This window comes from Haemorhous mexicanus, chromosome 3 (assembly GCF_027477595.1).
Source record: "Haemorhous mexicanus isolate bHaeMex1 chromosome 3, bHaeMex1.pri, whole genome shotgun sequence".
Taxonomy (NCBI): domain Eukaryota; kingdom Metazoa; phylum Chordata; class Aves; order Passeriformes; family Fringillidae; genus Haemorhous; species Haemorhous mexicanus.
In genome coordinates this window covers 733,962-1,184,881 of record NC_082343.1, presented here as the reverse complement: position 1 = coordinate 1,184,881, position 450,920 = coordinate 733,962, and the positions used below count along the sequence as shown (strand labels likewise).

At 47.1% G+C, this 450,920-nt stretch overlaps 7 protein-coding genes and 1 long non-coding RNA gene across 16 annotated transcripts; 6 read left to right on the top strand and 2 right to left on the bottom strand.

The window, feature by feature from the left end:
• Nucleotides 1-740: 740 nt before the first annotated feature.
• Nucleotides 741-24,365, bottom strand: LOC132324415 (uncharacterized). Its single transcript, XR_009485615.1, has 4 exons — nucleotides 23,439-24,365; nucleotides 15,132-15,330; nucleotides 10,541-10,682; nucleotides 741-841 (listed from the first exon to the last, which is right to left on the bottom strand). It is a non-coding gene; the product is annotated as an uncharacterized LOC132324415 (long non-coding RNA).
• A 194-nt stretch (nucleotides 24,366-24,559) lies between these two features.
• On the top strand, nucleotides 24,560-207,356 carry PLCB4 (phospholipase C beta 4). Of its 5 annotated transcripts, XM_059840460.1 has the most exons (41): nucleotides 24,560-24,698; nucleotides 44,132-44,191; nucleotides 54,602-54,648; nucleotides 90,773-90,840; nucleotides 123,703-123,803; nucleotides 125,936-126,016; nucleotides 126,311-126,370; nucleotides 127,865-128,008; nucleotides 138,338-138,417; nucleotides 138,949-139,002; nucleotides 144,730-144,811; nucleotides 145,490-145,590; nucleotides 146,222-146,279; nucleotides 150,937-151,045; nucleotides 152,285-152,495; nucleotides 153,088-153,181; nucleotides 153,671-153,750; nucleotides 154,198-154,282; nucleotides 157,282-157,372; nucleotides 158,476-158,571; nucleotides 159,627-159,727; nucleotides 161,363-161,398; nucleotides 163,932-164,073; nucleotides 164,728-164,812; nucleotides 165,681-165,805; nucleotides 167,706-167,757; nucleotides 170,001-170,103; nucleotides 171,671-171,835; nucleotides 174,471-174,675; nucleotides 178,326-178,414; nucleotides 178,808-178,958; nucleotides 181,649-181,698; nucleotides 181,800-181,865; nucleotides 184,974-185,089; nucleotides 188,825-188,900; nucleotides 194,248-194,423; nucleotides 198,965-199,066; nucleotides 200,191-200,248; nucleotides 200,698-200,784; nucleotides 202,796-202,832; nucleotides 205,545-207,356. In XM_059840460.1, the coding sequence occupies exons 5-41, from the start codon at nucleotides 123,720-123,722 to the stop codon at nucleotides 205,631-205,633; spliced, it is 3,621 nt and encodes a 1,206-aa protein (XP_059696443.1). In that variant the 5' UTR covers nucleotides 24,560-24,698; nucleotides 44,132-44,191; nucleotides 54,602-54,648; nucleotides 90,773-90,840; nucleotides 123,703-123,719; the 3' UTR covers nucleotides 205,634-207,356. The 5 variants fall into 5 exon arrangements, with proteins under 5 accessions (XP_059696443.1, XP_059696441.1, XP_059696444.1 ...); XM_059840458.1 differs by lacking the exon at nucleotides 54,602-54,648; XM_059840459.1 differs by lacking the exons at nucleotides 24,560-24,698; nucleotides 54,602-54,648 and adding an exon at nucleotides 24,836-24,914.
• A 3,711-nt stretch (nucleotides 207,357-211,067) lies between these two features.
• On the top strand, nucleotides 211,068-221,027 carry LAMP5 (lysosomal associated membrane protein family member 5). The gene is made up of 6 exons (XM_059840466.1): nucleotides 211,068-211,348; nucleotides 211,623-211,795; nucleotides 211,979-212,110; nucleotides 212,190-212,295; nucleotides 213,622-213,810; nucleotides 219,880-221,027. The coding sequence occupies exons 1-6, from the start codon at nucleotides 211,309-211,311 to the stop codon at nucleotides 220,056-220,058; spliced, it is 819 nt and encodes a 272-aa protein (XP_059696449.1). The 5' UTR covers nucleotides 211,068-211,308; the 3' UTR covers nucleotides 220,059-221,027.
• A 2,894-nt stretch (nucleotides 221,028-223,921) lies between these two features.
• PAK5 (p21 (RAC1) activated kinase 5) lies at nucleotides 223,922-339,417 on the bottom strand. 2 transcript variants are annotated; one of them, XM_059840464.1, is made up of 9 exons: nucleotides 339,302-339,417; nucleotides 260,641-260,855; nucleotides 241,229-242,002; nucleotides 235,745-236,236; nucleotides 233,259-233,392; nucleotides 231,251-231,377; nucleotides 228,177-228,302; nucleotides 226,469-226,603; nucleotides 223,922-225,927 (listed from the first exon to the last, which is right to left on the bottom strand). In XM_059840464.1, exons 1-9 carry the CDS (start codon nucleotides 339,351-339,353, stop codon nucleotides 225,772-225,774), a joined length of 2,211 nt encoding a protein of 736 aa, XP_059696447.1. In that variant the 5' UTR covers nucleotides 339,354-339,417; the 3' UTR covers nucleotides 223,922-225,771. The 2 variants fall into 2 exon arrangements, with proteins under 2 accessions (XP_059696447.1, XP_059696448.1); XM_059840465.1 differs by lacking the exon at nucleotides 339,302-339,417 and adding an exon at nucleotides 309,855-309,977.
• Nucleotides 336,117-348,538, top strand: LOC132324414 (uncharacterized). 4 transcript variants are annotated; one of them, XM_059840468.1, is made up of 4 exons: nucleotides 336,119-336,685; nucleotides 346,056-346,199; nucleotides 347,228-347,369; nucleotides 348,195-348,538. In XM_059840468.1, exons 1-3 carry the CDS (start codon nucleotides 336,145-336,147, stop codon nucleotides 347,326-347,328), a joined length of 786 nt encoding a protein of 261 aa, XP_059696451.1. In that variant the 5' UTR covers nucleotides 336,119-336,144; the 3' UTR covers nucleotides 347,329-347,369; nucleotides 348,195-348,538. The 4 variants fall into 4 exon arrangements, with proteins under 4 accessions (XP_059696452.1, XP_059696451.1, XP_059696450.1 ...); XM_059840467.1 differs by having other exon boundaries at nucleotides 336,121-336,685; nucleotides 348,191-348,538; XM_059840470.1 differs by lacking the exon at nucleotides 346,056-346,199 and having other exon boundaries at nucleotides 336,123-336,685; nucleotides 348,191-348,538.
• Nucleotides 348,539-364,512: 15,974 nt separating this feature from the next.
• LOC132324410 (D-beta-hydroxybutyrate dehydrogenase, mitochondrial-like) lies at nucleotides 364,513-379,390 on the top strand. Its single transcript, XM_059840457.1, has 4 exons — nucleotides 364,513-364,867; nucleotides 372,707-372,859; nucleotides 375,575-375,705; nucleotides 378,229-379,390. Exons 1-4 carry the CDS (start codon nucleotides 364,528-364,530, stop codon nucleotides 378,574-378,576), a joined length of 972 nt encoding a protein of 323 aa, XP_059696440.1. The 5' UTR covers nucleotides 364,513-364,527; the 3' UTR covers nucleotides 378,577-379,390.
• Nucleotides 379,391-385,769: 6,379 nt separating this feature from the next.
• Nucleotides 385,770-401,587, top strand: ANKEF1 (ankyrin repeat and EF-hand domain containing 1). The gene is made up of 9 exons (XM_059840456.1): nucleotides 385,770-390,756; nucleotides 391,194-391,393; nucleotides 392,421-392,570; nucleotides 393,040-393,163; nucleotides 394,006-394,801; nucleotides 397,370-397,596; nucleotides 398,814-398,980; nucleotides 400,177-400,314; nucleotides 401,352-401,587. The coding sequence occupies exons 1-9, from the start codon at nucleotides 390,411-390,413 to the stop codon at nucleotides 401,475-401,477; spliced, it is 2,274 nt and encodes a 757-aa protein (XP_059696439.1). The 5' UTR covers nucleotides 385,770-390,410; the 3' UTR covers nucleotides 401,478-401,587.
• Nucleotides 401,588-403,676: 2,089 nt separating this feature from the next.
• LOC132325756 (tubulin monoglycylase TTLL3-like) lies at nucleotides 403,677-416,977 on the top strand. The gene is made up of 14 exons (XM_059843330.1): nucleotides 403,677-403,716; nucleotides 403,800-403,903; nucleotides 404,025-404,134; nucleotides 404,180-404,375; nucleotides 404,519-404,647; nucleotides 404,726-404,840; nucleotides 404,937-405,044; nucleotides 405,244-405,412; nucleotides 405,486-405,634; nucleotides 405,707-405,953; nucleotides 406,035-406,467; nucleotides 406,543-406,653; nucleotides 407,471-407,677; nucleotides 416,744-416,977. Exons 1-14 carry the CDS (start codon nucleotides 403,677-403,679, stop codon nucleotides 416,975-416,977), a joined length of 2,352 nt encoding a protein of 783 aa, XP_059699313.1.
• Nucleotides 416,978-450,920: the final 33,943 nt, after the last annotated feature.

Sequence of the window (450,920 nt, the reverse complement as noted above, 5' to 3'; positions counted from 1 at the left end):
CCAGCTGATGATGTGGGGTTTTGGCAAGTGTTACTCTACTGCAGCTGAACAGGGCACTGAGGGTAGAGGTGGGACTAGATCTAGTCCTTATCCACTGCAAAATGGCTGTTGGGTAGGCTGTGGAATATATCTCAAGGAGGAATTGCCTCAGGACTACCTGGCAATCACTGCCTGGAGGGAGGTGGCATCTTGGTGCTGGAGTAATGATGGTTCTCCCATGCCTGGGGAAAAGAGTGCTAGGAAGTGTCCAGACCTGCTCTGTCTGGCAATAATTGTGTACAGTCACATGGGTGCAAACTCAGAGCAAAACATTACTGAAGGGACTGGAGTCCATCCACCCATGTCCATTTGCTTGGAGGCATCAGGCTTTTGCTCCCTTCTTCTATCAGACATCTTCAGTGCCCTACAGGTGCCTGCTTGCAAGGTCAGCATTTCCTATGCGTCAGAGCAGTGGCTCTGCTGAAGATGAAGGCTGCATAGATCCCACGTAGCAGCTCAATCAGATGTTGAAGTATCTCTGCAGGAATGATCACTGTCATTTCATTTGCTGATTAGTGTTGTCATATCTATTTGTAGAATACAGTATAATTTATGGTGAGATCCCTGGAGGATCTTCAGCAAATGCTACAAGTAATTGAATCTGCTGATTTCTAAAGGTCAGGTGAAAACTGAGCATCATTATAACACATGAGATGGTGATGACACCAGGTAGCTTTAGATTTCAAATGTAAAAACCTGTACTTACTGATCATTGCTGTATGCCTTCACTGTGGAAGATGAGTGAGTAAGACAATCAACCATAATGTCCATCTCCAAGCCTGTCAGTAAGGCAATGCAGTTCCTGAAGAGAAGAAAAGGGACTTACTTTTCCAAATCAACAGCTCAGGGGGGAGAAGAATTTCAGAGAGGCGTGATGGGGAAGCATCAGGAAATTGTTTGGGTGATTTTACTGAAGAAGTGGCTCACTGATGAACTCTGAGGCTGAGTGCTGCTATTTCCAGTCCTGGCTCAGAACGATCCCCAAGCTGGCACAGCTCCTTTCCAGCAAACAAGCGGATTTCCCTTATCAGCAAAACTAATTTTGTCTGGCTGACAAGTTATAAAAATTAAGTCTTTTAATTTGGATTGTACAGTCTGGAGTTCACTTCTGCAGAAATGAGGGAGAAACGGAAGGAAGGTGGTCTGGAAAGTGGCAGGGACAATCAGCTTTTGAGGGCACCAGACAAAAGCAGCTCACGGAAGAAATGGTCTGGCCAAGGAACAAAGCTGATGGAGGGTACCAGCAACACAAAGCTCAAGCTGGGGTGCTGGTTTGCACTAAAAACCACATGCTGATAATAAGTTGAGATTTTTTTTCCCAATAAAACCAAACTTTTTTTTTGTTTAAAGAAGAAAAGTATTTCATCAGGACTAGGCTTTTGTTGTCAAACTTGTCTGGGCCCATCAGAAACTCCCCCAGCCTTCTGGAATGCCACTTTGCCCATCTGCTTCCCTCAAAGTAACCAAGTCAGTGGAGAGCTGGGCAGGAACCAAACTGGCAAGACAAGGGGTGGGTTGAAACAGTGACTAAATGTGGGATGTGTCTGTGCCTATGAAGCTGCTGCTAACCCAAGCACACTGTATGGTGTGTAACAGGCATTTATAGGCCATGCACCACTGACTGCTCCTGCAGCAGCTCCTGCCTACAGGTGCTCCGCACAGGGCAAGACTGCACTAAGGTCATAAATCTTGTGGCTGAAATGCCTAATAAAAAGGGTAGATGCATGTTTGCTTGTAAAAGTCCTTCTCCAGAATGGATTAAACACGTTATCCTGTGCTTCTTCACTGCAGAAATATGTGTATGCTGCAAACTTTCTTCTTTAGCTGCTCTGTTAATCATCAGCCTCGAGCACTGCAGGCTACAAGAGCTGCCAGGACAAAAACCTGAAGCTTTAAGCTCAGCAAAGACTTAAATGCCCACCTTACTTTACATGGCCTGGTGACAGCAGTATGGATGTGCCTAAGGCTGAGTGCTCCCATGCTCTCATGGATCAGGGCCTAAATACACACGGACACTTCAAACAGAGGCATCTGTCTGCAAAAACTTCCTCTCCTTGGGAGGAGGCTTCTCTCCCAGCTCCTGCGTGGGTGTCGGGGCACATAAATCCCCCAGACTTTGTTGTTCTGCCAGCAAGCAGGACAGAAGAGCAGTAAAAACCTGCCAGGTCAGTTAGAAACCAGCTGAGTCACAATGCTGCAACAGGGCCACCTGAAAATAAACAGGCCAACAACAAAAGCTGCGCGGGGGCCAAGCCAGAAGGCTGACTCTGGGTGGGTGCAGGTTTGCCTGCTGCAGGGGCTCTGGCACTGTGGATGCTCCCTGTGTGCTCCCTCTGTGCTAAGCCAGGGCCTGGCAGAGCTGGGTACCCCATCACCTGCTGCACAGCACACGAGTGGAGTTGAACATTTGGAAAAGCAGCACCAGAGCAAGGACCCTACATGACACCTTCAGCAGGAACCCTTTTCTCTGTCCCCAGCACCACTCCCCTCAGGGTGACAGCGGGCACCACCGATTACAAGGGTATGCCAGCCCACGTGCACCAAATGGGGACCTGTTAGGTTATTTTGGTGCTCTCTGGGGAGAAAGGCAGGCCACGCAAACATGGATAAATAACCGCTCCCGGTTCTGGGTCTCTTATATAAGGGGATGATTATAGAAACTGCCGTGTTCGAGGGGGTGGAAAGGGATGCAAAGATCAGAGTTTTTAAAGGAAAGTAGGTCTGGGTGTTGAGGGGGTAATGGAAATTACCAGCCTTCCTTGAGGCTCGATGAAACCAAAGAGGGTGGTGCTGTATTGCAGCGATGGCCTGGCCGCAGACGAGACATGAGCGTCCTGTGCTGGGGAAGAGCCACTCAAAGACCTTATATAGATCTTCTCTCCTGGAGAGCTGATGTATGGGACTGTCAGCTGAGCACAGAGCTGGGAATCAATGATTTAATAGCATAAATGGTTTCCAAAGAGAGCTGGAGAGTATTGTCCCAAAGTAACCAACACTTTGTGTTCTGTCGCAAGCACAAATGATAACTGAATTATTGCAGACATGTAGAAAGCAATTTTGTAGCCATCCTGACACTAATGTTGGTTGGTTGATTGGTTAGTGAAGAATTTTTCACTATATATTTTCCTTTCTTTTAAGCTTACTGAAGAATGCAGGATTAACACTCAGAATACTTTTTAATCCTAATCAGAAACGAAGCTGCTTACAAACTAGGTTTAAGCATCTTTAAATCCTTATCATAGAGGAGCTGGCTGCATTAAGACAGGCTTCTATTTTATTCAGAATTGTTTAGAGAAAAACTGGGGAGGGTTTCATAAAGCATTAAACATTACACCCAGATATTTGCCATCTCCTCCTCTTCTAAACACGGACTGTAACTGGCCGGTTCCCTAAGCTGCAATTTATCTTCTTATAGCCAGGTTGTGGAAGCTGTGGGAATGGAAGTGATCCGCTGTTCCAACCTGTACTGAGAGTACCAAACCCCTCTACGTGTTCAGCCTGATTGTGGTGGCAAGGTGTGCATTTACAGATTCAGTGCTGGGTGTCTGGAGGTTACCCTTCAATGCATGCTCTTTATGATCTGACCAGAGCATACCCCACAGAGCAGGTGTCTTGCAGCAGTGTAATTCTGAGTTACACTGCCTGAGTGCATTTCTCTCCCTGCTGGGTTCCTGACTGCTGGACCAGGAGCAGCATCACAGCTTCTTTCAACAGCTTCTTTCACCAAGTGGGTTTTGGTGCACGGCCACTGGAAAGGCTCCTTTGGAACAATTGTGCTCATGTAAGACACTGGTTTGGAGCAGGGCTGGCACACAGCCCTGGGGTGGGTCTGGGAAGATAATCAGAGTACTGCATGATAGGGATACTGCCTAGATGCCATTCAGGCTTCTGTATCTCTCATTCCTAGTACACATCCACCTTTGGCATGTACTCCACAGGTCAATTCACACAAGGACACAGAGAGAATCCTCTTGGATGTTTTTGGTACCTCCCTTCCTTGGGGCCAAGTCTGCTCTCACTGCAATTAGCAGGAGCTGGTGGTGCAGTTCTTGTGCGTAAGCCCTGCTCAGCTGAGCAGTCTCCCTGACCTCAGAGGGGGCCTTATGTGCCTAATTTAGGGCTGGAATTTGCCAGCACCCATCGGGATGCTGGTAAGACCTACTCAGTCTCTAGAGCTGCTGTTTTAAATCATGCCAAAGAGTGCCCCTGATGGGCACTGCCAGAGGGAGCCCACGACACAGACAGGAGCCAGAGCTGCTGGAGGGTCCCAGCCGTGTGCTGTGCCCCAGTCTGGGGGCATTCAGTGGCTCAAAGGGGCACTCGTTAGAGACAGCAAGAAGGACAGAGAGATGAACATGGCTTTATGGCACAGCGTTTTCGTGAGGCAGGGCTGATAAATGAGAAGCAGAAGGGGCACAGGTAAAGGTGCACTGACACTGCCTTTACAGGCTGTGGGTTGCAAGGACCCTGGTTGTCAGCTTTCCTCCTGCAAGGCTGCAAAGGGAAGAGCTAAGGCAGCAAATCCTGCTCTTGTTTTGGCTTCCTTCACGTGCCTGCTAAGGCATTGCTGTGTGAGAATCCTGGCAGGGGGTGGGAAAGGCTGTGTCTGCTGGAGCTGAACAAGTTCCCGTGTGCTTAGCTGTTGTGGTGTCCTTGTTTGCTCTTTCCTGCGAGGCGTGTGAATGGAGCCCTTTGTACATCAGGACATGTGCTAGTGCCCAGGTACTCCTTGGATATAAAGGAATATTTGTGCAGTGGCAGCTGAGCCATGGAGATGGTAGAAGCAGGTGCCTTGTCTACATTTCTTAGGAAAATGGAGTATGTTTCATTGAATAAATCAAGGCTTTGTTAGCTAGGCCACCTTATTCCTGCAGGGAATCCGTAGGAAGGATTTATATTAAGTGTTCTCTGATGATAATGATGCTTTTAAAATAGAATTCAGAATATTATGCCACCTAAATCTTGATAGCCCATTCCTTTAGCTCAGAAATACTAATGCAAGGTGTATCTTGTTCTCCATATTTCATGGCTGTTCCAATTTCTTTTCTTTTTGAGCTAGATATTAATGTGGAGTTAGAGGCTTTATCTCCACAGCTACACAGTCCCCCTCACAAGCCTCTCCAGACATGCAATTTAGCAAAAAAAAAAAGCTTGCTTTGTTCCTCAGCATTATATGGTGTAATCAGGAGAATGAATAGAGATGTCAGAAAGATTTATGGCTTGATTTTTTTCAGAGATGGAGAGGACAACTAATACACAATATTGATTTCACGAGAAACTGGGGATCCTCACACCAGACAAGCATTTCTTGTCAATATTCACTTCAGAAATATCACCCAAAATGAGTGGGTTTTTTGAGAAACTAAAGGATGACTAGGAAAAATTTTCAAGATGGACTGCTTTTTTTCTTTTCCAAAACATGAAGATATGTTTTGATAATCAAGAGTGCAGCAGGATTTGGCTCTCATTGGCATTTGGCATCCTACCCAATGGTAATCCACCCTTCAGAAAACGTGCTATAACCTCACTACCCCTGAAGCATCATTTCAATGAAAATGTTTTGGTTTTTTTATTTAAATCACCTAAAAGTGCAGCACTTATGGACATTCATAAACCAAACCAGAACACAGCATTTCAGTTTCAAATCAAACTCTTAGCTGGCTCTTTCACAAGTACAACTGAATACAGTTCTGTCTTTTTAACTATCCTAAATACAAATGCAAGCACTTAGTGACATCTCTTTTTTTTGGCTGGGTTTATGATATTTCTTGAGATCAGCCTTTGGTTCCAAAGGGGTGGGGAGCTGCTCTGCTCCCACCCCTGAGATACTGAGCCTGAAGTCTAATTACGCTCTTTCCATCCTTCTGGGCTGTTCCCTGCTACAGGGGTGACAAATTTAGCAAAAAACCTCCAGCTGTGCTGAGACTGTGGAAGGAGTTGAGGCTTGGGGTTAGAGCTTGAATTGCTGTAACCTCTTATGTCCTACCCTGTCTGCCTCTGAGTGGCAGCTATGCAAATTATATGCATACACTTTCTGCTGTAGGTTGGTTTTAGGGGGCTTTCAGTGCAGTGGGTGAACTTTGAACAAATCATTTTAAGCTGGTAACTTTAATCAATGCAATTTTTTCACATTTTTTCCCTCTCAAAACCAGATTCTTCAATGTCCCTTGTAATTCAGCACTAGTTAAATACTGCTGGTTTCCTAGGGAAGAGAGGCTATTGTTTAAATCAGAAAGGTGAATACAAATGTAAGGCAGCATCCTGTCTACCAAACCTGTGGGACATGCAGATGAACAACTTCTAGTCAAGCTGCAAATGCAGCTTAGTTTCCATTCTTCTTCCAGTTCCTGGAAAAAAGATCTGCACAAAGAATGGGGCTCTTAAAATCCCAGTCTGAAACCAGTTGTAGTGAAAGTCAGCTACTGTAGCCCTATAGCTCTGGACCTCTGTGCCTTCAGAAATGAAAAGCCCTGTTCCTACTGACTTTTTAAAATTAATATTTAATAATAGTAAAAGCATGATTTCCATGTCAGAGGAGGGTTTCTTCCAAACAAAATCTTTCCTTTGAGGCAACTCAGAGGACTTGCCTGTCACTGTTGGATGCTGCCCAGAGCCATGGCCAGACCACAGGATCCTCCAGCATCTCTGGCTCCTGGAGTCAAGTGAATGCCTTGTTCTCTCCCTGGTGTGTGTGTCCTGCACATCCCTTATCCAGCCTGATATCCCAAATCCTGGGGCACCCAGCACCACAGAGTGAACCAAAACACCTTTGTCTCTCAATCCTAGCACAACTGTCATAGTTTCTGTGGTTTATACCTACCTTCTAAAAGTACAAATAACTGCTCTCAGCTCCTGGGGCTACGGGGCAGCACAGCAGAGTGCTAATGAGACCCTCTCCTTGCTGCCACTTCAGCTCTGTGTGGGCCAGTAGGTGCTACCCTGAATTTTACACTGCTGGCAACGAGCACCTTTATTATATGGCTGTGCCCAGGGGCTCTGCAGGTTTGTGCACCACGCACAGCCTGCTCAGGGGGAAGCTGAGCTTGTGGGTGAGCATTTAGGAGAGAAAAGGCAGTTCTCAGTTTCTGCAGAGTGCCAGCAATACAATGGAAACAAGCTCTTTTTCTCCACTACTGTTCCTGCTGGAATGAGCATAGCTGGAGGGTGTTTCTGTTTGGATGGAGAAGTGGAGAGAAAAAGAGAGGAAAGAAGTGTTGGCCCCCAAAATGTGCTTGATAAAAATGTGCATACAGCACACACACCAGATGCTTGTACCACAAACGTGGTACTGATCCAGCTCTCCTTTGCCATCCCAAAGATATCAGTATACAAGGGACACAAATCTTTCCTTTCCTTGATTTTATCAGGCTTATTTTAATCTGCTTGCCTAAATTAGCCACAGGTCCTGTTAGTCAGCAGCAAAACACCAATTTCTGTGGGCAGGGCCTTGGGGCTTTCTGTCCTGTATCTGAAGAAAGGCACGTTAGCATGAGAGATCCAGGGAGTTTATTAGATGCTGATACCTCGTGGCTCTCTCCCAGCTCTATTAGTAATCCAGTCACCAGCTCCTGTCTCTCCCCTTGTTCTACAATTTCACACACTCCTGCCATTGTGTCTGCTGCACCTCTGATTCACAAAGCTTCTTCCTTCAAATCACTTTTGCAGAGTAACTCCTGGTAAGAAAATCTTTTAAACCTATTTAATGAGACTATGGCCAGTGCAATTGTGGGGCAACTGATGTTTAAGGGGAAAGTTTTAATATAAAGAGAACCCATCAAAGGTTCTTAAAAAGAAATTGCTAAAGATGTTGCACAAGTGATTTACTGCACACATCTGTGGTTTTTAAAATTGTCTTTTAAGTTTTTCAACAACATTTTAATTAAAGGCTTTATTAGCAAGTGCCTCATTACAAAAGACTGACATTTCTGATTATTTTCTACTTCATAATTTTTACAAGTGACTTTCTACAAATGTTTTGCTCTAGAAAGGTCATTCTGGGAGAAAGTAAAGGAAATAAAGTGTTAAATCAGTCATGCAAAAGGTGTGATGTGAGGCATAGCTTGTTTTAATGAATTTCGTTCACTAAGTGAGTCTAATTTCTGGTCGCAGTAATTTTGGTGCATTGATTTCCAGCCCCACACTTGCCTGGTAAACAAGATCTCATCACAGGCCCTGGTTTGTGTCAGTAAGTGCTTTCTGCTCAGGCAAATCAAATATTTTAATCTCCAGGTCCTCCCAGCTTTCGTGCTCGGCTGCACGCAAGCCTCTGAAGGAAGGGGCTCCTTTAGAGCGGCAGGGCCTGGAGGGGCTCACGTCCCCATCAGTGCTCCTGAGCTGGGGCTCCCTGTGCCAGCTGTTTGCAGCTGCACAGCTCCTCCCTGTGCACCTGGGCAGGCTCAGCCCTGACTGTGCCTGGGCTGTGGCACTGGGGGCAGCAGCAAGGCTGGCTGCAGCAGCAGGATGCTCAGGGCAGGTCCTGCTCCCAGGCTGCTCTGGGGATGTCTCACAGCTTACTCTGTGCTCACACCTTGGCTGCTGGGCTGATGAAGATCTATCCAGCCATTGCTTTTTCACAACATTCTGAAGACTTTATATCATTTTCAGATATAGCAATCAAGCCAATGAGCAAATGGACCCAAAATCTTAAATTTAGATCTGATGGGGAAGCAAAATTCTGAATACAACTGACTGCTGCTGCTCGGTTGCTTGTGGATTTAGATTGCTGTCTTTAGGTGCCTTTGCAAGTAACATAAACTATAAGAAAAACCTCCATACAACCTCAAAGAATAAGAATTAGCTCCTTTTCCCCCCAGTTTAGCCCATCAGTCACTGCTTTTCACCATTCCTGTGGCCAGCTGTCCAATGACTACCCTGTGTGTACTGAGCCAGTGCTGATGTCTCAGCTGTAAGTAACACCCAGCAAGGCAGCACTGAATATATTTAAAGTGTGCAAGGACCCAGCAGATATTGTGCCAAGATTGGATTTTTGTGCCTATCTGAGACCTCCTCCTTGGAGGATTTGTTCTTGAGTGTTGCATAACACCTTTCCTTCTGCACTGACCTCTGAGATGATGTGCATCAGGAACGTCATATTGTCAAGAGAGCCAGGCAGCAGCTTGGGAGTTGGTACAAGGGCACATGAATAATGGCATTATTTCCAATCAGAAAATTGCTAAATTTAAGTCTATTACTGAATCCAACAGAACACTGTGCAGCTTGGCACCTTATGCAGGGTGTGCACCTACATAAGATTATGTTCATAACAGGAATCAATAAGGTCTAAAGAAAAAGCTGGAAAAAATCTCCATGAGCATGTGGAAGGGAATACTAAATGTTTTGTGATATTTTTAGCTGACCTCTTGATTTCAAAGTTCTTTTTACTCAACATATCCTTCCCTAACAAAGTGAAATAGTAAGTGACAACCTGAAAAAAACCCAGAGGGATGGGAAAAATTCGTACAAGGCTGGAGCTTGTTTTGCCTTCAGCTGAGATGGTTCATGCAGGGCGTGCTGAACTCCTTACACCTGCCAGATCCATGGACCATAACAGAAAGGGACAGACACAGTCCTTTACTTAAAACTAACCCCTGTGAGGCTGTCTGTGAGCACCAGAATGTGGAGCAATTGTGTGCAGCTGAACATAAAAGTCCTTAAAATAATCCTTCCTCACACAACTGCCACCAAAAGTATTGTCAACAAAGGGAACTGCTCTGCTGAGTGGGGATGGTTCCCTCTTCCAGCCTCTGCAATGTGGCATCACTGGGTCTGTGGTAAGCAACCTGTCAGTACCTGTAAGGTGACTGTCTGTGCCTTAGAACACAGAAGTAATAACCTGCAAAATTAAGACAGTGTAAATTCTAACATTTCCCAGGAGTGTCTGGCTTTGCAGCTTCTGGTACAAGGCAGGGTTTTTTTTTTTATTTTATGGTAATACATTTGATTCAGCATTTACAATCAGGAAGTTCTAAAAGTAACGATGCCAATTCACTCCCAGGAAAAAAAAAAAATTAAATGGGGTTTTCCTATCCAAACAGCAGGAAGATGAGCCAAAACTAATAATGGCAGTGGTGGTTTCTGTCTTGTGTTTCTATGGTCAAAAACGGGAAGCTGTCTGACATTGATAAAACTGCTCTTGAAAAGTTGTCATGAGAGGTCTAAATTATTCATTTGAATGCATTGTTACTAAATGCATACTAAACAGGAGCTAGGCTCTTAAAAGACAAGCTAGAAAATACTGGGTTTGCACGTTTTCTCTTTGCTGATTTTTTCTACAGTGGAGAGAGGAAGAGCAATGATGTGCTGGTTTTTACGCTGCATTAACTAATTATAGACATTAAAGGCAAAAAACACCTATTATTTTATTTAAATCTTCCCCTAGCTGTTGTCATGGCTGACAAACCCAGCTCTTTTGAAACACAGTTTTGCAAACTGCTCTTTCCTTGTACGAGCATGCTTCACAGCACAAACCACGGTAAAATAAGGAGTAAGGTAATTCCCTTACCTGTCTAGGCCATGTGTCCTTGCAACTTCAGAGGTCACTGAGTGGAGAGGTCCTCTGTGAGGGATGCTGTTATTGACTGCAAATGGAGTTTTCTGTCGCTCTCATCCGCGAGCCCCTCTCCGTCAGGCTTCTCCCGTAGTGTCTGCAAAACACAATGCACCCAGCGTGAGCACATGCTGTGTTGCAAAGGTAGGATCACATGGAATCACCTGGATTTTATTAAAACAGGAGTCCAGGTAGACTCTCTGTGAAATAACACTGCGTGTGTGGATGTTTTCGCTTTTGTGCTTTACACACCCTGCCAGTATTGGGGGGTGGGAGGTGACAAGGAATGTATTTTTCACTATCCCAACTGCTTTAGCTCTAAAGGGAAATCATGCAAAAAGCAGGCTAGCAGAAGTCACTCATTGCATGAAGGGTATGGAATAAATAATATACTTAATTACAGCATCAAGAAAAGGCTTTTTATATGCTAAAATCAAAAGAGGATTTGACCTCAGTCTAGGGTGATGAAACATGAGCACAGGTCTCACTAAATAACTGGGATCACCACTATGTGCCCATTTATATGTTCTCAGGACACCTATGACCTGATTCCTGCTTTGTATTCCTTCCCTGAGGGAGCAGGACACCCAGGTGAGAGCACCCAGGTCACCCAAGGCAGTGAGGGAGATGATGTCTCAGATGATAGGATTAAAACCTGACTGAGAGAAGGGTGACATCAACTATTTCCCAGTTCCCCTCTTCCTTTTCGAGGATGAGTTTCTTTCTAAGGGTCAACAACACCCTGAGACCAGTTCAGACAAAACACCTAAGCTGACAGCTCACATAGCCTGGGGACTCATTTTTCCTTTTAGCAGTGTCAATGTGACCTTTTGCATCCACCCCTTTGGGTGAGGAAGGGCTGAGGTTCACCCTGTACCTGAAGCACCCCACAGCTGGCAGCCTTCAGCACTAAAAGCAGGGAGCACCTACAGAAATGCCCAAGAAATGCAAACAGGCTGCTCTTGTCTGGTGGGAAAAAGAAATCTCTGAAGTGTTACTGCACCCAGGGTCCTGAAAACACTTCTTGAAACTATTTACTTGGGCAAGCATTGGGTTGCTTAAGTGCAAATGACACATCAAAGCCTCATTTTGTCAGTTCTTGATTTTCTAGTACCTGGGACCCCAGGATGAATTAATACTGTAGTAGAGGAAGATGACTTCTGCACTTCTATGTTTCATGATGTCAGCATAGCATTAAAAGGAATTATTTTCTGGTTTTGATTTTGGGTGTATTCCCTTGTTCCCACGTAAACGTGAGGCACAATTGCAGCATTTAATGGCTAAGAAAAGAAAGGCAACACCAGGAAAGCTGGTTTCTCACCTATGTCTGATTGCCTGGAGTTCTAAATTAATTATCCCTCTTAAGGGAAAATGGATGTTGAATGGGGAATAAAGCACAGCTGTTGAAGCAGGGTATAAATAGGAAAAGGTTTTAGAGGGGGATAAAAAGTGCACTTTGAGGTAAACAGATTTGTAAGGCAGCATTGCTCTTGGATTTGGACTGCTGGGATGAATTCAGCACTGACACAATGGACATAGCAGGGCCTGGGGGAGATGCCATGGGACAGCCCTGCTCTGCAGCCCATGGGATTTCACAGAGCAACACCCCATATAAACATATTTATGTGCTTAGGCAGACCACTACTTTGATAATATTCTTGGACAACACTCCTGGCACTGTGTTGCTCCTGTTTAATCTCAGTCAGCACCAAGCACTTAAAAAGTCTGCATAGTTTACCTGAACTGAATTAAAACAGGCCTTTTTCATTCTGGGAAAATTGTTTTTGTTTCTCTCTCCGTGTCTCACTAGTCACAGCACCTGAATCACCACTTGAAAAGAGAATCAAATGTAGGCCAAGTGATTAGCAGAGTAGAGCAATGCTGGATTCTTCACTTGATGGCTCCCCAGATATGATAAAAGAAGAGGGAAAGTCTCACAAAAAGGGAATTTTTTTTTTTTTTTTTGTTAAGCATGCAAAGTTTGGGAATAAAAACCTTTTAAGGCTGTGAATATTGTAGCACTGAGTTTCATGCTAACTTCTGAAGCAAACAGAGTCTTCAAAACTGGAAAATTTCACATTGCTTAAATACAAGTGTGTCCCTTCCTCTCTGCCTCTCCAATGTTTGTTAATCTATTAGCCACCTTAAAGAAAGATTCCTGTTCCTCCTTGGAATCTGAGCAGAAAATCAATTAACTATAGTATTAATGAGGCCTGATTACAGGTTCTCCCCTGCCTGTGGTTGTCTTCACCTCCCTTTTCTGCCATTATTTAACTAGGCATACGAAAAATCTTATCTATTCCTTTCTTTCATCAAACATTGCTGATTAGAGCTCCTGCTTTTTATGACTTCCCTGATACACAGAATTTTAGATTAGAGTGTTTGGAACAGGCCAGCTTAATGAGGAACTGCTAGGACAGAATTTCATACTAGCATTGTCAGTGCTCATTAATGGTGTTTATTCAGGATTATTTGTGGTGGAGGTAAATTCTAGATTCAGGGGGTTCCTTCTTCCTTACTGGCATCCAAAACATCTGTGATATTCCTTTGTGGGATATGCAAAGGATGAGGTTTCTCTGCTTAATGTCTTATGAATCCAGCACAACTCAGAGCTGTCTCCTGGAGTCACACATCCAAGTCATTCCTTTACTCCAAAACGTGCTGGTATCACTTTGCCTTTCAATGCCAGATTGGGAGCCTTGTGGCACCTGCTTGGGAGGGAGCTGGCCAAGGCTGCAGTCTGTACCTGGGAAAAGGGCTCTGTACCTGGGAAAAGAGCTCTGTACCTGGATACAACCCTGCAGCTGCTCCACCTGCCTCAGGCTGGCACGGATCAGCTGCAGCTGAATTCCATTCCTGGCTCAGAAGGTGCAAATCTCACTGCTTGACCTCAGGTCTGGCATCTGCACAGGAAATTGTCTCCCACGCAGATCACATTGGGATGATTTGGGTTATCTATCCCAATACACAGCTCCAAGCCTGACTAATATGAATTATCCCCACTTCATGCCTCTGGCAGTCTTTCTTCTGCTGAAGGCACAACGGAGTGCCAGCAGATCTATACAGGTTGATCAATAAAGGCTTTTGGCACATGAACAGCCTCTGGAGAAAGAGAGTATTTTGGCTCTAGGCAAAGCCTCCTCTTCCAAGCTTTGTGCATGAACCCAGGTCTTTGACTGGAAAATCACTAAAACCTGGACTAACTGGAGGTGTTAGAGCAGACTGGGACCCAGAAACTGGGATTTTTGGAAGAGCTGAATGGAGGATGAAGAGGAGCAGGGATGGGGAAGGAAGGGGGCAGAGGAATATGTGCCAGCACATGAGGATTCTGGGGAGGCCAGCCAAAGGAGGCAAGGCAAGGCAGCCTGCTCCTGAGCTGGGAGCTCAAACCCCACGGCATGTCCAAGGCCTCAGGCTGGAAAAGGGTGCTTACAGGACTGAAGAAAACCCCAGTGGGAGCAGTACTCTCCTGGCTTTTTGGGACAGGGGCATCTTTCAGGGCTGTAATACTGTCACTATGCAAGGACTGAGGCAAAGGGCCAGGAAACAGGGAAAATAGAGACCAGGGATGCTGGAGGAGGAGGAGGAGGCTGAAGTCTGGTGCAGCAAGACTGCAGCACAGGGAATTGACTGGGAGAGCTCACCCTGGGCAGGAATTACAAGACATCCATGCACTTCCAGAGAACAAATACATACAATTGCTTGCCATCACCCATGAATGCATGCACTTTTTTCCTTCCCACATGGTATAAAGACCTTTTGTAACTCTTTGATTTAAACCAGTGAAACTGGAGCAACATAAAATTCATTTCTCTGGGTCCTGATCTGTAAGCATCAATTATAATGTCTAATCTACATGAAGTGCTGCTAAGTTTAGTAACCAGCTCTTTATTATGCAGCACCCAAAAGCATTCAAACACATTCACATTAAGATGTAAGATCATACAAACATTAATTGTAAAAACATCCAAATGCTAACAGTTGTTTTTTGCTTCCTAAGGCTATGAACAGCTATTTTGATTGGATTGCCACGTTCCTCTAAAACACACCTTCAAAGAGAAATTTCTCACTTGGACAGTGGGCACAAAGCAATGCACTGTCAGAAAAGAGAGAAAGCCTAGAGGAGTAGCCTTTATTTATGACAATGGCATTGGAAATCAAGGTTTGGTGCTTGCTGTGAAAGAATTTCACTTGGTGGCAGAGGAAGGAGGGATGCATTGCTGTGAACATGTAAATCATTTATGCTCTCAATTAAAAATTTACTCAACACCTCCAGTTTTTGCCTGAGATCTGGCTGGGAAAAAAACCTGAAAACTGCTGCCTCTCCTCCAAGGTCATGTATCTTGTCATTTAAAGGATTATTCGATTTTGTTCTATATTTGACACTTTATTGGCCTCTCAATTGGTTTTGGAATAAAATTGTGTATTCTTTTGATTTCCTTTTCAGTTTTCTCTGCAGCCTAATGTGTTTTTTTTTTTCCCCTACAATCCCAGCAGACTATTGTGTACCTTTTTCTTCAGTATCACAAATTTTGCCATCTCTTACCTTTTACTGTGTCTTCCCTTTCTCTCCTGTCATTATTTCTTCCTCTGTGTCCATTCATTCCTCTGCCTGTGCTGATTTCTTTCCCCCAAAAGTAATCTTTGCTGTCATAGCTCACTTGTTAGTCTCTCTCTTCCTTCACTTTACTTCATGTTCAATTCTCCTGAGTCTGTTTTCTTGTTTAGGGGCCTCAAAAGGACCACTGAAACAAATAATAACAACAAAAAAAAAACTGTCCAGAAAATGAAAGGAATAATATGGTACATAAACTCATTTCAGCAAGGATAAATAATTTAAAAAAATGTGAATATGGAAGAGATAATCTTATCACTTAGTTCAAGCAGTTTTGACTGTGTATGGAAGCAGAGCTGGCCCATATTGTAACACATAATTTCAGGTACAGTGCACCTGGGCCAGGATCATGGCATATTGCAAAAGATGTTTTCTGAAGGCATTTTGTATCACTATCTCTTTTTCTTTTGATGATTTGACCTTTCAATAGGTCATGGCTGGTGAGGCTCCTTCTGTCTCTTTTGTACCCTAAGTTTATGACCCTACCCCTCTCCTACAACTCGGAGGCAAGAGAAAAATGGCATTACAAGAAATTGTTATGCAAAGAGCATCAGGAAGTAATGGCTTTTAACAGTATGGACAATACCTTGGCATAACCACAAACCTCATTCATCATTCAGGAATCATTTACTTTTCATAGTGGTGAATTATCCCTGCTCGAGTTAGTTAAAACTCATGCTGTAACCTAAAAACTTTGAAATTAAATAAATAACTAAATTACCCTTACAGTACTGGAATAGCTGAATTGCAAACAAACAAATGAGCAAAAAAAGATCCAAAGCTTTCCAGATGGCTGGTTCCCACTGATGTACATTTTTTCTCTGGAGCTTCAAAACATGTTTAAATTATGAAATTTGGTGTGATTACAAGAACTTGGCAAGCACTCATTAAGGTTTTAGTCTGAGCAGTGATACTACAGAGCTGGAGAACAGAAGATGAGCAGTTGTGGAGCTGCATGGCAGTTCTTGTGTGTGCACAGCCTCATCACTGTGGCTTGTGGAGCTCAGCTCTCTGGTCCCCAGGGTCTGACTTTTCCATGTGCTGCTCTCCTGCTGTTTCCTTGGGCCAAAGCCATCCTCAGCAGAGCTGGTGGAACTGGTGAAATTGCATCAATAATTTACTTGACTTCACTTGCTGAGAGCTGCTTGCTTGGCATGCCCTGTGCTCTGCCCCAGCCTCTGCTGAGCCCAGGTGACTTGGGGACTGTCTCTGCTCCTCCCAGGCAGTGAGTGCCTGGTGGTGCTGCTGCAAATCCCTGTGTGCTGGGGCAGACCCACTGCTCCACAGGGAGAGCCCCTGCCCTCCTGGGAGAGCAGAACGTAGGGAAATGCTTGTGAGAGGCAGCAGCAGCAACAGATCCAGGAAGGAAAGTGAGGGGGAGTGCAGGATGACAGAAAAAGAAAGACAGAAACAATATATTTACTATCTGTTTTGAATATGTTCTGAGGCTGGCGATGATGAATTTTAATGAGTGTATCCCACCCTGCAGCCCGGGGTCAAGCAGACAAGCAGGGTCAGGTCTTGTGCTCCAAGTGCAGGGGAAACACACCCCAGTGGGCCAATGGTGGGGGTGAAGACTGGTGAGGATTGTGCCTCTCCCAGCAGCTCAGACAAGTGGGAACCTCCCTTTGTATGCCAGCTCCTCCTGGCTGCCATCCCAAAGCCCCTTTCCAGCTCCTTCAAGTCCATTCACTGTCAGCTCTTTAGAGCCCTGTCACACAGCCTGAGGAAAATCCAGCACCTCCCTGCTGCATGCCTGAACAAGGCTGCTAGTAAGGACACCACCTTGTTTTTGTGATGCAGCTTGTTGGCCAGGTGATGTAGGAAGGAAGCTCTTTCCCAGCCTGGTACTGGAGTCTGCTCCCTCTTTATGGCAAGGGTAGATTGGTCACTGATGCCTCAAGATCCACAGTTGTGGGCAGTATTAGCCTAGAGAAGGGAGGAAGCACAAAAACCCCAAACCAAACAAACAAAGCAAGCTCCAAAGGTGGCTCTGTAGTAGAAGTTACCCTTGGAGTTAGCAAGGATGTGGTTTTACAGCATTGCTGTGTATTGTGTGTTGCTGCAGACAGTCATCCCCTGCTCAGCACCAGACAATAGACAATCTGAATAGACTCTGAATAGACTCTGAATTATTCAGCTGCAGTTTAATTATGGATGTGGCAACAACTCATGGCCAAAGGAGGGAGGAGGAGGGTAACTGCAGTTCCCCTGTGCTAACCTGGTGGACCTTGTGTGATCTTCATCTCACTGGTGCCCAGGGACTGCTTTGGCAGGGCACTGATGTTGCATTGGTGCTGCCTGAGTAAGTGCATGCCCTGCAGCAAGCAGGTACATAAGCATTCAAGAGACCAACCTGCTCTGTACCTATCAAAGTGTGGTTTGCTGTCTGCTCCTCGGATTTATTGCCAAAAGATAGTTCCTTTGGGGCTCAACCAGCTGCTATCTCATGCATTTGTGGACTCCTGCCATGTGTCACTGTCAGTATATGAATTAAAAACAAATGCTGGAAGTACAGGGAAGAGATAAATAACAGCATAGCAGGAGGAGATGTGCTTAAGCCCACGCAGTGGACTTGGTGTGACTCCTTTCTAATAACTGACTGTCCATCAAGCCATGCAATAACCTGCAGATGGCTCAGCAGTGGGCGGCATTCATATCCTTGGGCCCCTCTGGCACACAGGTGCCCTGTCCTGGCCTTCCCCCCTCTGCTGCCACCAGCAGACAGCCTTGCCCTGCTTGCTGTCAGCTGAAGTGCACTGCAGGGACTCCTGCCACACAAAACACGGCTGGCTGGCTCCCAGGGGGCTTGTCCCCTCCCCTGGGTGGGGAGCCAAGACAGGCCAGCCCACCTGACTTTTGGCAATGGTACCAGAGCAGAAACATGGCAAGTGGCAGAAGAATTGAAATACCACGGCCATTCAGACAGTGTGCTGACGTGATTTCTTTTGTTTATTCCCTGTTCTACCCAGGGTCATGGTCTGACTACACACACTGCCATTTTCAAGGGCCACCTCTGATGTCAAAGCAGTATGGAAAGCCTCTGGATACCCCATAAGCACTTGAACTTGCATTGTACAAATACAGACTCAGGTGACATCTAAATGCTTTCTGCCCCTTAGTAATCCAACCACATCACCCAGCAGCTCAGAGAACTTTTAAGAGAAAACAACCTGAGCCCTGGAAGAGGAATATGCCTATAGGAGGGGAAACAGACAGAGTAATGCTATTGGTTAGGCTACTTCTCCTAGAAGATCTAGTGGAAAGTACAGAGAAGTAGATACAGGAAATGTATACAGACATCTGGAAGGGACCCTCCACTGCAAGCACTGTGTCATACAATCCACAATAAAAACACCAACCCCACAAGCTGAAGACAATCCATGATAACAACACCAACCCCACAAGCTGAAGACAATCCATGATAACAACACCAACCCCACAAGCTGAAGAGTCCTACAATCCACAATAAAAACACCAACCCCACAAGCTGAAGACAATCCACAATAAAAACACCAACCCCACAAGCTGAAGAGTCCTACAGTCCATGATAAAAACACCAGTCCCACAAGCTGAAGACAATAAAAACACCAACCCCACAAGCTGAAGACAATCCACAATAAAAACACCAACCCCACAAGCTAAAGAGTCCCTAGACTTCACTGTTTACATTGGAGGGCTAATGCAAAAACTTGCTGCTGATGTTAGAGAGCAACTTTGGAGCTGAAATTCACTGAATTTTTTTAGCTCCATTATTATAAACAAATCACAAGTGGTTTGATACTAGGAAAATAGGTTTTGAAAAGCATCTGATGGGACTGAAAACAAAGGACTGTCAACTACAGAACTAAAAGTCACACAGGAAGGTTCATGGGTTGGACTGCTTTTGTCTTCTGTGACTTCTTTAAAGTCTTTCTTGAGACAGAAAAATCCTGAACCGAAAAGTTCTTGCATTTTGCATTAATATTTAAAGCAGAGTACTTCTGAGTGAGCACAGATTTGTTGCAGTTTATTAATAAGTTTTCCTTTACAATTTTCAAAGAGCATTTTTTACATAACCTGCTTGTCTTTCTGTGCATCCTTTACAACACTGAGTGCTGTTGTTTCAGCCTGGTTGTGCCAATACTCTCACGATTTCCTTGCAGGCAATGCCAACCCTTTTGGAACACTTAGGCACAAGTCAACTTGACCTGCAGCCCTGCAGACACTCAGCTGAGGAGGGGGAGCAGAAGCAGGTTTGAGAGCTCAGCAGGCAGGCTGCCTTATGGCCATGTAAATACCCAGGTGAGACTGGAGGTGAAATGCACTCTCTCACTGCACTGGGGCAGTGGGCTTTGTCCTTCTACAGACAGGAATGAGGAATGAGCTCCCAGAAGTGAGAAAGGAGCCCCAGGGCTCCCTCCTTGGGCTGCTGAACCTGGCATGCAGCAACAAATCTTGTTCAGGTCATGGTGGATGGGGACAGGGATGCTGATGAAGGACAGAGCCCCTTGTCTTGCACACATAAACCCTGACTAGCTCCTTGTCTGGAAGGCTGAACAGTACTGTTCTATTTTTGATACTGATGCCATTTCATTGGAAGGTGGAGATACCTTACTGGTACCTTAAAAGATACAAAAAGTATTGTTCAATGCTAAATTAAATTTCTTGTCATTAAGTCAGGCTAAGAAACTCAACCCTTTTCTTCCCCTAACATCCAAAGGGAAAAACACAATCTTATTAGCAGCATTACCCTGAAAGCTCTGTTTCCCTCCCTGCTGCATTATGCAGCTTCTGGAGGAACTCTCCTCAAGCCCTGTGTTTCTGTAGTGCTGCATTCAGAGGACCTGGAGCATAAGCCTGAAGATAAATATATCCCAGCACAATGAAGAGCCTAATTAGCATCCTGAATAGATCCACTACGGCACTCTTGATTAGTAATATACACTCCTTTTAATAAGAAAGACCTCAAAAATAATAATTGCAATGTCTGTCATTAATATTATATTGTGGGCAGAGGAAAAACATTCCCTTTGTTCCCACTCATTCCTATTGTATCAATCTTTGTATGTGTAGCTCCCTGAAAAGACCAGAAGGAAGCTAACAGTCTCTTTGAAAAATGATCACAGATAATTTTATTTTATAATAAATCAAAGATCTGATACTGGAGGAAATGTTGCTTCAGCTTTGAGTAAAGTAACCTCAGCTTTTTCTAAATCAAAGCATTTGATGGGATATGGGTGCACAAAACAAAGGGATCACAGCTGATACAAATGATTGGGACCATGAAGGTCTGGAACAGGATGGTATTTACAGGTGTGGAAAGTTAATAAACTTGGGCAAAAAACCTACAAAAAAGGACGATTTCAAGGTTAAAGTATCTTTAATTTTGCTGTGTCCTGCTTAACCAAAATATTTGTGTAGATGAGCATTTTTGAAGGGAGAGCCGGTAGAGACATCTACAGTTAAAACTGCCAAGACTTCCAGTATTTTGCCAAAATTTTAACTACCAGACTAAAATATTCCAAGCTTGCTGTCTGCCTCAAGCTGCAACAAAATGGCCCAGCAATGTTCACAAAAACAGTTATGAAAAAAATCAAAAGTACTTTCAATCAAAATTATTCACCTCAGCTCTGTTTTTGGAAGTAGACCTGAAATTAATTGTCTGTCTACTTCAGCCCGCAGTTTGGCCCTCGAGTGACCATTTGATCACCCTTTTTTGCCTTGCAGATGCTCAGAGCTGGAAAATGAGTGCCTAAGTGGCTGCTTTGCTATCGACTCTGCGGAGGCAGTGTTTTCCCCATCAATAGCAGCCGCAGCACCATTAGCGGCCGGTGATAGCACATCCAGCAGAGCCCTGTGGCAGCAGGGGCAGCAGCCGGGCTCTCCCTCGGGAGAGTGGGGATGTAAATCCATGCAGCTACATGCACCGGAGCTGCTGCGTGCAGCCCTGAGCCCAGGTTAATAAACCACACATCTAATGGCAATTAATTGTGCACATGAAACTTCCCCCGCATTCCGTGCCAACGGATTCGGCTAGAACATCCATGTTGAGAAAGAAAATAATCAATGGCCTGACCAAGAGGTGGCATAAATCAGTGAGAAGACACACAGGTTAGATGGGCATGGATCTGTCAGAGACTGGCTGTGAGCTAATGGCACGGAAACACTCTCACTGAATTTTGCAGGGTCAGACTCCAGTACCCACCATGTTTCTATGCCGATTGCCTGCACATGCTGAAGGCCAAGGAAAATTTTGCTTTACACAGCCCAAAAATAAACCAGTGAGAATAAATTCCTTTGGGTGGATATTCTAAGACCTTGTAGGGCTGTGATTATAAAACATCCTGCAGCCTTGTATCAGAGAAGGAATAACACTGGAAATAACACTTTACCAAAATATCAATGTCTTTGGAAAATTATTTTTCACTCTGAATATGCTGCAGCTTGAGTGGGTTGCTGTGAAGGCAGCTTTAGTTTTTTGCTAACTATAATCAGGTGAGGTGGCACTCTACCTTTATGAGGCAGCCATTTAAAATGCACAAGGTTTCAGCTGATTGCTACAGAGGTTAGGACTGTTCTGCTGTTTCCTGGGACATATTGGTTTCACCTGATACAAACTGTTGGCACAGTTCACCCTTCCCTAAATCTTTTTGCTAAGTCATGAGGGTGAAATCTTTAGCATTTGCATATATTTATATTTACTGCTCCTAAAGCTCTAATACCCAATGTTGTCCTGTTGGAAGAAAATTAAACAGGACAGTTCTGTGTTGTCTACAGCAAGTCAGCCTAAGAACTAGCTGGAAGTTCAGAGGTTCTTGGATTCACTCCTTACTTATGCCTAACAAGACAAGTCACACTGACTGCTGAAGTCAGGAGGGAATCAGGGCAGAAACAATGATGAAATTGTTGTCATCAGCTGTTGTGTTTACAAGTCCAAGTGTGTAAATAGAGCTGTACCACAACAAAATTCACAGAAGTGGGAATTTATCTTGATATGGGGACCTGGCCCAGCCATTTGCAACTGTGTGGGGAGTTTCAGACCCTTCATATGGCCTCACTTTCTGTGACTTTAAACACCTTTTATTGTGAAGAACCCTTGACATTGTCAGTACCTCTGTTTCCTCACAGGCCTGGGGTCCTGACATGGGTTCCTTTGCTGACTGCCCTTCTTTCAGTGAACAAGCCAGGTCAGGGAGTGACAGCGGAAGGGAAAGAAGTGTTTGGGAAAGGACAAAGAGGAGCCTTTTCTAAAGAAGCAATACTTCCACTGATTCTGAGATGTCACTGCTTGCCTGCATTTCATGCAGTTACCCAAAGGCTTCAGGTCCCTACATTTTGCTAAAGTTGTTTTAAGAACAGCCATGAAGATAATAGGCCTAGTTTTACCCTGGAATAAAATCTCCTTGCACAGGCAGGCAGCTGTGATCTATAGTCACGTAGAAGCCATTTTTGGGGAAAAGGAGATAAGAAACCATGGGAAAAGCCAGATAGAGTTATGGACCAGAATAACAATGTCAGTACTTACAAACTCTGCCAGCTCTAGAGATCTGAAGAGAAACCACGCAGGGATTCCTAAGGAGAATCCAACACTGTTTTCTAGCGAGCAACTGATTATGTCTCATTGGAATTAAAATACTTTTTTGTTACTACTTATATAATAACTTACTTAATTTACATACAGCCCAATGGTAAAAAGAAAAAAAAAAACAAATCAAAGGAAAAGAAGGAAAGAAAAGGACATGGAACACTTCATTTGTGTACACATAAATGCATCTATCTCCCATTAATTTAGAAACAAACGCTTTGGAACCACAAACAAAAAACCCTCTTCACTAACCCCCGTCCATCTGACGTTCAAGCCGATACCCTCCATCTTTAATGACTATAATTGCTGCTCCCATATCCTGTTAACTAGATCCCTTTAGCCCTGCCAGCAATACTGGCCTTCGTCCAGCTCACGTGCTTCTCATCCAGGTTCCTTTGTTATTTCCTTCCTGCACCTCCTTCGGCGTGCTACGCCCACCCCAGCCCTGGCTGCAGCCCTGCTGCCCTTTGTGGATTTCTAAAGCCCTGCCTCTGCCCCCGTGCCCATAAGGAATTTCTAACTGAGGCTACTTCAGCAAACACAAACATCTGCTCAAGGCAGCCCTTGCCCGGGCCACAGGAGCCCCTCAGAGCGCAGCTCTGCTCTGCTGACAGGCTGGCCCTGCAATCGCCTGTCATCCTTGCTGCTGCTCTCAGTCCCCCTTTGCTTACTTCTTTGATAGAAGCACTCTTGAAGGCAGAATATTTTTTTCAATCACATGCTAGCACTGGTGTCAGGGTGAGGGCTCTCATTCCAAGCTTGGATTTGCGCAGTGTATGTTATAGGACATTAGAGCCTGAGATCTTGGCTACCGTGTTACTGGCCCGAGTAGTTCATGGCAATGCAACGCCCTTTCTGTGACTGCAGAATTGGTTCAGATTTTCCTGCACTGTTTCCTCAGCTCACCCTGGATAACTTCTCATCTGTAGCTTGCTGCCTCTCCCGACAGCGGCTCTCGGTGCCGGTGTCCCCTCGGAGCGGTCCCACAGCTCACTAACAAAGTCCAAAGTCGGGCTGCAGGTGAACAGGAATGGGGAACCTGCTTCGCCTGTCGAGATCAGCAATTTGTTTGGTTTTGTGGGCGTTTCACGTTTGTTTTTTTTCCTTGGCGCGGGGGAAAACATTTCTCTGAAATCATGAGGAGACGGGGAAAGCTGAGAGCGGGCACACAGTGACAGAAGGAGGGGAGCACAGGGAGGGCACAAGGGCAGCCCATGTAGACAGTCATCAGCTGGAAAGGGCTGGCCGGGGATGTGGGAAGAGGGAATCCCGCGCTGCCTGTGCGCTGAGCTCCTTCAAGGCTCACTCCAAATAAACCTCAAGAAGTCCAACTGTAATTCTGAGACGGAAACTGCGAGACTCTGGGAACCCTCCAGCGGCCTCCGCAACATCGCCTTTCTCCCTTTGGCAGCGCGGAGAGCAGCAGGCCTGCCGGGAGCACACGGTGGAAGGGGAATTTCCTCCTCGCCCCTTTCCGATACGCGTAGCGAACAGAGGCGCGCCGGCGCGGGCATCCTCCGGGGGCAGCGTGCGGTACCTGCGGGTGCCGGCCAGCGCCGCGGAGCCTCCGCGCCCGGGGCCGTGCGGGCGGAGCTCCGCGCCCGCGGCCCCGCCGCCCACTTGCCATGCGCTGCCCGCAGCCTGCGCGGCGGCGGGGGGAGCCGGCGGCGGCCCGGCCCGGCCCGGCCCGGCCAGCGCAGGCGGCGGCCGCCCTGGGGTTTCCCCCGTCCCTGCCGCGTCTCTGGGCGCTGCGGGGGTTGAGGCGGGCGCGGCGGCGGGGGAGGAGGGAGGGGAAGGGAAGGGAAGGGAGGGGGGAAGGAGGAGCCGCCGCCGCTGTGGGGCGGGCGGGTCGCGCACACACACACAGACACACACAGACACTGGCACGGCGTGAGGAGGAGGAGGAGGAGGAAGCAGCCTTGGCGCTTGAGGTAAGGGCGGCGGGAGCGGCCACCTCTGAGGCGGGGTGGACGGGCGACGGCCGCGGCTGTGTCCGCGGCTTCGCGCCCTTGGCGGGGAGCGGCGCTGCCTGGGCCCCCCCCGTGCTGGGCCGTAACCTTGGGCTCCCCCGGCCGCGAGGGAGGGGCGCGAGCGCGTGGGGCCGCCACAGAGCCGAGGGGCCGCCACCTGCGAGGGTCCGTCGCCGTGTGAGTGAGTCCCTGACCCCCGTGTGTGTGTGTCTGTGGTACGTGGGTGTGTGTCACATAGGTGTGTCTGCGTGCCGAGCACGCCTGTGTGCCACACGCATGCAGGGCTGTGCACACACACGCGTGTGTCTGCGTGGTAGTTCCATGCGTGTCTGTGCACGCACGCGGGTCCCTCCGCGAGTGGGTCCCTCTGTGGGTCCCTCCGTGTGTGGGTCCCTCTGTGGGTCCCTCTGTGGGTCCCACCGTGTGTGGGTCCTTCTGTGGGGGGTCCCTCCGTGGGTGCCTCCGTGTGTGGGTCCCTCCGTGGGTCCTTCTGTGGGTGGGTCCCTCCGTGTGCGGGTCCCTCCTTGTGTGGGTCCTTCTGTGGGTCCCTCTGTGTGTGGGTCCTTCTGAGGGGGGGTCCCTCCGTGGGTCCCTCCGTGGGTGCGCCTGGCGGCGGGAGTCCTCCCCTCACCCTCGCTGCTGTAGTTTCTGAGTGTATCCGGATTTTGTCAGTGCTGGGCGGTGTGACAAATGTTTCTGTGCAGTTAAGTATAACTTTCTTGCAGTGAGGTTTTTTTTCTTTCCTTTTTTCCCTTTTTTTTGTTTCCTTTTTCCCCCCCTCCCGCAGGCTTACCTTTGAAGATTGTTTGATTTCTTTTGTATATATCCAAAGGTCTCTGGAGATACAAGTGCTCCTGTTGCCTGTGCCTGTGTGGTTGCAATTTACAAGACATTTGTAAATCACATACTGGTGAATTTCAAAGCAAGGTGCAAAAGCACTGTTTCCATTTCCATCCCATAGCCATTCCAAGGCTGTGCACTGTATTCCATGCACGACTTTGAATTATGTGCAGTCAGACACCTGTTACTTAATCCTGTTTATCCTCTGCAGTTACAGTTATCCAGCCTGGTCTTCTTTCTTTTTAATATCTCAAAATAAAGTACAGATATTCTTTCATGCTAGCATCTAGTAGAAACCCAGGGATCTAATGCGCTTGTGAGGTATTTAATGTGTGTTTGTTAGGTAATACTTTCCCAAAGGGGGATGATTTTAGAAAGTTATAGAATAATCATTATCTCAGGGGGAGTTTATATAATGTTAACGTGTCCATGGGGATGCATCTGTAGGAAAGGTGGATTTGACACAAAGTCTTACACAGTATAAATCTTCAGTAAAGTGTGCATCATCCTCTGTTAATACATAAATCATGTTTGTGTTTCTCAAGCTTTGCTTGCTGTTGCACCATGGAATTTTTGGTTTAATAATTGGTGTTAACGAGGGTCCCGGGGAAGACGTCACGTTTCGGATCCTGTGAGGGGATGGAGCAGGTTCTTCCACAGCACGTTTGTGTTCAGGGCTGTGTTCTGGAGTTTACCTGAGCAGTGTTAGCAAGCTGACACTACTCACTTCAGGTCAATTTCCTTCCAGCTTCTGGAAGTGTTATGGCCACAGTACTTGCAGGCTTTTACCAGATCAAGGGTACCTAATAGTGTCATGAACTACAAAATAATTACTGTTATATGCAGCCAAGCAGTTTTGTATTGTGCAGAGACAGTTCCTAAATAGAGTTCAGATTTATTCCTCCCTGCAACTGGTAACTTGGAGAAGTAGTTAAATTACAGAGCTCTAGGATGAGAATTCTCTTCCACAGCCATTAATATCAGTGTGCCTTCACGTGTCAGTTTTCATTCATCTCTTGATGGTATCGTTAAAAACCAGGTATTGATAGGAAAGTCAAACCCCTGGTGAAAATATGACTGCGTGGCTGTCAAAATAAAATGTGAGGATCTGACTTGATTGCTATCTGTGGATATGCACTTGGGAGAGTAACAATGCCTTTTATTTTAAAGACATGCGCCCACGCACAGGAGCTTTGTTCTAAAATAGTGTTTTCTGTCATGAATTTATGCATAACCTACACTCTGCTTTTTCTTAGAATGCAGGGAAGAGAGAACCTTGAAGGGGAAGAGAGAAACACCAAAAGGGGCAGGAAAGAGAAATCATTTGAATTTCTCTTACTGACAGAGGAAATACTTCTCTGTTATGTTTCACACAAAATATTGTGTTGTTTTCACCTTTTCAAAAACAATGGCGAGTTGTTTGGGCTTGACATACACTGCTGACTTCTGTTGCAGACTTTGGGCATCTGTTCCAGTAATATCTGGCTGTGATGGTGAACTTGGGGCTGTGCTGGAAGTCTGTCAAGTATTTGTTACAGCTGTGTAGGAACTGATGGCTTCATTTTCACCAGGCTTAGGTATACTGTGTTGAAAGCTTGTAGGGATATAAGTTTTGTGCTTACCAAGATGACTTGCTTTGTATTTCTGTTTCATTTTTTATCTTGTCATTTTTGTGGGCTTTTCGAATTGTTTGGTGGTTTGCTTTCCCTGGTGGTTTGAACAACTCAATTGCTGTTCCTTCCTCTTCATAATTTGCCAGAGACTGAAGTCTGAAACTGCTGTTTTAATATTTTCCTTAAAATTGAATTAATCCCTTTTCTAGAGGAAAGGGAGGAAGGGAAAGAGGAGTACTTATGAGAATTTTAGAAATGAGAACCAAAACTTAATGCAGGCATCTTACCTAAGGGAGCCTACTTACAAAAATTGTACCTCATTGATTTCGGAGAAGGCTGCTTTCCTCTGTACTTTCAATCATCTGTCCCATTAGATTTTGGGAAGTGTTGTAAATTGGTTTAGAAGTGAAATTTTCCAAGTCATAAAATCTCCGGTTGGTTGTTAGTGGAAATCATTACGAAGGGTTGCATAAGCATTATTTGTGGGATGGCTAATCAGCAGCCTGGGCTTAGTTCCATTCTCTAATAAATAGATGCATTGTGCTACTTCAAAAATTGCAAAATTGATGGCTTGAGTACATTTACTAATTTTGCAAGATATGTAATGCATCTGGTTTGGGGAAGACTCTTTGATGTCTGGAGAAGTTGCACACAGTGGAGGTGTTTATGATCCAGCCCTCAAAAGTTTTTTGATTATACTATTTAGGACATCTTATTCTTATGAAAGATTCATGCGTAGCACCGCATCAAAATTGCCTATGTGCACGAGTTTTATTCGGCAGGGAGCAGGTTTTGTGGTCCTCTTGCCTCTGCAGAAAAAGAATGGGATTTTTGGACTTTGTATTCCAAAGAGCTGACCTGTAGAGGGTTAGAATATATGGGATATCAGTGGTATAAATACCAAAGGTACTGTGCTCTGGCATTAGCCATCCTGCTTTGCTTGTATCTGGCCCCATGAACACTGAACTATTAAAATCTATCTTGGGTCCTCACCCATCTAATGGTGGTAGTGCTTTCTGGAAGTTTAGTAAACATGTCTAAAGAGGCTTGTGGAACTGTGGAAGAGGACAGGTTCCCAGCCATTCTGGAAAGAATTCATTAGCCTAGTAGTAAGGTCCTTGTTCCAGAAGGACATGCTGAAGTATCTGAGTGCCTGGAATAGGGTGCCACGAGATGGGGAGCAGCATCAGAACAGCCCTTCCGCTCTGTCTTTGGGGTGCTGATGCTGGGAATCTGCAGTTTGTGGGGCAGGACGCTCCCAAGCGGCTTCTGTGAGTCACAGAAATAGATGGTGCAGCTCAGCAGCCTTCTGGGGGATGGGCTGCTGAGGTCTTCCCTGCAGGGATCTTGGAGGGAAATCAATGCTTGCATCTCCTCCTTGTGAGGACCAACTTCAGCTTGTGTGAGGTAGTGAGGTGCTGTGGTCAGTTTGCCTTACAAACCAGCCACTGAAAGAAGTACTTGTTAAAGTTGTACCTGTGCAACAGCAAAAGAATCTTGATTTTTGGAGAAGAATGAGGCCAGACCTTCATCTTCCTCTCCTCTGAAGAACCTCCCAGCCAAATATGAAGTCATAGTATCCTGTTTCCCTTGTTTCTACTTTTGGAAAATGGTATTTGTGAGCGATTATAATGTTTCATTTCGCCTTTAGAGTTCTTAGAGGCACTAGTCAGTCTTCCTGTGGGAGAGAGCCTGTTCCTGGGGAGCAGTGCAGTGTCACTGAAAGGTGAGGTGAATGTGGTGTATCTGCTCGTGAAAAGGGAGAAGTACAAGGGATCCAGCTTTTAAGGCCACTTGCCTTTTGCACCGTGTGGGTTTCTGTGGCAGATGAGGCTGTCACTTGGATCTCTGTGGTTTCCTGTTCTTTTCCATTGCCAGTCAGCATTGTTAAGCTCAGTCCTGATCCTGTCCCACCTGTGGCTCATAGCTGGTCATGGGACAGACAGACCATGGGTACAGCATTGAGCATCCCTTGTCCTCCTATTTCATGACCACCTTGCAGGTGAATCCATAATCTGACTTTATGCTATTGCTCCAAGCTGCCTGATAAAAAAATCTATTCTGTACCCCATAGGTGCTCCAAATTCCCCATAGTGAGTCTCTCACCTTTCTGTATGCAATAGTCAGGGACCAAAGTGCAGGTTAAGAAGTTGGTTGGCAGCTGTCGTACATCCAAAATTAGGGCCTTGCTTTCTATTTTATATGGGATGTATAATTGTACCACCATGAGGCCCTGCTCCAGGAGAGCTAAGAGTTCCTTGTTTGATCTTCCCTCACAATAAGAGCTCGTTCTTTCCCCAGTAATAATAACAATTTGGCAAATGAGGTGAGACAGCCTGTTTGGAATGTGCTCCATTGTAAGGGCTGTTTGCAGACTGGTTGAAATTGGTGGTGCTGCAGTAACAAAGTGCCTTTGCCCTCTCAATAGTGAAGAAACCAGTTCTGTTCAGTTGACTTTGGGGCTCTCAAATTGTAACGTCCTCTGTGAGCCAACCTTGCAACCTAGAAGACCTTGAGCAGGTGTGTAACATTACAGAAGCTGGATTTAAAAAGGATTGTTCAAATGAAACCCTCTACGTTGCTCCTTCTCAGATGTTGTACCAATAGACCCTTTACTTGAAAAGTCTTAATCTAGTCTTGGTGTTTGTATTCTGTTTTTTTGTGCAGCATCTGAAGGTATGAAGATAAAAAATTTACAAATGTCATCGAACTATCAAATAGTTATAGAGAAGTAATTTATGTCTGCAATTGGTCTAGCAATATGCCAGCCAAGAGGGAATATATATTCAGCTACAGAAATTTTGGGTCCACTTTAGTAAGGAGGAAATGGGTATGAAAAAGGTATTAAAGAGCAGGCTCTTTATTCTTGAAGTTACAGGTAAATTTCCCTTTCTAACAATTTCTGCATTCAGCCTGAGCACGCACGTTCCTGCAGACTGGAAGTAATCAGCCAGGAGGTCAGTGACTAATAAAGGGGGCAAAAGAGAAGAAGGACTTGAAAGGTTAATAAGGAGCATCTCTTGGATTCCAATGATCTAGAGTGTCCATGGTCCTGTGAACACTGATGATGTGGAAAATAACAAGTAATAAGGAGTTCTCTGAGATGTAAGCTGTGGTCTTGAATGAGCTTCAATGAAAGAACTTCTCATAGCAAAGTGGCATTTTTTTCCTCCTTGATCTTGTAGACCATTCCAAAACTCTATAGGTTTTTCTGCTTCCATTTTTCTACTCCTTGAACATATTTATTTCCCATGCCTAAAATTGCCATGTCTCCCACATTTGCCCTTTGTTTTTCTGTTCTGGGGATGTGCACTGTGGATGTTGCTGCATGTGCTGTACTTGTTGCACGTACAGATACTCTGTGCTCTCCTCTGAGCCGAGGCTGTGTGCTGGATCCAGGGTGCTTGATTCCATCTCTGCATCAGACTGCTGCTGCCACTGCTGGAAGGAAAGAGAGGGAAGAACGGGATTGATAGCTGCAGTGAGAGCCTGTTTGTTTTGAAATACACAAATTAGGATAATTCCTACAGAATTCTTCTCGGTCAAGTGTCTGTTGAAATGGGGTGTGAATGCCTTGTTGGGAAGTAGGAAATTGAGCCATGGAGTGGTTTCTTTGGCAAGGCTAACTTGATCTGTTGAACCCAACAGAAACTGGTATAATTTTTTCTGTGAAGGACTGTGATCGTGGAAAGAAAAGCATTTCTGAAGAAGGCAGGGAGAGAGGCTGATGAATTCTCTTTGCAGAGATGAGAAGGAAGCTCAGATGTGTTAAGGGAGAGGTTGGGTAGCATGGTGTGGTGACTGCAAGGCAAGGCAGAGGCTGTTGGATGATTTGATTTTACTACTTGTTTTTCAGATACAGTTCTTGAGGTTTAGTGCAGATTAATTGGGTGCTCTGGTGGCTTTGGAGAGCTGTACTGCATGTCTGACATCAGCAATGAAGAGACTGAGTAATTATTGCTTTCTGGTCTTTCAGCCTGTGTTATTTGTGTACTGCTTCCCTAGCGAAATACGCTTAGGAATAGTGGTCACACAGTAGATGACAAGGGAAGATGGATTGTGGTTGCAGGTATATCGGAGCAGATTGCAAATGAGATGCTGCAGTCTGCCCCAGGAGCCGTGAGTCGCGGGTAACGTGGGCACTTTGGCAGCCCTGCCTGGCTTGTCGTTCTCAGCCGGAGATCTCCTGTAGCTGTGGATGCTGCAGGTGCGGCGGAGCTCTCGGAAATTCCCCTCAGCGTGTCTGCCATCCCTCACATGATGCGCTTATCTGCTTTGATTGGAGAATCCCCGCGCTGGAGGAGAAGGTGGGGGCTCGGCGGGGCGGGGAGCGGTGTGACCTGGGAGAACAACAGAGGGCTCAAATAGGGCAGCCCGGGCGGGAGAGGCTCAGCTGCGGCTCGGCTCCCGGCGTGCTGCCGGTGCCGCTTCCCCCCCGGCACGGCAGCTGGGCTCGGGGACCTCGGCCTCCTCCGCCCGCTCTGGGGCTGGCTGCAGCAGCCCCGCTGTGCATCTGCGTTTGCCCGGGGGAAGGTCCTGCGATCTCCCTGCTGCGACTCCGCTGATACGGAGGCTCATTTCCCTTCTGCCCGAGCCCTTCAAATCTGGCAGTATGTAGCAGAGTCTGGCTCTTCTTTTTGCTGATGCTCTCGGTTTTGGCTAGGAAATACAGAGTAGATTTTGATGACCTGTGACTGTACCAGGTGGCTGGGAAGAGAAATAACTTCTGAGAAGACCTTGGCCCAGGTGAGGACAAACTGGGCAAAGTTTTTTTTAGTTGTACAGCTTGCTGCTTTTTTGCATTCACATGTCACTGGTATAGTTTTGCTTTTCTCAAGCAGGCTCCTGCCTACTTGGATGCATCCTGAAGTATTGTGTATGTTTGGCTCTGCATGCTTGTAATTTTTTGTTTGTTTTTCTTTACAAACTGAAAAAGTGCTAGAATTGGCATGTGTACTAAGCCTGGTAAACAGACGTTGATAAAATGGTCTCCTTTGAGATATCCCAATGAGAGCATGAACTTAACTAGAAGAGCCATATAGAAGTAGTTGGTGTGCCATTTCATCTGTGTGGCTTTATACAAGAAAATGTCTTAAATTAATCTTTGCATCAGGTAACAGAACTATTTGCACTGCTTTTATGGGAGTAATCCCATCTCTTCCCTGTGGAAAGAATGAAGAATGACACCTTGGAGGAAGCATGAGGTACTTAGCTGGGAGAGTTAATGAGCTGGTGTGGTGCTGGTGGGCTCTGTAACCTGCAGGGGTGCTTTTGTGGATGGTTGTACGGGTTTTGTGCTTGGGAGAGAGAATCCCCAGAGGCACTCCCGTGAGCCCAGCTGCTGCTGCTGGTCACAGAGCTCTCTGGATCGAGCAGGGAGTGAGGGTGCACAGAGCCTTGGAGAGGTAGGAAAGGGTAGCAGCAGGATCAGTCCTCTGCATTTGGCTTTTACCTCTCTAGAGAGCTGGGTGAGCACTGCTGTGGAGAAATGCTGGGTGTTGTTCCTATGCCATGTTTCCATTTGCTGGGTATGGAAGGGATAAATCTTCAGCTCTGCTGGTCTGGTTGAGTTCACTTGGAAGAATTCTTACTAGTGAAGTTTGTACTGCAGAGTTGTGGTCCCTGTGTGGATAGAAGAATCACAGCTTTCTTAGGCCTTTATCTGGTAGTCTAAATCATGCAAAAAACCTTCATATTCACTGCTGCATCTTCATTTTCAGTGCTAAATCTTTGGATGGCAGTCTGAGAAAAAAGATCTGTTGGGTTTTGGCTATGGTGACAGTCTACCAGTTGACTGATTCACGGTTTTGGGGGACATTGTTTTGGAGTGTTTTTTTTTTTTTTTAACTTAATGTTGTTCTTCCTATTTGTAATGATTTTTTTGTTTGTTTGTTTGTGTTGTGTGGATTCCTGTGTGTTAGTTTCTTACAGCTTTCCTGTGATGAACTAAAAGCCTCATATAACCTAACTGCATTTCCAGATGTGGGGAAATCAAAAGTGTATGTTTGCAGTAATTCTTTGCTATACAAACACATGTATTTATTTTGTAAATGCTTCTTGTATTTTAAAACACATGAGGTGAAGGCAATACTTTACAGGAGTAGCTGTGAATTGGCATGAAATCAGTTACTTCTGAAAAAAAAAAGTGAGCTTTATTGCTGGGGATTTTTTTAAAATGAAGTCTGTGGCACTTCAGTTTTCAAAACCGAATCAATCTGCCAAGAAATGCATGCTCTGATTTATAAACCTTTGATTTAGTTATGCTCAGTTTATAAACAGTCCCTGGTAATCTTCCCTGATCTCATCCTGCTTTAGTTTTTAATTTACCCTTGAAAAGACACTGCTCACTTTAATCTGGAATAACCACCTCCTCTCCCCACAGTAGAACAAATGCATAATAATATTGTGAAAACAAAGATCTAAGTGCAGCTCTCGGGTATCTGACACGTTAAAAACATCAATTGAACTGATCTGAAATTATGTGGAAAAACATACAGGTAGTTTTTCAGGTAATTTTGAATCATCAAGTGATTGATTCTGTGAGTGGTTTTCCATGAGTCAGGTGCTGAGCAATGTGGAGATACTTTGAGGCTTTTGGAAGCTGGAAAACAGTTTTTGATCCTCGCAGGTAGAAATGGCAGAGGAAATTGCATTGCTGTGTTAAGAGTTACATTATTTGGTTTTAAGGAATTGGCTCCATCCCACTGTAGGTTAGTGTCAGAATGTTTGCTGGGTATTTTCATTCTTGCTTTTAAGTGCAATTGCTTTCTTTACAGAAGATGATAATACTACAAGATTATCTTTTCTCCTGGTCTTTTTGGGGGCTTAGGTTTTGAGTTATTTAATTTTCCCAGAATCAATTAGGTTGGAAAAGGCCTCTGAAATCATTGAATCCAATCTGTGATCCAACATCACCTTGGCACTGAGTGCCATGTCCAGTCCTTCCCTAAGCACCTGCAGGGATGGTGACCCCACCACCTCCCTGGGTAGCCCACTGCCGTGTCTAACCACCCTGAACCTCCCCTGGTGCAGCCTGGGACCTTGTCCCCTTGTCCTGCCGCTGGTTTCCTGGGAGGAGAGGCTGACCCTCACCTGGTTACAGCCTCCTGCCAGGGAGGTGTACTCCCTCAGTAAAGGGATACAGCTAAAAGAATAGCCTGGACCTTTAGCAGCGTTTAAATGCTCATGAAGATCTTCATGAATAATTTGAAATTTTCACCAAAACTTGGGTTGTTTCACCTGGTTCATTTGAAAGATCTGTGGAAGCATTTCTTCAAAACATTAGGGAAAGTAATTATCAGAGTAAGGTGTTGGTGTTGTGTTTGTTTCTTGCTTTTCTTTTTAGGAGCTATGAAGCTATATATGTAAACATTTCAAAATTGTAGACTTAGGGTATTTTTTCAGGCGAGCTACATCTCTTCCTTAAAAAGTGATTGATAATTTAAATTATAACCACTTTTCTGGTGGTATTTCTTGATTTCATAAACCATTACCTGAAATCTTTCAGTTACTGAAAAGCCAACTTATAGTTTCAATTAAAAGTGCTTCTGTATACATGAATATCACATTAATTAGACAAATAAATTTCGGGCTGCCTTTCTTTTTGTAGAAGTTGATGAAAAGATAATGCTTCTCAGTTAATTTAAATCATTTAAAGGAAGGCTTATTTAAATATGACTGACAGTGGATTAATCCTTCCCTTCCTTCCATCTCTCCCTGCTATCATCACATCTTGGGTTTTAGAAATTAACAAATGTTGTCTAAAGGGCTGTGGCAGGGAGTGTTTTGCTTATCTCAGTGGTCTTCAGTCCAGCTGGTAATTAGCACTTCTCTTAGTGGCTGAGACATAATTTTAACAAGATCTGGCTCTCCCTTTTCAGCACTGTCTATTGACAGAGCGTGGGTGTTGCAAGCAAGTAACCTGAGTCCGTTTGAGTCTTGCATCTCAAAATTCAATTCCAAATCATCCTGCCTCATCTCAGGGGCCTTTTGGATGGTTATTGAAATTTATCTGATCTCTCTTACTGTGATACTGTTGTGACTGGGTTTGTGCATCTGCAGTTTTATCAGGGATGATTCATAGGCCAAAATGGTGTTTGTCCACTCAATGCTTCACTCCTTTCCCCTTTCAAAGGGAAAATAATGGAAAAAAGCTATTCTATCTGATAGATAATAGCTTCTCTTTTATTGTTTGGCAGTGTGTGGTTTTGTTTTCTTCTTTTTCTTAATCCTGAAATTTGACCTAACAAAAGAAAGGTAACGAGAATCCAAACAGTGTCAGGACTTGGCAGGGGGATTTGCCATGTGTGAGGAAAAAACTGACCTGAGTACAGCTCACTGCAGGAGCACAAACCAGCCCTCCAGAGCTGGAGATTGATCAAATCAGTCTGTAGGTTTTGCAGGTGCAATAGTTAATCTGAGACCTTAATTTCAGAACTTTATTGGTTCCCCATGGCCTGCACATCGGATGGGGCTCCGTTTATCCTTCCAAAGCAAAGCCTACATCCACAAAGTGGGCTCTAGCCTTCTCATTTGTGACATCAGATGTCAAAAGCATTCCCATTTTAGGGATGGAGAGGTACTGGTGGAATTCTAGATGGCCATGTTGAGACTGATATAATTTCAAAATTAATTTGTAGCTCAATTTCAACCAGCAAGGAGTGGCAGTGAGGACACTTTTGATCCTGTAGGAGTGGTGATGCTCCTGGGTTAGGACAGGTAATCCTGTGTGACACAGGAGGAGAGGGGCCCAGACAGAAAGCTGCTTGTTGCTTGGTATGTTTCAGTAATTCCACCACCCTGTCCCCTTTCCCTCTCCCCATGTCTTTTGGGTATGGGCATAGCTTGTCACACTTTAAAAATGAGATTTCTTTGTTCTAAAGCAAGACTGGGGTTAAACACAGTACGACACACCCCGTCACCCGCAGTGTTCGATCAGGTGTTTTTCAGTATCTATCTTAAATGTCATGATGATGCCTGACAAGAAGGCTCACTGTCTTGTGAACCACGAGATCCAGGGCAGATTTCAGCAGTGCACATCAGAACAAGTGCATAGTTCCAGCCCTGAAAGTATGAACTAAGTACAGCACAATGTAAATGTCAGCTCAGGAATGTGAGGTAGGTTTGGTATGATCCCTTAAGGATTCTTTGTTCATGGCCTAAATTGCAAGGTTTCTGGGGCAGGGACTATCCTTGCATTATTTATTTTATGGCATTTATTCCAATGCATGCTTGGTTATTTTTTATTTAACCTGCTTGGTGCCCATTTGCTCATACTTTAGATGAGGGAATACACTGCAATACAGTGTTTTTAATTAGAATAAATATACAGAGCTGATACATGCAGGTTAAAAGGAAATGGCATCCTTGCTGTTCAGTCCAACGTGCTGACGTACCTGAGGGTATAAAGCAGCTTTCAGACTATTTGATCTCTTTATATTCCAGTTGTTGAGACCTTTTTCAACGTGCTGAGATGACTTTCCCAAAGCTTGCAGCCCATGTGTGTTAGCAACAGGGATCTTGGTAAATTACTTCTTGACCTTGACTTGGAAATCAAAAGGTAGCAAATCAGGGACATGGCCATGCTCTACCAGTCCAGCTCCCAGGGGTGCAGGGTAATGTATGGAGGAAGGCATTGCTTACACTGCTCACACTCGTGTGCCATGCAGTCTTAGAGGCCATTCTCTTTAATTCCTTTGTTATGCAACAGATCCAGTTTTGATTTGTAGCCCAGAAAGAGCAAAGTTTCAGTTTCAGAAGCACAGTCTGCCATAGGATATTTATCAAGCAGTCTTTTTGCATATGGATGTTGACAGCAGTCTTGCAGCAGAAATGACACCATTCTTCTTGGTGTTGTTGCTAAGGTTGAGGATTCCCTGTGTAAATCTTTTAAGTCAGAACATAACTCAGGAACACTTTTTTTTTTCTTTTTTTAAATTATTGCTTTGGCAATAAAAATGGTATGGACATAGTCTGAATCAGCAAAGCTGGCTTAAGGGGACACTCAAGTGCAAGCCATATATATGTATAAAAAGGAATTTTATTTTGCAAAGAATCAAAGTAGCTGCAGACATCAGGCTTACGACTGAACATTTTCAAACTAATTTATATGGGTTGTGTCATTTCTGTTTCTTCCCTCTTTCTTTGTGTTCTGTGAAAGGCAGCAAGCAGCAAACCCTGAACAAGCTCAACTGCTCAGTTGGATGAGAAAAGAAATAGAAGGGGCTGGGCAGAAATTGTGATCTTACAAAGCACAGATCTAGAAAGATGTTTCAGCTATGCTAAAAATTATTTACACTTTGCAGTCTTGCAGTTCTCAGTGATCTAATAGTGGTTCTGGAATCTCTCTTTTAGGCGTTGTACATATTTGTTAAAAATGCTCCTTCACCCAAAGAATTTATTGCACTGGAATAGGAGGAGCCTAGAGCTGAAAACAGCTTTTGGTATATAAGCAACAGAATAGAAGTGTGAAACATTTCCAGCTACATGTGTTTAAGATCAGCCTAAAAATTCAAGCTGCATGTTTTAATAATTTTTGATCAAATGGAACTTCAAAGATTTTGACTTCCCTTTAAAGTGTAAATTTTTGCATTGGACAGTGTAGCACACACCAGCACTGGCTGCCATCAGATGAGATTTGCTTCAGTGCAGCTGGCAGCATCAGGCCCAGGATGTTTGCACAATGAGGCTTTGTAAACCTCCTCTGCAGAACTGCAATGCTTTGATCTGCTTACTGGACAAATCAAAATTAAACTGATGTCTCTTTTTTCCCCTTTTCTTTTTTTTTTTTTTTTTTTTTCCCTTAGGAGAAACTAGCACTCAGGAAATCTGGCTGGCCATATCAGATTTTGCCCCAAGAAATTGCATTAGTTTAAAAAAGAGGCATTGTACTCCCAGCTTAATGTTTAAACTCAGTGTCAAAACGTTAGGGCAGAATAATGCAGGCCGATAATGCAAATGGTTTTCTTGGGTGGATTTCAACTCCTGTGCTGGTGTCTGGGAGATGATGATTACTTTCTTGCATTGAAATACCACACCATTTCCATCACAGCAATGCCACTTGCAGCTGGCTGGTTGCAGCCAGGTTCAGCGATAAGAAATCAAAATTGTTTTTAAATGTATCTCTGTTTATTACAAGGTAACTTTTCTTTTATACTTCATATTATCCAGTGACTAAACATGTTTACTTTGAACGGCCTCTGTGTTCCAGGTGGGTAGAAGCAAAACAAAAGTGCATTTGAACCAGTTGTAATTAAATTTCTGCTCTGTACATTTTGTCAAGACAAGAAAAGCTGCTGGCATTTAAACCTTGCAATGCATTATGGAGTGACTGCCAGTCAGATCCTCCTATGGAATTAAAACAAATTGGAAAGCAGAGTGAGTAAGGGGAAGAGAGATTTGTGTGAATTAAATGACTACGGCCTGTGGTTTGCCAGGCTCTCCTGCTTCTGTTGATGATGTCTGGTTATGTAAACTTCTTCCCACCACTTTCTTCTTCAACTTGCAGCAAAGCAGTTTTGTGTGGTGTAACATCTGCTGGCATAAAAGTGGTTGTAAATAAAAAAGTTTTTACTGTGCAGCGCAGGAGGAAGGAAAGAAAGGATGGAAGAGAGCGTTCTCTAGAAACACAGATGGCTTAAGTCATTAATAATGTCTTGTGGAATAATTTTAAAAATATGATTGCTAAAAAAAGAGACTGTATGAAGAAGCTGAGTGCATCTATTTGGTACTTTTGGGAGAGTTTGCTGTTAAACTTTCCTGCAGGACTGTGCCCACCATGATCAGCCATGTCCTCTCCCAAGAGTGATGGAACCAAGAGGTTTCCATGAAACAGCAGGCCCGTTCCATGTTACTTTGTACTGTGCAAAATAATCTTGTATTATAGTGTGGGATGTAATGATCTCAGTAAATATTCAGGGGGAAAAATAATGCTGCTTAATCCCTTTCTCTTGCTGTGGTGGAGGATTGGGATAAAAAAGCGTAGATCACCACCCGGCACGTTCGAGCTGCTGGCCTACATTTCAGAGCCAGGCTGGCAAGGAGCAGGCTCCCAGTTTCTGGAACACACAGTACATCCCAAAGAGAACCATTAGGCTGCAGTAGGATTTCTGTGGTGGGGCTGAGCTTTCCCTGGAGATATCAGATTTTATCTTAGTGATACAAAGTGCTGGCTTCCTGGCCTGAAAGGAGTATCCATCCTCTTCCTGTCTTGTCACCTGCTGCATGTTCCCCAGGGCCTGCATTAGCTGCCCACTTTCATGTTGGAGTCCAGGCCTTTTCCTTCCTTTCTGTTCTCTTTGAATATGGTGAGACACCCTTAAACTTTATTCTTGGTGGAGTGCAGGTTTTTATGATAATAATTAATTTGATTGGTCCAAGCTGAGTAAAAGCGTTTACCCATAATTGACCTGGATTCTTTGTAATGCTGTAAATGAATTCTTGGATTGTTAATGCTTTCATCAGCAGTGAGTAATTTCATAGACTGAAAACCTCTTAAACTTCAGCGTGATGATTTTGGTTCCAGGGAATTACTAGAGGTGACTAAAAATTGAGAACTCCCCCAGAAAAAAAAAAAACAAAAAACTTTCCTAAGCCATAGACAAAATTCCCTTCAGGATCTGTAGGATAGTATACAATTACACCTTGAAATTCTCTGAGTCAAACTGCAGATTGTGTATCTTGGTGCTATTGCATTTGCATACTGATAAGAGTTTGTGCTAACTGTTCTATATTGCACAAATGCTGCTGTTGTTTATTGCTTGGCTTAAATTAGATGGGGTTTGTCATATAAATATAACTCATGCCCTGTAGAAAAAAATGTCTAAAAGATTCTATTATCTACACATCATTTTGGAGGGTGTACTTTATTATCAATTGATAGCTTTTCATGAAATGGAATCTCTGGGCTCCAAGTACTTGACATCTCAGTGAAAACAGTCTGCCAGTTTCAGGAGGGCAGTGCCCCGAGTCTTGCTCAGCAAACACCAAGGAGTGATTGTACCTCTCAGTTCAGTGATATGCACATTGATCCCGTGTCAGGAGCTCTCCTGACTCGGGATTTCATGGCTGGAGGCAGATTTAGGGCTTATGGGCTGATAGGAGGCTGTGTGCTCTTTGGTTAATAAGTTTCTGCCTTAGTGAAGCTGAATGCAACAGCCCTTGATAGAATTCTGTGGTTTCTGAGAGTGATTTCCATCGTGGCGTTCCTGTGACCATTAATTGTGTTTAACCGTGTGGTTACCTGCTTCTTTAGTCTGTTTTGGGAGTCATACTGTCATACTGTATTTACTGGGGATCAACAGCCACCTGTGCCTGTAGTCAGTGCCATCCAGGCCAGAATCAGTGCAGGAAGGTGCAGGGCTGTCTGGTAGCTGAAGATGCTCTGATCCTGTGGGCGAGCACACGAAATGTTCCAGAAGGATATGCCAGAGGCTCAAATTATGTAATGCCTCGAGCAGGAAGCCACCGAATTATGTGTGGAGCATGTCAGCAGCAACAGCCTGATGTCCCTGGCAAGGCTCCACGCCAGGAAGGAGCTGGGCTTTCTCAGCAGCCTCGCAGGAGAGCCAGCGATGTGCAGTGAGGCCCTGGGAGCAGCCTGGCCCAGGGAGCCAGGGAGCTGACACCACATCCCTCCCTCCCTGGGCTCTCCTGCCCCCAGGTGTGAGAATGGCAGGGAATTCTTCACGTTCTCCTCCTGCCTTCTGTGTTTGCCTCTTCTTTTGCTTTGGGTTTTTTTTTTTTTCCTTACTTCTAGATCCAGAAAAAAAAAAAAGAAAGAAAGAAAGGACCTTTTTAGAGCTGTGCATCCAGACTAGGGATATACAGGCAATTCATGTCTGAAAAATGGTAACAGTTGTGTGTCTAAAATTAACTAATGAGCTGTGGTCGAAGCTCCTTTTCAGCACAAAATGAGAGAAGGTTTGGTAGGTAATGATCATTTCAGTATATTGACAGACTAAAATTGTCATCTTTAAATTAAGTCTCTAATGGTCTTTTCTAAATTGGGTACTTGTACTTTGCTTTTAATTAGAATGAGGCAAAAGGTCCTTATTGGAATTCTAAAGTTATACTCTGGGTAACTCAAGGAGGTGATTATCTGTAACCAAGTGTCCATCAATGGGAAAGTCTTGCAGAAGTGTCTACTTGTCAGGTCATTTTCTCTGAGCATTTCAGAGTGACAGATGAAAAAGAACCTTGAATGATGGATCCCTCTGGATGAAAACTTGTTTTCTGCTTGAAACGAAAAAGAAAAGAAAAAGAATCTGTTGACAAGCCCAGAGTCTTGCCCATCCTTTTGAAGGGTCATTATGATTCAGCTGGGTCTTTTGCAAAAATAAGTCTTTTCCTTGGAGCTTATAAGGGGGTTAGGTCATGAAGAGAGAGGAAACCCATGGGGTGTATTTAAGGTGACACGAAAGGCCAAGTGACAAGTGAAGAAACACGTTGTGCTTTACTGAACAGTGGTGAAGAAATGTGTGTTGTGGCCAGAATGAGCACTGGCCACATCAGAATTTGATTCCTCTACACCTGCCCTGGTTTAGGTGCAGCTGAAATCCTGTGATCTCTAGTTAGGTGCTCAGGAAGTGAGGAACATCAAATTAAAGATCCTTTACCAAAAAAAAAAGCAGGCATCAAGGTACTTAAGACCAGCTTATTCATTAAAAAACATTATTTTTCTTTAGAACATGAGAAAAATGAAAATTGTGGGGGTTTTGTATTTTAGCCTTCAACCCAGCTCTGTAATGAAAGGCAGACGTGAGGCTGCAGCCACTGTCCATTCCTCCATCAGTTGTCCCTGTTACTGTGAATTACTGCTCAGTGTTTCTGGGAGGGAGACTGCACTCTGGCTCTGAGTGTTTCCCTCAAAGAATTTACAGTCTTGCTGAAAGGGCCACTGGAGATTTTGGACACAAGCAAGCTTCTGAAGAAATACTTAACTGGTGGAAAGACAGAGAGAGAGATTTTTGGTATTTGCATAGCTGAAAAGAAACTGATTTTCTTGATTAAATTTATGAGATTGTACTTGTGTGTTTACATGGAACATGAGAAATTTCAGGGCCCAGTGGCAGTTCTGCCCAGAAAGCTTTGGCTGATTGAAGCCAGTGGGAAGCAGGTTGTGTTTCTGGTTTGTGCATTAGGGCTGGTGGGATGCTCCTGGTTCCAGAGGAGCTGGCTGGATCCCACACTGATGTAACCCTGCTGAAATCTGACTGCAGTCTGCAGGGGAGCAAAAAGGGCTGAGGTGTATCTCTTACTGCAGACTAACAGGGCAGTTTGTATGCTTGAAAATAATCTTGTCATGTCTTTGTTTTCCCAGCACAGGCCTGTTTTGGACAGGGAGTTTATTTTAGCATGAAGCTGGCTCTAGTTGACCAGAAGTAAGTGTAAGGATGATTTTGTGTGAAGCTGTGAAGTCCTGGAGACCCAGAGGTATCTTGTCATGTAATTATGAGCTGCTAAGGTCAGTCTGAAAGTGCACCAGCAAAATGAAAGAGTTTGAGGCATTAAAAAAATAATTAAGAAAATAATTGAAATCCCTGTGTAGTCTCTTCCTAGAAGAGAATGCTGTCAATATTTAATGAGAACAAAGTACGTAGCCATCATCCTCTCATTGCTATTTATGATTTGAAACAACTTCTGTTTTAATGGACATTTTTGGCAGCTTTGGGAGGATTCAACAGAGGAGGAAACTATTTTCTTTAACTGCCCTCATGGCTGTAATTGTGACTGCTGTGGTTCTCAGTCCCTCTGGTCTCGTACTCGGGGTGTTTTATGTACCATGAGTTCTCAAAGCAAATGCTAGAGCCACAACATGCTCTGGCTTCCCTTGGCTGAGACCCTTGTTTGCTGCAATCTGTTTCTAATATTGAGATTTTTTTCTTCTTCTCATAAAACTTAAACCTCATAAAACTGAAGAATAGCAGGTCAAATTTAATTCTGTGTATGCACCTATTGGATATTGAGATGTTCTCAACTTTAGGCTTCAATTTATTTTTTCTATAAAAGAAGAAAGGTGTATCTTGATGGAAGAGAGAAAAATGCAGCTTCTGATCTAGTGTGTAGGAGCTCTTGATAGAAATTCATTTGAAAAAGCAGCAGTCAATTTCATGTTATTTTCAGTAATGCTGAAGACTCTTGTTTTCTTTTAATAAAATACTGTCTCCTGTAAAGCATGGATTTCTAATGTGAATTTGGATTTGATTTCATTTTTGAGCACTCTTTGGTCATTTTCATTCCTGTTTGTGTAAACCTGCTGCTTTGCTTGCTGAAGGGCTGTTGTGCTCGTGTCCAGTTTAAGGTCTCACACTTAGGGCTTACAGATGGAAATCAGTTGGGTTTGTGCATTTGAAAAAAGGAGGGGTGGAAAGGACCAGCACCAAGGCAGCCCTGCCCACTTGTACTGCTCAGAGGTACAGGAGTGTTGGGTGCCCCTGTGTGCCCCTTCCCCTCCAAAGATGGGGAAGGACAGGAGGAGGGGATGCTTTCATCCTTCCAGAGTGTTGGCAAAAGCAATGCAGGAGATACATTCTAGCACCAATAACAATGGCATCATTTACTTCTTACCCAAAGCTGGATTCTATGTCTCAAAATAAAATACTTTATTTTCCCTGCTCCTGACACACAGCTCCATCCTTAGATTCCATTGTGTTGCTTTCTGGTTTTAAATGCTTGGAAGAATGGCTGCCATGTGTTCCTGTCACCTGCAGCTATGATGCTTCTGCTTAAATAACAGGAATTCAAAATAAATGAACTTCAAACGAAAACTCACTGAGCACTCAGTATTTGTTTGCTACAGTGTAAATATTCTGATCCATTAGGAGAAACTATTTCTGGGGGAAAAAGAAGGTCTTGAAGTAGTTAACTGTGATTTTATTAGGTAATTAAATATGGATATGCACAATTAAGGCTTTTCTTTTTCTTTTTTTTTTTTCTTTTAAGGGAAAGGAAGACATTTTCTACAATGTGAATTTCTACGAAACGATTTCTGATTTTCAAAAGGTATGCATTTTCTGTTCTTTTACTATTTTAATTCTGTTTTGTACTAGATTATCTACTTCCTGTTTAAAACACAGTTTACCATTGCAATGCTGCACTGTCCATGTCAGTAGAATGAAAAATGTGTTCTGAAAAAGCAGTGGTTGGGGTTCATGAGAGGAGAGAAGTTATTAGAAATTAGAATTATTAGAAATTTAGATCATAAGTGCACATTCAGAGGATGCTGTGCTCTCCTGAAACCAGATATCCTGACATGAAGGAAGTGTACGTGTGTGAGGTTGATCAGGCACAGGCAGATGAGGATATTCACAGTTCTCAGAGGCCTTATCTTTTTGGAGTGTAACATTCTGGAAAGTTTGGATGAGGAGAAATTGTTCTTTGATGTGTTCCCCCTCAGGCCCAATAACCTCCAGTGATAACTGTTCCTAAACAGCTGCAAAGTCAATTTCAGCTCTGGAGTCTCTGTGTTCCAGCAGATTCTTCTCACCTTATGTTTGTGGAGAACAAGGGTTTTACTTTCCTTTGGTACTCAGGGATGGGTCACTTGCATATCAGTTTATGTTTTTTTCCTAGTCTGAGTAGAGTTTTATCCTTCCCACTGGCATAGAGGATTTGTATCCTACGGGCTTCTGCTGTCTGAAAGCCACTTCTCCTCCAGAAGCACCAAGCTGGCACAAAATTCCAATTGCTTTAGCATTTCAGGCCTTGAGCAGGCTCAAGAAGTTGTTGTGGCAAATGTTAGTTTCTGGCTAATCCTGACTGAGACCTCAGGCTTAGCTTAGATGAGGTCTTTGATTCCTGTGGTACTGCCCAGGTGCAGAGCTGGGCACAGACTTCATGCATGAAAGTTTTGAAGTGATAATGATTAGATGGTGCATTTGCTTTTAATTGTTCTTCTAAAACCACACCTAAATTCATATGAGAATTCTCCAATGTTGTCTGAAATGAAATCATGTGAGAAATCTCAGATGAGGATTCCAGTTGCTGGTGGATCTGCTCTAAAGGGATCTTTAGTAGGAAAATTTCACTGCAGAGCAAGTCAGTGACACCAAAGGATGTGGTTGTGATGTTTATCTAGAATTGTAGAATTAGAAGTAATGGTACAAAGGTTGTAGGCAATGCTCTACCTATCCTATCTTGGCATTACTGATTAAAACAGACTTGTTTTCCTTGTTTTTCACTCCTGGATTGTTGGTTTATCCATGTAGTCTGTGCCACAAGGAGTTGGGAATCTGCTGTACTGTGACCTGGTGTTCTGTCACAGTCGGTTTGTTTATTTGTAACTGATAAAAATAATTCTTCTGTGGGCACAAGTACAGTTTAAAATAATTGAAAAAGAAAAAAATAAGCCTACATTGGCCAGAAATAGCTTTCTTGGAAAGTAGAAACTTCTGTAAATATCTTTGTAGAGCAATGGTCTGAAAATACAGATAGGGCTGACTTCTTATCCAGGTGCAGCAGTAGAAACTTTACTAGCAAGAGACAGAATGAATTCCCATTAATGGCAGAACTGGTTGTTCACTAAAAGTGATAAAGGAATAGGAGATGAATGAGTTTACCTAGAGTGTCTGTTACATGTGATGCTTTTGAAATAAGAGTAAATATTATGGGGAAAAGCCCCTTGGGAGTTAGTGAAGGAAATTAGGGATGTGCTTTCCATTTTCCACTGGATCCTCTTTTTAACCATTTCAACATAGCATGAAGAAGGACATGCCATAGGCTTTACACAGCATCTTGGAAGTGAAAGACTTAAAAAACTTTGTGGAAAAAGGAACAGCAAATTTCAAAACTCCTGACTTTTTGCATCAAGTAAAGATGAAGAGAACTTGGCTCCATAACAAAACAAAAGTAGCCCCAGGCAGTCACAATTTGTACAGCCAGTTTTAGGGGCTGTGAACAGCATGCTGCAGTTAATATTGGTTGCATTGAGGATGCCTGGGAGAGGTTTTCTGGGTAGAAGCCTGTTAAAATATCATATTGTTGAAGATTAAATGGGGCCATTCTGTGCTATCCTGTGTTTCATTACAGTGTGAGTCCAGGCAGGATTTCTTCAGGAGATGAGGTCAGGCAGTGCATCCTTAGAGGTTTATTGTGTTTACATAGTGGTGGGTGGGAGGACAGGCCTGTGCAAATGGGAGATGGTGCCTTTATCATAACACATCATTTACCTGTAATCATGTTCCCCTTAGGAGAGCATTAGTCATGTTATTCAATAATCAGGAGCTGCAGGAACTTTGACCCCTCTCCTAGTCTGAAAGAGATTGATCTGAAGAGAAAACTAGCCAAAGAAAATCCTTTAAATAGAAAGTGCTTTCCAGCACTGTGGAAAGGAGAGAGGGCTGAATCCCTGTTCAAGTTTGTAGTGTGAAACTGGGCATGATGTTCACTAGGCATTCCTGATTGGAATAATAATTAAAACAATGTACTGCTCCTCGCAGTTAGCTCATTGATTTTATTCATCAACACTTCACAGCTGATTTTTATGGAGATGAAATAAGATCCCTGTGGTATATTTACAGAATTGCAGACCTTTTTTGTGAAGGACAGAGTCTGAATATTTGGCATGTGCACTTCTGATTAATTACCTGTGCTGCTGTGGGTACTTATGTCACTGTATCTCTGAGTTGGGGAGCTAAGAGCAGCATTCCTTGGCCAAACCTTGATGAAGTTCCCTCTGTGTAATCTGCCTGCTGCGATCACAGAAACATTTTGCACTTGTTTTCCTTGTGGCAGAGTGGAACTCTCACACCTACTGAGCCTAATTTAGGATGAGTTTTAGTCCCAAACTCTTTGCTGCCTGGTCATTATAAGGGGCATGATGTAACTGGTCCCACATGGACGTGATGCTTCATAGGGGAGAGAATAAAGGAAAGCTGCCCTTCTTGTTAGGGACCAGAGCCATTTGCTCAGATTGCTGGTGTCAAATACAGAGGTTTTCACTCCTAGCTTTAGGCTGTCCCCACTGGATATCTTCTTGCTGTTCCTGAAAACACAGCAATTAACGTATTTTGTGGGGGTGTATTCTACTTGAGCTGGATTTTGCCTCCATTTTAGCCATGAATCCCCCAACTGTTCTCTTCATCAGGTCCATTGAATCCTACAGCCTGTCTGATTCTTTTCCCATGTTATCTCTGTCTTCTGGAAATCGAGTCCTTATAGGTCTAAAAACTTATCTGCTGTTCATGAGCAACATGCATAGCTCACTAAGGTGGGGTATACTCTTGAGTTTCCCTTCAGATGGCCAATGTTTTCTTTATAATAAAGTTCTCTTATTCTTAGCACATTTCTAGGTCAGGAATGCTTAAAATATCTTTGGTCATTAAAACTTGGAGTCAACAGTATAAAACAAAAATAGAGAGGCAAAAGAAAAATAAATGAAGCTTACTGCATCCAGATGAAGTATTGTTTTCCAAATATTCCCTGCTGCTTGTGATCATGTTGTTGTCTTTGTGCTTTCCTTTGGAAGACTGTTCTGTTTAATTACAGCAAAATCCAGCATTGTGCAGACATTTATGTGAGAGAGGTGTGCATGGAAGGAGCAGAAAATGTATGTAGTGGCAGAGGTCTCAGCCTGAGAAAGATTGTTGGTTTGGAGAGGAGGCAGAGCTCTGGGAGCTAAAGTGATAACGAAAGCATACTGATAATTTATGGCAGCTGTGACTGTCTCGGTTGTCAGGGTCTCTGTACTGTCATGTGCATTTAAACTGACACTTGTGATAAAGGAAAGAGAGGCTGGGAGTGAGAATGGAGGCTAATTTCTTGTCCCTGCCTGCTTGTTCTCACCAAAAGCTGTTTGAGGAGTGAATCAGGGGCTGAGCTGGCCCAAAAGCAGACCTGATACATAACATTCTAAAAGGTCATTTCTGATCTGGAGGAGAAAAGGCTCCAGGGGGGTCTTATCACCACCTTTCAGTATTTAAGAGGGTCTTAAAGATGAAGACAAACTTTTTAGTAGGATCTTGTGACAGGACAAGGGGTGATGGCTTTGAATTGAAACTGGGTATATTTAGGGGAGACATAAGGGAGAGATTTTTTACAATGAGCATGGTGAAAAAACTGGAACGGGTTTCCCAGTTAGATTGTGGGTGCCCCATGCCTGGAAACATTCACGGTTAGCCTGGGTTGGTCTCTGAGCAGCCTGGTCTAGTTGAGGATTTCTCTGCTCATTGCAGGACTAGATGGCATTGAAAGGCTCTTTCCAACTAAAAGTATTCCATAATTCTGGGATTTTTTTTTTTTTTTTTAAGTCTGAGTCAGTTTTCATTTTTTCTGCCAGAGCAAAAGTTAATGGTGAAAGAATGAGTAACTGGTGGACTTCTGGAGAGGATTCCAGAGTTTACCAGACTGCTGCCTCAGATTGGTCTGTGGTAGGTCTGTCTGAAACCTGAATCATCAGACATTCTAATGCACAAAAAGGGAGAAAACAAATCTTGGTTCCTGTAAATTTTAGTTGCCTATGATAAGAGTTGTCTTAGGCTGAGAGAGGTTGTTGTCTTTGTCTGTGTGTTTCTTTAAGTGACTGCCTTGTAAAACTGTCCCGAAAGATTTATCTGCCATTCCCCAGGAAGGAAAGACTATTTGCTGTTTTTTTGAAAAGATTATATACAGAACTAAGTCACAGTGTTGTTTCATTCAAAATTTCTATTTCATCAATGCCTGAAGTTAAACCTTCTTCTTTTAAAATGTGTGAAGTCCTGATTTTGAATCCAGAAGTGCAGAGTATGGGAAGAGCAGGTCAGAAAACAAGAGGCACAAAGTGGCACCGTGTACTGTTTGGCCTCAATAAAACCTGAAGGAAGTGAGGTCCTTGCAAACCATTTTGTTCTGTGCAGGTTCAGCTCTCTAAGACATAGTGGGGCTCTTTATGGCTTCCCCTCTCCCCCTTCCTTTCTGTTTTCTGGCTGTTTCCTTAGTGCATTGTATTGGATCCAGGGGCAAACCAGAGCACAAGAGTGTGCTGTAGAGTTATCCAGAGGAGTGTGTGAAACGGAGAGAGTGCAGTAGAAGGGAGTGGAGGAAGGAAACTCTTCCCTTTTGTGTTGCTCAGCCTACCCAAGGCTGGCATGACTCGGTGCCAGGGCTGGAGGGCAGAGACGTGAGTGACATTGCCATGTTCCCAGGGGAAACCACTGCAGACACGTTTGTGGGATTTTTGCCACTGACTTCACCTGAGGCCAATTAGGAGAGAAATGCAGAGTGAAAGAATTAGCAGGATGATCTGAAAAGTATGGGAGAGCTGCGAGATCAAGGCAGCAAGGTAGCAAAAGTGGGAAATGTCATCATAAAGCTGTCAGATACAGGAAATACCTACGTGGTGGGAAAGAAAGAGAGAGGTCATGCACAGCTGAGTTTGGACAAAATGTTTTATTCATTTCTGACTCTCTTCTCCTGTTGAAACTATCTGCCAAGACCTACTATTGATACAGCAAGATTACTGGCCTGTTGGATGCTCTCTTTTAAACGGATGTGTCTCCTCCTGTCACATGAGCAGTGCATTCATCTTTAACCCTTACTGTTTTCTGGCAAAGCCAAAAAGGAAAATTACTAAATTATTGCCAAAAACCGCATTGTATTTTGAAAGGATTTTTCTTTTCTTCCGGTACTTTCAACTACTTTAAACTGTAAAATTATGGAAAATTTCAGAGGAATGTTTGCTCTGACTGCCTTTGTGGTCTGATATGTGTAGGGGGATAGAATATAAGAAAATAAAGATAGTGTAGAAAGTAATCTCACCCCTAACGAGTTGCAGCTGGGCCAATTATCAAAGATTGGGAACAGGCCTGACTTTAACAGGCCACAGGTGTAACCAATGAGAAGAAGAGTGCTATAAAGAGTGGGGTGGCTGATTGGGAAAGGACCTGGTGTCACTTGGCTGCTGTGTGAAGGAGGAAGAGTCAGTGCTCTGAGGAGCTGCCCAGGAGAAACACCAAGGTATGAAACTTTTGTGATAAGGAGACAACAGTATGGAACCCCTGCAGTAAGATGGCAACAATATGGAGGAGCAGTATTTGGTTGAATGTAAAAGAACTAAATCTGTAAACAGATGCTAATCAAAGACAGAACTTGTCAGTATTGTCTGGCTTTGCCAGAGCTTGTTTTTGTTCTGCTGTTCCTATTTAATCTGTTGTAATTTTGCTCTTAAAGGAGTATTGCAGTAGAGAACAGGGAGTGTGTGTGTGTTATGGAGTCTGCCCACTGCAGCTGCTTAACTAATCCCTTTTGATCACAGTACCTGTAGAAACTGCAGGCTGAGAAGGTGGCACGTGCTGTTCCACATCTGAATGATTTCTTGGAGGAAATGGAAATACCTGTGGCAAATTGAATTGACTTTCAAAACTTCATTTATAATCGTGGGTTTTATGATTTCCTCTTTCTTTGTGTGCATATTTGGGATCTACCAAGTGTAAATTTTCCACACTCGACAGGTTGCCTAAGCCAGAAAAGTAGGAAATAACTCCCAAAAGAACTGCTGCTGGGTCTCTGAAGCACATACTGAGCTCTTTGAGCTGAAACAGAGTGTGTAAGAGGTGCTGTGCCAAGTTTTGAAAGGTACAGTATGTGGAGTGATGAGACTGCTGTCTAGTTATTTTCTGTACCCAAAGGGTAGAGACAGACAAACAGGAATGTTGTTTATTGCTTAACGACACACATGCCACTTTTCAGTGGTTTGTCTTTTAGCTGTTGTTTCTTCCCCTCAGAACTAATGAGCCTCGGTAAACATTGGAATGGAAAGTAGCAAGGAAATCTACTTCGATTTCCTAGCTGCACTTTTTGCTCTGTGATCAGTACCAGACTGAGAACTTGGATCAGAAACATGATCATTTGCAGTTAGCAAATGGGAGGACCTCTCTGGAGCTACTGCAGATACTGCAAGTATTCCTTGTGCTGATGTAGGAACTGCTTTTTCAAGATCTGCAGCGCCCCTTTCTTGGGCATTTGTACCTTTTTGTACACTTGGAAGACTTTGACTGTTTGTGCTTGGTTTGCAGAGGGTGTTTTTGTGAATGACCTCACGTACCTCACTGTATCAGATGGTCACACGTGTGTATCCAGCTCCTGGTTGTCAACATTTGGCCATACAAGTCTGTCTGCAAGTCTTTTGGGTCTGTCTGCCTGAAAAGCAGTAGGATTCCTTTTTTCTCTGCTGGCCTTTATGGTCTGCTTTTGTGTCAAGGATGTAGCAAGCAGCTAGCTAGGTATTCTGAAAAATTAAAAAAATAAACTTCTGTGGTTTAAATATTTTTTTTTTTGGCCCTTTTCTACATGTCTTAATTGAGCAATTTGTTGCCTGGATTCTATAGAATCGTTTTTCTTGTTGTGTTTAAACACAGTTGGTGAACTGGGAAGCTTACTCTTTTAAAATGTTAAGCAGTTTGAGGCTGTTTCCAGGTGCATATTTTGAAGGAAATCAGAGGCTTTCCTCTGCTCATCACTGGTGTATCAGCATGGAGGCTCTTCTATTGTCACATATAATGTGGAGTCAGTTTTTGCATTATCAATACTCCTCTGTGTTAATGTGCACTGGATTTGCTGTGAAAGTGATGGTATATTGGTGGGAGGGCAGTTGTCCTGTCCTCTGCCCAGTAAGTGTGTTCAGCAGTTTTGGCTTGGCTGTGCTTTCCCTGTCCCTTCCTGAGCTGGCAGAGGTGACACAGGACAGCAGGTGACACGAGAGCAGGAGGTGATGCCATTGAAGGCACTGCCTGCTGTACTTGTGGCTGCAGCAGAAGGTGCTGGAGCCAATATAAACCCAGACCCAAGCTCTCTGACAGTTCACTGCTTATCTTTCCTCTGCCTTTTTTTCTCCTTAAGAACTGTGTCCAGAACATGAGGTTTGTTTCCTTATCTTGAGTATTTCTGTTAGCTCTTGATGTGACTTGGTATAAACAATGTGGATTCGAGTCAAGTGCTTAAATGTTAAAACAGCTTCCCACATCTGTTGGTTTACTGCCAGGGAAAGAAATACAGCAGAAATGCTGTATTTAACCACTAATCAGACATTTGTTGTTGCTGAAAGAATGATCTGACAAGGATAGAGCTGGCCTAAAATGTACAGGTTGTATTTCATGGAAGGGGCAAGCTTTATTAATATTTGGCTTTAATTAGTCTGACTGTTGGTAGGTGTGTTCATTTTCTCAATGTACATCTGATATAGTATTTTTCACCAACTTATAATTGGCAGTTTCCCATAGGAAATAATCATTATTGGTATTATAAAAGCACTTTGTATCTATCACATTTGGGAAATGAAAGTTTTGCAAAGGTCAGAATAAAGTGTGCCCCCAATTATGCTAATAACTCATACCACAAATGATCCTCTAGAAGGTTTAATAGCTTGGTAGTCCTCTTTAGATTTTCTGAGAACAGGAAGAATTAATATTACATTTTGACACTTTACAGAAAGGTGAAAAAAGTAGTCTTCCTTCTCTCTAGCTTTGGAAGTTTGACCTGAACTCTCTTAGTTGCTTTAAGATCTTGAAATATTGGGTGGGTTTCAGTTAGGATTTGTTGGGGTTTTTATTAAGAATTCTTTTTAAAAGCATTTTGTTTCTCTTCACACTGAAGTCATTACCTTTTCTTTTAATGATCCCATGGTTGCACGGTATGTAGCATGTTTTGACATTTGGAGTTATCTCTAAGTTTTATTTGGAATTTGACAATAAAGTCAGACTGATTCTTTTGCTAGATTGCTGAAGTAATTTAAATTGATAACTTGGTAGGAAATACTAAAAGTTATTTAAAAAAAACCTCTTCAAAGTGAAAATTTTACTGCAAACGAAATTTTAATTTTGCTTTTCACCTGCCAAAAAAACCCCTGAAAATCCATAGTTTCCTTTGAGGGGTATTGCACATCTGCATACAACACCAAAGATTGGAGTAACTGGGCCATCCAGAGGTTTTCCAAATGTCACAAGAAATCTTCAGGATCTAATTAGTTAGAAATTGTTGGATACTGGGTTTTCTTGTGTAATGTATCCAGCAGAGAGATTTCCTTAGAGCCAGAGTCCGTGTTGCTAGAAATGGCTTTTTCTGTTTGTCATTTTGAGGCTGAAACATTACTAAAAGGCTAGCTGGAATGATTTACTCCTGAGAGTGATTATCCTAATACTGCCACCGTTCCTGGGCATCTCCTGAGTTGTAAAAGAACCCATCAGGAGAGCAGTCTGAGAGCTAACATTTGCAAATGTCTGCAAATTGAATTATAAATGTCTCTGGTAAACAAAGTGTTAGCTGCACTGTGTCAGCTCCACCCTGAGGTCTGGCTGTGCCAGGTACGTGGGGTTTGTAAGATACTTTGGGAGAGTAGAAAAGGCAGTGAAATAAATAGCTCAGATTCATTCATCTCACGAGGTTTTTAAGTGTAGAAACATTTTTCCTTGTGTTCTTTACTTCAAACTCCTGTCCCTTTTCCTGTGTTTCCAGTAAGCTTTACTTAAACAGAGATGCAGATGGTTTATTGCTCCTTTTAGAGGAGCTGTAAATGGGGAATATTGACAAGTCTGGCACTGAAAGAGGAGGCTGTTAGAAATTTGCCTACCCTGAGCTGCTACTTCTGCTTCACTGGAGGTGTTGTTTTGCTGCTCGCAGTGATTAGGGCTCTAGCAAGACTGCCTTCATAAAATCTCTTACAGAAATGTTCCTTTAGGACAATTTTTCAAGCAGCACTGCCAGCAAGGCCTTTCTTGCACAAACATTTGTGTGTGGAGCGTGTTCTGGTGCAGTTGACCACCCGTGTAAATAAAGAGAAGGATGGGAGCAAGCTGCTGGTAGACTTTAAACTTCAGCCTTGGTTTTGTCCTCCTGGGAATGGTTTTTTCTGTTTTGGCATTTCTTTATTTTTCCATTGTCAGTTGTGATAAATGCCTGATGCTAAGTGCAAAGACCCTTTGTCTTGGCTGGTTTTTTATACTCAAGTTCTCTCCACAGACATATTACTCTTCTTCTTCAGCTTAAACACCTCAGGTCAGTGAAGGGACATTATTAACTCCAGTCAAGCTGCTTTTACCTAGAAGATTATTTCTATGCAAATGCTGTGAGGAAGGGATAAAGGCAGATTTGTCAAAGCTACCTGGTGAAGCTCATACACATGTGATGCCATGAAGGATTCTGTTTTTCATAGCCTACTACAGACTGCATGCTGCAGTCCAAAACATGCTTTCCAGAGCAAATCCTGAGTTTTGAGCATGGGGCACACAAAAGGAGGTGAAATTAGGGTCCAAAAGTAGTTTTATTCAGCATATGTACAAAGTACATGGCAGTATTTATGTTTGATTAGGTGTGCACTGTGCTCCTTACTTGGCTATGGTTTCATTAAATGTTCAAAATGGTGTGGATTTTATTCCATAGCTGTGTGAACAATTAAATCCTCTGAAATTTTTCTGACTGTCCTAATTTTTTTTCTTCCATCTGAAGCTTTGCTAATGGAGGTCTCATCACTGCTCACTCTGCCAGAGAGTCAGGTACGTCTCCTGATGGTACTTGTGCTTTTAGACCAATAGGGACAAAGTGATCCAGTTTTTCCTTCCTTCCAGGTACAATTATGGGTCTCAATATAATAAAAATAAAATGATTGAATATCTACAGAGGTTCATATGGCATATTTTCCATTTATTTTAAGTTGGGAAGCTAAAATATCTTAATTGACAATCCCACAAGGTTTATTTTTTATGAGCTCTCTTTTCTCTCTGCGGTTTTACATTTTCAGGGTATTGCTAATTCTGTAAATTTAGCTATCAGAGTATTGTAATTTAAGGCCAAATCCTTCTCACAGTTGAAAGAGAAAAATTGAATTGGTTTTATTGGAGTAGAATCAGATTTAAGGGGCAGAGCCTGAATAGTTTTTAATTATTCTAATCCCTGGACAGCTTTTCAGCCAGGACACTTCACAGGCACTAATAACATTTTATATCAGTTGAGTTTCCCCTGATGTAAAATATAAAGATCATGAGTTTGCTGTATAGCCTGCTAGCATCAGCGGGACCAGTTTTTCTACTTGCCAGAACAGGCTCTAAGAAAGAAGCTGTATGAATTTGTATTGTGGTGCTTTTGTGGAGATTTTTTTTTTCTTGTTTTTCTTTTGACCTTTCTTCCCATGGGTCACTTCAATTTATTAACTTAGTTGGCAGCTGTTGATAGGATCAGGTCTTTTCACAAAGTCTTGCAGCTCCTGTGGCATGTTGTGGTTGAAATGCTTCATTTTGGTGCTTGAGTGTCTCATGTTCATATCCTGCACTGATGTAGGAAAGCAGAGCATCAGAAAAGTGATGCTGGTCAATCACAGTGGTGATTTTCTTCTCAACCAGCTAATTAATTCTTTAACCAGGCAAGTGTTGCCATTCCCACTCCAGTTGTACTCAGGAATTTCAAAAAGTGGCAAGGTTTTGTTTGTCAATCAGCAAACAAGCACAAAAAGAAAAACTGTGGTGGAACACAGGACTGTGGTAATGGGTTGGGGGTTTGTGTGACTCTAACATGCCAAATTAATATTTCCATTTCTTGAAAAATATAAAGAAATGTGTCTCAGGAGCTTACCTTGAATTTAGCATGGTTGCAGATAGTCTTGCTGTTCTCTTCTCCATTTGGCTTGCATGGGAAGAAATATTTACAGTCTGCTTTTGTTTCAGAGAACCCTTAATTTGTCCTATAACAGAAAACACCAATAATTGAGGAAGCTGGTTTAGGTCCTCTTGTTAGGTGGCAGAGGGGATTTTGTCCCTTTCCATGCATGTGCAGAAGGACAAAGAGAGGTTCCTCCCCTGTGGCTTCTCTAATGAGTTCTAACACAAAGCTAAGCAGGTTAGAATTTCTACACCCCATTGAACCAAGCAAATCATGTGGTCACTTCTCTTTTACCCTATTCTGCTTTTAGCAGGGGGTACCAAAGTGAACAATGTATTTATTTGCTACTGTGAGAACAGATGAAATTCCTGATCTTCCTTTGAATGGGGGCATTGCTCTCCTGGTTTGGGATGCCAGGATTTCCCCAGCTGTGCCTACTGGCTGCAGAAGTTAAAACTAATGAAAAGCTAATTCTGGGTTACCACTGGGCTGGTGCTGCTGGAAGTAGTTGCTGGCCTTGTCATGGATAATGTGCTTTCCATCACAAGTGGGTTCTTCTCTCTCCTTGTTACTGGCGGGCAGTGCTCAGCCCTGCTGCAGTGAGGTGCTTTCCCATGCTGTATCCATTTGCTTTTGGAATGATGGCAGATGTCACTTGGCCAGTTCCAGGGGACACTCAGGTAAAGCATTCCTGCAGAATTGCTGAATAACAGGGTAGAGCAGTGTGTAGATAAACATCTTTTGGAGTCGCTGGGGTAGGTGTGTTGGACCACAGCAGTGTTCAGAACTGAATTAAAGGTCAGCAAAACACAGAGCTCCTTCAAAAGTCCGAAGCACCACGTGTGTCTGACTGTGTTTTATTTCTGGAGATGTAAAAAGAGATGTTCCACACCCAGAAAAGTAGCAAAGAAACAGCATTTGCCATGCCAGCTAAAGGGTGTGAAAGGGAAACCCATGTGTCTTATACCCCTTAGTTTGATTTTTGTGCTGATACTCAACATACAAGTTGTTATGATGCAAAATCTAACCATGACATGTACCATTTTGTGCAGAGGAAGGAAATAGCTTGTTTAAAATTTTTTTACTGCTAATGATTAATGTTTCTTAAAAATAACTCAAACTAGGACACATCAAACCTAAAATGGTGAGCTTGGAATCTCTGTGTGGGCTGTTTCAAGTTCCAGCTCCTGTCTCACAGTAGGCCCATGTATGTGTGAGTGTGACAGGTAAGGAAGGGCTGGAAATGAAACTCCTGCATCCTTCTTGGTGGAAGGAGTAAAGGCTGCTCTGCAAAGACTCTTTATGTAGATCTCAGCCAGAAAGGTGTCACGTAGTGTTAAGGGTGTAAATGTATATTATATGTATATATGTATGTATGGATAAATGTGTTTGACCCATCACCTGTTTTTATCTCAAGTCCACAGCATCTCAGGTGTGCATCTGAGTTTTGTGTGTGGATAAGGGCCCTGGGGGTTATTGTGGTGCTCCTACCATTTCCTTTGCTCTTTCTCTCTTTGCTGACAGATGCAAACATCTCTTTCTTCCCTCAGTTTCCCCTTTCTCCTACAGCAGCATCACAGAATAGGATGTGCTCTTTCCACAGAGGCTCCATAGATAACGTGAAGCTGAAGGATATTTAGTAACCAAAGAGGAAAAGCTGGAAAGTTTTAATTCAAATCGTCTTTGGCTAATATGGAAGAAAATATGTAGTGCAGGCTTATCTAACAGAAGGAGCTGTGGCTGGTCAATTGTTGCATAAAGGGAGTGTGACTCAGTGGCTGATGCTTTCCACAGCATTTCACTAGTTCCAAGGTATGATTTCTTAAGAGTTTCATTTGGCAGCACTTAAAAATTCTCCCTTATAATACAGGAGAAGACAAAGCCTCTTGGAGGCTGGCCATAAGGTTTGTTGTACACTTTTTATTTAGAAAGAAATGTAAATTTGTCTGATACTATAAAAGTCAACTTTGTGTCACGTAAGCTGTTCCTTGTTTGGCGTGGATGGAAAATTCTCAGTCAGTGGCAGGTAAGGTCAGCATGAACACAGCCTGCTCCCTAAATCATTTATCATTGATGTGGTGTTTAGTTCTGTACTAAAAAATAAACAGGCACATTCCTTTTCTGTTTGCAGAGAGATTTAGAAATAGTTATATTGCCCTTCATTCTTTTAGGTTTTATTAGAAAAGACATTGAAGACAAATAGAACAGTGACAAAGCTAATAATAGGTCTTTTATGGAATGTGACTTATTTTGCCAAACTAGAGCATTTTTACATCCTTGTGCTTTTAGGCTGACTTTTCTGTAAAAGGGGAGAAAGGGCAGTACAGAGATTTGATTTAGATTTTATTTCAGCCGTGCTGAGTCAGAGTTGCTTGTTGTTTTCTGTGAGCTGCATGTATAGTTTTTATTGTATTTTTATATTACTTTTTCTTAGAATTGAGATGAATTGCTGTTTCTGCTTTTCCTTCAGTCATGAAACATCCCTAGAGATGTTCTGTCCAGTTTGCATATTTGCTTTCTCAGAATGTGTGCATGTACTCACCTGCAGTTGCAGGTCTCATGTCAGGTGCCAAAGTGGACTTGGTGTAAATCCACAGGCAAAATGCTGGAGCCCCAGGAGCTGGGAATGGGGCCCACTAGTGCATGTTGCTTTACCCTCCCAGGTTTGGTTTAGTTGGTTTCTATCCTCACTTGCATGGTGCCCACGTTGTGTCTATGAGGGATTTCACACACAGGTATTTGCCCAAGGAATTTGGGCACTTCCAAGGGCAGGATGGCAGCTCTTATCTTCAGAGTCCCTCCAGTGCTCCTTGCATGACAGGAACATGGAGCTGGCTCTGAGTGACTGAATGGCAGCAATTAAAACTGTTATTAAAATAGGAAGCTACTGTGACTGTGCTTTCTGCCCTTGTCTCTGTTCTAGCTGTTGTTCTTAAAAGTAGTGCTCATGTCTGACAACTGAAAGCTGAATCTCTCTTGCTTCCCTTTGGTATTACATTTCATCCCACACAGTAGTGGCATCCCACAAATGATAATTGCCATAGGTAGAAATAGTCTGCAGCAATAATGAGCAGCAAAACCCCCATCCCCAGCCTGTGCACCTCTCTGGAAGTCCTTGCAGTGTGGCTCTGGATTGCCTTCCTCATCCTTTCATGAAGGAGGGATTCACCTTTTCAAATATAGAGCACTAACCTTCTTCTCCCTCCTCCCACTTCTCTCAATTATCAGGTGTGCACTATATCTAATTTTAAATTAACTTGTCACCCTACATCCCATCTGTAGGGGTTTACAATTTCAAACCAATTGCCTTTGAGGTGACTTTATATACTGTTCCATTAACATATACATATCAATTCTAGGGCACTTACAGACTACAGAATAAAATCCCCTCTTGAGCAGCACATCTTCAGGGAAAAGAAGTAGCTTGCACTTGATTTACTGTCAAATGAGAGCTGTGATATGTCAGAACCTAACACTGAGCAGGGTGGTTGAATGACTTGAGTAATTGTTTTAATACAAGACAATTTAGGGTAGTCTTAGTCTAGATGCTAAGTAAAAGATGGATTTTTTCTTATCTTGGTAGTGTTCCATTATCCATGGATATTGTAGCACAGTGTAGGAGAGAGTGGAACTGTACGTGCCTGAATTTGTGAGTACGTGCATGACCACCCAAGGTATTGAGCTGTCCATGAAGGCATTTTTGCATTCATTTAACTACAAAATTACATAAATAAAATGGTGGGAGTTTAGACTGTATATGGGACTGTTAAACCCCTCGATTTTGTGTTCTTATCAAGATTCAGAGTGTGACACTGCTGGAAGGACACTATTCCCACTTGGCTCCTGGTCCAGAGGCTGCTGTCACCTCGGGCAGGAAGGAGCTTTCTGTGTCTGGAAAGAGCACTGTTCAATTTTATACTGCAGTCCAAAGTCTGTGCTTCACTCCTTATCCTGGGAAAACAGCGCTGGTGGTGGATACAGAAAAGTCCTTTCCTTGGGAAAAGATGTTTTTCTTCCCTTTCCATGCTGCTGCAGCTGTATTCCTGCCAGCAAAGATGGAGTGATCTGCCTTTCCAGAGGTTGTGACACAACTGATGGTTTCTTTCAGGAAAAGGAGAGGCTCCCTTGCACTGAGACATGAGTAACAAGTACCAGAAATCAGCAGGTCTCTAGGCCAGTGCCATTGGCCTGCAGGCAGCTGGCCCTGGCAGGCTCCCTTCCAAAGGAAAGGCAGCTCAGGGCTGAGGGGTCACTGGGAAACAGCAGCCAGGAATCAGGAACTGCCCCCGAGGCAAAGAGAAGGTGCTCAGGGGGAAGGCAGGGAGGAGATGAGAGAGGCTGGCAGGGTGAAGGTGAGGATGATGGCAGCTGTCAAACACCTGGGTGTTTGGGCAGGAAGAAGAGCAGGGGTTATTTACCCCAAAGTACCTCCAAGGAGCTGATTGCAGATCAGCCGTAATTTGAACATAATTTCCAGGAATTTATTATTCAGGCCTTATTTTCAAAGACAAATACAGGCAAATGCTGTATCTTGGGATCAAAGGGAGTGAAGTGCAGTGAAGTGTCAGGTTTTTGTCTCAGGAGGAGAGCCTGAGCCTCCCAGGCAGCCAGACCATGCAATGTGCTAGAGGCAAACCTGCAGAATGAACTCAGGGAGGCTCTTTGTCTCACTGGCCGTGGGATATTTTCCACAGCTGTGCTGTAATAGCTGGATCTGGTTTTATTTTGGGAAGGGGTAAAAAGGCTACCAGGAGGTGGCAAAAAGAAATGTAAAATTGGTAGAGGAAATGAAGCTGAACCATTTTAGAACTCAATCTTCTTTTCTTTTCTCCTTTTTTTAATTTTTTTTTATTTTAATTTCAGAATATAAATCCAAATATTCTTTCAGTTAATTGCAGTGTGTATCACCCAGCTGTGCCTCGGGAAGGGCAGGGAAGGGTGGAGGTCTGGTAAAACTTTGGCTCATTGGCTCAGCTCTCCTTGCTGCTTCCTACCTGACCCTGACTGCTGTGCTGCAGTCACTAAGGCTTTGTCTAAAAATCCTTTCTCATGCCATTTCTTTGCTTATGGCTTAAGGAAGGTAAAATCTCTAACCATCCAAATGGGCTCCACGTTAATCCCGTGTGCACAGTAAAGGCAGTCAGTGAGAGAGAAGCCTTGTGTTCTTGGTATTTACTCATTTTTAAGTAAATGCATCTATTGAACTGACATTCACCTTTATGCTTGTGGATACAAGCAAAAATGCCAGCTCCTCCATGACACACTCGAGTGTCTGTAATACTTACCCCAGTAAAATACCAAAGCCAACAAAATGTTCCAGACTATTTGTTGCTACAATTTTTTATTTTATGCCTAATGTTACTCTATCTCAGAAAAACCTCAACAATGAAACACATGCTATACATTGGGGAAAAAGGATCTAAAAAGTAAATAACTCCCACCTTGGTTTGATTTCCTGCTCCACTGCCTTGAGTTGGATAAGTAGTATGTTGCCCAGATGAATTACAAATGCTCCATTCCAGGAGGGAGAAGAAAAATATACAGAACATTTTGTTATATCTACCTGTATCATCTCTCTGTATATCTTACCTGCAAACAGCAGCCATCCCTATGGGTATATAGAATATATAATTGTAAATAATAGATGGAAAAATATTTATAAAATGAAATGATAAAAACGTAAATAAAATAAAAATTACACTTGGGGACTTGGATATGGTTATGTGTATGCACCCTTCTGGAATACAGGAAAACAGTCTTTAGGCAAGAGGAACCAAAAAGGAAAAACCCACCAAAATATCCGAACAGAAAATAAGTAGCTGTTCTGTTTTAGAGCAGAAGTAGTCTGAGGAGAATGTAATGCAGCAATTCCAGTGTTTATTTTGAATAGTTTCAAGCTGCAGTTCTCCATGCTCAGGGACTGAGGGCCTCTCCCTTGAGGAGCTGCTGAGTCCAGTTGGGATTGGGAGGATGTGCCTGTCCCAGGCTGAGGCACCACTGGAAGCACTGCAGGAGGGCACTGGGCAGGTTTGCTTCCGTGGGAAATTGGCTGTTAGGCACATGGAAACCAGGCACAAGGGAAAACTTGCTGGGCTTGGCTTTTCTCTGTAAAACACTTTGGTTTTCCAGGAACTGCCACGTGAGTTTGGAGAAGTGTCCTGGTCACAGCATGTGTGATCCATGTGCAGCCTCACTGGCTGGATGGGCTGAGACAGACAGCACCTGGCCATGGTTTTCCTCAGCTTCTGCAGAACCTAGGGAGCCAGTCATGTTTCAGAACAAACTGATGAAACCTTTTATTTCTCCTCAGCAACATTTAACACGCTGGGAGTCACCTTCCAACTGGTAGCTTTCAGCTTTGCCCTTTAGATTTATCAGAAGGCAACCACAAAATAAACAGTGGTATTTTTCTGTCTTTGCCCAGTTTACTTTGTGCATCAGACAGTGCTCTGTAAATTATAGCTCCACTTTTTCTCTTGAACAGTCAGCCAGGCGTGCTCCTGTTCCACTTGTGCTGAGATCCATCTAAAGGTACCCAGCCCTCGCAGAGAGAAGTGTGTTTTAAAAACACAGAAAAATGAAATAGTAAAATTCTGTGAATTGCTGAGGGAGGAATAGGGAGAGCACAGTGAAAAGTTCCTTGGATTTGTTTTGTCACTTGCTTTCAGATTGGTGGTGTTCTTGTTTCTGATGTTCTGTCCGTGTCACATACAGCTTTGTGAGAAGTCATAATGAAAATAACACTGCTTTTACACTTTGTCTAAATGTAAGAAAATTCCTCCTTGCTAGAATGGCAGTCTGACTGCAGTTATTGGGGGGTGAGGCTGATTAAATGGGCTCCTAAAAATACAGTGTCCTGCTGCCTTAGTGTGGTGCACTTTTTGTGTCCTATTTCTTTGTGTTCTTGCCCTTCCTGCTCTGTTGGGGTGGGGAATTGGGAAAGCAGTTGAACTGAATCAAGTTTGCAGATAACTTTCTGGGAGCAAATGGAAAACAAAAGGCTGGGATAGAGATGTGTTACCTGAGGGAAATGTGAGAAGTTTTATTTTTAAAGGTGGGTTTCTCCAGGTGCCAGAAGCTGGTTTGGGAGGGGTGGGAAGCAGCTCAGTGCAAGGAGATGGTAATTCTGTCCATTCTGCATATCCATCTGTAATCATCTGTGAGTAGTTTTTCTTTTTAATGAGCATAGTTTTAATGAAACCTAGAGAAAGAGGAGACAATGGATATGGGAGGGAGCAGCTTATTCCAGCACAGGAAGATGTTCTGAGGTGTTAGCAAGTATTAAACCTCTTATTCCTGGTGCTACCACACAGCTTTATCCAAGGAACAGTTTTGATTTTTTACTGTTCCAGTAAATTATAGTGCAGGCTTTAAAGGAGAGCTTTTGGTCATGACCTGTAACATTTTTTACTGTAAAACTGAAGATAATTTTGGTTTATGCTGTGTTACTTTTTTTGTTTTGTTTTGTTTGTTTCCATATTGGTAGTTTAAATTTTGGAAAGTTGAGAGGGCATGGCAGGTTGCCAGCGTTAATGAGATACAGTTTTGTTTTAGTTTGGGAACTCAGCAGAGGCCATTCATGGAAAAATTGTCTTTATAAGTATGAAGAGTGACTGCTTTAGATGCTGTTTCATGCTGCTCAGCTCAATGAAGGACTCAAATAATAGAATTAGCAGTAGATTTATGGAGGAAAAATTGCTAATTTTAAACATATAAACTTGTATAAAAATGAAAATACACATCTTTGAGACATACTTAATATTTATTGGACAACCACATAAGTTTAACATTATATTTGTTTGTTTTCTTTACTAAAATTTGCTTCAGATTTCTTGTACTAAGATGTTTCTGTTGGATACATCAGCTCTTTTCATACTTTCTGAGTAAAAAAAATTGCCTTTCTGATAGCATGCTAACAAGTGATTATCTTTTTGATGTGTTAAATGTAGCAATGTGCACTGTAAACACCTGTAGTGTCAGTTTAGGGTTTAAAAGAGAGCAGATGTCAAGGTTTGGGACAGGGATATGCAGCTGTACAGTTTCACTCCTTGTGAACTCTGTACTGCAGCACAAATGCTCGATGAATATTTATTAGGGCATTGTTCAAGCTTGCCTGGCCATATTCCTACACTTTGCTTATTTGTAGGCTGTAGGAAAAGAGGACAAAAAGATCTTTCTCAATACATTTCTTCAATAGTGGAGTTACTTCAGCTCAAGTTGATGAATGTTTGGTTTGCAGCTCTTCAGGAGAAGCGTTGCTTTTCCCAGATTAGAGCTCACAGTAGTTCATTGTTTTTTAAATAAAGAAATACTAATTAATCTCACTAACATCAAAACTAAAGTATTTCATTCCTCTCAGAGGTTTTAAAATAGGCCTTTAAATGTATTTTGTTCAAGAGGTGATTTTACAGGGAGAGGATTTGATTTGTTAAATGTCAAGCAGTGTTATTTGTGGGACTGTTTTCATTAATGGCAGTGTGAATAACAGCTTTCCTGAATTTATTCCTGTGTTTGCCTTTGCTGAATCAGAATTTAATAAGCTCACTGTGTGGAAAACTGTTGTCAGTCTCACTTTTGGGCTTTGTTAAGGAGCCTGTGCTTATGAAAATAGAGATAAACCTTCTGTTAGTCAGTGAGGAGCATTTGGGAATGAAGGAGAATGCAGCAATTTTCATCTGTTCTTTTAACTATGAGCTAAATTATAAAGTAGAATAGCTCTGAAAAAGCTTTTAAGTTATACTTTTTAAAATTATTACTGCAGCCTCCATCTTCTGTCACCTTTACTCCAGTGAGTCTGTGTATTTTGCTGTTTAATGTAAAGTGCAGTATATGATGGATTGTTTTTCTTTACCCCTCCCTTTCCTGCTGTGAAGGGATAGTTTGGTTTTGGTTTGCTTTGTGTTTTAAACTTTGATCTTTAGAATTCTGCCTAATGTTTTAAAAATAATGCTCCATGAAGGTGGAAATTCAGTGATAAACCGATTTCCATAGTTTATATCAGTAAGAAATAGAAGTGTGAACTGCAATTGCAGTCACCAAGTGGTCATTGCCATTGTGGAGGAGGAAAAGCTGGCACAGCCTTTGTTGAGAAGCTGCCACAACTCCTGACAAAAGGCTTTTCCAGAGGCAGGGAGTGTTTGTTCTGGGGCTCAGGTCACTCAGCTGATCCTTCTCAGTGATTAACTGGGCTCAGGCACTGCTGAGGAAGTTGACTGAGATCTGCAGAAGCACCTTGTGTGACCTTTGTGTCCCTCTGGATCAGAGGGAGGCTCCAGGAGAGAGCTGAGGTTACCCAGCTGAAGTTGTGCAGAGCACAGTAAACAAAGCCATCTTGTTCTGTTCCTTCTCTTCAAATGGTGCCTTCTTTTAGAGAAATCAGCTACATCTCAACTGTAGATTAGAATGTCTGCTGCAAAACTAGAAAACTGCTAATATCAGTAGTTGCTGCCAGCTCCCCCAAAACAGAGAGGAAAACCTGAATTTCTCACTCAGTTCTGAGCTCAGCCCTTTGTTTGTTTGTTTGTTTAGAGAAAAGGGGCTCGTTTGGCACGATTGCTAACACACCCATGAAGATCAGCCTTTGCCAGGTTCTGCCCATGCACTCTGACCTATGGGATGTATTTTTGTCCTGCTCATGAGGAGGAAGCTCTGTGCAAAGCCCAGGCAAATCTGCCTTTGGTTCATCGAGCTGCCCTTGGTGTCAGGACAGCAGCTGTGCAGTGGGACCAGCAAAAGGCATTTTTGAAATACTTTCCTGGAGAGCCTCAGCCCAGGGAACAGGAAGGTTGCTTCAGCTGTTTTGTACATGCTTCATGGCAGGAATGCTTGAGGAGATGCTGTATGGCCAGGCAGGTAGTGGCTTGAGAGCAATGAATTGCTCTCTTATTTACATCTAATATTGTTGCAAGCCCTTGGGTGCTCCCAGCAGGCTGCTGCAATACCCAAGTAGGTCACTTCTTACACCTAAACTGCTGAACAGCCTTCTTAGGGCCAAGTCACGTGGGTTATTGCAATGCAAAATGACAGCCTTCTTGCTTTAAAACAATAATGATGATACTAATATTTTTAAAAAGTGTTTGCTTATTAAGGAATATATTCTTTTAAGTCTGTACTTTTCTCACTGCCCTTAAAGCAAAACAATGCTAGCCCAAATCAAGATGCCATCAACTTCAGCAAAGTTTCTAGTTTTCACCAAACAGGCATCTGTTCTTTTCTCTTTTCTACTTGTGAGGGAAGGTATTTATTCTAGCTGTGCTCTCGTATAATTACATTTTCCTGGTATTCACTGGGTAACAACAGCTGCCAATGTTCTGATCACTTCTAGTCATAAACTGTTCCACATGAGTTAATTTCTGTAGTTAACTTACACGGTGATTTTGCAGTAATTCACGACCTTACACTGTTTGCTGGTTTTATTTTCATTTGACTTTAGAAATCATCGTGTCATCTCTACTCTTGGTTGAATTGAAGAATAGTACATTAAGGGAACATAAAATCATAAGATGTTAAAGAAAGCCCTAATCCTCCACTCTCCTGAGCCTTCTGGATCTCTCTCCCCACATTTTTGTACTGCTTAGAAAAGAGCTGTGACTGACACTAAGCTTTTTATGATTAGTGACATTCTCAAGTACTCATTGCTGCGCTGACTGTATTTTGTATTGTATTTGCCTTCCAGTAAAATGCAGTATTTCTAATGATTTTATAATTTATTACATTGGGGAAATGAGGTGAAACTTTTCTAGAACAAGTTAATTAACATGCATAAAGGAAAGCTCACATTTCTTCTTTGGATGCTGAAGTTTTTCATTTTGTAAGTAAACTTACAATGCAGTGGATGTTTCTAGTTGTTTTTAAGAATCTTTTCAGTTGAAGGAGTATATTCTAAACAAGGTTTGCACAATTTTAAAACCCAAAGGAACCCCCAAAAACATCAGAAGCTGCAAGAGAGAAAACGTTTGCAGAAGGTGTGATAAAAGCAGAAGTTGGTTGGTGCATGAGTGAGGCAGAACTGCAGTATTAAGTGGGCACCCAGAAGAAAGGGCAGATAAATGGCAATGTTTATGTGCCCAGAGAAGTGGAGATGCAGTTGTAGGAGATAATGCTGTCTAGCTCCACAGGTAGGATTTATCTTGCCTGGCTTTGGCTGCCTAAAACAAGTCATGTTGAAGCTGTTGTTTTGCTTGTGAAGTCCCAGGAGAGAAGAAGGCATTTTGGGGGAATGATTCATCTGCCTTGGCTCAGACAAATACCCTAGGAGGTGGTGACATGCCTCGGGAGGTGTGATGCTGTGCATTGATCAGTGGCCAGCCAGAAAGCTCAGCTGGGGGCACCTTCCAGCTGCATTCAAGTCCTCTTCCACATCTCAGCTTCTCTGGGAAGCTAAGGGGATTTGTAGTTCTTCATTTTTACAGTTACCACACGTGCTCTTGTCCAGGATTTACACAGAATTGTTTTTCCCTTGTGTTGTTGTTCTAGTTCAAGTAGTTGCTCTTAAAATTGTCAAGTGTGCTAGAAAAAAATTACTTATATTGAGGTGGTGCAGTGTATGATCTGTTACTGAATTTTGTTCAACCTTATATAAACGAACACCTTGTGCTTTATATAATTAACCAATGGGAATAGTAGGTATTTATTTTCATTCTAGAATGGCTGGACAAGTCTCTATTTGATTTGTTTTTTCCAGACAAGCAGATAGAAGTTGAACTGAAAACCATACTAACACAGCTTTGTTCCCCAATGACAGTGTCTGCAAAAATATCCATTTGGTCTTTCTCTTCAAACATCAGAACATCATCTGAGACTCTTCACTTGTCTGTGGCCTACATAAACACTCTAACAATGAAGGGGAGAGAGGTCTCTGTCATGTTCCTAATGGATTAAGAATTTGATCTCAGTTTTCTGATGAGAAAGGTCGTGATTACTCAGATTGAACAGAAAGTCATTCTAAAGGTTACAGAACGAGAACCAAGTCTCAGCAGTGACACAATAGTCTCTTTGGCCTTTATATAGTTTGTAATCAGCACTGCTTATTGACCTTTGCAGATTAAATTTTATTTTAAGTCTCAAAAATTAATACCTTCTTTTTATTATATAAAACTGTCATAAATAGAAGATGGCATGAGCCTCTCACACAGTGCTGATACTGAAGGAAGCTTTCTTTTCCCTCCATCCTGCTGCTCTGCAGGCAGCTGCCAGCTTATTGTGGTGGCTCTGCTGAAGCCTTTCAGCCTCAGCTGGGTGGGGGCAGCCTCTGCTCTGCTCCACTGCTTGGGTGCTGCTCTGTGTTCAGGATGCACAGCCCATCTTCCATGATCTCCATCCCATCTTCCGTATCCTCCCCTGGCCTGCTCAGCCTCATCCCTTGTTTTCAGAGTGCCACACTGGCACAGGAACAGAGAACTGAGGGCTGTGTGTTCTCAGCTCCTCCTGCCACCTTGCTCCCTGTGAGGAGCCTGGTCCATGTCCTCTAACACCTGTGTGGGTGCTGCTGGAGCTGCTGTGGGTGTCCCCCCAAGCCCCCTTTCTGAAGGCAGAGAAGGTGCTGTCATCCCTGCCATGCTGCTCTGCTCCCAGCCCTCCCGAGTGCTGTCCCAGCTGTGGCCTGACAAGCACTGAGCAGAGGGAGGTGAAAGCTGCCCTGCCCTTCAGCTGAGGCCAGGCTGCTGTGCTGCTCTCTCCTGCCAGAGCACGCTGCTGGCTCGTGCTCTGCTGGCTGCCAGGAAGGACCCTTGCTCTTTGCTGGGAACTGCTGAGCCCAACCACCTCGTTGTTTACCCACCTAATTGGCCACTTCTCCAGATGTAACACCCCAGCTGGAGAGGAGGAGTGGGCCAGCCTGTTCATTAGCTAATAAACTCTGATTTGTTTTCCCACGTTAGCATTAAACCTGTGCAAGCCCTGCTGTCTGACAGTGCTGCTTGTTCATCACTCCATGGTGAAGGGCTGCAGTAACCCCCAGGTACAGGTGATCTGCTGATGCTCTCACAGCCTCCTGACTCCCATGAGAATACCTGAATAAACAGGTATTGCCATGCCTGCATCCACAGCCTGCCATGGACACAGGATTTTCTCTTGCTCCTCTGACAAGAACGGTTGAAAACTTTGCTTCTCAGCAAGAAGCTTTGTCTCAGTGTGCATCAATCATCACATTCCTGTCAGCCAAGTGAAGTCAATAAGAATCCTCAATAATTTTGGTAAATCTCACTGGTTTCTTGAAAGCAATTTAAAAACTAACTGATTTTACAGTCTTTAGTATTTGAGATTTGAAGTGGAAAAGGAGTTATTTGCATATTGAGAGGGTGCAGCATTTAACTATAAATGGAAAGGAATGAATTGCTGATGATCACTGCTAGCATTTTCAGTTGTATTTTTGTATTGAAGGCAAACTATGCTCATAACAGAAAAGCTGAACTCAAAGCACTTTGCTTTCTCTTGAAATACAATGCTGAATAATAATATCGGGGTTTTTTTGGTCTAACTTTCTCATTTGCTTTTCTGAAACTTCAGAGACTGTCAGAACTGGGAGAATTTATTAAAGAGAGCATTCTGAACTGAGGGTTTTAGTGCACTGCTGCATGCCCATATTGGTATCATCTAGGAGGGAATATACAGATGAGATTGTAAAATGCAGTAACTGCAGTAGCTCAGAATAAAGCCATTGTTTTGTTAAATCAGAATAAGTAATGGCTGTATGATTTTCATGGGAAAATCAAGATTAGAGGTAATATGGGGGCAGCTCCACCTCCTTCCCATCTGTCACCAGAAGCCTTTTTTGGAGGGGAAGGATGGCAATCCCCAAAGAGAAGCACTTTTTCTACAACCACTTGCTCCTTCTGCAGAGAACTGACTTCTCTTGTTATTTTATTGCTGTTACCCTCTTTCATCTAGAGGTGAAAATATTTTGAGCCCTCTGCTTGTATCTATTTTTAGACAAGGGATTTTTCAGAAGTATTGAAAGCTCCTACAATTTTGTCCAGTGCTTATCACAGGAATATTCCTGTTAGATTTACTGGAACATTTAGATACAAACACTTTACCTGTGTAGGCAAGTTAGAGGTTCCTTGGTCACAGAGCCTGAGGTAATTTGGATAACTTGCACAACCTTTTGTATGTTTGTGTGCCCTCACAGGTTTTACATACATGGCAGAGTCTGGTATTTAATGGGATTGCCTGTAAGGGCTGTAAGTTACAGGAGTTATGGATGAGAGTTATAATAGTGCCTTAGAGCTGAGGAAGCTGAGGTCCTTTGTGAGCAGTAATTAATTAAAGCTCAAACCAGTCCCGTGAGATGGCACTATCCCCTGTTTTACAGATGGTGGAACTCAAAGGATAAGTGTATTGTTCAAGGGTGGGTAGCCAGGCGTTGTCAGATCAGAGATTAAACCCCAGACCTCCTTTTTATAGGGTCATGTTCTAATCCACTTTGTGTTTCCAGCACTTTGAAATTTCCTGATACTTATTCTGTAAAGCAACTTTTTCATCTCATTTGATCTTTGCTGTATGAGATGATCCTTGAGAAAAAGCAGGGCATTCCATCGATCTGCTTTTGTTGTAAGTCTCCAAAAGGGATTAGGTTACAAATTCTGTCTCTTTAGTACTGTCCAGACTAACTCAAAATGTAAGCACATCCTTTTCTCTCAGATCACACTGTTTCATGCTGCTGCTTTGCCTGTAAGAACTGGAACAAGATTGTAATGCCACCTCTTCTTCTTAGCTTGGCCATTAGGGGTGGGGTGGGAGTGGGTGTTCTGCTGCTCATCTAGAGACAGCATCAATGGGGAAAGATGGGACAAGGAAGACCTTGGAGCGTCCAAGTGGCATTTTAAGAAATGTTGTACTTAAAACTTCTGCTCGCGGTTGTGTAAAGAGTTCCTCCTGTTGGAGGTTGAACGATGTCAAAGGCTTTATCTGTGTTTTGGCATGTGGTATCACACAGCAGCTGAGGCTCTCTGGTCCGTGGGATTGTTCCAAGTGCAGAGGGAGCACATGTTGCAGGAGGAATTTCAGCTCTGGCGTGTGTTTCCTCTGGAGGTGATGAGGATGTCATGTTGCGTCCGGAAGGCGATCTGGAATGCTGCCCTCATTGAATTTCTCTGCAAGTCCCGGTGAATGAAATCATCTGCCCTCTGTCAAAGGATCTCAGGGGAAGGAAGAAAGATCTTTTTTTTTTTTTTCTTTTCTTTTTTTTTTTTTTAATAACAAAGTGCTGTGTAGTAAACTCATTGACAAAATCCTTGTTTGGCTTTGTACTTGTTTTAAAAGCCTTCTTAAAACCCAGATCTCTGAAGTAGTCAGCAATAAGTTAAAGTTTTTTAAAGTATACTTCTGTGTAAAACTCTTCTAACTTAACAGAGTTTGCTGACAGCTCTCAGTCTAGTGCATCCATGAAACCAAAATAGCATCACTCCTGAGAATTCCACTGAGTGAGATAAGCCAGTAGGATCATCTGTGTTTTGCTCTTTTTGGGAAATACAACATTTGACAGATTTCCTTAAGCATTTGTGTTTGTTTGTTAGGAAACAGCCTGAGGACTAGTGAAGCTGGTAGTTTCTGTTTTAGTGTAATTTATTGCATTTGATATTACATTTATGCACATCCATTTTTGCAGAGCGTCTCAGTAGGGTGGACTGGAACACAGCTGTGGTGATAGACTTGAGAAAACCTTTCCCTGGATGGATGGATGGATGGATGCAGAGTTTGAGGTGCCAAGCAGACAGGCAGAAGATACAGAGTCCTCACCCAGAAATGTGTGAAGCTACAGCTCAGCACAACTCCTTTTCCTTTCAGAAAAGCAGGTGGGGTGATAATATCAGTCTGATGATGACAGCTCAAAAACTGAATCACTGAAGAGACTGGGGGTCAGGCAAAATTTAATGTAATCAAATGCATGTTTTCCATAAAATCTCAGTTTTGAGTGGAAAACTTTAAACCAGCCCTATTAATAATCTGTGTCAAAGTTAGAAAAGCTTGAGTAAGGAAACTATGCAAAGAGAGAGTGAATTTAGCTCAGTTAGTGCTGGCTGATGTTTTTCAGCAATTTACTAACTTTTGAGGGTGTATGATCAATATTATTGTTTTGAGGAGTGAAGAGTGAAAAAGATGAGTGGCAGAGAAAGAAAGTGCACTGGAGTGTGTAACAGCAAAATGCCAATGGGGTAACATGGACACACAATAAGAGATCAAGGATTTTCCTGGAACTTGTGAGAGCTTGCTGGTAGAAACAGGGATATAACCTGGATTGCTTGCTCTGCCATGCAAAGTGAAGACAGGAGGAGTTTGGCAGGGCATTTCCCACGTGGTTGGAAGTGTGAGGGAAGGCTCATACTCACCCATGCCTTGTCCTTGTTGTGGTGCTTCTCCTGTCAGGTAAGCCTTCCCCTCTGCTGGACAGGGTGTAAAGCTGGGAGCAGTGGGAGCTTTGTGCTCTGGAATGGCTCTGCTCAGCTGCACACTGCTGTGCTCCAGTGAATCGTGTCCCTCTCTTCTGAGATGACAGCTTGCTTTAACGGGGCAGGTCTGCTATTTCAGAGCAGAGGTGAGTGGAGGTGAGGGAGTGAGCAGCTCTGCTCCTGGGATCCTAATGGTCCTGACTGTGCCTGTTGCTTACCCATGCTGATTTTGGAAACTGGCTGTTCCCCCCTTCCCTCTCTGCATGTGCATCACCTGACTCCTGAAACGGGTCATGTCTCCCCTACTTTCTCTAACTTTTGGTTTTGCACCATGTTCCCATAGCTACACATTCTTTATCTTCCCCACCCACCCTGAGGTGTTCCCTTCTCTTTGTGCTCCCTACCTCCTTCACCTCCCCACGCACACCTTTCCCTGGGCACCCTAGGAGCTCTTAGCCCTCACCTCCAGCTTTCCTGCTCCACAGGCACAGCCTGAGCAGAGAGCCTGGCTCCTGCCTCTGGCTGGCACAGTGCCTGCAGCAGGGGGAGCCCAGCTGGCTTCAGAGGGGCCAGCTTCCATTTTCACACGAGGCTGTAGCAGCAGCAGCAGCCCTAGACCTTGGCTTATGTGTAGGATGTCACAGGGGGCAAGATGGTCTTTGTGATTCCCTATTACATTTTGTGTATGGAAAAGTCAGGAACAGCCTTCCTTGGAAATTAGCAATGTACCACTCTAAAAAGGCTTACCTACCAGATTTTACCAAAGCTTTGTTTGATAATGATGGAAATTACCTTTTCTGAACCTGTCTTAAATGAGCACCAGAAGTATCAGATTGCAAACTGGTTTAAATCCTTTCTCTTCATCTTTTTTTCTTTTTATTTCTCCTCTCGAGTGAGTGGGTTTGCTTTTCATGAAGGGGTAAAATTCTTGGAGTGTTTCAAGCCATTGATGCAAGGGCTGTCACAGGGGATGGGCCACACTTTCCCAGCGCTGCTGCTGAATACTCAGAGGCACTCTAGGAGTCCTTGTGGTCCTACACACACAATTCATGCTCTGGAGGACTTAACTGCTCGTGCTGAGTTCCTCACACAAGATATTTTCATGTACCTGAGACTGGTTTTTGCTTGATTGCCTGTTAAACAAATTTGTTGCCTAACAAAATTAATTATTACTCCTTTTTTTCCCCTGGTACTATATGAGAATATAACCCAAGCATTGTTTTTTCTCGTGTTCCTTTGAAATGGCTTGGCACTAGAATTATAATTCTTCTATGTCTTGGGCTTTAGAAGTTGAGACGTGAGATTTGTCAGAATTTCTTAATTCTTGGCTCTTCCCTCATAAGTAATTGGTGAGATTTTGGTAAGCTTCCTGGTCCCTGGTCAAAGGAGTCCCATTTTCTCAGGACCATTACGTATCTAACAGTTCTCACTACAGACAATCAAATTATTGAATGGTGTTGCAATCATTTTAACAATTGAGTCATGTAGTTGCTGGAATTTCACAATAGGTATTTAGTTCTCAAACCATTAAGAGGCAATGCCTGGAAATGAAACCAGTTCCTTTTTTGTTGTGTAGAATGCTTTTTGAAAAGAGTATATTTAAAGCTTTTTGCTCTTTAGTTTAAATGTTAACTTGAATATGTTATGAAAGGTGAATAGAATTATCTGTTGCTATTTTGCCTTTTAAGGCCAATGGCATCTTCATGCCTTTGCATTTCACTGCTAAAATTCATTCATATTAAAGAAAATGAGTGTGAGCAGTATATTGGGAATGGTGATAAGTTGCATGTGACAGAAGGAGTAACCTGAGCACAGACAAGCCCCTGGATTTGCTGCCTAACATGACCCAGGGTGTGCATAACTCTTTGAGAGATACAAGTCCAATGTACAACTTGAATTGCATATGAAGACCTGAGACCTGTTATTGCAGTGATGAAGGGAAACCATGAAGCTTGAAATCCCCTGTAAAAACAACAACAAAACTCCCAAGCCCCCAAACTCTTCCCTTATCTCAGGTTCTGTTTTGCCAGTTCAGTTTCCCCTTGGACTCTTCCATGGTTACAGAGCAGGAGCAGAAGTTCTCAAGGTGTTGCTTTCCCACTGTTACTGACACCCTGTTCTGCTGAAACCTGTGGGTCGAGTTTGTGAAAGAGGAGTTGTTAGTTAACATGGGGCTTTCTGGCTTTTCCCATTAGTGAAGGGTGGGTAGTATATTTGGATCTCTTTATATGGAAATGAATCCATGTTCTATTTACAGCCATCTACTGAAGACTCATCTCATGAGGACAAAATTGGGTTCTGGGTAGCCAGAAAGATTTAATTAAAAGGCATGGTATAAAATTAATGCAGGCCATCTTCAGCTTCCTTGCAATCTGAAAAGCTGTAAACAAGGGGCTCTGACTGGCTGTGCCAGTGGGCTCAGGGAATTGCTGTGTTCTCTGTTTTCCAAGCATTGAGTGAGTTTTGAATTACGTGTCCAGATAGTCTCATGAGAGCTGTTCCCATGCCTGAGGGCTAGGAGACTGGAATTCTTTTTTTCCTCCAATTTGCAGTGTCCTTTGGGGCCAGCATGCACTCACATATTCTTAGCATTGCTTGTTTTTCAGTGGTGCTTATCTCTGAGCACCACAGTAAATTGAGACATCCCTAACTAATTTCAAGGGAAGTATGATCTGGAATTCAGCTTACTTTGTGGGGCTGGCAGTGGCCCTTTCTCTGTAGTAGCAGAGGGATATTGGTGTCCCAACTGCAGATTTCTTGCTCTTGGTGTGTGAAGGTACTGGGGTGACCTTGTTTTTATTTGGTTTAGTTTGGAACCAGGGTTTTCATCTCAATGGGGCCTGTGTGAGAAACATTTTAACTCAGCTTTTATTATGTACCAAAGGGCAGCTCCAACCTTTTATCAGTAGAAGCACTGCATATCAGGCTTATTGAAGGCCTGGATTAAAAGTTTGTTTTCATTCCAGGTTTGTTTTTCTTTTTTCTGGTAGTGCTGACTACGCCCACATTTACACTTTTCAAATACTATTTGCAAGGCTGGTTGTTTTGGTTTTCTAAATCTTAAAGCTTTTATGCTTTGCTAACTTTTAAAAACTGTGTGTCATTCTGTTTGACAACTCTTTAGTGTCTGCGTGTCACCAAGTACTGTTTGAGCAGTAAATGATGGTTCCAAATGTATGAGCTTCAAGTTAATGACTAGTGTGGAGCAGCAGAATGATACCTAAAATGAATAAAAATGTATCTTGTATTGTCAAGGAGTGATTAAAGAAGTAGCTGAAATTATGACCAAATGTGAAAGGAGGTGGAATAATTTCTGAGTAGTCTGTTCCCTGCTCAAAAATAATTAGTGGTCTGTTCCCTGCTCCAGAGTGGAACTTCTCTCAGGCTAATGAGTGAGGGGTACCCTGGGGGGGGGGGCTCACTGATAGGGGTTACTCCCCATTTATTTTGGCTTGGGTAGAGGTTAAAGCTGGCTGAGCATAACCTGACAGTGGGAAGCTGACTTTGAGCCACCCTCAGCCCCCAGGCTGAGCTGTCAGTCGGGATCCCTGGTGAATGGCAGCATTTCAGGGGAGGTTCCATCCCAGCTGTGCTGTCACCACAGCCTGCTCTTGGTGAGCACAAGGGTTTTGTGCTGTGTGTGCTCACCACCCCTGAGAAGTGGAGATTTTGGGGTGGCTGAGTGGATTTGATTCTGCTTATGGGCACGCAGTGATTACACAGGGTGTATTCAACTGCTGGCTGTTAGACACATTAATACAAGTCTGTGTAGAAAGCTGAATATGTTTTAGCTGGCAATTTAAAAAGTCAGTCATGTTTGGCCTTATTTCTGGTGGTTCTTTATGAGATAGAGCTTTTCTTTTGCAACTTAGTCATCTTCTCACCTCACTTTGGTACTGCAGCTATCATGAATCCTTTCAGATTGAGTTGCTGCCTTCATTTTAGGCAAAGGAAAGCAGATTTCAATGTTTATGATTTGTTGAAGCAGACAATTGGCAGAGGGAGATTGAAGTTTTGGGCGTAAGTTACAGGAAGTTGGCAAGCAATATGCTCCAGTGCAGAACCCAAAGCTGCAGTACAGGTAAATAAATATTCACAGAAAAATGTAAATCAATTGTTCTTGTACTCTTCCATTACATCAGTAAAGATTTAATCAGCTTCAGGTGAGATTTTATCCATGATAGTTTTATAGTGGTGGTTTAAGTAATCAGGCAGGGCTGAAAAGGAGATTTTAAACCTTTGATACTATATGATATTCCAGCCTTCCAGGCACAGCATTTAATTATAGCAGCCAGAGTTTGCTTTGGCTTTCATGAGCAGTTGTGTCTGTGTAGAGAAGTTGGGTTTGGAGAGGAGCAATTCACACAGCTGCCCCCAGCTGGAAGAGCCCCTTCCTTGGGAAAGCTGCTGAGCCTGAGTGGCTGCTGTGCAGTCTGAGGGCAGGTCCTGGGTGAGGGACAGGAGTGGGTGATGTGGTGGTGCTGGGCTGGGGCAGGAACCCCTCTGCTGCTGCCTGCCCAGGGCCCTGCAGCACCAGGGCACTTGGGTGACCTTTGGCAAATCACACGGCTGGCTGTGCCTTGTCTTCTGTGCAAGGAGACTCTGCCTTCCTCACAGAAGTGTTTTGAGACCTAATTAAGGTTTTCCATGTGCTTCCAGAACCTCAGATGAAAGGCATGCACAGAAAGCATTATAATTAACAGGAGCTTATCAGCTGAGCTCTACAGAATAATTTCTCATAAATATAAAACTAAATGCTTTGTAAGAAGCTTTTCTCTACGTTCCATCCCTAAAAAGCATCATTTGTGGATATGATATTTTAAGATTAGTAAAAAGAAATGTTTTTTTTTCTTATATTGGGGTATTCTTCTGAGTGCTCTCATGCCTTATTGTGTTAGGGAACTTGAGATTTGGGAATGTGTGCATTGCTCCAGGATATATCCACATAAGGAGAAAAATTGATTAGACTGTGTTTGCAGATAGTTTCCCACTTCTGCTATAAACATAGCATTGTTTTCAAATTATTTTCTATTTCTCGAAGACAAAAAAAATCTCAACAAGTTAAAAATTGATCAACTTTACTGCCACTTCCTGTGGGTTTTCTTTTTCTACATTTGGCATATTCAAGTACTGCTGCTGCCAGAGGGGGAGGTGGAGCTGCTGGTGACTTTTAAGGCCATTTTGCTAACTCCATCTCTGTGGTAAACACAGGGGTGACTGGACCTGCATCAGAACTGGGCTGGCAGCATGACTGGTGCTGGAAGGAAGCTGTGGCTGGTGCTGTACCAGGGCTCTGCTGCCAGAACTGGGTAGTTACAGCAAAAAAAGAGCAAGGAACAGGAGTGCTGGGTGCAGTCCCACTCACAATGCACACGGACAAGTACTGAGTGTTTGTGCATGCTGGTCCTTGCTTTAACAGCAGCACAAGGCCCAGTTCCTGCCCTAGGCAAACAGAATTTTATAGATTAGGCCCATTTTGTGATGACTGGGATTAGGATTATTTACTGTCCAGAATTTAAACCGTATTAATTTTGCTTCCAGAATGGATCTGATCTGCAAGTGTTTTCAGGGAGCATGCAACAGAATCATGTTCAGTGATCTGGGTGGTGTGCTGGGCAGGGCTGGTTTGTGTTTGTCTATAAAATCTGTCACCAGGCGTTCTTCCACAGTAGTCTGTTGTCTGGTAGGAAATGTATGTCAAGTAGAATTAATATTATTATTCCTTGTGGCTTGTCTCTGCTTTTAAGGATGACTGGAGGAGAGTCAGTGTGGTGGGGTGCTGAGGCCATTTGTCACAATGCTTTTATTGTCCTGCTCAGCTGCAGTGCAACATTCACTCAGTGCTCTCGGAGCGTGCCATTTCCGCTTGCAATGCAGCACCAGGGAATTCTGATTTCCTAGAAGATTTTGGCAAAATTAGAAGGCAAGTAACTTATCTTTGTCATATTTTGGCTGGACGTTTTCTCTTCTATTTTCTATTTTTTTCCCCCTTGGATCAGCAAAAACAACTGCAGAGGCAGCACTGGATAATTTGGTTTCTAGGTTAGGTGGCATTCAGGAGCAACAGGCAGTGATGATCCAGTGTCATGATGATGTTGAGAGGATGCAGACACAGGTATTTATTCACATCATGCTGTGATTTATGGCAGTATTCATCACTTGTTTATCTGTCTTGAATTTAGCTCTTTGCTTGCAGATTTTAGGCATGGCTTAGCCTGTCTTAAGTGCAGAGACTAAGCCTGGTTAAAGCACTACTGGCTTGCTTAAAAATGAGTGGAGAGATGTAGAGAGGGTTGGTGTGGTAGAATGGCAGGGGCTTGCAGTTGTTTCCCAGGTGTGCAGCCAGGCCAGGGCATGCCAGGAGGGTGGCTGCCATGGGTGGGCAGTGCCCTCTGTGTCCAAGGCTCAGTGCCAGGCAGAGCTGGCTGGCTCTGGAGGCACAGCTGGAGTTCCTTGGTGAGAGGCCGAGGTGCTGTGTGCCATGGGTGGGCAGTGCCCTCTGTGTGCAAGGCTCAGTGCCAGGCAGAGCTGGCTGGCTCTGGAGGCACAGCTGGAGTTCCTCGGTGAGAGGCCGAGGTGCTGTGTGCCATGGGTGGGCAGTGCCCTCTGTGTGCAAGGCTCAGTGCCAGGCAGAGCTGGCTGGCTCTGGGGGCACAGCTGGAGTTCCTCGGTGAGAGGCCGAGGTGCTGTGTGCCATGGGTGGGCAGTGCCCTCTGTGTGCAAGGCTCAGTGCCAGGCAGAGCTGGCTGGCTCTGGGGGCACAGCTGGAGTTCCTTGGTGAGAGGCCGAGGTGCTGTGTGCCATGGGTGGGCAGTGCCCTCTGTGTCCAAGGCTCAGTGCCAGGCAGAGCTGGCTGGCTCTGGGGGCACAGCTGGAGTTCCTTGGTGAGAGGCCGAGGTGCTGTGTGCCATGGGTGGGCAGTGCCCTCTGTGTGCAAGGCTCAGTGCCAGGCAGAGCTGGCTGGCTCTGGGGGCACAGCTGGAGTTCCTCGGTGAGAGGCCGAGGTGCTGTGTGCCATGGGTGGGCAGTGCCCTCTGTGTCCAAGGCTCAGTGCCAGGCAGAGCTGGCTGGCTCTGGAGGCACAGCTGGAGTTCCTTGGTGAGAGGCCGAGGTGCTGTGTGCCATGGGTGGGCAGTGCCCTCTGTGTGCAAGGCTCAGTGCCAGGCAGAGCTGGCTGGCTCTGGGGGCACAGCTGGAGTTCCTTGGTGAGAGGCCGAGGTGCTGTGTGCCATGGGTGGGCAGTGCCCTCTGTGTGCAAGGCTCAGTGCCAGGCAGAGCTGGCTGGCTCTGGAGGCACAGCTGGAGTTCCTTGGTGAGAGGCCGAGGTGCTGCGCCCTGAGCGGTGCCTGGCTGGAAGGGTGAGGTCCCTGGGGGGCCAGGAGCAATGGATGTCTCCTCTTCCCCTTCCTCTCTGCTCAGGACAAGGCCTGTGGCTCAAGGACCTTGTGGTGCCCAGCAGCCCAGGGGAGGCAGCAGAGTCCTCAGCAGGAGGATCTCGTTTCCCGGGGGGAGAGAGCAGCACCATCAGCCCTGCCCTTGGGTGGGGGAGTGTGTCCATCCCACAGCTTTGGGAGCTGGCTTTGGAGTGCCTCAGCACTGAGTAACAAACCAGCCAACCTTTACTCAGCCAAGCACTAATTCATAGCAGTAATGCTTCAATACAGTGCTCTGTGCAGCTCAAGACTTGTTTGGGTAAGAAATACTCTTTCAAATTTGGTTTCTGTAGGTTTTGCTGGTTAGGAGTCAGCTCTCACCTGAATTCAAAGAGTGTTGATTCTGATTTTGCCAGTTAATATTGGAACATGTTTATTTATTTTACTGGCTAATGCAATTGAACCCATACAAGCCCAAGGGTGAAAGCAGCCATCTTAGTAAAAATTGATTTATCTACTCTACAACAGGATATGTTCTTTGTATCTCAGTGATGCAAAACTGATAGAGCTAAGGTCAATCAGTCTTCCACTACAGGACAGACCTCAAGGTGGAAAAAACTCTAATATTTGAGAAATGAAAGCAGCAAAGAAATATTTACCTTCTTGAAGAAGTGTTTTAACATTTATGACACTTTCCTTGTTATCAGACTCTTTTTGCATCCTTCAGAATATCTGAGGTATCTCAAAGGTTATAAGGCTCTTTCCAGCACTCCTGGACTAGCATTAATGTGCTGAAATTGAAACACAGCAGAAAAGAAAACTCCCAGTGAAATACAGATTTTGACCTCCACAGTGGTTAACCTTATTTTTAAGGTCTCCTATCTGCATTCAGTCACTTGGTACCTATCAGCACATCCTTTATGAGCAGTTTCACTGTGTGAAGCTGCACTCTTGGTCAATTTTTATTTTTGTTATTTATTTGTCTGATTTATTTTTAACTGGAGAACATTTATGGGAGTGACAGGCAGTGCAATTTTCTTCCACTCATGCAGTAGCATGCAGGAACAGCACAAGACATTGGAAGAAAAAATAATAAAATCATAAAAATCAGCCAGCAACTGGATTGATTGAAACTATAAAAACTGTTATTGTTTTATTTGAAATGCATCAGATTCTAAGTCAGTGCTATCCTCCTGAGTTAACAGCCTTTCTAATCAAGGGAGAAGGGTTAAATCATGATCTTGGTTCACTGACTTAGAGGCTGCCTGCATGATCTCTGTTAAATTATGGTCAGTGCAGCTGGGGCACGTGTGAGACATTTTCCTTTGGAAGCATAAATGAAGTAAGCCCTTACCAGCTGAGTTGTGCTCATCAGTTGTGAACCATTTGTTTATTCAGTTCTGTTTTGTAGCACTGTAAATAAGATGGGTATCATACACAAATAAAGGCAAAACTAGCCTAACACACAGGGATTCCTATAAAGCACTGTTTTAATTCCAAAGTGCACTTGGGGGATGTCTTACGTGTCAGATAATAGCTTGCATTATCTTTTTCATGGATTATGTGCATAACAGGTTCTGACTTTTTGGCAGAGGATTTGTTGGCTTTCTTTGCCACAGACTTATGCCACAGCCTATTACAGTGTAGCAAATTGGAATACTGAAGGGTTTAAGAGGCTTGTTTTCTGTAAATTCTTACTCTTCACTGCTGGAAAGAAAAATTGCCATAAAACTGCACAGACTGTCAGAAATGCTGTCCAATGCAACAGAATTATACCCTTTTTTTTTTTTTTAATTTAACCTATAGAGTTAAATGAATCAGAGAGTGGCCTGGGTGGGAAGGGACCTTGAAGATCAGCTTGTTCCAACTCCCTGCCATGGGCAGGGGAACCTTCCACTAGAGCAGGTTGATCAGAGCTCAATCCAGCCTGGTCTTAAACACTTCCAGGGATGGGGCAGCCACAGCTTCCCTGGCTGCTTGTTCCTGTGGCTCACAGTCCTCTTAAAATGAGCAGAGTGGTTCAAATACCTGCAGAGAGGTTATGAGGTGTTGAAGAACCTTTTAGTAAATGTCAAGAACAAAAACTTTACATCCAAAGCATGTAGCTGTGACAGAGTGTAGTAAAGCATCCCCTCTTCAGAATTCCTTGTTCAGAATTTCCTGGAAGCAAAGCCCAAAGATTGGTGTGGATGGAGGGAGGTATCCCAAGTGTGGGGAGTTCCTCTGTGGGAACCTGCCCTGGAAGTGGCATTTGTGTGTGTGGTGTGGGGAGGGCTATCCCACAGAGCCTGTAAATCCAGCCAGGCTGCACTGTGCAGCCAGGGAAAGCTCTGGGGTTAAATCTGCTCTGGACCTAGTCACATTGGCAATCTCAGCTGCCTAGGTGAGGTCTCCTGCTGACCAGGAAGCCCTGGATGTCTGGTGTGGGATTCTCAGGTCTAGTGCTGGGGGAATTCCCTTTTCTCCTCTTTCAAAGCTCTTTAAAAGCATCTTTCCTCTCCCCGGTGTAGGAAGGAGAGTTGTGCTTGCTGCCTCTTAGCAGGTGGGTCAGTATGTTCATGATCAGATGCTTTCAGCCAAAAAGCTCTGTCTTTAAAGTGTCAAAAATCCATTCTTCCTATAATTTCCTGTCACTCCTATTTCCAGACTTCATCAAGTCAATCATTTTGATAACCTGACATCAGCCAGATAAACTGCTGGGGAAAAATTATACACAGCAATGTTCCTGGTTTTGCATGGTGAAACAACTTACTAGACTTTCATGACTTTTAATTTTATGTTTTTCTAATAAAAATGTTCTTTTTTAGGGAATTGACAAAAACTGAGCTGGAGTTCATAGCAGACAAATTTAGGAAATATGGTGAACCAGGAAGCTTCTAGACAGTTTTCTGGTTCTTTTAACATCAGGCTGTATTTCACATCACAGTTTACATTACAGATAATGTTAAATAGCATATGGTTGCATTCTTTGGATTAAATCCTAGTTCTTCCTAAGTTAGTGATAGAATTCACATCAATTTCAAAATCATACTCATTGCCTGATGCATAAGGACTTCTTCCAAAAAAGTTATATCTTGGGAGAAATGTCAGCCTGGAAAAAGCAGGAATGCAAGTTGTCACTGGAGCCTTGTGGAGTCTGGGGGAAAGCAGAGAGTGAACAAATATTAACTATATCCTCCAGGGCAGTGAAGCTCAGAGCTCAGTCTAGAAAAGCTGGTTGTGATTCTGCAGCTCAGCTGTGGTTTTTAAGCTCTCACCACCCATCTGTTGCAGACAGTGACAAATATGAATTCATTGCTTTCTTGTGCTGTATTCTTTGTTTTTGGTGTATGTAGATCAGAGAGAGATTTGGATGGAACAAGCAAACTGATGCAAGTGGCTTTGTGGTGCTCTGGAAGCACAGCAGAGCAGAGCTGGGAATTCTCTCATGTGTTCTCCCTGAGCTCATTCCAGCAGCTCTGTGCTCAGGGCCCAGGGCAGGCCAGATGAAATCACTTGCATTCCACCTGCCTGCACTGGAGCAGACTTTGGACTGGATGTGATCTGTGGGAGTATGTGATAAGATCACCATGAATAGTCCCTCTGTTCAGCTGTGATCATGGGGAATTCTAAGAATGCCTGAAGAGACCCATCTTTCTTGTGGAAGGAATTTATTCATAGCTTTAGGAGATCTGGGTTTCAAGGAGGTTATAAAGTGCCCATGCAGACTATTGCCTGTATTTTTATAAGTAGAATAAAAGCCCAAATTGTTGCTGTAGAGCTGTTTCAAGTGGAGAATTTTTTTTCATCAGAATGATAGCAAATTTTCTTTGAAAAGTACACAGTTTTTCCTTACAGTTTCCTTACAGTTTTTCCATGGCAAGCCTCACTGAAGTGAGCACAATCACAGGATTAAATATGTGCAAGATGAAAAGATCAGGGCCTTTCTGTATTGGGGTGCAACTTTACACACCCTCCAAGTGGTCTTGCTAGAAGTCCTGAGTGAAATTCTTGTGTAAGGGGTTGTTTTGAGAACACACTGAACTGACAAATAATTTCAATGCAGGATGCTCTGGAAAGATATGATGATATGATCCTTTTTTTTTTTTTTTTTTTCCAGTGTCAGTTAGAAGTAGTTGACAATCCACCTTTTTTTATTATTATGTTGGGTAATCTTTAATAGAAAACTTCACAGAAAATCACTGTAAGTAAGAATTACCCATGAAGTTTTATGTGACGTTTTATTACAAAACATTACAAAATAGAATATATTACAAAATAACCTGATGGGTTAGCATAAAAATTGAGTGAGACTTAATTTATACACTGAAATCGATTAGAAGATTTAGGTGATGCATTAAAATCTTTGCCAAAACTGTCTTATTAAATAAAATCCAAATTTCAACTGTTTACTCATATAGTCCAACCACTTGGATGAAGGTATGTGCTTGTCTAGGAAAGTTTGAATATTTCTTTTATACATTATTCCTCTTTGTTTAGTTAGTATTATGATCTATTACATCTCTAAATACATCAAACTGAAAATGTCATCATAGCTTTGGAATATTTTGGCATACTTTTTGGAAGTGCTTAACTTGATACTTTTAAGATTGGAATTTCTTTACTCCAGTCCTGGGTTAAATGTCTGTATATGTTTTTATTCAGCTCTAACCAGGACCACTTGACCATGGTGAGATCATGAATATTTGTGTGTGTTCATGAACTCTTCTCTGCATAAAAAGTTTCCAGTGCTGAAACCATTACCATTCAAATGATGTGAAAATATTCAGAGCTCATCTATCAAGTATGAGCTCCGACAGGAATGCTTTTTAAAATGGGAAACAGCAGAGAGTTTAGTGAATTCCATGAGTCCTGTGTTGCTACAGATGCATTCTGGACCATCAGAGTTAACACAAAAGTATAAACAGGGCAGCACTACCTGTACATGCCCAAGTGTGGATTCTCCTGGCACTGCTGACCCTTCAGCACTGGGCCAGCAAGAAACCTCAAGTTGACTTAAATAAATCATCACCTAAGTGGTTTTAAAGGACAAAACTGGACTCATGCAACCCTCCAAAATCCTTTATTATGCTTCAAATCCATTGTAATGAGTCACTCTGTTCTTTTTTTCATTAATATCAGTGGTGGGAAAGGATATGGAGGAGAAAATCTGTTTTGTTGAGAGTTTTATGAAGAAAAAGGAAATAACAAAGAGACACTAAATGTAAAATATGCTACTTATTTTATTGAGATATTATTTGGCCTTGACTTTATTATGTTTTTATACTGCCAAACTGTCCCCAACAAAAAAACTTCATGGATTATTTTATTGCCATGCTGGGGCCACCATTGTCAGGTGTCAGGTTTAATGCTCAAGAACACAAGATGAAAGTTTTGGCAATCAGCACTTGGTATTTCTCCTTGTTATTTTTTCTTTGCCATCCTTCACAGAACTGTGCTGCTCAGAGTGTGCAGCCCTCAGCAAGGATAAACCCTTTCTCTTTCCTCTTTCTGTTCCATTTTCCCTGCTTGCAGGCTGGCTGGGGTTGAGCAGTTGGCTTGTGCTCCGTGTGTTCCTTTCCCTCCTTTGGAGCTCACAGCTGGGTCCCTGTGCCCACAGTCCCCGTGGGTGATGCTCTTTCCCAGTCTGCTTGGTGGGGCACCCTGGGAGGGACATCCCTGAGCCCTGCTCTGCCTGGCAGCCAGGGAGCCCTGGGGAAGGGCTGCCCCCTGCCTGGTGGCACCTTCTGAGTGTGGAGGAGGCAGGCACAGGCCCCTTGCAGTGCCCTCTTGGGCTGAGAGACCTGCTGCAGTGATTTCAGTGCTCCTGCTCTGCACTGGAAGGGTTTTATCCCTCCTGAGTCCCAGGGAAGGAGCCACTGATGCCTCAGAAGCAAACAGTGGCTGCCACCAGGGTGAATGAGCCAGTTACTGCTGTGACCAAAGTATTTTCTGATGTTTTTCCCTCTGTTCCTGCCACAGCCTGTTTTGCAGAAAGTTTTTGTTTGTTTTCTGTGGCAACCACAGGCTTCTGTTAGAGCATTCTGCACGTCTTTGCAGCCACACTATGGCTAGGTATTGATTTTTTTCTTTTTCCTTCATGAAATGGCTTTGTGGGTTTGGAAATCTTCCTTTAATATTCCAACTTGAACAGAGGAAATAATATAAAAGATTGAGTGCTGTGGGAAAGAGGAGTGATGTGTAACTCTGTAATTTCAACACGCAATCAAAATCTTATCAGCTACAGAACCTCAAAATTTGGAATACCCTCTTCCCCACATCATTCTGCACATGGCTTTTGCTGATCCCCTTACAGCCCTCTGTGGACAGCAATGTTCCTTACAAAAGCAGCTTGAAATCACAGCATTTACATCCCTTAAAGCATTAATCCCTTGTTCCAGCACATCAAATGTCAACTGCTTGTTAGCATGATGCAATTAAACACACACAAGGCAGCAGTGAAGACAAAGACAAATGTTCTGGCCTGCATGAAAAAGAAATAGAAGTGTGAGCATGCAGGTCCCTGCTGTATTGCTCTGGGATAAAGTTTTTGTAGCTTTCTAAGTTTGCTGTTCCCTCAGCTGTGCTCATGTTTCTGCTTGTCAGTCCAAACCTTAACCCTCATCACTGAACCCATAAGAAAAAAGAAGGAAAGAGGCAGGCTTTGGTTGGGGTTTTTTCCCCTGTTAAAATAAAATAAGGACATTGTAAAATGTGTTTGCCACTGGGAAATTGCAATGGTCAGCTTAAATTGTATTCCCTGTGTAATTTCTGCATTCCTTGTGTGATCCATTTCTATGGTTTGAAGGCCCTAGTGCAGGTGTTTGCCCTTGGATGGACAAACCCCCACCTCCCCTACTCTTCTTGCTGTGGGATTTTCAGGAATGTCTCTAAGAACATGTCTTCTTCCTGCTGCCAGAATCAGGACAAATGGATCCATGTGATTTGGCCAGAGGCACTACCAAGACAACTCTCCAAGAAATAAACAGTACTGCTCTTCCCTCTCCCTCTTTGCTGTATCCTCAGGTGAATGCAGGCCTTCTTATTTATCTTCCAAATGGTCTAGCAGTCCTTGTATTCAGGCAGAAATTACTGCTCTGCCTGGATTGCTGCTGCAGAGCTTCCAGTCACAAATATTATTTTGCTACAGCAAGAATAAAATATTTCAGCTTTTAGCATACTGTACAGCTGGGTACCCAGGCTGGGCACCAGAGAGATTCTGTATTCTTGGCTTTGGCAGTTGCTAGATCTAAATACTGCCCCATGACATTTCTGTGTTCTCTTATAGCAATTGAGTGTCTGAGTTTTTAGAACAACCAGAAAATGTTTGCTGTCCCCTCCCTGGGGGCTCCTTTTCCTGGCAGGGCAGTGCAGTGCCATGCAGGTGCCAGCTGTGTGTGCTCGTGTCCCTGTGCTGCCCAGGAGCAAGGTCCCTGCGTGCACAGCTGCAGGGGCTGTGCTGGGAGCAGGGCAGCTCAGGGGCAGCTCTGCCTCTGCTCAAGGTGGATTTTTAACCTGGCTTCAGCTTTGGGTCAGAGGCAGCCAAGTAGAATCAGAGCAGAGGTGTGTGAGTGAGCTCCCTGGTACTGCAGTGCTCAGAGGGGGTTGTTCTGGGCCCTGCAGGGCAGGCTCACCTGGGACTGGGGATGGGTCCTGTGCTGCCTCATCCCCTCTGCTGCCACGCTGCAAGCACTGGCTGCCACTGGTAGTTTGGCTTTTTTCCCCTCCTTTTGTTTTTTCCCTGTTATCAGCGTGATTGTTGGTGTCATTTGTGGCTTTGCTGTGATGCTGATTTGGAAAAGATAATATGCAAAATTGTTTTAAATAACAAAGGGCTTGAACAGCTCTTCCATGTTGTAATTTACATCTAGCTGTACTACTTACTAGCTATACTAGTTACTATCAAGTAGCAGCTAATTAGCATATGTCTTAATAGTCTGAAGGGCCCCAGAACCATTCTGTGGTTTCCACTGTGTCTGGAAATTAGCTGAGTCCTGCATGCATGGTGTAATCAGCAGGTTTCAGTGTGGTGATTTATAAATTACACAACATGGTTTAAAGCTCAGCTGCACAAAACTGAGAGAAAAGGGTTGCCTGATGTGCAGCAGGCCAGCTGTGTGACTGTACACTCATTTCTGTGGCTGCAAACTGAAACTCACCCTGGGCTTCCAGCCTGTTATTGGTGATAAAATGAATCATATACTTCCATGCATTATGCTGTAAGTATGCACAGAATTCCCATCTGACAATCCATTTGATAGCTGAAGGAGGCCCTGGACTCCAGTTAGCACCATGGGATGGAGTTAGGCCTCAGGGCCTCCTCTTGTGAATGGTTAGTAAATGTTGCCAATCAGCTGCTTATATAGAAAATATTCTTTTTTTTTTCTTTTTTCCCCTAAGTTAAGAAGCAAGACTGGTAAAAGCAGATGGTACCTTTTATCAGGCTGACTGCTGAGACCAGCCATTAAATTTTTGGGCATAGGCTCTTTTCCAGGTCTCTGAAAAATAGCTCTGATAATGTCATTTATCATGTGTGTGGTCTTGCTCCAAAAAGATTTGCAGCGTTGGGTTGGAGGTTCCAGTTCTTTCCTTGTGAAAAGGTGACTGGAGATGATGATATTGTAACCTTGTGGGAGGAAAAAAGAATTAAAGTTTATGTAAAATGTCCCTTTTGTTGCTTGTTCTCACAGCAACGTTAGTGGGATCTTTCTTCAGTGATCAAGGCTAGAAGCTATTCCATTTTTGTGCCTTAATTTCATATAAGCCTGAACTTGCTTCTTCAGAGGATGCTCAGAGAAGAATGAGATGTCAAAGCCTGTCCTGGAGCAGTTCTTAGATCCCTGACAGATGAAGCTGTTCCTATGCTTGGCAGGCTCACTGCATGGTGCCTAATACAGGCATCCTTTTTATGCAGGACCAGAGTTTGGTTTTTTCCTGTGTACAGAAAAGTTTCAAGTAAAATTCATAGTTCCACCTGGAGCTACTGGAGTTGTCCAGCTTTGTTTGGAATCTGATATGAGGTAGGGCTTGTGTTGGTGAAGTCCATTTACAGACTTCTTATGGCAATGAGTGATGCCAGTTGTCTTAATATACATCACTAGTGTTCCTTAGCCCTTATCTCACAGTATTGCTTGTTCTTTCCAGAGATCAACAGGCTTCTCATAACTAATTCCATTAAAAAAAAAACTCCACACAACAGAAAACAGTATACAATCTTTGTCTGTGCTTCTGTGAAAACATTTCAGGTGGTGTTAGAATGTAAAGCAGAATGCAAAGGGTGGAGAAAGGGGGAACCCCTCGAGGAGATTGTTAGATCAGCCTGAGTTTGTGCCTCGTGCTTGGCTGTCTTGGCAGGTGGCTGGCAGCAAGCTGGCAGGGATTCCACCTGTGCCAGTGTGGGCAGTGTTGTCTTAGCTCAAGGCAGGAAAAAGAGTGACAAGGTGTTGCAGCTCCTTCTGCTGCCATGGTATGGCTGTCATACTCCTCCAACTCAGCTCTGGTGGGTGAAGAAAGGGTTTTATGCCTTCATTTTCAGAATTGCTATTTTAATTAGCCCTTTAAAGGTTATTTTTTCCTCTTATCTCACAGCTCCATCTACTGTTGGTGCACTTGGTGATATTTAATCTCCAGTTTTCTCCTAAACTCACAAACAGCAAACAGCTGGTTTTGCCTTTTGTGTACTCTTGGACTTGAGTACCTTCTTTGTCCTCCTTGGTCTCCCCCAGACTTCTCTGCTGCTTTCCTCTTGCCTGTGATTTACTGTGAGTGCTGTGAGCATCCCCAGGACACTTCTCTGAGTGACAATTTTCTTCATTACTCAGCTCTCTTTGGCTTGCAGGCTGAAGACTGCTGTGTGAGGGGATTGCATGGCAGATGGGGAACATCTGCTGGGAAAGTCTTCTTATCTGTGCACACATCTCCCTGTAATGTTCCTCTTGCTGCAGCAAACTTGCCTTGTTAATTGCAGTCTTACTTCACCAAGCTGAAATGGTTTCTTGAGCTTTAGCCTCTCTCTCTCCTGGCTCCTTGTACATCAAACATCAGCTTTCCTTTTGTACTTCAGGGCTCTTCACCGTGATGCCTGCTGCCCTTGCTCTGTTTCTCTGGCTAATAAGTCACATACTCTCACCCTTGACCAGTCCAGGGCCCAACCCTTTGTTGTTCACTTGGTCCATTCTCCAGTCAAGACCTTTACACTCTTTTTGTGGCCTCTTGCAGCAAAAGATGGCACCACAGCACCTGATGAGCTGCCTCATTATCCTTCCTCAGTGCCTCATGGAAAGTCTCTTTTCTCTAAGCAAGTGCAGAAAGTGTTTCCTCAGGGCTTCCAAGGAGCCCCCAGTTTAGCAGTGTGTATCTCTGGCAGCAGTTCCCAGGAGCTCTTTGGGGTGTGGAATCTCTGGCAGCAGTTCCCAGGAGCCCTTTGGGATGTGGAATCTCTGGCAGCAGTTCCCAGGAGCTCTTTGGGATGTGGAATCTCTGGCAGCAGTTCCCAGGAGCTCTTTGGGGTGTGGAATCTCTGGCAGCAGTTCCCAGGAGCCCTTTGGGGTGTGGAATCTCTGGCAGCAGTTCCCAGGAGCTCTTTGGGATGTGGAATCTCTGGCAGCAGTTCCCAGGAGCTCCTTGGGGTGTGGAATGACTTTGGCTGTGTTTTGGTGCCATGCCAGGCAGAATGGCACGTGGCCTGGCAGTGGTACTCATATTGCTAAAGATCTGAGCTGCAGTGGGGTGCAGCCTGGCCCCAGGGCAGGTGGGATGTTTAGAAACCTTAGGAATGGATGTGCAGGGGCATCATTAGCCTTGTGAGCTGTCATGCTGTACTCCTGGGATAGCTCTCCCTTGCTACTGGAGCTTGTCTGTTGCTCATTCTCGAGTGAAATCTTCCCAAGTTTATGTTGCTCATCTAAGGAAGACACGAAACACAATTAAAATCAGCTAGCATTTATTTTGGGAAGAGATAAATGTGGCAGCACTGTTCAGCTGCTCCTTTGTGGTGATTATTCATCATTCAGGATGCTTTATGAATGTTAAAAGCTGCCCTGGTGTGCTGCAGTGGGGAATGGGATGCTTCATCCAGAGCTTCCAACACTCCCAGCCACAGCCCATCCTTTTGTGTGCAGAACATCTCCCAGGAAGGATTTAGCAGAGGCAGGGCCAGATCCTGTTCTGCTGTGTTTGTCTGGGTGCTGCACTTTTGTGGGCCATGGGAGGGGTGTTTTTCAATAGTGAGATCTAGCAGATAACACCAGGTCCCAGACTGACCATCTTGTTCTGTTGCTTCACAGGAGGAAGAGTTTCCCTGCACAGCAGTCTAGTTAGACCTCTGTTCATCCACCCAGCCCAGAACTCCTATGTAAGTTGCTCACTCATAAACTAGAAATCACAGCTGGGTAGCATTTGCAAATGTGCTGCTCCTGGAGCCTGTCCCTCTCTCCATGCCTCAGTTTGAACTCTCAGTGCCCCATTGTGACCAGCTGTGTGCACAGACACATACACAGGGCTATCACTTCATCTGCTGCCCTGTACTGAGGCTGGTGAAACCTTTCAGGACTATCAGAGTGACTTCCTTCAGCATGTGGTTTGTAGGGCTCATGTGTTTCCCAGCAGTATTGGCTCACAGTGTTTTACAGTGTCAGCCTTGCACTGCTTTCTGTGGAAATGTCAGGCTGTGAACCTCATCAGGAGCCAGTTTTGTCCTTCAGAACAAAGGGAAAGACACAATTTTTGGTACTGTGGTGTAGTCACTGCTGGAGTGTCCTGTCTGTGGCAGACAGGAACAACTTGCTGGTGTTGGAGCTCAGGGAGCTGGGAGTGCCACTGAAGTCTTTGTTACCTGATCCAATGGCTTAGGCCACCCAGGACCCAAAAGAAACCCCTTTATAACTGAGGAGAAAGCTTGGGGGACAGCAAGCAGTATGGGTTGTTTGGTGAATTTGGAGATAGTGGCATTGTTCCCCCAGTCAGAGCCTGCTCAGTGAGCAGTCAGGGGTGGTGATACATAAATGACCAGCTTGTGAGCAGGAACTCTGGGGAGCAGCAGTTAGAAACTGCTTCTGTACAGCAAGGCTGCCTCAGCAGCTCTAGGATTTCAGAAGTACAGCTGGGATTTCCCCAAATGCAGCTTAGCAGAGCCTTTTGGACTTGGCTGGCTCTGGTTTGCTCCATGCCAACCTCAGGGATTGCCATGGCAAAGCCAGGCCAACACAAAGATCAGTAAAATGCTCCATCTAGTCCTTGTTCTCACTAAATGGGAGACTTCTCCATGACTGAATTCTGAACTCTGTTGCCATGGACAAGTGTCACACAACACTGGCAGTTGATGAAACTGCTGCAGAGCCTTCAGGCTGATAACAAATATTGGAGTCAGTGGCCCACACTTAGAAGTACTTGTTTTTCATCCAGAAAATCCAATTTTTCAAGCCCAGTGGAAAGTAACTATTCCCATAAACAGCTCCTGGTACACCTCTCGATGTCTTGCTCCTTAATGGCTCTCTGTGTGATGTGGGTCTCCAATCTGCTGAATTCTCCTGGGGAAATGAGGGGGAGGTTCAGTGATGAGCTGTGACAGTCACTACTGAGTGGCCAGTCTGCCTAAAAGCTGTCATCTCCTGGGCCACTGTCACCAGAGGCTCTGGATGACCCCAGAGAATCTCAGGGGGCAGCTGAGAATGTTTCAGTCTTCTTCTCTGCAGTCTGTGCTCTCCAGAAAATTCTTCACACAGAAAGCAGTGAGGGAGAAGGGAGTACTGCCTTGTAGAGGGATTACCTGGAAGTGCCTCTGACACCCAGCAAATGGGTTTAGCTCCAGGCCAGACAGCTCCCAGTCTCTCATCTCACATCCTCAGCTCCATATTCTCCATGGATACACCAGATATAGATATATACACAGATATTGCTGTGTCTTGGCTTTCCCCTCTGTCCTGGCTTGTCATTCAAGTGGCCCTGATTATCCCCAAACTGAATCTGTTTGTTACTAGTTATAACCAGTGATTGGAATACTTGAAAAACATTACTGTTTTCCTGAAAATAGAGCTAGTGCTGGACAGAACTTACTCATGCAAACTTGAGAAATTGTGTGTGGATTTCGTATTCCCAAAGGGTGAAATAGTTGACAATAGCATGGCAGCTGACAAACAGCAACACAAGTAATTTCTGGCATTCATGTGAGGCCAAGGAGAATACATGCTGCTCAGAAACCAAGTGCATAATGAAGCATTTGGCTATGACAGAACAATAATATCCAGGCTCTCCTGGGGTTCAGAAAGCATTTGCAGTGTTGCAGAGCTGCAGTGGTGGTTTGGTGCACATGGATGCTTATGTGTGTGCATGTATCCTAAAAGAAAATGAGTCTCCAGTTACTGAAGCTTCAAAATGCCAAAAATTATTAGCTTGGACTTTAGGAAGTATAGATAAGCATGAATTTTAGACCAATCCAAACTTCAGCACGGGAGTTCACTGTTTGACCTGTAACAGGATTCTGTGACCCATCAAGGCTCATCTGCATCAGCTGCATTTGCCTTCTGGAACTAAACCTTATGATGGTCTTGCAGACTTCCCATATTTTATATACAGCTTGGAAGCTTGTTTGATCCTCTCCTAGAGTCCAGGTTTTCTCACAGCAGTCCTGAAAGTAAAAGCTGCACTTGAGGTCCTTAAAATAACAGGTATTAGAGAACTTTGTCTTATTTTAATTTTTGTGCACAAGGTTGCACAGTGTATGAGATCTGTTTAGCACAGGAACTTGCTGGAAATACTGGGAATGAGAGCTCATATTCAATAAGCAATTTCTAAAAAATTTGGGCTTCATTTAAAGCATTGCAGCTGCTGCTGTGGCTGGTGCTTTTTGTATAATGCAATGACACAGTGACTTTACAGCAATTAATAAACTCCTTGTTTTGATACTTGCTGGTGCTTCAGTGGGAGCTGCTTTGCAACGTCAGGCTGCTGGTACAGCCTGAGCTTTTGCCTCTCAAGGATAATATGTCACCTTTGTCAGATGTTGCCTCTTTTGGTCCTTAGTCTGTTCCATAAATGCTTGGAAGTTCAGCTGTCTTTTGTGGATTTCTTTCTTTCTTTCCTTTTTGTCCCTGCAGTTTCTGTTTGTTAGAGTTAATTGTTCTAAGACCAGGAGACGACACTTTATTGTGGAGAAGATGAATAGCAGAAGCAACCAGGACATCTTGTCTTTTAGGAAAACTTGAGGACCCCCTTTGTGAAACTTAACATCAGTTAAAAAAAAAGAAATTGCTTGCTTTTTCATTTTGTTCTTCAAGTATTTTATACCTTGATGTTCTCTGCTACGGGCAGTGTTTTGTATTCTGTTTGCTGGGCTGGTGAAGTCTGAATGTTCCATAAAAGCCTCTTTGGGAGAAAGAACCAAGCAATTTCCCCTTCATGCAAGCAGCAGGATTATTAGGGCTTCATAACTTCTAACTCTCAGAGGCAGGAGCCAGAGAAAAGGAAGGTGGGCCAGACTTTTAGAATTAGGGGGGCAAATCCCCCACAAGGAGCAATTTATTGCTTTAGCTCTGAGCTAATTTACTGAGTCATTCTTGTGTGGTTTAAAGGTTTTGTGTTCTCATGTTGCACTGTGATTCCATAGTTCTGAGGCCATCCTAAAAGTGGAGACCTGGAAGGAAATGCACAGAGACAGGCGTGGGCAGCAATCCTGCTGTCTCTCCTTGGACACCCCTGCCTGGCTTCCAGGGGTGGAATTTTAGTCAGGGTTAGCACATTAGATTAGCTATCTGTCAGCTTGGTTTCCTGTTATTCAGAGCTTGCTCTTTTGAATTTAACAAGTTGATGATACCATGAGACCACACCAAGAAAAGCATTTAACACCCAAATGCTGCTTATGGCTCCAAGCTCCTGAGAAGCCAGCTGCAAGAAGGGTATTCTGACAGCAGTGTGGTTACATGCTTGGTCTGGTCCCCTGGGCTCACCTCGTGGCTACCATTGCTAGAAGAGTCTTTGACTGCTTCAAGGGTTAGAATCCAGTGTTTGTTGCCTGCCTTCCTTCTGAGGCAGTGATCCAGACTGCAGTGCTGTTCCATTGCCAGCCTGTGAGAGCAGGCACAGCACACACCAGGCTACCAGGAGCTCGCAGGGGAGCTGAACATGTCAGGCATTTGCTTCCCCTCTTGCTGTACCAGACAGGCTCTGCTTGCTGGCCTGCTGCTGGCTCTGTCCTGCAGTAAGCAGTGAGCACAAAGACTGGGAGTGTTTGTTCCCCACAGTGAGAGACAGGTGAGAGCCTGCTGTGCCCCGTGCTCGTGGCTGGCCCCGCTCAGGCTGTGGGTTCAGATGGACTGGAGTTCAGCCATCAATCCTCTCTCTCCCAGGGCTTCAGTAACAGGGGTGCCACCTTGGTGAAATCTTAAACTCACACAGCTGCCTTGTTAATCCTGCCTGGTGCTTGGGGAAGGGTCCAACTCAGAGTGTTGGCTCTGAGCACACCAGGTACTGCCTGAAGGGCCCCATCCAGGGGGTGTTTGTATCCCCTTAGGAACTGCTGGGGGCTTCCCTGCACTGTGTTAGCAGCTTACTCATTAACAAATGAACTCCTAAATTCAGTGTGGATGGCATCAGTAATTCCTCAGCCAGTTCTGCCTAGCACACATCTCTCTGCTGTTGAGATAAACCAAGAAATCCACCAAAAAGCCCAGACTCAGCAGTGTACCTGGGTGATACTTGCCATCAGCAGTGTTACTGAAGCTGGTGAGACTGTCAGCAACCCCATGCTAAGAAATTTCTGTTCTACCATATGACAGCAGTAGCTAAAATAACCCAGCCATACAGAGAGCCCCAGGACTTTATTAGCTTTGAAAGTGGACAAATATGCAATAAAAGAAGGTTTCTGCCAAAATAGAGAGAAACTGTGATCATGGAATGACATGTAAGAGTTAAAGTTGGGAAAATCAGACCTGAGGAATTACAGATTTGTTTTTCCCTGTTTTTTTAATTTTATTTTATTTTATTTTTCTGGAAATATCTTAAGTTCTTGCAGCTGTAGGTGGAGGCAACTCTTTTCAATACTGTTAAAAACGAATAAGTACAAATCTTCATATACTATTTTAATTCCCCTCACCTTGTTTTCTTTTGCCTCCTTATTTCTTGCATCTCAGAAAAATTTAGACAGCAAATTGCTGATTAGCTCTAGAAGCTCATAGCAATGAGGGAATTACATTCAGTACTGCCAGTTTTAGTGCAGTGTGACACAACTGTGCAAGTCTCCAATGCCCTCTCTCCAGATTACTTTCTAGTTTTGGTCTACAAGAAGCCAAATTATTTATATGTCTGTATAACATATTCTGCATTTGTAGACAGCCAGGCAGCATGTTTTCCTTGTAGCACCAATTTGTGCACAGGGCTTCCTGCCAAGCAAACAGCTTTCCTGACATTTAGTGAATCTCTGAGTTCAACTCAGCACAAAAGTCGTTTGCAGAGGGACCTGTTAGCTGGGTAGAACACGTCTGAGGAACTTTCCTGACCCCGTGCTGGGGACAGTAATCACAGAGAGTGGCTTGGTTGGTGTGCAGAAGGAGAAAGAAAAACCCAACGTGACCCATGTGGTTGCACTCCACTTGGAACAGGCATTTAAAATAGACACTTTCTCTCAAAGGGAATTTTAATCAATACCTTCAGAAAAATCTCTTGGCTTTGCCCTGCTCCCTTCTTGTAAGGGATAATGCTGTGCAGAGATCTAGAGGACTTTTAGGAGCCTGGTCTCCTAGCTTTAATCATCTTGTAAAATTCCATATAGCCACATCATTTGGGGGTTTTTTCAAGTCTGTATCTTACTCTAGAAGTAGGTAATCTTTGAATCTCTGTATCTCAGGCTCAGCTGGAAAAATAGTTCACTTTATGTATGTTCTGATTGTTAGGAATGAAAGCTCTATTTCAGAGTGGCTGCAGGAATTGTAACTCTTCAGCTGTGCTGGTAAGAATGTACAGCCAAAAAAATGAGATATAAGATCTTCTGCTGGACTACTTTTGAGTTGATCTGGGATGACAGAACCTATTTCAGGCCAACAGTTATTCTAAGGTTTCCATGGAGATTAGTGATGTCACAGGAGCAACATCTGAGTGCAGTTTGCTAGAAAAGGAGGCTGTAATGTTGTAGTTTGCATTTTTGTAAACTCAGAGCAGCAAAGCCCATTTTCTCCATGGGCTGCAGTTTGCTTGTGATTTGTGCTGAGTGTGAGCTGAAGCCATGCTTCCAGTGTGGTGTCAGGGATGGTTTCAGGGCTGCCTCATGCACAGCTCCTGCTGCTGTCCTCACCTGCACATTGTAGGCTTTCTTGTGCTGCTTTATTAAACCCTGGCATTTTCTGTCTGCTCTCAATGGCTTTGAGTCATGCCCAGGTTTGCTTGGGAGGATATTGCAGTGGATGAGTATGAAAACTGGAATAAGTTTTTCTAATAACTCATCTCTGCTGAGGTTTCTGAAATGTAGGAGCTGCCACAAAGGGGGAAGACAGTGGAGGTGGCAAAGCAGGAAAATACAGAAGGTTAACAGAGGCATAATTTAAAGCTAAAATTTGGCCCTTAGGAGTTTGAAATTGTTACCATTACTTGCAGTTTTATAGAGACTGCACTCCACTCCACTGCAGAGACTGCTGCCCAAGGACCTGAATGTGTTCCTAGTGAAGGCATTGTGTGTTTGCACAGGGCTTTGGCAGTGCTGGGGGTTAGGAGACCCAGAGGTGCCTGGATACCACTGGAATTCCATAGCTTTTCAGCAGGTCCTGGCTGGGAAGCAGGCTCTGCAAGCACTGCTGCTTCCCTGTTATTACCTGGTGTGTGTTTTAGTTCCACAACTGTGGTTCTGCTCCCCATTGTTTAAGGGATCCTTACAAAGATGCTTGCCAAAATAGAAGTCAAGAAGCAGTACTTGAATTTGGCAGAGTGTGAGGGAATAAAGACTTTATCAAAATAAGGGAAATGGAGGGAAAAAGTTTCAAGATTTTTGTGCATAAGTTGAATTCAGTTTTATGACTGAAGCTCTTGGTACCTCTGTAGAAGCAGCTGCCTGTAGGAAGAGCTCATGTTTATTGAAGAGCAGTCAGAATAAGACTAATGATGGTAAACAATGTCAAGTCTCTGCATCCCCTGGCTTTGTCAGGAGGTTATTAAGCAGAAAACAGTCTTTTCTGGAGCATCTACTGTGCCTCAGTCAGCAAACCTGGCTCTTGTTTCTTAACTGCAATTGTAACAGAAACAGCTTTTGTATAGAGGGGAGTGCCAGACTGTGGAAACTCGCTTTTCTGACTTGCACAAGTTATCAGAATGTACTCACATTTCAGAGAACTTAGGGGGTTTTTAGAAAGCCAAGCAGCAAAGCACCTCTGAGCTCAGATCCTTTCCTGTCTGAGTTCAGCAGGAAAGGACTTCTTTTTTCCCCCAGGCCAGTTTCTGAATTCCTGAAATGCAAAGCTTTTGCAGCAAGAGAATGGCCTACTCTGATACAAACTGACTGACAGCTCCTCCTGAAAATCAGGACAAGTTAATACTTTCCACATGTCCCCTGCCCCAGTTCTGCAAATTGATTATTTTGAAAAGCTAAGTAAGCCTATCTTTATTTTGCAGGAAATGTTTGGTGCCATTAGGCAGCAAGGCTGTTGAAAAGAACAAAGCTGGAACAGCTTTTGATAATGTCCTCAGAGAAATGGCCAATTGCTGTACAAGTGATACAAACAGGACTGTTTGTTCTCTCTGGGTGCTGAGCACTTGAAAGTTCACACACTTCTTGGTGAGCCTGAAAAGGAGTGAAATTCTTTTGAAGTCTCAATATTGGGCCAGGTTGAAAATCTGCCCCTGTGCCAGTGGTCTGCCCCTGTGTGACTGTTCTACAGGAATGCAGCTCTAGTGATTACCTGGAGGGAGGCAGCTCTTGGGCTTTACTTGGTTTCAAAAATGGGGAATACTTGTTATGGGATTGTGTCCTATGAAGCAACAGACTCTTCTGCAGGTCTGGGCAGAGCAGGTTAGCAAGTGTCATACACGGGCAGCAGGAGTTACTCAGTGTGGGAAGTGTGGCCTGGGTGTAACAACTGCAGGCTGTGATCCTGCTCTTGCTATTTCTGTGGGAGATGAAGGTTTAGTGAGGAGATCTGTAGTCCATAGCAGTGCTGAAGCACCTTTGTGTTTGTTAAATGGACACAGAAGGTTCAAAGCAGAGGGAAGTTACTGAGAAAAATTATTGTTCCATATGTTTTTAAGCACATTCCTTCAGGAGAATAATCTTTCACATCTCCTGAGTCATGCAGATGGTTGCATAATTGATTGATGGGTTGTATGCAAGTATCCTCCCATCCATCTAAATTTCTCCCTTCCTACAGTGCCTTTTGGCTGGGTTCTGTTACTTTCTAACCATGTTTGGCAATGTTTTGGTATGCTGAGTTTACTTGACCAAATACAAAGTTTACTTAACCAAATAGAAAGTAACAGCCTGACAAACACGGAGATAAGAATCACTGAGCTTGCAGCAGTGCATAACATCTTTATTAATATTGCTGGGGGGTTTTATACTTTGCTGTAGAAAAAAGAACAGTGGATGTCTGCTTCTACCTCCTTGTCTTCTGATGCCCTGTCACCCCTTCTCTTTGCCCATTGTGCCAGTGGTTTTGGGAGTGAAAGAGCCTTCTGTGGGTACAGGCCCACCTGGGGGCTGTTCCCTAGTGGGAGGCACCAGCCACTGTTGGGAGCAGCTGATCTTGGGCAGGAGTTGTCACTTCTAGGATCGAGTCAGTCCTTGGTCCAGGATTGTTGCATTGCCTGTGTCACAGACAATAGCAGAGGCTAAAAAGTTGCCAGTTCTTTACATACTCTTCAGAAAGGAGTGGTTTTAATTGTGCTGTTTCATTTGCACTTTGCTGTAGCAACATAAAACAGCCCGATATGTCTGTGTGTTCTTCAGGTTATAAAAATGAGTGGTTTGCTTCTGCATGGGAAAAAACCCCAAAGTTAGTAAAAAAGTGACTGCTATAATTCTTTCTGTGTTAAGGGCCTTGAAGGGGCTCCAAATTATGCAGACAGAAAGGTCCCTGGCTCTTACAGGAGAGGGAGATGTTTGGGGGGAGAGCACCAGGGGCTTATACACACAAAGCTTGGAAGAGGAGAGAAGAGCTGCCTTACCTGGTGGTGCTTAATAATAATGACTGGAAATTAGTTTTCCACAAGTTGGATGGGTGGTTAATCACAGAGGAGTTCCAGCAGTTAAGCCAGAACATTCTTCTGTGCATCTGGTTTTGATGCTCTGGAGAATTGCTTCTCTCTTCCCTGGGACTGTGGGGGGTGGCTGCAAATGTTGTCAGAAAGATCAGAAGATCAAGGGGAAAAAAGTCACTCTGGCTTCAACTTGGCTATTTCTGTGTCAGTCCTGAGACCATGGCTCTGTGTCCAAAGCTTGGCTCTTTTCTTTTCAGCTCTTCTCATATAGTTACTGGGTGATTAATAACTGTAAACTTGTCTCACCTAAGGTGCTGCACTAGTTTTATCAGTGAACCTCATCCATAAAATCTGGAAGTTTAAAAGCTGGTAGAAATATATAGCTTTTTTCTGTCTGCAGTGCATGTTTTTTAATATATTTAAACTCCCTGTGTAGTTTTTTTGTTTTTTAAACTCCAGGGGAAAACTGAAGAAAACAACAGGGCCACATGAGGGAATTCCATATTAGCTTTTGGCATTTAATTTCCATAAAGAGGAGGAGCCTGTTGACTCATAACATTTCTTTTTTTTTTTTTTTCTTTCCAAGTTGCAAATGTTATGAAAGCATTAAAAGTTAGTTCCTTGTTGTCAGGGTTCCAAGATAGATGTTTGCATAGTAGATTAGATGTAATATTTGTGAGCTTTGAAAACAGCTTTTGGGCTGGTGTTTCATTAGCAGGATATGAAGCTGTATCATCATAAAGGGTATTAATTCTCCAGTGCCTGTTTCCTATACAAAATTGATGAGATTATAGAGAGATAATGTACCATAGTGACTGCAGAGCCATGAGCAGTTCATTAGTGGTGTAAAAGCAGAGGAATGTGCAGTTACAACTTGTTCTCCATGTTAAATATGGTTCATTGTACCTCAGATCTTGCCACGTTTTTATCGTGGCAAACCTCGGCACGAGATGGCTCAAAACTGGGGAACTGGAGTTTGGGAAGACAAAGCACCATTCACGGGGAAGGGTTATTTCAAAATAAAGCCCTGAGCTCCACTGTCAGAAAACCTGTAGAGATAACATCTAGCTGTGCAGGCAATCCCCTCAGAGCATCCCTAGAGCCTCTTGCTGCATGGCACAGAGAGCTTTGCCTGCCCTGGTGCCTGCCCTGGTGCCAGCCCCGAGGCCAGCTGGATAAAGCAGGAGTGATCCCTGCTTTCCTGCAGGCTGCTGAGCTGAGGGTTGCATTCCTTGCCTCTCCCAGTCCAGCTTTGCAGTCCACTTCGATGGGAGGGTGGTTGGACTCTTGGTGAGGAAATTACACATTTGGCTGTCAGGTTGCAGAGATGGAGCTGTTTCGAGGCATCCTGCTGCCCATCCTCCTGCAGCTAAAAATGCCTTGTTTTGCCTCAGCCACAGGGATGGCACTCGGGCCACGCTGCCCTGCCCTTGCAAGATTGTACTGCTGGAATTCCTTTAAATACTCTTCAGCACAGGGTTCATGTAAATTAGCTAATTACCAGCCTCTGCTCGGGCTTCCATGAGTGCTGAGTAGTGGAACAGAACGATTTAATTTCCCTAACATATTCTCTTGGCACTTTTGCATGTGGAATATGTTGCTCTAAAGCATCCCCTGATACCAGATCCTTGGCTGTGCTCCAGGAGGAGTTCAAGTTAAAAGCATTCAGTGTAATTCCAGGGTTGGCAAACCTAGAGCTGTCACCTTCCCTGCTTGCTATAATTCTGCCGTCTGTAATGCAGGTTTTCCTCCTCTCTCACAGAAGATGATCTTGCATAAGTGTTTAAACTGTGAATCAGGGATTACAGCTGGCACTGCTTATGCATATGATATTCTCTTGGGAGAGTAATTAAGCTGAGGTGAAGTGATCACATGAATCTTAATATTTGCAAATTCATTACACTTAAAAAAGGACTGTGGAGTTCTCGGTTGCATTGGCAAATGAGTGTGATTGCCTCCCACTGTAATTTTCATCTTTGCCTTGTGCTTACTCTGAAATGTTTGCTGCTGTCAGAGGCAGGAGTAGTGTATTTTAATTTCCCATTGAAATTCTTGTCAAAGAGTCTGTATGGAGGGTACAGGAACATTTTGACTGCCTGAGTGTAAATTATTTAAATCCCAAAAAGTTTTGGGATATGGCCAGATTTAAGCTAACAGGAAAAGGAATTTAGTCAAGGTCCTGTTTCTCCTCAGCAGTTGGGTCCAAATCCTGGAAACACTCTCAGTATATGTTCACCCATTAATTTGACTGCAACATCACATAAATCTAAATATAGACATAAGTACTGGCAGGTATTAGCCAGCTAGTTCTATTAATTGGAACATGCTGATGTCACTGAAGATTCCTTTAATGGTAGCTGCATTCTTTGGCCGTGTAGATACCATTAAAAAACAAAACATGTTTTAATCCTCAGACAGGAGGAGTAGTGTCTACATGTTATTTATACAAGCCTTGGCAATCAAGAGGAAGTTGTAAATGTGCTAATGATGTGTTGTTGATTGCCTGTCTCTCATCTTACCGCAGTGTTTCAATGGCCAGAGATCCCTGTTTCCAGCTGAGAGAATGATGCCTGCTGGTCAGGCAGCAGTGTTCTCTGCACTCACAGAGCAGAGGGGTGCACTGGCAGCCCTGCAGATGCCTGGGGGTCAGGCAGCAGTGTTCTCTGCACTCACAGAGCAGAGGGGTGCACTGGCAGCCCTGCAGATGCCTGGGGGTCAGGCAGCAGTGTTCTCTGCACTCACAGAGCAGAGGGGTGCACTGGCAGCCCTGCAGATGCCTGGGGGTCAGGCAGCAGTGTTCTCTGCACTCACAGAGCAGAGGGGTGCCCTGGCAGCCCTGCAGATGCCTGGGGGTCAGGCAGCAGTGTTCTCTGCACTCACAGAGCAGAGGGGTGCACTGGCAGCCCTGCAGATGCCTGGGGGTCAGGCAGCAGTGTTCTCTGCACTCACAGAGCAGAGGGGTGCACTGGCAGCCCTGCAGATCAGTGTGCTGTACCTGTTCCCTTGCTCAGCAGAGATTCCTTCTGCTGCCTCCCTCCAGAGTCATGGATGGAGTCTCCATTTGGATTTATTTCCACAGCATCAGCCTCGCAGGTACCAGAGGCACAGGGTGGGTGCTGAGTGAAGCCAGCTGTGGTCAGGGTCATTAACCCTTTGTAGGTGGTGGCAGATCACAGTGTTGATGGTACTGTTGGACCCTGCTCCTCACTTCTTTTTCCAGATGGGACAGCATGGGAAGCTGGCTCAGAAAGCTCATGTTGTTCTCATTCTTCCTTCAGTCCTTGCATCTTTTAAATCCAGGATTAAAAGAAGCTGGATTGAAAATTTTAGGTAGTAAATCTCATGCAAGTACTATAATTTGTTTCAGTGTCCTAAACATGGTAATAAGGACTGTGTAGAAAAGTGCTTTGGTCCCTCATTTGTTTTCTATTTTAAGCAGCTAAAAGCATCAGTCTGGCACTAAGATAAAATCCACTTTATTTTGTAGCCCTTAAAGATTTGTGTTCCCATTTACTGGGCATCGTTATTTTTGTAATAATTAATTTCAATAGATCCTATATTTAAAGAGAAGTGTTTCAGAATTGTGTAAACTGGAAACTATGTAGCAAAAATATTTACCACATTTCTTTCAAACTTTCAATGGCTTGTTCTTTAAGCAAAGTGCTCCCAGCCAAGTTGCATAAGTTGGGATGCTTTCAGGATCACTTTCAGGATCACTTCTGCCCACTGGCTCAGCATGGGCTGGTGTTCCATCTCTCACATCATGCACGTTTTGTACATGTGCCAGAGTCTGCACATCTGAACTCCTGATTATAGGTCATACTGGAAATCAGTATTTTTAATTACTGCTTGTATTTCAGGGGAGAAGAAATCATTTAAACCACTGAACTTGCCAGAAATCTTAAATTGATATCTACTGCTGAGCTTTCAGGGAGCCCAAAGGTAGCTCCTCTAGAAGGCAGCTTCTCTAGGGCTCTTCAAGGAATGGATTCAGGGTTTAATGCAAGTCCAGCACTACAGCTAAGTCATACCTGGTGTGCTTTTGCTTTGCACTGGGGTTTTTTATTGTACTTCTCCCCATGGCTTCTGAAGGAATGGTCATTGCTGGAGTTTGTGTGCTTGCTAATTGTTTATGGCAACAAAGTGCTGGGAAGGGACTGGAGCACCCAGTGCTGGGCCAGAACCTCAAGGGAAGCACCCTGCACCACCTGGTCTGTCATCAGTCATCTTTTACAGCTGCTCATTTCAGCACTTGAGCAGCTTTTGGACAAATTACAGGCTCCAGAGCTGATCACTGGAAAACTGATCGTGGCTCCACCATGGCTTTGAAATATTCAATGGGTTCTGCAAAGAGAAAAGGGAAAATCCACATGCTGTGGTGTCTGGGGTAAGAAACACAGAAACCTTTGAGAGTTAGAAATCTTCTCCAGGGCAGAGGGCAGTGAAACCTTTGAACAGGTTGCCTGCAGAGCTGGTTTTCTCTGGAGCAATAAGGGTGAAAATCGGTCACATTTCTCAGAGTGGAATAGATCTGGCCCTTCCAGGGTCTGAATAATGGAGAACATTATCTTATGAGAGTCCTCCAACGCAAGGACCTCATGTTTGCTTTGGGTTTTTTGGTGGTTGTCTTGTATTTTGGATTTTTTGGGGGGTTTTGAGGTTGATTTTGGCTTGTTTGGGGTTTTTATCTGTAAAGATGTGCAGACCTTTTATAAACATCTTTCATGAAGTTGCTGTCATTATTTAATTTACTAAAAAGTGTTGAAGTTATTGTACATTAACAATCAAAACTGCCTGAAGTCAGACACTTACTGACTTACTGGAATTTAGTCTTTCAATCATTTATTAAATCGAACATCTGTGTTCCCCTGCACAAGACTTGTAACCTTGAATAATCCTCTAGAAGCAATTAAACTTTGCATAAACATGCAAAAAATTTAAATATGTTTAGCTAACAATGAGGTATCTCAAAGCAGTCTCTGTGCATTGAAAAATCCATGTTACATATTTTTTTATATATATATAAACTGTTTGTATGTGTGTGTGCACATATATTTAAAATCTCAAAATCTGCTGATAAGGCACAGGTTATTTTGAATGAGATTGGCAGCACATAAGAAGATTAAATCTTCTGGATCTTTTAGTCACTAAATATTGAATTTAGAACAGCCTGCTCATTTTATGGAGAGAAATAATTTGAAGTAGAGCTACCCAAAAGGCAAGATCTTATCTAGTAGCAAAAGCTGTGCTTGTTAGTATTTCCAAGCACGTAGAGCACAGCTGAAAAAAATCAGATTAAAATGAAGCCAGTATTTATTCTTGAGTGGAGTTCACCTGATGCCCTTAGTTTTAGCTTTCATATTTTCCAGATTCTGTATTGCACTAGTAAGTCTGAACTTTGATATAAAGTGCTACCACGTTCTCTTCACAATCCTTTTCCAGCCCAAGAACTTGCAGCTTCAGGCCCAAAAAGTGTAGACAACAGGGAATTGAGGAGCATGGGACTGCATAACCTGGAGCTGTGATTGGACAATTAACCCAAACATGGAAATGGGTTTAGAAAACTTAAAAAAGTGTGAAAATGTGTGACACGCCCAAGGTGTATCCTTTGAGGCCTTTAAATAAATCCCTACTTTGTTCTTTAGCTCTGTGCAGCCTCTGTTCTAGGGCAGCCTCTCAGCATCACACCACTAGTCCCATCTGCTGCAGCTGACAGGCACTTTGGTGTGCCACCCGACTGGATGACACCTTGATACTGATTTTAATCTGTCCTTTTTAGTCTGCCCAGTCTGTTTGTGTTGCTTCCCTTCTGGTGAGAGATCACTGCTAATAGGAGTCTTGGTGTCTTTAATGTGGCTGAAGTCATATTTTCCAAGAAATGACCATTCTGGTAAAGCACTTACATTAAGAGCATCTAATAAAAGTGATTTAATAGAGGGAATTACAAAACTAAGCAAAGTTTAAATCTTATTATAAATTACAAATTCCTCTGCAGCATTTAGTTTGTGAATATTTGGAATGTACCTCAGGGAAAATGGCTTTGGATCCAAGCATATTCCAAGCATGGAATAAGAACAAAAAACCTGCAAATGAGCTGAAAATCTGGCAGATCCTACATGATGAGGTGCTGAATTTTACTTTGGCTCAGCTGTTAGCAATGACTATTAGAAATGTTGCCAGCTCTGATTGAGGAGCACCAAACTGACAAACTGAAGTAGAAGCAGGGTGCTTATTTCATCATTACCTTGTGTGGCAATGGAAATCTGTTAGAGGCTTCTGCGGGGGAAGTTCTCACAGTGGGCTGGGACAAATCCTGTGGTGACAAGGAGCAAGGATGGGTGTGTTGTACTTGGAATGAGCTTCCAGTACCATACTGGAATCATTCCATTGTGCCTGTGGCAGCGTGTCACTCTGTGGCTGTCAGAAAGTTGACCTTACAAACAAGTCAGAATCCATAGGGAAATGATTAGTGAGCATTTGGGATGTTCAGAGGAGTGGGCTGGGAGCTGCAGGTAGAGCTGTGGCCCCAGACTTCGAGGGACCAAGCTGTGCTTTGGCTTCACCCAGTATTTGGGCTGGATTTGCAAGTGGATTTAAAGATTGAAACATGTAAATGAGTCTCTGGAGTTGCCAGAAGTGTGCGAGGTAGCTGAATCCCACAGCTGTTTCTGGCCACGTCACTGAAGAGATACATTAGCATTATAACTATCATTATATCCCCTGCTCCTGTGGAGTGTCCCTGGCTCTCAGACCTGGGCTTGGAGGAGCTGTGTCCGTCCAACTGAGCAGACCTCTGCCATCCCACCCAGTCAGGGTGTTAAAGCACAAGGGGAGTCGTCGTGCCACGTCAGATTAGAAGTTCTGGGGAAAATTGCCCTTTGATATATAGAATGAATGCCTCTGCTCATCTGCAGAGTGAGAAATGCAATTATTCTCTTAGGTCATCTCTGTTTTCTGTCATTCATGGCCTTTTCCTTGTCTGTGAGAGGGGTCTGTTTTTCTGGGGAGCTTTCCCACCATCTGATGGACAATGCTGTGCACAGGCAGCATTCTTTACAGAAAGAATGAGTGGACATTGTGATGCCCTGGGAAGGCTGGCCTAGAGCAGAGATTGGATGGAGTTAAAGCAGGGATTTATTAAAGGATCTCCTCCATGGATGCACCTTGGGCAGCACCAGAGCCCAGCCAGGGCTGCACCCAAGATGACCCAAAATGGCCCCAAAATGCACGGCCGGGCACGGGGTCTCTCCCTGGGATCAGCTCTGCTCCATTTGCACCTTGCAGTTCATTGTCCCAGCCCAGCTTTAGCCCAGGCACTCCCACCCTGCTTGTTTTTCTCTCTCCAGCCCACGGGGTTTGTGCTCCTGGGCTGGGATTGGGATCATTTGTCCTTGGTGCCCAGCTGGAGCAGGAATTGTTTTGTCTCCCTGCTCTGGGCACAGAGCTCACCATCCCATAATATGGAGCCCAGACCCACTCACTGAAGCAGCACAGAACCTGGAACATAGAAAAGCCAAACCTGAGGCATCAGTGGAATGGGCTGGCCAGGGAGGTGACGGAGTCACTGTGCCTGGAGGTGTTCCATTAAGGACTGGATGTGGCACTCAGTGCCATGGTCTGGTTGGCACTGGGGTGTTCAGTCAGATATTGGGCTCAGTATTCCCAGAGATCTTTTCCAATGGAATTGGTTCTGTGATTCTCTGTGGAAGATGGATGCAAAGATTCTTGTTTAACCAGGTGCTGTCAAGGGCTTTGGGAGCAACAGAACAACTTGTGAAAATTGTGCTGAGCACGTGTGTCTCACACTGGCTGATTCTCTGCCAGAAGAACGCCTGGCACTTGCATCCTTTGCATCTCCCAGGTGTCCCACCATCCCAGTTCCCTCTCCCAGTGTTCCCAGCAGAGGCACTGGGCTCCTCCCTGAAGGCAACAGAGCAGTTCTGTGTCATCTCTGTGTGCTCCCTGCCACCATTTATCATTGTTTGCTTACATCTTTTACAGAATGAGAAAAAATTAGGTTTGACGTGCCATTCAAGGTGTTCTTGACATGGGTCACTTGACTCTGGCCAGGGGATTGTTTACATTGAAGCACTGCTTGCAAATTCTTTAAATGCCTGTGGGGTTCTCTTGGGCCTTTCCTAAGCTGTGGTATGTAAGACAAGCACAGGTTGGAGTCAGTGGGGAACAATGCCTGTGTTTCCTGGTTCAATTTCCTTCAGTTTCCTGAGTTTCAGTCACACCTCTGTCCTTAAACAGTGGATTTGTTGAAGAAAACTTTAAATTTTAAAGGCTGGAGTACAAACCCGGGGTTTGGATTTCACCCATGCTTTGGCTGTAGTAATCTTAGCTTGCAGTGCACCTGCCTGGAGGGGCTCATCGTAGGAAGACAGAAATCTATTAGAGAGCTGTGTTTTCAGTGTCTTGCCGTGTTACACAGGAGCAGCTACTCATTTTCACAACACAAAATCAGTATTAGAGCAACACTGCTCGTACAGAGTGATTTATGGAGGTTTCAGTATCTCCAGGCTGTTCTGAAGAAACACCACTGTTACTGCAGAGTTTTGGAGAATATCACTGCAGTCTAGAATCATCTCTGGTTGCTCTGTGGTGCTAGAAGGCTTTCAGCCAGCCTGGTTTGGGTGGCTGTGGAGGCACTGCCAAGCAGCACTCACAGGAGGGCTGCAGCAGAAGCCATGGCTGCCCTACACCCCATAATTCCCAGGATCCCTGCAGCACTGGGAACCAGCTGGGAGCAGCCTGGCTGTGTGTGGCTGGGGAGCTGAGAGCACACCCAGCACAGCCTGGTGGGGCTGGCACCCCGAGAGAGCAGAGAAAGCACAGCCAGGTCAGAGCTGTGTGTGACTGGGGAGCTGAGAGCACACCCAGCACAGCCAGGTCAGAGCTGTGTGTGGCTGGGGAGCTGAGAGCACACCCAGCACAGCCAGGTGGGGCTGGCACCCAGAGAGAGCAGAGAAAGCACAGCCAGGTCAGAGCTGTGTGTGACTGGGGAGCTGAGAGCACACCCAGCACAGCCAGGTGGGGCTGGCACCCAGAGAGAGCAGGGGAGCACAGCCAGGTCAGAGCTGTGTGTGACTGGGGAGCTGAGAGCACACCCAGCACAGCCAGGTCAGAGCTGTGTGTGACTGGGGAGCTGAGAGCACACCCAGCACAGCCTGGTGGGGCTGGCACCCAGAGGGAGCAGAGAAAGCACAGCCAGGTCAGAGCTGTGTGTGACTGGGGAGCTGAGAGCACACCCAGCACAGCCTGGTGGGGCTGGCACCCAGAGGGAGCAGAGAAAGCACAGCCAGGTCAGAGCTGGCTCCCAGCTCTGCTCGGTGTGAATGAGCCACTGAAGGCTTGGCTAGAGCCCTCCTGAGCTGCTGCTGCCCTGCTGCCAGCTGGGGTCTCACCTACACCAGGTCCCTGACCACTGTGGGCACTCAGGGACCACCTTGTTGCAGCTGGAAACATCCCCTAATGCGTGCCAGAGGATTTCTGTGTGTGAGCAGAGGGTGGATTGAGGCATCACGTTCTCCAAGAATTTCTGTACTCTTGATACAGGAAAAAAGGGAAGTCTCTTACTACCCATGTATGAAAAACAAACCAAACAAAAAAACCTTTAATTTTTATATTTTTTTCTTGTTTAAAACATTAACTGAAACTTTCAAGATGTAGCACATTTTGGTTTTTTTAAGAATGTTTCTGTAAAGAATACTGAGTACACTGGTAAAGCAGGTCTGTGTGGGCATGCCTCGAGTGCAGCTGCAGTTTGATGGCAGAGTGGGTGGCTTTGCTCTGCAGAGCAGGGTTGCTGCTGGGATTGCTGGTGGAGCTCAAGCTCAGTTTGTGGCACAGGCAGCCCCAGGGGTTCAGGGAGCCTGCCTGGAGCTTGTACCTACTCTGTGCCTTTCTGTTAGCTTTGGAGATTTTATCTCAGGGTATCAACCTGGTTCCTTTCCTGGTTTGTGCTTCTACTCCAAAGCACAGCCACAGCTGAGAAAGGCAGGTTTGGATAGAGATAATGTTATCTTGTGCCTGTCAGGACCGGGTGTGAAAGCAAAGGGAAGTTTGATTGCTTTAATTGTAATGGAGTACTGTCCCTTACACAGCTGGAAAAGAGCAGCCTTTGTTTCCCAGATCTGATAGTTCAGCCACAGCATAGATTTGCCTGAGTAACTTATTCCTCCTTATCTTGTGTGTGAATTTGGATTTCCAAGGAAAAGCAGGGTTTCCCTTCTTATCACATCCAGCACCTGCTGGATCTTGTATTCCACCTGATTTTCAAGTATTGCCATCCTGAACTTTAAGATCAGGTGGTTGTTTAACCATAGCTTTAAAAACAAGTTCTGCTGTTTCTTTGTGGTCAATTTTGTAATAAATCATGGGATTTATTAATAAATAAATAAACTCTTGAAAATGTTTCAGCTTACCAGCTATGGTAGCTGTTGGCTGTGGGTTTGCTTTTTAAAATTACATTAGGCAAGTTCCTGGATGACTTTGTAACCAGGTCTTAAAGCCAAGTTTTTAAAGTAGGTTGTAAAATTTAGGAAGTGGCAAACTTGCTTTAGGATTGGAAGATTAGACCAAGAGTCCTGGCAAAATGGGCTGCAGAGTATCAAAGGTGAGAGAAATTATTCTCAGAGGCAGCCAGTTTTCAAAGTCCTGGTGGTCTTTCCCATCAGTGTGTGTGAGATACAATTTGCTGCCACCTGGAATTTGCTGCTCTTGGCTCTGCCAGTGCTCCACTCTGTCCTTGGTGCTGTGGCTGCTGTGTCACCTGGTCACTGCACAAAAGCAGCAGAAGAGAACAAGAGCTTTCCACCCGTGAGGGGCTGTGACCTGGCTGAGATGGGGTCACCCAGGCTGGCATCACAGAGGGAGCAGGGGTTAGCACTGCTCTTCTCAGTCAGAGGGACTTGGATTGTTCCCTTCTGGCCCCTGGTGGCTCCCAGGGGCTCAGCTCTGCTGGCACTGTCAGCAGGCAGCTGTGTGCTGTTTGCCTGGGGTCTCTGCTGGGAGGTGTCTCTGGCTGCCCTGAGCAGGGCTGGCCTCCAGGGCTCTGCTGCCAGCCTGGGGACACGGGTGTCCTGTCCTCTGCCTGCCTGTTGGCACAGCTAACCCGTGCCCTCTGCTCAGGGCTGGGCTCTTAGCTCATACTTCCTCACACACATATCTGTAGGCTGACAGTTTGCATACAGCAATGAGCAGTATTATCCATTAACCCTTAACAAGCCCATGTGATTGAGACTTTGAGAAAACAGCAGAAATACAGCCCAAGAAGGGAAAGCTTGGTTAGTTTGTTTATGAAATCTGTTGTTTCTGGTGTTGTGCCAGCCACTTGTGTTTCAGGAGAAGCAGTAGCCTCTCCCTTCCCTGTGCTGCTTTTATCTCCCATCCAAAAAAGCCTTGCCAACAACCTGGTATGTCAGTTAGCACAGCCTGGTTGCCTGCCTTCAGGAGGCTGCTGCCAGCTGCTCAGCTTAAAACCCTTGCAGACCACTGTCAGTGTTCCTGGGGATGGCAAGAGAAACACCACCTGGGCCTAGACCCTTTTCCCTCCATGTGCCATTTCACTCAGATGCCCAAAGACAAGAATAAATGGAGCAAAGAAGGGATTTAATTCAGCTGTGCCATGACTGTGCAAAGCACCCTCTGACATGGACATGGACTGTACAGGAACCAACCCTGCAGGGGAGTGTGCTGACAAAAGGAGAGAGAGATGATGATCTAAACCCTATATTAATATTTAAGCAAGCAAGCAAACAACTAGCCCACAGTGTGCAACCTCCCTGGTGCAAGCTTTCAATTTGCACACGTAGTTATTTCACAAAAGATTAATTTTAGACAGTGCCATCTTGCTTGGTCTGTTCTCCACTGTACAGTGGAGCTGTATGGTATCCAAGTGCTCCAGAACCAGTAAAATCACCTTCCCTGGTGATGCTGAGAAAACACATTCTTGCCTTTAACAGAGGGGAATATTCTGACATGCTCAGGAGAAATGGTATCTTAAGGAGAATGGAAACCAATTTCTGCCTCAGTGGTGGGTCCATGCCTCTGCTGTACAAATCCTTTTGCCCATGGTTTTTTGGTGTGGAAAAACTGCCATTTTCCTCCCTTGAAACAACCTTCCCTTAGATATTCCCAAGCCCTGAGCTGTTTTCCTGCAGAGTGAGTTCTCTTGTTTCTTTTTCAACTCCTTTAGCTGACAGTGCACTTTATGGTCGGATCCCAAAAACCAGAGTTAATTATGGCCTTGGAGGGGGATCAAGAGCATTTTAGACAGAAGGTTATCCTCGGGATGGTAGGACTGCTTTGGGAGCAAGCAGGGTGCAGGAGGTGGGAAGTGGGGCTCTGAGAGGTGGTTGGACAGTCCAGTTGTGAGCAGGCCAGAGTGGTGTTCTGTCACATCACGCTGTCCAGAATGCCTTTGGCAACTTCAGTTTCCTACGGGAGCTGGCCACCAGGAGTGGTGTGCAGGGGTAGTGTTTCTCCTCAGGCTTTTTCCATGGCATGCAGCTGATCTTGCAGCACGGAGTCCACCCTGCTGACAGGAATCAGATGCACCTGTTCCTTGAGCACAGCCCAGAGCACAGGTGCAGGCTCAGAGCCCCCACAGAAAGGGCTGGAGGGCAGGGACCGCTCGAGCTGGGTCATTTCACTGCCAGAGGTATTTTTAGTGTAAACTGTGGGCTTGCCTCTAAGTTTAGAGTGATTGTAATTATGTTAGAAGTTCTGTTACACAAAAATAAACAGCTGCAGGAGGCTGAGGGCAGCTCGGGACCACAAAGCTCTGAATGCACTGACTCACATGTGGCAATGCTTTTCCTAATGTGCCCATTGGGACTCCTTGCCTCAACTCTGCTGCCTGCTCCAGCAAAGTGCTTTGCTCTTCATCAGTCTCAGCAGAATATTGTTGGGGTTTTCTGGGGGGATTTTGTTAACTGGGTTGTGACAGGTGCTGTCATCTTCTTCTCCCCACAATGCCTGTACTTTGATTGTAAACTGCAGATTTTTCCTGGCAAAGAAACACTATATTTACATATACACATAAATATATGTGTTGCACCTATATGCTTCACGTTTCCCTGGGCTGGTCTATCAGATCTCAAGATTTCTGAAGATTCCTGCAATGGATTTATGGATGTATGCAGCAAGTGTGGGCTGCAGAAGGACAGCGTTCACATTATTGTGCTTACAAGGGGTTTGCTAGCCAAGGGCAAAGAACACTCTTCCTTAAGCTTTCAGTCAAAAACCAGTCTAGACATTTTTATCACATTAAACAGTCTGAGGCATTTAATAGGTATGTGACAGGAAAAAAAAGCAGTCTGAACTAGCTGACCAGTTTTCTTATGGGAAAAGCCTGCTGGGCTCAAGTTTTTACTCTTTGCAATGGTAATTATTATGCTGGAAATGCTTAACAGTGATGAAGACAAAGCTGGTTTTAGACACGTAAAAACGTTACCTTCACTTTCTGCGGGGTGTGCCGTGCTTTGGGTGTGGTGCTGCTCTTTGTTTTGACGGGCTGTGCCTTTGCTGAGCCTGGGTGCCACTTGTCCCTGAGCTGTGGGAGGCCAGAGTGGCTGGTGGCAGCCTGGCTGAGCACCTCTTGAGAACACTTCAGTTCATCCAGCCAGTGCAAATGGCAAAACATTTTCCCTCTGTCTCTGCGAGGGTCCCTTTATCAATTTTTATGATGTAACTGGTTGTATCTGTTGATTCCCACTGCATTTGATGGCTAAAACAGCCTGCTCTTCCTCTGACCTCCACCCTCACATCTAGAATCAGTTCTTTCACCTTCCCAGGCCTCTTCCCCATTCGCTGTTGGTCTGGCTGCAGCGTGGGGCAGTACTGAGCCCCTCCCCTCCAGGAGCCCTGCCGTGCCCTCCTGAGCTGCCCAGGCAGGGGCTGACCCCCTGCCCTTGCCTGGAATGTGGGCACTGTTCCTGCCACACTTCTCTCCCTTTCACCCCCCACACAGGCACCAGCGCTGTTTTTCTTCTGGTCTTTCTTAGAGTATATTCCACCCAGTTCCTTCCTTTCCAGCCATATTGCAGAAACCCAGCTTCATACTTGGAATAATCTCTAAAAATAGCCTTGCCTGTGCTATCCCAAATAATTTCCATTTCAGCTTTCCCAAACTATCTGCTCTTCTGTTCTAGCACGGGGAAAGCGTGGCCATCTCGGGCACTTTGTCATGCTGCCTCAGCCCACCTCAGTGCCAGACAGCCCATCCTTGCTTCCTGTGGCTTTTCCTGTTGCTAGTTCCTTCCTCCCCTTTTCAATTGTTAGGCTCTTCCCCACCCATGTCACTTCTCTCTGCCCTGCTGGTTGTCTGGAGTCAGCAATGTCCCCGTGGAGCGTGTGCTCTCCCCTTTGCAGGGAGGAGGAGAAGGGGCTGCTCCTCTCCCTGCCCGTGTGGGACCTGTGAGGGCAGAGCCATCCTCTGTGCTATGTGTGTCCCCTTCCTCCTCAGCACAACTGGGGTCACAGCAGCAGCTGGCAAGAAAGGACAGTGATGATGAGGAGGAGGAGGAGCTCGGAGAGGGATCAGCTCCCACTCTCCTGCTGCTTGACACTGAAATTACATCCTGAAGTTAGGAATTCAGAGAAACTGAGTCCCCTGACTGGTGTCACCAGCTGGTCCAGAAAAGTCCGAATAAATGGTGTTTGTCAGCATGCTGTAGATGTTGCTGTTTATTTGGAGCTGTCCCAGAAGGGTTCCAGAGGGGCTGTGTGGGCCAGCAGGGCCATACCAGCACTCCTTTCTGTCTCCATACAGGACAAATGGGTTACATACCAACACTGTTATTTTTATCCCTTTAGGGATACTCTGTCAAACCATCCACTTGGAGCAATCAGAAACTGAGATGCCTTTCCTTCAGAAATTCCATCTCTATATAATGCATAGCTGAACGAGCCCAATGCATCCAGCAGGAAGCTGGGAGAGGTTCTGGTTTGGGGCACCCCACCCTGCTCTTTGCCAGCTGACACGCCTGGTTTTACCCCATTTCTGCAAGAAGCCATCCATTCACGTTGAGGGTGACTGCTGGGGTGCATTCTGAAGTGGTGTGAGCAGCTGAATGCCTCCCTAGGGACTGTGTGGCACTGAGAGCTGCTGTGTCAGATAGAGCTCTGAGCAGTGTCAGCAGCCTGCCTGCTCCCACAGACAGCAGCTGGCACCTCCTGGCCTCTGCAGTGACAGGGAGCAGAGCAGCATGTCAAGAGAGCTCTTTTAATATTTGATTAGGAGAAATGAATATGCAGATGGCAGGGATTAGTGGAGGAGACTGTGATGCCATGTTTTATGCATTCCCATTTTCTGCTTGTGGTTAACCACGAGCTTGCCAGCTAAAGGATTTGGGATATTTTTCCCTTCTCCTTGGCCACATTTTCTGCACAATCTTTCCTATTGTTTTCAGAGCTTCTGGGCAGTGGCACAACAGCCATTTCAAAAGAAATGTGGCTGAAACAAATTGACAAGAAATGCTTACTCTGCCCCCTACCTACCATAATGAAGGAGTAATAACTAAAAGTTCAGAACCAGTTGCTTTTGCTGTTGCTTCTCTACAGAATTAAAGATGTAAATAAGTGATAACCTGGTGTATCTCCAGCATGGCTGGCTGTATTTATCCTGCTGGAAAGAGGGCTTCTGGATTTCCAAATGTTGGGCAGCAGTTTATTTCCAGCCCTGCCTGGTTGTGATACATTGTGTTTAGAACAGGGCAATCTCATCTTCAGCAAGATGCCCACTTTGGTAATGAGTTAGCACTGGGTGTTACTGGTGTTGAAAGAGGACTTGGCATCCCTCATCCTGTAACTCAGACAAGTCTTGCTAGCCTCATTCTTTAGAGGGAGGCAGAGAAAAATGGGAAATAGCAAAATGTCCATCCAGGGCTCCAGAGCTGTCTGGCTCTCCCCCAGCTGCAGCCTGGATCCTTTTTACTCCTCCTGCCCCAGAGGGGATGTGTTTTTCCTGAGCAGTTGCTGATGAGTGCTGGTTTTGCATGCAGCAGGCAGAGTGACTGCTGAGGGGTGAGAAAACCAAGCTGAACCTCTGCAACAGGGTTTAGGCAGGCAGTTCTTATTATTTTTCCCCATGCATGAAATGCCATTGTGATTCCCTGATCTGCTCTCTGCACAGGAGTGTTGAAGCACACACTGTGAGCCCCATGTAGTTTCTTTTCCTCATACAGTCTGGGAGATTTTCTGTGATGTGAACTTGGAATCTTGGCAGAAAACATCATCACATGCTATAGCAATTCAGAGAGGGCAATTTCCATTCCAGGCAGCTGATAGTGCCCTGCCTCATCCCCCTACCTTTGAGATAAGGGAAGGGAAGGGTGTTGGGGTGGAATCTGAGCAGCAGTACATCTGAGAGAGAGACCAAAATGTTGCTGATGCCGTGGGTTAAACTGCATAGTGACAGTGTCAGTGCCCTGTGCATTCCCACGGTGACTGTAGCTCCTAGGCTCTGTGCAGGGCACCAAGAAATTTGTAGTTTAAACTTCCAACAAACACCTGCTTTTAACACACTGCCAACTGTCAAATAATGAACACAGCTTTTTGTTGTTAATGCATTTTAAACTGCCAGAACAATTGCCAACCATCACCTTAGCTTTGTCTGAAATTTTAAGCCAGCAGTGTGGATCACTCTTGTTTTCTCAGAAATCATCCAGAAAACCAGCAAATTATAATGTCACTTTCCTAATTTTAGATTTTAAAGTAACATCTGTGTTCCTCACAGCTTATTAGTTTTTCATTTATCTGTATATTTTGAAAGAGGTCCTAATAAATCATGTCCCAGCTTTATTAAAGTTTGGTTTGAACTAAAGTACCTGCCCATAGCAGGGATTATTTCAAACACGCAGGGATTTAGAAGTTATTACAAAAATATGATCTTGACCTTTCATTGCATTTTATTAATGCAAAATCCGGGCCTGTGTCAGAGTTTGGAAACAGACAACAGTGTCCTCAGGATGTGGTCACGGAGCAGCTGATGGCTGTAGCTTGTTTTATTTTTGTTTGAGGTGCTACATTGTGTTCTTTCCAAAACCTTTCCTTGCACTTAGAAAGGAAAGACTGCTGATATTAATGCAGTTTGGAAGTTTGTTTTCATGGTGTTTGTGGTTAATAAGTCAGGATCCTGCAGTTGTTTTGTGTCCTTGGATCCCTTCCTGAACTCCTGCATTTGGAATTGGAGTGCTGCTCACTTACAGTTGTTTGGAGTTGATCCGTACTCCCACCTGAACTCTTTCCAGAATTTTCATTTCAAACATTTATTCCTGTCTTCCTATCACATTAAATCTCAGGAACCACTTCTGCTTGAGATCTTTTAGAGCACAGAGCTCCAGAATGAAGCTAAAAAGAAGAAACTGAAGTTCTAAATGTCAAAATTGCCCATGATTTGAATTCACATAATTTGCACAAACACTTTGCACAGGTGTACCTAAAAGTGAGAAACACTGCTCACCAACTTAAGATGTGTTACCTGTCAGCAGCAGAGTAATCAACAGTAGAAATTAAGTATGGTGTTAATTGCCCAAACACCTACTGAAAACTTGGTTTTTTAACAGATCTGGCAAATCCCATTCCTTCAGGCTGTCATTTGCTGCTGTAGTGATACAAGGTGTCAGAGTTTACAAAAGTGTGAAGAGAGACTCTGGGCCTCAGTAAATCAAGAAATACTTGTGGTGTTTTGCAAGTGCTGGGTGTTTGTTTGTTTGTTTTATTATTCCTTGAGGTAGCCCTTGTTTTAACGCTGCCTTCCACTGAAAGCCACAGCGTGGAGTAATTAAACTTAGTAAAAGTGACTGCTGGTTAAATCCAGACACACTGTATACATCCATCACATGCTATAGCAATTCAGAAAGGATCTTGGCAGTGATTGCACAAACCATTGTTTCCATCCAAGTCCAGTTTGCTCTCTATTACTACCTGGGGATGAGATGGCTTCCAGGAAATGGGACACTTGATATTATGCTAAATAAATCTTGAGCACCTCTGGGACTTCTGCGTGACCAAAGGTAAAAATGGAGCATCTTGCACATTTTTAGACAACTTACTGTTTTGCATGGTTGGTGTTATTGGAATGAGGCAAGCCAGGGAAGGTTCTGGGGAGTGGTTCCTCATCACGTGCTCACATGGAAGGAAGTTCACTTGACAGATCTAAAGCAAAATATTACTGTTAGATGCATACTGAATAATATGTGTAAATGAACATCCACTGTCATTTGCTGTCTTCTGATGAGTCAGATTGCCAAATCCTCTGTACTATTCACAGCATTATGAGCATTTCCCCTCCTGAAATGATCCCTTGGGGAGATCTGTGCCTTTCCCTTTTCCTCTCACCTTTGCTGTTACAAAACTGAGAATATGAACACCAAATTTCCTATCCCCAGAAGGAAAGAATAGTAAATACATCTTTACTTATCCTATGAAGTTTGTAGTTTTGTATGTCTGGTTTATTATTTTTTAACACTTAAGTTTTTAGTAACATCCAGTTCTGATAGTTCTGCATTTTAGCTCACTATTCAAGTCATACCTTTTTCTAGGAGTATGTATAGGTTCTCTTGTTGCTTGGGGAGTTGTTTTGAAAGTGAGGAACGTGTTACCTTTTCTTTGAACACTTTGGTGTTGCAATTCCAGTGTTATTTTGGTTTTTCCAGGCATTTCAAGTGACATCTATCTGAAGGCTCATTTTGGTCAGCAGGTGAAACTAAAAGCTGGTTCACAGTGGTGGCACACAAGGACTGCTCCCAGGGTGTGATGAGTCCTGATGACTTTGGTGATCAATTCAAAAGGGAAACTCTGCTCCAGTAGCTCTTTATTGCTGCTGAGCAGAGAAATTGTTTGCCTTCTTGGGCCTACAAATGTCTGTAATGTAGAAGTTTGTGAGGAATTAGACCTGAGTGAATCATCTGAGAAGCCTTCCACAATGGCTTGATTGAAGTGCATTTCTAATAGTCAGAACGGAGTTTTGTTTCACTGTTGGAAATAGATCAGAATAAGTTTATTTACAAAACCAGCACGTCTCTTTCTGCACCTTTCACTTCTCATAAAGGCAGGTGCTGTCCCCCTCAAAAAGGATGGGTGGTCAGCACTTAGTCAAAAAATGAGAGTTTTCAAATGAATAGGAAGGCTGGGGAAAACTCTAGATATGGACAAACTAGGAAGCCATTAGGACAAGAAGAAAAATACGTGAGGAAGCTGGGGGGTGATGTTTGAGCCCTGTGTTTTATCCTGGGAATTGCCCTTGTTACAAACAGTGGCTGTCCTCAGAGGGGTGACTGAGGCACAGCTGGGACCTGAGGGCAGGAGCAGCAGCAGGTACTGCTGGTGAGCTCTGCGTGGGCAGCCTCAGTGCCCGGGGGCAGTGCTCAGCAGGTCAGCTCAGAACAGGCCCCTCTTGCTGTGTTCTGAGCCCCCAGCTGCCCCTGCATGCCAGCAGTTCCAGCAGAAGGAGCATGGCACTGTGGAAGTGGAGAGCAGCACACGTGCCTCTCGGGTGGCTGCTGGTCCTGGCCCTTCTTCTGGGACAACTGCTTAGGGTGCTTGCATTAGCTGTGGGAATGATGTGCCTAACAACAGCCTGCTGAACAAGTCATCTTGAAAAAATGGGGGGGAAAACCCAGCAAAATCTGACTGTGGAACAGCTTGGAGAGCTGGGAAATCTTGGCATTGGCTTACAGTATAGTGTGGGCACTGCAGAGATTCAGCAGCATGGTCCTGCTTCTTTTTACATAGAATTCACACTGTAGTGGCCTTTAAGTTCTAGAGTTAAAACCAAGGTTTCATGTTTAAAAGATGTGACACTGCATTTTGCTTTTCTTCATTTTCCCTGTCTCTGCATTTTACTTATGTTTATGTCAGTACCTTTATGACCAAATGAATTTGACATTGAGGAGTAAATACATGGAGATCTGACTTTTCTTCCAGTTTCTAGAAACATTTACAGTATTTGATTATGGAACTACCTCAAAGCCTCATTCAAAAATGAAAGGGACATTTTAATTAGAATTTCAGTGCTGCACTGCCTGTTTGGTCATGGACAGCTGGATTTTCACTCTAGTCCACAGCTCTGCAGGGAGGCTTGCTGGTCTGGGATGAACTCCATAAACACCCCAACAGTCAGAGAAATCTGCTGATCTAGAGCTGGTTGTCTTTGTAATGAAGACTCTTGTTCACCAAGCAGGAGTGATGGTGAAGGTTATGTGTACTTCAAGGTGAGGGGATGTCCTGGGCTGACTGGGAATGGGAAATAAATTCAGTTTTGGGGGTTTTCTAATTGCTTCCTTGTATCTGTAAGAAAGACTTCTATTCCTGGGCAAGATTACTAAACTCAGCATAGTGCTGGGTGGGTGCTGCACTCGAAAGCCACACAGACAGTGACTGGGGCAAGTTTAGGGGCTGTAATTCCAAGAGGTAGGCAGTGAAATGGCAAACACAGAGTGTGGAGCCTCCTCACCTCTCACTCAGCAAATAGGGATTCATTCCAGAGGCAAAAATAATAATGACAGACCCCCCCCTCCAGGTGCTGTTGGGATGCAGGGGGCTGAGCAAAGTGCGGAAATGATGAGTTTGTGTTTGAAACTGGGGGGTCAGCTCTGGGGAACTCTGCTGTCCTTGCCAGCAGTGTCTCAACACTGACAGGATGTTTATGGCTTCCAAGGAGTATCCTATCCATCATGCTAGCCAGCCCTGTGGGTTCGTTTAGAATATCACCTCTTTCCCCAAACATTTGTCTCCTTTGTATTAACAGAATCCTTTCCTCCTCCTGTTCAGCCACACCTTGTCCTTCTTTTGGTCAGAGAATGAAAAAACAGGATTTATAGCCCACATGCCCCAGATTCAGCATAGTACAGCCAAGCTTACAGAAGAGAAAGACTTTTGTGTAATTAATGCTCTTCAGAACAGGGTTAATTTTGGGTCCCTGCTCTTTGGGTACTCCAGGTGAATTTCATGTCATCCAAATGATGCCTTCAGGCACAAATCAGTGTTGGGAGGAGGGGAGGTGCTGCAAGAGCCTTTTAACTGCTGCACTTCACCCACCTCTCCCTTGTAGTCATTTATTGAGTCCTGAGGTGTATTTATATGAGTGTTTTTCTGCTTTTGTGAATGGTATGTATTCATATTATATTTGAGAACTCTTAAGTCAGTAAGAAGATTTGATTTCAGTTTTTAAAGGCAGTATAAAAGTTTTCAAATTAAAATTTTGCTGCCTTTAAATTTAGTTCCTTAACCTTCTATGTCTCCCAGCTGAATCTTCACCCATTTCATTGTTATTTAATGTCTCTAAAGAGGGTAATTCTTGATTCTCATCACAGTGAGGATAGATGCATGCATATATGTGCAGCCATATGAATGCTACAGTGTCGTGTTTGTTCAGGTTTCTGGCTGGGATTGGTGTTGTTTTTCACTCTCTTTGCACTGCTAAAAATCGATGAAGATTAACAGAGGTCCAAAGAGTAACAAGGTAATATTTTGTATTTTAGTTTGGTGATCTTAAAAGCTGACAGGCTTGGAAAAAAAAAGAATTTTTAAGAGGAGTGTAAGAAATGTGAGAGACTGAAAAGAGCTTTTCTAAAGGCAGAGAGAGTTTTCTTCACCTTCTGCACAGCTGCCAAAGCATAAGGCTTAAAAATGTTGTTTGTTACGATTCCTCCAACTCCTTGCTGCATGTACTCGAGCTGCCTTTCCCTCACACTTCATCTGTCTCTGTTCATCTGTAAACTGCAGTGACCTGTGAGAGCAGAGCTGGGGAAGGCTCTGGGGAGGTGGGAAATAGCAAGGAGCTGCAGTGCCCGGACAGAAGTAGGGGATGGGCTGCGAGCAGTCAGGCTGCTCTGTGCCCTAAGCCGGGTCATGCAGAGGGATGGAGGGCTGTGCTCCTGGCTCTGGGACTGGGTGTGGGGCTGCCCTTCTGCTCCTGCTCCAGGGCCTGGCTGCAGAGGGGCAGCAGGGAGGGTGCAGAGGGCCCAGGCTGACTGCAGGCTCGGAGGAAGGCACGGTGCAGCCAGGCTGAGGAGCTCCTGCCGTGTCTGAGCCATGAAGTGACAGGGTCATCCCCTGTGTGAGCACCCAGAGGGAGGAGAGCACCTCTGAGCAGGAGCCTGGCACACAGCTGTGCCTCTGGGACTGCAGGGAGGGCTGGCCAGGGGTGTGTGTGTGTGCTGTGAGGTGGGCAGTGGTTCTGAGAGCTCAGGGTGTGCTCAAGCACCCTTCACAGCCAGGTTTCACAGTGCCAGCTCTGCAGGGAGCAGTAGGATGTGCCTTACACGGCAGTTCAGAGCACCTGCAGGACTTCTAAAGGGGTTTGGGTGGGGTTCAGCACCAGTGTAAAAGGGGAAAAAGCCATTTCTGCAGGCTTGGGACTGTGCAGGAATATTCTTCACAGCCCTGAAAGTGCCACCACATTTCTGGTGTTCTGGCACAGAATGTGTCAGCTTTTCCCAGAAGGATGGGAGCATTTATTGCTGCATGAGCTACCTGTTGTATTTGAAGACCATTCTGGTAATAGAAGACATTTCAATAGATAGGGGAACAGCCACCATGCCTTAAAAATGGTGGTTATCCCTTCAGGTGTGTCTGGTTTAGGTCTCCTTTGCCCCAGGAACAACCACCAGTGTCAGTTTGTTGTGATTATTCAGAGCTGCTGTGTGAAGTCCATGAGCTGCAAAGGACGTGGCCCCATCATGCTGCTGCCAGGGGTGGCTGTCCTGGATCCAGCTTCCCTCATGAAATCAGGGAAAAGCAGCTCCAGGCTGATCTCTTGGAGGAGACACGAGAATTACATGTGATTTCCAAAAAAACCAAGGATTTGTCACTTTCCTTGAAAGGATCCCAAGCCATCTCATAATCCTCAGGAATTAGATGACATTCCTTGTTTACAGAGTGGCAAGGGCCAAATGCACAGGACTGGCTAAAACAAAAGGGGGCTTCTGATAAGGTACTGGGTATAGATGATCTGTTTTCTTCACAGCATCTCTTCACTGGGAGAAAAAAGGTACAGATGCATAGTTTAAATATCATTTAGCCTTTTTTTTAAGATTAGGGAATATAGATCAATTAGTTTGAATTCTCATCCTGTTTTCAATGGAAATGAACACTTGATGGTGACATGCAGGTATAACTTTCAAATTGTATTTTTGATTCCTGTGTCAAGGACCAAAAAGGGGCAGGAGATGGGTTAACATGAAGATGTACTTTGCATGCTTTAGGTAGTAGGGCTATTTTTTCAGTAGAAAATTACCAAAATGACTGTTCTTAAGGCAAATGTTAGAGTCTTTTAACAGTTCTTTTTCTCTCATTCTTGTTCTTGTTCGAAGATGTTTTATTGTGAATGAAAACAAGACAGACAAGGGGCATACTACAAAGTTGTTCAACTCTTTCAGTCACTTGTGTTTATTCTGGGTTTAAAATCCTGGATTTTATTTTAAATTAACAATTTTGTTCACATTTGTTCTCTTGCAGAAGTGCACAATACAACTGCCTAGTTTTATTTAATGGCCTGTGTCTCTAAACAATATTTTTCTCTATTAATTTTGACATGTATATTATTCACATCTTGAGTTATGGATAAAATACACTTGAAAATACCCAGGAATTAATGTAATATACATGAAATTTGAAACAGAAAAATGTACTTTGCCTCTGTAGCATAAAGCTAGGATGATAGGAAAAACTGCAATCTGTCCCTGTAGCATCTACTGTTTTCCAGTAAAATAAGAAGCATTGTCTGCATTGCAGGTTGTGGTGTTTGGTCACCTAGAGCTGGGTGAATCCCAGCCTCATTGTACTCTAGAAGTTACAGTGCAAGTGTTTTTCAAATAATTAAGTTCATACACACATTTTACAAGTATTTTCCATTTTAAAGATATGAAACAAAATTACTCTTAGGAGGAAAGCTCCTAATTTGGAAATGCACTGTGACTTTTTAGTACTTCTGTGTGAAAAGAAGAGCTAAAAGTCACTTTTTTTTCCTGCTTGGCCTTTGAAATACTCCCTTTGAAGGACAGTAATTGAACTGTGCTTTTCCATTCCACTTCAGGTTTTTCTCCTGTAATCATGGCAAAACCTTATGAATTTAACTGGCAGAAGCCAGTTCCCTCTTTTCTGCAAGATGGAGCTGTGTTTGATAGATATGAAGAGGTAAGACCCACTTGCCTTTCATTTGCTATTCTCTTTTAAATATGCAGAAGTGCCAGAATATTTCAGTTTTGCTTTCATTGTACACAAAGAAACTTTAATTTTTTCTGGTAATACCCTCAGAAATGTCTGTGGGGAGGCAATACCAACACACTTCATTGCTACATAGGGTTTTTTTTTTTTTTTTTTTGCTTTTAAAAGAAATAGCTTTAAAATATATTTAATCCCTCTGATTTGACATAAGCCCTGAGGAAGAGAAAGGGAGAACTGGATCAAAATATCTGTAACGTGTATAAAACTCTCCTCTTTGCAGATCCATAAAGCACATTATTAAACAAAGTGAAACCTTCCATTTTTTTGTATTATCTATCAAATGGAGGGAGGGAGAATGTTGCTTTTTTTGATATAGAAACTGAGGACTTGCCTACTGCAAGGGAAAGTCAGAGAAGACAGAACATTCATTTTCTGATTCAAACGCATCGTTTGAGAACTGGAGTGGTTTTATCTACTTTAGAAAATCAATCTGCACTCCATCTGAAATATGATTACTATGATCCTGCTTTCAGCTGTGCTTTAATCCACCTTTATTAAAGGAATGCAAACCAGGACATTTTACACAGGCAGCTGAAATAAAGTGCTGAGAAGTTTACCCTACACTCAGCATTGATATGCTGGTAAGAATAATTGTATCAGGGTCTGGTTTTAATCTTGTTTGAACAGGAGATCTCTGTGAGTTGGAGGTAAGTGCCTTCAGGGGGATTAGTGTTTTCTTATCTCTTGAAATGGAACTAAAAGGTATGTTTTATCACCAGGCCTGCCAAGATAGGGATGGTTGGTTTACCCTGTGTTTCCAGATTTGGGGCCAGATACACGAAGTAGATAGTGCTGGGGATGGAGAAAAAAGCTTTCTTTTCCTTCAGCAGAGCCAGCCTGTGAGTGAGGGCACAGCCCATGGATGTCCTCTCACCCTTCCCCCAGGAACAGGGCGTGGGCAGCTGCAGCAGAGGGTCCCAAGTGCTCCAGGCTGGCTGGGATCCAGGGCCACTGCTGGCCCTGGGTGTCACCCCTGGGCTGTGGTGGCAGGGCAGTGCCAGGCACAGCTGCTCTGCTGTGTTCTCAGCTGGCTGCTCTGGGACAGCCCAGCTCTGGGCACACCTGGGGCCAGTGCTGGCCCCCAGCTGGGCTCCCTGCAGCTGGGCTGGCTGCCCCAGAGCCCAGAGAGGGGCTCCAGCCTCCCCGAGGAGCAGAGCCTTGCCTGCCCATCCTGTGAGCCCTCCTGCTCCAAGCTGCTGCAGCCTCTTCCAGGCTTGCTGGGGCACACCTGGGAGCCTGCTTGCTTTCCTCACAGAGGACTCTTCCCACAAATGCTCCTCACTGTTCCATTGAGGAAGTCAGAACGTTCTGGAACCTCTTTTTCTTGAAGGGATGGATTCTGCACACCCTTTTCCTGCTTTTCAGCTTGTTATGGTGCTCTAATTGAGGCTGGAGGTGTGTGGAGGAAATCTCTTTTTAAGTTCAGCTCATCTGATTTTTTTGCCCTGCCCAGTCTCTCTGGACTGCCATTCTTTCCTGATTTCTTCTACAAATCAATATCCTGCACGCTCTGCTTGTCACTCACTCTGGCTGCAGAGCACTCACAGCATGTACACTGCCACAGTGCAGCAGAAAAGAGCAGAAAAGTGCTTCCCAAATTCTGCACCTCTAAAGGAAATGGGGCCGTGGATCCTGAAGGTGACATTGGCAAATTATATATATATATATATATATATATTTTTTTTTTTTTTTCCTTCAAGCATTTAATTTTCATTCAATTTCTTGAAGTTCTGTTTCATTAAGATTTTTTATTAGGTAAGAAGCACTGCTTCTATTAAATAAAACATCTTCATTTAGTTGCAACGGGGTAGGAAAATATTAATTATGTGCATCCCAGTGTCTCAAGTGTCAACAATAAGACAAATCATTAAAAGTGATTTCTTTTTTAAAAGCCTGCCTCCCTTGTTTCTGTGTTTTTGGAAACAGCAAATTCTGCAGGAGGGTCTTTGGGAAGAACTAGAACAATCCTTTATTTTTGAATGACAAATAATTGATATTTGGCAAACTGACTAAAATAATGGTCTGTATTTTCTTTTCTATAGGAATCTTTTGTCTTTGAAAGCAATTGTCTCTTCCAAGTGGATGAATTTGGCTTTTTTCTGAGCTGGAAGAGTGAAGGAAAGGTATATTGCAATTATGTCAGGAATGTGTATTATATGTTGTTGCACTTGATTTATATTCTGGTTTTTAAAACTCTAAAATACTGTGTTAGTTTATTTACAAAACCAGTCCTCATCCTATTCTTTCTAGAAGTGAAGAATTTAAGAGGGAATCAACTGATACTAAGGGGAAATATACTGCTTAGTGTTTATTAACGGAGCTTGCCAATAAAATTCCCAGTTTATTTTTGCTGAAACTCCCGTGGCACCACTGGGTCTCAGCAGAGCTTTGAACTTGTACCCTTTTTGTCCTTTCAGGAGGGACAGGTGTTGGAGTGCTCCCTGATCAACAGTGTTCGCTTTGGAGCTGTACCAAAGGTACTCTGCACTCACTTTATGCTTCCATTTAAACAAGGAACCTTTCAGCTGGAGGTGAAATGCAGGATGGCATTCGTTGCTTTAAGGAATACCAGTAACACAGCTTTTATTTTGCAATTGTAGCCTCAGGTTTGGAGTTCTGCAGTGATTTGTTGGGATTGCAGGGGACAGGGTCAGTCATCTGGTGTTTCTGCTGTACTGCAGGATCCAGGATGCACTGAAAGCTGAGCAGACATTAAGAGCACATATCAGGAGATTTTAATCATCTTGTAACAATTTATTGTGATACTTGTTTGAAAAAAAATCTAAAAAAAAAAGTTTAATTTTCCATTCATTTTGTTCCGATCTGTTTGAATTTATTTTATCTTCTCTCTCCATGGGCATAAACTGTAGAAAGATTTGTTTGCATCCCTCTTTCTGCATTTGGGTGGTCAGAGAGGGCAGCTGCTCACAGCCTGCCTTTTTGAGGAGTTTCAGCAGGAGTACTGTCTAGGAGTTCTGGAGAAGCCCAAGCCTTTGGATGTATGCAGGGTTTTCTGCACTGGGTTGTGGCTCTCCTTCCAGCAGGCCTTCAGTTTAGGAGGTTTGTTTGAGCCCTGCATTGCCACTTTCACATGGAAAGTGGTTTTGTGTTGGGAACACTCTTAGAAATCCTCCTGGGGGTCTGCAGGCCCAGATCTCTGCCGCACAGAGAAGGGGCAAGAGCTGTGGTGATGCAGACAGCCACAGCAGTGAGCTCCAGCCTCCAGCTCTGCCTTTAGAAAAGCAAGAGCTGTGGTGATGCAGACAGCCCCATGCTCACAGCCACAGCAGTGAGCTCCAGCCTCCAGCTCTGCCTTTAGAAAAGCAAGAGCTGTGGTGATGCAGACAGCCCCGTGCTCACAGCCACAGCAGTGAGCTCCAGCCTCCAGCTCTGCCTTTAGAAAAGCAAGAGCTGTGGTGATGCAGACAGCCCCGTGCTCACAGCCACAGCAGTGAGCTCCAGCCTCCAGCTCTGCCTTTAGAAAAGCAAGAGCTGTGGTGATGCAGACAGCCCCGTGCTCACAGCCACAGCAGTGAGCTCCAGCCTCCAGCTCTGCCTTTACCAAGGCATGCCCGTGGAACCTCCAGCAGCAGCAGGGACAGCAGCTCGTGTGACATGTCACTAAGGAACAGCCAAGGAGTCTCTGAGATCGTGACTCCAGGAACTATGGACTTCACTAGATTGGGATAATTAATTTCCAGATTAGTGCTGATCCTCTGTCTCCAGTCCTTGGAGTGATGAATTGTTCTGCTTCGTGATGAAGATACCAGTTCTCACAGTCATGTTCCTGACTGTTAGAAGGTGTTGTTTTCTCAGGTTTGCACACAGTGTTTGAGTGAAGGCACTCATTTCAGATGACTGGCAAAGGTTTAAAGGTGTAAATGTATAAGGAGGTGAAAATGCATTTTTACCATCGTGCCTTGCATAGCAGAAGTGTTGCAATGTAACAAGTTCTTTATTGTGTTTCACAGGATCCCAAAATACTGACTGCACTCGAGGCTGTTGGAAAATCAGAAAACGAGCTGGAAGGGCGGATAGTGTGTGTTTGCAGTGGCACAGACCTGGTGAACATCAGCTTCACTTTCATGGTAGCAGAAACCACAGAAATAGCCAAGGTACTTCCCAGTTAAACAGTGTGTGGGAGGGGAGAGAAGAGCAGAGCTCATCAGTGCTGCTCAGTTGCTTTTCCTAAGGCTGCCTGGTGGCTGGCTGCAATGCCTGGGTCAGTGTCTGCTGCCCCACTCCTCCAGAGGACAGCAGACATCCCTGTGGAGCGTGGCTGTGTGCTGTGGGGAGGGAAGCAGTGATTCTGTCAGCCTGTGCATGCACAGGGGGTTATCAGAGGCACTGAGACCATCGTGTATAGCACAGGCATTCCCTGAGCTGCTCCCTGCCTCTCTGTGGGGCTGCCCAGCAGAGGAGCTGGTGCTGCTGGGTCTGGGACAGGGATGCTGAAGGGACGTGCAGGTGCTGCCATTTTCCTGGTGGCTGGAGCTCAGCCCTTCAGCATTCTGTTCTGAAAACCCAACTGTATCATGTGGTTCGTACTACTGAAAAAAACAAAAGCAGGAGAGGAAACTCTGTGCAGTTATGGGGGTCCCAGTGTGGCCAGGCTCTTTTCTGCTTCCCACTGACATGGAGCAGCCCTCAGGAAACAGTGGTGCTGTTTGACACCTCATCCTTCCTGAGAGCTAGGGACTGCAGCTCTCCTGAGAGTGCTGGCCTCCAGCTGCCCTGGCACTCAGCTGTGAGCTGCTCTGAGAAACCTGCTCAGAGTGCTGACAGGACACTGCTAGCTGAGATCCAGGCACCCATGGGGATTTAAAAACACACTCTTTACTTTTCTTCTCTGTCTGCATGGTATGCAGGATTATCATCTGTTCTGCCTGTGAGATAAATATTAAATAGTGATCAGTATCACACACCTGGTAAATCCCCTTCTGTGAAACTGTTTGCTGAATGCAACATCACTAAATCCCTTGCCAGACCTGGTTTATTTTTCATTGCTTTGGATCCACACCTTTGGAAGCTCTGGCAGTGCCAAGTGAACTCCTTTGCAGGAGAAACAATTGTATAACTTACATGGGTACACTGAATTGATTTTACTGTGTGCATTTTCAGCAGACTTCAAGGGAAATAAGGTGTCAGAGTTGTGTTTTGAAAGCATTTGAAAAAAGAAGCAAAGCAGGGGAGATGTTGGCAGCATTCACTTTCATACTCAACCCAGCAGCACCTCTGATTTATTCTGAAAGCAGCTGCAGTTAAGTTTCTCAGCCACCTTAGATCTCAATAACCTGTATTAGACTAATTGGTTTGGGAGAACGTTGGCCCATTACAGAGGCTGTCAGAAGAGGTGAGCTAATTGTGCTGTGGAGAAGATCTGGTGCTCATTAGCAGCCCAGCCTTCCAGAAGTGGTGTGTCATGCTGCAGTGGGCAGGCTCGGAGCAGCCCGTGGAAGTCAGAGCAGAGCCCTGCACCTGGGAGCCTTTCCACCAAAATACTTATCCAGAGCTGTCAGCAGTGCTGATCCACCTCATCTGATACCATGTGTTGGAGGCATGGGGGACAGCAGAAAGCAGATCAAGCCAAAGAATCAGTGCAGAGCTTTCTGAGCTGCCTTGGCTGGGGAATTTGGCCTGGACTGTGTTGACCTTTGGTATATGGTAAATACATCAACTTGCTACTGCACTTCTGTGCTAAAATGGAATTTTCTAGGAGTTGTGTGCACATAGAAGTGCTCCTGCTTCATTCTTCCTGTTGTGTTCAGGAGAGAACATCTTCCTGGTGGGACACAGTAAATCCCCTCCAGAAGAAGCAAGCCTGGCATTGAGTAGCTGTGCAGCTGCTAGCTGCAGCTTAAAATAGGCCTCAGATTAATCCAGGTTCAGAGCCCCTCCTTTGAAATGACAGAGCCACGAGTTTGGAGGGCAAGGGGCAATGACTGCAGCTTGAGATGCCCAGGTATGTGTGAGGGTTGGAAAGGTGTGTAGGAAACCTGTGGTTTCTGCTGTCCCCCACTGCTGTGAGGAACAGAGCCTTGGTCTCCACCTGACTGGGATACTTCAAAATGAGGGAATTGTGTGGCAGATCCAAGCACAAAAGCTCAGAACCTTTCTGCCCAGGAAGGCTCCTGTAGGTGATGGTTTACAGCTGGAAAAGCAGCAGTTGTTTCCCCCTGAAGGCTGGGTTGGGATGGGACTGGCTAACTGTGACAGAGGGAATGGGTGGAAGTTCCTGGTGTCTTCAGCCTGTCCCTGCAAGGAGTGGTAACTGGGAAGCAGGTTCTGCCAGGCCCTGGGTGGCACAGGGGACAGTCCCTGGGGGTGCCCCAGCTGTGGCAGTGGGTGGTGCCTGCTGTGGGCAGTGCTGGACCCTCCCTCCTCACCCATCCCAGGCTGGCTCTTGTCACCTGTCCTCACCTGTGCCCCTGGTGCTCAGCAGGGCTGGCCCAGGCACTGCTGGGCTCCAAGTACAGCTACTCCAGCAACAAGAGTGTGTTTATTATCTCTCCACTTGTCTCCAAGCTCCAGCTCTGGTATTTACATTCTATCTACTTAAATTTTATTGGTGTTTTCAGTGGAGAAATTGGTTTTCATTTCCACTCTTAAAACAGCCACAGAATTGGGTGTACTCTGCCTCTGATTGCAAGCAGCTGTCATGGTCCACTCCTAAAACAGCTCCACTGTGGTAGTAGAGAGTGACTGTAAAAGGTGGAATTCAAAACCTGGTGTTTGGAATCCTGATTAAATCAGGTTGTATAAATTATCCTGAGCTAAATTTAACACCCACACGTGCACACACATATATTAGGGATGAGAGCGTGCGTGTGTGTTTTTCTTTTTTACTTCCAGGTGGACTTTCTGTGCCCCAGTCATTGGATAATCTGTTTTCCTCAGTCTAGGACAGCTGAAAAGGCCAGTGAGTGTTTGGGGGTGAATGTCCTTGGGGCAGAAGTGATCCAGTGCTGGGGTGAGGCCTCAGCCCTTGGCACGTGGGCTGCCTGTGCAACACTGGCATTAGTCCAGGAAAGCTCTTGTAATTCAGCCTCCCCAAATCTGGACTTCTTGTCTTCTTTGCTCACCCACTCTGGCAGTGCACTGAGGAGTTCAGCTTTAAAGGTTAACCTAAGTCAGCTGCTTTAACATTTCTCAGTATTAGTGCATGTCAGGGCTGGATTTGCCCTGCTGGTTGTTCTTTCCCAGCTCCAGCTGTTTCCTTGGAAAGGACCATCTCTCCACCTCGGAGATTTTGCCCTTCTGCTTGAAAGTGCTGTTCCCCCTGCCCTGCTGGCAGAGGAGTTCAGAGAACACTCCTAACTCAGTCCAAGGAAGAGCCCCAGTGTTAGAGGCAAAGCTGCCAGCAGTGTTTAAGACAATCTGGCTCTGGGAAGTGCTGATGCATTCCTCTGGCTGTGTGTCCAGGATGGGAACAGGCACGGGGGAGACAGGGTGGGAAGGAGAGTGGAGCAACCTTTTCCACTGGTCTTACACCTTTAGTTGGATTTGACAGAAAATAGATGTATTCCACCTGTGTGTCACTGGGACAGGGATTCACACTCTGGTGGCTTAACCTGTGAGGCACCAGAATGAAGAGAGCATGCTGAAATGCTTCATTGCTCACACACTCAAACAGCACGGAGGTAAATGCAGGCTTTATCACACAGCTAACAACATTCATGGCATGGAAGTCAGTGCCGTTGGAAACATTTCATTTTGACATTCTTAAACTTCTCAGTTGGGATGAGAAATTTTCTTTCAGTTTAAAATGGTTCTGGCATGACAAAGCACTTCAGGCTGATTGCTTTTGTTGGTGTTTCTACTAATCAAACTCCTTGGTTTACAAAAAAAATCTGTTTTGTAGAATCACAGAACAGTTTGGGTTGGAAGGGACCTTAAAGACCACCCAGTTCCAACTCCCCTGCCATGGGCAGGGACACCTCCCATGAGAGCAGGCTGCCCAGCCAGCCCAGCCCTAATTCCAGACCCTGATTGTTTTCCCCCCTTAAACATTTGCCCAAATCATATTGTTCAGAGGGCACATAGAAAGTAGCAGAAGATTCCCATGGGAATATTCCACAAATATATTCCAGAAAAGTTCTGTTTTCCCAAAGCTTTGTTTGTTTTGATGTTTCAAAGCAAAGCTTTTCAAGGAACCTGCAAAACACTCTCGAGCAGATCTCCAGAAGCCTTCTGCTGTTCTCTGTGTCCCACTGTGGAAGTATGTGGCTCATGTCTCATAGCCCATGTGATGAACATTTCTAACTCATGACTGCCTCAAATCTATGCCCACAGCTTACCTGTGTATGTTGTTCTGTATGTTATTCCATCTTCTCCAGAAAAATCTTCATATCCCAGCCTGCAGTTAACTATGGGTGCTTTGCATGTGCTTTCCTGCCTTTCCATGTACATTCTTGGCTGTGCCACTGTGGAATTGCAGTAAATGGACAGCTTCAGCCCTGGTTCTCCACAGCCAGGAGGCTGATTTCACTGTGAAAGCTCCTGTGTTTCTTGAGTTTGCATACAAGAGCAGCCCAAGTGGCTCTTCCAGCTCCTTTCAGAGCAGAGCCTCCAAGGCCAGAAGAGCCACTCCAGGGTGGAAGCTTGGCTGAAGTGGGCAGCCCCCAGTACAGAGCCTGTGAGCCCCAGCTTTGCTGCTGGAATAGCTGAAGGATCCCTGTTATCTGTGTGAAAATCCTGGCGGTGTTTTCACAGCCACGTCCTGCTGCAGTCAGTGCTGCCCTGGGGCAGGGCAGGGGAGGTTTGGCACTGTCACTCCTCAGCTCCCTTGCTGTGGCTGCCTGGCTGATCTTCCTGGAGCAGAGTTGTGAGATGCTTGCACTGAGGGAGTGGGGACATCTGCTGGCTGAGGGCAAGTGCCAGGGATTCCTGCCAGCCCACGCGTGTCCTGGGGAGAGGTGGGGAACAATTCTCTGGGGGCTTCCTGAGCCTTCAGGCTATGGAGCCCTTGGCAGCCAGTCCCAGAGCCTGAACCCCAAAATCAGAGGGCAGTGCCTGCCTGGCTTTCCTGATGCCTGCAGTAAGTGGAGTGCAGCTTTGGAGAGGCTGCAGTGGAAAGGGGAAGGTAAAGTCTGGAGAGGTCTGGCAATACTGGTCCCATCGGTCAGTAAGCCATGCATGGCCTTGTCTGGAGTTTCATGAGCTGCAGGCTCTGGTGGTTTTTAACCTCTCATAATTCTTGTCCTTTTTAACCCTGCCTGAATGAGAGGTTGATGGCTAAAATAGAGCTGAAAGGCCAGGCTTATTTGTGCACCCTGCCAGTTGTGCCCGTGTTTCACCTCAGCTAACACAGGGCACTAAGTGCCTCAGAAGCATTTCAGTCTGACAGCAAAAGCTAGGAGAGTGCTTCTTTGATTGATTTTTCTTGCCCCTTCTTCTTCTAGAGATGTTTGACAGTGTTTGATCTTGTCAGAGAAAAACAACACAGTGTTTGTTCCAGCCTGCAGTGTAGATTTTGGCCTTTTTTGTCAGGCTAAGGGGGTTTGAGCTTAAGGTGCACTGGAGTTTGGTTTTGTTTCTTTTCATGGCTGTTCATTTCCTAGGATTAGATGTCAGGCTCCAGATCCCTCTATGAATCTGCAATAATATTTGTGTATAGGGAGCCACTCAGGAGTTACCTTCACAGATGAAAGGTACTGAACCATATTTTGAAAATTGGAAAATATTCAGCCCTAGCATCAGTTAGAATCCAATGTCCCCTGATTTCTATCAAAGACATTTTTTCTTCTAAGACCGAGGTGTTTCCTATATATCTCACTTCAGAATTCCACTTTTGATAGGATTTTCATCCTTTGCACAGGTAGTGACTTGAAAATGCTGAGGGTGAAAGAAGAGAACTGAGGGTCTCTATCCCTGTCACTTACATAGATGTGCAGGTCTTTCAGCTTCATCTGTAAAAGAAGGGATGTTGTCATAGAATACAACCAAGGCTGCTGCTGAATCTGCCTGTGTGTTAGCTGAGAAAAACCTGAGCCCTTCTTTCATGCCTCCTGCAAGGTCATCAGACAGTGTACATTAAATCTGGGAATGGTTTGTTGTCAGGAAAGCAATATACTGCCAGCTGGATATTGAATTTTGTGAGTATCTGTGCACTGGATCACAGTACCTTAGAGGCAAGTATGAAGGCACTATGAACTGGAGACTGTTCTGGCTCAGAGGGACAAGAAGTCTGACAGTGTTGAATGTGTTGTTAAATTGGGTTTCCTTTGTGCTCTGGTTACTGTGGGGGCAGCTGGTGGCTGTGGGCAGTGTGTGATGTGCCCCTGCAGGGCTGCTGTGCCCAGAGCCAGGGGCAGGCTGCCAGGTGCTGCCCTGTCAGCTGGACAGGTGGGCAGGGGTGGCTCTGCAGCTGCTCCTCCTGCCCAGGGCACCTCACAGCAGCGTGGAGCTGGACACAGGCTCCTGGCTCCCTCCCTGCCTGCTGCCAGCAGCAATGTGCTGCTTTTGGGGCTCAGCAGAGTCTGGCTGGAGGTTTGAGCTCCAAGGGAGTGCAGGTCCTGGCTTGGCATCTCTGTCAGGGAAGGGCATTAACACTGAAAAAGGTTAGGGAGACCTCTAAAGTGGGAACCATCAAGGCAACTCCTGCAAAAAATCACTTGGGAAGTGCTTAGTGCATTGATTTCTCTCTTCACTTGGGGTTTTTTCTAGCAGTGTTCCTTCTTGGCAGCTCTTCTAGATGATCAGAAGTAACTCCAGAGCTGAGTGCTGGCCAGCCTTGCTTTAAAATGTTCTCTTTTGTTCTACCTGGTGTAGTTTTAATCCATTGCCTTCAAATCAGAATGGGTCTGTAGTGTTAGCTCCAAGTGAAATGCTGATATGGCCAGCACTGCACCAGGGGTGGTTTTCTGGCAGAAACAAAGGGCAGAAAGCCTGCAGCTTATTCCCAACGTGCATGTGGTGTAATTTAATTTTTGCAAGGGTCTTGTGTTTGCAGTGAATATGCCACTGAGTGGTTGGGTCAGTGTGGGAGGGCTGAGGAGTTCTGAAGGGCTGCAGACCAGTGCAGATCACACAAGGACAAAGGTTTGTGTAGCTGTGACTGTTGGTGCAGCAGCAGTGTTCCATTTAATTGGTTTAAACAACAACAAAAACAAACACCTACCCAAACAAAAAACCCCCCAAATCCAAAACAATCCCAAATCCAAACAAACCACAAACCCCAAGGGTAGGCAGTTGACAATAGTTGAATTTCAGCAGTTCTAGAAATTGAATTCTGTGTAAGATTTGTTCAGGCAATTACCCTGGAATTATCACAAGCACCATTCCTTGTCATCTGAGGTGAGGGAACATTTGTAGGAAAACATCAGTGTTTCCTAAATCTGTCAGTGGTCTCTAGTTATATCAGTTCTAATATAAAGCTAAAATAAAATTGTCTTGCCCCATGGACCTTGCTTCCTTTATCTTCCTAGGCAGTCCCTTCAGCCTGTGCCTACCAAGTCATGTACTCATGCAGCTGGGAAAAGGGAGATGGGAGGGCAGACTGACTGGGGGGTGGTTCTCAGGCCCAAAAACACACCTAAGGAAACCCCACATGCTGCCTTTTCCCATAAGTGATAGTTCTGCTTTTCAAATGGTTCCCAGACACACACTTGATCTCTTTAAATGAATATTTTATGCAGTACTTATTTAAAAGGCAGCTTACAAAAGAACACTTAAGTATTAACACTTAGTATCTTAGTAAGTGACAACTTTTCCTAAAGCAGAGCAGATTTCATATTTCATGAGTTCAGGGGTCTCCCTGAGTGTGTTGCTTGTGTGTTGAATTGACACCTCAGACCTTGTTTTAATCCCAGGGATTTGCTGCCTGCAGTTTACAAAATGCCCAAAATTCCCAAAGAGGCTAGTGCTCCTCCAGTATAAACCATGATTTTTTTCATCTGTCTTACAGATGTGCAGCACTCATTCATGAAAAGAAAAACACACTCATCTGTATCTATTTATGAGTGTCATGTCCTGGAGGCTGCCCAAGTCAGCTCAGGCTGCACGCACAGCATTTGGCCAGAGGCAAAAAGCTCCTTTATTCCCAAGGTTAATGTTTAGCAGTGGACCAAATCCCATCTCAGTTCCACCAGTGTAAATTATCAGTTGAGTAATCCTAGTGTTACAATGGCATAATTGAGATGGAACTTGGCTTGCAGCACTGCCATTTTTAAGTCTTGCCATGGCTTTTTCCTGCAGGATTCTTGCTGAAGTCAGAGGGGGTTCATGGCAGGGCTTAAGCCTTAAGCTGCTTCTCTGCAGCTCTGCAAGGTTGGGGTGCAGGCTACAGCAGGAAAACAGATCCCTGAAAGAGGAATTACAGAAGGGCTGTAATGCTGTTGTTGGCTGGAAGTCATCCCAGGGATTATTTGGGAGGCTGTGCATTGGAAGGATGAAAGCAAGCAGGGCTTGGATATGTAACAGGGTGTTAGAGCAGTTGCTGTGCCTCCTCTAGCTTACTGATATTTCATTTCATTCCTTTTCTCAGCTGGACCAGGGAAATATGTCCTCACACACTGGATGATGGGGCTCAGCCAGGGCTGATACTGCCCCTGGCACCAGGAGGGAGGCCAGTGCTCATACAGGGCATAAATGGAGACCTTAATGAGCCAGGGGGGATCACTTGCCTTAATGAACCAGGGGATGATCACTTGCCTTAATGAACATGGGGGGGATCACTTGCCTTAATGAACATGGGGGGGATCACTTGCCTTAATGAACATGGGGGGATCACTTGCCTTAATGAACCAGTGGTGGATCACTTGCCTTAATGAACATGGGGGGATCACTTGCCTTAATGAACCAGGGGGGATCACTTACCTTAATGAACCAGGGGATGATCACTTACCTTAATGAACATGGGGGGATCACTTGCCTTAATGAGCCAGGAGGGATCACTTGCCTTAATGAACATGGGGGGATCCCTTGCCTTAATGAACATGGGGGGGATCACTTGCCTTAATGAACATGGGGGGGATCCCTTGCCTTAATGAACATGGGGGGATCACTTGCCTTAATGAACCAGGGGGGATCCCTTGCCTTAATGAACCAGGGAGGGATCACTTGCCTTAATGAACATGGGGGGATCACTTGCCTTAATGAGCCAGGGGGGATCACTTGCCTTAATGAACCAGGGGGGGGATCCCTTGCCTTAATGAACATGGGGGGATCACTTGCCTTAATGAACCAGGAGGGATCACTTGCCTTAATGAACCAGTGGTGGATCACTTGCCTTAATGAACCAGGGGGGATCACTTGCCTTAATGAACATGGGGGGGATCCCTTGCCTTAATGAACATGGGGGGATCACTTGCCTTAATGAACATGGGGGGATCACTTGCCTTAATGAACCAGTGGTGGATCACTTGCCTTAATGAACCAGGGGGGATCACTTGCCTTAATGAGCCAGGAGGGATCACTTGCCTTAATGAACCAGGGGGGATCCCTTGCCTTAATGAACCAGGGAGGGATCACTTGCCTTAATGAACCAGGGGGGGATCACTTGCCTTAATGAACCAGGGGGGGGATCCCTTGCCTTAATGAACATGGGGGGATCACTTGCCTTAATGAACATGGGGGGATCACTTGCCTTAATGAACCAGGAGGGATCACTTGCCTTAATGAACCAGTGGTGGATCACTTGCCTTAATGAACCAGGGGGGATCACTTGCCTTAATGAACATGGGGGGGATCACTTGCCTTAATGAACATGGGGGGATCCCTTGCCTTAATGAACATGGGGGGATCACTTGCCTTAATGAGCCAGGGGGGGATCACTTGCCTTAATGAACCAGGGGGGATCACTTGCCTTAATGAACATGGGGGGATCACTTGCCTTAATGAGCCAGGGGGGATCACTTGCCTTAATGAGCCAGGGGGGGATCACTTGCCTTAATGAACATAGGGGGGATCACTTGCCTTAATGAACATGGGGGGATCACTTGCCTTAATGAACATAGGGGGGATCACTTGCCTTAATGAACCAGTGGTGGATCACTTGCCTTAATGAACATGGGGGGATCACTTGCCTTAATGAGCCAGGAGGGATCACTTGCCTTAATGAACCAGGAGGGATCACTTGCCTTAATGAACCAGGGGGGATCACTTGCCTTAATGAACATGGGAGGGATCAGTTGCCTTAATGAACATGGGGGGGATCCCTTGCCTTGGCTGGCAATGCCCTGATTTACTGGCACTGCTGATCCCAGGTGGAGCCCTTGGAGGAGTGGAAAGCTCAGTCCCTGTGCCTGGTGGGGGATGAGCAGTGATGGTGAAATGGATGAAATGGGGCTGGGCTTTTCCATGGTCTGGGCTGTCACCTGGCACTTCTGTCCTCAGCACAGTTGTTAACATTACCCATGGCTTCAAGGAGGAGCCTTCCCCCAGGCCCCACTTTGCTACTTCTCCCCTCCTGGGTGTTGCTGATTTGGTGTTTCTATGTTTTTCAGCAATGGGTAGAAGGGCTTGGATCCATCATACATAACTTTAGAGCTAACAATGTCAGTCCAATGACATGTCTGAAGAAACAGTAAGTTACTTTCTTTCTCCTTTATTTTTCTGTCCTTGTGTTTTCCTTGTTGGAATTGGGGGGAAAAAATTGCTTTTTGTAGTTTGACATTTACAAAACAGTGTCAGAAAGAAAATGGTGTTAAATGAGTTAAGTTTGTCTTTTATTGAGACTAAAGATGTCTCAAGGCTATATGTGGCACCTGCCCAGGAGAAATTAGAGGAGAATTTATAACTGTTCATTTGATTTATTGCAGTGTATGTTTTAATTATTGGCTGGTTTGTTTTTTCTTTGATGCAAATGCAGCAAAACCCCACAGGACTTTCTCATCTTCACACTGGTGTTAATTGCTGTACTGATTTTTTTGGGCTGCTTTTTGCAGTTAAAGAACTGCCCTGCCTCAAGCACTAAAAGGTTACAGAAAAATGGTTTTATTGCAGAACAATTATTTGTTTGTACTCATTTAGCAGACGTGGCAACAAGTTAAACAAAAGCATCTAGACCACAGTTTTAATGAACAGTGTTTTAAAAATATTTCATTCCTAATTTCAGCTGGATGAAGCTGGCCTTTCTAACAAACACAAATGGGAAAATTCCAGTTCGGAGGTAAGCACATTGGGGAGCTCTAGGTTTTTTCACTTCCTACTTCTATAATTTTAATAAAATTCTGTGCCTTAATAATGGAATATAATATTAATGTTATTATTAATATATATGTAATAATAAGTACAGAGCTAGATATTCTTCTCTGCCCTCCTTGGTAAGCTAGGCAGGACTTCTTACCAGCCTAGTAATTTTTATTTTATTTCCCAGTCCATTGTACTGAAGATATGAGTTCTTCTAATGGTTTTCAAAGTCACTTAGAGCTAAGAGCATCAGATTTCTCAGCCTGACATTCCTCAAACCCTGGGATGGGTTTTTCAGTTGTAAAATTTGATAAAGTACTTTAAAAAAGAGCCATAAAAACTTGCAGGCCAGTTAAGTAGAGGACAAAAAGGTACTTTGGAACTGCAGTTCCTTGTAAAAGAGACACATATGCATCTGCCAAAAATGCTCCTGCTTTATAGGAAGCCCCAGGGCAATATTTGGCTTTGTGCACATGGTGGATGAGCTGTTGGGTGATTGTTGGTGGGAACAGCAGGGCCAGAGCAGCATCTGTCCTGCTCAGCTGTTACCTGTTACAGGTGACTGCCTTTCAGTCCTCTCTGGCTGGGCAGTAGTGCTCCCCCTCCTGCTCCAGCACTCATTCTTGCCCGTGCTCTGAGCTGCTCTGCTCTGCACACTGTAGGTGCAAAGCAGAGCTTTGGGCCATGCTGGTTTTTCATGGGAGCAAGAGGGAGCACTTTGGGAGATAAGCCCCACACAACTTTCTTTTTTCCAAGGGAGGAAAAGAGGATTTTGCATCTGTAGAACCTGCAGAAAGACAGAGGGGCTGCCATGCTGCTCTCCAGGCTTCTTTAGCTTCATGGCTCAGGTGGCACCTTGACAGTGTCACAGCTGCTTCAGTGTGTTCATCTCCCATGGCCACGTCCCTGCTTATTCCTCACCCTCAGCTGCCATGGGGCACCTCCTGTGCAGGAGTCCCATGAGGAACATCATCAGGAGGGAGCAATACCCCAGGGACAAATCCATTTTCAGGGCTTTACAGCTGTATGGCTGTGCTTGAGCACAGAACCTATTCCACTGTGTGAATTTATAGTGTGCTAGCTTGTCTGAAACTGTTTCTGCCTTTAAATATTTCACATCACATTTACTGAGGCATAAATTGTCTCTGTTGGGCTCCAGCATTCTGATTTGTGTGTGCAGGCTGTCTGCTGCTTAAAAATCCAGTTCACTGGGTCCAGTGTATTAAATCTTCACATTTGAATTTGCACTATTTACAGGTTAACGTAGCTCAGTCTCCAGCAGTTCATTTACTGTAAAAGAAGGTTGCTTGTAAATTTGTAAGGGATCTGCTGTTCCATGGAGCTGACTCTCCTTTGCATCTGGATACTCCAAGGAATGTGCTGCCTTGGCCTGGGTGAAATGTGGCACATTTTTGGGGCTCACAGGGGAAGTGGGGTGTCACCCACTCAAAGCATGGGGAGAGGTGTCAGTGAGAGGAGGAACAGGAATGGAGGAGAGGAAGAAGCAGTGTGCTCTGCAGAGCTGCCCTGGCAAAGAGGGGGAGCCAGGGCCCTGAGGAGGGATGGCAAGGTCATGGGGTTGGCCTGAGCCAGCAGGAGCTGCTGATCCTGGAGTGGGACAGGCACCCAGGGCTCAGCCCGGGATGGGGTTCACTGCTGCCCCTTCCATGAGCCCTTGGTGCAGGGAAGGGGAGAGACCAAGAGGAGGGAGATTCAGGGGGAAGGGGTGGGTGTCTGAGGAAGCCAGGGAGCCCTGGGAAATGGGGGCTGAGTGCCTCTGCCTTGCAAGGGCCACCAAACATTCACATTTGCTCCCCCAGTGCCTCTTGCACTGCTTTAAACCACGGTGCTTCCCCTCCAGCTGACCTTTCCCTTTTGCCTGTTTTAAATCCACTGTTATGGATTCAGCCCTGCTGCCTCCTGCTGCTGCTGCCAGGGGCTCCTGGAGCAGTGGCTGTAGCTCTGGGAATACAGATGGGAGGGTTTCTCTCTCAGGAGCAGACCCCCCAGCAGGTCTCTTCAGCCACAGGAATGTGTATCACAAGACCCACCTGTACTTCATTTTTACACAGAGGTGCAGTAAAACACCAAGGGGGAAAACCCTCACCTGCAGAATCAGAGCTCCTTGCATTTCCTCCCCAGTTTGAAACAAATTTTGCATCTGCCACATTCCCCACAGGGAGTGGTGAGCCTTGAGGAGGTGTCACTGCTCAGGCTGGTGGTGGTAGGTGCCATAAATATTCCTGACTCCTTGGCTGTCAGCTGGGAGCTGCAGTCACACTGATTTTTCTCAGGGCACTTTTGGGTTCTAGTGTGCTCTGGGGCGTAGCTCTGTTGCTGTTGATGTGCTGTGACTGGGAGAGAGGAGCCCCTGGCAGTGAGCAGTGTGAAAACCTTAGGAGAGTAGCAGGTTTGCCTGTTGGGCTTTGGTAGATGTTAGCACTCTGAGTCTAGAATTACATTTCCAGCTCTTGCAAAGGCATGGCATTTGTCAGATGTTTTGTATGTTCAGATTTTAACACTACTCTAACAGATGAGCAAACAGGTCAGCCTTTGTAAGGAAAAAAAGATCTAAATGGTTTCTTCAACTTTCTGCTGGCAGAAAATTTATTTTCTGTGTGAGTGAGTTGCAGCTGCTCATCTGGAGCCTGGTTAGAAATTAGCTTTGCTCTGACTGTGCTTCTCCCTTTGTATCACTACATTTGAAAGAGTTCAAGCAAGTTTAGGTTCCAACTATGAAAAAACATAGTAAAAAAAGAGCTAAACTATGACAAATGAACCTTAAATCTGTTTTTCATTAGTTTAATTAAGTTTATTTGAAAGTAGAGTTTTTTTAAGTATGTTTCATATCAATTACTCCAGAGTGTCTGGAAGAAATCTGTTGCAATGCTTCAGTGTTGGTTGGAAATCAAAGTTAGATCATTTCCTGCACAGTGTAGGCAGGTCAAGCCCAGCTGATCAGTTCAGGGGAGCCCTGGTAGAAGATTGATTTCCACAGGTGGTGCTGGCTTGATTTTTGAGGTGATGGTTGGAAAGTGCTGCAGGTCAGAAGTAACCAAGTCATTTAATCCATCCACAAGCACAACAGAGCCATATCCCTCAGCTCCAGAGGTGGGAAGGATTTTCAGTGTTCATGAGAAGTGCACTGGCATGCTAGCAGGAGCCCCAAAGCACTGCAGGTGGAGCATGAGGAGTAAACACCTGGAGGTGTCCAGATGAATGTAAATCTGCCAGGATGAAGTCTCCTCTGATAGAAGGAAAAGCAGTTTTATTTGCAATGGCCTTGGCAAAATGAAGGTGCCACGCTGTATTTTTACAATCTTTTTTGATTCATGCAATCTTCTCTTCACTGCTGCTGTCATTACAAATTACTGCTGTGCTTGCTGTCAGCTTTTGAGAAATGAAAAAATACATTTGGCATCAAACGTAAGTTCCCTGCAGCCATGGAATCTTGGCACACATCTGATTAATTGCTTACACCAATATTACATGTTTTACAGGACATTTATTATTGGAGTCCAATTCATTGCAGAAGACATAGAAATTTACAGGGCTGGAAATAGGTTGTAAATTGTAGAGTTAACATTACTCTGTGGTTTAGAATTAGCAGAAAAAATAGTTGCCTGAGGAATTTTTTAGGAAACAAGTGCCTAAAGTTAAACTCAGTCTATATTTTAGTGAAAATATCTTGGTACTTATCAGCTTTGGAAAATTAAACAGCTAACTTAGATGCCTAAATAGGGACATAGAAATCTAACTGTTGTAAGGACCCAGTAAGAAGGAAAAACATGGCTAAGTTTTGTTAAAATATTTTTTTATCATTTAGATATTTCCACTTCCTGATCTTAATTTTATTAGTATGAAAATATTTACATAGGCAGTTTAGAGTGTTTTGGAGAATAAAACAACCATGAGTTGCTATGGCAACAAATAGCAGCCCCAATTTGTTTCACGTCTCTCGCCAAGTGAAATTATTTATTATGCATGAGATTGACTAAAAGTCTCAGCAAATGTTTGTCTCACTTGATGATGAAGAGCAACACGTTCTTCCCAGCAGCCACTGAGTGTTTCCCAGTGTACAGCTTTTGTTAGAACACCTCTTGGATGCAGACTAAAGGGTCTCTCTCCAGATGACACCACAGTCAAGGGGTTGTGGGTCACAGCATTCCAGCTCAAGCCCTAACAGAAGCAGGAGGACTGTCAGGTTTGGATCCCCCCCTCCAGACCCAGGGGTGATTCTGCCTCTTCTCAAATGGAATCAGAAATAGACCCTCTCCTGTTAACCACCCCAAACAGCTGCATTTCTGTGGGGTTGGTCTCATTCCAAGTGAAACCAGCCGTGCATGGTGAAATGGTGCTTTGGGAAGGAGCAGGGTGCTCATCAGCTAGGTGGAATGTTCAGGGGCAGCTGAGAGGGTCTGTGTGTGCAGCGTGGCTGGGACAGGCACTCGGGTGCTGTTCTCACAGGCTGTGAGCTCAGGAGCCCTGCAGCAGGGACTGGGATTTGCCATGTGCCTGCGAGTCTGCCAGCAGCAGCTGCTTGAGAAGGGAGCAGGAAGGGAGCAGCCTTGGGGAGCAGCCTTAGGGAGCAGCCTTTGGGAGCAGGAAGGGAGCAGCCTCAGGGAGCGGCCCTTGGGAGCGGCCCTTGGGAGCGGCCTTTTTGGGAGCAGCCTTTTTGGGAGCAGCCTTTGGGAGCAGGAAGGGAGCGGCCTTGGGGCGCGGCCTTGGGGCGCAGCCTTGGGGAGCAGCCTTGGGGAGCAGCCTTGGGGAGCAGCCTTGGGGAGCAGCCTTGGGGAGCAGCCTTGGGGAGCAGGAAGGGAGCAGCCTTTGGGAGCAGCCTTTGGGCGCGGCCTTTGGGAGCGGCCCTTGGGAGCGGCCTTTTTGGGAGCGGCCTTTGGGAGCGGCCTTTGGGAGCGGCCTTGGGGCGCGGCCTTGGGGAGCAGCCTTGGGGAGCAGCCTTTGGGAGCAGGAAGGGAGCAGCCTTTGGGCGCGGCCTCAGGGAGCGGCCCTTGGGAGCGGCCTTTTTGGGAGCAGCCTTTTTGGGAGCAGCCTTTTTGGGAGCAGCCTTGGGGAGCAGCCTTGGGGAGCAGCCTTTGGGAGCAGGAAGGGAGCGGCCTTGGGGCGCGGCCTTGGGGCGCAGCCTTGGGGAGCAGCCTTTGGGCACAGCCTTTGGGCACAGCCTTGGGGAGCAGGAAGGGAGCAGCCTTGGGGAGCAGGAAGGGAGCAGCCTTTGGGAGCAGCCTTTGGGAGCAGCCTTTGGGAGCAGCCTTGGGGAGCAGCCTTTGGGAGCAGCCCCCGAGCCTTGTGGGGCACAGCTCAGTGCCTGGGCTGGGAGGGAGGGCACGGCAGGAGTGACCAGGGAGTCTCCTCCCTGCAGAGCCGCTGCTCTGGGAGCAGTCTCTGGTACCAGCAGACAGCTTAAGGAGCAAACAGAGGAGTGCGCTGCACGGCTCTGTGCCCCGATGCTCTGGGGGAAAACCCCTCCTGTGTTCTGTTTGCAGTCCATGATCCTGGTGTATTTCGAGCCAGAGCAGGGCTGCTCTCTGCAGCTCCGAGACTTCTCCCACTGCACTCCTACTTGGAACTGCTTCCATTCTCAGCTGAAGCCAAGGAAAGGGCTGGCAGTGAAAGCGAGAGAGAGCTGATGGTTTGAAAATGACTGACGTTTCTCTGTTGTTGTTTTTTTTCTCTCCACTCTTTGTTTTAGCATAACCAGAACCTTTGCATCAGGTAAAACAGAAAAAGTGATCTTTCAGGCACTGAAGGAATTGGGTCTTCCCAGCGGAAAGGTATTTCGTGGCTGTGAATAAGTGCTTTTGTGTACCAATAAGGTGATGACTCATTCACGTCTGTAGCTGTAATCGAAGGCATTTGCATCACAAAAAGCGTGTTCCTTACTAACCGCTGGAGGTTGTTTACTAGAGCCAAAGTGTAATTAAATCTGTGTGACACAGAGCTCCTTAAACCTCCTAGAGGAGGCTTCCCTTCGCTTCTATCACAAACTACCTTTTGTTCATTTATGCTAAGTACAAAATGTGCATGGAATGGATTGTTTTGTTGCATTTCTGGGAGCCCTGCTGCTCTTTGCTCCCCTCCTTTGCAGAGCTGCTCCCCAGCTCTGTCCCCCTGGCAGTGGGAGCCCCAGGGAGGGGATCGCTTGAACTTTTTGGGTTTGGATTGTTTGTGGTTTTTTTAAGCTTCAGAAGAAAAACAGCTTGTTTTCCAGCTCTGTGTTTCTGTAGAATTGCTGTTAGTGTGAGGTTAGAATACAAGCACATCTAACAGATCTAGGATAAAGATGAACTTAGAGCTACTTTGAGAGACTACAAAACCAACCAGGTAAATTTCTACCTGGGAAGGAGCTAAACCAGTTCTCAGCTGCTTTTTTCTGATATAAGATACTCTCTTGGGAAAGGAGCACATAAGCTCTCTTGTCTGGGTAAATGTACCTTTGCATTTCGTTGCAGAATGATGAAATTGAGCCTGCAGCTTTTACTTATGAGAAATTTTATGAGCTTACCCAAAAGATATGTCCCCGAACTGACATAGAGGACCTCTTTAAGAAGATGTAAGTTCAGATTTCATATAATCTCGCTTTAAAAACATTTTGTTGTGTTTTTAGTCCATAACTAATAGTGAGAGAACACTGTAAAATTTGTCTACCCTTGAATCCTGGTAGCATCAGCAGTATTTTAGAACAAGCTCCAGTCTATGTTCTACCCCTTCCTCCCTTCTCAGCCTGGTGATGTAAAAGTTCACTCTGTATTTTAGAGCAACTTTTACATGACTTAAAGGAAGCACCTGGAACTTTTTTTTTTTTTGCATTGGCTTTACTAACTACTGTAATTTTAACTTGCTCCTTTAGGTGATTAACACAGTATGTGAACTAATTAAATTAAGTAAGAAATTTGAAGTTTGAAAAGTTTCTTCACCCAGTTTATTCTCAGCTGGAGGGCTTACTTACTTACTTGTGTTGTTTTATGATGGGATGTTTGTTCAGGGATAGGAAGATATGTTGTGGGAGACACTGTGCCAAGCACAGGCAGTTAGCATGTGTTCTGTGCCTGTTCATTCTGAGATTATACAGCAAGTAGAAAACAGTAGGAGGTTTTAGAAGTATCAGCAATGTCAACATGTAAATCATGCCTGCTGTAGCATCGTGTACAAAAACTCACATTCTCTAATAAATTCCTTTTCAGCAATGGAGACAAAACTGATTATTTAACGGTAGACCAATTAGTGAGCTTTCTAAATGAAGTAAGCTTTTTCATACATTAACTCCCATCCCAGCCTTCCCATTGCATGCCCCGTGCCCTTGTGTGCTGTGCTTCTGACCTGCTGATCTTCCACTGGGGGCACATCCTGGGGCAAAATCAGCTCAGCCCTTGTGCTCCTCTGCTTGCTACGCCTTGGCCTTGCAGCTGCACCTCCTGTTACTCGTGGCTGTGTGGTGGTGTGTGTGTCCTGTGTTTTTATGCTGTTTGTGCTGGTCATTCCACTGAAATACACCCAGAATTGGATTGCAGTTATCTTACCTGTAGCCCCCAGGTAAATATATCTACTAGTCCTTCCAGAAGAGTAGAGAAACTGAAGGAGGTGTTTATAAACAGGGATTTGAGTCTCCTCAGCAGCAGTATTTCAATTGTTACACATCTAAGAGCTAGGAGGGTATTTTAAGAGTTTGTATATGATTTTTAAAATACCACGTATTTTAAAATACAGAATAGGAGGAAATAGGAGGAAATTGCAGAATAGGAGGAAATCTTTTTATTGCTGTATTTCCAGATTGCAGTTGTTGGCAGAAGTATTTAGTATTTCTTAAAAGCACCACGAGTGTGTGAAGTAGTTCAATAAACAGTGTGGGCTGGGCTCTTTTCTATTCCTAGAGCACAGTGAGTTATAGAAAACTGCCTCATTTGCAATTCCAGCAAGAAATGCAGTGTGTGGATTTGACAAGAGCACACCCATGAAAGCAGACACATCCCTCTTGGTTTTGTACCAGGAGATTATTGTCATCCTGAACATGGGAAGCTGCCAGCCTTGCTCTGTGACACTTGTAGGTGCATTTCCAAAAAAAAAAATAAATCTCTCCATCTAAAATTGTTTTTCTAGTTATAGTTCAATTGTATATATGTTTATATATAGACATGTTTATTTTTTGGATGCTTCATTCTGAAGATCCAAGCTGTAAGTTCCCTCTATATCAAATTTAGAATATCATTTTATGTTTCAGTACAGAACATGTGCCTTACTCTTCACTAAACCTGAATTACTTGTAGAAAGGGTATTCAAAAAGAAAAGAGAAAGATGAACGGCTTGATTCCATAATTGGGGTTACATCCTTGGGGCTTCAGTTCCTGTCTGTTGGCAAGGCTTAATCCTACTGCTGTGAGACATCCTTTTATCACAGCTACTTCCACAATTCAGTGTCTGAATGTTTGCAGGGCTGGCCTCAGAGTCAGGGCTTGTCATCTTTGCTTGTGCATTGGGGAGAGAGAGGACAGTGTTGTTATTTAAATCAGAAACGATCCCTTTGAAGCAGCTCAGCCCCCAGTGGTGCTAGGTACCTTTACTGCTTGAAGCACAGCCCCATCCCCACTTTAAACCACCTTAGCTTGGGATTTCTTTAGTGTCACCCTTCCTTCTCAGGTGAATTACTGTTTTATCTTCAAACTAAAACAATTAGAGATCGATTTTAAAATAAAGTGTAGCTCCTTGTAGCCCAAACTTCTGAAGAAAAGCTGCCAGCATTTGTAAGAACCCCCTACCTCCAGTAACTGATTGAAAAATTAAGGTTGAGTTGCTGTGCTCTCAATTTTGTGTGACTTGAGCAGTTCTTTTTACAGAATTAGAAACATTATTTTATATAGGCAAATATAGGTAGCATTGGGGAGATTTATAGGTAGTACTGGGGGGAAATGCATCTTGTTGACTGCATTCATATTGACAAAATACATTTTGCAGTTGGAAATCCTGTGGTGGGCCCCTTTGGTGCAGGACCAGAGCTGGGATAAATCACTGAAGTGTTTTTTCTAGGGGAGGACATTTATTCTGGTGACTGAAAGCCATGCCTTTGGTCTGTGTTGGAGGTCTTCTGGTCTCCAAACAGAGTTTAAAGTTTTGGCCATCATTTGAAAGGCACAGAAGGACCCAGAATGTGCCTCCTGGAGGGATCATTTCTGTCCCTTGGCTGCTGGCCAGTGCTGCAATTAGCATTGGTGTCTAATGCTGGGAGTATAGAAAGGTTCTTGTCATTGCATGGGAGAGGGGAGTCACTTGGCAGAGCAACTCTTCATGAGCCTCTTGAACTGAAATTATTTTGAAGTAACCTCCGAGGCATGCTGCAGAAGCTCTCAGTGTTATGGGTTTTTAAGAGAGCACCAGGGTATGTTCTGGGGATGAGAGGAGAGTCAGCAGCTTTCCTGGAGCTTTTCCAAACTCCTGTCTCTGTTTGACTTTTAAATGCTGCTGGCTGACAGATGATTTAATTGTGCTTCAGTATTAAAGCTGCTGGGAAGTTTTTAGAAGCTTAATTGTTGTTGTGCACTGAGTATTTTGTCTAGCTCTCCTATTTTTAAAGTCAAATTTTGGAAAAAAATGAGAAAGGAAATATAGTAGAAAAGGGGCTGAAATCACTCTCACTGAGATTTGCTCCTGCAGTTCATTTACAGCAATAAATAACAAGGCAAGCAACACTTCAGATGGAATTTTCAGTGTCTGACCCGTGCTCATCCATTCTTTGGGAGGGAGGTATGGGGACATCCTTTCCTATTCCCAATTCCTGGCTTCCTCCCTCCTTCCCAGTCCCTCTTTCCATCCCCCAGGTGCCCATCTCCCCAGAAGGAGCTTCTGCCCATGGCCAGGGCAGGTCTGGCTTTAGGCAGAGCTGCTTTTGGCACAGTTGGAAGGGCTGTGTGTCAGTGTGTGCCCACTCCCAGGTGCTGGGCAGGCTGAGTGAGCTCTGCTCTCTTTGCAAACCTCTGGGCACCCTTTCTCCCCCTGTTGCAGTCAGTTCACCTCACCTGCCTGGCAGTGCCTGGTGCAGGGGTGCCCTGTGTGCCAGGGCAGCCAGAACAGCCAAACACAGCTGTGCTGCAGGTACACAGTTAATCCTGGGGTGTGGGTTTTTTTGAGATGCAATGTCACACTTCGAGTTTTGGTGAAAACAAAACACAGGTTTCCTGTGCCACCGGGTTTTGGGGTGCAGAATGTTTCCCCATGAAACACTGGAGAGCATTATCACTTTTGAAAGCAGATCTTTATCAGTTGCCAACTCTTATTTCTTAACCAAAGTGACCATGAGGATAGCCTTCTGTTCCACTGGAGAATCACTAATGAGCAGTGATCACTGCTACTGGAAGAACACTTTGCTCTCAGCTCCTTCTGATAACTCTGGGACTTTTTCTCAAGAGGAGACTTTTTGCTTTATCCCATTTATTTTCTTCTTTTTACTCATTACTAACTGTAGAAGGAAGTGAGTGGGGAAGAGCCCTTTTCTGGAGCAAAGAGCCTTCCCCACTCTTTCTGGCCATTTTCTGAGGTGCTGTGTTGTCACTAGGGGTGTAAAGCCTTGTCATTTGTCACCTGGAGCTGTTGCATGCCGTGTTGTGGTGGTGTTGGTGTGTCCTGCCTCCATCTGCTCCCTGTGGTGTTTGATCTGAGTGCTCTGGGCGTGCCCACAGCCCCTGTGGCCTGCACAGCCCCGCTGTGTTTGGGTGCTGCAGGCTGCCAGCACACCCCCTGCACCATCCCTCCCTAACTGCATGAGTGACCTGGCATTGGTTGTAATTTCTTGGAGTTAATTAAGCACGTGCACCGGTGGATTGGTTGTAAGAAAAGAGATTGGATTGGATATTACTTTTCTTTTCGGAAAAGAAAAATTGCTGAAAAAGTTTCCACAGAAGGAATTACAGCAAATGCTGTGTAAGCCATGTCAACACCATCCTGTCACTCTGAATTATTGACTGCCAGTATGGGGGTGGCCTCTTCATCTCTGAATTCTGCTGAAACTAAAGCTTGGAAACTGGGCACCTTCTGGGGTAAAAGAGTATTTTCACAGTCAGATTTATTTCTTTGTTTTGTTGCATCTGCTTACGTGCCACTATTCTGTTAATTCTGGTTTTAATTTTCTTTTGATGGAGAATCAGGCACACAGTGTGCAGCTCTGATCCAGCATGGAGAAAAACCCAAAGTTACATAGCACACTACAAAGTGAAAGCACACAAATTGTGAATTTTATTCTGTTAGCAATCACTGCTAAATTGCACCTAAACGTGACATATATTATGAAATCCTAAAATTACAAATTATTGTGAAATAAGAGATGATGCTGTGAAATTCTTGTGCATATTTATTCCAAGAACCTATGCTGGTTTTTGAATAGCTAAAAACACAATGTTTCCACGATTCACAAATAATCATCCAGTACCTGCATATTGCTCAACTCAAATTTCAAATTCTGCATTTACAGTATAGCTTTATTGTACTTTTTTGCTTTAGCTGGGGATAGACTTGCATTTTTGCAGAGGTGATTACAGTGCCACCAGTCAAGTCTCACTTTGCAAAAAAAGGATGAGAGAGAATTGACAAAGGGACAATTAGCTATTTGTTTTCATTTGCACAGATTCCATGTGCAGTCATTATTTCATGAATAAGCAAGACCAGTTAGATGATTGCATTGGATTTTTCTTTTTTAAAATATTTCTGTGATCAAACTGCCTAGGTTCCTTATGAAAGATAAAGCTCATTTTCTACCTAACGCTGAAGTTGCTGTTGAACAATCTGTACATTTTAGGGCTGCCTCTTTTTTTTTAAATGTCCATTTCTTTCTTTCTCACCTGCAGTAATGAAATGCTCTTGGGTGATGGCCATGCACTGTCTTGTTTTGCTGAACTCCCTTGTTTTCTCACCTTAGCACCAACGAGATCCTCGGCTCAATGAAATTTTGTTTCCCTTTTATGACACAAAAAGAGCAATGCAGATCATTGAGACATATGAGCCAGATGAAGACTTGAAGAGGAAAGGTAAATGGGGGAGGGAATTCAGAGTTCACTGGGTTTGGGCATTTGGGGAATTTGTTCTGAGGCATTCAGGCTTTTAAAAGGGAGTTTGCAGTCCCTGTGGTGTGGTGTGGGGACAAGCACTTGCTGGACCAGGAAAGTGCTCTGCTGGAAAAAGTATCTCCCCTTTAAAATCAGATTTTTTTTAACCCCCTTTCTTTCATACTCAGGATCAGCTGGAGCAGTTCATCCCTGGCTGACACCAAGCACAGAAAATTTAAGCTCCATTAGGGGTTTTTTTTCAGAAAGTTAGAAGTAGAATGGAAACTGGGATTACTCCACTTCTCTGTCTAAGAGAAAAATAGACTTAAAGAAAATAAAAATAGGACTGCTGCAACCTTGCCTTAACAATAGCTGAGTGCTCATAAATTACTTCAGAGAAAGCAATGTCAAAATTAGTGCCAGGTGACCATTCCCTGCAGCAGCTCTTTGTGACTAATCCCTTCTTCCCTATCACAGATCATCTTTATTTTCCAGACTCTTGGCCTCTTTAAAACTGATATTGCCATACTAATTATTCCTAATTGGTTTCATTAAAAATTACCCCTTAATTTGTATTTTTTATACTTTATTATAGGCATAGACCAGCAGACAGATAAGGGAGAGGTGTTATGAATTCTGTGTTCTGAATTCCTGTCTGTGCCATGTTCATTGTAGGTCTGTTTTTACCAAGGTGTGAACATGTATTTCAAACAGCAGACTGGAAGGTGTAGATTTCCCTGGTGTTGTGTGAACGGAGCACTGCAGAGACTCTCCCTCCCTCCCTGTGTGTGCCAGTGGGGAGCAGGCTCTGCAGGGTGACAGGGATGTGGCCAGCACTGACTGTGCAAGGGGCAGGAAGGGGCACAGCAGCAGCTCCAGGCCAGCTCACAGCCCCTGACTCCAGAGCTCCCAGAGACCAGAACTGCTGGGACTGTTCTGAGGATGTGTCACTGCTGTTTGCCTTCTTCCCCTCCTGCTGTGCCTCAGCTCTGCTGCTGAGTGCTGGCCCCCAGGTGCTGAGCTGGTGGGCACTGGTTTCACTTGGGGAACATAATGGCACATTTTGCACAGCTGCCTGCAGCAGAGGAGGGCCAGAGCTGCTTGCTGGCAGGAGCCTGTGTAAACAGCAGGTCTGGGCTGGAGCCCTGCTCTGGGAGCTGTTTGAGCCCTGTGGAGCCTGTAGTGCTGGCAGTGACTCACCATGGCTCCTTGTTCCTGCAGGTGTCATCTCCAGTGATGGCTTCTGCAGGTACCTGATGTCAGATGAGAATGCCCCCGTGTTCCTGGACCGCTTGGAGCTGTACCAGGAGATGGACCATCCTCTGGCTCACTACTTCATCAGCTCCTCTCACAATACCTATCTAACAGGCAGGCAGTTTGGGGGCAAGTCTTCAGTGGAGATGTACAGACAAGTGCTTTTGGCTGGATGCAGGTTGGAAGCAGGAGATAATCCATATTTGTGAATCTAATACTTTAAAAGTAGTGCATAATGTACCTTGGTGTTGATATCTTGTGCAATTGAATGTGTAAATGTGTTGGTGTGGCAAATGAAAACACATGTGTTTGTTTAAGAATCTTGTTTTTCTCACAAAAGCATTCCTTCAGGCAGAGGGATGTAGAAATGATAGAAGGAGAGTTTGTGAGAAAGTTAGCAGAAGTTTGATCTCAGAATGACAGCTGAAGAATTGCAGAGGGCTTTCTGCTTTATAGTGACAAAGTTTGGATGTTAATGAGAATCAGGGAATTTATGATTTCCTGCCTAATTTCTTGACTTAGTAGAATGAGAATAAGAAGAGTGGCTCAGTGCTAAAGCCATTCTTGTCCAGATGAGAATATCCTGACTCACACATGCCATATTTAAGGTGGTATATCCAAAGCTATAGAAATAGCACATGTACAGCTTAGGAAGAGTTTGCAATGCCCAAAACTGATTTGCAACTTGCTGCTCTGACCATCACTGCTGAAACATGTCCCAGGTAGCTCACCTGTAATAAAAAACTAAGTTTCTTTTCCTGGATCCTCAGGTGTGTCGAGCTGGACTGTTGGGATGGCAAAGGTGAAGACCAAGAGCCAATAATAACCCATGGGAAAGCAATGTGCACAGACATCCTTTTTAAGGTAACACCCCTACACCTGGCAGCAGAGCCCAGGGGAGTGCAAGCAGGACAGCCTCCCCTCCTCACACTGGGATGCACTGGCAGGGGCAGGGGTGCTGGCCCAGGCTTTGGGGCCCTTTCCTGACCTGCACCACCCACCCCTGTGCTCCATCTGCCTTCCCACAGAGCCTGCAGGGAGCAGGCTCTCTGCTCTTGCCCCACTCCTTCACACCCTGGGGCCCTTTGCCCCACAGAGTAAATATCTTTGTTGTCTGAGGAGTTCCTCACTGTGGAAAGGGCCTGGAGGTGCAGGGGTGGGAGCAGGAGTTCCCCACTGGTGGCTGTGGGTGGAGGGGCCATCAGAGCACAGGGTTCTTTCTGCCTCTCTCTTCATTTGCACATTTAAGACACCCCTGTGCTTCTCAGGGTGGGCTGGATAATAAAAACAACCTTTGATTATGTTTTTAATTTGATCCATTCTGACTGGCATCCTGTTGTTGCTTTTTTGCAGGATGTAATTCAAGCCATTAAGGAAACAGCATTTGTTACATCAGAGTACCCTGTCATTCTTTCATTTGAAAATCACTGCAGGTGTGTAGTGCCCATTGTTAATTTTTGAGCTGTGCATTGTCTGTGAGAGATGATATAGTTTAAAATACTATGATATGATACTTGAAAATGGGGGGGTATGCAGGCATACTTTATGTCACTTAATGTACCATTAACATACTAATCAATCTTTATGTAGCTTAATAGTGGCAATGTTTTTATCTGTGATAAAGCTGTGAAATGTATTTGGATGTTCCATTAGCTGTGTGAGATTCAGTTATTCCACTCTTTTGGTCTCATTAAATTCATCTATGTGAAATAATATTCTTTTATTGACAGTATAATTCCAGTAAAGTAATACTTCTCAGTTGAAACAAAGTGGGCAGTATATAATTTGGGATGTCTCCATTACTTAGCATTATTCTTTTGTGCTGAGTGATAGTGATTTCTTTTTTACATTTAAAAATTAACTGGCATAATCTTTTCCAGCAAATATCAACAGTACAAGATGTCAAAATACTGTGAAGATCTTTTTGGAGATCTCCTGTTGAAGCAGCCTCTAGAAACACATCCAGTATGTTATGTTGTGCCAGTCTCTCTATTTTTTGTATTAGTTTTCTTTAAAAGATTATGAACTGAGCCCACATCACCTTTAGTGCTGTTCACTGCCAGTGCTGTGCTTTCAGAAGTGACTAGTGCTTTGGGGTGGCTGTGCTCTCTGGTACAAACTTGTCTTTATCTGATTTGTTTAATCTCTTCTGTGCAGGGCTCTGGCAAGCAGCCTGGGGATCCCCCCTTGGTGTGGGGTGTAATATCAGCTCCACATAAACCACACCACATGCATTGGCTTTGCAGGTCATCCCTCACTCTGAAATTGCCAGCCACTGTTCAAAACCAATTAATTGTAACAATTACTTATCAATTGCGTGGTCTCAGCTGAGGAAACCTCTTCTTTCAGCTGCACAGTGTTTCATGTTTCATGCTCTGGGTCAGGCCCTGCGGTCTGGGTGGCCCCACTGGTGCAGTGAGAATTCACTGGAGCCCCAGGGGTTCCCTGCAGTGTCCCTTGGGCTGTGGAGTGCCCTGCAGCAGGCATGCACTTCACTGTCCTGCATGGCAGGAGCTAGCAGCAGGCACCCCTTCACAGACACGGGATTAGAGACTTAGCACCTTGTTACACAGTGCTGGCTGCTCCTCCTCCAGAGCCCCCTTGCTCCCTGGCATGGGCTCTGTGTGCCAGCCATCACCCAGAGCCTGCTAGGCTCCCTGCTGCTCCCCAGCAGGAAGGACCCAGCCTTCCCTTGCAGGGAGGGGCTCCTGGCATGGCAGCTCTGGAGCTTTGCTTTTCCTGCCTCTCCCTGTAGGCTGCAGGGCCAGCAGCACACAGGGCTGGCTGGATGTCACCACCATCTACAGCTCCTGGAAGGTGGCTGTGGGAGGGGGGCTGGGCTCCTTCTCCTGGCAGCACTGACAGGACTGAGCACACAGCCTCAAGCTCCATTGAGGGAAATACAGGTTGGATATTAGGAAGAAGTTTTTCACAGGAAGGTGATAAAGTTCTGGAATTATCTGCCCGGGGAGGTGGTGCAGTCCCCATCCCTGGGGGTGTTTAACAAAGCCTGGACGTGGCACTGGGTGCCAGCTGAGGGGTTGGGGCTGGGCTGGACTCTCTGAAGGTCTCTCCCAGCCTGGTCACTCTGTGTGAGTTCTGTGAAAAGGGCATCCCAAAGAACTGAATCTGCAGTGTCCCCTGTGAGGTTCACAGCACACTGCCACATCCCTCACAACAAGAGGGCTCCCAGCAGCTCTCTGGGGAGGCTAAATCAGGGCTGCCCAAAGGCTGCCATGCCTCAGGGCCCAGAGTTTAGCCTCAGCTGCCTGTGCTCTGCAGCACTGCTGAGCCCCCTGCATTCTGTGTCCTCTCCTGCTCCTGGGGTTCAGTCCCCAGCTGCTCACAAGGCAAACTCTGCAGAGATGGCAGCAGCAGCTCGGGGCACGTGCCCTTGGCAGGAGCTTGGAGCTGAAAACCTGGGCCAGTGCCTGAGGGAGGCAGGCTGGGAGAGACTTGGCACTCGGCTGGGGCAGGTTTGGTTTGAAGTAAAAGCAAATGTTGGTCCCAGAAGGCATCCAAGGGTGGCCCTGTGTGGGAATGCAGCCCGGCAGAGATGAGCTCTGCAGCACTGACATCTAGTGGAGTCACATTACACATCCAGGGCAGTCCCACATAAAGAACAGTTCCACATAAAGAGCAGTTCCACATCCAGGGCAGTCCCACATAAAGAGCAGTTCCACATAAAGAGCAGTTCCAGCCCCAGTGCTGTCAGAGCAAGTGTGCTCACCCACCCTGCTCAGTCTGCCTGCCTGGTGCTGGGCAGGACCCTTGCCCTCCCACAAGGAGGTTTCCACCCATTCCCCTGGGGCTGGGTTGATATGGTGGGTTTTTGTTTTGTTTTGCTTGTCTTTTTGGGTTTTTTTCTGGCTTGCAATTTGTCACCTCTGCTGCTTTTATTTGGTTTCAGTTCTTTGGTGGTGCTTTGTTCTTCTGGAGGGCTGCTTCTCTCTAGCTCAGATTTGGATTAAGAGATCAGAATATGTGAATAGTTCTAAGAATTGTCACTGTTTGTGGAAACACCTTCTGCTCCTGTATCATTTGGGCTTTGCTGGAAACCCCAGTCTGTTATGGTGCTAAGAATGCCAGATTGTGGGTTAGTCTCTGTATGGGCTGTTCACTTGAGAGGTGGACTCAGTGATCCTTGTGGGTCCCTTCCAACAGAGAATATTCTGTGATTATACCAGCAACTCTCTGGAAAAAATTCTTAGCAAGCCTGAGGTGGGGAGGGTGCTAATCACCTTACCCACATCTCTGTTTGTTAGCCTCAGTGATGTGATGGGGCTTAAATCAGAGGATTTCATACTTTTCCTCTTTTCTGAGTAGTATTTTTTCTGCTTCCCAAACTAGAACTTTTATTAATGCTTCCTTGTCCGTATGTGTATGTGTCTGTCCCCTTTGCCTTTGAGAAGCACTGTGTTTGTGACCCTGCTGGCAAAGCCAGGCCCCATTACCTGGCTGGGGTCTGGGCAGTTTTCCATGCCCCAGTGCCAGTCCATTCCACTCTCCAGGTGGGTTACTGCAGCTCCAGGGCACCATAAAAGGTGACTTATTTAGAGATCAGATGATGACAGGCTGAGCTGTGCCTTGGGCTGTGTGAGCCACAGGGAGGGAGGGAGGGAGGGAGCAGGAATTCCTCTGAGAGGAGGTGCAGGTCACATCCCTGCCCCTTGCTAGGCAGGAGAGGTGGGAAAACGTTCAGAGCAGTGCAGCTGAGGCTGGCACAGGCTGGAGACCTGAATGCTGCCTTATCCAGCAGCTTCAGCTGAGCACAGCTTCCCCCTGGCCCAGGGAAGGAGAGCAGGCTGTGGAACTGCAGTCACACAGGCTCCTGGTGTGCCTGAGGTGGCACTGCTCCTTCACTGCCCCTCGGGGTTGCTGCCCTAAATCCAGATCCCAGACAGGGACAGAGAGGCCAAAGGGCTGTCGTTATTACTGAGCATTTTCTTTGAATTGTTTTACAGCTTGAGCAAGGTAAAGCCTTACCATCTCCCAATGACCTCAAAAGAAAGATTCTCATAAAGAATAAAAGGCTGAAACCTGAAGTAGAAAAGAGTAAGTAATGTTTGTCAAATACTAAATAAACAAAAGTCCAGATCACTGCAAGCAGATTGGTTACCAGAGTTTCCAGATTGTTTGTACCTTAGTGCTGGAAGAGTAGGAGCTAGATGTAAATAACATTTGGTTTGCCCTTGTGTCTCGTGTGAGTGCCAGTCTAGGCCTTGATATCAGCATGCTGCACAGGCACAGCCAGCCCCAGAAATGTAATCCTGGCACTTTTATCAGACTGCTGGTTGGGCTGCAGTGTGAGGCAGATAGAGTCTCCTGTCAGCCCTGCTGACACCAGTCTCTTTGCATTGCTGTGTTCTCCCAGGATAAGCATGAAGAGAAATGGAATTTCAAATTGCTCTGCTGGCTGTTGTGCCAGTTGTGATGTTTATCTCCTTTCAGTGACAGGAGTGTTGCTGCATTAGTTCCCAGTGTGGCTGTAAGGATAAACCCTGCTCCTTCTCCATTCCAAGATAAGCACCCAGCCTTGCACTGGCTGCAGTGATACATGGCTGTGCCCCTCCTGTCTGACTGCAGTGCCCCTGGGAGCCCAGCTGCAAGCCCAGGCATTGCCTCCACCTGCAGGATCAGGCACTGAGGAGGCAGCTCTCTGGTTCTCCTGTGAGGGAGTAATGGGCTTGCTCAGAGACCTTTGAGGCTCTGGGAATTCAGGGGGAATTCCTTCCCAGCAGGGGTGGTTAGGCATTGGGATGGGCTGCCCAGGGAGGGGGGAGCCTGTCCCTGGAGGAGGCTAAGGAAACACTGGCTGTGGCACTCAGCCACTCTGCTTGACAAGGGTGGTGGCTCAGGCAGAGCTTGGGTGCAGTCTCAGAGGCCTTTCCCAGCCTGATTCTGTGCTTCTGTGAAGGATTTTCCTTCCCTTCAGTGGGCTTTGGGCACAGCCCTTACTGACCACTTTTCAGGTCTAACAAGTCTGTGCTTATTGGTGCTACTTACTCTGTAAAATTTATTACCAGCTGAAAAGCCAGAGGACTCATTAAACAGAGTGATCTGAGGAGCAGGGAATCACTTGTTATGGTTCTCTTGCATTTCTTTGTGCTACAAACTGTTCATGTCACCACTAATTTCATTTCATTTTTCATGAACAGAACAGCTTGATGCTCTGAAGAAGATGATGGAGGCTGGGGAAACTGCTGCTCCTGTAAATATCCTGGAGGATGACAATGAAGAGGAAATAGAAAGTGGTGAGGATTTCCTGGAGAAGACTCTGAGACCTTGCCTGTGGCAGGTCCCTGGGTGCTCCTTTCCCTTTGACCTGTGCTCTGTGGCAGCAGCAGCTCTGGGCTCAGAGCAGGGCCATCTGTACAGAGCCCAGCCTTCCCACCTCAGCCCAGACAATTTTACCTTCCATTTACTGCTCAGAAGTTGTGTTAGAGCACCAACCAAATCAGGTTCTCATTCTGTCTGGGAGACAAAGGAGCTGTGTTCTTGCTTTGAGAACACAAATTGTCAGTGTTGAACACTTGGGTCAGCATCAGAGGGGATTACTGCATGGTGCTGTGTAAGGATGGAATGAGGGGAAGGATTTTTCCTGCCAAACCTCAGTTATCCTCAGTGTAAATGTGCAGCTCTGAGCCAGTGATGTGGCCAGCAGATAAAAATACAAGTATTTAGGGTGAGATCCCCCTGTGAGTTTTAGATGTGCACCTTCAGAAGGTGTAAATCATACCCCACCTGCCAGTGTCTGAAGCCAGGCCTGGCCTGTGCCCTGTGTCACAGTGACTGTCCCAGCTTTAGCCTGCCACCTGCTCCTCATTTCTTTCACTTTTTTCCCCCTTTGCTTTTTAGCTTTGGATACTGTAGGTTCTAATAGAAAATCACCTTAAAAACAGATGAGAACAATTCCCTGTAGTGGGGGCACACAAGGAGCCTGACAATGCACTCAAGCCTGGCCACTGGCATCTTCTTAGATCTTTATTTAAAGAACTCTGTCTCCAGTTCCTGTTATTTCCCAAGGCTATTGGCTTTTTTTTTAACACCTTTTCTAGGCAAAATACTGATTACTTCAAAAATACAGCAAATAAAATTTCTCTTATTAACCATCTCAGACCTTAGCTGTAATTTACTGCACATGGAAACTGTTAACTAACTCTTAGAAATCTAATACCTGGATTTTAGTCCTGTTTTTAAAAAATGCCACACCCAAACCTGTGCATTCAACTGTCATTTGTTTCATGCCTTGCAAAGAAACCAGCAGCTGCTATGGGTTTTGCACTGATCCTTTCTGTTTTCTGTGCAGCTGACCAGGAAGAGGAAGCTCATCCTGAGTACAAGTTTGGAAGTGACCTTACTGTAGATGATTACAGTCAAAAAGAAGCTGTTGCCATCAGTGTCAAAAAGGTGGGATTTCTTCTTTCATATATATATATTGTTATGAAACCTTCCCATGGAGGTTGCTGCAAAAGGCACTCTGCTTTGTGGAGACATCAGAGCACTTGGCCCAAGATTCCAACCTGAGGTCTTCACCAGGTGCCCCTCACCTTTGGGTTCATGAGAACACAAGCTTTGTAGCCAAAACCACCCTCCCCTGGTTCAGGTAGGATAACACTCATTGAGGAAGCAGAGTCATGTGCAGGGAGCAGTGTAAGTGGAGGATTTCATCAGAAATCCCAGTTAAAGGCAGCAAACAGTTCCCTGCTCCAGCCTCTGGTGTTCCACTTTGCATCCCAGGTGCAGAATCCCAGGAAGAGGTGGAACATCAGCTTCCTTGCCAGAGCACTTTGGCAGGGCTGCACTCTGGGTTCCCTGCAGGGTTCTCCTGCAGCATGTTTCATGGGCTCTCTCTTCCACCTCCAGCACGAAGGCAGATCAGGGCAGTAATTCCCAGTGGGCTCTGTCAGGCAGCCAGCTGGCAGACAGGGAAAGGTTCTCTGTATTCCACTCACACCTGACCATGGCAGCTGTCAGTCACTTGAAGATTATTGGTGGAAATTAGATCCAGGATGTTGGAATTCAGAGCCCAGCTGCTCTGGCACTGGGGGCATTAGTGCTGCTTGCTGCACAGCAGAGCCCACCTGTGAGGGCTGAGGTACCTTAGCAGGTCATGTTCCTCTCCCACTCCAGTGCCCTGGCCACTTCTTCCCTCCTCCTTGCTTTGCTCTGGATCTTTCTGCAGACAGAAGGGTAGGAGTGGAAAACAGCAGTGTGTGTGCAGCAGCAGAGCCATCAGCCCTGCCTCTGGCAGCTCTTCAGCCCTCAGCTTTGCTTCCTCTGCACTTCTATGGATCCTCCCACTGCAGCATCATTTCCCTTCTTTGCTTTTCCTGAGTCCCTGCTCCTGAACTACCTGAAGGTTTTGGGCTGTTTTGGTTGGATGGGGCTTTGTTGTTGTTGTTGTTGTTTTGAGGATTTTTCTTTGTTTCCAGATTAGTTGCTCATCCTCAGCAGGTGTCCTTGGGTAACTTCTCTGCTCCTTTGCTGATCAGTGACTTGATCCTTATCCTGCAGGAGTGCACACTCAGTGCCAAGCCAGCTTTGATCTGAGATTCTCAGTACTGGTAGCTTGTAACTGAAGGCAGGCACCAGGCTGCTGCATTGCAAGTAACATCTTGGGACAGGCCTTCTCCAATGTGGACATTTCAAGCACACTTTACAGCACTCTTTACCCTCAGTTTTCAGAGCCTGGCAGTTTGCACATCCAGATCAGATGATCTTTATTGTGGTATCTTTATCTGGGTGTGTTATTCTTTCATTCTTCTCTGAAGCTTCTGTCCCCAGCATCTAGTGATAGCTCTGGTTTAACTGTCTGGCATCCTTCATCCTATTGCCCTGGCTGAGTTTCAGATCTTGTGTACCCAAATTTGGAATAAACACAAATTTTTGAAAGTGTGTGGAACAGATGAGCCTTGCAGGAAGGTGAAAAAGGGTTTATTTTTTGCTAAATGCATTAGTTTTTTGAGGATCTTTTTCTCCTTACTGTGAGTGTTTCCCTTTGCTTTTTCTCTGGGTAATGTATATATATTTTTTTTCCCTCAGGCTGTTGAAGATTCTGAGCAAGAAAACAATAAAAAGGTGACACAGGATGTAAAGTAGTTTATTTTATTGCTTTTTATATAACATGCATATTACTTACCATGCATTCTCAGTGGGTTAACAATGTTATGCTCAGTTTTCAGCACACCTTTTTTGACAGTGACTCTGTCTCTCTACCTCCTTTTGTCCTCTAGGGGTTCTTCTGCTGTGCTTTTGTACTGGGGTCAGGCTGTCAGAGAACCTGGGGACAGACAGGAGTGCATGACCTTTGCCTACCTAGGAGTATCTGGTCTCAGGCTCTGGGAAACCTGTTCTCTGAATGGGGCTGAGATGTATCATCCCTGCTTGGTCTTTCCCTCTGCCCTTACCCTGACTGCACTTTGTTTTCCTCTCTCTTTCTTCCTTCTGCTTTCCCTTGGAACTTCTGCATTTATCTTCTCCCAGGAATCCCTTCTGTAAGACTCTTCCCCCCTCTTTCCACTCTCCTCCTCCTCCTCTTGTCTCATTCAAGCTGCTCCTGTTCATAACCACACTTTGTTTCAGTCTCTGTTGTTTTCTAAGTGAGTTCTGCTTCTTTTCTTGAGGGGTGGGGAGGTGTAAACGACACGGAGATCAACTTTGCCCCTTGTCTTCTCTATCCCCTACAAGGCTCCTGTGCTGCTCTAACCATCCCTTTGTTTCTGCAGACTTTAGGAAACATTTCATCCTTGCCCCTTTCTTAACTCAGTTTTACAGTTGTGAACAGTGCAGACTATAGCCCTACTGTAAAAATTCGGGGTCTGCAGGGGAATCAGGTAAAACCAGTGGCTGCTGCATTGTCTGTGAGCCAGGCTGTCACTGATGCAGGCACAGGGCTGTCCCTGCAGGGTGCCATTGCCTGGCACTGAGGCATCTCAGTCCTGGGGCTCCCTTTTCCCCGGGGCTCCTTTGCTTGTGGCTGTGGGTGGATCAAGACAGTCAGATAGGATTAGCTGTTCTGAGCAGTCAGCAGCAGGCACTTTAAATTGAGTCCTGGGTTTTTGGAGGTGGGTGGTCAGTTCTGCCTGTGTTAATGGCCTTTCAGAAGTTAAGAACTGAAAAGAATTGGTTTCAGTGAGTAAATTTGGCCTGAATTTGACCTAAGCTCTATAAACAGCTATTGACCTAGTAACAAAAAAAAAAACAAACCCAAAAAGAAACCTGTTTCCTCCTAACACAGGGATGTGCTGTGGGCATATCTTGGGATCAGATCTGTGAAAGCTCAAGATGCACATTTCTGAAAAGCACTTGGGTTGAGCCCTGATGACCAGCATTACAGTGTGGGTCAGTTTGGTTTCACAGGCTGCTGGAAGTTTAATCCAGTCCAAAATGCACATACAGCAGTGTGTACCTGGACTCATTCTGCTAGCTCAGTCATTCTGGGCAGTCACAAAATTGTGTTCCTTGTGACTGTAATCATCTCACAGCAAGGCATAAATGGCTCCAGTTCACGTGGGTCTCATTCTTTGGGATGTGCCTGCACCCCTGGCAGGCAGAGGTGCCATCATTCTGCTAAGTGGGTTCCCTTTTCCTGTACTCTCCCACCTCAGGGAGTAAATGAGCTGCAGGAGTGCAGGTTCTGGGAGCTGCATTTTCCTCCAGGCCCAGAAAGGGCTTGGTACAGCTTCCTCTTCCTGACTGTGTCCTGAGTCAGTGAGGCAGAAACACTGAGCTGCAGTCTGAGTGCTGGAATACACTTTGGACTTCCCAGCAGAAGGTCACTGACAGCCTACAGGCAGATTTTTTGGTAGGAGAACACCCAAAAATGCATATGTGGGAAAAACATGATGGATTTGCAGAGATTGCTTAGCTTGACAGAGATTTTTTTTTCTTTTATCATTTCAGTGAAAAGAATGTTTCAGACTGGTTTAGGGAAAGGCAAATATTGGACAGGTAGAGTCAATTAAGAAGTGCCTCCTGATGGGGGTTTCTAGTAGATCAGATACTTGTAGGAAACTCTAAGTTCAGTTGTAAATAAAGTGCATATTTATATAGGTGATGGAGTCAGGTTTTTATCAGTTGAGGTGGATAAGAATATGAACTTGGTGCTGTGTCTCTTGTCAGTCTTGTGACATCTTCTTGTCAGTGAAGGCTGTGGTTCCATTTTTGTTTGCTTCTGCTAGGAAAGATTAATAGTGGAACCCATTTGTGTTTTGATGGTGAGGAAGTTCTACTGATCAGAAAATGCACATTAAATCACACTTTTTGGAATTTATTTGACAAAGATGGATCATTAGCTCCGGGCATTGTTCAGGCTGTTGGAATATTTATCTTTTATCCCAGTGTTATCCTACTAACTTCATGTAATATTTACCCACTGCTTAGGAGCTTTTCTATCATCAGCCCTCTTGCATGCATCCTGTAACACTGAGAGTCTTGTATCAGCAAGAAAATAAACTTTACCTTGTGACACTGAACTTCCACTTTTCTTGTATTAATTTGCACTGTCTTTAACCTTCTGCAGATTTGGCTATAGTTTTGTCCCCCCTTTGAAAAACCCAGCAGCAGTGTTTGCAGCCAGAAATGGTGATTGTTCTTTTTGATGTGTTTCCAGGGTTTAGTAACTGTGGAAGATGAACAAGCGTGGATGGCATCTTACAAATATGTAGGTGCCACAACCAATATACATCCATATTTATCAACAATGGTCAACTATGCTCAGCCTGTAAAATTTCAAGGTTTCGATGTAGCAGAAGGTAACATAAAAGGTTGAATGAAATACAAGTATTTGCTTAACCTAGGTAGTTTTTTAATCTCTACATTTCCTGAATTTAGAAATAAAGGCATAAGATTTTTATCATTTAATGACCATCATCAGTATGTTTGTGTACCTGTTTCCTTGGACAAGTTAGCATGTTGTTCCATTAGTCATCCACATGGAGTCACTCAATTACTGGGAGAGTAGGAAGCTGTTGAGGTTGGTTCTATTCCATGGGCCTTCCCAGCTGAAATGCCTTTTTTAGTTCATCTCTCTCTGCAGTTAGGTGAGCACAGCTGTCACAGTGAGCAGCAGTGAGCTGATACTGCACACCAGACTATTTATCATGTTGGTTTGCCTTATCTGCCACACAATGCAGGCTCTGAATAACAATGTTGTCCTAAACAGAAAAGGAAAATGTTGTTGATTTCCCAAGGAGAGAAACAGAGAAGCGAGTCAGAAATGCTATGAAATTTCTCATCGCTGTCATTGGATTCTATGAAATTTCTTATCACTATAATTTGATTCTATGAGGAATAGATAATGGGGAAAGAGACCAAAACCTGCTGTGTCCTGCTGTTATAGTGCATGATTTTGAGTTGGGATTCGTCATTACAGAGGTGTTTTAAAATCTCTTGTCTTTTCTTTCTAGAACGTAATATTCACCATAACATGTCCTCCTTCAACGAGTCTGTGGGACTGGGCTACTTGAAGACTCATGCCATTGAGTTTGTGAAGTATCCTTTCAGCTCCTCAGCCCCCTTTCCTGCCAGTGCACCTTTGTACATTCAGTGCTGCATGTCTGCAAAGGAAAAGGGAGCATTTCTGCTTCCTCATGCAAGGAGAAATAGGGAGATTTGATAGTGAGATTTGATAGTGAGATTTGATAGTGAGATTTGATAGTGAGATTTGATAGTGAGATTTGATAGTGAGATTTGATAGTGAGATTTGATAGTGAGATTTGATAGTGAGATTTGATAGTGAGATTTGATAGTGAGATTTGATAGTGAGATTTGATAGTGAGATTTGATAGTGAGATTTGATAGTGAGATTTGATAGTGAGATTTGATAGTGAGATTTGATAGTGAGATTTGATAGTGAGATTTGATAGTGAGATTTGATAGTGAGATTTGAAGTGAGATTTGAAGACTCATGCCACTGAGTTTGTGAAGTATCCTTTCACCTCCTGATCCCCCTTTCCTGCAGTGCTAAAGTAAAGCAGTGCATTTACCTCTGTACATTCAGTGCTGCATGTCTGCAGAGGGAAAGGGAGCATTTCTGCTTCCTCGGGCAAGGAGAAATAGGGAGATTGGATAGTGAGATTTGAAGTGAGATTTGATAGTGAGATTTGAAGACTCATGCCACTGAGTTTGTGAAGTATCCTTTCACCTCCTGATCCCCCTTTCCTGCAGTGCTAAAGTAAAGCAGTGCATTTACCTCTGTACATTTGGTGCTGCACGTCTGCAGAGGGAAAGGGGAAGCACCTCACGAAGGAGAAACAGTGAGAGTAACAGGAGAGGAGTGTTTTGCTGTTGGAATGCTGGAGGTCCCAGGCCACGTGCACCTCTGTGATGTTGTGTTTGGTCTCCTTGATGAATTCTGCAGCTACAACAAGCGGCAGATGAGTCGGATTTACCCCAAGGGGGGCCGTGTGGACTCCAGTAATTACATGCCTCAGATTTTCTGGAACGCTGGCTGCCAGATGGTCTCACTGAACTATCAGACCCCAGGTAGGCAGCCACGAGCAGTGACCCTCCCTCCCAAAGAATGGCCTGGGCAGTTCCTGTCAGACAGATGCCATGGATTTGCTGCTGGCATTTCTGCAGGAAACAGACATATGGCTGGATAATCCAGCGGGGTGGGAGCACGGGAGCGTAAGACAAGGAGCAATAAAAACAGCTGTGCACAGAAGGAAAATTCAGTCCTCTTCTATGGAAAAACTATGGAGTCCTGCCTCTTCCCACAGCAATGGCTTTTATTAATGAAAAGTGTTAATTACTGGGAAGGCAGTGCTTGCACAAAACACAGCTCTGGCACAGTTGGGTGCATGTCTGCAAAGCAAAGATGGAGTGCCCTGATTAAGATGGTAAAAAGTCATGACTGTGTGACAAGTGCATTTCTAGGCCAGTTGTTGGGAAGTGTCAGCAGTGCTCAGGTCTGAGATCCCAGCTGAGAGAATGATGCCAGGGAGTGGAAATGCCTCTCCACAGGGTGATGTGAGAGGAGATGTACTGTTCCTGTTCAGTGAAGGTGTGAGTGTAGCAGGGCAGGCTTTCTGTTGTTTTGATGGGGATTTTAATTTCATCTAGGAATGTCTTCAGTCAGATATATAGCAGAACCATTTCCCATTGCCTTTTTCTGGCTGTGGCAGTGCTTTTGTGCTCACTTCCCCCTCCCTGCACAGTGTCTTTGGTACAGCAGACATTCCCCTTGGTCATCCCAAGTTCTGTCCTGCAGAGCTGTGCCCCAGGCTCAGCAGCTGAGGAAGCAGGAGAAGGGATACACTGGAATCTGCTGCTTGCAGAGCACTCCAGTGGGCATGCCAGGGAGCAGAAATACAAGCCTCACTCTGCTCCCAGCACTGCCTCTGCCCACTGCATGTCATCCCCAACCCCTTCATATTGCACATGAAGAGCAGTAGCTGTCTTATTGGAAGTGAGAATCTTTCCTGTGTTCCTCTCCTGTGATCCAGCTGTGCTGTCAAGATGATTGAGGAAATAAAAGTTACAGCTGCCCAGTAACTCCAGTAATAACTGGTATGGGCATAGGACAGTCATGTATTTTGTGTATCAGAGCACCAACAGAACAGATTTTGTTCCCTTTGAAGGTACAAAGAGAAATACCTGTTTTGTTGCTAAACCAGGAGATTGTATTCTCTTGTAAGTAGAAAGCTGCAAGGAAACCATTTCATTCTTTACAAAGTTCTGGAGAGGGTTGGATGAGAAGGAGGTTGTTACATGTTCATGATACGTCTCCCCCTACAAGTGCTGTAACAGTGCACTCACTAAAACTCACATGCTTTCAAATGTTGAAACTAAGCAGTGCTGCTGTGATCTTTGTGGTTTCTTGATGTGGTATTTTATTCAACTAAGTCCACAGAGAACCAGTGGGACATGCACCTCACCTTCTTTGAGGCATCAGGCTGCAGGCAGCTTCCTCAGAGGTGGTTGTCAGTGTCATGGAATGCATTCTTCAAGGATGTCTCCTCTAGTATATTTGTTATTCTCAGGTCATTTGCATGTTAGAGCTCCTGCATCCCTCTGTTATTGAGAGTGGTCTGCAGAAATGTGGATACCAATCTGCACTGTAGATACCAAGGGTTGGGTGATGGAAATCCCATCCCAGGCACTTGGCCTGTCCACAGTTGTTGCTTCCCTGCCAGCCAGAGTGTTTGAATTCAGGGAGACACTGTTTCCCAGGCACAGCATGGACTTCAGCATGCTTGGTAAAGCTGTTACTCCTGTGAAAAAACCAGCAAGTTTTCCTGTTGCTTCCTATTATTTCTTAGATGTGGAGTTGGTATGCATTTTTATTTGAACTTACTGTTCTGTAAAAGCAGTCATATTTTCTGATCTAGTTCAAGATCTGCATTATTCAGCAGGAAAGTGAGTAAATTCTCTCTCTTGGCAGATTTGGCAATGCAGCTGAATCAAGGAAAGTTTGAGTACAATGGATCGTGCGGGTGAGTGATGTGATTTAAACTATTGTCACTGTGCATCAGGGCCCTTTGCTAAGGTTTTAATAACATTTTGTCACTATTAATTACGTGTTACAAAAGGAAAATGGCATGCTAGGTGAGGAGTAGAAATCAGCAGAGTTCAGGGAGAATTATCCCCCAGAAGGAGGTATTCTAATGAGTATGCTTTTAATTATGCCCAGTTTTTAAATGAGATCCAAGAGGCATTGTGTTCTTATTATGAAGATCATGAGTACTGTACACAGTTATTCAAATCCATCTCCACCTTCTGTTCTCAGCCTTTTTTGAAGATGTGCCTCAGAGTGGAGATTCATTGCACAGTTCACAGAATTGCCAACTTTACTTGGACAAGTGGAATCTGAACACACAGGGAACATTTTAATCTGTGCACTCTTAATTGGAGCACAGATTACACAGAGAGTCCTGAAGTGTTTCATCTAAGTTCTTGCTCATGATTTTTGCATGACAAAGGATGTTCAAGGGATGCTGACAGATTTTTCTCAAATGTTGAGCAGAGACCTTGATAGGATAGACTGGTCATTAGCAGCAGGGGAAGAGGAGAAGTTTAATGAATCACAGGAGATGACAGTCCAGAAGCACATCAGAATCTGCAGACTCTTCCTGGGAAGGAGCTACTCTTTTACTGCTGCACATCTCACTCAGACAGAAAGTCTGGCTAGCTGGAGCTTGGTGAAATTGCTCCTTTGCAGAAGTGGCACACAGTGCTTGGCCATCCCCTGCCTTTATTGCAGCTGTGAGCACTCCAGGAGAGGCTCTTGGCTTTGACAGAGGTGCACTCTCTGTGATTTCAGTCAAAGCAACAAGAACAGAAGAAAACCAAAGCTTTCTTATGGCAGAGTTTGGTTCCTTTCTTGTTGGACCCACCAGCTTAGTTAGTAAAAGAGTACCTGCCTACTTTTGCCAAATTCTCTGAAGGACAGGCAAAATTATCAACCAAATTCCTGGATTCTTAGCTCAGTGCTTTGATAATAATGTAGTGTAGTGTTCTGATATGCACTCTAAATGGGGTGGTGTTTCAGTCACAGAAGGGAAGTGAAAAACTGAGCATTTCCTTCTGCCTGTACTCCTCTCTTCTCAGATTTGCAGCTTTCATGCTGATCAAACAAGGTCATTTCAGCTTTTTTCATTGCAGCAGGCTGAAAACAGAGGCTAAGGAGAGTTAGTTGCCTTCTCCCCCACCCTGCTTTAAATTAACCAAATATTAAGAAATCACTTTTCTAATGGAAGAAAAAAGAGTAATTTTACTTCCAAACAGAAACAGTGTTATTAAGATGAAAACACTGACATTCTTTCCACTGGAATTTTTCTAGCATTTTTGAATCCCTGAATTCTGTCTAGGCCTTTATCATACTGTGTACCAGTGATTCACTAGAGAGACTGAGGTGGGTAAAAACTCATCTTCTAGCAGCTTTGTCTGTCAGGGTTGCAGAATTAGCAAGATTTTGCCCGTTGCACATTTTCTTCCATGGGTGGAGGAGGATGTCTGTAGTGTGCAGCCTTTCTGCAGTGATCCACTGCTGTTTCCTTTTGGTGGCAGAATCCTATCCTTGGGTTTTGGTGCACCAGAGCACAAATTGGCTTCACTGATGTGTTGGTGCAGTGTGAGGTCCTCAGGGAGGCATTGTGAGTGTTATTGTGGTGGTACCTTTGATGCTGCTATAATTAACAATCTGTCAGCACTGACATTAGCAGTTGTTTCCCCCAAGGTTTCATAACCACAATGAAAAAATCAGCTTCAAGCTGAAATTTAGTGTATGGGTCTTGAACAGTAAGGAACTGCTTCATCTGGAAAAGTAAAATTGAAAAATCCCTCTGTGCTTTTCCAAAGTGTTAAAGAATTAAAACAAATGAGAGCACCTGTGTTTTATTACACGGTGACTCCCTGTGTTTTTTAACTGTATTATTCAGTTGTTTTGAAATGTCCTTGATTATATCACATTGATTTTTATCTTAAAATCCCGGATTGATTCCATCTCTCAGTAGCTGGTAATTCAAAATGAAAATCAGTGTTTATCTAACAACTGCAATGTGCTCCACACAGCTGTAATGCTTTCTTTTACTTCCTCACACTTGCAGCTGGAAAGAATCTGTATTTTACACTGCTTAGGAGAGCTCATTGTTTAAAGGGAGAACATCCATTTCATGTACATCTAATTCCATTTTAATTCCAGTCAAGGATCATTTTCTCTTCTTCCCCTTGCCATAAGGTACCTGCTGAAGCCAGATTTCATGCGACGGCCAGACCGGACGTTCGACCCGTTCTCTGAAACTCCTGTAGATGGGGTTATTGCTGCAACGTGTTCTGTGCAGGTAAAGCAGCAGAGACAGCTGGCTTCACACCCAAAGCACGTTTAGAATCATCAGAAATAGGATACATGCACTCAGTGTGCTTGGACCGGGCAGATTTCAGCACATTGTTTCCTTTTTTCTCTTTTTTAATGTTGCTGTTTCCTTTTTCTGAGTGCAGTATGATAGAATTGGAAATGATGTGTTGTTACTGCACGTTGGTGCTCTGACACAATGGGGTTTTTGAGATCCATGAGCCCACACAAACAGGTAAAGGAGAGAAGTTCCTTCGCTTGCACAATGTGAAATTGCACAGCATCACTTGTCCCCCCAGAGCAGGGACAGGATATCTGCAAAATGAATGCAGGGAAGTGGTTGGTGTGAGGCAGGCCCTTACTCTGGAGTTATCTGTGAGTAACAAAGTCCATTAAACTCCTGCTGCATTCTACAGCATGGCCAGGTACCCACTTCTGGGAGGAGGCTGGCAGTTGTAAAACCTGCTTGGTGAGCAAAAGGCTTCAGCTTTCATTTAGCATTTTCCGAGGGCTGCAGTTCAGTTCCACACCCGTGCTGGCCAGGCATCCCTCACACATTGCAGATGCTGAACTAAGCTCCATTTGCACCTCTAGAAGAATAAGCATGTTTTACTAATGTTGTTTTTCTTAAATGGTCATCAAAGCACAGTCCCTCCAAGAAGGAAGTGGGATCAGATGGTTCCTGGGTCATGCAATTTGACAGTTACTTTTCTTTTGTGACTAAAACTAGTATAAAATTCCATGCAAATTTTGTAATTAAGGAGTTGAGTGGAGCAAAAGCCAGCAGTGATACCCCTCAGCCACAAAACTTTTCACATCTGTTACTCAGAGTGCTCCCCAGAAGGATGTTAGGTCGTGGGAACAACAGGATTTGGAATGAGCTTAGTTCTGTGAAATCATATTTCAGTCTTTTTCTTCCCTCCTTGATTGAAGTCATGAAAACATTAGCTGTATTTTTAAGTAATAGATCTTTCTGGTGAATTAAAAATTTTCCCTGGAGTAATGACCTGCAGTGGCTAGATTAATCTTGACTTGGGGTGAAGTGGCAAAACAAGTCTTCATATCTCTAACAATACTGAGGAATCCTGTGGGCTTTGGGCTTTTCACTTTTTAAGCATCCTGCACTTTCCAGACACACAATATGGAGTCAGACTGACCTGTGATTAGTTTCAAACCTTCCCCTGAGTGAAAGAGAGCAATAGTTTCCTTTCACCTCTTGTGCTCAAGATGTATCCTAGTAAAAAGTGCTTCTGAGCAGGGTGTTAGAAGTTGTGGAATAGCAGTGCCAGCTCTGGTTGTTCCATTCAGTGTTGTCATACAGTGAATGGATCTGTGAGACGCTGCTGTACCACCATGTCAGGTGAAGGCTGTGTTTCCATGTCTGGTCACAGGAGCTCTTCCTGGAGGTGCAGTTTGCAGCACGCTGTTTGCACAGGAGGAGCTGAACGCAGCTGTCGGCTGTGGAGCATTCCTCAGAGCAGTGTCAGGAGAAATGAGCCCCATTTCCCACGTGCCTGCTCTGCAGTGCCTTCCCTCGCTGTGCTGCTGTGTTGCAGGTGATCTCTGGGCAGTTCCTGTCCGACAAGAAGATTGGCACCTACGTGGAGGTGGACATGTACGGGCTGCCCACGGACACCATCCGCAAGGAGTTCCGCACGCGCATGGTGATGAACAACGGCCTGAACCCCGTGTACAACGAGGAGTCCTTTGTCTTCAGGAAGGTAGGGTGGCATCTGTGCAGAGCCCAGCCTGGCCCTGGCTGCCCTGCCCTCCCTGCTGGCCCGGACCAGTGCTGCTCCCTGGCCAGGGTTCCTAGGGCCCTGCTTGCTGCTGTGCACACAGAAAGCTGAAGGCAGCTTTCAGGAGCCCGCTTGGTCTTGCCTTGTTTTGGTTCTGCTTTCTTTCTGGTTTTGCTTTGGTTTTATTTTTCTAACAGATAACCTCTGTAGCTGTCACATGATTTTTTTTGTTGTTGTTTTTGTTTCCATTTGGCTTTTTCCTCCCCTTTGCTTCCTCCTCCCACTTGGAGGTAGCCACCTCCTCTGTGACCATGCCTGTGTTCAAGGTATGCAGTCTGCTCAGAGTGAGCCCCGCTGGTGGACACCATCATTCCCTGGAGATTCCTTCTTCCCTGCCCTGGCAGTGGCTGCTATCTTGCACTGTTCCTTCAGCCCAGAGGGCAGGTGAGATGCTGCATCCAAAGCTAAGGTCAATGTCATTACATGGAAAAGTTGGAAGGGTGCTGTGTTCCTCAGGCGTGTTGCCAGCTCCCTCCTTCAGTAGTCCATGTGCATCATGTGCCTTCTTCTTTATTTTTTTATTTTTTTCCAATACTGAAAGAAAAAACAACCCTTTTTTTCTTGGCATGGGGGATTTAAAGAGAGAGACCATTTGTCCGTGTTCAGTTTTTATCTCTCAGTCTTTATATATATATGATATACACACACATATATATATATATTTATTTTACTTTTCTTCTGTTGCCTGGAGTTTCATCCAGACTACATGTGTCACAGTGCTGTCTTGGATAACATCTGTTTTGCTTACACCTGTTTTGTTGTCATGCAGAATTGTTGCTCTTTTATTCCAAAGTTCAGGCTTCTAGTCCGAATGTCAGACTTTGTGCCGAGTGGTGATAACTCTTCACACTTGGCTACATTCCACACTTCAGCTGCTTTCCTGACAGCATAGCCAGTTTTGAAGAGAAGTTTAGTTGAGACAAGAGTTTTTTCTGAACTCATATTCTGGAAGGAATGTGACTTCAGGTGCTTTTCTCTGTGTGTGAGGAGCTCAGGGAAGATGCTTATGTACAGGAAGTGTGGCTGCCCATGGCTTGCTGGCCATGTGGCCAGCATCTGCTGCTGTCTGATTTCTTACATCAAAAGGGCCAGAAATTCCAGTGCAGCCTGTGTGCTGGGCCATGGGTACAGAGATGAGGCCAGTATTTCTCATTACTGCTCTCCAGTGAGCAATCCCATGGTCACACGCTCTCTTGAACTCGTAGGTCAGCCAAGAGAATATTTTTCTTCACCTCAGGCCCTAATCAGAGCTTAGCAATGTACTCAGCACCCACTGGAGATCCAGCAGGTGAGTGGCAGGAGCACAGCAGGAAGGATTCCTTCAGCTGGAGATGCTGGAGGCACGGGGTGCACAGTGCTAAAACATCATGAGAGGGTGAAGTGCCTAGCAGGGAACAACAGCACAAATGAATGCAGAGGGAACAATAAACTCAGTCCCCACCCTGGCAAATCTGTGTCAAAGAGCATCCTGTAATGAAAGATGTGCTGATCTGTGCCCTGTAGGGGACAGACCTTACCTGCCCTGCTTGGGTTGCAGTGTCCTCCTCAGGCTGATGCTTAACCCTGCACAGTTGTTCTCAGGTACTGTGTTGGATTGTTCTCCTGTCATGTTTTCTCATTTTTATTTTAGTTCAAATAAAGTTCCAGTCGCTCTGACCTGGGTTCTGTGTTGTCCCTCTGTGGTGTGAGGGGAGGAGGGAGCAGCTGCTGGTGGTGGCCTGTGCTGGGAGTGCAGAGCTGGAGTAGAGCAGGATATCCATGGGGGTATCTGCTCCCATGGCTTCAGAGACCAAAAGCAGCCTTTACTCTGTGCCCCCAAGGCTGAGAGTGGGAGTGGCAGGGGGAAGGTGTCAGGGAGCAGGCAGACACAGCTCCCTGAGCTCTTCCTATCCCACAGGCCTTGGTGAGTAGCACCAGGTAGGGAAGCAGGGAAATCTTTCCCAGTGTGTGCTTGGGGTGGGCTGGCAGAGGAGCTGCACTCTGCTGGTCTGCCTCCTCCTGAGTGCTGCATGCACAGAGGCAGCTCCTCTGCTGCAGGGAGGGCAGGGGATCTCTGTTGCTGTCCTGTCAGCCCAGCTGGGCAGGGGCAGGAGGCTGCAGCATCCCTGCTCTGTGCATGCCTTGAGCCCTGAGTGCAGCACAGCCACCTCTGCTGGCAGCACACGTTGCAGCAGCTCAGACATCCCCAGCAGCCTGTGCTTGCACTCTCCTTGCCCTTTTGGATGCCTCCCAGATCCCATCTCTGTCATAATTCCTCCTGATCCAGCACTCCCTGTGGTTACTGCTGTACCTGTCATTTCCCATGCAGTATTTACCTGCCTTCTTATCGCTGCCACCACCTTCAGTCACGAGAAATAAACACACAGAGTGTTTAGCTGGTGTGACTGGGAGCTCCAGGATTTACATCACCTGAAATCCACCCGTTATTTAGGGTGACAAATGCTTTTCTAGGAAAGATTTCATTTTGAAGCCTGGGGTCTTGCAGTGCTGGCCGTTTGTGGCGGGAGGGAGCAGCTCTGCCAGTGCCATGACATGTGTGTGCTCTGTGGCTTTCCAGGTTATCCTGCCTGACCTTGCCGTGCTGAGAATAGCAGTGTATGATGACAACAACAAGCTGATTGGCCAGAGGATCCTGCCTCTGGATGGGCTGCAGGCAGGTTACCGACACATTTCCCTGCGCAACGAGGGCAACAAGCCCCTTTCTCTCCCCACGGTCTTCTGCAACATTGTGCTCAAAACCTACGTGCCTGATGGCTTTGGAGGTGAGCTCAGCCTCTGGCTCGCTGTGCTCTGGCTCTTGGGTGTTGGTGTGCAAGTCCTGAAGGGCTCTGGGGTGCTGTGCCAGCCAGGAGCACACGTGCAGTGCTGGAGGATGGGGAGATATTCCCTGTTCCTGACTTTCTGTAACTCCTTGGAACCCCTGGGTATTGAGGGGAGAAAGCTGCTTTTTGACCAAGTGCCTGTCTCTGCTGATGATAAAAGCATTAGTGTACTAAACTGAGAAAATAGTGTAGAAAATAAGCTACTACTTCTTAGCTCAATTTGGTTTTCTCTGTTGAAAATTTAGAGTCTTTTATTTTATTACATATTGTCTGACATAAATATCTGTAAGGTCAGGATGTACTTTATCTGTATTGATTGGCCTAGAAGTATAAAAAAACACATGCAGAAACAGTTTCTTCCAAACAAAACCAGTTCTATATTCTTGGGAAAACTGGCATGTTTTTGTAAAAGGTCAGTGAAATAATTCAGCATCCAGAACCTCTCTGCATGTTTCTCTCCCAATTTTACCTGTCTTTAGTGTGGTTTAATGGGTTTGGGTTCTCAGGAAAGTTATTTTCGTGTGAGCCATTTCCATGATCAGGTTGGCAGAGCTGTGGTCACTTATTCTGAGCAGTGGCACATTGCCAGGTGTGTGTGGGAGCAAAGAGCTGAGGATAATCATTGCACCACTACAACCTGTGTAATGCTGAGTTCCCCTGACAGAAAGGGCTTCTGCACCCCAGATGAAATTTGCTTGTGCACTGGACAATACAAAAACCATTTAAAACTGTAAAATAGGAATGGCACAAAATGCTGGAGCTCTGACTCTGCAGCAATTACCTCAGGGGTTGCTGATGAAAGATATTGATCAAACCAATGTTTTTCTCTTCACAAAACCTATTTCAAAGCTGCTGCCATGCAAAGAATGGCTGCACTTCTCTGAGTGACTTCCACAGTAGAAACTGGAGGAAGGGAAGGTTGACCTAACCTGTCTTCAAGTCTGGTGCTTATCCAGCCTTTAAAAATTAACAGGCTGAGCCTTCAGTAGCAACATTTCATGGGAAAGAAGTGTTACAGGAGCATTTGTGGGGGTCACACGTGGAATCCTGGATTCTGGCAACTCAGCTGGAGGTTTGCCACGGGCCCTGGAGCCCACCCTGGCATTGTGCAGCACGTGTCATCCCCAGTGTTTAACTGCAGGGGCTTTGTCTCCAGAGGAGTGTGAGCTTCTGCCCAAAGCTGAGCTTCTCAAGGGTAATTGACCCATCAGTCTGAGAGACATGTGGAAGTGTGCCCTTTAATTCTTACCTGAACTGAAGCTCTTGGCAGCAAATGACTCAGTTGAAGTATTTTCTCAGCTAAGGACTTGCTTCTGATTTGGGATTGATGTTCTGTGCCACCAGACTTTTCCTAAGAATGGAATTTAAACTTAGCACTGAGTTCCATGTGGCTTCAGCTGCTGAGTGTGCTGGACCCACAAGGAAAAAATTGTTTAATTCATTTTTTAAACTGCATTCTGCACCTGCAGAAGTGCAAGACTGGTTTTCCAAAGAGAACTTAACACCAGTTTAGAGTTTGCAAGTGGTGTGCCACCGTGTCAGCAGTGCTGTGGGTGGTTTATTTGCTAGAGGTGGGAAAGCACTGCTCCCCTCAGTGCCAGGGTTGCTGCAGTAAAGTGCTGCTGGAAGGGAGGGCTGGGGTTGTAGGTGCTGTCAGCATGGCAGAAGCAGCCTCCATATGAGCAGGAGCTAAATGAGCTCTGCTCTGGCTCTGCTCTCCCTCCCCAGACAGGCTGCCTGTGTTTTCCTCCTTGATGCAGAGCAGCAGCATGGGGAACACCTGGCAGTAACTTCTGACACCCAGGTGGAATCATCAGTATTCTGCTGGCATGTGGATTTTAATCACTTCTCTTCTGCAGTGAGCTTCTCATTGTTTTATGAGCCATCATTAGGATCTCCACGGCTGTTCTAGCAAACCTGTAGGCAGGTAGAGCTCAAGTCAGTAGCTGCCTACTTTCTTTTTTCTTTCTTTTTTGTCTTTTTAACCTGTATGAGTAAGATTTAAAATGTGCCCTGAATAATAACTAGAGAAGGTGATGCATTGTAGGCTTTCAAAGATGTGCTTTCCTTTTTTATTTTATAGCTTTGCAGTTTCTTGTGGTTTATTTGCATCAGCCCCCAATAAAACCACAATAATGGCACAAACTGATGCAAATGAAGCAGCAGGCTCCAAATTTCTGTTCTGGAGCTCTGCAGTGAGTAAGCCTGGCTGTCAGGTTGGTGGTGGGTGCATTCTTGCAGTGGCTCTGAGAGCTGTGGATTTGATTGCAGCTCTCCCCCAGGATGCTGCTGCCCAGCCCAGCCCAGCTCACCTCCCTGGGAGAGGGGGCAGGAGCAGAGGACAGGGTGGGTCAGCTCCCCCAGCAGGGCTGAGCCTGCTGGGGCCCTGGCACAGCCACAGAGGGGCTGCTCTCCCAGACACCTTGGGCAGCCTCACCCAGCAGCTCCTTCAGCTCCCAGGTGAAACTGAGACGTTTCCAGCATGTGCTGCCAGGGGAGCCCTGGGTCTGCCCTGACAAGGACAAAAGGACATCCTCAATGGGTGAGGGAGGGGACAAACACCCAGGGCTCAGCCACCAGCCATTGCCATGGCTAAAAATAAATCCTGCATGGCTTTGGTCTGTGTGCAGTAAGTTTCAGGAGACATCAGTGGGTCCCAGCAGGTGCTGGAGATGACCTGTTCGTGTGGACAAACAGATCTCAAGGGCAGTGCTGAGTGTTTAATACAACTTCTGTGGGAGTGGGAGGCCTGTCTGAGCTGTGGCTTCAGAGGAGCATTCCACAGAACAGCTCGGGTTGGGAGGGAGGTGATCCTGCCCAGCCCCTACTTTGAACAACAAGTTCCTTGCCAAACCTCTCGATGGGTTGGATATTTTCACTTTTTTTTTGTCTCTCAGAGTTAAGCACAGGAAGAGATAATTTGAAATGCAGGTAGAAAATTCCCAGGACTTTGTCAGGCTGTGAAGCCGTGCTTGCACATTTATCACTGCCCTGGAAAGCAGAGTCAGTGATCTGTGTGGTAGCCAGGGCTGTGGTACCACTGCTGGTGCTGTGTCACAGGCAAGTTTCAGATGCTGGTCATGCCTAGAAAAGCCATTCCACAGCCTGTCATGTCCCAGGCATGGAATATCACAAAGGCTGCTGAGAATAGATTTACCTGATTGCTTTAATCCACCTGAAGCTGCTCTTTAGCTAGGAAATCCAGTGGCATTTTCTGCAATTCCCTGCAGTCCCGAGTCAGTCAGCACCCCTCAGCCCAGGGACAGAGTTAGTGCTCTGTGGCTCAGGAGATCCCATCCTGGTCCCAAATTCTACACTCAGTAACTGGGAGGAAGTTAGAGCAGTCTAACAGAGTCACTGGGTTTTTCTAAAAAAGGTTCCTGGATTAAACCCACACCTTGGTGCATTAAGAGCTGTTCCATGTTCCAGGTGCTGTGGAATAAGCACTTCCAGCCCTGCCAAATTCCCTACAGAAAGCTGGACTCCTGTTGCAAGCCATGTCTCATAATAACAGGGATAGAACCAAGCTTTTGTAAAATACTCATTTCCAGATGCCTCCACAGCTCACAATTATTTTTTTTTCCTTACAGATATCGTGGATGCTTTATCAGATCCAAAGAAATTTTTGTCTATCACAGAAAAAAGAGCAGACCAAATGAGAGCTATGGGCATTGAAACTGTGAGTAGAATCGATGACAAACACAGCCCACTTCTGTCCATGCTGTGTTCTTTATTTAATAAAGTGAACTGGTCCTTCTCCAGTCAATGCACCTTATCACTTCTCATTTTCAAATAGAAGCTTCTTTGTCTGCCTTATGTCAGTTACTGAGATACTCACTGGCTTTCCATGGATCACAGTAATGCCTCCTTTAGGAGGAGAGATTTTAATAAATGGGGACCAAGTTGTATTTTAGTAAGTAGCTACTTGGAATAGGTTACAAATGCTTTTCTGTGGTGTTGTTTGAAAATATGTTGCAATTTCACTGTGTTTACAGTAAGCCACTCAGAAATGTTGCCAGCTCGTTACAGCCCAGGCAAAAGAACAATCAGTGTGTCCTGATGTTTCTTTCAGAGTGACATAGCTGATGTACCAAATGACACCTCCAAGAACGACAGGAAAGGGAAGGCCAACAATCCCAAAGCCAGTGTGACTCCTCAGAGCAGCTCCGAGCTCCGGCCCAGCACCACCGCGGCCTTCGGCTCTGGCACCGACACCAAGAAAGGTACCCAGGCCCTGCCTGTGCCCTGGGGGCTCCCAGGGCCTCTCAGCAGCACTCAGCAGGGAGCTGTCATTCTGGGGACACACTCTTCCTTGGCACCTGGCCTTTGGGAGCTGCCTGGGGCTGGCTGCAGAGGGATGCAGCGTGCTGCTGAGCTGCCTGTGTCAAGGCAATGCAGCTTTACTCACAGTGCCCTCCTGGTGTAGCTGCACGCCCTGGGCTACAGCTAGGGGTCTGATTTCATGTGTGCATTGTACACATCACCTGCACAGCTCTGGGAGTAGTTTACTAGTAGGGATTCCTGGAGGAGTGCCAACAGGAGTGACTGTTGTCTGGCATAGTCCACAGAAACTCTGCTGCTTTTTTTCTCTCCTCACAAATCCCTTGGCAGGGTTGCAGAGTTAAGTAATTAAAGGTATTTAGAATTCACTGGATTCTGTAGAGATTTCCCAACAATTAGGAATGTTTTCACAGTGTGGTTTTACTCTGAATAGTGATTATGGAAATGGCATGTTTATTGGGAAAAAAAAATTTAGATGGGCTGATTTATAAGTGGATAAATATTTTTTCCTAACTCTTCACCATTCACTCTGCAAAGTCATTTTATACAGTCAAATGGGACTTTTTGTTTCTCCCATATCATCACAGATAATGAAGATGAAGCGAGAAAGCAAATTTGTACAGCTGAATGAAGGACAATAGATCTTTCTGTGAGTGGGCCACAAGAATTAGGATGTGGTTCTCTCCCTCATCCAGCTTGGCCCAGAGGTAGTGCCAGGAGGGAGGAGGAGCACAGAGGGCTCTTGGTCTCAAACTGAAGCACACATGGCTGGGTACACTCTGGGGAAGGGATCTTCTGAGAAGCCAAGTGCCATTTCTCTGGCAGTGAATCAAAGCCTCGGGTTGTCTCTGGCACCTGAGCTCTTTGAGCAGCTCTTCCCTGGTGTGACCCCCAGGGCACTTCATGCAGAGAGGTGTTTCCACTTTTCACGTGCCATGACCAAGGTGCACAAGAGTTGGTGTGCATTAATCAAGCATGAAACCTGCTGGGGTGACAGCAGATTCCTGCTGGCCATGGAGCCAGACCTGGACAGCTGAGGGAATGTTCTGTCCAGTGGGTCTATGCAGTAAATGCTTTCAAATAACATCCTGAGGCAGCCTGCTTGGAAACCCAGCAGCCTGGTGCAGGCCTGAGGTCTCAGTGCCTGACACTCTCCTGACTGCAGTTTTCATCCCTGTCCTTGCATGTTAAAATAGAGCTGCTCATTTCTGTACCCCATGTAATGTTCCTGAGCGTGTGTTTCTTATCTCTGTGATTCACTAGGATCTGAGTAATTCTACCACTGTTAAAGTACACAGCTCATCTTGCTGTTAGACATGACTTGAGCAGCAAATGGGGAAGGCTTTGAAATGCACAAGAATGGGGTTTTGGTGCTGTCAGATTTTCAGTGAGAGTCAGATCACTTGTGGGTTTGGGAGCTTCAGCCTCTATCTGTGCCTACATCTGCTCCTGTCTCATTTGCTAGACTAATGTTGATGCCATTTACTTGAGCAGTCTTATGCTCCCAAAAAAAAGAAAATTTCATATTCCCTAAGGAGATTGCCTGCCTCTCCTCCCCCCTTGTGTTTTTTTTTTCCCTTTTACAGTGTCTGAGCATTTTCCAGTTAAATTCACCTTAAAAGCCAGAAAGTCCTTTCCAAGGCAAGGGAAATCTTACAGTCCATAGACATTATTAAGAGCAGTGAACTAAATATGTCTGCAGTATATTTATACACAGGCCAACATTTCTGTGTGAAACCTCAGGAAAACCTGAAAATTACAACTCTCATGGCATTGTATTGACATTTTTATTAACACTTACATGTAGGATGTGCTTAGGAGGTTTTGAAAAGCACTTAATATGTCACAAAGCATTTATTAAAGCATAAATATTAAATAAGATCAGGTTTTGTTTGCATTGCAGTTAAAGTGACCAAAACATTTTTATTAATTTCATTTTTATTCTACATAGTACTGTTAGTCTTGTGTGATTGAAATTTCATTAGAATTTTCCCTGTTTTTGGTTTTCTGTTTCTCCTTCATTTTTCACCTCTCCTTTAGTCTTGGAGCACACTTCTGCTCCTTTTCCCTTAGCCTGCTATTAAGCAAAATGCAGATTTTATTTCTGTTACCACGCAGGCTGCAAGCTGGTTTTCCCTCCTGTTTTAAGCTGGGGAGAAGCACACCTAGCCCCAGTTTTGTAGTCGTGTAGAGCCCTACCCAAGAAACCTCCCCACTGCAAGAGGTGGTGCCAGAGCAAGCTCCAGCTAGGAACCAAGATTCCTGAAGTGTTTTAATATTCATTAATGGTTTGCTGGGTTTGCAAAAATGACCTTTTTTCAATTCTTAGACTGCTGTGTTTTGACACTTCAGTCCAGAACTCTAAGAGATTAAAATACATTCATTGATTCCATTTTTTTTCCACAAGGCAGTTGATTGAAGGGTGCATGGGAAAAGGAAATTTCTGTGTTTTAGCTAGATCTTGATGAATAATTTTCTCATTAACCTGTAATTATTTTTTTCATGTGGTGAAAACCATTAATTAATTAATTGTTAAGTGAAATGTAGGTTGCTGTGGTAAAACTCAAATTTAGAATATGAGATAAACTAGTATGTATGAAGTTTTAGATAAACTGTATCAATACCTTCCCAGGTATAGACCTCATTCCTCAAGTGAAGATAGAAGATTTAAAGCAAATGAAGGTAAGCATTGACACAAGCTTGGTTGGTTAAAGTAGCCAGGATTTGACCTGGTTAAATTCAGTATGGCCCCAGAAGAATTGACCCAGCTTCTCTTTTTTCAGGCTTATATAAAGCATTTAAAGAAACAGCAGAAAGAGCTGAATGCCTTAAAGAAGAAGCATGCCAAGGTATGATCAGGAAGAGTTCTCTGAGCCTCACTTTAAACAGTTGCTCCCTAGCACAGGCAGTTCCTAATTCAGTTCTGGGGAAGCCTAGGGATGGCAGTAGGACTCCCAGACAGGCAGGTGTGTTTGAAATGGACCCCAGAGCTGGGCTGGCTCTCATGTCACCACAGCCCCCCAGAGATCTGCTGCAGGAAGTCAGCACAAGGGGGTTGCTCATGATGCTTAAGGAGAGAAAAGTCTGATGCTTTTCCATCTAAAACTGGCTTTGGAAGATGCAGTGTGGCCAACAAAAATTAAGTAATGCCAGGCTTCCCAGCACACACCAACCTGTTGCTGCTGTTCTTTGGTCTTATCTTCCAGTAGCTTCCCTCTGTTCAGCATTCCAGCCTTTTGGGCTCCAGCAGCTGCCATAACATTCTCCCAAAATCCTCTGCTGGGATTGCTGAAGAGCAGAGGAGTGCTCTTGGGAGCAAAGAACATGAGCCAAACCTCAGTCCAGGAGGGAGCTATCAGCCACTGGTGCTGTGGTATTCCTTGTGTTTGACTTTTGAAAAATGCTGGCAAATTCACGTAGTTGTCACCATTTTAAAAAAATCTCCTTGTTAGGAATGGCTTCTCTTGAACCTCAGCTCTGGTAACCTGAGCTTTAGGTAGTTTTAAAAGAGTATGTCCAGGTACTTCTGCACACTGTGCAGAACTGCCATTTCTTAAACAATGCATCCAGAAATACACCTGCATTTGGCTGCTTTTGAGGTCGAGTTTTCCCTGCCTGCCTTCCCTGAAGTAACTTTAATCTCCCTGTATGAATGAGTGTCCATATCTTATATTCAGCTGCAGAGCAGCTGATGTGTCTGAATGGTGACCTTTAGTTTATACCTCTCCTTTATCAAGGTGTATGGTGAGTACTGTTTAGGAGAATGACCTGGGGTGGCATCACAGGCAGCTGGGCAAGGACAAGGACATTTCTCAGTCGGCCAACTTCACTTTTAGCAGCCTGCTTTTATGGGCTCCTACTTCATTTCCATATTTTTCAGAGCTGTCAGGTAGTTTCTATGCTCTTTGGGCTAGGCAAAAGAGGAAGGATGGTGAGGGATTACCTTGATTTATTCTCTCCCAGCACAGCAGCTCAACAGAGGATTGTGCTGTACAGTTCTAGCAGTCTCAGACACTGCAGGGATTGTCACAGGTGCCCCTTGAGGAGTTTAATATGGTTCTAGACAGTAACCACAATTGCATAATTGATCTAAACCCCCAAATTCATCTGCTGCACATTCATATTGTCACTGAAAATATGTACTGTTTGAATTAAAGCCTAGTAAAAATTAGCATGAAAAAAATCTCCATTTCACAATGCAGAAGTAGGAGTACCAAAGATGAGGGGAGTGTAGACAAATAAAGTTCTGCAACATGGATTTTTGAGCTGGAAATGTTAGTTCCTTCTTTTTATTTCCTCATCCTTGTATTCTGTAGTGAGCATCCTCCAGACCTCAGTTTTCAGCTGTGCACAGTATTTATGTTGCTTTAGGGAGATACTGGACAGGAGTAACAGTCTGCAAAATGGGAATTTATTATGGGAATTTATCCCTTCAATGGCCTGCACTGGGATTTCTGCACACACACACTCCCAGTTCCCAGAGGAGCAGGATGTGACTCTGTGCCCTCCCTGTGGACAGCCTTGCTGTGCTTTGAGTCTGCCCATACCAGTTAGGTGGCCTCTCAGAACCCTGGCAGGACTGTGCCCTCAGGTTGTAAGGACGTGTCATTTGTGAGTATATTCATGTGAAAGGTCTGCAGCTTCACTGGGCTTGAGGAAATCACCAGAACCTACCTGGGGGCACTTCTACCTGCAAACCTGTTCTGAATCAACCTAGAACACGTTAGCACCTGGAGCTTTGCATCTGAAAACAAAAAAAACAAAAGATGCTGTAAAAGCCCACTCATGTTTCTTAGGGTTTGGGCAGAAGTCTCATGCTTTGCAGAGTTTGTTCTTAGTCTGTTATGGCAAGAATTGGGCAGCTCTGCTCCCTGAGAGGGGAGTGGGTGTTTCCAGAGATGCTCTCAGTCACTTCCCCTGTGGCTGGCTGATGTTGCCAAGCCTGAGTCACTCTTTTCACTGTCCCCATTTCTCCCTGCCTGGTTGGTCACTGCAAACACCCCCTGGTGAGGCTGGCTTGGTTTAATATTGGCAGAATGAGTGTGTTTCCCTTTAAATCCTCTGTGGAACAGCAAATTCAGTGCCCCACTCTGAATACAGCACTGGAAGCTGGGTGTGTTCCCTGGGGAGGGGCTTGGCAGATGTTGGAGTGCTGGGGCACAGCCCAGAACTAGATCTTTGAAAGCATTGCAGCATTGGTATTAGTGTTTTGGTAAAAGTGAGTGTACAAGTATTAAATTAGCACTTTTAGAGGCAGCAACAGTGGTAAGGAAAAGGTTTATAGAAAATAATAATAAAGAGCAGTAGAATAGCAGGTGTGGAAAAGATGCAAAAAGAGCTATAAAAAATGAAGTCCTGGATGAAGCTCTTTTAATTAATGAGGTTCTTTTTGCCATGATTGGATAAAATGCAGAGCAGTGGGGTATTAATACAATCACATGAATGAAAGAAGCATTTTTCCTCTTGCAGTGTAAATTCAATGTTTGCTGCTCTCCGTGCTGGTCACACATTTCATCATTATGAGCAAGTTCTGATAAAGGAAAATAGAAAGTTAAGTTGTATTGCACAGCTTGCTGTCACTTGCTAAAGGAGATGTCTGCCACAAGGTGGGATTTCTCAATGGTGGGAGTGCTGCTGTCACTGGGGATCGTGGGCCAGACCTTCAGAATTGTTCTTAAATGGACATTTATTCCAAAAGGGGACTTTGTTCCCCCATCATTGCTTTGTTTTAAAATGTACCATATTTTTGAGGTTCACTGCAGGTTTTAATTTTTCAGACAAAGAAGGAAAGTTTTAGTGCTTGTGGTGGAATAGCTGGAATGTTTGATAGCACAGGGCTAGACCAGATTCAGTCCCAGTGTCAGAACTGTCCATTTGTGCACTGATATTTTCTAGGCTCTAAGGAAATTGCCCATCAAACTCCAGTGACCTAATGGTAAGGCCCTGCTGTTTTCCAGGAGCACAGTGCCATGCAGAAGTTGCACTGCACACAGATTGACAAAATAGTGGCCCAGTATGATAAAGAAAAGGTGTCATATGAGAAAATGTTGGAGAAGGCAATCAAGAAGAAAGGGTAAGATTTTTTTTTAATTATTTTTCTTTAGACTTAAAATAGGTTTGATATCTTATGCTTTTGTGGCCTGGAATAAAGTGTTCAATAAAAAAGGGCATTGCAGCTGGAAGCAGCATCCTACATCAGCCTGAGAATGAGCTCTAGCAATGGGCCATAAATGCTGGGCTCACTCTGCCTTTCTCCAGTCTTCTATCAGAATTTTCAAAGTCAAAGCAAAGGATTTGCCTCTGATTTGTTTCTGTGTCTGGTGTGGTCTCATGCTCTCCCCAGGGAATGTCCCTGTTGTGTTCAGTGAGAGCAGACTAAGGTCCTCAACAGCAGAATAGTGAGCAGAAAGTTGCAGTGTTTGGATTTTAGATCCTGAGAATAATAGACTTGCTGTGCTGTGCAGTTGAAGTTTCTTTTTGACAAAAAGCTTACAGATGCTCAGCTGGGATAAATGAGTCTTACTCCTTTGGCTGGGGTGGAGTTGTTTGGAGTTGCACAAGCTGATGGCCTGGGATATTATCTGTGTGAGTCTCTGTTTGTCCCAGAAGGGTTCCTGGAAGATGCTGATGACTTTACTAGAATGGCTAATTCTAATTTGGAGCTCAGTGGCAGGACCTGCTGCTGCCTTGCTGCTCACCTGGCATTGGTTTCTCCTCTCCACCTTTCCCCATGTCACTGGAATTTCATTGAGACAGCAGGAATTACTTGAGTTCCATACCCAGCTATGCTAACAGTTGCTCCTAATTTCATATTGTTGTCATCTGGCAACAACAGCTGGCAGCAGCTCACTCACTGAACACTGAACAGAGGTGCCTGTTGGGCACTGGATCCTTCCAAGAATGCTTTTTCTGTAAATCACTTGGAATGTGCAGGGCTTTTGAGTGCACGTGTTGTAAACTGCCAAGGGAGCAGAAGCAGGACTGTCAGAAGTAAACAAGGTGAGGAGAATTCTCCCCACTAAGTTGTTGAAAGCTCACAGTTCATGCTGTACTTTTGTTGCTCAAGACAGGAGAGCTGTAAGCACACAAATACTTATAATCTATGGAGTTTCTTCCAGAAAATCACTACTTCTCCAAGCAGAGAGGGGACAGCTGCAGGATTGATTAATTTAATGTGGCTTTGATTCAATTTCATTGAATGTAACACAGCAGAAGGTTACTGATTCAGCTGCAGTTTTAGTGACAGTCAGGTTGTTTCCTACAGTGGCAGAAAAGTGAGCTCTGGGCATTGCACCATAATTATTGTGGGGGCAGAAAGGTTTCCCTGAGCTCTGGTATTTAAGAATCTCAGTGTTCTGTTGGCCTGGGAAGGAGCCAGTGCCTCTGCCTGTCCAGACAAAACAGCCAAGGAAGGTGTGCCAGGAAGTTCAAGGTGGAAATGGCTGTCTCTGTGCAGTAAATATGGGGAAGTCCTGGATAACACTGCTCTCCAGATCACCCCAAGAGGGGACAATATCAAAGCAGTCCATAGTTTGAGGTCACTTAATTGGCTACTTGCAGCATCTTTTCTTAATTTTGTAGTGCATGGACACCAAAGCCTTTCTGCTAGTTTCATGTTATGAGTTAAAAATAAAGCTGGCAATGACCACTCCAGAAGCAGCTTCAGTGCAAAGGCAGACACTGTTCCTTACCCCAATTCCATGCTTCCATGGACCCCAGAGCTCCCAGTCACCTGGTGGCTCTTCCAGTTTTACAGGACTAACTGTGTGCATCTGATAAACAGCCAAATCAGGATCAGTGCCTGACAGACTTGCTGTGAAAACACTTCTTAATGCCCCAGCAAAATATTTTAAGGGCTTCCTTCAGGGTGAGGCCTGAAAGCCCATTCTGCAAGGGCTGTGCAGAGTATTAAAGGACATGCTTCAAAGTGAATGCATTGGTTGACACTTAGAAATTTGGTTGAACTTAAATGGCCTGATGAATCCAGAGTGCTGGGTTCAGTGAGTGCAGGACATGCTCCATTTCCTTGGCTATCATTCTGGAGCATTTGCAAGGAGTAAAAGTTGTAAGAGAACTTGTGGAACATGTTTTCAAGGCATTCATATTGAAATTGTCAGATCATTTCCTGATAAAAAGGCCTTTGAGAGGTGTAAAGACAGCTTTCTCTTCTGATCTTGTTGTGCACTTTTTTGTGGTCCATTTCTGCCACATGGTGTGACAAATGCCAACTGCATATTGTTCAGCAAAGTAGGATTTTTTAATCACATGCTAATTCACTGACAGATGGACAGGATTTTGCTCCCTGTGCTATTTCTGTCATGCACTAGAATGCTCACAAATCCCAGAGGCATATGGGAAGAGGTATGGTTGTGTTCCCACTCTGAGCTGGAGTCAGGGCACATAAAGATCCTTCTGGTTGATTGGGACTGTCCAGAAACCCAAGTGTGTGAGCTTGGTAGGTGACCCTGGATTGGGCTGGCCCTGGCTGCTTGTCCCCAGCTGTGACTCCATGGTTCAGCCGTGGGCTGTGCCACCCCAGCTGGGGACAGTGCCATTCTCCATTATCCCAGCGTGGCTGGGAGCTGCCTTGGCACAGGATGGAAGCTGTGTTTCCAGAGACAGGGTCAGCTGGTGGCTTGGGTGTCTGGGACTCTGAAGATTGAACTAATGAGGCTGTTTTGGGATAAAGTATGTCTGATTCATACCTAAGAATCAATGTCTTTCACACTGATCACCAAACCAAATATTCCATGGCAGCCACACCCTGATCCCAGTGTTACCAAGGCACTTCCCTTGCAGCTGCTGGGTTTTTTCAGGTGCAGGTAACAGTGGCCAGAACCTCTCTCTAGACTTTAGACTGCTTCCAAAGTGTCAAATCAGTGTTAAATTTTGTAAATCTGCAAAATTTCCCTTGCTCTGGGTAGAAAATAAATGACTGGTGGCCCTTGGGAGAACAAGACACACTATTCTGAGTAAGGGCTTTCCTGGTACTGTTTGATGATGATGTTTTCTGCCAATTTCCATAAGTTTAGCCGTACTTTGATATGAAAATAGGATTTAAACTTGTTAAGAGTTTCATAAATCTCCTTTTCTGGAGCAAACATGGATTAATGTCCCTGCAGTCAGCAATGACCATCCTTACTAGGGCCAGCTGCAGCTGATGAAGGAACATGTCCTGTCCAGACACAGAGCTGCAGCACTTTGCAGCAGTGGGTGATCCAGCTCAGAAATGTCACAGTGCTGTCCAGTCAGACTTCTCTCAAAATGCTGTTTCATTCCAGGCCCCTCCTTTGCATTCCCCTATTCTCCCAAAGGGACACCCACACTGTCTGTAGTGCCCAGATTTAGTGCACCCCCATCACCCTGGCAGGTAATGGTTCAGATTGCATGGTTTGCTCTGCCTCAAACTAAATCTAAGTATCCAAATTACTTCTAAAACAGAGTCTAAAATCATGGCAAGGTTAGGCCTGTAAGTTTTCAGGCAGGAACTGGTTTCTCTTGGCAGGGTATTAGAAGCCTGGAAAAGGAACCAAGTGTCATAAATGGAGATGCCTGACACATCCTCAACAACAGAATAATTGCTGGGCCAATCTAGAATTAATCATGTGGTGTTTGAATTGACTGATCATTAATCCAACAATATTTTGTAAGTTGTGAATGGATTGCCAGAAGAAATAATTTCATTCCAATACAGTGCAGCACTTCAACTTTGATTAACATTTTAATTAGTAAGTGCTGGCTGAATGGGGAGATGTTTAACTTGTGGCACACATTTGCAATTTTTCTTTTTTCTTTTTTTTTTTTTTAGAGGAAGTAATTGCGTTGAATTGAAGAAAGAAACGGAAATTAAAATTCAGACACTAACATCAGATCACAAATCTAAGGTAAGCAAACGGCCAATTTTAACACATGCAACTTCTGGAAGAGAGATTTTGAGACCCAAGTGGTAGTTAATTTTCTTGGAAGCAAATGAATAATTTTTAGCAATAATAACACGTTGAAAAGAATGGGAGTAATTGAGTGTCTAAAAGTGTTTCTTAAAAAAATTTTCAAAGCAACATCAATTTCCTGCTGTTTGGAAATTTTTGAAGAAAGTGCTATATTCATGCCTTGTGAAGTGAAACTGGTCATTTGTGTCAGCTCTAGTTAAACAAAGAGAATATGTGTTTTATGAAATTTGGATGCTGAATACATTCCCAAAATACATAGAGGAAGAAGTTTCTGTTTAATTTCCCATCATTGTTGCCTTGCCTTGGCAGTCAGTTTCTTGGGGAGCAAGGAGCCCAGGTTGCTCTGGCACCAAGTGCCTTCCTGTTTCTGTTTTGTTTCTTTCCCATGGCTTCCTTGCTTTGTTTTCTCCCAGGTGCTGGGGAGTACCAGTGCCCTGGGACTGAGCCCCAGCTGATTTGGAAAAGCTGTTCTCCAGCTCCTGGCTCCCCTGGAGTTGCTCAGAGCTGTTTCCTCTGTCCTCCTGTCCCCCTGCTGTGTCCACTGGCTTCCTTTGGAAGGCTCATGCAGGACTTGCTGACAGGTTTTGCAGGCTGTCCAGACTGGAGGTGGCAGGGACACCAGGAGCTCACCCATGCACAAAATCAGCTGGAGGGAGGGCAGTCCTGGAGACTGCCCCCTGTAAAAGCTGAAGCCTGTGGAAAGAATCAGACAGGAACAGAAAATACACACAAACAGTGTGTATTTTTATCTGACCTTCTTTGAACTTTATTCTCTGGTTTTATTATTTCATGGGGAGAAGGTCCTCATTTTCTAAACAAGGTTTGCTTTCTTGCTGCCCTCTCAGCTGTAGATGTGGCAAACCCCCCAGGAACAAACCCAAAGGACTCTCTTATCTCTCTGTCTTCTTCCCCTTCGAACAGTCCAGAACCCTTTCCTTCAACAAAAGCAAATTTGTTAAGTCAAAAACCAAAAAAATTCATTCCTCTCTTAGAGAAACAACCTCTCTGAGGAGCACTGGCTCCCAATCATCCAGACATAAGCTCCAAAACTCATTTGAAATTTCATTACACAGAAATTTATTTGCTCTGATCTCTCTCTCACCTGAATCACTCATAGTCTGGAGTTAGGTGTCATTTGTACACAAGGAACATCCAAATGTTCATTAATCTTCCAAATCCAATAAATGTGAGTCATGTTCTCCCTTTCCATGAATATATTCAGTTTCTGAGCCCTGTTCCTTTCAAAATCCTGCTTTCAAAATGGTTCCTTTTAATTTAATCCATACCTGGAAAAAAAAATTGATTTTTTTGTCCACTCCCATGTCAGGTTTTAGAATGACATTTTGAAAGGAGACTTAAATGTAAGATTTGAAATGTAAGACTTCAATATAAGACTTGAAATTTCAAGTTTGTGATTACTGGATAATTCCCAAAGAACTCCTCTGCAAGTCATCTCCCTCTGAGGATTCCTCTAATGATTCTCAGTGTCCTGCTCACTGTGGTTCCATCAAAATTGTCCAGATTATTTACCAACCTCTTTTGTTTCACCTGCTCTGTGTGTGGGCCCTTGAATTATTCCTGGAGATCATTGAAAACTTTGCAAGCAACAGGTTGGAAACCGGTGCTCAAGACCATAGGGAAATTAACTCTTATCTTAGATGAAGGTAGGAGCAATTAAATTAGATTAAATTCTGAGATGCTGAATGCATTACACTGATATGGTGGGAGTTAGATTAATTAACAGTTGTTCAGCATTTCTCAGCATTTGGCCCACTAATTTTGGTCTATCAGATTGGAACATAATTCATCTTTAATTACAGCTCATGTCCTGCAGTACAGCTCTGTGCCACAGCGTGCCTGCAGACACCTTGAGCACCAAAGAGACCTTTTCATCTCCAAAGCTCCTCCTGTCATGAGGAAACATCCAGCCCGAGTCTGACATAAGATATTGAAGTGAAATCTGAATGTCCCAGCATGTGCTTCCCACACAATTAACCTAGCAAATGCAAATGACTTGCCTGCACTAGGAAAGTAGGTCCCAATATCAGGAGGGCAGAGGATGAAAAGAAAAAAAGGAAAGATTACTTCAAAGATCATTCCTGCTTGAACTTAGTGACTAAACAAACTTCTTGCATCTATGCTGTGCAAAAGAAGGTTCCTGGTCAGGATTTTAATTAGTCTCTTAGGCCTGGTGTAGGAACAGATGAAAGGACAGGATTACAAACTCAGGCTGCAGAACAGCAAGGAGAGAAGGAAGCTCATGGTCATTCTTCCTATCCTTTAGGACAAGCAACACTGCCTTAATAGCAGAAAGGAGGACAAGAGCACAGCCCAGTAAAAATTAAATATATGCTGCTAATAAACTGGGGAAAAGCAGGGATGCTGTCTGTATTTACCACAGCTGGACCTTGAGGCATTTCACAGATCTGCAGCAGAGCTGGGTTTCAGATGGTTGAATGGCCACGAGTTTTAAGTTCTTCAGGATCTGAGTCAAATTGGGTGTTTAAATCTTGTGACTGGTGTTTGGCACATCCCTTGCATCCTTCTCACAGGTTATATCTTGCTGTACCTGAAATGAGACTTCTGCCTTGGTGGAGATGGAAGGAAAGAAAGTTTCTCTTTCACATTTCAAGCTTCACAGGGAAGTTTGTTTTACAAGGAGGTGTACCTGCTTCTTAGAGTGCCTGCTGCTTCTGGAATTAGCAGCACATCATAGCACATCTGTCCACAAACACAGGCAGGGTGTTCTTCTGATTATTCCCTCCTTCTTAGATTAAATGCTTTATCTAAGTATTACCACACTGTCACTTTGTCTTTGGGAGTTGGACGCAGTAATTCTATGAGGTATTATATGATCCTGTGGAATCAGTGTACCTGAGATTCAGAATTCCTGCCTTCAGGCTCCCCTGTGGTTTATAACATTCACCATTTAAAAACAATTGTCTCATTATTCATTTGCAATGAGCCCTCGAGTCTTTGTTCCTCTGTGTTTGTTTTGTAAACTCTCTACAATTAAGTCACAAAATGCTCACTTCCACCGTGGCTTCCACTATTTATTTCACTAGTTTATTGTCATGCTTCTCTTTTTGTGCAAAGTTCATTTTGCCTTTTCTCTGCAATAAAAGCAAACTCTTGTTTGTTTGCTGGAATGCCTGTGGTGGTGGTGAACACTCAGCCTCCTGCTGCCTGGGCCACCTAACAGCACTTGTCTTTTGGAGAGCCTGACAATTTCTGTGGCTGTGGGAGTTTTCTGAGGGCACAGTCCCTTTGCTGCTGTGCTCCAAATTACACCCAGCGTTTTGGGCTGATCTACCTGCACCAGTTTGAATTCAAATTGTGGATGGAGCTGATTCCATCTGGAAACTCTGTATTGAAGATAAGTAAGGAATGTGTTTTCCTCAGCCCTTCAGCCATGACTTTTAGCTCTCCTAAGTGCATCCTAGGTCCCCGTGGGGGTGGGTAAGCCAGATGAGGTCACTGTTGAGAGGAGATTCCTACAACCTAACTCAAGTATCTTGGTGCTTGAGGCCCTGGAGATGTGAGAGGGGCATTTCCAGAGAGTGTGAGGGTGATAAAGCCTGCTTTGGACCTGCCCACATTTTCACATCAGCAGTACCAGGAGCGTGGGCTGAGCTTGGCTCAGACTGAAGTGCCTTAGGTGGTGCCGTGGGTGAGCTGCCCCTCAACCTCTGAAAAGCCCCTCTGAAAAGTTCATTTTTCTTCCTTCACAACATCCAGGCATTTATTTGTTCTCATTTTAAAATGGAATCCTCTTGTTTTCAGGCTCTGAAGGCAGTGCTGATGAGCACCTTATTAAAAGCACTCCTCCCACAAATGGCACCCCATCCCTCATATCATTTCATGGCTGACAGGCTCTGGGCTGAGTTGTTCTCTTCCCCAGGGGCACAAAAAGAAGCCTGGCTCATTTTACTGGAGGCACACTGACTCTTCAGCACCCAGATCAATTGGGCTTGTGTTAGTCATACCAACTTCTGCCTCAAAAGGCTTTTGTTGTTTTCTGCAGAAAACTCCAGGTTGCTCTCTATCAGCTGCTTGTACCTGTTTTGGTATGAGACCACCATTTAGCTGTAGTTGAGTGCAAATCTGGCTTTCAGGTAGTGGTAGTTATCCTGCTCTGTTCCAGAATTACTCACTTCTTTGTTTCATTAGAGCCTTTCTTTATTGGGCAACATGAGCTTTAGGTGAGAGGCTCTTCAGAGGAGCCTTTCCAGGGCAGAAGAGGGACTGGGGCTGATAAAATCTCCACTTTTTTCACCTTCACCACTGTGTGCAAGACAATCTGTTCTTCGTTATGCAAACCCCAGCTAAAATATTTAGCTGGAGTTTGCATAATTCTCTCACTTGCATTTTCTCACCATTCTCTCGCTTTCTAAGCAAAGTGGTGGCAATTTTTGTCAAAAAGGATCGAGTTTGCTTTCATGGAGGATGACCCAGATGTTGTTGGTTGTAGTTGAAATGTTTACCTGAGGATGGATTTATTCAGAGGCACATTTTGTATACCATTTATGGAGAAGTAGGATAGCGTGTCAAAATAGCCAAAGATAATCATTAAAGGTTATTAAAACATATCTTTCTATTAGCTTCTTTTTGAAATCAATGAGCACAAGATATTATAATAACAACTTTGGTGATTTAGGCTGCCTAATACTGTCTCTTGGGAACATTCCAAAACTTTAATCTCATTATTCTTGTGAGGCTTGGGAGATAAGGAAGAATACTTGTCAGATTCCCTGCTGACTTAATGACTATAAAACAAAGATAGGTAGCCCATCTTCAGATTCAGGTTGTACTAAATACAGGATTTCTCTGTAAGTGCTCTGTGTTTGTGAAACTGTCTCCACAAAATCAAAGGCTATCTTTAAGCCCTCAGAGAAATCCTGCTCACTAGGTTTTTCCATTGTTAAGTTCAGTACTTTCAATACATATATTTTTCTTGGCAACAAAAGCGTGAAGCTGTTTTATTATTAGCTAGCTGTTAGAGAAGGTATTAAAACAATGGTAATACAGTGAAGAGCCTATTTATTCAGCCACTCTATTCAGGGCACTTTAGGTAATAGTGTCTTAATAGTAGGGTTTGGTTTCCATCGTTTTTATACCAGCCCAGCAGTGCCCTCAGTGGCTTTGCTGTCTGTGAAGCAGCTTCGTTTGTGCAACTTCATTTTTCTCAGTTTAGTTTATGCTTGTCTTTTCATCACCTTCAGCAGCAGGAGGAGTTGCTCTGTCTGGAGCCTCTAACAGGGCTGGTGTTACCTCCCTGCAGGTCAAAGAGATCGTGGCTCAGCACACCAAGGAGTGGTCCGAGATGATCAATACGCACAGCGCCGAGGAGCAAGAAATCCGCGACCTGCACCTGAACCAGCAGTGCGAGCTGCTGAAGAAACTGCTCATTAATGCTCACGAGCAGCAAACCCAGCAGCTGAAATTCTCCCACGACAGGTGAGCAGGGCAGTGCTGCCTGATAACGAGCGCTTGGTTTAGGTGTGCTCTGTGTAATGCTTTAGGGTTTTGCATTGACAGCTCCAAAGGCACTGGGTGAATGCAGGCTAAAGTGGAAGAAGCAGCCATGCAAGGTTTTAGGCAGTGTCCTGGTGAAAGACGTGTCTGCCGGGGAAGGCAAGAACCTCTCAGAATGGAAAATCTGACTCCCTTCTCTCAGAATTATTATAACTCTGAAATGACGGGGCTGTCAGGCAGAGCTGTGGGAAAAGGAGCAGCAGTTCTCTCCTGTGTGTAACAGGGCAAACAGACGGACGGACGGACGGACAGACAAACCAGCAGCCCCAGGGCAGAGCCCGGCCGCGGGCGCTTTCCCTGCGCTGCAGTTCCGGGCGCGGCCACCGGGGGCGCTGCTGGCTGCCGGCCGGGCGGGGGCAGGACTCCCGCTCCAGCAGGGGGCGCCGCGGCTCGGCCGCGTCTCCCTCAGGCGGCGATGGCGGCCGGGCCGGGCAGCGACGGGGCTGAGGGGAACCTCGGAGCGGAGCTGGGAGGGCAGGGGCCAGCAGGCCCCACGGGGACACAGGAGATGTAGCAGAAACTCTGCAGCTCCAGCAGGAGCCATGGGGTGTGGGGTTACAGTGCAGTGAAAACCCCCCAGAGCAGGGGCAGAGGAATGGCGCGGCCGGGCAGCGGCGGCCTGGCTCCCGAGCACGGCCCGGAGAGGCTCCCTCAGAGAGGCAAGGGACTCGGGGTCTGGGAATTCCCCTGAGATGGTGAGGATCCCTTCCAGTGAGGGTGGGTGTTAATAAGGTCCCAGTGCAAGAGCTGCTCTTAGGAGCAGGGCCTCGCTCACAGCAGGAGAACACCGTAGGATCAGAACCCCGCAGTGATGGCGAATTCTCCCCACAGCAACTGCAGCATCTCCCCTTGGATCCTGCCAGCCAGAGGGGCTGAGCCCAGCCTCACCCCCGGCCAAATCTCCCACTACCTCTGCCCTCCAAAAGAAAGGCCCTCAGCTAGGAGAGTACACCTGCATCCTTCCCCCACCTTGGCCGTTTATTTTGTTTCTCTTAGGTACCTGGTCATTACTGTTTCTTAGCAACAAATGGGACAAAATTCCCTGAGAGAAAGAAAAAAAAAAAGGAAGATTCTAACCTCCAACAGGTAGATGTAGGAATGGGCTTCTTAGCTGATTTAGATCATCTGAACCTCCTTAAAGGCAGCAGGGGTGATGAAGCATTTGTAGTTTGCATTGACTTTACCCAGGAACCTCAGTTTGGAGGCTGGAAACCAAGAAGTATGAAATACAGAAATATCCTTTGGAGTTGCTGTCAGCTGGGGACTCGTGTTTATAGCACTGCTGGCTGCAAGAAAGATCCATGAGAAGGGAGGTCAAAAGGGGCTGCAGGATGAGCTACATTAGACTGATGTGTTATCTCCATACCATATCTTGCTGTAATCACACAGAAGATGCTACAGGACACTAATGCTTTTGTAATTAACCATCCTGCGTATTTGAAATCAGATGAATGCACATTATAGTCACAGTGCTGAAAATGATTTTTTTATCCTATGTTCTCTTATCTGAAGCAGCCTAAAAGCATATGGACATAAAATATGTGTGTATATAAAATATATATATTCATATGTAGATTCATACGTAATTGTCTTCAGCACTTTTCACATAAAAATCATGGGGGAAAAGAACTAAACCAAATCACATTTGAAGAAGGAATTGGAATGATTTTTTAAATTCCTGAGTGAAAAAGCAGCGTGTCTCTGCGTCAGAGAGAACACATGCTGGGAGCTGCAAGCTTTTCATCCAGCAGAGAATTGTCCCAGCAAAAGGCTTGTCGTGAGCTCATCTTTATGTTAATCTCTGTGTTAACCCGTCTCTTCAAGCTGTCCTGCAAAACATACCCAGTCAAACTCTTAAATTATTGTACAAATTCATAATTAGCCAGAGGTGCAGTCCTTGGTTCTGTACCTCTAAGTCATACTTGGCAGTATCAGCCCAGGAAATCACATCACTTTCTTTTTTTTGAGTCTTTTTGTCCATCCTACTGGAAATTCATCAGAATGCTTGGAAGGTGATTTCCTAATATATGGCCTGTAAAAGTAATTGTTTTATTTTCTTTTCCATGCATAGTTCCATGTTCTCTTAACTTTGCTAGAAGCTGTCATTTCAGCCTACCAGTATATATACACTAAGGAAAAACTTAAATTTTTTAAAAAGCTTTTTTCTCATAGTTTTAATCTTTGGGTTTAGAATTTCTGTATCTGTATGCTGTTTAAACGTCCCTCTGTCATTTCTTGTATATGATTCTTACATTCTTAGCAATGGGTTTTGCTTTCTTATCAGAAATCATTTGTGTTCAGTCCATATATTGCTCTGTGTTTAAAGGTACTAAGAACCAGATCTGATAATTTACATCCTGATAAAAATCAAGAAGCCTCTTTGTTCAGCTGTCCCAGAAGTAACGACCTTCAGTATTCTTTCTGCTTTATTCATTGCCATTTAGTGTGTTTCTGCTTATTTGGGAATCATGTGCAGACAGGGAACTTTGCTGTTACAAACAAATTTAAGACTGTGTCTGAAGGTATGAATATTTCAGAAGAATTTGGACTGTGAAATATTGAAATGTGAATAATAATGCCCCAAAAAGGCATCACACTTCATAATTTGTAAACTTTTTAATGTAATATATTGTGTGTAGGAAGACACATCCTTATCTCTAGAGGCCATTCAGGTCTATCCAGAGGAACAGGGGGATCTGTGTGAGGGCAGCATGGCAGTGGGCAGGCTCTCAGCAGGCTGTGCTCACCTCTTCCCTCTCTCTGAGCTGGGGAATCAGTAGGATATCACAGCAGAGGGCACAGGGCTGTAGCAGGGATCAATAATCTCAAATGATGCCTGCTGTAGGAAAGGTGCTTTCCTTCCATGGCAGCACAAAAAGCAATTTCTGTCTGCGCTGTGGGCTCATTTAAAAACAAAGCAGAAGGCAGCAGATACTGCTAAAAACCTGAAGCTGACTGAGCTGCAGGGGTGCTGAGCCCCCTGCCTCCCCAGACTGAGTTCCCTTGGCTGATCTGGAGGTGGTGATCCTGCAGCAGCTCAGGAGCTGGGGACACAAGGCTGTTATTCACAAGCATTATGTACTCCAGATAAAATAACCTGAGAGAGAGAGAGAGAGAGAGAAATTGTATGGTGGGGTGTTTTTTTAATAGAAGAAGAGATTTCTATTTATTCAAACAATACTGGTGTCAGAAAATGACATGTTAATGCACTTTGATGTCATCTAAATATATATATATAAATGCCAAGGATAGACTTTCATGCTGAAAGTTAAGTATCCCTTCAAAAGACATGTTTGTATAAATCTCAGAGGTGCAGTCACTATGACTCAGTAGGGAATCAGCAGCTAAATCTTGCAGTGCCATGTTTTTCAGAATCCTTTTTTCTTTTCTTTACCATCCTGGCTTATCCACTTCTTGCAGTTCCAGGAATCACCACTGCCCGTGGGAGGGGAGTGTTTTTGCTGGGAACAGCGTGATGTGTTGTCCCTGTCAGCCACCTCCATGGCCAGTGCCTCATTTCTAACTCATCAGTGATGCACAGTAGTCCTCTAATCCTCTTAACTTCTTCCACTCTAAAGTTGTATCTGATGCAAACAGGCTAAGTCAGTTTGAACACCTACCCTGACTTTTTTCACATCCTTCAGCACAGTAATCAAAATAAATTATTTCAGCACTCCTCTTAAGACAGTGTGTTTGCAAATCACTTCAATTTCAGTGAGGAAAATAAAAGCTTTTATTTGAAGAAAGGATTGTTGGAGTGGAATATGTTTTCAACGCATCATATTTTTTTTAGAGCCCAGACTAATTTTTGCTGTGATGCCACTGCTTTTAAATCTGTATCCAGGAAATGTTCAACCATATGAACTCTTGGAGGGAAAAGAAAAAAAAAAAAAGGCACCACAGTTCTTTAATAAAAATTTTTAAAATGCTCTCTCTTTTCACAGGAAAGGCTAAAAGGTTCACTGAGCCAGTAGAAGAAACCAAACACAAGCCTGCCCATGGCCTAGACCCCCCTTTTCAGGCCCACAGGCCCAAAGTAGAAATTCTAAAAGGAAGAGTGTCAGCTCATACCACAACTAGCAAACATTATTACTGCTGATACTGCTGTTACCCTCTGAGCGCAGGATCGTCCATTTTTAAGGCAGTTGTAAAAGACAAACTGCATTTTTGATAGTAGCTTGTACCAGGACAACTCATATAATAGGGAGAAAAGAGTATTTTATACCCTTCTACAATATTCAAAGTGTGAAAATGCTTTGAAAATAATATTCTCTGGAATAACTGGAGATTTCTGGATGCCTGATCAAACTGTGTTAGTTCTACCCAAAGGAAGGGAATTTTAGTGTTGTTTGTTCCTTCTTCTTCCTTAACACTTCAAGGAAAAAGTAACCTCAGTGTAGAGGAGCCCAACCTGCACAACAGTTGCACCTCAGGCATTAATGACTGTGTTTGCCTTTGCCCAGGGAAAGCAAGGAGATGCGTGCCAACCAGGCTAAAATATCCATGGAGAACAGCAAAGCCATTAGCCAGGACAAATCCATCAAAAACAAAGCTGAGAGGGAGAGGTGAGTATCCCTTCCTGAGAAGGGAAGATTGCTGCCAAAGGCTGACAGGGGAAGCTGTGGGTTAATTCCATTAAAACCATGCTTTTATGGGTGGAAACGAAGGTCTCAAGATTGTGCTGGATACATTTTTAGATGACCCTTTTAGGAACAAATGTGATTTTCTCATATTTATCCATTAATAACTCTGATGCCCTGATCATCTTTGACTGACTGGAGTAGGTCCAATCACACTATTAAATTTTAATTATTGTACTTCAAGACCATGATATTTTTTTGCTTTTTCAGTGAGATGAGGGCCTGACTGAGAAGGGAGTAAAAGCATAATCTCCATCTTATGATGTCCTGTAAGCCTTTGGGGTTTCCCCTTCACTTTGGCCTTGCCATCTGGCTCGTTCTTTCCTTTTTTACATCCCCTCCTTGGCACTGGGCTATTTTGGTCCCACAGCCTGAGCCAAGTCCCTTGAGTGCTGCACATGAGGAGGAGGAGCTGTCAGAGCCCTGGGTAATGTTTGCTTTGTTGTGTCAGACCTCACTAATGACTCCCAGGTCAGTCTGCTCCCAGATCTGAAAGCAGTTCTGGTTTGTGGGCTGAATCAACTCTTTGAACTGTTTCTGTTCTCTGTCATGGCAGAAATCTTAGGCAGAGACACTTGAGTTATGTTGTGTCACTATTAATAGTATATTTATATTTTTGCATAAATAGCTTTAAGAAGCTTGCAGTATTGATAAGAGGAACTTCACTTATGATCATTGGATGATTTTTTCCATTACCACTCTGAAGACACACAGCACTTTTTATATACCAAAACTGACAGCAGCGTGCAGCAAGGGATGCACAAATTTATTAAATGATTTTTTTTTAAGTTTTGACCACCACTCTTGAGTAAGGAAAAAGCAAACTTCATTCACAGTACTCAAGCCTTCAGTCATACTGCCAATATACTTGGAAATCTCTAGTGTAAAGTTCTGTAGCCAGAGGAGTGTACAACTTGCCATTAGTCCCATCTGGTACAGATAATCAGAAAACAAAATACACCTGAAGAGTTTGTGATTTTCTCTGTTGCAGCTTTTGGGTTTCTTTCTTTCCCAGTGAGGCTTCATGGAGAACATTTTCATTTTTTCAGGCGAGTCCGAGAACTGAACAGCAGCAACACAAAAAAGTTCCTGGAAGAGAGAAAAAGGGTAACTATAACCTTGAAAGTCACTGGGCACTGCTTCTGGATGTTCTTTTTCATTCCTCTGTTGGCAGAATGAAAAAGATTCTCATTCTGTGTTGAGAATCCAGCTCTTGTAGATTTTTGTCTTTGCTTTGTTGCACATACTTGTAGAATAAAAGATTTGACATCTATACAAGACAAAGCAATTTTGAATTAACAGAATTACTGTTCATTCCTGTGTGTTTGCCAAGTTTGTGTATTATGTGCAATATGTATAATATGTATCTATTAATTAATAATATAATAATGTTAAGCTTTTATTAAGTTTGGGTGATATACTAGGCCTTCTGTGATGTTTTATGCCACCTAAATGGGGCAAGACAGCATGCATGTGTGTATCTTTCAAGCAGGTTTTTATTTTACTTGTTAATAATGTGTTATATTCTCCCCCCCATTATTTTCTCTCAATCACAGCTGGCAATGAAGCAGTCAAAGGAAATGGATCAGTTGAAAAAAGTTCAACTTGAGCACTTAGAAGTCTTGGAGAAGCAGAATGAGCAGGTACCTTGTTTTAAAGGCATAGGAGAAAAGCAAGCTAGAGAAAACAGTAAGCAGAGTCAGGCTGAGTGGAATCCTTCTGAATGTGAGTCCTTACCAAAATGGGGACTTTTTCCTGATCACTCCCTACTTTGGGAGTCAAAATGAAGAGGTGACTTAAATGATGACAGAGCACCAGGTTTGTTTCAGCTGAGCTGTGGGAGCTGAACTCCTCAGCCAGAGTGCCCTTTCAGCTGCTCAGCCACACTGATACTCCTTAGCCAGATATGACAGTCATTAAGGACCCAGCATATCCATTTTAATTACTCCCCAAAAGTAACTCAAGCGAGACGGTTTACTTCATTTTGGAACTTGCATTTCTAGTACTGATTGAAAAATTAGAGGAGGAACGTGCCCAGAGTGTCTCTGAACTCCAAGACAGTGAGTTTGGACTGAATTCTACAGATGTACAGTAGCATGGGGAGTTTTATCTGTACTAGTACACCCTTTCCTAATTAAAATACCTTGTTATTTTCTGCTAGTTTATAAGCTCTTTTTTTTTTTTAATTGAAAAACTACTTGGCAAGGAAAGGGAAATTCTAATCTTATTTCTGGTGGAAGCAACACTATGTTCTGAGCAGTTCCCTTGCTGAAAGGTTGAGCCAGAAGAGCTGGAATAATTGCATGGACTTGCAGTACTGCACTTAAAAATGTAAACTGCAAGGGGAATATACCCAGCAGTTCAGTGAGTGAGAGAGAAAGGGAGCATTTAATACCCACTGCTGTTGAGGGCTTCTTTGGTAAATGTTCAGAAGTTGAACTCTCTGGAAGACACCATAGTACAATTTAAAGCCATCTTGCAGAGAGATGGGGAAGGGACTAGAACAGGCAAATGAAGTCTCTCCACTGTCAGGAGAGAGCCCCAAAGCTGCAGCCTGGTAACTTGCAGGGGATGACAGCACTCTGAGATCTCAGGTGGCTGCCAGCACCGAGCCCCAGCACAGCTCTGCTGATCACTGCACCTCCTCCTGGGCAACAACCACGAGTCCCTCACAGGGTTGCTGTAGATGCCATCTCCAACATCCAGCACGAATGGATCTGGCTGTCAGTCTGCTCCTGAGCAGCCTCTAAAGGCAGGGAGGCAGGACCTGGGAGGGGCAGGACCTGGGGGAGGTGTTTGGGTCATGGCAGATCTGTAGTGTCACTGTGATAGCTGCCAAAAATATGATGGGTTTGATCCAGAGCTATGGTGTTATCAGTTCTTTCTTTCCACTGGCTTCAGAGAGCTTTGGATCAATTTTTTAAAATACATAAGGAGAGCAGAGAATGATTCTGATTGTACTTTTGACCATAATGTGATAACCATGTTCAGTGTAAGGAAGCTGGGATAAGAGTGAGTCACTGAGGGTCACCTCTTTGAGCAATTAGATGCATCCTCAGCTGGGCTTACAGCTCTGCAGCTGAGGGATGGCAGCAGCCTACATGAGCTTGCTCATTTGCCATTTAAGTCAGATAAATCATCAGGTATTAAATGGAATAAGCTCCTCCATGTGCTGGTTATCACTCCTGTGTGGGCTTGTGGGGGCCTCCACCCCAGGGGTTGTCCTTTACAGCTTTTTAACTCACTCTAATTTGATCCACCAGAGCATATGTTTCCATATGTGCTGTTTGGACCATTTCCTTGTAGCCCCAAAAGTGCACCAGTGCAACCCCCAGCTGGCTCTGGAATCACTGTTATAGACACTGGTGTATGGAAATTAGTTGAATCCAGGGGGTGTTTGTTTAATGTGGATTTTGAAGCACTTTTTTTCTCCAATGGAGCAAGGCAAGAAAATTTTCATACAAATATTCAATGGAGAAAAGTAGAATTATGGGTGGAAACAGCCTTCAGTACGAACTGTTGTAAATTTAAATTTGTTTTGTTTTATGTATGTTTTTCTTGCATTAATTTTTCAATCTCACTTCAGTTTTCATTCATTTAATTTGCTTCTTGTTGTATTACTCGATTTTGACATTTTTATTTTTGTACAAACAGCTTTTGAAATCCTGTCATGCAGTGTCTCAAACACAAGGTAGGATGGACGTATAATAAGCAAACTATTATTTCAGTGTGCTTTCCTTCTAAATTAAATCATTATCATTGGAGCCCTCCTTGTAAATGCAACCATTGGGAAGTGCCATTGACACAGTGAGCACAGTGCTAATCTTGTTTGCACACAGATATTTGAGCCTGACACAATATTAGCAGTATTTGTGCTGAAATTCAGATGAATATGAACAGTGATGCGCAGAGGAAATATTTAGAGATTAACTTGTGCATTAGCTGCTGTTACTGGAAGATCTGCTTAGAGTTCTAAATTGTGTCTATGAGAGTGTCTGTTGATCTAAGAAAAGTATTTTAGTGTTAACACACATATGATTAACTGCTAATGCTGATAGTCAGACAAAGGGTATCCACATATCTCAGTATGGTAATAAAATAAGTAATTCCAGGCTAAGAATAGCCAAATATAGAATAGATGGCTGGAAATAGCTTCCTAGTGTCTGTGGAAGAGCACTTTAAAATTCACTTCAAATTGCAAATTGTTACAAGCTCTGGCAATTACACTTTACGATGTGGCTGTGCTGCTGTGGCTTCCTCAATAATCATTACTCCAAGAAATCCCTATTAACCCCTGTGTTTCCAAGGGAAGGAGCTGCACTGGGCTGGAGCATCCCCTTGTGCAGCACTGCCTGATCTGAATTACTCCTTTGAACTGATCACATCCTGCACTACTGACAGCACCCACTGTAACAACATTTATGTATGGACACATAACAATGAAAAAAACTCTCATTGTGCCAGGGAAAAAATATATATATTTTTTTTTTACTGTATGTGTTTCCTAGCTTGTGTGAGATCTCAGTAGAGAGCACCCTGAAAGCAGAGTCCCTTGGCTGCCCCTGACTCCATGGATCCACTGTAGGTTGCAGAGGCTTGTCCTGTTGGCTGGCGTGTTCCCATTGGAATGCACTCTCTGAGCCAGCCTCAGAATGGCACAGACGAGATCCTGCTCCTCTGCTGGATGTTAATGTGGTCTTTGAAGCCAGGTTCTCTAAAAGAATTCCATACCCAGTACACTGGGACACAGAATATTTATAGGACACTGTGCCTGTAGTCAAGTCACAAGCCTGAAACGTGAAATGTGTGAGTCACTGAGAGAAAAACACCAGGTTTTGTTCTTTTTGGATGTTTCATTTCACACACAGGCGAAATCCAGCCAACATTGCAGAAGAGGTTGTCCATATTGATTTATTTATTATGTTTCCATATTTTCATGTTAAAATTATTTCTTCATTACTTTCAAGCTTTTTAAGTCATTTAAATGGAGAATGTCAATTAATTTTTAATCATATTTATGATGGTTGCTTTGCTGTTATCATAATTACTTTTTTCCCCAAGAAGATGATAAGGATGATTAAGCAAGTGCAGGGCTAGATTTTTCAAGAAGGCAGGTATGTCACATCTGTATAAATCTGCATTTACCTTGAAAAGGAATAGAAGTGCACCCTCATTACTTTAGACCTACATCTGCCCATTTTCACCTGTGCAAATGTGTTTGCACATCCAGAATAGGTGACTCCTTAAGTGGCAGCTTGTATAGCAAAGTTCCCTGTCTAAGCAACTTTTACAACTTCTGGGGCAATAGAGTTTAAATAAATCAAGTCCCCTAACCATTTTTCCCTGCATGATGAATAATACAGCAATTACACCAAAGAAAATAGCACTTGGCTTGTCTCTTCCTAAAACTTGTCCTAATGCTCCTGAGTTTGATTGTATAGATGGGTTAGATTGCCCTCAGGGTCCTTGGGGTATAGATTTAAATAACTTGCCAGATTGAGAACCCCCAGGGAAAATGGAGATGCTGACTCTCAGTTCCTTTAAACTGCAGAGTTTCAAACCAAAACACGATAACAGGAGGAGAGAATGTGCCTCCATGTGGGTCTGAGAGAGAAAGGAAGGGAATTTAAAAAGTGCCCTCTGAGAGGGGATTCCCAGGCCAGTCACCAGAGCTTTAACTCTGCCTGCAGAGCCCGAGGCAGGCAGAGTTTATGCTGAGGTCTGGCATGTATTCATTGCTGGGTTTTGCATAATGCGTTTGGATACAGTTTCAGGTGGATTCAGGGTGTGTTATCCCATGGAGCACATAGCAGTGCTCTAATCCTGAGGTGAAAAACACCCCCTCGGTAATCATGAGGATCAGGTCAGAGAAAAACTATTTTTAAAAAATACACTATTTTTTAAAAATGCTACTTTAAAAATCTTGCCTACTGCAAGGGAGATGTTACACTGATGGGTTTTTGTCATTCCTTGTCTTTATGAAAGAAACAAGTCCAGGTCATGGATGAATTTCAGGTGTTAACACGTTACAGTACTCTCACAACAGCAGTAAGAATACATTCCCAGACATTTCCCACCTGGAAGAAAAAAATTGGCATCTGCCTAACTTCTTCCCCAAAACCGGGGCTCTGCATTTTATCACACACTTCTTTAGAAAGTCAATCCACGACTCCCAGAATAGAATAAAAAAAAATTTCCTAAGAATTTGTAGATATACGGATTACATCCAATTTTGAAAACAGAGTGATGTGGGGTGGGGGGACGAGGGGTGTAAAAATAATGTTGTTACCTGTCCCTTCAGTGTGCTTTGCCTGTGTTTCACTCAGACACTCTCATGTGAAACGTGCTTCATTGGGAGCAAAAGGTCTAATGCAATACTTCATGCGGTTATTTTGGGTTGCAGGCAAAGGAGATGCAGCAGATGGTGAAGCTGGAAGCAGAGATGGATCGCAGGCCAGCAACAGTGGTTTAAAGCCTCAACAAGCAAATTGAAGTTGGAGAGCACAGCATCCTTAAAATGAGAGCAAAATTCAAAATAACACTGCTGAGGTTGAAGAGTGGGCTTTTGGTTTAGTTTGGTTTTGGCAGGGGTTCGTTTTGGGTTTTTTTGTTCTTAATATATCAAGGGTAGCTATGGACCACCAAGTCTTAAGGTTTGCATTGTTTCTTTTTTAACACTGGGCACTGAATTTCCTTTGTTGGATTTCCATAAGAATTTCCTTTGTTCGGAAAAACCCCGACCCGAAGATGAAGAGAGCTTTTTAAACCCCGTCCTGTTTTCCTTTCTGTATCTCACCAGGCACCTTGCCTGCATCAGAATCCCAGGATCAGAGCAAACCACAGGAGATACCTTTAGCATCATCTCAGATGGCAACCAAGCTGTAGCTGGAGTGGTGTAATGTCCCATTTGTGTTCCCATGTGTGATGTGCTGTGCAGAAGCCCCGCGCTGCCAGACCCCGCCAGGCCACGCCTTGTCAGATGCTCCACACCTGATGTCCCCTGAGCCCACTGAAGGGACTTTATGCCAAGTAATAATTAGGATAGTAAGGAGTTGAGTTTGATTTTAAATGATATTTAAATGGGTTTTTTTTCAGGCAGTGGACAGCAGGCAGTTGAAAGGTAACTGCGTATATTCAAAAGTGCAGCATGTACAAAGTCATCAGCCAAATTCATCAGCTGCAGCAGTAGCTTGACAAAGTATTTCTGCAGCCTAATGATGTCATTCACAAGTGCCATATCAACTCTATCAATTCTGAGGGGAACCAGTATCCTGTAGAAGTCACTGCAGTGGATAACCTGAGGGAAATACAGTGTATTCGTGCCAAAACTGATCAGTGCTCTAAGGAATTACGTATTAGGCACTTTAAGAAAAGTTTACATCCTACATTGCTTGTATAGAAATTGCATTTTGATCCTGTTGTTGCAGATCCCGGATACGACAGTTCATTGTAACTTAAAAGATTGTTTAAATGGCTTTTGGCAAAAAAGTTTGTAACTGTGAAAATGTAAAAAGTATTTATACACTTGGGAAACACAACATTGTAGAAAATCACATACGTGTTGCTACGTGATAAAATTAGTAAACAGAAATGCTAAGAGTATGTTTGCATGTGATACAAATGCTACTAAGGCTGTCATGCCTACTATATGACCACAGTCATGCTACTAGCTGGTAAATACTGAGTAAATGTATGGCACAGAATATTGTTTGATTAATTACAAAGACTTTTAGCATTACAAGGTCTCTATATATATGTGTGTATATTAATTACGTGGGCATTCTTGATACTTGTAGTAAAAGAGAAGTACATAACTAATTTAATTTTACACAGAAGTATTTATGCAGATTTTCAGAATTTCATATCAGGAATAACCTTTTTATGTCCATTAGAGATAAAAACAATTTGCTAATGTGTTAATTTGCATGTTTCCAGAGCTTGCTGTAGTTATATTGCAAAACAATGCATGTAAGCATTCGGCTTGGAATTTGTCCATGCTGCCAATTCAAAGATGACTGCATGGAAAACTGGTAGTTTAGAACAAATCAGATTTCTGATTTCAATGTACTAAGCACCAATTACTTTGTTGTATATGCTTGTACAAACAAATTCTACATATTCCTATAAACAGAATAAATGAAGAGAGATAATTATGTTATTGTCAGTCCTGAGATGAAACTTTCAACTTCTCTAATAAAAACCTTAAAAATTCAAATCCTTTAGTTTTGACTGCAGTGAATTGCAGGGTGGTGGTGTTATTAATTGCAGATTTTTAGCAAGTTGTATTTCCTGTAAAAATGTGCATAGTGTAAATATATTTCTATCACAGCTTATTTAGTCAGAGTCTTTCTTTTTTTTTTTTTCATTTTCTGTAAGTGATAGAAGCATTGTGCAGCACTAGAGAACTGCCCCAGTGGAGTGCAGCAGCACAACCTGGAAATGCAGCAAGCTGAGTGCAGTGTAGCAGCAACTGAGACAGAGGTCAGTGAATCTTTAGGTGTTTAAAGCAGGGTTTGAGCAGACTTGTGATGAGTATTCAGAATTCCCATTCTGATGCCACAGCCTGTAAAGCTCCTGGTCCTTTATAATGTTTTAAAAGACAAGTTGTGTACTGAGAGCCGCTCTCTAAGCCTGGCTCAAGTCCTGGTTGGAAGTGGAAGCAGAAATGTTTTCAGAGCATGCTGGACAGGATTTTTATGGTGATTTTTCTTTTAATTAAAAATGTCCTCTAAAACACAGCTGGTGGAGACAGTGCTGTGGTCTGGAATTGTACACTGTTGCCTACTGCCCTGGTTTTTAGCCTGTAAGGAGGAGCAAATGACAGACCAGGTATGGAGAGAACTGGATGGTGAAGCATCTTAAGCTCATGTAGAGCCTGGCTGGAAAGCCCTGCTAAAGAAACCACTGGGAATGGAGGGCATGTCCCTGAGAAGATCAAACCTGCCTATTTAATTCCTTGGGGAGCATCCCATCCCCTGAGGGGAAAACACAGGTTTTGGAAGGACAGCAAATACTGTCCAGAACCTCTGTCTGAGACTGTGCTCCCTGCTCAGCCAGCAGTGAGACATCCATCAATTCAGACAGGAAAATGGCCTTCTGTGAAACTGAAGTAGGAGACCTCAGCTGCCAGGCTCAGCTCCCTACACTGTTACCTATTTCATCCATTGACAATTTAGCATAAAATGCAGGCAGTAATTTGAAATTAAGTGATGAATTTTGTCAGCTAAGTGTTTTGAAACACTGTTTAAGCAGTATTTGATTCAAAAATTATTTGAAGTTTGGCCGCTAATGTAATGAGGTGAGAATTTCCATTGAGATGAAATAGGCTAATCAATTTGAACATTGATACTGAGTTAAAGCAGTTTAAAATGTCATTCCCTGCCGGGCTGATAGATTCCACTTCAGTGAAATTTCATGGAGGGAAGTGGCAGATTTTCCCTCTCTGAATGGCTTCAGATGAATTCAGCTCAGCTGTGATGGGGAGGGTCCTGACACCCAGGCAGCCTGCTATTCTTTCAGTGCCTGGAATTTGGGGGTTGGTCGTTAACGTGATTGTTTCCAGGTGGGGCCTATTTAACCCCTGTACCACCTGCATGCAGTTAAGAAATCACCCAAAACCACCCTCAGGTGCTGCCTGTGAAGCCAGCTGCGAGTGGCAAACACCATTGGATGTAAAGCCCTGCTCCTGCTGGCTGTGTCAGTAGTGGTCCCAGCCCTGCAGCCTGGCTGTCCCCCTGCTGTGTGCTCCCTTCGAGCAGGCTGGTAAGAGCTGTTATGTCTGGTCATTGGGGGCAGCAAGGGGGATTCAGAGATACCCAGGTGGCCTCCAGAGCTGGGGGTAGGGGCAGGTGGCAGGGCTGGTTTCAGAGGGCCTGGTCTGGGACCATAAACTGTCCCTGGATGCAGCATTTCAGGGTGGCTGGTGCTGCCCTGGCTCGCTCGGATGAGACCTTTCTGCTCTTGTGTTTTGGGGGTTGCTCTGTGCTAGGAAGTCTTAGGCCTTTCCCTTTTATTTGAGAGCAGGATGAAGGCAGCTCTGCAGGCTGGAAGTGGCAATTGTCCCTGGAGCTGAAGGCTTTGTTGTGCTGTGCAGCTGGGGGAGCACAGTTCTGGGCTCTGGGGCAGCCTTGCCCCTGCATCCAGCACAGCTGCTCTCCCCCAGCTGCTCCCTGGACCCTTCTGCCCAGGCTGGATGCAGGGGTGGCTGCTCAGAATCGTGTATTTTGGGCCTTGAAATCTACCTAGAAACCTCAAAAAGGCAGGAAATTAAATAGTGGAGCAGAGAAGGAAATAAAGGGTAGTCAAACACTGAGTTCATCAGTGTAGGACCTGAGAAAGCCAGGCACTAAAATCACCACAGAAATACAGCTTGTTACAGTCAAAGGTTATATTTTCTAGAAGATTAAATATTTTTCCCTTTATATAGTCCCCTGAAATTATTACCCATAGGTTAATCCTGTACAACTGACACAGGTCTGACTGTATTTGGGGGTGTGCAGGAATGGCTTTTTATCATGAAGCAGAAGAAAGAGAGAAGGAAATGGTTAGAATGTATTTAATATCTACAGAAAGCAGAAAAGAAATTTCAATATTATAGTTTTAAAAAAAAGTTCCTTTAGTATCAGTTTTTATTGTTTAAAAAAGCCATTTCCCAGCAAGAAAGCTCCTCTCTGCACCTGTGTGCCCTGACAGAGAAAGGGCAGCTGCCCACAATCAAAACTCACCTTGCAATGTCTTGCTTTGCAAAACCTTGGACTGTTTCCTCCAGGCCTTTTCCTGAACTAGAAATGTGGATTGGTAGTGAATCCAGTAATGCTATCATTCCGAATCGCTGCTGTCCCTTTGGCTTTTTACCAAAAAAACGTCCTCAGTGTAGGGCCCTTCATCCCTGCTGCTCCTGGGACTGATGTCGCTGTGAATCGTAAATATTTGGAAGTGCTCCTGGTCCCGGGGCAAGAGTGGCAGCGTGTCAAAGCTCCAAAAAAAAAAAGGTCCCGGTGAGAGGGGGGAAGAAATATTTCATCGTGGCATCACCGGAGCAAGGGAGCAGCACGGGAGCCGGCCGCACTTCCCCGCACGGAGCGGCGGCGCAGCCGGGCTGGGATCGCCCGCTCCTGCCGGGGGCCAGCGCCGCCCCTGGCCCGGCTGGCAGCGAGGCAGGGAGGGCGCAGCGTTGGCTCGGAGTTGAGGGGCCCGGAGCCGGCAGGGCAGGGGGCGGGCAGCCCCCCGTGCTCTCGCCCCGGCCCGCAGCCCCCTCTCCGCTCAGCGCCGGGCCTCGCTGTCTCGCACCTTTGACCCAGCCAGGGACAAAACCCGGAGTGCCCCGGCTCAGCTGGCACCTGTCCCACCTCCGAGGCGCTCCTCCTGCCTGTCCCCCCAAAAAACGCCTGCACGGGCCGTGTTCTTTCTGTTTTAAAGCACCTTCTCGGGCTGTTGGGTTTTATGTTACGGTGCGCGATGGGCTTTGTGACATCTTAGAGCTCAGGTGTGCCGATAGCCGTTCACAGAAGGATGCGGCTTTGCTTCCGACCTTGCCGCACAAAAATAACTGCACGTTTCTTCCTAAATTAACACGCGGAGCAGCTGTTCGCCTTCACAAAATTAGTGACGCTCTGTGAGCAGCCGGCACAGGAATAGGTATCCCCTCCTCCATCCCGCCGGCCTCTCCGGCAGGGACCGCCGCCACAAACCCGGGGCGAGGGGGTCCGGGCCCCGCTCCCAGCGCCGGGGCAGCGGGGAGCGCTCGGGGTGAGCCCGGCTCCGCTCCAGCCGCGCGTCGGGCGGCCCGAGCTCCCCGCGGGGATCCCCGGCAGCCCCTCCGCGGGTGCGGCGGGGCCCGGCGCCGGAGGGGGGGAATCCCTTCTTCCCTCCTCCCCTCCCGGCTGCGCGTACGCCCCGTCCCTCGGCGTGGGCGCTCCATCAGCTCCGCCGGCATCTCCCCTCCTCCTCCTCCTCCCCGCACACCCACACACTTTCCCCGTCCCTCCTCCCCGCCACTCCGCAGCAGAGTGCTTTTGCAGCCTCTGAGGCTCCTGAGGAAGGAGGTGTGCGGCTTTTCCCCCCCCCCCCCCCTTTTTATTTTTAATTTTTTTTTTCTTTTCTCCGGAGCGGACCTTTCGGAGGAGCAGCTGCAGCCACCGCTGCCACGCCGGGACCGAGCGCGGAGAATGGCCGGGGGGCGTCTCCCGGGGCTGCTTTTCATCTTGCGTGAGTACCTGGGTGGCGAGTCGCGACACGGAGCCCTGTCGCGACCAGGCAGCCGCTGGCGCTGACGGGCTCGGCGCTGTCACGGCACCGGTCTCGCATCACCGCCACCGACTGCCACATCGCCTCCACCTGCTCTGTCGCGACAGGAACGCCCCGTCGCGATAGAGTAGCTTGCTCCAGCGGGCTCGGGGGTGGCGGGGGGTGTTAGGGTGAGCGGCAGAGGCTCGGGGCGCCCTGCCGGGGCTGCCGGCGCTCAGCCCCGCTGTGCCCGCAGACGCCGCGGCTCGCCTGGCCGCCGAGCAAGAAGTTGAAAACCTCTCCGGGCTCTCCCCTAACCCCGAGAAGGACATCTTCGTGGTGCGGGAAAACCGGACGACGTGTCTCATGGCCGAATTCGCCGCCAAGTTCATCGTCCCCTACGACGTGTGGGCCAGCAATTATGTGGATGTGAGTGGGGGGCGGCCCGGGGGGGTCCGGGGCTCCGGCAGGACCGGGGATGGCAGGGCACACACACACGCACACATCTGCCGGTACTTTGGGAAAGTCCTTTATTCCCTCCGAGGATTTTCAGCCGGGGCAGGGAGGGGGGGACTCGGGGGTCGCCCCGCTGAGCCCCGCTCCCTTTTGCAGCTGATCACGGAGCAAGCCGATATCCCGCTGTCGCGGGGCGCCGAGATGAAGGGCAAGTGCGGCACGAACGAGTCGGAGCTGGAGCTCTCCTGGCTGGACCAAGCGTACACCCTGAAACTCTCCTTCCTGAAGGTACGGGCTCCCCGCCCGCCGGGAGCCGGGCCGGCGGCGCCGTGGCTCCGCGGGGTCCTGACCGGCCCTGTCTCGGCAGGAGGGGCACAACACGTCCCGGGGCCCCGAGGCGTCCTGGAAGCTCAGCCGGATCCAGTTCACCTACGACACCTCCGAGCGCACCTACTTCAAGGATGCCGTCAGCCGTAAGCGCCCGGGCTCGGGGATTAAGGGAGATCCCGGCGGGCGGGCGAGCGCGGGGAGCGCTCCGCGGGCTGCTCCTAAATGTAGCTTACGGGAAAAGGAAACCCCAAATCCTCCCGACAAAGGCAGGACTAGCTGCCGGGTTTAAACCGCGTGTTTTAGTTTTTTTTTTTTCTCTGCTGGGTTGTTTTTTGTTTTTTTTTCCCCCCGTGTTTTTAATCACCGCAGTTGCCGGGGGAGGGAGAGCCCAGCTCTGTCGGTTTGCTGCGCTGTCCTGTGGGACCCAGGGCCCGAGGGGTGGACCAGGGAGACACCTGGGCTGGAAAAGCTTATCTCCTTTCCTGTGGGGAGATTGTTTTTGAGGTTAATTCTGATGATGGTTGAATAGGTGGAAAAGCAGCAGTTCCCCAAAGATACCTGAGATTGACATTAGTATCATACCCCTGCACACCTCCGCACACAGCAGCCTCCTCTTTTCTCTCTGGGTTTCCATTCTTTTGGTTTTCATTTTGTTTTTATTTCATTTCGGCTTAGAAATGTGTTGTCTTGAATTGAAAAATGAAATATTGTCACTTGCAAATAGTTCTCCCTCAGGATTTTCCAACTCCAGTGACTAGGGCGATTAGAATTGTTGCCATAAGACATGCTGGTTTTGGGGCTCTTTTTCCCACTGTTGGAGTCGCCAGAGCACGGAGCTGGCCGTGCCGCATCAGCCCCTGCCCGTGTGAAGCACTGATTGCCTTTTTGTGCTGCTGGAGGGGAACAAAGGGCTGCAGGAGAGCGGGAGGTGGAAGATACCCCTCATTCCACCTGGCTCAGCCGCAGTCGGCCTTGGCTTGCAAAACAAGCTCGGTGCGATGGGAGAACCTTTTCTCTAATTTGTACTTGGGTGAAACGGTCCCGTTGTGTTTTCAGGAAGGGCTTTGTGGCCTGCCTTGCTTTGCGGGCTGGTCCCCGATGGCACCGCTCCTTCCCACCTGGATTCAGAGGCCAAGTGCAGCCTCAGAAGTGGGTGTTTGCCAAATGTGGGGAGCACAGCCGCAGTCCCGGGCTGCACCCTGAGTGCCTGTGAACGGCACCGTTTCACCTTACGGACTCCAGGCGCTGTGACAGGAGCCGAGCTTGGCGGCAGCAGGGCCAGCTCTGCGCTTTGTGGAGCAGCTCGGGTGTCCCACAAGAGCCGGGTCCCACCCCGGGAGGACACTCCGGAGCAGCTGGGTGCTGCTGCCGCATTGCGCCCCGGCCGTGTCACGCCCGCGTTCGGTTCTCTGCCTCTGTTCCTGAGGTCCCTCGGGGCCGGGCCTGACCCGTGTGTGTCCCCTGGCCAGCCGGGAAGCACACGGCCAGCTCGCACCGGCTCTCGGCCCTGGTGACCCCTGCCGGGCGGTCCTACGAGTGCCAGGCGCAGCAGACCATCTCCCTCGTCTCCAGCGACCACCAGAAGTCCGTGCAGCTCCTGCTGTCGGAAGTGCGGCTCCAGCCCTTCGACATCCCCGCGGATTTTGTCTTCAGTGAAGGTAAGGAGCAGGCAGAGGCACGTCCTGCATCCCCGAGGTGCTGATGCTGTCACGGCCTTTGGTGATGTTGCAACCTACTGAAGGAATTTGGGTCCCACCTTTTCCAGGGCCACCTTCCCCTCACTTCAGCCTGTTACCAGGGCTCCCTGCAGTCCCTCCAACCCATTCCTTGCCTCTGTGGCCCCCCCAAAAGGCTTTACAAATTCAGCCTGGCTGCCAAAACACGGGCTATGGTTGTATGTACGTTGGCTTCTGTAGGTACTTATAGAGCCAGATTGCCAGCAAGCCCCAGTGCAGCATCCCTGGGGAGCCCTGCAAGGCTGAGGTGTCTCCTGCCACACAAAAATGCTTCAGCAGGCCCCAGGGGCTCCTTAGGGCTGCTGCACGCTGGGGAAGCTTGGGGCTGCAGTGGCAGGGTTTGCTGGGAGGGCACGTTCCTGGCTCCAGTTTAATTAATGCCCACTGTGAGGGGGAAGGAAGTGTAACAGGAACCTCAGTGAGGCTCCTCGAGCACCAAACACACGGGATGCCATTCTGCTTCTGGGATTCCTTAACATCTGTGCTGGAGAAAGGAAAACCTGAGTGAAAATATGCTCTTTGTATCAAAGGGTTGTACTGGAGCCTGCAGCAATGCTGCCGTGGGACAGGATTCCTGCAGTCTCAGGTTCCTTTATCCCAAGGAACCCATGGTGCTCCTCCTCCCTGGCTCCCCCTCGGCTTTCCCATCAGGCTGAATGAGGCAGTGTAGTCATACCTGGATTAGGGCAGACCAGTCCCATTCCATAGTGCTGCCTTAGCACTATAATTAGTGAAGCCCGTTATTGTAACCAGGTGCAAACAAAATGTGTAATGGCCAACTCTTTTAATAATGAGTTAGAAAATGGTGGCATTCAAGCCTAGCATTAAAAACGTGGAGCTTTATTATTTTGCAAGTGGGAAATGTTTTGGAACACAATGAAAGCCCAGCACTGACTGCAGAGCTGAGTGGTTGCACTCACGACTCCCATCCTCTCACTGATGTTGTAAATTCGTGCTGCTGCATGTGCTGGCAGAGCTCTGCCTGCCTGAATTACTCACAGCAAGGCCAGTGTAATACTGAGTAGGTTTTATCCGTGGGCAGGGTGTTTTTGTATCAAAGTAGTACCACATTTTTCTTAGATTTACAGGGAGAAAAAAGTAGAACTTAATAGTTTGCTGTAATTTTTTTGGTTGGTGTAGCTTTACCCTCTTTTTCCTCGTGTGGATCCAGGATTCCTGCACTCTGGGTTGGGCTGGGCAGACCTTGGGGGCTGAGAACAGCGTGTTTAAAATATGCAAGGCTGTGTCTCCCCCAAACCCATGAAGTCCTAGAGCTCCCAGTTAAAACAACCAACTCGGGCCTCACTGCCAAAGGAATCTACCTGCTCTTTTCATGATATGCTCATTCCTGTCAGGCAACAAATTTGTTTCTATTTTGTTTTCTCTTTTGTTGCTGTAGTTTGGTGGGCTTTTCTTATTTCCAGCGCACAAAGACATGATGTTGCTTTAGCAATCTTTAAACACACGGAGGGAATTCCTCCTCTGGAGGACAGCATGGCTTCTCTCTTTGTCAAGCTCAGTGGGGTTTTCTGTAGCTGTTGCTCTCATTTTTTAATTACACTCCTTTTTTGTTGAATGCCACTGGAAGCTGAGCAGCAGAAGCACCTGCAGGGGTGGTCAGGGGTGCAGGGAGGTGATTTATCAATGGAGCTCTGTCCAGGGCGCTGCCGCTCTCCCAGCGCCGCGTTCCCTCCGGCCCAGCTCGTCCTCGGCACACGCATGGCAGAGCAGCATCCTTTGTGGGCTCTCAGAACCACTGCCAATCTCAAATTACAGTAATTAGCCTTCTCCTTTTTGCTTCATTAATTTCCCATTAGGTAAAATTCCTATTAATTATGAACAAGCTACAGAACATTTTAAAATATTTTGGAGTAGAGAAAGAGACCTGCTAGAGCAGAAGAATCACCAAGACATCGGAGGGTTGGGCCCCTTTTTCCACAAAGAAATGGGGAAAAGGTTTCTTCATTAGTCCTGACACTGTCAGGCACAGATAGGTTAAAAAGCTTGTAGGGATTGATTGGACTGTCTTTGGTTTTTTTTTTGAATGCTTAAACTCATGTGCTAGAGTATTTTTTTTTTTTTTGAGACACTGCTTCCAACCTTCACAAATCCACATTTATTTATTTACATTTTTATTTTTCAATAGAGAAGCAGCAGAAGTTTTTTTCAATCAGACTTTGCTAATTTTTTTTTATAATAGGGAAATAATAGGGAAAAGTGTGTGTACACTTTTCAGCTTAGAAGATGAGTAAAATAAGAGCTGGATCAAGAGGGTGGGAAAAGATTTAAACTGATGGAAGAACCCCAGAGAAAGTGTCAGGTCTTTTGATTTTATGTCTTAAAATTCGAATGTAAAGCAATATGATGAAAAATAGTAACACAAAGGGATATAACAGCTGATAATCAGGGACTGGGATCCTGGGGTGGCTCAGAGGGAGCTGTGACCTCCCACTTGAGGGCCACATTTTCTCAAGAGTCCTTTGCTCCAAGGTATGCAGCCACTTTTTACAAAGCACCTGGTCCTTCTTTCTTTAATTTTTTTAAGTGCTTACTTACAACCTCCCATCTCAAAATCCCAGAGACCTTGGCATGCCGGACACAGCTGGGCTGTTTTCCCCCGGGACGGTCCCTGTGCTGATGCTCGGGCTGGTGCCGGTGCCTGCGGGAGGGCGCTGTGCCTTTTGCCGGGGTGTTTGCCGTGTGTGCTCTGCAGAAGGATCCTGGAAGGGCTCTTAGGTGGTTTCACAGCCCGTGCTGGAGCTGGGCGAGCGCTCACCATAGAAACCGTGGCAGTACGTGAGCCTGGGAGGAGGCACAGACAAAGGAGCAGCGAGGAATGCACCTGACTGAACCTCCTTTGTATCCCTCTGCAGTGGGTGTTGCACGGGGCAGGGGCTGGGGCTGGCAGCCCCCTGCCAAAGGGGTGGCACCGCCGTGCTCGGGGTGCAGCAGGGCTCCCAGCATCGCCCCAACTTCCTCCTTATTGCCAGGGACCTTCTTGCTTCCCTGGACTGAGGGTAAACCCCAGTAATTTGGGAAATGCGGGGTTCCTGGGACCTGGAGCAGAATACTGGGGAAAATTTGACAGAAAGGGCTGCTTTCCTGCAGGGCCATTATTTTTGAAATCGTAGCTGTTCCCAGTGCAGTGGTTCTCTGTTTGTCAAGCATTAGCCTACCCATACTTGAGGGGGTTGAACATCCAAATTTGTCTGCCATGGACTTGATGCAAACCCTTCTCTCCTCCTGTTCCCCCTTTGCCTTTTCCTGTGCTGATGGAGCAGGAATGATACCTGCTGCCCACCTGCCTTCCTGCTGTGTTGTGGACCTCAGTGCCTTTGCTTTGAATTCTTGGGGTGAAAAATGCTTCATTTGAATTCCTGGGGTGAAAAATGCTGTTTAAATGTTAAGATACCTTGTTATAAACATGAAGGTATTTTTATTTGTCATAAAATTGTGTGGATTAACATGATATTAAAGTTAAAATAGAGAATTAACCCTCCTAGCAGTGAGCACCCAGAGAGCCTCACTTCTGCTGCGGATGTGTTTGTGCTTTGCACTTCCCAGTGCCTGCTGGATCCCCCCATTCCCCTTCCCCCTGCAGCCTCCAAAGAGCCCAGGCTTTGGTGGTCTGCTCCAAAAGGAGAAAATGGAGGTTTCTGGTGAGGAGCAGGTGTGGGCAGGGCAGAGGCAGCTGCTCTGCCCAGGGAGGTGCAGTGGGTCCAGCTGGGTTTGGGGCTGTGCTGCTGGAGACTGACAGCTTTGCTTGGCGCTTTCTTTATTATTTTATTTTATTCTTCTTTAAAATAGTGTCAGGATAAAGAACTCCCTTCCTGGGTTGCTTGCAGGAGCTGACACCTTTTTGAGTGGTGACACAGACCCTTAAACACAGCCGTGGCTTTCTGTGGACTGTGGATCTCTGCCATGTCCTCTGGCGTGTTTTGTGCCCTGCAGCCGGTTTGCTTTGGTGGAATTCAAATGTTACAAGTGGGTGATTTAGAGCTGGGTCTGTTTTCTGCACTGGTGCTTTTAGCTCTGCCTTCTCCACTGGCTGCAGCCCCCCACGTCCAGCCTGTTCTCCTGGAGCGTTCCTGTTTGGGGAAAGGGGCAAGGAAAACCTGGTGTGTGTTTGGGAATCCTCTCAGCTGGGTTTCCAGCAGCTTTCTTTCCATCTTCTCTTGGGTTTCAGCTAAGCCACTTCCCAAGCAAAAGTCAGAGTCCAGCCAGAGTGATCTGGTGCTGATTGGCACCTCAGCAGAGCCTGTCTGCAGCCATGTGGGGGGTGCACAGGAGCTCCTGGAGCTTGGATCCTTCCCATGGGAACGGTGCTGCTCTGTACCTGTGGGGAGGGGGGTCAGAGCAGCCCTGGCCCCACAGCCCTGCCCCGTGAGTGCCTTTTCCTGCAGTCAGCTCAGCCTGGGCTTGTCTCCCTTTGAGCTGCTCAGGCCTTAGCATCCTCAACTGGGAACAATTCCACAGAGCACTAGAAACCCAATTTTGGGAGCTAAGTGATCATCAGGATTTCTCCCCCCATTCTCCTTACTACAAACAAACAAAACCCCTGCATTGCAGCAATTGCTGAGTTGCCTGTGCCACAGTCCTGGTGATTAATCACTCCTCTGGTGAAACAGTGAGCCACTGGAACTGAAAAGGACATTCTTGTGTGGTAGATAACATTCCACTTTTGCTTTTTTTTTTGTTTTACCTCATTTACGGCTTGAAATGTTTCCTGATGCCATGGCTGGCAGGAGGCTGCACTCCAGGACATGGTGGAGCTCCTGGAGGTGCCAGCACCGCTGGAGATGGGTCCCTGCTGTCACCTCCTGCCTGGGCCTGGGGCTCTCTGGGTTTCTCCAGCTCTTTGCCACATGCTGTTAGATTTGTGGAGCGTTTGCTCTCCGTGGTTATTGCAGATCTCTGCAATCAGCTGCCCGGGGGACCCATCTGGACAGACTTAAGCAAAGGGGGAATTGGTGGTGCCCTTTGTATTTGTTCATCTAACACACAGCTTTTCTATTTTCCTTTCCCCCCCCTTAAAGTTGTCATTGTTTTCAGCACATTTCTAATACAATGAAGACAGAGAATTGTCCTTCCTGTATCACGTACCCTTTTTTTCCCCCAGAACTGGCATTTTTCTTCTTTTTAGCCTGGCAGCCCCATCTCAGCAGCATGGGCCCTGCCTGTCCATCAGCATGGAGAAGCACCAATCTTGTGGGGAAAAATGTGCATCAGGATTACCAGTGTACCATGTTTCCTGACCTTAGTGGCCTTTCCAAGCTCAACAGAAAAGTATTTTCCCGTTGTATCACTGTTTTCTAGTGGTTTATCAGGCTGTGGCAGAGCCTCATCAGCCAGAGATGAGAACACTGGCAGGGCTCACGTTGCTTCTGCTGCTCCTTTGCTGTATTTGGTGGACAGTGTGGGGTGCTGGGGTGCTGTTTGACACAGACACACACGTGTGTGCTCTGCCAGGGCTGGAGCCCTGTCCCTGGGAGCTCACAGAGAGGGGCAGCGCTGCTGTTGGACCTCTGCCAATTTGCAGATGGAGGGGGACTCTCTGGGTGATGTGCAGGGTGAGTCTGGTGCAGAATTCAAGCCTTACTGATGCTGAGGCCTCTCCAGACTCTGCCTGAATAAACAAAGCAGCTCTGGGCACGCAGGAACCTCAGGCTTTGGCTGCCCCGTTCCCAACAAGGCCATCAGTGTGTGGCAGAGAGGGCTGACCTTATGGGCATGGAAGTGTTTTTCCAGTGCATGGGCTGCTTTGATAGGTGTAGCCTCTCCCTGCATTGTGAGTGATTCCACTCTGCTCCAAGCAATTGATTTTCTCCCTGGGGCTCTGCAGGCAGCTGCAGCTGCTCTGTCCTGTGCAGAGCCATGACCGGGGAGCCACAGCTCACAGCATCTCAGCCACATCCTCTTCCTCCTCTTTTCCCTCTTCCTTCCCCTGCAGAGCCTCAGCCAGATCCCTTCTCCCTCTTCCTTCCCCTGCAGAGCACAAGTGCCCGGTGGACCAGCAGGAGCAGCTGGAGGAAACGCTGCCCCTGATCCTGGGGCTGATCCTGGGGCTGGTGATCGTGGTCACCCTCGGCATCTACCACATCCACCACAAGCTGACAGCCAGCCAGGTGCAGATCCCCCGGGACAGATCTCAGTACAAACACATGGGCTAGGAGCAGCACCGAGCAGGCCGAGCACTGATCAGGTAGAAAAAGCAAAAGCACTTTTTTCTGTGGGTGAGGAAAGGTTCTGGGGGGCAAGGGATGGTATTCACAGCATCTACTGCTGGGTATTTCATGGAGACACTCAGGCTAAGGCTTGGCTTTAACACAGCCTCTGTAAGGAGAGTCAGTGTCTGAGGTGTCTGTAGGTGGTTTGAATACCTTCTTTAAGCAGCTGGGCTGATCATCTGGAAACAGAAACGCTTCACGTGTCGGAGTTTCACACTGGGAGCACAATTAGCTTTCTTGTTTTGTTTATTTTTCCCCCTTTTCCCATCCCAAGAGGTTCTTACCTCCCCCTGCATCACCTTTGGAGCGTTCAGCCCTCCACGTTCCTGTCCATGCAGGAAGCAGGGCTGGGAGACAGAGCCATTGCACAGGGCTCATTTAGGCCCTCTGAAGGGACTCAAACCACATCCCCAAGTTTGCACCCATGTTAAGAAAAGCATGGAGGCAAATGCAGGTGTGCTTTGGGGAAAAAAAAATAAATTCAAGGTCAGTAACTCCAGTGGAGCAGATCACAGCTGTGGAGCTGACCCCACACCTGAGACTGGGTGAAGAAAGTTTGTTTTTGCTTCTTGAGCCACATCTGAAGTAAACTTAGAAAAAAAAAAAAAAAGAAAAAAGTATTGATACACAAATTATAAAGTGCCATGCTACTGCAAGTCAACTGAGAAATGCTTCTGGCTGGGCATCCTGCACGTATTGTGATTGTGGTTGAGATGTTACATTGCTACCTGCAACTGATAATTTTCACAACAAAACAAAAAAAAAAGAGAAAAAGAAAACAGTATTGTTAAAGTTACTATGCAGATTATTCAGGTATAATCTAATGTAACAGAAAAAATATAAGGGAACCCTTGACATCTCTCCTTAAATGTAGACGATTTTTAAAATTAATTAAAACATGTACATACAGAATGCTTGATTTGCCTTCTTAATTTGAAATGAAGTAATGCTTTGTGCTCACTCCATGGTACCAATGGAATCAGAACCCAAATGCATCATCTGAGTGCATGGCACATGTAGGATTTATTTCCAGCAGTGGTTGTGCTGCAGATGGCTTGGTGAAGACACGGTGGTGGTTCAGTGTTCTGGGATTTGTTGGTTGTCCCTAAGTCTCTTCTATCTTTTGGTTGTTTTTCCTGTGTGTTGCGTGGGCAGTGATGTGTTTTATTCTGGTACAGTCCAAGTCCCACTGAGCCCTCTGGCTCCACTTGGCTCCAGTGTTACTTCAGCAGGAGTTAGTCCAGGCCTTCTGTCAATTCAGGGTGTGGAAAGCACTTCCTTGTTCTTAAACTGATTTAATTCAGAAGCTTGATTGTTTTCTTTCAGCTTAAAACTCAATCAAAAATAGTAATCTCAGTGTTGGAAACAGGTAAGAGAAGAAACTTAAATGTTCTTTAATGCTGTATCTCCTCTAAAATTTATGGGCTTTTTGATGAAGGTGGATGCAGCATAAGCCTTCCATTAGTCCTGCCTTGTTCCTGGTCTCATTTCTGTGTTATGCTCAGCTGTTTTCTCATTTGGATGCAAAAAGCAAAATTATGGCACTAACGATGATTGAGGCTTTGCCCTTTTCCTTTAGAACTGCACTGAAAGGGTCCTGGGTGAGCTTTAGACTGACCAAGTGCCACTGCCTACAATAAGCTGGTAATTAAAAAAGAAAAGGTTCTTTTAGAGGCAGTTAGAAAAAAACAGGGGGTAGCAGGAGGGTGAATAAAAGGATTAAAGGTTCATCCTTAATAGAGAGGAGCTTTGTTCTCCTCACCCTTGTCTGCCCTGGGGCCAGGCAGGCTCTCCCAGCCAGCTCCCATCAGCCTGGCACATCTGCCACTGCGACCTCCCAAAGAATAATGCAATACAGAAAGGAAGCCAACAGCTGAGCTGCAGATGCCAGAGGAGCCCCTCCACTGCCATTTGTCTCCTGGAGAGGCCCTTCTGGCAGGGGGCTGGGGGGAGGTGGGAGAATGCCCCCACCTGGAGCCATCCCAGTCCTGCCTGGCTGCCCTCCTCCCTGGGAAGGGGCAGTTCAGGGGCTCCCATGGAGCTGCTGAAGGCAGCAGGAGCTGGGCCTTGGCTGGGCTGTGGCTGCAGCAGAGGCACTGGCTGGGCACACCGTGGCTGCTCTGGGGGAGGCTGTCCTGCCCAGGTGCAGCTGCTGCTGCTGGCAGTCCCTTGCTGTGCCTTCTCCCGGGAGCACACCTGCCTGCTGTGACAGGGAGCTGCTCCCAAGCATCTCTGTGGATTTCAGATGGAAAAAAGGCTCTGTGACCTGTCTGTCATGCATCCTGCACTGCCCCTGTCAGGGCACTCGCAGGGACTGGCCCTGACTGACCCCAGAGCCCTGAGGTGGTGGCAGTGGCCACTGGATGGGGACAAACCCCCAAAGCTGATGCTGCTCCTGTGCCTGCCTGAAGGGCTTCTGCTGCTTCTCCTGGCAGGTGAGGGTTTCCCTTAGGAATCACCTGGCATCCCCTCCAGGGGGTGAGTGTGCCTGTAAGCTATTAGGAACACGGTTCCAGGAATGCAAGGATTAATTTCTTGATTTTCTGAACTGACAGAAAATATTTTTTTGGCTGAACTGTTTTTGCTTTTTGGGGAAGAAAGGAAAAAGAAACAATAACTTAATGTCAGTGACAGTTTTTGTCCCAGACTGATGCATCTTGGTTGAAAAAAAAAAAGTTATTTAAGCTTTTGGATGAAAACCTTTCAAAATCTTTTCATTCTCCCCATCCTTTTGTTCACATTTACTAAAATTGATCTGAATTCTCCATTGCTTTAAGCTTTTCAAGCCTATTTATGAAAAATTATTTATGAGAGAGATTATGTCCAACTTCCCTCTTGCCTGTCAAACTGCAGCAGCATCTTCAGCATGGCAGCACTTTGTTGTGATTTAATTTTGTATTTATTGATGGCTTTTTATGGGTGAGCTGCAAATTGAAAGCTTTGCTTTCTAGATGTTTATGAACACAGCAGTAGAAGGTGGATAAATACACCTTATCACCCTACTGAGCTCTGCAAGGACCTGTAATAATGAGGCACTTACTAAAGCAGCTGCTAATGACTTACAGAGTACTTGTGATTAGAACTTTAATTATAAATTAGTGATGTATTGCTGAGGAGGGGGCTGACCTAGCCAGTAATTGGCCTGGCCTCTGCTACCACGGTGAGGAGTATCTGGGAGCAGTTTTAGAACTGTGAGCTCAGAAATAGCCACCATTCCCTAGTGACAGGTGGGAATCATTTCACTGGAATATCAGCCTCAGCTTCTGAGTCAATGGTGCTCTTCACATCCTTGTTTGTTTTGAGGTGATGGCATTACATTTTCTCAACGTGTTTGGAAGTAGTTCCTGAGGTCAGGAACCAAAAGCAACAGTCAGTCACCTGTAAGACCTGGAGGGAGCAGAGAACATTGTAGATCCATCAGCTGCCTGGTGCTGCTGGGGAAGCTGGGAGCTAAAAACTGGGGATGTGCAAGGCAAAGAGAGAAGGGGATTGTTTAGGGGATAGAGAAAGGAAGGTGCAAATGCACTGACACTCAGAAATCACTTGGGGCAGCTGCATAAATCACTGTTTATATATATGTATGTGTATCATACACGTGTATCTTGTGTGTTTATATCATAAGAACACTTGTTTCTGTGTTATATATATAAAATAACACTATAGATATATATAAGAATATGTTTTTATATATATATTATAAGAACACTTTTTTCCTTTGTTATCTGCTTGGTCCAGTACTGTGGGACTGAGTCAGATCTATAAAGTAGAAAAACGCATGGGAAAAAAAAACCCACACTGAAACTTAAAGTGTTTATTAATGAATTTATTTAACTTGCATGTGCATTTGTTTCACCAGTAGCTGGTGTTCACAAAAAAACCCCTTTGAAATTGACAAAACTCTCAGTAAACTCGATGAACACTGTTTAAAGTATCTAATGATAAGAAAGTTGCAGAAAATTCTTTACTTGTACAGCATAAAATGTGCTGAATATTGAAGAAAAAACTCCCCCCGACCCCCTTTTTTATTCAAAGATGGTTAAAAAAGGTAATTTTGTAGCTAGTATTAAGTTGTGCCGTTGCCTGGACTGGTGCAGCCTGGTTTCCTGAGTTGTCAAGACTACAAAAGAGAGCCCTGGGAGGCTGGGGGTGCTCCCTGCTGGGTGGGCTCCGGGAGCCAAACATTTCCTTCAGTGTCTTCTTCAAATGTGCAAACAGGGCTAGGGAGAGAGAGCACTGGGGATAAGACACTGATGTAAGAACAGCTCTTCCATGCTCCTCCTCATCCTTATCTCCTTTTTTCCTTTTTTTTTTTTTTTAATTGCTTCTCTCCCTCCAAATATTCTTTAAGGGCAGAACTAAAGGAGCTTCTTTACTATTGGCAACTCTTTTCTCCCAGAGGAAGATCTTTAAGCAACAGCTCCTGCCAGGTTTAGATGTTTGGTTATAATTTACTACAATAAATAACAATTAATTTATTAACTATGAAATTTTATAATAAGAAAGAAACTGTGTTTTCACAAAGTTGGCTTTGTGGTTCTTAAAGATACCATAAAATGAGGTCAGTAAGAAAAAAAAAAAACAACTTGAAAAACATGGCTTTTGTATTATACAGAATTAAAAACAACTCATCGTTAATAAATAAAATTAGTTTCTCATCGAAATAATTATGAAGCACTTCTAAAAATTTTAAAGGCAAATCTATTTAGGCCTACAGGTAACATGCAAAGTCATCCAACAAATAACACAAAATTGTACTGCAGTAGTCAACTGTTGCATCAACATTCAGAAAGGTCTAGACAGCAGCACGACTCCTCCCCTCTGGCAGCACATCCCCTCCCGTGCCGGGGCTCTGCCTGAGCTCTGGGGCTCCCTCTGGGCTGGCAGGAGCAGCTCCTGCTCCCCTGTGCCTGGCAGAGCGTGACAGCAGGCAGGGAGGCCGCTGGGGTGGCACCCAGACAGAGGGGCAGCAAGGCTGGGAAGGGGACAGCCTGAGCAGGGCTGGGGCTGCCTCTGTCATTGCGTGCCCCAAGGCAGGCACCCCCACCACCGCCAGCCCTCCCCGGCTCTTCCAGCTGCCAGGAGGGTGGGATGAGCCCCCCCTCACCCATGGGAACTCTGCAAAACCTTACAACTTCCTAAAGGTGGCTGTGGGTTTTTTTTTTTTTCTTTCTCCTGTTTTCAAAAGGGTTAAAAAAAGTAGGAAACTTCATCTTCTCAAATTCTCTAAGTAACACTTATTACTGAACTAACACAACAGGAACGGGACAAAGTACTGCAAGTTATCAAAACGTACTGTACAGAAAATTACAAACTTCTTGCAAAATACATTGCGTTGCTCTGGCCGAGATAAAAAGTGCTTTGTTTGTCAGAAAAGTGTTCTTCTGAGCCAGAAGTGCCGCAGCCCGCGGGGAAGCTCAGCTGTGTGGCTCGGGGCTGGCCTTGGGTGTGCCCTGCCCAGCTGCTGCCCGGCCTGCTCCTGCCCTGGCACAGGGAGCACTGCCTGCTCTCTGGGCATCTCTGTACACACGGCCTTTCCTCAGGGCTGCTTTCCTCCTCCTCCTCCTCCTCCTCCTCCTCCTGCTGCTGCTGCTGCTGCCTGCGGGTCCCGCATGCCAGGAGCCAGGCTCTGCACTGCCCCGTGCCAAAGCTCGGCCCTTCAGCGGTGCCTGTGCTGCCTCATCAGGGGCACGATGCACGAGGGGGGCCCAGCCAGCTTCAGGAAGGGGTGTCTCAGCAGCTCCTGGGCCGTGGCTCTCTGCGAGGGCTCCCGCACCAGCATCGAGTCCAGGAAGCCCCGCAGGACCGAGGAGACCTGGAAGAGCACACTGGCATTAGGGGTGTGCTGTGCTGCTTTCTTGGGAAGACAAGGGACCCTCTGATCTTCCCCGCTGCAGCAGCTGTGCTGAGCGAAGGGCTGTGGGTCATGGCTGCTGTTTGGAGTGTCTGGGTGCCACTGGGGTACAGAACAGCATTAAGGCAGGCTGGGGGCTCAGGTCTGATGGGAACACCCCCAAACTGGGAGGTGCCCAAAGGCTTTGGTGGCTCACATGGATGTACCAACCCCCCCGCAGCAGGGCGGTGAGCTGAGCTGCTCTGGTCCTCGGGCAGGGTGGGAAGCACGGGGAGCTTGGGTTTGTGCCCAGCTCCCTTTGCCACCACTGGCTGCAAAAGCAGTGCCAGGGTCAGGCACAAACCAGGCCGTGACCGACGGCTTCAGCCTCTCCTCCTCCCTACAGAGCCCTGTGTGGCACCCAGTGCTCCAGGCGGCCCCTTGGAGGTGTGAGGGAGGGCTGGGGCGGGCAGGGTGTGCCTGCAGGGGCCCTGTGCCAGGCCCTGTGCCAGGGAAGGCTGACCTTGTGCGTGTCCTTCACGCGGGGCGGGAGGTTGTCCCGGATGCGGCGCATGGCCTGCAGCGGCGGCTCGTTGAAGTACGGCGGCTCCCCGTCGATCATCTCGATCACCATGATGCCCAGGGACCAGATGTCCACCTGCAACAACGCAGGGCTCAGGGGCACTGCTGGCACAGCAGGCTCAGCACGGGCTCCTGCTGCTGCCGGCCCAGCCAGCACCAGCACCATCCATCTTCTGTCTTTACCCAGCCAGCCGTGACTTTCCTTCCAGCAGGGAGGGCTGGACAGACCAGACCAGCAGGGGCTCACATCCAGGCTCTGCAGCTGCCGTAGGTGCTGCCCCTTGGAAGCTCCGTGCCTCGGAGAGGCTGTGTCCTGCTGCCCTGCATTCCAGCTGCACTGACCTGCCCCCACCCAACGCCCCCCCAGGCTGGCCCTGCAGCTGCTGGAGAGCAGGATACACCTCGGCTGCTGTGCAATCAGTTTCTCTGTTCCCCTGGAGCTTAAAGGCTGGGGGAACTCCATTCCAGAGCCCAAGGCAAATGCAAGCACTCACTGCAGCCAGGCTTGTTTACAGCCAGCACATTATGTAACACCTTTGGAAAGTGATTCAGCTCCCACCTTTTTTTTCTTTTCTTAGTCCTGGCCAGTTCATTCTGCTTTTGCTCTTTTGCCAACACTATCCTTTAGCTTAAATCCCTTTTTTCTCCTTTTCCCTTCTGGTGGGGAAACTTAATGCAGCCCTAAGTTCAGCCACTTTATAATCCCCCTAAGCTATTAATAGGCTAATAATAGTTGATGCTACTATCTCTGGAATGTCTTCTCCAACAGCACAGATCCTGGGGGGAGAGCAGCACCTGCAGGGTGCTCTCACTGCCATGCCAGAGCAGTGTGAGGATGGAGCAGCTCTTGCTCAGCTCAGCTCCCTTCCCTGTGTCCATCAGGATGGGTAGGTGTGTTCTGTGCAGGTATGAGTAGTGAAGGTGTGACTGTACCGTGTGCTGGCTCTGCTGGTGCCTCCGGGCTGGGCAGGAGGGATGTGTGAGGTGGCTGCTGCTTTGGCACAGGCAGCACTGCACACCTGTGACTGCAGCTCCAGCCTGCAGGCTTGGTGTTAAATAGCAGCACAGGGCCTGCCACAGCGTGCAAATCAGGGCACCTCCCTTTACTGCAGCACCCCAAATATGTAAAAGCACTGCACTGCTGAGAGTGCTAAATGGAGTTATCATTTAATAACCTCATCCTGGGGAAACACTTCCAAACCAGGCACGCTGCTGCACTCTGGGGCAAACGTCATCACTGCTATTTAGCACAGCTGTGCAAATGTTCCTGACCTGCACAGCCCTGACACAGCTCCACGGGGCTGGGAGCTCCCTCCTGCTGTGCTCACCCGGCTGCTGTAGGGACATGGGCTATCCCCTCCTGGGACATGCCCTCTGCAGTGGCCCTGTGCTCACCTCAGTGCCCCAGGGAGCTGGGAATCCCCTCTGCAGTGGCCCTGTGCTCACCTCAGTGCCCAGGGAGCTGGGAGTCCCCTCTGCAGTGGCCCTGTGCTCACCTCAGTGCCCCAGGGAGCTGGGAATCCCCTCTGCAGTGGCCCTGTGCTCACCTCAGTGCCCCAGGGAGCTGGGAGTCCCCTCTGCAGTGGCCCTGTGCTCACCTCAGTGCCCCAGGGAGCTGGGAATCCCCTCTGCAGTGGCCCTGTGCTCACCTCAGTGCCGTAGGGCAGGCGGGATATCACCTCTGGTGCCATCCAATAGGGTGTCCCAACCAGGGACTTCCTCCTGGGGACCTCCTTTGACACTTGGGCACAGAACCCGAAGTCAGACAATTTTATCTGTGAAAAGAAGAAGTAAAAGCCCCTCCTGAGTAACAGGAGAAAGCCCTCCAAGGCACAGCTCCAGCTGCAGCCACAGGGATGGAGCTGCAGAGCTTTCCTGGGACAGGAGAGCAGCCTGGCTCTGGAGGAGGGGCTGGGGATGGGAGCCCAGCCTGGGGAACACACAGCTCATTAAAATGGAGGGGAGATGTAGCAGAGTGGCACTGGTGCTCATTCCTGATGTCATCTGTCACAGCCCATTGCCTCTCCACCAGCAAAGGATGTGGAGGTGCTGGATGGCTTATAACACTTACAAATAAAAGGAAACAAAATATTCCAAACAGAGCCCCCATGCTTGTAGTTATACACTGATACCCAGTGATACACCTATTCCAAGTGACACCCACCCACCCTGTGGTTCCTCCCAGTTTGCACAACCTCTGGGTTTGCCAGAAAATGCGGGAAACAAGTGACATTCACCCCAAGCCTCTTCATCACCCACAGAAAATAAATCCCCTTCCAAGGGTCTGCCAGGCCCAGGAGCTCCCACTGCGGGCTGTCCCTGAAGGAGCTGCCATCTCTAGGCAGCAGGAGAGCAAAGCTGGAGGAGGCAGGCAAGGGAACAAGACTCCTTGCCAAAGAGTGAACCTGTTCCCTTTGCCTGGCAGCTCGGGAATCAGAACTGTCCTTGAGCAGCTGTGGCAGTGACCTGAAATAGAAATTATGGGATACACGAGCACTCCGGAGAGCAGCTCCTGCTGCATCATGTGCCTGGCTCTCACTTTTATGACTGCTTTTTTTTTAACAACAAAAATGATGGAAAATTATCACCTCCCCCCCTCTGTCGCTGTACAATGCCAAGGTGAAAATTCCACAACAAGCTGGTCTGAGGGTTGGCAGCATCACCCCCTTCTGGAAACAGCTTAGGATCCTTAGGGCCAAAATCTTTTTTTTTTTACCCCTACAAGTACTTACTTGGAGGCCTGGATGCTCTCCAGGGATTTCCCTGGACATTCTGCTAACCTCCATCACTGCCCAGTCCAGTGGTGACCCACGGCCCAGGTCCCCAGGCTGTGTGTCCCATCCGTGTCTGGGATACAGAGGGAGCCCACAGAGCCCCAGGACAACAGGAGTGGGAAGCTGCATAAATCCCTGCACTGGGTAGACTTACTGTCAGCACTCACTTGTTTGCTTTTGGATTCAGCACAGACATTACTTTTTTTTAAAGTTAGGATATTATTTTTAACAGAATTATGAAATGATTGCTGGTATTTCTAAAACAAAGCCAATAATAGCCAAGTGCTCCACACTAAATGTGTTTTTCAGTTTACAGGATGAAGAATGGAAGAAATAATGCATATTTTGGAAGCAGAGCCCAATCTTCTTTTGTAGGAGCACAAGAGGCTTTGCATATCTATTGCTCATTGGAGTACATAAAAGATGAGGATTTTCTAAAAAAAGATAATTGCACAACACAGCCATGAAGAAATCTGCAATGCAGATAATAAGGACTGGAGTAATGAGTATAATGAGGCACTGTATGCAGATCCCGAGCACAGATCAGATGTTATTCCAGCAACATGAACTGAAATCACAACTGAACAACTCCTACACACGTGGGATTGTCTTTCCTTGACAGGACTAGGAGGAGCAGCCTGTGGCTGCTGCAGGAGGAAAATCCCTCTCCCTTGGTGAGTGGGCATCAAATTGGACAGGCCAGCCTTTGGCTAGGGACTCAGACCAGGCCTGGGAAGCCAAGAGCTTTACCTGTGGAGGGGGAAGGTCTGGATCTGCTTCCAAACCAAAGCTCTTGGGCTCAGTCCAACCCTCAGGTCTTGCCTTAGACAGGTGTGTAAGGCCAGTGGAGCAACCTTTAATTTTTTTTGTGTGTGCAAACCCCATTTTGTTTAGTGAGCAAGCCATGTGCAGCATTCTGTCCCCCTCTCCCCCTGCTCACTAACAACACAAAGGCACAGCAGGTAACGTACATGGAGGTGTGGGACAGGTTTTATCAAGCATCTTGGAAGTGTGAAAGCTACCTCCTACCACCTGGGGAGGCTTTCAGGAGTAATGCAGATTATTTCCTATTTGCATAGATTGATGCTGGCCTCCCAGCTAGCTTGGGGAAACAGAGCACATGTACAGAGACTGCTAAGTAAATGAAAACTAAGTGTGGTAAAAAGGAAGTGTTTTTGAAAGGCATTAGGGTAGGAGTGGTGCAGTCCAAAGAGAGATCTCCCAGCACTGATCATCACCCTTACTGCCTAGTTTCCTCTGCCTCTGAGGCTCCAATCCCTTCCCAAGGACTCTGCCTGCAGCACACATGCCAACCACCAGTGAGGCCAGGCCTGTGTTTCTTGGATTCAGCTCTCCCACAAGTTATTCACTCCCTCTAACAGGTGTCACACCCACACCTGTGTTCCCTGTGTGTCACACCCACCCCTGGGTTCCCTTGTCACACCCTCTAACAGGTTCCCTGTGTGTCACACCCACCCCTGGGTTCCCTGTGTCCCCCCATGCCCCCCGGTTCCCTGTGTCCCCCCATGTCCCCGGTTCCCTGTGTGCCCCATGCCCCCCAGTTCCCTGTGTCCCCCCATGTCCCCGGTTCCCTGTGTCCCCCCATGTCCCCCGGTTCCCTGTGTCCCCCCATGTCCCCGGTTCCCTGTGTGCCCCCATGTCCCCGGTTGCCTGTGTCCCCCATGTCCCCGGTTCCCTGTGTCCCCCCATGTCCCCCGGTTCCCTGTGTCCCCCCATGTCCCCGGTTCCCTGTGTCACCCCATGTCCCCGGTTCCCTGTGTCCCCCTATGCCCCCCGGTTCCCTGTGTGCCCCCTATGCCCCCCGGTTCCCTGTGTCCCCCCATGTCCCCGGTTCCCTGTGTGCCCCCATGCCCCCGGTTCCCTCTGTCCCCCCATGCCCCCGGTTGCCGTGCCCGCTGTCCCCGGGCCGTGCCGCAGCCCGGGCTCACCCTGCCGTCGCTGGTGAGCAGGATGGAGTCGCTCTTGATGTCGCGGTGGATGACGCCCTGGTGGTGCAGGTAGGACAGGGCGCGCAGCACGGACACGCACACCGTGGCGATCTGCTCCTCGTTCATCCTGCAGGGACGGCACACACGGCTCAGCCCGGCACGGGAAGGCAAAGGCACACACACGGCTCAGCCCGGGAGGGGAAAGCACGGTACACACGGCTCAGCCCGGCACGGCACACACACGGCTCAGCCCGGCACGGTACACACGACTCAGCCCGGCACGGCACACACGGCTCAGCCCGGCACGGCACACACAGCCCAGCCCGGGAGGGGAAGGCACGGCTCCACGGCAGCCCCGGGCAGGAGATCTGCCCGCAGCGCCTCTGCTCCTGCTTCTGGCAACAGAGGGGAGCTGAGCTGGGGCCAGCCCTGCAGCCAGCCCTGCAGCCAGCCCTGCAGCCAGCCCTGCAGCCAGCCCTGCAGCAGCGTCCCTGCAGCACTGCAGAAGCCCAGTGTGCCATGTGCTGGGGCCTCGGGGAAAGCACAGAGATTTCCCTCTGGAAATCACAGAAATGCCTTCTTTACAGGAAGCTCGCTGCTTGCCAAGCAAGCTTCCTACTGGGATGGAAACAGGTGTGGAATAAATATGAGGAAAACCACCCTCAACTGTGTAGGCAAACATCAGGCCCTGGGGTTGTAACTCTTTGAGAGCACTTTCATGCCTTCTATAAAAATATTCTGGGTATTCCAGCAGAAAAACAAGCAAGAGTCCTCGTTTCTGTGCACAGCTGACAAACCCCATTCTGGGGTCCTTCTCTCAGCTACGGTGCAATGTCTGGGATGGGCTGGGCATCCTGGTGCCACTGTCCCATCCCTGATGTCCCCAGCATCTCTTTTACACGAGCAGAAGAGCACCTGTGGAGATTTCTGCTTTAATTTGTGTGCCATTTGCAGTATCTTAGCGGGATCTTTGAGGGAAGGTCATGCAATGTAAAAAGGAACACCCAGCAGGTTAAGAAAAGACTGTTTTGAATTAAAAAATAGATGACAGCTCTTAAGAAGTGGTGTCCTGGGAACATCTGTTTGCTGTCAAACTTCTGTCAGAAACATCTAAGATAGAGCTTTTAATGGTTTGGCAAACACTTGCAATACTGTGATTTATTTCAGCACATAGGCTAACACTCAAAATAAAACACCTGTTACAACTCTTGGTAGGACCTAAGAGCATCATTTAACTAGGGGAGAACACAAATTTTCTAATTTATAATTCCTTGCTTTTGTTCTTGCTCTCCTAAATATTCTGCCGCTGGTTTGGTGTGGAAATTCTAATTTTCTTTCATTGAAGAAGAAATTAAATAAAGAATCCCTCTTCCCTATCTCATTTTACCCAGCTCATCAGAAGCAGATGAGCAAAGAGCAGATGTAAAGAGGGCTGTAAAATCTAATGTCTCCCCTCAGAAGAGGCAGAGCAGTTCATACACTGCAGCTCTTGTGCTGGCTAATTTCCTGCTTTAAAGGTGGGACATTAACTGAAATATGGGAATGTGCTCCACCATAAGCACAAATATTCTGACATAGAAATGCTTTTCCCCTTATGTTTTGGGCTTGGTTAGCAGAAACCTTGGTGAGGAGAAATCACCCTTAGAGCAGACGTGGTTATGACAGCAAACCCAACAATTCCGATCACCAAACAGGGAAAAGAAGTTTTTTCTTTTTTCCATTTTAGGAAGTAATGGATGAGAGTTGTGTTGCTGCTAAAGCCCCTCCCCAAGTGCTAGCAGGTCCCCATGCCCACCAGGCCCTCCCAGGTGTTTCTTTGCCCTTGGGCTGGAGCTCACAGTGCACCTGCACCTCTGGTTATTGCTGGTGGCCCGGCGAGCCTGCACCAGGGGGTTCAGTTCCAGGACATACAACATGTGTGCATCTCTGCAGGTGCTGCTGTGTGTGCCCTGTGCAGGTGCTGCCCTGTGCCCTGTGCAGGTGCTGCCCTGTGCCCTGCCCGACCCACCTGGTGTGAGTGACGATGTCGGTCAGAGCGCCGCCCTCCAGGAACTCCATCACCACCCAGAGCTCGTCCCCGACCAGGTAACTGCTGTACATGTCCACCACGTTCTCGTGGTGGTAGTCCCTCATGATCACCACCTGCAGGGGCACAAAGGGACCAGCTGCCAGGCCACGGCCTTCAGCTGACACTCGTGGAGACCTCCCTTGTCACCGGGGCTGAGGAGAGGATCTGCGAGGAATCGCATCCTCCCACCAGCACATAAAATCAGAATATTTACATTAAAATATCAGTCCTTGTAAATGCATCAGGGGGAAAAAAGAATCTCTAGTTGATAAACAGTAGATAATTGTTTTATTTCAGCCTGCAGGAGCAGACCTGTTTATTTAATTGGTTTTTTATTGCCAATTGCTTTCAGTACAACAGATTCTTTTTTTGACCTGATCCATCCCTCAACGCATCAAAGTCATTTTTATCACGTAGTAAATGGTACTTTGCACAGATTTTCAACAGAATCCTGGAGTAAGGCCCCAGAAAACTCACTCAAAGAGATTTTTAAAAGACTTACTGCTTCTTGTGTACTCTCAGACACACGGGAGAAATACCAACAAGAAATTCTCAAGAGAGATCAAACAATAAAAAACTTCACTGGCAACTTAAGAAAAGCCAGAGAACTTTGGTAAAAGGTTTTGTGCAACATTGAGTCCATGTAAAACACTTCTCAAAGCCCATCAACTTGGCCCATTCAACCTGGCAAACTGTAAGCTTTTAATTTGATTTTAAGTTCAATTTTAAGTTACTCGAAAATTCCAAAAAGAGGGAATTAGAAGAAGGAGAGAGAAAGATAGAAAACACCTAGAAAGGGACACATACAGCCACCAAGTCCTGGGTTCCAGCACAGCTCAGAAAGTCCAAGGAAGAGCAGGGTTTGGCTTAAACACCCCTTGGCTTCCCGGGCCCTTCCCCCGGTGGGACCTGCAGCCATGTGGCCACTCTGGGGCTGGGCAGGGCTCCAGGGGCAGGAGTGGAGCAGGCCCTGTCCCCAGCGTGCCAGGGATGCCAGGGCCAGGCTGGGGTACTGCCTCTGTGGAGCAGGGCAGGGCCAGGCCTGCCCCTGCCCCTGTCCCCACCCAAATGCACCCCAGAATGTCTGGTGCCATCAGCCTCTCACTGCTGCTGCTACAGGGGTGACTCCAACCCCACAGCCCACAGGGACTGCCAGAACTGGCACCAGCCAGGACAGTGGCCATGGCCACAGGGTACCGAGGGGTCAGAGTGGCAAGCACGAGAGAGAGAGCACAGCCAGGCAGGCTCCATCCTCCATCCCAGACAGAGGGACTCCATCCTCCATCCCAGACAGAGGGGCTCCATCCCAGACAGAGGGGCTCCATCCCAGACAGAGGGGCTCCATCCCTGCCCCAAGAGATTTTCAGCTGACACGAGTGACTGGAGCGTGGGAGGGAAGCAGCTTGGCAGGACCTGCTTCAAGCTGTCACTGAGATGCTCAGTTAGAGCCAGCACAGCCTCCAGCAGAGGCAAAGCCAAGCCCAAATAACCAGCACAGTCCTGCACTGTGTAAAGAAGAGCTGGTTGAAGTTTGCTGTTTAATATTGTAATTTAAAATGTGATGTTTTCAAAGGTTTTAAAGAATCCAATCTGTCATGTGCTGAGGGAAGACACACAGTGTACAGGAAACAAAATACAGAATTAAAAGGTTCAGTCTCACAGGAGGCTTGGGAGTGTTTTGGTATTGATCAGGATATTTACATGTGATCTCAAAAAAGGAGCAGTGAACACACCCCACAAGATGCTTTAAGGGAGTAAGAAGTTAAAAAAAGGAGAAACTCTTCAAGTTGCAGAAGGTATTCTCAAGCCCCAAACAAACTGGGTGAAAAAATGGTAAATGAAAACCAGTGCTCTGAAATTTAAAATAATGTACACAGGGAAAGCAGTCTCCCATAAGCAGCTGAGGGCTCTGAGCTGGCTGCAAGCACTCGGGAGAGGAGATGTGGGAATTAAATCAAATAGTTTCATGGAAAAGCTCACAGCTCTTAGCTTGGTAACCCAGCAAGAAAGCAAAGGGAGTCGATAGTTAGGAGAGGAAGGAGGGAGGAAACAAAAAGCACGTGTATGCCAGAAATACAGCACACACACTCTGGAATAGCCTGGTTAGTTTGGATCCTCCCTCTTGGAAGAATCAGCTGTGCCAGGAGATAGAAAAGGCAGCAGGGCCATGTCTGAGCACCTGGCACACTGCATGGACCAGCTGATACACCTCTCAGCTGTTTCCCAGGACAGCAGCAGGGGTTTCAAGCCTGGAGGAGAAGTGGCTGAGTTGAAACTGGAATGGCTACAGCACATTCCTACAAGCACAGATGTGTGTGGGACTCCTCACCTCGTTTAGGAAGACACCCATGTGGCACCTGATGGTGGCACTTGGCCCACGTCTCCTGCTGACCCGAGGGGCCCGAGGCACCCCCAAGCCCCCGTACCTCGTTGAAGAGCAGCTCCCTCCTCTGCTGCTTCCTGAGGTCCATCTTCTTGACGGCCACCTGCTTGCCCGAGTGCCGCTCGGTGGCGATGCACACGATGCCCGTGGAGCCCTCGCCGATCTTGAGGAAGCTGTCCAGGTACTCGCGGGGGTCCCCGGGGCTCACCACCAGCTGCAGGGCGGCGCGGAACTGCTCGTGGGACACCCTGGAGGGCTGCTGCTCCGAGCACGAGCCCCAGCTGGGCGGGGGGTACGCGCCCGGCGTGACGCTGGGGGAGCTGGGGTACGAGGCCGTGGAGATGTAGGGAGAGCCGGGCTGCAGGGGCGGCTGCTGGAAGGGGGGAGCCTTGTGGTAGAGCAGGGGGTACTGGTAGCTGCTGCCGGAGTAGCTGCCCTTGCTCTGGCTCTGAGGTAGCTTGGCTGGGCCCCGGGGGTAGGTGTCTGAGCCGCAGAGCGGAGGGCTGACCACCAGCTGCGCTCGGTCATAATCCACCTGCAAGGCAGACACGGACAGTGGGGCTGGGCAACAGCTCCTTCCTCCCTGCCCTGCCCCTCCACCCACTCCCAGCCCCCTGGAGGTCCCAGCAGAGCTGGCACGGCGGGCTCCCACACTGCACCCGCTCTGCTCAGCACGGCACAGGACATCTCCCTGTCTGGACATTCCTCAGTCTTTGCTGAATCACACAATGACCCGCGTTGGAAGGGATCTGTGCTTAAAAAAGTGTATTTGCTCTGCATCTGCAGTGCCCTGCAGGCCCCCTGGGCCATTTCCTCCAAGAATCCATCCCTGGCACATCCATAAAACTCGCCCTCTAGCCAATTCCAATCTGTGTCTTACTAGTACCTGCACTTTGATTCTCAGCTCTTAGCCTTTTCTTGTGTTTTTCTCCAGCAATTCAGAGATAGCCCAACCCCTTCCTGTGGAGGTGGAGGTACCCTAAAATCCCTGTCATCTCCTGTCTTGCCGTGCTGCCAGCTGTTGTCTGAGTGACTGCTTACGTGAGTTTGACGAGGAGCCTAATTCAATTCACCATTTCTTAAATCATTTTCCACAGTCACACACTACTTAACTGCAGTGTCACAAAACTGCTAATTTTCATCTGAAATCGGAGAGAATCGCAAAGGAAATTATCCCAATGGGAAGCCTGGTTCATTTGTAGGTTCCTTTCTATTTTTTGTATTTTCCAAGCTTCTCTAAGCTTCTTACATTGAAGGCTAAGGAATACTTCACATTTATAAACATAATGGTTTGCTCGCTTCCATCCAAACTAAAACCTCTCCAAAAGATGTAGAACAAAAAAAACTACCAAAAATTATATTTTTTCCTCTGGAAAAGAACATCCTCACGTTTACAGTATGTGACTCCTGACGATGTGTGGAGCATCTCAGGGCAGGGGGGCGGTTTGACACAGGCTCATCATGTAGCACAATTACAAATAATTATGGCAATGAGTTCATTTAATCAATCAATTTCAGTGGCAGTGCACAGGGATGGACAGAGCAGCAAACTCTACACAGCTCACGGTCGCTACTATTACTGCTGGCTGCCGGCCAGGAGTCCCTGATCCATGTTAGTTAAATGCACATTAATCTGAATTTGGCAGTGTAATCAAGGACCCAACTGAACTGTGAAATTGAATTCTGCGGTGGAACATCATTTGACCATTTTATGCTAAGACTGCAAAAAAAAAAAAAAAAAAAGGAAAAAAGAAAAAAAAAAAAAGAAAAAAAAAATCTGCCGCAGCATCAATTTATCAGCGCGGGCTCTGCACCGCGAGGAGGAGCCTGGGGCTGGAGGAGCCTCCAGCCCCATTTTCTGCCTGCCTTTGCCACCTCCTGCCTGAGCCACCAGGGCTCTGGGGAAGAGGGAATGCCCCTGCAGAGGGGCTGCTCAGAGGTTTCCCTTGGAAAAGCTGGAGTCAGCCTCACGCAGGGCTGAGAGCCACCCACCAGCAGCAGCAGCAGCAGCAGCAGCAGGGCTGTGCAGCCGCCCCCAGCGTGCTGGGGCTGCTGAGGCAAAACCCCACAGCATCACAGCCATCATTTCCCTTACTCCATCAGGCAGGGATGGCCATCAAACAGAAGGGAGTCAGACACATGAATTTCATGAAGGACATTGCATCTGCCAAACTAATTAACGTGGAGAAGTGCTCAGATGGTTTGGGTCAGGGAGGGGAACTCAATCTAACCCTGTCCTATATATCAGTGTATGTAGGGACAACTAATTTATTGCTTTGGCTGTAAATACACCATTTTCTTTATAACCACCGAGTTGGGAAAACCCAATCTAGAAACTGAAGCTGGATGAATCCATGCCAATGAATTGTTTGAGGCTTCACCCATGTCTGGTATTTCTGAGTATGCCCTAGGCTTAACACACTGGCAAAAGAATATTCTGCAGTAAAATTTTAGAATGAAAATTCAGGGGTTCAGTGTGCTTGCTAAGAGTTTTCGGAAGCTTTCTGAGGTTAGCACTGCTGCACAATGTAAACCCACTTCCTGCATCCCAAGAAATGCTACAAGAAGTCAGGAGCTACGATGAGCAAATCCCTGAAGCTCTCCTCCAAGGCTGTCCTGATGCAGTGCTCCACATCACAGCAAAATGAACACGCTTTACTCCACCAGTAATTCCATTCCTGCTGCTGAATGCAGCCTCCTGCTGAATGGAAGTTCCTGAAATGCTACCAAGGAAAGAAGAAAGCAGTCCTGCACTCTTTCCAGATCAGGTCACAGGAGCAGCCAAAGCTCTGGCACAACATTCATCAGGCACAGTGGCATCTCCCACATCTCACAGTCTGCTAGGTGGAAGGTGCAGAAGGGATGGTCTGTAAATCACACCGAGAGCACAAAGGCAAAGGTCACTCTGCGGCTTGGCTGGGCAAAGCCCCAGGACTCCCTGCCACACACACAGGTGGCAGGCAGCACACACACAGCTGCTGGCACCTGGATGGGAAGGCAGGGAAAAGGAGGGGGTTTCTGACAGTAAAGACTTGGCCCTGCCTTTGCCAGGCTGGAAATGTCCCCGTGGTACAGAGGGACACAGAGGACCATGGTGAGACACCTCTGCTACATTACAGCACCAAAGGGGGGGCAGACATCATGGGCCCTTGGAGGAGGGACAGGAGAGGGTCCCAGGGAGCTCCTCCTGGAAAATGGCAGGGAAAGGAGCTTTGAAGTAATAGGGCTTGGTGGCAGAAGTCAAAGGGGTGCCTGTGATGAAGAGGAGGGTAAAAACCCCATGCAGAACAGAGAGGCCAAACAGAAGCCAATGATGAATTAGATGTTGTGAGACACTACTGAGGTGGGACACCAGCTCTGTGTGGTGAGGGTAACACAGCAGACTCTGCAACTCCATGCAGGTGCCCTGGAGTCAGTCTGCAGGACAGGAGAGCACGTGGTGACACAGGGTGCCTCAGAGGGAGGCAGATCTGAGCCTCTGTCTTCCTACACCTCCATGTTCCACTGCACAGCAGTGGCCAAGCCCAGGGCAGGGCCAGTCCTCTGATGTAACAACTCTGAAATCCCTGGTGATGAAACAGGGCACACATGTGATGGGTCTGACATCTCTTACCTGCAAATAATACTGAAGTAAATCTGCTCTTCACATTTACAAGCCAAAATGACCATCCTTGTTAAAGGCACACATCTGTGTCTGAAGGCTTTTTCACTTACTTTTTCAGCCCTTTTAATTATACTTTAAACTCAATCTCATTTGTAAAACATCTGATTTGAGATCTGACTCTCATTTAGTAAGCTCATTTGATGAACCATTATTTTACTAATGCCTCCTTGAAAAGAAGATTCTTCAGCAATCACCCAAGACGAGAAACTCCTTTTCACCTCCAGGAGCTGTGGACAGGTTTGGGAATTGAACTGCTGCATTTAACAGTGAATCATCAAGTTTCAATACACCAAGGTTGTAGGAGTGTTTCTGATGCTCTGAGGAACAGCTCACAATGAATCTTGCACAGAGGCATATATTTTCTTAATAAAAGTTGTTACTGCATTCTGATGGGATATTTTTCAAAGTGCTGGAATCCTGTAATAAACACCTGTGTCTTCTGCCCTACTGATTGGTGTAAAACTGGCAGAAGCAGGTGCTACAGGGTCTCTGCATTCCTAGATTTGCCCTCCTCTTTTCTAAACTCTGGCAAAATGACTGCTCTCAGTAAAGGAAATGGCAGCTAACCCACCCCAGATTTTCCTCCCAGCTTCCAGAGTCCACACTGAATGCCCCACTGGTATAACCACCACACCCACTCCTCCCACCACACCCTGAGCTTTGGAAAGGTGCCTAAAGAGACCTGGTGACTTTTCTGCTCCTCCCAGGGTTTATCCTCACACTCCAAAGCCTGGCTCTGTGCTCCAGTGCAAAGAGGGACAAAACCTGCCTTGCTCACCCTTTCCCATGGGGCACTGCACCACAGCAATGGCAAAGCAGCCAAACCTAAGGAGGCACAAGGCTGGCACACCTCCCACCCAGGGATATCAGGGATCTGCAGAGACCTGGCCCTGCAGCAGGACACAGGCAGTGAGCAAATGCACTGTCCAGCTATCATCAGAGAGGAGGACACATCTCCCCACTGACAGTCACCTCCCTCAGCATGTGAAAAGTCACAGCAACCCCAGACTTGGGAAAATGATCATCACAGTGCCCGTTGCTAGGGGAACTCAGCGATGTTCAGAGCCAACTACACTGCAAAAGCATCTCTTGCACAGCATTAGATGCCTAAGAAGGTCATCGTGGTTGTGCTACTAGAGGTGTGAGAAAAGCACTCTGAACTGAACAAGTGGTCACAGCACACGGCTGCAAGCAGGGCTGGAGAGCTTTGTGTAGGTGACACCCCTCACGTGGCAGAGCAGGGACAGCTTTGTGGAGAGGGGCAGCCTCTAGATTAACACAGCTGAAATGCTGTCTTGCACATCAACTCTTTTTTAAACTACATCTAAAATGTCTTGGGGGAGATCAGATGCTTTGACTTCATTTCAGTGCTTAAAAACAATGCAAAAGGGAGCAAGCCCCTACTCTCTTGAGCAGAGAAGAGCTTGCAATATGAAGATGGCATAAATACAGTATAAATACTGAAGCACAGAGGTTTCAGCCTGCACAGTAACAATTCAAACACAGAAGCATCTGATCCACAAACCAGAACAGCATCTCACCTCCTGCTAAGATCTGCTCGGGCACAGGAACTCCTGAAGCTACAAAAACCTGCTGAAGAACTTGCATTTAGGGGGAGTTTCAAATAAAATCCCCAGAGGATGGGCACTCCACACCTGCCTTTCAGTAAGTATCTTAAACCCACTGGTCCCTGACATGCATTTTCATACCCCAAGTGCAGTGGGTGGGTTTCCAACGTGCCAAGGAGCAGCCCCACGGCCCTCGGGGCCGTTCCCAGCCCCGTCCGGCACGGCGTGCCCGTCACTGCTGGCACTGCCCCGTGCTGATCCCTGCCCTGGCAGCAGTCCCTGGCGGGTGGGTTACCTTGGGCACGCCTGCTGCGGTCTCGGACAGCCGGGGGTAGGTGTAGGAGCTGTAGGAATGTCCCTGCTGGTGAGCTTTGAAGGCGCTGGCCGCGTAGGGCATGGCCGGCTCCTGCAGGCCGGAGCCCGACCGGGACCTCTGCCTCATGGCCGGCTGGGGGCTGGCAGGGTCCACGTAGGAGGACTTTGGCCTCTTGTCCATGTCCTCCTTGCCGAGGCCGTGTCCCCAGTCGGCGTCGCCGTAGTCCAGCCTCTCCCGGGGGCACTCGCTCTGCAGCGAGGCCCGGGACGGGGCGTAGGGGAAGGAATCCCTGTAGTCCAGGGAGGAGCCGCTGGGCACCCGCTGGTACTCCAGCGCCTTGGGCTTGCTCTCCAGGTGTGCCTGGTAATCCGGGAGGAACCTGGACAGCTCTGACGGCAGCGGAGTCACTTCCGAGTAGTAGATGTCGCGGGCTGTCCCCTTGAGCAGGTGCCCGTTGTGCCTGGCGGCGAGGCTGCCCTGGCAGTGCCTGTCCCACGGCTCCCCGCACAGAGCCCTGTCCCGCAGCCTGCCCCCGCCGCTCCCGGCCGCGTCCGACTCGCTGCAGCACTGCGAGAAGGGCACGAAGCCATTCTCCTCCTGGGGCCGGGGCACGTGGTGGGCACTGCCCTGGTGGTGGCTGGGAGGGCTCTCCTTGCGCAGGGAGTTGGAGCGGGTCACCGAGATGCTGTCAAACTCCTCCAGCAGCCCATTGATCGAAGTGTCCTTTCGAGGCTTGTTCCCCCGAACGATGGTCTGGCAACACAACATTGCTTTGGTTAAATACTGGGTTTTGTTTAGTATTTCACCAAAAACAAACACCAAAAAGGAGGAAAGCCTGTATTCACCCAGGACTACCCACAGCAGTGTGTTATGTTCTTCAGCCACATATCTCATTGATTAAAAAAACCCTTCAATAAATAATTACAGTAGGACGTGAAGAAATGTTTAAATACAGTGTAGATCACAAGCTGGGATTTGGTTTGTAACCCCAAGACACTCTCAAAAAGCCCAATTTCGGAGGTGGGTGTTCAGCAGCCAACAACAGAGACATCTAAACCCACTACTTATTTGTCATTTGTTCTTATTCAGCTCTCTGCACCAAGGCACACTGGCAGGCTGAGTCGGATTTTCAGGGCATGGATAAGCTAAATGAGAATCATTCAGTGGTCACTTCCATGGGCTGTTTTAAAAACTGCTGGAATGAAAAGTAGCATACAGTTAAGCAGGCACTGAATTTTCCTGGTTTTTTCTTCTTTTACAAACCAGTATGTTCCTGAGTAGCAGAATCCCACTGAGGACTGCCTCTTAGTTAACTTAGCATAAAAGACACTTGAGAAAGAGGGAAAAGCACTTAACTCCATCTCCTTGTAACACACAGCATCCAGCCAGCCACGGTGCACCCCCACATCAGGGATGCCAAGTGCTGGCACAGTTTGTGTCCCACTGTTCCCACCCCACCCCTTCATGTCCAAAGCACTGCTGCTCCTGGTAGGATGGGAGGCGAGCAGTGTGTGGTTACAGCTCTCCTCCAGGGAAGATTTCATCTTTGGCCAGCACCACCTGAGGGCTGTAACCCGTGGCTGCATCCATTTCTCACCTGGGCACTGCCATTGAGCACCACTTCACGTTTACAAACACCCAGCAAGAATAAGATGTGCAGATTGGTGCCAGGGCCATAAATCAGCCAGGCTCTACTGAAAGCACATTTGCCTTGCTGATTTACTTTGGCTAAGTATCTCTGGCTGCATCTTACTCAACTCACCGAGCTTTTCAAGAGAGTCACCGTGGTCAGCCCCAGGAGATTCCCCTCTCTGGAAGTGCTGCACACTGAGCCTGGTGAATCAGGAACCAAGCAGGCATGGCAGATGCTCAGTGTGGAACACTGCACACCAACCACAGCATAGCAGACCCAGCCTGGTCACTCTGCACTTGTTCTAAGCATAGTGAGACTGCTCAACTCCTGCTTGACAGCACTCAGGGCTTCAAACTTTGTCAAAAAAAACATTCAATCACTAGTAAGAGCACAAAATTAACAAGAATGTACCTGTTTGTCACCCAGCAAAGGGCAGCTGAGAAAAGGCAGGTGAAAAGCAAAGCAGTCCTGACCTCAGGCTGCCTCCTGCTCTGATTTATGGCCATAATTACTTGCCTAGTTTGCTATTTTGAAGCCAGTGGTACTGAAACAATAGGACAGCAAAAAGAAGAGACAGCAAATAGATCACTCCTTTCACCTCCAAAGCCATTCAGCAGGATGGGAGGGATTGGTTTAATTCTGCTCCAGCCTCTTGGGCAGGATGGCTGCACCATCATTCATGTTTAATTATCCCATAATAAAGCAGCAACATTTGACAATGAAATGCTTATAATTGAAAACAAGATTGAAACACCCGACTGCCCCCCTGTGCCGGGCCTGCCCAGCAGGGAAATGCCCATCTCACACCTCCAGGGGACTGGCCTGCACAAAGGAGAGCTCTCCTGGGTGTGCCCAGGGAGCCCCTGGAGCAGAGGGGCCTTCCCAGCAGAGGGAAGAGGAGCTGCCCCTCTGTCCTCCAGGCACGCTCTGTCTGCATTTTCAGACACCCTCAGAAGGGAGATTTAGAAGAATGCAGCTGAGTGTTTATGTCAGGGAATTCACTGGTGACAAATCCCTGCAGTCTGGGGATTTTCTGCAGACAGGTGCGTGCGTGGGAGAAACCTTTTGGATTATGGGGATTTAAAAATAGCACTAATAGTAACATGATCTTATAGGAAATTCTGGTTTAAAAAGGAAAAAAAGCATTTGCCACCGAAGCCTCAGCCTGGTGAAGCTGTCCTGGACAGCTCTGGGACCTCAGTGCTGTCTCATCCTGACTGGTGAAGTTAAGGGGATTAGGAACTAAACCCCATTCCTTTTATCCCAGCATTTCAAGGATGATCACTGGCAAACAGTGACTTGCAAGTGTGATGGCTGCAATTCCTATTGGCTTCACATTATTTCCCATGAGAAAATGAAAATGGCCAGCACAAAAGGAGGATAAAACTTACCTGTTCCAGAGGCACACTTTCTGAATAGTCAGTGCTTTGTTACTATGAATAACAATTATTATCAATTATGATACTTAATTATTTCTAACAGCAACAACAACAACAATAATATTTCTATTTGCTTTGGCTTGTTTTTAAATCTTGCATTTCCCTCATATGGAAGGGCAGACTTGGTGAGATGTCCCCAGGCTCAATCAGGCAGCCTACACAGCTTGATCTTTTCCAAGGAAACATCCAGCACCATTCTTACCAAAAGAACTGTAGTGTCCATGGAGAAGAAAATTTGGGAAGTGTTTCACCAAGACCCTGTGAAATATTCTATACTGTCAAGTGGTTTGCTATCTGAATAGAACTTCAAATGTTTACACACAATTCTGAAGTACATTGTTTAACTGCCTGGTGGGAGAACCTTTCACTAGGCTGAAAAACCAAATTAATATCCTGAAGAAGGTATTGGTGTAAAGGAGTAATTAAAGTAACTGCTCTGTAAGAACGAGCAGAACATCAAAATTAAAAAACTAAACCAAGTAAGATATATAAAGAATAAAACATTTGCTGCACCATGTTAACTTGTCCTGAAGTGATTTACTGGAGAGAAAGTGTGTGCTGGGCTTGCCAGCACCCACAGCTCCTGGGAAGCAGAGGATTTGCAGAGAGAAGCCTGAGATTGGGAGCTGCCATGAGCATGGCCCAAATTCCCAAACCTGAAAGCCTAATGCTAGTGCCAGGCCCACGGGGAGCAGCCAGGCTCCAAGGAGTGACTTCAGGGGAAAAGCTGGACTGCTTTTGGGATTGTGGACAGGTGTGGGCACTGCATCAGTGGGCAGAGGGAAACCTCATGGGATATACATACAATGACAGGAATCACAAATGATGGGAAATCTGAGCTCTGACTTAAAAAGCAGAACAAAACCTTGAAAGAAAATGTAACAGGAAAGGGCTAGCATGGAAAGAGATAGAATGGTAGTTAGTGTCATAGGAACTAGGCTAGCTTTTCTCATTTTAATGGCTTTATAAACTGAAAAAAATGTGAGGAGGAAGAGAGGGTCCTGTCTCTATATTCTAGACACATTTACAGAGATTGTTTTCTGATTTTTTTTACTCACTTACTGGTCTTTGCATTTTTAAACTTATGGAATTTTCAGGGTTGCTGCAGGCAAAGCAGATAAAAGCAAAGCATCTTTTGCCAAGCTTGATGGGCCAAGATTTCCAAGGCCTCTGTTCTGCCTGCTGAGATCCCGCAATGGAAGTGTGCCCAGCACCTTTCCTGGCTGGAAAAGTGGGACCCAGCCCCTCAGCTGCCCCAGGGCCCCATACCCGTGGTGTTTATTATCCCTCCTGTGCAGCTCAGGAGGGATGGAGGCTGCCAGGGATGGAGGAGCTGGGAATTTCCTGCTGCCATTCCCCCTGACAGATGAGCGATGCCATGGCTGACTCACATTAAATGCAAATATCATGTATGTGTGTCAGGAGAAGCTCTATAGGCTTATAGTTATGTTTTACCCCTTGTGCTGTTATCAGGGGTGGCCTGGGCTTGGGACATCTGGGAGGGTGGGATTGTCACTGTGGCAGCACCTGAGCTCCAATCAAGGTGTCAGGCAGTGATCTCCACCCCTGGACAATGAACAGAACGTTGGGAGAGCCAAAGGGTTAAAAGGTGAAACCCCAATTGTGTGGGGGAGCACACGGTGGGAAAGATCCTCTGCTCCCAGTAATCTTGTCTCTATTCATCCTTCTGATGTATTTTAGGTAGGGTTTAATGAGCCTTTCTGAGCGTTTGGGAGTGAGCAGCACCTCTCCCAGCCGGCCCAGGCAGTCAGGGGGGTGCAGTGCCCGTGCCTGGGGCTGCAGGCTCCCGGTGACAGCAGCCATCCTTCACGGGGCCCTGCAGCGCCTGGGCTGCCCTGATAAGCTGTAATGGATCTGCCTGGCACACAGGCTGTCCTGCCTTGCTTCCAGCAGGAGATGAGAAACAGCTCCTTTGCTCAAACGCTGTATTAACCTTGACAGTAATGAAGTGGGTAATTAACTGCTGTGCCCTAATGCGACCTTGCACTTATTGTCTTTAGAACTACTATACTTTACACACTCGTTAAGAATATATCATCCTTTGTCCTCCTGGAGCTGTTTTCCGCAGTCAGTGAGGATTTTAAATCTCTGGGATGTGCAGGGTGTAAAAAAGGGAATTTTAAGGAAAGGTCGCCCTTATGAACAGCCACTCTGAACTCTGATTTTGCCTCTAGCTAGCTTCTCCCCTCATCTGCATTACACATAAACTAAAAGCACAGCCTATGCTGAAAGTAAATTTTTTTTGTTCTTAAGAAAAGGTGCACAAAGCACAGATGGTCAGAATAATCTAATTCCAAGTGATGGATGTATTGGTAATTTATTTTCTTGTGTTGCAAGACATCCCAAAGTACTTGAAGCTGTGTTCATGACACCACATTTTACTCCCAGTGTAAAAAACTAAGAACAGCATGTAGAGAGAAAAACTGATCCTTGTCATCACTAAGGAGGAAAATTCCAGCTTTCCCTGTGAGTAACCCAGCTTGATAGCTGCAGCCAAAGGTGTCAGGGGTCTGCATCTGATCTACCAGAAGAAAAAGTTCTTGGAGGGGAAGAATTTACTGTGCAGGTGAGCACACAGTGGAACAGATTCCCAGAGACACTAAGGAATGTCCCTGCCTGGGGACACTCAAGAACTGCCTGCACACAGCCCTGTGCCCTGGGATCACACTGCTGGAGCAGGGAGGTGGCACCACATGACCCACTGTGGTCCCCTCCAAAGTGACCCATTCTGGGGTTCTGTCACCCAAAATAGATGGGGTCTCCTAAAACTCCTGGAGAGAGGTGAAAGCATGAAGCAAACCCCTGCTTTTTGCAGCAGCCCAGGGCCAACATGAGGTGATCCTTTCCCTTGTGTGTGAGGCTAACTTTTGGGGCTGAGGTGCCATCCTGAGGCTGCCACCAGGACTGGGCTGGGGGGGAAGGTGGGAGATGAAGACCTGCCCACATCATGAACATGGCATGGCAGATGTGCTGCCAGGGAGGAAAAGGGATGGAGCTGAGGGCCCAGTGCCAGGGAGCTCAGCCAGGGGCTGGCACTGCTGCTCTCAGGGAAGTGGTTCCCCTGGGCACTTCAGGCTTTTCTCTGTGGAATATTCACTTGGGGCCAAATTCAAACTTCTGAGCTGCTTTCCCAAATGACAGTGTCAGAATTATTCTCCCAATCCCACATCCCAGTGAATCCTTAACTACACCCGAATGGGCAAGCTGCACGAGAAGGACTGAAAAGTAATTCTCCACCTCCATCCCCTCCATCCCCTCCAAGGGAGGTTTGGGGCACTTGTGGCACACAGACTGGAAGCCTTTTGGACAGGACCTCATCAGATCCATGGTGAGAAATGCTGCTGGATGGGATAGCAGGTAATTCATCACTCTGCACCCTCCAGCAGTGTCCTGTGGGAGCTGCTCCAGTTGTGATCTACAGCTAGTGCACAGAACAGCTATTACTCAGAGTTAGTCTCAAGGAACACACCACAGACAGGAAAGTATGTCAGAGCACCCCTTCCTGAGCCTGTCATTTAGAGCCTGCTTTACTCCTGGAAGCCTTGGAGTTTATATCATTTCTGTCATGAATTCCTTCCCAATGCCATAAATTCTCATTCTCCCATAAAAGCAGTATTAGAAAACAGCAATCATTTTGGAATCCCACAGCTCCCTCCTTGGGGAAGGCACTCTGCAGATGGCAGTGGTGTTGGGCCAGGATTTTGGGTCTCTGCTCCCTGGAGCACACCTGCCCAAAGCAGGAGCATGAGACAGTGTCACCTGGCCCTTGCTGTGACGTGTCCCAGCAGGTGAGCCATGATCCCACTCCTGAACTGCTCTAATCCCTTTCCAGGAGATCCACAGATCCCTGCTGGGACAGCTCCCAGACAGGACCCTTCCCCTGCACAGGAGGGATCAGGGAAGTGCCAACCCCAGTAAAACCCAGCCAAATCAGCCCTCAGAGGGCAGAATTCCCCCGGCATGGGCCATGTCTGGGACAGGCACGTCCCCTGAGCTGGCTCCACCTCCCAGCATCCAGTCCAGCTGAGAGCAGTCTGAGGTGCTGACAGCACCAGTGCCAGCTGGTTAGAATTCTTCAAAAGCAAAATAATGGAGAACTCTAAAACAGGGCTCACCAAGAGAGCACTGTGTAATTTCCCACCCTGCACAGCAGTTTAAAAGTTGGTTTCCATAACAACAAGAGCAACGTTTCATTATAATCACATTCCCTGGTAATTCTTTTGACATCTTAAAACACAGCAACTTTAACACAAGGTTTAGTTTAAAACACCACTGAAATATCTACATTCTAGTAACTTTTCCTTGTTTTTTTTAAATACAGAAAAATGCCTGTTATATGCAATTTGAAATGCTATTAGAGAATTTTAAAAGTTTAAAATAATTATTCTGGGCCTACTTGAAATGTATCTGATCTGTGCAATTTTATATGTCATACACATACACAAATCTCTCAGACACACAGCAAATGAGTGAAATGTGACTTAAAAGTTTTAATTTGAAAGAGAAAGTGTCTGTATTACTGATTCAGTGACACAGAAAGTGTCTGTAATACTGATCAGTATTACAGATGGGTTCAGGGAAAGGAGTGGAGAAATCTCAAACCAAACAATCTGTGTTTCACAGGACTTAGGATCCTTCAAAACTTTCTTTTATCCAGAGACAGAAAGGGAAAGAAAAATGTCCCAGGAAATTAAATGACTCAGGCACACTAGTGACAGGAATTGTAACTGCCCTCTTTGCACTGCTGCACTTCCATGAGGCTGGTGGCAGTGCTCTCAGCACAGCAGTGCACAGGAGCCAGGAGATGAGGCAAGGGCTGCTGCCAACCCTGGAGCCTCCTTCAGCTCTGGCACCATCCCTTTCAGAGGACAGCACATCACAAAATGGGTCTCACACCAGGACTGTCTGCTGCCCACCTGAGCTTGGTGCAGGGACACTGCAGGGAGCACTGGCAGAGCAAGGGGAGCCTCCTGGGGCTATCCCAAAGGGATGCAGAGTTCTCTGCAGCCACATCACCATCATCACCAACCTTCAGCCATCCTTACCTCCAATATCTGCAGTCTAGACTCTTATTGTCCCAGGTTTTATGTGGGGGTAGCGTGAGGAAAAAAAGCCAACCCACTTTTCTCAACAAAGGCATGAGAAATTGCAAGAATTAAACACCACTTCCCCACCAGCTCCCCAGATAGTGCAGCTCTGAGAACCCACTGCCACCCTGCACAGGAGCTGCACTGAGCCAGCAGTGCCACTGCTTCCAGGGCACAGGGTCAGAGCCCTCCACCCACCTGTGCTGGGTGCTGACAGGGGCTGGGGGCTGAGGGCACAGCACCGTGGGGGCCCTGCAGGGCTGACAGCACCCCACAGGAGCCCTCCCAGCCAGCCCAGGCCGTGCTCACAGAGTGCACTGCCAGGGCACAGAAGGGCTGGGCTGAGCTGGGCTGGGCTGGGCTGGGCTGGGCTGGGCTGGGCTGGATGGGCTGGGCTGGATGGGCTGGGCTGGGCTGGGCTGGATGGGCTGGGCTGGGCTGGGCTGGGCTGGGCTGGGCAGGGCTGGGCTGGATGGGCTGGGCTGGGCTGGGCTGGATGGGCTGGGCTGGGCTGGGCTGGGCTGGGCTGGGCAGGGCTGGGCTGGATGGGCTGGGCTTCCCACAGGGAGAGCAGCCCTGATCTAGGAGGGTGCTGTGAACCCCCATGTGTCCCCATGGCACAGGGCACTGCTCAGGGCACTGCAGCCCTGCTCTAGGAGGGTGCTGTGAACCCCCATGAGCCCCCATGGCACAGGGCACTGCTCAGGGCACTGCAGCCCTGCTCTAGGAGGGTGCTGTGAACCCCCCATGTGCCCCCATGGCACAGGGCACTGCTCAGGGCACTGCAGGCTGCTCTCCCCTGCAGCCCAGCTGAGGAGGGGCTGAGGGAGGGACAGCCTGGATTCACAGTCACACTGCAGCACAAACCCTTCTGCAGCCAGGGTGGCATTTCCCTGGGTGAGGCTCCCCTCTGCCCTCAACATGCCCAGTAACAAATGCAAGGTTGATGGAGCATTAACCCAATTAATGATCCCGTGCTTTTTTCCCTCAGTGAAAGATTTTTCTGGCTGCAGTTTGATTGAGCTTTCTGAAATATTTAAGTCAATTCCAGTGTGATAAAATTTCACTCTCAGGAAGTAATTGCCTTCATCTGACAGCTCTGACAGAGGGGCACTTGCTTAGGAGGGCAGAGGCTCTGGGGTCACTCCACTGTGGTCAGGGTCATCTCCTGCTTTTAATTAAAATGAGGATTTTGTCAGTCTGTTAATTTAGAAGAAACAATTAGAACTGTATTACTGATGGCCGTGACCCACCACAGCAAAGGAAGTTTCACATGCAGCAGGTGCCTGAAGACCAAGACCACAGTTCTGTTTCTGGGTGTGTGGGGCCAGCAAGAAATGCTCCTGCAAGCCGTGGCAGGAGACTCAGAGCAGAGAGGTGGGGCCAGCCCAGCACCACGATCTCAGGTGCACCAGGAGCTGCTCCAACACTTCAGGCTGATCTCCACGTGGTTGCATTTCCTGGGCTGTGTCGCCCCCAAGTGCACGCAGGGCTGGGCACAGATCTGTGCTGCCAGGCTCAGGGACTGACCTGCTGGCACAGAGCAGCCCCTGCCCTGCCCTGCCCTGCCAGGCTCAGGGACTGACCTGCTGGCACAGAGCAGCCCCTGCCCTGCCCTGCCAGGCTCAGGGACTGACCTGCTGGCACAGAGCAGCCCCTGCCCTGCCCTGCCAGGCTCAGGGACTGACCTGCTGGCACAGAGCAGCTCCTGCCCTGCCCTGCCAGGCTCAGGGACTGACCTGCTGGCACAGAGCAGCCCCTGCCCTGCCCTGCCAGGCTCAGGGACTGACCTGCTGGCACAGAGCAGCTCCTGCCCTGCCCTGCCCTGCCAGGCTCAGGGACTGACCTGCTGGCACAGAGCAGCCCCTGCCCTGCCCTGCTGATGCCAACCCCTGTGTTTAAACCAGCTTTCTACACCTGTCTATCCCATGCTCCTGGGAAGTGCTTCTCAGGGAAGCATAAGCCTTAGCAATAAGGACCTCCAGGTGCACCGTGCTCTGTGAGAATCATTAACTGCAGACTAGGACACAGATACCAATTACTGTTCTGCTCAGACTACAAAACTGTGAAATTCAGTAAAAGTCACAATCTTGTGCTATCCTTTTAACTGTGTGATCCTGGTAGCTAACTACTAATGCCTGCTGGATCTCAGCAATTAAAAAGCAGAAATGCTCACCCTAAAGACTTCTCTTTCATTCACTCCTCTCTCTCCCAAATCTGTATCTGAAATGCCCTTTTTTTCCTGGAGCACACAGTTCATCCCACAGACAACAGAAAGGCATTTCAAAGTCTCTGCAGGTAAGTCAGTGTTGTTCCCTGGTAATACACAGCACTTGTCTGGTGTAATTGGATCCTGCACCAAGGGGAAGACAAGACAGAAAGCTCAGCAAAGCACTTTCAAATTCCTAGAGAGCCACCAAAGCCCAGATCTAATTGTGTCAGAGCAGGAGACAGAAAAGAGCACACTTACACCTGGAGCTCTGGCTCCACAGGTGTCAGCTGCTGGGCAACACGTGCTCCCCTCTGATCCTGGGACTCTGCTGAACCAAACTCTGCTGGGACTGAACAAATGTGGCTGTTAGGTTACAATTACAGAATCACAGAATGGTTTGGACTGGGAGGGACAATAGAGATTTCTATTACATGGAACATGGTCCAGTGGGACTGTAACCTGTCTGGTTTCTGTTCTGCACTGCAAGGGCTCACACCAAGCTCCTCAGCAGAGCCAGGCACAAGGGAGAGACTGCAGAATGTGCAGAGACTGAACTGCACAGAGGGATGAGAGGGAAGGAGCAGGCACCCCCCTGGTGCTGGTGTGCCCTGCAGATGCTGCAGGACTGATGTTCTGTGGAAATGCCCTCCACAGCCCTTAGCTGTGGGCTGAAGCAAGTGCCCTGAGCAAAGCCATCAGGATGCCCAGGCAGGTCACTTCAGCTGTCAGGACACTGACACACGGACAGGAGCTGGGGATTGCCTGCTGCCACCTAGTGCTGCCCAGGCAGGAGCAGAGACTGCCTGAGCTCAGCTCTCAGAGCCCTGGCTGGTTACAGACTGCCTGAGCTCAGCTCTTGTGCCCTGGCTGGTTACAGACTGCCTGAGCTCAGCTCTCAGAGCCCTGGCTGGTTACAGACTGCCTGAGCTCAGCTCTGAGTGCCCTGGCTGGTTACAGACTGCCTGAGCTCAGCTCTCATTGCCCTGGCTGGTTACAGACTGCCTGAGCTCAGCTCTCATTGCCCTGGCTGGTTACAGACTGCCTGAGCTCAGCTCTCAGAGCCCTGGCTGGTTACAGACTGCCTGAGCTCAGCTCTCAGTGCCCTGGCTGGTTACAGACTGCCTGAGCTCAGCTCTTGTGCCCTGGCTGGTTACAGACTGCCTGAGCTCAGCTCTCAGAGCCCTGGCTGGTTACAGACTGCCTGAGCTCAGCTCTGGTGCCCTGGCTGGTTACAGACTGCCTGAACTCAGCTCTTGTGCCCTGGCTGGTTACAGACTGCCTGAGCTCAGCTCTTGTGCCCTGGCTGGTTACAGACTGCCTGAGCTCAGCTCTCAGAGCCCTGGCTGGTTACAGACTGCCTGAGCTCAGCTCTCAGAGCCCTGGCTGGTTACAGACTGCCTGAGCTCAGCTCTTGTGCCCTGGCTGGTTACAGACTGCCTGAGCTCAGCTCTCAGAGCCCTGGCTGGTTACAGACTGCCTGAGCTCAGCTCTCAGTGCCCTGGCTGGTTACAGACTGCCTGAGCTCAGCTCTTGTGCCCTGGCTGGTTACAGACTGCCTGAGCTCAGCTCTCAGTGCCCTGGCTGGTTACAGACTGCCTGAGCTCAGCTCTCATTGCCCTGGCTGGTTACAGACTGCCTGAGCTCAGCTCTCAGTGCCCTGGCTGGTTACAGACTGCCTGAGCTCAGCTCTTGTGCCCTGGCTGGTTACAGACTGCCTGAGCTCAGCTCTCAGAGCCCTGGCTGGTTACAGACTGCCTGAGCTCAGCTCTCAGAGCCCTGGCTGGTTACAGACTGCCTGAGCTCAGCTCTGGTGCCCTGGCTGGTTACAGACTGCCTGAGCTCAGCTCTTGTGCCCTGGCTGGTTACAGACTGCCTGAACGTGTCTCCCCAGTGCACAGGGGAGCAGAGTGGAGTCCTGCAGCCCCTGCCAGCTCCAGAGACCACCTCTGACAAGCACAGTCCTGCAGGCATTGCTCCTGCTTGGTTTCTGCACATTTAAAGGACAGCAAGAAGATGGAATGTGAAAACCTTTTTTTTTTTGCCACTTAGAGGATTTACTCTGTGTTCCAGGAGAGGGTTTTTCACTGGCAGCCTCAGTGTTTCTCTAGGATGGCCAGTCCTGCTTGTAAACCCTGGTGCTGGTGTGCACAGTCCAGCTGCAGACAAACGTACCTGGCTGAACATGGGGGCTGTCCTGAAGGACCAACATCTTGGCCAAAAAAGGTGTGTGAATAATTCACTTTCTGGCACAGCAGCTGAACTGAAAAACTGAGAAATATCCCGTGGTTTGAGTCAGTCTGAAATGATAATGAGGCTGGTTTTGATTCTCCAAACAAGGCTCTAGAAAAACAATGTCAAAACCAGGCTGGATGAAATGTTTCAACAGCATGGAAGACAAGTGTGTGAAAATGAAAGAGCTGCTGATCAGGAACTCTGCTGTTCAGAAAGCCAGAAACTCAAAACTGTAAAGAAGGAGCCAGAACCTGAAAACTGTAAAGAAGAAATGAGACTGCATCAGTTAAAGCATCATGGGGAGAGGTGTTCCCTTTGGAATGGGATGGGATGGAATGGGATAGACTGTTTCAGCTGGAAGGGAGCTACAAACAATCATTCAGTCCAGCCTCCAGACCAATTTAAAGCCTGTTATTGAGGGCAGTTTCCAGATGACATTTAAACACCGACTCTATTGTTGAAGTCAACTTCACAGGCAGCCAAAGTGTTATTCTAAAGGACCTACATAAAACATCTAATTTTCTAAAATCAGACAATCAGAAAAAAACCCAAAAGTTTCCTCTGCACAATGTAGAACATATGAGAACATATTAACCTAGTGATAAAATGCTAAAGAACTTCTGAGCTGTGTGCTTGCACTGATTGATCCTGTGGCTCATTTCTGCTTGCACAGTGATTAAATTCCTGCAAGATTACACAAAACTGTCAGCTGGGCTCTTCTCACAGCGAGTCAGCCATGGACACTAGATGGCATATTTGCATTAAATCTGTGGGGGGAACAGAGCTACAGACACAGTAAGACAAATGGCACTCACGGGTGAAGCATGATCCCTTTGAGAGAAAAGCTTCCACTTAAATGTGTGGCAGCATTTTCTTCCAGGAGCACGCAGCAGCAAATGCATTCCTGTTCAGTGACCACAATAAATTGGAATTGGGGCTGTCTTACAGGCCAATTGCAAATCTGAAAATAATAACTTGCAGATGAAGATTACCAGAGAAGAGCTGTGATGGGAAGGGACTCCTGCCTCCAGAGCAGGTAAAATCTGACCAGGCTAAAGGTGCCCTCTCCTTTCCAAAGGCTGAGATCCCACAGTCCCCCCTGGCTCCTGCCCTGCCCAGCCCTGCTCCATGGCAGAACATGTTCCCTGCACCCAGAGGTGCTGCCCTGCCTGCTCCATGGCAGAACATGTTCCCTGCACCCAGAGGTGCTGCCCAGCCCTGCTCCATGGCAGAACATGTCCCCTGCACCCAGAGGTGCTGTGCTGCCCTGCTCCATGGCAGAACATGTTCCCTGCACCCAGAGGGGCTGCCCTGCCCTGCTCCATGGCAGAACATGTTCCCTGCACCCAGAGGTGCTGCCCAGCCCTGCTCCATGGCAGAACATGTCCCCTGCACCCAGAGGTGCTGTGCTGCCCTGCTCCATGGCAGAACATGTTCCCTGCACCCAGAGGGGCTGCCCTGCCCTGCTCCATGGCAGAACATGTTCCCTGCACCCAGAGGGGCTGCCCTGCCCTGCTCCATGGCAGAACATGTTCCCTGCACCCAGAGGTGCTGCCCTGCCTGCTCCATGGCAGACCATGTTCCCTGCACCCAGAGGTGCTGCCCTGCCCTGCTCCATGGCAGAACATGTTCCCTGCACCCAGAGGTGCTGTGCTGCCCTGCTCCATGGCAGAACATGTTCCCTGCACCCAGAGGGGCTGCCCTGCCCTGCTCCATGGCAGAACATGTTCCCTGCACCCAGAGGTGCTGTGCTGCCCTGCTCCATGGCAGAACATGTTCCCTGCACCCAGAGGTGCTGTGCTGCCCTGCCCTGCTCCATGGCAGAACATGTTCCCTGCACCCAGAGGTGCTGCCCAGCCCTGCTCCATGGCAGAACATGTTCCCTGCACCCAGAGGTGCTGCCCTGCCCTGCTCCATGGCAGAACATGTTCCCTGCACCCAGAGGTGCTGCCCTGCCCTGCCCTGCCCTGCCCTGCCCTGCCCTGCCCTGCTGGGGACAGCCCTCACCCTGTCCCAGCTGAGCCAGCACTGAAGTGCCACTGCAGAGCCTGCAGTTAACAACCCAGGGGGACTTTTGGGATGTGGTTACAGGGAAGGCCCACGAGATGTCAGCAGCCTTCCAGGTCCTGTCCTGGCAGGAGCTGTCAGGGAGAAATCAAAGTTTGGGAGGCTGAGAAGAGAGACCAGGACAAGGCTGTTTGCCCATCTGCTCCCATGCCCTCAAAGCTCTGTATTTCTAAATCCCCCTTCTCCTGCTCAGACATTTCCCCCGTGCAATTCCACACGGGCAGGAGAGGGATGGGGGTTTCTAATGAAATCTGGATATTTCTGACTGCTCAAGCCCACACAAGGACCCTCACTCATCTCCTCTTTGAGGTCCTTGACTACTCAGCATCACTGTGCACAGAATCCTCCATCTAAGCAAGGACATGTGAATGTAGGACAAAAACATCACCTTAAATGATGACTGAATGTCATTGTTGGGAAAATGTGAAGAGGCCAAGAGGATGGGGAAGAGAAGTACTTGCCTTTTTTCCTCCTGTCTTCATGCAGAGTAAACAAAAGCTTTGATTTTCATGTCAGAGCTATTGAAAGGGCCACAACCAAGTACTCATTTTCTTACTTTTCGTTCTCTTCGTAGGAGAGAGGCTGAAATGCACCAGTAGAAACTTTGAAAAGTTTTAAAAATGAAAGCTGACTCACCAGGACTGGGGTCAAGGACTGAGGCAAAAGTGAGAAAAGCTAAAATTCCAAGACAAACCATACAGAGCAGACCTCAGAGACAGGAGGGGGAAAGGCTGGGGGAGGAGCTGGCAGCGCTGTGGTCAGTGCCCCTCTCTCTGTGCTCTGCCAAAGGCAGGGGAGGGCACTGCCACGGGCTGGGGGCACAGCCCGCGTGCCCCGCAGAGCAAGGGGCACCCAGCTCCCAGCTGGGCCAGCCAGGGACAGACAGCTGTCCCTGTGAGGACAGACAGGCCTTCCTCTAGCCTGGAGGCAGCCCAGGCCTCCTGCCACCTTCCTGACAGTGCAGCACCCATGCCAGCCTGAGGGTCTCTCTGTGACCCCCCTGGCTCCCCTCGGTGCCAAGGCTCATCTCAGAGCTTGGCACACACCACGGGGCAGTGAGAGCCTCACCCCTCACACCTGTGTGAGAAGGGAAGGAAATGGGGCAGAAAATACAGAAAAAGGGAAATTTCTGCACGTGAGCACAGCTGGATTCCTGCAGAGGAAGGGAGAAGGTCATGAGGAGGTCCCAGCAGGCAAAATCCAGTTTTCTTGAAGTCCCTACACATTTAGCCACCCAAACCCTGACAGCTGCCTCCCTCCTTCCTCAAGGACAAACTCAGCACTGTCACTCTCAAGCTGGAACCTTGATCTTGCTGAAGGTGTGGATGGATGAAAGCACCCAAGGCACCAACAAAAACACAGCAATGGAGGCTTGACACAGGAAGCAGCACAGAGAACTAAAGAATAACCCCACTATGGTATTTCTTCAGGAACAAATGGCATTTTTCCCTCCAGTAACTTGACAGAAGGGAGGATGCTCAGCTGTTCCCTGCACCAGGAAACATGGGAAGGGATTTTAACAAGTCTTCAGTGCCTCCCTGCTCCCACTGACAGCAGCAGGCATTGAAGAATGTTCATGGAGCATCTTTACAAAGCCAATGATGAGCTCTCTTGGCAAAAATCCCCAGCATAAAGGTTCTGATGTCTGTTTTCTTGGTATTTTGAATGGAGTGGGGATGCATTTCTTAGTTATTGATTCTGAAGTTTCCAAAAATCAAAGGGTGGTAACAGACTGGAGCTTCTGTGTAGCACAAAGGCAAAGACAAGCCAAGCATATTGTGTGCTGAGAACAAACAGCAAAGCATGAGCTCCAGCACACATGGAATATCTACAGAGCACTGAAGCAAGAGGACCAAGAGGCCTGCAACAGGATGTCAGCCTTTATGAAGCCTGTTTGAAGTACAGGCACACACAGACTGTTCACATTTTTCATGCAGGGATGTTTTAAGTGGAAAATCAGCCTTTTTTCACCCCCTCCTTGTCTCTACCCCTCAAACCTATCAAGTCCACTGCTGTTCTATTTTTCATGAAGTTTTCTGCTGTGCTATACTTGTGCTTGCACCTGAAATACACAATCCTCTGCTGGTATCTGGGTCAGCCTCACTGAGAAGGGGAATCCCATTATTGTCTCTGCTTGTTTTTGAAATGAATGACTCTGTTCAGTCAGCTCAGGCTGGGATTCAAAGGCTGACATTCCACGAGAGAGGCTGCCACACATGTACCAAAGCTCCAGGAGCCTTTCAGCACAGAACCAGGGGTGACATCCCCCAGGGTGTCTGGGAGCACAGAACCAGGGCTGACATCCCCCAGGGTGTCTGGGAGCACAGAGGCAGGGCTGACATCCCCCAGGGTGTCTGGGAGCACAGAACCAGGGGTGACATCCCCCAGGGTGTCTGGGAGCACAGAGGCAGGGCTGACATCCCCCAGGATGATTGGGAGCCCAGGGTGCTGCCCTGCCATCATCCCTGCTGCTCCTGCCTTTGAGTATTTATCATTTATTGCTTTTACCATGCACCAAGAGATCTGCTCTGCAGGCTGGGAAACAAGCAAACAGCACCAACTGAGCAAGCTGCAAGAGAAGCCTTTCCCCTGCTCTGCCTCAGCTCTGTCTCACAGCCAGGATTGGGCTGTCAGAGTCTGGCTCTGATCTGTGCACCATTAGGGGGAACACTTCTGCCTCACACCACACAGACAGTCAATCCTGAAGGAATTCCATGGCAAAGGAATTCAGGAGCACCTAAGAGCAGAGTTCCAGAGCTGCTGTAGGACCTGAAACCACAGCATGAGCTAACTGGCCAAATGCCTCAGCCCGACTCAACACTGCGGCTCAGGATCTTCCTCTGCCTCACAGCAGTGCCTTACCTGAACTCTCAGCTGCTGGGTGGAAAAGAGTTCTGAGCAGTACCAAGACCTCAGAGCCTTTGGTTCCTATCTTCAGGAACTGCAAGTGCATTTTAAATCTACAGTTCTCAGTGAAGCTAGGAAATCCTCAGTGCCAAATACCCTTCAAACACTGAAGGTACTGGTGCAAGTGCAACATTAAAAATATGTCTCAATTAAATGTTTATGCTGAACTAGTTTAGCAACATTAAATATTCTTAATTTTAAAGTGACTGCAACTCAGCTTCTCTCTCTAAGTTAAGCTGTATCAAAACAAAGCATGCTAATTCTTAACAAATATACATTAAACTGGTGTCTTGCAACAGAGTTAAAAGCCAATGCTCAGCTGATAGTCAATGTCTCTTAGCTGCTATAAAAACTCTGTAGGACTGTTATGGAGGCCCATTTCAATCAGTCACATGTAGACCCCTGATACACAGGCAGAAAAGCAAGAATTTACAGTTTCTTGGAAAGAACCAACAGTGATTTTCTCTACTTCAAACTGTGGCAATATCCCATCTGGGGCTTGGTCCTTACTGTGTTATCTCAGTGGGACATGAACACAGCTCTGCACACACCCCTTTGCAGGCCAAGGCCCAGAGACATATGATCTTTAGAATGCTGAGAAAAGTAATGCAATTTAATACTTTTTAAGCTCCAAAAGTGTAGGAAAGAGAGAGGATTTCTGCAAGATAATAAACTCCTTCCCCCCCCATTTTAAAACAACTTCGTGGATTCATGTCAAAACATCCAGAGATATTTCTGGTGCTAAGAAGGGCTGTAGAACAAAGTTGCTCTCCTCCAGCAGCAGGAAGAAGATTACCTACCTTTTTCCTCATTATTCTGGGCCACTATTATCAGCACGATATTTTATTACAGCAAAAAGAAAAAGAGGAGACCTTGATCTTCTCCCCATTGTGCTGCAGCAGCACCCAGCAGCCCTGATCAGCAAGTGATGAGTGCCCTTCCTGAGCAGGCAGTGAATGGAAATTTAGCAAAGAGCACTCAGCAAATGTGACTCCAGGGTCCATGCTCTCAGGATTATCTGATTTTCCCTCGCTGCAGGAAAATCCACATGAAAATGAAATCCTAAATGTATTGTGCAGCTGCATGGCAGGGAAAGGTGCATGGCTGGCAGGGTCTGGGATCACCATCCCACAGGTGTGACTCACCTGCATGTCAGGATGTGCAGTCCCAGAGAAACTGCACAGTCAGGGCCAGTTAGTCAGAGTCCTGAGCCTGGAATCCTGATGGCTCCCTGCCCAATGCTGCTCTACCCTCTCAGCCGAGTGTTCCTCCCAGGTGTGCAGCCTGAGCCCCCGGCCACCACCTGGGCTGTGTCCCCTGCCTGTCCCACCCACGCAGGAGCTCAGCTCCATCCCCACCACGGCCAAGCCCAGCAGCAGGTGCAGCCAGATCCCTCCCTGAGCTCCTGGCCCGGCCAAAGAGCCCATGGAATTTCCCTCCTTTGGGGTGCCTTTCCCTCCCTCCCTTGCCCCAGACTGCCTACATCAATCACCAGGGAGCTCTGTGCTGCAGAGGAGCCTTCTGGGCCTCCTGGGCATCCCCGGGGACGTGGGGCTGCCCACCCTGCCAGGCCCGTGCCTCAGGCTCTTCAGAGACACTCCCACAACTTTTATACACAGAATTGCTTTTCCCCCACAGCTCTGCTGCTGAGTGTGTGCATTTGCAGCTCCCTCCCAGCCGTGCCTGCCCCCAGGACAGCTGAGAGCCAAACCCACGGGCTGCTGGCACCGCTCCCCTCGGGCGGCCCCGGGGCAGTGAAAGGCAGGCTGAGGGCGCAGGGGAGGCACAGGTACCTTCATAGGAGCCAGCTGGATGGGAGTGATGCATGAGGGGTCCACCATGGGCTTGGGCCTGTTGGCTGTGTCTGCCAGCAGGCTGTGCCACTGCTGGGGCAGCCCCGTGAACTTCTGCTCCCGGTGGTCGAAGCCAGTGTGCACCCGGTGCTCGAAGTTGGAGGGGCCGGAAATTTCCAGCCTTTTCTTCTTTTTCCCAAACATGGTGGAAAGATCTGCAGAAAAGGAAAAAAACCCACGTGTTTACACTCTGTTGTATCCCTTAGCCACTGTCTCTGCTTCACAGGGAATTTTAGTAGGTGTCATTAGCCAGCTCCTCCATGAAGTGAACTTCACTGCACACACCGAGATCTAGGCGAGGCAAGCGCTTCCCTGCCCTCCCTTCTGGGAGAAGATGTTCAGAAATTAACCTGTTCATAATGCCTGATGAAACAAGGCAATTCCCAGGAAAGAAAGCCCCAGGTCCCACTTTGTACTCTTGTCTCTGCTCATGCTGCAGGCTGCAGCCATGGAAGCTCCGAGCCGGGCAATGCCAGCAGCAGGGGATGGCTTTGCTCCAGGGACAGCCCTTGGTGAGTGCTGAGCTGTGCCCTGACACAAGGGGGGCCATTGCAGGCACAGTTTGCATCCCTGAGAGGGATAAAGGGGCTTGCTCATTCTACTGGCCCAGGGAATTGCCAGTACACTCTCCACCTGCATTAGCCCGTGGGCTGGTGGGTCCCACCTCAGAAGGAAGTGCAGCCTCACAGTGCTGGTGAGGCAAGCTCAGAACTGACTTTCTGGAGGACTCCAGAAATCTGCTGTGCAAGGCAGGGATAAATTCCTGCTCCCAGGGAAACAGACACAGGTCCTGCTGCTTGTCAGGGCCATACTGTCCTGTGCTGGAAAAGCTCTCTGCCTCTTTCTGCTGTCTCCCAGTACTCCTCCACCCTGCCCTCTGGGCCATTTCAAGCAGGGCTGGCACAGCACTCGAGCAGCATCTGTCTGAAAGAGCAGCAGGGTGAGGAGGCTGGCACCTGCCTTTCTATCACAGCTGTAAAGGGCCTTCCCTGACTTTGTTCAGAGGTGGAGAGCAGAAGCTCAGAGAAGAAAATATGGTTGTGTTGCTGCTGCAGCTAAGGAAAGATGCAGTGATAAATCAGGCATTTATTCCACCTTCACTGCCTTTTACTAGTTTATCTAAAGATCAAGTCCATGATTTGAAAATTGATTGCTGCCTCCTTGTAAGTCCCCCCTGTGTATTTGTAGGTGACTGTCTCCTTTGAGCATATGCCTTTGACAGAGCAGATCTGGCCTTTCTTCACAGGTCTCATCTTCTACACTCCTCTCTCTGGCTTTCTACCCTACTCTGAACCTCCCAAAATCTCCTGCTGTTCTGACAGTCTCTCTCCAGCTCTGTTAACTTGGGTATCTTCCTCACCTTCCTCTCCCAAAACCTCCTACAATACATTCACTTTGATTTGTGCCTTTTTTGCTTTCCCAGCATCATACCTGTTTTGTTTCTCTCTGGTGCACGTGGGTACCTTGTGGCACTCACAGACACGCTTCCAAACCATGGTGGCTGCTCTGTGCTCAGAGGTTATCCACTGGAGCCATTTCCAGGCTCACACAGCAGCAGCCCCAGGCCAGCTGCAGATCAGTGGCACTGCATTGGTTCCCTCTGCCTCAGGGACAGGAGCCCAGCACACTATTGGAGGAGCATTTTAAACCATCAGCTCCAGACAGGTATTTTTTCCTCTGATCAATGCCAGGGTTTCCCAGAGGACTTGCATCCCAAGGCAGCTGCTTGAAGTCCTCCTGAGCTCCAAACACCACTGGGTGACTAAAAGCCCATCAGCTGGCACAGTGCACACTGCTTTTCAAATGGACAGCAGCCAGCAAGGCACCTCCACTGCCCTGCAAAGCCAAGGCAGCCTCCCCTCAGCACAGTCCCTCCAAAGAACTGTAACACACACAGCAGTCACAAGGGAGCCCCACTGCCCCTCATTTCTCCCAAAGCATGGAAATGGTGCTGCCTGTTTTCCTCAGCTGTCTGAGGATGAGGTTTGGGGCAGCCAAGTCTGTGAAACCTTATGCTCTGGGCTTGTAAGTGCCCTGATTCAGTCCCCACTGATGGGCTTGGTCCTCACACCTCAACAATGGAGAGATGATTCAATTTTTCCCATAGCTCTACTGATATGACACAAAAAAGAAAGGACTTATTTAATCAGGTGAGAAGGCACAAAACATCCCTGCTAAGTGACTCCATGCTCTCCAAGACATCTAAAGCCATTTTAGGAATAACCCAAGGGCTTTGAAGAGGAATGACAGAGCTTTCCAGGATGCTGAATAATGTGTGTGTGGCAGAAAACTTCTGAAATGTGTATCAAGAGCACAAAATGTATGGAATTCATCCAGGCTCCCTCCCATTGACACAAACCAGCAATCCTCTCACAGTAATTAAGAACCCCTAATTTCCTAATGGGATTACTTGGGAAAACATCCCCCAGACAAGAGGGCAGGCTTTATGAGGCACAGGGAGGGGGGAGGCTGCAGGACAGCTCTGCCCAGCTGCCCCTGAGCCACCCCCACGCCAGAGCACTCACCCTTCACTTAATTCCTCCTGACAGCTTCCAACGTGGCCCTGACTGTGCCAGGGCTCCCAGCAAGTGCCAGCTCTCTGTGCAGCTCCTCCTGTGCCCACCCCCACAGAGCAGAGGAAATGAGAGGCACTCTACCTGTCCTGTGTTCTATTTTGGTGGCATGAGCACAAGCAGCATGCCTGCCCTCTCCTTGCCAAGGGACAGTCTGGCTGGTTCCAGGGGCACGTGGCACAAGGTGACACTGGGGGGGCTACTCTGATGGCAGGGGCTTGGCTTTGGGGGAAACAGGACTGAGCCCTGCAGTGCTTCCCCTTCTGCAGGCCCTTCCCTCAGCCCTGTGCTGAAAGGATGCAGCACATGAGCTCTGTGCTGTACATGTGAGACCTGCAGGAGCAGCCCCTCAGTGACAGCAAAGAGAGAACTCAGGAGCAGGACAGCACGGCACCTCAGCCAGCTCAGCTCCAGGCTGCCATGGCCAGGGCTCCTCAAGCCACAGCCCAGCTGTGGGCAAGAGTCAGAGAGGGCAGAGCTCCTGAACCACAGCCATGATGGAAAGATATGGATGTGACACTTACCAGGAAAACACAGTACTGGGGGGAAGGAGACTATTGCAGCACCTGATGGGGCACTCAGTACCTCTCCTGAGTAACCCTCAGCAGGGCTGGTCCCAGATGTGCCACCAGGGGATGGGGAAGAACAGGGACAGCAGGAGAAATGTGTGAGCTGTGCTCTGGGCATTGCCACCCAAAGCCTTCTGTGACTGCAGTACCTGTCTTACTCTGTCTGTGCCCAGGAAAGGAGCAGTGCCAGCTCTGCTGGTGCCTGCTGAGGGGCTGTGGCACAGCTCCACGTGGCTGCTGCAGGCACCAGGGGGCTCAGAGGGGGCCACCAGGAGCCATCACTGCTTTTGCCCTTAATGCTGTTTACTGTGGTGCCCAACAAACTGAATTACATGCTGATCAGCACACCCTGCCTGCCAGCCTGTGCCACACTTGGCTCCTTTCTGTGCCCTGCTTTCTGTGCACAGCAATAATTCACTGACATCACAGAGCCATGGCTCCCAGGCTGCTCCACATTTCACCCACAGACCAGATCCCCTCAGAGGAAATTTCCTGAGATGATGCCCGTGCAAGGTGTGTGATGATAAATAAATCCCCTCTGTCAGCTCCTTCCCTGAGCTGCCTCCTCCAGCCCCAGGCTGGAGCAGGAGGGTGCAGTGCTGCTCTGGGTGCCCACTCAGGCTCTCCCACATGGGCTGTGCTCAGCACAGGATTTCCAGCAGGAGCTTTCCCACCAAAGGATAAGGCCCTGCCAGCTCACACAGAGCTCACAGGTTTGGTCACTCTCAAAAGTTTGGTCCCACCCTGGGGTTTCCAGGAGCTGTCCCTCTCCTGTGTGTGAGACCAGAGGACACTCCAAGACTGATGAGCTGAAAGGCTGAAAGTTCAGATTTATGTTATTGCCCTCAAAGAACCAATGTTTGCATTTGCAGCAAGTTGGATCCAAGGCAGTAGGAATGAAACAAAAAAGGATTCCTTCATTCTAAGGGTAATGGTATTCTGTATCTTTTATCATTTCCTAAGAGTAATTCAGCCAGCCTACAAGATAAGAGAGAATTCTCTTTAGCTCTGCCCTGTTTTCTGTTCCCAATAAAAAGAGCCATTTTTGCTCCCCCTCCAAATAGCTGCTCTTTTATAAAAGACTGCAGAAGTTGGAAAGACCTTTCATGTCTTGTAATCTTGAAAACTGCCAGTGTTCCAAGTGCATCCCTTAAGCAGTGACAACAGCCCTTGCCATCCCTTATGTCCCCAGATAACCCTGAGCAAAGGTCTGTGAAATTCTGCCCCACATAAAAACACACAATAACCTCACAAAGTCAGCACCTGGAATAATGAAGTGAGGTGGGAATTTTTACTTGAAAATGGAACTTTTAATGACTGCACTGAAGCTGTGTAAGCTCTGTTTCTTACTGGGGTATTTCAGCAGCCAGGTAAGGTGTCCCACTAAACCCAGGAAAGGCTGTGTGCTCACTGTGACCCTGAGGCACCCTGGCAAGCCTGCAGGGATTTCCTGCACACACCTCACTGCTCCAATCCTCCCTCAGGAGGGGCTCTGTGTTCACTGCCTGCCCCAGCCCAGCCACTCAAACAAGCAGCAATTAGCTCATTTTCAATTAGGCAGTGCACTCTGCATTAAGAGCCTGCATTTTCTGCAGGGATTCCCTGTGGTTCCTCAGCTGAGCAAGCAGCAGCAGAGCCCTTTTCCCTCGTGGATGGGCACGTTATTAACATGTAAAAGTTGCCTTCATGCATGCTGAGTATCCTGTGTGAGCCCAAAGGGGAGCAGCAGCTGTGAAAAGGTGCAAAGGCACATTTTCCCCCAAGTCAGCCACACAGCCAAAAAACCTGCTTACAGGCAGGAGCATGAATAAAATGCTTCATTTTTAGGAAACCTGAGACACACAGACTGCAAGATGGCGAGATGGGTGCAGCTCTCTTTCTTTTGATACTTTTTACTTACTAATGCCAGTTTTCTGTGCCACAAGGACCCAATAATTCCCCTCCAGAGCAGTAACACATCATTAGCTCTGGTTAATTGTAACCTTTCCCCATACTTGATCCTAAGTGAGGGAGCATGAATTGAGAGGACCAAATTAAATTAAGGTGTCAAGGCAGCCTGCAGAGCCAGGGCTCCAGACAATGTGAGCTGGGCTGGAAGTCCATCTCCAGGAGAGGGGCAGTGTGTGGGATGGACTGATGGCAGCATAAGCCCCTGAGAGATGCTCTGGGAGTGAGAGCTGGAGATGATGCTGGGTCTCCTTTGGCTCACACTGCTGGGAGCTCCTGCTCCTCAGGCAAGTGGAAGGAGACCAGCATGCATCATCTACACACCTCATGTGCCTTTAATATATTTACTGTGTTTACCAAAACTGTTAACAATGAGGGAAATTGTTTGGGTTCTTTTTCTTTGACAAGGAACAATAGTTTTGTGTTTCCTTTCTGTTTAAGGATGGTTCTGAGCTCCTTGGTAGGGACCCTCTGCTGCTGGCTGCAACCAGAGCACGAGCTTCTTTTGCAAAAAAAAAAAAAAAAAGAAGAAGAAGCGTGCCCCTGACTGCAGGCTTAAGTTGTTAAGAAGAATTTATCTCTGTTTTTGACTGAAAATACAGAGAGCACTATCCTATTTTTCAGGAGAAAAAACCAGAAGCTACACCTGGAAAAGCAGAATGAACTGAATGAGAGGACAATAAAGTTCATGGAAAGACTCTTAAAAACCACACTGGTTTCAGGTCAGGTCTGACCCCCTACTGACAAAAGGAGAAATCCTGTTTGACTTTCCACATACAATAGTCCTAAATACTTTCCTAACTCCCAGAGTGCCATTCTGCATGGACAGGATGGAAACAAATGGGAGACAGCCCAGAAGCTGGGAGCACCTCACAGCAGAGGCAGGTGAGTCCTGTGGTCGTGTCTGGTATTTATTTATGAAGTTACTGCTAGAGGCAGAGCTCATCACTGCCTCAGATACAGGGTTTTTCTGTTTTGCCCCAGGAATGGACAGCGTGCAGGTGAATGCTGGGTTGGTTCACCTGTCTAATGAGGGACCCCACCTCCCATGAGCCCTGCTCATCCCTCTGCTCCTCACTATGATCTGAGCATCTCGCTTGGGGAACAATAAAATAACACCTTGGAAGATGTTCCCACACACTCTGCTAATGAGGATTTTAAACACTGCCCCTCTGGCAGCAACAAAAAGGACCTACAAATCCTGAACAAACCAAGTCAGCTCACATTTTGAGTCTTTTGCCATTCTGCACCCAAATAATGTACTGACAGAAATGAATCACCGCGACCACATCGTTTCTCCAGACTATTCTTTCAGTCCAATGAAAGCACAGAAATATCATTTTCAGTGCATGCCCGTGGGAGTTTCAGAATTGAAAGCTTGATGATCAACAGGATTCAACTTTTTATCATTGATTTCCAAGCTGTCTGGTATTTTTTTGAGATGGGACAGACCTCTAAGTTGTTTAACCACTATTAAAATACATGCCTCAGTCATGGAAAGAGGTGTACCAGACCAACAAAACTGCCTCTTTCCCAAAGCCCCTCATCCCCCTGAGGCACTGTGCTCATTGCAGCCCCAGGTCAAACCAGCCAGTTTCTCAGAGTTTCTATGTCACTGCTCAATCCAGTGAAACACAGTTCAACAATGACAAGGAGCCCAGGAGCTGTCATTGTCCACGGCTCTTTTCAATCCACAACACCTTGTTTATGGCTGGAAATGCCTTCATTTGGCACAGCACAGCAGTGCCTCCCTGCATAGCTGGCCCATGAGACAGCTAATAGAAATGCACAGTGGAACAAAAGGCAGGGAAAAATAACAACAAAAGGCCATGTATGCTTCCAGAGAAATAGCAAAAGCTGGTACAGAGTGGCCAAACTGGGATTGATGCACTCCAGGGAACAACACTCATTCTTCTTATTGAAAGCTACTCTTGTAGGAGACTCATTTCCACACACTGACTGACATCTGCTCTCCTAATTTAGAAGTCTTGTGATTCCCAGGGGATTTTAATGCTCAGTAATTTTCAGCTGAGTAGCTTAAATGCATATATTGTAGTCAGTCACTCTCCATTATCTCATACACATGCACACATAAATAGCAACGTGGAGACAGAGGTTTGTGCAGGGAATTAGTCTGCAACAGCTCTGGGCAGATTAAAGAGGAAACCCCCCCTCAGCCCCCCAAACCCCTGGAGGTAACTCAGATCATTTCTATCCCTAGCAAGTGAAAATATTCCAGATTTGCAGAAGCAAATAGTCCTCTGGGTGCTCAGCTTGAGATAATTAATGGTGTTCACTTTGTAGGAAATGCTGGACATCCACAGGGAGAGGGGATTAAATAAGGCACCCATTAAACAAGACACCCTGAGTCTCAAGGCACTGCTGGAACTTTGGCTGTAAATTATTTTTTTCTGAGTTGATATTAGCACGATTGTAGGACAGTTCTATACTGTTGTATATTAAAGGATGCAGTACTCTATTTCTATGTTTTCAATTAGAAAAAATACTCAGGGAGGGAAATACTGTCAAGGATGAAAGGGATGGTATACCAGTAGAGAAGACAAAGTGAGCAGAGGGCTCAGACAAACCTGCAGGAAATATCAGAACAAGGACAGTGGAACTGTAATTCTGAGCATCAATAAATATGGCTGGGGTAACTGTAGGGTAAGAACTGCAAGGATATGAAATTCTGTATTTATCAAAAGACTTAGCAAAGTGCTTGAAAAACACCTGGAAAAATGTTCTTATCAGCTGGGCACCAAGTTATCCCTTCCTTGCATTTTGGGCCACACCCACAGTGGGGTCTGCTGGCAAAGCCTCAGCAGAAGAGATGGACTGGCACCAACCTGCAGCACAGCAAAAGGGACACTAAAATGTCCTGGGTTTGCACATAAAGCTTTCGTTTTGACTTTCTGAAATGGAGATTCCTCCCCAACACTTGATGGTAGCAAAGCTGCCCTTACAAAGACACAGCTGGCAGAGCCCTTCAAACCACCCAGTCCAGCCAGCACTCCCAGAGATGGTGACTCCACCACCCCCTGGGCAAGGCAGCCCAGTGCCTGAGCCCTCCTTCAGGGCAAACAGTTTTCAGGGATCTAGCCTGACCCTCCCTGGCTACGGCTGAAGCCCTGTGCTCGTGTCCTTCCAGCTGAGGGAGGGCAGGAGAGCCCAGCCCCTCCCCACCCCAAACCCCTCCTGGGCAGCTGCAGGAGCACTAACAGCCCCCCAGGCATGCCACTCCTCCCAGGACATGTTTTCCAGAGCCTTCCCCAGCAAAGCCTTTCAGTGCTGGAGGTGCAGCCTCTTCAGTGGGACCTCAGCAGTGAGCAGAGCATGGAAGGGCTCTTCCACAGCTCCCAGGAAAGACCCCTCACAGCACTGCCTGGTTTCTGACAAGTGCCTGCCATTGCTGTGGATGTAGCATCATCATTTTCAGAAGACAGCTTTTGCTTGAAAAAAAAGGAGGCAAAATGGTTTCTAGGTTTAGAAACCAGCTGATCTTGAGCTGGCTGGATCCAGAGCTGGATGCATCCAGAACACACCAAAACTGCTCCAGGGGGTGCCTGCCCCAGCAGAGATGATTTTACAGCCCCCAGAGGTGTCACAGGGACAAGTGAAATGGGACAGGAGGGGACAATGCCTGTGACAGCACCACATACCACTGCAGCAAGGTAATGACACTGGGGCTCTGGATTTGACCTCCTGCCACAACTCCTCGCTGGTGTGTTTGCATTCACTTCATTTGCCTACAAAATCACTCACTGCATTTCTTATTTTACATCTAAAACAGAACAGGCTGTGCTGGCTCTGAGGAGCTGCTCTATTACCATAACATTTGTAAGAAAAGGTCGCTTTCCAATGGATGATCAACAGCAACAGATGCTTCATTATTCATTCAGCATTAATGGCAAGCCTCCCATAAGAATATCTTTAGGATAAAAACAGGATCTGACCTGTGCCGGCCAAGAAATGGTGCAAAATCAGTTTTATTGGTATGTCAAAAGACCTTTAGAATGCAAACAAACAATCTATAGATAAAGGTATCCACAGTGAGTGCCTGCAAGATGGAAATCATGCCTGTTGTTATCACTGCAGGTTCCCTACCCTTCTATCTGGTTTTACACTGCATTGCTGTAACTGAAGGGAAAATATTTCCACAGTCTACAATAAATCACAAATGTGTAGAGTCTTCCTTAAATTTTTATTCCTTACATATTTTCTTGTATTTTCTTTTTTTTTTGTTCCACTCTGCATTGTGCTGGAAAGCTGGTCTGAAAGTCAATTCTTATCCTATTACCTATTGAGCTGCTGTCAGGCCATACTCTGTTTCCACATAAAAAATGAGAACTGATCCCCTGAAGGGTTTCCAGAGCTTGCTGTTCATTGCCTTCCTGAGAAGGTTACCATAAGCTCTTTCCACAGAACATGGAATGTTTATAAGGCTCAGTCCTCCTCCCCCAGTAATCCCCAACGATCAATAATTCCATCTGAGGAATTCCTCAACACTGATTTTCTTTTTTTCAGAGCCAAGCAGCCAAGCCATGCAGACCTTGTGCTCTGCCACCTCCAGAGAGCAGTTTGGAAATGATGGCTCTGCCCTTCTCCTCGTGCCTTCTCCCTGAAGCTGACAGGAAAGTTTTCAGAGCAGACACAGCAAGCAAACAAAAACTGCAGTAAAGTGAATGAAAGAACCCCCAGGTTTTCATCTCAGTGCAAATCCAGCAAGATGAATGCTACTGTGGGTTTTCATTGTTTCCCACCTTTTAAATACCAACAACAGAAATGGTTTTTGACTGCAGGAAGGTTTTGAGCAACGGAGAGGTTACTGCATCTCAGATGGCCCCCACTGCCACCTTCCAACTCGTGGTGCTGCTACAGGAGGTGGCTCCCAAGCCTTCCTTCTGAGGAAGGATGCACACACGTGAATCACTGCATTTTTCTGGGCCCATCCAGCCTCTCCAAGCCCCCTCCAGGATGAGAGGTTTCACCTGAATGGTCCATCTGAAAAGGACACTTCCAGCCTCTCAGCAGAAAACCAACAAGGGAAATATTGTGCCAGGTAAGTGAGCAGCTGACTCCCAGGAATCTTGCTCTGGAAACCCAAGGAGGAGCTGCCATGTGACTGTGTGGATGAGCTGATTCAGCTCCCAAACTCGTAGACAATTCTGTTAAGAAGCCACTTGTCTCCCAGAAGAAACACTTCTGCTGGAACAGCATGGATCATCCCTCCCCAGCCTGCACTGGCTGATTTCACAGAGCTCTCGAGGCTCTGGGTGGGAAAACACCATCCTGACAAGGAGTCTGTGAGGGAAGGCAGCATCCTCCCCAAGCACTGTCTGATACATCACTGAGGGAGGGAGGCTGAGGCCATGCAGAGTGAAGAACTTGGCCACCATCTCAGCAATCAATGGCTAAAGGAGCCCCAGGGCCCCCATCCTGCTTGGTGAAATGGTGCCAGTGACCCATCAGACTCCAAGCCCTCTGTTTATATTTAAATACACATGTCTGTATTTAAACTGAGCATATTTACATCTGAGATTGCAGGTCCTTCTTCAGGGCTCAGCGTCAAAAACACACCATCAATTAGAAGATAATAATTACCAGAAAAGGACATCTCTGCATGCTGACTCTGGCTGCATTCACTGCTGTTTCCAGAGGCAGGGAGAGCCATTAATTCATTCATTCCCCACTTTGTTACAGAGTGACTCCAACAAAGCTGCTGATACAACTGGGAAATCAAAAGATGAGCCAGGAAAGTGACTGCAAAAAATGCATTAAGGGAACATGTGTGGGTATGGCAAGTGGTGAGGCCAGAGTCAGCACTCTGGGAAAAAGGGCCTGCAGAGTCACTGGCTGAGAGGGAAATCAAATGTGCAGAAGGAGCTCGGGTCCTGAAGGAAATATTTTCTTAGCAGAAAAAAAAAAAGATAGTTTTTGTTCTAATGTGTTCTAATGAAATATGCTGTCCTACAAAATCTCTCATTTAATTCTCAGTTTCCCTCTTGTACTTAAACAGGGAATCACATAGAACTCCAAAGCTATTAGAGATATAGTTAACCCCCCAACATATCCATTTTCTCAAGTTTTGGACACGAGACTCAATAAATACCCTGCAATTTTCTGTTTCAGCTGACCTGAAAATTGTGTGTGCTCCAGGTGGGCATCTGAGATGACTGACTGTTTGCTTCATGAGGCAAGAGAAAGGTTTCAGAAAGGTGACTTTGGGACAGCCATGAGACTCAAATTGTTTGGGACACCACAAGTGGATGACCAGGGCACCTTTCTGTGCTCCACTCCTGTAATTCAGTCTCTGCACCCCCTGCACCCAGCCTGGGGTAACTGTGCCCAGCCTCGAGCTCAGCCACACTGACAGCCCTGCCTTTCTCATTTATTCATACTTCTCCAGGAAAAAGGCAGGAAGATGTCCTGAACTGCTTTTAAAATGATTATGCAAAGCACAGTGGGCTGTATAATGCCTTTTCCAATAAAACTCCCTTTCAGTACTCTGACAGCAATCAGCTGTGTTATTATAACCATTCTTTCTCCCCCTATCACTCAGGCTGAGTGTTTTAAATGGAAATAACATCATCTTGTCCCCCCTGTGCTTCTAACCTGTGGCATGTCCTTGCAAGCAACCAAGGCTCAGGATGCCAAGAGCTGAAGGCTCAGCTGGCCCCCAAAAGAGATGTGGTGTGAATAAATCAGGGAAAGGGCCATGGGAGCTCCTCCTCTTCCCTAGCAGGGCTCAGGCTGGAAAAGCTGATCTGCACTGGAGCCACCACGCATTTAACTAGCCATGGAACCACTTTTAAACATCAGCTCCTTCAGGATATGGATTCAGTTTCTAGAACACCAAATATGCAGCTGGGAAATGAAAAACCCCGTGTATATTGACTAGGGTGGTATGACACTTCTTTCACAGGGTTTGACTTACTGCAAAGGAGTTTCAAAACTCAGAGGAGATTCAGAATTCTGAGAGCTCTGTCCTAAGTGTCACTCTCAGCCTGGTTAGGGCAAATCTCACTCCTGAGCACCTGGATCACAAATCACACCCAGAGCACAGCTGGGTACCTGTGTATTTCATACCTCCCCAAAACTCATCTTCAAAGCTCATCTCTCTTCTCCCCACTGCACAGCTGGGTCATCTCAGTCTTGGGCCTTCTGGAGCATCATTGGGTCCTGGTGCAACTGCTCTTGGCTTCAGGGGGAGAACTCTGACCCAAGGAATAGCCACTTTGTTCCTCTGTTTCCCCCTACTGAAAATGGAAAAATAACCCTCCTGCTGCTGTGGTGGCAGCACATCCGAGAGCAGGGGAGGGGGGCACAGCTGACTTTATTTAAGGAAGCCCATTTCCTTCTCCCTTTCTTTGCAGCAGAGGCCAGAGGAGATGCCACTTGCCTCCCTCTCCTTTGCTGCCACTATCTCCCATTCCCAGTGCCAAGCAAAGTTCCCCTTCATTGATATTTTCTAAGCCAAGATTTTGTTAAGCTGGAAAAAGACTGAGCTTCACATTCTCTGGTCTGAATCCAGCAAGGCTTATGCTCATCAGGAAAGGGAAAGAAATCAAAGTTTCCGACTTGGAAACCCTCAGAGCCAATATTTGTAAATAAAGTCTAATTGAATTACCAATATATGTATTTTTCAGCTGTCCAACTCTGAGAGAGCACAATCCCAATGGGATGAAGCAATCACACTGCTTAACATGCAACATCCCTGCTCGCCTACCAGCCTATTAATAGGTAGTTTTGTAATTCAGAGGAAAAGGCAGAGGAGAAGGACAATCATCTGAGCACGAGCATCTGAAATGCTCCTCTGAGCTCTGCTCCAGCAAACATAAGAAAAGACTTGTTTCTCTTTCCCCCCTCCAATGACAGCTTTCCAGGGCTGCTGGCATCCATCACATGTGCAGAGGCAAATGCTTCCACACTTGGCAATAATCAGAGCAAGGGAATTATGGACTGGGAGGAGGAACTGCAGGGTTTTTCTCCTGGCTGAAGGCATACTTCAATCTGAAAAGCTCCCAGGGAACTCAGGAGTAGCCTCCTTCTCCATTTCCACTTGCCAAGCAGAGCCAGGACTCCCTGCAGATTCTCCAATCACCCGTTTCTCCTGGGCTCTGTCTTGCTGTGCCTCTGCTCCCTGTGCTGAGCTGGGGCTGGCTCCCAAAGGACTCATTCCATCAGCTCCTGCCTGTCCTCTCCACACCACTCCTTCCTTTCCTTTATGCAAAATAACCTTCCAAACCTCAGCCCAAACCCATCTTCACTGCCAACTCTGTCCCTGCCTACACTGTCACCTCAGCTGATCAAAACCAAATCTGTCCCACTCTCCTTTCTGACTCACATTGCTTACTGCACAATAACACAAGACCTAAGAACTGTCCTCAACAGGAAACTCCTCAGGGGAGCAGATAAAAAGGATTTTCCTTAATGTAATCATGAACTGAAATCAATAAATACATAGCAAGGCAGTATGGAGGCAAACTCGGGCAGTGCAAGGATTAGGTAGTTATATATAAATTTATACAAACTGTGGTTGCAAGGACAGAGTAAAAAGCAAATACAAATGTTAAAGACACAACCAGAATAGAATATTAATCAATTATTAACGTGGCAGGTTTTAGGACAAGTGTTACACATTCTGTATCTCTATAAAATCAGCTTTTGAAAGTCTAAGACATTAAGGCTTAATCAGAGTACATTGTTTTACAGATGAGATATCACCAGTCAGTTAAATTGCAGGAATGAAAGTGGGGGTTTAATTCAAGCATCTCTAGGGAGGAGATTTGTTTGAAAGAGGTCAATTAAGCCTTCCACTCCAGTTAATCCCTTCTGCTTATTTTAAAAAATCTGGAATAAGGAAAAAAATTACAATAGGCCAGCAAAGCAAAATTTTCCTATAGATGCACCAAAACAAAAACCTGCAGGTCAGCTTGCTTTTAGCTGGGAGAAACACAGGCAGAAATTGCAATCAGTCTGCATTTCATATGGATGCATCACATGGAGATGATTCAGAGAGAATTATTCTCCAAATTAGCTTTATGAAACACTCTTCTCCAAGGAAGGCAGCAGTGCTTGAATTGGTCTGGGTAGAAGTTAGTATTTTACCTCACAAGTCTGGTTTGGAATGAGTCTCTGTGGGGAAGAACAGAGGGCAGAAGAGAGTGGTCCCTCAAAGAAACCATTTCCATTATTTTGCATTTTCCTTCAGAAGTCAGCAGCTGCCCCCAGCCCCTTTCCCCCAGCCCTCAAGCTGTTCATGGCACTATTTACATATATTTCCCATATATTTCCATTCCCCACTATTTACATATATTTCCCTCAAGCTTCTGAGTCACCACTGGTCATTTAGGTCAACACATTTGTTTCTTCTGCTCTTCTGAATATTGATGGGTTTCAATCATTTTTCCCTCTTTCTTTGGTCCTACTGCAAGTCCTTTCTGAGCTTCCCCCAGCAAAGCAGCAAATGCCAGGCAAGCCCCACGCTGTGCTGCCCATCTGCTTCCCTCCTCCTCCTCCTCCTCCTCCTCCTCCTCCTGCTGGGCGCTCCATCCGCTCTGCGTGTGCCTGCCCTTTGTGAGAGCCCTTCTGATGTCCAAGCCAGCCATCCTGCTGAGCCAGGACACAGGGCAGGCAGCACCCCCCTTCCAGAGCCAGCCCTGGAGCTTTGCTCAGTGCTCCCCCAGCACCAAGCTCCTTGCCCTGGGCAGTGAGGAGCCCCACCGTGCTGGCACAGCCCCCAGCAGCCCAAGCACCCATGCCCATGTCCCTGCCCTGACAGCAGCTGTCCCCAGGGTGCTCCCAGCCCTGGCACATCCCCCAGCAGCCCAAGCACCCATGCCCATGTCCCTGCCCAGACAGCAGCTGTCCCCAGGGTGCTCCCAGCCCTGGCACAGCCCCCTGCAGCCCAAGCACCCATGCCCATGTCCCTGCCCTGACAGCAGCTGTCCCCAAGGTGCTCCCAGCCCTGGCACAGCCCCCTGCAGCCCAAGCACCCATGCCCATGTCCCTGCCCTGACAGCAGCTGTCCCCAGGGTGCTCCCAGCCCTGGCACATCCCCCAGCAGCCCAAGCACCCATGCCAGCTGTCCCCAGGGTGCTCCCAGCCCTGGGACATGTGCCTGCTGCAAGGATGCCAGGAACAGACAATGCCTGTGGGGAACCAGCACCGGCCAGCAGGGCGGGAGGGAAGTGGGCACTGCAGGAGCAGTGAGGGCAGGGCAGGAGGCACAAACACAGGAATCCTGCTGGGTTTCCCTGGGAAGACAAGAGCAGCACAAAAAGTCGAAGTTAGTGGCTCCTAGAGGAGGGGAGGCTGAGCCAGAGGGGACAGATGCAATAGAAAACTGAGCAAGGGAGGAGAGGCTGGGTGAGGAGGAGTTGAATCAGGGAGCAGCCTTGGCTTGATTCAGTATTGGAGAGGAAAGGCAGCCCAGCAGCTCCTGAAGGGCAGGGAGGAGGATCTTGTCAGCCATGAAGTGAAGGTAAGGCAGCACAATTACTGTGGCAGCTGCTGCTGCCTGCTCTCCTGGGTCTGCCCTCCGTGCCTCTCCCAGCACCCTGATCACTCAGAATTGAGTTAATTAGACACAGACCCACCAGCTCCCTTCACAAATTCATAAAACTCCTTTGGGCTCAGCTCTTGACCCCCTCTCTCTTCTAGTGGAAGCAAGACTTTATGAGATCAGTAACACCCCATCTCCATGCACGGCCTCAGGAACATCTCATTTATGCAGGAGCCATTAAAGGGGTGCACTTTCTGGTAAAGAACTTCCACCACATTAGAGGACATGTGCTTTGTCCCATGCTCTGCCTTCCTTTAAAAGGAAAAACCTGCTTTCACAGCTGCCTCCATGGAAACAGCAACTCTGTGGTGCTGGCAATGCTCCAGGCTCGATGGGCTTGGTTCAGATGGGGAAATCTGCATTTCTTGATTGCTGAGTGCCAGGATCCCAGAGCCCAGCCAGGTCTCCTCTGGCTGGTTGGACAGCACCAGTAAGGTCCTGTGGGTCAGATCTCCCACCCAGCAACATCAGTGCAAGCCTACTGCTAAGGAATGCTTGGGAGAGAGGAGGAGCAGGCAATGCTTTTAACTCGGTCACTCATCACCTCTGGCAGTGCTGGTGTGGACCCTGGAGCACTGAAGTAGCTCATGGAGATGGAGGTAAGTGCTCAGCTGCCCAAACACCCAGTAGAGCACATGAACACAAAATTCCTCCAATTCCTATTTTGAAAAACTTGCTTGCCCTTGTGCTCTGCTGGACAGGGCCCCCTCACACCCTGGTGCATCCCCCAGCGAGGTCACAGCCAGTGGCAAACCACAGCAACAGCCACTGCCCTCCTGGGCTCCAAAGGAGGATAAACGACTCCTCTGGCCCCTTGAATCCCCTCATCTGAAGCTCTCAGGCTATCAAAGAGGATGTGCAGCAGCTGCACAACCAGAGCACAGGTAGAGAAGAGAGGATTTGCCTCCTGGCTTAGGAAAATTGGTCCCTGTGCAATAAAACACAGCTCTTCTACAGTCATTTGTTCAGCTCCATCAATGCCAGGGCATAAATCAGGCTGTGAGGAAGAGTAGCTCTGAAGGAACCTCTGCAGAAGGAAAAAGCCCAGCCCTGTGTGACCCCCTCCAGCACCAAGGCCCGTGGCTGGGCTGGGGCCGTGCTCCTCTGCTGCCTCTGACTCCAAAGGAGCTGCTCAGCCACAGCTGATAAGTACCAGCAGAATGGGGCCCAGGGACAGCTTGTGGTGAGTATTAGGGAAATGCAAACTCCAACAATCCCTGACTGCCCTCCGGTCAGCAGCACCTGTTCAAATCACTCTTGTGAAGGCAAAGATACTGAAATTGCTGACATAAACAATAAACACAACCGAGGGTTGCAGAGGCTGTAGCTCTCCACCAACAAACACTTTACTGCCTGCTAAATGTTATTCCTCTTTTAGGAATAACAGGAACAACACCCATGGTGGCCAATAGCCAGCAATCAGGGGGTTTGCAGGAGGATGTCCTGCAAGCAAGGACAGAGCTGGTGAAGGAATAAAACTCATGACAAACGCCCTGGGAGCTCATGAAGGAAAGGCTGAGAAGGGAATTCACCATTCTGCTAGGAATGATTAAAAACAGTTACAGAGAGATGTGAAGAGAGACCAAAAGAAACATCCAACCACATGTTAGATGAAAACTGAAATATGTCTTTTTAACAAAAAGGACATGGCTTATTTGTCAAAAATACTGTTTTGGAGAACATGAAAAACAGCTGGGGTGGAAGAAGCAGGCCCAGATCTTTGCAAGGTCTCATTCCAGGCAGGAATTTAACAGAGCATCTCTAGGAGTCTCCTCACCACCACCTCTAAACACTCCAGTATCAGTGTCCCCCAGTGCCTCCTCCAAACACTGAGATGTGCACACAGACCTGGGCCAGCACAACTCAGCTCTTCCTTTCCTTCTCTGTCCATCCTGCCCAGGTTTGTGGCTCAGAATCCCAGGGCCAGCAATGGTGATGAATGCCAGCAGAAAGAGGAGGTATCTCCAGCAGGACCAGACCCACTGGACCCCAAGGAGTTGGCCACCAGGAGGTCCAAGACCCATCCCCATCCCCATCCAACCCTGTGCTGGGTGTCAGGAGGCCCCATGGATTGCTCCTTGGCATCCTGCCTCGGGGAGTCATGCAGATGATTCAGTCCCATCAGCAACAATACATTCAATGAGCAATGGTATTTCCACACACAGGGAAAAACTCTGAACACGTGGTAAAAACACCACTTGTGCAGACAGGGAAAAGATCTGGAGTCGACACAGTGCTTTACACATCACTGAAGCTCAAGTAACTGCAAAATCTGGCCCAGAACAGCTTTTCCTTGGTTATGTGCTGGTATTGCAGAGGACTGTTAAAAATACATTCCTAAACCAGACACGGTAACAGCACCGACCCGGCCCCACCACAGGAATGATGCTGATTTAACTCTTCCGAGGGCTTTGGCTGAATGTCATGGACTGATGGCAGAGAGCCCAGGGGATCCCAGTCACTGCCCAGCCTGCAGGTGCTGCTCCTGGGGAGGAGCTGCCCATCCCAGCAGCCCTGCCCACAGCCCTCGCTGGCAGAGCAGGGGACACCCAGTGCCACGAGCCCCATGCAGCTGCAGGGTGAAGGGATCTGTCCACTGCACCCCTGGGCCTGGGCTTGACTGCAGACCCTTGAGACCCCTCCCCTCCTCGTGTGACCATTTCCATGGGAAATCACAAGGCCAGACATCTCTGGGGGCACAGATCATGCCTGATGCTGGGGGGTTAAGCCCGATCCTACACACACAGCCAGGCATAACTTTGTCCCAGCTGTGTGATCTCACAAGGGTTAATGAAGCCATTCCTGTGCTCAGAGCAAAGCAAGTAGCAAAGTTTGCAGGACCAAGGTCTGGTTTTCTCCCCTGAGGTAAGAAGTTGCTTGTTTTGCCATTGGTTTTCTTGGAAAAGCAATCATTTTTCTGGAGCTGCCCTTTGCTGCAGGTTCTCACTATTCTGAGCCTTTTGAAAATGCCACTGCTAGAGCCACTTCATAAAGCACCAATAAAATTAATATTAAAAATGACTTTGTGCATAATTCATGGCCTCCAGAAACCATTTCTTATTCCACTGGCAAACCAGCCAGCCCTGCATTTCCCATTGCTTTCTCCTTTCCCTAGCTGGGGTGCAGTGCTTTAGGAGCAGCAGAGCTGTGCTGCACGTGTCACTCAGACAACACCCAGGAGACACCCCAGAGCCAGCACCCATCCAGTGGGATGGATGGGACATCCATCTGGGACAGGATGCAGCCCTTTGCTGTTGGGGTGAATCAGGGACTTACAACAGCTTTACAGTCAGGCTGAACCAGCTCAGGGGACAGCCTCTGTCACACCTGTCCAGGGACAAAGTGTTCTACTTAACCCTCCTATTTGTTTCCTCTGGATACATTAGCCTGAGAATTTATGGCAGCAATGTCTGAAAAGCAGTGAATTTTGTGCAAGTATTAGAGAAAACCCCTGGGAAACATTTAGCAGAATAAACTCAAGAAGTGGTACCAGAAACATGGCTTGTGCTATATACAGCTGTGGTGTGAGCATTCACTTAAAGCAATTACATTAAAGATTGAAATATCTCGTAAGAACTGTCTACAATATGCCACAGAGGAAGATACATAAATCAAATAAAAAAACCCAGATGAACATCTAAGTCTCATAACTGTTCAATCCATTCAAAATAAATCCAGGTCAACACTATATTTTGTACCCAATTAAATACATTCAAGTTGATGTTTATTAACAGTCAGCTCTGAAGCCCCTGGTTAAAATAAGGACTGTAATTTTAACAGATTGGTTCAGACAGGCCATACTACCTAATCTGTCATTTATACCACACTTGTGGACAAGATCTCACACAGAGAGAATTTGAATGAGATATAGACTCCTGAAATCTTGAAGCTTGAAGGCTATTCTTAAAAACAGAGAAAAAAGGGGAAAAAAGAGAAACCAGCTCTACTTAGAAGTTGTTATTATGGCAAAGCAGTGCCCAGTGTCTCCAGCACCTCAAACCTGACCATCAGGCCTTACCAACATTCCCCTGAAGAACCAATAAGCTCTACCCCTTCCATTCAGCTTTAAAAAGTCTAGCCAGGGCTCCTAATGTGGGTTACACCAGAAAGGGAATATTGTAATTCCTTCTCAAGAGATTTGAAGAATGGAAACACAGAGTGGTTTAATTAACGTTAAATAATCAAATTCAACTTCATCTAATTAAATTTAATCACCTATCAGAGTTAATAGGCCAAAAATAAGAAATGGCATGAGAAGAATGAGAAATCCAGTGCAAAAGGTCCCAGAGCCAATAACATGCTTATTAAAGTACTGAAGTTTGGCATATGTGCCAGTAGGAAAATGCACTATTGAAGACCCACACCCTTCTCAGCAAAAGGCTCCAGGAGCACAGCAAGAAAAGGCAAGGTCGTGGAAATTCAAGCTTTAAAGACTTTCCAGGCAGAAAAACATCTAACTTTGGAAATTTCTGGGGTTTGATTAATTTCATGAAGATTGAAGAGTGAAGGATGAAAGCAAGATTCCTGCAGCAAGGAAGAGAACACTTTGGAAGCCAAGGACACCATGTGACGTGCACGTAACAAAAGGCAAAACTGCTGATGAAGATTTGCTGGAGTCATGCAGTGGATCCCTGCTGACTCCTGCAGTGAGAGGTCATCACAAAGAGGCTGGGAGAACCTACCACAGAAGCACACGTAGGGAACCTCAGCTCTTAGCTCAAAGACCCCAAAAGAGACAAGAGGCTAAAAGAACAGAGAAGAAGAATGGAGGCACTGGGCAGTTTTGCTTGCTGCCTTTTTGCTGATGTTACATGCCATTTCTTTTAGGGTATTCTACTTCTTCTTGAGTAAAGCAGTGATTTAAATTGCCAGAAAGTATTGTTTACAGTAGGCTCAGAACCATGTCCTAGAAATTAGAAACAAAATGTGGTAGCCCTGCTTATTAAAGGTTAATCTGCCATCTTTTCTACAGTACTTTCACAATTCTACACCGACATCAGACAACCATTGTCATGTCAAACACTGACTTGAACCAGTAGAACTTATTCCCACTGAAACTATTAGACAAGGGTATAAACTTCCAATTTAAGACAAAAGGAAAGAAAAAGCTATTTGAGTTTAGCAAATAACCATTTCCAACTCCACTTTCCTGTCTCCAACGCAATCATTTTTGAGAAGGGATGGATTTACACCCTCAGCAGCCCGCAGCACATCCTCCTCCTCCTCTAAATAAGCGCGCGTTCCCCAAAGCCAGCCCCGGCGGCAGCGGCGGCAGCGGCACGCTCCAGGACAGCGCCGCTCCGGGCCCCCGAGACAGGGCCGGTTCAATTCGCACCGGGATCAATTCGCACCGGGATCAATTCGCACCGGACTCCGGCGCTCCCGGCGGCCCCGCGCGGGCGCTGCCCGGGGGATGCCCGGCGGGGCACGGGGGATGCCCGGCGGGGCACGGGGGATGCCCGGCGGGGCACGGGGGATGCCCGGCGCTGCCCGGGGGATGCCCGGCGGGGCACGGGGGATGCCCAGCGGGGCCCGGGGGATGCCCGGCGGGGCACGGGGGATGCCCGGCGGGGCACGGGGGATGCCCGGCGCTGCCCGGGGGATGCCCGGCGCGGCACGGGGGATGCCCGGCGCGGCACGGGGGATGCCCAGCGGGGCACGGGGGATGCCCAGCGGGGCCCGGGGGATGCCCGGCGGGGCACGGGGGATGCCCGGCGGGGCACGGGGGATGCCCGGCGCTGCCCGGGGGATGCCCGGCGCGGCACGGGGGATGCCCGGCGCGGCACGGGGGATGCCCAGCGGGGCACGGGGGATGCCCGGCGGGGCACGGGGGATGCCCGGCGGGGCCCGGGGGATGCCCGGCGGGGCCCGAGGGATGCCCGGCGCGGCACGGGGGATGCCCGGCGGGGCACGGGGGATGCCCGGCGGGGCACGGGGGATGCCCGGCGCTGCCCGGGGGATGCCCGGCGGGGCCCGGGGGATGCCCGGCGGGGCCCGGGGGATGCCCGGCGGGGCCCGAGGGATGCCTGGCGGGGCACGGAGCCTCCTGTGCGTTGATGCCCGGCTCCCCGGGCAGCGTTCATGCCCCTGAGGCTGCAGCTGGGAGCGCTCGGCTCGCACGGGTGCAGCCGGGGTGTTTGTGCTGAGCTCGGCTCGGGTGACACCGCGGATGTCCCCGCAGAAAGGCGCACAGCTCGCACGGTGACAGGAGCTGGCTTAGCTCTCAAACGTGCTCATCTGCCCCCGAGAGGAGACTCCACGAGGGGCTTCTTTTATCGGTGTATTCTCAGTCTTGAACTTACAAATATTGAAACTCACCCTGCCATCAGAGGCACACAGTACATATCCACCTGCCCACAAAACCAGAAATATACCCAGACATGCATGTAACTGCACATACGTGTATGGACATACGCTCATGCATGACTAGATGCAGCTTTAATCAGTTTTCCTGAGCCTCATCCTGTAGCTTGGCTTCATTCAACATTTTCACCCGTTTCAGAAGTGTATAAAGCCATTGTGAAACCCCAAAATCAGAGATTCCCCATCACTTCGTTTCAAGACACGTATCTTAAAAAAAAAAAAAAAAAAAAAAAAAAAAGCCAAATTATCATGACCCTCGTGATCTCCCCGGATGTTTAGAGTGCAAAACAACGATGCAAGCCTTGCTCTGTTCCTCCCCATTACTGCCAAACGCTGTAACACTGCAGAAAAGGCCCTGTGGTGAGGTGAGGTGCCCTCCAGCACAGGCAGATCTTTACAGCCAAGCCACCTCCCCGTGGCTGAAACAGAACGGGGAGCCCTGCGAGCCCCAGCACTGCCAAGGCACCTGTGCAGCACCAGCTGCAATTCCCACACTGCCTGCAAGCCCTCCACAGAATTCCTGTCTCAGCAGCCCAGAGCTGACACACGAGTGCTTTCTTTCAGTGGCACCACTTTATCCAGCTCCAAAAAAACTTCACAGCCTTACTACCATCAACACCTTCAGCTGATAAATTTGGCTGATCTGGGCCCACGGGTTCAAAAGTTCTCCAGGGGAGGGATGGGGATATAAACAGAGCATGAGCACTTAAGCCTCCTTAGGAAGTGAGGCTAAAAAGAGATCTGACTTTCTAAAGTGCCATGATACAGTCTGGTAAGATGGTTTCAGCCATGGGTGCAGGGCAAGCAAGGGGATCACTGCCTGTGTCTGGGCAGCACTGGATGAGCCCTTTGCACTGCACTGCAGGACAAATCCAACATCTGAAGATGTGGGGAAAGCTGTCAGGCTGGGCTGGGGGCATCTCCAAACTCTAAATCAAGCAGGTTTAATCAGACTGGATCAAAAGGCTGAGGACAACTGTGTGAGGTTCAACAAGGCCAAGTGCCACCTGGGTCACAACAAGCCCATGTGGCACCAGGGCTTGAGAGCTGCTCAGCACACAGGGACCTGGGGGTGCTGCCTGGCAGGCAGCTGGATGTGAGCCCACGTGGCCAAGGAGGCCACAGCAATCTTGGCCTCTCTCAAGAACAGTGTGGCCAGCAGGACTGGGAAGTGACTGTGCCCCTGTACTCAGTACTGGGAGGTCACATTTTGAATGCTATGTGCAGTTTTGGGTCCCTCTTTCAAAGAGGGACATTGAGGGGCTGGAGGGAGGGCAGAGAAAGGAAACCCTGGAGAAGGGTCTGGAGCATGTGTCCTGCGAGGAGGGGCCGAGGTAACTGGGCTTGTTCAGCCTGGGGAACAGGATGCTCTGAGGGGACACTCACTGCTCTCTACAGCCACCTGAACAGAGGCTGCAGTCAGGTGGGGATCCGTCTCTCCTGCCAGGTCTGAAGAGAAAGGATGAGAAGAAATGGCCTTAAATTGCACCAGGGGAGATTCACATTAGACATCAGAAAAAATGTTTTCTCTCACACAGTGGTCAGGCATTGGAAGAAGTTGCCCAGGGTTGTGGCAGTGTCTGTGGAAGTGTTCACAAAGCATCTGGGTATGTGGGTGGGTCTTCCTCAAAGCCTTCAGTGCTTTCCTGGACAACTGGGACAGGCAATAAACTCCAGATTTCCACTGGAAGATGAGCACTGCCGCAGTATGCGATGGCATTACCCAGTCCCCACCTGTACTGGCTCCAGGATGATGCAGCACCACTGGCATCTCATCTCCCCACTGCTTCTGCTCCTATTTTGCTTTTAGAAGCGAGTTTGCACTCCCTGCTGCTATTTTTGTACTGTGCTAGGACTCCTTCCCACCCGTTATTCACATAATTACAGCCACCCCAAGATCATGTTAATGGTCTGAGTACCACGTTTGAACACAGGGAAAAGAAACTGGAAGCTGGGCACAGAGTGTTGCCTGTTCTCCCCAAATTAGAGAACAATTCTCTGCAATTATGATGTCCCCATCCCTGTTGTAATTAACACAGTGCAGTCAAAACCAGTTAATACAAATGGTGCTAAAAAGGTCTAATTTGTTAAATAAGAGAGTCTGTTATGAACAAATTACACATTGCCCCTAGGAAACAAGACAACACAGGGCAAGTTGATATAAAAGCATTTTCTGAAGACTTCAGATGTTTCCAGCCTCAGTTCAGCCCCAGTGTCAGCTCCCAAGTGGAGACTGAGGATGGATCTGTTCATCCACAAATAATGTCACACTCCAGCTCCACCTGGGTTTCTACCTGTCTCCCTTGCACTCCTGTGGAAACAGAAACCTTTTCTTGTGAAATACTGACAGAAACAATGCAAACGTTGCAAAAGGTTTGTTTTGGAGTTTTCCTCTGTGGAAAAAACCAAAACAGGCCAAGGCAAAACCAAACCAAACCAAACCAAACCAAACCAAACCAAACCAAATCAAACCAAAGATGTTCAGCTGGGAAAAAGTGCCAGGAAAAGTGACTGCTCCTAGGGAGTGCTGTGTGTCCACAGGCTGCCAAGGACACAGCTAAGCAGCATTTGCAGAATTTTCCATTTCTGGGGACAGCTGGATTCCAAGCAAGTCCCTTTTTCTTGCAGGTGCATACTTAGAATGGGGCTAACCTTCCAGTGCCTCCCATTAAGGAAAGCACAGGATCATCCCAGTGGAGTTTTTTATCAGCCAAGTCAGTGAAGCCGTAATTATAGCAGCCCTCCTGGGCTGATAGCTACCAGCCATTTACAGGCAGCAAGGAGATAAAACCAGCATTTACACATCTATATAATCACTTTTTTCCTCTATTAAATATTCATTTCCACAGGATTTACAGAGTCCCTGTGCAGCAGCCACCATGCGGACGCCGGGGCCTTCAGCCAGCACCTCACACTCCTCCTGCTGCTGCCCTCCTGAGCTCCAAAACCACTTCATCATTGTTCCCATCCCAGCCTCCTTCTCCCTGCACACTGAACCCACGGGTGCCACTGTGCTGCATTTCTCTACCCTGAGCATCACAAAGCTTTAACGCTGCTCTGGCTGTGGTGCTCCTGCCCCCCAGGTTTGGCCGCTGCCTTTCCAAGACCTCTCAGGATCAGTGACAATGCCCAAAGGCCAGCTGCCACTCCCTGTGATCAGCACATTTGTGCTTTTATGGAGGATGCAGGGTATGGCATCACATGCACACCAGTGGGAAAACCCCTGCAGTTTCTCGGATGCCATCACATATCTTACCAGATGGAATCTCACAAATCACCCTTTCCTCCCAAATTGCTCTGATCTCTTTCTGTTTTTCATAGAACAAATACAGAGTTGCAGCCTTGGCCTAAATTAACTAAGTGGGATTTATACACAAGCTCAAGAACAAATACTGATTTGCAGAATGCTGCTAAGCCAAACAGAGGGACATTATTCTCATTATAACAACAAGCTTCTCCAAAGCATAGGAGTCACAGCAACCCTCGCCCCAGCATTTTGCAGCAGCTGGCTTTGCAGGGATAAATACAGCCTCGTGGGCAGTTCCATCTGCTGGCCCACCAGAAATGGCAACACTGGGGAAAAAAACCCCATGAAAACTCCCTAAATCTATGTTTTACTCCAGAGATGACACATTCAGCCTCCCAGCTGGCTTCTAAGTCACTCAGCCTCCAAGATTTATGTGAAACAGTACTTAAAAATACTTTTTACCATTAACAGGAGAGGATGGGGGGTTGCAACACAGCAAAAGAAAGAGCACCTGCTCTGAGACTACTGAAAAGCCCAAAGTTTACTGCAAAGGGCTGCAAAGAAAGCTCACCAGGTTATCCAGCAGAATATCCTGCCAGCCTGAAACCAGTATTTTACACTGGCAGTCTCCTGCTCTAATTGGAGCACGGGACATGCAGCAGCTCAACACAAATGCCCCAGCCCCTGCCCAGGAGATGGCTTTGGAGGAACTCAGGCAACATCTGCAGCCTGGTTCTGCAGCACTGGCTGACAGAGCCCATGAGAGCACCAGTCTCAGACTTTCACAGCACCCACGGGACCCAAGCACCCCGCAGTCTCTACATGTGACATCCCCTGATGCACAGCAAGCCCCTTTCCCCCCTTCCCCAAACCAGGGAAATAAGCAGAAGTGAGATTTTGAAGGAAAGAAGTGATGTTTCTGGGATGCAGTGAAATGAAAAGAAAACCAACTGCAAAGCCCCTACGTACGTGTCTGGGTTCCCTGGAAAAATCACTTTTGATTTCAACAGTTTTGGGGCAAGGTGCAGCCTGTGCAAACAAAATTTTCTGCAAACAGGCTGAGAGCACTGGTGCAGGGTGAATGTTGCTGAGCTCTGCCCTCTGTGGTTGCAGCTTGGCTGCAAAGCATGCACATTATATGCACATTAAACACCCCAAAAGTTAAGATAAGCAAATACTTATTTGCCACAACTCTGCAGTTACTGCCAAAACCTCTGAAGATGGCTCTGCTGAAAGCAGGAAATCCCTCCACAGACCCTGGAACAGCTCAGGTCCTTGAGTTTTCTACAGCTGCTGCTCTTTTCCTATGAAAGCATAAATTCTCCCTTAATTGAAATTGACAATTGAAAAGTAAAGAGATTTAAAATAACAAATGGTTCCTCAGCTCTCCCTGCAGCAAGGTTAGAGACACTTAATTGAACTTTAGCTTAGCTGCCAAACCAGAAAACCAACAAACAGGAAAGCACAGGGAATACCTGTGTTTATTAAGTTCGTAACTCATCTTTCTCCAGGAACAGCTCTGCACTGTCAAACTCTTTTCCTCTTTTAATTGCCAAAAAAGCAAAGCAAACACAAACCTCTTTGGCACCACAAGGACTGTGGAGGTGCCTACAAAACTGACCACGGCAGGCAGCTACAAAATACCTCTGTAAAATTATCCTGGAAACCAGAGCACAAGCTCCCTGTGTGACAGGGGATATTCCACTGGGGCCATGTCCATAGAAACTGGAAATACAACACGTGCAAGCCAGGAGGGAACTTCTCCCCCACACTTCACAGCTGATGGAAGGGAGCCTGGTGATGCCTTGTGCTGCCCAGGGTGTATCCTTCAAGGCCCTTTAATACCCACCTACTTTATTCTCTTAGCTCTGTCTACTCTGTTCCAGGTCAGCCTCTCAAGGCATCACTGCAACAGCTTTGGGGTCAACCTTGGCATAACAACGTTAAAAACTGAATAGGATGCAGTAAAAATTACTGATGGGAGAAAAATGGCTTTTAATGAGAAATGTGGAGCTCAATCTGTTCAGCTTGTCTGAGAGGTAACTTGATTATAGCGTAAAACCCCTTCACAAAGGAAAACACAGCACCAGAAAAAGGCTTTGTTATCTCTGCAGTAACAAAGAAAAGAAATCACTGGCTGGAAGCTGAAGACAGGGAAAAGCCAACAAGGAAAGTATTTTTATAGCATGAATCATTAAACTCTCCAACAAGCTCTGAAATAGAGCAGAAAACGCCTAAATTCTGGGACATGCCATGGGAAGGCTGGGTCTCCTCCTGCAGAGGGAGGGCAGTCAGACACAGCATGCCCTGGGCTGGAGAAGCTCATGGAACACCAGGGTGAGGGGCAGCAGGACAGGGTGCCCTGGGCTGGAGAAGCTCATGGAACACCAGGGTGAGGGGCAGCAGGACAGGGTGCCCTGGGCTGGAGCAGCTCATGGAACACCAGGGTGAGGGGCAGCAGGACAGGGTGCCCTGGGCTGGAGCAGCTCATGGAACACCAGGGTGAGGGGCAGCAGGACAGGGTGCCCTGGGCTGGAGCAGCTCACAGACACCAGGGTGAGGGGCAGCAGGACAGGGTGCCCTGGGCTGGAGCAGCTCACAGACACCAGGGTGAGGGGCAGCAGGACAGGGTGCCCTGGGCTGGAGCAGCTCACAGACACCAGGGTGAGGAGCAGCAGGACAGGGTGCCCTGGGCTGGAGCAGCTCATGGAACACCAGGGTGAGGAGCAGCAGGACAGGGTGCCCTGGGCTGGAGCAGCTCACAGACACCAGGGTGAGGGGCAGCAGGACAGGGTGCCCTGGGCTGGAGCAGCTCATGGAGCACCAGGGTGAGGAGCAGCAGGACAGGGTGCCCTGGGCTGGAGCAGCTCACAGACACCAGGGTGAGGGGCAGCAGGACAGGGTGCCCTGGGCTGGAGCAGCTCACAGACACCAGGGTGAGGGGCAGCAGGACAGGGTGCCCTGGGCTGGAGCAGCTCACAGACACCAGGGTGAGGGGCAGCAGGACAGGGTGCCCTGGGCTGGAGCAGCTCATGGAGCACCAGGGTGAGGGGCAGCAGGACAGGGTGCCCTGGGCTGGAGCAGCTCATGGAACACCAGGGTGAGGGGCAGCAGGACAAGGTGCCCTGGGCTGGAGCAGCTCATGGAACACCAGGGTGAGGGGCAGCAGGACAAGGTGCCCTGGGCTGGAGCAGCTCATGGAACACCAGGGTGAGGGGCAGCAGGACAGGGTGCCCTGGGCTGGAGCAGCTCACAGACACCAGGGTGAGGGGCAGCAGGACAGGGTGCCCTGGGCTGGAGCAGCTCATGGAACACCAGGGTGAGGGGCAGCAGGACAGGGTGCCCTGGGCTGGAGCAGCTCATGGAACACCAGGGTGAGGGGCAGCAGGACAGGGTGCCCTGGGCTGGAGCAGCTCATGGAACACCAGGGTGAGGGGCAGCAGGACAGGGTGCCCTGGGCTGGAGCAGCTCACAGACACCAGGGTGAGGGGCAGCAGGACAGGGTGCCCTGGGCTGGAGCAGCTCACAGACACCAGGGTGAGGGGCAGCAGGACAGGGTGCCCTGGGCTGGAGCAGCTCACAGACACCAGGGTGAGGAGCAGCAGGACAGGGTGCCCTGGGCTGGAGCAGCTCATGGAACACCAGGGTGAGGAGCAGCAGGACAGGGTGCCCTGGGCTGGAGCAGCTCATGGAACACCAGGGTGAGGAGCAGCAGGACAGGGTGCCCTGGGCTGGAGCAGCTCATGGAACACCAGGGTGAGGGGCAGCAGGACAGGGTGCCCTGGGCTGGAGCAGCTCACAGACACCAGGGTGAGGAGCAGCAGGACAGGGTGCCCTGGGCTGGAGCAGCTCATGGAACACCAGGGTGAGGGGCAGCAGGACAGGGTGCCCTGGGCTGGAGCAGCTCACAGACACCAGGGTGAGGGGCAGCAGGACAGGGTGCCCTGGGCTGGAGCAGCTCATGGAACACCAGGGTGAGGGGCAGCAGGACAGGGTGCCCTGGGCTGGAGCAGCTCATGGAACACCAGGGTGAGGGGCAGCAGGACAGGGTGCCCTGGGCTGGAGCAGCTCATGGAACACCAGGGTGAGGGGCAGCAGGACAGGGTGCCCTGGGCTGGAGCAGCTCATGGAACACCAGGGTGAGGGGCAGCAGGACAGGGTGCCCTGGGCTGGAGCAGCTCATGGAACACCAGGGTGAGGGGCAGCAGGACAGGGTGCCCTGGGCTGGAGCAGCTCATGGAACACCAGGGTGAGGGGCAGCAGGACAAGGTGCCCTGGGCTGGAGCAGCTCATGGAACACCAGGGTGAGGGGCAGCAGGACAGGGTGCCCTGGGCTGGAGCAGCTCACAGACACCAGGGTGAGGGGCAGCAGGACAGGGTGCCCTGGGCTGGAGCAGCTCACAGACACCAGGGTGAGGGGCAGCAGGACAGGGTGCCCTGGGCTGGAGCAGCTCATGGAACACCAGGGTGAGGGGCAGCAGGACAGGGTGCCCTGGGCTGGAGCAGCTCACAGACACCAGGGTGAGGAGCAGCAGGACAGGGTGCCCTGGGCTGGAGCAGCTCATGGAACACCAGGGTGAGGAGCAGCAGGACAGGGTGCCCTGGGCTGGAGCAGCTCATGGAACACCAGGGTGAGGAGCAGCAGGACAGGGTGCCCTGGGCTGGAGCAGCTCATGGAACACCAGGGTGAGGGGCAGCAGGACAGGGTGCCCTGGGCTGGAGCAGCTCACAGACACCAGGGTGAGGAGCAGCAGGACAGGGTGCCCTGGGCTGGAGCAGCTCATGGAACACCAGGGTGAGGGGCAGCAGGACAGGGTGCCCTGGGCTGGAGCAGCTCATGGAACACCAGGGTGAGGGGCAGCAGGACAGGGTGCCCTGGGCTGGAGCAGCTCATGGAACACCAGGGTGAGGGGCAGCAGGACAGGGTGCCCTGGGCTGGAGCAGCTCACAGACACCAGGGTGAGGGGCAGCAGGACTCCACAGCCCCTTCTGGCCTGGCTGGCTGGAGCCACCAACCCAGCAGCCACGTACTGCCACTTGCTCAGCCACAAGGAAATGGAAGAATTCTTCCCTTTGAAAGCCAGTTGTCCAAGACATTTGGAAATACGGGTGCCACCACGACGTTCTGATTTTCCATGAGGCATTCAATGCACTGAGATTGTGACAGATCATCAAGAAGGGTCTGCAGACCCAGGTGCCCTCACAAACCTCTCCTCACTCTCACTGCTGGCTTGGTCAGGCTTTTGACAAGGCAATGTTAAGGGCAGCAAGTTGATGGCAGCAATTTCCCTTCTTTGCTTTCCCACCTGCAAAGTAATTGCTGAGGGACGTTAAAACAGATGAGGGAAAAAACATTTGCACTGAATTTTTTCTCCTCCAAAAATCAGATTATGTTTTCCCAGACAGCATCAAAAAGAGCATCTCTTAAGCTACTTATTAATGTTTAAACATGTTTATTTCAAGTGATAGCAGCACTCTTTGATAAGTAATGATCCAGGTAAAATAAAAATAGCTAACAAAGGAAAACAAGATTGCTTGGTTGCTCTTCTTCCAGCAAGTTGTCAGAAGTCCAGCAATTAAAGGGGAACGTATCTTTGCTGGGGAAGCTCAGTGGAGCACCAGAAATGACAGTTTTGAGTTAAGAAGCCCTTGGCACACCTTTTGCTTGGTAATTTGGGCAGCAGGGTTGCCACCAAGGCCCGCGTGCGAAGGAACAGAGATCCACTGAGCCCTTCTTGGGAACAGCAGGGCCACAATTTGTGCTCAGCTCCAGCACCGCAGCACCACCTTCTATGTTTAGGGACTCCCTTTAAGAGCTCATTTTGCAAAACACTTGCTCATTATTGCCAACTAACCAGTGATTAAATAATCATTTACTTTCGTCTCAGACCCAAGACAGCCTCCTTTGCTGCTCTCTGAATTTAAGGGAGGCATTCTCCTACAGCTTTATGGGACCAAGAAATCACATCAGTCACTGTGAGCCCTCACCTGCACTGAGATCTATTTCCATCTTCCCTCAGCAAGTCTCAGCTCTAAAAGGTAGGTGGCTATCAGGTAACAGCACAACAGTTTACCCAGTGTAGTTCATCCAAATTTTATGAGGGATGCAAAGCGCTCTGCGGAGGTGGCTTAAAGCTCTGGATGCTTGTACTGAACTCCTGCACTGTCTGCAAGGATTCAAAATGATTTAATGACACATCTGCCTCGGCCTTCTGCTGCTCTGAGCAGCAGGATGGTGGAGAGGCGAGTGCATCACATTCCTCTGGAGCCCCACGTCACAAGTGCCATGCCAAGGGCAGGCTCCACCCTACAGAGGCACCGGAGAGAGGGAAGGAGGGAGGGAGGGATGGAAGGGATGGAAGCTCTCCAACCCGCCCACTGGCCCAGCACAACGGGTTTTGTGGGAGCTCTGGGAACTCAAACAGCATGGACTGCTGCTGACAAGCAGTAAGGAGGCAAATACATGAATATATTACAGTGGGGATTTCCAGAGAGCCCTACAGGAACCAGGCCAACCTGAATTTCAACAGAAGCTGCAAGTGCCCCTAAAGAAGGATGCTGCTGGTTCTGCCAGCACCTCACTGGTTCCCTTAGAGCCCTGAAACAGGGACCTCACCCCTCTCCCAGCAAAGACCAGGATTCCAGCAGTAGGACAAATGCTTTGGGAACAGGACTGTGAAGATTTTGTCTGTAGGCACTAACTCCAGTACCAAGTGATGCAGGAAGGTTTTGTGGAGCACTGTGTCTTCTCCCTGGCTATGAAGGGAACCCATGTCCTGATACAGCCCCTCTGACACATTTAAACTCACTGCCCAAAGTTAGTCCTGTCTAACTATTGCAGATGCTTGTGCTTTGCCTAAGGCTGATTTAAACCCACTAAAGCCCCCAAACAAGGCTTGAAATACCATTGCTGCAGCACACAGGATTAATGCTGGTCCTTCTGCAGAGGGGTGAATGTCATTTGCAGAACTGTGTTAATTCCTGATTTGAATTTAGATGATGTTTTTAAATAAGAAACAAGCTCAGAACATCCACTGGGAACCAGGGACTTGGATAAACCTTAATAAGTCACTAAATACAAGTTAATATTGGAAAAGTGCTCAGGGCTGGCTGTATAAAATTAATACTAATATTAACAATAATAAAGGAAGATAGGAAGATCACTTCTGGAGAATAATGGCTTCAGACTGAGTATTATGGGCACAGCTGATGTATTCAGAATGGTACAACAGCACTAATGAGCTCTAGATCAGCACACTCAATCCACAAAATACACTCCCTTGCTTCAGGAGAAGAGGAACAGGAAAGGAGGAGGCTCTAGCAGGAGACAGGAGAGGGAAGTCCCTGGGGCAGCCTGGCTCAGGACAAGGGGAGTGAGACAGCAAAATCCTGCTGCTGCTTCAGCCCAAGTCTCTCAGTGCTGACACTTGGTGTCGTGTGCCTCAGCAATTCCTCTTGCAGTCCACACCTGGCAAGAGAGCTCAGGAAACACCAGATTCCCCAGAGCTCTGGGATCCCTAACTCAGCAGCCTCTTCAGACAGAGGCATTCGTTCTGCAGCCCCAGGTGAGTGGTAACTGGAGCAGGAACTCCAACAACCCTCAGCAGTGATGAGCAGTCACAGGAGCATCCTGCCTCAGCTCCTGGCTGCCCCGACAGCACCATCAGGCCTGGCACCCTCACAGGTCCTGGGCTGTTCTGGCTCCCTGCTTTAAAATGTAGTTGTAGTGGAGGGAAAAGAGAAACCAGCTGATTTCATACCATCTTACATTGATTTATCTATTCCAAAATAACATGAAACCTTCACACTCATACTTTTCCTTGCACTGAGTTGATGAATCTCCAACAAATCTCCCTAAGCCAGTCCGGTGTTAAAAGAAAAGACAGTTCTACATTTATCTAGAAGGTGGTGATGGGAAAATCTCCAAAGAGTGGAAAGGAAGTTTGGAATCTTAAACTGGATTAGCACCCAGCCCACATCTTTGCATTGCTCAAAGCACAAGGAAGGCTTTCCAGAGAGAGAAAGCAGCAGCTGTGCCAAAGAATTAAATTTAAAATACATTTACTTTCAAAGTGGGCGAGAAATGTCTCTTAACTCCTAATCTTTCATACTCAGGACTTGAGTCGAATGGATGTTCTTTTCTTTTAAAGTCATGCAATTCAATGTGATCCTTCCCAGCAGGCTGCATCTGTTTTAAATGTTTGCTTTCAAAATGTGAAACCACTCCCTCCTCCCTCTTAATTTTATCTAGAATCATGAATACTCCATTTGCTTAAACATATTCTGAATAGATGAGCTGTAGAAAACCCCAGTGTTAATCTGGGACAGTCCTGTGCATCCGTGGGGATCCATCACACTTGGGAGATGCCATGGAGGGACTCGGTAGCTACAGCCCACCCAGGCAACAGCAGGGCAAGGAGGGAGAGGAGCCTGCAGGCACAGTTTAGGGCTGATGTGAGATTTGGGCTGTTCTCTGTGTTTCTTACTCATCCCCCACAGAAAAATCCTCTGAAATGCTCAAAACACAGATGAGCGAAGGGAAAAGGGGCTCACAGCAAAAGGGACTCTAGCAGCCTCCTGGAGCAGATCAAGCCTTGCCAAGGAAGGGCAGCATTCCCTAAGGAACCGGGGCCAAGCGTCTGTCTTGGAAAATGCAAATTAATACAGGGAAGTGTTAGGAGCAGGAAAGAAGGAAAATCAGATAGCACATCTCAGGGCAGCGTTACTTCTGGGGGTGGAAGCTGTAAAATTCTGCAATTTCAAAGACAAGAATTTAGCAAGATTTATAAAAAGAGACAGTCCTCGGCAAATCCCACTGAAGAGCACAAGAAAATGTGTTTAATAAAGAAATGTTATTTGTTATTATTTATAAATATTTTATTTCTATGAAAACAGCACAGCAGACAAAGGTTGAACAGATATGTATTTTTGGATAAATGGTAGAACACCCAAAACCCCAGCGATGATCAGGAACGCTGAAAAGCAGCTAATTGCTACAGCTGGCTACAGATGAAGAGTGAGCACACAACTTTTTAGGGAAAAGATTACCAGCCTGTGATCATCCAGGAGCACGGAGCAGGGACAGAGCTGGCTGTCAAAGACCAGAGAGCTGGAGAGGTACGTGAGCTAATGGTAGCAGCACGACCCCAGTGAGCTGCAGGGCCATTCCCAATTCCAGGCAGCAGGGCAGGCATGCCAGCTCAGCTGGGATCCCTCCATCCCTGTGTCCCTGCACAGGCAGAGGGGACACAAAACCCCAGGGGCTGGGCACTCATCCTGAACTTTCTGACACTGGAAGTGACTGCTGCTCACACAAAATTGCTTTTAAAATGTCAATTTAAATTCAGCGCTGGGAAACACAAAGCCCCTCCCAGGGCAGGCACAGCAAGGTTTGCTCTGCAAACACAACAATCCTTCGAGTAACTTGGGGATCAGGAAGGTCTGGAAAGCCTCATGGATCGTTCCCTGTAAACATCAACTTTATGTTCTGCAATAATTAAGATGAAACTATAAAATTAAGAACTGTTATGAGATGGAAAGGGGGAACAAAACCAGCAAACAACGGGATGATTCAGACTCACTGAAGCTCTGCCCAGGTCAGGCTCTGGCTGTGCCTCCCTGGGGATTTGCTGCAGCTTGTTTAGCTGTGGCAGCAATTTTCTGTTGACCAGGTGGCTGATCCTTGCACAAGCTGTAATGCTTGTAGACAGCAGCAGCAGGCAGGTATTCCCAGGAGAGTGAAATACGGATGATCCCAGTGCCACTGGGCAGTGAGGAATGACAGAGCAGGGCGCTCCCAAGCAGGGCACAGATGTCACAGAGGGGCTGCAGGGGTGGCAATACAGGAGAGGGGCACAGCATGGTCCTGGACACCCCCAAAAGTATCTCACCAACAGCCACAGAAACACAGACATCGACCAAACCAGTTTAGGGCTAACAGAATTAGGAGCAAGTACTTAAGAGACTCCACTCACAGCAAAGACAGCTGCAAATATGGAGATACTGACTTTAGACACAATATGCAAAAGCATGCTGGACAGCATAAATGTGGATCCTAGAGCAGAGGGCAAGAAACCACCAACCTCCACCTCCTGCTTCTACCAGCAGGACAAATAAAAGCCACCCAGCAGCACCATGCTCCTCCTGAAGGCAGCACAGGACACTGATGACTCACTGACTTTTTTTCTGTAGATGTTTTGAACATTAAGAGCAGTCAGGAATCAGAAATGCTTCATTGCAGAAGAGGCATTTTGAATTTCTAGAAGGGTCAGTAAGGCTGAAGGGGGCTTTGAGTGGACAGTGAGGTGGACTGAGAACTCTGAGAAGAGAAAGGCACAGGTATCAGGACTTCAGGTGTTTGGCACCAACTTGTTATGAAGAGTTCTTCTGCAAGCAGGACTTCTTATTTTCCTTTTCTTCTTCTGTAAGAAGTAGAGTTAGGCTAATAACAACCACTTCAAGTGCAGCACTGCACTAGTTAGTGACTTACAAAACATTTAGATTCCTCCACAACCTCAGAAGGCCTCAAAGGCGATGGCCAGAGCAGCAGAAGAGCAGCAAGTCTGGAGATTTCCTTATTTTTCTAAGCAGGACACAAACCTCATTCCCTGAGCTTTGCTTTCACTGGTCACAAGGAAAAAAAAATTGCACTGGGTGCAAGAAGAGACACAGAAACAAGAGAAGAGGATTTCTTAACCCCCAGACCATGACTGACTACACAGGGAGCCATCAGGGACAGAGGCAGACTGCCAGTGTGGCAAGAATGAAGTTCTCTTTCAGGAGGGTATTTGCAATAGCACTCAAGGACTGAAGCTGGGAGATTAGCTGGCTATTTTATGTAAGAAAGATTGCTTGAATAATCAGTTTTTCTGATGTTGCCATGTCTTTTCATTTGTTAGTGTGGAGCATAATTACTTCTTGTAAAGCTGAATGACTTTAAATTAGATGGAAAGATGGTCATTGCAAAGATAATTTTGAACATTCCCTTTCAAAGTTGTAGGTTTAAAAATATGAGTTGAAATGTAACAGAATAATTAATCTGGCAGCAGTCAGTTAATTTGCCCCCTTTTTCTTGTTTCTTCCTCGGTACATGCTTTTAAGTTACCCTGTATGTTCATCCATGGAAAATGAATAGCAGGGAAATAAACACATTTATCTAACCAACCCTGACTGGAGCTGAAAGCCTCCAGTACAGTCGAAACCAGAGATGAGGTCCAGATTACATTCAAACAAATTCCCCATGTCACTCCTAATTCTTCCACTTGGCAATGACCCAAACATTTTGTTTGCTTTGCTCCTCTGTCCAAACCCAGAGCAGGGTCAGCCTCACCCTGGCTGAGGGGCCTCTGTGCCCAGGGGCTGCACAGATCTGCTCCTCGCCCACCCACACAAACTCTCTCCATGTAAACGCTGCTCACAGTCATGGTTTGATCACTGCAGCAACCAAAATGACTTTTTCTCACCAGCTGATTCAGTTGAGCCTTGTCATCAGGCACTTCTCCTCCCTCTGTTTCACCCCTCTTTCCAAAATTCCTCCCTCTCCCTACCAAAGGGGTTCCCATCTTCTGGAAAGCACCCACCACCCTGACTGCAGGAATTCTGCAGTTGGGATTGACACACCAGGGTACTCAGAAGTGCTTTTTATCTGGAAATGCAAAGCCACTCATTCTAGCAGAGCCCGAGGGGTGAGCCCTGCCAGCCGGGAACGGGGAGAAAGCTGCCACAAAAAGGATGGAGGAAGCAAAGAGAAGAGACCCCTGTGTGCCACCTTTGATCAGCAAACAGCTTCCAACCACCTGAAAACTTCAGGAGGGTCTGGGGTCAGTTCTCCTTGCCCCAGTGTGCTCTGCTCTGCTCACAGCCTGCAGATGAAGAGCTCTGCTGACGACGGTGAGGCACCAGGGAGAGATTTTAGTAACTGGGGCGGAGGAGAAGAAGCAGCAAGTGGTGAGAGGGGGAGGAAAAGGAGCCTATATAAAGCTACAAAATTCAAAAACATTAGAGGAGAGAAGTGTAAGTGGGAGAGAGCAAAGTTTAGGAAATTTTGGAACTGCCAGGTGCATTATAGAAGTGAACTGAGATCCAACCAGAGACCGAATCCACACTCATCCCATGGATCAAACTCAAAACCATCCAAGATGTGTCCATCCTATCACCTTTCTCAAATGTACAAGGGAATTTTCAGGCCCCCATGGCACAGTCCAGCAGCCTCCTCAGGTCTGAAATTCAAGGAAAGTGTTTGGAGAACTGGGGTCAATACAGAATTACAAGATAATGCACTGGGTGTCCCCAGCAAAGTACCAAGCTCTACCACAGCTTCTGCTTTTCAAACTGCACCAAAAGAACTGAAACTTCACCACATCTTCCAAGAGGGCTTTCAGAAACATAAAACTGGGCAAAGACTTGGCTGTGGGAGCTGACAGATCCAGGAGCCCTTCCTGTAAGAACACTCCGTGGTTCTGGGGACTGCTGCCTCGCTCAGCCCAGGCACTCCCAGTTTGCACCAGCAGGTACTGAGACACAATCAGTGCAGAAACAACTGCTGCTCAACCATGTGTATCAAACAGCACACACAATTAGGGCTGCCTGTATATGCAAAGGCTCAAAATTAAAAGTCAGCAACTTCTAGCGCTACTTTGTGATTTTGGCAGGTTTCACTTTCCCACTTGGCATCCGTACAGCATCTCTGGTGAAAGCTAAGATAACAGTCTCCATCATCGAGCGCTTGTTTTTTGTAAACACCCCCGTGTGTGCAGCAGATAAATAATCCAGTACCTGCTGAACATTTGATCTCTCCATGCCTGAGCAGAGAATGTGGCCAAGCCTGCAGGGCCCTCAGTCCCTGCATCCCAGCCTCCCCAGAGCCTGCTACATGCTGGCTCATCCTTCGTGCTAGCGGCTTGTTTCCTCAGCCATCCCCACACTGTTTGCTTCCAAGGCTGGCTCTCACTGGCACAGATCCCCAAAATGTCTTCCCAAACACATACACTACTGCTAGGAAAGCCATCACGGCAGAGAACAGCGCTCATGCCAAGCTCAAATCATCTGTGACTCCTGAGTTTGTTTCCTGCAGCTCTGCACCGTAACTAACCGCAGGTTCCCAGTGTCTGCCTTTGAGAGGGACAGGCGTGGGGGGAACCTCTCCTGCATTCTTTAAGGCACAAATGTACACACCTCTGCTTAAATCAATTTGACTATTTATGCTAAGCTAGACAGGCTCCTCCTTTGATGGCTTACCCTCTCACTTGTCCCACAGTCAAATCTACATCAGCTTCCTGTTTTCACAGTCAGCACTCTGCAGCAAATTCTCCCAGAAGCTCTGCCACCCACCCCAAATTTCAATCCCACTCAGGTCAGTCCAGGCACAACTGACTTTGCAAACGGTTTCCCAAGAATCCCCTTCTCTGAAGCAGTACAGCACTAATGGGAATCAATACTCTACAACCCTTTAGGAAAAGGACAAGCTACTCTGAACTCTTAATTAACCCGAAAGGCTCCCAGCCCAGATCCCCCCTCCCCAGCTCCCTCACCGAGGGATGTGCTCTCCATCATACAACAAAACCTGCTGCTCACTTGCACATTCAGAGCTATCAACTTCTACAGGAGCCTGACCTGATCCAAATCCTCCCCTGAATAAGAGATGGAGAGCAATTTTAAAACATATGTGATTACAAATGCCAGTAAAAGCTGAATTCCCATTTCCACATGGGCAGCAGAACACCCACTTCACTTAAAATAACTGGGAAAAAGGCATGGCCTTTACATGGCCTCACTAGAGTGAACTGGCAGCACAGATTTACCAGCAAAGGACACTAGTGAAGTCTCCCCCTTCTAAAATGTTACTGCTCTTACATAATATGTTATCATGCATTTACTAGCACGCTGTGAAGCGCTGTCATAAATATTTAAATGGTGATGACAAAGTAGGAGAGGTGTTGGTGCCTCCTGTGTTTCTGGTTTGTGCTGCTGGCTCCCCTGGGCCCACGGTCAGGGCAGAACTGATGAGCAGAAAACAGAAGTGCTGCATGTGACCCAAAGCAGATGCACGGACCTGGTGTCCAGTGAAGCAACAGGGACTTCAGCTGGTACTAAAAGCTCTTGCTGCACCAGGGCTGCTCCTGCCAGGATGGCCAAGCCTGTCCCCAGCGAGCCTCCCCTCCCCACACGCTGGCCTGGCTGCATTAGTTATTACATTTGATAGCTTTATAGCATTATTTGAAGCTTGCTATTTACCCAGTTACACAAGGCCCAGTGGCTTAGAGCCCGCTCTCTGCCTGGGCTGCAAATCTCTGCAACTACCTCCAAAATAGCCCAGATTTTACAACCCATTAGGCTTAATGATAAATCCTTGGATTTATGTTCCGGGCTACTGAGCGATGAGAGATCAAGGGCTAAGCTTTGATTTATCTGCAGGCCAAGGGAGATGGTTATTTCTATAATTTTATTTTTCTCATTATTTCCCCTAATGACCGCAATGCTTTGCTCTGACATCACGGCAATTTTTCCAGTTATCTACATCAGAATCAATACTGTCCTTGGTCCTTTCACTTGTACTTCCCCTCCCATCAGCACGGGAACACTGCTGGAGCAGTTTTCCATGCCCTGCCCAGCCTGAGCAGCAAAGCCTGCTGCAGATGCTAACTCCAGAACCCCCCGGTGCATGCAAGGCAATGGTATCCAACAGGCAACTACTGCTGGAGGTGGGGCAATGGTCTGGGAATGATGACTGCTCTGCTTTGAACCAGTTTTGTACATTTGTGGTGCTTTACATGCAATGCCAGTGGTGACTGGAGTTCAGATAAATTCTGCTTCATAGTGCTTTAAATCCAGAACCATGAAAGAGCAGCCAATACTTTGGAGAGATGCTACTCTCAGCAGGTCCAGTTTCTGCACTGATTATAAATCTCCTGTTTTAACAGTTTCTCCGAAAACCCCAGGCCTTTGGAACCTGGGAGATACAAGAAAACATCCAATTTTCCCTCCAAATCTACTTTAAATGAAATAGAGAGAAAATTAAATGCTCTGTGTTACAGGCAAAAGTCTTGAGAAATGGCCTACAAGGACCACAAATGTTCATGCAACTCAGAGTTTCACCCTTGCCTGGCTCCGATGTGCTCATCACAAAGGCAGGCACTGCACCTTTTAGAGCTGGTTTCAGCAAGGACAGGTGGGTGCATCATGGAATGACAGGGTGAGACTGCCAAAAGGTTCAGGAATACCATGGTACTACAAAGCTAATCACACCTCCAAGTCATTTTCTTCAAAGATTATTACATCCATCTGACCATGCTGTACAGGTACACGAGGACTACTTGAGTAATACTGAGAAAGGACAGGAAAAGTAAATATTAAAGGGCAAATTTTGAGCAGCTCAAATTTACAGAGCGAAACACATGCCTCATATAATAAAGGGAGTTTGTCAGGAGAATGGAGTATTATCCAATATCTGTCTTGATTGACAGCTTGACAGTCTTTCACTCATTAAAAAAAAGTCTTTAAAAAGCATTAGTTAGCAATTATCACCAAATTTTCCTATTAAAGAAAATTTTCCATGGAAAAATAGCTGCAGTTTAATTTCTAGCTAAATCAGGACACTTGACTATTTTTCTTCCTCACAGGGAATTGGAAATTGCAGGAAAATAGCAAGATGCTCTCAGATCAATACCAGAGCAAAGCAAACAGGAGAGGAATAAAAATGGCAAAAGCTATGGAACAAAACCACACAAACCCCCTTTAATCCTCAGCTGAAGACCTCTCTTAAGAGGCAGCATCAGGTTGTCATGCAAAAATTAAATGCAGTACCAACATACTGGAGACCAAGTCCTACCAGATGCTGAGGACAAAGTCAAAGTGCTTCTTCAAACAGAAGTGTGCAATAAATGTGAGCCCCAGAGGCACCAGGTTTCCCCATTACAACACAATGCCAGGGATCCATTGCACTGATGAGGTCCAAATTCAGGCTGGATTCCTGGGGAGAAAAAAGCCCTGGCCTTGAGTTCATGAGAAGGCCCAGGGTGACCTAACTGGGCCTTCCAGTACCTGATGGAAGGCTGTAAAAAAGATGAAAAGAGACTGCTTACAAGGGCATGGAGTGAGAGGACATGGGGAATGGCTTCAAACGGAGTAGGTTTAGATTAACTGCTAGGAAGAAATTCTCCCCTCTGAGGGTGGTGAGGCACTGGAACAGGCTGCCCAGAGAAGTTATGGATGCCCCATCCCTGGAGGTGTTAAGGCCAGGCTGGATGGGGCTCTGAGCAAGCTGGGACAGTGGAAGGTGCTCCTGCCCACAGCAGGGGAGCTGGAACAAGAAGATCTTTAAGGTCCCTTCCAATCCAGGTCATTCTATGATTCATTACAGCAAACATTTCTCTTGGAGGGAAGCAGGCCTGCTGATGGGCAACACATTCCATACTCCTCTCCCCAAACAGAAGAAAAAACATCCATTTATTGTTAGCCTGTGAAGAGACTGTAAGTCACTTTCCAGCTAGCAACGCTCTGAACCAGTCTTTAAATAATTTACCTCATGCCTTGTACTTGTTAAGCACTTGAAAAAGCCCTGCATAGTCTCCCTGTGAATCTGACAGTGCTAAGAGTTGGTCCTCAAAGAGACTGGGTAGAGAAATCAGGGGATGGATGGATGCTGGGATGTGGGATGGATGCTGCATTTTCAGTAGTTTCTGTGCTGCATCTCTATTAACAGAAAATGAGAGACATGCCTGAGTCCCTCATAAAAGCCCTGCCCCAGTAAAGCCCTTTCCCTGCTCTCCAGACCCAAGGCTCAGCTCTCCCCTCCATCCAAGTGAAGGCTCCTCCTGCCTCACGCCTCGGAACAAACCCTCCCTGGCATCCAGGCACATGGTTTTGCACGCGTTTCCCCAGGCACTCTTTAGGGTATGGATTACACCATCTGCTTTAAACTGAGCCCTGCCATCAATACTGGGTTTTGGCAGGGCAGCTACTGGCAATAACCCCTTTCCTTCGCTGCCAGCCCTCCCTGACTTCCGGCAGGACAGCCCTCTCTCCACCCAGCCACAGGCTGCAGGAACACACATCCTCACACTGCACTGTGCTCCTTTGTTTGTGTTTTACTTCCCAGCCTTCAGTTACTGTCCTAAAAACGTCAGAACACAGAGCAGAACTTAAAAGGCAATCACCACCTGCAAGGCTGTAGCAGCACTGAGCTATTCTGGAGGCAGGCCTCTCCCCAAACACGCTGCCAGGGCCCCTCTCCCTGGTGCTGGGAAGATGCAACACAGCCCCCGCTCTCGGCTGCTTCACACAGAGCTCCTGCATAAAAAACAGGAGCACCTTTTTATCTCCTGGGTTTCCTCAGCAGCCAATGGCCTTGATTACAGTCCCTGCCTGGGCACTTGGATAACACACCACCCCACAGCCTGTAATGCTGCTGCCCAAACCCTGCGCACCCCCTGTGACACGGACACTGCCTCCCAAGCAGCCGCCCCACTAACAGCACCACGCTCCACAAATGCTTCTTTAACATTCTGCTCCCAGCTGCAGCTCAGCCATGGAATTCTCTGCCCTTTGAGTATTTTTTCCCTGTGACACAAGGCTTAAATAGGAAGAAGTTCTGCTCTTTGGGAAGGAGGAGTTCAGTGTGTGCAAGAGAGACAAATTCATGTACCATTATTCTTTCCTGCATGCTTCAAAATCTGGGATAGAGGCACAGCTCAGGGCACATTTACTTTGTTCTCATCTCGCTCTCAGGGAAACCTTCCTACTTCTTCAGCCTAGAAAAGCACCCTTTGCTGTAAAACACAAAACCAAATACCCTCCAAATCCAAGTGAGCAATGCTACAAATCTGTTGCCTTTGGGGCCTTTACATGGAAGTCAGAGAAGTTTAATACATGCAAACCCAGCCTCCTGTGGCCTTGGCAGGATTTGGTTGAAGAAGGAAACAATTTAAACATTCTGTCAGTTTACTTGCATTTCTTGAAGTGTCCTGTAACAACCCTTTTGAACTACACCTCATTTCTGTGTCCTTCAGCTGTATCTTAAGAGCCCTTCTGTGAGTAGCGTGCAAAAAATGCATCAAAAATCTTTTAAGTTTATTTATTTACATGGCCCAAACAAACAATATGGCATTAAGAATTGTTTTCACAATGCTGTAAAGTACTGAAAGCCTCCTGGGACGGATCAAGCTTCTCCAGCTCAGAACCGGAGCATTCTGCACCTTTGGAAAAAAATAAAAGTAAACACCTAAGGTGCTTTTCAAAAGCAATTATCATAATCCCTGCTCTTCCCCAGAGGGAAGCAGTGGCATGCAGAGGTTAAATAACTTCTTGGAGGTGGCTCAGTGAGCAGCAGAGCCAGGATTAGAGATGGTGCCTCCTGACTCCCAGCTCCAGGCTCAGCCCAGCACCTTAAATAGCTGCAGTGCAAGCCATCAGCTCAGCCCTCTGAGCAGGCATCTAGCCTGGGGAACGGGAAAGCTGGAGTTTAACTTCATCATACAAAACTTCCTATGGAGAATCCCCAGAAAGAAGCCTTCAATTTTAACAGCTCTAACCTGCCCAACCTCTATGAAAACGTGCTGGGCAGATTTTACTGCCACCAGTTTGGGACCAGTGAATTATTCACACGCAGCAGAGCGTGTCCGAATACAAGGTTTACAGGGGCTATCACCAGGATCATCCCTGTGGCATTTATTCATTCCAGTTTCTGTTTGCTGGCATTTCTTTTGTCCTCCCCTTTGTCATCGGGATTCTCTCCACCCTTCCCTTTGTGGGGTACCTTAACTTTAATCAAAACAACAACATTTCTGCTAAGAGAGCAGTTTAGTGACACAGCACATGTTTGTTTACGTTGTTAGTCTGCGTTTTTGTGTACTTCTACAGAGACAGCTGACACTTGTAGTTTTCCCCCATCAGAGGTGGCTGTGTCTGTCTATTGCCACTATTCCCTCGCCTACAGCTGCACTCTCTTTTATTTCTTTAGCTGCCTCCAGCAGGGAACAATAAATCTAAAACACAGTCAAAAAAAGGACAGTCAGAAAATGGAAAAATATCTCGTGCTATTTTTGGCATCTAAGTTCTTTGGCTTAACCTATTTTTGGAAGAGCATCTTTGTTCAGCAAAATCAGAACTCCAGCCCTGTGACAGCGGGGCAGAGCGTCCCGCTGCAGGCAGAGCCGTTTGCTGGCAGCAACCTCCAACAGCAGAGCAAAGCCAGGAGAGCCCAGAAGGAAAATGATGGGAGACAGGACTTCACTTCCACTCTCCATCACTCCGTGCCTCGGAGCAAGCCCCGCCGCCCCTCTCGGGCGCGCCCTGGCCACGCTCACGCCATGTGCACCAACAGGATGGGTGCACCCCGTGCCCTGAGCTCCACAGGGTGAAACCAAGGCTTCTCCAGCCCTTCCAGGCCCCAGTTTTGGTGGCTCATGGAGTGTAAATATTAACTGGCATCTACAGCTCATCTTTAAATAAAAGCTTTGCTTAGGAGGTAATGGCAAATGGCAGCCCTGAAGAGCTAAACTTGATTCATGTATTTCTGCTTTGATGTCAAAAGATCATACAGATCAAGCTCTGTATCTGAAACAGTTATTAGCTTTGCACTTCCACCAGATGCACCTTCCAAAAGTGGCAGCATTCTCACATGGCACAGAAAAAAAAAGTTGGAAAAGATGCAAAACAGCTGACTTGGTGTGTTGTGGCTGGCTCTGCGTGATGCAATGGGAGCACACACTTCTCACATCACTGCACTCACAGGCAGCACTCAGAAAGGGATAATCTTTGAACCCTCTAAGGCACAAGATTTCGTTTAAAGCTGGAGTTTTGTGCCAGGGCTTTCAACAGGCACAGCTGAAACAAGAGAGAACCAAATACTGTGGCTGGTCTTAGACCAGAAGCCTTGGCCACAGTCCTGCCCCCTGAGTTGTTTTCTCTCCAGGAAAAAAACCAAAACCAGCAAAATTTAACATGTAATTGCAGAGAAAATACTCTGTTTTCTTTGTCACAGGGACAGATCTCCAAATGCAACATTGAGTCCTCCCGGGCTCCATGACACGCAGGCTAAAGGAGCCACACTACCAGCCAAGTCCCCAGCCAATCTCTGTGGCCCAATGGATTAAAGGCTTATTAGAGTTACCTGAACATTAAACACCACTGAAGTGCTCTGAAATTTGCTCTGAAGGGAGCTGGGGGGAGTTGCCTTTTGAACAGGCAGGACTAACTGGGGTTTTGTTCACAGCTGTAAATGGTTTTGAATCATTCCACTTTTCAGCTTGTTCCCTGATAATAAAGTGAATGCAGCTGTGCATCAGGGAGTGCTCTGGCACACCTCTCCACCAATCACAGCTGAACGTAATTGGGGGAAATTGTCATAAATATATCAAGCTTTGTATCTAGAAAGAAGGAAGGTACCCTATGAAGCTCCTACTGAGCAACACATAAACCTGTATCAGACACTGGATAAGCTACAAGGGAAGATGCCATCAAAACCAAGGCTCTGTTGGTCATACCATCCATTTTTTAAGCCAACAATTGTTTAAAACACATTTCTGGCTTCAAATTGCTATTGAGAGTAGCAAGACAAGTATGTTTAAGAGATTAGAATTAATGGTAAAAATAAGAGTATAACTGGAGGATGGTAGAAAGTGTAGGCCCTACAGGTGTGAGGCTACCAACCACCTGAAATCCCCATCATCATTTGTCTGGTTTCACCTGACTGCAATCACATACCATTCCATCCTGACAACAGAGGTTTTGCTCAGCTTTCACCAAAACCCGGGGAAACCTGGCCAAACCCCACAGCAGATCCAAGAAACAAACTGCTCTGACTTCTGCACAGTCCCAAAAACGCCTCCAGGACAGTCAAACAGCACCATGAGGCAGCAACGCTAATGCCAGGCGCAGGATATCCCAAGGAGGTATTTAAAGAGAGGTTCTGTTTGAGATTTATGATTCTGAACCTCTTCAGCTGTTGTTCCCGCACACACCTGCCGGCAGTTTCGGCACACAGCACACTTGTGTTTGCAGCTTTTGCAAAGCAAACCAGGAAAACCAGAGCCAGTTCATGTTTTTGAACAAGTAGATGCCAAACACTTCAGATTCCTAACTGGAGCAGCTTCAAAGCAGGAAGAGGATTTAGGTGTCAAATGTGAGGGTGATCAGAGAGGAGAAGCAGAGATGCAGGTGCTCTTCAGCTCTTGCCAGTTCTTTTTTCCATACATCCCTGAAGCAGCTGACACCTGTACCCCTGAGAGATCCGTGCCAGCATCACCTCTTGGGCACCCACCACACGAGCTGGAGCCTTCCTAGAACTCAGCTTTAAACCCAAACTGCGTGGCCCAGCTGATATCAATGAGAACAGTTTGTCTCCCCTATTTCAGTAGCAAATCTGGGGTCAGAAGTGAGACTGATGAGCTAAAGACAAACTAAAACTTGTGATTAACTACCATGGGACGTTTGCTCTCAGCTGACTGACAGCAGGAGTTGACACTGGGGAGCAAATTTCTTACATTGCATTGTACTTCCCAAATAGTTTCCAGAGTAAGAGTTGCCAAAATCTGTTACATTGGCAAATAATAATGGGGAAGTAAAATATTTTGCAGGAAGTTTGCTTGTTACATGCTTCCATTTAAAAATCAGCCATTGGGATGCTGAGAACTCACTGAAAATCAAACATTGACTTACTGTGACTATTCATGATGGATGAAGATGTTCAGGAAAAAAAACCAACAAACAAACAGAAAAGCCACTGGGAAGCAAAGAGAGGTGCCAAAGTAATAAGGGAATCAAAGGAGCACTGGGATTTACTAGGTCTGGCTCCACAGGGGGTTGCCAAGGGAATTTGCTGATGACTCCCAACAGGGCTCTCCACAACAGACGTGCCAGGGTTTCTCTGTGGCACTGCTTCCCGGTGTGGAATGGCTCCTGAGCTGCCCAGGTAAGCCTGGTCCAGCAGTCCCTCCAGCTGAGGGCACACACACACCCTGCTGTGACCGCTCACTCTCGCCTCCTCAGACCGTGGCTAAACCAGAGGTGAGCAACAGCACCCCGAGCTCCTGCACAACGGGGACGTGGGACTATGGAGGCTGGACTCAGATCATCTGATGAAAATTCACCTCAGCTAAAAATAATGGTCTCACTGGGATACAAACCATTTGGAAAGATGTTTGAAGTAGGAGAAAGAAAAAAAGTTCAACTACAGCACTCTCAACAGGAGAGTGAGTCCTTCCCTTGATTAAAACAATGCTTTTACTCAATTTATCTCAAATTAATACATTTAATAGCATGAATACACAATTCCACATTGAGCAAAGACCTTTCATCAACCTAAAATGACCTACAGCCAAAAAAAAGTGACTGAGCCACAGCAATAGGCAACAAGGTGAACCACAAGGAGTAACTCCCAAAGCTTTAGCTGGCACAGCCAGCTCTGAAACCAGTGCCCTGCCCCACGCAGCCAGGTCCCTCACTCCCACCTGAAACCCAGGAGAGCAGCTGCCCACCACGGGCAATCAACACATTTGCAACCCACACGTAGCAGAAACAGCAAGGTAGGGGCAGGAAGAAAAGAGCAACGCAAAGGGCCATTTTGTGAAGCTCCTCGTGAACCAGAGCAGCTTCTCCGTGCCACTCCTGGGGGGGCAGACGGCCAGGGAGCCCCAGGAGCGGCACTACATCCACTGGCCACCTCCGAACCACCCTCCTCAGCGACAGCCAGAGCCATCCCCGTCACCTCCGCACGACAAGAGCTCTGTCCCCGGCAGCAGCAGCAGCGATGCTTGCAGCCCCCAGCGCCGGCTGTGACAGCGGGCAGGGCAGCACGGCTGGCTCCCTGCTGCACCCCGAGCGGCGCAAGTGCAAGTTCCACCCTTCCATAAAGGTAATACATTCCGAGCAATGATTCCTTAAGTGCTGTCTGGGCAGCAGGGACCACTGAGATCTATCTCAATGCAGACACCAACTCATTTCCTTAATTTCGCAAATGCTAAAGCACATAAAAAATTCTAAAATGAAACAGAAAGGCTACTGGCAGAGGAGTGTCACTGCTGGCCCCTCTCAAATTCCTGGGAATTTTATCCTTACTGGCAGTGACGGCCCTTTAGATCTAAGACTGAATAAATTGGGGAAAAAAAAAAATCCATTGTTTCTTTATGTTAGCAGAGGGCTGGTACGTAACAAAGAGGAAGAAAGGCAGCCTGCGTGCTGCTGGCGGGCTGGTAAAAAAATTCTCAAGGTCTGATCGATACCATGAAAAAACCACCTCTCCTGGCCTGAGGCTGGAGTGTTATTCAAGCACGGCAGTCACCATGCAGCTCATTTTCTTTAGCTGCGATGATCCGAGGCTCATGAACACTGCAAGAAGAGTGGAGTCGATTGCAGGCATTTCTAACCCTTTACATGAAGGGAAAAAAAAAAAAAAAAAAAAAAGAGGGAGTAGAGGTATAGAGGCTCATGTAGGAGCATTTCCAGGAGCGGCTGTACGGCTCTCTGGGCACCTGCTCCCTGGGGGAAACCCAAAAGCACATCATATTCGCGGAAAGTTGGGAGCAACTTCTGGGGGGGGAAATGACAAAAGCCAAAATGGCTTAAAAAGAAAACAGAAAAGAAAAGCCATTGTTGCAGGAAACCCCTGCAAGCTATCAAAAGCAACATCACCTTCGGCCACCGTCGTGAGAGGAGCCCGGGATGCCCGGCTGCCCCGCGGCAGCCCGCCCTGGCAGCGCCCGCGGCTCTGCCGCTCCGCACAGGTGCGGCCGGGATGCCCGGGCCGTGCCTTTGTCTGCGGGCACCGGCGGCCGCCAGGAGCGCACGGCGCCGGGCTCCGCGCTCCGGGCGGCCCCGCCGGCTCCCGCGTCCCCCGGGCAGTGCAGCCGCCGCCCGCGCCCCGGGCGGGTCCCCGCGCCCCGGCCCCGCCGCCCTACCTCGGCCGCCGCCGTCACGCCGCCCCCAGCGCCATGTTCCGGCTACATCCGGGCCGCGGCTCCGCTCGCTCCGCACGGCGCGGCCGCAGGTGCCGCCGCCCGCCCCCGTGCCAGCCCAGCCGAGCCGAGCCGAGCCGAGCCGAGCCGGGCGGGCGCAGCGCCGCCCCGCAGCCCCGCCCCGCCCGCGCTGCCGCCCGGAGCGGAGGGGCCGCGCTGCGCCGGCCGGCGGCAGCTGCGCACCTGCCCGGCCCGGCCCGGCCCGGGGCTTTGTCTGTCCGGCCGGCCCGGCCCGGGGCTTTGTCTGTCCGCCCGGCCCGGCCCGGGGCTTTGTCTGTCCGGCCGCCCGGCCCGCCGGGCACATCCCCGCGGCCGCGCCCGCCCCGGCACCCGCGCGCCCGCACAGCCGTGCCCGCGGCGGCCCAGGCACCCCTGCACGCACCGAGCCGGGCACCCACCCATCCCTGCATCGCCCCGTGCACCTGCGCGCCCAAATCCCGCTCCCGCACCAGCCGAGGCACCTGCCCCCGAACAGCCGTGCCTGCACCCGCCGATGCACCCCTCCACCCATGCGGACACCAGCTTGTGCGCTCACCCGTGCCTGCCTGCACCCATGTATCCCCCACCTATTCCCGCATCAACTCATGCACCTGGACACCCACACACCCATTCCTGCGCCCGCCAAGGCACCTGTGCACCCGCCCGATCATGCACCAACCGATGCATCCGTGCATGCACCCACCCACCTGTGCACTCATCCACAGCCAATTCATGTACCCCTTCACCAATACATGCACCTGCCCATGTACCAATCTACTACCCACATTCATTCATCTGCATCCCAACTCTGCAGCCACCCACCCATTGCCTTTTGCACTTGGACCTCCGTTACCACAATTTTTTTTAATACAAAAACAGCTGTGCCAGCTGTGTTTGTTACTTGTGAGCTCTCCCCAGACAATGGTCAGGTGCTAAGGGACAAATCCGGTTAAGACAAGTGATGGAAGGAAGCAATCAGAGGATGACAACAGACAAACCCCATCTAGCCCATCTAATTTTGGTGTATTACTGCTGGCAATTTGTGGTTGCCTCTGAAAGCTGCTCTAAGCCTACATTTTTATGAAATGTTCCATAAGAAAGATTAAGATTGCCTTTAATAAAGGCATGTATCCATCCTTCCACATGCTAAATCAGTAGGAAGATGATGGTGTGTGCTCATGGATGACCACAAACCATCCCTGTTAGGAAACAGTGAGCACAAACAGCAAAGTGCTTTTCAAAGGCACCTGCAACAGAGGCTCCCTGGGAAGCAAAGACCCAAAGCTGACCTGATTGATACAGCCCTGCATGGGAGAGGAGTGATTTCATACCTAATGATGTTGAATTGCACATAATTTCTAGTTTCTGTGATGCCCATTTGCATTAACACGCACTCTGTGTGGCAGGAGCAGAGAGGACTCGACAGGAACAGCCTGAAGACAAAGGTGCCTTGGAGCTGTGTGGGGTGGGTGTGCTGGGGCAGGCAGAGGGACGTGCAGAGGCTGAGGCTCTCACAGCACTAAGGCACCCGAGGTCCAAATAGGTTTTTGCACATATGAAAAACCCTATAACAACAACAACAAATCCATCAGAAATGTGCTCTTCCATTACCCATTCCAGTAGTGTTTGCTTCTACTGTTTTTATGTTCTGCTCCATCACTGCTCTAATGCTGTGAGACAAAAGGAGCTCCCTTGGTTCTCCAGAGCACATGGTGTTTGCTGGGATGGCCAAGCTCCTGCTCCAGCCTCAGCCTCTGCCAGCACAACCAGGGCCACTCTGCTTTCTGGCAGGGACCTGGGGCACAGACCAGCACAGCCCAAAAGACAGCATAAAGTTATTCAAAACCCTGGGCCACCCGAGTGGGTGCCATTGCTGGAAGTCACTCTGCTGCTCCTGGTTTCCATTTCTTTGCAGTAGGTTTTGCAGCCAGAAGCATCATTTGGAATCAGCAGCTACCAAAGAACATTTAGGCTCTGGTAAAAACCCCAAACAACCCAACTTCTCCCCAGAAAACCCCAAACCAGGCTAAAACTTTAAAGGAAAAACCCCAACAACTTGGTTTTAAACCTCACCCCAAAGCTGAAGCCTTTCCCTGGCGCATCAGAGCAGAAATAAGGTGGGACCAGGCAGTGAGGGTTTCCCTGCTCTGAGTCAGCATGAGTGGTGTGTGTCTGTAGTGCAAGGTGCTGCATGTCACATCTTGGCATGCCTCGTACAGCTTCTGGCAGGGCAACAAACAGAAATCAAGCCTTGGCTGTTTTGTCTTTAGTCTAAGCGTGACTTGGAGGAAACTGTCTCAGGGAATTGGCAAAATGGGCTGATGGCTGCCAAACTGCAGCACCGGGAGAGAGGCACTGCACCACTCCAGGAGTGCCACGGCAGGGAGGGAGGGAGCAGTAATCCCTCCAGAGCCCAGGAGGTGCTGGGAGAACGGCTGGCACGGAGGCTCAGTAACAGGAACCTGCAGAGACTCACACACAAGGGAGGCTGATGCATCCACCAGCACAGGAAAATCCCATCCCATCCTTGTGTTCCCAGAGAGCCCTGGACTCTCTGTCTTCGTGGCTGAAGCCAACAAGAAACCAGGTCTCTAACTTGGACATTAGTTTCTCCACTAAGTCAGCTGAATTACCCAAAGGATGATTTTGACTATCTAATGCCTTCAATCAGAAAAACAGATATACCCCAAAGCTTTTCAAAAAAGATTCATTTTGCTTTTACTTTACACACAATGGTATCAGAAATATGGCTCCTCGAGTCATTGCAACTGCCCTGAGCTAGAGTTTATGCAAATTAAAGGCAGATAAAAATACAAAATGTCCTTTTTACAGAAAAATCAGAGCATCGGATTATTTTTTTTTGTATTTATTGTTATACATTTAAAACTTGATAATTTTAATTTAAAACCTGAACCAGTGGCACTAAACATTATGGCCTAAATTTCATTGTAATACTAAAAGAAATAGCAGTTAACCTTGACAAGTTTTAGATTAAGTCAAGCCACTGCAGTGGCTGAAGTATTTGCTGAACCCACTGGATCAGGGGATTCTTGAGACTCTAAGCCCATTTCCTACAGACCCATTTCTTTTCAGGATGCACAAAAAGACATTCTTCTTTTCAGTTCACTCCAATTTGATAAAATCATTGGTGATTGAAAACAAAGGGAACAGGAGATTGCACTTTCTCCAATATGAGTCTTTATAAGGATTTGGTGATTAGAAACACCCCAGCCTGCTATCAAAGAGATATTTCTTGTGTTCAAGATGTCCATTTCAAATGCAGAATCTTCCCCTTGCCCTATCCCTCCATCACATTTAGGATTAGTGTGTGATTTACTGAGCACAGTAACTAATGTATGTTACTTTTTTCTGCAGTGCACCTTAACACGAACATTAAAATAAGCCATGGAGTAGAGGCATCAGGCATCGGTTTGTCACATAAATGAAAATTGTTAAGTAACTTTAGACTTAATATTCAGATTCCTAAATAAATATGGTAATAGCACATCCTGATCACAAGTGAAAAAAGAGTACCAGGCTCCGGTGAGGAAGTATCAGTTGTTCCTTAGGAAAATAATTTAAAACTACAAATGAAGACCAAGATTAATTTAAATAATCAATTTTGTGTTTCCTGCTAGCTGATTTAAATCATGATGAAAATTGTTGATTAAAGCCCCTTATTTAAATCTGTGCCTCTTAATGAGAGTGCGAGCCTATGAACATAGGCCCATAATAGTAAGAAAAGACTGTAGAGAAAAAAGAACTTTCACAAGAATACTTCAGGGCTGGAAGAACATCATCCATCCTTTGCAAAAAGAAATGCATCTTACCCAGCCAAGCAATTCTTCGCCCCTAAGCTCTTAGCCCTGTGAAAAGATCAGGGATAGGGCAATAAGTCATGGGATATTCACAGCCACATTATGTAAGTACAGCTGAACTGGTGATCCTTTTCCCTAACCATTGGAGAGGAAGATGAAGTATTGCTGGAATAATTAAAAAGACAGGTTTGAATTCCCCAAGCAATGCAGATGAACGCCCTGTCCAGCTATTGGTCTTGGTGGCAGCAGCCTTTTAAGGTCTTGGGCTGCTGCAGAGGGAGGAAGGCTGAAGGATGCCGGGCAGAGTGGGCCTTTGCCAAGCCAAGCACCATGTGCTCCCGTGCAGCCCCTGGCCTCTGTCCAAAATGCTGTTTGAGGGCCACTCCTCTGGTAGCAGAACAATGACTCTCATAACTAAACTTCAAATCTCCTCTAAACTTAAGGTGCCTTTGCTTTCCTTGTCAGTCTAAACCCAAGCCCAACAGCACTCGTTATGAATTTACAGTGCATGGAGACAGCTGCATTTCACTGAGGGCTGTGCGAGTGCCACCAGCCTGTACAGCTGCTTCCCATGTCCACCATGCACTGAAACGGGCTCTTCCCCGTGGTCCTGTAATCCACACTGCTTTTTACTCCTCCTCAAGCACTTGGGGAGTGCACAGGGGCAGGCCCAGGGCCGGCCTCTCTATGAGCAAGGGTGACAGTCCCCTCTATGTCCGTGCTGCTCCGTCCTCCCTCCTGCACTGCCCGCTCCTGGGCTCCAGTGCTGTCTCCCACAGAGATTTCTGCCCTTTGGGAAGTGTACCACGGGATGAAAGCCTGAAGGCATGACCTTCACTGCCACTGAGATCAGTCACCAGAGGACAGGCAAAGAGAACAGATAAATTTCATAAAAGGGTTTTGAAGTGATTGTATATTTTTGAGCCATGATTTCTGGTACGCCTGGTATTGCTACTGCCAACATTCTTATTGCTGAATGATCAAAAGATACACAAAGGTCTATAACTAGGGATATTTACACAGACTTACCCTCACACACCTGCGATTCCTCCCCTTCAACTCTTATTTCTGAGGGCAGCAATGGGCCCCACCCCTGCAAGGCAGAGCACAAGATGCTCTGCAGTTTGCATCTTCCCAGGACGTGGCTGCTCCAGCTCCAGAGACAACTCTGGGACCATGCAGGAGCTTCAGTCCTGTGATGTGCCCTGAGCATGGTCCTGTCCTGCCTGAGAGGAGGGGTGTGGGACTTGATCAGGCTCAAATTGCTGTCCCAGCTGCCAGAGCCCTGCTGTGTCTCATCAGAGGGGGCTGAGCAGGGAGTCCCTGGTTCAGGGACTTCTCGGCCTCTGCGGTAAAGTTTGGGATCTATGAACAAAGGGATTCGCTCCTTTTCCTCCCCCCAGCATTCTGCAGAAGCACTATTACACCTTTGTGTCACACTGCCCTGCAAATCTGCTTCCAAAAGGCTGCCTTCTTCCTTCAAAGATCCTTTCCAGTACCGAGCAAGATCTCTCAGAGCCCTTGACTTTGCAGCTGGCAAAGTTTACAACATGTTTACAATACCCTGCATAATTTGGCTATGAGATAATGTATAGTATAGTCCTTCAGTGGTGCACAGTGGGAAAAGAACAAGTGGAAAAAAATAAGGTAATGCAAAGCCAAGAAAAACAGATGGTAGTGAGCTCTCCAAGGGGCAAGAATGAATAAATAACTGCAGAATTTTTTTGTCTGAGGAAAAATATATTGTCAAATCAATAACACAGTTTTTAGGAAATGTAGACTAGATCAAATGTGCATTTTTTCAGTATTAAACAATGGCACTTCATCAGGACTGAATGGTCTGTGCTGCACGTGTTTGCCTACACGAAACAGAGAGAAGTAAAAATAGCATTGCTCCAAAAAGTTCTTGTTTGACCTCAAGGTTACATTTCATACTTTCTGGGAAGTTCTGCAATAGGTAACTAGCCAAAAATTCAGGTGGAAGTCAGAGTACCCCAGCACTTACCGTGCCCTTTAGCAGCATTGTATCTTTGATAATCTTAGTCAGACCTGCAATTCTGAGAGAAAAGAACCTCTTGACGATTTTGGGAATATTCCTGTGCCTGCTGTTAGAGCCACAGGAAACGATACTTATTTAATACATCTGTGCATGCTCCCAGAATGATTAACTGATACCTTTTATTCTTTTTGACCACATCAGGTGAAGCCAAAGGGGAAAAAAGAGACAACTAAAAATGGCCAAGTATACAAATACTCTAATTCTCCTCCAGCAAAAGATTTTTTTGCTTAAGTCACCCAGAGGAAGCTAAGCAACATATGGGATGCATGAAAGTTGCTCTCTGCAGATCTGTCAATGCATTTTAGCCCCGCCGTGCATCAATCCCGACTGCTCTGAGCACGGCGTCCCTGCTGCCGGCCCGCGCTCAGCTCCTCCCCAGGAGACAAACCAGCTCCTGCTGCTGCCACGGGCCCAGAGGGCCACAGCTGGAAGGCACCAGATCTCTCTCCAGTGCTCTCACTCTAGACAAACCAGCTCCTGCTGCTGCCACGGGCCCAGAGGGCCACAGCTGGAAGGCACCAGATCTCTGGTGCTCTCACTCTAGACATGGTTCAAGTGGTGCCTTGGGAAGGCTGGCCTAGAACAGAGATTGGATGGAGTTAAAGATAAAGCAGGGATTTATTAAAAGGCCTCCATGGATCCACCTTGGGCAGCACAAGAACCCAGCCAGGGCTACACCCAAGGTGAACCCAAAATGGTCCCAAAATGCACGAGTGGGCACAGGGTCTCTCACTGTGATCAGTTCTGCTCCATTTGCACCTTGGAGCTAATTGTCCAATTCCAGCTGGACAATCCCATCTTACTGCTTTCTGGGAGGTGGTGAATTCTCCATTTTCATGCCCACACTACTATTGATAGTATTTTCATTGAAGCTCCATTTTCATGTCCTGCCCATGCAAATACGAAGAGTAAAGTCACTGCTACTGCCTTATTCTCTCCTTCTGCTGGGAGCAGAACCTGAGCTCCATGAAACCACGTACTCCTAAGTTCTGGAAGCAATCACTTTTCCTATGCAAAGGGAATACTCTCTTTCTGGGGAAGCAATAAACCCACAGATGAGCCTCCCAGCTGCTAAAAGCCCCTGCTCCCCACCCTGCAAGTGCCAAGCACTCCTCCCTCTAACAGCAGCTCCAAAAGAAAAGCAGGCCCCAGTGATGTGCAGGGAGCATCCCAGAATGTCCAGGGGCACAGCTGGGTCCATGTGCCCGTAGGAGGTGCTGGGAAGCTGGTCAGAGGGGGCTCCTTTTGAAACAGGACAGGTTCCAAAGGGACACGAGCTCTCGGAAGAGGCAATCGCTGGGAATGCCTCCAGCTCCAGCCCCAAACTGCAAATTAAAGTACTTGCTTTTGTTAGAACATATGGCAAAACCCTGCATCCTACACGTGTTTTAATGCCAAGAGTGACTCTTAGTTTGGCATCCTACATGGCAAAGAAGCCAGCAGGGGTTTTGTCCAACAGAGAAGAGGGATGAAAGCAGGCAGTTCATCTCACTGCTATTTCAGCTTGTCTTCATTTCCTGGTCTGCATCTCATCCCTGGGTCAGTCCAGCTCTGGCCATTCTTGGCTGTCCTCAGCCCCCTCACCTGAGTGTTTCCGTACCTGACCCTTATATTGCAGGCTGCAAAGGACTGCACTGGAAGTACTTTGTAACCCAAGGCGTTTTTCTATTACAAACAATCCTTTGCAGCAAATTCCAGGTAGGCTGATATTGCAGAGTAATGTAATTCCAACCACCTGGTAGAATACTTGTCTATTTCTCCTTTACCAGGGTCAGTACCCAGCCTATATTCTCTCTCTCATACTTAAGCCTCCAAAATTACACTGATCAAAGCAACCTGCATTTATAAACTGATGTGCTCTTGCATTCGAGAGATTTGCCAAGTGCTAAATATAAGGTTTCTCACCATACCCAAATCAAATTCAAATTCCAGCTGCCTCTCAGCTAATATGCAGCAAAGGTTTAGCAGCACAAAGCCGTGTTTGTAGAATCAGACACCAAAGATGATTAAATTAAACTGAAAGGGGAATCAGTACAAGCCTGACATTAGTTTGCTGAAGATACCAGAGTTCATTTCCTCCCACTGACAGACAGAGCCACCTCGTGACCTTTAGTGATCAGGGCAAACAGGATCATGGCTTTGCCAAGGCTGCTCCCCCTCCATCCCCAGCAGTGCCTTCACTGAAAAATCAGCTTCAGCCTCTGCTGGCCAGGGCAGGGGACCTGCAGGATGCTCAAACCAGCGCAGCAGTTCAGGCACTGCCCTCTCCCCCATGGGCTGGCATCCATCTCCTCCCTCTGAGCACATGCCCTCCAGCACTCCAGGCATGCACTGAGATTTGAAGAACAGCTCCTGAGTTTATCTTGGTGGTCTCTGCTCCAAGCAAAGGACTCTTCATTCTTTGATTTGACCATGATGGTGAAACCAAGAAGGTGCCTGAAGTTAGCAGGGTGAGTTGATGAGATGTTGAGAGCAGGCAGGAGCAGGAAGGCATCTCAGAGGTGGGCAGGCAGTTACTTCCTTGGTTTTGCTTTGCTAATCTGGCTCTTTTGAAACAGCAGAAAAATTGCCAATGAGAAAATAAATCCTAACTTTGGCTATAGTAAGAGAGCTGAAGTGATTTAAAGCATATGCTAGCAATGAAAAGTTGTTCACCTTCTCTCTCCCACCCTGCCCCATCAGCTGTTATTCTTGGGCATTGTCTCTCTGAGCACTCTGGATGCTGTGATTGCACTGATGGCTCCATGTGAGCCATGGAAAACCCCCTGCTGAAAACAAAAGCTTCTCTTGACTATCACAGACACACAGGTTTGCCAAGACACCTTGTTCTCTCCCTGCTGCCCTTCTGCTGGTACCCTTCTGGTTCTCCTCCAAGCACAGATGGGAGCATAGCACCAGGCTGTTTGCTGTTCTTGCCTTGCTAATGTCAGTGACCTGATTTACAAACCAGACTCAGACCACTGCTCCTGTTTGGTGAGTGGTACAAACTGGTGCTGGTCCTCAGAGACTTGCACACAGTCAATTTTCAACAACAGAAAGGATTTTCTCCCTTGAAGTGGCGAGGGCTAGCACAGCTCCTTGGCAACATTTAAACTGAAAGGACAGACTGTAGGAGTGGGTATTCCAGAGCAGTGGCACAGCCTCTTAACAAGAACCCCCCACTATCCAAATTCAATTAGACATAGCCCAGGAGGGAAAGAAAAAAGGCAGAAAACTCTGCTGATGGAGCTTCCTCTGCCAGACAGTCCCTGGGTGTTCCCCTGCTGTGCTCCAGGGGTAGCTGTGCCCTCTTTTGGGCACAGCAGTCTCCCAAGCCTGGGCATTGATGGCAGGAGAACAAAAAGCCCCCTCTCCATCAGTGTGGCTGAGCAGGTGCAGTGGCAGGAGAGGAGAGAAGAGGAGAGAACAGCCACCCTCAGCTGGGCCAGGAATGGTGAAGGGAGATGATCATATTGTGCCTGAAAGCCAAGGTGGCTGAAGGGCTGCACTTGCAGGGAGGGGATCCAGGATTGCCCAAAGGGAACCTCTAAGGAATGCAGCCAAGAAGGCAACGTGCAGCAGGACCTGAAGCTCCAGTTGTCCTGCCCCAGGGGGGTGGCCTGGCTCTTGCCTGGCTGCTCCACCCAGCCCAGCTGAGCATGGACACTGCCAGGGAGCACAGGCCACGCTCTGGGCACCATCACACATAGCTCCCTCCTTCCTCCTGACTGCGGAGGATGCAAAAAGGATGCGAGGTTTGCTGCCAGAAAATCCTGTCTGAATAAATAATGCAGTTCTAAATTTGAAGTGGTGGAGCTCTTGGGGAGCAGATCCTCTGTGTTTGAGGCAACTGCCTCCTGCCAGATAAACACACACACCACTGAGCTCATGTGCTGCTGCAGCAGTACCTGAGGCCAGCTGGAAAAGCCAATATGGTCCATTTCTCCTGCAAGAGCTCCCAGGGGAAATATGCCTCAGCCAGGCTAAGTACTTCCCTTGTGCTATATCTGTATGGAAATTGCATGTTTTAAGGTTTTGTTTTGAATGGGGAAGAAGTCAGACCTTGCTGAAAAGCCTGGGTTGGGCGTTCTCAGAGAAAAGCAGCACATGGTCCTGCTCCCTGACAGCTGAGCCACACTAAGTAACAGATGAGGGCCATACTGCCACAAACTGTTTTCCAGGCTTCCCCACACAAACAAGGCATTAACCATGGGTTTTCTTCCATGGCTGGAGGCCAACATGCCTCTGGGCAGCATGAGGATGGCCCTACACCAGCTAGTTTCTGTTGACTGACAAGCATCTCCTCCTTTTCTTCTTCTGGCTAAAGGCTGACTCAGTTTGTGATGGCAGAAGCCTTGCAAGAGCAATATTAAAGGTGCTTACAAAAACAAACAAACACACCACACCCCTGCCATCATTTGTCACCTGCCCCAGACATGTTTTACACGCTTCTCACTTGCAGGAAATCATCCATGACTTGAGGAAGTGCTCTTTTTGACATCTTCCTTTCTGTGAATTTTGTGCTTCCAAGTGAACACGTCTGAGACACAGGCCTGGGCAAAGAGCTGTAAACAAGGGTGAAGACCAACCCTGGGGTTGGCAGTGCCATGCTGCCCTCTCCTGCCAGGCTCCCCAACAGATGCTAATCCACTGTCTGTGATTACTCTCTCTAGGATCTTTAAATCCAGGCTTTGGGGATTAAGGAGCCCCCCCTTCCCAAATGAGGGAATCCTCCCTTAATCCATTCTGCAGGCACAACACCACCAGGAAAAACCCAGCATTTTCTGGGGAGTGAGGTCCTGACTCTTTGTATGTCGAGGCTGTACAGAACACCACACCCAAATGCCTGTGCTTGAGAGTCCTTCAACATCACAGCTCTGGTTACAGAGCCAAACCCCTTTCACTGCCCCCTTTCTGGTGCTGTTGGGGTGTTACCTGGGGTCTCCCACCTTGGTACAAGCACTGAAAGCCCCTCCCAGCCTCACTGCCCCAGGTGTTCTGGAGACAGCCCCTCTGCAAAGGATGCAGCCTTTGGGGCTGCTAATCACTGCTCAGCACCCAGTGCTTGAAGCAAATAAAAACAAGAACTGAGGAAAAGTGCCAAAACACAGTCAATCTTTAACCAGCTCAAGGAAGATACGGTCTCAATTGTCCTTACTCAGTGTTCACCTCTGAGTGGCTTTCACCAGTTTTAACCCACGTTTCAAGGCTGCCAAAGCCTGCACAAACCAAGCAGGCTTGTTTCATTGTAGTCTTTCCCCAAGTCCTCCCGTGCCCAGCTGCTTTTCCACCCATGCAAGAACCCCTTTCTTTCTGGGGATGCTTTTGCCAGGTGACCTCTGGACACTGACACCAGCCACGCTGAGCCCAACCCACAGCAAGGGGCACGTCCCAGTTCCCACTTTGGCTCACCCACAGGGCTGTGCTCACTTATCTCAACTTTTCACTCTATTTTTCAGTTGTCAGGGCTGGCTGAACGTCCCCCTCCCACCCTGTAATGTGCCAGTGCAAGCCCTGAGACAGCTGATGGGGGAAAGAATCATTCACAGTGTAATGCTGTATCACTTTTAACCTGAAAATCCATTCCTCCAGCTCCCAGAGTCACGAGGCTCCAAGAAAGTCAGATTTTGTATGCAAAAATCTTAAAAAACTTTCAAGACCTATATAGGCTGTTTACAACCTACATAAGACTAATTTACATAGGAGAAAAACACAACTCTTCATAGATCCAAAAAGAAACAACCTGTGTGCCAGCATCAGCCACTGAAAGCATCCTGAAGGCCAGTTTGTAGCCGTGGCTCTGGGCCCTGCCCGGGCAGGCTGGACAGGGCTCTTCCCGTCCCAGGAGCTCCCTCCAGCGAGCCGGACCTGCCCGGGCGGCTCTGGCCGCTGCCCCGCTCGGCAGCTGCGGAGCGCCGCGGAGGGCTCGGCCGGCACCCGGAGCCCCGAGCAGCTCTGAGCGCAGCCCTCGCTGGCAGCGCCCAGCCCAGGGGGGCACAGCTCCCTCGTGGCGCTGGTTTATGCACTCTGTCCCTCCGCCGCAGCAAGGATGGCTTTTCTTTCTAATCCCTTTCCGCTGTGGTGTGCTCCAGCTTAGCGGGGCTTTGCTGGGGGAAGGGAGGCTGGGCTGGATTTGTGCGGGGAACAAAGAGGCAGAACCGCCTGGCACAGCTCGGAGGCCGAGTGGGGAAGGGTCCACGGCAGCAGCAGCTCCCCCGACCTCCATTCTGCCAGGCTTTGCCCGGCTCTGCTTACGCGTGGCACCAAAAACCTTCGGGAGGCAGCGGCACTGCTCTGAGCTCTCCCTACTGGCTCATTGCCATGGCAACGGGAGATGCCTTATCCTCCTTGGGGATGTAGCCCTGCTGAGGGCAGGTTTGCTGGGAGCTGCCCTGGGAGCCATGGAGAGGCAGGAGAGGCACGATCCCCAGGGAGCAGCCCTAGGGCAGGCCATGGAGAGGCAGGAGAGGCACGATCCCCAGGGAGCAGCCCTAGGGCAGGCCATGGAGAGGCAGGAGAGGCACCATCCCCAGGGAGCAGCCCTAGGGCAGGCCATGGAGAGGCAGGAGAGGCACCATCCCCAGGGAGCAGTCCTAGGGCAGGCCATGGAGAGGCAGGAGAGGCACGATCCCCAGGGAGCAGTCCTAGGGCAGGCCATGGAGAGACAGGAGAGGCACCATCCCCAGGGAGCAGGCCTAGGGCAGGCCATGGAGAGGCAGGAGAGGCACAATCCCCAGGGAGCAGCCCTAGGGCAGGCCATGGAGAGACAGGAGAGGCAGGATCCCCAGGGAGCAGTCCTAGGGCAGGCCATGGAGAGGCACCATCCCCAGGGAGCAGTCCTAGGGCAGGCCATGGAGAGGCACCATCCCCAGGGAGCAGCCCTAGGGCAGGCCATGGAGAGGCACCATCCCCAGGGAGCAGCCCTAGGGCAGGCCATGGAGAGGCACCATCCCCAGGGAACAGTCCTCAGCAGGCCAGCTCCAGCACACCACAGACCCACAGGAAAGACGGGTATAGCAGGAGTTTAGGTGGCTCTGACATCAGCGCATAGCAAAGGGGGGATGAGGGGAGTAGGACCTTTGGATACTCCTAAGTCATACCTGCTCCCTTTAATGAGTTACTTGGGTGGATAATACTCTTCTGTGAATCACATTTTCACGTAGCCCCTGCTGCCCAGGTGTGGTGATGCTGCTCCACCTGCACACTCTGGCACAGGTGACCCTTGTGCCAGGAGATCTTAGCAGTGAAATAAAATTAACCCATTTTCTCTTCCAGAAATACAGAGAATGCACAGACAGCAATTCCTGCTCTTGAGAGCTTCCAGCTCAAAACCTGATCCTTCTCATGAGGAAGACAGACAAAGACCTAGAAGCAAGCTGGGAACAAATGCTACAGCAACGTTCTGCCTGGAAACACACAAATACCCCTGGCAGTGCCAAGCCTTGAACGGAATCAGTCACAATTTAAAGTCCACCATCATCATCTCTAAATGGGCGCGTGGAGAACACAAAGCAAGAGGAAGATACTCCCCCAAATCGGGAATGGCACTCGGTTTTTCCTGGCCCCCAGCTTTCAGCTGGAGCAGGAGCCCACATTCCCAGCCCTGCCTAAGCCTGGCAGTGAGCCCTTAAGAGCCAAGGTGACAAATTCTGAGTGAATTAGAGAAAAGCCATTATTTGCCACAGGCAGGTGCTGCATTGATTTTGGATGGCAGAAGCTCACCTGACCCAGTATAGACCCAAGAGGTCCTTTCCTTCTGGAAAACCACTGAGAATGAACTTCTGCTGTCATCTGCTCTTCCTTGTGGAGACCTTTGCAATGCCACCTCTAGGCCAGCGGTGGGAAAGCAAGAGCCACGTGTTCTGCTCCCGGCTTTTTTTTTCTGTCACAACGTGTATCATCAAACGAGTGCTGAAATGCTGCCCATTTCACACAGAATTACTGCCTGTAGTAAGATTCCATTAATTGCAAGTGAGAGCAGGACTTGGCCCACACAGTGGAAGCAATAGATGATCCCTATAATGAAACCTTAAGTGTACGTCCATTGATTTACCCGCGGTATTTCAAAATAATTAGGCTGGCACAATAGATCTTAGTCTCTGTGAATTTAATATCCCAGAAATCATTTACAGTTTTTCTGAGGCTACCTGCTTTGTGAAATGCTGTATTTCTCCTGTGACTCAGTGCTAAAGCAAGGGCAATTTAGTGAAATCCAATGAGGCATGCATTGCATACTAAAGTACCATTTCCTTTTCTGTTTCTCACGTGAACAGTTTTCAGTTTTACACCAGCTCTTTTCCTATATGTTTCCTTAGATTTACCTTCCTAAAGAATTTGAATTTTAATTCATCCTATGAAAATCCTTAAGATGCTGTAAACAAGAAAGGAAAGTTTCAGGAAGACCAGAGAGAAAGTTTTCAAGAACATTTAAAGTACCCCAAAGTCAACATCAATTTCCTTAGTCTCCATTCCCAGGCTACTAACTACAGTGCCACTGTGAATGATTAACCTTTTCTGAATGTATCTGACTTCTGCCTTTATAAAACCAGCCTTTAAGAGTCCTGTCTCAAGGAGAAAAAAACAAAGGGACATCTGATAAGCCTCCAGGTCTGGAGCTTGGTGAAGTGCAAGGGACTTGCAGCAGGTCCAGCATCTCCTTACTTTGCTGGTTTAGCTTGGAATGAACAAGTAAAACTGGAGCTAAAAAAACAAGACACTTATTTCCAGTAACTGAAATGAGGGACAAGGCAGAGAGCTGCTGGTTGTGAAAGCAGAAGAACATGGAGACCATAAACCACTTCAATTGCCTGGGGTAACATCACCCTTACTTGCTAACACAGCACTGAATGCAAAACTTGTTTGATAAGCCTGGGCTTTGCTTATGTATCCAACACACTTGATAGTATTTCATATACCTGAAGTCCACTTATTTGCATGTTTCATTGCATTCCAGTTTCTACCCAAGAGCTATTGACTCAAGTTGCCAGGGAAAAAAAGTAAAACACAAAACCCAAGTAAATGCCAAAGTTAGAGCATTAGGCACTGGAAAGCCAACATAAATACCATACGTACTCAGCTCCAGTTTTTAACCTGTATGTGAGGTATCCTTCTATTTGGTGGAGAGGTTGCATTTAATTACAGATGGACACATTTGAAAGGTTAGCAAATGAAAACCAGTTTTTGTTAGATGAATGGCAAACTCAGCCAAAGAATCTTAGCTTAATATCACTGACAACAGAGTAACATCTCCCCTGTCCCCCTAAGGTCCACTTGCTTACAAATGCAGTGCTGAAACTGAGCCTCCTGCATTCTGTAAAGCCCACTGAGGCTGCTGGAGAGCTGTGTTCAAAAATGAACAAATCCTTACACCGTGGAGTATGCTCAGCCCTTTGCCCAGGTTGCATCCTATCAAAGGGCTGGAAAATACAGTGTAGAGATTTTTCCTGGCTTTCAGGCACAGACATTATATAGAAATTTGGGATCATGCCCAAACAACGTTTAGGGAACATGCTAAAAGAGCCCAGAGAGCCTGGTCACTTCTGCAGCTCTGCTCACATGCACACAATACTAGACTGGCCTGAACAAGTGTCCCCTCGTGCAAGGGCTGCTCTGTGAGTGCCCCTAGTTACCTGCTGTCACTGGAGCTCAGCACAGCTGAGGCAAACTGCAAAGGCACCAGCCAACAGCTCCGTGCTGAGCAAAGCAAGGACTTGGCTTTGCATGTCCAGGAGAGCATCCAAGAGTTAACTGGGAACAGCCTCCGAGTTGTTTGCCTTTCAGTCTGGTGGCTGAGGCCACGAAGGACTGAGAGGCCCTGCCTTGTGCAGAGGCTGGGCACAGCCTGGGCATGGGCACAGCCTGGTCAGGGCTGTCCCAGCTGCTAAGGACCAGCCTGGCTACCAGCTGGGCTGAAAAGGAAGGTGCATGAAGGACTTGGGATTTCTGTCTCTCTCAATGCACTGAGGCCCATTCCTGCCCTGACACAGCTGCTGCAGCTTGTGCTACCAAACCTCCACAAAGCCTCCTGAAAGTGCTGCAATTTCAGCATCCCCTTCAGGCTGCAGGGGCTGCAGCATTTTGGGACCCTCAGCACATGAGGTTGTTTCTCCCAGCCCAGCTGTATCAGTCCTCTCTAATATTCCCACAGTGTCCAATCAGCTGGGTTACCTCAAAACCCCTTTGCTGGGGAGTGAAGAGGCTGATGCTTTCTCTGAAGTCCTTGATGTAGGCCATGTTTAATATCTTTTGATATCAACAGAAGCCTGCCCACCGAGGTGTATATACTTTGCATTAAGCCCTGTGTACATAGATTTTCCAGTTAGGGCAATGAAGGACTTGGTTATTCTGTCCTCATGAACACTGATGGGATCTGGGCATCCCAACCGTTTGTGTAGCTTTAGAAATGCCAGCCATAAAGCACAGTTGTACTCATGTACAGCCTATGTGTCCTTTTCTTTGCTGGGATTCAGCAGGAGCTGTTCCTGGTTATAAAACACAGTTATTGGTGAAAACAGCCTGCACCCAGAGCAATGATGAGACAGTGGAATTTATTCCATCACACAGACCTGTTGATTAAAACCATCAGTCATATCACTGAAAAATGAACAGCCACAGAGACAAACTACCCTGGAGCTTGCTCTTTCATTCTCTAGTAATCATTTCACACAACATAATTATCTTGAAAAGTTGCTGATGACAAGGCTAAAATACAAAAATATTCACGGGTATCTCCACGAACAGTTTATTGATGGGCTTGCTAAATTTTCAGCACACACAGAGGTTGGGAGAGGTCTTTGCTTGTCTGCATTAACATTTGCATTTGCTGTTCATATGAAAATACAGGCTTGATGATGTTAATTGCAGCTCTTTCATCTTTCTGCTTCAAGCTGTATTATAACTGACCTAGCTTAAATCTGCAGAGCTAAAGGGACCCAGAACCAGAGGGATACATCCTGTCTCCTGTCTTCTGTGATGTTCCACAACACGGCCCCCAATCCGATCCTCAAGGCAGCTAAGACACCACTGCCCAAGCTCCCCTGTCTAAAGGCAGTGCTGGGGTAGCTCTGGTAATCTGGGCAGAAAAAGGATGCAGAGCCCTATTTTATTCTATTCTCCTGTGAAGGGCACAAGTCTCACATGGAAGGCAAAGCTTGTGTGAGCTTCCAGGGCTGTGAAGGTGCCCACGAGGGTACCACAGCTGTAGGCAGCAGTTCAGGCCTGAATCATGAAGCACAGAGGCAGCTTCTGTGGTTACAGTGATCACCATAATGTTGTGGCACAACATCATGAACTGCCTGAACAGGCAGGGGAAGGTTTGCTTGGAAGGGAAGTCGTGCAACAGAGAAGTTGGGCTACTCCTTTTGGGTGCAGTGTAATTAATGAAAGCCACTCTGAGAAAATGCCCAGATCAGCTTCCCTTGGGCACAAGGCACCAAAAGCCAAATCTGATATGCTGCAACTCAGAGCGATGCTGAACCCTGCACCCAGATGGAAGGAGTCCCTTCTGTCTGTGCTGCACTTCCCAGCAGCACTGCCAGCTCCTGCCACACTTCAGGAGGAGGAATGGAGAACACAAAATGCTGAGGAGAGCTGCTGCATGCTTGCAGCAATGGGAAGGACTGGTAGACATGGCTTCAGCAACGCTTTTCCTGGGAACAGACCCACTGAGCAGAGAGGGAGCGTGGCATCAGCGGGATCAGAGCCTCTCCTGTGCTCTGCTTTACACCTGCCCTGCTCTCGGGTGGAGACCGGCGACACGGGAAGGGAGAGAGAGAGGCCCTGTTTCTGACAACAGCCCTGGAAAGCTGGCCTTTGCAGCAGGCCAGGAGCTGCACACGGGCTTGCAGGAGGGGATCTGGGCTCCTTGCAAGAAGGAGGCAGTGGAGCATATGTTTTCAGACAGAAAGTACAAAAACAAAATGAAAATACATAAGCGTTTGTTATCTGAGGCTATGAGCTGTATCTTGCAGATTCAGGGAGGCAGCTTGGCTGAATCCCTCTGGAGGCACCAAAGCCTGACTGGGAGCAGGGCCAGAAAAATCAGTGCTTGGAAAAACACTGCTGAAAGATTACAGTTCATCCATACAGGAGCAATTAGGATTTTCCCAGTGAAATGATTAAGTCCAGGCAAGTATATTTGGAAAAGACACAGATGCCTTCCAGAGGAGAAGGAGGCTGACCAGCTGGAGCGATGCCACTGGAGGGCCACCAGGCTGGCTGTGGGCACTGACTGGCTGCACCAGGGCTCCAGAGCCCAGAGAAGAGGGAGACTCCATCCTTGGGGTGTGGAGAAAGAGGACTGAAGCCACAACCAAACCCTTACAAACACCATCTTCACCAGACCCCTATCTGTTGCTGTCAGGCCTCCAAAACTGACACTTTTGGGGCTTGCCCAGAATGCTCTGGAAAGAGAGACCAGAAATGAAGGTAATTCAGGTGAAACATTGGATCATCACAGGTGAAAAGGACACCTGACACACTTGCAACTGGTTGATGTTATTAAAAAGGTATCTTGTATGGAAGAATCCTCTGCAACAGCTTATCCAAAGCAGGGTGTTTGTTTTACCTGCTCTGTTCCCTGCAGGGTGCTTCCTTTGCTTTTCCACAGAGACAAACCTCTAACAGAGATCACTAAGTATTTCTGATCTCTGCTGGCACACAGAACTAGAGAATGCGTTGACAGGCAAAAGCAATTTAATTGCAGACAGGTTGCATTTTTAAATCCTCAGCCCCTGACCTTCAAGAAAGTCTGACTACGGTGAGCACAGAAAGTACATCCATCACTGTGTGGGGAAAAAGAATGGGAAGCCAAAAAGCAGAGTGTGTCCATTTTGAAAATTAGCAGTTCATACTTGTGCTCTGCATTTAATAAGCTTCTGATTAAAGAAGATTTTCAGGGTTCCCCAAATATGGTTTCTTCTCTGGCTTAAGTCAATTTGGTATCTGTACACTCAAGAAAAGCCCATGTGTTTAAGTTAGAAAATCTGCATTAATAGTAATGCTGAGCAGGAAAGCAATTTGGGAGTTGGACTATTTGGCAGTTCTAAGAAACATACCCAAAGGTGTGCTTAACCCAAGACATAAGCCATTTTTGTCACCACCCAGCAGTTTCAAAGGACAAGCAGCAGTGATGTCACGGGCTTTTTCCAGCATGGGAAGGATGCAGCAAACATCAGGACCTGACTGATTATCCCAGGACACCTCCACCCTAATTGGCACTCTGACACAGAGCTCCCTGGTGGCTTCCATCAAGACATTTCTCCTGTCTGACCTAATTTTCTCAGCTGCAGAAGCAGGATAATACTGACTCATATAGGATTTATGATGGGAAAAGGATTTATTTTATCTTCTAAACCACAACTGAGAGATGCCAGGAGTTAAAGGCCCAGTGTGGCAGCAGCAGAGAAATGGGAGATCTCTTGCATTAGGAATGGGGTGTTTAATCAGCTGGGGCTGACCCAGGAAGAGGAAGCAGCACTGGCATTTCTAAATGGGGAACAGTCATTCTGATAAATTATTCTGTAATTTATCTATAAGTTAAATTTTATTTTTCCATTCATTCAACTTAGAGACCACTGAATAATCTGTGATTTTTTAAAAATGAACAAATCGTACAATGGATTTTGTACTTTTTTTTCTCCTTATAAATATGAGCATTTTGTTCCACTCTGTAAGCTGGTGCTTGCTGACAGGGTCACATAAAATTCTGAGAATATTTATGGCAGGGACTCAGGCTTCCCAAACAAGACAGACATGCCAGGTACATAAGATGACCCTAAAAATGTGGCAGAACTCCTGCCTGTAGCTTTTCTGCTGCTCTCCAGACCTGTGCTGAGTCTCCTGGTTCTCTGGAGAGAATCCTTAATGTTCTCCTGCCGACTGAAACCTGATAAATCTCCACTGGGGGTCTCTGCTCTTCAGAGTTTCCAGGTTCACTGCCAGCTCAATGCCCTGAGACTGACTCGAGGTTCTTCAAGGAAAGGAGACCTGAGAGCCTCCAGGAAGGGCAGGAGGGCTGTGGTTAAACTGTGCTGGCTTCCCACAGGGAGGTGCTGAGCAGCCATCCAGGGCAGGGGCGTTCCAGAGAGCACTGGACAGCCCATTTCCCAGCACTGCTTCCTTTTCTCAGCTGGGCCCCCTTTGGGTTATTACCCACTCACCTGCAGGCAGCACTCGACAGCCATGAACACTCCTAAGGAATTACAGAACAGTTGAGGTTGGGAAGGACCTCATTTCCCTAGTCTAGCTCGCCTGGTCAGCACAGTCAGCCAGAGCAGGTGCTTCAGCTCTCTATCCAGCTGGATTTTCACTGCCTCTGCACATGGAGAGCTTCCAAGACCCACAGCATTGCTGCTGTAGTGAGTTATCACAGAACTGCTGAGAACTGAACCAGCTCTGAGAAGGAGACTGAACTCACATGTCCACAAAGGTTCCTTTGAACCCAACTCCTTTTACACAACCAGGACAACCAGGACCAGAGTTCTGGCAAGGTGCACTGCTGGGTGTCAAGAGCTCTCACAGCTGTAAGGAACCCCTGGAACACCAACTCCTGGGACCATGGGCTGACCCAGAGCTGGAGTTCAGGGAAAGGGCAGGTCTACAAGCCTTTAGGGGGCTGCAGAGCAGGCTCCAGGGGACACCAGGGGTGGATGCCAGAGCCCTGGAGGCAGATTGAGCCTCTGGCTGGAGCGAGGTTCAGCCCATGGCCCTCTCCTGAGGAACACTTCATCTAGGGCTGGCCTTGGAGGCTGGGTGCTGATGGCAGAGTGCAGCTCGGGGCTGAGGCAGGAAGAAAGGCCAGAGGTACTGCTGGGTTTTCAGAACACCAGGACCCAACTGAAGCTGCTTTAGCACGCAACTGTGCTTCAGGAATAGCTGACCTTTTCAAGGATTTGAGATGCAGTACAGAAACATTCAAAGAATGTGCATATATACCATTAAAACATTACTGCAAGGCCCCAGTGGCTACAAAACTCACTGCCAAAATCTGAGAGAAGACAAAAGATTCTATTTCTGGCAATGTATTAGTCAAGTTAATTAACACAGGACTTTGTTATAACTCAAGGGTCTCAAACTGACTGATAATATTTGTGAAAGTTTCAACAATTTCTATAGACCATCACTCTTTTTTAACCCTAAGAAATTCTATGGAAGACGTAAAGGATATTTTAAGTGAAAAGGTCAATGCTTGCAAGCCAAGACATGAATAACTTAGAGCTGTCTGTGGGATGTAAGTTTGACCCTGTGACCCTGGTGCCCTGCAATGAGGTGTCACCTCACCCGGGGGTTCCCATGCCCCGAGGGCTGTGCACACACCCTGCACCTCTCATCAGCTGCTGCCTTTTGCACTTTCTCCTCTGTGCTCCTGCTCCACTCCTTAGCGGGCTGGGACTAAACCATGTTCAACAGTGAGCAAGAAGCCTCAAGTGAAAGGAAATTTGCCTTCAGAAAAGAAAAATGGGAAGAGTACCAGAGCATCTAATGAGATATATACATAAATAGATCAGTAGTTTATTGAATCACAAAGGAACACCCTTTGTAAAATATGAAAAAAAAAAAAAAAAGGAAAACTGGGAGTTTTCTTCTCTAGATTCATGACCAGAATACTAAAGTGGTGTCAGACATCACAGAACATTTGGATGCATCCATTAATAAGCAACAGGGAGTTTTATTTCTAGGAGTCAGGTGGACTAAGCTGCCAGATAATTAGTGAAAGAACTCTTTTATTGCCATCAACTACTGCTTCTGGTACCAAACTGAAAATTAAAAAGCATTAGCTAGTCATTGTTTTCATTTCACTTCAGGAAGTCTGCAAGAGATACAGCATTCCTGACTCAATGTACAAAATCTCCAGACTTACTGAATGGGGATCAAACCAGCATCTCAACTTTCCTGATAATAAAAATTTTCAAGAAAGGAAGTGAAAAAAATAGCAACTTTTATTCTCCCCCACTCCTCCTTTCAACTTTTTTCTCTTTTTAAGTCTATTTTTACCTCTTTTCATTTTGCTACTGAAAAAGAGAGAAAGGAAAACAAACACAAAGGGAACAGAGCAAAATTTAGACTCAATTTCTGCTCTTGGGAACAAAACAAACCAAAACAATGTGGCTTTAAACAACAGTTTTCATTCAGTGAGGAAGGGAATTTCTTGGTGATCCTTCATGCAGGTACAATACTTTGGAGTAAGGACTGCAGTCAAACAGAAGGGGTCAGAGAGAAGCAGCTGTTTGGGAGAGCCCCCACAGGCTGCTGGAGAGCCTGCAGAGAGCTGCTGGCCACCCAAGAGCCCCTGCAGGCTCTCACTGCCCTCACCCTCGAGCTCTCCAATCCCTACAACTCTCCTGAGCACACTGCAAACCACAAATGAATTTGTACCTCCCCTTCCTCTGCAGAATAAACCCAGAGAGTAGGGAAGCCATTGTGCAGCTGACATCAAATGGAACAGTATTGAAATGATTTCATTCATAAACATTACTGAAATGATTTCATTCATAAACTCAAAGTGCCCATGGGAATGCAGGCAGCCAAAGGGAGGCCAAATGACACCTGCACCAAGCACACACCTGGATCCTCAGCAAGGGCCTCACAGCCCTGTGGAGCCCCTGTAAAGCCTCCAAGTCATCCTTTGACTTCAAGGCTGTTGTTCCTATGAAAAACATTGCTTTTGATTGCTCCTTTAGGAGCACCAGGAACACAGAAAGTAAACAGAGTGTCAGGACCTGCTTGAAAGAGGTTTAAGGTAAGGCTCTAATTATCCACAGCCCTGACAGCACTGACAAGATTTAAAAACTACACAGCTCCCTGGGACAGGCACTTTGAACCTCGTGGTCAAATCAAGCCAGTGTTGACACCACACCTCCAACAAAGGTGCTGTCCCCTTTTCTGGGGTCAGCAGTTTTGGCAAGGCCCAAACAGAGGCTGATGTGGCTATTCCAATAGGTCACAGTTTGTGTGCCTAAAGAAGGAGCAAGCCCAGAAGCAAAGGCAGACAGCTGCTTGTTCTCCCACTACAGCAACTTCCAGCCACCCTGCAAGCACAGTGAGCCCAGCAGAGAAGTGCTGCAGCAGCACTGGCATCCCAGATCTCTGCTCCCCTGCACAGGTCTCCCTTTCCCTCTCACAAAGCAGCCCTTGAACTCAGCTGGCACACAGACAGGAGGTTTGGGTTCTCCTGCCTCTTGAACCCATTTGTGGGGAGAGCTGTAATCAGGGGGACTGAGCCTGCCACGAGGTGTCCAGCACTCAGCCTCCGGGGAAAGTCCCAGATCCCTGCTGAAAGCAGGCAGGCACCTCCTGTGGGAGGCCCAGGAGACCAGGGAATCACTCAATGACCCAGCTGACATGGCACACCCTGCACTCAGCTTCTAGCTCAGCAGGAGAGACAGCAGCCCGCATGCAGAGTGCAGCAGGAATCGGCCATTGCTGAACAGGCCTGAGAAGAACACCCCACTGCATGGGAGTGGCACAGCAGGCCGAGGCCAATGCTGCTCAGGAAAGGATTCCCTGCAAACCCTGGCAAGGGCTGGGCTGGGAACTCTAGTGCCAGCCAGAAGGGGAGACAACTGATGTGTCACTGCTGCCCCACGGGTCACCAGCTGGCAAAACAGATTCATGCTTGTGAATATGGTAATATAAAACCCAGGGCAAGCCTGAGCTCTTGACTGTTCCCAGATATTACAGCAGAAATTTAAAAAAAAATAAATTAAAAATCACTGCTTTTGACAGAAATAAAAAAAAAATTAAAAATCACTGCTTTTGAAGTGTTTTCTTGACCTGCACTAGCACCTCTCGTTTTAATATTTATTTGTTGACTAAAAAGAATCACTGAAGAAAGAAATTAGTTCTTGGGGGAAAAAAGTTACAAATAAAATAATTTTCTCAGTGGTTCTGGGTAGCTGGTGGTTTACCTCCTAAAACCAGATGATTTCTGGGGAAGAGCAGAAGGGTCAGCCTAGAAGGAGGGTGACAGTACTGACATCCCCTGTCACAAGATGTCAGTGTGGGGAGGGAAGCAGCCACTGCTGCTTCCAGAGGGGTCACCCAGGGCTGTGAGCCCCCCAGAATGAGGGGGGGTGTCACCCAGGGCTGTGAGCCCCCCAGAATGAGGGGGGGTGTCACCCAGGGACCCCCAGAATGAGGGGGGAGCTCTGCCAGCCCCCGCCGCTGCAGTTCCGCTGGCGGCCAACAGGTGGCGCCACTGCACTCATGATAAATGGCATTTACTAGAAAAAGGTAAGTTTTGTAAAATATCCCTTTCTTTTTAAGCCAGAAAATCGTTCGAGTCTTCGGGCTTTTTTTCCCTAGAAAAATGACCCTAGATATGAGGTGAAATGTCGACCTTCCAGGCACCCCACACAGAAACACACTACCCCAGCTGCATCACATGGAAGCACAGTGAGGAAATAAAGCTTCCAACTGGGCTCCATGACAGGCAAAAGCCCGGCCAGCTGGGGCCAGCGAGGGAAGACTGGGGCCAGTGCCTCCAACTCCCCTTCTCCTGCCTTTTGGGCTGACCTTTAGTCTCCAGTGTTTAGAGGAGCGTGGAGCTTTTCACGCTCTGTCAGCACACTTAACAAGCAGGATGTGCAAACCCATTGTTTACAGAGGCAGTGCCCTGAGTTTTTCCTTTCTGGCAGCAAAAAGGACCACGGACCTTTTTTGGCCAGGACTGCAAAGGTACAGGAGGCTCAGGCTGCCCACGAAGCCTGGCAGGTATGGCCTGATCAGCCTGCTGACAGCAGCTTGCCCTGCTCACGCCTGACGCTGGCGAGACACAGCAGTCCAGCCAGGGCCACCCACTGCTGATCCGTGGATGGCATCCCTCCATGCATGGGACCCATGGCCAGTGCCACCCTCAGGCATGGCACCCACAGCCCCCCAGTTTGCCAAGTGTGGCAGCAGGGCAGGGCTGTGCTGTCCTCACCAGCGGGGAGGGACTCGTGCGGTGCCCAGCCCAGCCAGCACTGAGCACAGGCATTTGCAGTCGTGGCTCCTGGGCCAGGAATAGGAACGATACCTCTTTCTGCTAAAGAAGCACTGCAGGTAGTCCTTTTCCCCCTGAGATTCTTTGCAGGCCATGTCCTGCCCCAGGCTTCTGGCAAGAAGGGCTGAAAGATTTGGAAAAGCTCTTGGTGAGTAAAATAAGCCCCCAACACACACCCGCTGCCTCTCGCTGCTGCTGAGCCACTGGAAAGCAAATTGGATGCTACATCCCCACTCCAAAGAATGAGCTGCATGTTTGTACACATGCTGGGTGGGGTGCACACGGTGGATTTGGGGTGCAGCTGACAGCAACACCACCCCAAAAGCACCTGGAGCTGGATGGCTGTGACAGCACAACACCATTGATCCACAAGATGGGATCTGCACGTCCGCACGCAGGACGAGCGAGAAGGACCAGTAAAACATGTGTGGGTCGTGCTGACAGCCAGTCCCATGCTCCCAGAGCCTTTCCAGCTGGAACAGGGAATGAACACAACTCCCACCTGCAACACAACCACGCCTTCTTTGGGGGGCCCACAGCAAAAATAAAAAATCATAAAAAATAGTATTTAAAGAGGAGGTTCTGATGCCAAGGGTTGAGTGGTGATTAGCAGCACTTCCACCATGACCAAGAAGAGACAGAAAGGCCTTGCCTCCAGCCTTGTGAGAAAGCTCAAGAGTAGGCAGCATCCCTCCTGCCTCTCTTCTGGAGGTCAGCTGAGTCTCGACGGTGCAGCATTCACCTTTGCTGGGCTCTCCCCAGCTCTGCAGAGGCTAGAGCTGCAGCAGGGAGCCCTGCTCTGTGCCCAGCAGTCAGAGGTGACTGCACCCCGTGCCATGGCACTGCTCTGCCTGCCTGGGGAACAGTAGAACCCTCCCTTCAAACTCTGCTGTCATTAAAAAAAGCTGTTTCTCCAGCACCCAGCTTGTTTCCTGTCTCTGAGGTGAGTGACCCCCTGGACTGGCACGGTCCCTAGCCCAGCAGCACAGTGCTCCCAGGGTGGTTTGTTTTACAGCACAGCAGGAGCTGCTTACACAGGGCAGGGCTCCCACTCCTGTGCTTGCTTGGATCCCTGCCCAGACTCACCGAAACCACCTGCGCTACAGCAGTAGGAGAGAGGCAAATTTAAGAGCCTCAGAGTGCCGAGCAGATATGGGGGATTATTTCAACTTCATGGTTTCCCAGTGCTACGCACACACTCCTTGAAGAAATCCCTTAAAACTGTCTGCTTCCAAATAACCTATATACATCACTGGCCCCAAAGAAGACGCATGATGAAAGGGCCTTACAAAACAAATCCTCACATTTCAGCCAGCAGAGCATCCAAGTGCACGGCCGAGCCAAGACAAACAGAGCACAGCTTTAGCCTGGGAGGATACGTGGCTCGCAGTGCCCATTGCTGCTCTATCCCAGAGAATGATTCACCCTCCCCAGGGCTGTGCCGTGCCTCCGCACGTTTCGCAAGGCTCCTGCTTTATATCAGCGTGGTGCTGCATGCAGCGACTCCTGGCAGATTGCTGGGCTGCCTGCAGAGCGAGGAGGCAGCAGCTAATCCTCCTAAGGATGATTTTCCTCTTGCAGTATTTCTTCCTGCTGGCCACAGACCTAGTGCTGGCCATGACCCTCTCCTGCCTCTTTTACGCCTTCGCGTGCGTTTCCATCGCGCTTCTGACCTGCTGCGCTATCGTCTTCTCCTTCGGCACCGCGGAGAGGAGCGCCGACGTGAAAGGGAGAGCAATTGTAATTCTTGTGTCCAACAGCTCCATTGGGAGGATGTTTGCAAGGAACCTGGACAGAGCAGGATTCGGGGTGTCTGCTGCACACTGGTCTGCTCCAGAGGAGAGGACAGTGACAGAAGAGTGCTCGTCGAACAAGGAGGTAGCCCAGCTGCACCTGACTGAAGATGAGTATCAGAAGACAGTGAAAACCTTCATAGAAAGCCACTTATCCCTGAAAGGTAACTTCTAGGGCAAACTTGTGGACTGTGCCTGCTGTAGAAATTTAAATGCACAGGAGTGTGAGATCATAGTTCAGCAAATGAGGAAAGCAGGAATGCTTTAGCAAATGGTAATAACACTCTAACTGCAATGCATTTTGTTGTGCAAAACAAAAATTTTGCTTTTTTCAGGGGAAAGAGCCTGCTTTGGTGGCTGTGAAAGGCCCCAGCAGACCCCAGTCCCTGAAGGAAGGCAAGGTAGGCCAAGAAAGGAGGGGGAGAAGGTCCTATCAAGGCACAGAGGGCTGGACTTGCTCTGAGAAGAAAACACAGAAATGAACAATGGGGAGCAAAGCCCAGACAGTGACCTGAGGTGACGGAACGTGCCTGATCTTTAACCTCTTCTGGATTAAAAAGGAACCCAACTGAGCTCCCTCTTGACTTCTTGGCTGCTGTGGGATTCCTAAGAGTCAGGCCAGAGCTTTGTGTGGCAGGCTGGGACGGCGTCCCTGAGCCACGCTGCCATTGTTTCTGTGGGAATACAGGAGCGAAGGCAGCCTGCAGAGCTCACCTGGGACAGCAGGGGCAAGTGTCCTGCCGAGGGCAGGGCTGTAAGCACTGCTGGGCAATCTGCCCGGCCCTTCCCAGCTCAAGGTGCCAGTGGGAAGGCTGGCTCATGCCCTGCTGAGGCACCCCTGGGATCCAGGAGTCCCTGTCCCCACAGCCATCCTTTTACACCTCTTGGGAGTGACAGAGAAGTCAGCCTCAGCCATCAGGGCTGTACCCTCATTGTCCTCAGGGTTACAAGGGAAGAGGCCAACCCAAGGGCCCTCTGAGCTGCAAAGCTCTCTCCTTCCCCACACCGCCTCCCTCCTTCTCCGTCTCCATCCCTGTCCTCCTTGCTCCCTCTCTGTGGTGTCTCCAAGGCTCCCTTTGGGCTCTCCCCAGGGCAGCCTCTGCTCCCACGCCGAGCTGGGATCTCAGAGAGCAGCCCCATCTCCCCAGGACAAGTAAGAGCCTTGCTACTGCTGCCCAGCAGTGCAGAGGAAGGCCCCTGGGGAGGTCAGAGCAGGCAGCAGGAAGCCTCCCGCACTGCGCACGCCCTCGGGGGGCTCTAGGGACCCCCATGCAGCTCCTGCTGCTGCCTGCAGCTGCTCAGACACAGCTCCCTCACAGTGCCCTTCTCCTCAGAAGCACCCTGCACACCAGCAGTGCCTCTGCAACTCTGCATGCGCCAGGATGCATCCCCAGGTCCCTGCCTGCCAGAAGTGGCTCCCTGCACCCCAGCAGTGGCTTTCAGACCGAGTGCCCAGCTGCCTGCATGAGCATTTAGGCTCATTTACCCCAGGAAAATTGCTCTGGTAAAACCCTCTCGTGTGGACAAGGCCTAAAGGCTCCCCAAGCTGAGTATCAGCATCATCCTGCTCTGGAAATGAACAGCAGAGGCTTTCTTAACCAGTAATGATCTGTGGGAGCTGGTGATGTCTGTGGGCCTGTGCTGCTCTAATTAAATGAGGCTCCAGCACATTAATACCTGTCTTTTTTTGCTCTTGACTAGTTTGGTGCCCCTGCTAGTTAAAGGCTTTTGCAGGTGTCATGTTGTTTTGACAGGGTGATCTGTCGTAGGATCCGTGAGGTTTTACATTTAGGATCTCCTGCATAATATTCACATCACAAATGTGGATGTTGAAATGTATTTCCCAAGTGCTGACCCAATTGCATGGCAGATCAAAGCAGTAAGTTGGGAGGGGAAAAAAAAAAGAAAAATAAGAGAAAAATAAAAAGAGAAAGAAAACCTCACTGTTGGGTTTCTTTATTAACAGTTTTGAGTGAGTGCTGATATTCATTTTGCAAAATTTACTGTGGTATTTTTGGCATGGGTTAAGTGAACATGAACACTCACCACCAACTGACTAATAACAAAAGAATTTAAAGCAAATCTAAAGCCTATATTGGTGGGTCCCCACATGCAGTTTGGTCAGCAGGATCTGGACAAGGGCAGGAGAAGAGTTAGTGCTGTAGGGCAGAACCATTACACAATCTTTGATATTTAAAAACTTCTCTTATGCACTTTGTGTGTGCAATTTGTAGTTCCTAAAGAAAGGAATCTTTTCTAGTTTTCTTATCAATTTTGGTCTTTTTTTTTTTTTTTTTTCAATTACTTGTCCCTATAGGACATTTCTACCATTGTATCTTTGCTATTGTAAATAAAAATATACTTGTTCTATATAATCAAATCTTTTGAAATTCATCCAAATTGCCTTTCAAGGTAACACAGTGAAGACAGAATCCCCCAGTCATGGTTCCTTCTAGAATTAAAATACTTATGACAGCTAAGAAAATCTACTTTTCATTCTAGTACAGGCCCAGAACCCAAATTTTCAGGAAGGCTAGCACCTTTTTTTTTGAAGTGACTGTACAAGTTAATAAGATGCTACCAGGCCTAAGGAGAATGTAACAAAGACACAGAGAAATGCAAGCCAGCCCCCTTCCAAATTCTTCCTTTGCTGTGTGATAGCTTAGCTTGGCTCGTAAAAAGCCTTTGGTGCCTTTAGATCAGATATTCAAACTTTCTCTGTGACCAAGAGGTCAAAGAGACAGAGGGAAAAAGATGAGAGAAGGAGTTTTATTGCTCACCTCCAGTAGCTGAGCCTGTACTATCAGGTATTGCAAGAGCCCCTGGCATCATGTCCAAGTCCTCTGTGATCTGCTGCTTGAGAAACTGCTGTGCTGTGCTGCTCTTGGGCAGGGTGCCTGGAAATGCTGGCAATTCCTCACCAATTTCAGGACTGACTGCAGGGAGGGTGGGGTAGGGCAAGGAGGAAAGAAAGCAGAGACAGGCAAGACCCAGCAGACAGCACCCTGACCTGACTCAGAGTTCACACAAGCAGAGGGCTCGCCTGTTACCTGCTGGAGCCCCTGCTGTCACAGCTCCTCGGGGTTCACCTGGTCACACACGACAGTCACAGGGCTAGGCAAAACCAGCACTGGCTGTGCCACAGGATCACACAGCTGTTTGGCTTGGGAGGGGCCTTAAAGGCCATCTAGGGCCAACCCCAATGGGCAGGGATGCCTTCCACTAGACCTGGCTGCTCCAAGCCCATCCAGCCTGGCCCTGAACACCTCCAGGGATGGGCATTGTCTGTAACCCCTCAGGTTCCCGCAGGAGACATGATCCTTGATGTGAGCAATGCCTCACACTGGACAGCCTTCCTCAGTCCATTCACATCTCTGCCATGCTGAAGCTGCTTACAAGAGTTCTGTTGGTTTTCACTGGGTCAGAATTTAATTTCTTGTACCTGGATCTCAGATAAAACCTGACAACTGCTGGACTCTTTGGTGCTTACCACCTTCCCTCTGTCCCTGTCTCTCAAACGGAAGGACAATAACTTCTACACAAACAGAGAAATAACTGCTGCAAATTAATAACATTCATTCCTAAATCATGTTAGGACCTGTGTCCGAAACACGCTCTCACCACCACACTGCACCATGGCTTTTCAGACCAGTAGCAAATGCATGTTCCAAGCCTTGCTCTGCAGGCTCCAAAGGGCCTGCAAAGAGCTGCCTGTGCAGACAGCTAGGCCAGTGGGAGATACTGGACTGTCATCCTTGGCCATCTGTCCCCATCTCCATGTTGCTGTAGGCAAAGCAGCTCTCATGACTCTCCCTAAGTGAATGCAGATCACCTTATCATTGGATCAGTTTAAATAGGTGTGCTAAGCCATGTTAATGCAGCTCATTACTCTCCTCTGTGCACCGTGGGACACTGATGCCATCTCTGTGAGCAGGGCTGCGAGGGCAGGCACAGCTGATCCTGGCCAGGAGGGTGCCAGCAGCTGCAGGGGCCTGCTCAAGGACAGGCTGGCACAGCTGATCCTGGCCAGGAGGGTGCCAGCAGCTGCAGGGGCCTGCTCCAGGACAGGCTGGCACAGCTGATCCTGGCCAGGAGGGTGCCAGCAGCTGCAGGGGCCTGCTCAAGGACAGGCTGGCACAGCTGCATGCAGCACTGGCTGCCGAGGCTCCCGTGCAGCCTCCACCTGTCCCAAAGGTCAGGCTGCTTTTGCACTTCTGCTGTGCAGCAGGTAGCAGTGGTAGATGCTCTCCTGGTACTTCCCCTTTCCTTGCACCTCTCCTTCAGCATTCCCAGACTTTAGCTGGCCACACTTTGGTCCAGGAAGGCTCTCTTGGGATAGGGACCCAGAAAGGAAGACCCTACAGTGAGCCTGAACAGGAGACAGAGGCATTGGAACTGCTGCCTTGTGTGGTGTTCACACTGTAGAAACTCTCCTGCTTCCTAGGGATGCCAGTGTGGTTGATCAGGTTATTGTATAGAAGGCAACCCCTACTCACTGTCCATGCTGTGCTTTCCTTAGGATAAAGGCAAGGCCACCCAGCCATTCCTACACTCAGAGCAGAGAGAAAGCTCAGCTTTCTTTGGGAACAGCCTAGCTCAGTGCGTGGCACGAGCAGCCCTTCCCACAGCTGCAGAGATGGATTGAACAGATGCAATAATCATTGACTGCAATGAACTACAAGGGAGTAGGAATGAATAAAGCAAACAAAATCATATACTCATGCAATTTTAAAGAGTACTGCATTATTTAACTTCACTCAGCTACAACAACTGCAGGCCACCTTGGATAAATCAGCCCATTTTCCAAGCTGTAAATGACCACGTTTGGACTTACAAATGAAATGAATAATTTTTGCAGCTATGCTTTTGTGCCTTTAATGGGGGTTATCCAGAAGTTTTGGAAAAACTGGCTTGCAATTATATTGCCTTCCTGTCTCTTGGGGATTTATCAAAACGAGAGAAGCACTTTGATACAGCAGCATCAGGGCTATGAAACAACCCAGAGAGAGAAAATAGAGCTCATTCTGAAACTATAGGCTGGGAGGAGTTATTTATTTTAAGACGAAGGGGAGCTCTCCAGTCAAAGCATCTTTTTAAAAATAGGAATCTGTGTCATCTAGAGTCAAGGTGTCTTTTTCTTTTTCCAAATGGAGCCTTGCATCCAGTAACTCTGGGCATTTTATGGGAGGCCAATTCTCACTTCCTTGAAGCAGTTTTGTAATTCTCCTGTTCCAACAGACAAGTTCTCCAAGCATGGAGCACCCAGGCCATGCACATAGAACCTCCAGATTAAAGTGTTGCACAAGCCAGAAAACTGCAGCAACACTTCCCCTCTGTCCCCATCCCTCCCTCACTGCCAGTGGGCAGAGCCCATTTGGGTTCAAAACCTCCATCCCAAAGCTTTGCTTGTGGGTGGCCAGAGGACCACGGCTTGCAAACCAAGACCTTTAAGCAATACTTAGAAGTGCCTTGGTCTGCCCTACGTTAAAAAGAGGGTTATTTGTCTGGGTGCATTCAGAACACACTGCCATGCTCACCACTTATGCCAGCCACGAGTACAATATGGAAAGAGGAGGAGGTGAAAGAGCCACGCTCTGCCAAGGCCTTTTTTATCTTTCTTCCAAATTTTCTGTTTGCAGACAGGAACAGAAGTGGATCATTTCCCAAAAAGAAACCAAACAAAGCTTAGGCAGTTGGATACTTATGTTAGACTGGCTCCTAAATTCTGCCAGAAGCCATTTTTAGCATCCTAAAACAGCACCCTCTTCACACTGCCCCCGCTGAGCTCATGGGAATTTTAGTCCTAAACCATAAGTTTTTCTTACAACAACCCCTAGACAAGAGTTTGATTTCCAGGCTGCATCAATCATTAAACCACACAAGACTGAAGAGTATTTTTAGAGATTGCCAAAAAGATATCTCTATTTATGATATGCCATTCTTTAAACAAGTGATCAGCTCATTTTCACACAACTGCAGTGGCAGGATTGGAGATCCTGCAAAGTAAAATAAACCCAAAAGTATCTGGGAAGCAATTTATTTATCACTTATTTATGATCCTAAGCTAATCTCTGATTCTGGAAGTCATTGGAAATAATCACAGGTGTAACATAACCTTTACACTAATTTAAGAACTTTCCAGACAAGAGCTTAGCTTTGCAGCTTGGAGATGATGTCTTTTATTAACCAGAGCTGGACAGCTTCTGACCAGAAAATGGTTTTGAAAAGGACCAGGGTTGAAGCCCAAAGAGTTCAAGAGATCTGTGTCTTTTCCAAATACTGCAGTTTGCCAAAGTGTGTGTGTGTGCACCTGGATGCTTTTACTCTACCCCTTACCTCGGTCCTTCAGAAAAGTTTTCTAGAGGTCAGTTTTAACAGGGAAAGGGAATCAAGTGAGAGAAAACATTTCTGCTGCTCTGCTTTCCCATATTACAGTGGTTGGAGACAGAAACCTGCTGAACAGTTCTACCACATATGCTCAGAGATTTAATTTGAATTATGTGGTAAAACTGAATGTGCATAAAAATGGACCACATCTGTATATGATAATGAAATACTTCCCTGATACAAATAAATTATCTTTGTGATTACACAATGTCTGAGTAGATTATTTGTTTTAAATCTACTCTTTTCATATGGCCCATTTAACAGACTGTTTTCCCAACACTTATGCTGCAAACTCCAAGGTAACACAGAAGGACTGTGTGGCATTTTCAGTAGGAAAAGGGGGGCAAGAGCAAACTCTTGTGTGGAGTTCTCCTTGCAGCAGGACAGAGCACTTGGCCAGGTCTATGGTCAGCTCAGCTCTGGAGCTTTGCTTTGGCACTGCATGGAGCCTCTGCTTTCCTGGGGAGGCCCTGAGGGGAAAAGTCTGCCAGGGACAGCCTGTGGCACTAAAGCTCTTAGAAATCCCAACACAGAGCAGAATTTGACCCCTTGGTAGGCTGACTTAGTAATACTGACTTCACAAAACATGGCATCAGTTTAGGCCAGGCAACCATCTGCCACCAGAGGGTTAAAAATCAACCTGTTTTTCACATCTATTGAATTATAAATTCATGTGGTGAAAACATTTTAGACTGGATGCTTCATTATCATTAGTCAAATAATTTGTTCTATGTCATCAAAAAAAAAAAAAAAAAAAAGAGTACCTTCCTTCTGTTCTTAGGTGCTTTTTCCTGGTCTCTAGAACAATATTTATTCTTAAGTATTCACTCCTCTGGTTTGGTCAGATAGCTCAAAATCCATGAGCTGTCTGATAAGGAATTACCCTGCCAAGCAGCACAAATTTCTAACCCCTGACTGGATGTGAGTAACTTTTTAAACCAACAGACTGAGGCACAACAATAGTTATTTTCAATGATGAACAGTATTCATATTTCCTCCCATGAAAACACTTCTCACCAGAGAACCATTCCAAGTGGTTAATCCTTACACCTGTATGTGTCTAGCTAGCACACCTGGCTGCTCTAGATCTCATTTAAATTCCATTCTGCCTGGTCCTCTGTGTAGACACTTAACAAACACCACAGAAGTCCATTTAAACCTTAGAGTAGAGCCAAAATGAAGTAGCCCAGAAAGTTTTTGATTTTTCTAATCCTGTTCTGGATCTGAACTGCTCTCTCCTGTAGGAGTCCAGGTGCCTGTCCTTCATTACAGCCTTGTTTTCCCCACCCCATTTTAAGGGGCCATTATTATATTAACTGAGATGCCACCAATCTAAAGCTCAAATTCCTTTCAGGTCACTTGCCTTCCTTTCCTTCCCTTTGGCCACCTTTGTGGTTTCATATTAAATATACTAAAAATGCATTTTCTCTCTGTTGTTGCGACCCAAGACTTGCACAAAATCAGAAAGCTTTTAGTCCTCATCAGAGATTTGAATTTCCATCCTGTTTTAAATTATGGAGGGCACATTTTCCAATGAATAAACACACTGATGGAAAATTCCCAAGCATTTCCCATAACCATACACACAGCATTAACTAATTTACCATGTATCAAACTACAAAGGGAGGGACCAGGTCCTTCTTATCCATCCATTCAAGAACAGCAGACTCCAGTGTTATTTAGGTAAGGTCCAGAAAATAAAAATACAGGCAAAAAGATGAGAATAAATTACGACCTAAAAATAAAAAAAGAGTCTACAATAATACAACAGAAGCCAAGCCCCCAGATGTTTGGGTGCCAGAAAGAGAGGTGACAGGAGGAGCGCTCCCATCATCCCTTTGCTCTCTGCATCCCTCTCTTTAGACCTCTCAGCAGATCTTTATTCATGGCACCAGCTCCAGGGCACAGATCACGTCTGTGTGCGTCACTCGTGCTGACACTGGTGCAAAACAGGTCGATGCACTGACTCTGCCACTCGGCCATGGCAGCAGGTGACAGCAGACCTGGCTCCCAGCTCTGCTTTCTGAGGAGCAGCCAGGCCAAGTGCTGAGAAGGACAATTCTTGGCCAGGAAAAAGTCACCTGCAGCTTTTCTTGGGCTCTTGCTAGAACTCTAGGGAGGTGTTTTCCTTCACACCTTGTCCTGGCTCTCTCTCACAAGGCCAGGCAGGGCACTTCTTTCCTCGAGCAGGAAGGCACTGTCTCCTCCCACAGCACCCAGCCTTCCCCCTCTCCCATGGATGCACTGTCTGGAGACAGCCCGGAGCAGCCACCAGGTTTTATAGAAATATGGCTCCTAGGCAGACACTGCATTCTTATGGGTCAGAGCTCTCTGGCTTCTGTTTTGAAGTTACACAAGCAAACAGAAAAAAATCCCCTCTCAAACACTGTTCACTACAGCACAGACAGAAATGCCCCAGTTCTGATTCATTTTGTTCTACAGAGTAAAAAACTTTTGTACCTGAACATGCCCCCATGTGAAATTTGGATGTAATGGCTTGGCATTACAAAGGGAGTAAGTGCCTTAAAGAGAACAGGTCTCATTCAGGGATGGTTTCTAATAAGTGAAATTTGATTTCTCCTCGAGCATGCTTCTCACAAAATACTTCCCTTGCTGTGCTTCTAAGAAAAGCAATTTGCTAACGTTTGTCTGATCATAAAATTGATTTGACCTTCTGCAAATAATCTGACTTCCCAGTGGGCTGCTGAACTTTCTGAAGTGCATTAGGTTGTTCACAGAACACAGCTTTCTCTTTTTCTGGATAGCCTCTTTGTATAACTGATGGAAACACTGCCAAAGCTTTTGCAAAAATAACTTCAAGGAGCTGATAAAAAAAACCAAAGATCTGGAATTCCAAGGGAATATGTAATCCACATTTTAGTGGACACTGAAGGGAGGAATAGCTACCTTTGAACCAGCTCTGTTCCTAATGCTGGGAGTCTTGCACACTATGGCCCCTCCTTGCCAGCAGGGACTGCTGCTGTTGAGCTCGTTACCCTCGGGTTTTTAATTAGAATGAGTTACAAGAGGCAAGATTCCGCCTGTGGCTGTTGTGTCTTTGGAGAAACATGCCCAGGTAGCTCGGGAATGCTCTGGGTGAGCTGGCTGAGCTCACAGCCTGTTGGTCTGGTCTGGTCTGGTTGGCAGGCATGTACGGGAAGATGAGGAAGCCATCCATCCTGATCTGGGATGAAGGGGCTCCGGACACACGCGGGGTGCCTGACACAACACCCTCCTGGGAGGGCAGGAAGGCTCCCAAGGCTGCCTGCAGGAGCTGCTTACTGCAGACAGGTACAGCTCACACCCTGCCCTTCACTGACAAGCTCTGCACCAGGGGAAAGCGTCTCTGTAACGCTGCAGCCCATCCAGGCCTTTTCTCTCAATATTCTTCCCAAAATTTCCAAACAAAGCCCTTGTTTGTGGCCACTTCCCACGGGACAGCTTAAAGTGTGGGTTTAAAGGTTTCAGCTAATATTCTGGAAAAGTGCTGCTCTTTCAGACTGGACTTTAAAACAAGACTACCTGGGTAGGACCGAGCCAACATGTAGGAAATGAGCTCTGCAAAGCTCCCAGTGTCCCAGGGACCAGCTGAGCTCCCTCCTCCTGACACAGCAAATAAAACCCCATGGCTCCCATCACCAAAATGCAGTTCAGTAACTGGCAACACTGGGCCCTTATCAGATGGCAGAAATTCTCCTCTGGTTTGCTCTTCCTATGGAAAATACTGCTGCTTTAGCATCCACTTGGAAGAGCTGTGTTGTCAGTTGTTTGTAGGAAGGAAGACTTCCTGATTAGAAATAACCCTCTAATTAAAGCATGGCTTTATTTATGTCACATTCATTTGTAGTTACTTATTCAGTTACAAATGACAAGCAATAATATTTAATTTTAGCTGTGTGTGAAACCTCCTCTGTGAGACTGCCTCCATTGGAAGGTGTTCTCCTGGCCTGTACGAGCCTCCACAACACAGGCAGGTTGTGCCCCTGGGGAAGGGATGGCTCTGGCTGTGGTGTCCCAATGCACTTAGTATAAGAGCAGTAACAAAAATAAAAATGTAAGAGCAGGCAGCTAAATACTCCTTCATGAAAGAGCAGGAAAAAGTAGGCATCTCCTCCTTTCCCAAGTGATAAGTATTAGATGTGGAATATGTGCCAGAAAGATGAGGTAAACTATCAAGAAATACCCAAGTACCTCCAGGGTGGTCATTCTGGGAATCCAAAGCCCAGAGAGGCTGTGCTAAAAAAGCTTTTTTTGATGCATTAATGTTATCTTTAGCTATTGAGTTAGTGATTGAAACATTGTCATTCTTCTATTTGCAGCTCTCTGCATCTCAGTCCTCTGTCACCCACTGACCTGTGCCCTGACGCTCCTGAAGAGAGGCCCACAGCTGCTCGTGTCTCTGCTGAAGTCCAAAAACTGACAGGGGAGGCAGCACCCTCCCAGCTCAGTGACCTGCCAGAGGTAAGCAGCACCTCCTGTACCTCTGCTGGGGCAGGGAGGGGGTCCCAGGTGGTGGGAGAGGGCTGGGAGGGCAGCCCAGGAGCAGCCTCGTGCAGCACGGTGACAGCCCAGGGACGCTGCCTCTCTGTACCAGTGCGGCCCTGAGGAGCCCGCCCTGGGCACAGCAGTACCCTCCCACAGCAGCAGACACAACACCAGCCAGCTCAGCCTCCAGCACCTCACTGGATTTGAAGATGCACAGCAGTCACCCTTAAAGGGCAACCCCCTCAAATATCCTGAATCTGTGACTGCTGGACCATCTCTCCCCAGCTCCTGTATTCCCACTGCTGCAGGCTCTGAAGGTCCTTGAATTCCCTTTAATCCAGCACATGGCTGGATCAAAATGGTGTTCCCCAACATCCCTGCTTGAAAGGAAGCACCCAGAGCACCCTATGATTCTCTGGCCCAGGCTTTAGGACAGGAGAGAAAACAGAAAAAAAATTAAAACCAGAAAATAAAAAGCCAGAGAGTTCATGATATGACCTGCCAGTGTCCCCAGTGGGCAGTCTAATCTTTTCTTGCTAGAGGCCAGAGGGTTCCTGGCTCTCCACCTACCACTACTGCAGGTGTCTGGTTCTCAGTAGCAGCTTTACCCTGCTGGGTGTTGGATCAGGGCCACAGAGCAGGCTGTGATGCTGCAGGGGGCACAGAGCTGGGCACAGCCTGTGCCACCAGTGCCCGCTGCAGCAGCTGGGCTGAGGCAGCACGTGCTGCAGCAGGAGAGAACCCGGGGAAATGAGCAAGCAGCACCAAAGAGCTAAAACTCTCCTGCTGTCTTCCAGCCAGCAAGGAAACCCACAGAGCACTACACATTGGCACTGTCACACCACAATGGAAAAAGGAGCAGAGCTGGGATCAGAAGTGACAAACTCCCTGCAGCAGGGGATTATGAGCAGTGACTTCAATTGCAAGCCAACAAAAAACCGTGGATGAAGACAGAAAACACCTTCCAAACCATGACACAGGTCTGCAACTCCCTTGCAAGTCTAATCTGTAAGGAAGAGAACCCCAAGACGCTGAAATTTTGGGTTGTTCTTTACAATGCTGTACTGTGCACACTGGGATATGCACAGAGGAAAAAACATCTGAGGTGCAAGGAAATAAAGGAAGAACTCTGCTGGGAAGCAAAATGCGAGGGCTTGTCTTTCATTATCTAAAGCCACAACTCAGAACTGCCTGACTGATGATAAGAGATGTCACCCTCCCAGGGAGCTGGATCCAGGGAGGAAAAGGAAAGCTTTCAAAACAGCTCCTGTAAGACATTAAACCAGCTTAATATCAAATCATACTGAAAATAAACATTTTAATTCTGTAACATCAAAGCTCTGAGAGAGAACATGCTAAAGCAGAAAATTCCTGAATTATAAGCTTGAGGTTTTAGTCTTTACACATTTGGCAAATAACCAGTTACATGAATAATGCCAAACCCATATATTCTGCAGAACATCCCAGGAAATGTCTCCTTTAGTCAGAACCCTGCTTTGAGCCAGTGTTGTCAGCTCCCTCAGTGCAAAATCCCATTCTGTGCACATAACCCTGTACAATTTTAGCTGATAACCATTATTTTCTCCTCCAAAATACAGCAGGAGACATGTGTGGGCTGCTGCATGGCTACTGCCTCTCTCCCAAAGTGACCTTCAAGCAGAGGATGCTGCCTGCTTGTGCACACTGCAGTACTCATGCTCTGAAACTACAGACATTATGTGAGCAAAGCTCCTGAAGGCCTCACTGGAAGTTCTGCTGGCCTGAGGACTTGGGAATGGCCTACATCTGTTTATAAAGCTTTCCAGTCTACTGGGATACAGGGAACTACTGTGTGCAAGCATAAAATTATCACTGTGAGGCAATACCACCATGAGATAAATTATAATATAACTGCACTTAAAAGTATGTTTAACACAAATTAGTGATATCAAACCAACACCAAAGTTATAGACCGCTGAAGCTAAGGGATCTGAGTGCCCAGATACTTTTAATTTGAGTGGCAATGAGGGATTTCAATTCCTTAAATAGTGTTGAATGTTTCATTACTAATGTGTAACACAAAAACATGAAAGTAACTGGCTTTTCAAGCCTACAAACCTGGCCAAAAGATTCTGGCAACATCTTTTTAGACACATCTCCCCAGGCATACAGCCATTAAATTTAGAGATTCAGAAAATCTTGAAAGTATTCCAAGCCTTAATAAATGCTTTCAGGAAAAAAAACCCAACAATTCCAACATGTTTTTCAATAGATCACTTTTTAGTCCAATTGCATTTTTATTAAATGGATCAAAGTCTGCTAGCTTTAGCACCAAATCCCATGTCCTGCAACTCAGAACAGAAACAATGGACCACCTAAGACCTGTCCTTCCACTTTAATCTCAACTGCAACACTTCCATTTTTTGAGCCTTGTTAAGAAAGCACAGAATTGGACTTCAAATAGACCAGATTTTCCTGGGCAACACTGTAAAATTATTTCCCAACAGAACCTAAATGTTAGTGGTGATGGAGAACCAGAGGGAAGCTGATTACACGAACACATCCTTTTACCACTTTAAATTATGTTAATAATTAATCTACTGGCACTTTTATTCCTTTACAGATGTCTGCATGCCTGTCAAAGGACACTAAGAGAGCATCCCCTTGGGTTGAATCCTCTGCAGCATTGTTACTCCCCTAGTAGCACGCTCTCTCTATTTTTGGGGACACTTTTCTCCTGACTTTCCTCTCCTGAGCAGGGGTCAGACACAGAAACAGCTCCACTGAAGCCAGAGCAGTAGTGCCCACCTCCACACTGGATACTGGGAGCTGTTTCAGACATCCTAAGGTGAAAAATTTCCCTTCATGTGTTTATTGTATCCAGGGCAGGACAAAGAGGGAGGAGAAGGCAGGGAAGCAAAATAATGATTAGTGTAATGGGATTTGCTATTCTTGTTAATAGTTTAATCAACAGAAACATATACAGAACCCTCTGCCATGCTTGCCATGCTCAAGTGCCTCTATAATTAGCTCAACACTCTTAAGGCACGGTTTGTATCACCTGAATCTCTACTACTCACTTCAGCAACAACAAAAAAAAGGCAGAACTGGGACTTCCTGTGCCTAAACTCAGCCATGCCCAAGTGACCCTGCCGTGGTGTGTCCTGGCTGTGCTGGATACTCCAGACACACAGTGTGGGTGGGAGAAGTCTCATGACAGGTGGGACTTGCTCAGTCTGAGCAGGATAATCTCATGGGTGCCAGGCCCCGAGGCTCTGCTTGCACCAGACTTGCAGGTGCAGCCACACGTGCCTCTCACCTGCACTGCAGACAGCCCAGCACCAAGGCTTTGCAGATCCTGTGCTTGTCACACAGTGCTCCCCTGCAGGAGTAAGTGAGCAGCAGCCCCTGACGAGGCAGTTCATCAGGGAGCTGCTGAAGAGATGCCAAAGGTAGGGAAGCAGAGAGGCAGAGGAGGATGAGGCAGAACTGGGGCCAGGCTGGGACAGCACCAGGCCCATGGAGGTCACTGCACTGAGGCTGGTGGTGCCACACAGGCTTTGCTGAGTTTTGCCCTAGAGAAGCTGTATTTGCAATTTGTACCTTGTCAATTATGGGATGTCACTGCTGTCGTACCTCAGGACACAGCATGTGTTCTAAGGAGCCACAGGCATTCCTTACAATCCTTCACCTTGATTTTAGGCAGAGAGAGAAAGTTTGTGTTAACTTTTGCTTTCATCTCTCTAAATAGATAGTGCCAAAAGCATATATAAACACCCTACTGGTGTATCAGTATAAAGCTCATTTAAAAGGCTTAAAACTGACTTTGAAATAAGCTGAGACAGTCTCCAAAGTGACAAGTGCAAGGCAGGGGGGGAAAGAATCTCTACGAGCAGCAGATTTCCCTGAGGAGCAGGGAAAGGGGGGCACTCCTCCATCCCAATGCCTGTCCCCACAACCTCACGAGAGGGAACTTGTCCCATTTACAGCTGCTCATCTGTGAGCAAACAGCACTGAAACAGTGACTGCCACAGGCAGCATCTGTGCAGAGAGCCTGGATTCCACCTCCCACAGCGCAGGAACTCCAAAACGTGAAGTCACAAGATTAGTTTGCTATAATGTGTCTAATTTATTTTGGCATTCCCTAGGGATGAAAAAAAAAAAAGCCACAAAAAATAACTGTGGGCAATGCTGTTGTATCAGCTCTGAGAAGCATGAAAAACCACAACTGCAAGCAGCAATGTCTTACGGGTAGGTGAGTTATTTTAGCCTTTTAAATATTTTTTTTTAATAAGGAACAACTGACAAGTTTCCATTGTGCCACTTGGATGCACTTTGCACTGGACTGTGTCACAGGTCAGCCCAAGGCAGAGCCTGAAACACCATTCCCCACTGATAAGCTCCACGTGCTTCCAAGGAGACAGAGTGACACCCTCTCTTGCCTAGGGCCAGCAGGCCAAACACCGACCAAAACCTTACATACCCACTGCTGTGGCTGAATCCTTTTTCAGAAGGGGGCTCCCACTCCTCTGCCTCTCTTCCAGTGGATGTGAGAACCCGTCCCCCTGCACAGACAGGGCAGTGAAACTGATAGGAGCATTACAGAGTATGACCTGGGGAAAAGAGAAAGCCAAGGGCTCTGGGCTCCTAATCCAGAGTTCCAGGAGCCATTTATATGCCAGACAGGCTTTGGATAATGCTGCTAACTGATCATCCCACAACACGTGAACTTGAACATTTCTGTCAAAGAAACCTTAACATTTTTGAGAGCTTAGGTTTAGGAAACTGAGATCAAGCCCATTAGACATTGGCTGCTCCACCAATTAGTCAGTTCTCCTAATGAGGAGAATTCAGTGATATAGCTTTCTTGGCAGCTTGTTTAAAAAGCAAAGCAAAAAATCCAGTTACCTTGGTTCTTCCCTATTTGTAGTACTACTTTTTCTGCTGCTTGGAGAGCTGTCAGAAACCTGCTCTACATTACTGCTCTCTATCAGCCTCCAAAACCATCACTGAGGGGCTGAGGCAGAGTGGAACAAAACCAGCGACTTGGACATCACACACTAATTATCAAGGGAGTTTCAGGTTAGATATTGGGATTTCCTTGCTGCTGCATGCACCCTCCTACCCTGTCCTTCTCTGCACTCACACATTTAATACTTGTTACCCAAGCGAGTTACACTTACACATTCAATACTGCCAAAATGGAAAACCTCTGGGTAACTAAAGCTGCATTGCTGAGAAGACAAGGTTCCCTTTCCATTGAGATGGGATTACTGGCTCTGATTTAGTTAAGTCAACCTGGATTCATGCTGGTGGACTGGTGTAAATCAGCCCTAGAAGAACCAGAGGTCTAGAATGAATTTCCAGAGATTATTTAGTCCACGGGCCTGGCTAGGGGAGGCCATGCATAGGCCATTCCCACAGGGGGGACCAGATTTTTTTGAAGGACTCACAGACCTCTCCCAGGAAATCTGCTCCAGTCCTTCTCACTCCCTTAGTACCAGATTAGTTACTGAAAACCAAGTGCCCCGATTTTCCCTGGAAGCAATTTAGCCCAAAGATCCTTGTCTCAACTGCCAGGGTCAGAAACACCAAATTATTATTGCCTTTTTCCTGCACAGCAGCTGACAGTGTTTTGGGGAGAAACAGTCTTCCCCTCAGCCTCCCTCTCCTGAGGGTGAGACCCCCTGCACCTTCCCTAGCAAATCAAGCCTTTGGACCTTGCATCAGTCTTCCTGCCTTCCTTCCAATACTCACCCCAGTCCAGCTCAGCTTGGAAGTACCCTAGGCAAAAGCAAATGCTCCTGCTTGCTGGATTATTGCCCTTGCACAGGGGGAACAGTCCCGCTCACACCCTTATTGTGCCTCTTCTGTAACAGCATGGTGTTGTTCATTGATGATCAGCTTGTGAGACATCCAAAGCTTTCATCCTCACTGAGAAGTCAAGTACACGTGTAGCTGTTGGTGCCAATCCTGTCATAACTAGAGAATGACCTCTATGAAGAGTTTATTGCAACACATAAATCTGTATCAGCAGAGGGACAAAGCACAGTCCCAGCTGTACAGCAAGCTGATTTTGGTGGGGTTCTTACCACCCTTCCACTTGCGAGCATCACACTGAATCCTAACCCTGCCCAGTGGGCTCACAGCCTTTCCAAAGTGTGGCCAGCTGCAAGTTTAAATTGCATGCTCTCTTGCCTCAGCCATTCCACAGGTGTAAACAAAAGACAGATGCAAACCCCTCCCCCCAAACATATCCCTATCAATTTTCCAACCAGTTTTGCATTCAGATATTTTCAGCCACCTAATCATTATAAAGGCACACATGAAGCAGCTTCAGAACTCAAACCTTTGAGTATGTGTCTCAAAAAAATATTATGCTGCCTGTTACTCCTCCCCTCAATTTCTTCTGGGTGCTCTCCAATAGTTTGGTTATTTGTTCCAGTGTTTTTCCAGGAACCAAAGCTAGGCTGACAGGTCTATAACTCTAGATCTGCTTGTTAGCACCACTTTTGGACCTACAGCTCAAACCTGCACTACTGGGCTTTGCTCCAACACACCATTTTAGCACACATTTAATTAAGAGGGAGAGACATCTGTGGCTGTAGAAGGGCTGAGTCACATGCTCATTGCTACACATGTGCTTGCATGTTTGTCTAGTTCCTAAGAATAGATACACATAAAAAATCCAAACAAACAAAACCCAACACGCCAAACCCAAGCAAAATGGAGATGTACTTTCATACAATGCTTATGATTTTAAAAATGGAAATAGCAACAAATACTAAACATTGACTTTTCACTCATCCTAGGAGATCATTCTCCAATGCCCTGTGATCACTTCTTTTACTGCTGTGCTGCTTCACTCTCTTGTTTGGTTAGATTTTTCTCAAATCTCCTATAATACCTCCTACTTTATGCCTCCAGCACATTCTTCAGCCTTATTAGTCCTGCCTTTTAGGGAGATAATGAATTGATTAGCTGTCACTTAGTCTGTCATGAACTGCTATTGACACCTCTTGCAGCAGCTTTCTGTGCATTCCAAGGGTGTTTTTATGCTTCTGAAAGACAGAGCACTGACAGCTCTGGAGAGCAAGACTGGTCTCACTCCCAGGCCAGCTCTGCCCAGACCAGCTCAAACCCACAGAGCTATTACATCTCCTGAAGCAATAGAAGGAAACAGCAGACAATGCTGGAACTCACCCAGACTCCTCTGCTGCTCCCCATCATCCCCTCCAAGTTTAGGAAACCTATCCTGATCCCTGCCTCGGGCAGTTTGCTTAGCTACAACCCGACCTGCTGCTGCTGCTTAGCAAAGGAAGCCCTTACAGCTGAGGGGTGGGCTGGACTCCCCTGCTGGTAATCCCTCAGCCCTGCCAGCCCAGTGGATAGCTGTCCCTGGAACAGCCACCTGGATCATCAGGTGCTGAGCCCCAGCCTCCAGCCCCCACCACTTCTGCTCTCTGGGCTCTCCCTGTTTCTGCTGCTGCTTGTCCTGGCTTCCAGGCCAGGATGGATGTGGTCAGTCAGGTTTTCTCCCACACCTCTTCTATCTAATTTCTTCATTCTCTCCACATGAATCATTTCCCCAGATCAGCAAAGAGACCTCAAACACACTGCTTATTCCAGACTAAATTTATCTTATGCATACAGAATTGGGGAGGAATTCCAGCTACCAGAGCTCTCTTGCAAGCTAATTATTCTTCAAAGAAGTTTTAGGCAGTCCCAGGGAGCATCTAACTATTGATTTTCTACTCTGTATAATTTCCCTGAAAAATGTAATCATTCTCCTCCTGTCTCACACTGTCACTTGTCTCTCAGAACAACCTGGGAACAATAAAACAGTGAGATAGAGGGCACCAAGAAGGGCACCATCAAAAAAATATATCTCTGTACAAGCAGAGTCCATAAAAGCAAACCCAAGAAACGTCTGTAGATCTTGCTTAATATTCATCAGCCAGTGTAGGGTATAACTGAAACCCAAATGCAACTGTTATGAAAATTCAGGCTAGAAAGAAATCATATGGAGACAGTGCTCTCAGTATGCTGCCATTTCAGAGTTTCTCATTTCTGGATTTCTAGCATAAATGTACCACAGAGAGAAATGCTATCAAATACACTGGTTGCTTACAAATGGCTACATTTTTATAGAAATTCTCTTATGGGGAAGGAAAAAAAAAAAGAGAAAATGATTTGGCAATCGGAGACTCTAAGAAACTGGCCTACAATAAATCTATTCCTAATGCACAATTTTATGGAACAACAAAATAAAAATGGAATCGAGACCAGCACATCTTAGAAACCCTGTTGTGCAATATTAAGCTGGGGTTTTTCCTCCATGTCCTTGCCCAAGAAAGCCCTTGAACACTAAGAATGCTTTTTGGCTTCAGAAATGTAGCACCTTTAAATGTACCTGTAATCAGAATATTGAAGCAGATACTGAGTTCCCCCCTGCTGCCTTACTCCTGTGTGTTTGCTGTAAGCTCCAGCCTACTTAAGGACACCATGGAGTCATGCCTTGGCACTGCCCAGTGAAGTGCCTGCTGAGGGACAGGCAGGCTCTGGAGGGGCCAGAACCACCTTTATCATAATCAGACAACAGAGGCAGGAAGATAAGGGTTTGTGAGGAGGGAACAGGGAGAACAGGGTAGAGCAGTATGGCTCTGCCCTCGTCAGTGCTGCCAAAACTCTGTGATGTAATGCTAAGCCACTCCTGAGTGTTTTAACTGGGACAGAGCTGCACAAGGCCAGCTCCACGAGCTGCCTTTGGGTCTCTGCTGACCTTTGTCAGGGATTTGCTCTTCCCTCCTAGTATGGCCACGACAGGGTACAGAACTGATTTTGATTTCTTCCACGCCTGGGATTAAAACTTTGCAGGACATGGGACCGATGTTGGCTCTGAGGCTGTGCCACCCAAACTCGAGCCTGGCTTTATCAGGTTTGGCCACCCCCTTTTCTCTAGATGTCAAACCACAATTCAGGAGGGGAAATGAAATGCTTTGGAAAGTAGAACAGACAATTACCATTTGAGGTAGGCTTTTTTCACTTATCTTTTTCAGAGATTTTCACCTCTTTCCTGTTTCCCTTGGGAAAAGAAATTCTTATCAGAAGCTATTTAATGACAGATAAGGAAAAGCTATTAGCAACTTAAAGGAAAAAAAATACAGCTGAGCAAATTTAGGTAAACTGTGTCCTGCTGCTGCCAGGCTGAGAAGCTGGTGCTCAGAGCACAGCTCCTTTCGTATGCCAACACTCAGCTGTGCATCCTGGCATTCATTATTAACCAGCCCCCATGTGACACAGGGCTTTCAGAAACAGGATATTCTCTAGCAACCCAGATAAGAACTCGGCCTCCAAATGTTCCCAGTGCTTCAGGAACGGCTTTGATTCTCAGTGGTCTGAAACACAACTGTGGCCATCCCTGTCCACTGCCAGAGCAACACCAGTGGGCTCTGCTCGGAAGGCGGGAACACCATCACAGAACCGGGCTGCTCTGTGGCACATTGTCTGAGCCAATTCCTGGTCCCTGATTGTCTGGCACCCTTGGAAATCTGCCAAAATTAAAAAGGAAGTGCAACACCATCAGAGGAAGGGAATGGCCAAAACCCACGTGCAAATTTTATCATTCAAACCTTAAATCCAAAGTTCCAAATACAGAGGCTTTAAGCTATGCTTTGAGCCCCCTGTGAGGAGCATTAGAAATCACCCAGTTTAGAGTGCTGCCAGGAGGCCTTGAACATGCCCTGTGCTGCTCCAAAGCATCTCCCTTGCATTTGGGGGTCATTCAAAAAGTGGGCATTTGCACAATGGCAAGATGTACCCTGGCAAGATCCCTTTAGGATTTAAAATACATCTATTTTCACTTTCCCAGCATTAACAAGAGCACTGACTTCTACACCTTCAGGCATCTGCATGCCAAGAAATGAGGGCAAGATGCACAGATGCTGCAAGCCAAAGGAGAAGACAAGCTGGGAAGAAGCCAAGCTTCACCCAGGAGCAGAGTGACATTTCAGAACATTATGCTTGGGAAGGTGCCAGTCCAAATGATCTGCACACTGCCTGGGCTGGAAAAGCGAGCCCCCATATTTCTGCAGTGGGGCAGTTGCAATTTCTTAGCAGTGAGGCAAAGGTTAGGGGAGGCAAGAATCCCAAGCCAGGGAAGCTGCTCAGCTCAGGTGTATAGGAAAACACCAGCTGCCAAAAAATGGGTCCTGTACGTTCTCATAAAAGAGAATGTGTGAGTAGTAGGCCTGTATGAGGGGGCACTAAACAGCAACATTTCCATCCTGTTCTCCTCACAGAGGATCCCTGCCAGCCAGGTACTCCCCCTGTGAGCCCAGCACCTGGCTGTCTGTGCTGTCCCAGTGCAGGGACAAGGAGTTAACCCCACGCAGTTGTTCAGAGATGTCAGGCTGGACAATGCTTCTGGCAGCTGGAGGTGGAAGTGTGTCAGAAAAGCCAAGCCTTCTTTCCTGTGGGCTTTCCAGGAAGAAACCAGACCTATGGATTAATTCCTTTTGCATAATGTAAGTGAGGTTTGGGATCAGATGCATCAGATGGGTGAGTGGTAGCTGCTGTCTTGAGTCACTCTCAAATGGCATCAGTGAGCTCAGCAGCAAATTTCAGTATCTCTGTTTCTTCTATTCAAAGCCTCTCTGCTGTCTACGATACAGCTCCTCTCACCCCTCCAACTCTAAAATGGAGTTGGCTTTTGACTTCCAATTTAAAAAGTTTTATTTGACTTCTATTTTTAAAAATGAAAACCTTCACGTATCCTTTGGGCTTTTACATTTCTTTTTGAGGGGGCATCAGGGTATTATTCTTGTCCTACACACAGGACAACTCAGACTTGTAAATAAGGAAACCAGGCTTCTCTGTCACATTTGTCTCTAATTTGATCTGTTCTCTCAGACCACTTTTCCCACACTTCCTTACCCATCCTTGTGCCCTCACTACCAGCTGATACACTGCGAAGGAAAGGCAAATGATACTCTACAAAATTGCAGAGTAATTTCCAGTACAAATGGGTGTCTTGGCTCCTCTAGCCTGGACCAACTGGCAAATGATGTGCCACCTTCTGGGCTGTCCTTGAATGGCTGCACACAAGGGCAGCAGGAATGTCAACCACCCAGCCTCTGATTTATACCCTTAGCTGGAGAGGGACGGCAGTAAAACCATCCACACCTTCCCCTGTGCCAGCATTTTGCAGGATGACAGACCTGGGTGCTTTTCCAGCAGGCTGCTGGCTGTGCTGGTTGTCACCTCAAAGCACAACCTGTCCTTCACCTGCATGTCACTTTACTCTAGAAACAGGCAGCGATCTGGGGTTATTCAGCAGCTGTATCACCACGGGCTCTGTCCAGGATGAACACACACAAGCCTTTCTGAGGCCTGTGAGCTGATGGCACCACAGGGCAGGGAAGAGAGATGCTGCCTTATGCTAAGAGAAAGAGCAGCACCCTCCTGTGCTCATGTATATTTACTGCACTGCAAACTCGGAGCTCTTTCTCTGCTCATCAGCACGAAGTAATTTTTTGCCATCAGCCTCCTGGGTCTCTTTCACTGCATCCCCCTCCATACTGTGTCTGCAGGGATGGAACTTTCCCGCTATTCCTCTAAATCACCAGCCTGCCTGCTTTCTCCGGGGTACTTCCTGCCTGCCAGTGCCTCAGCTGCTTGCTGCCCGTGGGGTGCTGCGGTGCAGGTGAGGCTGGCACATGACCCGAGCCCCTAAACCTGGTGCAGGGCAGGGGGAAGGTGTTCCGGACAATTCCCTGCTCCGGCAGGTTTCTCCCGCACAGGCTGCCACCTCGTGGGCATCGACTGGCACTGGATTTTTCCTGGAAATACCAACTCCCAAGCACAAAGAACTCGTTACGGTCAATACTCTGCACTGATGATCCAAGGAACCCTTCGGGTCCCTGGCTTGGGAAAATTGTACAAGTGCGGAGATGATAAAGTTGTTCAGCTTCTAACGTGGTTGGTGGGATACATTTTCCATGAAAATAAGAGCTCTGACAGGCAAATCTACAGGTGCCACGGTGGAATGTTACACACTTTGTACTCAAAAGCTACACCCCTGCTGGCTCTGTCACTCGTAGGAGCTCCTTGTATGAGTCAGATTTCACATTTCTATCTCTTGCATGGTAAGAATCTGCAGTCAAATCAATGGAAGTATGTCCTCTGCTTCTTCAGGCACTTCTTTTACAGCATTAATCTAAATTACCAAAAGCTAATTCTGGGCAGATCTGGAGTGGGATATTTAAGGCCTGTGTAAACTTCTTTTAAAATCTGCTAATTCTTACGCTGGATCAGTTTATCATCATTGAACTGATTTTGTACCTACTCTGACACCTCTGGAATTTCCCAACAATCTGGCATTGCAAGGGCTTTTCATCATCTGGGAAGAGCCCCTGTGTTCAAACACATGCTGTTTCTCCAAAAAAATTAACTTTTAACCAGAGATAAATCCTAATTTCATAATGTTGTGCTCTTTTTCAGTAATCCTCAGGTTCAAAACCGTTTACATTTACCTGATGAATCTCTATCTGCACTGTGTGCCTAAGGTGAAAATATGTGCTGGAGGAGACCATTTGGATTTCAGCACTTTCCAAACCTGGTCACCAGGAAGGAGACTAGCTCTGCCCTCATCCTTATCCTCCACTTCCAAATGAAGTTCTCAGTAGCTGTGCTGAGGTAATCCTTCCATGACAGAAGTGGGTATTAGCCTGTGTGGAAGAGCAGCCCAAGCATTTTTACTCCCTGGGGATGATTTTGCAGTAGCCTTTGGAAGTCAGTATCATCCCACATTTGTCTTTCAAGTCAGAAATGAGATACAACAGTGTTTAATTTTTTGTTTGTTTTGGAATGTGCTGTTAGGAAGATAGAGGGTGTCTTTTCACTTTCCACGCTGCCCCTGCATAAGGATACTCCAGCTGAACCATCTGTCCTTGAGCCAGGGGTGTTCCAGTGGAAAAAGGATCAGTCACTTCAGGTTAGAAAAGACGGCAAATTTTTCTAGGAGAATTTTCTTTCCATCTCTCTCTTTTGCTTTGTTCCTACTCCAGTATTGCCAAAAAGGACTTAATCCTAGGGACTTACTAAAATAACTTCTGACAAATGGACAGCTTAATCTCTGGAATAGTCTGGACACCGTATGCAGTGACAAGTATCTGAAAATGTTTCATGGATAGAGATATTCCTGCCTTGCTTTTTAAACAGAAGCAGTCTCCCTTTTTTTGACACACTGAGCAATACACATGGCATCCTAAATCTGTTTTGTCAACTGAGTCCAGGCTTTTTAAAAATATGCAGCAAGATTTTAATACAGCTCATCCCATTATACACAACCAGACATCCTGCTTAGTCCTCAAAGGCTGGATATTCCCCATGCACAGCCCATGGAACTGCTGCTGTCTAATTCCAAGGAATGACAGCCTCCCATGGGCTCCTTTCCTTTGACACCACAGCACAGCCTTCTCTGCCTGGATCCCAAAGGAGGACATGCAGCTCACCATCTCTAAAAACAGTTGCAGCAAGCAATGTCACTTGTGTGTTAGTATTAGAAGTAGGAGCCTAATTTCCTGAACTTCCAGATGGGCTGATCAAGATGAATTTCATGGATTTTTTTGGTCAGATAAGCGTAATTTTCACCAGCAGCCTGCTATGCTATTTCCTGCACAATAGCAAAAGGAATGCTACATGGTCTGGGGGCTGAGCTGACAAGACACAATGGATGGCAAAGAAAAGTCACATTTGTTGGGAATTGTGTGATACAGCCAAAATCCTGATCCTGTACCCTGAAAATCATGAAATCTACAAAAGCTTAAGAATGTTAAAAAGAGAGGTCTGTATTTATTGTTTGCTGAGTTATTTGGAACTTTTAGGAGGCACTCTGTCACACCCTCAGCATTTTTCTGAAGCTTTGACAAAGTGGTGCTCTGCACCGAAAGGGATTCATGTGAAACCAGGGATGGCTCTGCAGTTCCCTCAAAGGAAATCAGGGTTTCATCTTTGCTTTAGAATACAAAAATAACAATGACTGCCACACCATGCTGGAGAGTTGAGCCTCTAAGAGAGATATCAAAGATCTTACTGCTCCTACCCACAGCTGAGAGGGGGCACCTCTGAGCATGGCAGATGGCAAATGCTGAGACAGCTCCAGTGTGCACACAGGCTGCCAGGAGGGGTAGAGAGCTGAGGGAACAGGACCAAGAGAATGGAGAAAATCAGCAAAGGTGAGTAGATATGAGAAGAGGGAAAAATGTAAGATGATTAAGAGCAGAGAAAAGCTACACTGCTCCCTCCCTTCTCTTGTACCTTCATTTCTGCTGGAGCTATGCTGGACAAAGATCTGTTCATATAATTTAAATATTAATTTAATATTAACATATCAACCACAGTAAGCTCTGCTACCCACAGCCTCTGATCCTCCACTCAGGAATGAGGTCAAAAGGAGATCTGTCTTCCCTGAAATCAAACTGGAAGTCCCAGGGTGCAGTAGAGGAACACAGCCTATCCCAGCTCTCCTTTATCCTGGTCCTTTACAGAAACTTGACAGTCCTTTAGAAAAGCAGTTTGTGTTTTTAGGGTAGGGACAACATGGCAACCCAATAACAAAAAAAGATATTATGATGCCTTCCCAGAGCAACTTGTTGTTTCATACTTGTCGTGGTTTGAGAAACACTGTAAAATTTACAGCAACACAGAATAAAGCTTTAAGCTGTGAAGCAAAAGCTTCAGAGGTTGCTGTTGCCAGAAATGCTTTTAGGAAGAGTTGAAGGTCCCTGGGCATATTCTGGGAGCAGAACTGTCCAGATCCCCATCAGTATCAGGCTTTAAGTGTCTTCCATTTCCTCATCTACTTCCTCAGAATCCAAGCCTTTACTTAGACTTGTTACAGGTAAACCACAACTAACTGGAATTGCATAAGAGGTAGAACAGATTGAGATAAAAATTTAATTTTTGAAATTAAGTCCTAAAGATGGGAAAGATTTCAGAAACTAGACATAGCAGAGTCATAAATTAAAGGTACACACTACCATGTGAGCATGTGTATGTATGTGTACACATATGTGTATATATTTGAGTTAGGAACAGAATACTACAAACCAGAGGGAAATCATTCCAAGAAATAAATAAATTTTACTGCAAATGTGCTGCACTGGAGACCTAAGTGGCCTCATTTCCTGGACTAGGTAGTCATGAAGTTGTTTTTAAGTGTGAGGGACACAGTTGTAATCCATAACTTTCAGCCTAAATGAGCGCATTGCTCTGACAACATACTGCTCCTCTTCTCAGCTGGAAGTGTGTCACATTTGTGTACCACCTTTTTAACACCTTTTTTTTTTTTTTTTTTTTTTGGAGCAGAGACAGCATAAAATCCAGAGGTTGGCTGGGTCACCTCTTAGTCTTCAAAAGAATGGCTTTGTCACTGCCTGTGATCCTTATGTTATTAACAGGACACAAAAGCTGTGAGGAGAGACTGGCAGACAAGGATGAGAGGTGGGTAGGAGGTATGGAGGAGGAGAATTTGGAATCATTCCCTGTCTTTTTATGCCGGAGGAACCAGACAGGGAAGCTGGCTAGAGCACAGGCTGTTACCAGCTCTCATGATTTTGAGGGTTGCATAATTATTTTGTTAATATAAACACAAAACTTTGTGACTCATGTAGCCGCAGAAGACTGAGTGATCTTTTGAAGGCTAAAAAGAGGCAGCATCTCCCAGTGTGATGGAACATGATCACATAAATCCTACTGAGGACAAGTATCTGGTTATCTTTGGGGTTTACCACTCCATGCCCTACTTTGTCTCCCAGCAGCAAAGCTTTCCCAAGCCACTTGAGGCTTTGAGTCCTATTATGCAATGCCTATGGAAAGCTCAGCAGTGCAGAAGAAGGCACTGAACAATTTAAAGCTGAAATAAACCTAGGCAGAGGTGCAGCCAATGAGAGTAAAAACACAAGAATGCCTTGGCCTCTGGAAAGCAAATTAAACAATAATTATTCCCTTTCTCCTTTGGATGTCATTAAAAACTCTCTGTCAATGCAAAGGTATCCACAGGCAAACACAAAACACCCTGCAGCTGACTGTAGGGACCATGTGATTTCTGGAGACTCCTGGACAGCAGGGCAACACCAGTTCAGAAACCCATCTGCCACAACCAGATACAGGTTGTTCACTAAATGTAAACAGGGCTGAACGGAGAGCCACAGTAGTTTAATATCAGGAACCTTCTCTGTGTGTGTTAAGACCTGCTGCTTCCCGTGCTGCCGTGTATATGTCAATGAATGACTGCCCCCTTTGTATTTTTCACAAGCCAACGTTAAATCACAATTAATAAAGGCATCTGGTTCTTTCAGTCATTTCATTTTACTCAGAGGAGGCAGATATGACATAGTATCACTTTCAATAGGTGCCTGGAGAGTTGCTCAGATAAAAGAAGGGGTAGAGAAAACACTGCCTAATCACATTTCTCCTGTAATCGTAGCTCTCAGGGATCTTTTTTTCAGCAATGTATAACTGTCACTTTAGCCTACAAGAAACAGACATTTTCCTTCACCATGGGCTAATGGAGGCACCCTTGAGAGAACAACAGTCATAGACCTGAGTCATAAGAAACCCACATCAGTTTAATACTGCCATGTAATATATAGCATAAGACACAGCAACTATAACATAATAATGCAGCTGTTTTAGAAATCCCCACCTGACCGATCTAGAAACACCCATGGCTGCTTTCATTTGTGCCCTGCGGCCAGTCTGTAGTGGCGGGACGGTGTAAACTCAGCTGAGCAGGGAAGCTGAACTGTCCCTACCGCTGGATCTCGGCATCACCCAGCTCCCTTTCGCCGGCGCAGCTCCAGCTGGCCAGGGCATGATGCTTCCAGCCTGCGCTTTCTTTTGGAATCTAGAACTGGGGGGAGACGGCGGTGGGGAGAAAACCCTGCCGACCGCCGTGCTCCCGCAGCACGCCGCTCCGAGGGCCCGGGGCTGGCCGGAGCGCGGAGCCGGGCTGGCCGTGCACCGCGGGGCGGGGCGCTGCCTGCGGGCGGCCGCGGCTCTGGGGCGGGGATGCGGGGCGGGGAGGGCGCTGCCCGCTCCTGTGCTTTTCTCCCTGGCTGCCCGACAGCGGGGCTGTGGCGGCGCGGGCGGCATGTGGGCAGCGGCCCCGCTCCTGCTCCTGCTCCTGCTCCTGCTGCTGCCGCTGCTGGCGCGGCTGTGCCGGCGCGGGGCGGCGCGGCTGGAGCCGGCCGGGCGGGCCGTGCTCATCACGGGCTGTGACAGCGGCTTCGGGCACCTGCTGGCGCTCCGCCTCCACCGGCTGGGCTTCACCGTGTTCGCCGGCTGCCTGTGTCCCGGCGGGGCCGGGGCGCGGCGGCTGCAGCGGGAGGCGGGCGGCGCGGGCCGGCTGCGCGTCCTGCGGCTGGATGTGACCCGCGCCCGCGACGTGCGCGCCGCCAAGGAGCTGGTGCTCAGCCACCTGCCCGAGCGAGGTGAGCCCCGGGCGGCCGCGGGAGGGGGACCGGCACCTCAGCACCGGCGGACGCGCTGTCGCCAGGAGGGCGGCTCGGTTCGCCCGGGACTGCTGGCGGGGAGCTGCCTGAGAGGGCCGGCTGGGCTGTCACAGCCCAGTGAGGGTAGCGAGCACCGTCACTGATGGGCTGGGTGCACTCACGGCTGTTGTAAGGACGGCGGGATTTTATCAAAAATCCCTTGGTGCGTTCACGGACCGGAGCCTGTCCGAAGGTGCCGGCCGTGTAAAGCCGGGGCGCTGCTCAGCGCGCCTCCGGCGAGCTTCACCTTTCCACCGGGAGAGGAACTCCCCGAGGGGCGCGTCCCTGGAGCCCCTCTGCAGGTACCCAACAGCACAAACAGCAGAGAAAGCGCAGCGCAGAACAACTGTGCAGGCATCGGAGGGATGGGACTGATGCGTTTCTGGGCGTGACTTGTGAAAGAGGAAATACAAGAAATGCAGACAGGGCAGCTGCCGTGCCATACCAAAGCAGCTGCTTCTTGGAACTGCTTGAGGTTTGTCAGGCTAATCCCTGGAGAGGTTACTGAAAGGGAAACGTGTCAATTATACACTGTACAGGGAGTGTGCACCCAGGAGAATGGACAGACTTAGCTCCAGAATAATTGCAGACAACCTAAATCCTGGGTTATCCCTTCAGCACACGTGACACAGCGCAGGTGATGGGGCCACAGTTACCTCCTTTCCCACTGGGACTGCAGGGTGGGAATTACCCAGTGTAATTCTGGGATACACTTGGTGCAGAGCAGATTTCCTCAAGCTCAGAAGTGAGATTCCCTCCAAATCACAAACATTTCCTGCTCATACAGGGAACAAAAGTGGAGAATGGGGCACACAGAGAGATAAAGAAGTGCAAGGCCCCTGCCTGCCTGGCTCATTAGCTCATTGGAAGGGGATGGAATGAGACGTGAAGGGAGAAGAAGCCTAGACATTGCTCATTAAGCACATGTATTTATGGTTGATCTTGACCTTATCTTATTAAGAGGCAGAGCCTTCCCCTCTCAGGCCTTTCCTCAACCTCCAGATAGACAAAAATATCTCCCAAAAGCCCTTAAAGGCTCCCTGGGGACCAGGTCACTTGGAACTCTGGGTTTCACATAATTTATTCAGCAATTCCAACAGTTTATGCTGTCCTGCAGTGGTCGTGCTGGTGCTGCCATGTAGAGCCTGGAGTCCAGGGTCAGCACTAATTCATGGGTTGTCCTTGCTGCTGACACACTGTGCATGTGCCTTCAGAGCAATTCCAGGCCCATGCAGCCTCTCAGCATGGCTGGTGAGGGATGCAGCAGGTACACAGCGTGTGCACAGTGCTGTTCCTGGGCTGGCACTCGGGCCCTCACACCAGCCACATGGGCCTGGGCAAGCACACACATTTTATGAAACCTTTTTCATGGCTGGGCAGATCTGCTGCTTCAGAATTTTGAGGGCATTCTGCAAAGGCAGCAAAGAACAAATAATGTTATAGATCCAGGTAGCACATAAGCCACATGGGGAAACTCACATTTATTAAGTATTCTTCCTTTGATTTAATAAGAAGAAGCAAAGGAGCTATTTTAATGTCTGCTGTTAATGGACTAAGACTACAAGTCTTCTTCATGATTTCTAAAATGGAGAGGCACAAATATTTTTATCTCAGTTGTAAGGAAACTGTGGCAATACTCATGCAGACTATAAGCAAAAGACTTCAGTAGGAGTGTTCATTCTTGGCAGCTCTGAAAATAGATATGTTGTTTTCTTTGGTATTTTACCTTTATAGAAACAGTTTCAGTTTCATGATTATTCAGGAGGTTAGCTCTCATATTAACCAAATTATTTGTTAAATATAGGAATTGTCACTTTTTTATATTTCAGTAAGACTGTGTTTAATTACATTATTTTTCATTAGGAAAGATAATTCTGAACCATTTGTAATTGCATTTATGTTCTGAAAGAACCTTGAAGGTAAGAAAAGTATGTGACTACACAGAACATGTTGCCTGCTACCCAAAGCATGTGCCTCAGTGTCCCACCAGCTAAACAACCCTCAGCAGTGAAACCTTAGGACATTTTCCCTGGTGGATCATGGACAGCAACATCCAGGGCCTCCAGCAGAGTCCTGACCAAAGTGGAAATTAAATGCAGCTCAGACATTTGTAATGAGGAGAGCAGAGTGGGTGGGGAGTCCAGTAGACTGTTGGAAATAAGTGTTGGACAGGTAAAAAGTCTGCTTTTGGTTTTTGCACAACCAGCTCAAACTGATGTAGGAATCCAGTGGATAGTGCTGAAGGTTACAGTAGATCATGCATTAGGTTGTTTAAAAGCTGTGAAAACATGCACCTTTTAAGCAGCTGCTGGCAGTGTTCTGTATGTCACTGTTAGCTTCTAGGTACTGAGGGACAGTTAGCTCTGTTTCTCCTTTCCCCTCCCTCAGAACAGGAGGATTCTGTTCAGCAACTGCCCATAGAAACTGGGAGAGGAACCTGTCCCTGAGAACCACTAGGTATTGCTTAGGGATTGTTCCCTCCTTTTTTGCCCTTTTAACTACAATCAGTTTCACACAGGTATGAAAGATTTTAAGTACATCATATTGGTGCTGGACTTCTAAATTCTGATCACCAAAACATTCCTGTATCATTCCAAAAATAGTCACTTCAATAATCCCAGACCTAATGGTAAGTGTGCAAAGGCCAGGGATTCTGGATGAAGCCCAGAGGCTGGACCAAAATGAAGAGAAAGCAGTTAGATGATGATTGGTTTCTGCATGCCTATGTTTAAATAGTTCAGAGTAAATCCTGGTAAAGATTAAATATTCTTTATGATTACAGTATCATTCTTTCCACGGACTATGCATCTCAAACAAGTAGGGCTTTTTGGCAGATGTGCTTTCTTTTAAATGACCTTAATCTGACTTTTTCCTGGGCCCAGGAAAAGTAGACTTACAAAAGACTAAAAGAGACTTTCTAATACAAGTAGACTATTTGTTATGAAATGTACACAAAAATGTGTAGAATATCAGAATAAAATCAGAGTATCAGGAATAAAATACACCTCCTACATGCTCTAACCATAACTAGCCCAAGCTCCTCATTACCTTCTCTCTCTTATACAAGAGTAGAAATCCAAAGCCAATAAGAAATAGACCAGGACTTCACAGCTTGGTGATTTGCAATTCTATTAGGCTCTACAGCAAAGAATTTTTCTGTTTTTCTTCTGTTTCAAATCAGAATTTCTCTTCCCTTTCTTGTCTGCTAAGAGTGGGTGACATTAGCTAGCTGGAACAGAGGGATATTAGTTTTAGTCCCTCTTCCTACTCAAAGGTTATTAAGTACTCTCTTACACATAATTATGATTTTGTATTCATGGAATTCACACATGGTACAATATTTTAGCCCAGACTTCCTATAGAAATAGATTCTCCTTACAGCGAAGAGAATTTCAGCATAATATTCCCAGCAAAGGATGGTGACTCATGAATGGATGTAAATATAACTCAGGAATCTCATCTGGCCTGCTAGCACCCTGCACTGCTTAGTTTCCTTTAGTACTGGTCTGGAATCCATCAGGAGAGAGCCTGTCATTTTCATTTGGGCTCAGGCTTAGAGGAGAAACTCCAGAGATCAGTGATCCCAAGAATCAAGAACCTGTTGGAATTACAGAGTGTGGTAGAATTCAGGTGTTATCTGAGTGTTGGCACCAACACAGAAACAACCTGATTTTCAAAAGGTTTTGCAAACCTGCAGCTGGACTAACTCAAATAGGAAGAGGATTTTAAGAGGTTCTGGAAAAGATACCAGATATCTTTTGGGCCTCAACAGGGACATTGGATATGTGCCTTGTGGTCACCATGTTGTGAATAGAAATTACTGGGGAGCTTATGTGAGAGTTACTGTTCTCCAGAAAGCCTCACTAATCTTAAGTTCAGTTTCCTAATGTGATTCTTAGATCCATGGCTGTATCTTTCAATCTTTATTGTCAGGATCCATTTTCCCAACACAGAGATCAGTGAAAATCTCTGTGCCATCCAGTCCTACTTTCCAGTTTATTTTTTCCCTGCCTGCTGTAGCATAGTCTAACACCTCTCTTCATGAGCTGTGTTTGGACTGAGTTCTGTTTTGACAGTCTAACACACCAAACATCACCTGCTTTTTCCAAATGTGGCTCTGCAGGGACACTGAGGAAATGCAGCATCACTCTCCTTCGGACATTTAATTCCTGTGCCTTGTCCTTCAGGATTTTCATCTGTATTTTTAAGCTACCTGAGCTGCATTTGGCTAAGCAAATTTACAATATGTTTGGAATGCACACTTATAGCATTAATTTTTACCACAAACATTTCAGGAAAGAAAGACCAAAGAAGATTCAAGTATTCTGAATACAGGGCTGGGCAGGTTGTTTCTCAGGAAGCTGGAAATATTCTTAGAAAACAGCATAAGGGAACAATGAACTGTTTGCTGCTGGGGTAGAATTTTGTGAATTGATTCAGCTATACAAAGTGGCAGGAAACATTCTGGAAAATATCAGAGCATTTCCCATTTGGGAATGCCAAAATGTTCAAAGAAATAATATGTTTTGCTTGAGGGCAAACTAAGTGTTTTGAGCTGACCAGGTGCAAAGTGTCTTTCTGTGTTTAACTTAAAATTAAACACAAGTGTGTTTTAGTTTAACTCAGGCCAATTTTTCTCCTCATGGCTTTTGATTTGGCCACTACACAGAAGGAAGGAGCCATTATTTTGTGAGCTCTCAGAAATACACAGGCTGGCCTCACCAGCAGCCAACCAGAGGCTTTGAAGCACATGAGGCAAATAGCTGGAGACAAAACTTAAGCCTTGCAAGCTAAATTCTGAATTTCACAGTTTAGAGAAAGAGGAAGAAAATCAATTGTCTAAAGATTAATGGCTGTATTTCTGAAGGCCTGATGAAATCAGGGGTATGTGGAGCAAGTGTTCTTGCTGTGCTGCACAGGGTGCAGTGTCAGAAGCAAAATTACTTTTTTTAATTAGAAAAGGTAAAGCTGAAAATATAAGGAAGCAGCTTCTGCAGTGATATTGGGCTTTAGTTTGGGTTGTGTTAGAGTTAAGTTATATAAAAAAACCCTGAGTACAGAAACCTCAAGCTTTGAGCAGAAACAGATGGGGTGTGCAGTCACCCAGCCCATCTGCAGAGCAGATCATGTGCAAGTACAAAAATATTGATAATTAGATTCTGCAAAGGGCTCTCTGAGCCATTGATCTGGAAGCATTTTATGGGGAGGTAAGTCTCATGGGGCTGGGTCCCATTTTAAGATGGAGAAATAAAGCCAGAGAATGATGGACAGACAGAAAAAGAGGGCAGTGGCAGGGGGAAGAAGGAAGTCTAGGATGCCCAATTCCATGGCCAGTTTTGAAGGTCATTTCCTCTCCTCTGCCTGCTAACATTTGGGGCCATGGAAAAGAAGTGAGTCCAGAGGAAACTGCTGCATTACTAGGGCAGCAGTCTGTCTGTAACTAAAGTTGTAAGAGGGGTCCAGTGTCAAGGATTACTGGCTGACAGGCTGCTGAATAGTGATTGATTCTCTTTGGAGGATGGAGTTATCCAAGTTCTGTGTGCTAAATTCCTAATTTTGAATGTTTTGCCCTGCAAATGAGACATTCACTAAAAGAAATCAGTTTGTTTCTCTGTTTAAAGACCAATTTCATTAGGTAATACAACTAGTGTATATATTTGTTAGAAAAGCTTACAGAGGTCTGCTTTACAAACTAATTCCAAAAATCTGCTGTTTCATCTCTAACTACTGTTCTGAATGAAATGTGATATTGGCACTTCTTGGCGGGGCTCTGGAAGGACCCATGAGAAATGGGCATTTCAAGATACCATGAAATTATTGCCATAGTTGCATCAGAGAAGATCAGAAAGAAAAGGATTCAGCTCAAAGGTTTCTGCAGTGCCTTGACTAATGTGATCAAAAGTCCCCTGAGAATAACTCTGCTGCCACAGGTGCAGGAGGCTACAGCTGGGTCAGCATCATCCCTGCCCCAAACTCATGTGTCCAGAGGAAGAGAGACACTAAAACCTGCTCTGCCTCCACAGAAACCCAGGCTTGGGAGGTCCTGGAGAAGGCATGACACAACAATTATTTGCCCTGGACACCTACAGGGATTCCTTAAAAGAAATGCATGAGCAAAATTGTCAAGGGTGGCAAAAGTAAGCTGTGAATTCAGCTGTTCAAGTGCCAGTCAGGCTGCCCTGGTACTCCTGAGATATGCTGCTGTCACCCTCGATATGCTGTCAGGACAGAGGACAGGAACAGAGATGTTTCCAGAAGCACTGTGTCACTCCCTGCTTAGCTGGCCATCCACAGCTAGGGGCTGTGCAGGCAGGCACCAGCCAGCACGGCTCCACCAGCACTTGGGCAGTGTGTGAGCAGCAGCCTGAGAGTGCTCCCTGCCCCAGCACAGCATTCCATGTTAGCACTGGGAGTGCTGGGAGTGCTCCCTGCCCCAGCACAGCATTCCATGTTAGCACTGGGAGTGCTGGGAGTGCTCCCTGCCCCAGCACAGCATTCCATGTTAGAGCTGTGAGTGCTGGGAGTGCTCCCTGCCCCAGCACAGCATTCCATGTTAGCACTGTTGGGGCTGGGAGTGCTCCCTGCCCCAGCACAGCATTCCATGTTAGAGCTGTGAGTGCTGGGAGTGCTCCCTGCCCCAGCACAGCATTCCATGTTAGCACTGTTGGGGCTGGGAGTGCTCCCTGTCCCAGCACAGCATTCCATGTTAGCACTGGGAGTGCTGGGAGTGCTCCCTGCCCCAGCACAGCATTCCATGTTAGCACTGGGAGTGCTGGGAGTGCTCCCTGCCCCAGCACAGCATTCCATGTTAGAGCTGTGAGTGCTGGGAGTGCTCCCTGCCCCAGCACAGCATTCCATGTTAGAGCTGTGAGTGCTGGGAGTGCTCCCTGCCCCAGCACAGCATTCCATGTTAGAGCTGGGAGTGCTCCCTGCCCCAGCACAGCATTCCATGCTGAGCCTGCTGGCACTGTAGGTTAGCACTGCTGTGCCTTAGGGCTGAAGGGCTTCAGCTCCCTGTCACTGATCCCAGGCACAACAAGCCTCACTGCCAGTACCTTGCTGCTTGTGAACACTGACATCTTTCTCCTTAGCAGCAAAACCTGTCATTACATGGGCAAAAATGTTGTTCAAAAGTACAAAATTTTACAAATACTCTAGCCACTGACCCTGCTTGATTACTTTACCCAGTGTTGCAGCCATGTACCTGCTTCTGGCTGATTTCAGAAGAAATCAGAGCTCCAATCTTGGAAAAAGATGCAAGACTTGGGCTCTTAAATTAGGCAAGCACTTTGAAAATAGTACCCCTTAACCTTTAGACTGCTCAATATAATTTTCACAAAGCTGCTCATAGTGCACAGTGGGATTAAAGTAATTAAAATATCATGGTACACCACACTGGCAGTAAGATATAGTCTCCCAGATCATGTTATTCATAAATATCTTATAAATATCTTAAGGCAACTGTAGAGTGAGCAATTATTAAATATCACTGAGACTTACAGGAAAGGTGTCCCTGACCATGGGAGGGGGGTTAGAACTGAATCATCTTTAAGGGCTTTTCCAACCCAAACTATTCTATGATTCCGTTTAGCCCAGATTATGGCCACAGTGGCATTCCTTCACTCAACAAAACATGCCTGCACTTTAAAGTGGAAAAGACAAAGATGTTACACAACCACACAGTTGCTCTCAAGGGTCTGAATCAGTGGTGGTGCTTTGTTATCTAACAGTGGCTGCTCTGCAGTTAAAGGTGCTTGCTGAGTCATTTCTCTTCCATAGGTTTCTGGGGCCTTGTCAACAATGCAGGAATATCGACATTTGGTGAGACAGGCTGGCTGCCAATGGAGACATACGAAAAATTTGCAGATGTGAATCTCCTTGGGAGCATCAGGACAACCCTGGCATTTCTTCCCCTTCTAAGGAAATACAAGGGTAATGCTAATCCACTGTTATTTAGAGTTGTAGAATAATTAGCTTACTATAATCAGGGTAATGTAACATCTATAAAAGAGTCTTTAATTGTCTTTCACTGAACTGAAATGACAGCCTCCTTCTGTGTGGCCTGAAAGAGCAACTTCATCCTGAAAAGAGGTTGAAGCCATAAAGGGAAAAAATATCATCAAAGATTTTGTCTTTGCAGTACATAGGGGAAAAAAAAAAGTATTTATAAATAAGGATTTCTCTCAGTGTTTGACTCAAAAAAGAGGAAGAATGTTTACCATAGATCATTAAGCCCAGGCAAGCCTTTTTAAGCACTGTCCACCAGAAAACAGAGTTCCATAAACTGCCTAATTTTATTATTTAGGCTTTACAATTTTATTGTTTGGCTATTAGGAGAGGAGGAATGACCCTACAGAGGTGAACTAGAGACATCCAGCTTCCAGTTCCAGCTCTGTGGAGCCTCTGTGACCTTGGGCAGGAAACTTTAAGTATGTAGAAGTGCATGGGTATCCAGGGGGATAAATGTATTTGCACGAACCTCCCTACATGTGGGCTTTATCCTTCTTTCTGAGAAGGAAATGTTTAATAGCCCTCTGCAACATGGCAGCATGCCTTGGGTGCTTTGCAGTTTGTTCCCTACCTGTCTCCATCTGTGTTTGGGGAGGAAGATCCCCTCTTCCTTGTCTGTTCTGGCTGTTTAGGGTAAGGATTTGTGCTCTGTGTGCAGCATCAAGCACAGGAAGGGGTAGGTTTCACCTGGAAACCCCAGGTGTCACTGCTGCACAAACTGTTGTTAAGATAAGTGCATCCCTTTCTTTGGGCTATTCTGCTTCTTTCTGCTTGGCTGCCTTTGGTAGATGATATTCTGACAGAAGAAGAAGGAACCCTTTAAATACTGCAGGCTGGATGTGTTTTTGTAGCAGAATGTGCTGTTGTGCGTACCCAGTGAGTGTGTTATGTGGCCCATTACACAGGGAGACATCTCTTTTCCCTGTCATGTCCTGCTTACTGCTGGAACTCTGTGATGCTGATCCACCAGAGGCATTTCTCTGACCCCAGGAATTGCACAGGCTTACTTTGGAGCAAAGGGGACTAACAGTGCGTGCAATATTATGCACATGCATAAACCTTTAGAAGGTTTGGGTCTGGATGGCTGCACACACACCTTAGCTCAAAGGAACATTCTGTATCTCTCCCAGGGCTCTCAGTGTTTTCCTGATTAACTCCTGCACTCCATTCTCAAGTACCATCTATGTAGGAGAGGAGACCAAGGCACTCTAGAAAGAATCCCAGGAAGAATCCTAGATTTGCTGTCACCTTCCTTGCAGGAACAGCCAGGACAGCTGAAGCTGATGTGTTTAGGGACATCAAGTCACCTCTCCAAGTGAAAAGCTTGACTTACAGACATTGGAGCATTCTCTTGGGGAAGCTGAGTTTCAATTCCCTTAAGCACTTTAAAGAGAAGTTAAAGGTGTGCCACATCCTGGGTGTGAGCCCCATCCACTCAGCTACTGGACACAGGAGGCAGAGGTCATCCTACCTGTTGCTTACTGCCATGGATGTGCACCTACTCCAAGAAACACTTCAAAATTATAAAACAAGTATTATAATACTTGTAAAGGGAGGTAATGCCCTCCAGCCTAGGACTTAAACATTCTACCCTGAGGAGCAACATTTCCCCATATCTTTTCTAGCTGGCCAGGCCAGCTGATAGAGCATCTTGTTCAGCAAGCTGGTAGTTAGTTTCCTCTTACTCTAGATAAGATGCTCTATTGGAAGGCAGGGAACCTAGTTCAGAATGACAGATTTCACTGCATTCCTGTGATACCTTTTGATATCCCCCAAGCCTGTTCCATTTGGTGAGATCTGGGGCCCAGATGTTATCTGCATCTGTGGCAGCAACAGGAGTGCAGCTGTGTTCTCTGCATTGTCAGTGACAAGACCATCTTCTCCCTCACCTCTGGTATTTGTGTATCCACACCCAGACATTCCTCACCCCAAGGTCGGACTGTGTGACAGAAGTTTACAAGGAAACAATGGAAATGAACCACAGTCCAGTGCCTCACATGAGGAATCTCTGCTATTTAAGGCATGCCTGCACACAGCAGGAGTTAGAAAGGAGGGAAAGCAGCACAGATCAGGGAAATCATTGTGAGGTATTGTAAACCTGCACGTATTTGGCAAGTGACATTTCCTTGGTAAAGCTTCTCACTGTACACTGGAATTTATATGCACAGTTACAGAACCTGGTCTCAGTGCAGAGACATTATTAGCACAGAAAAAACTGATACTAGTAACCATACAATCCACCTCAGGGAATATCACCTCCCCTCTCCTCTGCAGTCCTTTTCTTTCTAGCACAATCTCATTACTATTTTTCAGACTTTAGGGCACTGCTTTGTTTCCGTCCTTTTCATCCTCTCTCAGGCTCAGAAGGATAAGCAGCACACTGGGAATGTGTTACAGTTTGTCTAGTCCAACAGCTGTCACTAGGTGGAAGGTTTTTGTGTGAAGTTTTCTGCTCAGCAGAGCAGAGTGCCCGTCTGTGCTGGGACTGCACACTGACACTGCCCAGTTTTGGCACAGTGTGCAGGAAAACAGTCTCCTGCTAAACACCACATTCTTAGCAGCTCAAGACTGAGGCAAATCAATTCCATGTTAAAGACTGAGAGTGAAGTTTTGTTATTTGCACTGTTTTCTCTCCAGGACGTATTGTTTTCATGTCCAGCATCATTGCCTATTTTACTCTGGGAAATGGCATTTATTCTATGACCAAGGCAGCTATTGAAAAATTTTGTGATGCTTTAAGACTGGAAATGAAGAAGTTTGGTGTCCAGGTAAGTGATGTAACAAGAACCTGGAAACCAGGTAAGTGATGTAATGAGTTATGTGAAACAAAGTAAGCAAGATAAAAGCCCAGAAATGCATTTGTGGGTACAGTTTCCTTTTGGAAAGAGGTGGTTTCTCTGTGGCTAATCTCTGTGGCTGGAAATCACTGGGAACAGCAGTCCTGGGGGATGTTTTTGGTTCTGAGAAGCTGCTGGGTAACAGTCTGTGTGTCAGCACTGAAACTTCCACATCCTCTGCAGTGGAGAAGCTTCCTGACACAGGCCTGCCTGAGCTGCCACCAGCAGTGAGGAACCCACATGTTCCCTGGGTGACTGTAAAGAGCCAGACACCGAGTGCTGTGCAGCCAGAAGGAGGCTGTCACTTGCCTGAGGGGTTCTTTCTCTCCTCTTACAACACCAACTCCTTGCTTTTTGTGAGAACAGCGATGCTGCAAGAGGCAGCATCGTGCAGAGTAGTTATGTTTTTATTCTCTTAACCTAAGAGGCTCTAAGAGTGCTCTTAGTGCCCTAAGCAACTCTAATAGTCAAACCTGAAGCTTAGATCCCTAAGTAGCTTCACTGGGTTTTTTCCTTGGAGTCACTCTGCTGTTGAAACACTTTTCTCAAACACTCCAAGTCTTCCCTGCCAGGTTTGCATTGGTGTACTGTTCAGTACACAGACTCACAGCATTGTTCGTAAGCTTTGTGTGGGAAAATATTACAGCTATGCATCCATTAACTACCCCTGTCAGATAAATATGAGGGGCTGTAAAATACAAGTGACTTTACACATCCTAATACCACACAGCATGATGGGGATTTCTGCTGATTAGCCGAGGATAATCTCAAATGCATGGAAGGGCTTAGTTTAACAGGTTAGCTCCTCTGGTTGTTTTGGGATTTTTCCTGTTCCACCTCTGCAGTAGTCCCAGCACATAACTGAGTGAGCCAGGCTGACAAACATTTCTGGAGTATCTTGGAGAGGTATTTTTCTGTTTCTCACTGGATGCAAGATGCTGGCTGGCACTTGCCTGAGAACCTGCCCTGTGCAGAACCTACAAAATACACAGTCCCTTTTTGCTGTGCTCCCTTGCACTGCTCTGTTGTCCTGTCTGTCCTTTAAGGAGAAAGCTGCACAGAGGCTGCAGGGAGCAGATGGAGCTATGGCTCTGTCCCACTGAACTCTGGCCAGGCAAGCTGACAGCCTACAGGAAACAAAGTGGGTGCCTCCCAGTAGAAAGGCTACAGAAAATGTGGGAAGGGAAAAAACCAAGCCACGTCTCCTTCTCTCCAAGCCAACTCCAAAAAAGGAAGCTTCCAAAACCCCTTTGTTAACAGTAAATGTGGGAAGTTTATTATTTGGCTGATACCAAACTTACTTCTAAATAGCACCAGAAGAGAGGGCTCCCGAGGATGCTGTGTGGCAAACCTGCTTGAGGCAGCACGAAGCTGTTCCAGCTGTGCACACCATCCCTCTGCTGGGGTTGGTCTGCATCCTTTCCTTCTCCCTGTGCATAGGACCTGTAGCCCAGTCCTCCTGAGAGCAGTGAATCCATCACCATGCAGGCCAGCAGGCAGGGACTGACACAGCTGGGCTGGGTGGCTGAGTGAAGACATCAGGGTTTTACAACATCACAGACTTCCCAGAGAATGCCTGTCAGATCCCCAAGTCTCTGACACAGCTCAGCATGGGTTTTCCTCACCTTGTGTTGCAGTCTTTAGAAATCAGGTCAGTTAAATGCCATGGAGCTTTTAATGTTGCATATCTACAAATAGTTTGAACAAGGCTGCTGCTAACTGAAGAACAGCATGTGTGCTGTGCGTGCTCAGCCCGCTCCAGAACTCCCTGGAATACTCAGAAGGGATCAGAACAGCAGCAATACACAAAGAAGACATGGAGCAGCAAAGGACTTGTGTGCTTTCATTTAAATCTATATGTACAAATCTACAGAAATCTGCTGATGGCTTCAGTGAGAGGCAGAGCAGGACCTTTGGTCCCCCTGTTCGTTGCTGACAAGGCCTAGTTTATTTTAATTACACCTTCTTGGGGAAAACAGCACTACTTTCCCCAGGACCTGATAATTTTCTTTGCTACCTCCTTTTGTCCAAAATTGGGTCAAAAATTATCAATTGCAAGGTTCTCCACTGAGTGAAAAATCCAAAGTATTCCACTTTGGAGACATCAAAGTCATACTGAAACGCTTTGTCTCAGTATTGTCAAAACATTTATACTGTTAAGCATTGTACAGCAATCAAAGATGCTCTACTGCATTCTGTGAGAGTGTGCTGAGTAGTCAAAACAAGAACATTAGCATCAGAGTGAAATGAGGAAGTCAGAATAAAGCACCTCTACAATCTTAAATATTTCACAGGAATACATTGGATTTCAGTCAAGTTGCTAGGGTTAAAATTTCAACAAAACAGCATTTTATGGCTGTCTGTAGAGAGCTTTTGGTCTGTGTTACTGACTATAGCATTTAATTGAATTCAATGACTGATGGCACCTTGGTAAGTTTTACATCTGGCTTTCAGGTCTGTATTATCCAGCCAGGAAATTATGCACGCTCTACAAAAATTCAGCCACCGCTCAGTGCCGAAGAGATCTGGAGTGAACTGAGTGAAGAGGAAAAGGCTGTTTACAACAAGGAGTATGTTCAAGAGCGGGCAGACTTTTTCAACAGCATCCTCAATGAGGGAAGCACTAATGGCAATGAGGTGGTAGATGCTATGGTGGATGCTCTAACATCTCCTGCACCCAAGGCACGTTACATGGTGGCGAAGCTGAAGGAGAAGGCCCTGGTGTTTGTGTGTGCTTTGTTCCCGACTGTTGTGATGGATTCTGTTCTGTCTTATGCTCTGAGCAAAGTAAAACTTGCATAGAGTGGTGCTATTCACTGACTCAGGTGAGGAGTTTATCAAATGTGAAAGTCAGAGCTGAATTGAATGCTCCTGTGTATCAGTACAGTGGCACCAATTAACCAGTGCAAACTTTGGGGAGTCTCCCTAGTCAGAACTGTCACTGATTGCTACAGAAAAACATAAAGGATCCTGTGTAAAATTAAATAATTTGTTTAAGTAACTTTATCTCTTCCCTGTGGAAAAACCCCATCCATATAAGCTGCTTTAGTTATTGCCTGGAAAATTTAATGCACCATTTTCTACAGCAATAGCAGGTTATTGTGTTCCAGACATGATGGAGACAATGGAGTGCATCCTACAGGGCAGCTGCACTCCTGAAGTCATTACAGCAGAGATGAAAAGCCCTTGCTTGTAGAATCCTGAGTAGTCATTTATTCAGGGGTGAAAGGAAGAGGTTAATGGAAAAGTCCTAGAAATGAGCATTGAACCTCAAAATACTTTGAATGGAGATGAATGGCTGTAGCAAGTTAGGAAGTCTCGAAGCTCTGAGCAACCTGGTTAAGTGAAAGGTGTTCCTGCCCACAACAGGGGAGCTGGAATTTCATGATCTCTAAGGTTCTTTCCAACCCAAACCCTTCTATGACAATGTTTTCATATTACAACTTCTATAAAGTTGTAATATGAAAACATTGTCTTGGCTAACTACAGTTCAGTCCTTTTCAGCTGTTCTGGATAAATCTAACAAAGCAGATACATCACAGACTTCAGAAAACAAGTTACATAATCCATTTATAAATGAGTATTTAATCCTAAATAAACTCTATCCTTTATCTAATGTCTGGATTAATCAATGTATTGACCTGAAGTGTAGTGAGAGAGCTAAACACCAAGGAGCCATATCAGTGGGCTTGGAGCTCAGAAAGAACATACTCAGGTTTGGCTGCTATTGTAAGGAATAAGGTCTGAAGGAAAGAATACCTGCTAGGAGGAAAGGGAAACATTAGTAACATTTTCTATGAGAGTAAGTGATCACGGTAGCTCCATCAACACTCTCCTACTAATTGTCATGGCAAAGATTGCTGGTTTACACATACAGTTTTCAATTTGACTTGGTTATGGTATGGCACAAAATCCAAGAACTCTGGGACAAAAGAACCCAGAAGAGCTGGGGAAAACTGTGGTGGCAGTGATATATCCAGGGCAGCAGCACTGAGCATTAGCTTCCCCCATGCCAGGTCTCCCTTATCAAATCTAAGACTCTGCTGTAAGTTGACACAGTTAACTTTTTCATCTGAAGCAGAAGTTGCACCCTGTACCTGGGAAGTCTTTCCTAACATATTTAATGAATTGCTGAGAAAGTTTATGCTCTCTCCTGGTAGGTAATTCGGGCAAGATGAGCCCACAGAGTGACCCTTCCAGGCTCTCTCCTGGTAGACTCAGCAGTGGAACAGCCACTGCACCTGTCAGAGATTGTGGAACATGTTATTTCTCTTTCCAAATGCTGAACCCATCCCGGGAGCTGGCAGTGGCAAGAGGACAAGCCTGGGCTCCCAACTGTTCCCCAGACTGTCAATAGCAGGATAATCAGATGATTATCATCCCTCTCCTCATTTAACCACAACTGAGCAAGGCCAAGCAAGGGAACAGGAATGAGGCTTATTCCAACTGAACCAATCAATTTCTTGTATAGGAGTTCCCCCTGCTTGACCTCAGGGATTTCAGCAGCCCTGCATTGCTTTGGAAGCACTGCTTTCATGGCCTTAGCTGTTCTTTGTGCAGATTGCCCTTCCTCACAGTAAGCAGCACTGGACTCCACAAGCAGCTTTGAAGCCCAGATGTTTCTCCATCAGGCCCAGGGTATAAGTGCTGATCTCTGCCCCATTACACTGTCTCCCTTCTGTTTGCCTTTCTAAAAGCTACTGCACTAAGTTGCTGAGAGCCAGCACCATCAGATCTGCCTCACAGACACTAAATAACTTTATTTGCTGGGTATGGGGTGAAGCATGTGATCAATATTTCAGTAGCCTCATGTAACATAAGATGAGAAAGACTCCAGAACACTTATTCCCTCACCTTGAAAACTGAGAACTTGCAGTGCATAGGATTTTAAACAGGATACAGTGACAGGGTGAGAGCCGATGGGACAAATAAGGCAGTTTGTATTTTCATTGCCATCTAACCATCGGCCTTGAAGCAAACTGAAAACCAGCTACAAAATTATCATCTTTATTCCTTCACCTCAGCTTTTTAGCATTATGAGCTGCAGATAAAGAACTAATAAAGAGAGTCAGAGCTTGTTACTAACATAACATCACACTGAAGTCATCTGGAATCCTCCCCCTGAGTTCTGTGTGTTCCAAGCCACAGTGTTAGACAAGTAAACATGAAAATAAGTAGCAGAAATAATTTCAGAACTCCTGGGCTGAGCAGAAGAGAGACCCTCATAGGAAATGGTGATGGAAGCGGCGCAGCATTCCCTCCTCCACGAGTGCCACAGGGTACAGAAGCTGCAGGTTCAGTAACTGAAGGTTTTACTGAACAAACCTTGCTAACCAAGCCAGTGATGAACTCTGAGGACTCCCTGAGCTGTCAGCTCTGCAGTGAACTCCTGCCCTGCTCTGTGGTACTGGAATGCTCCCCTGACTCTAGGGACCCCAGCTGTCATCCTGGGGAGCACATGCTGGGAGTGCAGAGCTGCTGGGCTGCCCCACCATCCCCTTTTACTTTGCCACATCCCTGGCTGAGGAGTGCCTCCCTCTTCCTCAGTAACTCTGAAATCACCTTTACCTCAAGTCAAGTTGAACTGTAGGGGCACACAAGAAATCTGTATTTACGACATCCAAAAATGAAACACTTTTAGGAAGAATTTAGGTGACAAAGATAAAAGGAAAAACAACACAAAGAAAATTCCCCCCAAACCCCACAACCAAACCTCTATTGACATTACTCTTATACCTGAAACACCCCTCTCCCAAAACCCAGCTAACCTGCTGCAGACCCCTTCCCGAGACTGTTTTACTATGTAGCGTTCATTTGAGCTGCATTCAACAGAGAACTTCTTGGCAAAACACTTCAGTTTTTGTCACTATTTGTCTTTATAAGCCTTGCTGACAATTTGGGATTTTTTCCCTTGAAAACAACCACACCAAAAGAGACTCAGCTTTCTTCCCAAGTCTCTTCTCCTCTAAGGACACAGTATCAGGGACCTAACAGTTAATGCATGGATTTTTTTCCTTGATGAAAAGGCCTATTCCTAAGAGTGCATATCAATTGGTAGAAAGAGTCAGTGTTGGTTTTGACAAAACAATTATAGAAAGAGTACAAAGAAGAGTGAAAAAGCCTAAACTAGTTTAGTAAATTGTACATCGATCCGAGTGATACCAACAGCTTCATGCAGCAGCATCAAAACCAGAAGCAGAACAGATCCCAGGAAATTCAGGAGGAGGAGCTGGGTGGTACCTGCCAGCACAGTCCTGAGGAGGCTGTGCTGCTGCGTGAAACAAAGGCTGTTTCAAGGAGCAGGCTATTTACGTCCCTTGAGAGGGCACAGTTGGAGCAATGCCCTCACAACAGCTCCCAGGAGGACCTTCAGAATTAGCCAAATGTGTACATTTGTGTCATTCTCCCAAGCTGGCAGGTCTGAATAAGGAAATTTTGGGTGGAATGCACCACACAGCAGATTTTTTTGCAATAGCATCAGAATCCAGAGAGATGAATAGCAGTGATAATTACTTCCACAGTACAAAGGCTTAAGGAAAAACCAGGCAATCCTCAAGCACACCTTGCAGCTGAAGTCAGGCTGTCACCAGCCCAGCTCCCCCTGATGTCATCAGGGCTCCAGGCCCATGCAGCCCGACAGTCCTTGTGGTGCACAGCCTCCCTCCAGAGGTCAGCTGCAGGACAGCTGTAGCGTCCTTGGGCTTTGACATCCACAGAGAACACCCAGCACAATGCAGAGACAGCAAGTGGAACAGAGGATGGCAGAGGATTGTTCCACATGTTCCAGGAGGGACTGAGCAGTGCTCTCAGCCTGGCACCTTCTGCTAGCACCAAAACCAAAAACTTCACAGCCTTTGTATTTTGAACATTTGGAAGCACCCATTCAGCAGTGAAACATTTTCATGTGTAATTAGATGATTTTGGAGCTGCAAAGTGAGCATGTCAGTAATGGGGACTTTACTCATCATGGGGAAGAATGTATGTTGCAGGAACAATTGAGGTTAATGTTTAAGAGTACATAAAACAAGGGGCAAACAGTAATAAATGTTCTTTGGCATAACTTTGATTTAGACATGATTTAACGATGATCTCATTGTCAGACACAGTGGGCAAAACCTCTCTGCTGTGGGCTCCACAGATTGCATTCATCCAGGGCACCCTGGAGCCAGTGGAGCACCTCCTGGATTGTCCCAGAAGCTCCTTCCTGGCTGTGAGAGATGTCCCCGTGGGAAGGGAGGGGAGCTGCTTTTAGCAGCCAGGAGAGAGCAGCCCCCAGGCTGCCCTAACTCACAGCACGTCGGAGCTCTGGGCAGCACTGCCCTCCCGTGAGGGCTCGGCACTGCACCCCTGGGGCCGTACCAGGCCACGGGACACTGTGCCCACGTCTGGGCTCTGCTGTGTCTCCCACGTTTGTCTCTGGGAGCTCCAGGGCATGCTCAAAGCTCGGGGCAGTTCACACCTCTCCTTCCTTAGGGCAGTCAATCACCACTTCCTTACTGTAGTCAGTTTCTACCAGCACCATCCCACTTGCATTCCTGCAGTAGCTTGCCACTTCTCCAAAACTGAACTCTCAGCCAAAAAGAGCCCAGCAGCTTGAGGCTTCAGACCTTGGAATAATTTTCTCTAGTGAACTTTATTTATCTGTACAGGCAGGGAATACTCTGAATTTCTGTAAGAGGATTTTAATCCTATTTATTTTGGAGATGCTGCAGTACCCTAATACCAGAGCAGCACCTCTGCTCTTGAAGCCACATTACTTTGAACCATTTAATATGATGCTGAGCTGCTTCTTGCATCAGGAATCCTCATTATCACTCTCAAAAAGCTCATGGAAAGCTGATCACCATGAGAAAAATAAATCAAGCATAAAAATCTAAACATATACATGCAGTTACATGCACATTCACATTTGGGGTGAAATACCAAGTACCTGGAGTGGTTATAGTCTGGTTTTGGTGTTTCCACAACCTCCAGAGAAAAAGCATGCAGATGTTTCAGACAGGATATTCAGTTACTTCCATATTGGACTAAATTTCAAAATACATGTGCTAACTTTTCTAATGGGAATTTAATGTGTGCTGCTCAACAAAGTGAAAAAGGAGAATTTACCCCGGGCCTTTGGCCAAGACACGTGCCTCCTTATTTGTGGCAACAGCAAAACTCTAACACAGAACAGGCTGGGAAACATCTACTGTGCCATGTCTACATCAACCATTTAGTGCAGCCAAGGAGAAAGAGAAGGTCCTGGATGCTATGTTTTCCAAAAAGGAAAGCAATACACCAAGGCACGACAGTGCATCACTACCAGTCCAGCCAATTTGCACCACAGAGTGCTAACACCAAATAGCTGCTATACAAATGGCACTCCTTGCAGGGTAAATAATGAAACTTTATGCTAAAACAATGTTTTCTCTTGTTGTGACTCACCACACAGTCCCATGGCTTTCATCAAACGCCTTTCCATGCTGTTGGACATGCATCCAGCTGTGTCACCACTTTCCTGGCAGAAGAGATTTCACATCAAAAGACAATTCTTTTTTTTTCTTTTTTTCTTTTTTTTTTTTTTTCCCCTAATGCTAGAGGTGATTTGCAAACAATTCATCAGCCAGACTTGGCCAGGAACAAGACAGGCAGTGTTGCTGCAGTTATCCCATACATACATGACTGCTGGGCCTGGCAGGAGCACTGAGGGCTGGGCTGTGGCATTTGGGAATTCGGACTAAAGGAAATGGATGGAAAGGAGATACAGAGCTCGGGCAGTCCCAGGGCTACTGCTGCTGCCTTTTAGAATGACTTAGGCTTCACTTGACAAACTCTGAGAGAGTTTTTCCCCATTCACAGGCATTTTCTCCTGTTAATACAGGTTTCTTTGTCCAGCTGACTGTGAACGATCCCATTTCCACCCAAGCTCTTTTACATTATCGTGCTACACAAACCCTGGGGGAATGGCCGGGCAGATGGGTGATACACGCACCTCGCCACTCCGTTTTTGTGGCAACTCCAGAAAAGTCTGGAGGTGAAACAACCGCACAGACTTTCATAGGGGAGGAAAAAGAGGCTTGGGGAGTAAGTCAGCTACCAGAAGAGAGAGCCCACGACTCCCAAGTCCTTCCCGAGCGCCCGCCTCACCCCCGGCGGGGCGCTGGTCCGTACCGAGCTGAGGGGAGCCGCCGGCGCTGAGGGGATCCGGTGGCACCGCGGGGATCCGGTGGCACTGAGGGCACCGCGGGGATCCGGTGGCACCGCGGGGATCCGGTGGCACTGAGGGCACCGCGGGGATCCGGTGGCACTGAGGGCACCGCGGGGATCCGGTGGCACTGAGGGCACCGCGGGGATCCGGTGGCACCGCGGGGATCCGGTGGCACTGAGGGCACCGCGGGGATCCGGTGGCACTGAGGGCACCGCGGGGATCCGGTGGCACCTCACGGCTCCCAACCGCCCGACGCCGTTGCCAAGGAGACAGCAACGGCGGCGATGGCGGCCGCTGAGGCGGGCGAGGGTCCGGCTGCGGCCGCCGAAGCGAGAGAGGGTCCGGCTGCGGCCGCCGAAGCGGGAGAGGGTCCGGCTGCGGCCGCCGAAGCGGGAGAGGGTCCGGCTGCGGCCGCCGAAGCGGGAGAGGGTCCGGCTGCGGCCGCCGAAGCGGGAGAGGGTCCGGCTGCGGCCGCCGAGGCGGGCAAGGATTCGGCTGCGGCCGCCGAGGCGGGCAAGGATTCGGCTGCGGCCGCCGAGGCGGGCAAGGATTCGGCTGCGGGCGCTGAGGGTCCGGATGCGGCCGCCGAGGAGGGCGAGGGAACGGCTGCGGCCGCCGAGCCCTCGGTGCCCCCCGGCTCCTCAGGTGAGTGCCCCGGGCTGCCGAGGGTCGCAGGCGCCGCCGCCGCCGGGCATGGAGGCGAGAGGGCGGCAGGGCTGAGCCGCCGGCTCCCGGCGCTGCGGAGGGCCGGGGCAGAGCCGGCGCGCCGTGAGGGCAGAGCGCAGCCTCGCCCCCCTCACGGCCCGCACCTCTCGCCGCTGGCATTTACCTCCTGTCCGCACGGCCAGACCCGCGCGTCCTTGGCAGGGAACACTGTCTGGGTCATCACCGGCTCTCCAGCATCCTCCCCTTCCAGCAGTTTCTCTCCCCTTAAAGCCAGTCTCCTCTACAGGCCGCCCGCTCCTCTGAGTCGCAGTCCAGGGAAAATAAACCAACCGCTGCTGCTCACCCTGTTCCTTGTTCCTGGGCGCAGCAGCACCTCATCCCCAACTCCAGAGCCTTCCCTGGACCCCAGCTGGGCTCCTGGCTGAGGAGCCGGCCCCCCCCAGCCCCTGTCCCGCAGGTGTTGCTCGCAAAGCTGATTGCCGGTGCTGGCAATCAGGGCTGCCAGTGCTGGCAATCAGGGCTCCAGGTGTGGGCAATCAGGGCTCCAGGTGTGGGCAATCAGGGCTCCAGGTGTGGGCAGTCAGGGCTCCAGGTGCGGGCAATCAGGGCTCCAGGTGCGGGCAATCAGGGCTGCCAGTGCAGGCAATGAGGGCTGCCACTGCTGGCAATCAGGGCTCCAGGTGCTGGCAATCAGGGCTCCAGGTGTGGGCAATCAAGGCTGCCAGTGCTGGCAATCAGGGCTCCATTACACCCCAGTTCCAATGGATACTGTGGTGCCTGGAAGTTGCAAGGCAAGCTGAAGACAAAAGGATGCACATATTTTGATCCAACCCGCTGGGAACTGCCTTTACAGCCCGCAGGACTGGGCCCCATTTCCCAAAGGACTGGATCTGGGCTGAGAGCTCCACATGACATTGAAACCTGCTCAGTTCACACCTAAGTGCCCATCACTGTGCCCAGCTGTGCCTCAGCCCAAGGCAAGGCATTATTGGAGAATTACCACCGAAAACCCACAGCATTAAGGGCTATTCATGATACTGGAATTCAGTTTTAGGAAGATTTTGCTGCATCCTGTTAAACATTAGTCACAGCCAAAAATCCAGTGCAATTATTCACATAAAGCTGTAAATATAGCATGGCACTGTTACCATATTGGTTCCTTTTATACTGACATGTAGGGCTCGTGCTTATCTCTGTGCCCAGCGTGTAAAGGAATTAAATTTAGAAAGCGCTCAGCTATTTTCTCCCACTAAAGATAAAACACATGGAAATTTTGTTTACTGGTTTGTGAATAGTGATAATTAAATGGATGTTTTCAACTGGAAATGTTGAAATTGACAAAACTTTTGCAAACTTTTAAGCGGAGTCACAAGTGCTTCCAGCAGCAGTCAGGCAGCAGGCTTTGACTGGGAGACAGGGAATGAGATCAGTTGCTAGAAGTTCCCTCTCTATCAATCTACTTCCATCCCAGCTTGGAAAGCTTTGTGGGAAAACAGAAATCCGACTAAAATGATTTTCTTAATGCCAGGTGTCCTGAGAAAAGGATTAATGTGGATTTGAAATGAGTTCATGCTCTCCATCAGAACAATGAAACAAGCTGGCAGAATGAAGGCAGCGAGTCTGCTGATGCTTGTCAACAGATAAAATTGTTGCTAAGCAAATGCTACAGGCTTGGGATTTGTGGTTACGGCTTCATGAAGCCCTCCCCAGAGCAGGACTGTCTCAAAGCCACACTAACAATCCCTCATTTTCCATTAAACCATCTATTACAGGTGAAGTGATAAAAAAATCTATGAAATACACAGGGTTGGTAGCATTTACTTAATGAAAATTGACAAGATGTTGCAGTTTTCATTTTAGAAGCCTTTTTCCTTGCTTATAACTTTACATGACCCTGGGCAGAGTTTCTTGTCCTACCTGTGTTTCTTTGATGCTGCTACTTTAGAAGCTTCTAATAAAACTTGATCCAGTCACTTTCAAAAAATGCTGCAAAGAAATATTAACTGTAACAGTTTAAATGTTATGGTTGTTTTCTTGTAAATTGTTGGTTCTTAATGCTTGAAGCAAAGACTTTAAACTGGCTAAGGACTCAGTGGTGGCTGAATTGTGATAACAACAGACTTCACTATTGCGATAAAAACAATTTCACTTCTGCTCATGGAAATAATTTTATTGCTGCATGTGAAATATTAAAAGAAATACAAAAAATATTGTGATAAGCAGCTGAAAAGCACCAGAAAAAATCTGATCAGAGCTAAAATGGTAGTCAATTGAGCATTACACTGTGAGCAAAAATGAAAGTGTGCAGTAAGGTGTGCCATCAGTCTCATGTCCAGCATAGGGCAGAGGTTATAGGGAGCAAGTATCTCAAGGAATCTCCAAGATAATCCATTAAATAAATCCAAATCCATACGTATTGAATGTTATATCCATTTGTTCATGTTTGTTCATTGAAGGTTAGTTACTTACAGGTTTTAACTAAGTGCAGTTCTGCTCATGTTCTGTGGCATTACTAACCTATGTCCAAGGAGAACATATGTTTGCTGCTTCAGGGGGAGAAAGAAAGGAAGAAAAAGCAAGTTTTCATCCTAAATAAGTTACTGAAAAAAATCCAGGTGCAAGTCATGAATAACAGTGGGAAGAAAGATTTTTGGAAGTAAACCCAAGTTCCTTACTGCTGCAGGATGGTGGGAAGTGGAACAAAAGCATAAGAGAACATTTAAGCTTGTCAGTTCCATCTGAGTATCTTTCTTTTGCTGAATTTCAGTGGTGTAAGTACTGTAAGAGCCTTCCTGCAGAACCTTCCTGCTGCTCCTCCTCACAGCCCCTGCAGGGTTTGCATCACAACTTTTCCCTGTACTCAGTAGCCAGAAAAAAGCTTCCTATATTGAGGATTTGCTCAGAAATTGCTTCAGGCTCTAAAAGGCAGGCTCTGTGGGGACTCCAGTGTTCACCTCGAGCAGGGCATTTCTCTGAAGTGCCCTTATTTCTCAGCTCTGAGCTTTAGGACTACAGGGTTGCTACAGGTGTAATTCCTGTCAGCAGGATAAAAATCTCTGCATTTATTCCCTTTCACTGGACAAAATGTCAGAGGAAGAACAACATGGTAGGGATGAGAACGAACAAGCCACAGGTGACAGATGTAAGTTATTGCTACCTAAAGATTTAATTGTCTGATGTAAGAATATACTTGTTTATGATCAGAATGAGGCTTATGTAAGACCTAAACAGAAAAGGATTTAAGTAATGCCATGTTTAAGTGGAGAACATCTGAGAGCAGCTGACCTATGCAGACCAGGTTTTATTGCAAAGAGAAAGCCTTTGCATTTTAGTACCCACTTAAACACTTTTGCAAGGGAGCAGCTTCTAATAACAACACCTTCAGCCAGCACAGCTGGATGCACAGGCAGGGAGCTGAGGGCCTTGTCTGGCAGGGAAGACAAGAGGCACAGTTCTCAGAGATCTGCCAAGAGCTGACCCAATCTCTGTTCCAAAACTAGGCTGCACACAGACCTTCCAAAGAAATGAAAGGCAATAGCTACAGAAAGTACAACTGGCAAGTTGTACTTGTGGTACAAAAATCACCTCTCTGTCCATTCCCAACATGATTCACCTCCAGTCATCTTTTTCTACTTTTCCTGCAGTTTTCCCTCAGGCTTCCTTCCCAGAATGGGAGGCCTTGCCTCACAAAGTTTGCTGGAATTGTGCATCCTTCTGCATCTCTCTGCCATCTCCCCTTCTCACAGACGTCCACAAAGCACCCAGCAGTAGCCAGGAGATGCTGAGTGGTCCCATTTACGGACTACATTGCAATAAGAAACCCAAGCAAACCAAACGCCAAGTGTTCTCTAACAGATGTTCCTTCACCTTTTTGTGTTGCATGTCCTGTAAGAGTTCCAGAGGACAGGCTGACCCAAGGCTTGCTGAAGCTGATAGGAAGCTTTCCATCCACTTAGGAAAGCTTCAGAAATGATCCCTACAATGTCTGACCCTTCCTGACCCTCCAGCTGAGACTAGCTAAAAGAGGCTAAAAAACCTGAAAGAAAAAAAAATGAAAAACATCCAGAACTGAGGCAAATGCTAAGTCCTGCACTGAATTTTTTTCAAGAAGCTTGTGATGCATGACCTGGAAGAACCTTTTCCCAGACCAGCGTGCTGCTATCTCTATTTTTTTTTTCTCCAAGGGTTTTGTTACAGAGAATTTTGACTTATTTTTTTATTTATATAGCCCAGCAGGAAGTTCATGCATCAGCTACCAGAAAAAAAAAACCCCAGAAAACAGGGAAGGTGCTCAGGCACTGATGAGGTGATGTTAATGTAAATTTTAGTATCAATTTTATGTTTCAGGAAGTGCAGAGGACACGATGTCTTGTGACATTTTCCCCCGTTGAAAATAACAGATGAACAGCCTCCCCTTAGGCTTCCAAGTGATTGTAGATTATAACAGTTCCTTGAATGGAGAGCAGTTACCCTACAGCTTCTTAACTTAATTTTCTCCTTGAATGAGACCTCTTCAGAACAGTTGGATGACTAGAAAGAAAAATTTTGTAAGGTGCTACTTGGGTTTATATAGTCTCTATATGTGCTGTCCACAGTAAAAGATAAATTAGTTCAAAACCTAGTGCTCTGTCCAGGTAAAGTGGATATTTTCATTCTGTGAACAAGGTCTGATTCCTGATTTTACTGGCATGTCATTATAATCTCTTCTGTGAGATCACGTTTCTTTTTTGTCTGTGCAGAAAGTACTTCCTTGAAAGAAGAAAAGCTTCCCTATCCTGGGATGCTACCAGTAGATAAAAGGCTTCTAAATTTACAGATCTACAAACTTCTTCAGTGTGTTCACGAGAAAGACAAGAAGCAAATAGAAAACCTGATCCAGAAAGGATTCCCAGATCTCATTAATTACACCGAGCCCAAGGAAGGACACAGTGCCTTCCACGTGGCCGCCATGAAGAATGACATTGAGATGTGCCGCTTCCTGCTGGAGCACGGAGCGCGCCCCGACGTCCACGACAGCATGGGCTGCACGCCAGCCATGAAGGCAGCTGAGCTGGGCTTTGAGGCAATTGTGGAATTGGTAGCAAAAGCTAACGCAGACATGACTGCTGTGGATAATGAAGGGAAAGGTGAGTGAGAAGGAAGTACCACAGAGCAATCCCCTAACTGTGTGGCACACTTACTGCACGTGGCGTGTCCTGCCTGCGGAGAGGAGCTGTGCTTGAGGGTTATCCTTACAGCCCAACAGAAGCTGTTGGCCATAACAGCTTTGATGAAAATGGAAATAATTCTCCCTGAAGAGTCTAGGCCTTTAAATCATAAGTCTCCCCAGCAGAGAGCTGAGAGGTAACTTAAAATTGAGACTCACATTCCTCCCATGGCCTGTGACATACTGAGCTCTGGTTTTCTCCTCAAGCAAAGTCTCTGAAGCAGAAATCTTTTTTGCATGGCTACACCCTCAGTGAAGGGGTCTCTGCTGCAGACTGGTTAGCTGTAAAGCTCACGGCCTTACAACTCTTCTGGCAATTTCCTTTTGCACCCTAATCCCCACTGGTTTCCTTTGCAGGTATTTTGTTTTACTGCCTTTCACCTACAGTTCGCCACACCCACTGCCTGCAAATTGCCTTGGATTATGGTGCCGATGTTAACAACTGTACCACTACTGGGAGGTCTCTGCTTCTACAAGCCTGTGAGCAAGCTCATGAGGTTAAAGATATGTGCCTGATTTTCTTGGAGAAAGGAGCAGATCCCCATGCAAAAGATCCGGTATGAGCCTTTCTGTAACTAAGAACAGATACAGGAGTATAGAGCAGAGTACATGACCTTAAATCCTCACATTGAATGATAAAGCAGTGAAAATTGCTTAACTATGTGGCCATACCTCTTCCCCTCTTCTGTACCACCCTTTTTTTGGAGGAGAGGGATTTAAGTGTTCTTTTTGATTTTTGTAGGTTTAGAGTGCAAATATTTCCCCAAACTTACGTGTAACTGGGTCAGCTGTTAGGAACTGCAGTTCACTGTACTTCAGTGGAGCAGTGCTGATTTGTATTTGCCTTGATGTGTCCTTAGATTTTCAGAGTTGAAATTGTATTCATTAAAAGTTATTTTAGTGAATAATATTCACTAAAAGGTAGGGGAAATCTGATGAGCAATAAAGGCAGGAACAAGGCATGAGAAACTTTTTTCTATTTTGTATGTCTTAATCATTTATTTGTTTACTTCTTTAATTTAACAAAGACCTGAAAGACTGAAGCTCTGTGCTGTTGAAAAATCAAGAAGCTCAGGCTTTCCCTTGGAGTTATCCAAAGAAAACATCCATTATTATCTAGGAAAAGACAATATTAATGTATTTGAGTGGACTTTTCCTCACAGAACCATAGTGAAATTCCCTGGTTGCGTTGCCTTCCCCATAGCACTCTTCCAGCCACAGCTCCTGATGCTCCTGCGTTCATAATCAGAGGTGGTATTTTGTGTTAGATGTTGTAAATATGCATGAGAAGATACCCACAGATTCCAGGATTCCTTAACTAAGGAATTGACTTTCATGGGCATCATTGAAGGGACTCAAGCCTTCAGTGTACTTGAGTTGCTGGCATCTGGCTGCTCTCTCCTAGCAGCACTATGAGCAGATTCTGAAAGCTTACCGGCGAGTATCTTTGAGGCTATGAGGCTTGCGGGTTGCCGCCAGTAAGAGCTGAAAGGAGGCTGCCAGCTGCGGGGCAGCCCGGGGCAGGCAGGTGCCCTGCTGCAGCCCTGCCCAGGGCAGCAGGCGGGATGCTCTCTGCTCCTGCAGGCCACCGGCCGCACGGCCGTGATGGAGGCTGCGAGGGAGGGCGCTGCCGACGTGGTGCTGGCTCTGCTCCGGAGGGGAGCCGACGTGAACCTCTTCGACTTCGAGAGGCACAGCGCTGCACATTTCGCCGCCAAAGGAGGCTTTTTAGAGGTATGAACGTTTGTGGTGTGAAAGCATTGCTGCAAAGCCAAACCTGGGTGGGCTTTTTGTTGTTCCAGGGTTTTGCTTTGGGTTTTTGGAGTGTGTTTTTGTTGGGGTTTTTTTGAGTCCGTTATCTCAGCTGATCAAAGCATAATGATCAGTAATCAAAAGCAGATTCTTTGTAAGCATCAAAGGGATTCCAGCAGTGATAGACAGGCCAGACAGGGGCTCACAATGAACTGGCAAGAAGATTGTCCTTGGTGTCTACAACTACACAAGGTTTCTGTTTCATCAGTTAAATAAGCATAATACTGTAGGAAACATTAATGTTATATGTGCATTGATCAGCTGCACATGAGAGAGAATTTTATCATTAGAATGGGAATGTAAAATATTGCATTTATTTGTAAATCAATCTCACATTTTCACGTGTTAAGAACAGACAAGATGTTTTGTGGGACTCTGTTTGTTTTTCTAGATTCTGACGATTATTTCAGGTTATGGTGCAGACTTGAAACTGGTTGCTATGAATGGTAACACCCCACTTCATTATGCTGCAGAGGGAGGATTTACAGATTGCTGCAGGTATATAGGACAAAGAGGTACATTAAAACTAAATTACTTCACAACTATTATCTGTATTCTATTTCTGTGCTAAAGGAGATTTCATTTGGGTATCTCTCAAGGATTTGACTCTTGGGTACCCTGTGGCAAAATTCTTATTCAGAAGGGCCTAACAGAGGCTCTTATCTCATGTGGATGAGAAAACATTTCTCAAAGAAAGCAGCAGAAACACCAGGGGTTCGTATAACTTAGTGTTGGACAGTATTGGGTGGTTCTGGGTTTAGTTGGGTTTGGATGTATTGTATTGAACCTTCCAATAGAAAATACATTTTTGATTTGATGATCACTTAAAAAAAAATCTCTGTGCAGCCATGAGGAAAACTTCATGCCCATGGGTACTGAAACATGCCCTGAAGCAGCTGTGATCTTTCCTGACTTGATCAGATGATCATGGCACTTCAAGCTTTGATCCAAGAGCACCATGCAAAATCCCACATTCTGTTCTTGTGATCAAACAAGTGATCCATTGCCAAATTGCAATGTTGGGCTATAGAAGTAAGTGACACTTTAATCTTAGTTTGCTTCTTGACCGTGCACACCACTTCAAGTAAAAATGTAAAGTTTCCACTGAATTCTCTTTATGCATATTCATGAGTGGATAAATAAATAGAGCATGGGTTGCTCAATGCTTCTCCCTTTGGGAAAAAAATATGGACATGTGGCTGACCTTCCAGCCTGGGATCAGTGATGTGGTTCCACCTACCACTGCTATTCATATGAAATTGTAGTCCTGTGGCAATGAGTTGCCTGTGCATTACAAGTTTCTTATATAATTAGGAATTGCACTGCACTATTAGCCATATTGTGTCCATATTTCTAGGCTGTGATCCTACATGGTCCAACTTGATAAAACTGACCCCAAGGGATGTTGCCAAGGCCGGTGGGTTTAAAGCAGCAGCAGCAGTGCTGCGCAAAGCTGAAAAAGCCTTAAAGAAGCCAGATGAGATCCTTGCCTGGTACCTGAAGGTGTACGACTGGTCCTTGCAGCACGAGGATGACATCCGCAAGGAGTTTGAGATTGACGAGGAAGAAGATGGGATAGTGTCCAAAAGTGATTTTATGGCAGTCATTCGGAAGCGCTGGGGCACCGTGGATCAGGAACAAATAGAAGTTCTTGCTAAAAAGCATGAAGTATCTTCTGACAAGATCAGCCTGGATGATTTTTTTAAAGGCTCAAAATACCTGCAGAGAACCTTTCTGCTGTCATCCTTTGGGCCCAAAGCAAAGAAGAAGAAGAAACCGCAGAGAAAGAAAGGCAAGAAAGGCCTCCCTGTGCCAATCTGTGTAATCCCCAAGAGTGAACTTCCCCTCAGGGAAGATGGCCTCCCTACCTACATGGTTGAGGCTGTCCCAACCCTCCCTGAGGAGCAGCGATTCAAACGCGCCCTCCACTCCGCCCACCCCGTGTTCGATGACCGTGCCTGGTACGTGGAGGAGCCCAGGAAAACCCTCATGGATATCAACTACCTGGTCAGAGAAGGAGACTTTGTGTCTCTGCAGAGAGCCTTCGACCAGGGCGTGCCAGTAGACATAAAAGATAAATATTACAAAACACCTCTGATGGTTGCTTGTGCAAGTGGCAACATAGTTCTTGTGGAGTTTCTTCTGGAAAAGGGGTAAGATAATTTCAATTTAATTGCTGTTTTGGGAAGGCTTTCAAAACCATAAATATCCGGTAAATGTCTGGATGCAAAATGCTATGGTTTGTTTTTTGCTTACATAACATTTAATATTCAAGTTACTTCCCTAAGATCTCAAGTCACAGGGATAAGGTTATTATTTTTCACAATTCAGTAGCATGGAAATGAAAACAACCCAGAGACAAGTTCCCCAGGACTGCAATTTTTGGTGTCTGGCTGTTGACATTTGGTCAGCAGCAGAGGTTCATACCCAAGTAGTAGTGCATCAAGTAGTGCATCAATTAGTGCATCCTCACAAGTGAACTCTCAAAACTGGGAAATGATTTTGGGGAAATCTGACTCGAAGGACTTGCCTGAAATCATTGAGGTGATCCTGGACTTTCCTGTTCCATATGCCTGGTTTAAACCTTCACTTCCTTCTGCAGCTGAGGCAGGCTGAAACAGCAGGATTTACATCAGAAGCCCCTGCTACTAATTAGCTGCTCCTCGTTTTAGAAGTGCTTCAGCAATTCTGTAGCCTGCAGACACACTTGTGAAAAATCTCAATGACAGCTTAAAAATGAAAGCAATTTTAGAAAGATTCAGTCATACTTGTGTAATAGCATAATCTCTTATTGTCAGACTGCTCTGGTCCTACAACCCTTCACATAATTGCTTAAATGAATATTTTCAAAAGATATTTACGTTAACTCGGTTCTCTCTCTACTATACATAGATAGAATTCATGTTAATGGTAATATCTCAAGGAAAGGGGCTGTAGTCATTGCTCTGATTCCTGCAAAGACTAACAGCACATGGATCTTTCCACACCCTGATAATTAATTAACTGACATTCCTAGAGCATATGGAAAGTTGGGTAATGTGTATATTCAGGTTTTCTGAAGATAAAGATGTAGAAGCTACCAAATTAATCCACCAGATTAATCTCTACTCCTTTTCCCAAGCACTCAGTAGACAGCACTGGAGTCACATCCTCTTTAACACAGTAGAAACACAGTAACTTAGCTTGAAAAAATAGTACCAGTTTTGAGATTTTTTTCAATAGACAGAAATGAAAATGGCGAGGAAAGTTATCAGTAGCATTTAGGTTTGCATCTTTCAGCATCATGGGCTTGCAGTTTAGCATGGGCATCAAATACCTTTTACAATATAAACTTTTCAGTACAGAACCACAAATCCATATTGAATACAAAACAAAGCATTTATCCAGCTGAATGGGTAACATTTATTACGTTTAAAATTAAATTGGTGGTATCTACTTTCTTTCTTCCTTTAGAAAGAATTACAAGCAAATGAAATTTGGTGTGATGGGAAATTCTGTGCTGGATGGGCAGAAAGTGCCAAGGAATTTTTAAATCAGTGCTGTATTGTCCCTGTTCCTGTTGAATGGTTTGTTTCTGATAGGATGAAGTTAGGAAAAAGGATTCAGGGGCTGACAGAGTCTGAGTGCAGGCAAAGAGTTTGGGTTGAGAGAGAAAGTGAAATAACTGAAGGAGCTCATTTTAATGAGAATGAAAACAAATGAAAACTGCATACAAATAAACCATAACAGCTTAGTGACTGAAAGATAAGAGAGATAAACATGGTAGGTCAGGGGAATTTACTGTGCTAAGATCTCATCAAAGATAGAATTCTGAAAAAGATTAAAAATTTAAACAAGGGAAGAAGAACGGATTAATCCATGCTTTTATTTAGACAATTACCTGACCTGAAGAGCAAACAGCTATTCCTGGAAGCAGCTTCCTTCATAATTGTTCTTTCTTCCTTCCTCCTTGTCTTTTGGGAAGACAGCAGCTTTTTGTCCACCAAGTAAGAGGGACAGTGTCCCTAACTCCCTTCAGGACCTCTAGGGTGGTATTGCTTTTCCTCCCAGTTTCATCCAAAGGCAGCCTATTGCAGGGATCTCCCCTGAACTAGCCCTTGCTTTCTGCAGAGCATCCCAGTTTAAATTTGGGAGCAAACACAGATCCTAGCCCAGCAGCACAGTAGCTGAATAGTTTTTCAGTGCTCAGACTCCCAAGGCAGACCTTGTGTAACTCGTTTGTCAAAGGGAGAAGCCAGTGCAGAGAAATGGAACAGGCAGAGGGCAGCAACACTGAAAGGAAAGGTGAACACTTCCCTCCCGTGCAGGCGAGCTCTGCAGTGTTGCACATGTCCTGTAGCACCTCTTCTTAGCCCAGAAGTGAACTTTTGGAGTTCCTGAATCTGCTGTCTGCCATTCTAGGTGAAGCTGGAGCACTAGCAGCCTTTTACAGGACTAAGGTGCTTGAATGCCTGTGTTTTTTCCTGCACCCATGAAAAGCTCCATGTGGAGGACACTGATGGCTTAGGGGGAGACATGAGCAGCACCCAGGCACACTGACAATTACTATTCCATGTCAAGTTCAGGGACTCAGATAGGTTCAGGAGAGCAATATGAAAATAGCTATTTACATTGACCATGCCATTGCAGTGGGCAGTTCTAGTTGATTGCACTGGGAGCTGGGGCTGCTACTGTAGGTACCCAGCAGCTTCAGCTGCCACAGCTGCTCTTACCCTGTGCAGGGCTGATGTGAACGCAACAGACAACTTCCTGTGGACCCCTCTGCACCATGCCTGCTACAATGGACACCTGGACATCGCTGAGGTGCTGGTGAAGGCGGGAGCAGCCGTGAACGCCCCTGCAATAGGCGAAGCCACCCCGCTGATGAGAGCTGTGGAGGCCTGCAGGCTGGACATGGTCTATTTCTTAATCACTGCAGGGGCTGACGTCCAGGCTTTAGACAGCAATGGTAAATAGCAATGTCTCCAAAACAGGCTGTTTCTTTATTAAAAACACCTGGAACACTTGGAGAATTGTTCTGCGTTTAGGGTTGCTGTCAGGATTGGGATGAAGGAACAGGTTCAGTTAGTTTTCTCCAGACTGGAATAATTATTGAAAAAAGGCTTTTTTGGGCTTTGCATATCTAGAAAATGAAGTAACGTGATTAATTGTTCAATTCAGGAGACTGTTACTCCTCACAAGATACATACAGAGTTATAAGTGGCTTTAATGAAAACATTCTATCTAGTTATTATTATTTGAGGGAAAATTAGATTTCAGCTGTGGCTCAGAGTATAGTCTGCTACTCATTTAAGTGATTTATTTTTAGGCACAGGCAGCCCTGGTTAAAAAACTTCCTTGCTGCTCTACATGTAGATATAACTCCTGAGAAAAAAATATTTAACAGAAAACCAAATCTGAGCTGATACTGAAGTGTTACCTCCTCACAGCAGATCCCTCCTTCAGAGTTATTTCCACTGTCTCCAGAGTAATTTAAAAGTTCACATGTATCACCTTTCAAGCTCTTGCTCAAACATAGGAAGCAACATTGCTACACAATGAGACTTTCCTAGCCAAAATGCCTAGCAGTGAAACCCTGCTTGTAGCAGGGATGTGTATTCCTTATTCCTTATATGTTGTAGAGTTGTGATTCACACAGCAGCTCAGTCTCACAGGTACTTTACAGCCAGAATCTCCTAAGAACCGGGACAGATTTTTTTCCTTCATTAAGCACTGAAGCTGTTCATTTACATCAGGGGGCTTTCCCTTGGCAGCCACAGAGCAAGCACAGACAGAAGGAGATGGCCAGCACAGCACAAGGTCAGGAATGCAGACCATCTCCTGGTGCTAAATGCTCTCAGCTCTCAGAGATCAAAATGACAACCTGCAGGACCAACCAGTGTATGAAGCTGCAAATAGCCAAACATTAAGAACAAAGCAAGCAATATGAGAATTCCTGCAATATTCCTGCAAAACAAGTCTCAGGGCTCATTTCTGCCAGGTCCTATTTCTGCAAGCAGTTCTGATGACCGCTGGTCCTCACACCAAAGTCAGGCACGCTGCTGGCACATCGGATGGGTAATAAAACACTGGCCCTATTAAATTCAGTTGATTGTCCAGTTGCAATAAACCAGTGCCAAAGTTAATTTTCACAGTTTACACAGATATTTATTTTTTTAAATACAGGAAGAAGTGCTCTCGATCTTGCTGAAGTATTTGAAGATGCTACAATAATAGAACTGCTTGAAAATCAACTGCAAATTTTGGCAGAAGAACAAGAAAAAGAAGAAGCAAAGCCAGCGAAAGGTGGGAAGCCAAAACCACCAGAGCCACCGAAATCTGTGAAAACAGAGGTATGAGGGATGGTAACAAAGGACTGATTGGCTAACAGTTAGCAGGGAGCTGCTTTCTTTCCTTTCTCTGCCACCTGTTCCTCTCGAACGCTGTAACTTGGGCAGCTTTGTTAAAGTGACTATTTTCAGATGCCCATACTGTTCTTGTGAGTATTAGAACTTGTTCATTTGTTGAAATTTTTCTTGCTAATTAGACAAACTTCATGTCTTCCCCAGACACACATTAGAATGATGTCCTGTGTCACTAATGGACACAGAAAAATATTTCCTTTTCTTTTTCCCTCCTTCTGAAGTATATGCTCATCCAGCTCTGTTGTGGTCAACACTGAACAGCTGGTAACCATAATTTCTTAAAGGAAGAACCTCTTTTTTCACAAGATATGAACAATACCCTTCAAACTGGTTAAAAGGTTTTTTATTCTCCTAGTTGAACTCACTGAGACAATACCAGGCTTGTTAACTTCCTATTTTCCATTTTGTCCATTTTGTCCTATATCCTTCCTCTTCCACCATTTACCTGAGTCCTGTTTCTCAAATCCCACTCTGATGCTTGCCTGTTTTATTTCTGATTGCTTTTCCTGCACCCTCTGGGAGTCTTGAGCAACTCAGCATCGCCCTATTCCCAAGCTGACACCAGCCTCTGTGCTCACATCCAGGTTCTCCTCTTGTGGATGAGACCTTCCTGATTCACCTGCGGCACTTTCAGTCACATCCAGCATGCTATTTAGGGAGAAGATAAAACTGTATCTGCGTGGCTGGAGGTGTCCTTCAGCTGCCCTGGACAGTGCAGTAAATATGTCCCAGTAGCTAAATGTTGCCATCGCCTTGCACAAAGGTTTTGAATGTCAGGGACAGCACAGGACTTTCAGAGGCAGGAGGAAGACAACCTTAGGTGCTTGTTCATTCCTCACTTGGAAGGGGATGGGATCACCAGTGGTACAAGGTGACTGTCTTGGGAGTCACCAAGAGCAGTTAATGTTTTAGTGCCCAAGGCTGAGAGGTGCCTTTTCCCTTTCAAAAGGCTGGCCCTTGCAGTTTTTGATTTTAAAAAATCAGCTTTGACAGAAACAGGCTCTGAAGAGATTAGGGAAAATCCCCCCCAGTAAACATCGTAGCAGAGTACCAGAAGATACAGGATGCTTGCCTTGCTTGTGAATGTGATGAATTGGTAAAATTGGTACCTTCTTCCCCTTCAGTCTCCAGATGCATCTCCTCCACCTGAGGAGGAAGCTGTTCCTGAAAAGACAAAGCGTTCCCGTAAGGACAGTTCTGCTTATTGGAAGTCTTTGGCAGCGAGAGAAGACGAAAATGACATCTCCTTCAGACCCAGGAGAGTATGTACAGCAGCAAAACAGGAGTGCAGCTCCATGGTGACTTCTGATCTCTTGCTGAGATCAAAACCCAGAACAATCCAAGCATTCGTCTAACTTTGAGATGATGTGACACAGCCTGGAGAGGTTGCCACCAAACAAGAGTAAATTAAAGAGTTTGTGGATGTATAACTTATAATGACACAAATAGAAATATAAGACATATATTTGTGGAAATCAAATATTTGTTTTATATAGCAAAATCTCTTATCAGATTTTAAAATTGGATTAAAGTGCAGCCACAGTAAAATAAAAATGCAGCTACATTTATGACATGTATTTTTATTCTCCTGCTTTTAAAAGATAGGAGTCTATTTGCATAGCATGGTCACCAACTTCTAACTTGCCCTGTTGATTAGTTACCACATGATGACTTTTGGCAGTGACAGTTACTGAACTAGACGGATCACAGCACACTAAATATTTGCTGCCTAGAGTTGGAATAGTGGAAATACAGCTTTTCTGTCCGGGTCTTGTTCATACACACTTAGAAATAACTGAGAAACAGAACAACATAATCACAGTGAGGTAATTTTTGTAATATTTTTTTGCTCCTTAAAAAAGAAAAGAACGTCACTGCTGGCTGAGCAGTTGTGTTTAGAATTTGTTTATCATTTCCCTAACCCTGATTTGTGCTAGTTTCTACAATGGTCTCAGAGGACTGAGGCTGCATAGCTGATGACTCTACAGCTAATTACTATTTTCCACTCTGAGGATCGTGAGCCCAAGTCAGTAATTTTAAATAATTACCTTAAGATCTTCTTTCCTACATTATCTATAATCAGAGTCCATGGCATGATACAGATTGAAAGTGACAACAAGAGAATGCTCTGTTTGTACACACACAGATTGCTGACCTGTCTTCTGCTGGGAGGCCACACTGCTTCCTTTCTATGCCTCAGGAGTGCTAGAACGTGCCTCTCTTTGGCTAACGGTATCTTCTTAGTGCCTCTGTTGCAAAAGGCCCATCCACATTAACTACACAAACCTTTATTTTGTAGATATGGAGCCCTGATGCCACAGCAATGCAGCTTGCAGAACAGCGAGAAGTGCTCCGTGAACACGCTGCTCTTTGTGGTCACATGGAAGATTTTAAAACCCTCTTCAATAGAAAATTTGAGAAATAAGCACAGCACCTGCAAAAAGCTACTTCAGCACATGTTTTGAGGAGACAAAGATGTAAAAGGCTACTCCTTCATAAGGAAGGAATTGTGCAGTGCTCAGTAAATAAATCTCAGTTACCATAAAAGAAAACCTTTTCAAGTTTTTCCTCTATAGATTATGTTGCTTACACACAATCTTTTGTTGAGGGCTTAGTCTGGAAAAAGATTTATCCTCGTGTGATTCTAAGCCTTGGAGCTGGCTCAGTATATGTCGTGGAATAGCCACTGTTGTGACACACACATCTTTTGCAAAGGTGTGGCTTTAGCAGGCTTTCTTCACCCCAACACAAAACTTCTTCCTGGAAGATACATTCCCCTTCTACTCTAAATATGTAGATATGAGGATGGCATTCAGAAATTAGCTAAGACAGCGATGTTCTGAGTTGTCTGTAGAGACCAGAGAGTTCGGAATTTACAACCAGGACTATCACAGTGCCTCGTGTACTTCCTTCACGTTCTCCCGTTCATTTGCCGAAGTGCGCGTGAGACCTGAAACTGCTTCCACCCCAACAGGCACATGTTGTTTTCCTTCTGATTTCTTGAAAGGATAGTAATCTCTGTATAATAATCTGTAATCCATTTGCCATGTCTCCCACAGACTGTTACCTCTTAGATCAAGGAGGGGTCTCATGGAGGTGCTGATGGAAACCTGCACTGCAGAGTTCCAAGCCACTGAGATGCGTCAAGTCCAGGCTTTGACCACTGTGTCACCCAGACCACGGCACTGAGTGCCACATCCAGTCTTTCCTTAAACACCTCCAGGGGTGGTGACTCCACCACCTCCCTGGGCAGCCCATTCCAATGTTAACCCTTTCCATGAAGAAATTCCTTCTAATGTCCAACCTGAATAGGTATCTCTTCATCCGCCAGGTTATTTTTCCTAAGCTCTTCCAGAGAGGGTTATTAACAAACACTGCTCTGGGTCATCCAAAACTGACATCACATTCATTGTTCCAAATTTTTTGCTTCTCCCTTCTTTCTAAGAGATTTATCTTGCTCCATCACCTCCTGGAGGACCATTTGAAGCACCTGATTCATTTCCCATTCCCTCTGAACCACTTCTGGTTCAGCAGCTCCCCGTGAGCCTTCCTGAGAGCTGCAAAGCTTTCACCAAGAATAACCCTCTGAGGCTTGTCCTGACTTCTGGAGAAAAATGTTCCAGCAGGTCTGGAGCCCACCAATCACTGCACCAGAGCCAAGGGTCCTGTCTGTGATGCCAGTTTAACATTGTGACCCACCTCTGCAGCCGGGTAACTGAGGTTCTTGCTAACAGATCCCTCGGGGGCAATCAGAGTGAAACAACACTGAATGACCAGTGTGTGCTTTTTATCTGTCAGCATAAAACTGCTGCTGGCTGCAGATGATTGTAAATAACAAAAATAGTAGAGCTTCAGTTAACTCATAGAAGGCAGTGTGGGCAAGGAGCCCGTGAACAATCGTAAATGAAACTACATCTCTGAAAGAAGGAGAAGCAAAGGGGCAATTTGCTGAACAGTAGCCATCAAAATAAAATCAAGCAGCAGTCAGAAATTATACTGTAAAGTAAAACTGTTCTTGGCAGAGCTCTGTCATGGAGGTTACCTAGGACAGTTTACAGCCTTCACATGTCCAAAGAGGCATTTCCTGGCTCTTAGTGTAAGGTTGAGCAGCACACCATTCCTTGTGGGATCCTCCACTACCTGTGTCAGGAAGGGATCATCAGAGCTTTCCAGGAACCTCCTGGACTGTCTGTACTTTGCTGTGTCATCTTTCCAGCTGTCAGGGTGGTTAAAGTCCCTCACAAGAGGGGAGAACCAGGATCTGTGTATTGAGGCTGCTTTGAGCACCCTGCATTGTGGCATCACAGTGGTGACAGAATAAGGAGGCTGTGTTTTGTGCAGGCACTCACTGCAGTCCCGAAGGGATGGGGGAATAGGAAAACCTGCTTGGCCTGGAGGAGGCAGAGCCACCCACAGCTCCCCTCGCCATCAGGCTGGCCTGGGACAGCGTCACACAGAGCAGCCCTGCCAGCACACAGCCCCTCAGCCAGGGGCAATACCTGAGCAGCTGACATCCCAGCTGCCCCTGGCCCAGCAGGCCAAGGACGAGCGAACAGTGCAGAATCCCGAGGCTGTGGAGGGCAGCTGGGATGCCAGCAGAAGGCTTGGCACGTCCGGAAATGCCATGGCAGGATCCCCAGACTTGGTGAGGCAGAGGCAGACAGGTCAGCATGTTCTCCCCCTCCCTGCCCACGCCCTGGGGCTGGGGACACGGGGACAGCAGGCTCAGGTGGGGCTGTCCTCACAGGGCAGGTGGCAGCTGCCAACATCGGCTACCACGATGGCCACCAGTACGCGGCTGAGTCGGAGCGGCTCAGGAAGGCCAGGCTGCGTGTGGAGAAGGCCATTAAGGTGAGGGGCTCGATTTCACGCAGCCCCGAGATGGCACGTGCTGGCATTCGTGCGCCTGTGGCTCAGCGGAGCTGAGCCGGAGCGCTGCCGTGGGCAGGCTGAGCTCGCTGCTCTCCCGCAGGAGAAGAAGATCTTCACGGTGCACGGCCCCTACCCCGTCATCCGCCGGCTGCTGCGCGCCCGGGGCTGGGTGGAGAGGAAGCTGCCCCTCAATGGCAGGCAGCTGAAGAAGCAGCCTGGCGACCAAAGCAAACAGCAGCTGGAGAAGGGGGCAAGCGGTGGAGGTGATGAGCAGGGGGAGGCAGTGCTGAACCCGCCTGGTGGGGCACAGCCTTCCTTGGGCACCGCAGAGCCCCTGCAACACCCATGTGGCACAGCACACGGTAAGGAGAACAAGGAGGAAAAGGAGGATGAAGACAAGGAAGACAAGGAGCAGTGCAGCGAGGACTCGGAAGACATCCATGACCTCATGGTTAGCTAAGAGGGCTAGGGCTGAGCTCTGCCACAGCTCCCCACATCCTCCCCGGGGCCCTCAGGGGCAGGGCTCAGCCTGGGGAGAGGGGCTGGGACATGGTGGGGGCTCCCTGGCTCACCCCAGCCCACTCCCTCCCACAGTCCTTCCTAGTGCAGGACCAGGTGCCAAACTTCCTCTGGACCATTCGCCTGAGCAGCGTTGACCAGGAGCTGCTGCCGAGGATCGAGGTGGTGAACCGCTATCCCCGGCTGGCCGCGCTTTGCACCAAGGTGGGAGCACGGGGACCGCAGGGAGGGAACACAAGGGGCACGGGTGTCCAGAAGGAAATTACAAGCTTCTCTAAACAGGAGGGGCTGTGCCAAAGCCTGCAAAACTTGTCCTGGTTTGAGCAAGTCGACTTCAACACCTTTTTCCCCCGGTGCTACCGGCTGGGGTTCAAGGATGAGAAGGAAGCCTTCATCGGTGAGCCTGGGGCTGCTGCCCTCCTGTCACCCCTCATGCTCCAGTCTTCCCATGTCCTGTGCAGGACTGGCTAGGGATGATGCTTCCCTCTTGCAGACGATTTCTGCCTGACAGCAGCTCGCAGCCTTCTCAAACTGGCCCTGCAGAAGGGCGGGGACAGGCCGGTGGGGACAGAGCAGCCCTCAAAACCCGACGAGGTGCCACGTGAGTGCACAGAGCTGGCTGAGTGGGGCAGAGGCGAGGGCTGAGCTTGGAGGCTGAGCCTCTGCTCATGTCTGTGGCTTGGGATCCCTTACTCCATCCCCTGCTCTAGCTCCAAAGGCACCCATCACACAGGAAGGCTCAGTGCTTCAGCGCCAAGGCTGGCGTAGGCGTCATGAATCTCACCCCATGCTGTCCACAGCAGGTCCATGCTCCCCCCTGTATTCCCAGCTGGTGGAGGAGGCCCTGGAGGTCTGTGAGCAGCACCTGGGAGTTCTGGGGCACCAGGACATCGATAGGAAGACCCCGTCGCCCTGCCGGACCTGCATCAACTGGGACCGCTTCCTGCCGGAATACTACCGTGTGGCACAGTGGGTGCTGAGCGAGACGGGGGCAGGGGGGCCGGTGGGGGGGCCGGTGCTGACCCCCTGTGTCCCCCCACAGTGAGGGGGCCAGGCTGGAGCTGGGCAGGGAGCAGCAGGAGCGGTGCCAGCACCTGCTGCAGCGCCTGGAGGAGAAGCTGCCGCAGCTCGGCATAGAGGGCAACCTCAACATCTGGATCATCAAGCCCAGCGCCAAATCCCGCGGCAGGGGTAAGGCTGGGGGAAGTGTGGGGCACACACATCCCCGCAGAGAAGGGATCCCACCGTCCCTGTGGTGTCCAGGTATCGTGTGCGCGACGCGGCTGGAGGAGGTGCTGGAGCTGGTGCAGAGCTGCGCGAGCCCCCCGGAGGGGGTGTGCGAGTGGGTGGTGCAGAAGTACGTGGAGCGGCCGCTGACCATCTTCAACACCAAATTCGACATCCGGCAGTGGTTCGTGGTGACCGACTGGAAGCCACTGACCGTCTGGTTCTACCAAGACTGCTACCTGCGCTTCTGCTCCCGACCCTTCTCCCTGTGCCACCTGGAGCCGTGAGTGTCCCCCCCCGAGCCCCGGCTGGCACTGCCCAGCCCCCCGGCACCCCCTGACCCGGCCCGCTCTCCCTGCCCCAGTGCCAGGCACCTCTGCAACGTCTCCATCCAGAAGCAGTACAAAACATCACAGCCGGACCCCCGCGTGCCCCCTGACAAGATCTGGTCCAACAAGCAGTTCCAGGCCCACCTGGCATGGCTGGGCCGGGCGAACGCTTGGCAGCGAGTGATGGTGCCCGGCATGAAGGCGGCGATCCTGAACGCCCTGCGCTGTGCTCGGGACCAAGTGGGCTCCCGCAAGGGCAGCTTTGAGCTCTTTGGGGCCGACTTTCTCATCGGGGAGGACCTCCAGCCCTGGCTGCTGGAGATCAACTCCTGCCCCACCATGAGCCCCTCCTCGGTGGTGACGCGCCAGCTGTGTGCCAACGTCCAGCGGGACACGCTGCGCCTCGTGCTCGACCGCAAGGACAACCCCACCTGCTCCATTGGTGCCTTTGAGCTCCTCTACAGGGAGGTAGGCCGGGGGCTGGGGACAGCCACCCCCTGGCACCCCGAGCCCACCCCCACTGCCCCTTGTGTTCCCCTGCAGGCAGCCGTGTCCTCGTGTCTGACTGTGGGGCTGAGGCTGATGGTCACGGGCTGTTCCCTGAAGAAGCCCCAGCCAGCAAAGCATCGATCCCAGGACAAGTCCCCCACCACCGTACCCAGTGCCCTCCAGCTCCCTGCACCCTCAGGGAACAGAGCCACCAAGGTCCCCTGGTCCAGGGCAGCACAGGAAAAGCTGCCTCCTCCTCAGGGGCTGCGGGGTAGGTGCTGCCTGCCCAAATCTGACCCTCCAGCACTGCCACAGCCCCCAGACTGCTCTGCTGGGAGCCAGGAGCTGCCATGGCTCCTTCACCTGGATGGGCAGCCCAAGGAAGCTCAGTCCCTGATCAGTAGCTGTCCCATGGATAGAGTGCCGGGACCACCAACCCAGGGAGCCACCAGGAGCTCTCAGCGACCTCCAGGCTACTCTGCTGGAGACCAGGAGTTGCCGTGGCTCCTTCACCTGGTGGTCGGGCAGCCCCTGGAAGCTCAACCCCAGACAGCTTTGCAGCCGACCACCAGCTGTCCTCTGCACAGGGGGCCTGTGCCACTGCCCCGGGGAGCAACCACGAGTCCCTGGCTACCTCCGGGTGGTTCTGCCAGGAGCCAGGAGCTGCCATGGCACCTGGTTGGGCAAGCTGAGGATACTGAGCCTCAGTTTGCTCATTCCCAGGAAGCTCAGTCCCCGATCAATAGCCGTCCCCTGGATAAGTTGCCACCATGCCAGGAAGCACCCAGGAGGCCCAGGCGACCCCCAGGGCACCAGGGATTGCCACGGCTCAGTCAGCCGGGTGGGCAGCCCCAGGCTGCTCGGCCCCACAGAGTTCTGCCCCCGATCAGTGCCCGTCCCCCGGTGCGGGGGCCTGTGCCACAGCCCCGGAGAGCGCCCAGCAGACCCTGGCGACCCCCGGGCTGTGCACCGGCCCCCGCAGGGCTTCCTGCCCGGCCAGCGCGCCTGCCCGCGCTGTAAGAGCCCCGGGACCCCCAGCCCCCACCGGGAACAGGAGAACACACCAGCTCCCCAGGGGATGCAGAAGACCTGGGACACAGAGACACCGCCACGAGGTGACAGCGCCCTGCCCGTCCTGGAGGGGCTAACACAGCAGCACCCGGCTGCCTCCCGCGGGAACGAGAGCCCAGTGCTGTGCTGTGGTAGCTGCCTTAACCTGCATGCCTGCTTTAATAGACTTTCCTGGAAAGGAGCCTGCTTGGACCTTCTGTGTGTAGGAGATGTGGACGCAGCTGGGGATGATGCTGCAGGCAGGACCTGGGGCTGCCTGGGCAGCTCCTCTGCTGGCTACAGCCACAGGAGGCAGCAAAAGCTGCCTGCAGTGGCCCCTGGCAGGCAGAGCTGACATTGCTGCACCCCTGGGAAGCGGTCAGGCACAGAGCGCTGCCAGGGCTGGTGCCCCCTGACACGCCAGGGCGAGGGCAGGAGGAATCCCATCCTGTGGGCGTGCCAGAAGAGAAGTGGGTGCACGAGCCTGGCAGCAGGTGGGGATTAAGGGCTGGCAAAGGGAAGTCAGGTGTTCTCAGGGGTCCCCTGTGGGCTCCTGTGGCTACTCAGGTGTATGGGAAAGGGGGGGAGTGCAGCGGGGCCCTGGGGCAGCACCAGCTCCTGCAGGTTCCTTTTGTGACAAGGTTACCCACCTTGTTACAGAACCCCAGAATGGGTCACTTTGGAGGGGACCACAGTGGGTCATGTGGTGCCACCTCCCTGCTCCAGCAGTGTGATCCCAGAGCACACGGTACAGGGTTGTGAGCAGGCAGTTCTTGAGTGTCCCCAGGCAGGGACATTCCTTAGTGTCTCTGGGAATCTGTTCCAGTGTGTGCAGTGAGTTCTTCCTGACAGCTGGAACTGGCACTGCCAGGGCAGCTCCTGTGCTGGCAGAGAGCACCCAGGATCTCGTGGCTCCCCAGCTCTTGTGCCCAGCAGGCCCTGTGCCTGCTGCTGTCCCCGAGGATGGCTGGGCCAGGCCCCTCCTGCCCTGCTCTGGGCTGGGCAGACATGACCAGTGCATGGTACATCAGCTGCAGAAAAAGGCTGGTGCTTCTGGCAGAGTTCTGACATGGAGACTGGAGCTGGGAGAGTTCTCTGCTGTTAGAGAAGCTCCTCAGGCCTTCTCTCTGCAAGAGAGTTCTTCCTCACTGGGGAATTCCTGCTGCATTAAGGTACAGACAGACCATTTTCTGCTGGCTGCAGTCATCAGGGCCACTGGGAGCAAGTGGAAGAGAACCTGGATGCAAGGGGAAAATCAAACCTGGCCAGCAGCAGGGGCCATCTCCTGCATCAGTTTGGATCATGTACCCATGCTGGTGACTAGCCCCTGAAAAAGTTGTTTGGGAGGGCAAGTACTGAGGGGGGACCATCTTCTGTTCCTCTAGGAAATCCTTACTGGCATCATCCTCGTGTCTTCTCATCCCAGCCAGCACGGGCTGCAGACTCTCCCGGTCTTCACATGCTGCTCCACACAAAGAAAGGAGAAGAGCTGACTTAACTGGCATTTTGATATTTACCACTCAGTCAGAAAACCCAGTGCTCAGAAAACGTTTTTGCATGACTGGTCAGCTCATTCAGATGCCAGTGGCCCAGAGGCAGAAGTGGAGCAAACAGAGGGGCTTGGCTCAGTCAGGATGACTCTTTCAAGACTGTCCTCAAGGGTGGCAGTGAGGATGTATTTAGAGACTCCATCAGAAGTGGAGTAGGAGAGTCTCTTGCATAAAGCAGTGACAGCAGCACAGGAAGGTTTTAGGGATGTGAGAGCAGGTGTCACAAGGAGAGTCAAAGGATGAAGCTCCAGAACTTAAATGACATCAGCTGAAATAAGGGTGTTGAACAAAGAGCTGGAAGTAGGCTGTGAGAGAGGGAAAGAAACTGCTAATGGAGTGGTTATGGAAAAGCTGAGTGATCATTTGGTGGATGGGGGGCCAAGGGATAGTCAGAGAGAGAGATCTTGGTAATAGAGAGGAAAGCTCTGCACTCCCAAGTGACAGATCCTTCTGGGAAGCTGAATCAGTTGTGTGCCAGAAAATGTACCGAGAACAAGGAAATTTGCAGGTAGGAGTTCATACAGATTACTGCTGTGACTCAGTCTCTCGAGATGGGTAACACAAGCAAAAAATAAATCAAAGGGGGAAACCAGTGCAGAAGAGTTAAGCAGACAGAGAGCAGCAACAAAAAAAGGAAAGGAAAGATGAACTCTGCACATGTACACAACCTAAGGCCAGAGGAGCTGTATGCTAGTGCTGGTTCACAGCAGGCTGTCATCTAACCTTAGCCACACTTTGTGATTTGCCTTTGAGGTTCAAAGCCTTGTGAAGCCTCCAAGGATGGTTTCAATCTAACAGAGGTACCTCAGCTGGCTGCTCTTGCTACCTGGGAGTGCTTCATGTCCTGCTGGATTCCTGCCCACCTACTTCCCTGTTTCATCCATGCCCCACCAGGCAGCCCTCACACACCCACCCATGCACAGTGGGTCCCTTCGTGCAGTTCCTTGTTCCCAAGGCTCCCCTAAGCCTCCCTGGAGTTTCCCCAGCCTGCCTCTGCTATGGCTGCTCAGGGAGGAAGATGTGAGCACAGTCACCTCGTGCTAGCAAACAGGACATCGAGTCATCACTTTGATACCACAACAGCTTCAGTAAAAGGCACAAAATAACATTTATATGATAAAAATCCCTCTCGCCTCTGTCCTCACATTAATCTTGCAGGCATCCTACATCAGTACATGTATTTTTCCCAATTTATCATATATTTTATTAAGTATGTATTTATGACTGACATACAAGAACCTGCTTTTTCCTCCCCATTTTAAACAAATTCACCATTCATTTGAGTTTTTCTGAAAGGCAACTTGCAACACAAATATTGTTCTAGTCCCAGTAACCTGTGCTTATACACTAGTGAAAAACAGACAAAAATTCCACAAAGGGGAATTCTTGGGCTGCTGTAAACACAGTGGAGCTAATAAATACATTTACAGCTTAGGACTTTTGAATGGCTACTGAATAACCCAGCTTTATCAATTGTTTGAGACTGAATCCCAGGAAATTAAATTTAGCATTACTACTGCCACAAATCTCTTGCCATAGCTCCAAGGAACACCTTATTTATAATATCAAATCAGGGAAGACTTTCAGTAAGAGGAATTGTATTGACTTAAATGGGCTGGAGGAAGGAGCATTCCCTCATCCCTAAGTAAGGGCTTCATTTCCTGCTCCCAAAATGAACTTGACTGGGGCAAGGCTAAATCATGGTGTGCTGGCATTACAGGCCGTGGAGACCTCCTGGAAGAAGGCAGGGGGAAAAAATAAAATCAAGTGGCAGAGTATTTGCTGCATGTGGTATTACAGAGGGATGGGGTGAATAAATCCTCTCCTACCAGCAACAGCACCTGTACAAGCCAACAGCTCCTCTGTGGCACAGGGATTGCAGGGAAATCCAACACTCTGGAGCTGCTCCAACTGCTACAGCCTGTGACATGCTGCTTACAGGGGAAACAGAGCCCAGGGACCCCCAGAGGCAGGGGAGCTGTAGAAACACAGACAACAATCAGGAATCTGGTAGTTTTGTGCAATGCAGCTCCTAGCTGGTGACTAAGGATGCCAAAAGAAGCCTGGCACATCATAGGGAATTGCTGTTGAGCTGTGCAGGCATTACACAGAACCAACAGAAACATTCACAAGAGCCAGAAGTAGCTTCAAATTGCCTATTAATTCTGGATGCTTGTCAGCAATTGTTATCTGATGGGCCAGGGCGAGCTGGCATCTTCTACAGAGGAAAAAAGAAATCAAATCTAACCATTACTTAAAAGAAATAGCTAAAGAATCGTTTCATCATGACTTTCATCCCCTCTGCCTTTTAGGCCCCCTTCACAATGGCTGGTTCCTCCTGGCAGCACTCCCCTCTCAGCTTGCTGGAGCTCTTGGCCCTGTTCTTCCCCCAGCACTCACCCTGTCCCAGCCAGGTGTACCTTTACACTGGTGAAGGTGCAGGGCCCCCCTCCCAGCTGCCTTGAGCTGCCTGTGAATTGCCAGCAGCTGGGGGCATTCCCTCCCAGCCTGAGCGTTCAGTGCTTTCTCCTTGTCACCGTGTGGCTCTGGAAGCTTTAAAGCTTTCCTGGGTGAACAGATTTGAGTTTATTGGTAAACAAGGAATATCCACCTCTGACAGTCAAACCTGTGTGTACTGACAGGCACCATCCTCATTTGAAACACTGATTTGCATCTTTTTGTAAATGAGTTTGCTGGGGCCAGGCTTGTGCAGTGTGCTTTCAGTGTGGGAGGAAGCTTTACCTGAATGTAAAAATATTCAGTGAAAATGAATTTCAGAGATGCATGTTGCTCTGCTTACAAAAACCAATTTTAATGTGACCCTTCAGCAGTCACAGCAGGATCTGAAAAATGCTGAAATACAGTCGTTTAAATAAAATTTTCATGGGGTTCATATTTAAAACTTTTAAACGGACCATTTTCTGTCAGGCTCAGGATAGGGTTATAAAATAAAAAAAAAAAACCCAAAAACTCAAAAAGAAAGAAACAAACAAAAAACCAAAACTAAACCCTTTCATGCTTAATATCTGTTCTAACAGACTTTTGAGACTTACCATCAATAGTTTTCACTAGAATGAAAAACAGCACATCTGTGGGCTTTGGGCAGTTCTGTTTCCTTGACTCTATTTGCATGCTTATCCAGTCAGGAAAGACAAACAATAGCTCATGACAGGTCTGACCCATCACCACCAAACTCCTGGGCTGCAAGGCTGAATGTTAACTACTGCCTGTTTACAGGGAGTGCTGGCAGCAGTCTCAGGAGCTTGGGAGAGGCTGCATCTCTCCAAACAGTGACAGAAGAGTGGGTTTGGTGCAAATCCCCACTGAGGAGCTCTTTGCTTTGGTCCTGCTGCTCACTGGGAGCCTTGTGGAGCCATTGCACATGCGCTGGGAGCAGGGTAAAGCAAGATCCTTGCTAGACTCCCAGATTTAAAATCCTGCCTGAACCTTCAGAAGAGTTTTCTGAGATGTCATAAACACCATTCAGCCCCCACACCTCCCAGTTCACTTATCTCACACCCTGTGCCTTGGGGCCTGGCTTGGCACCATGTACAACACACCTGAGAGACTCTCCACAGCCCTGTCTTTGGTTTATCCTCAGCCACTGACATTTTCAGTCTCAAACTCAGCTGCAGCAAGAAACTGTGGTAAAGAGGTCCTGAGTCCAGTTCAGGTATGGAGCTCCTGACCCAATACCTCTTGGGAATCTTGTGTTAAAGGGGTACTAGGAAAAAAAACCAGCAACTAGGCAGGTCAAGCTTTGGTACCACACCTCATCTCCTGCCTCTCCTTGGTGCTTTGAAGGGCTGCCCATTCCCTCCCTGTGCCTCCCTTCCTCCTAGTCAGGAGCACTGCCAAGGCCTCCTAAGAGTGTGGAAGAAGGAGAAGCAAGGATGGCACCCCGGCAAATGCCATCATGGCACAGCAATGCAAAAAGACTGTTCTCCTTGCTTTAGTAGTAAAAAAATGCCTTCTGATTCCAAAAGGCTCACACTACAGCAGCTGAGAAATCAGTACTGTTTCACTGGGTTCTCTGCCCAGGGTCCTGACAACATTCAGAAATTTGCCTGGAAGCAATAAACTAAGCCAAAAAAATTACAGTACAAGTGAAAGGCTCAATTGAAAGTCACATCCAAACAGGCAAGACAGTGCCAAAGCAGTCAGCAGCCTGGTGGATATTTTAGGCTATTTAATCCTTCAAATATATGCCAAGTATCTACCTGCAAGTCCTCAGCAGGCAGCTTTGCTTCTGTGAAGGGTTCACTCCAAAGGAAAGTAGATGTTGGTGCCTTCCTTCCACTGGAGCTTCTAATAACATCAAGCTAAATAATTATTTAATACTAATGAATGCAATACCACACAAATAATTGGATCCCTAACAGTCCTGTTTTGGGGAGGCTGCCCCCTCCATAAAGCTGAATTACTTTGTGAGGACATCCCCCGTGTTTGGGGTCTGCTCCTGGGGGTTGGGGCACCGTGGTGGCGGTGGCACGGGGGGCAAAGGGGTGGTTTGCCCACATGCCATGAATAAGAGTCACAGTCAGGGCAAAGATCCCTGCACAAGGCTTTTGCCTCGGCTGAGCAAGAGGAACCCAGCATTTCGCACGCTCTATTTTCTTCCCAGCCCAGAGCAGCACTTGGGGCCCCCGCTGTCAATCTGAGCTGCTTTTCGCCTTCCTTGCGAATGTTTATCCGCTACATTTCCCCGGGGCAGCTGCCAGGAGCCCGGTCCTGGTGCGGAGCACAGCCAGAAGGACGGAGCTCTGCGTTCCTCCGGGGCAGCAGCGGTGCAGGGCCGAGCCCGGCGGTGCCCGGCTGGCAGCCCCGCAGCCTGCTCACCATCACTCAGGGCAGCGGGCTCTCCGCGTCTCGGGCACTGCTGCGGGGCTTTCGCTGCAGCTTTCTTCCGATCTCTGCTGCCCTCTGGTGATGCGCAGCCGAGGCAGAGAGGAGAGCCCTCTTGAGGAACCAAAGCCTCGGTCTTGTACGGCAAAATCTCACTCTCAGCCTCATTAAAACCCCGGGGTAGGCACAGCTGGTTTGATTCTTCTTTGTTCCCAACACCAACCCTGAAGTCACTCGGCAAAGGATTTCTTGTCTAATAACACCATGGGGAATTCACTGAAAAGTTAATTCATCCTTATTACCTCACGTCAGGTAAATACTGGTTTAGTCAATTTACAGACTTCAGTATTAATCAAAAAGAAAACAAACCCAAAAAAACCCCAAAAACGTAGGATGAGGGTTAAAGACACTTGAATTTCTCTCTGCATCAGGAGCTATTCTGAGAAACTTAGCCCTGCCCCATCCACTGCTGCTTACAACCCCACATTTAGGTCAGGCATCAATTTTCCATCACCAACTCAGGGAAGGGGTGACCACTCAGAGGATCTTGCCCAGACCCTGTGCACAGTTCTGGGGAAAAACCCAGGAGGATATTCTCTGGTCCTTGCCAGATGCAATTTCCAAATAAGTTAGTACAAAAGCTGCCTTTCTCATGGAGATAAACGCTGTGGCAAGCAAGCAGGGGTGGACTCAAACTGCTGCATATTCCAGCAGGCTTCATTTTCTCCCCAGCTCCGCTGTTCCCATCACCTGCTGCAAAACAGATTTTTAAACCACGCACAGACTGCTCTGCCTCTGCTGCATGTGCTGAGACCAGTTGAGAGGAGAGAAAAATCCCCATTAGGCAGGCTCCTGGCTGAAGAGGCAGCTCTGCTTCAAGCCTGCTCCTCCGCTGCCTCTCAGCATCCTCCTGGACAATCTCCATGGCTCAGTGCTGCTCCGCAGGGCCCAGAGGGAAATGCCTCCCTAAAGCACCTGCCAGAGAGCTGAAAACTGCCAGCAGGCTACTCCTATGCCACTTCACTCGGTCACGGTAGGGAGGCAATGCAGCCCTGTGGATAACACACCGACCCAGAAACCCAGCCCCTTGTTTCTCTGCTGCATCTCTAGGAACGAGCGCTCCCTTCCCCGATGCTTGAATTGCTGCCTCTGCAAAATGAGGGCATCTCTTCCCCCATAAAGCAGCATGAGAGCTGTTGCTAACAAGATTTATGATTATTGAGGAGTTATTTAGTACAGCTTTTAGATCCTGCTCCATTGATTTTGCCTCACAGACTCGGTGGCTCCTGCCACCATTACCGGTGAACTCCCACCGGCCCTCCGGTACCTCCTGGCCGTGGTGGTTGTGCAGGAGGATCCTGGCACTCAGAGCTGCTCAGAGAGCCATGGTCACCAGGGGATTTACAATCCAAATTACAGCTTGAATATTACCTTGTTTCTTTCTTTTTGTATCACCCCCTTGGATGGGGTGCTTGCAACAAGCATAAACCACAATCACCAGAGTCGTGTTTAACTCATGTGATACTTAAGAGGGTGAAATGGCTTTCTCTGATAAGCCCTGTGAAAAGTAAAGCGTGAATGTAGATCCTAAAGTAGGTTACTCCTTATCAGTCCTGCTGCTTCCATGACTCGTGGTCAGTTCAACACCCCTTGTGAGCTCTGCTGCCCTGTGCTGTCCTGCTCTGCAGTCCCAGGGAAGTGATGGGTTATGCAGCGGAGGGTTTCTCTGAGCTGATGCCTATTTTGATCCATAATGAGTCATTTTAAACAACTGTGCTGCAGGGCAAAGGGAGGTGCCTTGTCCAGGCCGTGGTGTTGGGGTGTAGGTGAGGAGGTGGGTTAATAGCAGCTAAATGCACCTTCTGCCTCCACGCCTGTCCTAGGTTGCATTATTTGGATAGCAACAAGCAATTTTCCCCTTCAGTAAAATTTATACCATTTGGCTCAGTGGGATTAGCAACTAATAATTAAAAAAATTACAAAGCAAGCCAATGTGGCAGGAACAGACTGCCTGATCATCCTTTGTACGTGGATGTGTCTGAGCACACGAGGGACCAAGGGCCTGAGTCACCGAAGGGGAAGGTCTCAGGAAGCCCACGTCAACATCAAATCATTCAGCAGCCCTTCTGCTTTGTTTATGCAGTTGTCATTTGGCCAGAATCACAAAACCAAATCTCCCTTCAAGTAGCTGAGCTGCCAGTGTGTGGTCCACTATGAAACAGCACAAACTCAGCCTGAGTGCTGCCTGTGCTTTGCCTCCCTTGTCCCCCATATGTGAATTAAACTGGGTAGGTTGGGAGGCAATGCTGCAGGATTTTCCATTTCCTAATCCTAGCAGAGACAGCAAGCCACCCCCAAACAGATCATCCTACCCTACCATTACTTTGAAACTCAAATCAAAACCCAAGCAGGAGGTCAGTACTCCATTCTAGACCCAAAAGCCAGGCTTTCATTCAAACACTTCTGTTTTACTCCAAATCCCATTTAAAAAGCCACCCTGGACAGGCAGCTTCTGCAGACAGGAGACATGAAAATGCCATGAGGGGAGTTTGTGGCCATTGGAGCCTCTCTACAGCACCTCTGGGCCCTTTGCTGTTCAGGATGCAAATAATCATCACTGAACTGCACTGACAGGTTTGGATTTTCATTTACTTGGAGAGAACGGCCAGTCCTTAATAAGGTTATTGAAGGTCCTCTTTAATAAACCAGCACGAGACATTTGCTGTCTCCTGGCTAGTGCCCAGGGTAACGAAGTTCAGCTGAACACGCTGACAAAGGAGCATCCATTTTCCCTGCCGTTTACGGAGCAGGTTCTAGAAGCGCTGGGCGGCTGCAGGGATGCTCCGGGAGCTCCGTGCTGCTGGGCTGCTCCGCAGCTCGGCTCGCTGCGCTCGGGGAGCCCCTGCCAGCCGCCCGTCTGTCCGGGGGGAGCTCTCCGCTCCCAGCCCGGACTGCGGCAGCGCCCGGAGCTCAGGGCGAGCCAGCCTGCCCGGAACCCTCCCCGAGGCTGGGCTCGGAACCGCTCCAAGAGCGCTCCTCCTTAGGTGCTGCGCTAATTAATCTGTCACAGGGCTGGCGGGAGCGCACGCTCATTACCCGGTGGAGAGGGGCTGGGGGAGCTGAGATGCTGGAGCTGGTTGCTTTATTTAACTCCAGATCCTTTTGCCTCCCTACGGCAGCAGCTGTCTGCCTGCGCCTCTCTAACGCTCTCTGTCACAGCCCCAGGCATCACAACAACTTTGATTTCTTAAAGACAGACACAAACTACATTTGTGCTGAATTATTTTTACCCACAGATATCACAGATGTGAAGACTATACAAGGAGTGAAAGTGTTTTAACAAAACCAGCCTGCCGCACCTCAGCCCCAGCATTTCAAGATGCCTATGAATAATCTGGAGATTTCAGGTCAGCCAAAAGACTGTTAAATTGTATCCATGAGGATCTCTTTCTGAATTTCTAGTATAGCCAGATGGCAAAAGTACAGTGGCCTCTCCCCGCTGTCATTTTTGCTGGAAAACAGTCTCTCAGTTTCTGCTACCTGCTGTCATCCTTCTTTTGGCTTTGCTTTATCCCTCATGCCCTCTGCCTCATAACAACTGAAATCTGTGTGGCCTGCCTTGTTTCACCTCTTTTCTGCATCTCTCCAAACCTGCACCTCATCCTGGCTGCCCCTTCCCAGACAGGCACCACGCTGGTTTTCCCCTCTGCTCTAAGTGGTGTTCCCACGACATCACTTCCAGCCCCGTGTGCTTCTCCCTCTTGCATCTGCCTCCTCCTCCCCACGGTTATCTTCTTTTTTTGGCCCTCCCTTCACTAAAACAGGCACTATTCCTGCACTGGAGGAAGTGCTCAGTGCAGTCCTTGGGCATGGTTTTGAATTCCCACTGCTCAGTCTCTCCTTCAGTTACCCAAAAGGGAGCTCAGCAGATAAGTTTTCAGCTGCCACAGAGCAAAAGTCCTCAGGAGGATTCTCTATTTCTGTTGAGAGCTTCTCCATTGCTACAACCACATACCCAGATTATATATCCTAATATTTTTCCATGGGAAAAGACAAGTCAGCCAGAACCTTGTGACTTTCAAAAAGCAATCACTTACTATCTCACTGTTGCAACAAGGAATGCCTCGAGGAAACTTGTACTTCTGAATGCAGCCAGGGCACCCACAAAGATTTCTTGTTGGCAGGATTAAAATCTGCACTTGTGCTGCCAAAATGCAAATGCCACTGTGAGGCAGCTGAGAGCACACCAGTAGTTCCAACCCTTTAAATAATCCAGATGTGTGATTGACTGGTGTAACTCACTTTGTGTGTTGGGCTCACAGCTGCAGATCAGAGCAGCAGGATGTGCCTGGAGCCTGTGTCAACACCGACCTACACACGTTTAGCAGGGGCTGCTGGCACACAGGAGGAAGCAGGTTTGACAATTGCCACCAGGCTGTATTTCTGAAGAGCCAAACACCACATCCAGCATTTCCTTGGGGAGTTTAGGAGCTCTGATCCTTACAGCTCCACAAAGCACAGGAGCTGGGGAAGGGAAAGCACAGGGAGCAGCAAACCCACCCATCACTGCTGGTGCAAGGTGCTACTGCCACTTTGACCCACAGCTCTTTCCCAGCTCTGGGTTTGACCATGCTCTGCAGACGTGAGGGAGCACAATGCTCCAAGGCCAAAACATCAGCACAGAGTGAAATGATCATGGCTTCCTGCTTCCAAGGAAGCTCAAGACTCTCACCTTAGTAGGAGGTGGCTCCCAAAGCTCTGCGATCTGCAGGACCAGACCAGCTCCATTCAAGCTGGTTAGGTTTGGCCCCTCCTGCTCTCACTTGCTACAATTGCCAAGATCTGTCCCCACTTTGTGCCCAGCACGAGAGGACAATGACACTCAGCTCTGGGAGCTCAAGTCACCCCGTGGCCAGCACGGTGCAGGTGCCAGGCTGGAGTGGGTGGCAGAGTGTGGCAGACCACACACAAGGACTTGGCAAGCCATGAGAGCACAGCAACTTTAGCTGGAAATTGCAACTCTCCCTTGCAGTGGAAGGATATGTGCCATGAGCCTTTTCCAGAGCCCTGGATCTCCACTCTTCTGCCCTGAGACCCTCTCCAGCACGTGCAGAGAAGTGAGGGCTACCACAGGGGAAGGTGCACCTCTGCAATCACCCCCGTAGGCCCGAGCTTCACCTCCCTTTAGGGAAGGTGTGATCCCAAGGATGACAAGGACAACAGACATCTCCAAACTGTCTGGCTGAGATCAGGCTCTGTTTGCCCAACTACATACCATGAAAAGGTACCAAGAAAATCCCTTCTCGAGATTGGCTGCAAACTGCCATATACATCATCTACATTTACATATACGTATAAAGGCTTAATATATATGTAAACTATATTTACATACAAACATATGTTAAAGCCTTTGGTAGGGTTGAATGATCCCCACAGGCTGAGCTATTTGAATTTCTCAGGGAAAGACTTAAGCTTAACATCCCCAGTGCAGCCTAAGATATTTATATGAAAAAAATTAATATTTTTCAATAGTTGAAATTCTTAAGACCTTAATCAGGTTAGAAGGATTTAGGAGTTAGATCAATATCTCATCACACAGAATATAGAATTGGCTTTTTTCTAACTGCCTACAATAATGATTTGAAAAGGAGAGAAAATCCTACCATTTTAGCAGACTTCCCCAAGTCCACAGGAGACACAGTGTGCCACCCTTCTAGTTTCCAAAGCTCTGTGGCATTCCAAGGCATTCCTGCAGAAAAGAGATGTATTTTTATGGTAATCGTTTTAACACCTTTGACATTGTTTTGTAACTACCTTGGATCCCAATGTGCTTCACAAAGCTGCAGGGAGAGGTGAGGGCTGATGCGTCTAAATTTAAGGAGCAGGAAACCTGACTCACTGCTGGCACTGCCAGGGGCTCCCTGCAGGAGAGGGTAAATCACCCAGGGTGTCTGCAGCACTCAGCCTCACCCTGGAGCCCTTCTCCCTTCAGCCATTAGCTTCAGGAGACATTTCCAGGGAGCAGGAGAGAATGAGAAAGCTGGCAGCATCCCTGAGCATCTCCATCACCTGCTGCAGAGTGCCCTCACCTGCCTTCCATCACCACACAAGGAAGGGTGACCCTCTGGTCAGCCTGAGGGTGCCAGGCTCACCAAGGATCAGTGTGGCAATGTTGTGTGGACAGGCCAAACCTAAACTTTGTGCTTTGCTTTAGGCAACCAGTTCCAAATAATAGTGGAAACTAACCCTTCAAAACAGGCAAATAGCCTTTTCAACCACAATTAAAAACCTGGGGGTATTTTTAGTTTCTGCTCCAAGCATTCTACATTTTTAATGGTAAACTAGGAAAGGGGAGAGTATATAGAGATACCTGGGTTTGGATAAAAAGTTGTGTTCAATTTTCAGAGATGCAGGTGTTGTTTAGTAACCTCTGAAAATGTGTTGCTGTTGAAAATGGAAACATTTTGATGACCATTTTTAAAAGATCACGAGAAACCTAGAGATGCCTTTCCTCTGGCTCTGCCCTCCACCAGGACAATCCCTGACTGCCTGGGACCACGAGAGCTGTGGAACACCACCCTACAGGCAGCCACAAGAGCCTCTGGGTCAATGAGTGTCTCAGTGGCAGTCTCTGTATCTGACCAGTTCTCTGCTCATGACACCCCTGTGTCGTGGTGACTCCTTCTTTCCTATGCTACCAACAGCAATCAGAGAGGCCTTTCTGGAGGGAGGAAACTGTGCTGAGTGAGGATAACATCTGCAAGGTGATGCTGCTGCTGAGATTTCTGCACTGTGACTTCTGCCACATCCAGAGCCAGCAGAGCTCCTTGGAGACAGACTCCTCCAAAGCCATCTGCTTGGGAGGGTGATACCTCACACACCTCCGAGGGAAGAAGCAGAAATCCAGCACGGCTCCCCTGCCCCCTGGCTGACAACCCAGAGCCCAGAAAGGCTAAGCCCAGCCAAGGAATTAAATATCATGCTGGAGGACCAAAGCTCTCCCTCCCCTGAAAGAGAAGGTAAATATCTCTAGCATTTACAGTACCAAAGTCATATTGGAGAAGGCTCCCCCAGAGACTCAGATTCAAAGGAAAGTGTTGCTGGGGTTTTGGCTAGCACGTGGATTTAGTCCCAGCTGAAAAGCCATGTCCTGAGGATAGGAGAGCGTGGGACAGCCAGGGTCACACAGCCCCCCAGCTGCCTGGCTGAGGAGCAGCAGAGCATTAGAAAGAGCTGGAGGGGGAAATAATAGAGGATAAAAATGAAGGATAAAGATAAAAATACTCCAACTCCATCTTGTCATTAATATATTTTTAAAAAAAACTCAACCACCATTTTGTCCTTAACAAAACAGGACCAGGTTTGGGGGTGCACCCCTGCTCCATCCACCCCACCACTCTCCTGCTGCCAAATCCCTGACATATACATCACCTACTGGAACAGCCCTGAGGCACGGGGCCTTGCCACCCCAGAACAGGGATTTCCTTGGGAACATCAGCTTTGCTCCAGAAACAGGGTGATGGCTGGTCTGCATTCACACTTCCTGGCTCTCAGGAGGCCAGGTCTGTCCCACGGCTTGGCCGACCACTGGAGCTGGAAGCAGGAATAATCTGAGGCTGAAATGATGCTGCTGGTAAAGGTGAAGAAAGCAACAATTTTGCCCTCACTAGCTACATCCCCAGCCCTCTGCTACCCTGTTTTGCTGTTGCTCCAGGCCCTGTGATGATTTAAACCCCTGTGGGCTACCATGGAGCTGCAGCACTGAGCATCAGATCAGTTTTTCCCAGGGTGCTCCTGACTCACTTTTTGGATGCAGCACCCGGCAGCAGAAGCTGCCTTCCCCAGGAACCTTCTCCTCTATATATTTCCTGAATCTCTTCAAATAACCAAACTTCAGGAGGAAAGCAAGGAAGAAATGCCTGTGGGATTCACTTTGTTTCTGGGGAAATCAAAGGCAGCAAGGCACGAGAAGACAAATCCCCTTCCCGCTAGCCCGGAGTTCTGCTCCGCACGCAGAGCCCTTCCCGCGGCGCCGCTCGTCCCCGCTGGCTCCGGGAGCAGCTGAGGCTGTGCAGCCTGTCCTGAGACACAGCACACCGCCCTCCCCAGTGCCTCAGCAGTCTCTTTCACCCCTTACAAGGTAGCTGACTGTTTTCAGCTGCCTGTTTCCCTGCAGTCCTCCAAAATCTTGTCTGCAGATCTCGACAGCTGCATCCTCCCTAGGGCAGGGACTGCCTGCTGTTCCCAGCACTGTATCTGCACTTTCTGGATTTCAGCCTTGAAAGAAGCTCAGGACAGTCTGAACCAGGGAACTTGTCCCACCAAAAACTGGGAGCAGCAGGCTCAGACTCTGTTTGTATCCCCAGTCCCCAGTGCTGGAGCAGACAGCAATCCCTTCTCCATCCTCTTTTGCCCTGGAATGCTGGCTGCAGGCGAAGGGCTGCAGGGGTGGTGGTGAAGCAGCAGGCAGGGGGAGGCCCTCAGGGTAGTCACCAGAATGGCATTCCCACCAGCATGGGCAGAGAAAGAAAGGGAAAATACCTATTTTCATTCTGTTGTGCAAAGACTTCCTAGATTTAGAGCTTCTTGAGCCATCTCACTCCTTGGACCCACTCCAGAGATTTCAGCCTGTCTTTGAGAGCTGGAGTCCAGCTCAACCCATCTCCAATATCACCCATTTTTGATGGCTTCTCATCATGTCCCAGCTACCAGTTCATCCTACACTGGGTGGAAAGCAATGGATTCCTTGACAAACACACACCCCCACCCCCAGCTCTGCCTTCCCCTTCTGCCCCTCAGCACACCTGGTCAGCAAAGGAGCCCTTTGAGTTTCCCTGTTTGGTGTGGAAGCATTTGATTTGTGTCTCGTTTTGCTGCAGAATGAAGTGTAGGTTGTTCCTCATTGCCAACCACCCCCTCAGCCTTCCCGAGGGGATGTTCCTGAGCCTGCTCTGTGCAGTGAACCCTCAGACACCAGCAGCAGCCTGAGCATTTGTCATTAATACTTGATTTCCTGGGGATTGGAGAGGGAAGGTAACCCAGACCACCAAACACAGCTCTGAAATGATGAATCAGAAAAATAGGCACTCATTAAACATCTCAGTTCTCACTGTAACAGCCTCCTTTAAATCAAAAACAGCTCTTAGAGACTATACCTGGCCTTCCTCTGCATCCATAGAGAGCCAAGGAGCCTACAAGTACTGACCAGGGCTGCATTCAGAAAAACTGAAGATTTGGTCTTGAAAGCTGCCCCTTTTTAAGGTCTTCAGTTGTATTTTAGCCTGACCACCAAGACTTGCAGCACCTTCTGCCCCTGAGCTCCCTTGCCCAGACTGAACACGTGCCTCAGGCAGATGGAGATGCTGGGGGGACAGAAGCTGCAGCAAAAGCAGAATTGTTGCACCGCCTGAAAATCATTTAATGTCCAATAACTCACCAAAAGCAGCCTGGCTGCCACTAAACCCATTCATTTCCCTTGCTCTGCCATGAGTACTACAGGGAATAGCTGCATTGGATGGTTTGTAGCTGCTCCCAGCCTGAAAGACCACTTTCTAAATTCCAGCCTGGAGAGAGCTTCCACTGCTGAGTACCGAGCCCTGAAATGGGCCAGCAAGGCTTGGGACTGCTGTGGAAACAATGGCACTGCCTCCACTCAGGGAGCAGGGCTCAGAAATACCTTCAGAGGACAGTACATGAGAAGGCTGGAAATCATTCATAACTTTAACAGAGCTGGAGACAGAACGTTCACTTACAGGTAGTAATGAAGGAAAGTACCTACACTTGTGGGAAGTTCTTGGCAGAAAAGCTGTAAAGAGCTCAGCAATGTGAAAAACTCGCTGGAGAGAAGGGAACTCTGCCTGGCTCAGGCAAAATCCACATTCCTGGGCCTGTTGCCCCTCACTCAGCTGATATAAAGGATGTCTGTGGGCAGTGAGGTCAGATCCCTTGTGGCCACACCAGAACTCAGACGAAGCTAAAGTACAAAAGAGGAGAAGGCCACGAGCTGGCCAAGTGTTTTCACAAATACCATTAACTTTGTTCAGCTTCTGACTAAAGCTACCAATACATGTGACCAGTAACATTTGTTTTTTCTCCTCCATGTAGAGCAGCAAAAATTCATCTCCAGCATATAAAGAAACTGGAGGGGCTGGAGACTGAATGGCTGCTGCTAATTTATTACAGTCAAGTGAGCAGCATCCCAATCTGCCATTGCATTTGCAGGCTGATGGAAGAAAAGGAAAAGAGAGGGGCTGATGAAGGTTATCAGACATTTCCTCTCTGCTGCTGCCAGAACTTCTGACCCACGCAAACCTCCCTCAGCACACAAACGTGTGACCCACATGTCTTGTGGGGTGCTGGCACCTCCCTGCCTCTAGGGAGACATTGGGAAAGATCACATTTCCTTTTCCTGACTTAACAGGTTCCTTGTATTTCTTTGCAGCTGCAACAGCAGCAGCCTTCAGCAGCAGCACATCAGCCTCCGGGCCCAGTCCAAATCTATGATTTCCTTCAGAATTTTCCATGGCAATGCTTCCTGCTGTCAGCTTGTGTCTGCATCCCCATCGTGATGCGCTGGGCAGGAGAGAAGGGCTGGGGCAATGCTTCCAGCCACCCTTGGCTTCCCAAGGAGCTCTGAGACTGCTTATTTCAGTGCTGCTTCAATGTTTCTCTCCTGTTTGAGAGTCTCAGTACATGATGCTCTACTTTGGGTAATTAATTTTTAAAGAAGCTGTGTATATTAATGCAAATTCTATTAGCGATGCCTCTTGGCGGCCCGGCTATTAAATACAGTGCCAGTAGCATGACAACACTTGACAGTCTCCACAGTGGTAAAGCACATATATTATTATTTTATGCCACTTTTAATGCTTTTAAGACACATCCTTAAAATAAACTGGAATTGCTAGTATGCTTACACTAAAGCACAAAAATATTCCTTCTTAATTTAGCCAAGCGTATGTTCCTATTAGAGCTGGAGATGCCAGATAAAGGCTGGCACACACCATGTGTGGGGTGAAGTACTGGAGCTGTGCTGCCTTCAGAGGCATTGCAGGGGCTGATACCAACAGAGGCTCTGACTTGCTGTTCCTTTGGGCCACCACTTGATATTCCACACTGGATGATCAGCATCAAGGGACAACCACAGCATTTGACAGCAAGCCCAACTGCTCTGCGAAACTGTTTGGTGATGGAAATTCATAAATCTCTGCTTGTGTGCTGGCCACTAGAGAGGGACAGAGGAAGATGCTTTGCAAGTGCAAATCCCTGCTTGGAAGTGTTTATAATTCAGAGTACAGTGGCAGCACTGTGTTGGATTCAGCCTTTCCACGAGGAAGGAGAAAAATCTGCTGACAGGTTATATTCCACAGCAAATAGATTGTGCTGACTGCTCACAAGTGAGCAGGAGTTGGACACAGGAAGGGCACTGTGCAGGATCCAAGCAAAGCTGGATCTTGCACAGCACAAGGCATGATGGAGAGAAAACTAAACAGGGCCACCATGTAAGGGCCTGACAGTTCACTGCTCTAGTAGCCCATAAAACAAAGTAAAGCTAATCTAAAGGTCTCAGCCCTGTGTGGCTGTTAAATGCAATGCCACAAAGCAGGACAGATGGATTTCTTGCTCTCTCTTATATTTTTTTCTTAAAGCAGCATACAGAAGACATGAAAGCAGTTCAGCTCTCAGAAGCTGGGATGCAGCAGAAGCAAGACTGCACAGATAACCTGAACTCAACCTTGTAACAAAACCTGGAGCTGACCAGTTGCACTCTGGTCTTGGTCACAGCTTCACTTCACTGTGCAGGAGGGGTAAGTGGCAGGAGCTGATGTTCTGCTGCAGCAAACACTGTTTTCCATCTCCTACCCCTGGCACCATAACCTCAGCATTCTTCAAAGGAAAGGGACGCTGAATCACTGCTAAGGTCAGGCTGCTCTCTGCCCCCGAGGCATTCACCACTGCTCAGCTGAGTTCACGTGGCTGGCTGCACGGAAGGGAGAAGGTGCTGGCTGACAAACCCAGCCCAAAGGCACCAAGTGCCCTCCTGGCAATGACTTGTGACTGGAGAGCATTTGCCCGTGTCAGGAACCAGCAAGGCAAAACAGGTCAGGTGTGGTGGCAAAGCTCTGCTACAGATGGGGCCTTGTGGAGATGTGGCTGCCTGCAGACACCTTGGGCTCTGCATGTGGTGTTTTTCTTCCCTTTGTCAGCTGGGACAAGTCAGGTCTGCAAACAGCACTGCAGCAGGCAGTGCATGCACACTGTGCCACGGGGGGCTGACCTTGCAGCAGGGAGGCTGCTGGGAAGGGCCACTTCTGTCCATCCTCACCTGCACATTCTCCAGCCCCTTCCTCAGGAGAAAGTAAAACAAACACACACTTTGATACGTAATGAGGCAGCAGCACCAATGCCCTTCTTCACTGATGGCTGCCGGGAGATGAGCACCAAGAGGCCTTGTCACTGTCTGGTGGAAAACACCATTGAAAAACCCCAGTATTCCTTTAAGTCTGCCAGTACTTCCTCTTCTGTGGGCCATGGAAGAGGCACTGAACTTCTCTTGGAGTAAACCTAATACAGCTCCACCAGTGCTCCAGTGATGCTGGGAGAGGCCCCTGGCCCCAGGCAGCTGCCTGTGCTCCCCTTGAAGCAGAGTCTTTTCAGTCCCTTATTTCCATCAGCTAAAGGCTCAAAGCAGTGGGAGGTAGTGGTCACTAAGGAAAGGGTGAGGAGGGTGCAAGGGAGCCATCTGTCACTTGGGCCTTGGGAGTGGCTCTCCCAGTTTCTTTAAGCCTCAGGTCCCAGTTCTGTAAATGCAGGTATTTTGTTCAAGGTCAAAAGCCTTGCTCAGCCCCACACAGCTTTCCTCACATCCTTCCTCAACACTGCCTTCGTTCCTCCAGAAACAGACAGGAGGGAGCAGGAAAAAAAGCACTGGCACAGCTCTGCCTGGATTACCATATACTGCTCTGAATTGCCTCTTGTCCTCTGAACAACCAGTGCCTGCCCCCTCTCTCACAAGCAGATGAAAATACCCATCCTTTCCTCAGCTTGCAGTTGGAAAACCCAGCCCCCAGCCCTTCCCTCACCCTGCTGGCTCAGACCACATTTCTCTTCCCCACTCACTGAGATTTGGTGACGAGAGACTTTGGCAAAACATCCTCTTCCAAAGCACACGGCACATATGAGAGATCAGTGGCAATCATCCCATCCATAATGTCAGACTCTAAAGAGAGATTCAATCCTATGATATTTGAAGACTTCACAAGAACACATTTCCTTTTTTTAATTTGACTTTGGGATTTCCTGTAACAGAAATAGCGGTCTTCAAATTATCCTTTCCTGTTGGAAGGAAAGTTTTGCTGTACAAAACATACAGCAATGCCTCAAAGCGGTTCTTACCTCCTAGGAACAAAAGGTCACCACAAGAAAAAGTGCAGGAAGCAGAACTTGCACATTGCAAGGATCAAATGTAGGTCAGCCCTGGCCTGCTTTGAAATTTTTTTCCTCTGCACTGAACAAAGAGGGTAATTCCACCCCAGGCCAGACCACCCTGGGAGGAGAGTGGCTCTCCTCCACCTCTTGGCTCCTCCCTAGGCTGCAGTTCAAGCCAGCCCCAAGAACCAGCAGTCAGCAGTGTAACAGGAGTGTTTAGAAGATCTGAGGGCGTCGTGCTGGATTTTTTATAGGATGCAGGGTAGCTTTATTCTCAGTAATAGTAGTGCCATTCTCACACATTCACTGGAGCTAACTGGGACACCAGACCTCTGCTTACAACTCACACATTACACTGCAGACATCAATTTCCCCAGCCAAGCCAGCTCTAAGCCCAGTGCACTGAACTGGCCTTCTGCAGCCTTTGCCCCATCCCTGCAATGAAACAAGCTTTTGACACTGCAGCAAGAGCCCCCAGGGACTCACTGGAGGCAGCTCCTGCACCTCCTTACAGAGTGAGATAAGGCTTTAGCAGCTGCAGTCAGGAGTGCTTGCCAACAGCCCATCCACAAAGCCCATGAAGCAGGGGAAAGCTTCCACCAGCATTAAGTCAGCCAGTGTCAACTCTGATTTGCTAAAAAAGCAGGTGAGCCTTGAAGCCTCAAAAGTGGTGTATGGGGAGAGTAGCTAAGAGGTCTGAGCTAATCCTCCACTCTCTGAAACCATCTTGTACAAAGAGCACAGCAAACCACAGCTCCAATGGTGCAGGAGCAATTTGTTATCTAACTAAAGGCAGGGGGCAAAAATAAAAGATCCCTGTGAAATACTGGAGTGGGAAGGAAAGAACATAATAATCCAACAAACTCAGCTTAAATTTCAAAGAGTCACAGGAAAATCTCCAGAAATGAAAGCAAAGGAAAAAGCAGCTTGCCTGGATGCCACATGTGACTCCATGGCAGGGAGACTTGTGAATTTGTGAGAGGGAAAGGATTTCACCTTGGCAGGACAGATCTAGGGACAAAGCAGTCCAGCTTTTGGTGATCTCTGTCCCTGCCATTGGTTCCACCCTGCAGGTGTCCAGCACCCTCTCTGCAGTTAACCTTGGTGCCAGCCACTCCAGGGGGATGAGTCTGTTTCTGCCAGACCACAGGTGGGAAAGTCTCCATACACCCTGGTCATCACCAGAGATGGAAAAAGGGACAGAGGGAGGAGGCAACTTTCTCCTCAGATCAAACCCAGTGTCAAGGCAGAATTCCCCCCTGTGAGATGATCCCATTTGGAGCCCCACTGGCAGAAACCCGAGTCCCATTTGTGTCCCACCAAGCTGTAGCTCGAGGTGCCATGCCCTGACCTTTGCTGCAGCCCAGAGGGCTGTGCTGGCCCCTGCCTGCCACAGCCCCCAGCAGGGGCTCTCCCTGCTGCCCTTGCACTCCCTGTGGCACACAGCCACCTGCAGTGGCACAGCAGCACCCACTGTGCCACTGGACAGGGGAAACTGCCACCGACCCCTCCTGCAGCTGCTTTGCACTCATTGCTCCAGGGAAGACAAGGAAACTTTCCTCTTTCTGCCACTGCCCTCTGCCCAAAGCTCCCTGAGCCTTCCTGGGTGTCTGTCAGCAGACAAGGAAATTGTTCTTGAAGTGCAGCCTACAGATTGCTGCACAGAGATAGCTGATTTGCTTACAGAGCCAGGGATGCAGCATTAGGGATGCTCTCAAGTCACTCCAAGCATAGTAGACTACAACACAAGCCACTGGAGCAGAAACCTGGAAGGGGGAGGGCAGGCCAAGGAAAAGAAAAATATTTTTTCAGGCTGTCTTGAATGCTATAACTTTGCTCTTTTTTTTTTTTTTCCTTTCCTAATGTGACACAGAAAGCTGCTTGGGAGACCAGAGAAACAAACAGTTCCTACATGGCCCACTTTAATGAAGTATTGATTAAGGCAAAATTAAAACTGCATTTGTAAAGCCCAAATAATAAATGCTGCTTTGCATTTGTAGCACAAACCTCCAGCTCAAAGATCTTTCATGAATGTCTTAGTCACTTGCAAAATGGCTTTTGAGGAAGGTTCTAGATGCTATGTGAAGCCCCAGATCATCACAAATTACGGCTGCCTACATGGTAAAATTATGCTCATCAACTGAGTCAGCACTGGAACAAGTTTAGCAATAACAACACTTGATAGACAATAACAAGACAATTTTAAGGTACTGCAAAAAGTTTATTGCAATGTAGATGTTCTGTGCAATGGCTGTCACTGGAAAAATTACTACAGTGTGTAGCTAATAGCTAATTTTCAAAAATGTTTTGCAGCAACTTTGAGCATTCAAATGAAAGGTGGGTGTTGTGAAAGCAAAAGCATTTTGAAAGCCAAATTTTGCTCTTAGATGTGCTATTATTGCAGCTACTAATGAGATTTTATCTTATAGCCAAGAATGAGAGCAGTAACATGCAATTATTTGTTTGGTGAGGGTTTTTTTTTAAACTGAAATAATGTTGATTGAGAGCTTGGTGAAGGAGTCTAGTCATATAAAAGGTTTCAGAATTTTTAACATTTTTTTTTACTCCTGTATCTTTGCAGCAGCCAGGTTTTCATGCAATAAAACTGAGGTGAAACTGAGCAGTGCCTCTTTCCCTAAGTGACCCACAGCATCACTCCCTCCCCCAGCTGCCATTCAGCTCCTTTCTCCAGAGCTGCTCCATGCTTTGGTAGTGTTTTGATCCAAGAGTAGCCATATCCTGTGTGGCCACTGACAATCAGTTCCCCAGACTTCTCCTGGCACAGCTAAATATGTTTGTGCTATAGGAAAAAACAACACCATATGGCAGTTGTTTGATCTCTAAGCAGAAGCTGTTTTTCTGAAAACTGATGAGCTCCACCTGTCTAGAAAGTTTCATTTTCTTCTCAGGCACTGCAAAAAACGTATTTGCACACCTCACATGTCCCCAGCATTCAGGATAAGGAAACTTTGGAGATCTCCTCTAGGCTGTCTGGATTAGGACTAATTCCTGACAATCTGCAGTGTCACTGTTGTCTTCAGAGATGATCAGGGACTGGGTTTTCCCCACCAGGGACACTGCCAGTCTTTGATACTCTGACACTGGGATTTTCCAGTCCATTTCCTGGGGGGTTGAGCCCAGCTGCAGCCCCTACACTTGCACATGACCTCAGGTACGTGTACCCAGTTACATAAGTTACACACCACATTGTCAGCCTGCCTCAAAGATCCTCTGACATTATCTTGGATTAATTCTGCAGGCCAGTAATTCTTGTTCAGTGTATCTGTGACATTTATATCTACTCTCAAATCACTTCAGGACATAAAAAGGGTTCAGCCTTTCATGAGACAAAGTGCTCACTCTGACCTGCAACTGGTGCCAATTAGAGAGTGACCAATACCTAGTTTGGCACATTCCATTGTGCCATGATGTGGCCTGGATGCATCCATAGGAGGGAAAAAAAAACCCAAACCAAAAAGGCCCCCAAAACCCTAGGAAAGAGGCATGAAGAGGGGGAGAAAAAGCATGATCTCCCTGTGCAAGATGCTGGCTCTGCTTCCTTTCTTCATGCTGTGAAACTATTTGCTAAAGGAAATAATTTCACTCCACTTCCTTCGTGAAATTACTCTTCAAGTGCTGATTCTCCATCTGGTGCACAGCTCCAGATTTCGAAAGATATTTAGGGATCTAGCTCCCAGTTTCAAAGAGATGTCTGACATGTTTTAAAAATCAAATTTCTATCTTTACATGCAACAATACACAAGTATAACCCTTAATTTTTAAACTGGAGGAAACGAATTGTAAGAGAAGAGTGAATTAAGAAAACCACACTTGACCTTGAAGCAAGATGCAAACTTTGATGTGAAAGGAAGGTTATGGACCACATCTGTGTCTCACAACAAAACCCACCACATGCCACACCAAAAACTTGATTGGTTTGTAATAGTCTCTCAAGCATGAAAATAAAAGTTAAACTTTCTTCACCTCACACACACTTCAGTAAAGGGCTTACTTGACACTCCCTTGCCACTAACATCTGGCTCCCAGGGAGCTTGGCAGAGAGCCCTGCATGAGGTTCTGCTCCCACACCGTGTGAGCAACACCTGTTCCACAGAGTGGAGATGGAGAAGGGCCTTGGTAAGGAAATATTGGTAAGTGAAATTATTTCCTTGCCCCTGTGGGAGCTCCAGGGACACAGCCATCCCATCGTGGGGGTCAGGCACAGCACCACGAGGCAGGCAGGAAGGGCTAGGCAGACTGAGCCAGGCAGCACTCTGGTCCCCACTGTGGCCCCTACACCTCCAGCAGCCACCACCCCCTCCACTTCAGTCCCCCAACACGTGCAAGCTGCAGCCACAGAAGATGCCTTCACAATAAAAGAGATTCCTTGAGAAGCCTGAGCTGCTGGCTGCTTGCACATTTTCTCCTTGTTGGTAACTTGAAAACTTTGTACCTTTGCTAATAATTTTCCTGGATTGTTAATTCTGAAATTGGCTTTTTTTAAATCCATACACTCATACCATACTGAAATACACATTTGCTTTTTTAAAGAATACTTCTGATTTTCTCATTCAAATGAAGTTATTTTAAAGAGACTCTAAAAAGGAAATTTCTTGAGTCATCCATCCCTAAAATGTTCTCACTATCATGAGTCTATCCAGCAAGGACTCCAAGGGACACCAAACCCAGAATGTACAGCTGTCCTAGAACCCTTTTGAATTATAAGCAATAATTGCAGACCAACATGAATTTTTTCACTCTAGGAAAGAATGCTGTATAACTTATTTGGAATGTGAGCCAGTCTCCCAATAGATGAGGTTTCAAACAGCTGTCTTGGTTTTTAGAGCTGACTAAGCCAGGATAGCACAGCAAAGATAATGTGTTTAACACAAGACATGTAAGAAATCCGTTTAAGTCAGTCATATTCTCTACTCTTCTGTCAGCATGGGACCTTCCAGAAAATTGTAGTCTTGCTGGAAAGCCTTGCTCAGTGTTTCCTTTCTCATAGCTGTGCCAACAAATAGCCAGGCAGGTGAAATGTGAGGGCTACAAATTCTCCACTGAAGTCAGTGGCATTGCACCAACTCAAAGCAAAGGTAAGTCAAGCCCATCTTTCACACTGTTTAAAAATTAAGGCTCAGCACACTGCCAAGTCTCCTTCTTAGCCACACTGATGTCTGAGAAGTTTGCTTCAAGAAACAATTAACTGTCCCATTCATCCTGTGAGCTGCTCATTCAGGAACAAAATGACTGCCCTCCTCTGTATTAGCCAAGATTCCTGCTCTCACATCTCAGGATAGCACTCTGTAGCAGCCTGAAGAACCACTTAAAATGATGTATTCATTATTCATTTCCAGAGTTCATTAAATAATCTTCCATATTTGTTTTCTTTGTATTTTTGCCACAACAGAGTGCAAATAAGCTAACTGCTGGGTCTCAGAGGAGAAGATCAAGGATGCTGATTACCTCAACATACAGCCTGTGTTCTGCTGGAGTTTATAGAAGAGCTTTGCTGCTCCCAGGGGCCCCAAAGCACACCCCAGCTAAGCAGCAGTCACTGCCTGCAGTCCACATCACCACTTTGGGAAGGGCCCTGACAGCCCTCACCTGGGCTCAGCAGGAGTGGGGCATGAACCCTAAAGCAGCCCTTTCCCTTGGAAACAGGCATTCAGGGAGGAAAACAAGCAGCAGGCAAAGGCTGTCCTTAGGGAGGGCAGGAACCAAAAGTCCAGTGAGGGGAAGCCATCCCCAGAGGGCAAAGAGTACAACTTCCATCCCAAGCACCAGGCAGATGTCTTCCTGAAAGCAGCACAGCACTGACTGATGCAGAAATCCTGCTGGGGAAGAACCACTGCTACTGGAAATAGTCTGAGTTTAAGTTCAAATATTATCCCTATCTCGTCTGATTTTCAGTCAGAGGGCTCTTCTCATGCCCCTTTCTGTTACAAGAGGGATGAATTTTGCAAATCAGGAAGGGCCAGGAGAAATGCATCCCCCCTACTGGCATTTGCTGCAGGACAGGGCAGTTTGCAGCCCAGCTGGAACCTGCTGGCCACGGTGTGAGCTGCTTTTATCCTGCTGTCCTCAGAAGCCTTCCCACTGTCACTGCCTCTGCTCCCTGGGGCTCTGGGGGAGCAATAGCAGCCTCGGTGGCCTGAGGGACTCCCACAGTTGTTTTGCAGAAGCTCACACTGTAATTTAACTGCTGCATCCTCAGATGATAGACTGAGCTTATGGCAAGCAGTAGAGACCCACAGTTGCCAGAGGGCAGTGCTGCAGGAAAAGCAGCCTTGACTTTGACAGGGTGGAAGGGGAAGGAGAGGGCTGAGGCTGCAGTGACCTGGCCTAAAAACACCCCCACGTGTCAGTGCCCTGGTGTCTCACAGAATCAGCTCCTTCCCGAGAAAGGGCTGCACTTGGAGAGGATCAGGAAATCCCTAAGGACAGGTAAGGACAGGTAGCCTCTCCCAGTGCATGGGGTCTAAACGAGCTCTTCCTCCCCTCAGCTGCACACACCTGCCCCTCAGCACCAGGAAAACAGAATGAACCAAGTGCCCACTGCTGAACACAGCTCTGGATCAAAGGAGAGCTCAGAGGAGCACTGGAACCTGCACCAAGGCAGGGCAGCAGCAGATGCTGCCACAGGCAGGGATGTGCTGATCCTGGTGCTGCGTGGGTTTCCCACCCATGGCAGCACCAGCTCTGCTGATATTTATCTGGTTTCCCCATGGGGCTCTGGTTAGTAGAGCTTTAAATATTTTTTTCCTTCTTAACGTGGTTGCTCAGAATGAGGCAGGTGAAAAGAGACACAGAGGTCCTGGATGTATCTGTGCAGATGAGTTTTGTTAGCAGGGTACATTGCTCCTCTCATCAGCTGCCTCCCACCTCATTTCTTTGCCCCACACAGTGCCCCTGGTTTTTAGGCCCTAATGAAGGCAGCAGAATGGTTATAGGGCTCTGGGGATCCTTTATCAGGGATTCTGTACCTATTTTAAAGGCCTGCTTCATTCACACATGTAAGGATTGCTCTCCTAAGGACACTCCTCAGGAACTAATCCACTTGAGAGGTGGGATGCAATGCAGGTGAAAAGTAAAATGCTGTCTTTTGCTGAATTACTAAGAAGAGATAATCAATATTTACCTGCAAACTTTCTCACCACCCTACAGGACAGCTGCTCCAACACATGGGCAGAGATGAGTAAGGGTGCAAAAGAAGGGAAAATATTGCTAAATCCACTCCCATCCCCTGAACAGGGCAAATACAACTATTAAAAAGGCAAAAGGGAGACTCTTTAATAAGTGCAGTTGCAGACAGGTGTTTTCACCTGCCACACTGACCCTTTACCTGTGCCCAGGTGAGCAGTAGGTCACTGCCGAGCTTCACCCTCAAGCCATCACTTGGAGCAGCACAAGGCTGCCTTTGCTAAGGCATCTTGTAGATGTTTGAGGAATTTGCTATGGAGCAGCCTTTGGCACTCTGCTCCCCGTGGGAGAGTCAGATCCTCAGAATGTGGGTGACTTCAGGAGACATCAGTCACATACATTGACCACCATTTTGAGATCCTCTGCCAACCCAGACCCAGGAATATCTTGAAGATTTAAGGCTCCAGGCTGGTTGGAAAGCTCAGCCTCACTGGCCCACCATGCCAGTGGATTTGGTTGCCTCAGGCCAGGATGAAGCTGCAGATTTATCAGTCTTGTCCTCTGAAGGACACAGGTGTCACACATTGATACTGGCACTCTGCTGGCTCTCCAGACTGATTTGGTCTGCCCTAGAGGCTAAGATCTGCTTTAGCAAGAGGGCTGCAATGCCAAAGAAGCCAACAGCACATCCCTCCCTCAGGAAGGTGGTCATTCCTTTCCCAGGCATCTTTTTGTCAGTCAGTCTGTATCCCACCCCTCATCAGTACTCTGTGCCTTGAAACACCATCTGAAGGGTTACAGAGCATCTCTTCCCCTGAGAGGGAGGAAAGCAATGGGTTTGTTCAGACCGTGCTGCTTCCAAGGGTTCTGCACTGGAGTGATCCATGTGGGCTGCCCTGCTGGAGCCCAGGGAACACAGCCAGCTCTGTTAGGTGCACCAAGAGCACCTCAGAGACAAACATGAACAAAGAAAACTGCCACGAACAGAGGTCACAGAAATAGGTGCTGTTGTGATGGATTTTCCCCAGAGAGTACACTTAAGAGTGATTCTGTGCCAATACCAGTTAGTAACTGCCAATAATAAGATCAGTCCCCTTCAGACTGGGTTGAAAACAGCAATTAGGAATTCATTCAGAGTTAGATCTCTAATTAGTTTCTTCCATGTTGTGTACTCTGGGAACCATGTAGGTCCCCAGAAAAGCAGTGCTGGAAGAAGAGTTACTTGGGGTGTTTCCTGTTGTGGCAGGAGGTGAAAGGGAAGAGAAGGATGAAAAATACAGGCTCCACCATCAGAAGAAGAGATCTTAAGGGTTTTACACCCCATATTGACTGAATTGGCTTTTTGAAATTTGACTTAATAAAAATAGGCTTTCTGAAGCAGCCAGCTGCTGCCTGCCTTCTCCCCCACACCTATACAAAAGCAATACAGAGTGGGCTAAGTTACTGCAGCATCTTCCCTTGCTTTGTTTTATTTTTAACTCTGTGTCTTCCTCCAGCTCTCAGAACAGCTCCTGCACAGCCCTGTCATTTCAGGCCCATTTCCCCAGTGGATTCCAGATTCTTGCAATATTTCAAGTATCCCTAGATGAAATGTCAGGACAGATTATTTTTTCTTGATCTCAGTACCCCTTTCACTATTTATTTTCACTAGGCTTCTGAAAAGTACTTGTTTTTCTGAAAAGCATGGGGACTGCAGAGCCTTGTTGTACACACAGTCCTATTTCTTCTGACCCAAGCTTTGCTGCTGGTTAGGCCACAGCACCAGCTACACTGAACTCAGTCCCTTCCCTTAACACAAGTCAACAAATCAGTCTTGGCTCACATGCTCCAAGAATGGCAAATGTAACACACTTGGACTTCTTCCATCAAATAAATCATGCCTTGGAAGTGAAGATAATGGGGCAAGTTACAAGTTTCAGCTGGCTTCCACCTGGGATTTTTATCCCATTATCTACTGTTTATATCATTTCTCATTAGAGCACCCTTGTGTCTCATGCCTCAGCCAGCCCCCTGAGGCAGGCCTCAAGGTATATTCAATATAATATTCCCAGCTGACCCAGGGAAGAGCAAAACACACCAGCTGAAAGCAGCAAACCTGCCACCAAGCAACCTGTGCTCTCATAACCACCACTGCTGTGTCTCACACTTCTCCCTGGAGCACTGCAGGACATGTGCCACGGTCCCTGGCAAACACCAGGCTTCAAAGCCTGCATGGAAATGACACAGGAAGACAGCAGCAGTACCCATGAGTAGCAAGCCATGCCATGTTTTGCCTTTTAGCCATACTGCGTCTCCCAGGAGAGGAACAGCCGTAATAACTCAGCACAAAAACATCCTTTGAATCTCTCCAGACCCCTGCCGAGGCAAGATGAGACCATTGCTGTACAAATTCTCCTTTTCATGGAGGAAATGACAACCTCTGCCCAAGCAGGACAGTTCCTGGCCCTGGGCTGTCTGATAAGGCAGCTCAGAGAACCCCTCTCCTCACTGATTTTTCTGTCTCAAAGGTTCATTGAAGAAGAGGAATTGATTCCAGATTGCCATAAAAAAAAAAAAAAAAAGTAGGGAGTCCAGATGGAAAACAAGTCCCCTCATGAGTTACTGCCTTCCTCTAGAGAACAAAGTAGTTTTTAGCTATTTTTTTAATGTAAAGCTACTTGTTCTGACCCATCTCTGGCTCCACCTTTGAGGAGTAACACCCAAGTACACCCCCTTTCCCCAAACTCTTCCCCTCCATGAATGCATCATTGCTGTTTTTTCTTAAATCTGAGGATTCCACAATATCAAGATACATTTTTTTTTGCCTGACTTCTAATGAAGGCCATGCAGACTAAACTGTGTGTGTTCCTGCTTTGCCTGCTCTCTCCCAGACCCCAGTACTTACTTGTAGAAAAACAACCAGATGTGAACATCCAGCTTCCTACTCGGAAAGACAAGAGGACACTGCCACATCCTCACTCAAAATTTTCACATTTCACTTTTTATGATACACTTCTGTTCTCCACCCTTTTTACATTTCCCAATATCTTGGGATATGTCAAGAGCTCTCCTCTTTTGCTGCAAGAAATAGAAATTGAACTGAGACCCCAGCTCAAACTTTTTAAAAATTAAAGACAAAATAGTTCCTGTGTCCACTGAATCATATCCAGGAGTCCTGAGAGAACAAAATTGGAACTTTGCAGTACACAGGGGGATTCCCCAAACCAGAGCTCTGAATTTCAGCTGCACACAATGATCAGGTATTTCATCTTCCAGCCAAGAGGTGCAGAATGATGAAAACAAAGACTTTAGATCTCAAGAGAGAAATCTAATCACCATTTCTCAGATGGGTAATCCACATGTAGAGAGATTTACCTGCAAAGCTAACTGCAGCAGAACTGGAACCTCATTAGCTCATTCCTCCCATTGCCCTGCAGTTCCCACAGAGCATGAAGGCAGGTGGGAGCCTGACCTGTTTCACTGCCCCAGGAAGGGAGCCATCAGGAGCAGTTTGTACTTTGCTGGTCTCAGTAACCACTGAGAATTCAGGGGTCCGTTCACATTGCTGGACTACTCAGCACCTAAACAGGCTCATTGCCAGACCTAACAATGAAAAATATTCTAAGATTAGAGGGAAAATGTTACATAAGTGAATCACAGTTTGTCCTGCCAAACCAGGTTCTTGCAGATTGCTTTGAGAACTGTGAATGAAGCTTGTGCCTTTGTTAGCATGGGCTCTTCCTACAAACAATCCTGCCCAGCTTGGATACTATCCTCCCTTCCTTTCCCTCAGCCACATACAGCTGTTGATACTCACACACACCTAGGCAGAGCCAAACACCAGCCATGCCCGTGAGCAGCCTTCTGGAGCACCTCAGCCCACAGCCAAATGGATCCTGGCTCCTGGAGCAGGCCTGCCAGTGGGCACAGTGCTCAGAGCTCCACACAAAGCGCTGGCACTCCCAGCTCTGGGCCTGCAGGCCATGGCCAGTCTCTGCTGAATCTGCTGGGTGAAGTGCAAGGGCCATGAGGAGCTTCCCGGTGTTCCTGCACCGCACAAAGCCCACGGGGCTCGTTGTGTGGCCTGAGCTGCTGCCCACTGCTCACTGCCTCCCAAGAGTCCTGCCTGCTGGGAACACCACAAAACTGCCTCCAAGTGCTGTTTTAAGCCCTATTCTGATGTGCTGCTGGCCCAAGGGGCTGCCCAGGTCCTGGCTGGTGTCCACAAGGCCATCTAGCAAAGCAGTGGCTGCACTGTCCTGCCACGTGTGCCCCTCACAGGACACCTAGCCACACCACACTGGTGACAGCCCTGCCCCAGTTGCCAAGTAGGGTCTGGAATGAGGAGACACATACTGCTTTATCTTCCCATCATCTCCCCAGTCAGGCAGCTACAAGACTGTCTCAAGCAAAAAAAGAAAAAAGATCGAGATCAAAATCAATAATTTCTTCCTTAGAGCCTGAATTATGATCTGAAGCATAACAGTTTAAATTTAAATACCTCCCAGGTCTCTTGGATTAATCATAACCATTACCTTGCACAATCTTGGAGATGTCAGCATGCAGAGAAAATTTACTGAAATCAGAAAAGCAGAGACTAGAAATGGCTATTTTCTACTGCCTTTTGCCAGTCTTGCCTATTTTAGACCACAAACTCATTGAGGCATGAGTATCTTCATCATTATGTACGTTATAAAGTACTAGAGAAGATGGGATTAGCCTTGCTTTAGGCACTACTGTCAGGTTAATTTATAATTGACAGGGTTATGCTCAAACTATGGTGCACCCACCACTCCCAAAAGCCCTTCTTGGAAAAGACTATATACCGGGGAAAAAAAAGTTGGATTTCTAGAGAATGTTTTTGAAAAAGGAACTTATAAAACTTAGTAGCTGAACTGTAAGGCTGAGATTCAGATTATGGCCTGCCAACTGCTCCTGCATTGAAAGAGGGAGAACTGTTCCACACCATGGTTTTGTTACTGCTCAGATGCTGTCCCACAAGCACTGCAAAGCTACACTTTAGCTCTACAGAATGGGTTTAAAGGAAAAAAAAACACCAAAGAGAAAGCAAGAGGCTTCTAGCACAAGCCCTTCCCTGCAGTCTGATTTCCAGTGCAGGCAGGTGGAGCTGAGGGCTCCAGCCAGCCCGCAGTCTTGTGCTGCCTGGGGATGCAGCAGTCTGCACAGTGATTGCTCAGTGTGCAGAGAGGGATGCTGGCAGATTGCTTCTGAAAGATCTTTAATACAACCAAAAGGATAGAATTCATTTAGCCAGGAAAGATAGAACAGACCTTTTGCAACAGTATCAATAAAACCTCATTCCATCCCTACCCCAAAGCCTCACTGTGAATTTAAGACTGATTTATCCTCAGAGCTGGCTGAGACAAGCAATTAAAATAGCACATTAAAAGAGACTTAGGTGCATTCGGCACTGTGTGTGGATATGTGGCAATAAATCTGTTCCCTGGCAGTGTGTGGGAGAATTCCTCCCTGCTGTGGATTCATACCCAGTATCAGGCAAGGCCTCACTTGCTTATTGCCAAATAAGCAGTGGGACTGGTACATAGGATGGCAGCATCCCAAGCTCTACATGCAGGAAGAAAGCAGTGCCAGGGCTGACTCTTCACACAGGTAAGCTACATTTCCACAAGGAAATGTCATGCCAGCTATTAATTCATGCAGGCTGCTCCCCCCTTCAGCCTGTGCTGTATTATCATCTGTATATGGGGGAAGGTAAAACCAACAAAATGTGCAGAGCCTTGGCCCTCCCCCAGCAAAACCAATCAATGTCACCAAGCAGATCGATTGAAAGAGAAAAGTTCCAGTACCTTTATCACAGCCAGAAGTTTCTCCAGCTTTCAGTGTGAATAAGGCTGTGTTATGAACGATCACATATGTAATCCAGCACTAACAGCTGGAAGTTCTGGAGAGCCCCTGCAGCAACACAAGAGGGCACAGCAATGCTGTCCTATCCATGCAGGGCCACATTCTGGCTCCTGTCAGAAGCACCTGTGTGGGGAGCAGAGAAAAAATGGAAAATTCCTGGGAGGAGCCTCCAAAGCTTAGGAGGCAGCATATGATCCAACTCCCCCGACACCAGCAGGGCAGCTCCTTCTCTGCCAAGCTCTGTACTGCAACAATCTTTGGTCCATTTTCTACCAGCTGTGGCTGGAGGTGTAAGTGCTGGAAGCACAGCTTTCAAGTAGCTGAAAGCTAGAAAGCAAATATGTGCTCCAAAGGGATCATTTTGAATTTCTTTGAGTACCATGTATTTGGGGCTGGACTCCCAACGAATTCAAGTACTGAGGTTATCAACAAGCCCAGTGCTGCTAAAATCACCCAGAGGAAGGACTCCTACCTTGAAAGGACCTTGGCTCCAGCACAAAGCTATTTCTGCCTTAGCATGATCAATTCTGGGCTTTTTGTGCAGGAGAGTCAGATCAGCCAAAGGGCTCCTTCTGCAGAGAGGCTCCAGCACTGACAGAGAGCATCACCCAGTGAGCCATCGGGCCACGTGCCAGGTGACTCACAGGGGCACAGGGACATTCAGAAACCAAATCACAGAACCACAGGGCATTCTGGGCTAGGAGGGACCCCCAAAGATCAAAGCCCAACTCCTAGTTCCCCACAGGACATGCCCAAGGATGCCACCCTGTGCCTGGGGGTGCTGTCCAAATGCTCCTTGAACTCTGGCAGCCTTGGTGCAGTGATCACTCCCCTGGGGTGTCTGTTCAGTGCCCAACCACCCTCTGGGTGAAGAGGCTTGAGAGTGAAGAGCTTAACTCGCCTCTGTGGGCCTTCTCTGCAGACCTTTGCCCCTCCATGAAAGCTCACTGCCTTCCAAGGGTCCTGCAGGCTGGGAACAGGAGCAGCTCTGCTCCCTGCTGTTCTGCCTGCCTGAGGCTCTGCACCACCCTGGGGCAAGGCTGGGGGGCAGGAGGAGCATCCTGACCACCAAGGAATACAGTCAGGGCAGGCAGCTCAGGGTGGAGCTCAGACTGAGCTCAGGGGGGCAGGGGCCTGAGGCAAGAGGCCCTGGAGCTGACCCATCCAGAGCTCCATCTGCAGCTTCACCCTGGGCCACCTGCCTATGCCTCCTTAACACTGGCACCACAGGCACAAAAGACAAGCTGCAGCAGAGCTGTTTTCATGCCCAGACTCATCCTGCATATGGCTCTGGACACTGCTTGCCTGCTTCTGGGCCAGGCAGAAGCTTCTCCCGTTCCTTGAACTACTGAAAACAAGAGTCAGATAGAAGCTTCAGCCCCTCCTGATCCTGTTTGCATGTGTGCTGTATGGTTGAAAACACCCCAGGAAGAATTTACTCCCATGAAGCACTTGGGTGGCAGCTTGGGACCCCCTGAGAGGTACGTGCTCACAAAGCTTGAGGCAAGGACAAGGCAAAAGCCAGCACTGGAGCACATCAAGTGAGGCAGCATTAGCCCCCCAGGTGAGGCCCCTGAGCAGGTAACACACAGCTCCCTGCCCAACCACTGTGTCCTGGCAAAGACCACAAGAATTTGCCTGACTACTGTCCTTTTACAGTCAGACAGACCTCACAGCTTCAACTCTCAGTCACTCATACAGGGCTCTGCTCCTCCCTCAGCTCTTCACCTCTTCCTGCCTCTGCTCCAAAGCTCCCCTGCACAAACCTCAGCCTGACACCAGCAGCCAAGTCCCTGCAGTCTGTCACTCAGAAGCCAAGAGTCAGCCTAAACATTGCACCTTAGCTTTGGCCTTCTTTGAGCTGTGGAAAAAAAACCAACTGGCCAACAGTCATACTGCAGAGGCTTAACCTCCATCCTGCAGGTGCAGGAAAAGTCAAATAGCAAACCATCAATGCAGGCTGGGTGGGACAGAAACTACCACAGAGGGGACATCAGCTCCATTTCCCTTGTGCCTTCACTCCAGCAAGACTCACACTGCCTGCACAGAGGGTCACCAGGAGCCCCCGTCTCCTCTGCTCAGCCTCAGCCAACAGCCCAGCTCCCAGCAGAGCCATCCCCAGCATCCCTTGAGACCATAACAGCAAAAACAATGCCAGAGGCAAAGGACTATTTTAATCTCCCTGTTATCTGGATCATCCTGGTCATGAGGAACACGACATTGTTTCAGCTGTAGCAGCCACACTAAAATAACAAGATAATAAACAATTGAAATAGAGTCTTATTTCTCTAATCATCTTTTAACTCCATCCCTTCACTTTGCAAAGGTGCCAGCAGATCATGGGTAAGACCAAGTCTCTGGACATCTTTCAAGGCATTGTTGACAAGTCAGAGACAAAAATGCCACAGGCCTGCTCTGAGGCCCACAGGGAGAAAGGAAGCACTGCTGGGGGCACTGATAGGATCTGCAGAGGCAGCTGAGCCTGCTGAGGGCTGGGATGGGCTTAGCAGAGGTCCCAGGGGAGGTTTTACCCTCACCTGGGGGGGCTCAGCTGTGGTCTGGGCTGGCTCTGAGGGACTCCTCTTAATAAGGGGTCTCTTTTCTTGGCAAGTGTAAGAGCTGCAGTCTGACTGGTGGGTGGGTTGCTCAGACAGTCTTCAAATAATGAGGATTTCTGCTGCTCAAGGGAGAATCTCTAGGGAACTATTTATAAGTGATCCAACAGGAATCCATATCATCCCTCAGTCCAAAGCTGTCTGCAGACCTGTGTTAAAGCCCACAGGAAGTTTTGGATCATTTTCTTACACTGCAAGAGCACACCTGGGTCAGGCAACATGAAAGCAGCTCCTCAGCATGGCAGCACAGCCAGGCCTGACCCACAGCAGCCCCCACCACACCAGGAGCAGGCTTCACAGCCCTGCAGGTGGTCAAGGGCTGTCACATTCCAGAGTTTGGTACTTGCATGAAAAGTGGAGGTTCAGTAGTGAACTGACATCTCAGGTTCAGCTTATATTATGCACATACCTCATGTGAGAGCAAGGCTCACTAATTACTCAAGAGAAGCCTGTAATAGCACATATTTTAGAAACAGGCAGGCCAAAGAACACTCCTTAAAACAGCTTAAAAACACCAAGGGCAAGAATTAGGCTGAGAAAAGTAGACTTTTCTTCAGACAAGCACTAGTTTCTCAAAACATTTTGAACGTTTGTAAGTCAAGGAAGAAAAAAACAACTCTCCACAACCAGAAGCTGGGGAGTTCTTGACAGATTTGTTTCCCTCACTTGTAATTTTCAGCAAGTTTATCAATTTAAAAAATACATAAATTATCTGTGGAACACTAGGAAGGGAAATTAAAATAACTCTCAGAAAGTTAGCAGGGCAGTTTTTGCCCCCATTTCAGAGATACAAGAAGACATTGACCCATCAATCCTCAGAGAGAGTATTCCTATTAGACCAAGGGTGCATTAGGCTCCTTTTGGCCTCAAACAAGGCTGAGGAACACTGCCAGGAGCAATTTTAAACCTACTGCAATGTATATGGAATGTGAGGAGCAAAAAGGGTTAACACCTTAAGCCAGATGTTTATCTGGTCTATCATAAAACTCAGTCCTGTTGTATAGAACAGACCTGGCCCCCTTTGAATGGCCTGAATTCTTGCAGAGGCACATCCTGTGACAAAGCTGACATCACAGCCCAGAGGAGCCCTTGCCACTTCCCCTGCAGTGGGTTCCCTGTCTGACGTAGTCCCTTTCTGGGCAGAGATTAAACAGACACCTCAGGCTTTCCCCAGAGCCCTTAGTGACAGAAATGAGCCTCCAAAAAGATCAGCAAGCTTCTGCCTTTCCTTTACCTGCAAACAGAAACCTCCTCTCCAGGCAGTTGCCCCCTTGGCTTTGCAGGCTCTCCTTGGGGAGGTAAATTGCAGGGGCAGCACCAAGTCCCACTGGACAGATGTACAGCAAACAATATGTGAAGATAGAAATATTTACATCCTTAACAGGGAGGAAGAAGCAACAGAAAGAGGCAGAGACAGATTCAACCCCAGTTTCAGCAGGGAAAGAGCAGCATGTTCTGTGAAAAACCAAGGACTGTGCCAGACAGTGCTCATAAAGGGGCTGATGCAGAATAGTACAGCTGTTCAATACCCAGGCTCAGAGCAAAACCCAGGTCCCTGTCCTACTTCTAGAGCTTGGTCTCTCCCTCCACTCTGCACAGAAAATAACAGTAGAATTTGCCAAGGTGAGAGAACATTTTCTTGCTCAGCGCAGTGAAAACTGGAGCAAAAGGTGTTGCCCAAAAGTCCAACGTGGAACCCTACAACAGCACTCTTGTGGTGGGCAGTAACACTCAGGGGCTCGACAAGGAGCAGCAAGCCAGCTAAGTCTGACATGCTCCATGGTAATTAGCTATGTTGTGGAAAAGCTGAGGGTGAGCAGTGCAGCCCCAGGATCTGTGAACCCTGCATCTCAAACCAAGCCAAAGACAAAATGTTGTGCCTGTCCATAAAAGGCCTCAGCTACTGGGCCTCCTACCCCTGGAAGTCCTGGAGTCTGGGAGGAGACTGCAGCTCAGAGAAGGACCCCACTTCACATGAAGAGTTTCACCAAAAGCAGCAGATAATGGCCCTGGCAAAACCAGGCCTTGGGGGCAAAGGAATCCCCGGGACTGCACCTACATTTAAAAAAATAATTGTATGCTTGACTGGACTGCACATCTCTTGTTTTGTCTGACTGAGGATGATCTAAAGTCCTGTTATGTGGCAGGCAGCTCACAGATACAGACTTAGTGAGTGAGGAAGCCTTTCTTTTTTTCTGAATCACTCCTATGGATGCCCAAGGTTATTGCAAAGTATTGCATCAACACTGAATCACTCCCTCCTTGGCATATTTAAGTACAATTCATCCCCTTCATTTTTTTTTTTTTTCATTCAATTGAAGTAAAGAACCATATAAAAGGGAGAGCAAAAAGCCCAATATGATTACTTTCAGCATCCCAAGTCACCTAGTCTCAACTTTAGCTACACAACCAGACAGCAGCACTAGTTGTTACCTCAGGAGTTTGGAAGCAAAGGGAAAGGAGCAGGTGAAGCAAGCCCAGGAGAATCCAAAAGGAAAATATCTTTAAAGCTCCCCTGAATTAGTGACACTTACCTGTTTGTTCCCTTTCGTGCCTCTGGGTTTCTCTGAAATAGAGAAGAGCAATTATGAAGTGACCCACTTTCCTCCTGTTTAGAGTGAGGAGGAAACAGGGGGAAGGGAAAGAAGAGGAAGAGAGGGAGAGTTGCAGAAGGATAATATCAAAGGGTAGAGAAGGAAAAAAACCCCATATCCTTCCAGCAGGTAGGAGGGTAAATTGTGATGACCCAGTTTAAAGGAAGAGCAGGAACTAGACCTACTAACAGTCAACACCTTCCCACGCACTCTGAGGAGAGGAAACAGCAAGGGAGGGGAAAAAACTTGGTACTTACAGCTCCTCTTTGAGCTACAAACTTACTCCTCCGGGTGAAAGTTTGTGCAAGGGAAGCTTCCTACCAAAAGAGCAGCTGTCTCTGCCCAGCCCTTTTACCTGTGCAAGGGAGGAGTGGAGCCTCAGCCACTCCTGGCTGGGACGGAGCAAATCAGGGCCAGGTGCAAACAATTCAGGTAAAAAGTGCTCGGGTGGTTTGCAGGAGCTGAGGCTGCCTCAGGTGAGGCTGGGAGACACGGCGGGATGCCGGGGAGAGGGCAGTGCTTCTCCTTGTCAAGGAGCCAAGAGGTGGCACGGCGTGCTACAGCCAGAGGAAGTCACCACGCTGGCACGGTCTGACTGCAGCTCTAGCCCTCACTCTGCTGCAGGCACACATCTTCAGGAGAACCTCAGTGCTGTGGCTTTCACCACCAGCTGGTGGCCCTCAACCAATATGTCTGTAGCCCCCTCAGGGCTGTCTGTCCTATGGACAGAAATCAGTATCTGGGGGGAAGAGGAGCCTTCTGGTTTGCTGTAAATTTTTGTCTTTTGCTTCAAGATTAGTGAGGTTTCTATTTCCCTTCTTAAATCCCATTTAACTCACTCAATGTAATCAGGCACAAGTGGAATGAAGTTAGTACTCGTGCACCACTTCACAGCATTCAAAAATGATTCAATAAATACTGTACCAAACACAGGCATTGTGCAGTTGGCAATTATAGCCATAAAGGAAGGACCAGCCATACCCTCATCTCTGGGTGGATTATTAAAAATCACAATTCAGCTTGTTGAACTCATCACAGCTCCACTGGTTTCAAAGCCTGCACACAAAGAGAATTGCACTTCTCAGTTCCAAAAGTCCCAGTTTTAAATAGCCTGTGTTTCCTGTAAACGAGCAATAGCCCCCAAAAGCATAACCTCGTTAAAAGCATGGATTAAACCAGGATTTTAATTTGCACTCACCTAAAGATTAGTTGTCAGAGTATATGGCTAAAGTCATATGGGGAAGTGCAAGTAAATGACATATTGTGCTAATATATTGGTGTCTGCTACTGTGTTTTTGTGCTCACAGAACAGTTAGGCCAAAGAAACGGGACTGCAGCACCATACAGCAGTTCACATCTCTCAGTTAAGCCTGTGTCCTGCTTTGTGGGACCTCTGTCCTTTCTTAATTGAGCTTTCAGGCAGGTTTTTGAAATGGTTCCCAAATTCAGGTCACATGCACAGAAGGAGAATTTAAGTCCAATTATAGTTTATTTTACTAAATAAGGATTGTTTTAAATTAAAAATTGGAGTTTAATCCCTACCTGCTGTCTGTGTCCTAGGAACATAGAGAAAGCTGTTTCTATGTCTTCTTTCCTCTGTATAATATAGATCAAATGGCTGTAGTCCTCCTTCCTCTGTGTCCAATACCTTTGTGACTTTCTTGGGCAGAGCTTTCCTCTCATGAAAGCTGAGCTGGGCCTAAAATTCCCATTGGCAAGGTTTCTGGAGGCCTCAGGCCAGTCCTACCTCCATAGCAGATGACAACCCTCAGAGATGTGGCTGTGTTGTGACTACTTCTCCTTTGCATAGCAATAATAGATGCTGAAGTCTGGCATTGCAGGAAATGACACAGTTATAGCACAGCTGAGAGAAGGACCCAGCCAAGGCAGGGGAGCTGGGGGCAGCAGTAGAACCCAGACTCACCAAATGTTTAAGTCCTGGTTGCTCTTTAAGCAACTAGTCAGGAATCAGGTACCTCTGGAGATCTGGCTCTGCACATCTAAAAGCGTGATCAGGAAATCAGTGGGGACTCATCTCCAAGGGTTTATGTTACAATTGTACTTTAAATCTCTCTATTTTTGACCATAAGCCTCAGAGAAATCTTGGCTTGGCCTAAACTGGAGCACTCGATCACAGACAGCTCCTTAAAAAAGCCCACAGCCTAACTGTGTATCTAGAGATCCTGAGCATGCAGGGAAAAATTAGGTCCAGCCATTCTCTCAAATTTAATCAAAAGCAGCCTGGGGCACATAGATGCAAGTGCTGTTGATGGTCAAAATTCAGTGTTACATAAAGAGAAGTGAATGACAGAAGGCAATTAGGAGTTCTGCATAAAGAGCTCCATCCTCAGACTGTTCTTATTGCAGATATCAGACTGGAGTATGCCTCAGCACCTCAGCCTGGGAGCAGGAAGGAATTGGAGAGGCTGGGAAATGTTCAGTGCCAAAACAGGTATATTTTCTTGTTTGCTCTATGCTTAGTTCAGTTTCTTTGCCCAGACACATACTTGAGGCCAGGATGAGCAGCATTTGGATAAACAAGATATTTCCCTCTCTGAAAAGGAAAAAAAAAGGAAACGTCTGAGGAAGGTGGAGAGAATCAAGGCAGTCTCTGTGTTACAACTGACTCTAAGAGAGCCCAGGAAATAACATCCAGGATCTGGTGGCACTGTCAGCATTTTGGTGTTCCACTCACTTGGCTGCCTCACAGCCCAGCTTTGCAGCACCTAGGGGTGTGAGCTGGAGGCTGGAGGTGATGCTGTGAGCAGCCAGGAAGCTCCCACTGCCCACAGCTCTCAAACCATGGACAAAACAAGGGCTGTTCTTTCCCCCTTAACCTGCTGCAGGCTCTGCCTCTCCTGCCCTTCTCCAGCTCCTGGCCGGTAACGAGGAGCACACATCCTGCTGCTCTCATGCAGGAGAGCATGTTCCTGCCTCATTATTCATGGGCCGTGCCCACAGGTACTGCTTGTTAAGCCTGCTGAATATTTGCCTGAATAATTAAGAAGGAGCTGAATCATTCTTAGACCAAATTCTGGTTTTCTCTCTCCTATTTCATTTATAGGCTTCTCTTCTCACATATCCCCTGAACACAGTGTTCAAATAGTACCAGACAGAGTCAATAAACTCCCCATGCGCTTTTTCTTTTCTTTTTTTTTTAAATTATCCCTAAAGATGCTAAAGAATCAGTTAAAATTGCTTAGTGGCACTTATTGCGACAGAAATCCCGGCGCTGCGGTGCAAAAGCCTGCCCCCCTCTGCATCTCCCAGGATAGAGGCAGCCACATTCCTGAACAGCACAGGGTCCATCCCTTCCCTCACTCGTTTTCAGAACAAAAGGTAGCTGCTCCTTCTAAGCTTATTGGGCAATGTTTGTGATCTATTTATTGGTTCTGCCCTTTGTTTTTTTATTAAACTCCGTGATTCTGCTGCAGCAGAGCTGGAAAATGAATCTTAAATTGAATCCAGCTTTCTCACTGGAAAACTACCTCTTATCCTCCTCCCACTCCCTCTCTGCTTTCTCTTCCTTTTACCATTCCTTACATCTCTTTCCCCAAGTTCTGCTGCATTTTATTTTGCCTTCACTGCATTTTCGTCCCTGACTTTTGATGCTCGGAGCCAAATTCATCCCTGCTGGTATCTGATGGACTGAAATTCTTCTCCGAGGCGTTATTGGGCTGAATCCAAACCCAGCCAGCATTTTGCAGTGCTGGTGGCTTAGCCAAAACAATGGTTTATAATCTCACTTTTCCTTCCCTTATCTACCGTTAATATGAATTATTAATAAGTACTAGTATTGCTGTCTCGAAAATCATACTTGTTTCTGAAGCACCTATCAGCCGAGCTGTCTGGCTGAGAATTCCTTTTTAACTTTCCGTGTGTGCCAGGAAGTTGCACGATGCCTGCACACGGGCAGCCTGGATTCCAGAGCAGGGCTCGCTCTGGGATTCCTCTTGCCATCCGCAGTGCACACCTCACCCGAGTGCTGGGCACGATTAACCCCTGCGGGAGCCGGCCTGCAAAGCTTTGTTTTCCCAGACTGCCGTTTCTGACGCTAAATGCGTTTCCCAATCAGACTGCTGCTCCAGATCCCTCACCTGGAGGGGGTGTCTGCACAGTGTTCATCTCAGGCTGTGTTTACAGCCCGGGAACATGACAGGTTCTCTCCTTCCCTGCGGTTTCCGTGTGCACAGCTCATTAGATACTCTAATGCAGCAGGAAGCCCCTCTCGACTGAGAATTCCTTCTCGTATATTTAGCAAACTTTTGACTGCTTCCTTTCAAAAGAGACTGAAGGACATATTTTCGTAGGAAGAGGGTGAGACTCACAAAGCACGATCTACAGTCACGTTTTTCTGTGGGGAACTACAGAGCAGAGGAGGAGGAATCACCCGCAAATCTCTCTCCTTCTCCCCCGCGCCTCCCTCCCCTCCCCTCCCCGTCCCTCCCCCACGCCCATACAACCATAACACGAGATGAACGCGCTCCAAAATACAGCTGCAAAGCCTTCCCTCTCTTCCGGTCTCCTTCGCCTTGGCAAGAGGGGGGGCGAGAAGAGAGGATGAGGATGGAATTACCCTAATATGGAACTGATGTTTCGACTCTGCCATCCGCACGCTGTTCAGAAAAGCCTGCACGCACGGTGTCAGAGTCAAACCCAGCCAGGGCTCACTCGCTGCTCGCAGGAGAGGCTCAGGCAGGGAACAGGGAGGCATTGCTGCTCATCTCCTGGTCTGGATGGTTCCATAAATAAAAGCCAAGGCTTGTGGGGTGACAGGGAAAGGATGACTGAGGTTACGAAAGAGAGCATCGCACTTCGACTGCAATCCCCAACGTTCATTAAGATCTCCATTAAGAGATAAAATTTAGAAACATACAAAGTTTTGCATGAAATGAAAGGATTTCCTCCCCATTAGAAATCACGCTGGAGACAGCTCCATTTGCTCCAAATTAGGTACTCGGAATGAACATTTTAATTAATTCATGATAAATAAGCCAAGCACTTGCCTTGAATAGAGTTACCGTTTCCTTCCCCAGCAGCAGTGAGATGTGCTCACTGTGCTGTGTGTATGTTCATGTATTTGTCCAGGCTTTGGTTTTGATTTCTCTCTCTCATTTTTGAACCTGTCCCTCAAATGATCAGTTGCAACACAGGTCCTTAACTATGGATTTCCTCGTGTTTGGCTGCTCCGACGTGGGAGAGGGGAGGGAGGAGAAGGAGAATAAACAGATTAACACACCCAGACCCCTGGCAGGATGTTCTGAGAAATAAAAAGAGGGGAGAAAAGGAAGAATTCACACATAAAAATAGAAGCCCACGTAGGTTGGCCATATATGGAGTAC

Bases quoted from the DNA above. Each gene is read 5' to 3' on its own strand.
- LOC132324414 (XM_059840468.1), top strand. From the start codon at position 336,145: ATGATTCACCCTCCCCAGGGCTGTGCCGTGCCTCCGCACGTTTCGCAA. The intron at 336,686-346,055 runs GTAACTTCTAGG...TCTGGTTGGCAG, and splicing joins AAGCCACTTATCCCTGAAAG to GCATGTACGGGAAGATGAGG. The intron at 346,200-347,227 runs GTACAGCTCACA...TTCTATTTGCAG, and splicing joins GAGCTGCTTACTGCAGACAG to CTCTCTGCATCTCAGTCCTC.
- ANKEF1 (XM_059840456.1), top strand. From the start codon at position 390,411: ATGCTACCAGTAGATAAAAGGCTTCTAAATTTACAGATCTACAAACTT. The intron at 391,394-392,420 runs GTATGAGCCTTT...CTGCTCCTGCAG, and splicing joins ATCCCCATGCAAAAGATCCG to GCCACCGGCCGCACGGCCGT. The intron at 393,164-394,005 runs GTACATTAAAAC...CCATATTTCTAG, and splicing joins CAGGTATATAGGACAAAGAG to GCTGTGATCCTACATGGTCC.
- LOC132325756 (XM_059843330.1), top strand. From the start codon at position 403,677: ATGGCAGGATCCCCAGACTTGGTGAGGCAGAGGCAGACAG. The intron at 405,954-406,034 runs GTGAGTGTCCCC...TCCCTGCCCCAG, and splicing joins TCCCTGTGCCACCTGGAGCC to TGCCAGGCACCTCTGCAACG. The intron at 406,654-407,470 runs GTACCCAGTGCC...CGGCCCCCGCAG, and splicing joins AGGACAAGTCCCCCACCACC to GGCTTCCTGCCCGGCCAGCG.
- LOC132324410 (XM_059840457.1), top strand. From the start codon at position 364,528: ATGTGGGCAGCGGCCCCGCTCCTGCTCCTGCTCCTGCTCCTGCTGCTG. The intron at 364,868-372,706 runs GTGAGCCCCGGG...TCTCTTCCATAG, and splicing joins CAGCCACCTGCCCGAGCGAG to GTTTCTGGGGCCTTGTCAAC. The intron at 372,860-375,574 runs GTAATGCTAATC...TTTTCTCTCCAG, and splicing joins CCTTCTAAGGAAATACAAGG to GACGTATTGTTTTCATGTCC.
- PAK5 (XM_059840464.1), bottom strand. From the start codon at position 339,353: ATGATGCCAGGGGCTCTTGCAATACCTGATAGTACAGGCTCAGCTACT. The intron at 260,856-339,301 runs GTGAGCAATAAA...CCTTTTCTGCAG, and splicing joins TACAGGCTCAGCTACTGGAG to ATCTTTCCACCATGTTTGGG. The intron at 236,237-241,228 runs GTAACCCACCCG...TCTGCCTTGCAG, and splicing joins CCGCAGCAGGCGTGCCCAAG to GTGGATTATGACCGAGCGCA.
- LAMP5 (XM_059840466.1), top strand. From the start codon at position 211,309: ATGGCCGGGGGGCGTCTCCCGGGGCTGCTTTTCATCTTGC. The intron at 211,796-211,978 runs GTGAGTGGGGGG...TCCCTTTTGCAG, and splicing joins GGGCCAGCAATTATGTGGAT to CTGATCACGGAGCAAGCCGA. The intron at 213,811-219,879 runs GTAAGGAGCAGG...CTTCCCCTGCAG, and splicing joins GGATTTTGTCTTCAGTGAAG to AGCACAAGTGCCCGGTGGAC.
- PLCB4 (XM_059840461.1), top strand. From the start codon at position 123,720: ATGGCAAAACCTTATGAATTTAACTGGCAGAAGCCAGTTCCCTCTTTT. The intron at 145,591-146,221 runs GTAAGTTCAGAT...ATTCCTTTTCAG, and splicing joins GAGGACCTCTTTAAGAAGAT to CAATGGAGACAAAACTGATT. The intron at 164,074-164,727 runs GTAACATAAAAG...TTTTCTTTCTAG, and splicing joins AGGTTTCGATGTAGCAGAAG to AACGTAATATTCACCATAAC.